At 37.8% G+C, this 576,716-nt stretch overlaps 1 protein-coding gene across 2 annotated transcripts; it reads left to right on the top strand.

Moving 5' to 3' along the window:
* The first annotated feature begins 177,782 nt into the window (after window positions 1-177,782).
* CDH8 (cadherin 8) lies at window positions 177,783-525,687 on the top strand. Of its 2 annotated transcripts, XM_047079228.1 has the most exons (12): window positions 177,783-178,031; window positions 278,338-278,632; window positions 322,665-322,784; window positions 356,304-356,471; window positions 360,732-360,919; window positions 364,095-364,348; window positions 385,964-386,100; window positions 458,360-458,481; window positions 461,948-462,202; window positions 472,276-472,393; window positions 523,537-523,788; window positions 525,194-525,687. In XM_047079228.1, exons 1-12 carry the CDS (start codon window positions 177,783-177,785, stop codon window positions 525,685-525,687), a joined length of 2,652 nt encoding a protein of 883 aa, XP_046935184.1. The 2 variants fall into 2 exon arrangements, with proteins under 2 accessions (XP_046935184.1, XP_046935185.1); XM_047079229.1 differs by lacking the exon at window positions 461,948-462,202.
* The last annotated feature ends 51,029 nt before the right edge of the window (window positions 525,688-576,716 follow it).

Raw genomic sequence — 576,716 nt, 5'->3', positions numbered from 1 at the left:
GGCATCCAGGTAAAAGCATTGTAGAGTAAAATTTAAACCTGTGAATTGCAAATATACAGGAAATTTTACCTTGCGTTCCTTCTCATTCTCGTGTCCTTCTACTCATATGCTAAGAATTAAAAGCATATATCATTATGTAGCTATAGCAATTATAATTTAAATAATCTTTAAATTGACTTGAAGCTATACTTTTTCTAGATAAAATTACTTACTCAATTACATATGTTTTTGAAGAAGATGGAGATTAATGAAAACTGTGCCCTCATATAACTTCTAGCTCTAGTAGATCAAAATTCTAGTGTCTATGTAAAATGACTGTTTGAATTAAAGATGGGTTGTCAATAGATGTTATAAGGTAAAATAGTGTGGTGTGAGTAGGACACTCTTTCCATATGATTTCTATAACCCTTTATATGAAACCCTTTATATGAAACAATACATGTTGTCATTTAATTCAAGAGATAATATATGCATACCTTGTGTATTGATGTCAACTGTTGGGGCTGTAAATTCAATTCCTTTAATTGTTTAGCCTCTCTACTCTCAGCTTCCATAATTGTTCTTAAGTATTAAGTGAGATAATGCAGGTGAGCACTTTGGCATAGAGCCTTGCATGTAATACTACTTCAACTATTAGTGACAACAGCAGCAGAGATAATAACTATCCAAATATAGTGGGAGCCTTTTTTTAAAAGGCTTAACCTGTACTTAGCATGGAGTAAGTGCTATATAAGAGTATGACATTTGTTTCTAGTATTGTTTTGATGTTGTGTTGTCATTATCATTTCTGTTATAATTTTTGAAGCACAATAACTATAGCCATACGAAGAGACCCTTGGGCTAAGGAGACTGTCTTCCCTCCACAGGAGTGAGCCAGGGAAATCCCATTCATAGCCTGAATTTTATACCATTCCTTCCTTCCATACCAAGGTTTCTGGCCATCACACTGCTAGGATGACTTTGATTGGAGTTGTATTCCTTTTTGTTCACCACTATTGTCTATTCCTCTCAATCAAATCACCTCCCAGATAAATTATAACACCAGTGCAAAAAAATGTTTTGAGCAACTGCCATGAGCTGAATATAATACAAGGTGCTTCACATTATATATTCCATCTCTCCACATAAACTTGCAATATTGGCATTACCTTCATATCTAGATAAGAAGTCTGAGGATCACAAAGATTAAGAACTTGCCAAAGTATATGAGATGAATTCACATTGTTAACTGAGTATTTTTCCATTAGGTATACTAGAGTTAGCTTACCTGTCCACCAGTTGACATTTAACTTGTTCCCAGTTTTTTTAGCAATTATGAATGACATGGCTACAAACATTCAAACACAGGTGTTTGTGTGAACATGAGTTTTCATTTTTTTCTTGGGTATGCCCTTTAATATGTGAAAGAAGCCAAACTCAAAAGGCAATGTACGATTTAATTTAAATGACATTTTGGAAAAAGAAAAACTACAGAGATGAATGAAAAACAGATCATTGGTGGCCAGGGCATGAGAGAGACATTGACTACAAAGATGGCAGGATAGTATTTTGGGTGATGGAACTTTGATACAACTTATTTGGATTGTGGTGGTGGTTCAGCCACACTAGGCATTTGTCAAAACTCACTCACAGATCTGAACACAAAGAGGGTGAATTTTACGGCATATAAATTTACAGATCAATGAAGAAATAAAAAGCCAGCCAAAAGACACAGCACGTGGAAATGGCAGAACCAGCAAGTAAACTCAGGAAGATTGTTCTCCATAACCCGTGCACATTCTTGTTTTTTAAATTTTTTTAAGTGTCTTATTATTATTTTTGACAGAGACAGAGCATGACCAGGGGAGGGGCAGAGAGAGAGGGAGACACAGAATCTGAAGCAGGCTCTGGGCTCCCAGCTGTCAGCACAGAGCCCAACGTGGGGCATGGACCCACAAACCGTGAGATCATGACCTGAGCCGAAGTCAGATGCTTAACCGACTGAGCCACCCAGGTGCCCCAACCCTTGTGTATTCTGCTACACAAACAGTCTTTTGGTCACATTCTCATTGCCTTATCAAGGATTATTACCAAATGAGTTATTAGAAGGTCCCTTGTCTGTATTATAACTTCCAAAAGGGAATATTTTATATATCATCAGATAGAATATGTCTTAATAAAAACACTGTATCCACTGGGCACCTGGGTGGCTCAGTCGGTTAAACACAGGGCTCATGGATTCCACTCAGATCATGATCTCACAGTTGGTGAGTTTGAGTCCCGTGTCAGGCTCTGCACTGACCTCGTGGAGCCTGCTTTGGATTCTCTGTCTCCCTCTCTCTCTCTGCCCCTCCCCTACTTGCTCTCTCTCAAAAATGAATAAATGTTAAAAAAAAAAACCCATATCCTATCCGTATTCCCTTGCATAAATCTACTTTCAGGAGCATCTGGAGTACTACTTGTTTTCAACAGGGAATTGAATAAATTAATGCCTTGGATTTGTTATTTTTTTTTAGAATCAGAACTTTTTTAACATTTAAAAATATTAATCAAATCTATTCCAGTATTCCCATCTGTTCCCCAAATCAGACTCTCTTTAAGATGGCAATTATGACTTTAACTCTATAAAGCTTTTCTCTCCAAGAATACAGGTTGATGTATGCACCATGACTTCTTCTAGTCCATTAATCAATAAGCATGCACAGGCACTTGAAGTAATAGTGATGGGGAGTCCTGTTAATACGAAAAAAGTTAATGGTCCTTTTCATCAAGTGCAGGCTAATCAGGAAATTTTGTCTCCTCTCATAATTGATAACTCTTATAATTCTCTAGAGATTTACTGTCATCAACAGGTTGAAATACCCCTATTATATTGAACAGCAATTTAGAAATCTAAATAGTAGGAAAAAACAAGGGATTGGAATGTAGCAGTGTTTTCTATCATAAATTGTTTAGTAAATGAACATGCAGATTATTCCAGGCTCACATTGAAACCACTTAGAAATTCAGTACTTAAAATTTATCTATAAATACATTAAACTCTCAAAGAACCTGCAGTATTAATTGTTGACTGGGGATTTCATCAAGCAAACAAATTATTCAGACAGAATAATGTGTGTCCTTGTTTGCTGGATTTCCCCAGGAGGTAAAACAATAAATCTCAAACCTTAAAGCCACCAAATTTATTTATCTTCTGGAATAAGTACTTTTTCCCCCTTCTGCAATGAACCCTGCAAAAAATAAAATGCCTTCAAATTTATTGTTTTAAAAAGAGAAAATCCTTTCCTAACTAGAATTTGAGTACTATATTTCAAAGATTATTGAAAGGGTCTTTTTATCAATGACATATTCTATATGCCAAAATATTTGAGCATGAACACACTGGAATCGGGGGGGGGGGGAGTATTGTCATCTTTTGAAGATCTTCTGTGGAAAATACCATGAGTTTGTAATCAAGTCACTTATTTATTCTTTCAAATGCTCTGTATTGAGCACACAGTATTTGAAGAGTCTAGAGTCACCAAGACAGTATAGGATAGAACATGCCAAAAGAGACCGAGAATTTCAACAATATGTCTCCAAATATTTGGGGCTCAAAAGTGGTTAATATCCAAGCCAAGCCTGGAACCCATTTTTCTAGCACTTTTCCAGAAATTTCCCATAGTACCTTGATGCCACAAAAGGATCAATTTATTTCATTAAGCAAATGGCAGTTTCCACTAGAATTTAATGTCTTTACTGGTTAATTTGTTAAGTACTGTATGTCTGAGTTGTTTTAAATATCCAAGCCAGCAACATCAGTCTTGACCAGACTAGAGAGCCATTATTAACAAGGGTAAGGGATTGAAGATTTGCAAGGAATACAATTTACAAAGGATCTTGTGAAGGACACTGTCATGCTGTCTAGCAATTTAGGCAGTGTTGTGTTGGGAAAAGTGATAAGGCACTTGAATTAGACAATTCTTAATTTGAATCAAAGCTGTGATATTTTGTACAGCTGTGACTTCAAGCAAATTACTCCATGCATATGTTCCCGTTTCTTTTTCTGTAAAGTGGGATTAATATAAGAGGAAGAGTTCAATAAATAGCTCTTTGTATTAGCCACAAGTAGAAACAACTTCTATGCAATTTACACATCTATCTTTAAGGTAGATATTATTACCTTTTTACCTTTTTGTTACTTTTTTTCCTTTATTATCTTTTCACCTCATTACCTTTTTGTTGTCCTTATTGTTGTTCAAACTGAGGCTTAGTGAAGTTCTCAAGATTATGTCTTTGTAAAGTGATAGGGACAGGATTGGAAGCTAAGCAGTCTGGGGCACCAGCCTGCACTGCTAACATTGCACTACACTGCAGAACAGAGAGAATAAAATGACATAATTCACATGACAACCTAGCAACCCTGCTGACATATGGCAGACATGCCATCCGTTGTCTAGTACAATTAATGAAGGGAGTAATCTGTAGGTGAGATGAATAAGAGACTGAAAAATTGGTTTGGGGAAGAACCATTATGATACAAAACTGGTCTGAACATTTAGGAGCACCGTAGATCCCACTTTTTATTTATGCCATTGGCTCTGAATGGGGAACAATTCTGCCTTCCCCTCCGGGGGGATGTCCAGAGATGTTTTTGATTGTCATGATTAGAGAGAGGCTGTTAAATCTCTAATGGGCAGAAGCCAGTGACACCACAAATCGTCCTACAGTGCACACACAGTAGCCATTAACCCTCATGGCAAAAGATTGTCCAGTCCAAAAATAGCATTGTATCACTGTTGAGAAACTCTGATGTATGTCGTCTGACAATTTTAATTTATCATGCTAGGTTAGATGCAGGCCCTGTGTAAAGAAAAGTGTATCAACTTTTTATATTTGCCAGAACTCTCTCAAAATTGGATTCACACAGGATTCCATCAGGGATTCTGATTTTAAAGACTTGAGCTCATTCTAGAAATTTACACTTTCAACACTTCACACCTTCAGGTAATTCTGATGTAGGTGGCTTAATTGGCCCTGTTTTAAAGAGAAGAGCCTCCAGTTGTAACTCTGCTCTACCTGATACTATGGGCTGGGAAGTGTAGAGGTGCCAGAAGCAGTCAGCTTAATAATAGCTGTCGTCATAAACCCCATGCTGATGTTCTGCCACTCCTCTGGTTCTTCCCAGCCAGCTTCCGTATCAGGCTAGCGCCCTGTAGTTGAGGAGCAAAAGACATATTACAGGCAAGGAAGTGTGAGTTATAGTCTGACAAGGAGGTGCTAATAACTCCACTGAAACTTAGAAATATTCCTTTCTCTCTGTGCCAAATGGGTAGGGGAGAGAGTGGAAACAGGTGTTAAAAGAATTCAGCGTGAAGCCAAAGTCTATAGTAAAGCCAAGACAATATGTGCTGGAGAAAGAAGGGACAGCAGCTGGTGCAGTGAAGAGAAGAAGGGGTTAGAATCACAGAGAGTTGAAGAGTTTATAAGTGGTAAGTATGGAGGATTCCAGTTCAAAATGCATTTGAAAAAATTTCAACAGGTTGCTTAAACTCTCTGAGGCAGTAGTTTTCTATGCCGGATGTAAGTTGGAATCACCTGGGGGGCTCTAAAATAAATACCAATATCTGGGCCCCACTGTAGACCAATTAGATCATGATCTCTGGAGATGGGCACAGAGTATCAATATTCTTTTACTGTTCCCATAGTAATTCTAATATGCAAGCCAGAGTTGAAAACCACTGCTCTAAACATTATCTTTCTCTTGTCAGGAAACAACTACACAATCAGACCATGAACATAAAGATTTCAGCAAGAGATCTGGGGCTAAGCACACCAAATGTTCGTTGTTGTTGCTGTTTTTATGATTGCTATTGTTGCTGCTGATGCTATTGTTATCCTAGTTATATTTCTCATTTTATGATGTTGAGTACCTTATTCATGTCTATATCCTCATCTGGAAGAGGGAAATAAGTAAGATTTATAACCCAACATTGCTATAAAAATAATAAGTTGATATACATTTTTTGATATATAATTTTCATAAATATTAGTTTTTTTCCTTAGAAACTACTGCATTAACTTGCATTAAGAGGGAATTTGAAAATCTCCCTGATAAAGATGATATTCTTAAGGGTCAAATGTACAATAACACCCTATGAGAAAGAAATATTTCATAAAATAAACTATTACTGCTATTATTACCTGTATGAGGAACTGTGTATGTTTGTTTTTAACTTATTAAATTTCCAAGCGCTCTTAGGAGGTATTATGTTTCCATTTAACAGATGAAGAGGAGTGTACACACAGTGATAGGATAAGAATTTGAACATAGGACTTTCATGCTGAATTATTTCCTGTCACCAATATTCTTAGTACTCAGGAGAATAATGGCCCATAAGTGGGATGGGCCACTAAATTCATTGTCATCATTTTTAAATGATTTGGCTTGGGCCCCAGCAATCCCACCCTGCTGGGTGGAGTTCTGGGATTTTATGCACACAGCTATCAGAAAATGGCTGCGAACAATGCACTGAAGTATCAGAGAACATAGGGTCGGAAATTGGAAAGCAAATCACCTGGAGAAATTCCCAAGGCCATGTGCAGGCACACTTGGCAATCTTCTGCTGCTGACAGGGCTGCATATGCCAAATTGAGTTAATGGAACAGAAAAGAACAGGTGATAGAATTTAGCTAGCTTTATTTTTCTCAAACATGACATCTCTGCTTTTTATATGTCATGGTCACTGGCATGGCCCTTGGTTAATGGATTATATCAGGAACTTCTGGTTCAGAGAAACTCTGAGTCTTATCTAAGATCTTTCAGTCAGCTGGCATTCAAGAAACCTAGTATGACCTTCTTTTCACTCTGACATGGAAAGTCCCAGGCTCTTGCTTACTGAACCCTTGCATTAACTTTGAAATGTTATTTATGACAGCTAGGCAATGTGCTATGTATTATAACTATCATGAATATTAATTTTAACTTGATTGAAATGGCAGGAGGTAGCCCTGCAGCTTTTTTTGTTTGTTTGTTTAAACAAAAATCATAGTATTGGTGTCAAATATTCAGAATATCGTCACCCAGATGCATCAAAATTTAAGAAAATTTGAGAAGAGACTCTACTTCTGCACAGTAATGTTTCTGAGGTCTAGAATAGTACTCATATATGTAATATTAAAAGTGCTTTGATCCTTGAAATCACTGTTAGAGAAGGACAAAATCCCAATCCCCATTTTGCAGATGAAGGAAATTGAGGCTTCAAGAAGCTAAGTGACTTGTTTGAGGTTACTGAGCTCAATTAGACGGAAGATACGATGAAAACAATAGCGTTTACTCCATGTCTGGAAGGCTTGTCTTAGAAGCATACCTGGAAGTGATATAGCAATGTCTTCTTAGTCATATAATAAGGTTTTGTGTGATATCTGATCAAATACTAAGTACTGGCAACCAGGGTGTGTGTGTGTGTGTGTGTGTGTGTGTGTGTGTGTGTGTGTGTTTCTATTTAGCAGGAAGGCTAGGGAGGTTACCCGGTTACATGTATACCAATTATTCATCTATTCTTGCTTTCAAAAAATAGGATGGCACCTTAGCCAAACTAAACAATAGTATGGTCCCCAGACATGAGGAAGAGATAGTAAGATATGGTACTGCTATTTTGCAGTTTTTCTCTTTCCATGTTTTACCTGCCCTTCATTGGTATACAGATGCTGGCATCTCTCTTTTTGATTACCACAATAAGTTAATTAACATTCCCTTCACCACATGCTTACAAACTTTTTTTTCCTTGTGATGAGAACTTTTTTTAAGTTCACTTATTAATTTTGAGAAAGAGAGCACAAGCAGAGGAGAGGCAGAGAGAAGAAGAGACAGAATCCGAGCAGGCTCTATGTGTTCAGCCTAGAGCCCAATGTAGGGCTCGAACTCATGACTGTGAGATCATGAACGCTTCACTGACTGGGCCACCCAGGCGCCCCATAAGGAGAACTTTTAAAATCTCTTGGCAACTTTCATATACAATGTAGTATTGTTAATTATAGTCACCATGCTGTACATTATATTCCCAGAATTTAACTTTTTTTTTGTAATTGAAGTATAGTTGACATACAATAGTATATGTTTCAGGTATATGGCAGTGATTTGACAATTATATACATTATGAAATACGCAGCATGATAAGCGTAGTCACCATCTGTCATCACACACTGTTATTACAGTATTATTGACTATATTCCCTGATGCTGTGCTTTTCATCTTTGTGACTTTTTTTTTTTTATTTTATGACTGGCAGTTTGTACCTCTTAATCTCCTTCACCTATTTCACCCATCCCCTCCACCTACCTCCCCTTTGGCAATTACCAGTTTGTCCTCTGTATTTATGAATCTGGTTTTGTTTTGTGATTGTTTCTTCATTTGGGTTTTTTTTTTAATTTGTTTTGTTTTTGTTTTAGATACCACATTTAGGTGAAATCATATAGTATTTGTCTTTCTATTTCTGACTGACTTAGCTTAATGCCCTCTGAGTTCATCCATGGTGGTGCAAAAGGTAAATTTCATTCTTTTTTATGGCTAAGTAATCACTGTGTATATATGCCAGATCTTTTTTATCCATTCATCTATCAATGGCCATTTAGATCTTGACAATTGTCAGTAATACTGTGATGCACATAGAGATGCAAATGTCTTTTCAAATTAGTGTTTTAGTTTTTTTACGTGCATACCTGTAAGTAGAATTACTGGATTGCATGGTATGTCTATTTTTTAATTTATTGAGGAACTTCCACACTGTTTTTTCCATAGTGGCTTCACCAGTTTACATTCCCACCAATAGTGCATGAGGTTTCCCTTTTCTCCACATCCTCAGATGCTTGCATTTTTAATCTTTTATGTTTTGGAAATGTTAGAACATAATAGCGATTTTAAACTGCCATAAGCAGTCTTTTAAAAATATATATCAAACCCAATTCTCTCATCTCTCACGCTAGACCCAAGAAACACTTACACGCTTAATGGTGTCGATTTGCAAGGATGATAAATGGGCCCATCTGTCCACACCAACTGGTTCACAAAATTAAAGTGGGGAGTAAGAAAAATATAAAAGGAACACAGAAGGCAATTGTTTCTACTTTTTGAGCTTGGCAGACATTTTCAAGAGGGAGTCCCATATTACAAAATCTGACCCCTATTAAGTATAATATAAATGCTATATCCTTTATGTGAGTCTTACCGCCCCATCTCCCAGATCTCAGAGAGTTCTCTTAGTACTTTGGATAAGTTATCTCTCTTAACCTCTACAACAAACCTCCAAAGCTGTTGTTATCATCCATAATTTACAGAGGTTTTCATAGTAGAATTCCAGAGTAGTAAGCAGACTCTGAAATCTAATATAAATGGACTTTGACCCTTAAGAGAGCAACAGCTAACACACTTCATGTTGGTATTTTCATATGAAAATACCACATGGTATTTTACTTTATTTTACTTTTTAAGCTGGTTTATAATTTTTATTTCTCTCACAAAGCTTTCTGAGGATATGTGTCTGAAGCATGTGTGTAGGAGGGGGGATCACACCCTACTTCAAAGAACTTTTGAAAGGACAGAAAGTATTTGAAGATGAGTCTTTATGGTCCTTCATTTGTCTATCCACCATAAAATATTCCCTGAATGATCTTTACATTCCAATCAATATGCTGAGTCATAATAAAAACTCACCAGGTACAGTTTTTAATGTGCCTATTATAGTATAAAAAATGATAATTCAAGGAAGTCATTTATTTAACCCACAAACATTGAGTGAATGCTTCATAGGTGAGTTCTAGGACGATACAGGATTATATTGGTTACACAGGGTAATCAGGTATGTTTGCTTCCCCTGAGGAGCTAGAGATATATTTTGTAGTGTGTGTGTGTGTGTGTGTGTGTGTGTGTGTGTGTGTGTGTGTGTGTTGGGAAAAGGGATTGAGTTGTTCATAGCTAAAACATTATATTGTACTATTATTTTTGGGTTCCTGGACCTAATTCCAGCATGGGTTGGGGGGGGGGAGCTTCCCCACATACCACCAAGCAGTTCTCAGACTCCAGCAGTGTGTCTGGAGACAGTATCAGATCCCACAGGTTAAAGCTTAGTCCCACAAGGATGCCCTCCACCCTACTCCAGATGCCATCTGCAAGCCCAGAGTGTCACCTACATTTCTGACCTCCTGGCTACAAATTGGCGGTTTCAATAACCCTCTCTGACTCAGGATGCCAATTGAAAGTTCAAGTTGGTACCTGTACTTCCCACCAACTGGCTATCAGAGATTCCCATGACCCCCTTCTTGTTGGTTTAATTTGCTAGAGCAGCTCACAGAACTCAGAGAAACATTTTATTGACTACTGGTTTATTATAAGAAGATACAACTCAGCAACAGCCAGATGGAAGAGTCATATAGAGCAAGATATGAAGGACCACAGAGGTTCCATGTCTTCTCTAGGTACCATTCTCTCCAAATCATGTGTTCACCAACCTGGAAGCTCCCCAAACACAGTCCTTTTGAGTCTTTATGGAGGCTTCATTACAAAGGCATGGTTGATTAAGTAATTGTCCCTTAGTTGAATTCAGTGTTTAACCCCCCTCTCCTCCCAGAAGATTGAGGGTGGGGCTGAAATTTCCAATCTTCTAATCACAGTGTAGATTCCACTGGTGACCAGCCCCCATCCTTAGGTTCTTTTCAAAAGCACTGAATTAACATAATAAAAGGCACCTTTTTCATGCTCTTCACCTAGGAAGTTCCAAGGGTTTTTTTAGAAGCTCTGTGCTAGAAATGAGGGCAAAGACCAAATATATTTTTCTTGTTATAAATCACAATATTACTATTGTAATTATCTCTTTCTTAAAAGATGATATGGAAATGTGGAAAGGGCATTTCAAGCAAATCAAACAGTGAGGAAAAATAGAGGTACAGATATATTGAGGAGCACAGAAGACCTTGGGGGAGAAAATGACTCTGAGCTGAGTCTTGGAATTCAAATGATATGAATCTCACAGGGTGGCCAAGCAGCAGCGCTGACTTCAACTGGGAACTCACTAGAAAGGTGAAGTCTTGGGTTCTACCCTAGACCTGTTGATTCAGAGAATTCTGGGACTGGGTACCAGCATTCTGTGCATTGACATATTCTCCTGGTGATGCTAAAACAGGATAACATTTGAGAGTTGGTGCATGTTAAAGAGGCATGGAATATATGACTACACATTGGGTGTCCCCTCAGGTTCCCCATCTGCAAAATAATACCACCTTATTTGGCATTTTGTCAGAGTGGGAGCAGATATTGTAAACAGAAGTCCTTAATTCAGGCCTCTCTAAATGATACTTCCATAAATACTGTGTTGAGAAATTATTCCAGATATATATGTATATATATCATGTTTTATTATGTAAAGAAATACCCAAGAAAGTATAGCTATAGATAAATGAGCTGATATGTGTGAAAATAGATATATTTGTATGTATACATATCTATTATAGATTACAAAGCAATCACTCAAATGAATATTACCTCCTTCAAAGAGTAAACACTTATAAGGCTGCACATTTCCCTACTATAATTCTATTGTCTAAAAGCCTAGATACGTACATAGCTATTTATGTAGGTAGGGAGGGAAGCAATAGGTACATAGGTAGATAAATAGGTAGGTAGGTTGGTAGGTAGATAGGTAGGTAGATAAGAGAAGCACATAAAATATTACAACTTTTGCATTTTGTTGGTGGGTTGTGGGTATTTTCTCACTATTCTTTCTTTATTCCTGTATGTGTGATGATTTTCATAATAAAGTTTTAGAGAGAAAAAAAGCCTGTTGGCTTCATCTTTGGAAGCTATCCCGAGAGCATTTTTGTATGATACAGAAATCAAATTCATTACCTCACTTTTTTTTTTTTTACTTCTTCATCACTACTGACTCTGAAATGCTTTTAGGTGTTGTCTAGTAGCAAAATATCCACACAAGTTAAACATCCCAACTACTTGGCATTTGCAGAGGATACATCATGAATTACTTATAAAACAGTGATTCTCAAAGTTGACTTCACATTAAACCACCAACACTAAAAGTTACCAATGCTCAAATCCCACCCATAGAGATTGTAACGTACTCAGTTCAATGTGAAACTCAAGCATTCCTCCTTTTAACTTCCTCAAGTTATTCCAAAGTGTACTCACAGGGGTTGAAACTCCAGGTCAGAATGTGAGGTCTCAGTCTGTGATTTAAGGTGTTGTATGTGGAATCTTGAACTTACAGTTTCTAGTGAAAGAACCAATGCTCTGATTATGCTATTTTTAGTATGACAATGTGATTTCTGTTTGTAACTCATCATAGAAACATTGTGGTGGGAGGAGAGAGGATAGCCTGACTGCTAATAAGGGAAATACTAAAGATCTACGTCATAAAAATGATGACATGGCCCTCAAAAAACAAAATTGTTCTTAATACCCTTCAGAGGCTATTAAAGCATTTAAAAATGGAATAATTTGATGAAACACTAGCTTCTAGAGATAAAGACTTTGGGGCAGCTCAGTGTCCCAGTCATTTAAGGATCTGATTCAAGGCCTGGCACAGGGCTTGATCTCATGAACCATGAGATCATGACCTGAGCCAAAATAAAGTGTCAGACCCTTAACCAACTGAGACACCTCAGTGTCCCTAAACACCATGATTTTGTAACTATTCCCTAACGTAGCTCAAAGACCAAAGAAAAACTGCACACAGTCAATCTCAAGGTCCCCTTCTTTATCCCTTTCTTCTGTCTTTCACACAAGCACATTCATACAGGCGCATATACATTTTCTCTCTGTTTCTGTCTTTCATATGCATACATACACACAAACACACTTGTCTACACCCCATCCCACTGCCACAAGCACACACACACACAAACTTCCATACATGTATAGAATAATAAATATTTCCTCTTATTCTTTCATATACTACTTGTGGTTCATTCTTGGCTCCCATATGCATTTTTATCATGAAAACATTATTTTTTAATTGTTTAAACATTTTATTTATTTTTGCGGGGCAGAGACAGAGTGTGAGCAGAGAGGGACAGAGAGAGAAGGAGTCACAGAATCCGAAGCAGGCTCTAGGCTCTGAGCTGTCAGCACAGAGCCTGATGTGGGGCTTGAACCCATGAACCATGAGATCATGACCTGAACTGAAGTTGGATGCTTAATCAACTGAGCCACTTAGGGGCCCCAACATGAAAATGGTGTTTATTTATATAGTTTTGATTCAAGATTCTTTGAAGCAAGACCTTATTTGTTAGTTCTTCTGGTTCAAAAATATTAACAGCATGCTAAAAGGACACACATCTGATTTTAATTCACTATTCAGCATATAATTTGACATCGGTTGTACATATGCATTCTTTGTTCTTTCTCCTTATGTTTTTTTGTTAAATCATTTCCCCTGAATCTGAAGATTCTGCACAATATTCAGCTGAAGCAGACTTTAGGACTTGTAGCAACATATTTTACCAAAATTATTAATATTTCATCAGAAATTAGCAAAAAGGTACAGCTTTGGGTCATTTTATACCAGCCATTCACATCTTCTCTTGAAGTATAACACTCCTGTAAGTTTTGTTGATATTTAAGATGCCCAATTATGTTAAAAACTACTTCCTGTCATGCAGAATGATGAAAGAAAGTATTAAAGAGAACAGAGAGATCAATTCCAAAATATGAGCCTAGGGAGCCATTCTCAACAATGCTTTCAGCTATTTTAGAAGAGAGAGAGTTTGGGAAACTAAGAGGGAAGGAGAGAGGATAATGTGGTATAGACAAAGCAGGGGAGAACGTCATAGTTTTAAAAAGCAACAAAAAATTTCATCTACTTATTCATAAATTCATTCAAGATTATTGAGGACAGGGGCACCTGGCTGGCTCAGTCGGTTAAGCGTCCGACTTCAGCACAGGTCATGATCTCGTGGTTCACAAGTTCGAGCCCCACTTTGGGGTCTGTGCTGACAGCTCAGAGCCTGGAGCCTGCTTCAGATTCTGTGTCTCCCTCTCTCTGCTCCTCCCCAAATCGTGCTCTGTCTCTTAAAAATAAATAAACAAAAAAAAAATTAAAAAAGATTATCGAGGACATTCTTTGTTAGACATTAAATTAGGTGGTCTTAAAATTGCCAAATTGTGTCTAATGTCAGCCACAGGTCACATTCTTTTCATAAATATTTACTGAGCACTGACTACATCTTAGGCCTAAGAAGGAAGGATATATTGAAACCATGCTTGATAACTTAGAATTTTTGCTTGGATTAGGTATGCTATGGATCACCCCCAATTTTAAAGGGCATGGATATTTTCGAAAGAGAAATGCAACATAAAATTCTGATATCACACATTCCCCCAATCAATTCAGGAAGGACTGGATACATGAAAAATGATTCCAGAAATGTATTGATGAGCTCCACCCCTAATCATCTTTAGGAGCAGGGTGTCTTGAGTGACTCACTTATCCTAGGGATAGTTTACTTCCCTTTTTTCATAATCCTTCCCACCTTCTTGATGTTCTTGCCACTGTAAAGTATCTATTTTTAATCTCCGCCTTCAGCAAGTGAAGAGGAAAAAAGAATATGAGACTATTTCAGGGTAATTTTGCCTGTTGGAAGAATTTTAGCACCAAACTTTCAATCTTGATTCACTGAACAAATATTTAATTATAATAATAGCTAACATTTAATATGTAGTTACTAAGTGTCACATAATTTACATGCTATATTAGTTTGCTATTGCAGTGTAAAAAATTACCATAAACTTAGTGGCTTAAAGGACACCCATATATCAGCTCAGTTCTGTAGGTCAGAAGTCTGGGCTGACTAGGCTCATCTCTCCATTCGGGATTCTCATGGGCTGATATCAAACCCTAGGGATGGATCTACTTCCAGTTTCTTTCAGGCTGTTGGCCGAGCCCGATTCTTTCCATGTGGCTATAGATTTGAGATCAGCATTTTTCTTACACTGGTTTAGGGCTGAAGGCTATTCACAGCTCCTAGAGGGCTCCTGAGTTCCTTCCGATGGGACCCTGTTCATCTTACTGTCTTCAAAACCTGCCGTAGGAGGGGCACCTGGGTGGCTCAGCCGGTTAAGCCTCTTGAGGCTCAGGTCATGATCTTGCGATTCTTGAGTCTGAGCCCCACATCAGGCTCTGTGCTGATGGCTCAGAGCCTGGAGCCTACTTCAGATTTTGCGTCTCCCTCTCTCTCTCTCTGCCCTTTGCCTGCTTGCACTCTGTCTCTCTGTCTCTCCAAAAATAAATGTTAAAAAAATAAATAAATAAATAAACCTGCAATAGGATGTCAAACTCCTCCCACGCCTCAATTTTGTCTGATTTCTCCTGCACCAGTAGGAGAAAACTCTGCTTTTTAAAGAGCTCATGTGAGTAGGTTAGACCCTCCTTCCCACTCGCCAATCATCTTCCTATTTTACGAACAACTCATTAGTAACCTTAATTACATCTGCTGAATCCTTTTGTCATGTAAGGTAACATAATCACAGGGATAACACCAGTGGGAAAAGCCATATAGATTACTGACTACCACAGTATTTTACCTTCAGTCTTTATCAGTACACCATTAAATTATCAGTATTCCCAATTTTCAGAAAGGTCCAAGGTCACACAATTATTAAGTACCATAGCAGTAGTTTGACCCCAGGTCTTTGCAATTCTACAGCTACTGCTTTTTTCACAATTGTACAAGCAACAAAACTTTTATGAACACCTATGCTGTACTATAGTGTAGAACTAAAGAAAGGAATAATGCTTTTTCTTGGCCTTCAGGAGCAAAAAATTAGCAGATTCCTCTTCACTGAATCAGTTAGTAATTAATCCCTAATACTTACCATGTGTTCTTTTAAGAGCTTTGTATATGTTAATTTATTTAATCCTAACAATAACTTTATGAAATAACTCTGTTAAAATCCCCAAGGTCAACCCACTTGTACCTGGAAAAGTTTAAATTCCATCATAGACACTTGGTCTCCAGAGTTCATGTTTTTAACTACAATATATATTGCCTTTGAAGGATCCATTTTTAAGTTCTATATTTAGATGCCAATCAGATAATGCAATGGAGGTTCTATATATACACCATGCTATATTTTGTTTGCATTGTAAAAATCCATTTTTATATTTCTTTCTAAAAAAATGTTTTAATGTTTTTATTTTTGAGAGAGACAGACAGACAGAGCAAGAGCTGGCGAGGGGCAGAGAGAGAGGAAGACACAGAATCCAAAGCAGGCTCCACGCTTTGAGCTGTCAGCACAGAGCCCAATGTGGGCCTCAAAGTCGTGAATCGTGAGATCATGACCTGAGCCGAAGTCAGACGCTCAACCGACTGAGCCACACGGGCACCCCTTTTTTATTTATATTGTATTTCACTGTAAAAGTTCCTTATTCTCAATGTGTACTTACACTTAAGATATATCAATATTTGACATAGCTGAAGCTTTAGCAACACTGTGCTCATATGCTTTCATAGCTACAATCCACTGGAGCTGAATAGTATTCTCCCTACCTATCCTGAGATAGAAATCCTACTTTGCCATACTCCTTGCCACTCTCTGTTTTCTCCCATAGATTAAAAGAGTTTATTACTATTACCATTATATCCCATCAATACTGTTGTGTTTTCTTATAGTAGAGATTTTTTTTTTCTGTACTTACAAGAAGTGGGGAATCAGAATGTAAACTGGAAATTGCCCACAACAAACACTAAGTTCTCCTTAGATTTTGTTAATTGTCTGATAGCCTTAGACATTTACTTTGGTTGGGGAGCTTTTGTTTTACCTAGAGACCATTCTTTAATTAGATTTAAGAACTTTGTACCTTCATCAAGTTAAAGAAAATATTGGAGTAAGCTGTGTAATTGTAGGGTGTGAGTGAGACAAAGGAGATATTTTAGTCTTCAGTTTAGCCACTAGGAGGAGGAAACATGCTTTCCAAATGTATTTATTTGTTACTCTAATTTTAAAGTTAACTTTATGTTTTAAATGTTCATTTTAAATTAATGGGTACTTACTTCACCGGAGTCTGCGGTGATGTTTAGCATTTGTCTCTGCAATGTGTTTTTGTGAATTAGTCAATTCCCTTATATATCTTCCTTTATTTCTAATACTTATGTTTAATAATCTTTGCATTGCTTTCTAGAAAGCATTTTGCCCATGAAATTTGAGCCACATTCAGGGAAAACAGAGGTAGTAACCCACTGGCAGAATCAGTAGGCTTTATGGCTGAGAAGCCCACGCGTTTGTGTTAGATAAATGTCTCCCTACCTGGTTTTTGTTCAGCCCGTCCACCGATATAAAACCTCACAGCAGCCATATCTGTATTCAGCCACAACTCTTTGTGAAAGGGACAGCTTGAGAACCTATTAAAAATACATTGTTACTATGAGTATTTTGTTCTTCTTTGCTATATAATAAGCTGAAAGCTACAGTAGGTGAGCGTTCTGTGGGGAAGACCGCTGTTCCTTTTATTGACTTTATAGCCACACAAACTAATAGAAAATGCATTTTATATCACACAGCTGAACTCAATCATGCTGAACTCAACAGGATGGGATATTTTCCCTACATTTAAGTTGTAAATGGCAGGCTGGTTTACAATAAATACCTGGGACAATAAAATGTCACTTCTTTATAGAGTTTTATTATTGAAAATACCTGTATTGCAAATAATATTTAGAATTTTTGACTGTGAAGCTAATGTTCATTAGAGAAAACTTGAAAATTCTTAGAAGTCATTACATACAAAATGTGAAATTATTTTTTATATTGACTTTGCAGGAGCAAAAATAGTTGTCATTACTATTTTTTCAGTAATTTTCACTATTCATAAATATAAGATTGAATGATTTACCAGCATAAATTTATTCAGTAATATTCCTCCTTGAGACATTTAAAGTTTCTTTTATTTAATATTATATTTTATTTAACCAATATATCCAAAGCATTCTGCCATGTAATAAATATAAAAGTATTAAGGATATGTTTACATCCTTTATTTTACTGAGTCTGCACAATTAAAGGGTCTTGAAAATTGCAAAAAGATCTGCTAAAACGTGGGAGATAGGATGTTAAGAAAAAAATACAGACACAGATATAAATGTAGACTATGAGTATAACTGTCAGTCTGTTTTTTTATACCTAGGATAAAGGACTAAAATAGAAAATGAGCACAAGAAGCAGTAATTTGTTGGGGTGCTAAGGTTGTAAGGAATTTAGTTTCCCCATTTATTAATGTGATAAAAAAAAACCCACATACCATAAATTTACTGCCTTAGCAGGCTCACTGTATCAACTATATGTACCTTGTTATGTAACAGATCTTCAGAACTTTTTTCATCTCGCAAAACTGAAACTCTCTACCCATTGAATAAAATCTGCCCATCCCCATCCCGAACTTGGTAACCACCGTTGTATTTTACGTCTCTGATTTTGCCTTACTCTAGGTACCTCATAGAAGCAGAATCATGCAGTATTGAGACACTTAAAGTTTTTATTAAGTATCCCAATACATTTACTTTTTTCTCTCCCTCTTCTTTCCTGTCATTTTCCAATCTTTTATTTTGTTCCTTTTAGAAAACATTCACTGCGATTCACAATTCCTCAGAAAATGCTCAGTGTGCTGCCTGCTTTGGTCCTTCGGTTGAAATTCTAGATACAGAACTATATGTCACAGCCTGTTATTGCTTATGTGGCTGTTGTTTTATTAGCAAGAGCAGTATTATGATTTGTAAATTGGTATTTATAATCCTTCCAAAGGAAATAGGATCATTCCAAAGATAAATGGTGAAAGTGGAAGGTGACTGTGACCTGAAAATTTCTTCTGAATTAGATCTCCAAATATGTCTTCATATAGTTCTTTCTCTTATTTGGAGGTTTCATATTTATCTAAATAAATACTCCTATATGCAGTTTTTTTACACCGTATTTTTAGAGTCTATATCAAAACACTCCTGAAAAATCATTAAGATAGTTTTGTTAGAGTGACTGTATAATTTATAGTCTAGATCTTCTAAGTGAAAGGAGACTCTGTCATTCACTACCCCAGGAAAATAGACATAAATCAGAACTATCCCAGGCAAACCATGAAAAATGATTTCCTCGACACTTGCCAACCCCCCCCCAAAAAAAAACAAAACAAAAACAAAAACAAAAGACACACCTATCAAGCTCTTTGCTTTCTGGTGTCACTATTTTTCAATGTAAGAAAGCAAATAACTAAAAAGTCATAAAGGGTAACTTTGGCTACCCTTTTGTTCATTTTGTTTCAAAAATACAGGCTTTTTTTTTTTCATTAAAAGGATGCCTTTTAAGAAGGGAGGATTTACAGAATTTTACATTCACCGCAGCAGCTGTTCTCAACTGCATTGCCATCAAATATGTCAAGATTAGCTGTGGGAAGGAAAAGGGGGGGAGTCACAGATAGTAGACACTGAAATGAGAATAACTGCATCTGTTATAATATTTATTTCATTGAAAAATCTATCATTATATGTTCATAGATGTGAATGAAACATTTGGACACTATACAGCGCATGTGTTGCCAGAGTGGAGGAGGGGAGTCTTGTTGGCGAACATTGACATAGGATTGATACAAATCCACATTCAGTACCTTTTACCTGAAGTCCTTAGAACTCCAGGGGTGCCCGGGGGGCTCTGTCAGATAAGCATCCAACTCTTGGTTTCAGCTCAGGTCACGATCGCATGATTACTGAGCTCGAGGCCCGTGTCGGGCTCTGCACTGCCAGTGTGGAGACTGTTTGAAATTCTCTCTCTCGCTCTCTCTCTGCTCTTCCTCTGCTCTCTGTCTCTCAAAATAAATAAACTTAAAAAAAAATTAAAGTCCTTTGAACTCCACCCCCATTTATGTTCCTCAATTTGTCTCTCATTTCTCCAAACATAAGCTCTAAAGTGTGTATACATTTCCCTGCTTCTCTCCTTTTTTAAATGTTTATGTTTGTATACATGCTTATTTTAATTTAAATACAACTTATGTAACAAAGTGTAATAACGATTTCAAGAATAAAATTTAGTGATTCATCACTTATATATGACACCCAGTGCTCATCCCAACAAGTGTCCTCCTTAATGCCCTTCACCCATTTAGCACATCCCCCCACCGACCTCCCCTCCAGCAACCCTCAGTTTGTTTTCTGTATTTAAGAGTCTCTTATGGTTTGCCTCCCTCCCTGTTTTTATCCTGTTTTTCCTTCACTTCCCCTATGTGCATCTGTTGTGTTTCTTAAATTCCACATATAAGTGAAATCATATGATATTTGTCTTTCTCTGACTGACTTATTTCACTTAGCATAATACATTCTAATTCCATCCAGGTTGTTGCAAATGGCAAGATTTCATTCTTTTTGATTGCCAAGTAATGTTCCATTGTTACTCACTGATCAAAAAGAATGGAATCTTGCCATTCCCTGCTTCTCTTTTTATCCCTACTTCCCTTTTTATTTTATTTTTGTATTTGGCAAATCTAAGTTTTGGAGGCAGTCACTTTCTCAGCAGAACTTTACCCAGCTTCTTCCATTTCTTTTTGCTGCACTCCCTGCCTCCCCACCTTGTCCCACCACACATACACTCTGATCATGTGAGAGGCCCAAGATACATTGTTTACATACTAATGCAACTTCCAGTAGAGATTAAGTATTGACATATGTATACAGAAAATTTCTATAATAATAATTATCCTACTTGGAATTTAGGCTACTTCCATTCCATCTCTGTTAGAAAATGTGGAGTGCCTGGGTGGCTCAGTTGGTTAAACATCCAGCTTCAGCTCAGGTCATGATCTCACAGTTCATGAGTTCAAGCCCCACATCAGACTCTTTGCTGACAGCTCAGAGTCTGGAGCCTGCTTCAGAATCTGTGTCTCCTTCTTCTCTCTCTGACCCTCCCCTGCTTGTACTCTGTGTCTCTCCCCACCCCACCCCCCCGCCTCAAAAATGAATAAAACATTAAAAAAGTATATGTTATTTTAGAAAATGTGTCTTAATGAAAAGAAGAATGGAGTTTCTTAGGCCACAACCGCAGAAGCTTTACAATTTCTCCCATCAAAAAACTGAGCTATGATCTATATTTTAGACAATTACTTAAAAGTTCTGGCTTTGGTTTAAGGTCACATCTTCCATTGACTTAAAGTAACTTTTTTTTTTTTAATTTTTTTTTTTCAACGTTTATTTATTTTTGGGACAGACAGAGACAGAGCATGAATGGGGGAGGGGCAGAGAGAGAGGGAGACACAGAACCGGAAACAGGCTCCAGGCTCTGAGCCATCAGCCCAGAGGCCGACGCGGGGCTCGAACTCACGGACCGCGAGATCGTGACCTGGCTGAAGTCGGACGCTTAACCGACTGCGCCACCCAGGCGCCCCTTAAAGTAACTTTTTTATGTCTTTGTTACTTTTAGCTGTAAATATTCTCTGATAGGGACCTAGAACAAGATACAAAAACCTTTAGAGCCAAGATTAGCATCTTGATTTCAAAGAGCATATGTTTCCTGAAATGGTGTTTAGAGGCTGGTGTTGCACATTGATGTAATTAAGATAGGGCCCCAGGAAAGATGAACTATAAAAGCATACTGCATACGATCTTCTCCCCATAGATTTGTTATAATTTTTATGATATGAAAGAAAAAAAGAAATGATTGCTATAATTATTATTATTATTCAAGAATAAATTATTCTTGAAATATAATACATAATATATTATTATTATGTAAAATCGTATTTTTCAAAGCATTATATCTGTATCCCTCCTTCAAATAATATTCAGTGATACAATTAAATAGTCATTATTACTCTTACCTTCATTCTGGATTGTCACTTTGTCATTCAGAAGTTCCCTCCCCTATTTTGGGAGTCTAGAATTTGACTCATTCATCATTTCACTGGATTAAATATTTCAACTATTTGTTGGTTTGTCAGTTTCTTCTTGTTTGTTTGTTTTCTGGAAAGTACATATTGATTAAGTCTTCTGAGTTACTGCAGGGCTTAGAAGTATCTTTGTACCACCACTGTATGTGAACTGGAAATTTAGCTATGACAAAATATGGGGTCCCTAACTTTTGCACCACAATAACCAAAAAAGTTATGCCACTATATTATGGCATGTTGTAGGGCAGATGAAAAATCTGAGGCAAGATTATTTTTTTTATTTTTACGTCTAATATTTTCTACATAGTTGACTTCAGATGATTTCTGCTACAAATTGGCAATTTTCCTTAAGAGATATACACTTCCCAGTAACGTTGTCCAATATCCCTTGGGATCTTTCAGTCTACCTTTTTAAGTGTGCGTTAACAAAGGACCAATATTCTGTAAATACCGACTGGCCACTAACTACCCTTCCCAACAGTGAGGTGTTTTTTTCTTTTTCCTTTTTTAAAAAATTGTTTTCATTTTTTTCAGTTTGAGTATAATTAATTTACAATGTTACATTCGTTTCAGGTGTACAACAGTGAGTCTACTTCTTTATACTTTAGGCTCACAGTTTAGCTACCATGTGTTCAACCAATGAGTTTTACTGAGTAAGTGAAATAAACTAATAACTGGTTTTTTTCTTTCCATTTCTGATTATTTTTACTCCGACATATTTTCTTGAACTTTTTCTTCCCAAATCAATTATGTACAGAATTTGTGCTACCTGTAAACAGGTTAATGTACAGTAGATATGTTAATTCCTTGATGTCTTTGTAATACTGTATACCTCTCATCCAGCACTTTTTATCTCTAAGCTGTTTCACTGTGTATTATCTTTTCATTCAGTGAAACCATGTTTTCTTTATATTTTATGGAGTAAACAAAACAGACGTGGCTGCAATACATTTCTATTCCCTGAAGTCTTTTTTTACGATTATATTTTTCTTTCACTTCTTGAACTTTGCACTCATTTTTATGTTAAACATTTCTTTTCCTTTTTTATGTGGAAGTAAATCTTAGATCTTAGTAATCTAGATCTGAGTGATATAGAATGGTTAAGAAATAGAGAAATCTGATCTATTTTTAAGTTTATTTTTTATTTTGAAATAGAGGGGCTGGGAGGCAAAAGCAAGAACAAGTAGGGGAGAGGCAAATGGAGAGAGAGAATCCCAAGCAGGCTCCAAGCTTAGTGCAAAGCCTGACACAGGGCTCAATTCCATCAACTGTGAGATCATGGCTGAACCTAAATCAGTAATCAGACACTTAACCACCTGAAGTACCCAGGCACCTCTTATCTGTTTTTTAATCATTTCATCTCAAGTGTATGCTGTTGGAACATGTTGAAGAATTCTCTTAGTTTTCAGAATAGAGATCTTATAGAATAAAGATGCCACAGATCTTGGAAAGCCACCACGGCTTGTTATTTCTTTGTGTGTGACCATTTTTTAATATGTCTGTTTATCATCATTATCATCATCATCATTTTCATATTATCTGTGCATAATTGAACAGCAACTGTTAACACCTATCTAGTTTGCATCCAAAATGAAATCGTATACTGATATCCTATCAAAGAAGAATCTCTCTCTCTCTCTCTCTCTCTCTCTCTCTCTCTCTCTCTCTCTCTCTTTTAATCTTTGCCAATGCTGTGATCAAGCATGATCTTTTGGGAACTCTGTGTCAATTGCCTACTAATGTGGCTTGTCTTCTTTCCTAGTATTAGGGTAAGACTGCTCTTACATTAAAATTTTAAAAATAGTTGCAGACTTTCCAAATTGTTTCTTCTAAAGCCAGTCACCATGGCCATCATTCTAGCCTTGGTGGCAACTATATCTCATTGAGAAACCACCTTTCAGGAGCTCTTGTCACCAAAGATGGCCTTCTTTTCTAAGTGGCACACAAATGTCAGCATTTTCTGGCTCAGCTCACTCAGGCACCACTGCTCAGGTAAATGACACACTCTCACAAGCCATTCGCGGAGGTAAGTACCATGATCTAGCTCACTGTGGTCAGCTCACAGATTCCAAAGAACCATAATGACCAAAGGAAATTCAACACACTTTAATTTGAAAACCTGCCCACACCAGTGGACGCCCTTATCCATGGCTGGGTGCTCACAGCTTTCAGAAATTCTTCCATTTATGTGTCAGCTGTCCAAGACTCTCTCCTCTCTCTCTCTCTCTTAATTGAAATCTATTTGACATATAACATTGTATAAGGTAAATAACATGTTGATTTAATATATTTATATGTTGCAGTATGATTGTCATGTTAGCTAGCATATCTATCAAATCACACAGTTGAGGGTAATTTCTGAGTTGGTCTTTAATGGATTGATTCAATCTGAATGAAGCTGAGTTGTATATAGGTAGGTGAGTAAACCACTTGAGTTAGAAGTGGTGACTGGAAAGGAGAGAAAATTAAACCATTAGTGATTTAGGGATTATTTTTTTTTAATCCACTAGTATATGTATGTGTATATCTGAGTATTTGTGCTTTCCTTCTGCTAGTTTGAAATTTCTCAAGCTATTATATTTTGTGGGGGGGGGGGGCGGGATGGGAGGCGGATATTCTATGCTGGTCATATTTTCTTTGTTGTTTAACTTCCAAGAAAATAAAAGCCAAATTTGTATCTTGGTATGATACACTCTGACATGCGTTTCTTCTGCCGTTTCTTAACTGAATTGTTTTTGGGTGTTGAGTTTGATAAGTTCCTTATAGATTTTGGATACTAACCCTTTATCTGATAGGTCATTTGGAAATATTTTCTCCCATCCCATCAGTTGCCTTTTAGTTTTGTTGATTGTTTTCTTTGCTGTGCAGAAGCTTTTTATCTCGATAAGGTCCCAGTAGTTCATTTTTGCTTTTGCTTCTCTTGCCTCTTGGAGACACGTCTAGTAAGAAGTTTCTGTGACCAAGTTCAAAGAGATTTCTGCTCATTTTCTCTTAAAGAATTTTGATGTTTTTATGTCCCACGTTTAGGTCTTTCATCCATCGTGAATTTATTTTTGTGTATGCTGTAAGACAGTGGAACAGTTTCATTCTTTTGCGTGTCGCTTCCAGTTTCCCCAGAAAAAGTTGCTAAAAAAAAACTATCTTTTCCCCATTGGTTATTCTTTCCTGCTTTGTCGAAGATTGTTATTGGCCATACACTTGTGGGTGAATTTCTGGGTTCTCTATTATATTCTATTGACCTATGTGTCTTTCTTTTGTGCCAGTACCATGCTGTCTTGATGATTATAGCTTTGTAATACAGCTTGAAGTCCAGAACCGCAATTCCTCCATTCTTGTTTTTCTTTTTCAGGATTACTTTGACTATTCAGGGTCTTTTCTGGTTCCACACAAATTTTAGAATTGTTTGTTCTAGTTCTTTGAAGAATGCTCTTGGTGTTATTTTGATAGAGATCGGATTGAATGTATAGATTGTTTTTGGTAGTATAGACATTTTAGCAAATTTGTTCTTCCAATCATGATCCTGGGATGTTTTTCCATTTCTTTGTGTCTTCTTCAATTTCTTTCCTAGAACTGATACATGCATGAATTTAGCAAAGATGTGGGATATAAAATCAGCATACAGAAATCAGTTGCCTTTCTATACACCAATAACAAAGCAGCAGAAAGAGAAATCAAGGAATTGATCCTATTTACAACTGCACCAAAACCCATGAGATACCTAGGAATAAACCTAACCAAAAAGGTAAAAGATCTGTATGCTGAAAACTATAGAAAGCTTATGAAAGAAATCTGGCATGCATTCTTGAAATCTGATATTCTGGGGTTTTACCATCCATCCTAATAATTTGTATTTCCTTTTCATGAATTTTAAATTTAGTAAATATAGATGTGGAATAGACTGTAACTATCCTTAGACATCTTCAAATAACTTATGTAAAAAAAGGATCACAATTAAACAAAAAGATTACAAATAAATTGAAATGTATTTTTATTAAAAGAATAATCTGTCCCTTAGATTCATAGATTGTTCCAACAAGAGGATGCTTAAGTCATTTCTTCCAATATCACCATAGATACCATTAAATAAATCAGAAACCTAAAGCCCAAAGAAGAGAAATACCTCCTGCATGTCTACCACCTTATAAATTGAAACACATTAATCTTCACTTCTGATTTATTATTCATTTTTATACCTGACATTAAAATGACTGTAGGAATTACAACAGCCAAATAAACTGCAGGGTATATTATTGAAATGTATGTGGTCATTAGTAGGGGACTCAATAAACTCTTGTACATAAATCCAAGGGAATGTTATGCAAATAAAAATAAATGCTATAACTAGTTACACCCTGATAATTTAAATTCAATCTATATTGCAGATTATACATATAAGGTATAAAATAGTACATTATTATAACCCCATTTATGAGAATCACATGTATTTTACACACACATACATAGACTTAAATTTTGACATTTTTATCATTAATGTTAGTAACTCTATAGCAGAATATAAAAGAGATAATAGTTTACTCTCTGCTTTATTACTTAATTATTTTTATGTTTTCCTTTCTTTTTAAAACACTTCTGGGATTGTCTTTCTTAGTTGTCCCTAAGTCACTACTGCTTGTGTATGGTATCATTTCATTTCTTTGTTGTTGCATTGACTATATGTAACAGTTGAAAATAAAGTGTATATTTGGGAATTCTATGTGCATATACACTCTATCATCCAATTTCCTGATTCCAGGTTAGAGTTTATAATGAACCTCATTTTGGAAGGGAACATTAGGTTTTGCATAAAAAAGTAATGTATAATGTTTGTAGGGAGAGATCATTTATAGGGGAAATATGCTTATCTCTATACTTCTGCAGTTTAAGAAAAACAAAAAAGAAGCAAGTGAGCTGAGTCATTTTAAGTTTTATGTCATAAGCCATGCATTGGATTTACCCTGGAAATTAGCACTTGCCACTAGCCATCAGTTTAACTTAATAAATCCGTAGAATTACTGGCTTGGTTTGTAGCAGGAGAAAACTCAATTTCCCCTCAATTGTGTCATCTTGTGCTGTAGTGAGTAATGCAAGAACCAACTAAGCACTACTGACAATAGAAAATCCTGGGAAGTACCAGCTCTACTTTCTGTGTGTGTGTGTGTGTGTGTGTGTGTGTGTGTGTGTGTGTGTGTGTTCATCTTATTCTTACATTTAATTCAATTTAAAGGGGTTGTAAAATACCTGTAATGAATTGCACTGTGTGGATATTCAACAGTAATCATTTTTGCTATTACATCGGCCTTTTTGGTAATTTCCATTGCTGTACATGTTTCTCTCATATTTTACGCCAGTTTTTAATCTGTTAGATATCACCGACCTTATCATCAGAAAACATTGACAGTTACACAGAACATTCACCCAAATATCAGCTCATGACATCATTTCTTCTTTTTTCTTAATTGTCTTCTATTTTCTATTGATCCTTGTACTAAAATATTATTTCCATATAATACTTTCCATTTTTATACAGCTTTACAGATTAGAAAGCATTTTCTTATATGGCATCATGTTTAATCCTCAGAAATTCTGTAAGCTTAATAAGTTAGTACTATTGTTGAATTAATGAGGTTATAAGAGCTCAGAGTATGACCCGATGAAAGTCATTCAACTTACACACTAGCAAAACTGAGACCACAGTCTGTGGTTTTCCATAATTAATAACCACCATTGCTTATGCAGTACTTAACAAAGTCCTTGGCAAAGATCATTTCATTTAGTTCAAAACTACTCTTTGAGGAAGGAATTATTAGTATTCCAATTTTACAGTAAATGAGGCCAGAGAAATTTGCCTGCCATCACCAATGTAATAGTTGAAGGAGCCAGTGCTCAATCCCAGGAAACCTGCTTTCGGGGCCCACTTGGCATTAACGGTAAACTATACCTTTAATTGGTGTACTTTTCAGTACTCATGATTGGTTAAAACAATAAATAAACCTGTGGTGGCACACTACTCTAATTATACTGTCACTTAAGAAATAAATCAGTTACTAAAGTGAAGTGTAAATTTACAGAAAAGTTCAAAAATCTTGTGTATACCTTGAGAAATTTTTGCAGAGGAGTAACACCTGCATAAATATCACCCTGAGCAAAATTTACAACATTACCATGCTCCACATCTCTCCTTCCCACCCATGGTCATCGCTACCTCTCTTACAGGGTGACTGGGTGGCTCACTAGGTTAAGTGTAGGACTCGGTTTTGGCTAAGGTCATGAGCTCGTGGTTGTGTAAGTTCAAGGCCAGCATCAGGCTCTGCACTGGTAGCACAGAGCCTGGTTAGGATTCTCTCCCTCCCTCTCTCTCTGCCATTCCCCCCACTCATGCCATTTCTGTCTCTTTCAAAATAAATAAATACACCTAAAATTTTTAACAATAATAATAATATAATAATAATAATAAAAGAATATCTTTCTGACTATGTAACTACTAACACCATAAATTATCTTGACTTGATATCCATGGGCTACTAGAGTATGTAATTTTTTTGGCTTTTGTTTCTTTTCAGTTTTTTTTTATCTGTGATTCATTTATATTATTACAGAAAGCCATACTTTGTTCATTATCCTTCTTCTATAGTGTACCAGCATGTGAATATTCCAGAATTTATATTTCTATTGCTGATGGGCATTTTAGTCACTTTTAGTTTAGGACTATTTATGAATGGTGTGCTATATAAGTTTTGTAATAATATTGTGGGTGCACATGTATACACATTTCTGTTAGTTATATTCCTGGGAATGGAACCACTGGGTTATAGTGGATGTCTGCATTCAACACCAATAAATATTATTGAAGGGTTTTCTAAAGAAGCTGTACCATTTTATGCTCCTACCCATATTGTATAATATGCTTTTTCACAGCATCACCAACCCTTGGTATCTTATGATTTTTATTGTTGTGGCCATTCTTGTTGACACATAGTGTTATATCATAGATGTTAATGTGCACTCCTTTTTCAAATATTTGTGGTTATTGGATATTATTTGGGGGAACTTGACTACTGAAGTCATTTGCTAATCTTTTTTTGGTTTTTGTTTTTTGTTTTTATTTTTGTTTTTTTTTTTTTTTACTGAATTATCTATTTTGTTTTATTGAAATGTGGTTCTTTAGTATTGATTTAAGAAGAATAAAAGTCCTATGTGTGTTCGTGTGTGTTGTGTGTTGTCTTACTCTTTGGGCTGTCTTCTTAGTCTCTTGGTAGTGTCTTTTGATAAGGTGGTGCTATTAATGTAAATTTTGTACAGTTTACCAATCTTTACATTTTAGTTCCTTCTTTTCGTGTTTTATTTAAGAAAATATATATACACAATGGAATACTATGTGGCAATGAGAAAAAATGAAATATGGCCTTTTGTAGCAATGTGGATGGAACTGGAGAGTGTGATGCTAAGTGAAATAAGCCATACAGAGAAAGACAGATACCATATGGTTTCACTCTTATGTGGATCCTGAGAAACTTAACAGAAACCCATGGGGGAGGGGAAGGAAAAAAAAAAAGAGGTTAGAGTGGAAGAGAGCCAAAGCATAAGAGACTCTTAAAAACTGAGAACAAACTGAGGGTTGATGGGGGGTGGGAGGGAGGGGAGGGTGGGTGATGGGTATTGAGGAGGGCACCTTTTGGGATGAGCACTGGGTGTTGTATGGAAACCAATTTGTCAATAAATTTCATATATATAAAAAAAAATAAATAAATAAAAAATAAATAAAAAAATAAAAAAATAAAAAAATAAAAACATATGTTACATCAGCAGAAATACAAAAAAAAAAAGAAAATATAAATCTTAGAATTGATATTATGCACATATAGAAACATATAGTGAAATCTAAAGTACTATTGACTATAATAGTAATAACTATATTATTATAATTATTTTTATAGATAAGTCATGTAGATTTCACTGTATACTTACTCTTTCTTTCTCCACTCTCCCTGCATTCACATGTGTCCCCATTTCTTTTTTTTAATATGAAATTTATTGTCAAATTGGTTTCTTTTTTTTAATGTTTTTCAATATATGAAATTTATTGTCAAATTGGTTTCCATACAACACCCAGTGCTCATCCCAAAAGGTGCCCTCCTCAATACCCATCACCCACCCTCCATTAACCCTCCCACCCCCCATTAACCCTCAGTTTGTTCTCAGTTTTTAAGAGTCTCTTAGGCTTTGACTCTCTCCCTCTCTAACCTCATTTTTTTCCCCTCCCCCATGGACTTCTGTTAAGTTTCTCAGGATCCACATAGGAGTGAAAACATATGGAATCTGTCCTTCTCTGTATAACTTATTTCACTTAGCATAACACTCTCCAGTTCCATTCATGTTGCTACAAAAGGCCATATTTCATTCTTTCTCATTGCCACATAGTACTCCATTGTGTGTATAAACCCCAATTTCTTTATCCATTCGTCAGTTGATGGACATTTAGGCTCTTTCCATAATTTGGCTATTGTTGAGGGTGCTGCTGTACACTTTGGGGTACAAGTGCCCCTATGCATCAGCACTCCTGTATCCCTTGGGTAAATTCCTAGCAGTGCTATTGCTGTGTGTCCCCATTTCTGACCAAAGAACATCTGTTGGCATGTCTTTCAATTCTCTGACAATAAAATAAATTCTTTGTTTTTATATGTTGAGGGTTTTTTTTTAATTTTTTCTTTTAATTTTTTCTTTTTGTTAAATTTTTTAATTTTAATGTTTTTCTTTAAGACATTTCCTCTCTGTATAAAATTGTAGTTTGCCAGTTCTTTTCCTTCAGCACCTAAAATATAGCATCTGATAGGGGCACCTGGGTGGCTCAGTCGGTTAAGCGTCCAACTTGGGCTCAGGTCATTATCTCACGTTTTGTGAGTTTGAGCCCCACGTCAGGCTCTGTGCTGACTGCTTGCTCAGAGCCTGGAGCCTTCTTCAGATACTGTGTCTCCCCCTCTCTCTGCCCCTCCCCTGCTCATGCTCTGTCTCCTCTGTCTCTCAAAAATAAATAAAGATTTTTAAAAAATTAAAAATATATATAGTATCTGATTAAATTGTAGTTCTCACTTTCCTATTTAGAAATCAAATGTCAATCTTTTTATTCCTCTATACATCTCTTTTCCCCCTTTTATACTTTTCAACGTTTATTTATTTTTGGGACAGAGAGAGACAGAGCATGAACGGGGGAGGGGCAGAGAGAGAGGCAGACACAGAATCGGAAACAGGCTCCAGGCTCTGAGCCATCAGCCCAGAGCCTGACGCGGGGCTCGAACTCACGGACCGTGAGATCGTGACCTGGCTGAAGTCGGACGCTTAACCGACTGCGCCACCCAGGCGCCCGCCCTTTTATACTTTTAAGATTTCCTCTTTTTCAGGGAGCCTAGGTGGCTGTCAGTTGAGTGTCCAACTCTTGACTTCAGCTCAGGTCTTGATACCATGGTTCTTAGGATAGAGCTCCACATCAGTGTGGAGCCTGCTTGAGATTCTCTCTCTCTCCCTTTCTCTGTCTCTGCCCTTCCCCTGCTCTTTCTCACTCACATGTACTCTGTCTCTAAAATAAACTTTAAAAAATACAAAAATAAAGTTAAAATTTAAAAACAAATAAAAGATTTCCTCTTTGTCTTCGGTGCTCAGCAGTAGGGCTGTGGTATGGTGATGGGGAATGTTTCTTTTCCTGTTTATTCTGCTTAGATTGTCTGAGTTTCTTGAACCTGCAAGGGGATGTCTTTAATCACTTTTAGAAAATATCATGACCTTTATTTCTTTGAAAAAAGCTTATGTTACATTTTTTTATACCCTAGATGTGCCTCCAGTGACACAACATATATTAAAAATTTTCACCATGTGTCAGGGCGTCTGGGTGACTCAGTCAGTTGAGCGTCAGATTTCTTCCACTCAGATCATGATGTCACAATTTATGAGTTCAAGCCCCATGTTGGGCTCTGCGCTGACAGCTCAGAGCCTGGAACCTACTTCTGATTCTGTGTCTCTCTCTCTCTCTGCCCCTCCCCACTAGTGCTCACTGTCTCTCTGTCTCTCTCTCTCTCTCAAAAGTCAATAAACATAGAAATTAAAAAAAAAATACTAAAAAAACTTTTCACCATGTGCCAATGCTATCTTACACATTTCTGGATATTTGTGTTTCCCCTTTTATTCTCCCTCTCTCTCTGTCTCTGTCTCTCTCTCTCTCTCTCTCTCTCTCTCTCTGAGCTTTAGTATGTTTTTATTCTACTAGTTTTCCTTGAGTCCACTCATCCACTCTTCACGTAGGTCCAATATGCTGTAACAGGTTTTGTTCAGGTGGTTCTTCTTCCCAGTAATTGTTTGTTTAGTTCTAGAAATTAAATTTGATTCTTTGTTTTTGTAGAGATTCCAGTATGTTGGCAAAATTCTCTATCTTAACTTTTCCTTATCTTTCATATATTAATGAATCTTTTTTAAAGTTCATGTGATCAATTCATTATCTGGACCACCTAGCCATCCATCTTTTGTAGTTGTTGTTGTTGTTGTTGTTGTTGTTGTTGTTGTTGTTGTTAAATTTTTATTGTATTTTCTTAAGCTGTGTTTTTTTTAACTTTTATTCATTTTTGAGAGACAGAGACAAAGCTCCAGCAGGGGAGGGGCAGAGAGAGGGAGATACAGAATCCAAAGCAGACTCCAGGCTCTGAGCTGTCAGCACACAGCCCAAAAAGGGGCTCAAACCCACGAACCGTGAGATCATGACCTGAGCCAAAGTCAGATGCTCAACCGACTGAGCCACCCAGGTGCCCCAAGCTTCATAAGTTTTGATTGAATGCCAGACATTATGTTTAAAATGTTGTACAGGGTTTGAATGTCGTCTTTCCACAGAGGATTTTATTATCCTTGACTATCCTCTGGCAAGTAGTAAAGGGGAAAATTCATATAATCTAATGAGGGACCTAGCAGTTGCAAGGCAGTAATTCAGACTTGTAAAGAAACCATGTCTGTCAACCATTGGTCTGCTCCCACTTGCAATACATTTCTCTGGATGCCCCTTCATTGGCAGGACTTACACTCCAGTGACTGTCACAGCACACTGAAACCACCAAAACCAACACGGCCTATTTCAGCTCTCCTTGGCTTGGTTTCCAATGCTACCGTTCAGTGCAGCTAAAGAATAAACAAACGTCTCCAGGTGGAATGTGAGACAGAATGAATGGCAGCAATGTATCTGTTCTCTCGGTGAGGCTTCCTTCTTTCTTAGATCTTCACCTTTCCGATTGTGGGTGTCCCCAGCCTTTTCAGTTTTCTTTAATCTGGTCTTTCAGATTTTCCCAGTAAAAGTGCTGATCTTACCAGGTATTTCAGAATAGACAAAGTCCATGGTAGAGCTTTTTCTCTTTTTTTACTGAAATATCACTGACGTAACATTAGGTTAGTTTCAAGTGTACAACGTATTGATTCAACACCTGTGTTTGTTCCAAAATGATCACAGTCAGTTTCGTTAATATTTGTCATATGGCATAGCTTTAATTGCAAATTTTGTACAATTCGTGTATTTGATTTCACATAACAAATTAGATATCTATTATATATACAAGGGACTGTCTTTACAGTTTGTATTTATATTATTTTCCATACAAAAGTAAATTTTGCACAAATGTGTTTTGCAATGTACAAGCCTATGATCTGTGAAATATTGCATGCAGACAAAAAAGGCCTATTAAGTTCTAAAGGAGGGCTGCATTGGGGATTTTTGAATGTAACTCCTACCTTTAGTTAAGCTCTAAGACACTGCCACTCTGTGGTAACTCTCAGACACAGCAGCATCCTCTGTATTTCTAGAGATGAGGATGCCCCAGCAACTTGATTGTAAATTCCCTTCCTTTGTTGTTCAGGAAAGTAAAATTCCCCCATTCAGTGAGCATTTCAGCTACTCTGTACTCCGTTCCCTCCCATTCCAGTTCTTCCAAGCCTGAAGTCTAGCCGTTGAGTCCTCTTCTAAGCAGGAACTGGAGCAGCAGCAGAATGTTAAGTTGCCTGAGTCACATGAGTCCACAATTTAGGCTTTGGCTCCTGTGAGTGGTATGGTCTTAGGCTCATTACTTACTTGCTCTTATCATCAGTGTTGTCATGTAAAAATAAGAATTTTAGCAGGCATATTCACTTTATGAGAATTCATTGAGCTGGGTACTTTTTGTGTGTGCTAGATTTTAGTGGAATTAATTTTTTTAAAGGTCAATAATACATATGTAAATACATCCTTTAAAGGATTGGTCTCTGTATTTAAATGTGTAATGTCACCTCGTCAATGGAATCTATACGGACTTTCCTTTTCAAAATTATCATTTTCCCTCCCTTCAGCTATCCACACATATCCACACATCCATCCATCTCCTTTACTCTGTTCTGATTTCTGTTATTTTTCTACAGCACTTAGCTTTGTCTGAAAAGTTTAATTGACATATTATGCATCTTCCCTCACCCCTTTGTGGACTTACAAAAACATGATTTCTTTTTGCTTCACTCACTGATTTAAAGCAAGTGCCTAAAACAGGGCCTTTCACATGGGCAGGTGCTCAAATGTATTTGTTTAATGCATGATGAGGAACTTAATATAGTTATTGGTACCTAATGATAGCTCATATTTAAATATGTTATTATGATCCAGGCTTCTGCTGGAGGCCATTGTTCTCAGATTATAAATATAGCTTGTGGGAGTGCCTGGGTAGCTCAGTCACTTAAGTGTCAGAGTCTTGATTTTTCACTCACATCATGATCTCATGGTTTGTGAGTTCAAGCCCTACATCGGGCTCTGTGCTGGCAGTGCAGAGCCTGCTTGGGATTCTCTGTTTCCCTCTCTCTCTCTCTCTCTCTCTGCCCTTCCCCCTGCTCAAACTTGCACATGCTTTCTCGCTCTCTCTCTCTCTCTCTCTGTCTCAAAATAAATAAATAAACTTAAGAAATTAAATATAGCTACTGGATAAGAAAGGTGCTGATAAGCAGGTGTCGCATATGACTAGAAGAGACACTTAAAACTAGTGAATTGCTTAAAGGGTAAATTTTATGGTTAGTAAATTATATCTTAATAAAGCTGTTATTTTTTTAAGTAGTAGTTCACTCTTCAAAGGGAGAAACATTAGCTCCTGGTTCTGAAACGAACTCCCTTTTTGACCTGATGTAGACCAGTTCGCTCCAGTTTTTCATCTTCTTTATACAAATTGAGTGTGTCCATGAGCTGAAATTCTGAAATCCCCTCCAACTCCAACATCTTGCCTTTTAAAACATGCAGACCTCTGCAGAGATGGAGAGAGAGGAAGGTGATCCTGTGCCACTATCACATTGCTTTGTAACCAGAAGCATACACGTTTTAGAAAGCATTGGCTTTATTTCTTTTTAATTTTTATTTAAATTTTAGTTACTTACAGTGCAAAATTTTTTATTATTTAAAAATTTTTAGTGTTTATTTATTTTTGAGAGAGAGACAGAACATAAGTGGGGGAGGGGCAGAGAGAGAGGAAGACACAGAATCTGAAGCAGGCTCCAGGCTCCGAGCTGTCAGCACAGAGCCCGATGTGGGGCTCGAACTCACAAGCTGTGAGATCATGACCTGAGCCAAAGTCAGAAGCTTAACCAACTCTGAGCCACCCAGGCACCCTGCACCTACAGTGTAATATTTGTTTCAGGAGTAGAATTCAGTGATTCATCCCTCACATACAATACCCAGTTACAAAGCATCGAGTTCAGAGACTGAGCTCATTTCAGCATTCCTTAAGTATCATACAGACATAGAAATATGTTTCCACATGTGCATGTAAATATCTTACTATCTAATTTTTGTGGGACAGAAAATAAGACAATGACTACCAGTTTCTTGGTTTCCAATAGGCTTCCCCAGAAGCTGTTTCCTAGCCCCGTGAAGTAGATCATGGATCACCAAGGCACAGATTCTTCTGTCTGCAAACCAGAGTGTACCTTGGGGGGCCATCTGCTATCTCCACACACCAAAATTAGCTTGGTTTAATTTGAGTGAGTTAGAAAACTCTGTTGTCACAATGAGAGAATGTTCCTATTACCTAATTAGCGGGGCTTATTAGGAGAGCGGTGACTACTGAAGTCCACTGAACACCCAGCCATATGGGCATATGAAGTGTGGATCAAACAGGTCTTTTTGTAATTACGTTAATAGTTACTCTTTTAGCTTTCTCTCATTTTCATCTAAGCCCGGTGCAAAGCACATTTCCTGGATTTTCAACAGAGTGTCAAATAATAGGCACTGTAAATGGATTTGAGTTATCAAGGCCACGATTTACTGGATACATGTCTGCTGCCCGGTGGCTAACCCCTTTTGCCACTTTCCAGAATGTCCTTCTCTGTGCCTTGTCTGAGACACCACAGGTCATCTGCTCTATTGCTGTGGCCTTTTCCCTGCCATATGGCTATGCTGCACCCAAACCTTCATGGTGATGTGCTCCTTTGATATACCTTCAGCACAAAAACCTTTGCTAAATAGGAAAGTACAGCATGTATAATTTCCTCATTAAATCAATAGACAAGGTCACTCTGTGTTAAATGGAAAAGGAGGCGCGTCCCCATGTGCTGCGTACTGGCAGGAAAATATGATGCGATGACCTTTCAAAATCATCCAAAAGTCACTTCTTTAGACATTTTGACCAAAATAATACATGGGTGAATTTTAAATTTTACCCTCACATATATTAAGGGACACTGTATTTATTCAGGTTCCCATGGTCTAAGGACAAAATGGTTTCAAAAGAGGCACAGACCCTTGATTTTGCACACGACGAGAGAATGCTTCCTGGATACCAAGTCCCACAACACCAATTGTCGATAAAAAGTGTTTAATAACACTATCACGTATTTGCCCCTTACTAGATCGTGTACAAAATGGTATGCATGCTCTCAACAACCTGGAAGTGCGTCCCGTCTTTGTTCCCAATCTTAAAAGTGAGAAAACTGAGTCTTCTAGAGAGCATGGAATTGATCTCAAGTCAGATGCACTTTGATGTCTTTTCAGGACTTTCAGCATCTCCCAATCTAATAGTCATCTCCGCTCCTGGAAAACAGTAGAGATTCAGTGAATCTGTTTTGTTTTGTTTTGCTTTTTCAACGAGTGTCTGTCCAACAGTTTCACGTAGGTTAATCATTTATTCAGTGGGTTGATTTAACAAATAAATGTCTGATGAAGTCAGAGGAAGGGAAATCCTAATAGCTGAAAAGAAGATGAACTTATAATATAGATTTGTAATTAGAAAACAGATCCTCCTGCCCAATGTGTACATGAATGAGCTGTCAGTAAACTGAAAGAAGCGAAGAAAACAAGTATTTACAGTCCCTCAGGGGCTATTGCTGTACACAAAAGAGACAAAGATTGACTGATGGATACTTATCTGTAAAGTTCAGATCCAAATATACTCTTTCCTGCAGTATCCAAAAATTAGGGAGATTGAGGAAAGAAGTTCTGATTTTACATGCAATATATAAAATACATTTGCACATCTTCAGAAAATTGGATCCAAGAAGAGGTTAAAAATAAAGTTCATATTTCCAATTTGAAAATCACTTTATTAAATGCCAAATTTAAATGTATGAGTGTATCTTGACCTGGGGAATCCTCTCTCACGTTTTCTCCATCCTGAGGCCCATTTGGAACCAATAAATCTCATGAATCTACCTTTATACTGAAGCTGCTTTAAGTTTGAGCAGTTGTAATGAGACTGTCTTTTACAGTTAATGCAGTATTGGCCATCAATCAGGTTCTGCCTTCAGTCAAGCAGTCTGTGTAACTAAAGTCTTCTTTCCAGTTTGTTGTTGGCACATATTCCAACTATGGGAGGCATTGAGTGTAAGAAAATATTTAGGACCACATTTACAATTTGGATCATTGAATATCATATTTGTAGAATTGCATCATTTAATGTTCCTCTTGAGAAGAGAAAATCTACTTCTTGAAAATGAAGTATCCTGACTTATCTATTAGTACTTTGGTCTTTAAAAAATGTTTTTAAAAGGACTGAGAATGAAAGACGAGAGGCTTTCTGGATGTCCAGATGGACCCTAACGGGCAAATAGTACTGCTTCTTATGATTGGGATCACCTTGTGTGATGTGTGTACTTCTCTAGTCTAGTGGTCCCTGTCTATAGAATTGTACATTTATTACAGCAGTTTTTTAACAGGTGATTGTATGAAAACTTGAGGAATAGTGTAAGTTTTTTTTTTTTATAAATTTCCATGAAGGGGATGGCTCAGTTACCACCAGAACTATTCTAAACAGTAATTTTCCTCCTAAGCTGGTATTTCTGGATTACTCTTCTGTTATCTCCTATCATTCCGCACATAGAATTTCTCACACTTTTCTGTAATTATTTGCTTAAGGATGTATCTCCTGGGGAGTTTGTTAACATCAAAGACTATGTCCGATGCATCTCTGTATCTTTAATTCCTACCACTGATGAACACGCCATGTTGAATGATTGGATAGGTTTTAATGTATTAACTCGCCTTGAAATTTACTTGAATAGAAAATCACCTGATGGTCACTTTATAAAAAGAAATGAGTCACAAGAAAATATAATTTAGATGAACAAAGTAAGCCTTCATTTGTTCATACCCATATCTCAGCAAAACTCCTATCCTCCAATCAGCCAATAATCAGGTATATCTCTCATCAAAATTCTAACTTATTTAAGAATGTGATGCCTCATTGCTCACCAGTTTCACATGGCCCGTACCCTTCAAAATACAGGAAGGAAGGGCAATGTTATTACATTTATTTTAAATTATGTATACTTATTTTGGGAATAGATAAATTTAGATGGTCCAGTATCTGAAATGTACAAGGAGATGTACTGTAAAAGTCACCCATCCACATCTGTCTCCTGCTACTCATTACTTGCTCCACAGAAAGCAGTGTTCCAAAATGTTTTGTATATTTATAGAGGTAGTCTGTGCAAATAAAGGCAAATATATACATGCATTTTTTATGCAGTTTATTCATTTTCTATCACTGCTGTAACAAATAACAACAAGGATAAAACAACATGTATTTATTATCATATATTTCCTTAGGTCTAAGTTTAACATGAGGCATACTGGGCTAAACAAAATAAAGGTATCTGTAGGGCTTTGTTCCTTTATTTAAAAAAAAAAAAAGTTTAGGGGCGCCTGGGTGGTGCAGTCGGTTAAGCGTCCGACTTCAGCCAGGTCACGATCTCGCGGTCCGTGAGTTTGAGCCCCGCGTCAGGCTCTGGGCTGATGGCTCGGAGCCTGGAGCCTGTTTCCGATTCTGTGTCTCCCTCTCTCTCTGCCCCTCCCCCGTTCATGCTCTGTCTCTCTCTGTCCCAAAAAAAAATGAAAACGTTGGAAAAAAAATTAAAAAAAAAATAAAATAAAATAAAAAGTTTATGCATTTTGAGAGGGGTGGGGAGAGGCAGAGAGAGAGAGAGAGAGAGAGAGAGAGAGAGAGAGAAAACGAGCAGGGAAGGGGCAGAGAGAGAGGAAGAGAGAGAATCCAAAGCAGGCTCTGTGCTGAGAGCAGGGATTGATCTCGCCAACCATGAATCATGATCTGAGCCAAAATTAAGAGTCCAACACTTAAAGTAGTGAGCCACCCAGACACCCCAGACTCTGTTCCATTCTAAAGTCTCTGGGAAGCAGCCATTTCATTGACTTCTCAAGCTATTAGAGTTCATCTGCATTCCTAGACTTGTGGTCTCATTTTCAAAGCCAGCAATGTTTGCTCAAGTCTTTCTCCTGCTGACACTTCTTTGGTTCTACAACCAAGGAAGTTCCTCCTTTTAAGAATTTCTGTAGTTTGATGTAGCACATCTGGATAATACAAAATAATCTCCCCATCTTAAGGCCCTGCATATTACTTATCTGAAAGTTTATTTTACCGTGTAAGGTAACATATGCACCAGTTACAAGAATGATTAGAACATGAATCACCTTGGGGACTATTATACCACTTATCGTGTGTTTCATGCACACACACAAGCATGCGCACAAACACACACACACTTTTACTTCTATAACGAAGCAGCACACTATAATGCAATTCTGTGCTTTGCCTTTTTATGCAGTATTGTATACTTTGGATATTTTTCCATACTTGTATACAAAAATTCTCATTCTTTTTCACAGCTGCATAGTTTTTTTTTCTTTTCTTTTTTTAAAATTTACATCCAAATTAGTTACCATATAGTGCAATAATGATTCCAGGAGTAGATTTCTTAGTGCCCCTTACCCATTTAGGCCACCCCCCCCTCCCACAACACGTCCAGTAAGTCTCAGTTTGTTCTGCATATTTATGAGTCTCTTATATATTGTCCCCCTCCCTGTTTTTATATTATTTTTGTTTCACTTCCCTTATGTTCATCTGTTTTGTCTCTTAAAGTCCTCATATGAGTGAAGTTCTATGATATTTGTCTTTCTCTAATTTCACTTAGCATAATATCTTTCAGTTCCATCCACGTAGTTGCAATTGGCAAGATTGCATTCTTTTTCATTGCCTAGTAATACTCCATTGTATATGTATACCACATCTTCTTTATCCATTCATCCATTGATGGAAATTTGGGCTTTTTCCATACTTTGGCTATTGTTGATAGTGCTGCTATAAACATGGGGGTGCATGTGCACCTTCAAAACAGCACACCCGTATCCCTTGGATAAATGCCTAGTAGTACAATTACTGGGTCGTAGGGTAGTTCTATTTTTAGTTTTCTGAGGAACCTCCATACTGTTTTCCAAAGTGGCTGCACCAGCTTGAATTCCCAGCAGCAATGCAAAAGAGATCCTCTTTCTCTGCATCCTTGCCAACATCTCTTGTTGCCTGAGTTGTTAACGTTAGCCATTCTTACATGTGTAAGGTGGTATCTCATTGTGCTTTTAATTTGTATTTCTCTGATGATGAGTGATGTTGAGCATATTTTCATATGTCAGTTGGCCATCTGGATGTCTGCTTTGGAGAAGTGTCTATTCATGTCTTTTGCCCATTTCTTCACTGGATTATTTGTTTTTTGGGTGTTGAGTTTGATAAGTTATAGATTTTGGATACTAACCCTCTATCTGAGGGTTTATGTCGTTTGCAAATATCTTCTCCCATTCTGTCAGTTACGTTTTAGTTTTGCTGATTCTTTGCTTCGCTGTGCAGAAGCTTTTTATTTTGGTGAGGTCCCAGTAGTTCATTTTTGCTTTTGTTTCCCTTGCCTCTGGAGATGTGCTGAGTAAGAAGTTGCTGTGGCCAAAATCAAAGAGGTTTTTTCCTGCTTTCTCCTCAAGGATCTTGATGGCTTCCTGTCTTACATTGAGGTCTTTCATCCATTTTGAGTTTATTTTTGTGCATCGTGTAAGAAAGTGGTCCAGGTTCATTCTTCTGCATGTTGCTGTCCAGTTTTCCCAGCACCACTTACTGAAGACACTGTCTTTATTCCATTGGATATTCTTTCCTGCTCTGTCAGAAATGAGTTGGCCATACATTTGTGGGTCCATTTCTGGGTTCTCTGTTCTGTTCCATTGATCTGAGTGTCTGCTTTTGTGCCAGTACCATAGTGTAGTGATGATTACAGCTTTGTAGTATAGCTTGAAGTCCAGGATTTTGACACCTCCTGCTTTGGTTTTCTTTTTTAAGATTGCTTTGGCCATTTGGGGTCTTTTCTGGTTCCATACAAATTTTAGGATTATTTGTTCTAGCTCTGTGAAGAATGCTGGTGTTATTTTGCTAGGGGTTGCATTTAGCATGTAGATCGTTTTGGATAGTAATGACATTTTAACAATATTTTTTCTTCCTATCCAGGATCATGGAATCTTTTTCCATTTTTTTTGTGTCTTCTTCAATTTCTTTCATAAGCTTTCTATAGTTTTCAGTGTATAGATTTTCCACCTCTTTCATTAGATTTATTCCTAGGTATTTTATGGTTTTTGGTGCAGTTGTAAATGGGATCAATTCCTTGATTTCTGTTTCTGTCGCTTCATTGTTGGTGTATAAGAATACAACCGATTTCTGGGCATTGATTTGATATCCTGCAACTTTGCTGAATTCATGAATCAATTCTAGCAGTTTTTTGGTGGAATCTTTTGGGTTTCCCATATAGACTATCATGTCATCTGCAAAGAGTGAAAATTTGACCTCCTCCTGGCTGATTTGGATGCTTTTTATTTCTTTGTGTGGTCTGATTGCAGAGGCTAAGACTTCCAATACTGTGTTGAATTACAGTGGTGAGAGTGGACATCCCTGTCTTGTTCCTGACCTTAGGGAGAAAGCTCTCAGTTTTCCCCATCGAGTATGATATTAGCGTTGGGTCGTTCATATATGGCTTTTATGATCTCGAGGATTGCTCCTTGTGTCCCTACTTTCTTGAAGGCTTTTATCAAGACAGGATGCTGTATTTTGTCAAATGCTTTCTCTGCACCAGTTGAGAGGATCATGTGGTTCTTGTCCTTTCTTTTATTGATGTGCTGAATCATGTTGATTGTTTTGTGGATATTGAACCAGCCCTGAATCCCAGGTATAAATCTCACTTGGTCATGGTGAATAATTTTTTTAATGTATTGTTGCGTCCAGTTGGCTAATATATCTTGTTGAGGATTTTTGCATCCATGTTCATCAGGAAAATTGGTCTATAGGTCTCCTTTTTAATGGGGTCTTTGGTTTTGGAATCAAGGTAATGCTGGCTTCATAGAAAGAGTTTGAAGTTTTCCTTACATTTCTACTTTTGGGAACAGCTTCAAGAGAATAGGGGTTAACTCTTCCTTAAATGTTTCATAGAATTCCCCTGGAAAGCCATCTGGCCCTGGACTCTTGCTTTTTGGGAGATTTTTGATTACTCATTCGATTTCCTTACTCGTTATGGATCTGTTCAAATTTTCTATTTCTTTCTGTTTCAGGTTTGGTAGTGTATATGTTTCTAGGGATTTGTCCATTTCTTCCAGATTGCTCATTTTATTGGCATATAATTGCCCATAATATTCTCTTATTATTGCTTTTATTTCTGCTGTGTTGGTTGTGATCTCTTCTCTTTTATTCTTGATTTTATTTATTTTGGTCCTTTCCTTTATCTTTTTGATCAAACTGGCTAGGGGTTTATCAATTTTGTTAATTCAAAGAACCAGCCTCTGGTTTCATTGATCTGTTCTCCTGTTTTTTGGGGTTTTTATAGCACTAACTTCTGCTCTAATCTTTATTATTTCCTGTCTTCTTCTGGTTTGGGTTTTTATTTGCTGTTCTTTTTCCAGCTCCTTACAGTGTAAGATTAGGTTGTATACTGAGATCTTTCTTCCTTCTTTAGGAAGGTCTGGATTGCTATATACTTTCCTCTTACGACTGCCTTTGCTGCATCCCAGAGGTTTTGGGTTGTTGTGTTATAATTTTCATTGGCTTCCATATACTTTTTAATTTCCTCTTTCACTTCTTGGTTAGCCCATTCATTCTTTAATAGGACGTTCTTCAGTCTCCAAGTGTTTGTTACCTTTCCAAATTTTTTTCTTGTGGTTGATTTCGAGTTTCATAGCATTGTGGTCTGAAAATATGCACCGTATGATCTCGATCTTTTTGTACTTAGGGATGAATTGTGTCGCAGTATATGGTCTATTCTTGAGAACTTTCCATGTGCACTGGAGAAGAATGTATATTCTGCTGCTTTAGGATAAAATGTTCTGAACATATCTGTTAAGTCCATCTGGTCCAGTGTATCATTCAAAGCCAGTGTTTCCTTGTTGATTTTTTGATTAGATGATCTGTCCATTGCTGTGAGTAGGGATTTGAAGTCTCCTTTTATGGTATTACTATTGATGAGTTTCTTTATGTTTGTGATGAATTGATTTATATATTTCAGTGCTTTCACATTTGGTGCACAAATGTTTACAACTGTCAGGTCTTCTTGGTGGATAGGCCCCTTGATTATGATATAATGCCATTCTGCATCTCTTGATACAGTCTTTATTTTAAAGTCTAGATTTTCTGATATAACTGTGACTACTCCAGCTCACTTCTGTTGACCATTAACATGATAGATGGTTCTCCTTCACCTTACGTTCAATCTGAAGGTGTCTTTAAAGTGTCTAAAGTGGGTCTCTTGTAAACAGCATATTGATGGATCTTGTTTTCTTATCCATTCTGTTACCCTGTGTCTTCTGATTGGAGCATTGAGTCCATTGACGTTTAGAGTGAGTACTGAAAGAAATGAGTTTATTGCCATTTTGATGCTTGTAGAGTTGGAGTTTCTGGTGGTATTCTCTGGTCCTTTCTAATCTTTGTTGCTTTCAGTATTTATTCCTTCCTTCCTTCCTTCCTTCCTTCCTTCCTTCCTTCCTTCCTTCCTTCATCTTTTTTCCCCCTCAGAGAGTCCCCCTTAAAATTTCTTGCAGGGCTGAAATTTAGTTTAGTGGTCACAAACTCCTTTAATTTTTGTTTGTTCGGGAAACTTTTTATCTCTCCTTCTATTTTGAATGACAGCCTTGCTGGATAAAGAGTTCTTGGCTGCATATTTTTCTGATTAAGCACATTGAATATATCCTGCCACTCCTTTCTAGCCTGCCAGGTTTCTGTGCATAGGTCTGCTGCAAACCTGATCTGTCTTCCCTTGTAGGTTAGGGACTTTTTTTCCCTTGCTGCTCTCATGATTCTCTCCTTGCCTGAGTATTTTGTGAATTTGACTACGATATGCCTTGTTGATGGTCGGTTTTTGTTGAATCTAATGGGGGTGCTCTGTGCTTCCTGGATTTTCATGTCTGTGTCTTTCCCCAGGTTAGGAAAATTTTCTGCTATGATTTGCTCACCTACCCCTTCTACCCCTATTTCTCTCTCTTCCTCTTTTGGGACCCCTATGATTCTGATGTTTGTTTTTAATGAGTCACTGATTTCTCTAATTCTTAAATCGTGCTCTTTTACCTTCATCTCCCTCTTTTTTTCTGCTTCATTTTCCATAAGTTTGTCCTCTGTATCACTGATACTCTGTTCTGCCTCATTCATTCTTGACGCTGTGGCATCCATCCATGATTGCAGCTCAGTTATAGTATTTTTTATTTCATCCTGACTACTTTTTACTTCTTTTATCTCTGCAGAAAGGGATTCTAGTCTATTTTCGACTCCAGCTAGTATTCTTATTATTGTGATTCTAAGTTCTGGTTCAGACATCTTGCTTGTATCTATGTTGGTTAAATCCCTGGCTGACGTTTCTTCATGCTCTTTCTTTTGGGGTGAATTCTTTTGTTTCATCATTTTGAAGAGAGAAAAGGAATTAATGAGGTGGGAATATTAAAATTAAAAAAATTAAAATTAAAAAAATTTTTAAAGTAAAAAATTTAAAAAACACGCACAAAATTGAATAAATGATGCTAGATCCTAGGTGTGTTTTGGTCTGGGTGTTTGTTGAAAGTGATTTGACAGATGAGAGAAAAAAGGGGGAAAAAAAGGAAATCGTTTGAGAATTTGAAAAAATGACTACACTGAAGTAGACTAAAATGAAATGATGGAAGTAAAATACAATTTGGAAAAAAATTACACAAAAATAAAGAATATAGGAGAAAAAAATTAAAGAAAAATATTTTTAATGAAAATTTAAAAAATGAATTTTTCTCCTCTGTATTCAAGAAAAAGAAAAGAAACAAAAACAGAAAAAAGAAAAAAAAGGAAATCATTTGAAAATTTGAAAAAGTGAATTCACTGTAGTAGACTAAAATAAAATGATGGAAGTAAAGTAGAATTTGAAAAAAAAATTATGTAAAATAACAAAAATAGTAAAACAAAGAAATATTTTTAATAAAAATTGAAAATGAAAATGATTTTTTCTCTTTCTGTATTCAAGAAAAAGAAAAGAAACCAAAAGGAGAAAAATGAAAAAAAAAAAAAGGAAATCATTTGAAAATTTGAAAATATGAGTACACTGAAGCAGACTAAAATAAAATGATGGAAGTAAAATAGAATTTGAAAAAATTTGTACAAAAGTAAAAAATATAGTAAAAAATTAAAGAAAAATATTTTTAATAAAAATTGAAAATAAAAATGAATTTTTTCTGTTTCTATATTCAAGAAAAAGAAAAGAAGTGAAAAAGAGAAAAAAAATGAATAGATGGACCTGCTAACAGATTGAAATATGACTGAAATTATTTTGTTTTCCCCTAGAAGTCAGGCTATAAAGCGCTTTATAGTCCATAAACTAAGCAGGCGGTGAGACTTGTGTTCTTGAAGAGTGAGGTTGGCCCAGTTGGGAGGGGCTCAGTGTAATGGCTCAATTCTCCACTAGATGGCGCTGCTAGCCTACTGAGGTGGATTGTCGTGGCGCTCATAGGTGTGTATGCGCATGCGCGGGAGCAGCGAAAATGGTGTCACGCAGCTACCGAGTCTCTAGTATTGGAACTCCGTTCTCTCTGATCAGCAATCGCGCACTTGTCCTCTGTCTTCAACTTTCGTCCACTCCCCACTTCCTCACTGTATGTGACCAAGCCCCAGGCAGTACCTCTCTCCTGAGTTTTGTCTCACATGAGGCTGTGTTCCCAGACCCTTACTTCGGAAGGACTTCAGCTTTGACCCATTCCGCCCCTCTCCAGGAAGGTTTCCCTGATCAATGGCCGAATGTTGACTGCAGCCAGGATCCTGGGTCCACTTGCTGGACCCTGTTGCTTCCGGTTTCCGAGACTGTGGCCAGGTTCCAGCCCACCCCCCAAAAAGATCGTGAGACAGTGTAGCATCAGTGTTTCAGGGATTATGGAAAATCACAACACGTATCTGGCACCTGGCTTCACCCTTAAAGACTTTCTTCCAGCACCAGCGAATGTGGTTGTTTTCTGGGACCTGCTGGGACCAGGTGGCCTCACAGTCTCTACCAAATATTCTTCGGGCAGTGGAACCACTTTTCCCCGTGTGGCCCAAGAACCTCCCAGACCCTGCTCTGCTCCTGGGATTTGCCCTTCTCACCACAGCACCTCCAGGTATCAAGCTGCAGAGTTTCAGATTTTGCACTCCCCCTGTTTACAGTCTTAATGGAATTTAAACCCTCTCTTTTCTCCTTTCTCCCTTTTTGGTTTAGTCCCTGCGCCGTTTCCAATTTTCCACTTTCTCTCCAGCTGCTTTTGGGGAGGGGTGCTTTTCCCATATTCTACCCCCCCCCCGTCCCTGTCCTTTCTCCTCATGCAAAAGCGGCTCCCTGTCCTCCGCAGCTTCACTCTCCCCAGGTTCACCTCTCCACGCCACATGCCTGCTGAATTCTGTAGTTCAGGTTGTGTAGATTGTTGTGTTAATCCTCTAATCAGTTTTCTAGGTGTGCAGGATGGTTTAGTGTTGGTCTGGCTGTATTTCATGGATGTGAGTTGCACAAAAACTTCCATGCTGCTCCACCATGTTGGCTCCCCCTCCCATAGTTTTTTTTTTTTTAATTAAATGAATATACCATAATTTATTCCATGAGTCACATATCAAATTTCTGTGTGTTTTAAAGTTCATGTTTCTTTAAATAGGCCTCCCTGGCTAGACATTCATATCTGTGCAATAATTATGGTGCTTACTACCATTTCACTTATTAGAAATATCACCCTGATAAATGCCTATGTGCTTTTATTAATTATCATTATTCTTTTCCTTTTTAAAAAATGTTCATTTCTAAGAGAGAAAGAGAGAATGTGCATGAGAGAGGGACAGAGAGAGAGGGGGAAACAGAGGATCTGAAGCAGACTGTGCTGACAGTGCAAAGCCTAATGGGGGGCTCCAACCCATGAATGTCAAGATCATGACTGGAGCTGAAGTCAGATGCCTTACTGACTGAGCCTCCCAGGCACCCCTCAATATTCTTTTCTTAAACGTATCATGCCCTGTGATTTAACTCCTTGAAAAGATACCACCTATCTTTTGCTGTTGCATTCAGACCTTCGTTTGTTTTCATTTTTTAGTTCTTTTTGCCCCAGAAACAATCTTAATGGTTTCGAGGAAGTATGCTTAGTATACAATCATATTCCTTTCTCCTTTCTCTTCTCATTTCTGGTTCCACGGGTCCCATCACACTCTTAAGATCATTTACTTTATCGTTTTCCTCTTACAGGCTGCTGTGGAAGCCTGAATTTATTTGACATTACTTCCTTCCTGAAGTAGTGGGCGTGGCCTAGCTACATAAATTTAACTCTGTCTAGTGTGTTGGGGTCAAGGCTGCTGATCACTACCCACAAATAATATGATTGATTTCCTGTCACTTACCTTGATGTAATTTTCCTTTTTTAAAATGTGAAACTATATAGGAGCACAAAAGAAATTCTTCCTGTCATTCTGTAAAAAAGCTTGGACTTTAGTCACCAGATTTAATTGCCTGATGAAATGTTATCATCTGGCATTCTTAGACATTTTCCAACATATTGTTTTTTCAAACCTTCTTGATCTTTGCTAGATTTGACTTTTGATTATTATTTATGAGAATTATATTTTCTGCTGCTGCTTTTTTTTCTTGTCATTTGTTCCATGCATGAGACTGTTAGAACGGTGCCTGGATGGCTCAGTCAGTAAAGTGTCTGACTATTTTTTTTCACATTATTTTTGAGAGACAGAACAGAGCATGAAGGGGGAAAGGGCAGAGAGAGAAAGAGACAGAATCCGAAGCAGGCTCCAGGCTGTGAGCTGTCAGCATAGAGCCTGACGCAGGGCTCGAACTCACCATGAGATCATGATCATGATCTGAGTCAAAGTTGGACACTCAACCAACTGAGCCACCCAGGCGCCCTTGCGTCTTTGACTCTTGATGTCAGCTCAGGTCTTCATCTCAGTTCTAAGTTCAAGCCCCATGTTGGGCTCCATGCTAGCCTACAAGTAAGTAAGTAAGTAAGTAAATAAGTAAATAAATAAATAGTTATAGGGCATGTGGGTTCTTTTTTAAGTAATTCAATAAAAATAACACCTTCTCTGTATACAAACTGTAACAAGAATAGAAGAGACAAATTTGAGGAGAAAAGAGGGTATTCAATTATTTCAAAAGCCCTTCTTAAACCACTTATTTGATATCAGTAAAGAGGTACCAAAAGAGTTAGACATTTTCATGCATGATTATATACCTAAGTCCAAATCATATCCAAAGTCTGTATTCTTTTATTTGAAATTTCATTTAAGAAATATTGTATCAAATTGAGTAAACACTATATATTGTATATTGAGTAAACTGTAAATGTTTCACTTAAGAAACACTGTCTACTGAGCAAATACTATAAATCGAAGAAGACAGACTCCCTCTCTGGAAAAGAAAAATGGAATCCAACTAGAACATTAGCTGCTCCATAGGACACTGAGGTAAAGCTGGAGTAAAGGAATTTGTTTAAAAGCCAACAACTAAACATATAGCTGCAGTATCTCTTTGCCATAGATACAGAGCTCATATTGTTTTCCTTTAACTGTGTTTGTTTTTAAACTGCGTGTAGTCTGAAAAGACCCAGTCTTCAAATCCAAAACACATATTTCTATAAATATTGCCTCAGGTCGATTGTATTTTGTTACCAGCAGGAAAAAAGCTTCCATTTCCATGTGCAGCAAAATTGTGCCACAGGGGTTGGCACGATACAATTAAGGAAGCTAATGTCAGTTGAAAACAAGAACTGAGGTGTCTCAACCACCAGATAGCTGGAAATGGATTTACATAATATGAAGGAAGTTGCAGGATCTCTGCTTCCATTATATTCCTGCTCACGGGTCTGCGTCTGTGTCACCTGGCACTTTCATGAATACACCATGCAGGGTATGCAAGAGGACGTTTTGGGATGAGATGACAGCTTTCTTTCTTTGAAACAACGAGCCCTGCTTGGAAATACCCATAGAGTTTGGTTCCATGAAGTATGAAACATCCCAAATGAGGGAGATTGTCTGTGAGTTGTGCACTTGCTGCCTTCAGCATCTGTAAGCCGTTTTCTACTAAAAGTCTGACTATTTAGAATTCAAGCCTTATGCAACTAAGAAACTCCAAAAGAGGTAATGAACCATAAATTATTGCCGTTAGATATTTAATACTCAATCAGTATGTGCTCTCTCAGGCATATCCCACCGGCATTGCATTCATTCTGACAGTGTGGTACTGGTTCAATTACTTTGCTCATTTACAATAAAAGATTAATAAAAAGAGGTATATTTTAGTTCACAGAGATTAATTGCATCCCATACTTTCCCTACACTAGAAATATTCAACCCATAATCCTGATAGCTTTTGCATCAACAAGTGCATGGAAAATTAATAGACTTTCTGCTGCTGGAAATCTCAGAGGGTTTTCAGATAGAAATTTCCAGGGAAAACAAGATTGAAAGTTGGCTTTGGGCTGCAAATGAATTAATTTACCTGCTTCTTTAAATTTACTTTTATGACATTTTGAATTAGCCAGCATAAAGATATGTGTACTGTAAGTATTTTATATCTGCACATTTTCTGTCAAGTATTTGCAAAGCACATTCCCCTTTGAGATCTAATTCTACCACATAGAGCCAGGTATGTATGCCCATGCTTGGTAGATGTTCCAACATTTGGGGAGATGTCTATTAACATTTGATAGTTGTTTTTTTTTCTTCAGAGAAAATAGATGCCGAGTATACTAGTGTATTTATTTTGAATATTTTTTAACATAAAGGTGTTTACCATGGGGAAATCTAGGTTTAAAATTTCAAAGTACGTCCCTGATAAAGAATTCTTAAGTTTTTATAAACTTTGTGAATGTGACACTCTATTTTCCCATGCCTTGAAGATAAACAAACATCTTTAGCTGGTGGATAGCTAGACTAGAAAAGAAATTTAAATTTACTGAGTCTTACCTACTTTAAAGTAGGGTTTTGTTTCCAGATTTTATTTTACTTGATCCTTACAACAATTTGGTTCTATTAATGTTTTCACTTCTCAGAGAATAAACTCAGGCTCAGAGAAGTAAAGTTACTCGCCTCTGGTCACACAGTGACCCAGTAGCTAAACCTGTTGTCAAGCCACTGTCTTTCTGTCTCCGAAGTCCATTATATGTTGTATAAATCAGATTAAAGGTAAGAAAGCTTCTGTGGCTGGGAGTCATCTCTTCTCTAGGCTTGCTTTTGTTTGTCAAATGGTGAACGTCACATTTGCTTGATACAAATATTCTGATGATGGAGTAAGACAACCATTGCACATGAGAACTAGGAAAGTAGCGGCAGTCTGTGTGCAGATGGAAATAAAATATAGACGGGTTGGGGTGCAACTGTACAAACCTGACCCTTCCATCCTGGGGAAATCACTGTCAAGGGCATTGACAGGACTGTGTCTCAGATGTTTGTCCCAGTCCAAATGGACGCTGGGAGGGCTCTTCTCCTCCTGTTTGCAATGCAGTGTTTTAATCTACTTCTCAGTCACGGTATTCCGGAAACTTTTAGCTGCAGAAGTATCTAACCTGTGTTCTCTGCACATTGTTATCTTGTTTTTTGACAAGAGAGATGTGTTCCCTTCCACATATCCTTAAATTTCTTTGTAGAGAGCAAAGGAGTCAGCCTAATTTCTGTTCCCATCTCTCTTGTACTTTCCAGGAGCTCCACCCCAGTGTTCGGTGATATCAGCCCCTGAAAACTAAACTATTCAGTGACCCTCCAATTTATTGAGTGGTCTGTAAGGAGGAAACACATGAATCAGAGATAAATCCACTACTTCTGAAAACATACATAGACATCATAAATATTAAAGATGAGCAAGGCCGAATTAAAGCAACAATACATCCTCTTTTTTTTATAAACAAAATATTGCTTTTGTAGGACAAACTAACCTATTTTTCTGATTTATTTCACTGAATTTATTTTATTCCACAGTAGTGGTTTTATTGTGTCAAAAGGAACACAGCTCATCCCTGTGTTTCCATAAAGTCGAATATTTTGTAGCACTTTTAAGCTGAATTTATTTTGTGATCTCCTAGTGAGCTCACTGGGAAAAATGCATTTCAATTTAAGAAGACAGTCTAGAAGCAGTGACCACAGAACAGGTGTTTTTATGTTTGTTTTCGTACTTATGGGAGTTTTGGATGAGAAAGAACTGGTTGCTTCCCAGTGATTTTGTTGCTTGCTTTACAAATGATGATAATGTTTCTATTCCACATAGAAGCCACTGCTATTTCAAATTCTTTACATGTCTTGCACCTGTACAAATAATTTATCTTAATACAGACCTTGTGTGTTGTCTTTTAGAACTTTCTGTTTAACAGCGATTAGGTATAATAACCCATCTGTGTAACCCTGGGCAAGTCTTTTCACCCTCTTAGGCCTTAATTTCTTCATTTGTGGAATAATGGAATTTGGACAGAGCATGAGCCAACAAACACTATACATCTATTAGGATGTGTTCCAAAGGGCCTAGAGCTTAATACTTCATAAAATACAGACTGTGCCTTCAATAACCTCACTGTGTAATGGGAAATGGAGTCAAGCAAAGAAGCAAGAACAAAATAATCATCATCAGCACACTAGAGAGACGCATAGTTCCCATTAGAATAGGAGGGACAATACTCAGGTGTGGGAGGTGCGAAAATCCCCAAAAAGTGTCACCAAAAAAGGTAACACTTGACCTGCATGTAGAAGAATGCCTTGTACTTTGTGGGTAGATATGAGGATATGGGTAGTCTAGAAAAGGAAAGAACAACAGTAAAGAAATGTATTTTTATTTTATTTAAAAAAAATGTTGATTTATTTATTTTTGAGAGAGAAAAAGAGAGAGACAGAGAGAGACAGAGAATCCCAAGCAGGCTCCACAGCATCAGCACAGAACCTGATGTGGGGCTTGAATTCATGAACCTCGAGATCATGACCTGAGCCTAAACCAAGAGTCCGTGCCTAACTGACTGAGCCATCCGGGTGCCCCAGGAATTCATTACTTTTAGAAAATTGTGAAGGACGGCACAAGGCTATTAAGGGGTGGCAATAGACAGTAATATGTGTAGGAGCAGTTAGAGAATCCAGAACAGGCCCTGTCCCATACGAGCCATAGGCCTCCTGAGGTTTATGTCAAAACTATAAAGAAATCATTGATGAATATTAAGCAGCATTAGGCAACATCACAATGTGGTTAACACAGGTTAAATCTCAAGATTTCTATGATATGTTTGTAAACTACTGGATAAAAGACAACCAGAAGCAGGACAGCTGTATAGTAAACATCCTTCAAAATGAGAGTCATACTCCAAATGTCTTGAATAGCATGTAGATGTATAGTGACTGCACATCTTTTCAAATCTGCATCAGGTAACTTTATGTCTGACTTACAACAAGTCCCTCGGTTGATGCTTGAAATGTTTAATGAAAACATTAAAAATTACTTGCATTGGCCTGAAATCTTCCAAATCTTTGTGACAGTATACAAAGAATATTTACATAAATTGCGCGTTATTTTTTTTTTCATTATCACCTCTAGCCCTTGAGAGACATAAATTCTAAATATAAATCCACTCAGTTTTGCCAGGTCATCTCTTTCCTGTGAATCCTGAGGGTGAATTATTTATTTCATCTTTTAAGGAAGACGACTTGCCTTCTTTCATTGTCTGAAGTTCAGTTGGCCTCAGGCTACAAAGCGCTCCTGTTCGGTCGAGAGAAGAAGGGTTTCCCAGCCACAGCATTGCAGGCAGTATGTGGCACTTGATGTCTCGAATTTGCCGTCATAATCTTTCTCTTGTCGTTTCAACTGCTTTTGTCTCCTGAAAATCTTCCCGTTCTGGTATTTAACATGTTTTCCCGTTGATATGCATCCTCGTCTTATGTCTCTGGTCTTCAGGAGCCTTGCCATGCTTTTTATTTCCCCAATCTGATACTTAATAGGGACCACTAAATGCGGGCTCATACATTGTAGACATATTCTTTTCCCTTTCATTTCCAATGAGTATTTGCTCTACAGTCTTCACTCAAGGGATTCATTGTGAATTATAGTTACTTTCATTTAAAAGGAAACACAATCCTCTCTTCTTGTTGGAAATACGTTGGGAAAATTGGTTTTTAAATATATACAAATTCCTATGGTAAACTGAACGGGGTACCACAAGACATGAGTGTTAAGTATGGACAGCAAGAAATGCCAATTTTCTTAGGGAAAGTTATAAAGTTATAAAGAGTGTGGGAGATCAACCCCAATTCTTTAATTTCTGATGACTGTATAACCTTGGAAAATCCAGATAATCTTTTAACATAAGTATCATTAAGTTCATTTGATAAACAGGTAAATAAAGATCTTTTTTGAAAGAATATGTTTAAAAGGCTGAAATAATATTTACAGGGCCTCTCGTGCCCTGTCCATGACACGTGTTAGGGGCTTGATAATTGGAAGTTATAATTAGTTATGTATTCTCTCATTAGTTAAGTATCAATGGACATCCTTAACTCTATGAAAGGAGCAAGGATATTTTTACGTGATCAGACCCTCAAACTGGAAAGTAAACACCAGGTAGAAGGTTAGGGTTAAAATCAGAGAAGTACTCTTTTAAAATTGTTAATGGTTCTCTGGTTCATAAAAGGAAAAGAACAGTTCACATAGACTTCAATTTGCTAAGCTCTTTAAGTTTATTTTGAGAGAGGGTGTGTGTGAGACAGAGCAGGGGAGGGGCAGAAGGAAAGTGGGGGAGAGGGGAGAGAGACAGAGAGAGAGAGAGAGAGAAAGAGAGAGAGAGAATGAGTCAATCCCTAGCAGGCTCCACCCTGTCAGTGCAGAGGCCCTATGTGGGGCTCCATATCACCAACCATGAGATCATGACCTGAGCCAAAATCAAGAGTCGAATGAATGCTTAACCAACTGGACCACCCAGGCACCCTGCTAAGCTCTTTTTAAAATTCTCCAGGATCTTTAGAGGCGCCTGGGTGGCTCAATCAGTTGAGCGTCCAACTTCGGCTGAGGTCATGATCTCACAGTTTGTGAGTTCGAGCCCTGTGTCGGGCTCTGTGCTGACAGCTCAGAGCCTGGAGTCTGCTCTGCTCTGTGTCTCCCTCCTCTCTGCTCCTCCCCTACTCATGCTCTCTCTCTCTCTCTCTCTCTGTCAAAAATAAAATAAAAACATTAAAAAAAATTTTAAAAACCTCCCCAGAATCTTGCTATAAATGAAGAAAAAAAAGAGAGAGAACTCAGAAGTTTGATAACTTGAAAAGATTAATGCCTGCCCACCCCGTGTGGTTCCTGTAGCAAGTTCAAATATACTATTCCATGTGCTCATTAAGCTCAGTGCCAACATTTGTCCTCCAATCCTCTTCTGATTGTTCATATATGATGTAATAGTGAATCCAAGTCTGAGTTGTAGTTAATAACAATATTTTAATGCCACCCAGCATTTTAGTATGCTATGGTCTCTAGAAGAAAATGAACCTTCATTATAATATAAATGTCTTTTATACACAGCCTCAACCAGATTCTTGACTACTATTTCAATACATTTATTTCAAGCATAATCAAATTCTAAGAAAATTGGTTGGTAGAGTGAGCAATGACTGAGTTATCCATCCTGTTGAATTTTAATTCATTGTCCTAAGTAAACCTGAAATTGGCGATATGATTTGAGTGCAAAGTCAACCACTGAAATGAACATGTATAATTTGGAATTATTTCTATCACAGTGTCTGCCCAAGAACATTTTGGACAAAGCAGTTCCCAAAGGATTCCACTTTTAGAAGCTTATGAGTGTTAAGAGGACTGTTGAATGCAGTTGATATATGTATATCCGTGTCAGGACATTGATCCAGTGTTTCATTTTTATCATATAGTGGGATACAAAAATTAAATAATTGTTATTTTGTTATTAGTATCTGTTTGACAGTAATTTCTTATCCTTAATTATTCACAATATGCTTGCAGATACATTATACCATTATAAAAATCCATGAGAAGAACAAATATGCTTGCCTATTCACAGATAAGGAAATAGATACAGAGTAGTGATGACTTATCTACCTTCTCAAAAGGGATTAGTAAACTGGGTAACGCACGCCCCAGAGGTGGGTAAATACAGTTTTCTTTTTCTTTACTTGATGTGTAGTTGACTCAGTGTAACAATAGTTTCAGGTAACACAGCGATCCAAGCCTATATGTTATGCTGTGCTCAGCCAAGTTTAGCTACCATCTGTCACCATACAATGAACACAACTACAATATCACTGACTGTATTCTCTATTCTGTACCTTTCATCCTGTGACTTACTCATTTTATAACTGGAAGACTGTATATCTCACTCCCCTTCACCCATTTTGCCCATCCTCTCCTTCCCTCTGACAACCCCCAAATTGTTCTCTGAAATACTAATGTTCTAGTAGGAAGCACTTGGATCAAATCACTCTTATTTGACCAAGACATTACTTGCAAATAATCATACTTGACTTGTCATTAGTACTATAAAGAAAATAAAGCAACATATCACTGAGAAATGACTTTAATTTAGATTGCATAGTACTCCATCTCCAGGAAATAAAAATCAGGGCAATAAAAGTGAAGTGGTAATGTTTCTGGAAAAAAAGGGAGAAGACGATACATAATAACAAATTGTTCCCACAACAGCCACAAGAATAATACGGATTAGAATACACAATGTGACCTGTTACACACCACAGAAGTCCCCCGTTATTGACTTAGGCATGCACTGTGTCTGCCAAAGAGGTGACATATTCATTGTTAGTGCATTCACCTTAACTCTTTGTAAGTGCATGGCTTGTGACAGTATAATTATCCATCTATCACTTTTGATGTTAGGTAGTTACGTTAAATGACTCAGTTCAGGACAATGAGAATCAGAGCTTTGTCACTTTCCACACTGGCCAGACAAGGGAAAAGGGAAAACCACCTTGTAAACTGCAGGGTCGTGGGGGGGAGGAGTGACGGTGTGAGGCAAGCCCAAGATTGAATCACATGATTCCAGAAATGTGAAGTCCTTTCTCCTGAGTCCTTTCACAAGAAATAAGAGATCTTAACAGGTTGTGTGTTCTCACAGACTCTATTGTTTCATTTATTTTAGAACAATAAAGAAATAAAAAACTTTGTGGAGAGTTCTCAAACTTGAGAACATTATGAAGAAGAAAAGAGCAGTCCCATGTTACTGCTATAGTGCACTAGCTCTAGGAGAGCCTGAAAGGCATAGATCCTAGAGTCAGGGTACCTAGGCTAGAGTCGATGCTCAGTCACTTACAAACTTATTAACCTTGGGAAACTTGACTAAACCTCACTGTGTCAGAATTTTCTTATCTGGAAACCACAGATAATTAACAGCACTCCCCTCATAAGGCTGTTAGGAAGGCTAAGTAAGCTAATATATTTGAAACTTAGAACAGTGACAAGCATATTGTAAGAACAATAAAAATGTTTGCTAAACGCAATTGAAAAATGAAAATAATGGTAAACATAGTAGATTACAGTATTGCTTCCACCTTTTCACTCCTGATTCTGATAAGAGCATTATTCATTCCCTCTTCCTGCAATGGCCTTTCATATCTCCTAATGGAAGGCACTGTGGCCCGACCCATCAGAACATGCTTTGGCCAATGAAATGTGAACAGGACCTTGAAAATCATTCTGTGTTTATTCCAATTCGTCCATACCTACTCTTTGCTTAGCCATACCTAAAACAGGGATGGCTTCTTTGGCCCAAGTCCATTTCAGACAAAAATTTAAAAAAAAAGTATGAAATAAATATCTATTGTTACACAATACGTAAGATTTTTTTAAAGACCTCCATTATTCCAGCAAAGTTGACTAATAGAACTAAACAAATAAATAAATGAATCAATAAATAACAAGCTCTATTAGCATTTAGGTAATGTTTTAAATTTTACCCTTGATTATTTACATATTCAACTTCTGTAATAATCTTTAATTACATATATGTATAATTTTTTAACTTGCTTTTTACTTAGCTTATAAGTGTACTTTGTATCTTTAAATACCGTTGCAAACCTTAGAACTGATAGATTAATTGAAATAGCCACCTATAAGTGAAAAAATGATAATAATTGTAGCAATAGATTATTCTCAAATAATGAAACTATAAAATATGCACGACATATTTAAACAAAGTCATATAAAGCTACATTGTGATATGCTATGAGGGAGTAGTGGCTCTCAGGCCAACATAATTTGATTATAATGAAATAAAATGTATCAACACATCTAAATAAACTAGGACAAGGAACGACACAGAGGCTGAAATAATCAGTGCCCAGCCAAGAAGTGCTCAAGGCTTATCCAGTAGATACGAGTATGACACTTTGTTTGGCATTTTATGCACAGGATGAACTGTGTGCATTCTAAGACTGGTTTACTTAACGTATAAAGTAGCCACGTATTTATGCTATCAGTTAACATGGGTATACAAAAAAATAACTTGATGATTTTACAAAGTTAATAATCCATCATGGCATATTCATAAATTCATTAGATGTTTTTATTATTTAACCTATGTTGAAGTGGAGCATATTACCATCATTCAATGTGTTCATCTCCTAAATATAATACTGACTGTAAGCAGGGCATTAAGTATACCTGTTGCTATTAAATCAATGTTTTTGAAGCATATTCCATGAAATACTTGTCTATAACTATGTATACATATAACTATATATTAAATTATATAGTCACATATAACTATATATAACTATGTATGTATATAACTATATTTATATATAAAGCTATGTATATAATCATATATAACACTATATATATGGGGGAAAGCAACAAAAACTGAAAGCACATAACAACTTATTGAGCTCCTACTGTACGACAGGCACTGGACGTAATTACTTCATCTTGTGCCACCATCTCTGGAGTCAGAATTATCTTCACTGGCAAATATATTAACTGAATCTCAGGCAGGTTAAACACCTTGACCAAAATGCATCAGATAACTGTGGTGCCATCAAGATTTGGACCTGTTGTTTCAAAATACCCATAGCTTTTCCACTACACCGATAAATGTGAGATTTATACGTAATGGCAATCTGAGAGGCATGTGTTTTCAGATCATCAGATCTGGTACAGTTAGTGTAGAACCACTTCCTAATAGGAAAGAGTGTGAGATGCTGTGATCAGAAAGTGTACACATCCATTACCATCTGACTGTCACCTGCTTCTCCTGGTAAAACCATTTTATTAAAGTGAGTCACAATTCTAAGCATGTGTATCCCCATCATTGAAGGTAGGCAAGGAAATACTGAGCTGATGACCCAGGAAAACATTAGACAAAAAGACAAAAAGAAGCCGATACCAAGATGGGGGACATGTATCCATTCTTCTATTTTTAATAGATCTAGCTTAAAAAAAATGTTCCAAGAAGTAATTGTCATGAAAAGACATGCTGAAAATGTGTTGGTGTAAATGTGTTTCATGCACAATACATTTTTATTTAGAGGAAGAATATTCCTGGCTTCTCTTCTGAAGTATAACATAAGTACCATGAAACTCATTTGTTAGGGGCGCCTGGCTGGCTCAGTCAGTTGAGTGTCTGACTTCAGCTCAGGCCATGATCTCGCGGTCTGTGAGTTCGAGCCCCACGTCAGGCTCTGTGCTGACGGCTCAGAGCCTCGAGCCTGCTTAGGATTCTGTTTCTCTCTCTCTCTGCCCCTCCCCGCTCATGCTCTGTCTGTCTGTCTGTCTGTCTCTCTCTCTCTCTCTCTGTCAAAAATAAATAAACATTAAAAAAATAAAAAAAAAAGAAATTCATTTGTTGGAAGTGTATTATTCATTGAAGTTTAAATATTTATATTATCCCACAAGTTTTCCATGCCTCTTTACAGTCTATATCCATTCATTTCTCCAAACTCAGCTGGCCCCTGATGTGCTCTCTGTATATTTATTTATAAACTAAATCATACAGTATATGTTCTTTTACTGTCTGGCTTTTTCACTTATCGTGTTCTTGAAGTTAATTCATTTGTAGAATGTATCAGCCATTTATTCATTTGTGCTGGCAAATAATCTTCTGTTGTATGAATATACCACACTTTGTCTATCTAGTCTCTAGTTCGTGGACATGTTTTGACTCTTACGAATGATGCTGCTATGAATACTTGCATACAAGTCTTTGTGTGGACTTGTGTTTTTATTTCTTTTGGTTACTTATTTGGTTATTTATTTCTTCATTTTGAAGAAAATGCCAAACTCTTCTTCCAAGGGTCTAAACCATTTTCCATTCTCAATAGCAATGTGTGAAGTTTCCCCTCTCTATGTCCTTACCAACATTTGTTATTATTTGTACATATGTATTAAAGATTTTTGCATCTGTGTCATTAGAAATATCAGTTTGCAGTTTAGTTGTGATGGCTTTGTCTGAATTTGCTATCAGGGTAATACTAGCTTCAGTGAGTGAGTAGAGAAATGTTATTAGCTAAAAGATTAAGTGAAAGGCTCTCATTGTTTATTTTTTAGATGTTTTTGGAAGACCCCACCGGTGAAGCCATCTGGCCTGCACTTTTCTCTGTAAGTAGATACTGAATTCCTAATTCAGTTTCTTTACTTGATGTAGGTCTATTCTGAAGTTGAAGTAGATGGAGGCATGAGAAGTTCAAGAAGGGCTTTCAAAATAGGGAGAAAAACATGCGCACATGTATACAGGAAAGCAAGCACCTGACCTGAATTTATTACTCCAAGTGGTTGGGTAGCCCATAAATGGGATGCCACAGTCAGAATAAAGTAAACTTGTCTTATCCATCACCTAAATTAAAGGCATTAACAAGATGTATCTAAGTATCTCCACTCAGTCAAATATGTCACTTAGTGATAAGAAATTTATAAGCAGACCGTGATATCTGAAAAATCCAAACAAGGAGTAAGATTATAAGTTAATGAGTAACCATGTTATTGATTATTTTTTGTGTAATCAGAATATTGAATGGTGAAAATATGAATGGTATCCCGAACATTGAGTCATATTTTATCAACTGTGGTAGGCAGAATAATGGCCCATAAAAGACACTTCTGACCTAATCTCTAGAACCTCTGACTATGCCATTTTATGTGGCATCAGGAATTTACAGATGTCACTAAAGTTAGAGAACATGAATTGGGAAGATTGCTATGGATTATCATAATAGATACGGTGTACTCACATGAATCCTTAAACCAGAAACTTGTCCCAGCTTTGGTCACAGAGTGATGTGACCACAGAAGAATAAGAAAGATGCATTTTTTCTGGCTTCCAACATGGAAGACAAGGGCAGGGGGCCAAGGAAGGTAGGAAGCCTCTAGAAGGTAATAAGCAGAGAAGCAGAGACTCTTCTAGAACCTCCAGAAAGGAATACAGCCCTGCAGACATCTTGAGTTTAGCCCACTGAGTCCCGTGTCACATTTCTGACCTTCCCAACTGTAAGATCATAAATTTGTGCTGTTTTAAGCCTCTGAGTTTCTAATAATTTGTTACATTGGCAATAGAAAACTAATGCAGTAGCTATTCTAAAGATTATAAAAATCCATCAAGATGCTTCCAGATTATTGCTGAGAGTAATATAAAATACATAGAAGGGTGCCTGGGTGGTTCAGCCACTTGAGCGTCCAACTCTTGTTTTCAGCTCAGGTCATGTTCCTGGGGTTGTGGGATTGAGTTCTCCTTTGGGCTCATGCTGAGTTTGGAGCATGCTTGAGATTCATTCATTCTGTCTGTCTGTCTCTCTCTCTCCCTCTCTCTCTCTCTCTCTCTCCCCCTCCCTCCCTTTCTCTCTCTCTTTCTCTCCCCCTCTTTCTGTGTTCCTCCCTTCCCTCCCTCCCTCCCTCTACCCCTCTCCCATTCACATGCTCTCTCTAAAATAAAATAATATGTATATATTTAAATGAATATATATACATGAATATATATATTCATGTATTCATACATATAAATGAATATATATATATATATATATATATATATATATATATTTATAACCTGTGGTTTTAGGCCACTCAAAATATCAGACACCATCAGTAGAATTTATATGATGCAGTTACAGACAGTGAAGTCTCTGCCGACCACTGCTAGGAACATCCAGCAACAAAACTATCAGTACACACATCTCTATGTTGGTCTTTTCTGCTTTCAGCAATATTTTTTTAAGTTTATTTATTTTGAGAGAGAGAGCAAGCACATGAGCGGAAGAGGGGCAGAGAGAGAGAGGAAGAAAGATTATCCCAAGCAGGCTCCGCAGTGTCAGCCCACAGCCCTCCTTGGGGCTCATGACCTGAGCTGAGATCAAGAGTTGGACGTTTAACCGACTGAGCCAGCCAGGCGCCCCATGCTTCAAGCAACATTTTAGGTCACTCGTTGCACAGACACTCCATGCCTCGTTTTTGAAAAAAAAGACCCATTTTTTTTTCTCTCTCTCTGTAGCTTGGGCTCCAGAGTGGATTTTGTATTTGTAACCTGACTCTAGAAATATATGTTAAGGTCAGTTATCAGGTGTACATCTCATTTAAGTGTTTCTTAGTGTCCATCCTAAGATAAAGCTTCTTTTGCCAAATCTGAGATACTGCCAAAACTTTCAATGATTCTCCTAACTCTCAATCCCTCTACTGTTTTCTCAGACCTCCCTCTAGTCTTCTTCTTTTTTTTAATGCAAAAATCTTCCTTGGGTATCTCTTTCTTATTTTTCTCTTGCTTCATCTTGACCCTACTACAGTCAACTTAGCCTTTAGTCATTTACCTCTGCATCGTGTCTAATGATATCACCCAAGATAACTTGTTTTAATTTTACAAAATCCTTACATTTTTGGATGAGAGATGGGACCTTCCATTCAAGCAGCACAACCAATTTGTTGCCTATAACTCGCATGTCGAATGAATTTCTCAAAACTGCCAAATCCTTTCTGAACTCCTGTCAAAAAATCCTTGGCATAGTTTTTGCCACCACTTTCCTACCTAGTATGCACATGTCTGATACTGTTATCAGATCAGTAATCTCTTGTGTTAGTTTCTTCAGGCTGTCCTACCAAATTGCCACAGATTTGGGCAGCTGAAAACAACAGAAATTCTGGAGGCTGGCAGTCTGAAATCAAGGTGTCACCAGGGCATACTTCCTCTGAAGGCTTTGGGCTTTAGCTTCTGCTTTTTGCCAACATTTCTTGGTATGCTGTGTTATGTAGTTGCAATGCTCCAGTCTCTGTGTCTGTCATCATATGACCTTCTTCCCGCTGTCTTTCCTGTGTCTGTAAGTCTCTTTTCTTACACGAAGACCAGTCATTGGATTTAGGGCCCACACTTGTCCAGTATGCCCTCATCTTGACACTGCAAAACTCTATTTCCAAATAAAATCACATACATAAATACCAGGGATTAGGGTTTTAATGTATCTTTTGGGGAGAAACAATTCAACCCAAAACATCCCTATGCGAGGGCTTTAGAATATTTAATAAACGATCCCAAACAACCACTTGCAACCAGTAAGCAATAGGATGTAGAATCAAGTGTGTTTGGGGAGGCAATCTTGAGGAGGGTTTAAAGCATGGATTCTGGAATGAGACTGCCTTGTTTGGAAGGCGGGTGGGACATAACAGGTGTCTGACTTTGTGAAAGTTGCTTAGCCTTTCAGCTTTTAGATGTTGAATGTGCAAAATGAGAATCGTTGTAAGACCTATCCCGTTATAAGACCTATCGTTAATTTATAAAAAATTAAAATTATTAATTTTACTGAAAATATTTTAATTTATTATTAGAAACACTATTTAAGCTGTTATATGTAATTAGCATTGTGAAAAATATCAGAGTAACAAAAACAGCTATGCCTTTATCTCCTAAAAATATATCTAGTCCATATTACATACAAATTTAAAATTTACAAAATTTGAATTGTAGTTGCTTTTATTATTAAAGTAATAATCAATCCTTGGGGCGCCTGGGTGGCTCAGTTGGTTAAGCTTCCGACTTCAGCTCAGATCATGATCTCAGTGTTCATGGGTTCGCAGCCAACATTGGGCTCTGTGCTGACAGCTCAGAGCCCAGAGTCTGCTTCAGATTCTGTGTCTCCCTCTCTCTCTGCCCAACCCCCACTCGTGCTCTCTCTCTCTCTCAAAAATAAGTAAACAGGGGCGCCTGGGTGGCTCAGTCAGTTAACCATCTGACTTCTGCTCAGGTCATGATCTCAGTGTTCATGGGTTCACAGCCTGCATTGGGCTCTGTGCTGACAGCTCAGAGCCTGGAGCCTGCTTCAGATTCTGTGTCTCTCTTTCCCTCTGCCCTTCCCGTGCTCATGCTCTGTCTCTTTCTGTTTCTCAATAATAATAAAAAAAAAATGTTAATTTTTTTAAAAGTAATAATTGCTCCAAAATGTCAAGCACGAAAATTTTTGGTGATTTCTTTTTATTTTATCTACAGTATTTTCTGTCTTTCTGTCACTGTCTCTCTCTCTGTTGGTCTCTCTTTCTTTCTCTCCCTCTCTTTGTCTCTTAATATAGAATTGTGTGTGTGTGTGTGTGTGTATATAATATATTTATATAATCATTATTTTATTATATTGAGATCTATAATATGCAGAGTATAATATATAAGCATTTTTTCAAGTCTTTACAAACCTATGGAAACATAATTGTTAGAATTGTGTAATATTCTACTCAGGGCACTTATTAAAATTCATTTAATTTTATAAGATATTTAGCATTGTGTTTGCTCCCATTTGAACACAGTTTTAACATTAAAATATCTAACACCTTAAGAGAAAGAAAACTGGTATGTTTTTAAGATTAAGTAAAAAATAGGGCATAAAACTGAGTGAATAGTTAAGGGGAAAAGTACTACTTAAGTACAATCGAAGGAACAGAAGTAATGACCGCTAATGCTAGGGGCTTTGCACAGCAGATAAAGATCACATTTCACATGTAATAAGCAGTTAGGCTAAAGTTAAGCTCGTACAAGAATTTCTTTATATAGGTTTTTAAATTTGTGAATCCATATTTTTTCTATTGGTGTTGGCTATGATATATTAAGTAAAAGAATAATGTTGATTTTATTTTTGCTGTTACATTAAATCAACTTGCATTTGTGCTTCCAGATTATTTTACTAAGTTGTGGTTTATGGAAGCATACTATTCCTTTGGGTAACAGTAGAATAGACAAGAGTTAGATCTGCAAATTATTAGGGTTTTTTTTCCAATTTTTAAGTTAGTTAAGCACTTTTATTCTAAAATGAGGGGAAATGGCACTGGTATTTACTTATTACCAAATTAAATGTGAGGGTGCACAAAAAGAACTTGAAGCAGAGAAGGATCCTTTGTCTTTTTTTTACTTTCTTGCTTTGGTTTGCATTTTCCCCCTATAACATGGAACCAGCTTTGGATATCAACATAAGGAAGGACTTGGACATAACGAGAGACATATTACATTTAGATGCAAATTATTAATCATGCAAGGGGAAAAAAAACCCTATTGTACTATGACAGACAGAATGAGTTTTACGACTAACTTGATAGTTTGCTCAGCTGTCAGTGCCATCGGGCATTAAAACTTTACACTGACATTAAAACTTTACATGAATTATTACTCAAGATTATTTTCCCAAGAAGAATGTTTTGTGAAGTCTTGTATGTGTTGTAAAATACCTCACATGTAATTTTTCGAAGCATCACGAGAATGAGTAAGGAGGAAATGCACCCATTTATTGACTTAAACTTTTCAGAGGAACCTGTGTTTTAAAGAGTCAAAGACACTTTTGTCCCTGGGTTGGGATTGGGGAGTTATTTTTATTTCTCCTTAACAGAAGCGTAGTGTCTGAAAGCAGCTGAGTATTTCTTGTCACCTGTTCCAGGTATTTAAATTTATGTTGCTCTTTTTTCCACATGCATAATATATATTTATCCACCCCAGGTGAAAACAACATCAGAAGAAGGGGGGGGGGGAACCACCAAACCAAATTAAACCAGCAGGATTAAGCCAAAATGTAGTTGCAGTCAGCTTGATCAGTGATGTTTTATTCATCAATCACCTGCACTCACCTCGAATTGTTTACGCACAGATTTCAAGCATAAATAGCAAATGCACCACTTCCTTTTACTTGTGTAATATCATGGATTAATGTGGTGCCCATTAGTCTCTTAGATCCCCCTTCAGTGTTCAGGTGCTGCATAAAATGACTTCCTATTAGTTGTATTAAACTTCCTTTTTTTTCACATGAAATGAAAAGAACTTTCAGGTGTTTCACATAATGAGGCAGATTATTTAAGCACTTAGGCTACTTTAGAAAAGCAAGTAGGCATGACTAGAAGCGGCATTAATGCCTTTATGTCACAGAAAAATTACTGATGCAGTTTATGCGTTTTTCCAAAGCTTACGCGTCTTGTAACCTAATATTTTCCAGTATGTGTCCAATTTTGTTATGGAGCGTGTCAGAATTTACAGGATAGACTGAAAGTATGTGAGCAGCCTCCTTTAAAGAGGCTGATCTGATAAGACCTCCATGAAGAAGGAATATTTAAGCAGAACATCTGCAAAAGAGTCAAGACTGCAAAAGTTGTAGGGAAGAACGTACCAAATATCAATTGAGCCATTGTCACCATTATCAAGTGCAAAGACTGTGAGTAGGGGACAAGTGTGGTGTGTTCGTGGAACAGGAAGAATACTGGAGTGTCATTTAACATACTCAGTCCTGCCACATTCCAAAACCGTGCTCTTTACACCAAGCTGCCTTGTGGGGGAAACAAAAATATGGACAAAGTGAGTGTGCTTCCTTTTCCTCAGCAATGGCTATATACGGTGTATAAATGTCTCTTTATACGCTGTCAAACTGTTTGATTGCTTATTTAAACAGAATTAAATAAAATCTCTTACATTGACATTAGAGTAGTTTCGCACTTTGAAATGATAATAATAAGACTGTAGGTAAATTCTAGCCCAGAAATAAACCACAAATGGGACAAACACTTTTATATTGAAAGTACTGAGAGGAAATGAACCTTGGATTAGAAGATCCATACATTATTCATGAATAAGTAGGATCCATTGTTGAAATCATGTAGATTTCATTTTTGCTCACTGTATATAATAATTTGATCCCCCCATAATTTAAAAGGCACGATACCATTCCAGTAATTTGAGATGGAAAAAGAACATCTTTGTGTTCTCTATACCAGACATAATCTTCTAATTAAGGAAATGAGTGTTGTAAATAGGAGATCTCTGAGAGCCTTCCAATTCTGACATCCTCAGATTCTGTACCAAGCTAGCCTCTCCAAGAAACTTTCCTAAGGAATGATTTCCTGGTTTTGCTTTGAGCTACTAATTGTTAATTATCCCTACCATATGATGTTTAAAATTGGGTTAGAGCAGGGGCTCCTGGGTGGCTCGGTAAGTTAAGCATCAGACCTCAGGTCAAGTCATGATCTCTCGGCTTGTGGGTTCAAGCCCTGCCTGGGGCTCTGTGCTGACAGCTCAGATCCTGGAGCCTGCTTCGAATTCTTTGTCTCCTCCTTTCTCTGTCCCTCCCCTATTCGTGTTCTCTCTCTTAAAAATAAATAAACATTTTAAAACATTAATAAAAAAAAAGGGGGGATAGAGTAAAATGGCTTGCAAAGGTGTTTACACTCTAGGGTCCTTCGCTCTGCCACCAACAAGCCTCCTTATGTTGAATATCTCGTGTAATTCCGCCAGTCATCATTGAAAAACTGAGATGACATCATACTGTCTTTCTCATAATAAATGATAAATTACAACGAGAGATAACTTGCTCTTAAAATGAATCTTTAACAATAATTATAGCCAACACAAAATGAAAACATTCTCAGCAAACAAAAGACTCTATAAAGTCTTCAAATCTTGATTTGTTTTTTTTCTTTTTGAAATGTGGAATGAGTTATGATGGCCATTTGGCATACTTCAAGTCCTTCAAATTGTCAATTCTTTGCTCTTTCTAAAGCTCTGGAGGTCTGTTTTCTCTGAAATGTTTGTTTCTCTCAATTTGTAGCTCTCTGTAGGGTCCCACACTCAGAGCATAAACTAAAAAAATACAAAGAAAAGTGAATAATCTTACCCTAAATTTATTACAAATAGCAATTTAGAAGACTCATTATCACAGTATGAAACATTAAAAAAAAGAAGAATCATAATCAAAGAATGTGAAAAAATGTAGAAAATGTGTGGGTACGTATCTATCTAGCTATCTCAACAACATCTGAATGCATGATGTTGTGCTGTTATGCGTGAATCAATAAATACATTTCTGTACTCATTTAACAGTGTGTTATTGAAATTAGACTATAGTTATAAATACTAATTAGAATTAAATCATTAGAAATGAAATGTGCCCAGCATCTCCTGACAGGCTGCTGTAAATGAAAACACTTAAACTTGTTGAAATTCATCAATTTTTGTTTCATACTTTTATCAGGGTTTTATAAGACAAAAGTTTGGGGCGGGGGAAGTCCCCAGGCTTCAAGAGACTATAAAATCTCATTGAAGTTAGTTTCCTGCAAGTCAAATAAAAAGGGAAAAAAGCCCCTTGGTACTCATCCACTGCTGAGTTGGTCGAATCGAGCCAATTCTAATTTTTCAGGGTTGTTGAACTCACCAGGGAGGACATGAGCCGACAGAAGAAGTAGACTGTACTCTATGCCCCAGCTTCAGCAACATCCAAGTGATTTCTCAGCCTATACTTTTGAACCCTCACATCATGGGTCTCAGTGTTCTCTAATGCTCTTCAGTGAGTACCTGGGGTGCCTCACTCAAGTAGCCCTGTTTCCTTGATAATGTAAGAGAGACATCAGCTCTCTCCAGGTCTGAGCTGTAAAATCTCAGGCCAGAGCAAGACTGACCTTGGCAGCTTCTTCAAGGAAGATAGGAAGCTTTGGAGTTCAGAAACTCCATGGAAGACTTCAGTGTGTTCCAGGATGGATGTAGCCACACAGGGAAACCAAAGAAGCAGGGAGTGCAGACCAAGAAGAGGTATCCATTGGAGACGGGGGGTGGTAGAATGTTGCTGAGAAACGTTCACCAGACTATGCCAGGGTTCCTCAGCCTCAGCACTATGGAAATTTGGGGGCAAGTAATTCTTTTCTGTCAGTATGTAGTGTTGTTGCGGGTGTGTGTTTATTATAGGATATTTAGGAGCATCCCTGGCCTCTACCCACTAGATGCCAGTAGCACTCCTCCGGAGTAGAACGCATCAAAAAATGTATCCAGACACAGCCAAACATTCCATGCTGGTGGGGTAGAGGGTGGTAGGGGGGTGGAGGGAGAGGTGGCAAACTCTCCCATGGTTTAGAAATCTCCTGTGGTACATTATCCACTCCTGTGGTTTGGATTAATGACTTTCTACTTTAACTTTTAATAATCATGCTTCTTCCCCCAGAAAGCTTTCCCTTCCTCTCTGTGAAATTTCAATGCTCACCCACATGCACTTTTAATACCCTATTCTTGGATCATTCAACAAAAATGCATTAGACACCTACTATGTACTGTGTATGTCCCAGAGATATGGTAGTCAATAAAATTGACACAGCTCCTATCTTTATAAACCTTGCATGTTTGAAGAGGAAGTAGGTCTTAAAATGCTTACCTACAAGTGAGTGAGATATTTGTGGTTGCTAGGAAGGATATTAAACAGTGTTGTGATGAGATTGCTACTTAGGAATTAAGGAAATAATTTAACTTGAGTGGTCATGAAAGCTGATAATTGAACAGACACATGTGTAAAGAAGGCATCCTAACAACCAGGCTGAGGAAGTACCAAGAGCAAGAGCCCTGACATGGGAGCAAGATGGATTTATTTGAGGAACTGTAAGAAGCCAATGGCTATAGTGTTGAGAGCAAGGGGAAAGGCAGACCTGAGGTGAGTGAAAAAAGGAAGGTCATGGCCAGGTGATACAGAGCCTAGTAAACTGTGGTGGAGTGTTAGGTTGTATATCAGTGGTCTATCATAGCTCTTAATACACTATCCCTACTTGTCGAGAGAGATTGGTCTCTCTCTCTTATTGTTCATGTGGCCTTAAACCATGCATTTTTTAAAGCTATAAAATGGATAACACTATATGCCTCAAGTAATGTTGTAGGATTAAATAAAATATTGTGAAACTAATGAGTGTTAGTGAAATTTTAGTCACAGCATTTACCTGCATTGCATCTCTTAACCCTCACAACAATATGCTTTATTCCTGTCGTAAGCAGGGAACAAAAACACTAGAATTCGACGTTGAAGGCAGGAAAGGAGTTTGGCAGGCAAAAAAAACGTGATGGAGAAAAGGCATTTCAGGGAAAATGGGAGCAACATATGTGCCAGGCACAGTTATTGAAACTCCTGAAGTGGAGAGTGACTGTGAGCAGTTAGATGTGGCTGGAGGGTCAGGAGCAAGGAACAGGAGGAGAAAAGCCTAAAGAAATACATTCTTAATATATTTAGGTTATGTGATCTTGCTGAAAGTAACTTTCTTCTTTAGTCCTCAATTTCCTTGCGCACAGAAAGGGGCAATGGTGTCTCTTTCATAGCATTGTTGTGAGGAAATATAATCTTTTATCAGAGACCAACATAAAGTTTTAAAAATGTTAGGTGTGTATCCAAACATCGAAGGGATGCTTATTAGTCCACCAGTGCCTTTGTTAGCTCATTTCCAGTGATAGACTAGGACTCTGTTCTCAGATCTTTCTCATTCTACATTTTGATGAAAGATTTGATTGCTAACACAGATCAGATTTTTTACATTATCAAAGTTGGAATGGATAGTTAATATACCAAGTGACAAAAATCATATCTTGACAGGCTGGAGTGATTAAATTTAACACAGATAAATGTATAGTCCTCAACTCACATTCAGGAAAAAAAAAAATGTATCTATTGAGATGAGACAGATGTGGGTGTACAGCCATTCATCTAAAATATCAAAGGGCATTTTTGGGTGAATGCACACTTATATGAGGTAAGAATGCGATATATTTGCCCAAAAAGGCAGATGCAATGGCATTTTAGTAGCATTCATAGAGGTAGGTGTCCATTATAAGGAAGTAATTATCTCACTTCACTAAAGCCAAAGAAACTTATGGTAATGACAGAACGTGGCTGGCACGTATTGATTGTTTGAATGATTGCGTCTTTGAAACTAATGAATGAAGTGGTTAGTATATTAATGCTATAAATCTATCTCTAGTTAGTGTCCATTTAGAATGGAAAGTATGAAAGATTCTCTGAAAGATGTGAAAAGCAGTGTCCTGAAAGGAAATGGAGCCCATGATATTGACCTTCATCCTCTCTTTTGATTCCTGTAATTCCACTGCTGTTAAGGAGGCCAGTAGACCAGTTGGCAGATCTTTTCAAGGAAACTGACCCTGAATAGCTCGCTTTTGACATATGGCCAATGGAAAGTCAGGCTGTAATTCATCTGGGGAGTCTGGTTGAAATGTGTAATGATGGGCATGACATGTACTCAGCAAGAGTGGCATGAACCATACAAGGGCACTGGAATGCTTGCAAAGAGGATGCTCCAAAAAGAGGGTGCAGAGAAAAGCACAGCCCTCATTTGAAATATACTCTTAGTGAATTTCAAGAGACTGGAACATGTTTTAAGGAAATCTGGGCTTGCTTTCAAAAACAGGATCCATTTATAGTCTGAGGGGAAAGCCACAGGAGGCTAAGGGATGCTGGCTGAGATTTACTTTGAATTCCTTGATTTTCCAAATCTGAAGCTCAAAGTCAAGTTCAGGCTCTGCCAACTACTTGAACCATGACAGGAGTTAAAAGGTTTTTATAAGTCCTTGAAAAATGTAGCTATAGCTTGATGACTTCAATTCTGCAACATCAATAATGGTAACCGGGTTGGGTAATCCTTGTGATACTACTCAGTTTCACTCCCTAGTACAAACTGCATTTATTTCTTGTTTTGGAAAGGTATTACTCATACGGGAATGACTGTGAAGTGATTTGTGTAAGACGATTCTCTTGAAGCCCTGACAGTCCTGACTTGCTTGTATTCTTGGGTTGGATTTTGCCTTCTGCAGCCATGAAATTTTGTAAGAGCACATTAAAACTCTTGTTAGAAGCAGCTGCAGAGAATTCTACAGGGAAATGGTGAGCACAGATTAGGCACAGGTGCACCATTGGCAGTATCATCTGGATTCAAGAGATGATAGATGACAGGTAGAGTAGATAGATACAGTTTTTAAACTGGATAATGATTTTAGTTACCAGCCCTTTTTTTCTGTAAAATTCCCTCTTACATCACTCATCACTCATTTTCAGCTAATTGGCACTTGCTCTCAATTTCAGAAAGACTGCTCCTAACTAAATTGGTCTTACCAAAATATTACTTTTCAATTATTTTCCACATGTGAAGTCTCCTTGTTCATGTTGACTCTTACCCTATTTATAAAACTCCCTGTAATAAACTATATGGTGTGGATTAAGGTCCTAACTCCAAATCTTGTTTGCACAACACTGTAAAATATATTTCAGAGATATACCATGTTATAGGCTCACCATCTGTGACACTAGTAATTGTGGCAGGGGAAGAGAAAGAACAGACACTTGTGCAAAGGTTGATTAAGACCTCCTTCTAGAAGTGTTATAAATCAGTTGTATTCATATCTCATGGCTTGGAACCCAGCCACCAGCCTGCTGTTGAGGAGTCATTGTTCAAACTTCACCTGTGATGAACTGAGATGTGATACCAGCAGGTGGGAGGCACTAACAAGAACAATTACCCAGACAGTTGGAGAAGTTGGAGTAAAGTAGTAAACATAAGGACTACAGGAATGAATGGCCATTTTTATAAAAAATGATACACTCTGGGGCCCCTGGGTGGCTCCGTTGGTTGAGTGTCCAACTTCAGCTCGGGTCATGATCTCACAGTCTGTGAGTTCGAGCCCCGCGTCAGGCTCTGTGCTGACAGCTCAGAACCTGGAGCCTGTTTCAGATTCTGTGTCTCCCTCTCTCTCTCTGACCCTCCCCCGTTCATGCTCTGTCTCTCTCTGTCTCAAAAATAAATAAACGTTAAAAAAAAAAATTAAAAAAAAAGTTTTTTTAAAAAAAAGGAAATAAATAAATAAATAAATAAACGTTAAAAAAATGATACACTGAATAAGGTAACAATAGGTTGAGGATGGGTAATCAACAATTAAAGGCTAAGTGTGAAAGCCAATGAATTGGTACAAACAAAACAAAACAAAAACAGCCTTCCTTACTGTGTTTCTCCTTTACTCTCCTGTTACTATCACACTTAGAACACTGATACCAGATGTGTGTTGTTGTAGGTCCCCCCCCCACAAACACACAACAATTCTCTGCAATACCAGTTGGGTATTCTACAATTTCACCCTGTTCTAATGCTATCTACCTGGAGATATCACCAGATACCATAGATTAAGGGCTCAGTCCCATAAGACTGTCCCCCATTTCAGATTCAGTAGCAAGTAGTGAGTCCCCAAGTTGCCCACAATTTCTGTCTGATTTGGCTATTAATAGGAGGTTCCCATGGCCTTCTACCCCTTAGATTCAATTATTTCCTAGAACAGGTCACAGAACTCAGGGAAACACTTATTTATATTTACTAGTTTATTATTAAAGGATATGACAAAGGATACTGAAGAACAGCTAAATGAAAAGATACATCAGGTGAGTTCTGGGAGGGACCTGCACACAGGAGCTTCTTTCTCTGTGGAGTTTGGATACGTCACTTGTTCATAGGTGGATAGATTCACTAACCTGGAAGCTCTCCAAATCTCAGACTACTGGGATTTTATAGAGGCTTCATCACCTAAATGTGATCACTTATTAACTCCATTTATAGCCCCTCTCCCTCTTCTAGAAAATGGCAGGTGAGACTGAAGATTCTAAACTTCTTTTTTCTTTCTTTCTTTCTTTCTTTCTTTCTTTCTTTCTTTCTTTCTTTCCTTCCTTCCTTCCTTCCTTCCTTCCTTCCTTCCTTCCTTCCTTCCTTCCTTCTGTTTGAAAGAAAAAGCACAATGGGGAGGCGGGGCAGGCAGAGAATATGGGAAGAGAGAGAATCCCAAGCAGGCTCTACACCATCAGTGGAGAGTCAGATGCAAGGCCTGAACTCACAAACTGTAAGATCATGATCTAAGCCAAAGTTGGATGCTTAACCTGAGCCATGAATGTGCCCCAAGATTCTAAGCTTCTAATCATAGTTTGATATTTTTGGAGACGAACCCCTATCCAGGAGTCATCCAGGAGCCCTCCAGAGTGACTTCATTAGAACAAAAGATGCTCCTAGTGCTCTTATCACATAAGAAGTTACAGTGGTTTTTAGGACCTCTGTGCCAGGAACTTGGGAGAAAGTCTACAGATATGTAGATATAGATACAGATTTTTTTTTTCTATTATCGCACAGTCAATGAACTTCCATGGCAGCATGTAAAGAGACTTTCAAGTCCTAAATTCTGCAGGCATAAAATTTCGAAGTTCAGGGCCAAATCTTATTTATAAGACTATCTCAATTCCATAGGAAGTTGAATTCTCCATTGCAGCTATACTAATGTCTGGCCCTAATTGAGAAGGAATAAAACCAAAAGATGACATGTAAACTTCTGAGTCATTCATATACAAATCTTGAATTCCAGATCCTTTTAGTATCCCTGGAACTAGAGAAGTGACCCACTTTTTGTTAAAGGCTGGTGCTTCTGGGGCACCTGGGTGGCTCAGTTGGTTAAGCATCTGACTTTGGCTCAGGTCATCATCTCATGATTCGTGGGTTCAAGCCCTCTGTACTGATAGCTTGGAGCCTGGAGCCTGCTTCAGATTCTGTGTCTCCCTCTCTCTCTCTGCCCCTCCCCTGCTCATATTCTGTCTTTCTCTCTCAGAAGTAACATAAACATTAAGAAATATATATTTAAAGGGTGCCTGAGTGGCTCATTCGGTTAAGCATCGAACTTCAGCTCAGGTCATGATCTCACAGTTTGTGAGTTCAAGCCCTGCATCCAGCTCTGTGCTGACAGCATGGAACCTGGATCCTGCTTCGGATTCTGTGTCTCCCTCTCTCTTTGCCCCACGCCCACTCCTGCTCGCTCACTCTTTATCTTGAAAATAAATAAACATTAAAACATTTTTTTAATTTAAAAAAGGCCAGTTTTTATTTCTCTTTACTTAAAGATGACTCAAAAGACTTGCCTCACAAGCAGAGGCATACCCTTTAGAACCCTCACCTACTTCCCACCTTTCACCATCCATTAATCAGGGCTGAGTCACAGATGACTTGGTTCAATGTATGTGTGTGTGGGGGGGGGGCACTAACTACCAATGGACATATGGAAAGAGCAGTCAAAATTTAGCAGGCCAATGGATTAATCTTCATATAGAGCAATATTTGGACAACAGAGAAAAAAATGATGGGAATATCAGAGAAATCCAAGATATATATATGTAGATGGATTTATGGAGAGCACAAATGAGAATATCTTTATATCATATGTTAGTGCCCAATAGAACACGTCCACTTTTGTGGTAGGCAGGATGTCTGCCTCCTAACCCCTAGAATGTGGGAATACATTATCTTGTATGTCAAGAGGGACTTTGCGCATGCCATTAAGTTAAGGATCTTGAGACGGGGAGATTATCTTTGTTTATCTCGGTTGACCCAGTGTAATCACAAGTCTCCTTACAATTGAAAGAGTAAGGCAGGAAAGTCACCATCAGAGGACCCGAATGAATGAAACAGAAATTGGGAGTAATATAGTTGGTGCCAGGTGATCTTGAGTCAAAAAATTCTGGTATCTTGTAGAAACTGAAAAAGGCTAAGAAGTAGATTCCTAAATCTTCCAAAGGAAACCTTGCTGACACCTTGATTTTAACCCCACAATACACATTTCAGACTTCTGACTTCTAAAACTATAATTTACTAAATTTGTATTATTTTAAGACATAAGTTTGTGGCAATTTGTTGTAGTAGCAGTAGGAAACTGATGCAACCAGGGAAGAGGGACTAAACAACAAAGTAGACAGCATTACTCACCTAGCTGAACTTGGCATGTTTCTATCAAAAGTACTAGAATAATGGTCTTATGAATTTAGACATATTGGCAGAGATAGAAGTAACACATGGGCTCATTGATGCCCACACACCAAAGCTAACCTAATTATCACCACCAAATATCTTTATTGCCATTAACTAAGACCAGTGCTAAGCCCTTTGTGTGGCATTCATCACTCAGAACACCAACCAGCCGCTTAGTCACAAGTGTTTATAACACAGAAGTGTTCCTAACACAGAAGAGGTTCATCTTTCCTGAAGTTGGCAAATACTCTTGGTATGGGTTTCCCTTTCATGCCTGCAGAGCCCCAACCAGCCCCATTGTCTAGAATTTACAGAGGATCTGAACCATTGACATGGAATTTGCATAACATTGCATCCCATCAAGGAACCCTTTTAAGAGCAAAAGTTATGGCAGAAGGCAAATACCTTGGAATCCACTGTTTATGTTACATATGCAGCATACAAACTGTCAGACTGACACAGCAATGAGAACAGTAATTGAAATACAGCTTGGAGATGATCCTGAGTATATAGGATAACATCCATCAGTATACCATATACACCCCAAATCAATGACCATTGTCTTTTCCACTGTACTTGGTACGTATAGTATGTGGGCTTGAGAAATATTGGTTGCAAGTAGGAGTGGCCACATGTATCACTCCCAGTGATCCCCTTGGGGAGTTTGTGCTTCCCATACCACATCTCTGGACTCGATAGGTCTGGAAGTCGTGATCTTTGCCAGAGAACACAGACATAATCTCATTAATTGTTTAGTTATAGCTGACATCTGGTTATTTCAGGATATATATGCCAATAAATGAATAATTACAGAAAGGAATTACCAACCTTGCTATGGTGATTGACTCTGATTATCAGGAGAAGACAGGGTACTTTCAGTCCACAAGGTAGCAGAGAATATATTTGGCATCCAAGAGATCCACGGCCACATCTCTCAGTATCCCCTGGGCCAAATTTAATAGGAAACTGACAAGCAAAGCACCTGTGGCCTGAGAAAGGCATGGTGACTACAGGGTAAGACTCCCTCAGAATAACAGTCTGGGTTACTTGACTAGGTAAACTACCTAAGACAAGCACAGATGCTAGCCACGGCTAAGCAGAATCTAAAATGGGTAGTAAAGGAAGAAGACGGTGAGCATCAGTTGCGGATTCAAGATCAGCCACGGTAGTGAGGCCAAAGTGCATCCACTACCCTTGTTCTTGTAAATTTCCCCGGGAAGATAGAGCAACCAGAATCCCGTGGGAGATGCTTCCAGAGCACATCATATGACAAAAGTAGATTTACTGGTGTAAGATGTGCCACTCGGGTGTGTCACCATCCCTCCAGTCTCTAATTCCCACTTTTCAGAGCTGAGTCATACATCCTTGAAGCTGCTGGAATTGTTGGTGTCTGAAGGTTCTCAGGTGAATCATTGTCCAGGAATTCCCTCAAAGGAAGAGAGCTGCATTACACAAACACATTACCTTTCCCTGGGATATGCCACATATAGTAGATGGTCAAGAAAGAGGTGTAAATGTCTCAAAATAGAACAGTTATAAAGACCTGTCCCATCTCCAGTGACACCCTTGGATTGTAGTGACTACACGCATAGGTCAACGTCTCTTGCTGTTCAGGCTTACTTTTTTCCCTCACCCATAGTTTTAATCTAAAGCATATTCCCCAGTAAATTTCTTACATGCAGATCTCCATCTCAGACTCTTTTTGGGTGAAAATATGACAATCTTTATTATAAGATCAAAGAGGCAACTATTGTTTTTTGTAATGCAGTTTTGTGAATCGGAAGCAAGAAGTGTGATATGATCAGATTCTCATTGTGAATGGACCTTTCTGCCTTTGGTATAGAAGCAAAAGGTGCATACAGAATATGGGAGGAATGGACACATAACTATGAGGGTATAGGTAGAAGTCAATGAGGACATGAGAAGGGACGTCTAAACCAAACCAAGATGGTCCTTAGCATCATGTAAGGCTTCTCAGTAGAAATCACAACTAAACAGAGTGGGAAAAGCTGTACAGGCAGAGAAGAGAAAAAAGGGTTTTTCTAACAGAAAATGTGTGAAAACCTCTGATCAGGAGAGGGAAGCCTATCACTAGCACTATAACTTGATAGTTATGTATCACTGAGAACAAAAACACATTAGCCTCAGAGCTAAGAGGCCATTTCCTAAATGAACTTCTAGGGCAGAGTTTAGACTTTACAGTAAAGGTCAAGTGGAACTATTGCACAAAATTAGCAGTAGAGGGGCCTGATCATGATTCCACTTTAGAAAGATCTCACTAAAAGCAACTTGGAGGACAAAGTGGAAGAACTGAAGAAACATAGCAAGATTCTTACATAGGTAGGGGCTGTCTGTCATCTGATTATAGTTTCACATCAGAAAGATTACGCTTTCAGCTGTATTTATAGTGGAATAGGACAAGGAGACTTACCATCAGAAGCAGATAAAAGATAACACAAAGATACTTTTATAGATTATCAAAAGATAAAGACTTCAACGCACATGGTTGTAGGATGTACATGAAATCCTTGCCTCATCTGTCCATGGAATTTCCAAAGACAATAACAAATGTATCATTAAGGTACAATGAGGTACAGAGGAGGCTTCAGCTGGTCCTAAAAAGAGCTCTAGAATTGGGCTGGCCCTTCAAAGTTGTTCCATATTGAGGCATGGTGGCTGGGTATCTATACTCCTACATAGATCACTCTTTGGATTTCAAGTTGTCCCCAGAGAGGGAGCATACACTTGGGGATGGTCATGGTTAATTTCTGGTAGGGACTCAGTCTTAAACCATCAGCAGTCTATCCTCAGATTCTCAGCAGCTGGAGAAATGAGTATCTTGGCCCTTAATGGTAGAAGTTAGTCATGCAATAGAGCATCCACTAGAGAAAGCAATTCCCGGGATAATCCCGGGGAAACTGCCTCCAGTTCTGCATAGGTTTCTGTTGCAACTTGCTCTCTGTGAGGGCTTACAAAGCTTTCAGTAAGTCAGCTTCCTTTCCTGTATTCTTTCGCAGTTTATTTTGGATCCTGTAAATCAGCTGCTTAGGCACACTATAGTAAACACTTTTCCAACTCCTAGGAAGAGTAGCCCATACTAGGTCTTGAATACATGTGCTGTTCACTTCTTAGCCCTGGAAACTGAAGCTACCCCTTTATTTACCTGTCTTTTTTCTTCTGGCTCTCCCACTAAGAGAGAAAGTTTTGCCAAAATCAAAGAGCAATCTAACTGTAGAGAGCTGACTTAGCCATCAAGATTTCTCATTGTGTGATACATGTGACCTTCTCTCTTTTGCTGTCACTGAATTCTACACCCCACACTTTTTTTCTAAGATGCAGAGAGAAAACCAACTCTCTCCACCTTGAGGAGAATGCCTTTCTCCTCAAATTATCACTTGAGGAGATAGAATGATCCCTCTCAGACTTCAAGTTACCCTATGGGCTTCCAAATATGAGAGAAGGCACAGAATATACCTTCCCAGGTTTTTGGTACCTATGTGCAAAAATGACTGGAAGAGAAATGTAAAAACTCATTTGAAATGTGTTGAGGCAAATGATCACTGATACTATTTTAAGTTCAAAAGATTTTATCTCTAAGACATTTTATTGAATATAGACTAAAAGCTTCAACTTTGGAGTCAGACAGTTGTGTCTCCAGTTGGACCTCCTTCATCCCCTACTTTTGTTATTTGAGCAGATTAGTCAAACACACTTAACCTCAAAGACATCACTTGTGCGAGGGGATTTATAACAGGTAGCATGTTGTTGGTGTCCTACTCCACTTCCTCTTCTCTGACAGTGGTCCCTCCCCCTGCTGCAGGTGTTGACTGCTCCCAATACACATCTCAACTTTTTTTGAGAGGATTCTCCCTGATTTATGAGGTCTACCAAAGTGCCTAGGAGGTTATCCACCCTCAAGTCAAGCCAGTAATTGATTATGAGGTGGGTCTACATCCCATTCTGACTAAACGATTATGAAAAATGTTCTACCCGGAAGATCTTCCTCATTAGGAAGATACAGTCTATTTTTTTTTAATTTTTTTTTCAATGTTTATTTATTTTTGGGACAGAGAGAGACAGAGCATGAATGGGGGAGGCGCAGAGAGAGAGGGAGACACAGAATCGGAAGCAGGCTCCAGGCTCTGAGCCATCAGCCCAGAGCCCGACGCGGGGCTCGAACTCACGGACCGCGAGATCGTGACCTGGCTGAAGTCGGACGCCTAACCGACTGCGCCACCCAGGCGCCCCAAGTCTATTTTTTTATCCTCTGTGTGTTGTTGTGCTTCCATGCACCTCACAAAACATCTGCAGTTACCAGCACACTATACTGAACATGAAACAAACATTGAAGTTGTCAGAGCAGACAGGTGAAAAAGCTCAAGTTCTTGGAAAGATTGGTGAGTATTCAAGCAAACATTCTGGAGACTTTTCTACCACTGGACTTCCTACTATGTTAGTCAATATATGTCATCACTATTTAGTGAGTTGTTGCAAGATTTATCTTACTTGAAATCAAAAGCAAGTTAACAGATAAACAGTGTAGAGGAGAGAGAGAGAGAGAGAGAGAGAGAGAGAGAGAGAGAAGAAAGAGGAAAGAAGAGAGAAGATGTGTGTCCTGGCATCCACATTGATTCCCTAGTCTTGGTCCTTGAAGAAGCCATACATTCTTCCCCTAAACCCTGCTCAGCTTTCTCTTTTACTTGGACTAGATTGAATTGAGTTTCATTAAAGGGGACCTGAAAGACTAATATTGATTAATTCATATTTCAAAGTGCTTTGAACAGTTACAGTACAATAAAGACTCAGTGACTACTAGCTATTTATAGCATCCTTAATTATCAAGATAATCATTATATTCTTTCATCTTATCACTCCTTGTGAAACCAAAGTAGTGATTCTTAAACCTGGTTTCACATCAGTATCACCGATAAGGCTTTTAAAACTTAACAACACTCAAATTTTCCACTTCTATAATAGAGTGGCTTATTCAGGTCTTCAATGTAAATAGGAAACTATACAAAATATGTAAAGCAACTTTTGTCAGTACAATAAGTGCATCTTTGGTCTTGCCCGTAGTTGCTGGCATGCAGCTCCCAGAACACTTGGAATCTCCAGAGTAATAGGAACATGTTTTGTTCTACTAAGACTGCTCTTGACAGGGTCCTAGATCACTTCAGCTTGGGGTCTGGTTGCCCAAAAGACCAAGGCATGATTAGAGAGTTGGAGCTTTCATCCCTATCCACTTACCTTTAAGGAGAGAAGAAGAACTAGATATTGAGCTAATCACCAATGGTTGTTGATTTAATCAGTCATACATACTTAACTAAACCTCCACAGAAACCCCTAAATGACAAGGTCCAGAGAGATTATGGTTTGCTGAATACATGGAAGTACAAGTGTCAGATGGGTGGTGTGCCCGCCAAGAGCATGGATGCTCGCGTGCCTCCCTCTATACCTTTCCCTATGCATCTTTCCTTCCCATTTGGCTATTCCTGAGTTGAATATTTTATAATAAACCCATAAGTAAGATGCTTTCTGAAGTTCTGTGAACCTTTTAAAATGATCAGACTTGAGGAGAGGATTGTGGCTAGCTGATCAGAAGTACGGTGACAACCTGGGACTTACAAATGATGTCTCAAGTTGTGTGGGGACTGTGATAACTCCAAGCTGTTAGTATCAGAATTGAACCGAATTATATGACATTCAGTTGGTATCCATAAAGTTGGAGAATTGGTTGGTGTGGAGAAAAAAAGCAGCCCACACATTTGGTGTCATAAATGCTGTGAGTAACAACAGTTCAGTTGACATTATACAGCAGGCAGCAAAGGCTAGCACCTGAGAGAAAAGAAATAAATGAGGTGAACCTTACAATTTCCCCAGCTATTGTCTGGAGGAACTTTCTAGACCTCATACAAGTAGAAGGAACCCTACAAATGCAAGGAGTATTTTTGAGATTAGGAAGCAGATATCAGAGTTAAGATAGTCTAAGGTAGCTGCAAAACTCAGAGTAGTGATGGGATGCAGCCATGCAGAAAAAGAGCTGCAGATATCTGCAAGAAGCCCTATGGGTCTGTTATTGAATACAAAATTGTGTATGTGTAGGGGACGATGTCATAAACCCAAAAGTACACTACCAGAAAAGCTATTAGCTAAATTATTATGAGAGGTCACCTAAGTCTGGCAATATATTTATTTCTGACCAGTTAGATTGAAGACTGTTCACTGAACACCCAGAATATCTGGTAGTAGTAGATAAGTCATGACTTAGTTGTAGAGCAAACCTACTTCTAGGATAAGAACTGCTATAGATCAACACTAGTAAAGTTTAAAAGGAAGCAAGCCTGGGAAGTCTCAAACTGGTCCACAGGTAACTTACCTGCCAAACAAGATAAAATTCAGCATTTGTGAAAGAAGGCAAGAGAATCCAGATACTAATGTGATATTAACAATGCTAATGCCCACTAAAAATTAGGCAGATAATTTTGGGTAGTCAAGACAATGTCAGCTATGTGAATTTGATTACCCCCCCCCATTTCTCCAACAAATAAACAATAAAGGACCAGAAAAAATACAATGACAAAAACTCAATCTGTCAGCATCACATGAAGATTGAGAACAACTAAAATTACATTGCCTGTAACTAGAAAAATAAACACCAAATTCTGGCCAGCTTTCTCTGTGCATCCTTGCACAAAAATTTGGAAATGCAAATAGAGTTTGGAGAATACTCTAGTGTAGAGAAATTAGAGGAGTTATGTCTGGGTCTTTTTATTTTTCTAAAACTACATCAGAAAGAGAAAGCCTACTTTCTGTTGAAAATGCTTAAAAAACATTCAGGTAGATCAAAGCAGGGAAAAGGCAAAAATCTTTGTGTGAAGGGTGGGAGAGAGCGAAAGGAAGAGACACTCTTTAAAAGGACATGGAAAAGGAAGAAAAAGCAAGAGGAGAGAATTCAGGATTCTGCAAGATAAAGTAAAAGATATCAAAGATCATGCAACCCTTCCTCTGCTTTCCAAAAATAAATAAATAAAAGGAAAGACATACACTTTTGTACTCTGACAGGAGAGGGCACTCTTGAACTACCAATCTTCTAGCCTTTACAAGCTGGCAGACTTGATCATCTGTGTGTGTGCATGTGTGTGTGTGTGTGTGTGTATCTCAAAAAACAAAAAAACCTATGTAGCACAATGTTCAAAATTGAATTAATTATACTCACACAGCATTTAGGGATATGAAAAACAATCTGAATCAGAAATTTTAAGAATGCAAATAGAAATAGATTAAAAAAATGAAAGAATGAAATGAAAACGAATGAATGATATTTGGAAAGAAATAGGAAAAAAAGACAAAGACATATTAGAAATTACAACTAAATTACAAAGCACTCAAAGAGGAAGCTATTTGAGTGAAAGCATTAAAAAAGGCAAAAATCAGTGTGCCTGTGTGGCTCATTCAGTTAAGCCTCTGACTCTTGATTTTGGCTCAGGTCATGATCTCAAGGTTCATGAGTTTGAGCCCTGTGTTGGGCTCCGCACTCACAGCATGGAGTCTACTTGGGATTCTGTAGAATAGATTCTGCCTCTATTTCTGCCCTTCCCCACCCCAAAATAAATAAATGAACTTTTACAAAAGGCAAAAATCAATGTCGTGAACAAGTTAAATAAGTAAAATTGTGTGGAAAAAAAATAAGTGTTTGAAATTGAATAAAATCAAAGAAAAAAATAACATCTGTATAATTGGAGTATCCAAGGAAGCTAAGATAATGCAACAAAATTCATCTGAAAACTGCAGTACAAAAATAATTCCAAAAACATAAATAAATAAAACCTGTATCAACATATGCAAAGGGCCCATTGCATACCTGGAAAAAATATCCTGTGATTATCAACTCTTTTATATATACTAGTAAAAGTTATAGTGTGTAAAATTTAAAAACAATCCTTAGGACTTCCAGCAAAAGGATACAGTATCTCACAAATGAAAAAGAATGAGGCTGACTTTAGACTTGTCCAAAATAACATACAAAAAAAAAAAAAGGGCAAAATGGAGAAGTATTTTCAATAAATTGAATGGTAAAAATCATGAAACACAATTTGCTCTGTATTCCTTTTTATTCCATTATTATCAACAAAGCTGTCTTTCAAATATCAAGGCTATTAAAAATAAGAGTTACAAGAATTCTAAAACTATGAGACTTTTTTCAGAAATCTGCTAGAACATGAACTTTTTCCAATGAAAATATGTCTAGGGAAATTAAAACAAAGGATTAATAATAAGCATTTAATGTATTAATATATTAATTAGAATTGTATTAGATATAATTAGTTAGATATTGTAAGACTAATGTCAGCTGAGGGTGGAAGAATAATATGCTATATGATATATAAATTATCTTGTGGGTTCTGACAAGTAGAAATAATGCCGCTTAAAACATGGAAAGAGAAGAAGAATAGAAAGTGAAATAAAGTGATTCTTTTATAAGAAATGAGTGTGGGGGCACCTAGGTGGCTCAGTCAGTTAAGCATCTAACTCTTGGTTTCTGCTCAGGTCATGATCTCATGGTTAATGGGATGGAGCCTCACTGAAGCCTGCTTGGGATTCTCTCTCTCCCTCTCTCTCCCTCTGGCTCTCTCTGCCCCTCTCCCACCCATGCCCATTCTCTCTCTCTCTCTCTCTCTCTCTCTCTCAAAATAAATAAACTTTAAAAAAAATGAGTGTGAATTAAAGGATATCATTAACAAATGAAAAACCAAATAAAAAATTACCTAAGTGTAAAAACTTGAGATAAAGGGCATTTTAAAAAGTATAAGTAAATAGGTATCCACTAAAACAAAACTATAAAGCTTCCTAAATATTGTAATAACTTAAAACATAAAGAGCCAAGAAAACTATCATGTAGAGAAAGAGATATAAGATATAGTACTAATTTTAAGATAAAATAATATGGCAGAGGTGAGACCAAACTATCAGTCTTATCAATAAATGTGAATGGGCTTAACTCACCTATTCAAAAACAAATCTCAATCAGACTCACAGAGACCCAAATATATGCTTTTTTACAAAAGGCATACTTAAAACAAACTGGATACTAGGATAGAAAAACCCTAAGAAGAAAGGATTAAGAAATATCAGGCAGAACAATCAAACAAAACAGCAAGACAGTAAGAATGCAGCTGCAGAAACACTGATACTAGTTAAGGAAGAATACAAACCTAAACATAATATACATGACAAAGAACATATTTTGATGCTAAATATCACAATTCACAATGATTAATTACAAATATGTATGTGTCTGTACCCCAATGATTATAGCATTACTATCAATAATAACCAAATTAATGAAAGAGCCCAAATGTCCATCAACTGATGAATGAATAAAGAAGATACGCTTTATATACACAATGGAATACTATTTGGCAATGAGAAAGAATAAAATCCTGCCATTTGCAACAACATGGAGGAACTGGAGGGTATTATTCTAGGTGAAATAAGTCAGTCAGAGAGAGACAGGTGTCATATGTTTTCACTTATATGTGGAATTTGAGAAACTTAACAGAAGACCATGGGGGAAGAGAAGTGGAAAAATTGTTTCAAACAGAGAGGGAGGCAAACCATAAGATACTCTTAAATACAGAGAACAAACTCATGGTTGATGGGGGAGGCGGGGGGAGGGGGAAATGGCGATGGGATTGAGGAGGGGATTTGTTGGGATGAGCACTGGGTATTGTATATAAGCGATGAATCACAGGAATCTACTCCCCGAGCCAAGAGCACACTGTATATAGACTATATGTTAGTTAACTTTGCAATAAATTATATTTAAAAAAATTTATATGTGCCACATAACAGAGAAACCACCTTTATATACCCCAAGTTATAAGTTATGTAAGGATTCATAGGTATAAAACACTAATAATGAGTCTTAAATAAGCTTTTCTCAGTAGAAGACCTATCAAACAAACCAAAAAAAATGAAGGAAAAACAGAGATGAACTGTATTAGCACAATCAGTATGGATATACGTCTTTATACCCTAACAATAAAGAATATGATTTCTCAAGCATACATGGGCCATTCATGAAAATTTAACATATTTTATAATACAAAGCAATCAATAATTCCATAAATATTACAAATATTACCATCTGATCATAATTTAGTAAAGACTAAAAATTATTGAAAAACAAAACCCTAGAAATCAATTAACTTTTTGGTTTTCCAAAAGACTCCTTCAACTATTTACAATCTCTGTTTTGTTTTTTTTTTTATTTTTTTTTCCAACGTTTATTTATTTTTAAGACAGAGAGAGACAGAGCATGAACGGGGGAGGGGCAGAGAGAGAGGGAGACACAGAATCGGAAACAGGCTCCAGGCTCTGAGCCATCAGCCCAGAGCCCGACGCGGGGCTCGAACTCACGGACAGCGAGATCGTGACCTGGCTGAAGAGGACGCTTAACCGACTGCGCCACCCAGGCGCCCCACAGTCTCTACTTTGAATCAGATGTGCCCTGGCTGAAATTCAGCCTGAAATTTTTGGTCAGATGCTGCATTCAGTGAAAGCCACAACTCTCCTAGTTTTCCTTTACAATGCTGTTAGTCAAAATTTAGATGATTCAACCTCTTTAATTGGTTTTGTTATACTGCTAGCATATACAGCACACAGCAGCACGGTCATCAGTTTTCCAACCCTACACTGAGATTCAAAATCATAATGTTACAAGTATTAAGTGCTTTCTCTGAATATGTACTTTTTGAAACACCAGTACATTGCAAGTCATTAAAAACGAATGCTTTTCAGTTCGCTTCATTGTGTTTGGGGGTGGGGGGAGGAGAAGAGATTTCTTCTGGAATTAACTAAGGGGATACTCTAAGTCACGCTTCCGTTGTTGATAAGACGCTGACATTACTACCTATTTTTGAGTAGGTTAGATGTTCTCACCTTCCTTCTAAGGAGGAATCTTGCCAGAGAAGCATATAGCACATTGAATACCCAGATGGAAAAATCATACCAAATGAACAGAAAATACATTCGTCTAGCAAGGCATTCCATCATTCAGAAAAGTGTGTTTAACACTAGCTACATGTGAGGCACTCTGACAGGTAGTGACCCCCAACTTTGTAAGATAAAATCCTTGCCTTTCAGTAACTTATCATCTGAGAGAAACAAATTCACAGAGAAGATATTTCACTAAAATGTAATGGATATTATAGTAGACATGACAAACTCAGAAAAATGATGCTTGACATGGAGAAGGAGTGCCTCCCAAAGCAGAGGAAATCAAGTGTGCACCTTTGCAAATTAAAAGATAATTTATTCAAGTATAAAAACGGGGTGGGTATCTGTTGGCTATTTCTGCAACACTGCTGCATAATATGGAACCACAAGGTCTAAGTGGCACACAACAAGCGTCTATTACTTCATGAGTACTTGGTTGGACTGGGTCAACTCTGATGATCTCAGCTGGATTCATCTATACCTCTTCAGGTTTGCTGTGGGTGCTCTAATCCTGACTGCTCCTGGATGGGTGGCTTGGCTTCAAGCTCTAGGGCTGGACCTTGTGTTTACACTTCACCCAGGTCCTCACCCTGGGACTCATGCTGAAGGACCCTTGAAGGGGAGCACTTCTCTTAACATGAACAAAAGGGTAAAAGACGGAGCAGCAGACACGGTACCTCATGGGCTGAAATGAGAGCCCAGAAATGGCAGAGTGTCACTTCCCCCTACATTCCACTATCCACAGTAAGTCATAGGGACAATCTACTCTCAATAGCATGGTAAAGTAAATTCATGCATCTCTGCTGGAAGTTTTTAAAAAGGGAACAGAGAAAATATATAAGTCTTATATAGGAAGGAAATGAATAATTGGGAATAAACGATTTAATCGATAAGCGTTATTCATAGCTGATATAATAGCCTGAGCCAGAATGATTTTTAAAAACATAGAATATATTAAAATGCATTAAATATACAAATTATAAAAATATATTGAAAAGGCCACCTATGCATATGTTATTTTAGGGAACTTTTAGTGGTTCCGTTAGGTTAAATGGCATGGCGGGGGGTGGGGGGGAGGCATTGGCAAATGGTAAAGAGGGAATCTGGGCTCTTTTAGCCTAAAACAAAGATTTAATTTCCCTTTGAATCAATGTTTGTTTACCTATCAAATATGTTTTCTTTTTTTTATTTATTATCTGTCATCTTTCACCCAAAATTACAAATAGGTCCTTTTGTCTTATTCATCAGTTTGACATGAAGGAAACACAGACTATATGGTATGTTTTCATCAGATGGTGAATCCTTGCTACATCCTAGTTAGCACTGAAATTATTATTAATAAAAAAGGCTGCATATCAATTGGTACCTTATGAGATGCCATGGGGAAGACACGAACATAAATTGGAAATGGAATGAAGCACAATATTTAGGATTTCTAGTATTGCAAACACGGCACAGTTTTTTGTGAAATGAAAAATTCTGACATCTATACCTTTCATCAGTTGGTTAAAAATGACATATGAGGAATGCTGAAATATTTAAAACCAGTATAAATATCCTTTTCATTCCATTTCCAATTTGCACCAATATCTCTCCCTCTGTATCTCTCAAAATGAAACTTCGTGTTTACCAACCTGTGGAGAAAAATTTTATTAACAGCACTGTTAACAGGAAGGAAAGGAAATATTAACTATTTGTATCTGTGGTTTAGGGAGCACATGTAACCCTGTAAAAGTTTCCTTTTTATTGTTTTTATGTCAAAATATTTTTGTGCAAATGGAATTCCTGTTCAAAATAGAATCTTACATTGCTATTGTTGCAAAGGCTCTTAATTTATAATAATCACTGAAAGCCTTCATATTTGGAAACCTTGCACTATGTTATATGTGGAAGCTGCTACCACATTTTTAATCATATGATTTATATCAGAAGTCTTCAAAAATTTAGCAAAGGGAGTTTCTGGCCTCCTTCATTTTCAAAGCTAGTGACAGGTGGTCAATCCTTTCTGATGCCTTGAATCTCTCTTATCTCCCCTTGGTCTCATCTTTTCTGCATTCCTCTTCTAGTTCTAAGGATTTATGTGATTACATTAGGCCCTCCCAGATAATCCAAGATAATCTCCCTTTCTTGAAGTCAACTGACTAGTGACCTTAATTTCATATGCAATTAGTAACTTTAATTCTATTTACAAAGCCCCTCCATGACAGTATCAAGATTAATGTCTAAGACTGTTTTTTAGAGTGAAGAAGAAAGTATCTTTAGATTCTGTCTACCATACTGCCTCACTGAGTTCCTCCAGGGATTAAATAAAGGAATATATATCCTATGTATAGTGGCTGACATAAGAAAATTTCTATGAATAATAGCTTTTACCATTGCTGATCAATCAATAGAAGTCTGACATTTGGGTGCATTTGACATCAGTCATCTTATAAAGGCTGGAAAAAGGAAGTTCAAATTTTGAGGGAATGTTATGTAGACTAAAATCATTAGGATGATCAGAGTTGTTAATTCACATCAAAAATTGGAGTCAAGTTCTTATTTTAGACTTTGAAGTTCAGATATGTCACTTAAACAAAGTGTTTCAATAAATAAAGAAGACTACCACTACCGATAGAGGCTATGCCATTCTATTACCATGTGACCCTGGGCTCTTTACCTTCCCATATCAGCACTCAGGGATTTCAGCTGTAAGATGGTGTGATAATACCTACCAACATTAAAAAAAAAAAAAAGATAAGAAAAGTGTGATGATACCTCCTAAGTAATAAGTGCTCAATAAATGTGAGTTTCCTGTAGTACCCTTATACCCATGTATTAGTTTTGGAGTTAAGACAAAGAAGTGTTATTTTTGGTTCAGTCATTTATGAGCTTTTATTTTCATAGTCTGTAAAAATGGACATAATTGTTCTTACCTGTAGGACATTGGTAAATAAAATTAGAAACCTCCATGATTCAGTGATTACTGAAGTTTCCCTTTTAAAAGATTGAAGAATTTTAGAGGTGCTCAGTGGTTCAGCTGGTTAAACATCGGATTTCAGCTCAGGTCATGATTTCATGGTTCGTGAGTTTGAGCCCACAGTTGGGCTCTAGGCTCTCAGGTCTCAGCACAGAGCCTGCTTCAGATCCTCTATCTCCCTCTCTCTGTCTCTGCCCCTCCCCTGTTCGTGCTCTCTCTCTGTCTCTTTCAAAAATAAACAGACAATTAAAAATACATAAAAATAAATAAATAAAAGACTGAAGAATTTTAAAGCATTTCAAAACCTTTGATTGGCACATGTCCACCTGTCAGGTCACCCCTTAAATAATATTAGTGTTCCAGTTACTATAAGACTGATTGTAAAACACAATGCTCTTTGGGAAATGTGCACTTGTTACCTCTGGGGATTCACCTCCTGTGCCTCTGCTAGAGCGCAGTCACCTGTAAGCCTTTAGTTGGACAATCTGAAAAGGCACTGGCTTGCTCCTACTATTTATTAATATGTGTTATCTATATTCTCAAAGGAATCTTCTATATCTGTGTACTTTGTGATCACTAACAATGTGGTAGGCAAGGTCATGGAAGATTAGCTAGGATTTAATGTAATTTGATGTTTGACAATGATAATGAAATGTGTACTGTATTGGAACTTTGCTTGTTAAACAGGGATAGTTTTTAATCTGAAAAGTTGCATTCAAAAAATAATTACAATGCCAGACCCTAAAACCAGAACACTGAAAGAGAAAAAACACCTGGTTACTTGATTTATTGAAACATTTTACAACTTTGGAGAATATATTTATTCTCTCAATGGACCCAACTACTAGTGTGTTTATGTGTGTGTATGCACATAATAATGCATATAAATTATATACCTATAAGTAGTACTATATATACATGTGTGCATATGATTATTAATGTTACATAAATTATATAGTATATATAAGAAAAGTAACATAAAACATAAATACATATAATTAGTTATATATACACATATATACACACACAACAAATATGTGTGTGCACACATAAATGGTTGCTATTACTATAACATAATGCCTTGTTAACATGCTATTTCTAAGGCTGAAAGTTCTTTGAAGGAGAGAACTATTGGAAAGCTATAGATATAACTGATCTGTTTGATTACACTAATAGTTTCCATACTAAACTTACTGGGTCAATGTATATGAACATTTCTTTGGTTCTTATGTGCAATAATTTAATTTTAGTAACTCCCATAAAGAAAAAAAAAACAAAGTAGTATATCTAATGTGAATTAGATTATCCAGTGCTCTTCATTTCAGTGTTGTTTCCTATAAAACCCTGTTGGGTAATATTGATTCACTTCTGGATAGCAAGGGGTCTTTTCCAAAGCATTTGATTAAAAAAAAAAAAAAGTTAGTTACTAGTCATTCTCCTTTTACTAGATTTTGTCAAGTTAATTGGGTTTTATTGTATTTGGAGACACCTGTGGGTAATGGTTAGGCTAGTATACCTTACACAGATCAGCAGGCAATAAACTGGCTTCTGCCTGGGCTTTCAATCCAAGGGCGTCCCCATTTAATCTAACAACCTGCTGTGTGGAAACTGTTTCCTGAGGTATTCTCACTTGTATGCAGCATCCAAGAAATGTCTTTTTGAAGTACAACACAGTTGTGTTTTCTTAAAATACTTCCCACAAGGGATGTGAATATCAATAAATGAGAATATCATAAGAAAAAGAAAAGGGGGTCTTATTTTAGAAAAAAAAAATCATGCACTCAAAAAGCATTGTATTCTCAACCACTGCTGAAACCAGGGGTACAGGAAAGAAGAAAATGTGGTTCCTTCCCTCAAGGAACTTGAAGTCTTATAAAAGAAATAGCATGTTAACAAGTCATTATCTTATGGTGCCCATCAGTATTTATCACAGTGATCTGTGTTGTTTGGTAGTCGTAAAAAAAAGAGCAGTCATTTACTAAGCACATCATGTTTGCCACACCTTGAATAAAATATTTACAAAACTTATGTCACTGGATGCTCACGACAGCATATGTGGTGGGCATACTTTGATCATTCTTGTTCTGAGGATGAACTGTGGTTGGAGAGATTGACTTGCCTACCTGAAGTAATATGGAGAGGACATCACTCAGTCAGGATGCATGCCTGTCTAACTAGCATCAGGGCATCTCATCACTATGCTGTGTGGCCTGAAGGAGGGTGGGATTGTCTCCTTATTTCGTGGGGTGGCAGGGGGTAGGGATGTGGGAGGTTATTAGTGGTGGTGGCAAGTGATGACGTTGAAGGATTCACAAAAGAGTAAGGTATCAAACATACACTAAAAAATGTATATGTTGGGACACCTGGCTGGCTTAGTCAGAAGAGCATGCAACTTTTGATCTTGGGGGTTTGAGCCCCACACTGGAGGTAGAGATTACTAAAAAAAATAATTAGCTTAAAAACAGATATGTTTTCTAAGCAGACTTACACATGGGGAATTCCAGGTGAAGGATACAGCATGGGCACAGATGGAGAATCCTGAGAAATCATGGCCAGAAAAAGACAGACAATTCTGCATGGCTGGGAACAGGCTGCAAAAGGAATAAGTGGCCCTTTAAGATTCTGGAAAGGCAGTCATGTGACATAGCTAAAGCTCTTACGTTATGAATTGTCATTCACTACCATAGAAAAGAATCAAACAAGAGTTCTGGGGTGATTAAGGTTTCAGAAAGATAGCTCTTCAGAGTGATAGAGGTATCAGTGGAACAGAACCTGAAAATGGCCATCCCAAGAAAAAGGCCATTGAAAACATCTAAGACAAAACTTACAAACTGAGGCAGTGGCAATGGGAGATCAGGTGAGATGAAGGAACGCCAGATTGGACGTGGGTCCATGAAGCGGAAGAAGGATTAGGAGTTTACATTTCTAACTCAGGTGTCTGGTTGAGAGAGAGGCCTGACTATTGGTGCAGGATGGTTGGAAGGAAGGAAGAAGAATAATGATGAGGGCATTTTGTTTATGTCTGACCTTAGTTATGGCAAATTATGGGGTTACTTCACCAGAATGAAAAATGAGAGCTATCAAGCCATTTTATTTCCAAATACACAGTAATAAATGCCACAGCATAGTAACTTAGCTTTCAAATTATTGAACTATAACTGATAAGGAACATTTTATCTAAGACCTCTCTCCCAATCAGTAGGTTGAAGAACTACACCTAAATGTATGTTTGTTCACCACATTAGATGCTCAGGAGAAACAACAAAACAAATATCAGCAACAAAAAATACTGCAGGAGCACATTTGTATCTTCACACCAAGATCTTATTGGTGAATGAAGTTCCTTTCTTAATATGACCTCCATTGTTGAGAAAGCTCCCCATCCACTCCTAGTATCCTCTGTTAGCTGCTTCTGTTCCTGGATCCCATTCATGTTAATTCTCTTGGTATTCTCACTGCCATCAAAAACTTCACATACAAAAATTTTCTCAAGTTTATTAGGCTTTAGTCAGCATATTGTCAGGCATTCTATTTACTGGCTGACACGTTAGCTATGTAAAATATATATTACTTTGTTTCCTCACTCAAAGACATTTTCTTAAGAAGTTTTGAGAGTAGAAACCACAAGCTTCATTAGGAATTAAAGATACAGATAAAGGAGAAGAGTTATTGAGAATCCACTCTGCCAGGTGCTGTGTTTCTGTGACCTTTTATTTTCCTAACTCACAGTACGAGATTAGTATTATTATCCACAGTTTTAAGAAGAAGGGTATAATGTTTAATGAGACTAAGTACCTGTTAAACATGCCACATCTTGCTGAGATTCAACTCAGTCTCTTTGAGGAGATAAAACACTGCTGTCTTCATTTGCTTCCCTCTGGAGAGATGCTTGGAAATTACTATGTTTCTTACCCGCTTCATTCAGCCCACAACTTCTTCTAGGGGTTAGAGATGAACAGAGTAGAGAACTGCCCAGGATGAAATAATGACTTTAGGACTAACAAATATTGTCACAAATTGTTTTACTAATATATGCCAAAGCCATCATTTCTCTTCCTGTGGAAAAATGAGGCAGGTATTCACGTTGTCCTTTTTCATGGGTCCTCAGTCAGAATGCAAATTTTTGTGGAAGAATTTTTAAGATAAGTTAAAAATTTCTGAAATACCTCCTCCCTCATGTCTAAAGAATTATCTTTTCATCATATATCACATATCAACTACCTTGATCTTTTTGATTGTATATAACTCAGATATTGATGCATGCATGGGGGCAGAAAGGTTGAAATACATATAGCAACTCAAGTAGTCTTCATAATAAAATGTTGAGTCAAAAGTGAAGGAAGAGACACAAGAACTCTGTGTGGTTTGGTTTAATGACATTTTAGATATTGGGGTTAAAGGAAGGGAAAGGTTTCAGTGTGAGGAAAATACTGTGGGGAAATGGGGAAAGCAAATTCTCCCTAAGTGTTGAGAATCAGAGATCACTGTAGATCATTTAATTGTCTCTTAGCTGTTTTTAATGCCAGATTAATATTTTTTGGTTAGCATCTTATGAAAAGGTGTTCATTTATTTAGTAGGTTTTATTAATCACATTCATACAAGATAGAATAAAGAAAAAAAGAAGGAAAAATGATAATGAAACCCTTAGATCCTAAATGTTCATTTATTTTTTTTTTGAGTTTTAATAGTCTTTATTATTTTTTTATGAAATCTATTGTCAAACTGGTTTCCATACAACACCCAGTGCTCATCCCAAAAAATGCCCTCTTCAATACCCATCACCCACCCTCCCCTCTCTCCCACCCCCCATCAACCCTCAGTTTGTTCTCAGTTTTTAAGAATTTCTTATGCTTTGGCTCTCTCCCACTCTAACCTCTTTTTTTTTTCCTTCCCCTCCCCCATGGGTTTCTGTTAGGTTTCTCAGGATCCACCTAAGAGTGAAACCATATGGTATCTGTCTTTCTCTGTATGGCTTATTTCACTTAGCATCACACTGTCCAGTCCCATCCACGTTGCTACAAAGGGCCATATTTCATTCTTTCTCATTGCCACGTAGTACTCCATTGTGTATATAAACCACAATTTCTTTATCCATTCATCAGTTGATGGACACCTAAATGTTAATTTAGATTCTACCATGTTTATTTCTGTGATAATAAAGAAGATACCTTATCCTCAGAGCTTTAATTTTCACCAAAAAAGTGAGAGATAGAGGGGAAGGAGAAGGAGAAGAAGAAGGAGAAGGAGAAGATGGAGGAGGAGGAGGAGAGGAAGGAGGGAAGGAAAGTGGGGGAGGAGAAGAAGGAGAAATCCTGGCAAGGAGAAGCTATCGTAATGTTCATCGACTCAACAAAGTCATATAATAAGTTGCCCACCTTGCAAATAATACTTTTATTAAAAGTTAACCAAAATTCAAAAATACAAATTATAAATATTAGAATTACAAATTATTGTGCCAATTCTATCTCCAAAGAAGTAAAACGTGGTATTATATCACTGATTTTACCTTTCATTTTAGATACAATTTTCAATAATGTAATACTAGCATTTCTTATAATTTCCTTAATTTTGTTTCTTTGTTTCAAAATCAAAGATTGATAAGTGGCTTAAGGTCACTGAGGGTCCAGCTAACTCTAGGCATGTATTGTTTTTGATAGGCATTTGAACATTTTCCATTTGTTTTTAATTTCGTCACACTTTTATGTTACTCCATGTATCAGTGCTACAGGCACTTTTTTCTGTTGTCCATTGTTTTCATATATCAGGCAGATTCAGTAATATTCAAGTAGTTTCACAAACTAGCATGCTACTGATAATGGACGATAACAGCAGGTAGAAACACTGTGTTGGAAAATGAAATGTAAGTTACTCACCTGATGAGCAACAGCCAAAATCTGACATAGGAGAGTTCAAAGTGCCCACATATAATATGCACATGGCAAGTGTTTTGGAAGTGAAATCTATAAAAATTAAAGATTAGTTGATACTTGTGTATGCAAAGAAAACAAAGATTAGAGCAAGAGGTGACAGCTCTTCATGACAAGCTTTCCAAAAGAAGCAGCAAGTACAGTCAGGAAAGCTTTCTAGGACAAAGAGAATATACAAAAGAATTTCAGAATTTTAGAATTTAAGAGCTGGAACAATTTCAACATGAAAGAAATGATCAATAAGGAGATGCAAGGGGAAAGTTCTGGAATACATTTCAAGAGAGTATCTGTCAGCATCTGGATAAAACATCATTTGAGAGAACTGAGGATATCTATAGAAATAGTAGAAACTGAGATGTGGTTTGTAGAATATTCAGATAGATAGTTTGGGGACAGAGAAGAAACATTTCTGTGTGTCTTAGGACAGTCTTCCTTTCCTTTTCATTTGAGTCTGTATGATCCATAAGTTTCTTATTAGTGGAAACTTTGAATTACTTTTCAATACATGAATATTCTAGTATCTCCTGGAATCAAAAAGCAATATGAAATGATTCTAAGATAAAACCAAAAAAAAAAAAAAGCACTCTTTATATAAGCCGACTTTGGATAGTATCCCTTACAATAACCATAAGCTCTTTCCTTCAAACTAAAGACTCTGTCTCTCCCCCCACTCTACCTGTCTATTGTGGCTAAAGTTTTGATGATTGGCTCAGCCATCGCGGGGTCTCATTTTCCTTTTTTCCTGAACTAGTAATGTGATAAATTTCAAGTCTCAAGTTGCCTGCAAAAAAAAAAAAATGATATAGCCCATTCCAAGTGTTTTTAAAAAATCATGAAAATATCGGTGTCTTACTGTTACAAAGGGAATTAAAAAAAAAAAAGAGGAACAAAAATGAGAATTCTTTTTTCTGTGTTCAATTTTGAGACAACCAAACATGGACACAATGGGAAATGCAATAAAAAATTACATAAACTGTTTTGAGTTTTGAAAGATTAAATTTTTCAATAAACCATCAATTGAACATGTTTAGATTATTGTCCCTGAACTCCCTATTGTATTTTTTTTCCAAACAGGAAATTTTTTGTTTCTTTGTTGGCATTTTGTTTTTAATTTTTAGATGATGTGCATAAAGGGAAAAGCGTTAGGAAGAAAATCTGCAAAACTCAGTCACAGTTTTGAACTATCTAAACTAATCTTGAAATTTTAAATAAGCCACCCAATTTGTTGATCAGTTTTATCATCTGTAATAAAAAAGAATTGACCGATATAGTTGTACATAATTTTAAGGTTGGCAGTAACCTTATCTACCTTTATTTAGTTAAATATTGAAGTAAAAAAGTATTTGTTTCTCGGCTAGCTACGTCCACAAGTGGTAAAACTCCCTCAAATATACCTCTCCAATATACTGAGGAATCTCAATTTTCCCAAACCAAATTCTTAGATTCTTCTCCACTGGCTATGGAGTTTTCCATATGAGCACACCAGCAGGTTGTATGTCCAAGCAAGCTATGTCCAAGAATCAGACACAGGGTGCTAATTAGGTATAGTGGGTCCAGTGTATCTTCACTTGACTTTCAGGAGGCTTCTGCCCTGGCCTTTCTCTCTGATGCACAGTAAATGTGTCCTTTTTTTTCCTCCTACCTCAACCTGGGAGCTTAAGGTCTCTGTTCAATTACCTTGAGTCAACAGTTCTGATATGCGTCTGTTAACTGTATTCATTCTATCATTGCTTTCCCTTGACTGTTTCCAACTCCCTCATCTCAAGAATGAGCCTCTTGAGCAGGCCCACACATCACCACCAACAGGAGAGTATTCAAAGTTGAATGAAACTTTACTTCCCAAGTAAACACTTGGTAGAAGAAATGGGCATTTATCAGAGATGGTTAGCAGTGGACACTGGAGAATGGAAGGGATTCTACTGTCTCCAGAAAGCCAGAGACTTTAGCACTTATTTTGTCTGTTTAACCAAGCATTACTGAGTAATACACAAAGAAGCAAATCATCTAGCTGTTTAAGGTCTAAAATAGTGTAGCACCAGCTACATTACCCATTGTTTATGCCTTGCTATAAACTTGCTTTCACTGATAAGCTGACTAATACTTGGTGTGAATAGTTCCATCTTTCTCCATCTTTAAGAATGGTTCTTAAAGCTATTTTTTGTAGAATATTTTGAAATGGCACAGTTGACTCAATGAGCACAAGTTCCTAGAAAATCTATGCAACTTCATGGCTCCCCCGAATTATTGTCATAGTCTGTGATCTTCAGAAGAGAAAACTAAGCTCTCCAAAACATACAAAGTGTCATCTGAGACAATGATCTCATTTGCTATTCTGGACAATTAATACATGTCTGAAATTCTGAGATCTAGCTCTTCTCCTCCTCCTGAATTTATTGGAATCTAATGAACTGAGACAGTTTGTAAACAATTTAGGGGGTGAGGTAGAGGGCTGACCCCACTCATTCTGCTTTGAACTGGTCAGCAACACAGAACACGTATGGTAGGTGTGATTCAAGGATAACCTAAATACCACCTGATCCTTTTATAACTCTATCCACCTTAATCATAGCTGATGGAACGAAAAGATTAATATATAGGCAAAGCTAAAGTAAAATATTTTTTAATTTTATGTATTTATTTTGAAAAAGAGAGAGAGAGAGCGAGCATCCAAGTTGGGGAGGGGCAGAGAGAAGAGAGAATCCCAAGCAGGCTCTACGCTGTCAGCACAGAGTCCCACGAGGGGCTTGATCTCGTGAACTGTGAGATCATGACCTGATCCAAAATCAAGAGTCAGACGTTTAACTGACTGAACCACCCAGGTGCCCCTAAAACATTTCTTTCATTATTTCTTTTCTGACAGAGTGAGGTTTGGTCCTTGGGAAACATGTTAATATATTAATATATTTCACCATGGTTTTTTCACTGAAAACTTCACAGTATTAATGAAAGAAATCAAAGAAGATATAAATAAGTGAAAGGACATGCTGTGCTCATCAGTTGAAAGACATACTTAGTAAAGATGTCAATTAAAACACAGGTTTAACACAGTACCTTTCAAAATTCCATCAATTTTTTGTGGACATACACAAGATTGTTCTAAAATTTATATATAAAGGCACAGGATCTACAATAGTGAATGCAGTTTTGAAAAGGAAGAATAAAAGACAAATCAGTCTGTTCAATTTCAAGGATTATTATATAGCTATATTAATCAAGACTATGGAAATGGTGGAGGGTTGAATACATAGGTCAATAGGTAGAGAATCCAGATATATATGTACATTCTCTTAATAATTTGAACTAAAAGAAAAATTTTCCTGAATCACTCTGTTGATGGTGGTCAGTTGAAGGAGGAAAATAAGGCGTGGGACAGCATTGGAAGCCAGGATTACAGAAAGTAAAAAGAAGCATAGATCAGAGATTTTGGGAGGTTAGGGGAGAGAAAGAGAGTAAGATTGATTTTTAGTTTCCAGAAATTCCACATGCTTCTAGAGACTCCTCATTCCTTCTGATTAATCGATTTTATCATCAAGGTACTTAGAAAGGTGTCTTACTGTTATTGCTGTTGTCCCAACATTGTCCCAAGCTACCAGCTTAGAAAGACAGATGTACAACTTGGAAACAGTTCAACAAACTAAAGAGTGAAGGCTGTAATATGAACAGAAGTTTGCTGAGTTCAGGTTTCCAGGACAGACCTTCGTGTTTCTGTGTAGAGAGTGACAGAACAGCAATCTCCTGGCCACTATCAGGAAGCAAAGACACACGACTTTCAGATTTAGGATGAGATTTAGAATTCTAAGACGGCATATATGAGGCAATAAAACCAGTGCTTTATGGACAGCAGCAGCAAGAGTGAGAGTTGTACTTTCATTAGAGTCTCCCTGACCAGGGCTGGACTAAATCACCCTGAGCAAGTTACTTAACCTCTCCAACCTTTAGTGAGTTCAATGGAGAAATGGAGATAATAACAATAGCTCTTCCACAGGATAGCTGTAACAATTAACATACAGCATAGCACTCTGCATGATGTACTGAATATTTAAAAGTGCTTTAGTGATATTAACATTGGTTGTGTCTTAATTTTGTTATCTGTCATTTGGACAGGTTTTAGAGAAAGTCTATAGATGGAGACATTAAAGTATCATTTGTTAAAATTTCACAAAGGTATGTCCACATGTACAAGATTTTCTTTGTTACTTGAGACACTTGACATCCCATGAACTAGGGGAACAAAGCCCAAGTTTAAAATATCTCATGTTCACATTTGAACAGTTTCAGCAATGTGCTCAGTGCCAACTTTTCTGAATATGCAGTTATTAATGTAGAAAAAGAAAGTAGTGATTTGGCCCTCAGAGATAGATCATTGGGATGAACAAATTAAATGTGTATTCACTGATTTACAAAGTTTTAAAATACTTTAAATAAGAAATGAGTTTGAAAGAAATTTTATTCTGGCAAACTGATACCTTTCTTCCACATTTGTTTGCAAAATAAGACTTCTCAGCGATCGTTTGGTTTATAACATATAATTTGCACTAGTAGAAGTAAGAACACAAATGATTTATATTTATTAAATAGCTGTTTGCTAACTGGCCTAAGGAAACCTGTGGAATATCAGAGTTTGAGGTAAGGAATCCAAATGCACTGGCTGTTTTTAAAGGATATAATTGTTTAAAATATATAACTATTGATAGATATTCTTTTAAGTGTTGTTAGACAATAAGATATATGCAACTGATTGTGAAATAGTTAATTAAATTAAGCATAGCCATTTAACTCACCTACCATGAGTCCCAAGAATGTGACGCAATTGAAATCAAGGTTTCCATTTGTCACAGTTCACTGCAATGAGCTTTCTTACAATCTCTGCCAAACAAAATGAAATGAATAGAGGTTACACATTCAAGGCCCCTATCTTTTATTCCTTAAAGCTCATCAATATGTAAACCCCTGGGGAGTTAGCTTTCTCAGTTTGTACACCAGGCCTTCACTCATGTGGGGATCACAGTTCAGTGAGTTATGTAAAAGATCCCTGCCATCACTCTTTATGTACTCTTCCCTCCAAAAAAGATAATCTGATAAAATGCTTAGGCTATAAACAGGGGAGGCAGTAAGGGCAAAAAGGGCAGAATGCTTAAGATGTGGGAGAAAGAGATGATAGATAAATGAGGGAGGGAGATAGATAGATAGATAGATAGATAGATAGATAGATAGGATATTGGAAATATTTTATTTTGGATACATAATTTTATACCTTGGAAAATAGATAACATTGCTGTGGACTAAAACTGCCTTGCGGGGAGAGAACTGCAGAAAGATTTTACATAAAATTCTAAATTGCAATAACTTTGTAGTCTCTTCTGACTGATTCAAGCTACCTCCCAACCACTTACATTCATCCAAGTCAACACCTCGGCTTGTGTGTCAGCTCCTTTTGTACCTTACATCTCATCCTAATGTTCTTCCCATCTGTAGCTATTGCTGGTCTCCTTTGCTCTTGCAGTGCGTTCAGCCTATAGAGATGGTAGCATTCTGAGATGTTAACTTATTCCATGTTAATATCCAGCATTTATTAAAGGGTTTAGGATTTTGTAGATACTCAATAAATGTTTTGAAATAAATGAATGATTGAATAAACAAATTAATGGATGAATGAATGGGTAGATAAATAGGACAAATGGATGGATGGATGAGTGGATGGATGGATGAGTGGATGGATGGATGAGTGGATGGATGGATGAGTGGATGGATGGATAAGTAGATGTTTGTCTGAGTTTGGGTCAAACAGAGCTATTTAATTGTCATAAAATCAAAACATAAATCATTAAAAATAAATAACCAGTACTCTAATTTTATTAAAGTCTTCTTCACCATCTACTTTGTTGTTCTTCACATTTGGGATCCTCAGTTAAAACTTCTTTCTCAAAATTATCAAACAAGGAATTTTGGGGAAAACACTTTTTTTAATTCAGGAAATATTGAACAACTTCCAAAACCCCTACACAAAGAAAAAAGAAATCAATTGATGTTATCATCAGTGCATTTAAACGTAGCTTCTAAAAATGAGACACTGATGAAAAGGAGTTTAAAAGCTGTTCCCTTTACACTATTCTAAAATAGTTGATGTTATTTCATTTTTTCTCCTCTGAGCTTTCAAAATACTCATGCTGAGATACTGAGATTGTATTCAGTTTCTGAAATTAGTGACATAAAGCTTCTCCAGCCACCCCTATTATCTAGCACAAGGATGCTAAAGCAGAATTGAAATCCTATTATATATATTGCATTAAATTGGTTCCCAGCGGGGCATCTTAATTAAGATGTGCTTATTACCTGGGTCCAGATTAAGTGGCATGGACTGTATCACAGTCTTTATAATCAGACAGAAAGCAGGGTTAGCCAGGCCCTGATTTGCTAATGAAGGCTAATGACCCGTCGCCTTCAATGGTACCATTGTGGTGGGGGCTTTTAATACCACACCAGACACTGTTTTAATTTAACGCTAAGAATGCACATAACCCTATTGCCCTTTCTTAAGTAAATACTCGTAGGTCTTTAAGCATTACTCTCTTAAAGAGAGATTTGCATCAGAACCTCACTTGATGCTTTAGGGCGATAATACAGTTCCTCTACAGAACCTGCAGAAAATGGAAACTCTTTCCTAGTTTGATTCCTCTTCTCTCATTTCTATTATACCCCCAACTCCAACACCCATGGCATCATACTCCTCCTCATCCCATGTATACACCCTTCTGACAAGTCTTCATCTTCCTTGTTAATCTATCCAGAATCCCCAGAGCATCAAATCTACGATAGATCAAGAAGCTCTTTATGATGTTATAGCACAAGTCAGGGTTCAGTTTCCAAGGTCCAAACTGGCTAAGAGATTGAGCTCCAAACTACTAAGTATATTTTTGTGAGTTCTTTGTGAAATCATAGATATATCTATCTGGACCATCCATACAAGTATGTATTTTCACATCTTTTTCCCTTTCATTGAATTAGAATATCCTATCTTTCTATTCTTATATGAATCTGGATGCGAATCAGGGGAGCAGCTATCCTACCTGATTATAGAAAGTAGGAAATGTAACTGATCAAAGTAGCAGGAAGTATTCTCATCCAGGTGAACACCCTCTGGTTCATCCCCATCAACCTGGGAGTAAAATCTTATTGAGTGCCCTAGGTTTCTTTACTCTTAAGTGCCTAGGAAACCCACATATGAATTAAATATTCAGCTGGGTAGCAAAGATCCTATGACACAGTCCACCAAACACCTTTAAAATCAGCATTGCTGAAGGAGCCAGCAAAGTTACATAAATATTTGATGAAGGGGACTTAGTTATTGGTGCTGCAATAATTATACAGATTGTAATGGTAATCCTCACTATCAATAATACCTTTGGAGGTAATGGCATTATATACTTCTCTCAGAGAGAATAATAACAATATTAACACCGTACTGACACTTGGCAAGCCAATATCTCCCAAGCTGGGCTCACTTGGCAATCAGGACAGCAAGGAACCTTAGCAAACACATATTTTTTTGGCTGTCGTTCAGTTACTGGAGTGTCAGAGAATATTTGGCATTTAATGCTATGCAAAGTGTTGTTCCCGTTTGATTGTTGTATACTATATAAGCCTTGGAGCATGACGTGAAGTAATTTAACAACTGGAAAAACAGACATTTGGGACAAAACTAATTTCATAGAAAGGCTGATCACAGACATTTAACTTGTTCATAAAAATGTTACCTTGTCATATAATACAGAGCTGAAGATCAAGCAATGGGGGCAAAAAAAGCCAGTTGTGGGAATGTGACGTGAAGTCTGTTTTTCACTATAATGTTATCTAAGCTCTAAGTACCAAGATGTGCCTTGGTCTTTCTTGCTGTGTCTCTCTTCGGTTTGCAACAAATGGGCAATTGAGTTAGTAGGTTTGTGTTTTAATGAGCTCTCCTACTCATATCAGCATATTGATATGCTCTCATATCAGCTGTTTACTTCACCTGGCTCCTGTAAAAGGTGCTGAAGCAGTCTCATCAGCGTATCAGAGAATGCACAAAGACCCAAGAGAAACATAAGGAAACAAGGCAGACTGTGAGCCACATCTGAGGACTGGAGCCTCCTTTCTTTTCCTGGATAATTTACACGGGTATAGTCTCAGGAGCCAATCTCCTTACATTTTCACATATCCAAAGTCACCTCACTTTAGTACCTGATGGGGAAGAGGAGGGTTCATCCTGTGACCTCCCAGATTCACCCACTCTGCAGCTGCTCTTCAGCATCATGCTGTCTCTCTGTCAACTGTGATGCTTGTCACTGCCAGGGACTTTTCAGCATTGATAGAACTGTGACATTGATAGAATCCTACATTTTCTGCCCAGAATGGGGCAGGGGATTGAGAGTAAGAAAAAGCAACACTTCCTTTTACTGCCCATCTTTCTTTTTTCTTCAAAGACCTGCCTACTGTTTTAGAATTTACTGAATCCTTACAGTATAAAATCTGCAAGTTCCAACATCCAAAAATATTCTCTATATACCCACTGATTACCACACCCACTCACAACAACCCAATTCATACCACTATCATCTTTTACCTGGATTATTGTGATAGAGCTTCTCTTGGTGTTCTGTTTCTTCTGTTGCATCGCTACTGTCATTGGTCCATCCAACAGCCAACATGTTCTATAAAAAAATAATGAAATACATTCAAAACATTAACACATGTAGAATAAATGCACATTTAAAATAAAACAGACCAACGATACATAATGTATAGATAGGTACAGAACATCTCTCTCTCTCTCCTAGTACAACATACACATGGACAGACAGAGACCAGGGTGTCTTTGTGTAGCTTATTCATTTTAATAATCCCTAGTAACTGGATCAGCTCCTAGAATATTGTAAAACTGAATATAAACTTGTTGAATTAATTAATTATGAAGTATTCAACATCCCTGGGTCCTCTGACTTCATAGAAAGTTCTACATATAATCCTCTGTATTTGGTCTTGCCACATGTCTTTCCTCCTACTAATGCTTCTCCCCAATGTGAATCTGTCCTCAGGACAATTCATTCTCAGTTTTAGTAACACATGCTCCTTAGAAAACTGGGTGTGAGTGTTGTAGGTCTCCCACTTCCCAGTGAGTAGTTGAATCACACGCAGACACACTTGTGTGTACATAACCACATTATGCTTACTTTGGGTCTGCAGAGAATCAGAAACACCTATAGAACTGAAACATTCAGCACCCTTTCCTTGTTTTATTCATAGATGGAAGAAGGCCCACTGAAGCTCTGAAACCATGGATTGGAAGAACCTTCTATTTTTGTTTTAATTTTTTAATGTTTATTTATTTTTTAGAAACAGAAACAGAGCATGAGCCAGGGAGGGGCAGAGAGAGAGACACAGACATAATCCGAAGCAGGCTCCAGGCTCCGACCTATCACCACAGAGCCCATTGCAGGGCTCGAACGGACGAACCATGAGATCGTGACCTGAGCCAAAGTTGGATGCTTAACCAACTGAGCAACCCAGGTGCCCCAAGAACCTTCTATTTTTTTTTTAATTTTTTTTTCAACGTTTATTTATTTTTGGGACAGAGAGAGACAGAGCATGAACGGGGGAGGGGCAGAGAGAGAGGGAGACACAGAATCGGAAACAGGCTCCAGGCTCTGAGCCATCAGCCCAGAGCCCGACGCGGGGCTGGAACTCACGGACCGCGAGATCGTGACCTGGCTGAAGTCGGACGCTTAACCAACTGCGCCACCCAGGCGCCCCAAGAACCTTCTATTTTTGACCAGGGGCCATCTTCCTTCCCAAATTCAGTGAGGGAAAGAGGATGTTTCTTTCAGTACCAAGTAGAATGTCAGCATTATATTGTCCATTGTTACCATGTTTTAAGAGATGTGCTGTGCTTAAATCATTGGAAAGAAATGGTTCTTTGGGGGTTATTTTGTTCAATTTTCTATGTGTCTTATGATGTTTTGACATCTCTCCTTGGGCCATACAGACTTGGGGAGAGACCACCCATCCCAGGGCTAGCTAATTGCTGGGAGAGGTGGACAGCTTGCCTGGGACATGCCCTTCCTGTACACATTGGGCATACCAAGCCAATATTTCCCCTGCCCTAACTCACACCATGGCCAGGTACCAGACTACTAGGCACTGTCTCTATACCCTAAAGCCCACCAGAATAATTCAAACTAGCCAATCCTAAACTCTTAACCTTGCCATGCCCTGCCTTGCCTTTCCTACAGAAACCTCAGAAAAGCCCCTGGCCTTGCCTTCCCCTTGCCCCTACTACTGCTTGGCCAAAATGGTCAGTAATACTTTTTTCTTCCCCTTTCCATGACACTTACCTCTCTGTATTGGCACTCAGTCATCTCCATAAAAATGAGTCACCTCCATTAAAATCCCATTGGTATAATTTTTCCCAATGGTAAAATCCCATTGGTCAATCTGGACAATAGTACCCCATTCAGAACACATTTGAAGGAGTTCTTTAATGAATTAGGCCATATACATACAAGACTCGTCCATGAGTGGACCAGGAATTGAAAACAGACTTGGCTCTGTTTGAATTGGGATATTCAGTCCTTCTGTTGTGACCATTAGGAAAACCACCTTTCAAGAGAGGAAACAGGCATGTAATATTCATGCGTAATTCATAACACTGGTTTTCAGGTCTCTTTTTCCAGTACACCTTTACCAGGTACATTGAGAGTAAATTCCTCGTCTCTGGATCATGCACTTCATTTACTAGATCTACTATTTTCTTTTAATAGCACCTTTCCTTGGCCCATTAATTCCACTTTTGACACCTTAAAATAAGATAAGAAAAAAAGCAAGAACTTAGTTCTCCTGCCTAGTCATTGAGTGTTTCAAATGATTGATGGAAGGGCAGAACTATTCTTATGTGCCTGGCAGGAATCAGGTTTGTGCTCCAAGAATCAGAAGATTGAAAGGCAGGAAGGGCCTTATGATTCATGACAGAGGGTGGTAGGTGTTTGGATGAGTGGTTTAAAAAGTGGGGAAACATGGAGGCAGGGGATGGGGGGACTGGCGCTGTAATGACGTTAAGGATTCACCACTTACAAGAATATTAAATGCATTTGTTTAAAGTCATTGTAAATAAAACACATTGCTAATATTGTAGAACTTCTGTCAACCAGAATATTATTCATTTTTCATTTGTAAAAGAAATGGAATTTAATTATACAAAGGGAGCCACGTCTGGATAGCACTAAGCATTTTCTTGTATTGCTGATGCTTCCTCCTAGCTTTAAAAAAACTGCGTGGCAATTTAGCTTGACAGATGTGCTAACAGAGATGGATGTGACATTACATTCTGGGTTTTGTTGGAGTTGCTGTTTTGGATGAATACAAACGCAGTTCTATGTGACTGATATCCTAAACTTTTGGTGTTTAGTGATTTCATAGATTTCATAGTAAGAAAGACCCCAATTTTATTTAACACTTTCAAGCAGTTTGTCTTACTCTTTTCACCATGAATACAGACTGCAGAGATGCAAGTTGGAACATGGTCTTGTTGATAATGGGGCAAGAATAGCAAAGTTAGAATTCGGCCACTAGGCCTGAAAACAAGTGGAACCTGGGGCCAGACCCTCAGGCAACTTAGAATCAATTCTCCAGAGTGAGACTGTGATGGAGAATTGCAGGCCAAAGGTTTATTGGGGATTATTCTCAGGCGAGAACACCTATAGGAAAGCGATTGAAGCAGAATTGAGCAGGGAGAGAAGCTGACTGATAACTAAGTTGCAGTGGAAGCCTCAGAAGACCCTATGAGGAGCTCTGAAGTTGGACTGACCCTTTAGAACCGTCCCACATTGATTCAAGGTGTCTGGACCTTTGCACCTCTGAGTCAGCCGAGCATCACCTGTGGCTGAGACAATGCCCAGTGAGAAACAGCTGTGAGCTGCTGGCAGCAATACTGAGGAGATGAGGAGGAGATAGGGAATGGCCGCTTCTACCCTGAAGAAGGATCTGGGCAGAACACCATAGTATCTATAACACTCGGCCTGGAAATCTAGAGCCATAGGAGTAAGTGAAATTAGAAACGCATGTAGAACAATTAATTTTTAAATGTAGGGTGTATAAACTGAATAAGTGAATAATGAATCCCAGATAGACCTCCAGAGGGGACAAGCCAAGGTTTGGGAATGAGGAAGATAGTACTAATGAAATCTTTACCAGGATGAAGGGAGGTGATTTACAAGGGGTGATAGCCTGACTGCAAGACTTTAAATTATCAATTTCCTAAAGGTATTTTACAGGGCAAATAGGGGATGCTGGTTTAATGGATCAAAGCTGGGGTAAAAAATAGATGTTTCACTCCTAAAACACCGAAGGCTGATTTCATTTGTGGTGATGCCAAAAAGCAAAAGATTTTTTTTTCCCTCACAAATAAGTATTCCCATGTTGAAACTGAAATGTTTAAAAGAGGGAAAAAAAATGAAAGGAGATAAACTTTGATCAAGGAAACACAAAACCTTCCAGAGCATCAAAGCAGCATTTTAAGGATTCACATCAAGGCTTCTCAAAAGTGGCACTGATTGGCATTTTGGACCAGACACTTCTTTCTTGTGAGGGCCTGTGCTGTGCGTTGTAGGATGTTCAGCAACATTTCTGGCCACTACCTCACAGATACCAATAGCAACCACCCCTCCCCAAAAGTTATGGCAACCAAAAATGTCTCCAGGAATTAACAAGAGTCCACTGGGTGTGAGGGGTGGGGAGAGGCAAAACCACCCCAGTCTAAATCCACTTAAATTCTTTTATTTTCATTAAGGGTTACCAACGGTCTGTTGGCCCAGAGCTGAGAGGTTTCTCCTGATGTGGGAATTTCAGTGCTACAACCAGGCAAGTCACAGGTAAACCATTCAAGTTGGTCACACTAATTGGGCTCTGTTTTGGAGAGCAGTGTGTTGGAAGAAATACATTGACATTGAAGAAATACATACCTGAAGAAATACATTGTAATACCAATTTTAATGAAAATAATAGGCAGCAGAATTGCCCAGCAAGAATTGTCTTTCGCACCTCAAAGAGCTTCTAATTTCTTCAGGACAGTATTGGGGTGACATACTGCAGTTAGCAAAGGTGACTTCAGTGTAATTTTACCTAATCAGATAGAAGCTATTTCACTCAAACTTGATCATATGTAAAAATGGATATATTTTTTTACTGACAAGGAAACAATGAAATCCATCTAAGTAAAAGGATATTTTGTTTATTTTTAAGTTTTTGAGTAGAGTTGGCACACGATGTTACATTAGTTTCAGGTGGACAACATAGTGATTCAACATCTCTATGTTTTGCTAGCTCAGAACAAGTGAAGCCACCACCTACGGCCATACAGTGCTATTCCAGCATCGCTGACTATATTCTCTATGCTGTACCTTTCCTCCTGTGACTTATTCATTCCATACCTGGAAGCTTGTATCTCTCACTCCCCTTTGCCCACCTTGCCCACTCCCTACCCCCTTCCCTCTGACAACCGTTTGTTCTCTGTATTTATCGGTCTGATTTTGCTTTCTGTTTGTTTCTTTATGTTTTATTTTTCTTAAGATTCCACATATGAGTCAGATCATATGGTATTTGACAATGACATTGTATTTACAAGTTCTTTTAAAAACAATTTTTTTAATGTTGATTTATTTTTGAGAGAGAGAGAGACAAAGAGTGAGTGGGGGAGGAGCAGAGAGAGAGGGAGACACAGAATCCAAAGCAGGCTCCAGGCTCTGAGCTGTCAGCACAGAGCCAGATGCAGGGCTCAAACCCAAGAACTGTGAGATTCTGACCTGAGCCGAAGTCGGACACTTACCTGACTGAGCCACCCAGGGGCCCCTGTATTTACAAGTTCTTAAGAAAGAATGGTTGTCCTAAATAGGTTTTATTGTTCAAAATTCAAACTTTTAGGGAAAGACAAAGACCAGTGATTTGTTTTTTCTTTTGTTTTGTTTAAAGTTTACTCATTTGCAGTCACATATATTGTTCTTTTCTAATAACATAAGATGTGGAGGGAAGAATTTGAGGATCATACAACTAGTTCTTTCTTTTTTTTTTTTTTTTTTAGATTTAATTTACAGTGAGGGAGAGCATGAGTGGGAGAGAGGAGCAGAGGGGGAGAGAGAGAGAGAGTGAGAGTGAGAGTGAGAGTCAGAGAGAGAGAGAGAGAGAGAGAGAGAATCTTAGGCAGGCTCCAAACTCAGCATAGAGGCTGACGTGGGGCTTGATCCCGTGACCCTGGGATCATGACCCGAGCTGAAATCAGGAGTGGTATGCCCAACTGATGAAGCCACCCAGGTGCCCCAAAGCCCAGTGATTTGTAATTGACTTTGCAGCAGAGATTTCTCCAATAAATCACATATTTATCCACTGCATCCATTTGTCTCAGTAAATTGAGGAAGTTGAAGAGAAAATGACTTACTCATAGGCACACAACTAGCATTGTTCTCTCAATATGTAAATGGAAACTAACTGGAAATTTACTAGTGAGAGTAAAACTAAGGTTAAATATTATTTCTGCTTTTGAAAATTCATTGTTTAATCATTAAACAAATATTGATTGAGATCCTATTATTTGCTAAGGACACTGTTAGATGTTGAGGTTGAATAACTCAATAATACCCCATAAGATAGCAAATTTGATGAACACCAATAAATCACTGATTGCTGTGCTTTTGCTTATGAGCAAAGATTATTAACAATAATAACTTTTATTGATCACTATATGTCAAGCATTGTGTTCAATACATTTGTTTTTTATTACTAATCAAGACAATCTTCTAAAGTAGGTATGAGCACTATTTGGATTTCAAATATTAAATGTGACATATATATGTATATATGTAACATTATTATTGGGCAACTAATCATGTTATATGTATATATACATATACATATATGCAGTATATGTACAGTATATATACAGTATATATACATATATACAGTATATATATATATATACTTACCTTAAGATTTGGCATGTAACAAGGTCACATGGTTTGCAAATGATGGGTCTAGACTCTCACTCTAGAAACTATGCTTTTAACTTCCACTCTGATTTTTGACAAAATATGTTACCTCTATGATTTTTAATTCTGTACTAATTATAATCTATTGATATTTAAATGGAAAACTATGTATTATTGCTTTCAGAAGTAATATAGCAGCGTGAGGTAGGTGTGCATTAACTTTGCTTAGATTTTCAAAATTAGCCTTGATTTCAAATATTTTGTAATGTTCTCAGGCCATATATCTTTATGATTCAAAAAATATATATGGGTACTCTCAGAAGCATCAGTATGATGATTTGTAAGCTAATGAAAGAAATACAGAGCACTTAGTTGCCCAAGGTCTCAGAGCTGGTAATTAGGAAGCATGGAATTGGAACCAGGACATCCGATTCCAATGTCCACTTAATCAAGTCCTCTGACTCATAAAAGTTGTGAGAGGGAAAAAGGAAAGATGGTTTAAAAAGAGAGCTCAAGCTCATGTTTGCCTAAGATTTTTCTTTTCTGGGTTTATTAAAGACTAATTGTCTTTTTTATGCTGTCAATGGGAATGGTGTTGGACAGCAAGCAAAACAAAACAAAACAAAACAAAACAAAACAAAAAAACTTCTTTGAGCACTAAAATCCCTCTAACCCTCTACCTTACTAATCAGAGAAAGACGTGTCCAGGGTGTGAAAGCCTGAAAGCCTTTCTAGGGTATCCCTTACTTCCCTGGACTCTCACTATTGAATATCTCACTACTGAGTGTAAGACCCTATATTTAGAAAACCCATTTCTTGCTTGGTCTTTTTCTATGTTCCACTACAGATACTCTCGTAAGTATCTTGTAAAGTGAGCTGGAATCTCTTTTGCTTCTTGTAGTTCCTCAGCCAGCCAAGTCGTCATAAGGAAGGGAGGAAAATAGATCCTCCTTCGTGTTTCATGAGTTCATGGTTCACAGAACATCTCTTCAGAATAGATTATTGGATGTAGAGGTGAATGAGATACTGTTTATCTTGTTTGACCACCCCTCGACCTGGCAACTCACTATTACATAGAAGAAATCCTAGTGTCAGACATCTTCTGTGTTTTTTTTTAATTTTATTTTTGTTATAGTACATTTTTAAAGCTAAATGAAGGTAACTATCAAGGTTCTAGAAAATGTAATTATAAGACAAGCACATGTATTGTTGAAAAAAGGCCCTCTGAAGAGGTCAGGAGTTTGACTTATTCTTTGTGCCCTGAGGTCCAGAGTAATTGCCACATGGTGAGTGCTCAAACTTCAGCCCTATTGGATTGAAATGGGTTTCATGTATCACACCAGAATCCCCTAAATTATATGCAGTAAGAACACTATTGTTATACATATTGTATAACTACTATAGTTATGGTACTTTAAGCTCTACGTAAGTATATATATTACTACATATCTACACATTACTATTATGTTACTATATATAGTGCTATCACTTAGCTCAGACAGTGATCAGAGGAACTTTGCATCTCAATCGGAAGCCATATTCCCTTTAAAGAGTGACAGTGATGTGAAGCAAAACAGACAGGGGCTTGAGGTTCAGTCCAAGTTCTGACATTTACTGGCTGAGTGAAGGTGGCAGATCTTTTTGCCCAACTGTGCTCCAGGTTTCATGCTTGTAAAATTTATCAGCAGAAGTTTCTTTCCAGATCTAAGGGCTCAATATTATCTGGTCACAAGCTAATCTATGCTCATTTAGTTTTATGATGAGAAACCAGTCCAAAACATTCTCACTTGAGAGCTTTCAAAAAAATACTCTAAGCTCTTTATTTTGAGCCTGTTGTAGATGCAAAAAATGTAGTCACCTCCATATTTCCCCAAATTCTCAGCACTATTCTGCAGATGGCACCGTATGTTCTTTTTTATAAACTCTGTTTTATTTAGTTAAGGTGTTTTTGTTTAAATGCAAAGTACTAATTGCTATCTGAGATCTTAAAAGATAAATACAAAGGAGAGGCTTTGTATTTTAAAAATTAGGAAAAGGCATATATTGACATGTATATCTAAAAATATAGGAAGAGAAAGAATGGGAAGAAAACAATCCCTCATTATGCATATCCACCACTGGATTTTTTTTCCTTCTTAAGGCATTCCAGTCCTTCTGTCAACCTCCGTTGAAGTGGCTGTCCCTGTCAATTGTCTGTCACTGCTTAATGTCATTCTTAAAAAGACTCGCAAACTTTATGAGTGACACTGTAACTTCAATCAATTTGCATTTCTGCCACGGTGGAAATTATTTTTGAAAACGTATGCATCCTCCCCAGGCTCTTTGAGGCCTTAATTGCCTAGAATGTCACTTGATCTATAAACTTTCTGCAAGAGGTTTGTCTGAAGGGAAGTCTGTATGAGCATGAGGAGTATCTTCTTTCATAGAACATTTTTAAACAAGTGCTAAAATCTTGCCTGGTATACACTGTTATGAGATCCTGAGGACGACCTCTTGCCACAATATGTTGAATTATTTTCTGATATTCCAGACTTGGCAGGTGCAGCACAGAACCCAATGGTAGTCAGTTACACAGACTTTAAAGCTAGACTGGTTCACAGTCATAGATTTCCTTTTTACCAATCTTGTGACCCCACATACCTCACATCAACTTGTTAACCTCGGGTTCCACTTTGCAAAATTGAAGATCGAAAGTGCCTAACTCATAAGGTTACTGTGTTAAGTGCAATTGTACTTTATACTTGGAACATCAGCACTCAGTCACTGGCTGCTTTCCTTCTTTTGATGCCTGTCTCTGGGAAAGCTTGAAGGGATACCTCCTAGGAAGCCCAAAACATGAAACTGTGAGAACAAGTCATAGGTGGAGTGATGAAAAAACTGTGGCTATTGCTACCAAGTCTTGAATTAAAAGATTCTGTTTTTTGTCTTTACGCAATATGCATCTTTGTCAGACTACAGAGGCTTCTTTGTCTGTCTGTCTTTCTGTTGCTCCCCACCCTCTTCCTTCTTTCCTTCCTGTCTTTCACGTGTGTGCTTCAGAAAATAGGTACAGGGAATTGATGTAAAGCAGTATATGGATTGGTATTTACATTTTGCAGATGAAAAAACTGAGAGAGAGGGTTAAGAACTTACCCAAGACCCTCAGCTAGAAGGTGTCAGATCTGGGCAGGCCGGTTCTGTCTGGTCTTTTGTCGTGCATGAGGCAGCTCTGTCATGGCATTTCAGAGCCATCCTATTAGTTTCTCTGATCGAATGACACTAAACCTGCACTTTTGTTTCCCTCTTAGGGAAGGGCTGATTCCAAGCCTAATAGCAGCTATTAACATCCTCATACAAGGTCCTTTTAAAATGTGGGAATAGCTTTGAGATTAATTTCTTTTAAAGCAAACTTGAACTAGCTTTTCTATTGATGCTATGAAGAGGAAAATAGTCTTGCCCAAGGTCGATAAAGAATTGAAAAGTGAGGTTAATAATAAAAGCAGAATTAGAAGCAGTTTCAGTGGTGATATGTCATGGGCAAGCCTATAAAATAAATAGCAATTATCACATTAGAAAAATGAGTCTCTTGGAATGGGAGCTGTTTCTGACAACTCTATCTATGTACCACTCTCCTCTGCCTTGCTCACTTTGTGACTCTTATTGACTAAATCAAAGCATGATACTGCCCACCCCTGTGCTTAAGATGAAAGCTATTTTCTTCCATAAAAACTCAATAACTAGAGACAAAACCATGCCATTCTGAAAGCAACCCCTTACGTATTAGCTTATTGTATTAACAAATACTGTCTGTATTATGCTTTATTTGTATATGAGAAAAGAGTGCTTGCTTATATATATCTATAACATATAACAATAAATTCTTACTAAATGGTAGCACATCTTGCCTACAAAATAATACATGTAAGTGCTTGTTTTATGTTACATCTCTGAATCCTTACAACATCCCAGTTATTAATTATCCTTATTGCATTTTACGGAGCAGAAATCAGAGTTTGGAGAGGTGTAATGACATGTTCAGTTTTATGGTGCTATAGAGTAGTGGAGATAGAATTTAAACTTAGTTGTGCAGGCATACCTGGACTTAATACTAAGTGTGGATCACCTCCCTAAATTTATCATGTAAAATGTCCATATATACGTTATATGTCATTCACTGCCAATAGCAGAAAGTCATGATTCGTTTTTCCAAAGCTTGGAGATAGCATCTCCTCATTTTTAACCAAGTAAGGTAAGTGTATATCTTAGTGTAACTCCACGATCTCCATTTCTAACTCATTCCCACCAAACACAAAAGTCCTGATTGCTTCTTGAGCCCTTCATGATGGAGCTGCTTATTTGTTTCAGAGATCACATGGCAGTGGTAAACTTCATATCTGTAGCAAAACTGTAGCCCCCTCTTGAAGGAAGTCCTCTACCCAAGTTCTTTTTCCACTGGATGTCCTGGTGTCTTAATGGGCACCACTAGACAGACCCCTGTGAGTCTGTCTTACAAATGTAAGCCTTCTTGTGAATAATATGACTCCAACAATGTCTCAAGGACAGAGAAAAGTTACCTCATCAGTAAAGACAAAATGTTTTCAATGCTCAGAGATAACTTTTCCCAAAACGTATTCGCTTAATTGAATACTTTCTACAGAGCAACAGGTTTAGCAGATGGTTAGTTGAGAACAGCGAAAGCAAAGTTTGGCAAAATTGCAATTGTCGTTATAGGTTTTATGTCCACCAGGCATGTCTCAAGACCATTTGAGCAGTCATACCTGGGACTTAGTTATATGGTGGGTCAAAAAGCATTTCTGGGAAAACTCATCCTAGTCGGAGCAGTAGAGTCTAGAGCAATGGTCTCAAAGTGCAGTTCCCAGATCAACCAGCATGCCCTATGTACTTGTTCATGCCAACTTCTCAGGCTCCAGTTAAAACCTACGGAGTCAGAAATCTGCGGAGATAGACCTGGAAATCTGTTATTTAATAAGATTTCCTAGTAATATTGCTAGGTGCTAATTTTTTTTTGACATTTTTAATTCATTTTTGAGAGACAGAGAGAGGTAGAGTGCGAGCAGGGGATGGACAGAGAGACAGGGAAACACAAAATTGGAAACAGGCTCCAGGCTCTGAGCTGTCATCCGAGAGCCCAACACGAGGCTGGAACCCACAAGCTGTGAGATAATGATCTGAGCCAAAATCAACAGTCGGATGCTTAACTGACTGTGCCACCCAGGCACCCCTCGGTGCTAAATTTTAAGTGCTAAGCTTAGTGCACTTCTTTTCAGATATAGCTGTATTCTTAAATCACGTGGGGAGGCTTGACAGTAATTACAATTAAGTGAAAATAGCTGGATATAGAGCGCAAGAACTTGTTTGGTTTTGTTTGTTTGTCTGAGACTTTAATTCTGAACTTCTCTCAGCCACTGTCTTCTTTGTAAAATACTTAATGTTTTCCAATACATGCTATGAGTCAGACATGGAATAATTGTTTTGCAAGCCTGTCTTGCCTTTATGACATAGATACTAACCCTATTTTGCAGATGAGGAAACTTAGGTGCAGACAAATTAAGCAGCTTTCTCATAATCACTATGTAAGTGGTAGAGCCAGTATTTGAACCTGCCTTCTCAAGCTCAGAGCCTGCACTCTGATCCACTCTTTGACGTCAGTCTAGACGAACAGCAGATAACCAACACATATTGGTTCTTTTCCTCCCTGCCAACACATCCAGGTACATTTCTCTTCCTACTTTCTTGTTCTTTAGTAGAAAAACATTAAGCTGATGGATTTCCTTTGTAACTCTGCTTTATAGGAACTAATCACTTCTCTTTCTTTTTTTATCCCCCCCCCCAAAAGTAAGAGATTCCTTTTAGAAAGAAAAGAGGGAGAAGAAGGGACCATGTGATTTCGTGCAAGACCTTAGGGTCTCTAGATCTCAAATGTGGATGTAATTTAAAAAAAAGAAACTTTGTTAGCATTCTGTTCACTATATACTCCCTGTAATCTATTCTAGGTTTTATCCCCCATCCTCACTAAACTTTAAAAAAATATATTATGGGTTATAACCATCATACTTTGCAACTGGGAAACAGCTTTAATGTGAGCAGGTAGATATTAGTCTATTTGAAAATACCTCTTTGGTAACATTTTTAGCTAAGTAATTGGCAGCAGTGATAGCACAAGGAACAGGGTGGTATTTCCATCCTTGTGCTGATGAAAACCTATTTTACCTGTAGCCTACAGATGACTTTTGGGACTCTGTCGCTGAAGGGATGGGACTGGGCTCAATAGATTAACCAATGAGGCTGATCTAAAAGAGCACTATAAGAAAGAGGCAGTCCTCTTTACGTGCATCCTAGCAAAACAAAATTTATTGAGTGTTTACAATGTGTCATATACTCTTCTCTGCCTCTGCCACATACCATCTAATTTGATCCCTCTGAAACACCATGAGGAATCGCTATTATACTCCCATTCTAAAGAAAGTTAAATAATTTCCCCAGGGTCACTCAGTAAGTGGCACCGGCAGATGCACTAAACACAAAGAGTTTGCCCTCAGAAACTGGGTTTGCATCTTCTGTATTGTTTCGGCTTCTTGACTATCGTTTTCTAGAAAACTCTATGTTACTTCTAATCTTTTCCTTCGTTTAATTAACAACAGTTTTTGAATGTGTATCTTGTGCTAGAGACTGTTGAAGACACTGGGGATTTAAGGGAAATTCACGGTTATACATATTTTGAAGGAATTCCTAGCATTTCATTTAACCTGCTGAAATTTGTCCATCTCTACCACAGTGCAAATGAATGGTAAGTTATAGTCAGTATTGATACACATTTTTTTCAATGAATAAATGTACAAATGAATACATGAATCCAACCTGGGAGCAATGGACTTATAAACATATGCTCCTAACACATATGCTAATGATTTTGGCACAGACTAATGGATTTGTTCCCCCAAATCCATTCCTCCTTTCTTCCTTAGTAAAGGAACCCCTGATATTTACCTAGACTAGTGGTAACCATGAATTCAACTACATTCCCTACTCATCTGTGTAGTAAGGTATAACCATGTAACTCCTTTCTCTTAAATTAATACTAAATGTAGCTGTATGTACAATTTCTAAGAGTTGTCCTTGTAGAGAGGTAGCCCGCTTTTCTTTATGTCTTCCTCCTTAATTCAGACATGATGGTTGGAGTTTGAGGGGCCATGTTGGACTGTGAGGTGACATATTAAAAATTGCAAAGCAGCAACTTATAAAAATACCGATGGTCACGAAACTCTCTAATCTCGTCTATGTAAGATTATGTGAGAGAAATAAATTTCCATCTTGTTCAAGCCGTGGTTATCTGTGTTTTCCTGTCATAAGCAGTTAATCTAACCTTGTTGATTCAGTGTTAAGATACAAATGTGCATAGTGTTGCAGGAAGACGGATCAGGGAGCATCTACCTTAAAAGATGGCTGAGAATTAGGAAAGATTCCCAAGAAACTTGAAGAATGAGTAGGACTTTACCAGCATCCAAGGTGAGGATATTCTTTCAGGAACCAAAAATCATATTTCTAGGATTCCGTGGTTCTGTCTTTCTCCAGGCTGTTTCCCAGTGGTGATTTTGAATGCGTAATATCCGTTAAAGATTCATTCATTAAATATTTACTGGGCATCCAATGAAGCAGACACAGACTCTGTGTTCAGCAGAAGCTCCCTGTTCTTCACACTCTGGGATCAGTCTACCTCTCTAGGCTTGCATCCTGCCACTGAGCTGGCTTGCATTTTATAAGTATTTAATGAATTAGGAGAATGTCTTTTAATACACCATGCTTGTTTTGCATCCATGCTGTGACAGTTATCCAGAATTCTTCTTTCCAGTCGCAAGGTCTGCCAAAACTCTTTGCACCCACCTTCTTTCCCTCTTATCCTTCCCTCCTCTTCTCTTGCCAGATAATTCAGGTGAGACTGAGGAAGGTAGGTATGCACGCCAGGTCCAAGAATGCTGTGTGGTCCAGAGCAGTTTGTTAGAATCCGGTCAGGTAGAGAATGGCATAAAACCGTGTCTGGAGCATCTTAAATCAGAAAGTAGAGATGTACTAATGGACGGTGGGGAATTTCAAAAGGAGACAGAAATCTCATTGAAGGGGCTCTGGTCAGTTTAGGGAAACTTGAGACTCAGAATAGGTAACAGGAGTAACAAATTGCAATGCATTGAATAAAATATTAAATCACTATTCTACACTCCTATATAATGAATGAATATATTGAAAGTTTTATCAGGATTGGATTATGTATATAGTTTCAAAGTAGCTCCCCATAAACTAGTTGTAAATTGTAAAGGAAAACTGGCTCATTTACAATGGAAAAGCCTGCTGGACACTATTTATACCAAGAGATCCAAGCGTGAACCTCAACCTACAATGGGAGAGAGAGAATCTGGGCATCGTGGGATGAGATGCAACGAGAACAACGCAGCACTGATTTTGCAGACTTCTCGCCACAGATACATAGCCTGAATCTGCTCATAAGAAATTTTCAGATAAGCTCTAATTGAGAAACATTCTCCAATGTAAGTGGCTTATAATCTTCAGAGGAATAAGGCCATCAGAGGGCGAGGAAATATAGAAGAATGCTCTCAGGTTAAAGGGAAATAAAGAGACACTAAATTCTAGACTGCTTCCCTTTGTTGTAAAAGGGCACCTTTTCATCTACTAGCAAAACTTGAAGGAAGTCTCAGAATTCAACGTTACTCATGTATTGGTGTTAAATTACTCACGGACAGGATTGCACTGTGGCCACGTAGAAGAATGTATTTATTGTAGGAAATGCACAGTAAGGTGGGCGAGGGTTTGTGGGCACCATCTCAGCAACTGATTCACACACAGTTTTAGGAAACAAAAAACAATCCACAAAGTATGCGTGCATTTTTTCCTTCAGGTTCAACAATTATTTTAAAATACACTAAATAAGTACACCAAAAAATTAAGTGGTTGCAGGTTTTCCTCTGATTCTTCTTCACGTACCCTGATGTTGAACACCCCTCCTGCCTCACTTTTCTGAACAAGAGAAGAGCACGAGATTTAAATTAAGGCCGATACGGGTTTTAATCTAAGATCCACTGTCTGTTTTATTTTCTATGTGACTCTTGGCAACTTATTTACTTTCTTATCCTCAGTAACCACCTCTGCAAAAGAGAAAACATAGTAGTGTTTGCATTTTAGGCTCATTCTGAGAATCAAATTAGCTAGACTATGACAAGAGAAACACAGTGTCTGGTGCAGAGCAAGCACTGAATATCTGTTAACCCCTTTAACTGACCTCTTCTGTCCTCACATGTACATCAGTAACTGCAGCTACCTCACTATTGTCTCACACCCCTAGGGGCCAGTAAGGCACTCCTCAGAAATGTGACATCACTCATCCTCTGATGTGACTCCTTTCATCTACCTCAAGCTTTGAAATTTCACAGTCTCTCGAAGAAGCATAGGCCAGTAGTCAGAGTGCCTTTTTTCATCCCTGAACTCATTTGATCCTTACAACCCCCACCCTGGGTTATACCACTGTGTCCATTTTACAGAAGAGAAAGCCTCAGGTTCTTCAAGATGTTACCTGTAGTTCTGACTGACTATAAACCCTCCCCCTGTCCGCTGCCACCCCCATCCATCCATTTTGCCCTGACCCTGCAGGAGTCAGAAAAGTAAATTAAGTAGGACAGGAGCAGAGAGGAGGGGAGAGACGATCAACCCCAGTTTCTGAAGGCAAATTCTGATCATCTCTGTTTCTACCTAAACAAAGATGGCCTAAATAATTATAGAGACTGAGCTGGGTAGAGGGAGCATTAATAGTTTCAGCCAGTGAAAGACTGAAGTTTTTATATTCTACTGAATTGCACATGTACGTATCTATGAATGAAGCTGTTTTCATACCGAAAAGTGAGAGGAAAAATAGTGGACTCTACTTGACTCAGTGTCCATGATTGAGTGAGGGGAATAGAAAAGCATACTGGAAGAACTATGGTAGGAAAGAATAAATGTGTTTCTTCCTTTATAACCATCCCCCATCGCTCGTTCCTTTCCTTTAGTTATTCTATGTATTAGTTTGCTGGGGCTGTCATAACAATATACCACAGACCGGTTGACCAAACAACACACATTGATTTGCCCACAGTTCTGGAGGCTCAAAGTTGAAGATCAAAGTGTCTGCAGGTTTGGTCTCTTCTAAGAATTAATTCAGTCCTCAGGTTGCAGGTGACTGCCTTCTCCCTATATCCTCATATGGTCTTTCCTCTGTCTTACACACATTCCTGGAATCTCTTTCTGTGTCTCAATTTCTTCTAACAATGACACCAGTCAGATTGGATTCAGATCCAGTTTAAGGGCCTCATTTTAAAAATGTAATCAGCTCTTTCAAGGGCATGCCTCCACATACAATCAGATTCTGGAGTACTGAAAGGTAAGACTTTAGTATATGAATTTTGTGGGGACACAGTATAGCCCATGACACATATTATTAAGCACTGCTTCTATACCAAGGAGTTGACACAGTGCTTTCCTAATAATAGCAGAGTGCCTGGCATATCTGATGTTTTCAGTGAAATTTAGGCAAGTACTTTACAGGCATTATATCATTTAGATCCCATACCATGTTTGGGTGTATCAATCATTACCCCATCTATAGAGTGGAAAACAGCTACAGAGATTTAGGTAAATTTCCCAAGGTCTCACAATTAAGAAGTAATTCAGCAGGAATTGTAGCACAGATATTTGTGTCTAAGCCAGCTTTCTATATTTATGATCTAATTCATCATTGCATATCTATAGAACTGCATGATTATCTATCTCAAAACCTGGGGTTTGCAAATATCTCATTGATGAGAGATTTCTAGTTAATGTCAAATGTTTGTAACTCTGCTCTTTTTATATTTGATAAAAAAATATGTGTAAAACTAATCAAGAATAAATTACATATGGTTGTGTGTATGTAAAGTTATGAATGCATATATCTTCAAACATATGGTGATATAATATGCATGTATTTATTCATAAGAATTAGCTGTTTGGTAACATGACCAAATCCTTTTCACAGTACAGTATTTGTTCTTTTGGTGAATCCTATTGTTGCTTTTTAGTTAAGGAATTAAAGAGCAATTGCATTTATTATAAAAGAAGCCTATTACTAACATTTATTGAGGGTTTTCTATGTGCCCAGGTCTTTGAACATTTATTTGGTTTCATCCTCCCTGAAAGCCTTAGAGGATTAACACCTAACAGAATATAGATGGGTCCCTGGAGAAATTAAGTCACGGTATCTGTATCAGAGAACTTGACTGATATTTGCAGAATACCCCACCAGATCCAGAGTAAGGAGATGCAGGAAGTTGGTCCCTGACAGAAGTGAACTGGCCACAGACTTCCAACACCCCTGAAAAACTAACTTCTGGCACCTTCCCTGAAGACAGCAGGACAGACTCCAGAATTACAAGGGAGCTCTACACCAAGTAAACAACCAGTCAGAGGTGTTAAGATGTCAGTAGTCACAGTAGAGGTTGCAATTTCAGAACCTTTAGATTGCTGACTACCAAGCTTCGTGGTCCATAGGCATCAACGAAGATGCTTATTAAAAAAATATTTGTCCCCTGAGTATCCACTCTCAGAAATTCTGTTGCATTCTGTTTTGCTAGTGCCCAGGAATTAATACACTTTATGAATTCCCCCAGGTAATTACTGGGGCAGTTAGCCCAATTCTATTTCATATTGCCAACATAGTACATTTTGAGAAACATATATTTATATTAGTGGTTCTTTAACCTGGCTTCCTATTAGAATCAACTAAGGAGTTTTGTGTTTTCTATTTTTAATTATTTATTTATTTTAACTATCATTGCTGTGGCCCATACTCCAATTCTCAGTTAATTGGTCGAGGATGAGGCTTAGGAATTAGGCCATTTTAAAGTTCCCAGAATGTTTCTAAAGGTTACCCAAGAAGCAGGGGCTGACAGTGGTTTCCCAGATACAATGTAATAGAGTCAGGAAGATCTCACAGACCAAACTGATTCTTGCAAAGAAGGCATTCCCATTAAAACACTGCCATTGAAAATTATTTTCTCCAGGTTAGGTGTTTTCTCCAACCTCCAAAATATGATAGTGTTATACTTAAAAATATCAATTTAAAATTATTATAATGCAAAAAGTTACAGAAATATAGACAGTTTTTTTCTTTTTTTAACTAAAAGGGAACTTGGTGAAAAGGGGCTTCAAAGAAATTGAAATTGTCCAGAGGATGGGGCGCCTGGATGGCGCAGTCGGTTAAGCGTCCGACTTCAGCCAGGTCACGATCTCGCGGTCCGTGAGTTCGAGCCCCGCGTCAGGCTCTGGGCTGATGGCTCAGAGCCTGGAGCCTGTTTCCGATTCTGTGTCTCCCTCTCTCTCTGACCCTCCCCCGTTCATGCTGTCTCTCTCTGTCCCAAAAATAAATAAACGTTGAAAAAAAAAATTAAAAAAAAAAAAAAGAAATTGTTCAGAGGAGATTATCACAGAAAATCACAGAACATGACAAGAATTTGTAACATTTGGAAAGTTCTTATGTTGTGCCCGGCTCTATGCTGAACAGTTAATGTACATAACATTATTTAATCTTTACAATAATACCAAGATATGTGCATCATTATTGAACACATTTTTATAGCTAAGAAAAAATGACAAAATTCACAGACAATATAAAATGACCAAATGGGACTAGACCTCAAGGTTCATGATATCGGATCAATGGTCTACTTATTGTAAGACACTATCACTGCACACTATTCCCAGATAAATGTGTAGAATTTTTCCCTGGGAAATAACAGTTGAGCTGTGAGATTCCAGGTGTGATGAAAAAAATTGATAGGAATCAAAGTGACAGAAAAGAAGTGATCATGGAGACGTGAATGCCATGAAACAAGACTCTTGTAGCCCAAATGAGAAACCCACATCCCTTACCATAAGCTCCTGGAGAGAACCCATCCCCTTGGAATCCAAATTCCTGCAGGGTATGTAAGAGACATACCGGTTTCCTGATTCTTGCTTTATTATTTTTTTTCTTCTACTACTTTATTTAAATTCAAGTTAGTTAACATATAGTGTAGTATTGGTTTCAGGAGTAGAATTTAGTGGTTCATAACTTACATATGATACCCAGTGCTTATCCCAACAGGTGCCTTTCTTTTTTTTTTTTTTTTTAATTTTTTTTCAACGTTTATTTATTTTTGGGACAGAGAGAGACAGAGCATGAATGGGGGAGGGGCAGAGAGAGAGGGAGACACAGAATCGGAAACAGGCTCCAGGCTCTGAGCCATCAGCCCAGAGCCTGACGCGGGGCTCGAACTCACGGACCGCGAGATCGTGACCTGGCTGAAGCCGGACGCTTAACCGACTGCGCCACCCAGGCGCCCCAACAGGTGCCTTTCTTAATGCCCATCACCCATTTAACTCATCCCCTCACCCACCCTCCCTCCATCAACCCTCAGTTCTCTATAGTTAAGAGTCTCTTATACTTTTCCCCCCTCTCTGTTTTTATCTTATTTTTCCTTCCATTTCCCTGTGTTTTGTTTCTTAAGTTTTGTTTGTTTTGTTTCTTAAATTCCATATTGACTGAAATCATATGGTATTTGTCTTTCTTCTGACTTATTTCACTTATAATAATGCACTCCAGGGGGCGCCTGGGTGGCGCAGTCGGTTAAACGTCCGACTTCAGCCAGGTCACGATCTCGCGGTCCGTGAGTTCGAGCCCCGCGTCGGGCTCTGGGCTGATGGCTCAGAGCCTGGAGCCTGTTTCCGATTCTGTGTCTCCCTCTCTCTCTGCCCCTCCCCCGTTCATGCTGTATCTCTCTCTGTCCCAAAAATAAATAAAAAACGTTGGAAAAAAAATTAAAAAAAAAAAATAATGCACTCCAGTTGCATCCAGGTCATTACAAATAGCAAGATTCCACTTTTTTTTTTTTTTTTTTTGGTGGCTGAGTAATATTCGATTGTATATACATACCACATCTTCTTTATCGATTATCAGTCAATGGACATTAGGACTCTTTCCATAATTTGGCTATTGTTGAGAATATTGCTGTAAACATTGGGGTACATGTGTCCCTTCAAATCAGTATTTTTTATCCTTTGTATAAATACCTAATAGTACAATTTCTGGGTCATAGGGTGGTTCTTTTTTTAACTTTTTGAGGAACCTCCATATTGTTTTCCAGAGTGGCTGCACCAGGTTGCATTCCCACCAAAAATGTAAGAGTGTTCCCCTTTCTCTGCATCCTCACTAACTTCTCTTGTTTCCTGAGTTCTTCAATTTAGCCATTCTGACAGGTATGAGGTACCTCATTGTGGTTTTGATTTGTGCTTTTCTGATGATGAGTGTTAAGCATATTTTATGTGTCTGTTAGCCATTGGTATGTATTCTTTGTAGAAATGTCTGTTCATGTCTTCTGCCCATTTCTTAACTGCATTATTTCTTTTTGTGGTGTTGACCTTGACAAGTTCTTTACAGATTTTGGATACTAGCCCTATATCCCATATGTCACTTACAAATACCTTTTCCCATTCTGTCGTTTGCCTTTTATTTTTGTTCATTGTTTTCTTCACTGTGCAGAAACTTGTTATCTTGATGAAGTCCCTGTACTTCATTTTTGCTTTTGTTTCCTTTGCCTCTGGAGACATGTCTACCAAGAAGGTGCTCTGGTTGAGGTCAAAGAGTTTGCTGCCTGTGTTCTCCTCTAGGATCTTGATGGTTTCCTGTCTCACATTTAGGTCTTTCATCCATTTCGAGTTTATTTTTGTGTTCAGTGTAAGTAAGTGGTCCAGGTTCATTCTTCTGCATGTCAACATCCAGTTTTCCAATCACCATCTGTTGAAGAGACTTTTTTTCATTGGATATTCTTCACCACTTTTTCAAAGATTAGACAACCGTATGGTTGTGGGTCTATTTCTGGGTTCTCTATTATGTTCCATTGATCTATGTGTCTGTTTTTGTGTCAGTACCCTACTGTCTTGATGATTACAGCTTTGTAATACAGCTTGAAGTCCGAATCTGTGATGCGTCCCACTTTGCTTTTCTTTTTCAACATTACTTTGGCGATTCAGGGTCTTTTCTGGTTCCATATATATATTTTTAATTTTTTTAATGTTTATTTATTTTTGTGTGAGAGAGAGACAGAACATGAGCAAGGGAGGAGCAGAGAGAGAGAATTCAAAGTAGGCTCCAGGCTCTGAGCTGTCAGCACAGAGCCCAATGCAGGGCTCTAACTCAGGAACTACGAGATCATGACCTGAGCCGAAACTGGACGCTTAAACAACTGAGCCACCCAGGTGCCCTGGGTTCCATACAAAATTTAACATTGTTTGTTCTATCTCTGTGAAGAATACCAGTGTTATTTTGATACAGATGACACTGAATGTGTAGATTGCTTTGGGTAGTATAGACATTTTAATAATACTTACTTCCAACCCATGAGCATGGAATGTTTTTCCATTTCTTTGTGTCTTCTTCAATTTCTTTCATAAGTATTCTATAGTTTTCAGAATACAGATCTTTTATATCTTTGGTTATATTTATTCCTATGTATCTTATGTTTTTTGGTGCAAATGTAATTGGGATTGATTCCTTCATTTCTTTTTCAGCTGCTTCATTATTGGTGTATAAAAATGCAACAGATTTCTGTATGTTGATTTTATATCCTGCAACATTGCTAAATTCATGTATCAGTTCCAGCGATTTTGGGGTGGAGTCTTTTGGTCATTCTACATAGGGTATCTTGTCTGCAAAGAGTGAAATTTTGACTTCTTCCTTCCTGATATGGTTGTCTTTTACTCTTTTTTGTTGTCTGATTGCTGGAAATCCAGCAATCCAGTGCAATGTTGAACGACAGTGGTGACAGTGGACATCTCTGTTGTGTTCCTGACCTTAGGGGGAAAGCTGTCAGTTTTTCCCCATTGAAGATGAAATTAGGTGTGGATTTTTTGTATATGGCCTTAATGATGTTGAGGTATCTTCCTTCTATCCCTACTTTGTTGAGGATTTTTATCAAGAAAGGATGCTGTATTTTGTCAAGTGCTTTTTCTGCATCTATTGAGAGGATCATATAGTTCTTATACTTTCTTTTATTAATGTGGTGTATCACATTGATTGATATGCAGATAGTGAACCAACCCTGTAGCCCAGGAATAAATCCCACTTGATCGTGGTGAATAGTTCTTTTTTTTTATTTTAATGTTTATTTATATTTGAGAGAGAAACAGAATGCAAGTAGGGGAAGGGTAGGGAGAGAGACACAGAACCCAAAGCAAGCTGCAGGCTCTGAGCTGTCAGCAGAGTCTGATACAGGGCTCAAATCCACTAACTGTGAGATCCTGACCTGAGGGGCAGTCAGCTGCTTAACCGACTGAGCCACCCAGGCGCCCCTGAATAATTCTTTTAACGTACCATTGGATTACATTTGCTTGTATCTTGTTGAGAATTTTTGCATCCATGTTCATCAGGATTATTGATCTGTAATTCTTTTTAGTGGGGTCTTTGTCTGGTTTTAGAATTAAGGTGATTCTGGCCTCATAGAATGAGTTTGGAAGTTTTTCTTCCATTTCTATTTTTCGGTACAGTTTTAGAATATGTATTAACTCTTCTTTAAATGTTTGCTAGAACTCCACTGGGAAGCCATCCTATCTTGGACTCCTGTTTGCTGGGAGATTTTTGATTACTGATTCAGTTTATTTGCTGGTTTGGGGTCTGTTCAAATTTTCTATTTCTTTCTGTTTCACTGTTGGTAGTTTATATATTTCTAGGAATTTATCCATTTATTCCAAATTGCCCAATTTGTTGGCATATAGTTGCTCATAAAATTCTTTTATAATTGTTAGTATTTCTGTGGTGTTGCTGTTGATGTCTCCTCTTTCATTCATGATTTTATTTGTTTGGGTCCTTTCTCTTTTCTTTTTGATAAGTCTGGCTAGGGGGTTATCTGTTTTGTTAATTTATTCAAAGAACCAGCCTCTAGTTTCATTGATCTATTGTACTGTTTTTTTTTTTTAATTTCTATGTTATTTATTTCTCTCTAATCTTTATTATTTCCCTTCTTCTGCTGGTTTTAGGCTTTATTTGCTGTTCTTTTTCCAGCTTCTGTAGGTGTAACATTAGGTTGTATATTTGAGACTTTTCCTGCTTCTTTAGGAAGGCCTGTATTACTACACACTTCCCTCTTATGACCGCTACATCCCAAGGGTTTTGAACTCCCATGTTTTCATTTCCACTTACTTCCATGTATTTTTTTTTATTTCATCATTAATTTTCTGGTTAATCATTAATTTTCTAGTAGGATGTTCTTTAACCTCCATATATTTGTGGCCTATCCTAATTTTTTCTTGTGGTTGACATCCAGTTTCATAGCATTGTGGTCTAAAAATATGATCTCAGTCTTTTTGTACTGGTTGAGGCCTGATTTGTGACACAGTATGTGATCTATTCTGGAGAATGTCCCATGTACACTCAAAAAGAATGTGTATCCTGATGCTTTAAGATGAAAGGCTCTGAAAATACATCTGTTAATTTCATCTGGTCCAGTGTGTCATTCAAAGCCATTGTTTCCTTGTTGATCTTCTGCTGAGATGATCTGTCCATTGCTTTAAGTGGGCTGTTAAAGTTCCCTACTCTTATTGTATTATTACCAATGAATTTCTTTAAGTTTGTTATTAACCTACTATATTTGGCTTCTTTCATGTTGGGGGCATTAATATTATGAATGTTAGATTTACTGTTGGATGATCCTTGCTTTATTTTTGTTCTAGATTCATCTTTTGCTTTGCCACAGTTTAGGTGTGCCAAACACTATAGCCAGTACTGAGAACATACATTGCAATTACTATCCATATAGTCACCTACATAACCAAGAGGAATTGACATATACATGAAAGCAATGGAGTGTTTATATTAAGTGCTATGAGCAAAGTAATTTTTGCTCAGGAGGGATGACAAAATTGGAGGGCTTAAGGGAAGAAGGTAGGAAAAAAATACATGAAGCAAAGAAAGAGAGAAAATTATTTCAGAAACATAAAAGAGCTATAGGGGAAAAACCTTGAGTACTGAAAACAGGTGCCTGAAATATACTTCCACAGAGAATCCACCCACCCCCTGCCATTTCCTCTTGACTCTTTGTCCTGAAAAGATAAAGAACCAATCACTTGTTAAGCCTTACTGATGACATATAGTGAACCTTCCCTTCCTCGTACATCCACTCAATCCTTCAGAAAATTCCCAATGGGCAAGGAGTGCTTTTTAAACCACCTATTTTCCTCTGAGTGCTATTATCATGGGCCAATTTCTTTGAAAGTGTTTCCGAAAAAACATTATCTACTAACTAATAGGGACCTGTTGGTGAGTAACAGAAGTCCTGTAGCAGCTGTTGACCAGTCCTGCAAGTACACAATGCATATGCATGTGTTTTTCTCTTTCAGTCTGAATGTTATTTTCTAGGGAAAAAATGTATTTATATAGACTTTTTTTTCTCCCCCAGATCAGTTGAGTAGCTCTCTTCTTCTATTCTAGGGAAACATTTCACTAGTTATTCCTGTTAGGTTGAGGTATTGGAAGAGATAGGAAAAGTAGAAATTCTATTCTCCTTTAATCCATCCCAAGACTTCTGCCATGAGGCACAAAGCCCCAAAGTGTTTGCTATTCAGCTGTGAATGGTTCAGTGAATCTACTCAGAAAACATACATCTCTTTATACATCTTCTATTTCACTATATTTTCATTTTGATTGATTTTTATATTTCTTTCTGAACTTTATAACTTGGAGATAAAACAAGCTTGGCACTGACCACTTGATATTAAGGAATGTACTGAACACTTGCTCTTAACAGAAAATTGGGTCCGTGATGTGACTATTTCTATTTAATGTCAGGTAGTCACAACTTGTTAAGACCTGCTTTTCTTAAAGCTCTGAAATTGCACTTATAATGAAAATTCATTTTCAATGTTTGGTGTATGCTTACAGCAGGACTTCATCTGTAAATTACCTGTAATTTTCTTTTACTAGACTGGTTTCTAATATGAAATACTGATACTTTAATATAGTTTGCTTGAATTTACATCGATATGAATTAATAAAAAATAACAGTAACTGAATGATGTCTGTAGTCTAGTCAACAGTATCATACCAATGTCACCCTCCTGGCTTTGATATTGATAAGTTACCTTAGATGTTACCATTGGGGAAGCTGAGGGAAGGGTACATGGGACTCTGTATTAGATGTAAAAATTTCTGTGAATCTATAATAATTTCAAATTCAAATTTAAAACAGCAGTAAAAGGAGGAAACAAAGAGTACTAAAGAGTATCAAATATGCTTAAAAAATTTGGGTTCCTGGCTCCACCACAAGAGCTGACTTTGGGATAATTATTTGATTACTCAAACCCTCATTTTATTCATCTTTAAAATGGTAGCAGTAGTCTCCAATGTACAATTAAATAAGAAAAATTCTCCAATGAACCTTTGCTTGAAGAAGCTACTAAAAGTGTGATAAGCTATTACTGATACAAGATAAAATCAACAATAATAACAAGAAAATCTGTGCTGAATTACTTGTGTTTAAGTGTTTATACTACACATCCTGGGTCTTAGGCAAAAACAAAACAAAACAAAACAAAACAAGTTTTAAGGTAACCTGACCCTTAGTCCCTCTACATCTCTGAAATCCCTCCCCATCTGTGTCCCTTTTCTATGGCTTCGGGGTGACTGGAGCATACACAACTTATGCCAGGAAAAGGGATTTAATTTTCCTTGGCTTTCTCTCCTCATCATAATACCTCCCTGTTAACCACAGGGTTAAGATCTGGACCTGTTGGCTAAAAAGATTACCACTCCAAGGCCCTTTGATATGGTACAGGATGATCTTTCAAATGCCCTCTTTTACAATTAAGGCAGATAACCCGTTGTAATTAAAGTAAACAATCTTCTGGATATCATCTTTTGCAATGAAAGCAAGCTTTCATAATCCTGAAGAGTTAGGAAGCCACAATTCTTTTTTCCTTGTAATGGTAGAATATTGCACTTTCAATCACCAGTTGGAGAAGGACACTGAAGTTTCCTGATTGTTTTTTTTTTTTAACTTGTTTCTTATCTGATATTGAGTATGCCAGTGCATTCCTAACGAGTATCATCATTATAGACAGATTTCTCTGAAAAGTACTTCTGAAGCTGTATTGCATGCTAACAAGGAACACCAGCCTCAATAAATGGTCTAACATCTATCCTATAAATGACATTTTTAAAAATTTTATGTGCTAATGCAAACATGTATAGCATCCTTAATTTCTGTTTTAAAGAAGTCATCCCTTACAGAAGAATGGATCCCTGCTCTTCATTGTCTCAGTGGAATTTTATGTCTCTGGGTAGAATTTCCATGTCATTGTTTTCATCTTATCAAATTCTCAGCAAAGTGTTCACAATCAGGTATGGGCCAGTGGTTGGAAGTTGAAATTGATGTGACTCCGAGATGCATATGTTCTTGTCAGTTATGTGCAGATCAATTCTAAATGCATATTTTGGGCCTTGATTTCTGTAAGTGTTCTACACACTTTGACAACTATCTCCCGAAGTTTTAACTGTGAGGAATGTTGATGAATAAAATGATAGCTCCCACATGAACAAAAGAATGCTGATGACATAATGTATGACCTGATGAACACTTATGATCTTCTCAGAGGCCTCGTAGAAAGGCTGAGGTTCCTGGAAAAAAAGACTTACCGGGTACAAGAGGCTGGTGCACAAGTCTTATACAGTGATAAGGGAAAATAAATCTTTTTTCTGGTAACTAACAACTTTAACAATATAACAGAATCACATTTTCAAGACTGTGCATAACTTTGATTGATTTTGAATGAAGCCAGCCAAGTCACTATGATGTAGAAATGTATGCAGAATCGAAACCTAGACATTCGTGCCTGTTTCCTGACTGGTCTCAAATAAGATATTTAGCGCCTAAGTCCACAATTCCACTGGTGAAATGAGGGAAATTAAAAAAAGCTGTGCCAGCTTTTGTGTGGATGAAAGGTTGCCAGGCTTCAAAACTGTTCCACATCACTTATGGTATGACTGAAGCTACACTACTTTTACCCAAAATTATATTGAATTGGCTACCTACCAAATTGATTAGACTGTAATTGTCAGTGTCTTTTTCCTTTACCATCCCTTCTTTGTCTTTAGAGCCAAAGGATCATATAAGAACTGGAAGGTCCTTAAAGGGTTCGAATATCAGGCAGGCTCCTCTTATGTGTCAACTTGGCTGGTCCACAGTGCCCAGATATTTGGTTGAACATTATTCTGGATGGTTCTGTGAGGTTTTTTGTTTTTGTTTGTGATGAGATTAACATTTAAATGAGTAGGCATTGAGTAAAGCAGATTGTCCTTAGAATGTGGATGAGCCTTATCCAATCAGTTGAAGGCCTTACTAGAACAAAGACTTACCTCCCCTGAACAAGAAGGAATTTTGCCAGAAGACTGCCTTTAGATGCAAACCACAACTCTTCCCTGAGTCTTGAGCCTGCAGATTTTAATTCACTAAGTCTTCAAAATTATGTGAACTAGCTCCTTAAAGTCAACCTCTCTCTTTCTCATTCTTTTCCCCCTCCTCTCAATAGATAGATAGATAGATCATATTAGTCTTGTTTCTTTGGAGAACCCACACTGATAGAGAATGCTTCAAAGCTCTGTATCCACTACAGCAGAAATTAAAGGAATTGTTTACCTGGCACACTGCTAAAGATGAGAATACATGTTATAACCCAAACACTTGGCCTAATATACATCTTAGTATTTCTCCTTTCAGAGCACAATTCAAACTCCTTAATAAATATATGGTCTCATTACATCCTAGTCTCACATTGTCTTTGCAAACTTATTTCCCAAGGACCTCCATATTGTAGAGGATGCTTCTGCCTGTCTTCTCAGCCCCAAATATTCTGCTAGGTGCCCTAGGTTTTATTTTCAAACTCTACAGGTGTGGGGACTAGGTGAAGGGGTGAAACTAACTTTAACTAGAGAAGGCCTATTTTCATATGCCTTGATTTTTTTTTTTTTTAATATGCCTGTCATTTGTGAAGAAAGATTCCTGCCATCTTTCATGTGGGTGCTGTGGAAAACCTATCTACACTGAACTGAAGTTCACAAAGTAAATCCAGCTTCATGACTTTCTTCATTTGTTTACAAATTCATTTTCTGTTATCTCCCAGTTTAACTCAATCTTTGCCTGCAAAGTATTTGTTGGGTAAATAATGTCTCACAGTCTCTCAGAATTGAAGTGGATTATAGCGCCTGACTGGCTCAGTCATTTGAGTGTCCCATTCTTGATTTCAGCTCAGGTCATGATCTCAGGGTCATGAGTTGGGGCCCCATGTTGGGGTCCTTGCTGAGCATGGGGCCTGCTTAGGATTCTCTCTCTCCCTGTCTCTGTGCCCCTTCCCTGCTCAGTCTCTCTTTCTCTCTCTCTCTTTAAATAAATAAGTGAACTTAAAACAAGAAAGTATTTGCTGACTTTTCATGAGGAAAATAAGTGCCTCACGAGGCCACTTAATAGGGCATTTTGTTCTAAACTAATTTTTGTGTGTTGTGCAAGCAACTAGATAGCGATGTTTTTCTGTGTAACAACATGTGTGCTCTTTTTCAAAGGAGGGCTGAAGATGAGAAGGGTGGTTTCTCAATTCCAAAATACATGAAAGTTCAGATTTTATATTTATTTTATTGAAAATGCAAGTGAACATTTGCATGTTTGCAATAAAAAAAAATGTCCGTGGGTTAAATTACAGCTGGCAATGTACAATTGAAGTAGATAATAACATTCTTTCTTGTAAACTGATATGATACATAGATTTGGGGATGAGCAAGGATGGCAACTTCTATGTAAGATCCCTGACATTAAGAAATATGAAGGGGGGCATTTTTTTTCAGGTTGTCAGTCCATGTAGACAAATCACCACACAAATTTATTTACTTTCTTTCTTTGGCCAAAAATAATAAACAGGAATATTGACCACTGTCTTCATCATTTAGCTAATGAAAAAAGTTAAGAACGCCAAATTTCATGAAAGATATGTAACATTGTACCGTTTTTGAGTACTAATTGTGTACACAGTGCTCTGTAGCGAGCTCTCTGTTGATATCTCTTTATAATTTATCTGCACAGTAGCTCTGCAAGAGACAAATATTCTTCAAAGAGACAACTGTCATAGAAGTATTATAATGGGACTTCATTGAGTAAGTGCCCCTTCCTTGAAAATGCTTGGCTTCATTTGATTCACTGAAAACCCTAGCAGGTATGTAGCAATATGCCATTTTACAAATCAATAAATCAAGGCTCAGAGAAGTTTAAAAGCATTGCTCATTCACAGCTTCATTTAAAAATAATATTTAGAAACTTTTTGTTTATTTATTTTCTTTTGCCTGGTAGTGTACCAAGCTTTGTCTTACAAAGAACAGAGAGTATGGAGAATCCATGACCTTTAGAATCAAGCAAGGGAGACAAGTGTTGATCAAGTATCCCTGTAACAAACGAAAATTGAAAAGTTGACAAATTTGCTATGAAGGAAAGGAACAGTACTGTATGAGAGCAGGTAAACGTGATCTTAATGAAACTTAACCAAACCCCCTGGGCCATGGGAAGGCTTTCCCCCACAATAGTGTCACTAAAATGAGGCATAAAAAATAAAAATCCAGGGGTGCCTGTCTGGTTCAGTCAGTTAAGCATCTGACGCTTGACTTTAGCTCAGGTCACGATCTCATGGCCTGTGAGTTCAAGCCCACTTGGGGCTCCATGCTCACAGTGTAGGATTCTTTTTCTCCTTTCTCTGCCTCTCTCCCTCTCTCGTTCAAAATAAATAAATAAACTTAAAAATAAATCCAAATGTTAGGATGGGGGCCAAGAAAATTTAGACAGGTTAGAGCCATGCCAAAAGTTTACTGTAAGTCATTAGAGATTTATTTTATGGTTTGGAAAATAAACAAAGTAAAGCAAGCAAACAAAAAACTTAGCAGACCTTAATGGTCCACTTCAGTGGACCTTTTTTTTTTTTTTTTTTTTTTTTTTTTTGAGAGAGAGAGAGCATAAGTGGGGGAGAGGCAGATTGAGGGAGACAGAGAATCTGAAGCAGCCTCTACACTGACAGCAGAGAGCCCAATGCAGGGCTTGAACTCATGAACTGTGAGACCATGACCTGAGCCAAAGTCGGACACTACACCGAGTCACCCAGGTGCCCCTCCACTTTAGTTCTAATAGAGATTATACATACTTTTAGATAGAGCAGCAAAAAGCGTAAAATATTTAAAGGTTGAAGGCCAGAATTCTTTTCTCATCACATGTGAGAACTCATGGGCTGCCCGCTCCACTCCCCATCAGTGAAGACCTCTGGGCAGTGACAAAGCTCACCAATTTCACCAATGCACATTTTTCATTTTCACTCATGCCTTTTTTTCCCCCTCTGCTGAGAATCTTATAGCTCATCTCAATCTTGGTAAGTAAATATCTGGCACTCCATCCCCAAGTCTAGAACAAAGGAGATGCATGTTGACATTTTGATGCTGGTCAATAGTTTCACAAAAAAATAGTCAAGATATCTCTTCAAAAAACCCTATGCCATAAACTTCCCTTAAATGAAAATGCCAGCTGAACTTGTTTCATTCTTTCTAAGCAAAGCTATTCAAAAGGTGCAGGGCATCAGAATGGACCACCTGGGCCGAGCTGTTAAAAAACAGCAGGAAATATAGGAGGTCAGAAAGAATAAAAGCAAGGTATTCACCATTGCCATAACCAGCAACATGCCCCCGTGGGTTAACCTTTCCCGAGGTTCTGACCCCACTCTGCCTGGAGAAGTTTCCCTTGCAAATGAAAGCTACCTCTGATCCTGGCTGTAGCAATAGAGATATATCTTTGGGTAAGATCCAGGAGGTAATGAAATAAGGAATCATAAATTCCATGGGTGCTTATGCCTGCTAACAGAGAAAAATACTGGAGCCTCTGAGTGTTGCAACTGTTTCCATCTGTTCTCTTTATGTGTAACTGATGTAAGAAATTAGTGATTGCCAGAAGTCACTTGGTTTGCAATTACAGTGTTTCATGATATTAGTATAAAGTAGGAAAATGAGATACTCTATTCTAGAATGGAAAGCACAAATGAAGGTGAAAGCTACTTTTGAGATCCTATATCACTTCTGGCATCCTTTGTCATTACCTAAAGAACAGGATGTTCTCACTTTACTTGCAGAGCATAGGGAAAATCCCAGAGAACCTGCTGATAAAATATGAAGGAAACTTACACAAAAACTCCTGAATTCTCACAATGGGTCATATGAGTGGCTTTATTTGTCTCCTATGGGTCAAGTGGTTAGGTGAAATAGAGCTTAAAAATTACAAAGCCAGTCCTGTTACAAATTAAATTTTGACCCCCTAGTGCTTGTTCTGTGTCAAAATGAGGCACTCGAATATTCATCCTTGTTTTTAGTCTGGCTCTGGTAGGTCACACATTCTGAAGTTCTGACTTTCATTAAGCCTCCCAGCCAGCAATATAACCTTCATGTTAATTCAGTGCAACCCTGGGTAAGGTGTTTCAGTAAAATGAGAGTCAGAAAAATGATCTGCAGAATGGGTTGATGAATCAGTGCCCTGGATAATGCACAAAAACAATGGTATGGTAAGAAGACACAGAAGCTGAGAATACTCTTGGTAAAACAAACACTTGCAAATATAACTAGTCAAAAAACAAATACTGTGTCTCTTAAAGCACAAGTGTAATACAGAGTTCTCTGTACAGAATATTCTTTAGTCAACAATGAAAGAAAAATAAAAATCCACAAGACAAGCAACCGTTTTAAATAAATATCTTATCTGTGGGTGGCAGTAGATTTTAGCAGAAAATGTATGCATCTTGGAGAAAGATGGATATGAGTTTGAATGCCCAATCTGTCACTTACTAGCTGGATGACTAAACAAATCCCCTAACTTCTCAAAGTCTAAAATTCCCAATTATAAACTAGAAGTCATTCCAACTATCTCATTATACCACAGTGAAAATTATATGAATTAATGAATGTAAAATGCTGGCATGCAATAGTTGATTAATAAATGCTAGTCCGTTCTTCAAACCATCCACACCTTATATTTTAGTAGGATTTATTGTTTGGAGGGTCACTGGAAATCTAACGAAAGCTATCTTATAAAAATTGTAGACACATACAACTTGCCTTACCTTTCTGAAGGTTTACAGATGACATCCATGAGTTTCCCATGAGCCCCTGGCATATACAGTTAAAAGACCCAAAGAAGGTTAAGGGAAGGATGCCCATTTAGGGTGTTCTAAAAATTCTTGAGACAAATTAAACAAAAACTAACAGAATGTATTCCATTAAAATACTCAGCAAAGAATATTTCTTGGGAGTCTAGTTGTATGGCAACTATCACTTCCTTTCTGAAATGAACTACTAGGAAGTAAGATTACAACAAAAGAAACCAGATGCATGTATTTGCAACAAAACATTTTGTTCTGCTGCACTTAGATTAGTGTTATCAAAGTTATGATTATTGGCTTGCGTTCTTGAATGTAGCACCCCCCTGCTTCTGAATGCACAGAGCATCTGGAAATGATAGAGAACTGTGGGACCATAAAATCAGACACTTGGGAAATTCGTACCCTTGAACTCCTACACCAATATATGGTCTTTTGTTAGTTTCTGAAGAAATATTCACCTCTGAGGCCTTTAGACATTAAAAAACATTTTGTTGCGTATGGTTCCTATCTAGGGCATCTAGTAATGTAAAAATCCCTTCAATCATTTTCTTTTGAGTTATTATGACAACAAGTATGGGAAAAAATAAGCCCATATTTATATACAACCTAGTTTCACATTTATTACAATGAGTAACTATATTGTTAATAGCTAGAATTACTGTAGTTTTGCAAAAGGTACTAACTTGAGACTTCATAGAGGATTATTTGTAACCATCCTTTTGAATCAAATGTTTCCTATTTATCTTAAAATATGAAAACGTTTTCTTTCAGAGTTCCTGTTTTTAACAAAGCTTTGATATTCCTTAAAATCTCATAAATTTAGTTGTGCGTTTTAACATATGGTGGAACTAAAACAACCATAAAGAAGTCTTCGGAAAAGAAAGACATGAATTCGCTTCATATTAGGTAAACTGGGGTCATGCATATCAAGTGTAGGGAAAATATGTAATGTAAATCAGTGACATAAAATAAAACACTTTGTCTTTACTCATAAGGAAAATATAAAAGTTGAAATAATTTCACTCTCAATTTTTTGGTCAGGTTGGTTATAGAAGATGAGATGTGGGGCACCTGCCTGCCTCAGTCAGTCAAGCATGCATCTCTTGATCTCAGGGATGTGAGTCTGAGCCCCACGTTGGGCATAGAGACTACTTAAAAAAAAAAAAAAAGGAAGCTAAGATGTTCATGATTCTATTGCATCTTTAAGAGTTGGTAGTAGGGGCACCTGGGTGGCTCAGTCGGTTAGGCAGCCAGCTTTGGCTCAGATCATGATCCCATGGTTTCTGGGCTCAAGCCCCACATCAGGCTCTGTGCTGACAGCTCAAGCCTGGAGCCTGCTTCGGAATCTGTGACTCCCCCTCTCTGTCCCCTTCCCAGCTCATGCTCTGTCTCTGTCTCTCAAAAAATAAATAAACATTAGAAAAATAAAAAAAAAAGAGTTGGTAGTAATGCTGTGTGGGGACAGACTATAACTACACCTATATGGTGAGCATTGTGTAATGCATAGAATTGTCTAATCACTACATTGTACACCTGAAACTAACAACATTTTATGTCAACTATACTTCCATAATAAAAATTGTTTAAAAAAGGAGTTGGTGTCGCATATAGAATGGCAGAAAGCATGACATTCGTAGTCCGTAGGTATTTTGACAAAGAAGTGTTTTGAACATAGTCATTTTTAATATGTGCTCCTCACAGTGATGACGGTATCGCGCTACAAAGGGTCACTGAATGGAAAAAGCCAATTCTTTTTTTTTTAATTTTTTTTTCAACGTTTATTTATTTTTGGGACAGAGAGAGACAGAGCATGAACGGGGGAGGGGCAGAGAGAGAGGGAGACACAGAATCGGAAACAGGCTCCAGGCTCTGAGCCATCAGCCCAGAGCCCGACGCGGGGCTCGAACTCACGAACCGCGAGATCGTGACCTGGCTGAAGTCGGACGCTTAACCGACTGCGCCACCCAGGCGCCCCGGAAAAAGCCAATTCTTACTGGAAAACCCAGTTTCCCATTGAGAAATGAAGCCCCTCACCACACCTTTTATCTCCCATGTTGTGGGTGGCAGATTTTGTTCTGCACTGATCTCTTAATTTGCAAATTAAATTTAAATGTGCATCTCTCTAAGGGTGCAGAAACATTTGTAGATAGGAGCTGAGTATTCCTTCTAAGGGCATGCATATGCTCTCCAACAGGTATGGTCACAGACAGCAGGTATTAAAAGCAATACAAAAATCCACCCACCTGTGCTCCCCTCCTGAAAAAGTTCTGAAGAATTTGAAGTCTCAGAATATTTCAGATGCGGGGGTTGGTGTGATGGAAGGTCTAAGCCCACTATCAACTATCTCTGCTTTTCCTTCAGCTTCAGCTGTATTCTTCATCTATTCGTATTGATTTCGGCACATAGCATATATATGGAACACTTATTATATGGTAGGGCCTTTGGTAAGAACCATGGACTCAAGGATGGATAAGAGATAACTTACATTCCCCATAGGAAGTTACAACTTTGTGTCAGAGGACTTACAGACAGATGTTCAGAGTCTGGGATGGTAACAGTTCTGATGGAGGTGGGCAAATTGCATTGTGAACTCAAGAAAGGGGCTAAATAACTCAGCTAGGGAAGGATTCGGGTTTTGGAAGACTTGCAGTGGAAGTGAAATAATTAAATGTCAGGACTTCTCTGGAGGTTCCCCTGGAAGACCCAGCTAACATTGTCTACTCTGGAGAAATTTATTATCTCCACTGCCACCCCACCATCAATCTATAGACAATGTTATCGCAGTTTTGCCAAGTTGATGGTAGCCTCTCTCATGACTAGCACACAGCGAATAATATGCACTCCCTTCTGGGGACGGGGGGGAGGGGGGTGGTGAGGGGGGTGGGAAGAGGGGAGGTTAGGGAGACCATCCTGTAATAGAATACATCTGAGTTAAATATTTAAGAATAGGAATTGGCCAGATAAGAAAACAAGGGAAGTGCATTTCAGAAAGAGGCTCTAGCGAACTGAGCATGTCCTGTCTTTTTGGCTCAAAAAATGTGGCTAAAGTCGTGTTTCTCTGTAGGGAAATGTTGATTCTCATTGAGCAGGATTTATTAAAGGTCAAGACTGGGAAATATCTCAAAGATAACAGCAACCTGTTTTGGAAAAATGAAGGGATGTAACAGGAAAAACCCAATGGGATGAGGATGATGTTTTCCTTTGGGAAAAGGGGAAATAATACATGATTTCCATCTCTGCTATAAGGGAAAGGTGAATCTTCTATAGCTCACAGTGTTGCACACAGTGTTTTCAGAAGATGTGAATTAGATAAACTGCTTATCCTCATGTCTAGGAACTTGTCAGCACTTGATAAAAATAGTTTCTCCTCTCCCTCACTCCTCTCCCACTCATTTTTTTCAGTGAATATGGTTTGAAGACCTCATTTATATGTCTATAAACATCCTGAAAAAAACATACACAAACTTTATCAGAAGAAAAATATCGAATAGACAAGTAGGATGTTGCTTGGTGTAATATATTAGTTTCATCACACCCATGGCCCTAAAAGCTGACTTATTACAGACAAGAAAAAAAAAGCCCATGAATTTCTTCACTCTTGCCTAACTTTCATACACATGAAACATAAATAATGTAAAAAGGTGACTTCTTTGCTGGCTTGTTTTCTCTTTCACTCGTTTCCTCATACCTTTTTAGAATTCTAAGAGTCTTGTCATTGTATTATGAAAAGAAACCCGTGTTAATTGTGTTTTCAAGGTAGGCAAAATCTTAACAGTAATGCTAGCTGGCACGCTCACTGTGTTTACCCTATCTGGGCACTATTACAATGTATTAATTTAATCTTCACTACAATGCTGTGAGTTAAGTTTTGTTATTGCCATTTTAAAGAGGAGTCACAACAAATGAGCAATATAAGGTTATGTTTCAAGGAGGGACTTGAACCCAGGCAGTCTGCACTTGAACCCAGGCAGTTATGCCAAAGTGTCTCTGTTTCTTTCAACTATTCTAAAGGAAGAAACACATGGTAGAAGAATCAACAGAATGAATTTTTCTAATGCCTCTCTTCTTCTCTTCAAACTCAGATGGTTGAGGTTGGGTTTGAAAAGAAGTTGTGCAACACTCCCTAGTCATATACTCTGGAAAAGTAAGAGACTAGGGTGTGTGTGTGTGTGTGTGTGTGTGTGTGTGTGTGTGTGTGTTGATGCTTGCCTGTGCATTGGAGATGCAAATTCGCTGAAGGTAGAAAAGCAAACACATGCTCAGCATTTTCTCCATTATCTCCTTTGATTCCCCACACACATCTGCAATGTAGATATCATCCTTCCCGCTTTAGGGAGACTTCTCCCATGTGACAGAGTTGCAAGTGGCGGAGCCAAGATTTCAGTGAAGGGTGCTTCCACAAAAGGTGAGACAGTATTATAAGAGCATTTAACAGAAATCATTACATTTGCTGGAAACAGGGTGAGATTCAGGAAAGGCTTTCTTGAAGAAAGAGTATGTGCACCGAGATCTGAAGAATGAATAAAATTAGAATGGAGGAGTAGTACTCCAGAGAGAAAGAGTACCCGCAAAGATAGCCTCGCTTGCATGAGGAACCGAGGAAAGTGCAGTATTCCTCAACACAGAGAAGAAGCAGGGCAGTGGTGTGGGACGAGGAAGATGTAGGTGGGAACCAGACATCTGCGATCTTGAAAACATGACCAGGATGGTCATCTGTATACTAAGAGCAAGGGGCAACCGCACACAGCTCTACAGTGTGTCATGAGCAGAGAGGGGAATGCTGAGATGAACAGCTGTGCAATTAACATGAGCATATTTGCATTTCTGAAGGTTGATTCAATAGGTAGAATATTGGGCACAGTGGAGTTACATAGAGCAGTTAGGGAGCTCTTGCAGTAATGTAGCCAAAAGATGGTATCATTAGCATAGAGCAATGGTGGGTGATACGGATGGATACATTTGAGAAATTATAAAAACTAGCTGAACTTACTGAAAGATGAGATGGCCGGTTAGAGTGATCAAGAGGTCCAGGCTTGACTTCTGGCTGGATGGACTGTAGCTGCACTCCCTAAAAAGCGAAGCATGGCTTAGAACCAGCCACAGAGCAGGAAATGTGGAAAGGAGGAATTCTAGAGTGTCTTGAGCAATATGTATTTAATCATAGTCACACATTTTGCCACACCCACCTATAGGCATTCAAGGAGAGAAAAAGCATCACAAAATAAGCACAGGAAAATCTGAGTAACCTATACCCTCTGTAGTCATACACTGGATGTAAAAGAAATATTCACGGATACTAGACTCTCAGCAGCTGATTCACTAACTACCCTAAAACTGAGGTTCAGGAAGCATGAGTTCTCAAATTCCTCTAAGAAGTCAGGGTTTTGTTTCTCCCTCTGTGACACTTTAAGTTTTGAGATGGAAGAACAGGTTAGAGATGCCAGCAATGACAGATGCCATTCAAAATTATTCCTTCATTTTACAACTGAGAAACAGTATACTCAAGCACTGACATCCACATGAGATATTTACATGAATGGTGTTTGGCTTCCTTATGGAGTATTTAATACATTCAGTAATGCCATGGATATGAGTCACTGCCAAGTCCAAAATCCCATAATTTAACTTGCTCAAATTCATTATATTCTGTTCTTTAAACTATTATTTTTTTAGACTTCCTCCTATTTTTTTTTCATTTTTATTACAAATAACAGCAATTGGATTGTGCTTAAGGTTAAGATTCATATCAAAAGGAAGATCCCTTTATTTATTCATCTGTGTGTGTGTATGTGTGTGTGTGTGTGTGTGTGTGTGTGTGTGTGTGTAAATTTCACTTTAGGAAATTTAAACACTTGCACATGATTAGGAGTAGCAACTAGCGTAGATCATAGATACTGGGTGATCTAGTAGTCAAGTGACAAACAGAACTTGATATGAGTTGTCTGCTTCATCACTCATTTTGGGGAGTCTACAAAATGGAAAACTAAAAAGTATGCAGCAACAAAATGGTATACTCTTACAACACATAACTTTAAGGTTTCTTTCAAATCGTTGAAGGAGAAAAACTAGATACACAGATAACAAAACCCATTCAACACATTGCCCAGAGAGTTTGGTATTGAGTGGGACCTTAGATTAGGTTTGGGATAGCTGCCAAACATCCTGCATTCCAATCCTCATTATTCATGCGGATGCTGTGTGACTTAGGGTAAAAAGCTTAAAGTCTCTGAACTTCAGTTTCATCTTCTGTAAAAGGGGAGTAATAGTTGTTCCTCCTTTGTGGTAGTCTTCCAAGGATTAAATGAACAAATGTAGTGAAGGATTCAGTGTGGTTCCTGGCATAAATGTTAGCTATGCTGAGCATGATGATGAATATATACAGTAAAAGTTGGGAAATACTGGAAGGCTTAGTTAATGCTCCACAGACAGAGATAATTTGTCATCATGCTATTGGAAAATAAAATTTCTTCATATGTCTGGGCCAAGGAAAACCGGATTTGTAATGGTATTCTGAATAATACCTAGTCTGTTTTCTCAAAGAATATACAATTTCTTTTTAGGCAGAGATTCTCTTCTGTATCTTTCTCTCTTTAGTTCTAGGTTCCTATTCAACTGATTAATCTCAGAAAAAAGTATATAATAAAATATGTTTAGTCATTCAAATAATTATATATATTTACATATGATGTATCATATGTATTTAAATTTTTTATTATCATCATGAACATTAGGTACTAGTCATTAATATTAGGTAAATTGGCATAAGATGACTAATTTTGTGTTGGGCATTATAATGACCCTGCTGTAAGATTTAGGTGGAAGAACAGGTTGGTGAAAATTATGTGGGTTGTCAACAAAAAACAGGACAACTCATATTCCAGGATGTGCTGTTTCCTTGGGGTGTTTATTTAACCTCTGTTACCCTCTGTTACCTTTTTGTAACAACTAGAGTCATACAATCTTACAGCTTTTGCAATGTATGATAAAATGCATAATATATATCAAGCACCAGGTATCCAGGAAGAGCTCAGTGTTGATATAGAACACATTGGAGTAAATACACAACATAAGTGATGCAAAAACACTTGTCTTTTCTTTTTAACTAAATAATTAAACGAACATTAAATGAACCATCTCTGAACTGGAAGTCAGGAGCCCTGGATTTTCATTTTGGCTCTGAGTTGTCATGGTTCCAAGCAGCCATCAACCTCATTGAGGAGAAAGCATATGACACAAAACTTTTGTGCCAAAGCCCATCTAGAACCAGTATTTCCAAATCCCTCATGTACTCCCGCAGATCTCAGCTTGCATATCTGTAAAACAAACCAGTGACCTAAATTATCTTTAAGTGCTCTTCTAGCTCTGAAATGGTATCATTACTAGAATCTCATGTTTAAAAGTATTTACAAATGGATCTCAATCTCACCTTGTTTTTTTCCTGAAAATTGATTTAAAACTGGTGCATAAAGTGGGTAGTTGGGAGAAACAAAGTATGAGGGAAGGCAGCTCCTTTAGTTTCAATCTGCCTAGTCAGAGACAGATTTTCTGTTAGAAAGAGTTAACTCACAAGAACCTGTGGTAGTTGTGCATCTTTTAAAAACAGATCTCTTTTTCTGTCCTCAATGAAAACAACTATATGTCCAGTCAATGGCTGTCAACTACTGTCAGGAGATTTGTTGATGGCTCACTGTCCCTTTTACATTCGCAGCATCATGCATTTTAATTAGAAGCCCATACAACTGGGTGCCCTCTCTACCTGCCACATATAAATGAATGCTAGCATGTTGCAGAGACAGTTGTCCCAGATGAAAAGAACCAAACAGGTCTCAGAAAAGACTGATATTCATAGAATGAGTTAAAAACCCAAGGGATGGGGGCGCCTGGGTGGCGCAGTCGGTTAAGCGTCCGACTTCAGCCAGGTCACGATCTCGCGGTCCGAGAGTTCGAGCCCCGCGTCGGGCTCTGGGCTGATGGCTCAGAGCCTGGAGCCTGTTTCCGATTCTGTGTCTCCCTCTCTCTCTGCCCCTCCCCCGTTCATGCTCTGTCTCTCTCTGTCCCAAAAATAAATAAACGTTGGAAAAAAAAAATTTAAAAACCCAAGGGATGATAAATGAAGGGTCCAATTTTCACTGAGCCAATATAGATGTCCCAAGGTCAGTGGCTCGGTTTCCATATGCAATATTGACCAAAGTGGTCATTGTTACCATTGAAGAGTGTTCCTATGTGCCAGTTACACAGTACACATGTTATGAGACAGATGTGGAAATTTAGGTTCAGAGAAGTAAAGACATTTTACCTAAAATAATGGGGACTAAAACCTAAGTCCCATTGTAACTTCACTTGGTGGGTTACCTCTTCATCACATTGTATAGTGCTTGTTGTTGGGCTGGCCACATCATCTGTTGGGGGAGGAAAATCTCTTTGAACACGAAGGAGAAAAGGAGTGAATTAAGGGAGAAAGGGAACACAAAAAGTATAGCAGAAAAAAAAAAAAAAGAAGTCAAAGAAAAAAAAGGTCTTGTCACAAAAGATGAAAAGGAAGACAGAAAGAAGGAAACAAAGACGATAGAACAAAAGGCAAAGAAAACGATTGCAGAAGAGCTATAAGCCAAAAGGAAAGGACCAGAGATGGGATTTTGTGTGACAATGCACAAGACGAACAACGGAGCAAGGGGATTTGTTAGGATGCATGTTAAAATCTAACTGTTTCCCTTCAGGAGTGTGTATTAGTGTCTCTTTTGATCAGTAAGTCAATGTTTCAACTATGTTATCACTGCCTTCCTTGTGGCTTTTAATCATCATTCTTGAAAAAGAAGTGTTTTTGCCGACATATTGGAAGATGCTCTTCTCACTTGACTGATTATTTAATCCACCCTGAAGCTGTCTGTCTGTCGGTAGGACAAGGTGTTCATCCAGGAAAGCTAAGAACGGCGCTGACGTCTTAGAGCAAATTAACTTCCATAATGGCCCTGTCAATCCACCCTCCCATCACATTCTATTTTGTTAGTTTATACTAAACTCAATCAGTCTCACACTCGGTTTGCTTTCTTTCCCATGCATCAGTTAGTTATCCCAGCTCCCTTGAAATGTACCAAGTGCTAGGCATAGATGAGTGGCCTAAGGAATATAAGGAACATTTCCACCCCTACCACAGGAAGTATCCAAGTGTTTTAGACTGAATGTTTCTGCCCTGCCCAAATCCATATGTTGAAGCTCAAACTCCCAGTGTGATGGTCTGTGGAGATGGGGGTCTTTGGGAGGCCATATATGAAGTCATGAGGGTGATGCCCTGATGGTAGGAGTACTGTCCTTACCCAAAGAGGTAGAGACCCGAGAGCGCTCACTTGCTCACACTGTCTCTCTTCAGCTTTCACGGGCCGACATCAGGAAGGGCCACGTGAACACGCAGAGGGATGGGAGCCACTTGCAAGCCAGGAAGAGAGCCCTCACCAAGGACTAAATCTGCCAGCACCTTGATCTTGGACTTGGATAAATGTCTTTTCTTTAAGCCACTCAGTCTAAGGTATTTTGTTATAGCAGACCTAGCTGACTAAGACGACACATAGTGTTAGACAAAAAGGTAGCTGTAACAGCCCGGGAGCTAGACAGCAAACAACAAGGTTTTTCTAAGTGCTGTAGGCCTGTGCCACGTTAGAGGGGAGGGGACTCTTCACCTTGATTTGAGGAAATCAAGGAAGCGTTGTCGAGGAAGTGAACTGGCCAGATTCCTGAAGATGAGCCTGATGAAGCAGGGCATTTCAAGCCGAAGGAAGCACGTAAGCCTATTTGGCAAAGGAACTTAATCTAATTGTCCAATTCTGAATGATTCTCAGTGACTGTCTTAAGTGCAACCCTGAAGATAAATCTTAGAAATGAGTCCGTGCTACGCTGTGATTAATTAGACATGTCTGCTATGGTTACAGGATTGAAGAGGTGCCTGTGTTAACTGCCATATTCAAAGAATTCAAAGAATCTAGGGAGCGCAAGCACTAAGTTTAGGGTGGGTGGAGGGGAAGGTTTATACAGCAGGTATAAGAGATTGGTTAGTAAAGGGAATTTGGGGAGGATATAAAAGGCTGTGGATGTCAGGCTGAGGAAATTATACACTGTGAGAAAAATTATACACTCATATATTTGGTACTCACTGTATTACGTATGAAAATCCAGTGGGACCAACTTCATTTGACTTAAGCCTCTATCTCTTCCATCCATCCAATTTAGACACTGTCAGTCATTTACCATTTCCCAAATGTTAACGGTCCTTTCGCACAATTTATTTTCCCTATTGCATATTGCCTTACGTGCAGTCCATATCGGTTACATAACATGTGCCCCGATTTCCCAGATCTTTAGTAGGTGTGACAGGACAGACGTCAGGAATCTGTACGACACTGCAGTGGGCTCCAAGTGCAGGAGTCGTGGTAGAGAGACTGTTGGGGGGCAGCATAGGGGCAGTGATAGCACAGGCTTCTTACCCTAGTTGGGTGTCATCTAGTTAGATCTTGGAGATCAGGCAAGATTTCCGTCTGTATAAACCGTAAGGGAAAGTGAAGAGGAAATTCTAGACTAAGGAAACAAGCAATGATTCAGAGAAAGGAAAGACAATGGTGGCTGCTGCTGCCTGCCTGACAATATATAGTCACATGTTACAGTAGAATTGGACCCTTAGAATTATATACAGAGCCTACAGCAGCCTCTGACCCCCAGGACCCCATCGTGGTGCGTTTGGTGACAGTTATGGGGACCTGGTACTTGCTGAGTACTAAAGTGGGCTGCGTTAAAACATAATAAAAAAAATAATAATGCATGGAATTTAGAGTGCTTGTCCTGGAGCCTATGGCTCTAAGAAAAAAAAAAAGAAAGAAATTACCAATTTAATAAGCAGAAGGAGAGCAAATCCAAAATGTGCAGTAGGGTCACTTGGGTAGCTCATTCGGTTTAATCTCCAACTCTTGATTTCGGCTGAGGTCATGTTCTTGCGGCTCATGAGTTCACCACCCCCACTGGGCTTCGCACTGATGGTGCTGAGCCTGCTTGGGATTCTGTCTCCCTTTCACTCTGCCCTCCCCTGCTTGCTCTCTCTCTCTCTCTCTCTCTCTCTCTCTCTCAAAATAAGTAAATAAGCATGAAAAAATGTACAGTGAAATAAAAGGAAAATTTTTACAGTGCTTTAGCTTGTTTCAATCCCTTCAATGTTCTTGCCTGGAGTACTGCAGTAGAATATAATGGTTAAGGGTAGGATTGCTGAAGGCACACTATCTGTGTGATCAGGCGCAATTACTTAATCTCTGTACCTCCCCCTTCTGTGAAATATGGATAATAAGATTACCTATATCATAGAGTTTTATGGGCAGTGAATGAGTTAAACACTCTTGGAACAATGCTATCTTCTATTTGCTATTGTTTTGTTAGTATTGTGGTTACTTTTTAACCAGTATTCCTGCTTCCCATTGCCCATAACCCAGTCTATACCCACTCAATTCCCAGGGCTATATTTTACATGGCTACCATAGAGGTGATATATCTATACCTGCTGGGTCTTTTTAAACATGAGAGAGGTTTGCTAGATTAATGCTCAGTTTCTCAGTCAAACTGAGATAAGGCCCTCTGAGCTGGTGAATTTAACTTTTGGAGCATGTGACCCTCTAACTCTCACCTTACGCTCCTCCATGTATCCTCCTCTCCAGTCACACCTGAATACTTATCAGAGGAGTTAAGTGGCTCCCAAGGTTAGAAGGTGACAAGGATCTTCAGAGAGGTTAAGTGACATTTCCAAGGATACGCTGATTCCTAAGCCTTTCACTGTTCTCATCAATCCATTGCGCTGTAGCTCTAGAGAGCTGTCGTTGTACCAAGATCATGTGTTGGTGTCATCTGTCTGTGCCACTTGGCTGAGCTTTTGAGGACATCTTGTCTCATTCACCTCTGAGTTATCTGCATCTGGTACTAAACAGGGTAACAACATGAGAATTAATGCATGTTGATGAAACCACATAGTCATGTAGACATTTTCATATGTGAACATATTTTTATCTTAAGACACTGACTGCTAGTGCGTTCATTAAACTAAATACTACTTCTGCTAAGCACTCATGTAATGCCTTACCATTAATGACCAGTGTTCATGGTGAAATTTTTAAAGGGAATGGCAGGACTCACAAGGGTGTCTGCTGATCAGGGAGATTTTGGCCCCACACATAACAGTGTGGACTCTGGCCTCTCTATTTGTCATTTTTGAAAAGCACAGATAACACGTCAGACTGAAAATTTCAGTAAAATGGGGATTTCTACAACTTCATTTCTTGCTTTTGATCTCACACATTAACATCAAAGATCATAACATGGTGTGTGTGTGTGTGTGTGTGTGTGTGTGTGTAATACCATTCTGTCAAAAACTTTCATATTACTATATTTTTACTACAACCCAATAAGAGGAAGCAAGAGTTATTTCTCTCACATTACCGATGAAGAGCCTGAGGTTCAGGGAGGTAAATGAGGGCTAGTGGAGGGTGACTGTGGAATAAAAAAAAGGAGAAAGTCTATATAGACGTCAAAGTGGCATTGATAAGACCACCATAATCAATTAGTAGTCTCGTCCTGCCTGACTTAATCAGCATGACCAAATTCACAGGGCACATAGAAAAGAGAACGGGGAGGATCTTCTTACAGTTTATCAAGTAATCATTACAAGAACATCATTTTAATGGTTTTATTATTATTGAGGTTTATTTATCTTTGAGAGACAGAGCATGGATGAAGGAGGGGCAGAGAGAGAGGGAGAGAAGAGCCTGACATGAGGCTCGAACTTAGGAAACGTGAGATCATGACCTGAGTTGAAGCAAGACACTTAACTGACTGAGCCACCTAGGTGCCCCTCAGAACATCATTTTTAAAAGACAAACATATGAAAAAAAAAGCAATAGCTGTTTTACTCTTTCAAGGTCCTATACCTAGTGAATGACAGAGCCCAGAATATGTCCCAGATTTTCTGACTCCATATTTGTGCATTCCCAGAATGCTTTCTAGATTTGTGTATTTTGCATCTGACCTTGAAAAGAGATGTGTGTGTGTGTGTGTGTGTGTGTGTGTGTGTGTGGTTTAAAATTGTGAATATCCTATAGGAGTACCCCAAACCCCAAGGATCTGGCTACACCAGGCAAACTCAAGGATCAAAGGGGAACCAGACAGTATTTACTATGTATTTCCTTTTCTATTTTTCTCAATTTCTGCTTTTTTGTCTTTTTTCTCTCCACTTTGCTTTGTCAAGTGTTTTATTTCTTTTTTCTTCCTCCTTCACACAGTAGAGTGCTAGTCAGTAATTCAAACAAAAGGAAAACATAAATGGTACTTCAGTATTAAGTCCTAGGGGACGTAAGTGATTTATATTCTCTTTCTTCAGCAATATTTGCTATAAAGCTATTGAAGGTGATATTTAGAGGAAGTGGATATTTTGCCACAATTTCACCTCTTAATCCTTAGAGCATTTCCTTGATATCCATCAGCAGTTCATAAAGACTTTAACACTTTATGAGCAATATGTTGACTTCCCTTTACAATGGCAAGGAAAAAAAAATAAAAATAAGCTCTCATTGAAGAAGACTACAATGTCTCCTCAAATGAAATTGGGTGATAAACCAAATAAAATAGGCACAAAAAATGGAAGTAAGTTTTCTCTTGTTTTCACACACTCTGCTCCAAATCTGCACACTGGGAAGATTTATTTGATTTATTTACTTCAGTCTTTGCTGAGAAAAGAAATTACAGGGGAATTTTTATCAACCTATGGCGAGGATGTTAACCGAAGATGATGATTATTGTTTCACAATATTAGTAGGGGGAGACAGAGAGAGATACAACAATACAAAATACTGTTTGTACCTAAAGACTAAAAGCATTTCTGCAGTGTCCATTGGAATAGGTTATACTGTTCCCATTCCTTATAACTCTCAGAACTGACATTTTTATTTTTAAGAGTCGATTTTATAGGAAATCAAAGTAGAGAAATATGGAACATTTGATATTGCATAAAAACTTTAAGCTCAGGAATAGTACTTTAAATGTGTATACTTCTAAGTTTAAGAGGACAATTTACTTGATAATAGTACTTTGAATGACTGCTGATTTAATACAGTTTTTTTTTTCTTCGTGCTTCAGTCATTTATGTAGTTCTGTGTCATTATTTTCTAATGTCTGTACACCATCTGTGTCATATAGTTTTTTAATCAACTCACTTCTTTAAGAATGTAAACATTGGGGCGCCTGGGTGGCGCAGTCGGTAAAAGCGTCCGACTTCAGCCAGGTCACGATCTCGCGGTCCGTGAGTTCGAGCCCTGCGTCGGGCTCTGGGCTGATGGCTCGGAGCCTGGAGCCTGTTTCCGATTCTGTGTCTCCCTCTCTCTCTGCCCCTCCCCCGTTCATGCTCTGTCTCTCTCTGTCCCAAAAATAAATAAAAAAAAAAACGTTGAAAAAAGAATGTAAACATTGGTTTTGAAAGGAAACTCTGTATCTACACTTAAGAATAAGAAAATTATTTTCACTTGCCATAAATACAAGGTAAACTTAGAAATAAAATAAATGAAGGCAAAACAAGGTTCTTACATTCTAACAAGGCACTCGGAGTCTGCTTAGGGCTCTGAGCCTCAGGCCAGCATTTTGCTTGTTAGAGGCCAGCAATGGCAGGGAACTGAAGTGTTCCCTCTGGACATAATGAGACAGTTGAAAGAGAAGTGGAAAGCAAGTAACTCTCCCACCATGTGATTCAGTGTTATTTATTTTCCACGTCTGTGTCCCATGAGAATCACCACGGGGGTGTACCACCTGCAGCATCGGAAATGCTGGGGTCTCCTAACAAGTCTGGGATGGACAGCCAGAGGTGCAAGTCGTTCTGGAGTCTCACATTTTGCAAATGAAAAATGGAGGTAACGTCTGCATTTCTGAACAGCAAGCACCAATATGGACTGATTGCTCAATTAATTCCATCAGCCCTCAATATATGCTATCTTTCCTTCTCTCCTACAAGCATGAAGACTCCATTTATTCCAAGTCCCTGTCTTCTCCCTTTACATATCCTTCCTTCATATGGAAATCCTAAACTTGTGTAATTCACCCCTTATTTTTTGCTAGAATAGTCTGAGGTGTTTGTAGTTCTGAGGAAATTGCATCCAATATTCAGACAGATTCCATAAGGTTATCTGCCTGTTCTAGTGAAAGCTACACCGCCAAAATAAATAGAGAAACGGGAAAAAAAATCCTAGTGATGTAATAAAATACAGGTTCACCACCTCTGTGTAGGGCAAAGTGGAAAGATTTTGAGAGCAAATGAGACTTTGAAATCACATCATTTGGGTGTAAGATCATGCGAAAAAAAAATAAGTTCCTCTTCTTAAGGCAAAAACAGCTTTAAAGTCCCATTAGGTCCTTTTAAAAAGGCTTCTTGAACATCAAATATCTTTTCCAAAACACTTCATTGATTTAAGTGTAAATTAATCAGTAATGCATGGTTTCCATTTCCCTCAGAATACACATGGATTTTTACATCAGATGCAAAGTATCTTTCCTGTTTTCCATCTCTTCAGAATTTGCAAGGGTGCTTCAGGTACTCCACACTGACTCAAAAGTGCAAAGCCTTGCCCTTGATTCTTGCAAAACCTAAGTGGTGATTTTGGCATGAGATTTGTTTGGTCCTTTATATGAATGCTAAGGGAACATGCTTTCTCAGAATTCCAAACAGAAAAGGAGTGATTAAGAAGCATTGTGACCTTGGAAATATTTCTAGACAATAGCAGGGCCTAATAAGAAAAGCCAATGTGTTTAAAGATCTCAGATTGGTTTCCCTGACTTCAACTCTGACTACATATTTCTGGTTTCCTCATCTGAAAAATGGGGATACTGGACAGTGTCTCTTTATCTTGCAGCTTGCTGGGGGAGAGATTTGAGATGATAAATCCACAAAAATTTATAGAGCATCTCTTCTGTGCTACTGGGGATTCAAAGATAAATGGACAAAATATTTTTCTGTGGTCTTCAAGGAAACTGCTAGCTCTGTAGGAAGAAAGCAGTCTGGGAATCTATTTTAGAGTGCTGTCTTTGGGATGGGATGAGATGTGTGTCCGGAAGCTACAGAGACAGTGCACCTGCCCAAGGCATCCCAAACTTCCTTAATGGAAACTTGTTTTGTAAACACCCAGGTACTAAATTATGAGGCACTAAGGAGCAGGTGGATTCTCAGGAATACTTGATGTCATTACAATCATTATTACTACTGGTATTACCACTACTATTATGCAAATCACCAGTAGGGATCTGAATTATTTCCTGATGTTCACTCTTAATTTTGTCAGTTGGAGGAATTAATTTTTCCCCCAGTTATTCAGCCTTAGTCTGCTATCTTCACTGTTCTATTTCTGCTCTAAAAGACTGAGTTTCCTGGTTTTGTTTCCTTTCACTTTGTTTTGCCATCCCTTTTTCTCCCTCTCTCTTTTCCAGTGAAATCTGTTATCCTTGTTGAGTCCCACACACCAATCTGCTGAGCCATCTGATTTTTCTAACTCCAAATCTGGGTCTATTTCTAGCTAACTGTTGACAATAATACCATAGTTATCTTTGCAGTCATATTCCTTTATTCGTTATCTCGAATAACACAGTACCTGAACACTGACTATGTGTCAGGCTTTGGGCTAGGTTTGGATACACGGATACGGATAGTGGAGTCTCTGCTTTGAAAGAGCTCAGAATTAATCTGGTGAGGGGGCCAGACAAATGAACATAAAATGATAGGAGAGTGTGGGCCAGGAAGAACAAAGGTATATAAACGGGCACATGAGTGAAGACTTAAGACTAGAATTCCTATCTGTGAGCCATCTAGAAAGAAAAGATGGCCAGTACTTATTGAAAAGTATCCTAAGAGAGGAAGAAAGCCATCTCTCTACGCTTAGGGTCTGTTCAACAGGCTGATCCCAACCGCATCCCCAGAGTATGGTGCCCAGCCTAGTGGCAAATCCAAGGAGTGTCTCTGGGGAGCTTGAACTCTTTCATAATTAGTGGCAGCACCACAAGAACGCATCTCCAAATAGATGTACAATGTATGTAGGAACAGTGTTCTCGCTATGCAAATTCAGGTTCTAGGCAAGTTCCCCAAGGAACTACACCGTCTTAGGCTGACCCAGACCTTTTTTAATCCAGATCTCTTCCCTGAGACCTTCCCATGTATCAGGATCTTCAGGCTCTAGTCTCTAAGGTACATGGCTTCCAGATAATTGAATTGAGGAAGAATCCCCAGCAGAGTTCAGCAATGAAGAAATGGGTATGGGCGTGGCCCACTGTTTGCAGGGTGCTTCTCCTCTGAAGTCCTCATGTGGCCAAGGACTCAATTACAAAATGTTCTGAACACTGGTATGAAGCCTAGTGGGCTGTCATTTTACCTGTCTGTAAATTTCAACACCCCCCTGATTAGAAACTGACCTTGTTTCACTAGAGATTTAGGAGAGCCCTCCTTGCATTACAACATGGGCCCTTTCTTGCCTCAAGATCCCATTATTTCTCCTTTAGGTCATCAAATGCAAAATATGCACCCATATTTCTTTACCAGATCATGAGATTGAAGTGAGCCTCTTTCAAACATCAGCAGCCTTTCAACTCTTCTTAACAAAAGTAGGAGGGGGTTTGGAAGGCCAAATGAAATAAAAGAAAAAACAACAAAAAAAAACCCCAAATTTTAATCTTCAAGAAGGAATGCAATTGCATGAACAAGGTATAAACTGTTTAAAAAATGATTTGAAGATGAAAGGCTGGCTTGTCTGGAGCTGAGAATGTGTTGGAGAACAGCGGATGGTACTAGTTAAAGGGCTGATTGAGGTCTGACTGAATGCCCTGTGTAGCCACAAGACAGAATTTTACAATGAAGAGGAGTAGCCTCACTGTAGGGATCTTGGAAGGATCTGTTTTCTGGCCATCTGATCTTTTTTAGATAGGTGTTGATAGGTTTGCTTGAGAGGAAACTAACATATATACTGAAAACTAGATACCTTTTTTTTTCTTTCAATGCATCCTTTAATGGAACAACGCTATGAGTTAAACATTTCATAAAGCATAAAAAGGCTTATGCACAGAGGCCCAAGAGCCTCAGAGTGGTTATCTAACTAGTTAGCCAGTTAGCTGGTCTAATTTACAGAACCAGTAGTGTGTTCAGCCAGCCTTTGAAACGAGATGTAGGACTCCAAATGTCTGGCTCTTTCTTGCAGGCCTCATGCCTCCGAACTCCAGAGTAAGGGAGTAAGCATTTTCAAAGGAAAAAGAATTAGTTTAGCTGGTGCATACAGGACAAATAGATTGTGCTATAAAAGGATAGTGGAAAGATGAACAGGGCCACTTGGGATTTAGAGAAGTAAAATACATTTCCCTTCACATTTTCATCATCTGAAAAACTAGGAGGTTATTGTAGAGAGTAAATGACACAACATATGTCCATCAATCCCTACAGTGCCCAGCAAGATTTTAAACACTCAATGTGAGAACACTTATCACAACTCCTAATACCATTTATTATTACTTTCTCTTCCAGAAAAGTGATTATATGCATTATGTAATTTTGGAGGAGAAAACAACCCAGTGAAAAATAAACGTGTTCTGTGCTCAGGCACAATGAGATAGTTTGGGGGAAGACAGAATACCATTATATTAAAAAAAAAAAAAAAAAAGAATGACTAAAATTTTAATAGGCTCCTTCATTTTGGCAAGTCATGTGCATTTGTTGTCTCTGCTTTTGGAGAATGCAACAGTCTTGTACACCTGCATTTGAAATGAGTTGTTACTTTGTGAGGATACATCAGAATGTATGAGAGCACATTTATGTATTTTTTTTCTTATGTTGATGTTTTTCTCTGATTCCCCAACAATCCTTACTCCAAAAATCTGCATCACACAAATTTTGCTTTGAAGGAGCCTCTGGGGCTGCATCAGTGAGCTTAACTCCAGGATACTAAAATAATTCAACCAAGACAAGACACATTATTAGACTGAGCAGATACTAGGTGAAGGGAGTAAATGTAATCTCACCAGAAAATGAAAATACTTTACTGGACTACATTAATTTAGATCTAAGTACCTGAACTATTTTTTTTCCCCAGTCTTCTAACTTCATATCTTGAAGATTATTGAGTGTCAGCTTAATGATTTTTGCTTGGGCCATATTTACAGAGATAAGTGACAAGCTGACATATGACCAAGGACTTATGACCTGATGACCAAGGACTTAGGATCTTGTGGGGTTCCCTCCCCCCAAGAACGAGTTATATAACCTTAGGCTCAGAAGTCAAAAGCCTTACCCCATTCTTTTCCTATAAAATGAATAACTTGAACTAGATAGTCTCTAAAGGGCCCTTTTGGTTCTGATAACATGTTAACTCTATAAAACTGAGGAAATAATATATCTTCTCTCCTCATAAGATTATTGTTGCAAGGATCAAATAAAAGAGCTGCTGTTTTTGGAAATATATGAAGGGCTATACAAATCTAAATAGTAATAGAAGAGTGCCTGAACCGTGGACTCCAGTACTGAGGAGTAAGCATCACCTTGGAGGCCATTTGGTTTCATTATTTTCCAAATGGTCTTCAGAATGGTGTTTGTTATGCTGAATCAGAATCGCCTTATTCACTTTCAAAAAATACACATTCTTGGCGCGCTGGGCTTGCCCAGATCGTGCAGCTCTCCATCTCAGGGTGGTAAGGTTGAGCCCTATGTTGAGCATAGAGATTACTTAAATGAATAAAACTTTAAAAACAATACACATTCTCCTTGGAAAGCCTGATTTAGTTGGTTAACCATGGAATCTGGGATCTATATTTACAAAACCACATGCAATTAAAGATTCTGATTTGGTTTGGGAACACATAATGTTTAGTTCATCTTGTATTGCAATGTGTGGGTCCCTGCCATAAAGAGGTGATACATTATTTAAAAGAAGGTGATGATAGTTACTTATTAGTATTTTAACGCTGAGAGGTAGTACTCAACTGTATTTAATGTTGAAAACCCTAGGTTGAAATTGTGCTCTTTAACTCATTAATTGTGTAACCTTAAGCAAATCATTTAACTTTCTGAGCCTCAGTTTCCCCATACTTTAAAGGATACCAACCATGCCCTTTCCATTCTTAGTGCCTTAATAATAAAACAGACATTGCCTGTAAAGAAATGAATGGGCATGTTATGATGTTATCTCGCCTCCCTCTTTAATTACTTTTTAAAGTATCATCGTTATAAGGGGAATGGTAAAACACAATGCTGCATAATAATATTATTAAAAAATGCATCTCTGAGTTACATAACAGGTGTTTAGATATTCTACCCTCTGAATGGATGCCAAAGGAGAAGTTTGTTTACAGGTATCTTCTTCTCTCTCAGAGACTGTTTAGTGGGTGGTGTTTGGGTGAGTAAAATTACCTTCTGTTCTTGTTAGCTTATTTTCAAATTTAGGGAGATACACCCAAATGTACGTCTTGAAGGAATTTTGCCTTACCAGTTAGCTGTATTTATTCACACGCAGGCATGTTTGCAAAAGCAAGTACATTTTTTCTTTCCCAGATATTCTTTCCCATTTCCTACCATTCCAAGTCTCTTGAGCAAATCCACTATTTACAATAGAGTTGTTTTAACGACATGTTTATGGAAATACAGATCCTGATCACAGTTTCCCTCGGGAGACCAAAGAGAATTTGAAACCCTGTTAGTAGATGGGAGATGAAAGGCGGGTTCAACTGTATATCAAATTGTATCTGAGGACCTGAAATTGTTTTATAAACCTCAGTTAGGCCTCATACCACCCCCCTGAGGCAAGAAAGAAGTATTATGCACTTTTATGGAGACACAAACCGAAAACCCACGGAGAGGTTAATCAATTTGCATCACATGTCTTATAGCTGGGCTGCAGTGAGTTAGGAACAAAACGGAATTTCTTCCTAGGGAGCAACTTACCTTCTTTTATTTGCCTGATTACTACAGTGTGTGAAACTTCTGGAAAATTATGATGAATGTTCAAAAGAGACCCCTGAGAAAGGATTAGCATTTGTTTCCCAGTTTAGTAAATGAGTGATTTGTTTTTCACGCAAAAGCAACAGCACCTTTTTTGTTTTGCCAAACACTTTGGTAGAAATGACCCCTTCGAGGAAGGAGAAAAGGGAAAGCAGGGCAATTCAGGAATTAGGGAAGCAATTGGTAGGATATTTCTTTTTCTTTTTTCTTTCCACCTCCTTCTACATAGCAACCTGCACAGATATCGCACGCTAGAGGGCACTTGAGGTAGAAGGAAAAAAGTCTTGACGTCTCTCCGACAGGACCAGTTGCCTTTGCAAACAGGAGCCGGCAACCTAAAAGCACTGCTTTCCGCCTTCTACATGGCAGTCGAGCTCTGATGAACGAACAGACAAACAAAAAAACCTTCGATAGCACTATGCAGCTTGGACTAATAAGGAAACTGCGTTCAGATTCTTGGAAACGCAATTTCCTTTCAACTTCTTGGAACCTTTGTCGAATGTAAATACAACATTCTTCCAATACCCAACTTGATAACAACTAATCAGAACTATAGGCTCCATTTTAGGCATAATAAGAGATGCTGATGTGCTGCCCCACCCCCTACTACTGAACCCCCCATACATGTGTAGTGATACGTTAGTGTTAGTGTGCACATTGCAGATGACAGTGATCTAAACCAGTCTTAAGACTATATTTAACTATTATATTTTAATACCAAATACAATCTGATATACCAAACTAATTTTACCTCATACGGTGTGTGTGTGTGGGGGGGTTCTTTTCCTTTTCTTTTCTTTCTTCTTCTTTTTTAAAAACACAATGTGGATTCACTGTCCCCCCCCCCCCCTTCGTGGCTTCCACGTTAACAAGAGGGGTCTGGCATCTTAATCTAGTGGCCGCTCTGTTCCAGAAAATAAAAATAAAAACACAACACAATCGAACCAAACCAAAAATGCTAAGTGTATCATCTACAAAATCCGGGCTGGCTTATTTGATAGCTTTGTACCAGTCCCCTTAAATCTATCTAACTGGCCCCTCACCCCCAGTTTCTGTGTAGAAGCTGAATTGGAGCTTATCTCTTTTCTAGCACCTGGGAAGATAGGAGATAATGCCATTTTGAAAACCTTCTCCAAAACGCTCTCAGCACAGATGTGGTTTTCAGAAAGTGTTTACACCTCCATTTACTGAAAATATAATGGCAAGCTCAAGATTAGTAATTACAGTCAATATTAAGAGATCCAGGCCTAATTTCAGGGACAGCTAAAACCAGCAGCCAAGAAACGTAACCATCACAAGTCTGAATAACAAGCTCAATGATGATTTTACGCCAAGAATCCATCACCACTTCTAAAGAAATCAGTCTAGTTTTTCAAAACCTGTAATAAACATTGGTGAAGTAATTCCATTATTTAGTGTGCATACACTTTTCTTTTTATTTTACCTTATTTGTTAAGATAATAGTCTGCCCTAGAACATCCCAGGACAAAAACAATAAGTATTCATACAATGCACTGCTTTATTTTTATTCTTCTCATCTTTATATATATCACCTGAGAAAAGAATAGCCTAAGGCAGTGGTTCTCAAAATATAGCAAGCAACACAGTCCCTTGGAGCATTTGCTAAAACCCAGGTTGCTAAGCCCCACCCAGATTCAAGGTCTGAGAATTTGCATTTCTAACAAGCCTCCTGGGATGGGGAGGCAGGATCTGGACCAGAGATCGGTGTGAGAACCACAGTAATTGCTCACATTCACTTCATTTGACTACCCATTACATCTTTTCATGACTGCAATAAAGAGGCTGATTTAAAACAAACTCTTAAAGAAATCTTTCCTAAATGTACCTAACATTTACAAACTTCTTAAAATGCCTTCCTAATTTTTTGCCTTCTCATGATATATGCTCCAATATTGGAAATTCAATCAAATTTCAAAGTCTCTTCTGCCTAATGCTACAGTTGTTATATATTACTTATTACAACCCCCACCCCCTCAAAAAAAAGGACATGGTGGTTTTGAGATTTCTGCATCACGATTTCATAACATGAAATCTGGGAAAAGTACTCTGCATTCCTGGAAAGTATTATATGTTAATTGGTATTACACTTACGTTTTGGCCTTCTTCATATTTCAGAGTCTTAAAGTTTTTACTTAAAATATTATGTTTAAAATATCCCAGGCAGGGGGCACCTGGCTGGCTCAGTCAGTGGAGTATGAGACTCTTGATCTTGGGGTTGTAAATTTGAGCCCCATGTTGGGTGTAGCGATTACTTAAAAATAAAATCTTAAAAAATTAATAAAAAATAAAATAAAATAAAATACCCTGGGCAGGAATTACATCGTGAAATATTTTCATTCACAGAATCCACACTTCTCAAGCCCTCCTTTAGGAGAAAGTCCACAAATTCATTAATTGATCTAAATTTAAAAGCAAGCCAAGAAACCTGAAAGTTCTCACCATTATACTGTGGTAAACACATGTTTTTTAATGTTTGCTTTTATATTATTTTAGTTTTTAATTGTGTACCGGAGAATGAGAAGAAGAAAAGTTTACATTTTGATGCAGCAAATAGTAGCTATGTTCCATTCTGCCATTTCCTGCTCCAGTGGGACAAAGTGGAGTGTCCCTATCTCTCCCACCTCCTGCCAGGGCTCTGCTTCCTATAAGCCAGGGGGTTCTTCACTATCCAACTAACCAGTCACTTGGTTTAGTGTCTCCTTTAGTCCAAATTACAGCACAAGATCTACCTGTAGTGAAAAAGAAACATAGAGTTTCTTTCCATGTCATTCAACTGCAGTAGAGTCCTCCTCTGCCTGTCACAGAAACCCAGGCTGGAGACACCCTGCCTCATCCCAGTCTGCAACTCAGTCAGCCAAGGTTATTTTGAAGGCATCTCCCCACCCCCCAGCTCTTCTCTGATTCTACTTCAGCCCTATCAGATAATCCCTCACCCTTCCTCCCCTGCAAGGCTCCACCGCACAGGCAATTTCAGTCGCCATTCTGAAAAGCCCATGTAGCACAGTCCTCTTCCTGTGGACTGGAAGCTGGAAGGCTGTAACCCTGGAGAGGATGTTGAAAAGAAAACACTTTCTTAAGGAGTTAGGCTCTCACCATTGTGACATTACACTGCATCCTATTAAGTGTGGGTGGAATTGTTAAAGAGGCAAATGCCTTGTCTTTCAGCAACTCTGATTATTTTAGAAATATCCTTATAGGGCTTTTTAACATTATCCTAATCCTCTTTCACACTGCTTAATCACCCAGACCTCTCCTAAGAATTAGGAGAAAATTAGTAGGAAATTCCTACTGCAGTGCTTTGAGCAGAGATTAGCACATGGAGAGAGGGCTACCTTGAATTCTAGTTGCCAAAATTCAATGAAGACAATGCATGTAACCGCTCTGAGAGTACATGTAGAGGTGAGTCAAAACAACGCATCCCTAACCATGGCATCCAAAGCCATTGGATCCTGACTCTCTTCCCTTTGTCAAAAGAGTTGCTGTTGTTGTTTCCCTTTAAGAAAATGAGATTTGGGGATGTTGTCTAATTCTACCATTCTGGCTTTCTTTCGAGATGAGTTTGTTACTTGTGACGATTCGCAGCCTTCAGTAACACAAAACTTTTTCTGTGGTTCTCATAGATTTAAGAAAAGTACCCCCAGGAAAGGAGCAGAGCATGTGTTCAAACTGAAAATGAATGTCTGAAAATTAAGCACAACCCAAATATCGTGTATTTCTTTGTCCACTTGGGACTTACTTCCTGGTCTAGCAGGAGTTATGATTTGATTGAGGTATGACTTGTTCCTTTTTCCTAGATAGAATTAGCGAACTCCTGAATACCCTGCAAGCTTACACAGTCTGAGAAAAGAAGAGCAGTTACTATGTACTGTCTTGTGTGTGTGTGTGTGTGTGTGTGTGTGTGTGTGTTTGGGGGTGGGTGGGGGCAGAGGGGAGATACCTCCTGGTTCTCCTCACCTCTCCCTGTCTGAAATAATTCACTAAGTTTTTTGCCCGTAAGAAGCTAGAATGTGAAACAGATATTAGACCTATAGGCTGTATTCTTTTAAACATTTCATAATGGGACACACACACACACACACAAATGTCAAATCTGCATAAAACATTACAAGCATATTGTGCCTATTTTCTCATTCTGCTCACTGTGTCTCATTAATTTGCGACAGTCAGTACAAGCTCTACAGACCTTGTGTCTGGTTGTCTGCGCCCTTTCCCCCTTCTGTTTCGGCTGTGACCCCCACATGGTAAAACCCTTCCTGAGAACTCCCCTCTGGTGCACAGGGCATGGACCAAATCAGGGTGGCCTGTGGAGGGAAGTTAATCAAAAAAGTAAGGATTAGTGCATCTTACGTTTCACTGATTGTACCAAAAGATGATCACAGTGGCTCAATATTTCTATGTGTTAGCCTTGGAAGTGAGAAGAAAACAAGCCTGGACCTCTTAATTTATCTGTACTGGCTCTACCCCAGGGCGGGGGGGGGGGGGGGGAGGACGTTTCTCAGGACCTGCACGGCGTCCATCAGAGCAGCTGAACGGGCCACAGACAGGGCATCTCTTGGCGGAGGTAAAGGAGCTGCAAAAATGGTGTCTGCGAGTAGATCTGGAGGCCAAGGGACACTGACAAGACAGGGCAATCTCCCCCGGGATTTCCCACGCAAGTTCTGCTGTTCTTTTCGTGCCTACTTACTGCGCGCCCCTGCCGGCTGCCCCGGTGCCCGCCCCGATCCCATCTCCCTGAAGGAGTAGAGGCAGGGGGGTGCTAGGAATGTGCTCCACCCACAAGACCGCGACACACCGCCTGCCTCCGAGCTGTAGCGTCTGAGTCGTAGGTAGCGGTCTGACAAGCACCCCACTCTGTCCGCAAGAGGCTCTCGGAATTGCGAGGTAAGCCGCCCACGCGCACCCCTCGGCCCTGCCGCGTCCTCTTCCGCCCACGGAGAACAGCTGTGGGTCGTTGAGACGCTTTTCAAGACCACGCTGGCCCCAGGGCGCAGGTGAGAGCCGACCGAGGAAGCTCGCGGGAACCGCCTCCGCCTGCCTTGATCCTCCGCCGGCCCCCTTCTCCGGAAGGCTGGCCTTCCGCGGGCTGCGCGCTCCGCACGGAAGGGCGCATCTTCAGCCGGGGCTCTGGCTGCGGAGACGCGCGGGGCGTGCTCGGGAGCCAGGAGCGAAAAGTTGGGCGCCCACTTGGAGCGGGGAAGAGCGAGCGAGCGCGCGACAGCCGAGGGGGAAGGCAGGGAGGGGGCGGGGAGGGGGACTGCTTACATGAATTTCCAAGTGGTAGACCTGCCTCTGCGCTCTGCCCAATGAGATCCGTCAGGGGAGGCACCCGGCTCACTTTTCCACATCACTTCACAGTTACATTTGGCAGGCAGGCGGGCTCGCACGCCGGAGCGCTCAGCCCGGAATTCGTGGATTTATTCGGAATCTCCTTGCTTCCCCGAGTCCCTTCCGCCGGCGCCGGTCTGGGCACGGACGGTCCCGCGCACCCGCCCGCTCGCTGCACTTTGGGCTGCGGACACCCGGACTCGGCGCGCCAGCCCCGCGTCTCCACGGCGAGCCCCGCAGCTCCGAGAGGCATGAACGGAATCCGGAGGCGCCTGCCCTGCGCGCGGGAACCTCTCGGTGCTCGCCGCCCTCGGGAGCCGACCCAGAGTCCCTGCAGCCGTGTGTGAACCAGGAAGCTTGAAATTCGCCAGCGCCGAGCTCGTCAAGAGTAAGTGCTCTCCCCCTGTCCTCTTTTCCCTCCAAGCCCCGAGGACCCCGAAAGGACCGTTTCCTTTAAGAATCCCTATCCCCCTTCGGACACCTTGCGCGTCTCCTCCCCCCCCCCCTCCCCCGCAGATGGTGGACGCGGGTTCCTAGCCCAGGCTTGGGGCTGAGCTGCGTCTTTCATGATGCGCACAGCCGACGGGGCCACCTCAGGGCTCTGACGATTTGGCAAACTGTTGTAACAGTAGGTCCTGGGGAGTAGCAAGCAGCCTGTGCCCCTTTAGTCTTCCTGCCAGTCTCCATCTCTGCGGTCGCCTGGCGATTTCGCCGCCTCGCCAGGCCGGCAGGCAGGCGACGCTGCAGCCGCGCGCCTTCACTGCGGGGTCCGTGCGGAGAATGGAATGGGCAACACCCGCGGCGGGGGTGAGGAGGGTGCGAGCCCGAGAGGAAAGAAGGCGCAGGGACCGGGGCTGCCCCTTTGCTGCCCCTTCCCCCCCCCCTCACCCCGGGGACAGGGAGGGAGACCCCTGCCTTGGGGCCGCGGGCCGCGACCCAGCAGCGGAGAGCCCCCCTCCCCGGCGCAGGGCTTTCCTACAAGTGGCTGCTCCAGCCTACGAGGCGTGGTGCCCGCTGCAAACTTGCTGGCTCTCGGGCCGCCCCGCGGCTCTGCAGCGGCCAAGCCCCTGTACCGAACCCCGGCAGGACGCCCAGAGGCACTGTCCTTGGCGAGCCCGCGCTCACAGAGGCCCCCCGAGCCGAAGACTCCGAACCCTCTCCCCATCGCCCGGCAGGGCAGGCGGCTGCGCTTTGTGCCTTCTCCCTGCTCCCTATCCGCCGACACTCGGGGGGCGGGCCGCCTTGCTCGCCGGCCTAGAGGGCTCTCGCCTGGCTTCTGCCAGCGCGTAACAGGTTCGTAAGGGACCTCCTCCCCTCCTACCGGGTTCCAGCCAGGGCTGGGGGACGCCGAACACCTGCTGATGCCAACAGGTATCCGCAGTTCTCTCCGCTTCCCTTCTCTCCCAGACCAAAGCTCTCCCCACACAATGTGGCAGGAACCTCAAAGTTTTGTTACCGTTGACCCTTCCCCGCAGGCACTGAGCCGGCCGCTCGTCAAGGGCCAGCCGTTGGCCTCCGCGAGCCGAGATGGCAGCTGTTTGCTTGGGTTGCTAAATCTTGGAAATCAAACAACATGAATTGTTTATTGTTGCGAACGCACAGCATCAGTCCGTCATGGCAAATCAGGCTGTCAGCTGCTCACTTCAGCTCCAGTTAGAGAACGGGGCTTGTAGCCGAGGCAGCGGGAGGCAGGAAAGGTCCTTGCAACTTTACCACCCTTTCCTGAAGATTCCACAAGAGTTTCCTCTTGAAGAGGCACGATCCGACAATCCCTTAGCGCGCCGGAGCTGCTAATCAGATCAGCCGGCTGCTGGGTTTCACCTGGCTTCACGCAGCTTGCGGGCTGACAATGGGAAGGAGGGGGCTTCGGAGAAGGTACGCCAGCACTGCCCTCTCGGGTCGGGTACCATTGCGGAGCGGGTAGGAGGGACCCGGGTGGGTTGGGGCGGTTGTGAAGCGCCTGTCCGCCCTACAGTTCTCCTGACAGCCGTCTCAATGGTTAACAACGCTCCCTGGGCTGTCACCTCTGCTTCATTATGGGAGCTTTTCAACTGGAAAACTATGTGGGAAAGAGATATTTATGTAAGATTCGAGAGTGGGATTTTCCATCCATTCAACCTCGCCGCTGTACTTGACTGCATGCAAAATGAGCCCCGTCTTTTAGGCTAAACACAACTGAAATTTCTGCCCGGCTGTTGCCTTTCATCAGCTGTGTCCAGTTTTGCAGGGATTTTATCTGTGTGTGTGTGTGTGTGTGTGTGTGTGTGTGTGTAACAAAGAGCGAGGGAGACAGAGATTCTTTTACAGACAGGCCTGATACCTTTGAAGGATGTTCTCTAAGGGCTGCATTTTTCTCCCCTCAAAGGGAGTTCTCCATAATCTTCCTGTCCAGACATGTTTTCCACTTCCCTGAGCTCTGTGGCTGAAAGAAATTCAAGGATTAACCCTCTTATTAAATAATAACACTAATAATATTCTATAATTCTTTAGCAGATTGGAAGCTCCCCATCACATACTCATTTCATGCTGGAGCAGTTGCAGCTTTTAAACCATCCCCTTTGATAGATTTTTTTTTTTTTCTGGACTCTAAAGAGGGCTTGGAGTTGAGAAAAATCTCTGAAAACAGAGAAGAGCTTTCCCAGCAACTCTGGGATTGCTTCATTCAGGGCTGTTGAGTGGCATTTCGTCTTCCTCATTGTTTGTTCCCCCTGCCACCCAAATGAGTGTCAAGGTATCCCATGTCCATCACGAATGGGCTATATATTTTAGAGATGCTGGCTAATGTTCTCCAAAATTTGTGGTGTAATGCTGTCACTTAAACTTTGAATCTTTCTCCCCTGCAACCTAGATCTTGTATTTCTAGTTATTATTACTGTTAAGAATCACTTCGGCTTTAAAATCCCCAGATTCCCAAAACTCTCGAGATTCTTGATAGGTAAATCTCTACATGCAAGACTCAACATTTTTTGGCTGCATTTTTGCTGCGCAGGATGCATTTTTGAGTTCTTGAAGGTGCTCTGAATTTCAGTGAAGAGCAATTTTATAGCAGCCTTCCCTAGAATAGCAGCAGCGTTTGCTGCTGTAAAGGATATTCTCTCTAAAGGATAGGAGGTCTTTAACCTGAAAATAACTTTATTTGGGTATTGTGTAGAACTCTGGTCCAGACCGAATTCATCTAAGGCAGCCCCTTAGTTTAGCACTGAACACACTTAAGTAGCCAATGGTGGTATGCTCAATGTAAAAACAAACAGCCCATAAAATATGCTCAGCAGGCTGGAATAGACCACGTGAGAAGGCATTTGTAAAGGCTGTTGTATGAGCATATTCGTGATACAACATTTCTGTGTACACTGTGCACAGATTTAAGGTCTTAGGATGCTGGTTAGCCGGGAGCATCGGATTTTGGAGCAAAGCATGGGAACTCCCAAGAATCAGGGTATAATGATTCTATTCAAGAAGTTGTACTTAAAGGTTTTGCTTTCCAGTATCCTTTCATTGTTCGTTAGTGAGGAGAAAGGAGCAATCATCCAGAAGTTAGAATCCCTACTTGGCAACTGTCCAGAAAACCATATTATAAGTAAATTAATGCTTTAAGAAAAAAAATCTTTATTTTTCTACTCAAGGTGGCACACCTCACAGCTCTATCAACATTCCAATCTGAGCAAAATTTCCATGCAAAGCCAGAAGCTTTTCAGGGGTAAAATGATATTCAATTTATATTTCCAACCACACTTTTCTGGTTTATCAGCCAAGTTTTGTGTTTGACAAATCAAGGAGCAAGCATGATCAGAGTAGCCTTTTAATTATAGATGGAGTCTAAAGTCTCAAGACTTTGTTTTGGAAGTAGCGTGCTCAGTGATGCTGTGGATAGTGGTATCAGTCATTTTATATTGCCTAAAAAGTTACTTGGAGAAGCAGGAAAAAGATGAAGTTTTCTTCCCCCGTTGTTTTCAGCATTGTTGCACTCACAGCTGAAATGATCATATTTTGCTTTTTAGTTTAGGAAAAGGCTCCTAACTTTGGTGTATTAAACACCACCTGCATGCAGAGTGTAAGAATTCAACCCTGGCCGGTCCTGGTTGCTCCGTATTAGGTGTGGTACACACATACACAAAATTTACTTGTAGAAAACTTCAAAATGTGCCCAGATAACTAACTTATGTATTGGTTCAAGTATGAGGATTTTTATCATGTTCCCTTTGCCATTTCATCTGCCTTGGATGGTTTGATTTGCACCCCACCACCCTGGCTTTCTGAATTTGTATATTGACCAGTCTTTTTTTTTTTTTTTTTTAATATCTTTTTGCAGTGCTGGAATTTTTTTTCTCCAGAATGCCACAGATGTGTATTTGTGAAATAAAATATTATTTTGATGGAATAAGGCTGTCATCTGAATTAGTGGGGCTTAATTAACCAAAGAGCGATTAGGCTTTTCTCATTTAATTCCCATAGAAAGTTGCGATGAGCAATCTATTTCTGCTGAACCGTTGGTTCTTGCCTCTGGAACCTGCTTCAGATATAACCATGAGGAGAAAATTAGTTGAACCTGGCAACTTCGAAAGGTCAGAAAGGAAATAAGTTCAAGGGATGCCATTCAGCTGCTGCTCCCATATGCTGCCTCTAGCTAAGTCTCCAGAGTTACTTCATGGCAAAGCACCAGGGCCAATACTGTTTCCTTTTTCTATCATGTCCCAAGCTTTTATTTCCCGAGTTTTAAATGTCATATGCTTTTCCTTATAATAAATATCATCTACCTTCTTGCCTTTAGAAGTCTTGTTTTTAAGTTTTATTAATAGTTGAAATAGATGTGGTTTTCTGTCTTTCTTTGGAAAACATCATAAAAGAATAACACTTGTACTTAAAACCTTCAAACTTTACTTTCCTATTCTCTCTGCCAAAGACAGTTGCAAATGTTGAAATGATGGTTAGTTGAGGGCAAGCACAGAGTTAGTGCTCTGCAAACATTTATTTAATGCATCAACAATGAACAAAGACTGCCCTCTCTTCCTTTACTAGGAGATTCTCAGTAAAGGATGGGGTGGGATATAATCCTACCCAAAATCCAGTATTATGATTATAAACCTCACTTGCAAAATCAAGACCAGACTTATACCAAGAATGCTGCTAACCTATATGGGATGCAAAGTAGTGTTTTATTGGGGAAAACACACTAAATTCTGAAGTGTTGCATGTGTAACTCAGTGTCCATACCTTTCCCTTAGTGGGGAAATGTATAAAATAATGAAGGGAAGAACTTTCCCTCTTTTGCTCCTTCCTTCCCCTCCCTCCTTTGCTTCTCTTTAGTATATTTTGTATTTGAATGGAACAGTTCATATTAACCTTATGTGAATTGCAAGTCAGAACATCTTAGAAGACCATTCTATACTCTTCTATATTGCGTTAATCAGCAGGATACCTGGCACTCACATGTACACAATGGAAAAAAAATACTGTGTTTGCCATGATAAGGTATTTCTGTGAATAGATTTATTTACATTTTAAGCATGTTGAATATACTGCAAAGGAATATTAAGTGGAATTGTATTCTATGTATGTCATTAAGTGAAAATTTTATAGTACCTTCATGTTCTATTACCGATAACATTTTCCATGCATTGTTTCTTTCTAGATAGATTAATGCATAAAATGTGACTATTTGATTTCTGATGTGACACAAATAACATGAAATAAGTAGGTGAGGGAGTGATATGAATATCATAAGGGAATACTTTTCTTATACATGCAACCTCATCTTCCGAACTTGTTATAAAAATTACAAGGACACATTCCATTCTTTATTTCTCTATTGCTGTTTCAGCTTGACAAACAGAATTTAATTTTGTGTGTTGAAGTATTTCCATCTTCCTACTGGGGGTGCTCAAAAATGAAAAACCATTAATTTATACTTATTTTTATTAAAGTGGTAGGGCATATTTGTGTTTGTCTGAGTTTGACTCAAATATAGTTGGTGAAGATTGTACTGATTTTAGAACTCATATAAATACGTTAATTGTCATGACCTATGTATTCTGTTGTATCTCAGTATTACTTTTGTCAAATGATTTCTTGTTATCTGTCTACCCATCTATCAACTGTGTTCGTAGTTCATGGTAACCGTGTCAGTGGGTGGTTTTTAAGCTATAAAGTCTTTGAAACATGAAAGAATGACAGTAAGGTGCACTTGTAAGGATGGTTACTACACAGTATAATCTAATTGGCAGAATCTTGACTTAATATGCTGGGATACTTGGCTGCATTTCAGTTTTAGTATTACAGACTCTGTAGCCTTGGTTATGTGATATAACTGATTTTAACCATTTCTGCATGACTTAAGCAAGAAGCGAGAGCTTGTGATTTTCAGCTATCACCAGTAGTGCTGAAGTGAATGGAAACCAGTTGTTGAATACTTTTGAAAGAAGATACAACCTGACAATCTCGTAGCATTATCTTCTCTCAGCAGCCTTCTGAGTAGTGTTGAGAGATCATTTTGGCCTCATTTCTGAGTTAGTGGGGACTCCTCACTTTGACCATTCTCATAGGAAGGTAGATGATGATGAAAAGCAACAGAATTTTTTTTTTTTTTTTTTTTTTTTTTTGGTAGCAGTACCCGGCCAATGAAACGTTTGTCATCGAGTGAAGTTTGGCTGTAGTGCAATTGTACAATAGGATGTAGCAGCCCATGTTTTTCTTTGAGTGGTTACAAAGGGAGGAATAGGTCCCATGTGGATGTTTAGTGCTTGTGTGTTGTCCTGTCTGCAGAAAATAGTGAAGGGACAATGCTATGTCTTCAATGGAAAGAGACATGGTTGGCTCTTGGGAGGGGACTAAAAATCCTGCCCTTTAGCAGCTTAATAAAACTATTTGAAGTCATTAGTTGTGTGTTAGCTGTGGGCAGGGAAAGCTATTTATAAAGTGCTATTTTATTCGTATCCAACATGGTTTCTGCCATTTAAAAAAAAACAAAACAACAAGAGTTGGGAAAGGTTATTTTATTACCTGTTCTAAATAGAACGCTGGGATAGTCCCCATTGAGGTACACAGCAAGAAATTGAAATAATTTTTTTAAATATCAATCAAAAGTCTTTGTTAAGTACATGGAATTTTCAGTAAATAGTAGCTATCATTGCTTTATTGATAGAGTTTTATGTACATTCACTTATTTTTTTTCCACTGTCCCTCAAGTTAGAGAGTATGAAACAGAGCATCAGTTCCCTTATTTGTCATAATTGAGATACATCTCCCCGTACCTTATGAGTGATAGAATAGTAATTCAAACTATTTCCAACTCCAAACTCGATGTTTCATCACCTGTGCCGTGGAGCTTTTCACAGCTCAGCTACACTACAATTGGGCAAGAGTAAAATTGATTTCTATTGGTTACTGTGATTTAAAGGGTCTTGGTTCACAACCTTGGGAGTTCCCAGAGTGAACTTTGAAATTGGCCTCCATATACAGAGGGCACGGAGTTGCCAAAGAAAGATGTGAGACACTCCTGACTGGTAGGTGGCAGTGTTAATAAACAAGGGAACTCAGATATGAGGCTTTCTCTCAGGTGGTCACACGATGAGATCTCCGCATCTGTGCACTAGAATCTTAAGGTGTTAAATAGAGGCCTCCATGGGGTTCAGTCACGTATTTAGTCCAGATGGACTCACCAACATCTTAATCCCTCAAAGCTGAGTCCTTGAAATGACTCGTAGTGAGAGAACAGTGGGTAGAATGTAGGTCCAGGAATAGGGATGGGATAAAAATTCCTGCGCCAGCTCTCTGATCCACTGGTGGTCACATCTTCACAATGACCTCCTCCAACAAAACGCGAACACATTGTTTTCACTCCTAGGTCTCTATTAAACTTTGAGCACGTTACTTAAAGACAGCAATAGATGGGGCTTTCAAATGGAGAAGGAGGTATTTAGAATAGCCCTGAGAAATCACTGCCTGACACTACTGTGTCTATAATTAGCAAGGGATACATGGAACTTGTGTTCATTTTTTTGAGATGATCTCAGTACACTTCTGTCTTAAGAGTCTGACAGAATAGATTCATCTTCAATATCTTAACCTTATGATTTCAAGAAAGTTTTCCTAAATGAAGGTCTGGGTCTATAACACTAGAAAGGGGCCTTATTTTGACCTTGTCTTTGTCACAGACCTAGTCACCCCATGCTGAAATTTCCCTAACAAATAGAAATGCTTCTGTGCTCTGTGTGTAGAACAAAGTTCTGACTCCTTGGGAAAGGAGAAGGCATTTATTTTTGCCAAGGTAACCAATAATGATTAAACTTCATGAAAACTAAAGAAAAAGAGTCACGTGCCAATGGCAGCAGAATGGATTTGGCAGGTGTTCTGGGTGGCAAAATAAGCAAAAGATACGTGCTTTTGAATAGAATAATAGCTGGATTAAGGATATGGTAGGAGACCAAGGAAAGATGATTAGAGGGTTGTGGCTGATGGGGAGATAAATAGGGTGTGTGTGTGTGTGTGTGTGTGTGTGTGTGTGTGTGTGTGTTTAAAACAAAAACAAAATTAGAATCCTGTTATGCGACGGGAATCTGGTCAGGGAATTCGGAAGGCTTTAGGAAAGATGACTCTCCTGAATTGTATTTGGATGCATGCAAGTACCATCCCTCTCTAAACCCCAAATATATCTGTGCCTGTTCCGTTCCAGTCATCCAGCGTTTGGCGTGAATTGCACTGGGCCACAAGCTGAATCTCATACCCCATCTGTGTTTCTGAAACACCACTTTGAATTCAATGTGCATTTACCTGTTTTGAAGCAGCCTGCTAATGGTTCTAAATTCAAGGTCAGAAACATTTTTAATAGAAACTCTCTGGTCTTATGTGTCATTTTTGCTTCTATGAAATATTGTGGCTACTGAGCCTGGTGGATAATAAAAGCATAATTTCCTGTCAACCACAATAATCTGCTGGATTGAATCCTAAAGTGTCTGTAAAAACCCATTTTTATTTTAGACTTCACCTATTGGTGTGCGGCTTATTGTTTAGAACTTTAGTCTACCTTGTTCACAAAATTGATGGTGGAGTATATTTTTGCATAATGACTTAACATACCTGAGAATTGACCACCTTAAATAAGTTCACCGTAAAAAAATGTTGGGGTCAGCAGAGTAACATCCAGGCTGTAATTAGAAAGGTGTCTAAAATATGTGTATGAATGAAAAGTCAGATTGTAAGTATGTTACCCAAGAGAAGATATTTTCTTATGGGGAAAATTCTAAAGACTTTCTTACTTGTAAGAATTCCAGAGAGACTGTAAAATCTCTTCATCTCACTCTCTGGGTGTAAATCAATGCAACAGCATTATAATAAAGTGGATTGCTTGGCCAGACATACGTACTGTGGTTGGAAAATCTAAAAATAAATTGATTTTTTACCCAAGCTTTACAACCTTGCTCAATTTCTTCTTCCTTGCATAGACTTAAGCAGTTTGTGTATGAGTTACTCTTCACGATGTTTATTAATTCTGATAACAGTGACATCACATTTGGTTGCATCTCAAGAATTCCTATAAAGCTATTTTCTAATCATCAAAGAGGACATTACCTCTGCTTGTGGCAGAGGTGAAAGCAATATAAATAGTATGGTTCTAATTGTCACAGTAGAAGCTCATTTGTCTCCAAGTGAAGACTCTCTAAGGCAGACTTCGCTGAATGGAAGGCCAAGTCTCACCACCCCCCTGATAGCACATTTGTGCCTGTGAATACTCCAGTTAGTGGCACAGTTTTACCAGAGCCTTGCATAAAGTAGTGTGTGTGTGTGTGTGTGTGTGTGTGTGTGTGTTGGGGGGGATGGTATTATGACATCATACAAATCTCATATATTCACACCAGTGCAGGGATTCCCAAAGTCTGATGTGTGTATGTACTCCTGTAGGCACAGTGAGGGTGAGCCCTGCGTGGGCCTGGGAGGAAAAACCTTCTCACCACGCTGCTAAATCCTTTGTTATTTTAAGGAGAAGGTCTGAGTTGGGAAGTGGTCTCATTTGCTCCAACCCCAGGCTTCTCAGACTCTGGTCCTCAAATCCATACGAAGTCCCAGGCCCCCACCCTCCATTTACTGGGTTATTATCTGCATTTTGGCCAGGTTTCCTGAGGATTTGTATGCATATGAAGGTTTGAGAAGCACCCCCAGGGGTGTTGTGGAGAGGACTTACTACATTTACCAGAGCCCATTGTTAAATTTTCAGGAAATGCCAGAACTTGTTAGTGGCCACAGCGAGAGCTTGAAATTGGTGGAAGTATTTACATTATGGAAATCATAAATCAAGGATTCTTTCTTTCGAGAGCCACTTAAATATTTAACAGCATATCCTTGCCTCTAACTGTTGATTTTCCTTTTTATCGGAGACAGATGACCTCAGGCTTTGCCAGTGTCTAGTTAAGAGAAAATAAAACATTACTTAAAATACCAGTCTCTCTGTGCTTCAGTTTGCTTATCCATAAAATGGGAATGATGATAATAAAGTGATAATACTTACATTAGAGTTATTTTGAAGAGTAGATGTAAATACATAGCTGTGTGTGTACATATAATATGTATATATGTGTGTAGTCTTGATTTACCATATACATACAAATATGTGTGTATGAGTTGATGATTTAATATTACCCAAACACTGTCTAAGTGTTTACTGTTAATCTCTTTGTAACAAATAACATTGGTTTGCCATTTTAAAATAGGTATTAGAAAAACTCACATTTTAAATTTAATAGTACAAGTAATTTAAGAATTTGGCTGTCTGAGGGAGGGGTATATGACTGTGCTAGAAATTCTGTGCGGGGGGGGGGGGGGGTAGTAGAAATGACCAATGTGGATGAAGGAGAGTTTCCCTTCATCCCAATAGAGTTAGGATAATTTCTCTCCAGAGCTCTGCCACCAGCTATTGGCCACCGACCAAATCATTCCTCCTTTCTGTGAAAAATGAGGAATCAGATTGGAATAGCACTCATATGTTTCCCATACCCTGTCTGTAGGATGGAAAATACTTCTATTCCTCAAAGCCTTGGAGAAATCCAACATGCTCTTTGCTTCACAGAGAACTGGCAGAGTAGAGGGTACCCTATTTGACAGGTACTCTGTGGAGACCATGTGTAGGATGAATTTGGTGGGTGGAGAGCAGATCATGGATTGAATGATCTGGTAAGTAATGATTTGCAGACTACCCAGGATGCTGGATTAATCGGTGGTCTAGTTCCTGTGCATTGCCTGACTTAAATGCCCTTTCACACCTAACTCCTCCTCAGTTGGGAAATTGCTTGCTTCTCAACGCTTAGATGTCACTTCCTCCAGGAAGCCTTTTTTTTTTTTTTTTTAATGCTGTGAAGATGAGTGGCATACCATCGCTCTGTATTTCTGTAACCCTTCTCAGCCTGCATTTCACTAAATATTGTAAGTATATCTTTGTTAGTCTGTACCCATTGGACTCTTTGCTTCCTGATGAGAAGAGCATTGACCTGATTGCCTGTTGACCGTCAGAATACACTCATCAGTGTTTATATAACGAGAGACATGGTAAAGAATGAGAATTTTGGAAGTAGATTACCTAGATTCAAATAATGATCTGCTCCTTACTGGAGGTATTTTTCGGGGCATGCTGTTTAACTTTTCTGTGCCTCAGTTTTGAATGAAACAGTGTGCAGTAAGATTTATCCAGCTCTAAGATACTGCGTTAATGGGTGGTATTTTGGGCTATGCATCTATTCCTTTATTAATGCATCCTTTCTAACTAACAAAGGTGTGCCATGGTGTACAATTACTTCAGGGTTTGTTATCACTTTTTACCCGATTTTGGTAAGTTTGGGTGCAGTACCTCTCATGTCACATTTCATCCTGGCTGCCAGTGGATGGCTTCCATGAAGGAAGTGTCTATTATGAGTATCGGATTAAGCTTTCTTATCCCAGAATCATCAACAACAGAACAGATGCCAGAATATACTTGCAGAGTTATTTGGCACAGTTTAAAAATAACTGTACGCTCTAGCCTTTTCTAATTGCTTTAACAAGACTACCTCTTCTAATCCTCAAAATAAACCATTTAGGTATTCTTATAATTGTTGTTATTGTTGGTAGTTGGCCCCCACTAGTAAATGCAGTTTTTTAAACTAGAATTCAATCCCCAGACAGGCTGATGCTGGAGGAAAATCACAACCCACTTAGCCTTCTTGTCTTTGTAGTTCTCTGGCCACGAGAAGGGCATGCATGGGTTTTGAGCATTCAGGGATGTTCTGTCTTATAGAAGGTGAATTTGGAGAGAATATACACTTTTTCCCGAGAAGAATTTAGAGTGAGGCTATGTGGACAGGATAGGTCTCAACTACTTTGTGATAAGGTCCAGCCTTTCCTCCCCGGCAACACCTTTGCCTTCTCCCATCCCACCTTCTGGAAGATTTTTGAGTGCTTTGTGTCCCTCTTGGACCTTACCTTCTCCTGCCATAGAGGTCATGTGGCTTAAGTCTCTGCTCTTTCATTTGACTTTTTAACCAAAGCCTCCCAAAGGGATGGACCGTGTCAACACCACCCTCACAGTCTGGTTTAAGAAAAACAGTTTAGTGAGTGCTTCACATGTTCCTGCTGCTTTATCAGAATCTTGATTCTGACTCCCCCTACTGACTGGAGGAAAGTGGGAATTATTTTTATTGCCATTTTGCAGAAGAGAAAACTGAAGCTCAGGAACTTACGTATCTGATGCATCATGAGAGAGACCTCAAGTGGTGTGAACTGGGATTCAAACCCAGGCTTATCTGCCTCCACGGTGAACCCTGTGGCACACTACTGTGCTCCTTTAGCACTGTTCAGGCCCCCTGTCTAGGAGAGGGCAGGGTGTGTGATGGTCATGCTGTGAATGCTGGTTAAATAGACCAGTGGATGGGCAATTTAGAAAGAGATTAATACTTGGGGATGTTTTTCTTGAGAACTTTTAAATTCCGTCTTGTTTTAAATTTGAAGCCTGCAAAGGTCTGCTTCTCACACTGGAATAAGAGAAGGTCATGATGGAAATGTGCTTTAAAGAAAGGCTTCTCTTCCTTTTGTGTGCTGCGGTTCCAGGGGAAGCAGAGGATATTGTTCTGGGCTCTGTTTTCTCTGAGCTGGTTTCCTATTGAAAGCTTTTCTTCCCTTCCATTTACAGACAACTGCCGTTTGCAGTGCTTTCCCTAGGCAGTCATGGGGCGGGGCCACCTGAGGTACCGTCCTAGTCCCGGAGATTGAGCTGAGCCTGGGCAAAAGGTGACAAGTGGGGTGATTCCACTGGCCATCTTGTTAGATCTGATACAGCCTGTATTTGCGGCAGAATCTGGGTCTGCCATTTCAGCTGGCATCACTAAGGCCACTCACTAGCCCAGCCAATGTTAATGACTTTCTTGCTTTCCCATTCTGAGCCAGAATGGGACCAAGGACCTAGAGGTGAAAGGTTCCCTACCCCATTATGAATTCCCTGAGCCAAACTGATCCCCATGGTGTCCTGAGGAATTATTTTCCCATTTAATCTAATTCAGCAAGGCTTCTCTCTGGGTTCTGCAGTGAACATTCTTTCTTTAAAAATAATTTTTTTGAGAGGGAAGAAACACATTTTTCCACACTGAAGGTAAGCAAAAAAATGTATTTGACACCTCAGGTAATGGGGGATTTTTTTTGCCCATCCCTTTCTGAATCTCCTCAATTGAAAATTGTATTTTTACCATATTTCATTCCCAAAGGAGCTTTTCATAATTTAAATCTCCTGTTCAACTGTACATTTAGAATGGGAGCTCTGACACCAGCCTGATTATAGCATACATGCTGGACATTACAGAATTTCTCTCTGGGAGACTTCTAATTTTATTCATTCATTATTAGCATCCTGGCAGAGAATAGCATTCTGCACCCTGAATTGGACCATCCCTTCTGATGCTTTGTGGCAGCTAAGACTGTAAAATGGGAAATTTCCTTTCCCAATCTCATGTGTAAATTAAAAAAAAAATACCTATTAAAGGCTATTTATACTGCTCAACATAGAGTGAACTAGAACCCATTTTTAAATCAGAAGAGAGGGAGGGAGGGAGGAAGGATGGGTGGAAGGAAGGAAGTAGGGGAAAGAACTTGTGTTACTTAAGCGGTTTGTGATAACTAACATAGGTACAAATAAAAAAATCTAAATAAAGCTTAACAAATAAAAGGACCCACTCATTCTAACTCCTAAGATCCACTTTTTTAACTCGAGAGTTGGGGAAATGCCTGCTGTTGTTCATTTAGGTGCTTCTAAAAGGCAGCAGTTTTGTTGGAAGACCTGGTGGAGTGAACCTTTACTCTTTCTCTCTCCTTGTGTTTGCAGGCGATTTCAGTGAGAAGGAATGCCAGTGGATCGTGGTCTCAGAAAAGCGGCTTAGATGATGTCTGTTTCCTGTGCTAGAAACACGTGGCAGAGCTGTAAGTAAACGCTCTACACTGCATGATGAATTGGATGGCTGCAGACCGGAGGCAAAAAAAATAATTGTCTCATTTTCGTGGTGATTTGCTTAACTGGTGGGACCATGCCAGAACGGCTAGCGGAAATGCTCTTGGATCTCTGGACTCCATTAATAATATTATGGATTACTCTTCCCCCTTGCATTTACACGGCTCCGATGAATCAGTCTCAAGTTGTAATGAGTGGATCCCCTTTGGAACTAAGTAGGCTGAGTGAACAGCGGATTTTGAACCGCTCCAAAAGAGGCTGGGTTTGGAATCAAATGTTTGTCCTGGAAGAGTTTTCTGGACCTGAACCGATTCTTGTTGGCCGGGTAAGCTACACTTTTAAGATCCCCATTTCGGGATCTGTTTCTCTTCTTTAGATCTTTAACATCCGACTTGTCAGAATTGTTGGCACACTTAGCTGTAGTACTTTAGGCCAGATGGTTAGTTTAGTTACCTATTGGTTTCTTTAGGAATATGACTAATCCCACTGTAACAGTCTTAAATGTAGACAGACTGCTCTTCTGGTGAAGGCTCGTCTCCCCCACCACTTGCCTCCCTTCAGATACAAAATACTTGTGTAATGTGTGTACCTACAGACTTTTCTTTCCCATTTTGTACAAGAAATCTGCTTGGCAAACTTTTTCTCTAGCTTAAGTATTTGGAAGAAGGATACATTTTTGTTCGGTTTGAATTTCCTACAACCTTGATTCCTAAGATGTTTAGTTGTTTCATTTTGTTTTGAGGTCATGTGTCTCCAGTTGCAGGTAGATTTCCCCCCCCCCCTTTTTTTTCTGTGGTTTGTTTGTGGTTTTAGTCATTAACCTGGGTTGGAGAAAAAGAAATTCTTGGAGTGGATGTTTAACAGTGCTTTGTACTGTAATTCAATAAAATTTGCGATAGGAAACTAGTTCATTCATTGTCAGATGGAATCAAATGTATACAATCAAAATTTCACCTAGTGGCGTGTGTGTGCATGTGTGTGTGGGTATTTACATTTGTTTTGTCGTTGACAAGTTAAACAAATGTTCTTTCTGTAGATAAGTTTTTTTTTTTTCCAAAATCATACCATGGGTACTGAAGACTGTATGCATTTATTCCTCAGAACTGTTCATAGGCTTCTATTAAATTTGATACATCATGGTAGAATTCTAATTATAAGCCTACCAATGGCTGATTTTCCTGATAAGGGAGATTAAGATGTGAGTCATGCCAATATTACTCATTTCCCAAAAGCAGTGATTTAGAAAAATAGGAGAATTAAATATTGATCTCTAAGACCTGAGTTAACTCTTTGTGTTTGACTAGGAACTTCTGAATACATTCCTGCTTCTACCTTATTGTCTTGCAAAGCAAATTGAGATTCTCCAAGGGTTATGTTTTCTCATTTTGTATAGTTAGTCTACTTGGACAAACGATATCTGGATGAGGAGATCTCATGAGTAAATCAAATAATACTTATTAAGCCCTTTCTATGTGTCTGTCACTGTTCTAGGGATACTGGAGCATATCCGTTTTCAAAACCATGATCTCTTTCTTGAAGAAGCTCATACTGTAGCCAGTATTGAGTGTTTATTATGTATTGACCACTCAAACAAAAGCACTTTGTGGGCACAATCCTGTTTGCGTCTAAAAATAGCTTTTCTCCTCTTTCTGTGTATATATGTGTATGTGTTTATGTGCGTATATATATGCATATAAAAAATATGCGTGCAAAACAGCTCTACACTACTTTTCTCAGATGTAAAAATGCAAAAATTTCTGAAAGATTTTTTTTGTATGTTTAATACAAACTCAGGTAGCAGAACTGACTTGAGGCTATTTACAGTCATAATGCATCCTATTACTGTGACTATTCATATAATTCCCAGCAGAAATGTTAATGTGCTTGAATACAGGGTACTGCCCCAGACCCTGCTAAGGGTGTTACTTACTATACAGTTTATGTACCTTAATATGTTTCCAAATGTGGAAATTCCTGAATTTTGAAACACATCTGGCCCAGTGGGGTTTGAATATGGGCTTCTTGACCAACATTATGTTTTTTGGTTTGTTTTTTAAGTACAGAAACTGAGACTTAGAAGGATTGGTAAAGCAAACCAAGATCATTGAGCTAGTAAAAGTTCTGAGTTTGAATCAAGTTGGGGATTCCCAAGGCCATAATTTTACCCACCATATCCTATTACATTTTAGTAACTAGTTGCCATGTGTTGAAACCATAATTTGCACTTAAATGTTGAATACAAGGGTGACTGGCTGGCTCAAGCGTGAGACCCTTGATGTCAAGGTTGTGAGTTTGAGCCCCATGATGGTTGTAGAGATTACTAAAAAATAAAATCTTTGGTATGCCTGGGTGGCTCAGTCAGTTAAAGCGTCCAGTTTCGGCTCAGGTCATGTTCTCATGGTTCGTGAGTTCGAGTTCCACGTTGGGCTCTGTGCTGACAGCTCAGAGCCTGGAGCCTGCTTCAGATTCTGTGTCCCCCGCTTCTCTCTGCTCCTCCCCCACTCGTGCTCTGTCTTTGTCTCAAAAATAAACAAACATTAAAAACATTAAAAATAAAATCTTTAAAGAATAAAAAAATTAAAAATCCTTGATCTTAATGAAAACTGAGTTAATGAATACAGAATGCAGAGCCTGTAAAGTCCAGAAAAGTGTTCTGGGTATTGAGAACTTACCCCAACCCTCAGGCAATTTGTTTTCCTACTATAGGAAATTCTGGATCTGCGTACACATGCATCCATGCATAATTGGTGAATTATGTGAATTCTGTTAACTTTTTATGGAGGCCTATCACTGTGATGGCATTTTGTATAATATAAATAACCAAACATGCTATACCCAGGATGTCTCATTTTTGTCTGCATAGAAAAAGTATTTAAATTGGGGTTTGCTTTGGATTCGTAAGAGTCTGATGACTAATTTTAACGCTGTTCCTTACATTAATAGAGATAGAAGCAAACACGCAGACTTCAGCATTGATTTGTGACTTAGTAATATTTGAGAAATTCATGCTTCTTTGAAGGACAGAAATCTTGTCAGAGAACCCTAAGATTTTCAAATGACCAAAATGCTCCCAAGTCTTTATGACCGTTTTAATGAATTAGCTCTTTGCTTTCCTGTCTACCCCAGCCAGTTCACAATTGTTAAATCAGAGTTAAACTTACTTTCTGAAGAAATTTCTACAAACAGTTCCAATCCTCCATATTTCCCCTTAAAGAAAATTGCTCCTGAATTATTGTAGCTTACCCATGGAGGACCTTGGGTTGTAGTGAAGCCAAAAATATCTTTCAGGTGACTGCTTCAAATTATAAGTCAGGCTGAGCGTGGGGATGATCCGTAGCAAGGTGCCCACCGGTGCTTTACGGTGTTCTATCTCTATGTACACTCTTCCATGTCGGACTCTAAACCACTTGTCACTGAGCTTCTCCCCAGGAAGGGCTGGGAGCGTTAGTCACTCAGGAGCATACCTCTCTTTAAAAGGCACTCCTGTTGGTGCACCTGGGTGGCTCAGGTGGTTGAGCGTCTGACTTTGGCTGACTTTGGCTTGGGTTATGATCTCACGGTTTGTGAGTCTGAGCCCTGCATTGGGCTCTCTGCTGCCTGCTTTGGATCTTCTGTCCCCCCTTCCTCTTTCTATCCCTACCCCTCTCTCACTCTCCATCTCTCAAAAGTAAATAAACATTAAAACAACAACAAAAAAAAGGCTTTCCTGTGAATCACCATGGTGGGGCCCTTGACACTGCAGGCTGAGTTCAAGCTCAAAGGCAGATTCAGTTTTTGAGTGACTGGCTTTTCAGAGCTTCACATATACCCCCCATCATCCATTGTGCTTTTACTGTATTTGTAGACAGTGGGGTGCAGAGAAGGAACAAGCCCGTGAGATGTACTTTCCAGAAGTTTGAACTTTGCCTTTGCTACCTTCTGAGTGTTAACCCTGGAGAAGTTACTAAAACTCTTTTAAAGTTATCCAAGTAAGAGCAGTAACACTGGCTGTTGTTCTATGTGAGTGATGAATCACTAAATTCTATTCCTGAAATCATTATTACATTATATCTTAACTCACTTGGATTTAAGTAAAATTAAATAATTTTAAATAAAGAAAAATAAGAGTATATAACAGCCAATAAAATAATATATGCATAGTGCCTGCATATAGTTATTGTAGTCATGATTGTATTCTTTAATTTTTTTTTAATGTTTATTTATTTTCGAGAGGCAGATGGAGCACGAGGGGTGTTCGGGCAGAAAGAGGGAGACACAGAATCTGAAGCAGGGTCTAGGCTCTGAGCTGTCAACACAGAGCCCTATGTGTGGCTCGAACTCACCAGCTATCATGACCCCAGATATCATGACCTGAGCCAAAGTTGGATGCTTAGCCGACTGAGCCACCCAGGCGCCCCTAGTCATGATTGTATTGTTAATTTTGTGTGTGTGTGTGTGTGTGTGTGTGTGTGTGTGTGTGTGTGTGTATGTGTGTGTGTGTAGTTGCAGTGGTGGCTAAACAGACAATTACATCACCAGGTGAGCACAAGACACCTGGAGCCTGAACAAGAGCCCTTGCCGTTAGTTATCCCAGGTTGCTTAAGGTGGAGGTGATACTTAGATGTGTTTTGAAGGACGACTTGTTGCCTAGACTGAGGTTGGGTGGAGTAGGAACTTAGGTATCCCAGCTGGACAGAGGGTTTACGCAATGTCAGTGGGATAGGGTAGGACTACTGAGGATCCCTTCTGTCAGAAGTAATGCTGCCTGTATATTTCTTGTTGAATTCGAATCAGGTTGAAAGTCATATTCACAAGAAGTCTTCCCTGTCCCATTCTGTCTAAAATATAACTGTCCTCTCTCTAATATTTCATATCCTTTGTGCTTTATGTTTTCTTGTTCCTGATGATCATTGTCTCAGCCATTCTCTATCTTATTTAGGATTTGTCTCCTACTACAATGCAAGTTCTACAAAAAAAAAGGATTTTTGTTTCCTTTGCTTTTTACTTTACATCCCTAAAACCTAGAACACTGCCTGCGTATAAGAAGTGCTCAGTAGGGGCGCCTGGGTGGCGCAGTCGGTTAAGCGTCCGACTTCAGCCAGGTCACGATCTCGCGGTCCGTGAGTTCGAGCCCCGCGTCAGGCTCTGGGCTGATGGCTCGGAGCCTGGAGCCTGTTTCTGATTCTGTGTCTCCCTCTCTCTCTGCCCCTCCCCCGTTCATGCTGTGTCTCTCTCTGTCCCAAAAATAAATAAACGTTGAAAAAAAAAATTTAAAAAAAAAAAAAAAAAAAGAAGTGCTCAGTAAATATTTTGCATAGATAAATGAATGAATAATTCACCTAAATAAGGGAAGAATTTATTAAAAAGTAATATAAATTCAATATGACTTAATACAAGTGGCATTTTTCAATAAAGAGGGCAATGCATTACTTTCATGTTCCATTTTCATATCGGTACCTTATAGACAGCTGGATAGTTTAAACATGGTCTCTATTTACTGATTTTATTTTTATTTTTGTAAATATTTATTTATTTTTGAGAGAGAGAGAGAGAGAGAGAGACAGTGCATGAGCAGGGGAGGAGCAGAGAGCGAGGAAGACACAGAATCGTTAAGCAGGCTCCAGGCTCTGAGATGTCCGCACAGAGCCCGACGTATGGCTTGAACCCACAAACCATGAGATCATGGCCTGAGCCGAAGTTGGAGGCTTAACCGACTCAGCCACCCAGGCGCCCCACTACTTTTTGATTTTAAAAGTCTTTCTTTGAGGTAGTCATAGTGTGCAAGTTAACTTGTTAAAACAACTCTTTTTTGAGGAGGCTGCATGATCCTCTCTAAGCCCCTTACCCGTGGTATGAATCACTACATAGAGATGATGATTTCATTGTCTCCAATCCATCTGCAAACTTGTGTTTGTGCTTATGGCACAAGGTACCTCAGAACTCTTCTTTCTGAATTTCTCAGAAACAGGTATCACCCAGAGACTCCAGTTCTTTGTGCAACAGGTGGTTCAGAGCCTGCTCTACATATAAGTACTTAGCATTCCACATACTTAGGAGCTCCAGGGGTGACTTACTCTGCCAATTCTGGAAGAGCATAAGGTGGTGCAAGGACTCTTCATCCTATATACTTATGTGTTCTTGTCTTAGAGAGAGAGAGAGAGGGAGAGGGAGAGAGAGAAACATGGTGGTTTTCATAAATCGTGCAACTAAGACAGGAAAAAAAAAAGTCATGTCCTTGTGATGAAATGGACATGACATGAACAGCTTGATAACATCATGGGAGCCCTTCCCTGTGAAACACAAGGATGATTGATCAAGTCATTCTGCAAATATGTATTGAGCACTTACTGTCTCCTAAGCATTGTGGCCAGTAGATTCTCCGCTCGGAACAAATACAAATGCAAACCCTCTGTCATGGAATTAATGGGCTACCATGGGGAGAGAGACATTAGGAAAATAGTCATGAGAACACATGTCACATTAAAATGGAGGTAAGTGCTACAGGATAAAGAGATAGAGTTCTATGGAAACACATACCCGGGAAGCTTGTCTTTTTGGTAGGATGTAGAACCTTCTTGAAAGAAATAGCCTGTGAGCTGAGACGCTATAGCCAGCGTCCTGGCTATAGAGTGGCATCCCAGAGTGCAGGGATGGAAAGGGAGAGCATTCCCAGCAGAGACGATCACAGATGCCAGACTGTTGAAAGAGCCGAGAGGGTCAAGGTGACTGAAAGAGAACTAAGGTTGGAATCTGAGAGTCACAGAGAAAGGATGGGAAGGCTCTCTTGGAGATCTGACTTCTTCCTTTTTCACTTCTGCTACAACGCAGCTGGAAGAGCAAGTCAGACAGCCTCTCTGGGGCAGTTTCCTCTCTTGTAGTGGTATCGTGGATTATGAAATTATATTTAACATACAAATCCCTATGGAACAGGAAAAGCAAGCAATATAAGAAAAAGGAGTGTAGCGTCTATTGATTTTCTGCCCAAGTTCTTTTGGCTCTTGTTCCCTGGTTCTGTGATCCTGGTTCCTCATATTGGTTTATTTTGGGAAAAACCGGTTTGCTCTCCAGGTGGTCAGAGATCTATCCTAAATCCTCTCTCTTACATAAACTCCTCTGCTCTCTTTCTTCCCTTTTCCCCTCCTACCTGGGCTTCTGAGCAGTTCCTTATTTGGATATAACTCCACTGCTGGTGATGCCACATCTATTTATAATTCTCTCCCTCCAAGGCACTGACTCATTTTCTCTCTTTAAATTTGACCTTCTAACCTTCCCTCTTCTCTGCAACTTGGAAATCGTTTGGGTGGTGCTTAGTATGAAGGACACGGGATGCCAAATAATTACACTATATTATAGTTTACGGTGTCAGCGGCTGGGGAGAAAATTGCACTTGACATGCCATTATTTTTGCTGGCCGTTTGCATGTAAAGAGCACTGGGCTACGCAGCCGCAGCCAAATTGTATCCTCGGCCTTGCGAGAACGATTCACTGTCAGTTCCGTGGAGCCTCTGCCTACTCAGACAAAGCCCGTGCACCAATAATTTGGCAGGAATGCAAGTCAGCATCGTGTGTCTCAATCTGGCAAAACGAGAGTTGTCGGCTTCTTGCCCCATGCCCCGACCTAGGAGTAACAGGCATCCCAGAGTTTTGGGAAATCTCTGATGCTGATATCAGTAAAGGAAATAATATTCGTCATGGAAATCAGCAGAAACCCTAAACACACACACACACAAACACACGCACAATGCACACGTATGAGCCATCTACTAGCTGAGTTTGTACATGAGTAAAATCCCAGATCATCTCCTACTCCTTTGTCTCTGGAGCCCCACCCCCCACCCTGTTTGCCTCATTCCTTCCCAAGGGACCAGGTGAGAGTATGGATAGTCTGTGCTCATCTTTGCAGATACCCTCAGTCACACTTCTTAAAAGTCTTTCATATGTTCTTAATCTGCTTAGGGTCATCTCATTAAGGCAGGTCTCGTTTTCCCACTTGAAGAAAATGATAGTGGTCATATGTTTGTGGGTGAAAAGCCTGATAACATAACCCTATTTTATAAATGACAACAAGGTAATCAGTATTAAAAAAAAACTTTCCTTGCAAATTCACATAGCAGAATAGCCTGAATCATTAAAACTTACTAAGATTTATAACATGGGGACATGATTTCAACTGAGGAAATACCAGAAACAAGATATGAGGTGTGGATAGACTATAATAAAAAAAAATGCATGTGTGAGATGAGCAGAGTATGTGGCACACATGTGTTAAGATATGCATGTGCACATGTGAAAATACATATATTTAATCATCTGCAAAATAATGAACCCCTGTGTACTCATCACCCTGATCCTCCATATTCAAAAATTTTCACCATTTTGCTGCTTTGTTTCCTTTAGTTACTTCCCCTTCACCCTTGATAGTGCCAATACTCTTTATTTTTCTTTATTTATTTTGAGATAGTGAGCAAGGGAGGGGAAGAGAGCGAGAAAGGGAGGGAGGAAGAGAGAGAAAGAGAGAGAGAGAAAATCCCAAGTAGGCTCCGCACTGTCAGCCCAGAGCCCAGGGTGGGGCTTGATCCCACAAACTGTGAGATCATGACCAGAGCCAAAACCAAGAGTCTGACGCTTAACCAACTGAGCCACCCCGGTGCCTGTAATACTCTTGACTTTAAATATTAATGTAGGAAGAATCCTAATCATATTTATAATAACAACCCATTGTTTCTGATAATAAAATTCCCTAATAGAAAAAATGAAACATAAGTTATCAAAATTCCCAAATATATTATTGTATCTAATGAATAAATGATAGGTATGTGACCCACATTAAAAACAAAATAAGGAGTTCATTCCTGATATTGACTCATATTAATAATTGTACCAGGTATCAATAAAGAGGAATCTTTAAGGAAATAGACCAATATATTCATTTCCCCAGTTCATGTGATTGGATTACCATTTTGTTTTCTTTATAATTTTTCCCCATTTTACTTTCTAGGATATGCTATTATTATATTATAAAACACTAAAAAATAAAATTAGAGAAAATTAAGTGACAATGTCCTATCATTTAATTTTCTTAAAACCAGTGCTACATATTTATAGCATATTCTTGGAGACCACTGTTTAGTTTGAATCTCATTTCGTAAATGTAATCTTATTTAAAAAAAAAAGTACATTTATGTTAAATTCTTGAAAGGATAATCTCAGTAAATTAAAAAGTTAGAAATATTTAGTCATTTTTACACAATGATGAGGAGATAAAGAACAGCCATAGCTCGGCTATACTGCTAAATATACTTGAATGACTTTTATTACCTTGGGATAGACCAAATACTAACCAGAAATAGTTTATATTTGGCTTTGAAATGGGAAACTATGTTTTTAATGTTTAAGTATTATAGTCAGCCTGCATGTTGCAAGTAACTTTTCAATCAATAAGAATAACCTAGAAAAGATATTTATGGAATCATGTTATTTAAGAAAGATAAAAGTGTTACCGCATTTATAGAGTTTCCTTTGGCCAGGCTATGCGTGTTTGCTAGACAGTAGTTTCTGTAATATTTTAGCATTTTCCTTCCGTGCATATCATTAACCTTAAAAATAAAACCACCAGTTCCATTACCAGCAAAAGGTGGGTTTATTCGGGAATGAAAGGGAATTGCAATCTGGGATAAGCAAGAGGTAAGTCCAGAGAACAGAGTAGAGATCGCCCTTTTACCAAGGGGAGAGGGGAGTTGGGAAGGCTGTTATAAACAGTCCACTGGAGTAAACTGGGAGTAAAAGTATGGTGGCTTCTCATTGACTTGTGACACACTTTAATTGGCTGGGCTGTTGCTGGGAGAGGAGGTAAGCTTTTCTTCCTTCTGCGGGGGTTGTGAAGTAGTGTCCATGTGCAAGGGGCATCTCTTTTATTTGGGTCTGCAACTGACCTTGAGTCTAAGGGCTCTCCCTGCCATCCCCTTGACTTCATTTTCGTGAGGTATCATTTCATTAATTTTCGCCGTATCATTTCCATTATAGCTAACTTAACCCCCCCCCCCCCCCCCCCCACGCACACACACTTTCCCCTTCCCCTTCCCTCCCTGGCATAATTTGGTCATGTACGTTCCTGTTCCTAACTAAGTCTTTGAATATTTTGAAATACAGTAAAGACAGCCTTGTCAGTATTCAAATATTGGAATGTTTTGTTATGATGTGGGTGTGCTTTCTCATTAGCTACGGCTACCTTACCTCACATTTTAATACATTTAGGAGTCCTTTTAGATGTTCTGTCTGTAAAGAGAAATATAATTCACTACATTCTTATTACTAAAAGTGAGGGTCTGCAGCACCAGTTTCTGGGAGCTAGTTAGAAATGTGGAATTTCATTCACTACCTGTATGCCTGACTTATGAATCAGAATCTTCATTGTAACAATTTCTCCAGGTAATTTGTGTGCACGTTAAAGTACACATACATAAATATAAGTATATGAATATAAATAAATACAAATCATCAGTCAATCCCAGGATAGCTTGAATCATGACTTTGGTGCTCTGTATCCAGCCTGAGTAAATTTGGAATACCACTTAATTAAAGAAACAGGTCATGGGGATTGATGTTTGGAAGAACTTTAGGCAAGATATTGGGTAGGAACCGCAGCTTATTTTATTCCAACCTATGTGATAGGTGCCGGACACTATAGGCTGTGACATCACTTTGCACACGGGACTCCTCTATACTGCAGGTGATGGCAGAGGCAACAGCCTGTGGACCCCCACAAGCTGGATTAGTTAACAGGAACCATCCCCTGCTCAGCTCCATGGAATCCTTTTTTTTTTTTCTTTTTTTTTCTGCATGTATTTACCACAACGTGGCAGATGTGCTCTGAAATCTGCAGAGTATCAAATGTCACTGGGCTTCCATGGGAGACAATAGCAGAATCCAAATGAGCCTGATCAGAAGGGCTGAGGGATATTGGGAAACAGCAGGGAATAAAACACTAGATGCATATTTCTATTTCTCTGTAATCCTAAAAAAGCCCAGCTGTGTTGCATAGATCTCTTTTTGTTGTGAATATATGTCAGAGACTATGAGATTGATGACGTGGTACAGGGACATTAAAGAAAAGAAGGATTTTAAGTCAGCAGAACAAACTGATCATGCGTATTGAGTGTTGACTGTATGGCAGACATCTTATAAAGTTTGCTGGTCCAGTCCTCACAGATAACCCTGATGAAGGCATCATTATCCCCATTGCCAGATTGAGAGAGCTCAAGGGAAGAGTTATTTCCATTAGTGGTTACAGGTTAGACAAACAGTGAGTGTGTGATGAAGCCAGGAATCAAGCCCTGGGCACAGGGACCCCAGAGCCTGTTCCTGTACCCATGGCCACACATTGTCTCTTTTGAACCCCATGTGGGAGGTGCTCAATGAGCTTAGCTGCCACCCCAATTTGGAGATGAGAAAAGTGAGTCTCGCTGAAGTTACTCAAGTTATGGTTTCATGACTAGAATGTAAAGAGTTAGTAAGATTTGAATATGCATTTAGAGATGTCTAGCTAATTGCAAAACCACTGTAACTATTTGCATGCTTCTCTTTGTGCTTTGCTGGTTGGAGAGCGGGGTGGATGTAAAGCCCTTGAGAGAAGAAAAATATCCTTGAGGCTTATGCGTATGGTAGCACTGTTTTATTTCCTTTATGGAGGCATGAAACTGCCACAGTGTGGGTCTGCGCAGGGCTGGTGCCACCTACAGTGTGACATGTGGGTTAGTCTCCAAATAGAGGGTAGAGAAATAACTGTCTTTTTTGCTTTCTCATTTTTAAATATGCATTTAAAATAATTATGATAAGGAAGCAAGAGAAGAACCATGTGGAAGGAGTAGCAGAAGAATATTTCTATTGAACAACTTCAGGCATCTTGCTCAGTGCTTTAGATACACTTACAGATGTCATTCTCTGCATTTTGCAGATGAGACCATTGAGGCCTTTGCATCGAATCAAACTTTCATTGGTTAGGTGACTACACTGCAATGATTCTAGCTTTTCTTCTGAGCTGGGCAGAATTCTGCGGACTCATGAGCTATAGCGTTACCTTGGAGTACTCACCGGGACCTTTGACCATGACTGGGCAATTTTGTAGGCTCCTCTTAAACCGAGAATCACCAGACAGCAGCAAGAAGAGTAGAATGGTTGAGTGGAATAAAAAATAAAATCCTGTACACGTAGGCAGGAACTAAAAGAAGACAAAAAGCTTGTACCCTCCAGCTGCTTGAACTAATTGTGTTAATGCTGAATAATTTATTAACAATTCCCTGTACACTTGGAAACTGAGCTGGACAGTATTACAGAGGCTCCAGAGGTGGGATCAATGATTTGCTTAGCTCCCCTCAGTGACTTCTCTGATTCCTCTTGCAACTCCAAGGGTCTTTTTCCAAAGGGATATGGGCTTCTCTGTTTCATCTCTTCCTTCCTGACTCTTACAATAGTGACCTTCCTCTGGCCAGCTCCAGTCATGTCCTTTGCTACTGGTGCACTTTGGCCTCTGAGAATAATTCCCTCGTGCCTTTAGCAGATTCTCTGAGGAGAAGTGATTTGGTGAGAAGACAAACATGGCTATGAAAAATGACCAAATCCTAGATCTCTTTGAAGTAAGTCAGACTCCCTAGCCACTCAAGGGCTTTATTTAGAATGTGGCAGGGTTATTTATAGTAGAGTTTTCTTTGCTTTTATTTTTTATGTGCTTCTGGGAATCTAAAAGTCTAAATGAATTTCTCATTGCAGTTTGTTTTTTGTCATACTCATGCGTGTGTGTGTTCACGTGTGTGTGTGTGCACGCATGCCTTAGGGCAGTGATGCTTTGGCAGAGCTCAGCTTCCGATTATGCCCCTGCCTGCCTTTGCAGGAACATTTACTATCAGCCTTGTGAGGTGTTTTCAGAAATCATTAGACATTTGCAGTGGCTTGTCCTATTGATCACAGCCACTATTTCTCTCCTCTTCTCTGCTTTGCCTGTCATTAAACTCATATGTAAAGTTCTTAGATTTTTAGAGCTGAAACCAAGTTCCACATCACAACTAAACTATGGGGAATGCATTTCAGTGCTTGTGGCTTTTTCTTCATCCAACAAGTTGGGTGAGAGATACAATTTGAAGCCAAAAGACCAGGCAGTAAACGTGGAGACCACCCCCCCCCCATCACTGCCCCTCAGAAACACACACAAACAGATAAGATGATCGGGTGGGGTCACAGAATACAAATGATCCAGCCAAGCAGAAAATGGAGTAGAAGACCAAAATTCTGAATTACAGAGAGAAAGTCACATTATAAATGTTACAACCTAAGAAAAGAGGGTAGACACAGAAAAAAACAACTGAGAGACTTTCACAGGAGCCAAACATTTGAAACTACACAGGATCAGGAAACAATGAGATAGAGGGAAGTGAAGAGTTAGAGAGCAAGAGAAGAAAGATAATGGAGAGGAAAAGAGAAGGAGAGAGAGAGAGAGGGAGGGAGGGAGAGAGAAAATGAGAGGGAGAGAGATGAAGAAAGAGAAAGAGAAAAGCCAGAGTGAGTTTTGAATCCACTCAGTGATTTTCACTAGGAAGAGTCTAATTTCTTTCAGCCTCTACACAGATGGGTTTATGCACACTTCTTTGGCACTTCTGATCACACACAGGTTTGCTTTTTTTTTTTTTTTTTTTTTGAACAAGGAGTGTGTTTTGTTTCTGACACATGGCATTCGCTGAGTAACCGTGGCTGGCAGGACCCGGCATGAAGGCAGAACAATTTGAGAGAACCAGCAAGCATGATGATCTTTCTCCTAAACTTTCCCAGAAACAGAATTTTGGCTTTTAAATTTAAATACTTTGTAGCAACTGGTGCTAGAAACTGAATGGTGGCCATTGTACCTCAAATGAGATATAATAAGTGAATAATGTCTTTAAATGAAATCATCACATAGTTCATTCTAAGGGTTCATTCTGATAGGCACTAGTTTACAAGAGAAGTAGAGAAGTTGGGGAGGATTATGGGTAAACCCTTGCACCATTTATATCTTCTAAAACTCTCTAAAATTATGGATTGGGCTTTTGAAACAGTGTAAGAGAAAAACACATTTTATTAGAATTTCTATTTCTAGTAGAGAAGCAATTTAACTTATGTATTTAATTTTAAATAATCCAAACTGTGCATAGAGGAGGCTAAGACTGTTTTCGGTGTCTGCTACTTGACAAAGACATTTCAATGAATATATTCTTTTGAAAATAATTTTTTAAATGTTTGTTTTTGAGAGAGGGAGAGGGAGGGAGGGGAGGGGAGAGAGAGGGAGGGGGAGAGAGAGAGATTGTGAGCAGGGGAGAGGCAGAGAGAGAGGGAGACACAGAATCTGAAACAGGATCCAGGCTCTGAGTTGTCAGCACAGAGCCTGATGCAGGACTCAAACTCAAGAACTGTGAGATCATGACCTGAGCTGAAGTCCAATGTTTAACCGACTGAGCCTCCCAGGTGCCCCTTCAATAAATGTATTCTTAATGGCTTAAGAAAAAGTAGACAAAGTGAAATTTGAAGAGTGTGTATAAGTAGGACAAAGGGAAATAACACTTGGCACATACCTCATGCCTTCTAGGATATACAAAATCTTATTTAGCATTCATTGAACCTTGTGAGAAAGAACTCTTGACACCGGTACCCCCCCCCCCCAACAACCCTTCACATGTAAAGAAACATAGGTTCTGAGAGATGTAGCCACTGTCCCAGAATGGCCAACAAAGTGTGGGAATGGGTACTGGAATGCAGAGCTAGCTGATTTCAAAACCCATGCTTCTTCCTGCCTACACTCCACCACCTCCACCCTCCCTTTATTTGGTTCTTCCTTATGTTTCTTTGCACATGGATATGCTCTTATGGAATATGGAAACGTTCTTATTTTTAAACAACACCATTTGCTCTTCCAAATATTTCTTTTGATCATTCCAACAACCCTGAGGCCCAAGTAGGATGACTGTGACAGCACAAGACCCACAGGAGCCACCAGGGCTTCTGAGTCTCTGCTCAGTGTTTAATGTCACACTGCTTGATCAGGGTCCTCTGTGAATTCCTCGGCATTGCAGAAGGTGGGCATGTTTCTGTGATCACTCTTCTCCACTGGGAAGTGTGTTGAGATTCCTACTACAATTCCAGGTTGCACTACAGAGCAGGCTTCTTCGGACATGGACCCCTTATTCTTGCAACATTTTGCTGCCTTGAAATGGGAGAAGTCTGGTTGAGGTTACTTGTTTTAAGTATACTAGCCAATCGTGTGTTTGATGTGGTCTCTGCCATCGAAGGACTACACTACTTCCCTTCTCACGCTGGCAAATGAAGAGTGAGAACTTGGATTAGTAATAGTCATCATCTCAGGAGTTGTTAAGGAAAGAGGCTCTCAAAAACCTTCACTGCCTCATAACCTCTTAGCTTCACATTGTTCAAGATTGTGTTCCTTAATGCAGCCTAGCACCCAACTTCTGGATGACATGTAGTCCAGGCCAGGAAACCGTATGTACAAAAATGTTGGATTCTTTTGTTAATGTTTGAGGAAGTCCCGGGCAGTTGAAGTTTCTGTAGGAATATTCACCAGGCTTGGATTTGGGTGGGAAAAGGTGGAGCATTTCTATGTCATTTGGCATCGTAAGCCCTGGGTACAGTTTGATCCTATGACCTGGCAAAAAAGCTTTGCTCTATTTACAAAGGAAATCAGCATGTCTGGGAACTGCTCACTGAGATGTAATATGGAAGGAACGGTCTGAAGGCTCTGCTCTCCTGAGAGAAATTTTGAGGTAGCTGAAGAAAGCCTGCCTCATTGGAATTGGAGACATCGAACAATTCTTGCAAATGCAAAGTTCTTGCGTCTGTTCCTCTGAAAGCTCCACAAGGTTCTGGCCTTTTCTTTTAGATTTCATAAACGTGTCGGCTCGAGCAACACTTGTCTGTGTCATCAAATAAGAAGCTAAGTGTTGGCTCTTCCTCCCTAAAACTGAGCATTAATGCACCACGTGCAGATTTTCAATTTGAACCTCATTCATCTTAAAGCACTAGTATTTTCTAGTTTACTTTTTAAGGTACATTGTTTTACCTAAGGCATCCTGTTTATGGAGTTATAGGCTTGGGTTTGTAGCTCCAAGAGGAATAAACACTCACTCGAACACAGAAACACAGTTAGCACAAAGTTAGGAAACAGTGTTGAGCACCAATTTCTGAAACCTTTAGCAGATGTTCAACACAACTTTTTTGTTATAGCCACAGTGGCTAGTCTGTTTTCCTCCCATATTTATTCCTGAGGCAATGAGCTTATATGGACCACCACACCCTGTAGTACCTGTATTGATCTCTGCTGGTCAAAAGTTTAGGCTTTTTTTTTTTTTTCTAAATGAGAAATATGCTAGCCCAGAGTATTGTGGTAAGGAACTCCTGTGCTGAAGTTAGACAAACTTGAGTTTCAAATTCTGTCATAACTGACATACTCTGTGGCTTGTAACCTCTTTTAATTTTGTTAAGCCTCAGGTTCCTCATCTAGAAAATTAGCTTGTAGGATTTTTTTTTTCTCTAGGGATTCCTTAAGCTATGGATGTGATATCTTAGTATCTACTAAGTATAATAGTGTATCTGCTAAAGATAATAGTAGTTGTTAACCTAACCATTTCACACCTTGGAATTTTTTGTCATTAAAGCTCTAATTGCCATTACCTTGAATTTTTTTTAAGTCCTGCCATTTTGTGCCCGTATGCTACTTATCTGTAAAATTACATGGATGAGTGCAATCTTCTCTAGGGCCCTCAGAAATGCAACTTGTCATTTCTCTAGAATTCTGTTACCTATACTGGTAAAACACTGAGCTTGAGGAAGGAATGAATCTCACATAGTAGAAGGAATAGTGGTTCTTTAATTTGAGTGTTTTGTATTCTAAAGTCATAGGTGAAAGTATGTGCCTAACTGTTACTTGCTATTCAATACTTAACAAGAAGAACATTCAGAATGACATAATGGATACGCACATTCCATAGTCATAGGCAATCAAGTGCAGTGCTTCAAAATGTCACAGTACCAACAAGATAATTACTCTGAAGATCAAGTGAAGGGACAGGTTGAAGATGTTCTCCAACTTTCGACACTCAGGAGCCCATGTAATTGGAGAGCGATGTGGGTGCGACACAATGATGTTGAGTTCTGCCGTGCTGTGGACTGCTGTGCGATAAGCATGGGTAGGAAGGACTATTTTCCTCTGAGCTATGTAGGCGTAAAAATGATCCTATGAGAAAAAATATAGTCAGCCCTTACAAAGTGTTCCTGACTTATAAACATAGAATCATCACCATCATAATAATATGAATGGCAATGAAATACTCGATCTGTAACACCTGGAAAGCAGGTTGCATGAAAAGAACATTATTAAACATATGTAATAAAAGCTGTTATGTTGAAATAACTTAGTGTTATTCCATGGCTATATTATTTCATGCAAAATTTCAAAAAGAAAATCTTAAAACTCCTGAACAGGTAAAAAAAAAATCTGTATTAATAATACTATCTGGAATTTATTGAAATAGAAGGTAACCTTCAATGGCACATTTTATATATATTAAAAGGAAGGAACCTTTAGATTCATAAATAAGTATTATGTATCCTTCCATACATACATACCACCAAACCCCATACCTATTCAAATTATTAACTTTCTTACTAATGGATAATTATCGTGCTGAATATGTCCAATAAATAGGTTTTTAGACAAGTGATGGGTACATCTATTATCTAAGTTGTATTATCTTATAAATTCACCTAAGATTTGTACCAAGTGTCATTTTTAGGAAAATGAGGTGTTTTATAAGAAGAATGTCATTTTTAGGGTAACACTGTATCACATGTATTGCGATTTCCATTCTGTATTTCTCTCTTAAGGAAAATAGATCTGACTGCTGTTAATAACACTAATAGCTACCATTTTGAACACTTTCATGCTAGCAGTAGAATGAACACTCTTCAGTGCTCACAAAATCTGTATAAGGTGCACACTGCAATATATTTCAATTTGTAGGCATACACAGACTTAATGAACTTGTATAATTTGCCTACAGCCAGCCAGCTGAAAGTCGCTGAATCAGATTTCAAACATAAATATATTTGCCATCAAATTTTGCTCCTAAACATTTCTGATATATAATGTCTTAAAAAACGTTGAGGTTCTTAGATAAAGTACACACATTATGTCATGTCATCACACACACACACACACACACACACACACACACACACACACGGAAGCTAGAAACTAATAGGACATTCCACAGATTTATTTACGTGTTATTTTCAAAATCAATACACTTGATTAATGTGTTATTCTGAAGTGCTAACACATTATTGGGTCAAAGTAGATTAAAATATTTATTCTGCAGTATTTATTGGGGACATACTATGTGCTAGGGCCTTTGCTGAAATGATTAAGACAAAAGCCAAGACTCTGGATGAGTTAAGCATTCACTTTGAAGAAATGAGGTAGAGATATTGTAAATAAATTTAGAAGAAATGAGGGCTATTCACTCTTTAAAACAACTTTCTGTTTTACCTTTAATATCCATACATTTTCTTCGCAATACTGCTACCAGTTCACCTAAATTATCTGGATTTCACATCACCTCTGGAAAAGAATTAGCAATCAAACCAGCTTGAAATAGGAAGGATTTCTCTCTTCCTCTTAACAGAGCACATAGCTTGAAGCTAGTGCAACTTTCTAGTCAGTGAGAGAGAGGATCACTATGTAAATCATTATCACTGACAAGTTAAGCCTCCAGTCAAAAGCAGAATGTATAGTTTGTGTATTCACCTCAGGCTATTTGTCTCCACAGGGTAACTTTTTGAAAAGAAATACTTAGAGCAGGTTGATATCCACACATATCCCCACAAACATACACACATACGGTATTACTCTCATGTCGTCTTGGGTTAACTGAATTCCAAGATTTAAATTACTCTCAGGACTCTTTGATATTCACCTCTCCATCCTAACCCAGAAATTCCAAACCAACAAGATGAATTGAAACTTCCATTCAGAATGAATTGGAATTTATCTGACTCAGTCTGCATGTAGGTGGTCAAATATGCTGTCCCAGCCTCATCTTCTCTGTTTCATTCGACTTGATTTTCTAAATTTCAAAACCAGATCTGTTATTATCCTGCCTGTAAAATTTCTGCTTCTCTGTTACCTATGTGGATGACTATAGAATCCTTCCCTACCTCAGTGAATAGCAGTTACTATTATGTGATCTTAGGGGAATCATTTAACCTTCTAGAGTTATTGAAAACATTAAATGAGTTGATAGGAAATTGATAACACTTAGAATAGTGCCTAGAGGTACTATGTAATGGTTAAGCATACTAATGATAATAAAACTAATTATAATTGTTCACCAACAAATAACTGTTACTGCAGCTACTACTAGAATTACTACTTCTGCTACTAAAAATACTTCAGAATTTGTATCTACAGGTATTACATGAGAAAAAAATATATTAACTTTGCTCAGCAACCATGTGTGCATCTGAGCTCAGAGAAACATTGTAGCCAACTAATTCAAGTAGGATTTTGCTTTTTAAAACTCTTTTTTATTTGCTTTTATTTTTTTATCTCTTTTCTTTACCATGATATCTGTAGCAACCTACATCTGTTCTGTTGTTGGCACATTGAGAGTACACAGTAAAAGTTTATTAATAGAGCTATCTGTGGATCATTTTTGTTAGACCATAAAAAAATACCTAACACTAGTAAATGCTAAATAAATGTGTGTTCTCTTTTCTTCTAGCACTTTCCTACAACAGTTTGAAAATCAGTCTACTCTAAAAAGGTGAAACATGAACTGTCTTAAGCCGTGTGTTTTCAAGATAAGAAGGGGATTCATTATGACTTTATTTTTTGGAAAACATATTAAACTCCTGTCCTTAAAGTATGCTAATGATCCCAATATGGACATCAGAAACACATGCAGAGCTAAGTATATGTACCTTAGCTTTTTCCAGGGTCCTGTGATAAAACAAAATTCAGCTGAGTACATTTTAAAGATGTTATTGGTTTCATGAATGGGTCAGCATCCCATTTAGCAGATAGAAAGTAGCTCCAAGGAACCATACAGAATGGGCAGGAGGGAGTGGGACAAGGAAGTCATATCAGTAAAAAGTAGATTGGTCATGGCAAGGCCAGCTTCCTTTAGGGGATGGCAGGGGACCTAGAGGGCAAATTACCTCACTAGTGCTGACCAGGGGATTCCTGATTGACTGGTTTAAGATTCCATTTTTTGGAGAAGCTAAAACTGTAAGTCTCTTGTTTGGTGACATGAGGCTTAGCCTAAGTGACTCCATTTCGAATCTGTTATTATTTTAATATATTCTCAATGATGAGAAACCCATATACCCCCAGAGGTTAGGTAAATCCTCCATTGAAGTGATGATAGATCTGGATTTGCTGATATCTGATAGGCATGTAGCTAGCTGTAGAGCTTTGGTTCAATCATCATGCTGTTTATGCAAGAAATAGCCAATAGCTTCCATGATTTTCATGATCCTCTTACTCTGAGAGTTTTTACTTCCAGATTTCAACCCTCCAGTCTTTTATACTTTTTTTTAAATTTTTTTAATCTTTATTTTTGAGAGAGAGAGCAAGCGAGCAAATGGGGGGAGGGGGTGAGAGAGAGAGAGAGGGAGGGAGACACAGAATCCAAAGCAGGCTCCAGGTTCTGAGCTATCAGCACAGAGCCTGACACAGGGCTCGAAATCATAAACCACGAGTTCATGACCTGAGCTGAAGTCAGACACTTAACTGACTAAGTCACCCAGGTGCCCCTCAATCCTCCATTCTAATAATTCCCCGTTATTAGATGCAATAACCTAGCAAGACTATGGTGGAGTTGTGTCAAACACCCGGATGCACGTGACTGGGAAAAAGCTTGTCCAACTTTTCTGAGCTCATTTGGGTTTTGTTTGTTTCTCTGTTTTTTTCCATCTATAAAATATTTGCTCAACTTACATTTTGGATTAAATGAAAGTGCATATGAGAAATACTGGTCCCACACTTTTTATACAGTAGGAACTCAGTAAATGGTAGCTATGCCTTTTATTTTTCTTACTATTCTTCTTATTAATAATCAGGTCATGTAGAGGCATCACTAATCATTATGAGTTTCATCCTTCTAAGGCTGTGTATTGGTTCTGTTTGCTAATGAGACTCTCAGACTTAACTGAAGTTATCTGCTTTGTCATGCCCCAGTGTCTTAGTTTTACCTTTCATGTAATATCCTACTGATTTCTTAGAACTGAATCTTTGTACCCCCATTGTATTGATTTCATTAAGTCTTTCAGCACAATGAGTCATTAGTTTGAAAGATGTGGTCTTAGAGAAAAGTCTTTGGAACCAGGAACTGAAAGTTTCAGTCCTCAGACAAGTAGGTGACTACAGAAAGCAGAGACTTGAATTTCTTTTCCAGATGACAGGTAGCTTCTTTGTGGGTATCAGTGCTGCTCTCCATCCCACATGTCCTTTGATTCATGAACTAAGGTTGAGTAACTCAGTCTCCTCAGTAATGCTGAATAGATGATGGGCTTGATTCATTTATTTACAAGATGAGAACTTAGGCATGGCTCAGAGGAAGCAAGAAAGGGCAACACTGAAGTTTGTATCAACTTCCTGTGTTTAGGAATAAGACGGGCTGGTTGAAGACAGCATGATAGACTGGGATGTTTTAGATTTAGACAGTTATGGGTTAAAATTTTGATTCTGCCACTCTATTACTCAGGGATTTCCAGAGAAACAGAACCAATAGGTTACATAGACATAGAAAGGGATTTACTCTAAGGTGTTGGCTAATGTGATTATAGAAGCTGAGAAGTCCCACCATCTGCTGTCTCCAAATTGGATGCAGGGGAGCCACTGGTGCATTTCTATTCCAAGCCCGAAAGCCTGAGAACCAGGAGAGTCAGTCACGTAAATTCGAGTTCAAGTCTGAAGGCCAGGAATGCTGATATCTAAGGGCAGGAGGAGATGAGCGCCCCAACTCAAGCACAGAACAAATCTGCCTCTTGTCTACCTTGTTCTCTTCCAGACTTCATTGGATTGGGTGGTACCCGGCTATTTCTTTACTCAGTCTCTCCCGGAAACATCCTCACAGACACACCCAGAAATAACATGGTTTTTTTTTTTGTTTTTTTCTTTAAGTAAGCTGTATACGCCCAATGTGGGGCTTGAACTCAAGATCCCAAGATCAGGAGTCATAGGTTCTACTGACTGCGCTAGCCATACACCACCAGAAATAACGTTTTATTGGGTCTCCGGGCATCCCTTAGCCCAGTCAAGTTCTCAAATAAAATTAACCATCACAGCCCCTGAGTAGTCCTACATTCTTAGGCAAATCATCTGGTCTCCTTAAGCTTCAATGTAATTACCTGTAAAATGAGAAAAATTACACCTTGTAGAAATTTGATGAACAACTGTGGTTATTATTTGCCTTAGAGGGCCACATTGTGATAGAATTTCAACTTTTAGGAAAGTTGGAAGAATAATATGAAGATCTCCCCATATTTACCAGTTGTTTACATTTTGATCCATTTGTTTTATCATTTGCTATCTATCTACCTGTGAATATTATATTTTTCTTCAAAGTCATTTGGGAACAAATTAGGGACATTTTAGGGATATTTTCTAATCACAAGGTAATTATCATTATCAGGAAATGTAACATTGGTACACTACTATTATCCTATCCATAACTGTCTAAAATTCTGTCAGTTGTCCCAAAAGTGTTCTTTATACATATTATATTTCTTGGTCCGGGTCAAGATGACAGACTGCTGGTAGTTGTAATGTCTTTTTTGTTTATCTTTAAATTTATATTGTTGAAGAATTATAGGCCATGTATTTTGTACAATTTTTTTTTTTAATTTTTGAATCTGATATCCCCTTGTGAATACATACATGTTATGTTTTTTGGATGAAAAACCGGAAGAAGTGATGATGTATTCTTAATATCACACATGTTGTCCCAATGTTGATGATGCCACTTTGATCATCTGGTGGTCTTTGAAGTCTCTCTACTAGAAAGCTGCTGTTTTCCTCTTAGTAAATAGTAATTGGTGTAGAGCTACTGCATGAATATTTTGTTTCTCATCAGACTTTTGTCTAATAGTTTTAGCATCATTGGTAATTTTGTATCTCCATTATTATATCCATGTTTGTTAATCGACATTCTACTCTAAAGAAGTCTATGAGCATTCAACCACTGTTCTCTATTAGAAGAAAAGCACAGTAGGAACATGAGACAGTCTAGGGGTATAATAGTGCAAAGACCTTAAGTGCCTATATAAATAACTGGTATATGCCTTCCTGACCAGTTATTTTGGTGCCATGTGCAACATAATACAGATAGGGCCTTAAAGAAATATGCATTATATTCTCATTCCAATAGAATGTCTTAATTTTACTTCATATAGCATACTATAAGGCGGGATGGTGGAATAATGGGGGAATCCTTGGTAATCTGCACCCTAAACTCGAGGAGACTCTAGATTGGAGAGGGTTGGATGTTACGTTAGAATTATGAATGTTTTGGAAAATCTAGACCTTGAGAACAAAGAGACTAGAATATTAGAGAAAGATTACTCTTAAAAATATAAAACACCTCTACTTATGAAATGCTTGTTTGAAGACTATTAACTTCACATATGAAAGAAAGCAAAGTGGAGATTAAACTACCTAACGTTTCAGGGTTGTTTAAATTGTAGAACCCATCAGGGATCTAATAAACTGCCTTCATTGCCATTATATAAATCAATTTGTCTTTTGAAAATTACTTCATAAATCACTACCATATTATGGGTTTAGGTGAAATTGTTCTGTACATTTTGGAAAAGATCTTATCTGGGTCTGTGTTTGTGGGAAACTTTCAGATTTTAGAATGAAAACTGTTACAGCTTTGGGAAATGTTATTATATGACTTCATACCTTCCCAATGAAAAAATATTAAAGATGAGCATCCTTAAATGTTCTGTGTTATGTCTCCTAGGAATGTACTAATGCTCTCTTAAGAAGGGAGATGTGAGAGCACACCTTCCCTTCATCTGGGTACAGGTTGGCATGAATCTTTAAGTGTGGTCATTCTGGAAGAAAGCAAAATTTTCCTCCCTACCCCTGATCCCAGGCAGTGTTTCCCTGTGGTGTGAATGAAAGAAGTGTGTTGTTCAATTAGAAAGCCTGATTCTTCCATTCTGGGTTCAACCTCAACCCTGATGCTGTTATTTTTAACCCTGCTTCTGGGGATTGGGCTTGGATGATCTGTCAGCTCCCTTCTAGCTCAGATATCCCAAACTGAGAAATAGAGAACACACTAGTAAACATTTCCACAGGCCTTGAGTTTTGATGAATTTATCTGCAAGGATGGATTAGGTTTATTTTTCTTTGTCTTGAGGCAAAGGAGACATATGTCTTTAAAGCTGCTTGGCTGGACTGTCTTTTCAGCATGATTTAAGAACACAGGAAACTTTCACATAGGATTAGGATCAGTATGAGCCATTGGAAGAGTTCATAAATTCTTTTTGGAGGGTGAGTAGCTAAGAAGACCAAGGGCGGATGGATTATGTCTGCTGAATTGGGCAGGTAGGATGAGAGCTTGTGAGATTGAAAGCATGTTTTCTTCTACCTTTCTAATATATCTGTTAATTTTGATTGCATAATAATGAGAAAACATATTATTAAATGTAATTGTACGCACTCAGTCTGCACCGGAACAGCTGTTCTGTTCCAATTTATCCAAATGAAGAATGAGACCTGTAAAAAAGTAAAAGAGAATTCCAACATGCCTGCCCCCAGCACAAGCCCATCTTTGTCCTTAGAATCTGAGAATTAGATGATCTTTTGTGGGAAAACAAGAATTACTTTCAGTAACCTCTAAACAATTGGTTTTAGTTTTCCTCTTAATTTTTTTTCCTTTTTTCTTTACTGTAGCTTTAGGTAAGTTCAAACCTGAAACATTATCTCATTCATAATCATCTATCACAAGAAGTGTTTTCTCTATCTTACACAGCAGAATGTTTCCTTTGTATGTATACTAGACCTATTCCCTCTTTAATAAAACTTTACCTTGTAAGTGTCTTCTCTGGGAACAAGAGAGTTATCATGATTTCACATAGTAATCACTTTTATTTGAAACTTGGTTCATTTTTCTTAATCTCCTTGGGGCTTAGGGTTTACCTTCAGACAGCTCTGTTTGGTGGAAGTAGGTATTGTGGGACACAATTAGGACTTCAGTGAGATTACCAAAGGAAACAGAAAGGGCAGAGGTGAGGGGTGCCTGGGTGGCTCAGTCAGTTAAGCATCCAACTTTGATTTTAGCTCAGGTCATGATATCATGGTTTGGGTTCATGAGTTCGAGCCCTGCATCAAGCTCTGCACCATCAGTTCAGGATTCATATTCATTCATTCATTCTCTCTCTCTCTCTCTCTCTCTCTCTCTCTCTCTCTCTCTCTCCCCCCCTCCCTCCCTCCCCCCCCTCTTAAAATAAACTTTAAAAAGTGTGAGAGGTGATATTTTGCTAATTTTCTAATGGGTGGTTCCAATGTGAGGAACAAAATGGTTGTAGGAGGGTAGATGATGTGAAAAAATTGAGACCTGAGGAAAATACTCTAACATAGTGTGGTTCTGAAAGTAGAGTGATCATCAGAATCACATAGAGGGCTTGCTAAAGCTGGATGGTAGGTCCCACCTTCAGAGCATCTAAAGGGGGGCATGAGAAACTGCATTTTGCACAAGTTCCTGCATGATCCTGATGGTGCTAGTCTGGGGACCACACTTTCAGGATTGGGGCTCTAATACATCTGTAAAATACGGTCATTTCAGTAGCTTTTGTCTGTAATAGAGCAATAGATTGGTGTCAAAGCTTTGTGCATTTTATTGGTTATTCGACAGATTTCCCTTGTCCCATAATAGGTAGATTGTGGGTTATGCCCTGTTGACACAGAGGTTACTAAAGCACAATCTTTGTATTCTGGAAATTGATAGTCAACTGGGGGAGGCAGTGAAGGAAATCCACAATCTCAATACGGCGTAATAAACAGTCTAATGGAAGTTAGTACTGGTTGATATGGAAACATAGGTGTGCCTGAATCACTTTGCACCCAGGGCCTGCAGTCAGTGTAAGATCTTTGGGGGCAGACATCTACAATGAGTTTTGAACACCATATAGGATCTGTTAGACTGAGGGACAATATTACATGCATAACGAAAAGGGTTAAAGGCACAAATGAGTGAAATGGTAATGCAATTTAAAAATAGTAACAGTTGGGTAAAAGTAGAACATGCAACAATGAGGTACTTTTTTCCTCCTTGGCCTATTATTAGTAGTATTCACTTCCCAGGCATGAGTTTTGCCTGCTATTATTAGGGCTTTGCACTTTATTATGTATGTGATGGGCTTGGAGAGTGAACTCTGTCATTGATGATATTAAGCAAAGAGGTAATAAGATTTAATTTCTATCACGAATGCCTGAATAAATTGTGATAATCTCCCCTTTGGAATATGATGCAACTGTGCAAAAGGGGGTGGCAGTACTCTTATATGTTAAGGACTAGTCTCTGAAACAGGGTACAGGATAATGTTCATAAAAAGCTTTTATTCATGTACAAAGTAGATGGAGGAGAGTGGCTGCACTCACATATTCTTGTGTGTGCTTTGAATATTTCCTTGTGTATGGACACATGTATATGCACAAATGTGCAAAGTATAACTTGATAGCCGTGGTTGCCTCTGGAGGGAGAAACCGGAGGACAGCGATCTGCATTGGGAAGGAGAGTTGATGCTCCGCGTGCTATTCTGTGCTACTTACGTGACGTAATTTTAACATGCACATTTTGTTTTTGATATTATCACATATATTTACTACTACAACTACTAACAAATAATTTTAGAGTAAAAAGGTTGCTCTTATAAATGTTTTTATAAAGGAGGCCAGAAGGAAAGGCTGAAGAAGGAGGAACAGTTACCTTCTCTTTCAGTTCATGCCTTGAGTGTATTTAAAGTTAGAAATATGGTGCTGGGGCGCTTGGGTGGCTCATTCCTTTGAGCTCCTTGATTTTGGCTCAGGTCATGATCCCAGGGTCGTGGGATCGAGCTCTGTGTCGGGCTCCTCACTGAGCACGGAGTCTGATTGTGATTCTGTCTCTCTCCCTCCCTCCCTCTCTCCCTCCCCCCTCTACCCAACCCCCCACCTCTCTCTGTTTGTCTCTCCCTCCCCCCCTTCCTCCCTCTCCCTTTCCCACTCCCTCACTTGTACTTTCTTTCACAAAATAAATAAACATAAAAAAAAAAGAAATTCATGACAGGGTGTATTGAAAGGAAGAAATTGATTGATCTGAGAGAGTTATAAAACCCAGGTGTTTTCTGGAGTCACTGTATACACATAAAAGTTTGTTTTTGAACCATGTGTATGCACATTAAAAATATCAGTTTTCCCCATCAGAAGGTATGCAAACTGAAGGCAAGGGATTTATTTTTCTTGTTTACTGTTGTATCCCCAGTACCTCCTGGGTAGGTGCTCAGTAAATATTGTTAGATGAATGAATCCCAGAGCTTTAATTCCTTGCCTCTGTTGAATTTTTATTCTCTCAGCCACATATTAAATATATCCCCCCACTTTGGTGTAGAATCCAAAACTTAATATATTTCTTTTTATTGCAGAACTCTAAATAGGGTATATTGCCTTATATAGTAGTCTCCCCTTATCCGTGGGGAATATGTTCCCAGGCTCCCAGCCAATGCCTGGTACTGCAGATAGTACTAAACCCTATATAAATTATGTTTCTCTTATATATGTGTTCCAATTATAAAGTTAATGTATAAATCAGGTACAGTAAGAGATCAACAACCATAACTAATAATAAAATAGAGCAATTATAACGGTTTACTGTAATAAAAGTTTTGTGAATGTGGGCTTTCTCTCTGTTATACCATATGCACCCTTCTTCTTGTGATGATGTAAGATGATGTAAGATACTTGATGAGATCAAGTTTGGTGAATGACGTAGGCGCTGTGACACAGCATTAGATTACTACTGACCTGACGATACATATTGTCAAGAAGGAGGATTATATTTGGTTGGACCTTGGTTGACTCTGGCTAACTGAAACCATGGACAAGGGGGGGGGGACTACTGTATTTTGTTTCCTATAAAGATGACCCCCTACAGAAAAAGGCTTTACATGTATTTTGCTGGAAGCAGGGTGTTGCAGACATGCATTCAATATATTGACTGGCCGAAAAGTTAGAAAAGCAAAGCATCAGGCAGTCCATTGTTTCTTAAGGGAGGCTTGTGTCTCCAAAGTAGTGAATAAATTTTGTGTTTGCTAGTTTTAGGAATCAGATTACAGGAGAGAGACAGGGAGAGGGAGAGGGATGGAGGGAAGGAGGGGGATGGATTCTTGGACAACTCCGAATTTTCTGATTTAGCTAAAATGATTGAAAGGCTTGAGCAGCACCTTTGTCCCTTACTTGTGTTGATTTGGGCAAAACTCTCATTCTCTTGGAAACTCTCTTGTCCTTCCCTGTAAAATATCCTTCATCTGGCTCCAAACGTGGTTTTAAGTACCCAGCAACGTGAAGAATGTGAAAACATTTGGTACACTTCCCCAGTGCTGCAGTAATTTAAGTCATGTCATTGTCTGCCTAAATGGAGTCTTTACACATTTGCATTAGGTGTTAAGAGCAGCTAAAGGTTATGATCACTTACACTCCTGCTACATTGGGTTTCTGCGGGGAAATGAGAGCAGGAGTTTACAAAAAGGAATATCTGTAGTACAGACGGAGCGCACAAAAGTGCCTTACACTCCGCCTGGCAGATGGTAGTGTCTTAATAGATGTGTTTCCTTCCCTTCCGCCCCTGCTTACCTAAAATGTCTTAGAGATGCTAACTCTGGCAGTTTGTAGAAAATTGGATTCCTGAACTTGCCAAGTTGGTTTAGGGTATGAATCTATGATTTTTTATCTGAGTATTGTTAGTGAAGACATATTGCTAGTGAAGTCACAGAGGCAAGGAGTCAAGTCCTGACTCTTTTTAAGATTATTTGGCTAGGGGCGCCCGGGTGGCTCTGCCAGTTAAGTCTCCGACTTCATCTCAGGGCATGATCTCACGGTCCGTGAGTTCGAGCCCCGCATCTGGCTCTGTGTTGACAGCTCAGAGCCTTGAGCCTGCTTCAAATTCTGTGTCTCCCTCTCTCTCTGCTCCTCCACCACTCACACTCTGTCTCTCAAAAGTAAATAAAGATTTTAAAAAAATCTTTAAAAAAGATTATTTGGCTAATGTGCACCTTTATACTCGACTCTCAGCTTTTCCTTTCTGTAAAATGAGTGTACCTTCCACTTTATCGGCGTGTTAAGATTTTAGCTAAGATATGCAAATTACTTGTTAAAGGATGTAGCAAATAATGGCAAACAATGCATGGAATTAACTAATATAACCTGGTTTAGAGGACCCTTCTCTGATCTGTTATAATATCAGCTAATGATAACACCCATGTAGTAAGAACTTAATGATTACTGTTTCATCATGCCAACCATTAAATTTTTGTTCCTGTATCTTAGGGTGGAAAAAATAATAGTACCTGTCAGTTAATGTTGCAATTTAAAGAGATTATATATACTTCTCATAGTAGAAAATCCAGTAATTTGAAGTATAGCAATTGGACCTATTCTTGTCCATCTCTAGAGTCTTAGCTGGCTTCTAACTAGCATGTGATATTTACTTTTCTAAGAGCATTAGAAGAACAAAGAAGGCTCATCCTGGGGTTTTCTCAAAGACAAAATTCATTGCCTTGGACAAATCATATATTATCATAAGATGCTAAGTTTGACACAGACAGCAAAAAAAGCGTATCCTTAGCACAATCTCAACAGATTATGGGAAGGACTTAATTAATGTTTTTAGAGTGTGTCCTTGTTTGAACAGGAATACAAAAGAAGGAATAGAAACAAGCATATGCTTTTCATTCCCTGAGCTCTAATGCAATTCAGTACAATTAATTTATTTCACCATCTCCCTGATCAATCATAGGAGCTAAGGATGGCAGTCTGAGCACACTCCTGATTTGTAGCTGCAGGGAGTGGGGCTTTTGGCTGCACGAGCAAATCGCTGAGAAAGATTTTCCTGGAGATTTGAGAGGGGACCCTTGGCACTGGTTTTATCTCGGCATGTGTGTATTGTTCTCCCAGGACGTAGACGCTCTGCCTGCTTTAGGACATGGAGTTGAAGTTGCTGTGAATCTCAGTATTTCCCCACATCTTAGGAGTTCACCATTCCATCAAAGCTGGACATCAACACGTTGACAAACTCTAACATCAGCACGTTGCCACTCACCAACCTCCCTGTGTGAGGAAACTCATTTCGGTCAATCATGGTACTGATTTATCTGCAATATTTTGAATCACTCTCTTTGTCTAAAAATAACAATGCATCAACTGCATGGGGCCTCCCTTGCCAGAAGTGTATGGATGTGTGAAATTATAATTTTGGCCTCCCTTTTCTTTTTCTTCTATTTCATCTCTCTCTGTCTGACTTTAGGTGTTAGAACTAGTCCCTAAGCCAATTCACTTCCGAGGGTTTGCAGAAATCTCCGGTTACTTTTGGATCTCACATAATTGAAGGACCTTTCCCTGTCTGTGAGCTGAAATACAGACCAAAGGAAAAAATGCTAGAGTGTTTTTAGAAAATCTATTCAAGTCTTATCTGTACCCTGACCCTTTTATTCTTTTTTCTTACCAAAAAAGCCAATTCTTTTTGGAATGAAATTATATTGATGCCATGATCTCATGTGTGAATATTTCTGGTCTCAGCAGCTTTCTTTACGTCTCCTCAGCCTAACGTTGGGATTTCCTGGGTCACATTTCACATATTTGAAGAGATTTGAAATTGCGGAGTTAAAAATGGCTGACAAATGATCAGCTGCCAGCCTTTATTATTTAAGTTAATAACAAAACATCACTTAAAAGCTTCTCATTCAAACTAAAAACTTCCCATCAAATTGTGTTATAACAAACTCTAAATTTTTTAAAGATTGTTTTAATTATTTGACAGCATGAGAGAGTGAGCAGGGAAGGGGCAGAGAGGGAGGGAAGGAGAAAGAATCCCAAGCAGACTCTGCACTGTTAGTGCAGAGGCCGATGTGGGGCTCGAACTCATGAACCATGAGATCATGACCTGAGCTGAAGTCAGACACTTGACTGACTGAGCCACCCAGGTGCCCCCACAAACTCTGTAATTTTTTTTTCCATATGTAGTTCATTATATTTTGTGTTTAACAGAAGAATCCTCCATCATCTGAAGATGATGGGTTTTTCTTTTTATTTTCTTCCATTATCATCATCATCATCATCCTTTGGGTATTTGTAGTTCATGAAGATGGGCCAGGGGTGGATGCTGGATTGTTACTGCTACATGCTTTTAGGATGGTTTTATACAGCTATTTCAAAAATATTTACAGCTAAAATGTAGAACTTGGTTTAAAGAGCACCTGTGTAATCAAGGATAGAAAGTCATCTTTTGTATGTGCCACTAGGTGAATAGCTGCCTTGCATGCCACTTCTGTCCCTGACGATGGCTCTGTTCTTGTGGAGTTTTCTCTCATTAGAAGGTAATTCTTTTTAGAACCAGTGATTAAAATTTTAGGACAGATATTTCTGTACTGAGCACTGCTTGGGCACCAAGTTAGCTATTTGTTTGTTTTAGTATAACCTTTTATGTTTAAGTTCCTTTCTGCCTTTAGAAGTAATTCCTATAGGAAGTTTGGTGTAGATCTTACCCAGAGGAGGAAGAAGCAGATACCAGCAGTGTCCTGAGTCTTCTGAGCATTGTGATGATGGAATATTTTTGTTAATTGAGCAGTATTATTTTCTAAGAATAAATACAGGGTAAATTGATCACAGCTTGGGTCCTTAATGTTATGAAGTTAGAGAGACTTGGGCCATTTAGTAGCAATGTAAACTTAGGAAATTTACTAACTTAGATTTTCCGTATTTGGAAAGTTATGAAAATTATATTACATACCTCATAGTGTTATTGAGAAAATTAAATGAGGCAATTCATACAAAGTGCCTGAAATGAAGTTAACACTTAGTAAATGCTAACTATTAGTGCTATGATTAATACCCAAACAAAAACTAAAAAAGGGGAACGATTTTTAGAGACTGAGTATTTTTGCCAGTCTAAAACACCAGACTGATTAGAATGTGAGTAATGGGGAGATTCATGTTTTTGACATCATATTGTAATGAGAAACAGAAAACTGTAAAATCAGCCAGATATATGAGTCTGAACTCTACTTCTTACTAGCTAAGCTTTAAGTTTTCTACCCTGCCCAATGGATATAATAATCCTGTCTCTAAGGGTTATCATAAGGCATAAGTGACATGATGTCTCCAAATTGTATGACCCATAGTGAAAACCCAGTGTATTTTCAACCCCGTATGCATTCTCCTTTGAACTCTTCATTATTAGTTAGCACCACAGAATAGATTAATACAGGGGAAACACAGTTTTTAAACCCCCCTCTCTTATGTAACATGGCTTTCATTCCCTGAGAGTTGGGAACAGGTTGTATTTGTTTAGAAGCCCAATCTTAGGTCATAATTTCTCAGTACTTTTCCATTGTTGTGAATGATGTGCAGTCCAGCCTGCCTGAGATTTGTATCTGAATGAAGAGTCTGTCACAAAATAGAAATTAGAAAAACTACATTAAAGTGCTTAGACAAATTCCATATCCTGATGTCTCTTTTTCATCCTTTGAATTGTAAATGGCTTTTCCAGACAAAAATCATTCAAGGTGTGCATGAAACTTCTCTTTCAGCCACTACCCCATAGAATCCATGGCTGGGTTAGAGCACCTCCTCCATTACCTATCTCATTTTCTAATCTGTCTTCACATAGTCCTGGACTCCCTGCCTCCAGCATACATAGAAACTTTACCCCTCCTTTACATAATCACCTCAAAGCCCATTACTATGGTGACTCAGTTTGGACACATTTCCAGTTTTTAGTGATTCAGTTCTCATAATTTCAGCGTTGGGTCATACAACATTTTGAATTAAGCCTCTGTTAAAGAACACAATTCAACTGAGTAAGTTGTTATGACCTTATGGGCTTTGTTCAGCGATTTATGAATCAAGCAGCATCCAATCTAGCAGACAGAAAGGAGTTCAAAGGACTTGTATGGTTCAATGTTTTAAAGCCCAAAGTGAGCTGAAATAAGACAGTTATACTGAGCCTTTGTTGATGGGTTAGAACTGAATTACTTAACTTATATGGAAAGGGAAGGGGAAGTCTTAGAGCCAGGTTAGGTAGTTTGTGATAAGCAGGCAAGTGCTCATTGGTTGACCTAGATTTCCTTTTCTGGGAGAGCAGAACATTAAAACATAGTAAAGCTTTTGCCTGGTGAAGTGGGACTTAGCATGGGGGACTCCATCTTGGGCCCAACCTGATTATTTTAACACCTGAAATAGCACATGTTCTTTCTTTTGTTTTCTACTCTATGCATGTAATAGCCCTTCTTGCCTTTCATAGCGATTGCAAGGTGAATAGAGAACCCAGGAAGATAATGAGTTTCTTATCACTAGGCATGTACAAGCAGAGATCACTTATCCTGCAAGTTGCCCAGGGATTTGAATATCAAAAGGTTTGTAAAAAAGGGTTGAGAAAGTTGCTTACAGAATCTTTGAGGTGCGACTTACCCTTGAGGCTACTATGATTTTTCCAACTCAGTACACCTTAATTTTTCAACTGTTCATCTTTTGGAATGAGGATACCCATATTTAGCAACAAAGACTTTACATGTAGAGATTTTAAAGAAATCCAAATGTAGAGAATAAGAAAAAAGAATGAATCAGAAGACTTTATTAGTTTGTTGTTGCAATGTTTTGTTCAAAAGTCAATAAATCAGCTGTCTTTTACCATTCCATCGTAAGGGTCTGAAACAACATTATCTGATAAAGTTTTCTGTGATGACAGGAAAGTACTATATCTCTGTTTTCCGAGATGATGGCATTAGCCACTAAATGTAGGTAGAATAACTGAGTAACTGAATATTTGTATTTAATTTTAATTAACATAAAATTGTGCACATGTATCTTGTGGCTACAGTGTGGGTTGATTGCAGGTACAGAATGTAAAATGGCTTTCTTGGAAGCTTGCCATTTACAGGGGATAGAGCAGAGATCATTACAACTTTCCACATTCACAAAATAATTCTTCTTGGAGAAGAAAACAAGGTATGGGTGGTTACACTAATATAGACAAAGACTCAGTATAAAAGAAATATAAATTGTGGCTTTGGCTCCGTGATAGCCAAGTAGATAGTAGGACTGAATTAAAGGGGCCAGAAGGAGACTGTGCATACACCAAAACTTGCTGCAAAACAGAAATGGCATTATAAGTCAGTGATCAAAGACTGGTCCATAGTTGGTAAACAGCTCAGAGACAATTCATTGTCCATATGGAAAAAAAAATGGTTTTCTATTTTAAACCATCCTCCCCAAATTAATTCCAGTTGGATAAAGTCCTTAAGGATGAAAGGTATAAGTTTTGGAAGGCATATGAGAAAATTACTTTATGTCCTTTTGATAGGGAAGAATTTATAAAGCAACAAACAAATAATGCAGACATTGAAGGGAAAAATGAAAAGGTTTCACTGCATCAAAATTAAGAACTTTGGCTTAGGCGTCAGATTAGAAAAAAAGTGAAAAGGGAAGAGAAAAGCCGTCTGTTACATGTAACTGACAAGGATTTTCATCAGAATATGTGACAAGTAAGATTAATAAATAAGAGACAAATAAAAATGAGAAAAAGATGCAGAAAAAGATACAAGTTACCCTTAAGCATCTTAAAAAGTGTTCAGCCTACTAATAATCATGCTAATTAAAAATTATAGTTAAGTAGCATCATGTACCCAACAAATTGCAGAAATGAGAAGTTCAACAATATCAGATGATGGAGATGTAGAGCAGAATGAGTTCTTATAACTGGTAGGTAGTGTGTGAGCTCATAAAATTGTTACATACAACAATGTGGTATTATCTTATATATATTTTAAAGTAGGAAAATTGAAGCTATGGATGTATTGTATTACCTAGCAATTCTCTGGGTAAATGCCCTAGAAACCTTCTTTTAGGCATACACACTAGAGTCCAAGGAAAAACTATAAATCAGCAATGTTTATAATGCTAAAAAATATGGGAATAACTTACATTTTCATCTATTGTAGAATAGCTAGATGTTTATTGTCTTTCCATAATTTGCTGAAAATGAACTACAAGTGAAAGCATCAGCATGAGTCAATTTCAAAAACAGGTGAATGAAAAGCAAGTCACAGAAGCATTTATTTATGAGGTTGAACTTAAAAGAAAGGCATGTTAAATACAGCGTTCAGGGTATTGACGGCCTTTATTGATGAGAGAAGGGGATGCTGTATTATAGGGTCATATTTAAGGTCAAATATATTAGGATTGTTCTATTTTTTTGTTAGATTTATTGATAAGTGTTCCTTTTAGTAGTATTCTTCAACCTGATTTTTATAGGATATATATAAAATATATACATATATAAATTTATATTTATTATACTTACTTAAATATATTATATTTATATTAATATATTAAATAATATATTATGTTATTTAATATATTAATATTACATTTTATTAATATATCAATATAAATATATATGAACTAATATATAAATTAATATATTAAATAATATATAAATTAATATATTATAATATATTAAATATGTTTATATTTATATTTATAAAATATATAAATATAAAAAATATATATACATTTATGTGATATATATATAATTTGCATGTAGAGAATGTATTTCATAATAAAAGTATTTAAAAAACCAGGAAATACTTTTATGACAGCATACAAATTGTTTCATACACATGTACTTTACCAGCTACAGAAGAGTTCAGGGCTCACTCATAAGCTAAGAGTGTTTGATGGTTTCATTTTTATGTTTTGTTTTTATTTTTGTTTTTTTCCAGGCTCAGACTCAGAGTTCCTGGCACTCACATGTCTGTCTTAGTAAATTCATTAATTCTTATATGTTATAAAACTTCAGGATCACTTATGGTTAACTAAAATTACTAGTATTATATCTAGAAATAAGAATGGCATGTGTTTATTGACTACTATGGATGTGGCACTTTTTTCAACGTTTATTTATTTTTGGGACAGAGAGAGACAGAGCATGAACGGGGGAGGGGCAGGGAGAGAGGGAGACACAGAATCGGAAACAGGCTCCAGGCTCTGAGCCATCAGCCCAGAGCCCGACGCGGGGCTCGAACTCACGGACCGCGAGATCGTGACCTGGCTGAAGTCGGACGCTTAACCGACTGCGCCACCCAGGCGCCCCGGATGTGGCACTTTTTAAAGAGCTTAGTACACATTAACTTACTGAGTTTTTACAACAACTGAAAAGAGAGAACATTATTATTATCCCAACTCCTTTCTACTGGTTAGGGAGCTAAAACTCAGAATTTATTTTTTTAGTGTTTATTTATTTTGAGAGAGAGAGGGAGAGAGGGAGGGAGGGAGAGAGAGAGAAAGAATCCGAAGCAGGCTCCACACTGTCAGTGGAGAGCCCGATGCGAGGCTTGATCCCAGAAACAGTGAGATCATGAGGTGAAATCAAAAGTCAGACACTTAACTGACTGAGCCACCCAGGTGCCCCTAAAACTCAGAGTTTAAGAAGCTTGTTCAACTTTCCAGAACTGGTGAGAGAAAAGACTGTTTCTTATGCAGGTAGTAGGACTTCAGAGGAAAGGCTTCTGCCATTTACATTGTAAGGACTTACTATACATACACCTTGTGATTTTTTTTTTTTTTTGTATAAGGAATGCATTTGGGAATTTATTCAATAAATATTATTGAGCATTTTCCATGTACCAGAAATGATTCTAGGATATGAGGATACAGTGATAAGAAAATTAAAAATAAGATAATGCCTTTCTTTCCAGAAAGCCAGCAGTAAACTCACACAAAAGTAAGGGGCAAGAGAGGGGGCGATGGAGTGAGGGAGGGGAGGAGGAAGAGGAGAAAGAAAGAAAGCAAAACAAAGGATCAGGAAGCAATTTTACATTCTTGTCACCAGTCCAGGGTAATTAAACAACCTTAATAGGACAAACAAGGCCTTTTATTTTCTGCTTCCTAATTACTCTATAACCTGAGAGTCTTAATTTATTACATTACTTTTCAATTCCTGACTCAGACATTCTTTCTGCTGTCACTTCTGCCCAGAATACCTTTTTTATTTACCTTTCTGTGCCCAGTGCGCGCACACACCCACCCACACACGCATGCACACACCCTTCTACCACCACCCCCACCATACCACACATCCTTTTAAATTTTTAGCTCAAAATTTATGCTTTTTTTAAAAGACTTTCTGGGCTCCCCTTAATGTCTGAGGTGAGTGGATGATTTACTCTGTGTTTATTACATTTAGAGTTAGAGAGACCTACTGGTTCCCTGTATTATTCTAGAGGCTCTTTCTTGTATGCCCTAATTGATGCCTTAGAAAAACCCCATGTTCAACTTTAGATTCCTGCAGACCACCAGATGGAAGCCCATGGAACTAAGAAATTTAAGCCTTATTGAGAAGTATGGGGAGGAAAGCAATATTGAATACATTTGTTACAGTTCTAGGAACATGATGAGGCAGCCAGTCGACTCACCATTATCTCATGTTGAGGTGATGGCACTGGCCATGCTACTATTGGTTACTGCTCATTCCTCACTAGGAAGTTTTCCAAATTTGCTTCTTTCACTGTTGAAATGATTATAGGTCTGTTGTCAAGATATATAAATCATAACAACTACAGATAATGCTTCTTTAGTACTTCCCATGTGCTAGGCACTCTGCTAAGTGTTTTTGAGATACGCTCTCATTTAATCTTTGGCACAGGTACTGTTGTTATCCCTACTTACCGTATAGATGAGGAGCTGAGCCACAGACAGATGCGGAAGATTGTTCAAGGTCACCCAGCTGTGAAATGGCAGTGCTGGGGTTCAAACCCGATCTTGTAAAGTCTAGCTTAGTTTTGTTCTTTCAGCCTTTTTACATCTGCGTGGAGAGTACATTTGCCCTGTATAATTTTCTGGTCTGATGTTTTAATAAAAATATAAGTTAGGTAGTGTTCTAAGGCAGGACTTCAGGAATTGGCAAACGTTTCTAGAAAGGGTTAAATAGTGAATCTCATAGGTTCTGTGGGCCATGCGGGCTCTGTTGCAACTATTCAACTGTGTCATTGTAGAGTGAAAGCAACCATAGACCTAATGCAAGGGAATGCATGTGTCTGAGTTCCAACAAATCTTTCTTAACAATAGGATTGACCATAATTGGCCTGAGACTAATAGAATGTGGACCTTGGTTTTAAGGGCTTTGTAAATACTCCCATAGTCCTTAAAAACAAAACAAAACAAAACAAAACAAAACAAAACATAGAAAACGTGAAAGTACCATGACTCTTGGATAACATGGGTTTGATTTGTGCAGGGCCACTTAGTTACATTTTTTCCCCCCACTAAATATAGTACAGTACTGAAAATGGGTTTTCTCTTTCTTGTGGCTTTCTAAATAACATTTTTTTCTCTAGATTCCTTTATTTTAAGAATGCAGTATTTTATACATCTAATGTACACAATATGTTTATTGATTATTTGTGTTAATGGTAAGGTTTCCTATCAACAGTAGGCTATTAGTAGTTAAGTTTTTGGGGAGTCAGAAGTTATGGGTGCGTTTTTTAGTGCATAGGGGGGTGGTTGGTGCCTCAGTCTCCAGTTGTTTGGAGTCAGCTGTGTTACTATTAGGATGGCAACAGTTTAACATAAGAGGAATCTGAGGTAAATGGAGTGCTAGTGACTTTCACCCAAAGTAACAGTTTGGTAAACAATAGAAGGGTGTGATGTCAGTAGGACTGTGTTCTTTGACATTTACATGATGTTATCTGCATTCTGACCCAGAGATTCCCTGAATGTGAGAGACGGTAAGAGCAACTCACTGCCTCTCCAGTCCCAGATACTTGCTTGGTTAGCTGTATGAAATCCCCATGCTGTGAGCCCCTTTAACATGTATCCTTGTCCCCGTTCCTGCCCTTCTCTCTTCCCTGGAGACCCATGCACTCTCCCTCTAGTTTCTACAAGACTGCAGTGCCTCATTATGCAAACTTGAATGCCTTCTGCCACCTTTTTAGGCTCCTCTTTCTCCTTCTACTCTCTAGTTCCTATTTTTGGGTTGTCTCTGGGTGGAGTGGATCAAATGTTGCACATCCTCTAAGTTAAATCTTTATAGGGCTTGAAAGGAGAAGAAAGGCACATGTCTGTGCTAGGCTTTTAAAAGAGGGAAGTATAAATGGATAAATTATTCTGTCTTGAGGGTGGAGTTCAACAAGATGCATCTTGATTTCTCCAGCAGGTATCACAGGACCTGACATAAAATAGATGCTTAATAAGTGTTTGTGGAATAACCTAATGGCTGAATGGCATCTATTATTTGATAGTCTTAAAGCATTTCTAAAACCGTGGGAGTAGTCACTGATTAGAACAGTGGCTGGCTCTGTGAGTACCTGTAATTAAATATTGGGGACCCTTGAGAAAGTCCCTTTTGTTTCCTCTATATAGCAGATGACTTCATGTGTCTCTCTTTGGCTTTCATTTTTAACAAATCTATTGAGGTATAATTAATATTTAAAAACTACATATTTGGTGTATACAGTTTAATGAGTTTGGACATATGGACATATGTATACACTTGTGAAACCATTACCATAATCATGACAATAAAAATAACAATCCACTCCCAAAACAAAACAAAACAGAAACAAACACAAAACAGAAACAAAAACCAGTGACTAATGTTATAGAAAAACCTGAGGGTAAATAAAACAAGCAAACAAAAATATTACAGAGTCATCCATATTCCCTGTCTTCTGTGTTTGGGTTGGCCCAATTTTTTTTTTTCTTTTTTGCCTGTTCCAGTTTATTGATAGAAGCTGCTTGGAATGTGATGTTTAGAAGGACGTTTAGGCTAATTCTGGCCCCATGAACACAAGTGCCTTCATCAGTTAGTGATGTCTGCCCTGTGTGCATGATCACAGAGTTGAGGCACCCTTCCAAAGTATCTGTTGATCTTTACCTAAGATTTATGTTGCTCTCTAAATAAAGGATTTTATTTTACTCATCAATGAGAAACCTTTAATTTAATGATATACTCTATCTGGAACTGGGCCTTACTAGTGTTTGTCAACTTCTTTCTTCACTCTGCTTATGTCCCTTGATCTCCAGGTGATGAAGGAAGCCTTTTACCGTCATTCCAGAAGTCCTGTATGATGTCCCGTCTTGAATATCTCAAATGTGTATTGTTGATAGCCAAGATTTATTGCAGTGCCTACCTTAGGCAAGACACATTTACTCTGGGCCCATTGTTCCTGGCTCTGACTTTGGGCTGGATTCTTTATTTCTCTTGGCTTTTTTTTCAGTCGAGGTACAAATTGCTTTTCAAAAGTTTGAGTAGAAACTAGAGCAGTTTTGGATGGGTTAGAAATGGGGAAAATGGCTCATTTCATGAATAAATATTTGCCTGCGGTTCTCCACTTTGCAGACTCAAACAGGGATTAAAAGGTAAAGATTGGCAGGAGGGAGGTGAGGAGGCTTTTAGGCAAAAACCAGCATGTGTGCTACAGCTCCACACACAGAGAATGCAATTTTCCCTTTGTTATAAGTAAAATCAGCTATAAGTAACCCTTTGTAGCTGCCACTACAAAGGGTCAGTCTCGTGGAAAAAGCACAGGCTTTGAGCCAAAAATAGCTGAATTGGGATCATTTACAAGAGGTGTGAGCTTGTGCAGGTGGCTAACTGTCTCAGAGCGTCAGTTTCCTCATCTGTAAAATGGGAACCAATACAGGCAAAGTGCCATGTCCAGAGCCTGATAGGCAGTAGATAATGAGCAGTAAAGCTTGGTTTTCTTATTTTTGCCATAAAGAAAAGATTATAAGCCAATCAGAATTACCCGATTTCAGAAGACTATTGAAGCAAACCTCTTCAAGCATTTTATTTGGATAGTCTGTTCGCCATACAAAAACCCTACCATCACCATCACCACCACAACAAAGCAGCAGCAGCAACAGAACAGTGAGTGGGTAACTTCCTGAGCAGGTATAATCAGGGAGATGGGTCATAGCCTTTTTGTTAAATTGGTCAAGGAACATATGATTTGTGCAGAGAGAAATTTATGCACACGTGCGTGCACACACACACACTCATGCACACAAGACTAATGAGAATATTGTGTTTCAGAACTGCTAGGCTGGTATGCTCCCTAAAGTCCTGGCATAGCTTTTGAAGTTGCATAAAGATTTCAATAGAAGAGCAGAAGAAAATTTTTGCAGTGGGCAAAGATAGTATGGCTTCCTTGCCAAAAGAGAAAGAGATTATAAATCAATAGATTCCGGACTTAAACTGAGCATAGATGTAGGTGGAAAAGCTGTTTAATGTATTGGCACATTTTACATGATTCTGTGCCACAGTAACAAAGCAACAACAAAGATAGCAATAATAAAAATAACAATCACTAAAGCTAAAGCCAGTATGTCCCGAATGCTTACTAAGGCCAGGCATGTGCCAAGCCCTCTAATAAACCTGTCAGAACCTATGTGTTGTTGTTATGCAGGAAAAAAATGAGTTAAGTTAATAAATATAGTTTGTTCGTGGACACATAGTTCAGACATGGCAGATCCGGTATTGGAAATGAAGCGTTCAGATGTCACGTGACAGTGGAAAGGGCAGGCGTAATCATAAACGTTCTTCTCCACTTCTGTACCTTTAACCTTAGATATGATGAAAATTACCTTGATCCATTCACTTTACCTCCCCAAATTTCCTATGGAGATTCTAGGGTATTTTTCTTCCAACCTATAAATGGGTATCACATTTGAACTGATTTCAGTTATTCTTTATCTCAGACTCCCCTTTCTCAGGTAAAATTTTATCATAGTGACAATTTAGCCATCATGTTTTTTGGGAGACAAGGCTAGGGTCAGAGGCACTTTTCTTTGAAGTTGTTGGGAAGAAGTCTTTGAGCTAAATGTCTTGGAGAAATGTAGAATAATACCTCTTTATTATGGTATTTTTTTTCCCCAGTGTTTTTCAAGGTTTGGCCTCCCTGACTTCCTGCCTCTTGCTTTCTTTTGTGACTTAGACATTATTGAGCATTTATTATGCTCTAGACTGCTTGGGGCTGGAGACTCAAAAACAAATAAAGTGTTCTTTATGCCCTGAAGGAGCTGCCATTCTAGCATTTCTCAGAAGGTTAACTGTTGCATGAGTGGGAGAAGATAGTAGAACCCTTGAGAAGAATTTAAGTGACTTTATCTTAACCCCTCAGCAGTGAGAGATCACCTTTATTTTAAAGATACATGTTGCCTGAATCCCATGGCTGTGTGCTTTTTGTTAAAATTCTGGCTTCTTATATTATGCAATTCAAGGGTCCATTGATTGCATGTGCTGGTAGGTATTTTGGAAACCGATATTGATACTGGATGTCTGTATTCCAGACTTTTCCCATATAAATTAGTGTGCGTTTTTTGTGTGTTTTTTTTTTGTTTGTTTTTTTTATATGTATTTGAATTGTTTGCTGAGTGAAACCCCCAGTGAAAAAGTTCCCACTGGCTTGGAAAATAAGGAATTATGCTTATGCGCCATTTCAGCTGCTTATACTCGTCTAACTTTGATTTGCAATTAAAGTCTCCATCAATGTCCATTATGCGGTAGTTACACGCTATTGTGTTCTTAGTGTAACTATCACCAAATTATAAAGCTCTCATTCTCAACATTGTTTCTATCCTAGAATTTTGATTGATAACAAAGTAAAACACTTTCCATCGGCTTAAGCAGAAATAATAGCAGAATATCAGGAAATTCACAGAATCCAGAAGAAATCCATTGAATCTGTCTCAGAGAACATATTTGGATTCTGCAATGGTAGGCTTTATGAGAGCCCTGCTGCTGCCCCCTCCAACACTAATTCCTGGAAGTCTGCAATTCCTACTTAAATTCACGAGTGGTGGTGGATTTCCAAGATATTGGGAGAAGGCTCAGAAACCGTGCAGCCTGAGAGAGAGAGAAAGAGAGAGAGACAGACACAGAAGGACAGAGAAGAGTGGTTCCTCCACAAAAGCAATCTGGCCTGTTCAACTATATACTACTGAAATAGAGCTATGAAGCACAGAGGGTCTGCTGCATATATATTGCTGCAGTAATATTTGCAGAATGATTTTTATCCCTGTTTTGCAAACTAAGAAGCAGAGAATTTAAGCAATTTCCCCAAGTTTGCACAGTTAATAAAAGGCTGAACTAGGTTTTAAATGTAGTACGTTTTAGGGGCACCTGGATGGCTTAGTAGGTTAAGTGCCTGACTCTTAATATCCTCTCAGGTCGTGATCTGGTTCTGAAGCTCTAGTTCTGCATCAGGCTCTGTGCTGAGAGGGCAGGGCTTGCTTGGGATTCTCTCTCATCCTCTTGCTCTGTGCCTCCCCTGCTCACACGTGTTTGCCCTCTCTCAAAAAGAAATAAACAACAACAATAACAACAAAGTAAGTGTGGTATGTTTTTGTATGACATTCTCCCTGATGAACTTTCAGTCATGTTTTAAGGGATTGAGGGTGCAGCCTTAGGAGGCTAGATATTAGGTGGAGCTAGAATTTAAGCCCATCTTCTACATTCATGGCCACTTTTATTTTTTCCTGTTCCAGCATTCCATATTTGACAGTAAATGCCATAGCAGTATGGATTTTCTACTTTGGGTTTCCAGTGTCAAAATGCTGAGCAGCCTTTTTCTTGGCAGGAGGATGATCACATTTGTTTCTTCTTCTTCTTCTTCTTTTCTTTAATGTCAGTGACACTTTCTCCCCAACCACGTAGACCATCACAGAACCTTTATGATCTAAAGGAAGACAAAGAGATTTATGGCTTCTTGAGATTGTCTCCTGCTTCCCTGAGAATAAAATGAAATTCTTTGTACCACACTTCAATATACTTGACATCTTTTATTATTTTCAGGTCATACACATCTTTCTTCCTATAAAGAGAGTCATCCTACAAGCATTCATTCATTACTCTTAAGGTCATGTCACAAAGAATCATAGACTTATTGTCAACACACTCAGTGTAGAAATACAAAACCTTTTTCCCCCCAAATCTTCTGTATGTTCTTATCAGGAAATCAATGTGCTGATGGGGCACTGAGGAGTGGGAGAGTTGGAGAAATTCAGTGCACTTTGCCATCTGCCCAAGCAGATGGAATTGGGATTGAATGCTCTCACTCCGATCTCGGATCTGTTGGGTATTAGCATCTGGAATGTCATAACTACTAGAATTACTGCCCACAAAAAGGTACCAGTTAAGATGCTGAAAAAGATGTGCAGAGCATACTTTGCTGTGATATGGTTTCTGTGTTTTTATGCTATTTAATTCATTGTGTGCTTTGGAAGGTTTTTAAAAAACTGGGAATATCTACAGTTTCTTTCTTTTGAGTCTGCTTTTAGACTTCCCCAAAGCTGTGATAACCAACAGTAATAGTGTCACATATGGGTCTGAATGGTTCAAAACTTTTAGAACTGGGCATCTTTGATTTCACAGTACTTATTACATCTTTTATTAGTTCTTGAGTTTGTGAGTCAACTGTACTCTGCATTGTCTAGGCACAACAGAATGAAGCACATGCTGTTACATATCCAGACCCTCATCCCTGACACAGGTTGGTACCTACCCCTATTCTCATGGTAACACCAGCCTGGTTCAGAGAGGGATGTCTGTGCACTTAATACAAAATTCCACTGTCTCATGGGTGGCTGTTGTAAATCCAGTAGATGCCTCATCCTTTTCCAAGACTCTGCTTTATTGAAAGCCAACTATATTTTCTCATTTCATGAATGCATTTCTTTGTATAGTTCTGCTGTTCCTAGCCTTTTGAATTATTATGTAGAAGTGTCAGCTAGGCCCATTACTAGCTGCATTAGTCAAATTATTTACCCTCTCTAAACCTCAGATTGTTTAATTCAAAACAGGACTAATTATACCTACACCATAAAACTCTTATGATGGTTAATACATGCAAATTGTTTATTGTATTTTAGGCACTGGGTTGGTGACTCACTGATGATGAGTCTGAGGATTAGGCAAACCTGATAGATGAGACTAAGGAGAAATGTGGCAACTATGTCCATTTCAAATATTTGTGACAGGGGCATTAGGATATATGGGCTTCTTAGTACAAACATCTCGGAGAAGTGTTAGGTATGCGTAGAATGTATGGGTATCAATTTCCAAATTGTAAATCTGAGGGGTAAGACATTCTGCACCTTGAGACTGAGAAGCTGTGGATATTTTCTCTAGCTCATCATTCAGGAAATTATATCTCTGGATTTATTTAGTTTCATGACATCATTTTCATGGACTACACTCCAGGTTTCTTAGCAACCTGGATGCCTCTGTATTTGTGTGCATTTTGCTGTGTGGCACCATGGGCTCTGTGGTGTGAAGGAGAGGTGGGTCGGTCTCTAGGGAATCGTATGACTATACATTATTCGGGACTCTGAAGGGTTGTATGCTTATTTCAGCCTCAGAGTCACCTTTTTGGTGTAAACTAGTGTGAGCAACTTCTGAATTTCGATCCACCTCCTTGCCAAATTTCATAGAATCTTGACTGAGTGTATCTCTTCTCCGTGTCTCCCCTTCTGCTTTCCTCTCTCAGTGGAAATCATCATGTAGACCTCTTCTGCCAGGTGCCTGGGTGAGACAGTTGCTGACACCTACAGGCTTAACAGTTCCTTCAACCTCAAAAGCCACTAGGTAAAGTGAGGTCCATTATCACCTAGCACTCATGTCATTCCACGGAAGGATTTGGGTCAGCCTTGATGGGGTGATATTTCTGCTCTCAGTTAAATCTCATTGTCATAGGAAAGGATATTCTGAACATTCTAGGAACTAAACCCAATTAAAAAAACATAAAACATAGAATAAAACACTCAAGCACACACACACACACAAATATGCAAAATATGTTCTCAGAAAAAGTACAATTTTTCTTGCTAAGAGAGTGGGGTAGGCACATAACTATAGATGCAGAGCTGACCTTGGTATCACTCTCTACCTCTTCACCAACCCTTGCTTTGTCTGCAGGAATCGTACATGATGCTTATACTGTCCCACCTCAAACCAAATTGCTACAAAAATAGACTCTTTTTTTAGACGCCCTGCTCCTCAGGGAGGTGAACAAGTTGTCTTTATTCTCTTCTTATGTTGATCCACTCCATTCCTCATTTCTTTCTTGATTTTGGAATGTCTGCATTTTTCCAGTTGTTGCTGCTTTGTTCTTCATTTTTCTGTGACTTTGGCAATCTTTTTTCAACTTCCTTCAACTTCCATTTATGAAAAGAGACATTCTCCAATATTTCCTGCTTGACTTTATTTTCTCATCCTTCTCTTGAGTTTGGATTTCACTTAGATCATACACATCATCTAAGTGATACACATACTCTCTTTTAGAGATCATACACATCTCTAAACCATGTCTCACTTTTTTTTTTTTTTTTTTTTTTTTTTTTAATTTTTTTTTTTCAACGTTTATTTATTTTTGGGACAGAGAGAGACAGAGCATGAACAGGGGAGGGGCAGAGAGAGAGGGAGACACAGAAGCGGAAACAGGCTCCAGGCTCTGAGCCATCAGCCCAGAGCCCGACGCGGGGCTCAAACTCACGGACCGCGAGATCGTGACCTGGCTGAAGTCGGACGCTTAACCGACTGCGCCACCCAGGCGCCCCTCACTTTTAAGTTTCTAAACTGCATGGCTAATGGCTTCACCTAAACTTCCACGTTAGCACATTAAACTCAAATTATCTTGATGTAGTTAAAAGTACAGGGATTATGATGATTTATGGACTTGCGTAAAAAGTCCAGCATCCTAAATTTAGTAATGGGGTGACCTCGTAGAAAATACTATGTATCGTGTAGCATGCATAATATGGTGATGATAATACATGCCTTTAAGAAACGCTTTGAAGATCAGAGATATTAGATGTAAAATATTAAGCAGATGACTTGGCATATAATATTAAAGGAGGTCACCATTCTAAGAAAGAATGCCTTTCTTACCCTTTCAGTACTCATGGATCAGTCCTAGGGAAGCACCTTAATTTGAAGACTTTGAATCACATAGCTCTATCTCTGGGTCAAAACACTGTTGTCTAGAAGGCAGGCCCAAACCTGATTTATATTCTCATATCAGAGACCAGCAAGGTACTTCTATACACTAGATTCATACTCATGCCGTCCCACTTAAAGAGAATGCAATATATAGTAATGGCATCAGGAGCAATACTATACATATTTTACCCCACTAGTGTCCTGGTACACATTATATGTTCAGTCAATCTTTGTTCATAAATGCATTAGAAAATATATGTATCTGGGGGCACCTGGGTGGCTCAGTCAGTTGAACATCTGACTTTTTTAAAAATCAATTTTTAATGTTTATTTATTTTTGAGAGAGAGAGAGAATGCATGAGTGAAGGAGAGGCTGAGAGAGAGGGAGACACAGAATCTGAAACAGGCTCCAGGCTCTGAGCTGTCAGCACAGATGCAGGGCTCAAACTCACAAGCCATGAGATCATGACCTGAACCAAAGTCCAACACTTGACTGACTGAGCCACCTAGGCTCCCCTGAACATCTGACTCTTGATTTCAGATCAGTCCGTGATCCCAGAGTTGTGGGATCGAGCCCCACATCAGGCTCTGTCCTGGGCATGGAGGCTGCTTAACATTCTCTCTCTCTCCTTCTTTTTCTGCACCCGCCCGCCCCACACTCTCAACCTCTTAAATAAAGAATAAAAAATATGTCTTTGGATCACTGTATAACTGACAGAATTTTGGTCCTATTAGAGCTAGGAGAGAAATCAGAGGTTGTTCAGTACATTCTGCAGATAAACCCACGTAGGTCCTCTCTGCGCTCTGGGTATTCTTTGATGGATTTCAAAATAAAATGCACACAATATTTAAGGGACGTGCTACACGCCAAGACAATATCTCCATTACCCCAAACAGTATATGATGACATGTCTCATTTAGCAGTGACTCAGAGTAGTAGTTACAGCAAGCAAAAGCATGCAGCCAGCAAGTGTCAGACTTAGGATTCAACCTGTGCCTCTGTGATTTTAATAGAGGAACACCCTGTCCTATGAAATCTCTCCAGATTCACAGTTTGTGTTTTAGCCTACCACCTCACACACGTGGAAATCCATTTTAACATTTCAAGGTTTCAAGGGAGGATACAGTCTACCCAGAAATCCATTCAATGATGGTGCTGCCCTGGGAGCTCCCTTTTTGTAGTGATTTTCCGTGTTTGTGTCTGGGTCGTGTTCCATGGGTTCCGAGAACTTTCATGTCACATGCCAATCCTCACTTCGTACCATTCACTCTGCCAATGGGAAGTCTATTTATTGTGAGTCATTTGTATCGTTACTGCACACTTGAGGGCAAGGGAAATGAGGCCCTTAACACCGAGGAACACAATCGCCTTCATTTTTCTTTCTCCTTAAATATTTAACCCTGCGTGAGAAGGTTAGTTCAGCTCCTTTTTGTGTAAATCCAAAGCCGAGCTCAGTGTTTCTCAACAGTCTTGGACTGTTAGCATTCTGTGGTCTTCTGCCAGGAAAAATAGTCAATTTGTGGTGTGGGGATACAGGGAGACGTCCCTCACGGTTTCTGGGAGCAGAGCTTGTTTTCCATGAGCAGCCTGCCCCCTGTCAGGCTCCATGCCGCTTTCTCAAGCAGCACTAAAGGAAATGAACTAATGATAGCTGATGCTTGGGATGGGCAAACTCCCTCCTGCTGCTCAGAATGGGAATGCGAGGGAAAGCTGTGGGGGCCCGGGCCAACCCCGGCAGAAACAGGTTTTTAACAGCATGAATTTATGAATCCAGTCAATGCAAATGAGAGTTTATTATGCTTGGAGTCTAAAAAACGATGCCTCATTTATTAAATTAAGCTGCAGAAATTCTGTTCGGATAACGTTAAATGATAGTTTTTACTCTCAAAGCTAGGCTTTTCTTTGAGTGCTTCTGCTTTTCATAGTATTATTTTAATGCTGTGCTTGAGACGGAAGGGAGAGGAAAGATAAGGGGATGGAGGGCATTATGATGATGGCCAGATAAGACTGCATCTGAATCACGGTTCTGCTCTTCCCTGTTCTGGGTCCCACAGATTTGGAGGTAACCTTTGTCATCTTTTAAATGGGCACAGTTACCTAAACCGTAAAGTGTGGCGAATGAGACAATGAAGGGAGATCATGACATTTAACTAATAACTCAGTGCAAACTAGAGGAGGAGAGAAAACAACTTTCAGATACATATATAATCTAGATAAGTGTTTTTCACTGAGAGGCTGTGGACCATGTGTAAGAATTCCTAGTCATTCATTCATTCATTCATTCATTCATTCACATATTTATTTACCTGTTGAGGAGCTATTAGAGGACTCTGCATCAAACTAACCCTTATTCTAGTTAAAGAACCACTGACCTTAAAGTCACGGTCTCTGTTTAAATCCAGCTGTGATGTAAGTAATATGAGTATTTTAACCCCAGTGTGAGAGTGCTCACTAGGTTACTAATGATCAGTATCAACATGTTAGGAGTAAATGTGATGATGTTGGAAACAGAAAACTAGCCTGTACACGCTCTTTGGGATCTTTTGGTGTGTTTATTTTTCACTGACTACATGACTCGGGCTAGTATTTAATTTCCTGTGAGACTAGTTTCTACCTCTCCAACTTGAAAAAGTCTTGATGTATTTGCATGATTGCTTTGATTAGTAAATGAGATAATGCATGTAAAGGTTTTAGCGAAAAGCTTTGTATGTTGTGGTTGCTTTACAATGCTAGTGTTTTTCTCTACCTACATCCTAAAAATAAGTAATTGCTCATTGTTGATATCTATAGTTCGGAACATAATTGATTTGATTGATTTAATTTTAATGGTTTGACTCAGTGTCTTTTTAGTGTTCTTGCTTGTACATGGATTTTATGATGATAAGTTAATTATATAGTTGAGTATTTAGGTACTCTGTGTGTGTGTGTGTGTGTGTGTGTGTGTTTGAATAATCACACTGTTCTTTTTTTTCTTTTCTCTTTGCTAAATTATGTCAGTATACAAGTTGGTTTGCTCTCAAGTTATTACCACGCCAACTTTCTGTAAAATAATCACAAGACATATGTGGACTAGGGCACTGTTTTATACTCTTCTTTTCAAAACAGTATTTTCAACAAAGAGGTTCAGCCCAATAAAGCCCTTTGTGATAAAGCCAGTGAACATGCGTTTTAATTGATAATTCTTCCTGAATCTTGCAAACATGATTTTTCATCCTAGGAAGCCAATTTTGCTAACCTTTTAATAGTGTCACATATGTGATCAAGGCATAAGGTGTTCCAAGAACAATTAGCTGTTAGGATTCAGGTGTAAACAGAAGGATAATTCACAAATGCATTCTCCATGCATGTTATGCTAAAGAGCCACTGCAAATGAAAAGAATTAACATACGTTATGGCCCATTTTCATGAAAGTGCCCGCTTGCAAATTAGTGTACCTAGTTGGAAATGTACAGTCACAGTGCTCCCCAAAGTGCAGTAATACTCCCTCTTCTCCTTGTCAGCATGTTTTATCAGGAAATCAAATGGCTGTAAGGTCATCTTGTGTATATATTTGTTTTATTCTTAGTTTTGTTCTTTTGATTTTCTTTTACTTGAAATTAAGTATGTTTGTTAGCAGGGACGAATTCCTTTGTGAGGCTTTCACCTTATGTGAGCTCATTTTAGAATTTCACTTTTGGGTTTCTGAGAGCCATGACTTAGAGAAAATTGGGTAGCCAAATACCCAGTTTAGGTTACTTTGCTGTTATAAACCTTGAGAGCTATGAATGGGTCTTTCGTTGGAGACATTTAACAAATATGGAGGGAAAAATGAGACATTCAGGTCTTGTGCTGCCTCTGGGGTTTCAACAGTTACCATATTGAAGTGATTCTAGCCTTTACAGAAAGGTAACTTGTTTTTGCTTCTACTCCCCCACGAGAATGTAAGCACGTTAATAAATTAAGCACCAGGATGGGAAGTCAGCTTAGAAGAAAAGAAACTGGGTGCTGATCAAAAATAGCACATGGGTACGGAAAGTCTATTTGAGGTGAGTTGGTCATAAATTGACCACTTTCGACATTTAATTAAACAGTGATTCCCACTTGAGGGAATTTGCACATGTTGTTTCTTGTATTTTGAACACTCTTGTCCCCAACCTCAACTCTAAAAGCCAGGGAAAGAGTAGCAGATGAGGGGAATGGAAGTCGTTTCATACACAGGGAACAACATGCATCAAAGGCCTTGAGGAGGATAGAGGTGGGAAAGAACCAGGTATATATGAGGTCCTAAGTAGAAGACTACTGTAGTAGAGGTCAGGTTTACATAGACCAGCTATACCCCTATAAGGAGTTTGCATTTTATACTTCGTACCCAGGAAAGCCCTTAAAGCATTTTAAGCCAAAAGGGATGCAGACTAACTTACAATAAAGAAAATCCATCTTTTACAGAGCATCAACATAGTATGAGAAAAGTGTAGCCAGTAGACCATCTAGAAGGTCAATATTCAATGCAGGAGAGAGCAGTGGTGGTATTTTATAAAGAGGGTAAGGGGCAGACAGGGGGTTCACTATTTTGGGGAAGACTGAAGCCCTTAGAGGCAGTGATTTACCCAAGGCCGCAGACCTAGTCAAAAGTTGATTTAGGATTGCAGCCAACTATCTCCCCTGTGCTCATTGTAAATAGGTGAGGTTTGAAGAACTTTTTAGAGAGAAATGCCCAAGCGTTTTATTTTATTGCCGTTGCCTACCTCTTGTTTGCTAGAGATAAGCAAGACCGAAAGGCAAGCTTAAAAGTGGGTTTCTGAGTATTTGCTTACATATGGTTTGTTACAAGATTCTCAATTAAAGAAAACAACAAAAAGTCAATGAACATGACTGGTGTATTTGGTTCCTTGAATTTCAGAAACCGTAGGAGCTTGGAAAATACTTAAGACATTGGGCAGTCTGTTATTTCCCAAGGCATTCCCAGTTAGTTTTTGTTTGTTTGTTTGTATTTGTTTTTATTTTTTCCCCCAATCCTTATCACAATGGAGAAGAAAGTCTCAGTTTATTAGTCTTCAGTGAGTGTTAAAAAGAGAGGTTAACACTTCCCTGGGCCTGAGGCCCCTTCTCTCTTACTTAGTGCCTTTGGCAGGCAACAGCATTTAGACAGAATTTAATAACGTTGCTTTGTTTTCATTGAATTTATTTTTATGATTACATTTATTTATGGCCTGTGATAAAGGTTTTGTGTTAGAGTTGTGATGTAGAGTTTTCTTTTGAAATATATTTGAGTAAAAGGTCAATTTAAAGGCAAAAGTGAAAAACGTTAATAGATGGTATGTTACAATGAAACATTTTACATCCCTCCTGTCAGTTACCTCACTGATGGTTATGGTGAGGTAGTGGGGGCCGTGGAGAGGGGTGCACTGGGGGCCAGCTTCCTTTGTCTTATGCCTTTCCCTTGTCCCATTCCTTTCCTGCTCCCTACTTTGCTTTTAACTCTGGGGAAAGAATCAGTAAGGTAGTGAGTGCAAGATACAACACCCCTAACCTTCAGAAGCCTATCTCATTAAGGGAGCGGGGATGGGGAGAGAAGAAGAGGCTTAGTTTTGATTTTACACAATTCTCTACCAGTGTACCACTTTGCTGTGTTAGCCCATACTTTTTCTCATACACACACAGGTGACAACCACGCATTCAGTTTTGGAAGGAAAGGAGAAGGTACCAATTTTAAGTCAAAGCCTTTGAGTCCAGCAGTTTTGGAAGCAATGCTTTAGTCCACCAGCCCCAGACTAACCAGGCTTGTGGCACATGCGCTCAGCACTGTCCTGGAACAACAGATTCCTGTGGATCGTGTGATGGTAATGGGAAATGCTTGTGTGGCACGGTCTTGGGACATCGTCAAGTTTGTTCTGCTCCCACCTCCACTGAGGATTCAAGGCTAAGCCACTCTTAGGGAGACCTGCTGACTTAGTATTTGTATTTTTCCCACTTTTAACAGTTACGTCGAGATGCTGCTCTTTGCTAGGCACTGTTCCAGGTATAGGGATTCAGAAGAGGAGAAGGTTGTCTTACCTAACTTGATTTTGGTGTGAAAAAAAAAAAAACATTCAAATGGAAGGGAACCATATTTATTTACATAAGTGTTATGTATCAGGCAGCATCGAGAGACAAAGAGGAATACATTTGGGGGATCCTCTGTGAAGCAGTAACATCAGCACAGGGACTGGAATGAGAGAGCTGTGAAAATTCTTTACCTGAGGTGGGAGGAGCTGGCAGACTTAAGGAGAAGGAAGAGTTGGGATCTTTGTGATGGAGACCAAGAAGGGCGGGGGGTGGGGGGGTGGGGGGGTGGGCAATGAAAACCTCAGGGGCAGAACCTCACACTCCCTGGAAAGAGACTGAACTTGGAAATGCATGATAGGGATTTGCTGCCAGATTTGGACATTTTGAATGGGAGAGTAACATGATCCAATTCATGTTTTTTAAAGAGGTTATTATGTTTTCTTTGAGGGGGATAGACTGTGGGGAGACAGCGGTAGAAGCAGAGAGCCGATGTAGGACCGTACTCTAACCTTTGAATTTTCATGTTAGAACTTTTTGGAATGCAAGTCCTCAGAGAATGTGGGTAAGGAAAAGAGAGCAAAGTGAAGTGAATGCTGTTAAACCTAGCACAGAGAGCTCTGGCAATATATATATATATATATATATATATATATATATATATATATATGTGTGTGTGTATGTGTATGTATATGTGTATGTGTATGTATATGTGTATGTGTGTGTGTATATATATATATATATATATATATATATATATATTTATTTAATGGGAAGTGTTTTTGCTCAGCTCGACTATAAGGATTCAGTCAACCAAGGCTAGGATGGATGATGGATAGTAAAGAAAGGACAGAAAAAGGAGGGAGGGACAAAGGGAAACAGGCAAGCAGACTGGATAAAACAAAAGGGGCACCAGTCTGAAGTAGCACTTACCCATTTCTTCAGTTATTTGTGTTGTGTTTCTTTCAACATTAGTGTAGTTTTGAGCCCTAGGTTGTGGATTCAGTGTGCCATGCTGCACTATACAGAAAAATCTTCATGACACATTTTTTTAAAGAATTTTTTTGTTTATTTTTGACAGAGAAAGAGTGCGAGTCGGGGAGGGGCAGAGAGAGGGAGACACAGAATCCCAAGCAGGCTCCACGTTGTCAGCACAGAGCCAGATGCAGGGCCCGAACCCACGAACCGTGACATCATGACCCGAGCTGAAGTTGGATGCTTAATCCAGTGAGCCACCCAGGCACCCCTTCACTGAACATTTACTCTGTACTGCAGTGTGGTAGAGTCTGTGGTGAAGACAGAAAATAAAGTGAAGGGCACCCGGGTGGCTCATTCACTTTAGCATCCCGCTCTTGATTTCAGCTCAGGTCATGATCTCTTGGTTCCAGGCTGCATTGGGTGCTGCACTCATGGTGTGTAACCTACTTGGGATCCTTTCTCTCCCTCTCTCCCTGCCCCTCCCCTGGGCATGCTCTCCCTCCCCCTATCTCTCTGTTAAAAAAAATAAAGTAAACTTTAAGGAAGAAAAAAGTGATAAGGCCATGATGCCCTAGGAATTCATATTCTAAAGACACCAGCCTGGCTCCTTATGCATGCAGCTTAGGGAATTGCATGGGTCTCTGTGGCTCAGAAGAGCCCATGGCTGGATTCTTGCTCTGCTGTTGCTGTCTTGAAATTCTCAATTTTTGGACATGAAATCCAATGAGACAAAAGAGCATGCGCATAAGTGGGAGAGTTACATGGAAGAGAGGAAAATACTTTATACTTTAATACCTAAATGATGCTTTATTCTTGTCCCTTTGTCTACATTTTCATTTCGCACTGGGAGCCACAAATTAAATTAGCTGGTTTTGCAGCCAGGCACGTGGACATATAAACCAGTAGTTCTAGTAGACCACGACTTTTCTTGTGTGAGAGATGCTTGTGTCCAGCCACAGAGTAGAGGCACTCAAGTCAGACGTAGGTGGGAGGTGCCAGTGGTAAAAGAAGAATATCAAGAACAAGTGAGAAGGTAATTGATTTTTAAAGGAAAATCAGGCCAGTGAGAGAAAGGACTTCAGACAGAGCAAACAATATGTGTGAATGCTGAGAGTTGTGAAGAGGTTGTGCCTGGGGATTTACAGTTGTCATTCAGGCTGTAGTCCAGGGAATGGTCTGGGGGTTATATCCACTGGGGATGTAGCTGGACAGACATGGTCAGACTCAGGTCAGGGAGGGCCTTCTGTGTCACACTGTTGAGCAGGGAAGCAAATTGTTGATGAAATACTGGTCTTAGTAAATAATCTCACATGTCCACGGAGTACTGAAGGTTTTAGGAGAGTCATGATGAAGTATTATACGGCACTCCTTGTGCAAATCTTTCCGTGTGCGTTACTTTCCTTCACAAGATTATTTGGAAGGTTCCTATTAATTGCTATCCTGGCTGCAGGAACTGAAGTTGAGTCTGAGTTACTCTTCAGACATGTGATCTTAGAAAGATTAAGTGAGAAACAGATTCATCTAAAGTATTTTGACTTCAGAGTCCATGCTTTTAACCTTTTTTTTTGTTTTTTTTTTTTTTGTTTTTTTTTTTTGTGGCATCCCTATGGAATGGTAGGTAAACAGCAGTGGTGGGAAAAGGCTTTGACAGATGGACAAAGCTTGACCTAAATTGTAAGGATCTTAGAATATTATTATGTCACTGTTAGGGATGAATGTGACAGTATTGCTTTCTTATATTGATATAGCTCTGCTTTGTTCAGCTTCTTTCCCACATATCACCACACTCATACACGGAAATTCAACTTTCAGATAGATCAAGAATTCTCATAACTTCAGACCTACGTACCCGCTTTTCTTTTGACTGGAGAGCAGTTTCAAGCACGCTTTTCCTTAACTCAGTGTCGGGGGGCCCACCTGAGCTGTCTCCAGCCTTTGGAATCTTCCCTGCCTCATGCAGACAGGTTTGGCCTCCCTTTTCTGAATTCCTGAATCTTCCATCTTTTTCTGTCTCTTACCATCCACACATTTTGCTTAGTTTTCTTATTCTGTCCCACTACACAGGAGGTTCTTGAGGACCGAATCTGTTTTCTTTCTGTATACTACACCCATTGCCTAGAGCAAACTGTAATGCAGTCAGTGCATAATTTCATTCTGGCCTGAGTTACCACCACTTACCCCAGCAGAGTTCTTCATCGAGTAGAACACCTGATATTAACAGGATATTGTATTGCCTACTGTAAATAAGGCAGACACTGTGCTAGGTTCTGAAACTAGAAAGGTAGAGTAAAAGGCATGATAAAATTAGGGGGAAAAGAAATAAGAAATGATTTTAAATATGGTGGTGAGCAGAAGTGGGCTGATGGTTAAACTGTAGCTTGAATGGCAAGAAACCACCCATGTAAAGTTTCGCATAGAAAGTGTTTCATGCGCCGAGAAAAGTCCAAAGGATCTGAGTAAAAAGAAAACTTGCTGTGCTCAGAAAGCCTCTGTGGCTAGAACAGAGCATATGAATGTGTGTGCCTGTGTGAATGTATGTGTGTTTGTGTTCAGATACCTACATACTGTCCTTCACATGTATTTAAGTAGCTCTGTTCATTTCCATCCTGAAATCCTATGCTCTCCTCTTTAGTACCAGAGCTGAATGGCTACTTAAATAGTTTGGAGTCTCTTGAAGTCACATTAACTGGTGTTCTTTTTCACAGAAATGGTGAACCTGACAGATAGGGAGGGTTTCCAATGTGTTCCTTTTAAACTACACTTAGCTGCTGCTAGTGGCTCTTAAATCGACATTCTTTCTGGCTTCCTTGAAGGGAACAATCAGATAGTCTGTAGGTGGTCTTGCTTAGACATTTGAAGCTTTATTCTTAGACAAATTCTGCCAGGATATGCTTTGATTCCTGAGAACAGCTAGAACCTATCAAGGTGTGTGTGTGTGTGTGTGTGTGTGTGTGTGTGTGTGTGTGTGTGTCTAAGGGGAGGAGACTTAGACTTGGATCTCTGGAGTCTCTGATTGTGTAATTAAGAATCAATTGGCCAAAACCTAATTTTGAATATTTAACTACTGCCACTGACTTGCTTCTGCTGAAATGATTTGCCAGGCAATATTACATTAACACCTAATCTACTCTGAAAGACGGTTAGAAATACTAAATTACCCAGATACACCTAATGTTTTCCGTGGAATGTCCATGTTGTATTAAACGCATGCATTGACTACTTCACACTTACTAGCATGAGGAATGATGTCGGAACATGGACTCTTTTGACCGCAGGTAGAATGAAAGTGGATTGGAGAGAAATGCAGGCAATCCTGTAACATGCAGCTTTAAGGGCCCTCCAACCCACTTGCAGGCTGGACCCCCTGCCTCGAGTACTGAAGTCCATTCCTATGGGGCAGGTGAGAAAAATCAGTCCGAGTAAAAACACTGTTGAAATCAGAATGAGTTGTACAGAACCGAGCATTTCGCTTAGCTTTTTATTCTTTTTTTTTCTTCTTCTGTTTTTTACTTGAGAAGTAAAATAACTTCTTCTTGCCGAAGAAGTACAAACTTGTTAAGCGGCATCATAAAAATGCTGTTCAGGAACTTGGTACTTTTACTGTAAAAATAGATACTGCTTTGTGCTTATGCAAACTAGGCTTAATTTGCCCTCATGAAATAGAATTGCATTACCTTGGGTCTGCTGTTTGGAAATTAGATAACATTAAAGGCTATAACAAAACACAATGTAAATTTACCTCCTCTCCTTCCTTTATACAAGATGAATTTTATTGGAGTCTAGTGATTATTTGAGTCAGTTCCAGGCATCTTCTCTAAGTTTACCTTAAGATTTTACTGTGTGTGGCTTCTGCGTTTTCAAAGACTGTCTTGCCTGCTTTAGAACAAAATAAACAAACACTTCTGTTGTGCAAGGCAGACTTTCAAGGAATAGGATCAAATTAGATGTACTGTTTTTAACTTTCAGAGTGTAGATATTTATAGTTAAAGGGCATGTGCATGTGTGTGAGTGTGTGTTTGCATGTATGTATGTTCATGTATACATACTTTTTTGGGCAATTAATTTACCGGATTGAAACATAGTCTAATTATTAAAATACACATTTGGACATTTATATTAGAGAAAGTTAAACACATTTCATTTATTTAAAATGTGTTAGTGTTTACATATTTACGTGAGCACTACTAAATTAAAAAAAACAGTTTAAAATTTTTATTTATTTTTGAGAGAGAGACAGAGCACAAGCTGGAGAGGGGCAGAGAGAGAGGGAGACACAGAATCTGAAGCAGGCTCTAAATTCTGAGCTGTCAGCACAGAGCCTGACGTGGGGCTCGAACTCAAGAACCGTGAGTTCGTGACCTGATCCAAAGTCCCACACTTAACCAGCTGAGCCACCCAGGCACCCCTGAACACTACTAAATTTAACTTAAGTGATCAGGTATGATTATACTTAAGCTTCATGGTGTCAATGTAAAGAAAGGGGTTTACATTCTCAATATAGGGCTCATTTCTACTTGTTGGTTTAAATGTGGGAGAACTTTTGGTCTGTCTCACATGGCAACGCTGTTAACAGCATTATGTATATTGGGGCATTTATAGGTCAAATGCTACTTCTGGTATTTGAGCATTTGCTAGGGAGTCAAATAGTTTTGAATTTTTCAGGAGCCCTGTGAGACACATCATTACAAGATGTTAGGCATTGTAATGGAGATGGTGTTATTTCCTACAGAATATCAAGAAACCCTTCCTTTTTTTTAATTGTAATTTTTATTTATTTTTTATATGAAATTTATTGTCAAATTGGTTTCCATACAACACTCAGTGCTCATCCCAACAGGTGCCTTCCTCAATGCCCATCACCCACTCCCCCCTCGTACCCCCATCATCTTCCTGCAAGGAATTTCCTTTGTACAAAGTTATACCCAGGTCTTTGCAGTCATTTTCCAATCACCTTATAGTTAAATCTTTCTCCCAAGTTGTCAGTCAAAAAACAGAGAAAAAAACACAAAACCTAGAGTAACAGCAAAATAAAACAAGACAAAATGAGAAAGTAGATGAAAGCTCTATTTATGAAATATTTGAACATCTGAATGAAAATCAAGAAACCACTTGGTTCTCTGAATGTTCACATTCTTCAGTGGAGAGTGGCATGATCTTTATTAGGAGGAAAGCCGTTTCTTCTTCACTCACTGTATCTATAGGCTCGGGTAAGTAATTTCCCTAATTCTCTTTCACTTCCTCATCCATGAAAGGGAGCCAAAAACTAGTTGAGAAAGTTGCTGTTGAAATACAGTGATAGTGCTAGTTCCTGATGTGTTAGCTCTTAATACTGTTACCGCCAAGCAGAGTTCATATTTATAAATGTGTGCATTTTTGTTTAGATGTCTCATTTCCCACATAGTTAAAGATTGGGACTCAGTTAATTATGGGAGTTGAAACTCATTCTCAAAAGTATTTTTGTTCTGCAAGTTTGGTTAGAGTATTATGACACAAATTTAGTCTTGAGGACTAGGGATATAAAGGTGTTTAAAGCCTTCCTTTAGTCTTTGTAGGAAGCACAGTATTAAAATCAAAGTTGGCACTGGAACTGGTGGAACTGTGTTGACGTGAACTCCTTAGTAGAGAAGAGGATGTGTAACCAAGAAGGACAAACACCGTATCTTTTTTTTAAATTTTCTTTTAATTTTAATCCCAGTATAGTTAACATACAGCATTATATTAGTTTCAGGTATGCAAAGTGTTTCAACACATCCATACATCAGCGGGTTCTCATCATGACAAGTGCACTCCCTAATTCCCATCACTTGTTTCACCCCCCAACTCACTCCACTCTGGAAACCAGCAGTTTGTTCTGTAGAGTTAAGAGTCTGTTTCTTGCTTTGTCTCTCTCTGTCTCTCTTTTTTTCCTTTGCTTGTTTTGTTTCTTAAATTCCATATATGAGTGAAATCATATGATATTTATCTTTCTCTGAGTGACTTATTTTGCTTAACATTATACTCTTTAGTTGCATTAATGTCATGGCAAATGGTAAGACTTCATTCATTTTGATAGCTGAATAATACTATATTAGGTCTATATCTATATCACATCTTCTTCATCCATTTGTCTATTAATGGACACTTCGGACTGCTTCCATAATTTGTCTATTGTAGGTAATGCTGCTAGAAACATACAGGTGCATGTATCCCTTCAAATTAGTGTTTTTGTACTTTTGGATAAATATCCACTAGTGTGATTATAGGGTCATATAATAATTGTATTTTTAACCTTTTGAGAAGCCTCCATATTGTTTTCCAGAGTGGCTGCGCCAGTTTGCATTCCCACCAACCATGCAAGAGGGTTCCTGTTTCTCTACATCTTTGCCAACGCTTGTAGTTCCTTGATAAACATCATATCTTGTTTTTTATACCCCTTTTCTCCATAGTGGATAGATGAGAGGTGGACAACCAACTTAAAAACGTGCTCCCCTGAGTTACGGGAAACTCTGCAATGAAAAGATGTCACCTTAGTGGAGTCGTTGAAAATTCCAGATTACTTCCTTGCATCCGTTTGTCCCAACTCCAATCTGTACGTTATGCTTAATCATAGAGTTGATAAGATTTGATTTGCATTTTGGGAAGACCACACAGGACACTACACATCATTTATTTTTCAGTGCTTATAGAAGATTAAATCCTGAGGATCCAGTAGACATTGCGTATGTTGCCCATGCCTAATTCCATGATCAACCTTCTGTAGACTGCGCACTCTCCAAATTGGTATCTGTGTCCCCCTACTCTGGCCTCCTTTCATTTCTTAATGTGTGCGTGGGTTGTTTCCTCTGGGTTTTTACATAGGCTATTTCTTCTATCTGGAGTTCACCTCCTGTGTCATCCCAACTCCAGATTTTTAACCCCTAGTTTTTTTTTTTTTTTTGAAAATCTCAATTCAATATTTATTTCACTTGAGAAGCCTTTCCTAACACCCCTCCATAAAGCCAACTGTCTTTATTCATTTTCACATGATATCCCAGGTAACAACACAAATATCAAAAATAAACACAAAGCATATGTAAAACCATAAGTCTGTCCCCCAAGTCAAGCTGTGCATTATTATTTTCTTGGTGTTCACCATTAAATCCTCAGTACATAACACTGTGAGGGAGCTCAAAATATATTTATTTTTGAATTAATTATTGAATGGAATTCCCCTGTGGTATTCTTCAGCTGTTGTAGTGGTATTTTATTTCTGTGTAATAAACTCATACAAGAAATTATAGTTTATTGGCTTCTTCTCATATTAATGAGAATAATTTTCACAAATTTCAAAAAAGGCATTTTATTTTACCAGACACGTATTGAACATCAGCTCTAAAGAACTCTGCTTTGGAAGCCACACAGATGAACAAGACATGGTCACTGCCTTCAGGGTGTCTAATAATATTCAGTAACTGATTTGGGGTTTATTCAGTTTCTCTCTACATCAAAGGTTTCTACTAGGTTATGCAATGAATGAATTCCAGCAAAGTTGGCAAATTCCTGTGAAGCAAATCCCATTTCCCATCGACTTCCATTATTAAATTGAAAATGCATTTCCTCTTGTGAGGGACCCGCAGTATTCTATTGCTTAGCACAGTGGCTCATTGGGAAATCATATCCCTTCAAAGGAGTAAAGAGAAAAGGAGGAGTGACAGGCATGGTAGGAATTGTTAATATCCTATAAAGGTGCTGCAGTTAAAGGATAATGGTGGTGTAGAAGCTCGCTCTGGCTTTTAGCTTCACTATAGTAAAATGTGAGGCTCAGTGGAGAGTATGAGCAGGATCTTTTGATTTTGAATCCCCGTTCTCCCACACTAGTTGAATGATCTAAGGCGGTTTACTTCTTTGAGTTCCGTATTCCTCAAATATGAAAAGAAGATAATATGGGGTCTCTCATAGGTGTATTGAGAGGATTATAAGTGCTAAGAATATGTGTATTGCTTAGCATAGTGCCTGGTACAAAGGAAGCACTCATTCAAGTGTATCTTCTGTTTATGATGATGATGATAATAATTAGCCAAAGACCGGAGTGTGGAGTGTTAGCAGCATAAAGATTGAAAGAACAAAAAAATTATAGTTGAACTGGTGTTGGGGAAGAAAATAAGAAAAAAAAATACTGTTACCTCTTGATGCTCTATTTCTTTATATTGTCATTGTTGCCACTGAGCCACTTGAATCAAAAGCAGTAGGAGGGAATAGACACCCAGTCACGTGGTACTCTGCACTCGTGTCATTTAATCTTTTCAACATCAGTTCACTCAACAAACAAGTATTGAACTGCAATGCACATTTGCTAAATAGAGTAAATCTAGCTCCTGCCTGCAATATTTCCCTAAAGGTGTCTTTCTTATGAAGAGCTGCTTCTCAGCTAAAAATATCCTATACCCTGTCTTACCTCTACCACCTTCTCTCAACACAGAAGTCAAAGAAGAAAAAAAAAATCCATTTGGGATCAAAAGGTCTTGCCTTCTGTATTACAACCTGTATCACTTACCAGGAAGTATGCTGGGCTCGTCCTGTATAGACAGAAAGTGCTTTATCAATAATTTTGCTGTACAACCTCATTTACAGGTCCCTGGCTGTCTTGATTTCAGGATTATTCAGCCTGTACATGCTGTACAAAACCAGGGAGCAGGAAGCACCAGTGTGATGTTTTGGTTCACAGAGCTTAAGATGCCTTAACTCTAACATGTACCCGAGTGCATCCTGTGAGGTATTAGTAGGTGTCACGTGAAATAGTCCCAATGTTAACCACAAAATCTATGAGTTAATTAGATCCTAACATGTGTCTCTGCTGAGGGAGTAATCAGAACTTTTAACACGCTGACTTGGGTATCTGCAAATTAGGAATATAGTGTGTAAGTTCAAAATATCAGGTATTATTTTTCCAAAATTTATTGGATTACTTTTTATATATAAGATTACTTTAAAAAATATCTGCTGTCTCCATGGAAGGAGAATACTTTCTTGCTTTCCCCATTTTTTGTCAAAATATTAAGAAGGGCTGTATGCCTGTGTGGCTCAGTCAATTAAGCATCTGACTCTTGATTTTGGCTCAGGTCATGATCTCAAGGTTTGTGAGATTGAGCCCCGCATTGGGCTCTGTGCTGACAGTGTGGAGCCTGTCTGGGATTCTCTCTCTCTCTCTCTCTCTCTCTCTCTCTCTCTCTCCTCTCTCTCTGCCCCTCCCCTGCCTGCTTGTGCACATGTACACGCTATCAAAATAATAAACTTAAAAAAATTTTTAAAAATATATTAAGAAGGGAAAGTGAAGTTTTTATAAAAAGATACTATATTGAACAATTAGAACATACTCTCATCTGTAGCATATTCTTTAGAGGGATGAAAAGCATACATTTAGAGGCACCTGGGTGGCTCAGTTGGTTAAGAGTCCAACTTTTGATTTTGTCTCAGGTCATGGTCTCATGGTCCTGAGATCAAGCCCCACGCCAAACTCTATGCTGACAGTGCAGAGCCTGCTTGGGATTCTGTCTCCCTCTCTCTGGCCATCCCTTACACACACACACTCTCTCTCTCTCTCTCTCTCTCTCTCTCTCTCAAATAAACATTTAAACAAAATAAATAAAAGTATGTATTTAATATGTGTTGTTGGATGGCACATTGTTTCAGCACTAGACAAGTTCTCTACCACTTGGAACCTTGGTTGTGATCTGGTTACATATTGGTAATATTTGTTGACTAAAGAATGAATAGCATGTCCACTATTACAGAGGCACTCTGCTAGATGTTAAGTCCTGACTGTGTTCTAAACCCCTTTTGGATGTTTCTTCCAATGTAGTGAATTTTCTAAACCTAAAATGATTTCATCAAAATAATCAGAAAACTAAGAGATCAGAAATTTTGGGGAGCTAATTCTTATAGGAAGACGTAATTCTTTTGTACATATCTTAATGTCTCCCTGTTTTATTATGTTCTTTACAATGTCAGCTCTACCCAAATGTCTTTGCCAATCTCTCCCCAATGTAGTGTCATGAAGTCTTATAGCTCAGTTGGTAATTACTGATTTCCAGTAATTATCATGTGGATTTCTCATGATGTTGCTGCTATCAAAGTGGGGTTCTTAATGACTTCATAACCAGGGCGAAAGTAGGGACAGGGAAGACCTAATGGGGACTGTTAACTTCCTGTGATCAGGAGCCTCTGTGTTTTCAACCATGTGGTCCTCCTGGGTGCCTCACTGTAATACAGATTCCATCAAATGAACATGTCCTTGGATTATTTTCATTTCCTTGTGGCATCTATTATTTGAGAACAGAAGCACAACAGCCTTGTAAGTTGACCAATAGCAATACCACACTGAAATTTAAATGCGTTTTAACCCCATTTGACATTTATTTTCATCATAGACATAACTTGCAAGACCCCAGAGTAATGAGTAAAGCTTTTTAAAGAATGAACTGAAATAAATACGTAGAATGAGGGAAAAAAAAGCATATCCATATCTTAAGTCTGAAAAGGAGTATGTTACTTCATTTAGAGGAAAAATGTGCTATATTTTCTTTCCGATTTATAATACCTGAAACTCAAATTCTATTCCATTTTTATTTTCTACTTACTCATACATTCCGGGGGGAGAAAACTCAACCCAGAATGAGAACTCCTTGAAGGCAGGGGCCTTGTTTTATTCATCATCCCTGTATGTAACTCCTCTGGAAAATAATAGGGGCTCTGTTTGTTGAATCTGTATGACTGAAAAGCAGCTGAATCTATCCCTGAATGGTACAGTTAGAAAATATGTGCTTGGGGAATGATCAGCATTTTCTGTGACACATTCAATACACTTTTTAATTCATACTGTTTAAATTAAAAAAAAAAAAGCCCTCAGTGTCTTATAGAAACGTCATATTTACCGGTTTCCTCATAATCATTGTAATAATAATCATACTCTACTCAAGCCTAAAGTCACATATACTTCAATTTAAAAATAATGTCTACAATACTATTCCTGCATTGGAAATAAATAACAGTTTAGAGTTGTTTTGATACTGTTTGTGATACTGTTTTTGAGCAGTCTTGAAATTTATGGCTTTAAGAAACAGAGCTATTTTAACCTCCTGCCCCCACCCCTGCCAGCAAGAGAATACTCTGGCAAGCTATTGGAAAGACTCTGCTTTGATCACTATGAAATATTTCACCCACTAAATATAGTCAAGCACTTATCTTGGAAATAGATGACTGGATTTGGTCAATCTTACCCTACTGTCCGATTCCAGATTTCACCAGTTGTCTTCTCTCTGAATTCTGCACATAAGATTGTTGTGCACCATCCAAGAGAAGAAGAGAAGTTTTGCCATTCAGTGCAGCTCATGTATATTAAGAGACCAAATTGTCAAGATCTAGAGTCTGCAGATAGCTTTACAGGCTGTGCCTCCTTGGGCAAGTTACTTAGTGGCATTGAACTTCGGAATCAATCCTTGTTCTCCCTACATGATATCTTGTCTTCAGCACAAACAGGGCTAATGTGTGAGTGGTAATGGTGGAAGAAAACTAGTAAGCTGTACACGCTTACTGTGTACTGGAGAGTGTCCCTTTCCAAGCTCAGCTTCCTAACCCATTAAGTAAGTATACTGGTACCTACCTACTTCAGAGGAGAAAATAGACCCTTGAACGGGCACCAGCTGCTGTAGCTCCTGTAATCTTATCCACAATGGTCGGGCAGCCTTTGTGCTGAAGGATGTTTCAGCTTTCCTGTGTGTATGTGCACACGCTCCAGCACACACAGACCTGGGTATTAGGGGTGCAGCTTAGGTGGTAGGAGCTTCAGAGTAATTAAATGGACTCAAGTTTTTGAGAATCACAGGCAGTGATTTTGAAGATGCTGAAATCCATTCTGCCTGTGACTTATTAAAATGAGGGAAAATCACAAAGCATCCTTTGGTCAGTCACTTGTCTTTTCACATTTTACAGCATTCATTCTACAGGCTTTTAAATCCAAATGATTTAAAAGAAAAATAGGAGGGAATAATAAAACAAAACAAAACATCACCATGCCTGAGAAAGCTATTAAAAGAAAAAAAAAAGCCTAGTTCTCTGTAAACAGGTAGCTCCATCACCTTTTAGCAAGAGTCTTCTTAATTCACACCAGCTGGTCATTTCTGGTTTCCCCTTACTTTCTTGGAATAGCTACTTTTCTTTGTAGCAAATTGCTCAGCTTCTGCAGCTGACTCCCCGAGTTTGGAATTCGTGAAGAAGGTAGCAGACCTCCTCCACCGTCTGCTCTTCTCTGTTCTTCCTCCTCAATTTCTTAACCCTTGAACAAATTTAGCTTTCCTGGGTAACCTTTGAGGAGGGGCGCTCCCCGAGATGGACGCCGCCTGTGAGTTTGGGTGACCTTTGCAAGTAAGTGCGATGGTGTAAGGGGGCAGATAAACTAGAATCCCTGACTTTTACCTTGCACCTAAGCACACAGTGAAATTGACTTTTCAGCAGGACTGGTGGAGGCTGGACTACCATGCCCCCCATCACCTTTCTCTGAGCATGGATAGCAGTTTTAGTGGAGAAACTGACTTTGTGACTGTTGAGATGCAAATTCTGTTGACAAAGTAGAGCACATTTCTCCTGTACTGTTTCATTTAATCTCTGCAAGGATCCTGTCAGGTGGGCATTTTCATGTCTTCTTTAAAAATAATTTGGAAAATGCTGAGAAAGCTTAAGAAGCTGCTAATATCGCCTAGTTCATAGGAATAAAACCTTATTCAAACCCAGACTGTTAGACTCAAAAGCCAGATATTCTCCCTAGTGAACAATAGTGTCCCATCCTCTGCTGTAATAAATCTGATGAACTTGATGTTTTTTGAACCTATTTTTGTTTTGGAACTTTTGTCTTCCTTTACCATTGGTAAAACTGTAGTTTTATATGTATGTGTAATTATAGTTATATGTATGTATAATTCCATATATATATGGAATTAAATAAAAAATACAAATACATAATGAATATATAAATATATAACTCCATGTTTTATACATATAAAATATGTGTGTATATATGTATATACAGGCTATTTAAGTTTTGTTTTTGTATTATTGAAAGGCTTCTGGATTTTGAGAAGCCTTCTTTAGGAAATGAGGCAGTAAGAAACAGGCCTGGCATATTTCTCGTATTGTGTATTTAGAGAGAGCATTAACTTTTAAAATGTAAATGCCTGATGTATACTACTTAATATAATTAATGTGTTTAATATATTTAATCCTCACAACCTAATAAATTAGCCACCCACATCATTTTTGTTTTTAAAACAAAAAGAGAGAAAACTTAAATAGGGTGACACAACTAACAAGGTAATAGTCAAACCAGCTTACTATGTACCAAATGGACTGTGGCCCCTCCTCCAGCAGTGTTTAGGAAGGAAAAACTGAGAACCCGTAGAATACAGGTTTATTTTTGTTGTTGTTGTTAACAATTTCTTCATCCCAAATCAGCAAGAACTACAGATTCTATGCTAATCAACATTCAACCTCTATAGCTCATTTCCTGTCACTCTGTGCATTCCATTTGACTGTTGAAACTATTTACTGGTCACTCTTAATGCTTGGAAATGTGACATGACATGCTTTGCACCTGTTATTGTCACAGTGGTCTTCTGAGGTAATGAGAAGTGTTCTCAAAGCCTGCCTTGTTCCTTGTAAAAGGAGATACTAAGTAACTTTAAAGACATGGGACTCATATGCAGTCATGTTGGAATAGGAACCTTGTCCTGAACCTTGTTCCGCCTGATCTTAGAGCACCTGCTCTTCCCCTTACACTGTGCTGCTTATGCTCTGTCTACTACTTTAGAGGGTTCCTTCACAGGATTTGGTAACTTAACTCTCTCCTTTGGTTGACACTATCCCTGATGTAATTTATCTGGCTTCTCACCTAACTTTTACGTTGCTCTGAGAATTAGATCAGGCATTCACTTTTTCAAAAGAGACCTTCTGTGATGGTTGACCTGTGGGCTCCATAACATTTCCCATAGTATAATATCACTTACTGTGCTGTAATATTAATATTCTGTTTTTATTCTGCCACTCCCATTGGACTATGAGATCTGAGAAAGGGGGCTATGTTTTAATCATATTTCAGTTTTCCCAACTCAACACAGTACATGGAAGATAGAATAGACTGTCATTCAATAAACAACTATAGAGTGCCTTGTATGTCCAAGTAAATCTACTTCTGACCCAGATAATGTGTGGAAGTACTTGGAAATCATGTGAGCAACTAGGTTTTGACTCAGAGTAGAATGACCACTCTGTAAAAAGTTCTGTACTATTTTGACATGAAATTGATCTGCAAACACTCACCTTGAACCCTAAAGTAATCGAAAGGACAGAATATATCCTCTGGACTTTATTTTTCTGAAGTATCTGGAATCTAGAAGATGGAAATCCATTGTACTACCACCATGTTTGTTTCCAATCACCTGTTCTCTCATTCATCAGTCTATTACATGGCACCTAATGTTGGTAAGACATTCTTAGATATGCTGAAATACAGACTGATAAAGACAGATAAGTCTTCTCATGAAGCTCTTACTGTAGTATTTGAGTCTATGGAGCAAGAAAATAAGATAAAACAGTGATGTAGTATGGAGTGACTGGATGATTATATTTGTTTGGATTTTCTGGAAAATAATTTCTGATTGGTGATTTAAAAAATATTGAAATACAGTCGATAGGCAGTGTTATATTCGTTTCAAGTGCACAACATACTCAGCAATTGTATATGTATTCGTGTTCGCAGTGGTAAATACAGTTACCTCTGTCACTGAATTGGTGATTTCGTGTTCACCATGCTAAATAGAGTTACCTCTGGCATTGAGTTGGTGATTTATTTTCAAGCTATGAATGACAAGAAGAGACCAGCCTTGGAAAGATAAGAGGAATTAATGCAAATACCTTAGCAGAGAATAAGGCGAATTTGCTAGAGGAACAGAAAGGAATGTAGAGTGGCTACAGAGTGGTGAACTAGGAGTACAGTGGTATGAGATGAAGTTGGAATGTAAGACCAAGGTTAGGTAACAGGTTTTTATGGACTGAGATGAGGAACTTAGCTTATGTTCTAAATGTGACAGGTGGGGATTGAAGAGTTTTTGTTGTTGTTTTGGGGGTATTGAAGACTTTTAAGTGAGGGGCAACAACGTGTGTGTGTGTGTGTATTGCGCAGTTTACAATATGCCGAATGGACATTAAGGAGGGAAGAGTAGAAGAGTGGAGACCATCTGGGTGACTCTTATGTCGTCCAATCAAGGGGTAGTATTTCATTGGTCTGAGGATGTGAGTCACAATGGAGATGACAAAACAGGATAGTTTAGGGATATTGTTGAGAGAATGAGCCAGTGCTACTTTCTATTTGGACATAGAACTTATGAGAAAAGGGGTCAAGGAAGTCTTGTAGATTTTTGCTTTGAAAAATGGGTAGATGCTATTACCATTTACCAAAATGAGGATCAGGTTATGGGCAGAGGAGAGGTCAAGGTATTCAGAATTCTGCTTAGCTCATGTTAACATTGAGGTTCTTTGAAATATTCATGCGGGAATGTCACACACAATGTTGGATATTTGAGTTTGAGAACCTCAAGATCATTCATTAAACATGGGCATTATTGTGTCACTGACATTGACGTTAGGATGAGATTGCCTAAGGAAAGTGTGTAAATAGAAATCAAGGAGACGACTGTGGGAACTTCAGCCTTTTGAGTTCTGGAAAAGGAGGGCACATCAGCAGAGGAGAGGAAGAGGGTGCACCTGGAAAGTGAAATGCTTTGGACACCAAGAAAAACAAAGTGTTTCAAGGAGAATATGACTCTTTGTTTTACTTGCTGTTATCATTATTTTAATTAAAATCATTTTGAGTCAAAGACAGAGCTATTTGAAAACACTCTTTAAAGAAATATTAACTTTCCAGAAAAGGGAAAAAAAATGGCATTAGTCACATTTATAGGCCACCTCTGGAAATTTCACCATACAACCCAAACTGTCTTTTCAATCTGTACATGAATAAAATGAGAACCAAAGATGAATGTGGTCTGCCTCAGGTGCTTCTTTTTCTTGTGGATTAGGGCATAATTATTTGAAAACAGTGTTGTAGTACTGTCAAATTATTGTGTCTTTTTCTCTGTTTCAAGTTCACCTTGAGTGAATTTCGTATGCCTTTAAAATGATACAAGAGTAACATGCTCACTTAAGAGTCCCGTATCTTCCAACATTTTATCCTTATTAGCATTATTGTTACCTTTATGGTAATTGTTATGCATGTGTTTTGCTTGTCTTCAAGATCTGGGACTCCCCAAAACTTGAATTTGTAATTCTTGAGAGATCGACAAAGACAGGGAAGAAAGCATCTTTTGGGGTGTTACATATGGCCTCTTCCTGCCAGGAAGTTGTTGTTGAATCAGCCATGGTTACATCAGACCCCGGGAGACTTAAGGGATTCCAGCAGCCTGTGTTCTGGGCCTTTTTTAAGATAAAAGAACCCATTAGCACGGTTTTCCCCTGCAAGGCTGTAAACTCTGGTCCTGGTGAGGAGCACACATATTCAGAAGCCAATTCGGGCCAGTAATGAGATCTTTAATGTGCAAATAAATATTAGATAGGGCAAAGAGCACACTATGATTAGATGCTGTGGTGACTCATTTACGTTGATGTGCAATGTTTGATGTAACAAAGATGTAAAAGGAGATAAGATGGGCATGTATTATTTTTAATACATTCTTCATTTATGTAAAAAAAAATCCGTGAACTATCCAAGAAATACAACTGAAAGACTAATTTGTTTTCTCCTTGGTGTTTATTATTTTGGATGTGGAAAAACTGGTAAAGAAGGAGCTAGGCTGAGTAAGGGAATGCACCTTTGTTTATGTGATGTTGGAAGGGAAGTGTCGGGAGGAGGGTGATGGTTTGTGAGCCAGACATTTCTGGCTTGACTCCTGGCCCCATCACTTAAAGTCTGTGTGCTCTTCCATAAGTTTCTTAATCTCTCTGGGTCTCAGCTTCTTATTGATGCAGTGTGACAAATAATGTTTATGTCCCTGGACATGGCAGATATTTAGTTAGTGATAGCTATTTACAATATTGTTTTATATCTTTCTCCAAATTACGAGCCTGTTAGTCTTTTCCTCTAACTTTATGTGTAGCTGGAGAGGCAGATCTATTTGCATAGCCCATCATTTTCAGATTATAGTAGGGCTTGGTATTTAGCTTTTTGGTATTAAAGTCAATTACAATTGATTTATTAGCTACTAGGAAGGTGCGATATAAATAATAAACTTGAAGGTTATAGATAAATTATGTTTTTAATTGGCATGCTAATAAATTATAATGTCATGGTATGAAGTAAGTAGCTGAATTCTTCAAACATCAGAGAAGTCACCTGATGAAAATGTTTAATAAAATTAAACTTAGCTGTCAGAATAAAATATGCCAAGGAAGAAAAATAATCCCCCCATCTCTCTAGTTAATTTGAATTTAGAATTATGTCTACAGATCTATACTTTAATAAATCTGGAAGATCCAGAAATCATTTTTTTTCCTGATTATGTAACAATAAACTTTTCCCAAAAACTTTTTTCTCCTTGAGATAGGTAAGCCATATTTTGTTTGCAGATATCCCTTGAAATTGGAATGTGCGGCTTAACTCTTAGTAGAAACAACTTGAATTGTTATGATAAATGGAAGCATTTTTTTCATACCTCTTCATCTTTCTGGATTCAATACCGATATCCATATTTGAAGCAAGTTCTAAAAAGTATTTGGTGTTTGATAAATAGCATCACCTCTGGGAACTGAGAAACTCAGAAGAATAGATGAGGCCCTCATCCTAGATGAGACATTGGCTTCTTGCTTAGTTTTCCTTGGCTTCCTTTTTTTGTTTGTTTGTTTTTCTGAGTGACAGAAGGAAATGTTTATATCTACAGCTACTTATAATAGTATAATGACTAACATTTATTAGATGCTTACTAAATAGCTTGTACAAATGCTAAACATTTTACATATATTATCTCATTCAGTTTTAACAAACAACCCCAGGAGATCTAAACTAGCATCATCCCATTTTTGGATGAGCAAATTGCTCACGGTCATGTGGTATATAGATAACAGAGCCAAGGACGCAGGCAGTCTATTGCATGCTTAACCTCAATTCAGAACTTCCACTTTTGATGAAAACCCCTTGGAGATAATGATCTTTGGACATTTGAGTGATTTTGCTCACCTGTGATTGTTAAAAAGGGGTTACCAGATAGATGCCCTTGATGTTTTCATTGTCAATTTAACTATTTGCTATTACCTTACATTTAAATATTACTCTTCAGCTGTTTTATTTACTGATAGCAACCTTTAGGAATTTTATTTACAATTCTCAGAGATGTGGCCAAAGCACAGAGCCTTCAGTTCTGTTTCATGCAGAGCAAAACAGAAAACAGGGATATATATCTTCTGCAGTCAGAGAGAGATGCCAACAGGGGTGGTAGGGAGGGGAAAGGGGGCTCCTCATTAATATCTAACTGCAAGGAGTGAATACTTCGAATTTTATGTATTCTTCTCCCTGAATGAGCTACCGCAATTCTGAGATGACTGGTAAGAACATGGAAATCATGTATATTGTAAAATAAGTGTCATTTGGGATAACGGGGTAATTAATTCATTCCTCATCAGCTTGTCTGTAGCTACTGATGTATTACATAGATCTGTGCTTTAGTAGGAATTGGTGAGATATACACTCAGTGAAATCATTTTATATATCATTGGGGATTTTTTTTTTTTTCGGAATGACTTTATCTTGATGATGCAGTGTGAGGTGTTGTACTTTTCCAGGGCATCAATGAAATACGGAATTGTACCATTTGTCTCTTTTAAACCAATTTAATTCCATTACATTTAATAATATTTAGTACTTATGGAGCATCATCTCCTTTCAAATGGAAACATTAACTGTTGTAATTAATTCTCTGAGCACTTCTCCAGGCTTAAAATATAAATAGACATAAAGGAAGCAATTAGAAACAGGTGTGCCCTTGATAAAGGAAGGGAACACAATCAGATGTTCAGCCTCTGACTCAGGACTCCTGGGTTCAGTTAGTGCATGTAGAAGGTTTTTTCTTCAGGGAGGCAAGCAGTTCACTAAATAGAAATTGCAGCATATATCTGAAGCTGGACTCATTGGAAGATTTCTGGGTCCCTTTATAGATGTTGTGAATAAAGTTCTATCATTAGTAAAGGTTTGAAAATAGATAACATTATGGGCGCCTCTCCATGCTGAAGTGCTAGGATTGTTTTTTGTTTTGTTTTGTTTTGTTTTAATTCTATGAGAAAATTGGATTACTGGGTCTCTGCTGTTCACTGTCTCTGGCTTATGCCAATTTGTCAAGGTCTTAAGAAAAGGTGTGTGTAGGGGGGGATGGGTGGTGGGTAGAGGATAATGGAAGCCACAGATGGTTAAAAAAAAAAAAAGTTGTTACTTTGGTCACTTGATAGCCCACTTGGAGAATCATCATCTCCCTGTTGAACGATAACTCAATAGGTCAGTTTGATTCCTTCTAAAACATGGACCTTAGCATTCCCCATTGTCCTTTCACTAAAGGACAATTTCCTTCCGTCCTCAGGAGAAAACATCCAGGCTCCCACTCATGGCACAAGACATGCTGTGATAAACAGCTCCTTGTTCTTCATTGCCACGTCTTTGAGAACCATAAGACCAGAACCATGGTTTAAAGTCTCACACATATAGTAGTTACAAATTCACATTTCATGAAGACCACCCACTAACACTTGGACAAGCAGTGCTCCACCCAAAAGCAGGGTCACATGGTTTACAACCCTGAGTAAACATCAAAATTACCTTGGAGGCTTAAAAATATCATTTTTTGCGTCCCACCACAATCTACTAATTCAGAGTATACAGAAAGGGGAGGCGCCTCGGCGTTGGGTATTTTACAGATCCCGTAGAGACAAGTGACTTCAGTTTGCCTCCAAATTTTAAAACCACTTCAGTATAACAAAAAGTAGTATTACTTAGAAGTTAAGAATAAGGGCTAGAGAATTAGACAACTCTGGGGTTCTTTATGTGTTCCTAAATGAATTTTTAATTCAGTATTTATATAGAGACAGAGCAGGACATTGAAAATGATCAGAAAAGTAGGACCCCTGGTGGCAGACCTTAGGTTTGTCTCTTGTGCAGAGCAGTCAAGCTAGTAACCTCCACTCTAGGGTATCCCACTCCACAAGACAGAAGCCTTCTGATTAACTGGATCTATTGTCCTTAGATACTAGTAGGGAGATAATTCATCAATACTTGAACATTCCTCTTCGGGAAGCGGGTCTCGTGTGACTTCTCACGTTACTCTTGCCAGCCACATGCATCCTCTTCCTGATGGAATTGTGATAAATCTGGTGTTTTTAATCTTTTTAGAAAGCTGTTGATATCTTGTCAGTCCTTATCTACTAGCCTTAGTTGTGCGGATTAAATGAAGCAACAGTAATAAAGCACCGTGTCTGACATTGTTAAATGTTAAATACATGTGGGCTGTTGTTATTATTTTTATTTTCAGCACTACGTATCTAATTACCTTAGTGCCTCAAAACTGTGATGCTCTCATTACTCATTATTTCTGAAATGCCTTGTTCTTCTCTTACCAGGAAATTTACAGTTAGAGCTAACACAGTGTAAGTATTTATAATGTAATGGGCACTGCCTTAAGTCCTTTATATATATTTAGCTTATTTAATATTTATACCTATGAGGTAAGTCTTGCTATTGCCCCCATTTTGGAGAGAAAGACACTGAGTCACTAAGAGGATATGTACCTTTTTTAGGATACAGCTAATCTGTGGTGGGTTTAGGATTTGAACTCAGGAGCTTTGTTTCCAGAGTTTGTGCTGTGAATCTTTACAAAACTGTTTCTCTCATGCTCCTAAGATTTAGCTCCCAAGTATTATGACCATGTGAATCCATCATAGACATCTTCCTGCCTAAGAAAAATGACCTATTTTCTCCATTGTTTCCTATACAGATGAAAACTGTATATATAATACTATACTGTGTGCATTCCTTTTTCAAGGAACACATAGTCCAGTGCAAGAGCGCACATGTGTCTAATTGAGTTGAGTGTCTTTAGTCCATGGTAGAGTTTTGGGCATATACTGGAAGCTCAGCAAGTGTTAACAATAGAACCAAAGAAGAGAGTGAAATAGTGAACTCACAGGAAATAGAAAATTATATCAGTGTCCAAGAAATAAGAGATTTCTTCCTTCCTCTCTAATCAAGGGTATGTAAGTATGAGTTGCCAGCCATGGTGGCAATGGCGGTGAGGACATTTAATTGTATATTTTCATTTTTTTGAAGTTAAAGAAAAGAACAGTTAATACACAATGTTACATATGTTTCAGGTGTATAATAGCATAGCGATTGGACACCTCTGTATTTTACGCTGTGCTCTCCACAAGTGTAGCTACCATCTGTCACCATACTATATTTTCATTCTTGATGATGTATTATTGAAGTCCAGAAACAGTTGTAGTTATGTATTTTCAATGATATGCCACTGTCATTCATCACTTCTAAATCCCCCAGAATTCATCTACATAAAGTTGTTTTTGCGCCTAATGGAAATTTAATGAAAATGAATAGGTTACTTCATTTCATCAAAAGTAATATGATGACTGTATTTTTCTGGTTATGCATCATACATGCACATCTCCAAGTTTACTGATGTGTTCCAAATAGAACAATTATATCCTACTTTTACATTTATCATGCTAGCTTAAAGCATATAGACTGTAACTGTCTTACTTTTGGCTCTTCTGAAGTTAGCCTGCAGGATTTTGGTACACTCTCATCGACAACATCATCTAATGGGAAATCCATAGGTAATTCATCTCCGCTCTGATGTAAAGATAGCATTCCCTGTGGCCGTGGGATTTAATGCAAAAGATGATAGTTAACATTAGTGTTAACAAATTCAGCTTGTTCCCAGTAGTCAATCCTCTCGGCGGTTTCCTATCTGGATGGCATACTATGGACGTGGTGTGGGACCTAACGCCGGAATCACATCCTGTAGTTGCTGAAGCTTGCATTTTTATTCCTGAAAAGCTTCAGGTGACAATCAGACTTAAATTCTCTGAGGATTTTAGTGCTGGTGATCATCTGATAATTCTACACGCATGTCTTGAATACCAACAATACGTGAAGTCTTGTATTCAGTGCCAGGTATACAAAGATGAGTGGGATGTGGATAGGAGTTCAAATCCATTTTGAGGGAGGAAGACAGTCGCGGTACTCATAATCAAGTAATAACAACCGCAGCTTCCGCTGAGTAATGTAAGGCGATGTGCTGGACATGTACCTCTCAAGAGGGTTTTCTTTTTTTTAATTGACTTTATATTTTCCTGTCTGAAAAATTGTGATAGAAGTAAATTCTTTAAAGTGAAACAAATACCATATGTACTGGATCACACACGGATTGTCCACAAGTCATATTCTTCTTTAACTCTATTTTTTTTTTAATGTTTATCTATTTATTTTTGAGAGAGAGAGAGAGACAGCACAGAGAGGGAGTGGCAGAGAGAGAGGGAGACAGAGAATCCAAAGCAGGCTCTAGGCTCTGAGTTGTCAGTGCAGAGTCTGACGTGGGGCTTAACTCAAGAACTGTGAGATCATGACTTGAACTGAAGTTGGACGCTTAACCAACTGAGCCACTCAGGTCCCCGTATAAGTCATATTCTTAAGTGCTAGGATACAAAAAAGTAAAGTGTCCTTACTGAATCCTGACTTTAAGCTTCCTCTTATTTTTATCCTTCAGTTTATACTAACTAGTGTAGAGTCACCACTTACTCAAGGGGTCAGGGAGACCCTTTATTGAGCCAGGACTTGAAGGATATCTGGTAGTTCGTTTAGATTCCCAGATACATCCTATGTACCCGCACTAAACCTACCTTCTGACATATGTTGCCCCGATGTCCACTGGGCAGGCTGGCATGCCTCGGGTATTTCGCAGGCAGCGCTTTAGTGTTCTGGAATTTAGATAGGCTGTTTGTCTCTGGCTCACTCTGGGCACCACTCAGTACTTCTGGGCCATATGGGCTGAGGCAACTTCATTCATTCAGGTACTGTCTCCTTACTTTGTGGCATATGCCAGCACCATCCAGAAACACCTCTGTCACTGATCCAATCTGAGCACTGTAGATGATTTCTGCCCTCACTCAAGCAATGTTATCTCTACAATCACAGGTTTTGATGTGTTCATTGCCCTTTCCATTCAGAGAAAAAACAATCCATACATTTAAAATTGTTCTGTCTGTACCACTTAAAATTAATTAGGGTATCTCTCTTCAGGAAACACAGATGTAATCCAAAATAGACTAGACCATATAAAATCTTAAAGTAGGAGAAAAAAATTCCTAGAACTCTGTTCCTTTTGCTACATGTGAAAGTTGAAAAAAATAAAGAGAAAGCAAAAACCCAGGCTTGTAGAGTTAATTAATATCCCCAATATTTATCCCAATGAATATTTCTCAAATTTTACCATGCCTTTCCATTTTTGCTGAAACCACCTTAAGCTATATTTCCACATTTCCTTGCCTGATTTATTTCACCATGTATTTTTTAAATTTTTTTTAATGTTTATTTATTTTTGATAGACAGAGCATGAGTGGGGGAGGGGCAGAAAGAGACGGAGTCAACAGAATTCAAAGCAGGCTCTAGGCTCCGAGCTGTCAGCACAGAGCCTGACCCGGGGCTCGAACTCACAGACTGCGAGATCATGACCTGAGTCGAAGTTGGACGCTCAACCGACTGAGCCACCCAGGCACCCCTTCACCATGTATTTTTTTTTTTACAGTTTTTTTTTGATGTTTATTTTTAAGAGACAGAGTGCAAGCGGGGGAGGGGCAGGGAGACAGGGAGACACAGAATCCGCATCAGGCTCCGGGCTCTGAGCTGTCAGCACCGAGCTGTCAGCATAGAGCCCGATGTGAGGCCCGAACTCACAAACCCCAAGATCATGACCTTAGCCAAAGTCGGAAGCTTAACAGACTGAGCCACACAGGAGCCCCATCACCATGTATTTTTTTTAAATTTAATTTCTAAAAATTTCTTTCCTGATTTCAAGATTATACTCTTTCAGTCAGTTTTCCACAGTGCAGTCTGAGTGATATTTTTAAAACACGTATCTGGACATGTATTCCCCTGCTCTAAATCCCTCATTAACTTCTCCAAACACCTTTGGGTAAAAGTCTAGTATACTTAATATGTCTATAGGATGCCCACAAACATACCACTACCTAAAAAATCAGCCTCTCCTCTTTACACACTGCTCAATATCCTCTGCTCCCCAACCATACTGGACCTATTGTGGTTTCTTGAAACTGTTCAATTGATGCTGATCCTCTCAGTTTGGTACACAGTGGGGTTGATTGTAAAGGAAAAGGGCTTTAGACCTATATTTAAACTTGGCTGTCCGTTTTCCCTTTGTCTGTATTGGTGTATATTTCAAATGAAGAGGGTCTTACTCTCAGGTCATTATGAATAAGAAAGAGGACAACTTCTTCAGTAGATGGAACTTCTTTTTTTTTTGTAAGTTTATTTTTATTGATTTTGCTAGAGACCTAGTAAGTGGGGAGGGGCAGAGAGAGAGGGAGACAGAATTGCAAGAGCCCGATGCGGGGCTCAAACTCAGGAACCCTGAGATCATGACTTGAGCCCAAATCAAGAGTCAAATTCTTAACCAACTGAGCCACCCAGGCGCCCCTGGAACTTCCTTTTTCGCATGGTGGTTCCATCTCATCTTCACCTTCCAAAGAATGGATTCCTGTCTTGTTCTGAGTGGGTCTTATGGGGTTCCTAGGTCACACCAGTGTCACCTGGGAGCTTTTTAGAAATGCAGATGCTCAGGCTCCATCACAGACCTGCTGAATCAAAATTTGCATTTTAACAAGGTTCCCTAGATAGTATGGGTACACATTGGAATCTTAGTTCCCTGCTGGGGATTGTATTTCTTAACTACTGTGTTTTCTTTTGTAAAATTCAAATCCAGCCATCATGTCAAATAAAATATATGTCACTGAGGGCAGGAGATATCTCTGATTTATTATTACATCCCCAGGGTTTGGAATGGTACAATCAATGACAGTTAAAAAAAAAAAAAGCGGGGTCCCAGAAATTAGGACTCAGTTTTCACCACTCTGAACCTACTGTTATATCTTAATCCTGATAGCACTTAGTTATTACCTGACAGTGGCATAATAATCAAGGACACTGTATATAGCAAAACTCGTGTAATTCCAGATTAATTTTCCCCAGGCCACAGATATATTCCTGTATGGAGAATGTTTTCAGAAGTACATATGTATACTGCAAAATGTATTTTTGGAGCACAAAAGTCCAAAACCCTTGAACTGGGTTTTTTGACTTCATAATGCTATTTTTTTGTTTGTTTGTTTCTGGTATTATCTCTCATAGGTGTCCAGTGTTCTCTTCACAGTTAATAACACAGTATGTCATGGAGATGATTTGTAATTTTTCATTACATTTTAGAACATCTCACTTCTAGTCCAGTTATTCATTAGATGTGTACGTGTTAATCCAGTTATCGATTACTAGGCCTGTATATGTGTGTGTGTATGTTTAGCTCAAATCCCAGAACCGCACATTTAATACCACTGATTTTTTTTAAAGTAGATTTTATCATTGCAAGTTTCATTTATGTGCTATTTTTGTTTGTTTGTTTAACATTTACTTATTATAGTTAGTAAAACCCCTCGTGGACTTTCTGTTGGACCCACATGACATCGTGGTTCACAATTGCTGACAGTGGAACGTAAGTGTTCCTAGTAACCAGAAAAAGTGTCACAGTGGTGTGATGAGAGTCTAATACAGTTTATATTTGCCTCCACCACCACACCCGCAAAACGAGGGATTCTTAATGAACGTCAGACGTACTCATTATTTCAACTTTTATATTCATTTTAAGTGAGACTATATGTGTGTGTATACACACACACACACACACACACACACACACATATATATAGTTCAATGCAGAGAAAATGCTGCAGTAAGTACTATCTTTGATGTGAGTCCTAGCAACTTTTAAATTCAAGGGTGTGGTTAGATGTGCGTTTATTAGCTAGTCAGACCCAGCAGGTAGCAAGTCAGGCTCTTTTGAAAGCTGCATTTTTGTCTCTTGGACTCTTCAAGTCAAGTAATGGAGAATAACATCAGGAATTTCATTGAGGGTGACATTTAAGGCCCTTTGTTTTGTTTTGTTGCAGTCAAATACCCAGAGACCACTTTTCTTAACTAGACAAAATTGTAGCTAGAAAATCCTTAATGGTCCACGGAGAAAGGAATGATACAGTACAAACTCTTGCTTCAGTTGTTATTTTAAATATGGACATTATTTTTACCAGTACTGAGAAAGAGTTTATGGTTTATTTTTATGGAATAAAAAGGTCCACACAGTTCTAAGCCCAAAGCAAGTGTCTCCTAAGGTTTGTGAGTGATGAATCCAGAACTCCAAAGGTCAATGCAGGATTGTAAACTTACATTCCTTTTGGCATTAAAGAAATAAGCTAGTTTTAAACATTTTTCAAAAGTGCATTGAGGAATAGGCAATCTAATTGTAGTATAAGCAAAGGTCAGCGACCTGTGCTAATTACAAAGCATTTTAACCCTATTCTCAAGTTGGAATGTGTCCTCACAGTAGTTGGTTAACCTGCTTCTAAAGGTTATATGCATTTGTGTGCAAGAAAATGGAATTTCTCATTAAAAAAGAATATAGATACATGTGTGTGTGTCTTCTCTCATTTTAGCTACTTAATCCACATCACTGATGTTTAGTTTTACTGTTCACATTTTTTTGTTGTTGTTACTGTAAACATTTCTCTTTCTTCTTGGTTCAGCATAATGCAGATTTCAGTAAGCACTTGTTTTTAAGCACTTATTTCTAATCACCACTGTGATATAAAATGATTCATGACTGCACTTCTGTTTAAAAACTGTCCCCATAGTATATAGGGCTATAGTGATAGGCATGTATTTGTTATACAACAGAGTCATTGAGCAAAAGGCTCTACAGATATTAAGCTGACCTATAATTATATTTGATTGCATTTTAGTTTTTCTCTGAGGCATGTAATTGACATAAGTTTTGTATGTATTAATCTATTGATTAATTAATTGATTTCCTTCTTATTAAATAAGGCATGCTTTTGTTTACATCTTTACAGTGGTGCACTTATTAGAGATCTTTCCTGGCAAGTGCAATATAATAGTTTTCTTCCCAAGAATCTTCAATCTGTATGGGGAACAACCAGCTGGTGAGATAGCTGGGAATGAAAATACCTAGCTCAGGAAGTTTTTGTTGTAGTCACTTGGTTAAGAGCAGGAGTTCTGGAGTCAGGGTGGCCCGCTTGATATCAAGTCAGCCAGATATGTAACCTTAGCCCCACTATACCCATTTGGAAACTAAGGCTCAAGATGCTTGTATGGTTTATACATGGTACATGGTACACAGTACAGTAAATCAGAACAGGTAAAAATCTAAAGACAAATAGGCAAAGCAAATTGAAAAAGCCAAACTGTAAGCTCTATTAAAGAAATAGCTAATGTATATAGCTCCAGACACTGTTCTGCTTCTTCACAGTTGTCCCTTTCCTAAAACACAAGTTCCTGTCTAAGCCCCAGATGTGTCTGCCTCTTATAATATAGACAAAGAAAAGCTATTTTAATGAAGTGGCTTCTACAACAGCACCTGTACCTTGAACATCTTTGGAAAAGTTCTCAGATCACTGACTTTCATAGAGTTTTTAAAATATAATGTTATTTTCATTTGCTCATTTGATAGGATGATAAACATTTCCTATGAACTGTTATTAGGTTCATTAATATTGGTTTTTATTGGTCTTAAAGTTGGTCTTAAAGTTGGTCTTTATTAGAAGTGGACAAGAGATAACAGGAAGGAATGGAGGAGGAGAGCTGTGTGGGCACACAACAGATGCAGTTACCCGGGGCAGTCAAGAGTCACAGTAAGAACAAGCTTTCAAAAGTTCAAGTTTTTGAACTGATGAGGTTCCTTGATGAAAGAGAGAGAATTATAAATAGAACATTTCTACTCTGCAATAGCCTGTGCACAGGGTAGGTAGGCATTTGGATATCTCAAAAGCAAGTTTACTGTATTCACCTAAAGCATATCAAAGCTTACCATAGATGAAAATACAAATCTAAAGAAATAAAACCAAAAAATAACATAAAAGCAAGGACAGGCCTTCAAAACCTAGTGATAATTGAGATCCAAGTTACAAAAACGGAAAACAAATGGGAGCGAAATAGTTTAGCTAATCCACAAAATTGCACAATAGAATTCCTATGTATTTGTTAGTGGTGGGGCCAACAGGTTGACTCTCAGCTTGCTAGTATCCATTGTGAAGTATAAAAGTTGATTACCAGTACAAATTAGAGTATCCATAATATAAACCAATTCACCTCAAGAAATTTGGTCACTGGCTTGGTGTTGGGAATACTTATTTATCCTTCACCATTTTCCCCCGAAGGACACTAGGCAATGGAATGAGCAAAATCCCCAATGTGAGCTGTGTAATATCACAGTGAGGTATTTCATAAGGCTTTTAATTTCTAACATTCCTTAATGTAGGTCACAGAAGTGCAACTATTGCATGTAAAGTACAATTCATTGGAACTAACTTTACTAACCTACTGAAGGGAAGGACTGGTCATTATGATGATATGGCCCTTGGAACTCTCAGGTGTTCCTATATAGTTGAATCATACGATTAGAGTATTCAGAGCAATGGTTTCAAATATAGTAAAATCTTGGTTTGCAAGCATAATTCATTCTGGAAACATGCTTGTAAATCAAAGCACTTGTGTATCAAAATGAACTTCCCTGACTTAGTTGGGATCATGTGACATTTGGCATCATGTACTGCTTGTATCACAACACATCGCTCGTTTATCAAGTTAAAATTTATTAGAAATGTTTGCTTGTCTTGTGGAACACACACAGAACAAGTTACTCTCAATCCAAGGTTTTACTAGGTATTTTTTTTAAATTGCCTCACCTTCTTGTCAACCAATGTCTTATATAAAGGCAACAAAAGCAAACAAACAAACAAAAAAAAAACCCAAACATTTAAAGTTGATTAAATATAAGGCTTCATCATTATGCTTCGGGCCAGGTAGGTCCACACGGCTCCTCATGCTCCATTTTCTGAAGCATCTCCTGAGGTATCACCATAGACCCTGCCCTGGGCACAGAGTTGTGTCATGTATTTACTTGTATATAATGTCTATGATTTAGCATTGCTGTGTGTGTGTGTGTGTGTGTGTGTGTGTGTACGCACATGTGTGTGTGTGTGTGTGTGTGTGTGTGTCTAATGAAAGATATGTACAAGTAGAAATAAAAGAATGTTTGGTGAATCCAGACCCCCACCTGTTCTGTACCTTACACACATAATATTGTCAGTTAACAGATATACTTCATTTTAATATAAATGTCACATTGACTCTGTAAGACGTTCTTGTTCGTACTGTGATGTAGAAATTGAAGATAAGTAAAACGATTTGTTGAAAGTCACGTGATGTTTGAATCACAAAGCCACTGTTGGGATTCAGGACTGAGTGACTCCAAAATCCATCTTCTTTCTGCTATACCAGGTTGTTGAATTACATGGCAAGGCTAAATGGTGAGGCACTCAGACCACAGGTGATATAGCTCATGTAATGCCTTCTAATGCATCTCTTGGTTTTTTTTTTTTTTTGCTCTTTATCCTTGAAATTGTCATAAAAGGTATTAATGGCAGAGTTCAATGGCAGTGATTAGCCACTTGAAATAAAAAGTGTGTAACAAATGAGACCTTGTGTAGCCATTTTCCTCTCCAGTCTCACCATTAACTCAACACAGCCTGGATGCCAATTTTCAGTATGTGTCTATGTATAGTTGCTATTACTATTAATGAGACTTATGTGAGCTCACAAAAGAAATAGTGGAATCTATTAAATCAAAATTATGACTCCTTTACCAGTTCTTCGTTGTGAGTGAGTACACCACATCCTGATGACTCCTATTGCTTAGCCAACAATTGTTTAAATGCTGGGTCATTTGTGGGCATATGCTCCATCTGTCAGGTGTCACAGAAACCTAAGGACATAAAAAGTCCTTCTACCACCTAATGGTTTTCATCTGTTTGGTGAATTCAAGAGTTGACCCTTTAGAAGAAATAGCTAACAAGGACACAGATCAGGGTGTTAATTTGGAAGGTGTTACAGAGACAGGAAGCAACACTGTCTATAAATAAGTATGAAGACTTTGGAAAGTGATGTGAAGCACTGAAAATTAATGGGCTGCTGTCAGGCATACTTGGGTTCAAATAGCTGTTTTCCTGTTTGTTGTCTTCTGACTTAAGTAATCTACTAAATGATCAATTTTCAATAAGTGTTCAACCTATTCCCTTCTCATATTTAGGGAATAGATTATTTTTCTATTTCCAAAGAAGTATCAACAGAATCCTGGAGAAAACAAATAGAATATTTATTTCAAATGGAGAAAAAAAAATGGTTGTAAAGACGTGTACACACACACACAAGCACATGTAGCTTTGTAATTTGAGAACAAAACTCCATGATTCTTCTTTATTAACTTTGTCTTGGAGTCAGTGATTTAACTACTCTGTGTTTCAGATTTCTCATCTATAAAATGTAAATAATAAAAACTACCATGGAGAGTAAGGCTGAAACACACACACATTAATCAATTAGAATGGTACATGGTAGGTTCTATGTACTCAACTTATCCTGTCATGACCTGACCTGATCTTGATAACAGTTATCTTTGAAATAATAATGGTAGAGAGTTTGTGTTGCTTTGCGACAGCACACATCCCCCTACCCCATTAAGAATTAACTTCAGAAACCAAGTCGTTTAGCGGGTAAACAGTTATTTACTGCGAGTCTTAATTTTCATTTCATGACATACATTTACACTAAGGAACTGTATATTGTACTTTTGTAGAAGAAAACCCTTTTAAAATTTATGTTTCTTGATGCTTTGAAATATATGTGGGATAATTCCTCTATAATTAGGCAAGATGCATTAATTATTTCCTAATGAGGCCAAATGGAAAAATAAAATAAAAATGAAACAAAGGTAATGTACTATCACTGTTTTATTTCTCTAAAATCATCAAAAGCCTATGTCTGACAAGTAGAAATAATTATTCATTCTCCAGATGGTGGCTTGGATTGGTGAAAGGGGAGCCTTTTGATTTGGGGATATTCAGTATTATCTCTACTAATCAATTTTTCCATTGAGATTTAGTTTTTACTGGGATAAGAAAAAACTGTGAGTCTCCCGACTTTGGTTAGCTTCCTGAGGTTCTATTAAAACAACAAGAACAACAAAAACTTCTTTGCTTTTTTTATTGTGTTTTGTCTTGTTATTTAATCAGGCTGGCCATGTCTGATAGGCATTTGCACTGTTGCTACCCCATGGTCTCACCTGCGTTAATTGGACAGTGGCAGTTTTCAATTAGTGTAAGCTCAGCTTCTTGGACTGCCTTTGCGATTTCTCTCACACATACATTGTAATTATGTGTGTACCTCAATGTGTGAGACTATAAACATATGCTATATATTTGAATAAGAGTGCTGTCAACACTTTATTTTCAAAGTATATTAATTATGACTGAATAATAATGTGGATGCTAATGCAGTGAGAGAAGTATCCTGTGCCTGGTTGATATTTACATTACCAAATGCATCTCATTCTCAGAAGAGTGAATTTTAAAGTAAGGAACAATTAGCAACTCTATGGAAATTGTATATTAAGGGTGTCTTACAAACAGTCCTCCTCAAGACAGCTAACCGCTCTTTATTGTAAATTGTTTCTTTGCCACAACAGACAGAGATGTTAAAAATAGAAGGGTTGATTTGTATTTAGAGTTGCAACAACTAAAGAAGACTGCATGGCTAGATAAGATTTTTAAGTGTTTATGGCTTCTTTTTTTTTAATAGAAACTAATATCCATTTATCTTGATTATATCGCTCTATCAATCACCAAGATCCTGTATATTTATGAGTGCAATTTTTGAGTATGATGCTCTTTGACCTTCACATGAGTACACACTGATGATGCCTGGGAAGGTGAATATTTTCAGCAACTTTCAGTAGTTAGGGTAGACGTTAGGAGTGTGAAAAGGATTCTACTATTAAACATCCAAGGTACTTGTGGATTTGGTTAAGCAGGTAAATTTGACCTGATACTTAACTGTTATAGAACAGTATGAATCTGCTATGTGCCATAGCAAGAGGATGGGGTGAGAATCTGTTTTCTGGGCACATAGTAGAAACAGTATTAATATTTGTTGACTATATTTTACAGTAGACTACAGGGACAGATATGAATCTCTATTACTATATAAATTGAGAGTTTTAGTATTCAGGACATGAATGTCAGAATCTTTGTAAAAAATGTTTTGGAACATAACATTGACTATTTCTGGCAGAAACAACTGGAACCATTTATTAAAATTAGCATTTGTTACCAGATAAAATAATTTCACTTACAATTTTTCAAGATTAAAAAAAAAAATCACAGAAGTAAATTCCTTTTTGATTTCTTAGCCAGTGGTTTTCAAAGGTTTCCTGGACCAATAATATTAGTATCACTTAGAAGCTTTTTAGAAATGCAGTTGTTTGGGTGCCCAACCCCAAATTTCTACATAGGGTCCAGAAGTCTGTGTTTTTATTTAGGATTCTGATACTTACTAATGTTTACACTGCTCCAGTATATAGATGAAAATGTGTTTGTACTTTTTCCTTCGAGCCATCTAGATGGTTTACCAGGGCTTTGGAATAACCTGAGATAATATTCACCTGAGATTCCAGATGAGTGGCCAGTGTCTAAGAAGAATTGCTTTAATGTGCAAATTAGTGTTAAGTTAGCTTCAAAGAAGGAGGGAACTTGGGCGGGAACTTGATTTCTAGTATGTCATTTAACATTTAACATTAACAAAGTTTCAAAGTGCTAATTTTCCCATTTGTAAAACTTGCCTCAGATTGAAACAAGATAAGTTCAACTTTCTTGTGGTCATACATTGAAACTTCCAAGCCTAGGTTTGGAATAACCCTACAATTTTTCTTTTTTTTTTTTTTTTTAATTTCAGCAACCTTTGTTTACATTACATTTAGCCTATGTTTAATGAAAATTTAAATTATATTAGTTTTTTTAAAAATAAACTTTATTAAGGTATAATTGTTATAAATTTAAATAAGTGGTTCTCAAATTTCTTTTGGTCACAGGACATCTTTATAACTTAAAAAAACTTATTAAGGACTCCATAAAGCCTTGATTTATGTGAACTGTATTATACTTAAATGTTTTCCATTTTAGAAATTCACACTGAGAAGGTTTAAAGATTTAAGTCATTTAAAGTTAAAAATGATAAACTTATGACATAAATCATTTATAAATGATAAACTCATAAAAGTTGAATGAAAACTACTTTCCAAAGCAAAAAATGAGAAGAATGTTACTGTTTTACATTTAAAAAAAAAAACTCTTTAATTTCTGAGTTAATAGAAGATGGCTGGATTCTTCTATCTACTTCTGCATCCAGTCTGTCATAGTATGTTGTTTTCATTAAAATATAAGAAGAAAATCCAGCCTCAAATCTGTAGTTGGGAAGGCATGGATATTTTTATAATCTTTCCAGATAATTGTGGATATTTTTCTTTGGTATGACACCCAAATCTCCACAAGTGGAAGTGCCTGAAAAGCTAGTTTCAATGTGAATCGGAAACCATGTCAATAAGTTTTGGTATTCTTCTACATTAAGTCTGTTGGTTTCCCTTTTGTTTGGAATAGATCTTTGCCATTTTATAGTTTTTTTAGCATCACTCATTTGGAAAACACTGTTTCACTGAGTTATATAGATCTTTAAAATTTTATTATAATAAAAATTCATGTTTAGTAGTGTCATCAGATTAATCTCACACAAAAAAATTAAGTATTTTGAAGTTCAATCTCACATAGGTGGATGCATGTTTTCTTAAATTTTAAGATTTGCTTTGAAGCTCAAATTCTTTCATGGGCAACAAATACTGTTATCTTTGAAGCAAGAAGCTAATTTTATTTGCAAATTAAAAAAAATATATTTTACAAATTGTAAGTTTTTGATAAAATATATGGTAAATACTCAAGTCAGAATAGTTTGTCTATCATTTGTTCACATAAAAATTGTAGCTTGTTCAGCTTGCAGCTGAAACAATGATATGTGACATTCCTTGAGTCAATAATCATACCTCACTTTGGAGCAAAGATACCTTATGGGCATTGTCCATTCCATTATACAGAATGCTAAAAATGTGTACTCAGAGCTGAGATTGAATAAAATTAATATTTTGTATTGTCTCATAAAAGACATTCTTGTTTTAAGTTTATTTATTTTGAGGTGGGTGGGGGTGGGGGGTGGCGGAGACAATGGAAGAGAGAGAATCCCAAGCGGGCCCCATGCTATCAGCCCAGAGCGTGATGCAGGACCTGATCCCACTAACTGGGAGATCATGACCTGAGCTGAAATCAAGAGTCTGTTGCTCACCCGATTGAGCCACCCAGATGCCCCTCATCAAAAATATTCTCAAGTGAAACCGACTTTTTAAAAATTATTTATTTATTTACTTATTTACTTACTTACTTACTGAAAGTATGTGGTAGTGAAGAGTTACCCTGATTCTTAGTATAGTTTGGTGCCACTGCCTTGATTGGTGCTAACATGGCAGCAGTTTTGTCTTATACTCACACTGTAAATACAAATGTCAATATGGTGAAAAAAGAAAATAACTTTGACCACCTGGAAGGTGCTCAGAAATCCCCAGAGATCTGTGGACCCATACTTTGGGGACTTCTGATGTAGCCCTTCCTGTTTTTTCCAGTGCTCAGGTAAGAAGTCCTGACAGAAGTGTTTCCTATAGAGATAGGAGAGATCTCCTTACCAACCTTACAGGTTTACTTCTTCCCAGAATATGTCTGGTACCCTGATGACAAAGACTTGTAAATGTAACTATAGATAAGTAAGCATACCCACTAGGACTACACCATTCAATCCAATCTACCCAGTCCTCCATTGCTGCTTCTGAATTGCCAAGTTGTAAACATACACACACATATGTAAAATTTGTGCAGTGCTGACCTATATTAAGCCTTTATCTCAGTACATAGTCACTTTCAAAGAACCCTCAGTCTTATATCCAAAGGTAGTTGAAAAACAACGTACTTCTTTATTTTTTTTAATTTTTTTAATGTTTATTTTTGAGATAGAGACACAGACTGTGAGCGGGAGAGGGTTAGCGGGAGAGGGAGACAGAGAGTCCAAAGCGGGCTCCAGGGTCTGAGCTGTCAGCACAGAGGCTGATGCAGGGCCTGAGTTCACAAACTGCGAGATCTTGACCTGAGCCAAAGTCAGCTGTCTAACCAACTGAGCTACCCAGGTGCCCCAGCAATCTACTTCTTTAATAGAATCCCTCCATAATATGCCAGTGTGAAACCTACATTTTATTGTTAAATGAAACATCTTAGAAATTTGGTTCCCTTCTTGCATCTCTGAAAATCTTTCACACAAATCTCTTCTCTCTGCTCAAATACACCAAAATTAAAAGTAAATATATAATACACAAAAGAGCTTATCTTCTCTTCTAACCACCACCCCATGCAAACTCTTTGTCAGTCTTCTTTCCTCTCCTGTCCACATATATTACATCTGTATTAGTAGCTTTTGAACTTGTCATTGCAAATAAACTAGTACACCTGATTAATAGGAAGAAGGTGAAGGGGACCGTTTGATCAATTTTGAATGGCCTAAGAGTCCACTAAGGCAGACTCACCTTTTCTCATGATCAAAGGGGGTGAAGAAGTTATGAATGCATATACCCGGTATAGTTTCTTGTAAATATATAGAAATACTAGCAAGAAGAAATTAAGTAGATTAGAGCTTTTTCCTATATTCAAAATTCCATATTGAGCATCCATATGCACCTAATGATTGCTGTCATGCTATTAGGGTTGTTGAGTGTTACAAAGGAAAGTTCTTTTAGTTTATTTTTTTAGGGCAAGTGGGAATACATGGTCATTTGAGTAGTTTTTCCCTATTAGTAGATTCAAATTTGAAAAGTGTATCTAATAATTCTCTAGCTTGGTATTGTTTTCTGCAAATCCCACATCTCACCTCCCTACTTCTACCTCCTAAGCTTGCTAGATCTCCCAAGAGCTAGGATAAGTTCTCTCCTTTACTCCACCTGGGAAGGTTTCTAACATTAGTCTCCTCCCCAGAGGCAAGTTTGGGGACCTAGGGCTCTGAGGTGTTAATTAGGTGTCACAGGTTTCCAGAGGTCATTTGAACGTTTATTTATTTTTGGGACAGAGAGAGACAGAGCATGAACGGGGGAGGGGCAGAGAGAGAGGGAGACACAGAATCGGAAACAGGCTCCAGGCTCTGAGCCATCAGCCCAGAGCCCGACGCGGGGCTCGAACTCACGGACCGCGAGATCGTGACCTGGCTGAAGTCGGACGCTTAACCGACTGCGCCACCCAGGCGCCCCCCAGAGGTCATTTGATCTAGGATTCTGTTTCCTGCTCTGTGCCTCAGAACCGATTACCCCTACCCTACCTTGGCTGTAATTCTTACAAGACTCTTATTAAGCAAACAGGCAGTATGTGAAATGCATGTTTTAAAATAATCACTAAACAGGTTTTTATTTTGTGAAGTCTTTGGTTTCAGGTACTTTTATTTTTCTTCCTCCATGTTTGGTTCTGGCACACAACTGTAAAACAATAAAATGAACATGAGCTTCAGAAGCAGATGAACTTGGATTCGAACCCTTTCGAGATAAGGGAAGGGGAAATTTTCTACCAAATAAGTATACAATGTGGTAATATACGATACAAGCAAGGTGAATAAGACTAAAAAGCAAATGCACAAACAAAAACAGGATCATTGGCCATACACAAAAGAAGTGGGTTTTAAACAGATGTTTAAAACATCCAGGATGTTTTCAAAAGGTCAATTTACACTGGAACATTCAGTCGAACTGTGGAAAAAGGAAAAATTTTAAGAGAATGTTTTGTCAATGTTCTTTATGTTTCAAAAGAATTTGATTAACCAGAGAACTAAGAGGAGTTGAAAATAGGAGTTAGATTTCTGATGTGCTAATCACAATTACTTGCTAAACAGGATGTATCTTGTTATCCAAATAACTGACAAGAGCACAGTGGGAAAGAACACAGTGGATAACCAAATGACAGTCATCTCCTCTCTGAAATTCTGTATTTAAAAAGAGACTGGGGTAATCAAAATGCCGTGACCTTGAAAGAACATTGCAACTGAAGTTTAAAAAGAGCTACATAAACCTAGATTGTAGTCTGGGTCATCAAATGGGGTGTGATATTGGTAAATCATTTTTTTTTCTGTGATCAAGATGCCTAATAATAACTTAGCTGTGTTACCTCATACTCCCCCTTGGGCTCTGCAAACCATCTCATTCAAAGTCTTGTAAAAAGCAGACGGTCACAGCCAAAGCTCAGATTTAACAGAAGAAATCACAATTTCAAGTTTCATCCACCACTATTCAATGGGTGGATGGATGGGTTGATGGGTGGATGAGTGAATGGACAAATGTGTGGATAAGAGAATTAAGGGGAGAAAGGTAGGTAGATAAATGGTTTTATTCAACAGCATATGGGTGCATGAAAGAGTGGGTGAGAAGAGTGGTGACTGAATAGATTCACAAATATCCTTCCTTTTAGACAGATGAGAATCAAAAACCCTAGTTTGGAGTACAAATACAGTAATTTCCCATTATCCCAGTTGCCCTTTCCATGGTTTGTTACCCTTAGTCAACTGCAATCCTGAAGCAGAAGATCCTCGTTCTAATCTATTATCCGTCAATAGTAGCTTAACACATGACGTCACAGTGCCTACACATCATTCATTTCACTTCATGTAGGCATTTTATCATTGTGCATCATCACAAGAAAAAGGATGAGCACAATACAAGAAGATATTTTAAGACAGACAACATTCACAGAACTTGTATTATGGTATATTGTTATAATTGCTCCATTTTATTATTAGTTACTATTGTTAATAGGGTGCCTAATTTATTTATTTTTATTTTCACTTTTTTTATTTGAGATAGCACGCACACAAGCAGGGGATGGGCAGAGAGGAGAGACAGAATCCCAAGCAGACTCTGCACCGTTAGCACAAAAGTCCAGGGAGGGGCTCAGACTCATGGGTCTGACACATCATGTTTCCAAATCTGTAAAGCCACAGTCCAGACTGAAGGTGATAAATTGGCCCAGGTCATGAATGTTGGCTTGGGTAGTCTCTTGGCAAACAGTATGCTGGCCTCCTGTTAATATTTTCCTTTCGCATTCCTATTAGTTGAGCATTCTTCCTATGTCTGTGTCTATTCCATTTCAAACTTTTATAGGATAAATTAGTTCACAAAATACGCCTGTTCTCTATGGTTTTATACTCATGGCTTGTAAATGTGTCTATTAAATATTGTCATTCAGGAACAAACTGGAGAAGCTTTTATATCCTGTCTCCTCATCTAGGGAAATGAGAGATCCCTAGACTAACTACTTAGGTACTCCTGAGGGTCTGTCTAGAATTATGCTAAAATGTATATGCTCTGGAATCCAATTTACTAGGTTTATATCTGGTTCTGTCATTGTTAATTGTATGTGTCAAAAAGTCATTATATTTGCTGAACCTGAGTCCTTCATCCATGTAAAATCATTGACAAGGTACGGGACATTAAAATAGGTCCTGTGCAGATGAAAAAATAAATAGACTTTAATGAGTGTTGACTATATGCCAAGTATGATGTTTGTTGCTGGGTATAATGGTTAATATTGTACATAGAGGTCCTTCCCTTGTGGAACTTTCCTTCCTTCCTTCCTTCCCTCCTTCCTTCCTTCCCTCCCTCCCTCCCTCCCTCCCTCCTTCCTTCCTTCCTTCCTTCCTTCCTTCCTTCCTTCCTTCCTTCCTTCCTATCTTTATATCTATCATCTATCTATCCATCCACCATCCATCCCTCTATCTTTAAAAGAGTAGTGAAGACAATGTATTTTTTTTTTCTGACTATATTTTCAGGTCCCTGCAGCCAAAACCAGCAGTTCACTTGGGCTTGTTTCTAACTTTTATTTCTCTGGACACCAGTTCCCATGGTCAGGTCAAGCTGTTCAATGCTCACACCAGTGATTGACAGAGAATGCAAAGAACAGGTCTGAGATATCAAGATGCTGTCCCTTTGCCAGTGGTGATGCTTTAGGAAAACTATATTTTTGTGAAGCAGGAATCATTTTCAGTATGGGATGCTGTGTTCTGTCATTTTAACCAGGGAGTGTTTCTTCTTTAGCCTTTTTACCTATTAAGACAAACTGAAGGGTAACTCGGTTTATAGGAGAGTTAATTTGAGAACTGTTGTTTCACTGAATTATTTTTTTCCTTAGAGTGTGTGATCACAAGAGTAATTGCATATTCCAAGCTTTGTCTTACAAAATGTTGGGGTGATGCTATGCCTATTACATGGCTTTAATCCCCGCTCCTTACTGGTAGAGAGCAGTTTAGAAACATGAAAAGAATCTTTATGCCCTTGTGCTCTTTTTCTTCACCTGCCCTTTCAATCTCCTAGCAGCCTATAATTTTTTTTTAATGTTTATTTATTTTTGAGAGAGAGAGAGAGAGAGAGAGAGCGAGAGCGCATGAGTGGGAGAGGGACAGAGAGAAAGGGAGACACAGAATCCGAAGCAGGCTCCAGGCTTTGAGCTGTCAGCTCAGAGCCTGACATGGGGCTCGAACTCATGGACCGCGAGATCATGACCTGAGTCAAAGTCAGACGCTCAACCACCTGAGCCACCTAGGTGCCCCAATATGTTTTTGATTTAGATTGAAGTGCCGCATTCTTGAGATTTAGACCAAAATTGTACATTGTGTCAAAGTCCCTAGTGCCATCTTTGGTAGTAAATGGTTGTAAGGATGAGATTATCAGTCTACTCACTGATAGTTTCACAGACCATGGTATTGTTTCTCCCTGACAGGCACAGTACTAGATACTGAGAATAAGGTGCTAGGATACAATTTGATTCAAGAGTGCTAAGCTTGCTGTCTTCTCCAAAGGGGAGCAGATTCTTGAAAAACGGATCAATAAGTGACAGTTTTATGCCACAATGATCTCTGTTAATTTCTCTGGGTCCCAAAAGATGATTCTTTCCTAGCAACTTGGATACTTTTCTAGAACAGGATAGGGAATGAGACATTCTTTGGTGATGTCTTTGCAGATAGAGTGGAACTTCCAAATAAGTTCTGATGCCAGAGCTATCCAGTTGTCAGTTGATAAGGAAGTAATGAGGAAGTAATTTCCCCTGTGGGTCACTGGATGTCATCCCTCAAAAGTCACTCTAGAGGGAAAGGTGGCAGAGTGGTAATTAAATCATTCTTTGGCGTTAAAATAGCCATTAAGGGAGGAATTCGTCCTCTCAGACTCTGTTGTCCTAGGAGTACTTTAGTGTCCTCAGAGATCCTGTGTGAGAAGGTTGAAAAGCAGTCTGAACTTGTTTTGGACATTCACAAAGAGATGTGGGTGACATTGGAGACCGGGGTGGGGTGGGGGCTCTTGTTCTGAGAGCAGTGATTTCTCATTATCACATAATTGTTATTTTCCGTCTATTACCCTTCCACTAGCCATCCATTTATCCATCCATCTACTCATCCTTCCATCAACATTCCCATGTCTCCCATGTCTCCATTCTTACATTGGGTGTTAAAGTTGAATACACAGTTGGGGGACTTCCAGGGCTTTGGATTTACAGTCGATTAGACTTTAGATCACTGTGCCTAATTATTCTAAATTCCTTTCTCTCCTCTTTAAATCATTGTTTTGAAAATGGAATGGGAAGATCTTCTCTCCTTTCCTTCACATTCACTTTATTCCATGAAAACATTTAGAGCTTCCAACACCGTGACAGACACCTTACTAGGCAGTGGGAATACAAGGGGAAATGTAAATGCAGATCCTTCTTCCCATGACTTTTGTAGTCTAAACTCATTTTAATTGGGGGGTATTATGCAAATAGATGGAAGTTGGCGAGGGTGCATTTGTACTGATACTGACATTTCAGCTCAGATATGTAGCAGTCCTGTTAGGATCCCTGAAATTGAAGACTTCATCTAAGAAACTGGGTTCACCCTTTGCACACCTGACACTCTGCTTCTCCAGCCAGGCTGCACTGAGTGACCAGAGGGACTGAAGATTCGTCTGGTGGTAGATGTGACAGATCATGGGTGTCAAGCTGAACTTGAGCACCAAAATTGAGGCAGCTTTGCGAATTGGTGTCTGTTTTCTCTCTGACCTCCTCTCCCTCTTCTGCCCACAAGACCTTTCTTGTAGGCACACACCAACCTCTGTGATGTTATGAAAACAAAATTATGATAATGTCAGGCTCCTTACTGAAACCTTGTGTATATGGACTCTTGTTACTTTTATAGTCAAATCTAAATTCCACTTCTTGTTTTCCAAACTCTTCATAATCTGACCCCTGGCTGGCTTTCTTTCTTTCTTTCTTTCTTTCTTTCTTTCTTTCTTTCTGCTACGTTTTCTCTCCTTGACTCAGTGCTCTAGCCATATTAAATCATCTTTGCTTCCTCTAACACAGCATGCTCTGTTTTTTTCTCTGGATCATTATCCGTACTATTACCTATGGCTGGCATGTGCTTCCTCCTTTCTTTGAGATCTGAGGTTTTAATCATCGCTTCTTTGGAGAGGCCATTTCTGTCCCTCCACACTTTACGTTCTGACTTAAGTAAAATTTCTGTATGCTCCCGTACCCCTCCATATCATAGCCTGTAGAGCATGCATTTGAATCCAGCAAATTGACTCTAAAGCTTACACTCTGAAGATTGCCACTTGCTGATAGTGCATTCTGTGGAAGAGTTCCCGAAAACTCTCTGAATTGCATTAGTTGCATTGGTGAAGTGGAGAAATATTATCTAGTTTGCTTTGGGAATAACATTGCATTTATACATGTAAAAATGTGTACCAGATGATAAGTAGCCAACACATGTAATAATAATTAATAATAATAATAATAATAATAATAACAGGTCTACTTACCCTGAGTTTTCTGTGTATTTACCTCTCACTAGCCTTTGGGTCTTGGAGAGCAGCAACCATGTGTATGTTGTTTGTAAACATTCTCTGTTCATATTTAATAAATGAATGGGTGTACTGTACTTTACTGTAGCCAGGCCTTGAGAGTTGTACCTCTCAAGGAGAATTTGCAGGTGTCCCTTACCCAGCCTGCTTCGTGTCACAGAAGCAGCCCTCGGGAGAGGTGGTCCTCACCCTTGCATGTGATGCATGTTGTGTGAAAATTCAGTGTCTTGGGGACATCTTTTGCACCATAATCTCACAGAGAGGGTCTTGGTGACAGGATCAGTGAAGTTGTATTGAAGTGAGCAGGTGCTGGCTGACTTGTGTGATGCACAACAAAGAGAACAGCTTGTCTTTCTGCACCCCACGTCCTTTTGAAGTCCACACTTGGAGTCTTACAGCGTTTGTTGCCTGTAAATTGCTATTCTTACATATCCACAGATCTTTTGTTTGTAATGCCAAGTGGGTTACTTGAATAACCATGTGAGTGTGTGTTTGTATGTGTGACACAGACAGTAGGATGAGCCAAATATATATAGAAACACAATTCTCTGTGTTTCAAGAGTACCATTAGCCAGGTGATCTGGATTTTACTGAGATTCGCTAAAAATAAATTTCTGAAAGAAAGACGGAGCATACAATGTTTACTTAGGTTTTTTGTTTGGTGTTTTGTTTTGTTGTGTTTTTTTTTTTTTTTCCATTTTTTCCAGGATCTAGTTTTGGGAAGTTGCTTTCACTTATGTTGCATTGTTTCAGATAGTTGCAAATGGTTGAGTATGATACTGATATAAAAACAGTTTTAGTTACTGTATCCTTACTATGTCCACTCCCCTTTTCCTCTATTTCTCAGATGATCTCAGATTCCAAAATCACATCTGCAGAGTAGATGGTTTATCCCTGTGTTCTAGGCAAGGTATCTGAAGCTCAAATAAATGCGTTCACCTCTCCAGTTCATATGGTTAGAGACCTAAATATTAGCTTTGTGTTTTATGACTTCAAAAACCTATGCTATCCCCTTCTGCTTCCGTTATTTTTAACAGAAGGGGCCATCAAAACCCAAGTTAGGATTATAATGCAATTTACTTATCAGAGGCTATGGGTAAATGTAAAGAAAAGTATGGCAGAAATAATTTCCAGCATAAATGAGGGATAACACCATTTGGATGGCTTGAGTTTTTTTAGCAAAAATGCTGTGTCCAAGAGTGATGCATACCAATACCTCTGTCTCAGGAATGCCTTGTATGTGGATGGAAACCTCCAAGAAGGATATATTATTCAAATTTTCTTTTTTTAATAAAAATGCTAATGAAAATGTTAAAATGCACATAAATTAAAATGATCATAAATTAGGATTAATATCACATTAATGAATTATAATCCCATACTCATTAAGATAAAGTGGCATTTCAATATTTGCTCTTGTTAATAAATTTAATACAATAAATGAAAGGGATACATTTTGAGATTCAATAAATATTTGATGTAATCTTATGCTTTAACTTTTTAAAATATGCAAAAGTAAAGTAGGAGATCTAGATGCATTTGGATTCTTTGTTGCTATTTTATGTCTTTTTTTTATATTCTTTTCTTTTCATTTATTGAAGTGCTAAATACAATTTAAATTGGCAAAGAAAGCGATAGAGCCTGTTCTGAATAAAAGTGATCCCAAGAGAACACAGTATCTTTGAGTCTAGGAGTTTCTTTCCATGCAGCAGCAATTTTTTTTTAAGGAACAAGTATTTGAAATTTGAAATCTTACAGTGAAATACCTGGAAGATAGATAGATAGATACACGCACAGACACACACACATACATACATACATACATACATACATACTGAAGATATGTACATTTAAGCACTATTTTCAGCCATAATTCAGTGAATTTTCCTTTAAAAATGCAAACTAGGGCGCCTGGGTGACGCAGTCGGTTAAGCGTCCGACTTCAGCCAGGTCACGATCTCGCGGTCCGTGAGTTCGAGCCCCGCGTCAGGCTCTGGGCTGATGGCTCAGAGCCCGGAGCCTGTTTCCGATTCTGTGTCTCCCTCTCTCTCTGCCCCTCCCCCGTTCATGCTCTGTCTCTCTCTGTCCCAAAAATAAATAAACGTTGAAAAAAAAAATTTAATAAAAAAAAAAATGCAAACTAAAATATATACAGTTTTGTTTTTAGTTTTTTAACAGGACTCAATGTAGTATGAAGAAGATGTACCATGTGTCAGAACACTCCTGTCTCACTCTTGAGAGTAAGCTGACAATTTTAAAAGAGGGGTTCTGTTTTCCCTAGTACTTACCAGAATGCTTCAGGTAGGGTAGGTATTCAGTAAATTTTTGCCCTTGTAACCAAACTAACATAAGTTCAGCCCTTGGTGAGACACAGAAACTATACCAGGTGGTGTTGTCACACAAAGTAAACTTTTTTGCGACAAATAAGGAGACCATGGGGAGTAATTTCAAAAGCTGTGACTTTTGAGCAAGGGTAACTTTGTTTTCTTTTCTTTTCTTTTTAGGATTAGGATGAATATTTAGAAAGGGGAGCCTTGTCATTGGATGTAGAGGTGGGCATTAAGGTCCCACATGTACCTTAAGGAAACATGCATATTCATATTATATTTGTATGTTATGTAAATGAGGCTTGTGCTCTTCCCAGGGTGGAGATTTTAGTATTGTAATAAGGTAAAGGTAACTGGCAGTCACTCTGTGGTCCATCTGCACAGGTGTGAGTCAGAAGTTTAGTTCAAACTGGTCTGAGTGGTCTGGGTCCATGGAACTCTTCCTCTAAGCAGTTCGTTATTGCTTGAAGGATAATTTTGGTTTCCGTCATGGGATATTGTACCTATAGGGTCTTTTGCTTGAATAAAGAGATAAGCTGGAAAGAAGAGCTTACAGAAAGGTGTGGAACAAAGGTCAGTGGGTACAAGCAGGTAAAAGTAGTAAAGGTTAGGCCTTGGGGGTCTAGCTAGTGATGACACCCTGACCTGAGATGAATTTGTATTTCTCCTGCAAAGTTCTGATTTTGCAAAGGGGACCCTTTTCTGGCCCCGCTGTTCTTTATAAAATGGGAATAATTTTCCAGGACCAGAAAAATTGTACAAATCAAAGAAGAGAAGGTCATAGAAAATATAAGATCTTGCTATACTTCAGGTTGGATTGTTTTTGTTTTTCTAACAGGTAGACCTGAGTTGAATTATGGGTCTACTGCACTTGATCCCATCAAATAGAAACATTGGAGAGGTTATGATGGGCCTTGTCACACCTCACTTTTCTCATGTTTCGTGTGAAATAGTCTAACTTATCGACTTCTGGAAAAGTTAAGAGAATTATCATATAAGCAAATCCCATAGTTGTTGACACTATGATCCATTAAATGATCCATTAAAGGTAGCTAAGAACAACTTTAAATAAATGTATTAATAAATGGAAAAGAATACATGATTTTTGTGTTTTCCTCTTGATATTTTTATCATTCTAAATGTATGGTTGAGTGTCTGACTTTGGCTAAGGTCATGATCTCGCCATTACTGAGTTCTGGCCCCACGTGGGGCTCTGTGCTGACAGCTCAGAGCCTGGAGTCTATTTCAGGTTCTGTGTCTTCCTCTCTCTGTACCTTATCCACTCATGCTCTGCCTCTCTTTCTCTCAAAAATAAATAACCATTAAAAAAAAAAACTGTTCGAACTAATTTGTATACATTTTATTGTATTTCATTTTGTTTTATAATATTTTTTTAATTTTGTGTTTAATGTTTTATTTATTTTTGAGAGAGAGAGATAGAACACAAGTGGGGAAAGGGCAGAGAGAGGGGACACAAAATCTGAAATAGTCTCCAGGGTCCAAGCTGTCAGCACAGAGCCCGATGTGCGGCTCAAACTCACAAGCTGTGAGATCATGTCCTGGGCCGAAGTCAGACGCTTAACCGACGGAGCCACCCAGGTGCCCCTATGTTTCATTTTGATTGATATGCATACAGTGCCTAAACTCTTTGTACAACTACCGTTAGAATAAATTGATGATGTTAGAATGAATGTAGAAAGAACCAACTTGATACTCAAACAGAAGGTGGTTAAAAAATAACTTTGCAAATTGCCTCATTGCTAACCGATGTCACTTTGCATTTTAGCTACACACAGACCTGGATCCTGGAAGCAAAAAAATCAAGTATATCCTGTCAGGTGATGGAGCTGGGACAATATTTCAAATAAATGATATAACAGGAGATATCCATGCTATAAAAAGACTTGACCGTGAGGAAAAGGCTGAATATACTCTAACAGCTCAGGCAGTGGACTGGGAGACAAACAAGCCTCTGGAACCTCCTTCTGAATTTATTATTAAAGTTCAAGACATCAACGACAATGCGCCAGAGTTTCTTAATGGACCCTATCATGCTACAGTGCCAGAGATGTCCATTTTGGGTAAGTATGCTTCCAATTTCACAGAAATATTAAGAGTCCTCTTTAAAATAGCTCCTGGCATCTGGGCTGGTGTGTTGCTGAATGAAAGACATTTATTACCGTCTTATCTCTGATTTGCATTTCCAAATCCCCTTTTTTGGCCTAAGTTCCACAGCTCAATAGCTTTAGTCCCTTAGTAATAGGAACTGACGAAGCAGTTTTATTAAAATATCTCTCCTTACAACGATAGTACTTCAATAGGCTGAATTTGTATTCCTCTCACAAACTTGTAGTTTGAGTATTGTTACTGAGATGGATTTATCAAGATTTGTTCCAACATGCCAGACTAATCCTATTGATATTTGCTTGATGTTTAATTATTTGTTTGTGTATATTCACATGCAGATGCCACACATAGAGAAAGAGAAAACGGTCTAAATCTGTAGTCAGCCAGATATTGGATTGAGCTGGTGGGTCAAGTCAAGAGTGAATTAGGAAATCACAGTTGCCAGAGACTTCTTTGTAACTGAGCTTTCTGTAGGAGCACTGCATTCACCAGTGTCCTGCTCATACTTGTTTGCAGGCATTCAAGTATCCGTTATATTTTATTGAGCAGTATATATTTCAAAACATGATTTTCTCCCTTTTCTTTTACTGTTTTTGGATATCCTTATCTATCTTCCACCCCTGGCCTTGGTCTAGGAAACACCTTTTTCTAGACTTTATACTATTAGAGGAAAGGTGTTAGACCTCTTCCGTACCTGACAAGATAAGGCGGGATCCAAAATTCAGAGTCTGAGATTACAAAAGTCATTCTTATGTATGTAATAAGTACCCCAGCTTATTTCAAATTGCATTTAAGACAACCTACAAGGATATGTGCAGTGCAGCAAAGTCACGTAAATTAAAGCAGGTGAAATGATGAGACAACTAGAAGACACAAGTAAACATATAAATTGAAGGCCACAATTAGGTAAATAGCTTGGCTTCATTTGATTTCTTTGCTCTTAACCTACATTATAACTTTGGTAAATAGACCCACTGCAACAGTGTATGAGCATTTTAGGTCTTCCTATCTTACCCATGTTATCTCTTGCCAGGACTCCACTTTACCCATCTCTTGTGCAAGGAATTCTACTTTCTTCTTGTTCTTGTTCTTGTTCTTGTTCTTGTTCTTGTTCTTGTTCTTGTTCTTGTTCTTCTCCTTCTCCTTCTCCTCCTTCTCCTCCTTCTCCTTCTTCTCCTTCTCCTCCTCCTTCATCATCGTCGTCGTCGTCATCATCATCATCATCATCATCATCAAAATCCAGTTGCTCTTCTACACCTGGTTGAAATGACCTGTTTTCTAGGGAAACTTCTATGGCTTTCTAGCAAGCAATTAGCTTTCTACCATCACCACAAGAAAACACCCACAAATGAGCAAAAGCATCTCCACGTTTATACTTCTTTAAGAATCTGACATGCAGGGGCAGCTGGGTGGCTCAGTTGGTTAAGCTTCTGACTTTGGCTCAGGTCATGATCTCACACTTCTTGAGTTTGAGCCCCCCATTGGGCTCTGTGCTGACAGTTCAAACTCTGAAGCCTACTTCAGATTCTGTGTCTTCCTCTCTCTGCCTCTCCCCTGTTTGCGCTCGCTCGCTCTCTCTCTCTCTCTCTCTCTCTCTCAAAAATAAACATTAAAAGAATTAAAAATCTGACATGCAAACAGGAACTCAGAAACTATTTTTTTCTTTTTTTGCCCTCCTCTTTTTCTTTGATCAACTCATTTAGAGCAAAGAATTTCTCTAATTTGTCTTTTTATTTTTTATCTAAATTATAGTAAGATGGTTTTAAAGGACTCCTGATACCTACAATACATACAGAACACTTTGTCTTAATTGCTAATAAGTGATGAACTGTTGATTGCAATTCATGATTATGATTCCTGCATCATAATGACCAAATCTATATCTATTTATTGTAAATATGTCAGAGGCTTCCTTTACTGTGTATATGAGTCATGTACTTGATAAATACATTGGGAAAGAAAACCCCCAAAACTTCTGAAGACTTCAAGATCATTCAGCTAAGAAAAGCATGTTAAACATAATATTAGCTACATAATACAGTGTATAAATGTATACTTATGTATGCATTTTTTCCTCTGTTTAAAAGATTTTTCTTGATAAGTAAGTAGAGACTAAAGGAAATAACATAATATTAGCTACATAATAGTGTATAAATATACACCTATGTATTCATTTTCTCAATAATTAAGTAGAGACTAAAGGAAATCATCTATAGTAACATATATACAGTTATTTTTTAAAAGATGTATAGCCTTTGACATCTCTTCCAAAAACCTGTGGTTTTTGCTGAGATTGAAAGTGTGGTTTTTGAAGTTAGATGGAGTTTTGAATCCTAGTTCCATCCCTTATTATCTGGTTGACTTTGAAGTTCAGGGAGGTTAAATTATTGCTTATTTTCCCAAGCTATAATGCAAAGATAATAATTTCCATCTTGCTTTCATTGTGTGAGAATCGCATGAGAAAACACAAGGTAAACGTATGCTGTAAAGTAAGTAATTGTGCAGAATTGGCTGTTGCAATTTTTAAAATCATTTTTATTAATCTGTTTCCCACGTTACCTTTGGACCTTTGCTCAAGTATTGATTTTACACATTGGGTGTCTGGTTTCTGTTTGACTCCAGCCTCTCTGGTTAAAGGAAGCAGAGGCAGCTGCACTATTTTATTGTCAACTGTGAATTATTCCCTTCATTTCTCATGAAGGTGAATATCAGGATGAAGGTCAGCTACTATCTCCTTTCTCTCCCCATTACCACTGTTCTCTCTCAGCCTGGCTCTTCCCTCCCCTCCTTAGTTCTTTCATTTTTCTTCCTTTGCTACTGCAGAAATGCCAGCACTTGCACCTGCACACCCTGAGGAATGCCAGCAAGGACTGGGGGTTTCATTGTGCAGAAAGTGAAAAATAAAATTCTAATTGAGAAATTTACCAATATTAAATTGAAATGAATGTGATGTTCAAGAACTGTCTGCCAGCTGACAGGCTGTCAAGACAAAACACACATATATATTTGCCCAAATGGCAGCCAAATTATTTTAGAAATATCTTACTTGGAAGCTAGAGACACAGCTCTTTTATATTCTGTGAATTTCAGAACTTGATGAGAATTCTCTTTTATAGCAATACCACATAAAGAGTGGCATGTGAGCTTGTCTGATTTTAACTGTGAATCCCAAACTAGCATTGTTGAGGTGGGTTTTTCAATGCAGATTTGCCTATACCTATTGAGTTTCAGACAACATAGATATTTTGAATGCTGTGGTACATTGGGGTGAAGGGTGTTTAACCCTGACCATATGCCTAAACCTGTGTTCAGATAAAATAAACTTTTTATTTGAGTTGAAAATAGAATCTCAGATTAGTGGCCTGCAAATCTGCCTTCTATTTGTGTGACAAAATCTGTAGAAGCCTTACTTTATAGTGTGCACAGTGATCTCTACCTAAATAAATATGTTGGGAAGAATTTAGTGATTATATGTAAAGTACTTGGCAGAGCAAAGAGTTAGTGGCCAGGGTGTATGAGTTTCTTTACAGCCATCCATTCGTGAGTTACTTCTACTAGTAAGATTCAGTAACCTATATGAATGCCTTGGTCAATGAAAAACTTCTCAGCAAGCCTTACCTTTTTATTTCAAAAAAATACATATGTTGGAATGAACCCTGTTTCATTCAAAAGGCCATATTAGTGAAAGTAGTGGTGAAGGAATGAGAAGTCAAATAGTACTTAAGCTGCTGGATGTTACTGCATTGTAGAGTACACAATTATATGATATATAACACTAGAGGTTTTCTTAGTTTTCTTTGTGATTCCGGGCTTCTCTAAGGATGATCAACGTGTATTGAAAAGTTGCTATATGCCAGAAGCTGTGTTAAATGCTTTTAATATCTGCGACAGCCCTCCACCACCAGTACTGATATTAACTTCCTTATTTCTCATATTTTTAATCAGAAAAACGGGGAAAATAATAGCTAATCCAAATCCAGATATTAAGTGAAGGAGCTGGGATTTAAATCCAGACATCTGGCTCTAGCTCTCATGGGTTTAACCAGTATGCTGTACTCATCTTTGATAATATCTCTAGAGAATTTTGTTTATATGAGCACTATGTTTCTGCTACATATATATAATAGTTAATGTTTTTCCAAGGTAGATGATCCCTTGAGGTCAATATACTTTGCAAATTATATAAAAAACGAAGACAGGATTTGGAAAGGAAAAGTTTGCGTAGAGAGTTGCACAATTTTCAACCTAGGCACAGAAGCACTTTACAAATTTAAGAACAATGCATCACATACATATTCAGATAACAATAAAATTAATTTGGAGCCATGTGGTGAAGACTGACCCTGAAGTGCTGCTAATATAATAAAGATTAAAGGGAGTAACTGAGATTGACTCTGAATTTCCTGGTTGTGAATGCAAAAGGAGAATGTACTATCCACCAAAAATATCCACCAAAATATCAGGAGAAAGTTAAGAGATGACTTAGTATGATATATTTTATTTTGTTTTATTTTTTTTTTAAATTTTTTTAACTGTGAACTTTTTTTTTTTTTTTTCAACGTTTATTTATTTTTGGGACAGAGAGAGACAGAGCATGAACGGGGGAGGGGCAGAGAGAGAGGCAGACACAGAATCGGAAACAGGCTCCAGGCTCTGAGCCATCAGCCCAGAGCCCGACGCGGGGCTCGAACTCACGAACCGCGAGATCGTGACCTGGCTGAAGTCGGACGCTTAACCGACTGCGCCACCCAGGCGCCCCAATTTTGTTTTATTTTTTAATGTTTCTGTTTTGAGAGAAAGAAAGAGTGTGGGTTGGGAAGGGGGAGAGAGGGGGCAGAGGATCCAAAGCAGGCTCTATGCTGACAAGCAGTGAGCCCGATGAGAGGCTTGAACTCGTGAACTGAACTGTGATCATGATCTGAAGTCAGACGCTCAACTGGCTGAGCCATCCAGATGCCCCAGTAAGATCTATTTTAAAAAGGCAATTCTTACTGCTTTCCAAAGACTCACAACTGAAGCGGTTATGGAAGTCAATACACAATACACACATAAACTCATTCTCCGTGAACACGAACTCACACAAAGGAAAATGTTAAAATTTGAAAATAATTTCCGTCATTTTCTATCTTCTCTTGCCATTAATATTAAGCCTTTTCGTTATAAATATGTCCTTTTATGATAAACATCCTCAAATCTTCTCATGAGGAAGGCCCACATAAAATACTTATTATTTATTTGGTGTTTTTTATCATCTTTGATTTGGAATATATTTAATCTTAGAGAAAAGGAGTAAATGTAGTCCAAGTGTATTTTCCTTGAACCATTTGAGAGTGAGTTGCTGACTTGATGCCCCATCACCATGGAAAACCTCAGTAAGTCCTTCCCACAATGCACAATGCAGCCATCACCATCAGGAAATTTATATTGATGTACCATTGCTATTGAAAGCACAGAACTCAGTCACATGTCTCCAATCATGGCAGTAATGTTCTTTTGTATTAAAAGTATCAAATCCAAGACTGTAGGTACATTACCAGTATGTGTCCTTAGAGTGCTTCAATCTGGAATGGTTCTTAAGTCTTTCCTTTGCTTTTATGACCCTTCTACTTGGACATTATAGAAGAGTTAATCTATAGAATTCCTTAGTTAGGGTTTGTCTGAGGTTTCCTTGAGATTAGATCCAGAATATGCATCTTGGAAAGTGATATCACAAATGATATCTTATTGATTTGTATCACGTGGTACAAGATTTTGACATTATTGGTGGTAATAACTTTTGATGACTTCATTAAGGCAGTGTCCACCATGTGTCTCCATTGTAAAGTTATTTTATTTTTACTCTTTGTACTTAATAACAACTTTGTGGGCAGATGCTTTGAGCCTAAGTAAATATCTTATTCTTCATCAAATTACTACACCCCCAGTTTTAGCATTCATTGAAGTTTCTTGGCTGAATTATTACCATGACAGCTGCCAAATGGTGGTTGTACTAATTCCCTCATTCCGTCTGCATTGATTACTTGATATTCTTCTTTAAGGAAAAACATTCTTTTCTTCCCATTTATTTGCTTGTGTATTTATGTTAATTTGGACTTCTAGATTTCTGTTTTATTTAGTGAGCTATATACTGTTATTATCATTATTTATTTTAATGCCATGATAATAGTTATGAATCATATTTGTATCAGACTTGGTCATGACATGCTCTTGAAACTTGTTCTGTGTCCTATTGACATGCCTCATCATTCTTTGGGTACAGTCTTATCTCTGGCGAGAGTGTTCTAGGTTTTTTTGTATTTTCCCTACCCTGGCCCTGGAATTTGCCATTTATACAAAAACACTTGGTTCCATTTAAAACAGACTTGTATTTGGCGCCAAATTCAGGGTATTGGTTGTATGCATTGCTACCAGGGTGTTGCTCCTCCCATATCTTCTCAGTGGACAGGGCAGAACGAAGTAACATATGAGAGCATGTGTATACACACACACACACACACACACACACACTTATCTGTATTGAGTTGAACAGTGTTCCCCTCAAGTTTTGTCTGCCAGGACTTTAGATTTTACCTTTATTTGGAAATAGAGTCTTTACAGATGTAAGTAGTTAAGTCCAGGCCATGAGTTAGATAGAGGCAGAGATTAGAATGCTGCCCTAAGAAATGTCAAGAGCTACTAGTAGCTGGAAGGGGCAAGGGAACATCCTTCAGAAGAAATGTGGGCCAGTCAACACTGATTTTGGACTCCACCACTGTGAGACAATAAATTCCTACTGTTCTCAGCAATCCAATTTGTGATCATTTGTTATGGTAGCCTTCAGAAACTAATGCACAATCGATCTATTGAAAACCATAAGTTTGTCTCTAAACCTCCAGTTCTAATGCAACAACAGAGAGTTCATTATATATTTTTTTCCCTTCTCCAGCTGTAAGAAACTGGAGTTTCCTTATCCTCAATGTATTTATTATTTGGATCACCCTTCACATCCTGTAATAAGGGATTTCCATTTGCTCCTTCTGCCCAACCCCAGATCTCTCACATAAATGTTTGTCTGCTGTCATACTCTCCCTTCATCTTTCTATTCTTACACAGATTAGTATCTTGCCCAGTCACACTTACTGGCTTTTGCACGAAATTGTTCAGATGGCAGGAAAACAGGAATGGAGGCAGAAAACTTATACTACTCTCTACTTTTGTTCTCCTCTATTCCTCAGTTGTTTCTTGTTGTATACTGGACCTATAGCAACATTTTCCAATCTGTATTCAAAATAGGTTTACTAAAAAAATCAAATTCAATTGATAAACACTGAATTTTGGAAAATGCAATGTTTTTTGTACTTCTGAGTCTTTATTATTATGTCATAATTTGATAAATTTGTATTACATGCTCTTTCAGAGATTGAGACATTTATATGATCCCAGAAGCTATTTTTTAAATAAATATTTTGCAGCACTGCATAATTTTATACTATACAAGCTTTACAAACACATGTCCAAAGAGAAGAGATTTTTGATTCTATGCAAGGCCACATATTAGTTTAGCATGTAGCTAAATAGTAAAATTTGCAGTTTCTAAAGAGTGAATTAAAAATTATGACAACTGTAGCTTACATGGATTAACTTGTCATTCTTGTCACTTCCTGGTACTTATTTCAGTCATATGAACAAGATTCCCAAAGTAATAAAGAGTTCATTCCCGTATTCTTTTTTTATTATTATTAAAGAAACCTTTTTTGTCACATAAGCTTAAAAGATCAAAGAATGTTCATACTAACAAACAGTCTTAAGCTTCACATTCTCCTTTCTTACAATGTAGAGGTTGTAGATTTCTTGTCTGGATTTAAAAAAAAATGGTACTTTTCTCTATTTTAATGGAAAGATGCAAAATGAAGAAAGGGAAATACATATCTTGATGGATTTGATTATATTTTTTTGTCTTGTTTGATTCAGAGTGATGAGCAAAACTGCAATTCTTTAGGAAAACATGGGTAGGAAATCATGGGGATTGAAATAAATACTCTCAAAAGAAATCCAGCTGCTCTACCTGATATGAATGCCTATAACAGCTGTGGTTCCAAAACTCAAAGATGACGTGAGGATTGTGTAGTTTCTATTTTGCATAAGGAAGCTAACCTTCATTAGGGATACATATTTGAAATACTGAAAGTATTCTCCTATCAGCAAATCTGTACTTATCATAAGGAAAATTAAAATACCTCCAGAAAAACTTTGTATTATAGGTTGAGGTTTGAGAAACCAAGGTAGTATTCTACCTAGACAATCCAATGATCTGCTGTCTTCCTTGTCTTTTTGCCCTCATATGAGAATTAATATTTTAGGACTCACCATATTTATTGATTCCAGAAGCAAAAGGGCAAGTCCTCTGTAAGTTATTCAAGCCGTGCTTGTGTCCAGAGCTCTGTGAATTAGCATCAACACCCACAGTGTTAGGAGTTTTTCTGTTATGTTGTCATTCCAGGAAATCATGAATTAAAAGGAACCAAAGAGTAAAAGCTTATAGAGTTCAATCTTTGCCCACATTCGCCTGCTAGAGACATGAATCAACTGCATGTCAGGGCAGCTCCAAAACATGCATTTGTGAAATTCTGAAGTCTTGGCTGAAAATGAATGTAGGACACCTTTGTCAATATATTTTTGGTATCAGCATGCTCTTCTCAGAACCTTGCCTCTTGGAGCTGGTGGGAATTCCTTAGAATGTCTATGCATTTATTAATATTATTTCTTTAACTTTGATATTTGTGCATGATGGGCTTAATAATAGTACTTCCTGGATTCACTGGACTTTAAAAATTACCGTTTGATTTTTTTAGAACCAAACGCTTTATTCCTTGGTTGTTTTATGAGGTATGTGTTGTTGTTATTTCCTATTCTGCTTACCAATAACTTCACATAGAGAAAAACAATGAGATTTATATGGCGAGATTCCTATATGTGTAGATAAGCACATAAATTAATAGATAAAAAGTGATAGAGCTGTTAAAAGGGAAAAATAAAGATACACAGATATGTAAAATGTAGACCTATGGATAAAAGAGCTGTGTGTGTGTGTGTGTGTGTGTGTGTATGCGCGCGCGCGTGCGTACGTACTTGATATACAATTCGATATCCTAAAAAAAGACAAAAAATAGTTATATAGGAGGCTGTAAATGAGAATACATGGATTGGTTCAAATACATCTCCCATTGTAAGGGAACAGGTTTTTATCCCTTGTGCCTGCATTTGAAGAGTTTAAAGTCAGTATAACCATATTTGTTGCCAAGAAGATTTTATTCATTTTCTTTTTGTCAGTGAGCATGACACCAAAGAGTCTTCCCTATATAACCCTGTCACAGTTTTCAGATCTCATCATTATCGAACAATTATGAATCTTTGCAAGCCACAGGAGCCATCTGAGTTCAAGAAATATATTCAATGTGGGAGAAGGGGAGAAGGTGTCTGGGGAGGAAGACCACAGAAGTAAAAGTGACATTTTCATCACATTATATCAAGGGTACCTACTATCAGTAGGATTTATTCTTGTTGATGTTAATCTTGATCACTTGGCTGAGGTATTATTTTATTAGATTCCTCTACCATAAAGTTACTCTCTCCCTCCTTTTCCATACTGTACCCTTTGGAAGGAAGTGTCAGTGTGCAGTATATATTTAAAGAGTGGAAGGTTATGCTTTCCTCCCACACCACATAATAGCATTGCTCATGTGATTTCTCATACATATGAGAGTTTTCTCTTCTGTATTTTTCCTTTCTTTCTTTCTTTTTCTTTTTTCTCTCCTCTCCTCTCCTCTCCTCTCCTCTCCTCTCCTCTCCTTTCCTTTAACCAATATGTGTACTCAAGTGTTATTTATTTTGTACCTTGGCTTATAATCCAATACAACTTTATTTTCTTGCTCAATTTCTTTGTCAGCTTTGGCCACTGGAAGCCATTTTAGTTGTTTCCTGTGTCCTTTTAACATCCATCCATCCATCATTATCATCATCATCATCATCAGTACTTTGGTTTAGATTTTAGCACTTATTTACTTTCTTACTTTCTTGCACTACATGATGCTCCAGGCTCATCTTGTATAATTATTACTCCAATTCTAGAATAAACTATTTTTCCAAGGAGCCCCAGTTCCTTTTATTGGAGTGTTACAAACCAAGATGAGTATTGGGTGTATTTGTTCCTACTGAGTTGCCTTTGCTTCTAGGCCCTCTCAGCTGATACAGGGAGGACAAATATATGTGGATATCCTAAATTATACACACACACACACACATATATATTGTACAAATATATATGGATAGTAGTATATGTACTAATCTACTAATCCATGTATTAGTATATACGTTAGTATGTTAGTGTATTAGTATGTTAATGTGTATATATACACACACAGTATACTTATATACACACATATACAAACATATACAAACACTCACACACTTAGGTCCCCCCTTTTCCCCCATCGCCCTCAGTAAATTCTAAAATACATATGTAATATAGTGGCATTATTTTCTCACAGGTTATATTTTATTTTATCCTGGGAAACTCTATTATCCATTTTTTTAATTTGCATATATTAAGATTTACTCATTGTGCTATAAAGTTTAATAGTTTTGATAAGTATGTTGTGCCATGATTCCATCATTACAGTATCATACAGAATATTTTACTGCTTTAAAAATATCCCTTGAGCTTTACCTATTAAACTTTCTCATATCCTTAACTCCCAGTAAGCACTGATCTGTTTATTGATTCTTTCCTAGAATGTCCTACAAAGAAATAATATAGTATGTAGACCTTTCACTTAGTAGTATGCACTTAAGATTCATTCATCCATGTTTTTGCATGGCTTAATAGTTCATTCCTTTTAACCAATAAGTAGTATTGAGTCATATGGATTACCATAGTTTGTTTATCCATTCACCTATTGAAGGATATTTTTATTGCTTCCAGTATTGTGTGATGATAAATAAAGCTGCTCTAAACATTCATGTATAAGTTTTTGTTTAGAAATTAGTTTTTTTATGTTTATTATTATTTTTCTTATTTTTGAGAGAGAGAGAGTGAGCGAGCATGAGCAAGGGAGGGGCAGAGAGAGAGGGAGACACAGAATCTGAAGCAGGCTCCAGGCTCCAGGCTGTCAGCACAGAGCCTGATGCAGGGTTCAAATCCATTAACTGTGAGATCATGGCCTGAGCTGAAGTAGGACCCTTAACTGACTGAGCCACCCAGGTGCCCCTAGAAGTTAGTTTTAAATTTAGTTGGATAAATATCTAGGGGTATGACTGCTTATATTTAATTTTATAAGAAATTTTAATTGGTTCAATGGAAGTACTAACCACAAAGCCCTATCTATAATCTACAAAACACTATAAAGATATCCCTCTTTGATCATCAGGTCATCAAAAACCTAGAATAGAAAGCAATCAGTTAATATAGAGATGGACGTAAGTACTTGAATGAGTTCCAGTCATCACATTACAAACAGGAACTATCTTTAAATACTGTCAGACCTTTGGAAATGCAACCCAAGAGGATTTTTTTTAATTTTTTTAAATGTTTTTTTTTTTTTTTTGAGAGAGAGAGAGAGAGAGAAAGCATGAGCAGGAGAGGGGCAGAGAGAGAGAGAGAGAGAGAGAGAGAGAGAAAGCATGAGCAGGAGAGGGGCAGAGAGAGAGAGAGAGAGAGAGAGAGAGAGAGAGAGAGAAAGCATGAGCAGGAGAGGGGCAGAGAGAGAGAGGGAGACAGAGAATCCGAAGCAGGCTCCGGGCTGTCAGCACAGAGCCTGACGCGGGGCTTGAACTCACAAACTGTGAGATCATGACCTGAGCCGAAGTCGGATGCTCAACTCACTGAGCCACCCAGGCGCCCCCATTTTTTTTAATCTTTCCTTTATTCTGGTCAAAATGAGTCCTCTTTATTCTATTCTTTGTGTGTTGTTCATAGGCACTGTTCACCAGCTTGCCACTAACAACATTACTCTGCCCATTCCTGCTTTTTGAAAGTTTGTGTGAAAAGGAATGAGTGAAAAAATGAGTGTCTTCTAGTCCATAACCACCTATGGAGAACCTACCTCTTTCAGGCTGTAGTGAACATCCATTGAGTGTCTGCCTAACTCATGCTGTGTTTAATCTCTGCTAACTGTCCATCTCCCTGTTGACAGTATGGATAATTAACAGTCGGTTTATATAAGGTTGCTTCTGTTCTGGAACACAGGTAGACGTTTGATCACATCGAATTTACTTAGTCTCAACCCCAGGAATTTGCCATGAAGACTCAGAAGATTTTGAAATAGTATCTTTCTAAGCAGCTCAACATGTAAATATGTGAACATGTAAATCACTATATAGACATCATCTTTTCACGGTGTCTATTAGAGAAATCAAAACGGTACACTTGACCGAGAGAGGTAGGGAGATGAACTAAGTAACAAAGAAAAGAAAATGATGAATAAGTAACAAAGAAAAGACTCTGCAAGTTCTTACTGGATTTTTTAGTCTCTGGTTTTCTAGAAACATACTGAGTCTTAGGTAATTCCCATCACTGGCTTCCCGTGATACTCCATCCATACATGACAACTCCACAAGGGGAGGGACATATTATGTTTCTTAAAAACAAATTTCATAAGAAATATATAATTGTCTTTTGTGTGTTGTCGGTGCCAGTGGAAAGAAATTATTCAGAGGAAGTTTGGTCTATTAGAGAAGGGATATAGAAGCATTTTTCTTCTTGGATATGTTAACTCTGTATAAAGATAATCAATATTTATGCACATTGAAATTATATGAAGTTCTTTTTTCATTATATAAACCTAGAGAATAGACTATCACTCTTGTGTCTTCCTTCTGAAACATCTTGGCTCTTCAGGGCAGGGTGTGGCATTAGGAATATGTCGTGCTTATCTTCATAATATAATATGAGTAAAAGAGGAAGTTTTGTCTTCATCTGCCATCAACTGCTGCTCATTTAAACACAATGAACTGAAATATTACATTCTTGGGAATGTTTAAACTGGAATTGGGGATGGGATATCCCTTCTCCCAGGCTTTTGAAAAGGTCGTGTATCTCCTTGACCTGGGAAAGAAAGAGAAAATGAGTGAAGGAATATTCTCTGTTCAGTATGAAAAAAGACCCTTCATGCCAAATGCAATGTCACTCTTCCACCCATTTATATTCATAGATGCTTTTAATGGATGTCAGATAACATGCCATCTTCTGTGCTTTGTTCTTTTAAAAATCACTATTAAAGAAAAGCTGGATGATCAAGACTGAAAACAAAGGACAAAATTCATTCCTGAGTATGTCTTTAGTGTCCTTTTTCTCACCTTGACAAAACCATCTGAATAATGATAATCACCCCAGGATCCTTTTTTTTTTTTTTTGGTATTGTTATTCCTTTGTAATTTTTAGGGCTGCTGATACCATTAGGTAACAATGAAATAACATTAAACCGTCCCCACACATTTATGTATATGTAACAAGTTACAATGTCAAAATTAAACGAAAGGAGAAGTGCCAGGATCTGCCTTAAGAGTGGCTCTCGCAGTGTCTTGCAGCTCCAGGAAATGCTGTGTATGTGCACTCTGAGCACGCTTTTTTAAAAAAAATAATTTATTGTCAAATCAGCTTCCATACAACGCCCAGTGCTCATCCCAACAAGTGCCCTCCTCCATGCCCATCACCCGATTTCCCCTCTCCCCAACCTTCATCAACCATCAGTTTGTTCTCTGTATTTAAGAGTCCCTTGTGGTTTGCCTGCCTCCCTCGCTGTAACTTCCCCCCCCCCATGGTCTTCTGTTAAATTTCTCAAGATTCACATGTGAGTGAAAACATATGGTATCTGTCTTTCTCTGACTGATTCCACTCAGTATAATACCCTCTGGTTCCATCCATGTTGCTACAAATGGCCAGATTTCATTCTTTCTCATTGCTGAGTAGTATTCCATTGTATATATAAACAGCATCTTCTTTATCCATTCATCAGTTGGTACACATTTAGGCTCTTTCCATAATTTGGCTATTGTTGAAAGTGCTGCTATAAACATTGGGATCCCAGTGCCCCTATGCATCAGCACTCCTGTATCCCTTGGGTAAATTCCTAGCAGTGCTATTGCTGGGTCATAGGGTAGGTCTATTTTTAAGGTCTTGAGGAACCTCTGCACTGTTTTCCAGAGCAGCTGCACGAGTTTGCATTCCCACCAACGGTGCAAGAGCGAGTGCAACAGTGCAAGTCCCTCTGAGCACCTGTTAGGGGGACCCAACAGCAAGGAAAGTAAGACCATGTGTTGTGAAGCCAGCATTGTCTCCCTGCTTCATGTAGCACTAAGGGCATTGGTGACTTAGAATTTTCATAAGCACAGAAGGCAATTCTTGTTCTCATTCAGGCTTTTCTGCATGTTTGCCTTCTCTTGTCCCTGGTACATATTTTTGAATTCTGCATTAAAGTATAATATCCACACAGTAAGTGCATATGTCATAAGAGCACATGCTCACAAACTGAACAGTTTCATGTAATTAGCACCCAAATAGAAAAAAATCAGAATAGTATTTGCCTTGCAAAATTCATTCTTGGGCTTCTTCCTGACACTATTTCCACAAGAGTAACCTGTATCCTCACTTCTAAAAGTATAATGTTTTGCCTGCTTTGTGCTTGACACAATTGGACTCATACACTCCTTTTGGCTTTTGTGTCTCATTTCTTTCTCTCAATGCTCCAGACAAGCTTGAAACCAGTTCAACCAAATTTACAAGACACGTGAACGAATCAGTGAATACGGTGCTTTTTATATTCCTTTATCCTGTTGATTCCTCCCACACTTCTCCTCTTTTCTTTTTGGTTTTGGTGTTAGAAGGTGACTTTACCATTAGATATGTTATTTCAGATGTCCTTTCACCACGTACCCAGCTCAAGGCAGACAGTGGGAACTCCCACATCAAGGCCAGGATTGGTTTGGTAAGTCTGCATCCATGGGACACAGAAGTGGTTTCTAATCTGCCTGAAACAGATTGATTGATTGATTGATTGATTGTTTGACAGAGAGAGAGAGTGAGCGAGGATGAGCCTGGGAGAGGGGCAGAAGGAGACAGGAGAGAGAATCTCTAGCAGGCTCTATCCTCTGCTCTGCATGGATCCTATCATGGAGCTCCATCCCATGACCTTGGGATCATGACCTGAACCCAAATCAAGAGTAGGATGCTTGTCTCAGCCACTCGGGTGCTCCAAATCTCACTTTTTTGTAAAAGAAACTTACATATTAGAATTACTTTTACCCCAAAGGGGAAAAACACCCAAACTGCAGTTCTGCCTTTTATTTTTGTTTTTGTGAGAGGGAGGGAGGGAGGGAGAGAGAGAGCGAGCGAGCAAGCGAGCAAGTGCATGTGAGCATGAGCAGGGGAGGGGCAGAGAAAGAGGAGAGAGTCCGAAGCAGTCTCCACGCCCAGCACAGGGCTTGATCTCACAAACCGTGAGATCATGATTTGAGCCAAAATCAAGAGTCAGACACTTAACCATATGAGCCACTGAGGAGCCTTCTACCTTTTATTTTTTTTTTTTTTAATTTCACTCCCTGTTTCTCCATTGTCTCTAATGTTATCATCAAACCACCTACATTTTTGGACAGTAAAGTCACAGAGATGAAAACTCAACTCTGTGTGCAGAAAGAAGGACCTAGTGGTTAAGAATTCTTTCTCTAGAGTCTGTAGGCCATGTTGCAAACCCCTAGTAGTTTCCTTAGAGCCCCAAACTGACCTTTAGTCCTTTGAGATTTGCCGCTGGGATTTTTGTCCTATATCAAGTATGACATTAATTACATGGAACATGTCATGTTAGAGAAAACTATTATAATTTTGTTTACTGATATAAATTATCATTTAAAATAGGGGGTACCTGTGTGGCTCAGTCGGTGAAGTGTCCGACTTCAGCTCAGGTCATGATCTCACAGCTCATGAGTTCGAGCCCCATGTCGGCTCTGTGCTGACAGCCCAGAGCCTGGAGCCTGCTTCAGATTCTGTGTCTCCCTCTCTCTCTGCTCCTCTCCTGCCCATACTCTTGTTTTTCTCTCTCTAAAAATAAATACAAATAAAAAGGACACTTTATTTCATCACTAGTATCATTTGCCTTAAATAGATAAATGTCAAATGTAACATTAGATATAATGAAACATATATATAACATTAGGTAGCATCATGTGAGATATATGTAAATATGTAAAAGTTACTGACTTTTGTATAGACACTGTTGCCTGGTGAAAGCTTTTATTTGTAGGCCTTCATGTTCCTTGGTGTATGAAAGCATACTGGCAAATATCAGCTGTTAAACTCATACAGGCATAAAATTGAGATTATGCCTTTAGTATAAAAGGAGAATGGAATGGGTATATGTCTGTCACTGTGGATTTGAAACTAATTAATGCTGATTCCTTGCATACCTAGAGTACCCTGCTGGAATGCTGCTCCTATTTTGGAGCAACGTGTTATGCAAAGTGCATGTTTACATTTTGGTATATGCCATGCAAGGACACACACAGCCGATGTTCACTCTTAGCCATACCTACCGCCAAGGGGCACAGAGTTTGGCAGGGAGGGTCACCTGCTACTTACATCTTGCCAAAGATGTGGAAGGACCATCACAGCAGAAACCAAGACTGCCTGGAGGACCCAGAGATGCCTGGAGATATCCCTGGGAATTTTGCTCACCCAAGATTTGCATGGCAGGGGATCCATTAAAATTTCATGTTTCCTGTGACTAGAGGAGCTGTGGCCATTTCTTAAGATCTTTGGAACAGATGAGGAATAGGCACACACTATCGTCTGCTCAGAAGTCAAGTCCTGTGCATTGGTCAGAGGCTCTGCTAGTAGGATTGTGTGGGCTCTGCTAAACGATCCATTTCTGCAAAATGGAAAACATTTCAGCATCATCTTTCCATCCCTAGGCCTTAGCCATCCAGAGCGTACGAACAATTAACATTGTATTCAGTGAGCAAGCAGGTGGATGAAAAGAAAAGTGTGTGATTGTTTCAAATATTTGGTGGGAGCCTTTACCTCATATCCATCAAGTGAAACACATCTGATCAGAAGATATTTCAAGATGTCATGATAAAAGTGAGTTATTGCTGTGCTATCATCCTCGGTGAAAAAGGCAGTTTTGAAGCTTCCTTATCCCCACGCCTCAGACACAAGAGCCATGTTGGGTTTTGAAGGGACATTCGAACACATTAGACTTGGCATTTGCTTTGAACAGAAAAGACATTCCTGATTAATTTTAAGATTTGCCTGACTCGTTAGATATATCTGTAGCTCTTTAACTTCTTTAGAGCTTCCGATACTATAGAAACCAATTTGAGCAAGGTGGGGAATGCTTAGATATGTAAGATCCAAGGTTAGGCATAGGACTGCGTGGAGAATATAAAAATTTGCTTCCCTGTGTCTGATGTAATGCTTCCTTGAAATATTCAAAGGTAAATGCTTAGGCTTTGAAGCCAGACTGTGTTTGAATTGTGATCTCTTCCTAACTACTGGGTGACCCTAGGAAGGGAATTTACCTCTCTGAATCTGAGATTCTTTGTCTTTAAAATGGGGCTTAAAAAGGAAAATTATGTGAAAGGATAAAATACTCTGGTATGTAACATTCCAAACAATGTCATTTGGCCCAGGCTCTGAGGCATAACTACCTGTTCCAAAGGTCTGCCTCATTGGCTTTCTTTGCATGCTCCTTCTGAATTCTCTGAGCATCAGTGTATATAAATTTGAGTCTTTCTGCATGGTGGTTTTTGTTTAGGATACATTTTCAGAATTAAGCTAGTTAGTTTGTTCAAATAATCAATTATTTTATTACCTTTACTTAAGACTATACCTTTACTCTTTGTTTCTGTGATCCTACCTACTCTATGAAAGAATTTTTTTTTAATTTTTAATTTCTATTTATTTTTGAGAAAGAGAGAGACAAAGCCTGAGTAGGAGAGAGGCAGAGAGAGAAGGAGACACAGAATCTGAAGCAGGCTCCAGGCTCTAAGCTGTCAGCACAGAGCCTGACACAGGACTTGAACTCACGAGCCTTCAAGTCATGAGATCATGACCTGAGCTGAAGTTGGCCGCTCGACCAACTGAGCCACCCAGGCACCCCAATGAAAGAATTTTTAACATCTCATTTCTTTACTTTGTGCGGAGTTCCTGGCCTATAACTCCCAACTGCCCGCATGACATGTATATGTGAGATTGAGAAGCGTTTTTAACAACTAGCACATCCAAAACTGAATCTCATAGAACCTGTGGGACAGGATCCAAGCAAGGAGAGCCATGGGTCTTCTGCACTTAAGCATCTTGCAAAGCTGCAGTCAACGTGTCAGCCAGGACTGAGATCTCATCTGAGGCTCTACTGGGCAAGAATCCTAATTCCAAAGTCTCATGGTTATTGACAGTGTTCAGATTCTTGAGGGCCTTCAATTCTTTTTCGTATTTTTTTTTATTTTTTAATGTTTATTTTTGAGAGAGAGAGGGAGAGAGGAGAGAGAAAAAGCAGGGGAGGGGCAGAGAGAGAGGGAGACACAGAATTTGAAGCAGGCCCCGGGCTCTGAGCTGTCAGCACAAGAGCCCGATGTGGGGCTTGAACTCATGAGATCATGACCTGAGCTTAAGTCCGATGCTTAATCGACCAAGCCACCCAGGCGCCCCAGAGGACGTCTGTTTCTTTCCTGTGTGGTGACCATCTTCCCTTCCTTGCTGCATGGCCTTTCCCTGTGACAGCTCAGAACATGGCAACCTCCTCCTTCATAGTCACCAAGAGAGAGTCTCTGGCATAACAGTCATAACAGTCTCGTGTGACATAATCCCTTCGCCCCATCACCTTGGTCGTATTGTATTGCTCAGAAGCAAGTCACAGGTCATAGTTATCATTGATCCCCTCCTCTGTGGTTTTATAATAGCAAGAGTGATTATTTCTAAAACAGGGTTTTGAGCATGGCATTCCCTTGCCAAACACCCTTGTGTGTCTTCCCTTTGCTCTTAGAAATAAATGTAGTCAGATTTGAACCATTTTACAGTAGAGAAGGGTCACCTTCTCCTTTTCAACTGCTGTGTCTTCCCTCCCCATCCTAGTCCAAGAAACCATTATATTTCACTCAGACTTCTGGCTGGCCTCCATGCTGGCTGTCTGGATTCTCTATTCTGTGAATTCTAGTGCATTCTCTGATTATGGCATGTTCTTGCTTACCGAGCGTCAGTGTTTCTCCATTGCATTGTAGAGATCGTTCAAAATTTATAACATGGCTGCTAATGCTCCGCTCAATTTGTGCCAACATCCCTGTGTTTTCAAGCTGTTTACTGTCCCTCACAGGCCTACTTCTTGTCCCTCGTGTGTGATGGCCTCTGAGACTCCACATGTACCATTGATTTTGCCTAGGAGAGTCTAATTCCTCGTCATCCTTCTAGTTTGGATTTTTATCATTTCTTCTGAGTGTGTTCAAGCCTTCCTATCATTCTGTCTTTTCCTTCAAATTATAATTAATTAGTTACTTGTGTAGTTATCTGTGCTTATCACTCCTGAAGATGGAGCCTCTGCTTACATTGTTCCCCGTTGTCTTCTGTACCTCGCAAGAGGCGAACACAGGTATATCTCAGAAAACAAACAGACACACAACAAACAGAAAAGGAAGATAGGACTAAAATAACGAACGATGTTCTCTTTACATATTTCAGTTGCAGTTAGGGAAACAGACAAAAGATCTTTCTGCCTTGAGGCCAGGTGTGAAGGACATCTGCGTTCTCATGATCTGTGCTCCTGAGAGGTCAGGAGAGGAGCCCAGGAGAGGTTCGGTCATGGCCAGACACAGAACAGTTCGTGAGGTGGTAAGTATCAGGTACAACTGACAGCACTCCAGGAATCCCATGGTGAAGCAAACTTCAGTGTCTTGGGGAAACATGAGGCGTTTTGGTGCTGGAACGTTATCAAGATCTGTGCTGCCTCGCAGAGTGACAAGGCAGCTGATCTTGAAACGTGACAAACGGTAAATTCCTTTTACGTGATGCTGTGTCTTCAGTCTTCCTGTACACACCAGACTGATAGGGAAATGAGGAAAGTGCTCTCTGTTTAAGAGAGAAGATGCTCGGGCCTTCTTCACTTGTTTTTCTTTTGATATTCACGTTTCTCCCTCCTGTTTAAGAGAAATCAGTCTTAATAACATTCTTCCCCTTTATGATTCAATATAAAGTTGACTTACATATTACTTCCTTTTAATTTTTGGTTGTCCTAGGTAAGAGCATCATGGAAAGCTGGGGAATAACAATGTATCAGTCTACCTTCGAGGAAACTCATTTGTGTAGGATTTAGACAATGAAATATAAGATTCACTGTATCATCTTTTATTTTTCAGTGGCTTTAGAAACTTAGGCAGGACATGGAGGTGAATACATTAATTTTATTCAGATACAGGGGATCAAAATATTCAGGTGGCAACTTAGATAACCTTTTATAGAATAGGATTTAATGTACAACATGAGACGCTAGAGTCTCAAATGAGCAGCAGAGAACAGGTAGACTCTGGAGAGGAAGCTGTGGATCTGGGAGGCCGCTCGTTAAACATACAAATTTGGATGTATTGTTTCTCTTCTCTGCACATCCAGTTTGTAATTTTTATTTTTATTTTATTGTATTTCAATTTTTGAGAGAAAGAGAGAGAACATGCATGTACAAGGGAAGGGGCAGGGAGAGAGGGAGAGAATCTTAAACAGGCTCCATGCTCAGTGCATAGTTCGGCACTGTGCTCTATCTTAAAGCCATGAGCTCGTGTCCTGATCCAAAGTCAGGACTCAGATACTTAACCGACTGAGCTGCCCAGGTGCCCTAGTTTGTAATTTTTAAAACAATTTTCTTTTACTATTATTTAGGGAACTAATTTACATTCAGTGCCATTTAGTAGGGCTTCAATACCTGTTAATTAAGAAATAAAAATAACATCACCTACAAAATTCCTGGGCTAGTGTCTTACACACAGTAGGTGCTCACTAAATCTACACCGTTGTTATCTCATTATCAGCATCATTATCATTACTACTGTAGACCAACAGTACACTGAGCAATTTCACCTGATTGGATGGGCACATATATATATATGAGGCCTTTTGTTCCTTTGTTTGGATTAAGAAAAGCCAACAGTTGTCTAAGAGTCTTACAGCAAATATGCAGTGAATCCGGGGTTTTATTCTTTCCAGTCTTACCACAAACGCTTTAACTAAATCATGATTCTGTACATCCCAGTGGAACACATCATTGTATGTTAAATACCTGTATATGGTTATGAAAATCACAGCTGCTTTCAAGGTACTTAGGGTTCACTCACTTTCCATTGTCCCCAGACTAAAACCTGGGCAATTATGTTGAAATACTTAAAAGCAGGTGAGGAAGTATAAAGTATTTCTGCCATTTGGGCATTGTGTATTCAGGGTTGCTCCTTGAGCAGCTTTTAAAGGATACTCTTTCTAGGAATAGAAAAAGAAACTCATTACTTGGTTTTCCATCCTTCTTTAATAAACATAGAAAAGTATTCAAAGAAAGATTAAAATTCTTGTAATATCTGACTCGATGATCAGCTCCGTGAAGGCAAGACCATTGCTCACACACTTTGGCATGGTGTTTGCAAGTATTTTTTTTTTCTTAACTGTGACAAAAACTTCATTCTAAATCCCCCTTCTTGGTTTTTAACTTACTGTTTATGAATTGCAGGTTAATGCGGTTTCTAAAAAAATTCTCTTAAGTGTTGCAGGAACCAAAATTTTCTAATATTTTGTCTTTTTTGCACCTATTCTCTCCTTCTCTCTGTCTATCACACACACACACACACACACACACACACACACACACACACACTCACTCCTTTGCCTTCCACTCTCTCTATATGTTGCAGTGTGTGTGTTTGTGTGTGGATTTGTGTGATACATACTGAGTTGGAGGGAAAATGCTGCTTTCTTTCCAAATCAAAGAGAAAAATGCGTCGAGTCTGGAATGGCAACAAAAATAGCTGGCTTGACTCACAGTCTCTCTACTCTGAAATATAAATTCTATCCTGAAGGGAATTCTCTTTTCTGTCTCGTTCAGTCTACTCTTCATACATACACACATAGTGAAATATGCACAGATTCTAAAGTCTTCATAGGAACATGAGAGATCATTAATTTTGTCCTATCTTGGCAAAAATGGGGGGTGAGAAATTACTTATATTGTGGGCTGTAATTCAAGGCAGTTCAAGTTCCAAAGAATTGAGTTTCAGCAAATGCCTAGGAAGCCTCTTGTTTGAAGAATTCCACATTACCCCCATTTACTTGTTTATGAGCTTGCCAGTTCCAACTGCAATATACAGCGTTAGGTAGTCTTGTTCTGAGAAGATGATGAAATTATTTCTTTCTAGTGGTGCGTAAAGTAATTGTGTTTGATTTCATGGGTTTTATAAATGGAGTAAAGAAGGTATCTGAAATGGCACATCATGCTGGTGACAGAGGAGATAGAGGGTTAGATGTAAGGAACTGACATCGAAAATGTAAATAGGTATTATAGTTATCTCTGTGGATTCTTTATTGTTTGTATGAGGTTTTTGTATATTGTGCAATAGTGTTGTATATCTTTGTGATCCCTTTGGTTGTCCATGATAGTACGGTCATGTGAGTAAAGCAGAAAAGTATATTGGACTCAGAGATTTATGATTTGCTTTAAGTCTGTCTGTTCCAGCTCTTATTATTTATAAGCCCCACCGAGACAGATCCCCTGTGCCAAATGAGCTTTCCGTAGACTTTCTACCAAATCTAGGATAATGCTTGGATCAGAAATAAGGAAGAAGGGGCCAGACACAAATGGAAAGTTGAGGCTGTTCTCGGTGGTTGATCACCTTCATTCATTTAATCAAGAGAGAGAGAACATCTTTTCTATAAGGATATATGCGCAAGAGGATTCTTTTTTATTATCAACAGTTCGTAGTCTTTGCTTCTGCTTTTGTTGCCTGAACAAGCATGTGCAGAATCAACAACAGAAGTGGTCTAAGCTCAGGCAAGCAGAGGTCATTTCCCTGACAATGGATTAAAACAATGCTTAGACCTAGTTTTGAAGGTTTTTTGAAAACTGCTCATGTAAACACAATGTCCAGGATTCTCTTTTTTTTTATAATAATTTTTTTTTAAATTTTTATTTAGCGGGGAGAGAGCAAGCAGGAGAGAGAGAGAGGGAGACAAACTCCCAAGTAGGCTCTGCACCATAAGTGCAGAGCCTGATGCAGGGCTTAAACTCAGGAATGTGTGATCATGACCTGAGCAGAAATCAAGAGTCAGATGCTTAACCAACTAAGCCACCCAGGCACCCCAATGTCCAGGATTCTTAATCATTCTAGAGCTGTAAAGTATCTCGGTGCCTTGTATAATAAATGAGGACCAGGAAGGTGTCATCACAACCCTGATGTCCTTTAATGTAATGTGGGAGGTAGGAGAGCAGCATTTTCATTTCTTAGGGGATTTGTGAAATTATGCGCCTGGAAATTTATGTTATTTAATTCTTATTCAAATTTTCACAAAGTATATAATTTTAATGGCTGTGGTTATCTCTGTTATATTAATGTGGTAGAAAAAAATTATAATTAACATGAAAAGTATACTGCATTCCATATTTCTTAATTTATTATCCTAAAAAAATGTAGCTATTCTGATGATCAGGACACCATACCATTTGGTGGAAAGATATTTAATTACTGGAAAGCATTGCATGAAAACAGGGAGATTTATGAATTATATCCTTACTGACACTAAACCCAAAACATATCACATATTGAAAGACTGAAAAGCATACTTAGCTGTGTTCCTAAGTCCCCAGTATTGGTACTTTCCGGACAACCTTTGAATACAAGGAGGCTAGGGGGATTTTTGAGTCTACTCTTCTATACAATTAGAAACTTGATAGTTTTCTTATCTTAGAAGATTGTAAAATTATACACATAAGCTAAAGCACTGTGTAACACAAGTTATTAGTGGCTTATTTCTTAGATCGTAGATACCTATGTTGATCTGGTGTAAATAGTACTGCAATTGGTCAGGTGATACTTGGGCTCCTTAATCTGAGTGTGCATGGGAAGATCTCGGGAACTGGTTAAAACAGTTTCACACCTTCACCCTCACAATCTGTGACTCAATAGGTTGGGAGTGAAGCTGAAAATTTACATGTCTAACAAGTTCTAGAGGAAGCTAATGCTGCTGGTCTAGAGACCAGGCTTTGAATCCATTTGCTCAGTGGGTGATTAATGCCATATTTCTTTACTTGGAGTCCAAGGCAGTGTGCCAGGAGATTCTGAAAACAAAATAAGAGAGGTGTGACACATCTTTTTGAGGTGTTACCAGAATATGGGCAAAGCTATTTCATTTTTTTTAAAGAAATAATGTTGATATATTAAGGAATGAAATGCAGAAACAGCATGACATATCCTGAGAAAAACACAAGACCTCAGAGTTGTGCCAAGTTTATAATTGTCTGCTTCTACCTGTGAAAGCTATCACCTAATATGACTGCCTGCCTAACTTGCTAGAGCTTTTCAAACATGTCCACCCAAAAGTTGTAAAATTAGGGGTTCCACAGGGCAAGTGCTGTTATGCCTGTATAGCTAATCTTGAATCCCCAGGTTTTAGCTTCAGGTCTGGCAAAAATAGAGGCTCAATAATCTGTGTGGTGTTAGGCAAGATTTCTTTTATTGTAACCTCTCTTGTGTCTAGTTGCCCCCAAAGGAAAATAAGAACAATGATAGAACCACTTCATTGGGAAGATAATGTTTTAGGTTGGGCCTGTCATATTGATTGAAGGCAATATTTGATACTATTTATCAAATATAGTAAATGTACTGAGAGCTTACTGCGTGCCACACCACTGTTTAATAATAGTGAATAGACAAGGCAATATATACCATTCCATATGAAATTCTTTGTTGGGAGTGGGTGGGCTGAAAATTTCAGGTAAACCAGTTCATGGTGCACTTCTTAATTAACTGCATGGCTCACAGTTCAGAAAACACTACAGAGGTTTTTATTCCTTTCAGAGACAATGCCTGCCTGGAGGATATGGCAGCAAACAAAGATAGGGGGAAGAATTGAGCCTCCTTCAGGCTTATTTGTGTAAATTAGGAGTCTGGTGTATGCCTATGATTGTCTAAATAACTCTTTATTATTTATATATCAGCAACTGTATTCATCATTGATTTCCGTTAACAAAAACACACATCCATACAAGCTATGCTCTAATTAGAGAGCGAATTAGAAGTGTCTAGTGCCTTAGTACTATAGAAAAATGACAATACATAGGTTTATGTATTTACAAAAGTAAAGTTTAAGCTCTTATCTTTTGCAATTCTTCAGGCTCTCATGGATGCTCTCCACAGGGTTTGACCCCCTTATCTGTCCTACATTATACTTGCTGCTTGTTAGAATGCAGGTGCTAATTAACTAGTTAACACCTTTTATACAGTACTAAAAGCCCCACCTTCTGTGCCTTGTAAGGTGTCTCTTTGAGTTACCCACTAAAAAGAGATGTGCTTCCCACGGCAAGTATGTATTACTTTTGTAATTAAAAACTCAAAATAACATATAACTTTTCAAAGGGCATGAAGCACCCTTTCTTCTTCCTAGCTCACAAATAGCATTTTTCCACGTGGCCAGTTTGTGGTGACTTGGATTCTTTGCTCCCTCCTCTGATTTTGAATTGATTTTCCAAGGGGTAGCACCCAGGGATCTCTCTGCATTTTAAATACCACTTATCTGGAGATTGTGGTCTTGGTGAAGCAATCATTCACCCAGAGCGGAGTTCTTTTCAAACTGGACACACTGCTCTGTTTTCTGACATATCATGCTTTGTTTGATAGTTTCAAAATAGGTCCATTAAGTGTCTCCACATTCTGATTCTCAAGTAGCTGCTAAATTCTTTTTTGTTTCATCATACGGGAATAATATAGTATAGTACATATTACACAGTACATAGGGCATAGCGTAGTACGACATAGTGAGACACAGAATAGTGCATGCCATTTGCTCCTAATCAGAGTCAGCCTCTGTATATGGGTCCCACATCCGTCGGTTATGGCAACCCATGATAGTGTCCTAAACATTTTAGTTTTTTCTTTTCTTTTCTTTTCTTTTTTCTTTTCTTTTCTTTTCTTTTTTCTTTTCTTTTCTTTTCTTTTCTTTTCTTTTCTTTTCTTTTCTTTTCTTTTCTTTTCTTTTCTTTTCTTTTCTTTTCTCTTTTCCCTTTCCTTTCCTTTCCTTTCCTTTCCTTTCCTTTCCTTTCCTTTCCTTTCTCCTTCCATTCTCTTCTCTTCTCTTCTCTTCTCTTCTCTTCTCTTCTCTTCTCTTCTCCCTTTCTTTTCTTATCTTCCCTTCCCCTCCCTTCTTTCTTTTTATAAACAGTCATTGTTTTCCTTTGACTGTTTACATTTTGTATACATTATTTTGTCTTCAGGTTTTTTTTTTTTTTTTACTATTTTAATGTTTGCTATTATTGTAACCTATTACCAATAATATTCTACATTTTTTTAGGTTTACTTATTTATTTTGAGAGAGTGAGAAAGAGGGAGGGGCAGAGAGAGGAGGAGAGAGAAAATCCCAAGCAGGCTCTATGTTGTCAGCACAGAGCCCAGCCTGGGACTCCATCTCATGATCCATGACATCATGACCTGAGCTGAAATCAAGAGTTGGATGCTTAACTGACAGAGCCACCCAGATGCTCCTAAATGTTTTTAAATAGGTATTCATTTGTTCTGCCATCGTGTAAGGAAAAAAAAAAAAAGCTTGCTCATATTTTGTATTCTTTAGGATAACTTGAAAGTGATAGAATTACTAAGTCAAATGTTTTGACTCTATCTATATATCTACATGTACATATCTATGTATCCATCATACCTATGTATGTAGGTATGTATGTATGTATGTATCCTTTGTTTTGTATCCCTGACTGTACTAACTACTTGGGTACTTGCTATTATTATTATGCTACAAATACCCAAATGGAAAACATCTGTAATTGAGCACATGGATGAATTGAAAATATGCATTTCTTGGGTATCTATTTCTTCCTTTTTTTTTTCAGGAAGCTAAAAGTGACTAAGTTTTAGGGTTTATGTGAAGTCTAAATGAGGTAATCCCTTAAGTAAATACTTGGGCCGTGTGTGTGTGTGTGTGTGTGTGTGTGTGTGTGTGTGTGTATAGTGTTTCCTCTTTTTTTGTTGGTAATGATCAGTATCTAATTAAAACAAAAGACTGATATTTGAAAGTAAGAAAATGCAATTGACAATGAGTTGGAAATATAGCAGGTAAAATGATATGGGATTCTCTAGGAATTTGTGGATTTTCCCTTCATGCTTTTCCTTTGAAAGAATGTCATGAGTGAAGTTTGTATTTAATGACCATCCCGATTCCTAATTATTTTCCTGGGGAATCGGGAGAGCTGCTAAGGTAGCTACATATCCTGTATGAAATACTGTTTTGAAAATATTTCTCTGGAGAATTTAAAAACAAGAAGAGCTCAGATTCCACCGTTTTTAGACATATCCCGGTGCTCCTCATTTCACACATTTATACTCAAACATGTACAAAATCCTTGCTGCCACATTTTTCTTTCTGCCTGGAGAACAGCTGTAAAGATATTAATTGTGCTTCAGTTATAAATGGATTGCCAAAAGGGACAGAACGGGTTGTGTATCTCATCAGCACGCCCTGTCTGGTATAAATAATGAGACAGGAACTTGGTAAATTGGAAATTTGTGATAAAAATGAGATGTGATATTATAAAGTCCCATCAGTTCCTTCTTTGAACGCATTGATTTTTAAGGCATTCTGCAGGACTGCTAAATCAATGATTGTCTGTCACAAAATGTTGGTTAAAAGGGTTCTATTACTGGGGTCAACTACAAATTAGCCCAAAGGGTAAACACAAAGGTAGTATAAATGTTAAAAGGAAAAAAAAAAGTCACAGATGTTGTGAAATAGAGTTGGAAAGGCACAATTGTAAGAAAATGTATACACTCACTGTCCCTCCTACGGTTCTTAACTGGGGTAACTAGGAAGACTTGAAGAGTGGAAGTACAACTTAATTGAACAAGGTACTTGATCATTTCACTTATTTTTAAAGCAAAGTTGGGCTTTTCTTTGATGTTTCTCCAAATTCTCTTTGTGTCTTTCAAATCTGCTGATGTTCACATGTACCTTTTGTGAGCACCTAGCAAAGCTCTTTCCCAGCACATCATGCTTAAATTTTAAACAAACCTAAGAAAATATTGATAGTTCCAAATGTTTCATACAAATAAATTGGTACATTTTGACTTGTTTCTTAAACCCAATTTTGGAAGAAGTTTTACCTTAATGTGATAAACATTGGTGGATGGAATTAAAAAAAAATCACATAACTATACAGAGACATGAATACTTTCATTTCTTATGACCAAGTCAGTATTCTGAAATCACAGAATACCCTTGAAGTTGAGCTACCTGTCATTTCACGTCATCAGGAGAGGTTGCATTTCCGTACCTCCAGTCTGCCTTCCACTTTTCCCTAGGCACCAGTCTCCTCTGCACACATACACAACTCCTTGAACTAAACTAAGTTATAGACTGTGTGGTGATGTTTCTTTCCATAACTCTCCCCGTGTTCGTCTGTGAGCCCTCCTCTCAGGCCATGAAGGACCTATATTCATTTTTAAAACCCCAGGGCCAAGCACGGTTTGATGGTGTCCAACAATCGATAAATGTCTGTAGGATGAGAGGAAGGAACTAAGGAAAGGAGAATAAAGAGAGAAAAGGATACACACAAACAGGTACAGAAGAATAAGAGGAAGAGATGAAAAATTAATTCAACTTCCTCCTGCTGTTTTGTTGAACTCTTTAAAGGTATGGTCCCTTCAGATTCAGCTTTATGTCTTCAGGACTAGAAACATCATCGTTCTGTTTCTCTCTGTCTCACCCTCTCTCCCTCTTTGTTCCCCTTTCCATCCTCTCCATTTGAAAACCACTCAAGATGTTGGCAGATCCTTAGTCACTTTTTGTAAACTCATTGCCTCCCTAGCCTTTCACATATTCTTTTGTTTTTGTCAAGATTTGAAGTAAGGCAGAGTTTTCAATACATTTCTCCCAAACTCTGTACAGGTATACAGGTATCAAGAGGTATCAAGGTCTCGCTTCATTCTTCTAGTAATTTTGTTTCCATGCTACAGTCTGCTTATTTAATGTGACTGCATAAAACTTCTCAAGTATAATTGTAGAAGACATTTTTTTCTCACATATATGTTAATATGAACTGGGGGAAAGAAAAGAGGCTGTTAACTGCAGTCCCAGAATTCCTACATGTAGGAATGAGAGGTTAGCACCAGAGTTACCAAGGATGGGGTTAGGAATTGACCTCAGTAGACTTGATTTCAAATCCTTTGAATAACTTTCTTTAAGGTGAAGTTTTCTTGCCAAGGCTGGTTATTTGTAAGGATTATATATGTGTGGATTTCTGAGTTGTATGGTCAGGTTTTAGACATGCATCTAAACTTGACTGTTTATGGTAAGGTGCTGGAACTTTAGAGTTGAATTATCTGGGTTTGAGGAAAGAAGAAAAGTGAGTTAGAATAGCATTTCTTCACTTACTATATGCCTCAATACATGTATTTAGCTTCGTTGCACATGGTTTTCCATACTTTTGAGTGTGTTGGGAGACAACAGTATCAGGTTAATAGGTATATTTAGTATAAAAATGAGTAAGGGAAGGTAAAGGATACTGCATAGTGAGTATGTAGCACATAGTTGGAGATAAGTGTTCCAACTAGAATTTGAAATTAGGATAGGTGGTATATCTGTAACTCTTTTCAGATTGAAAGTCAATGTGTTTATCAGAAGTAAAATTTGATATAAAATATACTAATACCAGAATACAGATACTGTATATCTCTGTGTTTTTTTTGTTTGTTTGTTTAATACAATAGAAGTGTTGATTTTGGGTCAGGTGGAACTAGAATTGAATGGCAGCTTCTTTTTTTTAAAAAAATTTTTTTAATGTTTTTTATTTATTTTTGGGACAGAGAGAGACAGAGCATGAACGGGGGAGGGGCAGAGAGAGAGGGAGACACAGAATCGGAAACAGGCTCCAGGCTCTGAGCCATCAGCCCAGAGCCTGACGCGGGGCTCGAACTCACGGACCGCGAGATCGTGACCTGGCTGAAGTCGGACGCTTAACCGACTGCGCCACCCAGGCGCCCCAATGGCAGCTTCTTAAATTATAACCTAGACCCTGGTAATAAGAGATGGTGATATACTGTGTCTTACTGAGTCAGGACTGTGATCAAAAACTACCACAGCCTGGGTGACTTAAACAACAAGCATTTATTTCTCACAGTTCTGGAAGCTGGGAAGTCCAAGATCAGAAGATCCAGTATCTGATAGAACCTACTTCCTACTTTGCAGGTGGCTGTCTTCTTGCCATGTCTTCACATGATAGAGAGCAGGGGGAGGGAGAGAGAGGCACATTCTTTTGCCTCGTCTTATAAGGGCACTAATCCCACTACCCAAAGCAATCTACACATTCAGTGCAATACCTATAAAAAAAAAACACGAGCATTTTTCACAGAGCTATAACAAACAATTCTAAAATTTTCATGGAGCCAGAAAAGACTCCAAATAGCCAGGGTAATGTTGAAAAAGAAAACTAAAGCTGGAGGCATCACACTTCTGGACTTCAAGCTGTATTACAAAGCTGTAATCATTAAGACAGTATGGTACTGGCACAAAGAGAGACACAGATCAGTAGAACAGAATAAAGAACCAAGAAATGGACCCAAAAATGTATGGCCAACTAATCTTTGACAAGGCAGGAAAGAATATCCACTGGAAAAAAAGACAGTCTCTTTAGCAACTGGTGTTGGGAAAACTGGACCATTTTCTTAACAATACACAAAACCAAAATGGAGGAAATACCTAAATGTAAGACAGGAAACCTTCAAAATCCTAGAGGGTAAAAGAGGCAAAAACCTCTTTGACGTCAGCTGCAGTAATTTCTTACTAGGCATGTTGATTGAAGCAAAGGAAACAAAAGCAAAAATGAACTATTAGAGCTTCACCAAGGTGAAAAGCTTCTACATAGGGAAGGAAACAATCAACAAAATTAAAAGGCAAAGGGAGAAGATATTTGCAAATGACATATCAGATAAAGGGTTAGTATCCAAAATCTCTAAAGAACTTACCAAACTCAACACCCAAAAAAACAAATACTCCAGTGATGAAATGGGCAAAAGACATGAACAGACACTTTTCCAAAGAAGACATCCAGATGGCTAACAGACACATGAAAAGTTGCTCAACATCACTCATTATCAGGGAAATACAAGTCAAAACCACACTGAGAGATACCACCTCACGCCAGTCAGAATGGCTCACATTAACAACTCAGGCAACAACAGATGTTGGTGAGGATGCTGAGAAGGAAGAACTCTTTTACACTGCTGGTAGGAATACAAACTGGTGCAGCCACTCTGGAGAACAGTATGGAGATTCCTCAAAAAATTAAAAATAGAGGTACCCTATGACCTAGCATTTGCACTACTAGGTATTTATACAAGGATACAAAAATGCTGATTTGAAGGGGCATATGCACCCCAGTGTTTATAACAGCACTACTAATAGTAGCCAAAAGATAGGGACATCCCAAATGTCCAGCAACTGATGAATGGATAAAGAAGATCTACCTACCTATCTATCTATCTATCTACTATCTATCTATCTATCTATCTATCTATCTATCTATATATATCTATATCTATATCTATATAGATACACACACACACACACACACACACACTAGAATATTACATGACAATCAGAAAGAATGAAATCTTGCCATTTGCAACAACGTGGGTGGAACTAGAATTTATTATGCTATGTGAAGTAAGTCATTCATAGAAAGACAAATATCATATGACTTAACTCATGTGGAATTTAAGAGACAAAACAGATGAACATAAGGGAAAGGAAGGAAAACTAAGATAAACACAGGCAAAATGTAAGAGATGCTTAAATATGGAGAACAAACTGAGTGTTGCTGGAGGGGTTTTGAATACAGGGTTGGGCTAAATGGGTAATGGGCATTAAGGAGGGCCCTTGTGGGATGAGCACTGAGTGTTATATGTAAGTGATGAATCACTAAATTCTATTCCTGAAAACATTATTATACCATATGTTAGCTAACTTGGATTTAAAAAAAGAAATAGTCAGTAATCCCATTATAAAGACCTTACCCTCATGACCTAGTTATTTCCCCCACAGTCCCATCTCCTAAAATTATCCCATTGGGGGTAAATATTTCAACATATAAATTTGGGGGGAACACAAAATGCAGTCCATAGTATCCTGTTAGTGATTTTTTTTTAATAATAAGGATTAAAGGACTTCCCTATATAATAATAGTGGAACATCTAGCAGGGAGTGACTCATGTTCAAGAAATGCGGTCTTTATTTTCTCCAGTTTAAGTAGAATTTCCTTAAGCACATTCTAGCAAGATAGGCAGAAGGTCCTTGTTTTTTCATCAAACATAGGAAAATACCAAAAGATTTATTCATGCAGGAAAGGGCCTACCACATTTCCAGCCCCCTCAGTAGGGAAGGAGAGATTAACCTTCCTCCACTCTCCTCCATCCTGTCCCCTCTCCTAGGACTCCATCCCTGACCATTGCTACTGCTCTTCAGTATCAGATGATTTTGTTGATTCACACTTGGATAGAATCTCCTAGTCCAGTTCTTTGCCAGAACCATGCTTGCCTTGCCTGGAAGGAAGCTTTGGGGCTGTTCTTTCACACAATGATAAGGTAACCTGTGATGCCCAATTTTCAGACATGGGCTCTTACAGATTCACCTTCACAGATGTGGCTGCAGCCTTCCTAGATGCAGGATTGTAAAACTTAGAGAGGCTTCACTTTGTCACCCATGGAACTTAACATCGTTGCCCTTCTTCCCAGTTTCTGGTAAAGACACTTTACCCCGTAAAGACACTTTCTACCTTCTCAGACCCCAAATAAAATCTTCAGGCTGTCAATTCTTCTACAGAAAGTTTTCATGAGCTCATATAAGGAACTGGTATTATACTAGGTTTTATTTATAGCCACAAGAGTGGGCCCATCTTTAGGAAGTCAAGACTCCCCTCTTAAGAGGAGGAAAAATTCCTATTGTTTATTTTCTAATGAATTTATAAAATATGAAAATAAGACAAAACAGTAGAAACAAATAATTCAAAAGATCAATGGACCAGACTCCTCTTAATCATTGAATGTGTCTTCCTAAAGAAAAGAACCATTCATTCATTCATTCATTCACTCATCTATTTAACAAATATTTATTTTGCTTTCTCAGTTGCTGGAGAGAAAAATAAAAATATTAGGCCAAGTTCTCTGTAGTTGAAGATAGAAAATTCAGAACCAGTATCATAGTTATAAAGGCTGGGAACCTCTGTAACTGGTTTTGAATATAGGTTTTACCCCTTTCTGTTTGAATGGAGATCATCTTAACAGATGTTCCAAGGCTTGTTGCAAAGATTAAAAGAATAAATATTTTATAACAGGCATTGTTCTTAGTGCTTGTACCCCTAGAATGATGTAGAGCTGTACCTCTTATATAAATAAAGGATGAGGCCACCTTGTAGAGGAATGGGCTAATTCTGCAGAGGAGGGTCAGATGGGAAAGTTTGAGAGAATAAGAAAGAATATTGTTTTCAAGAAGCTTTCAGGGGCACCTAGGAGGCTCAGTCGGTTAAGCGTCCGACTTCGGCTCAGGTCGTGATCTGAGAGTTCATGAGTTCGAGGCCCACATCCAACTCTGTGCTGATAGTTCAGAGCCTGGAGCCCACTTCAGATTCTGCGTCTCCCTTTCTCTGCCCCTACCCTGCTTGCTCGCTCTCACTTGCTCTCTCTCTCAAAAATAAATATTTAAAAAAAAAAAAACAACTTTCAGTCTGGAAGGAAAAAATCTGTGCACGCTGCAATGTAAATATAAAAGGAAAAGATGTTCCCAGGGACAGTCAAATGAAGTATTTTTAGAGTTCAGAAGAGGGGACAGTTCAGCTTGGGGACAACTAAATCTTGAATCTGGGTCTCCATGAGTTTGGCAGATGTGTTGGGCAATCATAGGAATGTACTTGAGCAAGTTTGCGGGTTAAAAAAAATAATTGGGAAGATTAGAAACCTCTGGTGTAAAAGAATGTTGAAAACCCTTTTCTGACATTCTGTTTTCCTGAGATAAGTTCCAAACTTATCAACCTCCTTCATGGGGATTCTTCCTGATTTGCAACCCCACCTCTGAACTTTGACTCAAGAGCATCCTTGTTCTTAAATGTAACCTCAGTATCATTGCTCCCTCCTCCTGGAAACCTTGCCTTTGCTGTTTAGCTGCCCCTCCAGTGTGACTCACACTGTCTTTGTCTCCCCTACAGCACTTTGTCACATCACTGGTTAGTCCTGTTATTTTCTGGTCACCCCCTGGTGTGCCCTTCAAGACAGCAAAACTCTTCTAACTATAAAGCCTCTTAGGTGCCTAAAATAAGGCTCAGCACATAGTAGGAGCTCACTGAAAATATAGCGTGATAGCGAAGGGCCCAAGTAAGCCCAACTCCCCTCCTTTTCCGCTACGGGCATCATGGATGGCAGCACGTATAGGATGGCATATTCGGGGTGAGTTAAAGAAAAGTCCCTGAAGCCATTTCTCTAGAATGATATTTCACTTAAGCCTGTTTTTGTCTAAGACTTTGCCTTCTCAGTAGCTCAGTGGTTCAGTGGTTTTTCACTTGGGCGCGTATGAAATTTGATAGGAGAGTTCCTCATTTTGTCTTTGAGTTGAGGGGGTGGGGGTGGGGGGTAGAAAGTAACCATGTGAGGTGGTTGGTGGATGTGTTCATTAATTTGATTGTGGTAATCATTTCACAGTGTCTACATATATGAAACCATCACATTGTAGACTGCTTTAAATATATTACAGTTTCTTTTTGTCAGTTATATGTCAGCAAAGGTGGAGGGGGGAGATGTAAAGGAAGAGATTATAGTCACAACTACACTGTCAGTTTTAAAACTCCTAGCTTTTAACTAGAGAATTAAGCTCATTCTAAAAAGAATAAAAAAAGAACAGCCACTTGAGTGGTTATAATTTTGTTCTCATGCCTCCTAAGCTCAAATTCATCCTTCACCAAATGTGCACATGTCCAGGTAGCATGCCACAGAGAGCCATGGGTCAGTTGAGCTGAGGGGTCAGTTGAGCCATGGGTCAGTTGAGGGGATAGTGTCCCCTCATCCAGGGAATCCTGATTGTTTATCCATATGGAGCAGAATAAGACTATGAAGTAGTCATATCATAAAAATGATATTCCCATTTTTAAATTAGGAATCTGAGTCTCCTAGATGTAAAAGAACAATCCGGGCTGCAGGAGAGTGACAAGTCATTGATAGAGAATGTGACCTCAGTCCAATAATAAGAGGACGTGAGCAAAACTTCTGACACTATAATTGTAGCATATGCCTGTGTTCCACGACATCGTGCTGATGCCTTCTAGAAATAAATTTTACAAAGATTTGCAGTTTCCTGTTACGGTGAAACCCTGTGAAAACATTGCTAAAATAATCGTCAAACCCTCTCGGGACAGAAATTCTGACTGCTGCACATTCTTTTGCCCTCCACGTCTAACTCAGAGCTCAGCATACAGCACCCACCATGCAAATAGCCTTTGTGTGAGGGAATGAATGAGTTCATATACTAAAATATAATGAAGGAAGCTTCCACCGACTGCAACCCTGACACATTGTAGAAGGTACCCACAGAGCCCCTGGTAGCATAATTTTGCAAGGTCAGGATGGAAGTAGCTGCCAGTCTAAAGCATAAATGATGCTAGTTTACTTCTTAGGTATTTATAGGATTTCATTCCATAGGTAACACATTAGCGAAGGCTTGATAGCTGGGAATAGGCAGCCTAAGAAAAGAAAGCATACTTTTTTTTGTCCCATTGTACTATAAGAGTCATTCTGATTCTGAAAGAGTTTATTTATGCACACGGAACCGTAAAACAGACAGCTTATTAGTTTTCACAACCAGGCTTCCAATCGTCCTCATTATCTGTTTGCAAAAGCAGTGGGTAGGTCACCGTTCTGGCGCTGTTTGTGAGAAACACGGAAGGTACTTTTCTCCTGTGCATAGTAAACATGGCTGAGATTTTACAGTTACACATTTTCGTCCAATATTTTTCACTTCTCTCACCCAATGCACATTACAGATGTTCGCGGGAATGATGCATGGGTGGATAGAAGACATCTGTGTGCTTGAATGCGTTTTCTGAAGTGTTTAATTGTTCCAGAAAGTTTCGAGCTCATTTTATAAACACAATGTTAAGTGTGTATGGATGTTGCATTAAGTTACAAAACTGTTTATACCTCTAAATGCTCCAGAATAAAATATGGAAATGGAATTTTATTTCCCCAGTTTATGTCCCAAATCATAGAGCCAGAGAAATGACAGGATGCATTTCGGTGCTGTCCATCCGCCTGACTGCAGTTAAGAATCTGTCCCTGTTCCCATAATAAAATCAATTTGGAGCATATAGTATCTGGCGGCAACATTTTACTACAGGCTGAGAATTGGCACGTGAGAAGAACACCCAGTGAGCAATGGTTAGACCTTTGCAAAAGATGATAGAGGAGGAAGTGACTGTTCAGGATTTCATTGTGTGGTATATGTCTTAAAGACCGTTTTCTGAAATGAAATGGCAAACCCGTGCTGCCCTTGCCTCCTGTTTAATTGGCTCTTATAAATTGCAAGATGGATCGCCAAAAAAGAAGAAAAGGGTTTGATCTTCTCTTCTCACCCTGACTGTAACTTCCCTAGTTTAACCAGTGATTGTTCAGAGCAGAACTTCCTAGAAGGAAGTAAAATCCTGTCTTCTTGCTTCCAGGTGGCACATCTCACTATTTATTTCCCTCAGAGCTTGGTTGAGAAAGAATTTTCCATGTCTAGGGTTAAAAAAAACAAGCCATAAATTTTACTGATCCACGTTAATCCTCCTCATCCTCCAAAGATCCCCTAAGGCGGCCCTTGGAGGTTTGGATATTTGGCATATGTCTTCTATAATTAAATAGCAAAACTGGGGGGGGGGGGAAGCTCCTGGTAGGATTTAGGCCATCTTCGCACTGGGAGGATTTGCTTGAGGCCCTTGAGGAGAAAGTAATGTTGAAGACTATGGTGTCAGTTGGAGGGACGTGAAGAAAACTGCATTGGCTGCCTGCATTTACTCTCAGCTTTTCTGTAAGCATATTAGGTCTGTGTTCTCATGTAACTTGGGGGGTGGGAGGAACAAAATAAACAATGAAAAACCCTCTAGAATTACACAGCCATCATGCACAGAGGTATCCCAGAGCACATTTCCATAAAAGTGAAAAAATAATGGATTTGGCATCACACGTTTAAAACATCCAGGGCCGATGCTTCAGCTTCTAGTAAGGGATAATTTAAACGTCAACAAGTTACACAGGCCTTAAGAAATTATTGCTCTGCTATTCAACAACAACCAAAAAACGTTGCCATGGCAACACCTGTGCCTCACTACCTCTTGTATTGCCTAGTACTTGGGAGAATTAACAAGGAGGATGAGGGAAGATGGGCTGAGGGTTTCATTTTATTAAAATAACCAATGCCTGCTGCATCATTGCTGTGACCCGTTAGGCCTCTGATCTTCGGAATGTGTGAATGTTTAAGGAAGACGTTTTCAGATGATAACGCGGGGCCCTCTATCCTTGGACCGTACGTACTGAGCTTGCATCTGGGTAGCCAGAAGGTCAAAGCAAAAGTTTGAAGATGGTAGCAGGAAGGCCAGGAACATACACCTTTCTGAATTTCAGTAATTGCAAGGGTTCTGCTGCTTTATTTTCCCACCTACTATCAGAACGCTTATTCTCTGAAAATGGATTGCAAATGACTCTTTGCAAATGGGGTTTATGTTCTTCTCATCATAAGAGTTTTCGCTTTTCCAGTGTGCGCATTTTCACGCTGCACCAAACCTTTGTTTTCCTGCTCAGGGTGTCAGCACCAGCATTTTTCTTTCTGAATAATGTGCAGAATTGGTGTGCTGACTTGCTCATAAAAAAGTATAGTCTAGCTAACAGAGCTGCACTACCCAAACCCAACATCTTATTTTCCCGAAGGCCTTTCATCTTAGTTTGTCAGCAAACTGGAACCTCTAACCTGACAGTGTAAAATTTTTGATGGTTAATTTTGCTTGTAGTGTTTGCTGTCATTATAGGGGGAAGACTTGTGGGCCCTGCTGCTAACGGGAGGGAACTTTCAGGTGTGGCAGGAGGCAAATGATACCGTGAGCCTTCTGTTAATTAAAATCCAAGTGCATGTTGGCAAATATCACTTATACAAGAAACTAAATGCAGAAAAATGGGCTTATTAAAAGCAGAATGCACCTTGGAATTGACGTATTCATACTTGAATTGATACAGCAGGATGCATTGTGGTGACAGGGATCATTTTTGTTGACAACAGCTGGAAATACAACGGCTATATTATTATAATTAGGATCGGCATCAAGTTGGATTATAATAGGGGCTTTCTTGGAGAAATGGCACAGTGTCAAATTTATAGTCACCAGCTAAATGAGTCTCTTGTATCCTCGACAAAGGGACAGAAACAGTTCCAAATGAAAACACAAACAGAGAATCCTGTTGTTATATTTCCTGGGTATTACGCAGGGTCCTATTTATCACACACCAACACTTGCCGCTTTGAAGAAACATTATCCTGCAAGGTTTACACTTTTCAATTTGCCTCTGTGGTCTGCATTCTGCATGCATTTCCATGGAGAAGCCGACACCACAGCTTGACTAGAAATCTTTTCTGCTGCAAGATTAACCTCAAAGCATCCATTTTCCCCCCTCTGGGTAATCACTTGACAAATGCATCCACAAAACCTCTACACACATCTATTCCAGTGTACAGGTGCATCAACAGTCTTGAATCACTATTAGGAGAAATATTATCCTTGACGGGAAGTAGAGCTGCCTTTTCATTTCCAGATGTCTAAAGTTGAAGGATGTGGATTTCCCGGGAAGCCAGACATCAGGCAGAAATATCATGGATGAGGATGTGGGTAAAATCTTGCCTTAGCTATGTCGCATTGCTCGGGACAGTAGTTCATCTTCAAAAGAGTATGGGATTTGCATGGGCTGAGAGATAGGGCATTGATTTGAATGCCACCCATTCACATAACAGTGAGAAACTTGTGCTGATGATGTGCCCACTGCCTGGCCCTTGTGCTTGCTACATCCAAACACAGTTTATTTTTGAGTCCACAGCAGTTTTATACCACAGAGGAAACTGACGTGAGATAAACTAGATGGGAGCAAGTGAGATGGAGTGAGTGTGTATGTGTATTTTCTAAGTTAGTTTCTTATTAAGGACATGAACATATTGTTACATTTGGGAAAGTCTTTCTGTGTTTTCCCCTCAAATTTAAGGAAATATAGTACTATTAATTAGGCACAACACTTAGAAATGACAGCACCCACCTCCACTTAAAATGATAAAAGATGAGTTTGTTTTTCAGTCTCTCATGCACATACACATAATGTACATATAATAACAGTGACAGCAAGGTCTCAGAAATATAAAATGTCAATGACTCTTCATTACTGTTTGCATAACTTATTACATTTAATTATCTTAACAAGCCTAGGTGGTAGCAGTTATTTTACCTTCCTTTTTGCAGATTAAGAAATCAAAGCTTAGAAAAGTTTTGTTTCTTTGGCCAAGGACACAGGACTCCTAGAAGTTGAACATGGGTATAAAACAAGTGTTGTGGTTCAACACAGTATGACTCCAAATTGATCTTCTTAGTCTCTTTTCTCTACTTAATATCATCCCATTTGATTCTCTCACAGAACTTTAAGGTGTGCAGAATGAAAAATGATTGTCTTCAGATATGCAAAAAACTAAATCACAGAACATGGAAATTATTGAAATCTGGCCCCTTCCTCCTGCCTCAGTGTTTGGTAATGTGATGGGACAATAAAAGAACATCAGGTTACAGTAATCAATGAAAACAAATAGAATCATCATCAGTCTGGCATTAGTGAAGTTCCCAGGAAAGATCCCTAAATTCCATTTAAGGAAAAATCATCTCCGTGGGCCTTTATGCACTATGAATGGATTAAAAAAACCTTCAGTATATAAACAAATCTGAGTGAGAATTCTTCAGAATAATCATGATAGAAATTAATGTTTCTTTGTAGGGGAGTGAAGTCAAATTATAAAAAAGTCCGGGACCCACTACAGTCATTCTGAACAATGACTTTACTTAAGAGTTGCCTGAGAAGACTTTTAAAAATACTCCACCACCATCCCCATATTGCCATGCCATAGATCTGAAAGGTACCCCAAAGATCTAAATGTTTTTCAACCCAGATTCTAAAATGTAGGCAGAGTTGGTGCTCATAGGCTTAGCATGTGGTCATTTCTGTGCTCAGCGTCTATATAGATTATTTAGTGTGACTCTCACAATAATTCTGATGTGTATTGTAGATTTGAAATTGGTGGGTGAGGCAGGTTAAATGATTTGCCCAAAGAGACGAGTAATTGTTTCAGCGTAGATTGGAAATATCCCATCTGCAAAACCGTGACCCACGTACTTCTCCACCCAAACACACCCACTGCACACATATATGCAGTGATTCTGTCATTGTTCACAAATTTGTTTGATTGATTTATTTTTCTGCATGAAGGTGTTTCTCAATTTAAGTCACCTACTAGCAGGTAATTTTAGTGATGATAGGAATTTTTGACTATTTGTTCACTTCTTTGTTTCCTGTGCCTAGGCAGCGGTTAGAACAGAATTAGCTTAACGTCATATTTGAGTTCATTTTTCTCAAACAATGATAATGTGTTACTTCATAATGGTGGGGGGGAGCATTTCTCCTAAAAAAAAAAATAAGACAACTCAACAAAGCAAAACAATTATTTCACGGACTTCTGCTTGGAAGAGTTCACCCTTTCTTATGAATCTCTGGACTATTAGCTCTCAGTAACTCCTGAGTCTTTTTCTTGGTATTCGTTCTTTTTTTTTTCTTTAACTTTTTCCGAACTATTCTTAGACTTAGAGAAAAGGGACAGAAAGAGTTCTGCATACCCCTCACTTAGTTTACCCTCATTTGAACATCTTACGGAAACTTAGTACAAGGGCGAAATCAAGAAAATGAGCATCAAGATCCATATTTATTGTTAATGTTTTATCACCCCCCTAACTGGACTACTGCTGTAACCGCATATCTAGTCTGATCTCCTAATCTTGTATATCGCTTGCTCCAGTTAAATCTGGGGGCACTAATCGAGGAGAAGAGCATAGGACTGGTCTCTCACTGAAATACCTTCTCTGTTTCCTACAGGAAGAGCCAATACTCCCCATCTGGGCATTCAAATGACCTCTGCATTTTGCACTCCAGCTTGCCTCTCCAAAGTTAGCTTGATGACTGATTTTTCCAATCAGATCTCCTCCTAAAATGTATTTATTTCACTTTCTTCCTCTTACCTGGAAGGTTTTTCCTCCATTTCTTTTCCATCCCACACAATATTCAAATAACTACAAATATTGTACTTTCACGTGCTCATCTTTACCAGCTAGTTGATGAGTTATTTTCGAAAGTGAGTCTTATTTTTTTCTTTGATATTGTTCCCAGTGTCTGAGGGAATGTATTACAAAACCAACATGAGGTGTTTTTTTTTATCACTGTAGATTTTGTAGCACCTCTGAATCATAATGCTGAGTAGAAATTCCAATTTTACAGGACTATCAACCACTCAATGAATAGTATTACTACATTTTCATGTATAGTGACCGTAATTCAAAACCCTTAATAACATTTTGATTGGCAAGATCTTGCAAAAGCTCTATCTTATTTCAGTAAACACGGAGGTATGCTGCTCAGATCCGCCCTTCAAATTGAAACACTCTTCCCCCATGCTGCTTGAGAGTGTTGATTATTGGCATCTCAGGGCTGAAGGTCATCCAGCTGAAGAGAGCTGCATGGCCCAAGACCAAGCCTCCATTCTCAGAGGGGTTCCCACATCCAATAACTGGACAGTGCTGGAGTCTAAAGGTCTGGCCCCATTTCCTCAATGACCATGTCAGGTATAGAGAGGCCGTTGGAGTCTGTGAGTGCATCACAGACCAAGGGCTGGTTCCACCCAATATTGTCCTGTTCATTTCCCCACAGGTATCAGTTGAAGAGAACTCCCTGGTAAAAATTCTGCAATTAGGGGCATCTGGGTGGCTCAGTCAGTTGAGCAGCCAACTTCAGCTTGGGCTGTGATCTCACAGCTTGTGAGTTTGAGCCCCGCATCGGGCTCTATGCTGACAGCTCAGAGGCTGGAGCCTGCCTCGGATTCTGTGTCTCCCTCTCTCTCTGCTCCTAACCCACTCGCATTCTGTCTCCATCTCTCTCAAAAGTAAATAAACATTAAAAAAAAATTCTGCCATTAATCTGAGAGTCTACTTTCTAGGGAGCTTCTCTGTGACACTTAGATATCATTTGTCGTTAAATCATCAGATGATTTATTCATTTGCCCATTCATTCAATTACCAGTGTTTGATAATTACAGTAAAACCTTGGTTGGCAAGCATAATTCCCTTCCAGAACCATTCTTGTAATCCAAAGCACTTGTATATCAAAGCAAATTTCAAGAACCATTGGTTCAGTTGTGATCATGTGAAATTCAGCATCACACACTACTTGTATTGCAAGACATTGCTCGTTAATCGAGTTAAAATTTATTAGAAATGTTTGTCTTGTGCAACACTCACAGAACAAGTTACTTACCATCCAAGGTTTTACTGTATTATGTGTCCAACCCTTACTGGATTAAGGACATTGACCCTGTCCTCACAGAACTTGAAGCCTGTCACCACACCAGACATCTCCAATTGCTCCCAGTTTTAGCAGTTCCCAGAATTTCACACAGTCTTTCAGACTACTTTGCCTTTACTTATGCTTGACTTACTGCTTGGAATTCCTTCCCTGCCATTCTCATGATTAAACTCTACCTGTCTTTAATAATGTAAGTCAAATGCAACGTCTCGCAGAAAGCTGTCCTGTCCCTGCCCGCCCTCTCTGTGGAGTGAGAGTTCCAGACATGGTGCTGTTGCATTCAGCTGAATTTCTATGTGTGTGTGCACCAGTCCCCTCCTCTTCCCTTCCACCACCAAACTGTATACTCCTTCAGTGTATACCTTATCTTAGTATCTTTACTTCATATGAGGCAAGCTGTATGTGCTCAGTTGCTGAATGAATGAGTGAATAACACAAAGAAAATGAATCCGAAAAAAAAAGTTTTGATTCTATTATCCATAAGGCGTAATTACCTAAACATGCTGATTAATTGGTGGTTCCAATCTAATTTTATATTCTGAAGAATTAGATAAAATGAATGAAATATCCCTCTGATATTTCTGTGCAGTTTTTCTAGCAGCCATTTTATTCAGGTGTCTTCAGTTTTAGTTTTGCAAAACTTAAATGCTACGTGTGATATGATTAATTTTGTGTTTCATGTTTCTTTGATATTTTTCCTTTCCATATCCTCCAAGCCCACATGAATCTGATAGGTGTCTTTAAAATGAAAACAAAAAAGGAATCTTAAATAATATTGATTCTAAAAGGGTTATCTTTATATAGTGTTCCAGCCTAGCAGTACTCGTTCTTTTAAAAGACTTGGATAGTTTTGAAGTTATGACAGAGTAGTTTATCTCCATATTTTTGAAGAGATTTCTTATTTTCCTTATTCCCACACATGGATTTCTGTATGATATGCTTGGCAAAATTTAGCTCTTGGCAAAGGATAATGTGTTAATTATTATCTTTTCTCTCCCTCTTTTTCTTCTTTTTTTCCTCTTTCTTTCATTCTTCCTTCCTTTCTTCTTTCTTTCTTTTTTTTAGGTACGTCTGTCACTAATGTAACAGCTACTGATGCTGATGACCCAGTTTATGGAAACAGTGCAAAGTTGGTTTATAGTATCTTGGAAGGGCAGCCTTATTTTTCCATTGAGCCTGAGACAGGTTTGTGGCCTAAATTTTGAATTCTATTTACCATGTTATTGCTTCAGGGAAACACTTTTCTTGGGATTTGGATTATGAAATGTCATGGTTAAGTACTTCACTGCCTGTATCAATAATATTTGAATGTGTTATTCCTGTGCAATGTGTGCTACATGGCAAGCCCAACAATCATTTTGATACAGATTAAAACAAATTGCAGACCCATTATAGAATATCACCTATTTAACAGATGGCCTGGCACCATTTTTCATCCTGGGGGGAAAATGTGTTTATACATCAGGCACACTTAAATATCAGATTTAAGAATAAAGCCAGTTGCTTATTGGCTCTGTGATTCTTTGCGAGTAATACTTACAAATCTTTTTTAAGTTTCAATTCCCCTATCTATAAATTGGGTATGGAATCTATTTAATAGTGTTATAATGAACATCAAATCAGGTAATAAATATCGACCATATAGTGCATGACATGTGGTAATCATCCAATGGGTGGGTATTATTATGTTTGCTATTAGGTTGCTTATTTATAAATCAGGATGCTGATATCTACCCGTTAGAGATCTTTATGACCTAGTGGTGGTGGTAGTAATAAAAGTATTGCCAGTATTCGACCCAACCAGTATCCTGAATCTGGTGGTACAGATTTTAGAAATCGTTAAGTTAGTTTCAACAACAAAACAAAACTTTTATAACACACTTAAAAATTATTAATAACAGTGTCTTTTGCATGAATTTTTATTCTGTATCTTGTGGTTCGGTCTGCAAATTTTCCAAATTGACAAATTCAATACATAGCTACGTATAGTATAGGTATAATATATTTTCTCTGATTCGTGAGTTTTCAGTATTATTGAGATAAATTTCCATGTCTTACCAGTAAGTCAATTATTAATAAATTAAAAATTTAAAGCCTCTCTTTGCTTTTTTTTTTAAACTCAAAGAGTAAAATCCTCATGCATTTAAAAGTGAGAAAAAGTACAATTTATATATAAATAGGTCATGTCTTAAAATTGAATTTAGATTTAGGAACAGGAAGGAACTCTTGTAAAAGACATTAATTAGGGGCATAATTACATACTCTTCCTCAGAGAAGAGAGAAGTCTGTTATAAACTTCATCTCATTTGGGCTCCTTGATGACCCTAGGGGAAGTGTCAGAGAAGGCAGTCAGCTGAAAGAGAGAGAAAAAAAGAGGGAGAGAGGGAGGGAGGGAGAGAGGGAGAGAGAGAGAAGTCTGGAGATGTCCTGTTGGCCAAAGTCACAGTGACAGAGTTGGGAGTAAAACTGGGACTCATCGCCAGGTCCTTAATTTCAAAACCATCTTTGAACTTTACTTTCCTAGGGAATAATTATGGAACAGAGGCTTCTGTAAAACAAAACTGTGTTGATGGCTTAAGTGGAGTTGAATCGCCTTTTCCTTTGCTCCTTGACTATTTGTCCACTTGGATCGTTTTGTTCACCAGGCCCAGCATAATCCAGCAAAAATGTATTCAGCATTCACTGTGTGCCAGACATTGAATTAAATGTAAGGAGAAAAATTCACAAAGGCTAATGTCAGCCTTTGAGTATCACACAATCCATTTTGGAAGACAGATTTTTGCTTTCAACATAAATACAAGGGAGTATGGTGATAACATTTAAATAATTCATATATCAAGAATAAATTACTATGAGGTATAGATGATAAAAGTCCCCTAGTAAGTCAGAGGATTTGGGTACTTTTAAGTCTCATTGACATCTATTGCCATTTGCTTAATCAAATGTCAGCAACATTTAATATTTACATTTTTACCCAGCATAATGAGTGTCTTTCTCAACATAGATTTATTTTAGCTTTATCGTTTCTAATTTGAAAGATACAAAATTATCTGGTTTTATATTTTAGAAAGTTTATTCAGAACCCATTGTGGGAAATAAAATGGAGAGAAGAGATACTTTGAGAATGTATATAGAAATTGCTTAATCGATATTGGTTGAATGAAGTTGAGATTTTAAACTAAAACAGACACAATGCAGAAGGAAATAGAGGCTAAATTCAGTAATCAGTAGTCAGCCTAAGTTCTTTTGCTACAACACAAATATGTACAAGTGAAATATAAACACTTGTGTGAATGCCTGCATAATTACACTTAGGTGTGTTCAAATGAAAGCAGAGTGTAAGTTGTTCCCATACAAGCTAAAGTTGCTTTGTGAGTCCCTTCCTCTGTGTTTTTAAAAATATTTTTGAAACTGGTATGAATTTTTTTGAGTGTTTGTGGCAGAAAAGGGCATGTTATGCATAAATTGATTAAGAAGACTTTTTAGAACTTTTATGTCAGAAAAATATAGAAAAAAAGGGAAAAGACCATTGAGCATTTGGGCTTTTTATTTTGTAAGCAAATGGAAAGTAAATACACTTTCTGGCAACCAAAATACGTGTACCAGTTATGTCCTCTGGAAAAGACATTGAGACAGAATGAGGAGAAGAAGTGGCTTAGTGGGGAAGGGCTATAAAAGATCAAAAAAGCACTGTCTTAGTTCTGGCTGCTCTAACAAAATACCTTAAACTAGGTGGCTTATAAGAAACAGAAATTTATTTCTCACAGTTCTTGAGGCTGGAAGTCTCAGATCAGGATGCCTGCATGGTAGCATTCCAGTGAGGGCCCACTTCCAGGTTGCAGGTGGCAGACTTCTTGTATTCTTGCAAAAACAGAGCGAGCTAGCTCCCTCGTCTCTTTGTATATGAGCATTAATACAGTGATCACATTGCCTCTTTTTCTTTCTTTCTTTTTGTTTTTTAAATGTTTATTTAGTTTTGAAAGAGGCAGAGGCAGCATGAGCTGGGGAGGGGCAGAGAGAGAGGGAGACACAGAATCCGAAGAAGGCTCCAGGCTCTGAGCTGTCAGCACAGGGCCTGACGTGGCACTTGAACTCACGAACTGTGGGATCATGACCTGACCCTCCATGGGGGTCCCTGGAGCAAAAATGGCTCTTAAAAGAAACCCATAATTTACAAACATGGGTAGGCTTTAATACAGTCTGGCCATGCTCAGTCTTTGATTCTGATGTGTCTGGGAAGAAGAGTCCTCAACTTGCAAACTAAAACTCACCCTAAAGGTGCTTCAGCTGGAAGATGTCAGCTAAGTATACTCTTAGGCAAATTTTTTGTTGAAGAGAAATCCAAGCAGTGGTTCTCTGTGGCTGTCACAACATGTTGCAAACACAAAAGAGTAAATAAATTTGCCCTATCAAGTCAGCAAATGTGATGTTTAAAACAGTAATGTGCAGGATTAATATGTGCTTGGTAAATTACTTAGTCAAAACCTAATAGTAAAAGTATTAATAATTACATTTATTGAAAAAAATTGAAGGCCATGTATCAAAACAATTAAGAATGTCCACTAATTTTAGGGGCGCCATAGTGACTTAGCCAGTTAACCGTCTGATTTCGACTGAGGTCATCTCACAGCTCGTGAGTTTGGGCCCTGCATCGGGCTCTGTGCTGACAGCTCAGAGCCTGGAGCCTGCTTCGGATTCTGTGTCTCCCTCTATCTCTGCCCCACCCCTACTTTGTGCTCGTGTGCTCTCTCTCTCTCTCTCTATCTCTCTCTCTCAAAATTAAATAAACAAAAAAAAAAAAAAAAAGAAAAGAAAAAAAGAAAAAAAAAGGAATGTTCACTAATTTTGACCTAGGGATCTAAATTCTAGAAAAATAAAGAAATATTCAGGGATGAGCCCAAATTCATTACAAAAGACCTATATACCCCTACAACTCTCATAGGTGCCAACCCTGTACATAGTTAGTTGGTCTGTCCATGACTTCAGGAAGAGATGCAAAATAACTGAGACAGAATATGTTGGTTTAAATACCAATACACATTTCTACTGTGGAATTGTTCAGTTCCTTTTTTTTTTTAAATGTTTCTGTATTTTTGAGAGAGAGAGTGTGTGTATGTTGGGGGTGGGTGGGTGGGTGGGTGAGTATGAGCAGGGTGAGCAGGGAAGGGGCAGAGAGACAGGGAGACACAGAATCCAAATCAGGCTCCAGGCTCTGAACTGTCAGCACAGAGCCCTACATGGGGTTTGAACCCATGAACAGTGAGATCGTGACTTTAGCCAAAGTCCAATGCTCATCCAACTGAGCCACCTGGGTGTCCCCTTCAGTTCCTTTTTTATTGTTGTTAAAGAACCAGGATAGTGAAATTTGTATTTTGGTAATAATTTTGAAACAATTGTTTCTCCTTAATTTAAAAAGAAATTTAAAGACTTAAAATGTTTACAGCAGTATTTGGTTTAGAATATAATTGAGAGAGAGGGACAGAGATATCTCATATATCCTTTGCCCCACAAATGCATAGTCTTGCCCATTACCAGTATCTTTGACCAGCACAGTACACTTTTACCAAGGATAAACCTACATTGACACATAATAATCACTCAAATCCATAGTTTGCCTTCGAGTTTATTTTTGGTATTGTACATTATATAGGTCTAGACAAATATATAAGGATATATATCATTGTAAGGATATATATCAGTATAAGGATATATATTACTGTAATACCATACATATTTTCACTGCCCTAAAAATCCTCTGAGCTCTTTCTGTTCATCCCTCCCCTAATAACCCTTGGCAACTACTCATCTTTTTATTGTGTCCATAGTTTTGCTTCAGAATGTCATATAGAGTATGTAGTTTTCTTCGATTGCCTTCTTTCACTTAGTATATGCATTTGAGTTTCCACCATGTCTTTTCATGACTTGATCACTCATTTTTAAAATTTTATTATTTTTATTTTTTACCATTTAATTTTTTTTTTTTCATTTACATCCAAGTTAGTTAGCATATAGTGCAACAATGATTTCAGGAGTAGATTCCTTAATGCCCCTTACCCATTTAGCTCATCCCCCCCTCCTACAACCCCTCCAGGAACACTCTGCTTTTCACCATATTTGAGAGCCTGTTATATTTTGTCCCTCTCCCTGTTTTTATTTTATTTTTGCTTTCCTTCCCTTATGTTCATCTGCTTTGTATCTTAAAGGCCTCAGATGAGTGAAGTTATATGATATTTGTCTTTCTCTGACTAATTTTGCTTAGCATAATACCCTCCAGTTCCATCTACTGTTGGATTGGTAAGTTGCAAAAGGCAAGATTTCATTCTTTTTGATTGCCATCGATCACTCATTTTTTTTAAGAGTTAAATAATATTCCTTCTCTGGGTAGATCACAGTGTATTTATCCATTCATTGGCTCTCAGACTTCTTAGTCCTTCCATGTTTTGCAAATTATGAATTAGGCTGCTATAAACATCGATGTGCAGGTTTTCATGATGATATAAGCTTTCAACTCCTTGGAGTAAATACCACAGAGTGCAATTGCAGAATTGTATGGTGAGAGTATATTTAATTTTGTAAGAAACCTCCACATTGTCTCCTAAAGTATCTGTACCATTTTGCATTCCAGCCAGTATGAGTGCAAGTTCCTGTTGCTGCCATTTCCTCACCTAAATTTGATATTGCCAGTGTTCCAGATTTGGGCCATTATAATAGATGTGTAGTGGTATTTCATTACTTTAATTTACATTTCCCTGAAGACATGTGATGTAGTGAATCTTGTTGTAAGTGTATTTGGCACCTCTATGTGTTCTTTTGGTGTCTGTTAAGGTCTTTGACATATATTTTGAAATTTTTAAATTAAAAAAAATTTTAACGTTTATTTATTTTTGAGACAGAGAGAGAGAGAGCATGAACGGGGGAGGGTCACAGAGAGAGACACACACAGAATCTGAAACAGGCTCCAGGCTCTGAGCTGTCAGCACAGAGCCCGATGCGGAGCTCGAACTCACAGACCTGAGATCATGACCGGAGCGGAAGTCAGACGCCCAGCCGACTGAGCCACCCAGGCACCCCCGTCTTTGACATATATTTTTAAAAACTAGGCCCTTTGTTTTCTTATTGTTTAGTTTTAAGAGTTCTTTGTGTATTTTAGATAGCAGTCCTTTGTCAGATATGTTTTTTGCAAACATCTTCTCCAAATTTGTGACTTGCCTTTTCATTCAGTGAAATACAGTACCTTTTACAGACCAGGGATTTTAAGTTTTAATCAAATCTAGCTTACCACTTCTTTCTTGGTTTGTGCCTCTGGTATTATATCTAAAAAGTCATGGTCGGGGCGCCTGGGTGGCTCAGTCGGTTAAGCGTCCGACTTCGGCTCAGGTCATGATCTCGCGATTCGTGAGTTCAAGCCCCGCGTCAGGCTCTGTGCTGACAGCTCAGAGCCTGGAGCCTGTTTCAGATTCTCTGTCTCCCTCTCTCTGTGACCCTCCCGCATTCATGCTCTGTCTCTCTCTGTCTCAAAATTAATAAACGTTAAAAAAAAAAAAAAGTCATGGTCATATGCAAGGTCATCTAGATTTTCTCCTATTGTCTGGGAGTTTTATAGTTTTGTGTTTTACATTTAGGACTGTGATCCATTTTGAGTTAATATTTGTGAAGGGTGTAAGGTCTGTATCTGGATTCTGTTTTGTTTTTGCATGTGGCTATCCAGCATCATTTGTTGAAGAGATTATCTCTACTCCACTGCATTGCCTTTGCTCCTTTGTCGAAGTTCAGTTGATGTTATTTATGTAATCCCATTATGGGCTTTCTATTCTATTCCGTTGACCTATTTGTCCTGTCACCTATACCACACTGTCTTGATTATGGCAGCTCTGTGGTAAGTCTTGAAGTCAGGAAGCATCAGTCTTTCTAATTTGTTCTCCCTTAGTATTTTGTTGGCTGTTCTGGGTCTTTTACCTCTCTATATAAACTTCAGAATCAGTTTGTTGATATCCATAAAATAATTTGCTGATATTTTGATTAGTATTGCATTGAATCTCTACATCAAGCTGGGAAGAACTGACATCCAGATGTTTCTGAGTCTTTCTGTTGATGAACATGGAATATCTTTCCATGTTTTAGTTATTCTTTTATTTCATTCATTGGAAGTTTGCTGTTTTTCCTTATATAGATCTTGTACATATTTGTTGGGTTTATATTTAAGTACTTTAGTTTTGGGGGTGCTAACATAAAACGTATGGTGCTTTTAATTTCAAATTTATCATTTTTATATAAGAAAACATTGGCTTTGTATCCTGCAGCCTTGCTCTAGTTTATTATGAGTTCCCGAAGGTTTTGTTGTTTTTATTTCTGTCGATTCTTTTGGACTTTCTGCATAGATGATCGTGCCATATGTGAACAATGAACATTTTATGACTTCTTTCCCAATCTGTGTACCTTTTATTCCTTTCCTTGTCTTATTGTATTAGTAAGGACTTACCAGCATGATGTTGAAAAGAAGTGGTGAGAAGGAACATCCTTGTCTTGGACCTGATTTTAGTAGGAAATCTTCAAGGTTTTCACCTTTATGTATGCTATTAGTTGTAGGGTTTTTGCAGATAGTCTTAACTGAGTTGAAAAGTTCCCTTATGTTCCTATTTTACTAAGAGTTTTAAATCATGAATGAGAGTTAGATTTTGTCAAATACTGTTTCTTCACCTACTGATATGATCATCTGATTGTTCTTTTTTTAATCTGTTGATGTGATAGATTTTATTGATTTTTGAGTATTGACTCAGTTTGGCATATCTTGGATAAATCTCATTTGGCCATGACATATAACTCATACTATTTTTGGATTCAATTTATTAATATTTTGCTGAAGATTTCATATCTATGTTTTTTATAGATATTTGTTTATAGTTATCGTTTCTTAGAATGTCATATGATTTTGGTATTAGGGTAGTGGTGGCCTCATAGAATGAATTAAGAAGTATTTCCTCTGCTTCTGTCCTCTAGAAGAGATTGTGGAGAATACTATAATTTCGTTATTAAGTGTTTAGTAGAATTAGAATAACCCACAAACGCATCTGGTCCTGTCCTCAGTTCATTTTTTATCAGGATTCTGGCCTTACCAGCAAGAGCCAGACTTGTAGCTATAATCAGTATTGTGACAGTGAGCATCCTTTGAGCAGGCTATGGGACTTGAACATATTTATGAAATTTATAAAGAAGATTGCCCAATGGCAACTGTCATCAAGTTATTGATACTAGAGTATTTTTAATAATAATAATAATAATAATAATAATAATAATAATAAACAGAGCACAAGAGACAAAAAATCCCCTATGTGTCTTATTTTATCTTCACAAGAATGTTAAGAACAGAACTCTGGACTTTGGAAAAGAGAAGTTCTGCTATCCCCTTACTTGTTACATACAACTTAATGGAATTATTTTCTGTTGCCATAACACCTCAATCTCTCTACCTCAGGGAGCACTCCTTCTCTTGTTTCAGGAATAAATTTGAGATTACAGAAAGATTTGCCATTTGTTTTGCTTTTTATATTATTTCAGCTTATCATAATCAGTAATTATCTTACATATTGATTTTTTTTTTTATATTTTGAAGTTAGTTCTAATGCTAGAATGTATAATCCGTGAAGGAATGGAGCTTGCCAGATTTGTTCCTTATACGTCCCTATGCCCAGCAGAATGTATGGCACCTAGAAGTCCTTCAGTAAGGATTTTAAATAGGAAGACAAGGAAAAGAAAAGCAAAGGATGGATGGAATGGGGTAGAAGGCAGGAATGGATTAATAGAAAGAGAAAAGCTTGCTATAACTCATAGAGAAGATGTGTGATAAACCAGGTAGGGAATATAGCTTGGTTTTTAGTCTATATTCCTTCTATTTGTTCCTATGGTGGGAGTAGCCCTACTGTAACCCCAGATGTAGTTTTGTTGTGGTTGTTGTTGAGATTCACTTAGAGCTAAAATTCATGCCATTTCCAAGTCTCATACTATGTCCTAAGTGTCTAGCCAACACAGTGCTATTCTTGTACTTGCAAAAATGAGCCTTGAGACTGTGATAAACTCTTGCTCAGATTTAATTCAAGATCACATGTTGAGATAGAAAAGGGCCATCACACAAGGAAGGAATGGTTATTAATATATCCTCTTATTCGAGAGGTCACTGTGATAATAATGATAACAACAACAACAAAAACATGCAAAGGAAAGTATTGGTGTGTTTCCACAGTTTTCTAGGTGGACAGAGCAATAAGCCAGACTGTAGAGGGAAGAATTTCTGTCTCCATGCTACAAATGACAGAATTATATTTCAGAGAGAAAGGTAAAATGCTTTCCACATCTATCAATAAAATTCCCTGTCAAATTATGACAAAAACAGGAAGAATGACAAGAATATAAACCTAAAGTCTTCATTTATTGAACACCTATTATGTTCTTGGCATTGTGCTAAATGGGTTTGCATGCATTATCAAATTTATTTTAATTTATTGCACACAGTATTTTGAGATAGTTTCTCATGTCATCTCAGTTTTACTTATGAGAGAATGGAAGGAGGGTTAAAATTGATATTTTTTTACACAAGGGGCTTGAAGAAAGATTCTAAGTCAGTCTGTCTGATATCAGTCTCCCGTTTTTCAACAGTCTCCTATATTCCCATCTGACTTCCAAGCAGTGTAGCTGAGCCCTAGGGCTATCATTGGTGTAGAAGAAAGGGACCTATAGATCTTGCAAAGTCCAGATATACTTCATACCTAGACATAGGAGGCAGTTCAGTGTCAAAGAAGATGTAAGCAGTAGTAATTGTAAAATGAATTATCGTTTTTTATGAATAGTTTCAAAAGGCTGAAAATAGCTTATTTGTATTCTATAAGTACCTTCTTTTTTTGTTTTCCCCTTCATGCTACCCTCAATACCATATGTTTGCTTACAACATTGTGAGCAAAGACAGGGAGAAATGTGGCATCTATTTAAAAAGCACCAGTTTAAGGACAGCAGTGAGAAAACAGTTGCAGTCTATCCTAAGTGATTGAAGATGGAAAGTCTAAATGAAATGCAAGGCAAGTGAATGATAAATGCTTAATTATCCACAGAAACCAAGGTAAAGTTGCAGGACAGTTTAAATGTTGCTCTAGGCAAGAAAGAGTGTGAAAAATGACCTGCTTAAAAATAAGCTAACTTAAATCATTGACCTTTTTTTTTGAAACTCAGAACATCGTTCTTCGTTGGATACAAATAACATTTGTCTCAGTAGAACCTGTAAAAAATGCGCTAAGGAAAAAAATACTCTTTGGGAAAAAAAATCCATATAATGAATGGTTCTCTTTTAGAAAAATCAAGATAACACATGGAGTCTTTATGAAATGCCTTCATGGAATTGAGTCATTTTTATGCATTCTGAGTCAAAGTGATAAATTGCAAACACACGGGGTCTCTTTTTAAAACATCAGGATTGGGTGGATTATCATTTTCATTGCCAAAGGGACCAGCCAAAGAATGTTCTTAGTGCAGATCTTTGAGAAGAAATATTCAGATAAATTCAGGCAGACCAGCAATGCTAAGATACGAGTTAAGTGAGAATGTCTTTGTAATGCACATCAATCAATATTTACTGTCAACACTCTGATAGGTCATGTTCTGGGCATCAAGGGCGCAATGTTGTGTATGGTAAATCCTAAAAAGAGATGTATATCGACAACTTCAACGGTGTGATAACATAGAACACGTGCCAGAATTCATGATACAGGGATGGAGCAAATTGCCACCTAAGCAAACGGTAGAAAGAGAAGAACAAGGGAACCTTTTAAAAGGCTGTGTTCTGAGAAAATGGTGGCACTTTAACCAGTGATTAATAGGGTAAACTGTTAAATAAAGCCTTACAGCAAGAGGAAATCAAAGGTATATGTGGTCACGTGAAAAAAAAATTGGATATTGCGGTGATACTGAGAAATTAAATAGTTTTCACTTAGAGGTATCAGAAGTTTTTTTTTTTGTTTTTGTTTTGTTTTTCCCTTAAGAGATTGTTCTGTATGAAATAAATTTATACCAGAATTTAAAAATCCAAGCTCCCACTAATTTTCTGCATGATTTTGCACAAGTACCATCACCTCTTGGGACTAAATATCCAATATTAAAAAACACCGATATCATTGCCATTTCCAGCATCCATAATATTGGGGTTAAGGAAGCACATATTCCATACTTTGCTTTTGATCTCTGCAAACTGAGAGTTCCTTTAATATTATTAATTTTTATTTTTATTGAATCAAGAAAAATGATTTTGGGTAGGATATTTCCACTTAGAGCAACCCAAAGATTTTGTTTGCATTAATGGTAGATAGAAAAGTATTTCTGCAATGTTAAATACAAGACACCCATTTCTATTGAAACTACTGGATTTGGAGTGGAAAGTTTGACTGAAAGGTAAGAATGCCATGGAAATGAGGAAGGTGGCATTTCCAATTGCCTAAGGAAGTTACATCATAGGGGATAAAAACCCTTTCCTACATGCTGGCCAAAAGCTGAGGCATCTCCACCTATCACACAGCTGACTCGCTTTTAAAAATTACAGACTCCTCTACATCGGGTCTTCCTATGAAGTGGGTGGCTAGTAATGGGGAAGGGACGGGGATGGCTTCTTATATTACATGTGGAGTCTCTTTTAAGTCTCCTGGAAGGAAGGACAGGGACTCTCCATGAAGAAGTCAGGCTTGAAGTCAATAGACAGGAGGATATGGAAAGGAGCCAAAGAGTAATTTTCTCACCTGTGAGGATATCCTCCTGTTGCACTCTTCATCCTATTTGTGTTTCCTTAATAGTGAAGTTCATCCATTTCTATAATTTTACAGGAAAGAATACAAGCAGAGAGACATACTTTTCAAACATAATGGCGCACGCATATGTGTGCGTGCGCGCACACACACACACACACAGGCACACATATGTTCAGAGCAACTAAAGAGGGGAGGAAAGTATCAGTGTGTGAGTTTGCTTGTTTTAGGCCAAATGGGAAGAAAGAGAAAAACAGTTGCCTTTTTTATGTTGCTTATATTTCAGGTAGAAGAGCCAGCAGTGGATATTGAGTAAAAATCATAGGCGTTCACAAACTATGTGCCAGTGTCTTTATTTCTTATTTAATTCATATATCATATAAAGTAGCTATTTTAAGATAAATTCTTAGAAGATGAGGATTATGAGGATCTTTGAGGTTTAATGATACACTAAGTCAAACAGGTAACAAGTGTTTGGTACATATAGATCACAATAAATATTTGTGGAACTAATGAATGAATGAATAATTTAATGAATGAGTAATGAGAATCTAAAGCATGTAATTCTACCTGTACCTAAGTCTAAACTCCACTGTGTTGATGATAATGATGACAAAATTTAATTTTAAATATCTAATAGATCATTATCCTAATCTACTCAACGTTTATAGATAGTATTCCCAACAAATTCTACCCCTCCCCAGTTTTGCTGATGATTAAATCCTCATATCCCCAATGAGCATGACAGCTGTCTGCATGCACACACTAACTTAACAATCATTTATTTTCTTGCTTGGAATCTCCTATGGGAGGTGAAATAGGTTGAGTAAGTTTTGTGGTCAGATTAATTGCTTTATGATTACTAAAAACAATGTCTCTACCCCAAGAACATAGAATAATTAAATATATTTGGGTAAATAAAAGTAGTGTCATGTCATGTCACTTACACCTTTGGACAAACACTTTTTAAGTCCAGAGGGAGCTGTCCAGTGCTGACTGTAACTGAGTTTGAAAAGATGCATTTTTAGAGAAACCAAGGTCTTTAGATGTGCACAGTGAACAGAAAGACTATGAACCACCCAGACTCCTCAACATGTAACACATGCTGTCACACTGGGGTGCTTTGGGATGGATTTAAGTGGAAGCAAAAGCAAATACTTATTCGCAATGACATCCATTCAACCTGAGCAGACCAGCTAGGATCAAGGATTTTTCCAGCTTACTATGTATCATGTCCCTGCAGAATTAAACTGTAATTTCTATCTCTATGGTGATATTCTTTCTCTCCTTTGAAATATAGCTTTGAGTTTTATTTGGACTAGTTCAAAATGACTTCGTGAAGAAGGACAAAACTGTATTTGCATTGATTTTGTAGGAAAACATGGTTTATCTAAGAATGTCAAAGATTAATCAGTATCCAAGATAACGTACATTTTGACAACTCTTACATCAAAAATGCATATGTATAATATCTGGTGTTTTTTGTGTTAGTATAGCAGGTTTTATACAGTTGGAGGATATAATTCTATCCTCCATCCTTTAGGTCTAACTCCATAACCCAACATTTAAGATTACCTAAGATTATACTAAACATATCATGGAAATTCAATAATTGTTTTTAAATATTGTGGTAAGTCTGACTTTAGATATACCTCCCCCAAAAAGAATTATCTAATGTTCAAATTTCCTTGTCTGGAAAACAGAGTTAAACATCATAAAATTTGTCTATGACTGTATATGTAAGTATTGGAAGTTCAGCGAGGGGATTAGTTAATATTGGACACCCCTCTAACTTAAGGTAAAAGTAGTCTCTGTGATAGGTTCTGATGCGTGAATAGGAATTCACTAAGTGGCTGTAGGAGGAGAAAAGTACAAATACTTCATCTGTTTCCTTGTAAGTCATATTCCAGAAACATCTCTGTGAAATTATTTCCTCTGGGCTAAAACATGAGATATCATAATTTTTTTTTGAGAAAGAGAGTTAAAAAAGGAAGAATTTCTTTTTTTTCCCACTATATGAAGTTTATTGTCAAATTGGTTTCCATACAACACCCAGTGCTCATCCCAAAAGGTGCCCTCCTCAATACCCATCACCCACCCTCCCCTCCCTCCCACCCCCCATCAACCCTCAGTCTGTTCTCAGTTTTTAAGAGTCTCCTATGCTTTGGCTCTCTTCCACTCTAACCTCTTTTTTTTTCCTTCCCCCCCCCCCATGGGTCTCTGTTAAGTTTCTCAGGATCCACCTAAGAGTGAAACCATATGGTATCTGTCTTTCTCTGTATGGCTTATTTCACTTAGCATAACACTCTCCAGTTCCGTCCATGTTGCTACAAAGGGCCATATTTCATTCTTTCTCATTGCCATGTAGTACTCCATTGTGTATAAAACCACAATTTTTTTATCCAATCATCAGTTGATGGACATCTAGGCTCCTTCCATAATTTGGCTATTGTTGAGAGTGCTGCTATAAACATTGGGGTACAAGTGCCCCTATGCATCAGTACTCCTGTATCCCTTGGGTAAATTCCTAGCAGTGCTTTTGCTGGGTCATAGGGTAGGTCTATTTTTAATTTTTTGAGGAACCTCCACACTGTTTTCCAGAGTGGCTTTACCAATTTGCATTCCCACCAACAGTGCAAGAGGGTTCCCGTTTCTCCGCATCCTCTCCAGCATCTATAGTCTCCTGATTTGTTCATTTTGGCCACTCTGACTGGTGTGAGGTGATATCTGAGTGTGGTTTTGATTTGTATTTCCCTGATGAGGAACGATGTTGAGCATCTTTTCATGTGCCTGTTGGCCATCCGGATGTCTTTAGAGAAGTGTCTATTCATGTTTTCTGCCCATTTCTTCACTGGGTTATTTATTTTTTGGGTGTGGAGTTTGGTGAGCTCTTTATAGATTTTGGATACTAGCCCAAAAAAGGAAGAATTTCAACCATAAGTGTGGGGATCCTGTCTAATACTCACCATACACCCTAGTGCCTGGCACTTTTCCTGTCTCATGAGAGTTGTTCAAGAACATACGATAAATCAACCAGTAAACATAGACAACAAAGTCAAGGATGAGTGTGCCTAGAAAATGGTCATCTTCAGAAGGATTTGGGTATGGTCAATTTTAGATCACTGGATATTGGGGGTTTGAAAAATGGAAACTTTTAAGAAGCTTATATCTTTGTGCTCTTCTCATATTTAACATATATCAGCATCTAATCATCTGATTATTTAAGAACAGGAGGTATGACATTGCTGATAACAGACTAGAGACACAAGGATGTGCCCACATTTCAGGTCATTTGAACTTTTCTTCTTCCAGAAGCAGGGTCCTTTAACTCATTACAGTAGCATATAACTCTGGACATTATAGTCTGTTCAGAAAATCAAAAGAAGGTACCAGTTATTGATTATCTAGTATATGCCATTTGTCATTGTTGTCTTAGTAACCATGTGCAGTGGGTGCTATGATCCTCACTTTACATAAAGAAAATAAAAGCTCTGGGCAAATTGATTTCTGGAAGATACCCAGGTAGTAAAAGAGCTGATTTCCCTACCTCATCTGTCTGATTTCAAGCTCTGCTACATTAGGCTTTCTGTCTCTTAACAGAGAGGATTAAAGTTGTGGGGTGGGGTGAGGAATGGTAAAAAGCAAATGTGATCAGGAAAAAAAAAAAGGAAAAGAAGAAAGAGACTGTAAACTATTTAATGCCCTCTGTTAGATTAACATTTATTTTAAATTCAGTAAATAAATATTTATTGATTACCTCCACTTTCAGGGACAAAATGATGGATGAGGTAGACATGGCCCTGACTTCATGGAGCTTATGGAACAACTAGAGAGATGTCAACATAAATAATTACATTATAAATACATCAATTGGATATTTCTTATTTATTGTCCGAAATGTCATGAAAAAAAAACTTGTAAGGGAATGCGATAATTGATTTATTGTTGTTGTTGTTGTTGTAGTAATTTGAAAGATTGGGCTGAATTTCATGAAAGGAAAGTGGAAAAAACATTTTGGATAGTGAGAATAATTGGTTTAGATGAATATGAATATGGATGGTACTAGAATATTGGATAAGGAAGTCTAAAATAGAGATACTTGCAAAAATTAATTAGTCTCAAGAGAATGTCTTTCTTTAAAAAAAAATACCAGGAGGACTTTCTACTTGGGGTGAAACCCTGATTCAGAAGGAATTTTGAGTATCAGGACTGGTCTTTGTCCCCTTCTAGTTAGAACATTTTGTGGTTATAATTTGGAAATAAATGGATATTTCTACTAGGTTTAATCAACATTTATAGAATAAACAGATTTTTCAAATTTGTATGTGCCTGATACTGTGCTTAGATCAAGTGAAAGAGACAATAGTTTTGACTTCCCATAGGCAGGGACTAAGGAACATGTGGCTATAAAAATAAAGCAAACATAATTTTTTTAATGGTTTAAGAGTTAGACTAGAGTCACTTCACAATTTGTGATTATGTATAATTTTCCATTCAAAATCTTATATGTGATTGTTTTATTACAAGGTAGGATGTTATATATGACCACAAGGAGCAGAAATATGGAATTCAGTAAATTAGTAATCTTAGTGTTCATAAGGTTAACAGGGTTGAACTGGTTGGTAAATGTAAACATAGCCATAATTAGATAGATCTATCTATCTATCTATCTATCTATCTATATATCTGGAGAGTTTCTTTAAAAGTAGTTTCCATGAGCGGTAAAATTTTATTGTGTGTGACAGAGTACTATTAGAACTTTCTTTTCCGTCCCATTAACTTTAATAATGTTGCTGTGGTATTATCTATCTTAACAGCTACCTTTGCACTCTGACACCTGTGGATCTCTTAAAGACAGGAATTGAGATTGCCTAATTTTCTATTTAATAACAAATCCATTCATGGACTATAAATGGAACTGATAATAATGACTGTATTTACGTGATGAAACAAAATGCAAATTGGGTTCCCTTGCTCTTATTCTCAGCAGTGTATAGATTAGCAATCCCATACACAAATAGTAATAACAGAAAAAACTTAGTATGTAGCAGACCTTGGATAGTAAGTGCTAGAACATTAAGCAGTTGAAGGAGTTGGGGTCACTCACTGGTCCTCAGTTCCTTTTTTTTTTTTTTTTTTTTTTTGCAAAAATGAGGTCAAGGAAAGAAGTAGTCCCATAAATTTCTCATAAGAACTTATCAGAACTTAAGGAACTTCTACGTTTTTACAGGAACGCTCTATAAGTTCAGTCAAGTCATTTATGTTTAGATGACTCCACATCAAAGTAGCAATCTTAGAAGAATGACCTTGTAATAACTTCAGAAAGTCATATTTTAAAAAATCTTTTTTTCCTTTTGAGGAAACGGTCTGAACAGGATTTGTTAATAATTGAGTAACAAGAAAATGTTTAGAAATGTAGTACTGGTTGTGTGCTTTTTCTCACTATGTGTATACATATCTGTAGTTACTCTATGATAATCAGAAGGAAGCAGCCTCACCACCATGTTCCATTTTCTTTCCGTCAGGTATATCACATTGCAGCAATAAAATATTAGAATTGTCACAATGGAATCTATTCTGAGATGACATCATTTTATATTTAAAAATAGATACAGGGGAAAACACATTTGAAAACAGCATTTGTCTTATTTACATTTCATATGAACTCTAAAGTAATGTGCCTCCTACACTCTGGAAAATAGTTATTGAAGGCTGTCATCTAAAGTAACTGAAAAATATGCTGAAAGGAAGCCAAAAGACAAACAAGAGCTCTGTGTTACATATAAACATTTATTTATAACAGAGATAAATCTCTGAATGGTCACTGTGTTTAAGATTCGAGATGGTGACGATCTAGGTTAGAATTTCAAGGGAGACAATATGGTGCATGAAGTTCTGAATGTGGACTTTGGAGTCAGAGTTAGATTCAACTTCTGTCTCCCACATTTACTACTTTACGACCATCACTAAGATATTTCACAACCTCAAGATCCAATTCTTTATGTCTTAAGGGTGGATGATCAAAGCTACATTTAGAGCTCTTAAAAGATTCTGACTGAGATAATATTTTTCGTGTGCACAGCAAATAATATCCGTTGAGCTCTTCAAGTTCCCTGACTTGATGTATTTAGAATTTTCAGACATGCGTTAACCCAAATACTCCCCCCTTGAATCTTGCATTTATCAATATTGGGTCACACCAAGTAAAAATTTTTGGTAACATAGGCCATTGAGTTGAGAATGAATTTGGGTGGAAACGTGAGGTTTGTTCATATTTAACAGACACATACAAAACCGTCCCTTATTATCTTGGTGGGACGGCCCTAGAGTGTAGGACCAGAAGGCCCAGATGGATGTTCAAATCCCTGAGCAACTGACTAGGAAATGGCATCTTCAGAAGCAGCTTCCATTCCACCCACACGAAATTTTGGCTTGTGCATTTTTTTCTACCACTTTTGGTTGTCACATTTACCAAGGACTGTCTTCCTCTGTGCTGACTACCAACATCTGTCTCTGAGTCAACTTGTCTCATTCTTCCATGCAACCATTTCAATAAATGTCAGGGTGCTGAATTTTTTCCTTTGCAAATATTTATGTATGAGTGAGAATAAGCACAACAGTAATTTGATCCTAAGGTATTCAGAATGTTTCACAGATGTAAATTAATTATACCATGCATCTCCCTGTTAAGTAGAACAGTACTTCTCTGGCTCTTGAGCTTTCTGTGGCCAGAATTTTCCACTATAGAAGGGGAGAAGTGGAGAAAATCAGCTCTCACTAGGCCTCCACACATCTTCAAAAGAGCCCTTTAGATAGTCACGTACTTGCATGTATTTACTTTTATATGGGATCCCTCACAAGTTTGCATGGGGAAAGATCATTCATGCCTCGACTCGTTGAAAAATATTAAAATATATTGAGAGACTGCTACCTGTCAGATGCTGGGTAAACATGAATAAACAAGAAAAGTCCATTTTTTTATTGTCTGCTCCTGCTGGCATCCATATGGGCAGAGACTTTGATGGCTCGGTAACAGAGAAGGGGAGTGTGGACAGGGAATCCTCACTGATAATTTGACGTTTGAGTGGAGATATCACAATAATGTTCTTACTAACAAAGAGAGGGTCAAAGAGATAAAGTAACTCACCCATGGTCATGCTATCTATGGCAAGCACCTGGAACATAATAGGTGTGATGGAAATGGCTTCTATCTGGTCTTAGGGTATTTATCAAAGTGTTTAGGGAACTAAACAAGGGGCTAGTCGTATATATTTTGGAGTGAATAAGGATAAGAATACTTTTGAAGAATAGAGGATGCTTAAAGCCTCAAGTAAATTTTGACACAGGAGCTGAACAGTTAGATGCTAAAATAACAAAAACACATTGAAAACAAAATGGTGCAGTAAATGTTACAATAGAGGGATGCATAAAATTATAGCAACATTAAAATAGGAAAGGATGAAGTTGAATTTTATAGGCAGTTGCTCACACCTGCCTCATCTTTTGACTTGTGAACCATTCCAGTCCAGAGAACTGTACCTCCTTTATCTTTCTATCTCCAAACCTTAGGACAGTGCCTCTTTCCTCCGAGATGCTCTCTCAGTGGTCATTGATTTAAATGATACTATCCAAGATTTTGCAAAGATGAGGAATTAAAGGGGGTGAAAGTTTGGTAGCGTGGCTTCTTTACTCTTAACTTGCTATGGGTGTAGTAAGAAGTTAGAGTTAAATTTGGAGTATTTGGCAAGATTTAGCCTAAGTATGGAAGACTAGTCAGGAAGAAAGAAAGGTTGGTTTTGTTTATCATCTTCCTGATTCCTTCACCTGAGACTTCTTTGGCTATTAATTTCACTCACACCAGAAATGGACCCCTGTAATGTCTTCCTAATAACAGATTATTTGCATGTATGAAGCTAGTAAGGTTAGTGAAATTTTATTTGCCTTTAAATATAGAAAATATTTGGGAACTTTCGAACATGAAATGATTAGGCAAGTAGCTATTGAAAGAATGCTGAGTTGAGAAAGAATCAACAGCATCCTCTTATCTTTGGACCCCTTTGGGGCGATCACTTGGCAACAATTTCTAGAAAAAGAGAAGGAAGAATAATTAAAGATCTTGGGAATGATCATTACAATATGCCTCTAACTATAATGCAGTATGTTTGGATGTTTTCTATAGGTTTTCAGGAAATACATGTTTTTAACAAGGATGGATGAAAGAACACACTATTGCTTAGATACATTCATGCTTGTGAAGAGAAATATTGGAACTGGAGGTAAAAAATTCTGGATTCTAACATCATTTCCTGGTAGTGTGACCTTAAGTAAATCACTGATCATGCTGTACATACTTTTAAAGAGTAGGAAAAACATGTCTTTTAGGCAACCTCACACATGTTCCCCTGATTCAATCCTTTGACCTTGTTAGAAACAAAGAGTTAGTGGTCTTCATTTAATACAGGATATTCGTGATGAGAAAAGGGTAGGTGACTTACTTGAAGTCACCGAAAACACAAATGTGAGATTTGAAGACAAATTTATTCTTTTGTCCTAGTCCAAAAAGGTTTTCTGTATCACATGATTTCTTTTAACTGTGCTGCATTCATGTACACCCAGAGGTTACTTCTAGAGATGGTTTGATTCATCATCACACTGCATAAAGTGATACTATGCAAGTAGTGGTGGCAAATTTCTCAGAATCAGTGGCTTGAATTCTTTGCATTTTTGGAAGGTCAAAAACAGATAAATATATAAAGCCCAGTTTCTATAATTACCACAATCAACTGGTTGAGAGTTTGAAGGAAGCAGTCTTTCACCTACTGTGGGTACGTCTTCTACAGAGAATCTCAGTGCAGACCCCTCGACCTAGCTTAATGCATAGCGAGTAGGAGGTAGTCAGTGAGAATCTACTGAATTGATTTGTGGGAAGCGGCCATATAGAGAAGGTAGAATTTCAGTATTCATTCATTCATGCATTCACACAAAGTATGTATTCCCATAATATGTGTCTTCATTTAGATTTTTTGGAGCAAAACCATTAAAAAGAATATATATTGCCACAAAAGAGGAAAAAATGGAAAACAAGTAGTGATTGATAGGAACCAGGAAGAGGAAGAAAAAAGGACTGTTATGTAATTATTAAAAATCCAGAGCAGGAAAAAGAAGATGTACTTATTTCTTGCAGTTTTTTATTTTAATATAGAGAATAAAAATCATGAGCCACTTAATGTATTTGAAGAAACAGCTCTGATGTATTGTGACAACTGTCTTGAAGGGAACAATAGAGCCATAAAAATCTGCTCTTACTAACCCTCTGTATGGTAACTCCTTTAACTAGAACATCTACCTCACTTTTACATTCTGGCTGGTTTTGCCTCTGGCTTGTCTTCTAGGGAAGTGAGATGGCCTCCTGTTAACATAAGTCTAATTATCTCTGTCCTGGAGGGACATAGAGATCCATTTCCCTATGCTTGCTGCTCTATGATGGGGCATAATCATACCTGGATTTCAATATTCAGAAATGTCCTGGGCTAATCATAGTTAAATGTGGCCTATGTATATGAGAACCACTGGTAATGAATAGCTCCTGCAGGTGACTTGTGTCTGTCTCATTTGTTTTTTTTTTTTTTTTTTTTTTTCTGCAAAGTAAGTTTCACTGTCCCAGCATTACAAATTAAAAGACTGGGACCCGGAAAGCCAATGAGTTGTGAGCCTGGTTGCCCTGTGTAATGTAGCTCTGCACATTACAATACATTCCCCAGCTTTTATACTTAGAATGCAAGAATTGTGAAGTTAGCCTCCTTATCTGTCTTCTCCACTGTATCTATAGTACCTGAAACAGTGTGTGATATATAGTAGTCCTCCACAAACATTTGTGTAATGACAGATTTATTACTTGTCTGTTATTTTGCTATGCTACTACTTCTCCTTATCCAGTGCAAAATAGAGCATAGGGCATTTTTGTGCCACCTGCCTTCTTAGGTCCATGAATGGGAGCTGAAAGGCATTAGCTGCCTGAGTACAAATAATTTTGAGTGGGGAAAAGTTTTTTTGAATGAAAATAATAAAATAGATAATGATAATAGATCACGATAATAAGAGTGGAAAGGAGGGGTGAGTATTGTGCCAAAGGAAGGGAGCTGATGGTGCTTCTTGCACAGACACTGACCTGATTAAGTGGGAATCACGTAGCAATATTGTTTGAGAAGACACATGAGGGGTGGAGGAGGAGAAGAATTCTATTTTGAGAGAGAATGTGATGGCAAAGAGAGAAGTCACTCTGCTGGGAAGAAAGAGCCTGCATCCCCAAAGAAGAATGTAGGAGGATTTCAAAAGCAGAACTTGCAGAATGCAACAAAGCGGTCAAGGAGAGTATTGGATTAAAAGGTACAAAAGGTATCGTGGGAAGATTATCCAGGGATAGTAGTGAGATCTGTGCCCCTCAGATGATTTTAAACAAATCAAGTTGTCAGAATTTTCAGTGATTCTAATATGTAACCCCTCTAGGTACTTCAACACTTTTCACATTTGTACATCTCTATGTTTTATGAGTCTTTGGCTGACAAGGAAAATGTAGCAGAAACATGCCAATGGTAGGAAATTCTAGAATATTTCTTTTGAGCCCAATCTTGTTTCTGATTCTTATTTTGAAGGGAATTGAGGCAAGTTCTCGGCATGATGATGTCTGATGTCCATTGTGGCACATTTCATTGAAGCTGCTGTGCCCCTCTGCCCTGGGCTAAAGCAATGGAAGAAAATTGTTGCCCCACATTTATGAAGTCCTGGGTTCTGATTATATGAGTAGGAAACTTAGTCACACCTAGAAATCACACAGTGATCATTTGATGCTGAACATGCAGTGACCTCATGGGGCAAAGACATGGTTGATTATTAGTGAGAAACTTCTCTAGAAATTTGAGGTTGAGTATTTAGCTAATTGGGACATTTTATTAGCAAAGGCCGGTGTCTTACTCTCTATATTGCATAGATCCTTCAAATCAGGGTTAATGGGTCACTGGAAATTCCCTGAGGGAGGTCACTGAGTTGATTTAGCATCTCTGAGTTAGAGATTACTAAAGGAGAAACAGCACTGACTGCCATTTGAAGCTAACAGGCAGACTTACCAAGCCGATTACTCTCAACTTTGCAATTAGTGATCGTCTAAAGCCTCCAGAGTATAGGAGAGACACGTTGATATAATGGGAAGTGCTGAGAGACGCATTAGATCTATTACTGTCTCAGCCATGTTGAAACTCACAGAATACAAATAATTTAACCAAGACCACAAAAGTTCACGTTTCTTCATGTTTTCATGGGAACTGTAATAGTTATGGTCATGAAATGTAGAGATGAGGTGATGATGAAAATTATTATAAGAGCTATGTGGGTGACTACTCTTTGTCAGCCACTGCATTAAACACCTTACCTGCGCATGGACTGTGTACCTGTGTAGGACCTTGAACAAAGAAGGCTCAGTAGGATATGAAGTATTGCTATTTTATTGTGAGTGATCTTCACAGTCATCCAGCAACAATGTAGTATTACTGGGAGTTAGAGTAGGAGTAGTATTAGTGATCAGCAAATTTTGATTTTGTTATTGCCTAAATATGTTACATGCCCTGTCTTCTTTAATAATATCGTGCGGAAATGAAACAACAACAAAAAAACTATGGGGTAAATACTATCTCTGTGTAACAAAAGAGGAAACAGGAGCTCAAAGATGTTGAGAAATTGCTCAGGTTACTTACAACAGTTGGAAGCGAAGGAGTCAGAAATCTCATTGTCCGATATCAAATCCAGAGCTCTTAAAATGGCACATTCTGCTTGTCTGTGTTGCCAAGTCTTGATCCATATGACATGCTGTGTCTGACTGATATCTGGGGCCAGAAAGTTTCAATGGTGCATGAGAGGAATCAGGCCCATTTAAGGATCATATCGATTCAATTAAAATTTGAGTGTCTTTTATGCTCTGTGAACAATGTTAGATGCTACTTCATATAATGTCTGGTAGGTGATACCATCTCCACTTTCTAGATGAGGAGACTGAGGTTCTGGGTTGAAAAGAGTGGCTTCAGTCTATTTAGATGCAGGTCTCAATCCTGGCTCCATTTCGTAGTAGGCAACTGTAAAGCCTGTGCTTTATCCGCTCTACAACCCTGTTATTCTCATCTGCTTAAGTTCTCAATTGCTAGGAGAAAGCATCCAATTTTTTAGCGACTTTCACGTTGCTTTTTTAAACCACCCATACTTTTTATACATATAATTAGTTATTGGAATTATGGCTTAAGGAAAGAATAGTGCCATCATGCTCTTCGCAGAAATAATTCCACTTGATTGAGGAGTCCCTGGAAGTGTTTTCATTTAGGGGAAAAGAAATTTCACCTTAATGCTGAATAGGAATAATTGCAAGTATTGCAGTGTAACAGAATTGGCAATTTGAGCAGCATCATTTATTGGCTAGCCATGTGTTGATGCTGCAAATGGTGGCCTGTGCAGAATTATTTAATAGAAGAGCTACAGAACAAACAGTCCATGCACTGAAGTCACCATGCACAGGGTGTGTAAAAATATTGAGACAGGGTATCATTGTTAATTCGCTTACAATCTATGATATATGTTCTCCCATAAGGAAATGGGTGTAGACATGTCTGTGATCCACAGAGTGGGATAGTTAAGAAGTTATAATTATTTAGTCAAAGAATACACTGCTTTACAAGACAGGAAATTCACATATAAGGAAGCAATTTGTACATATTGAGATACTTGAATGATTCTCAGTGTTCTGATTTAAAGCTCTCAAGTTTGCTGTTCTCTAGTAAGAGCTTTCAAACACAAATGTGAAAGGTCAGGTAGAGGTTAATATATAAAATCTATGTGAAGAAGTCACGTCTGTCAAACAGATTCACGTTAAGATGCTGTAATAGCATCGGAGATGATTGTTAGACAAATGTCTCACTAAGCACTACATAGACATTTTTTTTAGCAAAAAAGAGTACGTTATTTTATTAACACATCATAACTAAGATTCTAGAGACCCAGGTTTGAGCCTTTGTTCTGCCACAGTCTGTTATGAACTGGCCTAAAACATTTTCCATTGCTGAGCCACATTCAAAATCCATAATATTCATGTGACAATAGATTTCCAACTGTTTTCCTATGAATTATTTTAGGAAAAATCAGATGTCATCTATATATGAATATACATATATATGTATATACATATACAAACACACAAATGTATATGAAATGTTACAGGATGCAGAACTCATCAGCATCACCCCTTTTTCTGAGTAATCCTGAGGCTATCTGAAATAGTAGAAAACTATACCACAAGTTTATACTGAGGCATTTAATAAATACAAGTGTCAATTACGAAACAGGTAAAATACCTAGAGGAGCAGTGAGAACACTTAGGTTCTTTAATATGAAAAACACACTCTCCTCACCAGCATTCACTGAAGTGTTAGGTCCTTTCTCTTGGCAAACTGATCATGACCCTTGGGATGGAATGGAGTCCTTGAGCCTCCCTTGAGCCTTGGAGGTGGCAAGACTTAAAAAAATGCATCTGGTCCCTGAGACATGACAAGTATTAATATTGCATGCTTCCATAGTCTAGCTCTGAGCTCCCAGAGCAACTGGAAAAGCCCCCAATTAACGTTTTATTTTGTTTGTCTTTTTTCCTCCCTCTTCACTTTCTTCTACCTTCTCTTCTTCTCCCTTGTATTGTCTTTTTCTCTCCTATAATTGTCCATACTTATGTGCAGGAATTGTGTTTGGTTCTGGGCATGGGAATGAATGAGGCATGCTTTCTGTCTACAGTGATTTACTATCAGCACAGGTTGAAATCCTAGGGGAAGTGATGAAGAGGAGAAGAGACTTGAAAGTTAATGCTATGAGAAAGTGGCTAGCAAAGGTGCAGAAGATCGAAAGGAAGAGAGTAATTAGCACTACCTGGGAAGCCTTCTTAGCCTCTGAAACACCAGAGCTGGGCCTGAATGGATGGATGGAATTTTAAGAGGCCTAGTAAAGGGCAAGGGTGGTCTAGACTGCATTATCCACACAGAATAGTGAAGGTGCTAAAGTCTGTTGGAAAAATCTGAAGAAAGGTAAGTATCTGGGGAATCAAGGGCATATGCTGTGTAGAATGTTATAGTAAAAGTTGAGTTTGGGTACAAATCATGCAGTAGAGATTTGAATGCAAAAAAAAAAAGTTTTGTCTGTCACCTGGAAAGCACTGTGGGGACATTACTATTTTGAAGTTGATAAGAGATGTTCATACATTGTAGCATCACTGAATATAGTCTTTGTTTCTAATTTTTTAAGTTAAGGTAAGTTTAATTATTATCACTAAACTGATACCTAATTTTTATTTACATATATATATACGTATATGTATATATTTATAAAATGTATATACAAAATGATGTATATCTAACTTTGAGTATACTTATGTGTGTATATATACATATATATATATACATTAGATATGTGTATGTAAAAATAAATATAAAAACGTACATTTACATATATCTTTGTGAGGATGTCATATATCTCTGTATGTATAAAGGAAGACATTGGCTTTTTATTTTTCATGTAATAATATCAAATTTAAATTCTTATATAACAGTTAATAACCTTTTACATATAATATTGGTAAGTCTCAGGGAGTTTTGGTGATTTACCCAAGATCACTACATTACATTGTTGGTAATCTCATATCAAAATAAATTCTCATCTGTATAACCCCAGAACTCATTTTCTAATACCTATAGTCCTGTGCTTTCCATTACAAAGAACTGGGAGATTTGGGGGAGGGGACAAGCTTCAATTTCTTCATAAAAACATGTCACATTATCTTTGTTTGTATTTTTTGCCAAATTTTATAAGCACATTATAATATAGAATAATCATTTCATATATTATTTTTAAAATTTGAGAATTGTTATAAATGTTTTATGTTGCTATGGAATTATAGAACATAATTTTAAAACATCCACTTTGTATATGTTTGATTTCTATAACCTTCACCACTAATTTAATATTTCCCTACTGTTGCATATTTAAATTGCTTGACAGTTTTCAAAATATCATGTAAAAAAGTGAACATCTTACTCTAAACATTTGAGATATCTGGAGAAAGGAAAATTTATAATTTCCTTGAAATAAATTCTTAGTTTTAAAAATACCAGATGAAAGTATATAAATAAGCTTTTGATTCCTGATACATTTAACTCATTAGCTTCACAATTATGTTGTGATATTTTACAAAAGCACCAGAAATATATGAGAAATATAGTTTCTCTAAATCCAGACCGTTGTATCTATCTGCCTATCCATCTATTTTCTATTATCTATCTGTCTTTACATCTACCTATCTATCATCCATCTATCTAACATTACCTTTCTAGCTAATTCATAAGTTGTAGTCACAAGGGAAAATGAACCCTATCGAGTTCATTTAAAATTTTTTTTTATGTTTATTATTGAGAGAGAGACAGCATGAGTGGGGCAGGGACAGAGAGAGAGGGAGACACAAAATCTGAAGCAGTCTCCAGGCTCTGAACTGTCAGCACAGAGCCCAACATGGGACTCAAACTCACAAACAGCGAGATCATGACCTGAGCTGAAGTTGGACACTTAACCAACTGAGCTACCCAGGTGCCCCCTTATAGAGTTCATTTTTGAACACTATGGAAGCTAAAGAGTTTTCTAATGATTTGTTTTCTCCTTTGTGGTATATCTGTGCAAGTTTGACATTATTGCACTTATTATATTGTAGCTATAATTCAGTGATAAGGTGGGTATATATCTGGTTGTATATCCTGTACCCCTCATACATGGCAGCATAGAGTACAAATCACATGGCAGAGCAGAGAGTTGTGGGTACAATATATGGTCCCCAAAAGGAACTTTTCCCTGGTAGATTTGTACCACTTAATCTCATAAATGAGAGATTTTTTGTTCCACAGATAGTAAAATGATAATTGCACATTGAATTGGCAAGAGTTTTGGGAATAACAAAGCTAGTGGTTTCATAACCAGGATAATGTGTTCAACAAGTCTTATTCAAAAGAGGAGTCTAGCACAGCATTTTGTATCAACTGCAATCTTTGTACAGCACAATCTGGGAAACCCGCAAAGAGTGAATTACAGTAATCAGGCTTCAGAATGACAAAGGAGTTAATCAGCATCTCCTTGCCTTTCTCGTGAAGCCTCTCAATCTGGTGATATCACAGAAATTATAAAAAGAAGTCTTCGTGACGGATACAAAATGCTTCTCAAATGATAACATTAAAGACAATGGGAAACACACACACACACACACAGACACACACACACGTTTTAAATTTTTGAGATGACTGACACTAGATTCTAATCAGAAATACTCCCTGGATAATGAGACAGAAGGAACAGCTGTTTAGCACTTAGGAAGAACTTAAGGCCAACCTAGGACTTAAATTTTTAAACTACTGCAACAGGGAAATCTCCATATGATTGAATAAGGTTAAGGTAAAAATATTGTCTTTTAAATATAGGAAAATCTATTCACAGTAGGGTAATATGTACCAGCTGCAGGGCAAGGTGATTCCCCCTCTCCCTTCTTAATTCTGTTACCAGGGTTCACCTCCCATCCCAAACCTTCCCACCCAGCTCTCCAGTGTCAGATTCAAAACCTCCAATGAATTAAATTCATGGAGAATAGATTATTCTCATTAATTCTCATGAATTTTCTGATTAGATTAGATTTTCAAAATGAAGTTTGAGGGAAATTCTTCTAAAATGTGATGATTTATGTTCCTTTTTCTGAATTTATTTTATAGTTAATGCTATTGAGACTCCAGCAGGACAGGCTCATTCTCCTTAACACCAATTTGTGTATGTGTGTTTTTTCTTCTCGAAATCTTAGAGCTTCTTATTTTCAAGAAAAAGAAAAGGTTTCTCCCAAGGATGTTCCATGATTTATCCTAGAGTAACTAGGTAAAGGGTTTAAGTATAAATACTAGAACCGTTACTGAGTTGGAAATTTACAAAAGTCAAAGAAAGAAGATTTTTTTTTTTTAGTTTTATTTATTTTCAGAGGGAGACAGCACAAGCAAGGGAGAGGAGCAGAAGGAGAGAGAGAGAAAATCCCAAGCAGGCTCCACAGTCAGCATGGAGCCTGACATGGGGCTCGATCCTATGACCCTGGGATCATGACCTGAGTTGAATCAAGAGCCAGACACTGAGCCACCCAAGCACCCCAAAAGATGTAATGTTTTTAATTGTATCAACTGCAAGTCAATCCTGGTATTACCATATTTAATTAAGTTGATTTTCTTTTTCTTTGTGAGACTATTTATCAAATGCCAACGTCAATGAGTTTCACTACCCCAGAAGAAAGCATTTTGTGATACTGCTTGCCATAAAATTGAAAACTCTGATTTGTTGTCAGACTGATATTATGGAAGTTTAAGTATAATATTTAATCTTCTGAACACTGCTGGACATCAAAAATGTGTGACTATGAACATGTAGAAAGACACGAGCACTAATTTTGCTTGACTACTTTGGTGAAAAAGGAGGGACACAATTCTTGTCTTTGGGAATGGGAAGTTATTTGAAATTAACACCATCAAAAGTGTTTTAAATTGGTTTATTTCAGCAGAAAGGATGTAGGGATCTCCTGTATGCTGTTTGAAAATCAAAGTTGAAACTGGATAAAAATGCCATTTAACTGAGGCTTTCGGTAACTTTTTAGTATCATAGGTCAAAATTTTTGACTTCTCAAATCTGAGAGGAAAAAGAACTTACTATATTTTCTGCTCTTTGCAAGGTGGTATTTGATACCAAACAATACTTTTTAAAATAAAGAAGTTACCTCTTTGTCGATAAAAGAAAAAGCCTGAAGTGTGGGAGAACATGTGAACCAAAGGATATAATTTAGGAGAGAAATAGAGGGAACTTTTAAGGCAACTTTAAGCTTGTATTTTAGGAGTTTATCAATATCTTACAACATCTACGTAGGTGACATGATCTCCCTTTTGAATAAAATTTTAAAAAAGGTTCAGTGACAAGTGTAGAGATGCCCCAACTCAAGGAGAAAAATGGGAGGGTTGAGGTCACTTGGGGTTTTTCCTAGCCTGCCTTTTTGGCCACCAGGTAGCAGGAAAAAATGCTCCAGAAATTCTTTCTTGAATTTTCTAATGAGTCATTGTTAATTATGAGATTGAGCCTAGCGGCAGCTCAGAAAACAAGAGCTGTTCATTATGCAGTTTTGCACTGAAGTCCATGAAGTGTGCTGCATGCCCTAAAGAAAACTTGTGGAGACTCCTTGCTTGTCTTAGAAATTAGAAAACCCACTCCAAGTATTGTCTAAGAAAAGAGAAAGTGTGAAGACGTCCAGGTACAGCTTTCTGGCTGGGTCATCTTGAGCAACTCACTTAACTGAATAGCTCTTACTCGCTTTTTACTGACGGGGAAGCAAAGAGCCTGCCCTGCCGTCTCAAAGAATAGCCCTTTGGACAGCAATGTGTACTTATATTGAAGTACTCTTTGAACTGTAGATGTGTGTTTAACAATGATGTGCTGGAAACATCTTTGACACCTGGGTAATGAACCAGTATGCTGACCATATTTTATAGGGTCTTGGAAGGAATGGGGTAATTGAGGAGAGTTTAATAAGTAACTGTTGACAAAACCTTGGCCAGGTTAAGAGAGACCATCACAGGATAACAAAGCACCTCAAGCCTAGCAGCAGAAGAGCGATCATTACCCCTAGACCCAAGAGAACAAGGGAATGGGGCATCTATTGGATACTAGAGTTTTGTTCTAGTAATACCTGAAAAGACTAACCATAGAGTGAGCCAAACATGTGACTGGGATATTTGGGGAATCTGGAACTTCGCCCTGCTACATCCTCGCAATCTCCTTGGGTAATGTGTGTTGGTTGAATCTAATGCAGAGTCAGAAAGTAAGGAAGTTCGTTGAAGCAATCCATAAAGGTCACGGTCCCATGCCAAGAATAGGTAGGAAATGCTGGAAAGTGGATCTGGAGGGGCAATTGGAGAATGTTCAGCACTTCTAACCACCATCCAAAGAGACATTTAAATAAATTTTGGTTGGGAAGGAAAACAGGGAAAGGGAGTAGCATAGTTGGATAACTAGTGTGTGTGAAGAACTTTACATGAATTATCTCACATAATCTTAGTATAACCGCAATGGAAGGCTGATTTATTATCACCATTTGACAGGGCAAGATACTGAATCCTGATGAGTTTAATAATTTGTTCATGGTAATAAAAGTAGTTAAGTGTGAGAATAACATAAGAAACCAAACTTGCTTGACTTCAATATGAAGGAGCATCTGTAAAGGGACTCCAGCTTCTCAGTAGATATGCCTATAAGGTAGTGTGAGGCTGCTTGCTTTTATAGAGGAAGGCGTAAACATAGGTGGAGACCCATGGAGCTCTTTTTGTCCCATTTAAGCAAGGCTCTCATCATGATGCTTCACATATATTTTGATATAACTCATACACATTAGCCCGGGTATGCTATTTTTAACTGAGCCTCAATATTATTTTAATTTCGAATGTCTGAGAGATATCACAGTCTTTTTTTTTTTTGATTTACACTCTCATGATGTATTTTAAAAAATGATGAGAATAATACATACCACACTTCTCTGACTCTGAGGAAATTATCAAAATTATTCCACTGAAGTAACCTGAAAGGACTCTTGCATAGACTTCAACCTATCCACTTCTTTGGGGGAAAAAAATGATTCCTTCCTTGGGTAATTATATCAGTTACCTCTGATTATTAGATGTTATATAGTCCAAAGTCCAAAGGATGGCTTTAATTTATGATGAACTTAGAATGTGATGGTACCTAAACTTGACACACACTTGTGTAAATATCATGGGAGTAAAACAATTTTCTAATGCTTCCTACTGGAATTGGGCCCATAATGAAGGTATTCTGAGTTATGAAATATATATCCATAGCAGAATAGCCATATTGGCATCCCATCATGCTAATGATGAGGCTTTATTTGTTGTTGTTGTCTTAGCTCACGAGTTATATTTTGATATGATCAAATCCTGAAATAAGCCATTATATTGAAAAATATTATGTTACTATCAATATTTCCAAATAAGCACGGTTAACCAATTAGTGCTCCCTGAATGGGAGTCTTGAATATAAAAGTGGTTTCAAGGTGTAATAAAGTACATCAGAACTCACAGCTGTTCTTAGAGCCTGCACACTGTCTGGGTGGGATAGATTTCCCTGGGTACTCTTGTGCCTCGCCTGCTATTCGAATAATTCAGGGACTTGAACTCTTTGTAAATCTTTTACAGACAGATGATTTAATTAGATCCTAAGAGTTAAAACAACCAAACCAAAAAAAAAAAAAATCCAAAAAAACAAAAACAAAACAAAACAAAACAAAAAAACCACAGGATTACAACTTTGGAAATGGCCAGATAGTGGCCCATCTTCCATTTGAACCAAACATGTAGGATATCCCTGGAGTTAGAAATGCAGGGGAAATTCTCTTTAATCCAGAACGTTTTATATTACTTGGGCCAGAGACATAACTCACACTTATTCAACAAGAATGTTTTGGGCTAGTCACAATAATTTTTATTATGAGCTTTTACCAATATGGTGTGTGGGGGTGTATTTTTTGACACAGAATTAAATAAAACTGCAGAACACAGAAAAAATATAGTGTCACCACTGTAAGGGATCTCATTGTTCTTTGAAATGGGAAAAACTGGAAATAACTGGAATATCCACGAATAGTATGTTCATAAATGAACAATCATGCAGTTAAAAGAAGTAATGAGTTGGACCTCTAGATGCTAGTGAGCAAACAAAAGAGATCTCAAAGATATCTATTCTGTGATAAAAGAAAGTCCCAAAACAGTGCCTGTATCATGACCACATTTGTGGTTAAATGTTTATATGCATATACACATTTGTATGAATATACATATAATGGCTTTGAAATTATACACATCAAAATGTTAGCAATATTTATCTATAAAAAGAGGTATGAGAGTAAGGAGAGGGCTAAATAAAGATTTTCAAAATAACTTCAGAAGCATCTACCCAAATTTTGTATCTTTAACAAGAATATTAAATTACTGGTGAAACACATAAAGAAGCAGATGGATGAAACCCTGAAAATATATCAGAAAGGAAAAAGCTAACATTTTAGCACTGACGATGTTCTCTTATTTTGTATGATCTTATGTTTTACCTCCTTTCTCTTCTCTGTTTTTAATTTTTTTCTAAATTTTGTATTACTTTTACAATGGAGAAAATGTAGCTAACTAATTAAAATATAAATGTTGAATAGTACCTTTGGATTTAGACACTCGCCTACATTAATTCTGATTGGTGTTTTATTCATCTGAGTTGATTCTAATAATGCATTTATTTCTTTCATCTCTCTGCTGTATTTGTGAGCCTCAGAATAATTTATCTTTGACCTCAGAGCCTTCAAGCTATTTATGTATTTACTCCTCTTGTAGGGGAACTGGAGTCTGTGATAAATTGTAAGATTCTTTCACTTCCAGGGTTTTCCTGGGTAGATGAGGCCATGTTTTGATTTATACTTTAATTTGGTAGGCAACAGTATGCCATTCAGTTTACTTTCTAATGTATATTTTTGCAAGTTCTCTTTTTTATACACTATAAAATGTATTTTTGCAAGTTAGCCACTAATGTCTGTGACTGAAATCTTTCAGTGTTGGCATCACTGATGCACACCAGTTAAAAGGCAAAAGAAAACAGAAGACTATCTGAGTGGGGACTTGATGTAGGCGTGTGTGTGTGTGTGTGTGTGTGTGAGAGAGAGAGAGAGAGAGAGAGAGAGAGATGCACACATTCATTTTGAATGAGCTGTCTTCCTGAAAGTCATTCTCCCATTTTTCCCCCTCAGCAATTATAAAAACTGCCCTTCCCAACATGGACAGAGAAGCCAAGGAGGAATACCTGGTTGTTATTCAAGCCAAAGATATGGGTGGACACTCTGGTGGCCTGTCTGGGACCACAACACTTACAGTGACCCTTACCGACGTAAATGACAATCCTCCGAAATTTGCCCAAAGTAAGTTTGTTCCCTACACTGGGTGAATATCTAATTACAATGTTTTCGTATTAATTTATTTTCTAATTTTTAGCAATATCCAAAAACCTGACAGCAATCATTGAATGTTTATTATATGCAAGGTATGCCAATGTGTGTGTGTCTGTGTGTATACACACACATATACACATACACACACACATAGATATGAAACCACCAACTCTCCTGTCATTTTGGTAATAAATATATTCTCATTTTACAGATTTTAAAGAAGCTGAGAAAATTTCCAAATATTTAGGGTATAGTAAATAGTGTAGCTAAGAGTTAGAACCAGTCAGTTACAGAACATCTGACTGCAAGACGTGTGCTTAGTTCTCCATTCCCTGGTACCTCCCCTTGTGAACTTGAGAGAGTAATTACAATGCACCTCAGATAGTGCTCTATCAATAGTCCCACTTTGTTTATAAGAGGAACCACATCTGTAGTGCCTTAGGAGGGGAAAGCAGATAGGCCGTGTACGGGATACTGGCCGCAAAAATAAACACTCTTTCCTGTGACTTCCTGTGGCTCCTTCAGCCATCAGTGATCACTGATCCTACTCATCCTTACTAAAGCCAGGCTCTGCCTCAGAAGCATCTCAACAAAATTCGAGGCAGCCACCATCCATGAATCAGGGAGACAATCATTGTTTTCCAATTTTATGTACGCTCACAGAACCGTTTCTTTTTTTTTCTTTTGTTTTTAAATTTTTAATTTATTTTGAGAGAGAGAGATTGAGCATGAGCAGGGGAAGGGCAGAGAGAGGGGAAGAGAGGGAATCCCAAGCAGGCTCCATGCTTCCCGATGCAATGTGGGGCTGGGTGTCATGAAGCCGTGAGATCATGACCTGAGCCAAAATCAAGAGTCGGATGCTTTAGCAACTGAATCACCCAGGTGCTCCACAGAACCATTTTCTTGTGAGCACTTATCCAAATACTCTGACAAACTGCATTGTGAAGACCTTTTGATGTGGAGACTCTTGAGTTGAGACATGAGTGATGACTAGGAATTAGCTGGAACAAGATGAAACTAGGGAAGTGGGGTGTGGTCATGGCAATGGGAGGAAGAGGATATCCCAAAGTCCTGTGAAAGAAGGGTATATGGCCCTAGGTGATAATTAAAAGAATCTTATAATAGGGGCCCCACGATAGCTCAGTCGGTTGAGCATCTGACTCTTGATTTTTGTTCAAGTCATTATCTCATGGTTCATGAGATTGAGCTCTGTGAAGGGGTCTCTACTAATAGTGAAGAGCCTGCTTGGGATTCTCTCTCTCCCTCTCTCTCTGCCCCTCCCCACTGTCTTTCACAGTAAATAAATAACCTTACAAAAATCCTACTACAGTTGGAACACAGAGTCTAAAGAGTTAGGTTAGGCAAGAGTTAGCTATACTTGGATTTGGAGGCCATTCTGAGTATCATGATCTTTATTCTAAGATCGCTGGGAAGCCATTAAAAGGTTTTACATTATAGGTAAAGTAATAGAATTGGAATCCAGGGAAATAAGAGAAAATGAAATCTGGCCTCCTTCCAATGTGTTCTCCACACTGCAGCCACTTGAAGGGTGTGCATAAGCATTCATGTAAAAAGTGATGGCAGAGCTAGCACGCCAGGGTGGTCTCTGTGGAACTGGAGAAAGGTATATAGGTGTGACAGATACTTAAGAGGTAATGATAACAAAACTTTAAGGATATGTTGTATTCTCAGTTGAAGAAGTGAGTTTTCACATTTTTGCAATGAGGGATTACATGCATGCTGGTGCCATTTGCTACGGTAGGGAATACCATAGGAGAACCTGTTGTGGTTTTTTTTAGGAGAATTTTTTAAAGTTTATTTATTTTTTAAAAGAGAGAGAGAGAGAGAACGTGAGCAAGCATGAGCAGGGGAGGGGCAGAGACAGAAGGAGAGAGAGAGAGAATCCCAAGCAGGCTCCGCACTGTCAGCCTCTAGAGCCTGATGTGGAGGTCAATCTCACAAACTGTGAGATCATGACCTGAACCACAACCAGGAGTTGGATGCTCAATCAGCTGAGCCAACCAGGTGCCACTGAACGGAGAGAAGAGCAGGGAGAGGGATGAAGAGGGAGGTAGGGGGAGAGGGAGAGAGACAGATGGGGGGGGTGTTGAAAATGATACATTTAAGGTATTTTTGAGAATTTACCTGCAGAAAAAAATCAAAGGTAAAAAGAACAGAAAGGATGAATTTTCATTAGGAATTTCAGCATTTTCACTTCTGGCTATGCATAAATCTGATAACAATGCAACCCTTTTAAACCAAATTATTGAAATGGAGAATACCATCCCTCCTATCCTTTCCCCAGCTCTCTTCTTTCCTTTTCAGTTGCCATTATAGTTAAGGATCTAATATGCAACTCTTCTTTCTCAGAAAATGATTGTTTCAATTCAGCAGTGGCAGGTGAGTTTCAAAAGTGTTCCCTTTCTTAGGAGTAATAACTGTTAACTATGATCACACTAATAGAGATGAGTGAGCAGAATAGGAATGGATAAATGTTCCATTTGCTTGGCTTCCCAAAGCTCCCTGATGTAGGACTAGCAGCAAGGTGAAACCCCTTGCTGGCTTATTGCCTTAACAAGCATACCGAGAGGGATCATCTCAAACCTTAACTGGAATATGAAGTTTGAAGGAAATGGAATCATTACACTAATTATGAGAGAATTGGGAGGCTTGTATTGGACGTGTGGATTTTCAGTGCCTACCTTATGGCAAAACTATTTGGAAAACATTTTTGTTCCCCAGTCCCATAATTTCATGATTCGAGGAGACATTTTTATTTCATCATTAAATAAAAGTGTGCTAGTGCTAGAAGAAAACCTTACCCATCATAGGAAATAATCTTGTTAGATTGGGTAGAATGAGCCTAGTTTATCCAAGGGACTCAGTGATTGAGTTCCAACTAGAATTGGGTAATGTTCTCTAGATTTAATTTTTCCTTTTGTTTTATAGCTCATCAAATATTTATTTATTCCCTTGTTTTGGTTCCAGTGGGACTAAAACTTCCTGATTGCCTTGACTTTGGGTTCCCCACAAACAGGCATTGAGACAGGAATTTGATTAGAAGTAGTTTATCTTGGAGATGATCCCAAGAAACGCCAGTGGGGAAGTGAGGATGTGTGCGAGAGAAGGATGGAGAGCCAATAATGTGCATTATCAAGCCGGCTACAACTGTGGAGGAACTGGAGCTTTATCCCATCGGGGAAACTCTGCAACACTGTAAATAGACAAAAGAAAAGAAATAGTTCAAGGTTACCCTACCAGAAAGGGGAGGAGCCTGGGATTCTATATCCTAAGTTGTGTGAGTCTTTGAGGGCTGCTTCTGAGAGGGCATTAATTTTCTGGTAGTTAAGGCCTGACAGGCAGTGGGCAAAATGGGTTCTGAAGGCCAGAAAAAAAGCCTCAGGCAAGAAATGCGGGAGTTGGCAGTTAGATGTGGGGCCGGTGTGTACTGAAGTGGTAATGGCCAGGGGTTATGGTCTCTTCCCTCTACCAATGAAATGAGTGACACCAATACAACAACTAAAGTGATTTGAGTAAAAATGGGACGGATACCACTAATCAGACACGTTTTACTGGCCCCACAGGAGAATGAACATACACTATGATTGCATTTTGCCTAGAGAGTCTTGGAAGTAGGATTTCTGGTCTTCAGAGCAATGAGGACTTTAGTAACAGGAGGACTGTTTCATGTGTCTGAACAGCTTGCTGCAGGGCACAGCAGAAGTTTAGTAATTGGATGTTATCAAAAATGGTCTACAGGTCTGTAAATATAAAGGTAACTTCAAAAGTGACTTTCAGTGTGTTACACATTACATCTTTCTGTGCTGAAATTAGCGTAATATTTTATGTTGGGCAACAATGAATATCCCCATGGGCAGCCGGTGTGATTATACAGCAAATTGGAAAGAACATTCACATAGACTCCCTCATATCCCGATGTAAATTTGCTCCAAATATATGCTTGGTAAACATACAGTTGAATAAGTTTTATATCTCAGAAGAGTCTCGAAGAGGGATCACTTCTTCTTCTGGGAACTCTTTGACTCATTTAAAAGATTGTACATTTCGCAGCAAAATGGATATTTTTCTCTTTTCCATCACTGTCCTGTTAATATCTGTAGGTGTGCTCAGAACAAAGAAAGTACCCAATAAATATTTGCTGAATAGGTCAGTAAATGAATGGAAGTTGTGCAGTGCTCAGTGTCTTGTTTTGTTTTGTTTTTTCCTAAGGTCTGTATCACTTCTCAGTACCAGAAGATGTGGTTCTTGGCACTGCGATAGGAAGGGTAAAGGCCAACGATCAAGATATTGGTGAAAATGCACAGTCATCCTACGACATCATTGATGGAGATGGAACAGCGCTCTTTGAAATCACTTCTGATGCCCAGGCCCAGGATGGTATTATAAGGCTAAGAAAGGTAAGCTAAGGAAGATTTTGTTCGTCTTCCAAAGACGTCTTTGAAACTTGAGTTTTGAAGTTGACAGGGGTTGAGCGGACTTCCTGACATAATCTTAGGATTGGTAAAGGTTTAGCTTCTTCAGCTGTGAAAAAGCAGAGTCCTTTTTGCACCTCATAACCTTGGCCCCGGTTTCCCTTTCAGCTAACTGGGGGGCAACCAGTTACCATGGTGGTGTTGGTAGCATCCCATCTCACCCATTATTTCCCCTCATCTATGTCTCAGTGTTCTTCCCTAAGCCAAAGGAATTGGCTTACTTCCTTTGCAGAGCACCCTCGTCACAAAGGGAAGTCAACACTCAAAAGGTCACCCTCAAGCAATGAAGGACATAGATTGGTAGACAGTTCTTATTCATTGAAGAGATTATTCTGAGGCATATTGTCTATGGTTCTTAAGAGGATTCCCAGTAGGAAAAAGATTCAGATGCCCAGAGAGGTGGCAAGTTCAGTGGCCTTTAATCCTTCCCTATAGAACTCTCCCCATTTCCACACTCCTGCTTCCTGGAATATCTGCACAAAATATATTGAAGATTCCCAAGTTTTTATTGCAGGCTCTACTTTCAGAGAAACTCAAGGACAGACAAAACAGTCAGCCTGAGTTGTTCTGGTCAGCTCTAGCACTAGAAGGGCAGGGCCAACCCTCCTACCATTGGTTACTCCAAACCATGCATCAAAGGTCCAAGCATTATGGTAAATGAAGCTCCTCTTGGCCTTGCTTCTGGGTGTGGGGCTACCATGAGAGAAAGAAACATCAAGATGAGTAGTACCGATAATGTATGGCTATTGTATCTGCATTTGCCAGCAGCCATTTCTTTTGTGATAGATGTGAAAAATTCTGTACAGTAGCTTCTGAATTTATTTATCATCATGACACCTACATTCATAAAAAAATATGTAGAATGCATTTCATTATCTTATGGGCATGGACCTTTGCAAGGGAAAATATCCTTTTATCCTCATCATGAGTATTTTTTTCAATACTGTTTTTCGAATCTTTTTCACAAAACAGTACAAATTAATTTTAATTAGATGTGTGTGTTCATGAATAAGAATATAAATGGCAGAGCACACTGTTGGGAGCCTGTCTTGATCAGCATTATATTCATGTGACTCCAAGCTTACTATCTAATTCTCTCCATCATGTTACACAGGAACGTGATTCCAACGGCCATGCTCTAAAAATCCCCCCTTGGAGACATAGTAAGATTATGAACCTGGAGTTTCCTGGACATACTTTTTATACAAAATCAATGAATTTTTTTAAATTAATTTCAAGCGGAAAAAAAAAAAAGGCTGCATTTATTTTAACTCTGTTCGGAACAACACTAGCTTTCTACCTGGCTTGAGTTTAGGTTAAGAGTTGGAAAGTATTTAAAAACTCATGTTTAAAATAGAATACAGTATAATTATGCTTGAGTCAATTATTGAATAACCCAGAGCCACATTTTCTTTAGCTAATGATTCCTAATGTCATTTTTATTGTTATTATTAACTGCCATCCTTTGCTACCATAAGGTGCTTTTATAAACTGAAGCAGTTAGCCGTGTGTTATAGTTTTATTCACTGTTATTCATAAATGTGTGACTATATACTACATGTTTTGACACTGAGAAACCCATGTATTTTCATGTAGAGAGCAATATGTAGGGAGTCATATGTCTACAATTCGTGGGTCTCCCGTTTGATAAGATCCCAAGGACACTAGGGATGTGTTTGGATACATTGTCATTATGTTGAACTAAGAAATAAACAGAACATAATCTGCTACACTTAACAGTGTTTGTGAGGAATTTGAAATTGCAAAATAATTACAGTAGGGGTGATTGGCAAATTTTTGCAAATGCTGATGTTGAATCGTCTATTCGTGGCTACGTGTGCCTAGGAATTTCAGAATAGACAGGGAAGTGACTATATGCCTTGTTTACTAGAAAATATTTCCCCCAAAAGCCGAGTCCCATTAGAACTGAATTCAAGTAGAAAGATCGACCCCAATTTTGAAATAAAGATACATCTTTAAGCTTATACAGGAGTTCTGAAAGAGTTCCCTAATGCCAGCTTGTCTTCTGATTTATTTTTTTAAAAATCTGCATTGCAGATTGTGAAGAATTGCACCTCACACCTAAATTGTCTCTCTGAACTTTGACAGACGTTTATTCATGAAATCTGAAATATTACGAGTTGACAAGAATTGCAATGTAAGGAATCTGACACAGATTGGCTTCTGAGTATTTAGGGGGACTAAATATTTTACCTAACTCTCTTCACCTAGGTCATTAGCTGAAGTCGTAGGGGCTTTTAAGGAATGAGATATTAATATGTCAGAAGTATTGTCAGTAATGGAGCAGTGAGGTAATTTCAAATTGCTTTTAAGTGGTTGGTGGAGGCACAGCCAGACCTAGTTATCTATATATATACTGCTCTCGCCCTTCCTTCTTCTAAATATAAACCCTGATAAATATGTATCTGCATACATATTTCTTTATATGCCCACCTGCTTCAGAGCCCAGAACTTATAATAGAGACCTTCTAAGAATACCCTAAAAAATAATAAACCTCATTTTAGCCACATGATCAGTAGAGCAGCGGTGATTTTAGAAGCGAAATCAGAAAACACTCTTTGTTGGGATTAGTGCTAAATTATGCTTTATAATGTCTCCTTGGACTAAACAATGATTATTTCTAGTTCTTTACATTTCACACACTGTTGCAGAAATGATAAAATATTCTTCCCAGATAGAGATTGTGTTCGATGCTGCCTTATCTCCTACCAGCAGAGGCCCGATTAACTGGCTGATTGGTATTCAGGTCGTGCCACCACTAGTAAAATTTTATTATGACTCTGAAGTGAAATTTTGATGGCACAATTCATGACTGTGAATATTTTGTGAATTCCAAGTGAAATGAGCAAAACAAAACAAAACAATAGGAGATTAGATTCACTGAGCTTGTATAATAAACAGATATCAATAAATGCCTGTAAAATTTACAGGTTGAATCTGAGGGAATGGAGAGTGATCCCATTAAGGCTCGCAAATGGGCTTAAATGCACATAACTATCATCCATCAGCATTATACTCATTTGTTCTTGCTGCTGTGGTCATTAGCAGGAAACATTCATCTTTGTCATTTCTTAACAGCCTCTGGACTTTGAGACCAAAAAATCCTATACGCTGAAGGTAGAGGCAGCCAATGTCCATATTGACCCACGTTTCAGCGGCAGGGGGCCCTTTAAAGACACGGCGACAGTCAAAATTGTTGTTGAGGATGCTGACGAGCCTCCTGTCTTCTCTTCACCTACTTACCTCCTAGAAGTTCATGAAAATGCTGCTCTAAACTCCGTGATTGGGCAAGTGACTGCTCGTGACCCTGATATCACCTCTAGTCCTATAAGGTATTCCTTTTATAATTTTTTTTAATGTTTATTTTTGAGACAAAGAGAGAAAGGGTGTGAGCTGGGGAGGGACAGAGAGAGAGAGAGGGAGACACAGAATCCGAAGCAGGATCCAGCATCTGAGCTGTCAGCACAGAGCCCGATGCAGGGCTCGGACTCACAAGGGGTGAGATCATGACCTGAGTGGAAGTCGGATGCTTAACCGACTGAGCCACCCAGGCGCCCCAGGTATTTCCTTTTTAAAAGGCATAGGGGCTACATCAAAGGACAAGCACATCAGTACAGAATGCAATTATGTGTACATTCTTTGTGGCTGCCTTTGGTAATTAGCTCACGTGGCTGAGGGATTTTGGTCAGCACAATGTCTGCACGTGTGTATGCACGTACGTGCCCAGGCACACATGTTCACACACACCTACTAAGAGCTACATGCAATACCCAGAGCCAGGAATATCAAGATGAATGAAGCCATTGCAGCTTTCAGAGAACTCAGTGAAAATACAAAATTGCATTTTTTTTTTCTAGTATTGAGCAAGTATTGCTGGTTTGTCTTCTTTCTCTTCTGACAGTTACAGTGAACTATATATATAAGAACTTGAGAGACATGAGACCCCACTGCCTCATTCAGTTCATTAAGAGGCCCTTATCTTATTTGTGTCATTAGTGTTTGGCTTTGAAATTATCTTCTTATCACTTCATGGGCATTTCTGATAGGTCAGCATATCTGGATTGGCCCCTTTTAGACAAAATCTTTCTTTGCCATTAAACAAAAAAAATCTTTTGTTTATATTTTCCCTGCTCAGAATTTTTTCCCAAGATGAAACAATTCGATTGTTTTTTAATGTTTATTTATTTTTGGAAGAGAGAGCGAGAGCGAGAGGGAGAGAGAGAGATAGAGACAGAGAGACCATGAGTGAGGGAGGAGCAGAGAGAAAGGGAGACACAGAATTGGAAGCAGGCTCCAGGCTCTATGCTGTCAGCACAGAGCCCGACGTGGGGCTCGAACCTACAAACCATGAGATCATGACCTGAGCTGAAGTCGGATGTTTAACCAACTGAGCCACCCAGGTGCCCCAAGATGAAACAATTCTTTATTAACGTTTTTCTGCTTTTTTTAGAAATGAGGCTCAATTCCATTTTTTTTGTTATTGTTGTTGAACTGTGTACATCTTTTCTCTTTTGCCATTCATCTACATGACACTACAGGTGCTGAAGCTACATAACATGAACACTGAAAATCTATAACATGTAAACTGGCTAATGATGTGCTTGAGTATAGATTTCAAATATTGACTTAGAAATGCTTGTTGGAAGGGAGAGAGAGAAAGAGAGGGGGAGGGAGAGACAAGCAGGGAGAGAGGGAGAGGTGGGGAGAGGGAGGAATACAGTCTTAAAGAATTGTCCTTTTAATCTGGGAGTTAGATGTCAGTTCATCCCATCTCATTGAATGGATATATTTTCAACTAGTTTAATCACAGAAACTCTGGATAAGTGAGCTTTCTGCAAGTTTTATCTATTCACTTTTTTTTTTTTATGTATTAAATTTCCATTACTCACAAGGGCACTGAAACTGTGAGGCTGCAAGTGAAACTCACAGAATAGTCGGCGCCCCAAATAGTTTGGGCAAAAAATAATTCTTTTCAGATCCAGAAAAGCTGGTTTTAATACAAGCCACTTCAAAACTCAGGATAATGAAGAGGGTTTCCCAAAAGGATACAAAAAAAAGAAAATTCCCTCAAAAGAGCCCAATCTCTGAGAAGATAAAATCCCACCTGGGGATTTGAAAAATGGTCAGGTGTCCATTCTCAGTTCTGAAGAAGTTCAACAAGCTATAGCCATACGGGATGTCCATAGTTGCCTAAGAGAATTGTATCTCTCAAAGGGCCAAGTGTTGAAAACAAGGGAAAAATGTATCCCGAGAAATAAATGTGCATGGCCATTCATTTTCTGACTACATATTGAAGTTATGAAATGGCTCTGTATTGCGATGCCAATATATAAATACAGGCCATATTTGTTAAATATTCTGTCCTGTTTCATGTTTTTACTACTTTTCCTCGGAAAGAACACAGAAAGGAGCAGTTTCCTCTTGCCTCACATCTCCAAGCATGACACAGAATGAAGGGAGAACTGAATGATGGGGCCAGTTTTAACCCTTGATTTTACACGATTTCTAAGCTTTTTAGCAAGGAACATACAAGGGCTCAGGAGTATGCCAAGTCAGGGGCCCTTACAGACAAGGGGGTTTCAGATATTGGGGCAATCACATATAAACCCCAAACATGGAATCCATAGTGGCAGTGGGAACACACTTCCAATGCAGAGATATGCTCTTAATCGGCTAGGAGAAGGTCTGAAGAACTGTTCATGCCACAGTGACAGGAACCTCAAATTGGCAGAACCGATTAAAAATCCATGTTTATGGTTGCCCACATATTTTTGCACATTCTGTTATCTATCCATATACTGATGCAAACGTGGAGATTTACTGATACCAACTCCTGGTTCCCAGGGAATCAAATGATGATTATCACTGTAGTTAACTGTTACTGTTATTGCTGTTGTTATTTTTATTATTACCACTGCTTTGAAAGGCAGGTGTAGAGGAAGCTTGAAGCTGGTTAGCAACAACTGTCTGGTTTAGAAGTGTTTTGTTTTCAGGCAAGCTAAAGGGGATTAGAGGCCATGTTACCTGGAGAGATGGACAGATAAGATACCACCTGATGACACTGACATCTGTGCCTCTGATAGATTTCAGGCAAGCGCTTATTCCTTGGCATCTATGGTCCCACCCAAAGAAGGGGAGAATACTGTTTCAAAGCATTTTACAACAGGGCTTTGATGAGTGATTCAGAAGGCAAGCCCCCCTCAGTGTGCATGGAGGTGGACTGGATGCATGGGATGGGAACGTAAGAATCATCAACTGCATTTTTCAGCCCTTCTTCTGCTTTTCTGTACTTGTTCCCCTCCCCCCCCCCGCCCATTTCATTGCGTTATGGAGAGCAGCTCTCCTCTCTCTTTGCACAATTGGTTAATTTGAGTAGAAAATTAAATTTTCTGACTAGCCAGAGCAATGCATGGTTCCTTCTGAGTCTAGCAGACAGATTTAGACCCATTTAACCTTTTTAAACAGAACTAGAGGACATGGATATTCAGGGAATTACTGAGTGACAAATAGCTATGCATTATTGTCTCTTTAGAACTGTTGTATTTTATATGCTGACAAGAAGGTACCCATCTTTTAGAGGAATGTTTACTTTGACATGCAGTAAGAAAGAGGCCTTTTTATGGCATTTGCTGTGTTTAAAAACTCAGTTCTTTATTGGTTGGTCAACTTCCCCTAAGACTCAACTTCTTTCTAGAGCACATCATCAAGTTGGAAATATCATGTATTTTAAAATTCTTATACCTAAACCTGTACTTTTTTTAACTTATTTTTTTAATTTAAATCCAAATTAGTTAACATATAGTTTAATAATGATTTCAGGAATAGAATTTAGTGTTTCATCGCTTACATATAACACCCAGTGCTCATCCCAGGAAGTGCCCTCCTTAATGCCCATTGCCCATTTAGCCCATCCCCTGACCCAACACCCTACCAACAACCCTCAAGTTCTCTGTATTTAAGAGTCTCTGTGGTTTGTCTCCCTCTATATTTTTATCTTATTTTTGTTTCCCTTCGTCTATCTTCATCTGTTGTGTTTTTTAACTTCCACATATGAATGCAATCATGATATTTGTGTTTCTCTCACTGACTTATTTTTCTTAGCATAATATACTCTAGTTCCATCCACATTGTTGCAAATGGCAATATTTTTGATCTTTGATCTTTGAGTACAATTCCATTGAATGTGTATACCACATCTTCTTTATCCATTAATCAGTCTATTTGGGCTCTTTCCATACTTTGGCTATTGTCAACAGTGCTGCTATAAACATTGGGGTGCATGTGCCCCTTCAAATCAGCATTTTTTTAATTCTTTGGATAAATACCTAGTAGTGCAGTTGCTGGGTCATAGAGTAGTTCTAGTTTTAATTTTTTTTAGAGTTTATTTTTAAGAGAGACAGAACATGAGCAGAGGAGGGGCAGAGGGAGAGAAGGAGACACAGAATCTGAAGCAGGCTCCAGGCTCTGAGCTGTCAGCACAGAGCCTGACATGGGGCTCGAACTCGGGAACGGCCAGATCATGGCCAAGGCCAAAGTCAGATGCTTAACCAACTGAGCCACATAGGTGCCCCACTAGTTTTAATTTTTTGAGGAACATCCATGCTGTTTTCCAGAGTGGCTGCACCAGTACCTAAACCTGTGTCTGTAACTACATTCGTATCTGTATCTTTGTCTATGCCCTTTCAGGGGAAAGTAGACAGTGGCATGGAGGGTCTTACCTTGTCCCTGCCAGGAACATTAATTAAATACTTGCTACTCTTTTCAATACTAAATGTCTCTGAGTAATATTGAATGAAGTCGGGTAAATTATTTATATTTAAAAAGGTGATACATTTTGAGCTTACATTTTGAGCAATCCTATCATTGCTACTTCCTCCAGCAGCTGGTCTCTGGAATTCTCTTAGACTCAGTTTCCTCATATGTATTTTGGGTTAATATCATGTCCCTCACAGGGTAACTGAAATAATTAAGTTATTAAATTTAAAAAATATAGTAGCTACTAGCATTGCCAGTTAATAAAGCCACCATCAATTTCATGTCCTAAACACAAATTAAAAATCCAGTATTTGCGCTCTTGGGTGGCTCAGTCGGTTAAGCGTCTGACTTCAGCTCATGTCATGGTCTCATGGTTAGTGAGTTGGAGACCCTCACTGGGGTCTGCACTAACACACAGAGCTTGCTTCAGATCCTCTGTCTCCCTTTCTGTCTTCCCCTGTCCCCCATGTGTGCCTGCTCTCTCTCTCTCTCTCAAGAATAAACATTTTTTTTTTTAAACTCTGGTACTTACATAAGCAGAGTTTCCTCTACAAATGGTTGCTTCTCTGTGCAGAATTACCTGTTTTTCCTTTAATAGTTAGCTGCTAAATAGTCTAACCTCAGTTAGTGTAAAACGCCCCTGCTACTGCAGTGAGTATTGTTACTGGTGAGTGCTTAATATGTGACAAGGATGTGCTAAGTATATTCATTTCATTCCCTAACACCTCTGTGATAGAACATATATTCTCATTATTGCAAACTGATGAGGAAACTGCAGATAAAAAGCCTCAGTTGCTGAGTATCACACAAATACTGTAGTGGAACCATGAAGCATACCTGGGTTTTCCTGACAACGCAGTGCCTATCCTCTGTCCCTCTGCCTCACTCTATCCCTGAGATCTCTGTGACTTCACCCATGTCTCTGCCTGCTGGAACAGCCGAGCAGGACCAATTTTAATTGAAATAATAAACTGTGCATTCTCTAAATGGCCTCATTCCATTCAGGATGCATACCAACAAGGAAGGAAGATAGACCAGGTCTGTGGCATTAATCAGAGCATGGGTGGAATGCTCTTTGCTCCTCAGCCCTACCCCTTTGTATGAGTTTTGTTACTGTTGGCTGTAAACACAATCGTGATGATGGAGGTAAAAGAAGAAATGATGTTCTAACAATAACATAAATGAAACATGGTGTAAGTTACTATTATGTACCAATTCACTTTAATTCTCACAAAAGTTGCTGTAAAGTCATCAGTGTGATTCTAGTTTTATGGAGAAGGAAGCTGAGTCTCTGAAAAAGTTCCCTGTGTGTGTGTTAGGGATTGCAGGGCCAGGATCTAAACCTAAATTTATTCTTGCCATTGACTACTATGTCTGTGCATGCTTCTGGCATCTTTCATGAGGAGTAGGCTGATGACATCTCATATTTACTGAGTCCATACTTAGTGACAGACACTCTGAAATGCTGTTATGTGCAGTAAACTGTTTATGTAAGGTAAAAATTCTTAGCACCCGGTAGGTGTGAAATTCTAAGTCAGTGCCTTCATGTAAACCCTCTGTGGTTCGTTTTTCCCTTTAAATAAATTTATGAGAAGTGTGTATTTGATGTTACCACTGTGTTGAGATGACATGTGTCTGGGGTTGTTAGTAGTTGCTTCCTGTTTCTTTCAGAGCCTTCACCTTGGGTAAGACTACATGAACTGCTTAAATTAGAAGTAGGGATAATGGCCATTCAGCAGGCAGAGTAGACGGACACCTGATCATGGTAGGCACAGTGCTCTGTTGTCACGAGTCCTCTCCTGAAAGTAAGTGCCCACTCAACACAAGAGATTACATTTTTAGTTCCTACTTGTACTTGGGCATTTTTATAATTCACTGTCGTTATCCAGCTTGCTGTTAATGAGCTCTTTTCCTGAAAACACTCCTTACAATCCTGATGCCCAGTGATGCAAAAGTGGAAATATTTCATTCAGTAGAGAACCTGGCATTAATTTGGAGAGTAGACTGTGTATTGATTGACTCCTCAGTCTTGCAATAACTTCCATTTTAGGGAAGGACCTATTTTTTGTTTGTTTGTTTTTATTTATTATTTATTACTATTATTTTTTTGGTGGTAAGAACACTTTACATGATTTCTGTCTTTTAATAGATTTTTAAGTGCACAATACAGTATTGTTAACTGTAAGTACAGTATTGTAGAGCTTATCTCCAGAATTTATTCATCCTGTGTAACTGAAAGTTTATATCCATTAATTAGAGGCTCCCCATTTCCCCCTTCCGCCAGCCCCTGGCAACCACCATTTGGCGCTTCTATGAATTTGACTATTTCGGATTGTCTCCCATAAGTGGAATCATGCGGTACTTAATGTTTCTGTCATTAGCTTATTTCACTTAGCATAATGGCCTCCATGTTCACCTATGACATGGCATATTACACAATTTCCTTTCTTGTTTTCAATGTTTATTTATTCTTGAGAGAGACAGAGAGAGGGAGTGAGAGAGTGCTCGAGGGAGGAGGGGCAGAGACAGAGAGGGAGACACAGAATCCGAAGCAGGCTCCAGGCTCTGAGCGGTCAGCACAGAGCCCGATGTGGGGCTTGAACCCACGAATGGTGAGATGATGACCCGAGCCAAAGTCGGATGCCCAACCGACTGAGCCACCCAGGCACCCCCACACAATTTCCTTTTTTAAGGCTGAATATTACTCCGTTCTATCAACATACCATGTTTTCTTTATTCATTCATCTGTTGATGGTCATTTAGGTTGTTTCTATATCTTGGTTATTATAAAGAGTGCTACAGTGAACATAGGATACTAATATCTTTTAAGATCCTGGTTTCAATTGTTTTGGACAAATGCCCAGAAGTGAGATTGCTGGATCATATGGTAATTCTATTTAAGTTATTTTTTTAAAACTCCCATACTGTTTTCCATAGAGGCTGCACTTCTTTGCATTCTAACCACCTGTGTGCAAGGATCTAGTGCAAGGACCGAGTTTTCTTAAAATAATTAAAATTTGGCCATTTCATTCCTGCACACTCTTAGCCAGATAAAAGCTTGATTGTGTCCCAAATCAAAAATACCAACCCTTCCAAATCATTGTTCCAAAACAAATCTCACTATACTTGCTAATTCAACTAATACTACTTAATTCATCTATTAAGTCATATTTTCATTTAGTCAGTTAGTCATTTATCCATTCAGTCACACACAGACTATATATACATTTTCATACACATATACGTATGTGTATATATATGTGTCATATATAGAATTTATTTATTTTACTAGGGGATTTCTGTAAAGACAGAGTCCCTGCCCCATGGACCTTATTCTGTAGTAGGGAGGCTGGCTAAATAGCCATGAAAAACCCAACTTTCACATTTATCTAATTAGATACATGTTTTCTAAAAATGATGAATAAGGATGGATTCTGGAATGTTAGGGTCACATGAAGGAAGAAGTGTCCTCATTTCATAATGGATTTGAATAGAAACAGCCATATACATCCAATGATGCTAAAGTGGAAATATCTCACACTGTAGAAAACCCTATATTAATTTGAATGTTTTTTTTTTTCTTTTATCCTCTCTCTCTCTCTCTCTAAAGAAATGCTTTGGGTAAAAAAGGAATCCTTTTTTCTCCTTAGAGGAGTAATAAATAATATGTGATGCAGAGACCTTAGAATCCTGGGACCAGCAGCACCAGATAATATTATTTATTAAAGCAGTTAGAGCAACCAGTGGAGCAATTAGAGGCAAAAAGCTGAAAACTTGTAGATGGAATTTTTGATACTCAAAATGCATGCAAGAAAATGTTAAAATGGTTTCTTTAGGCATAATAACAAAAGCTAGAATGAAATTAAGCAGTGAGAAAGAAACAGTTGGAGTTCACCGAAATATAATAACTGATTCATAACTAAGGGGTTTATTTCATTATAAGTGGCTCTAAATAGCATCTTCACTTGCAGTTGGCTCAAAATTGCATCTTCCTATAAATTTTCCATATAGAGGCTGCAAACCAGTGTTTAGCAAAACATGTTTTATAATAGAAAAGTACCTGTATGCCTGTTAAACTTGAAAAATAGACATACACTGCCTTTCTCTGACAACAGCATCTCCCTAACTGTGCCCTAAGGGACACTATCGGGATCAAAGACATTGTGGCCACATTGATTTGAACTCAAGTTCCTTTGCACTAGGATTCCACAGGTATGTTAATTAGCCAAAGCGCATTGCACTTTTTAAGAAGGAGAAAATGTAAGCAGCACACATTCAGTCTTTGAACTTTGTGTAGTTTTGCAGAGTATCCGGAGCATATGACGGAAGACAGGACCCTGAAGCTCCTGTACTGGTCTGTGCTCTAGATTCTAATGCACTGAGCATTGCGAGTTTCACGATACTTATCCTTCTGGGTGTAACAGGCGGTTTTTCTTCTTATGACTGTATGAGTCTCCCTCCTCCCAACAGCTGCCTTTTTTTTTTTTTTTCTTTAGGACCTACTTAAAGGAGGACTCATGACTTTTAGCGAATACTTTTACTCTATTACCGTAGGCCTGCAGTCAATAAACTATAACCTGTGTGCTAAATCTGGTCTACCACCTTTTTTTGAAGTTTTATTAGAACACAACCACCCTTATTCTTTTATGCCCTATGACTGCAGAGTTGCGTAGCAGTGACAGAGATAGTATGGCCAGCAGAGCCTAAAATACTTACTTTACAGAAATTTTTTTTTTTTTTTTTTTTTTTTTTGCCAAACCCTACCCTGTACTGATAGCAGTTTGGATTTTCATCAGTAATTTGAACAGTTGGCTCCTGTATAATTCTGGGATATTACTCTGTCTCAGAAAGTCCCTAAAGATAAAGTGTGTGTGTGTGTGTGTGTGTGTGTGTGTGTGTGTGTGTGTGTATATACACACACATACATGTATATATATACATGTAAAAAAATTATATATATACATACATATATATATATACATATACACACATATATACATGTATATGTATATGTAAAAATCATGTATATATATGTATGTATGTATATATATAATTTCTTTAAACCTGTAGTAGCCAAAGAAATTCTTTATGTTAGACTATGTGATAGGAGTTGACTTTGTCCATTTTTGTCTGAGAGCCCTCGGGACATTGGTTCTCATGGGATCCATGGCAGTGTATTCTCATGTTGACTCTGCCAGAAATGACTAGTTTTGTTTAGTGTAGCTTTGGAGCCGATCCCCATAACTACCATACAAGCTGTGAAAGGGCATCCTGAGAAATGGTGTGATGCTTACCTGCTTGGAGCAGGGAATTTACTTGTTTTTTGCATGAGTTTATTAAAAAAATAGATTTTTTTCCTCCATTCTCCAGACCTCAGTGATAAGTATCATATAGGGTTTTTAGAAGTGTGACTAGTGACTGCCTTAGCCAAACACTGGTCTCTTCATTTCAGTGTCTTGGTAAATTCTCTGATTTCAGCAGTATTTTTCTGTCTAAAAGCATGAGATCCCCTAAAAAGAGAAATTAACTTGTAATAGACTTGCTACTGTAGTGTGCTAACAGACTCTAACATGTATTCTCCAATATGAGACTAGATAGTCACCAAGTGATACTGGAAATAATCTGTGGATCTTTATTCGTGACTATTTAGCATATTAGTATAGTGCCCTTCACATGTATCTCATTCACACTTCATTACGTTAACTCTATGAGGGACATGTATCCTATTTCCATTAAACAACTTGTTGCAGGTTGTTTTCCCTGGGAGTAGATGCATTGGAAGTACAAGATGTTTATTAGGGATCAGCACCTGTGAATGGAAGGAGACAAAAGCAGGATAAGCAGGGGAGAAATCGAATGGCATTGCAGTCCTGGCAAAAGACCCAATCCAGTGGGTCTTTCTGGGATGAGTGTTAACCATCAGAGAAATGCATCATCCCTCTGCTTGTGTCATCTCCAGATGAACTCTGGAGTGTAGGTTCTCTGCAAAGGATCCAGATTCTAAGGAGTGGATAGCTGAAGGGTGTCTACTGACCCCTCCCCACACAGCCCAGGCTTCCTTCCTCGAAGGGATATCTGCACAACATATCTTCATGTCACCCGTGGATAAGAGCACTAAACATCTTTATTCGTGAAGTAATTTGACTAAATTCATACTGCTAGCCATGTAGCTCCCAAATCCATGTTGCCACCACACTACAGTGTCTTCCTTTAGGCAAATGTGTATTTGTTCTGCATTTTGAGATGCAAACACCAAAGTGGCAGATTGGTTAGCTGAAATGTTATCGGTGTAGTATGGCAATAGTTATCCAAAACTATGAAGCTGCATGTATTTATAAAATATTTTATAAAATATGAGTGATCTAAGTGGTAAAAATAGCTTAAGAATCTAGAGACAGGAAAAAAAATTGGAAAATGCTGATCTTGGGTTTAAAAAGTTTGTGTTTTTTTGTTTTTATTTTTGTTTTCTGATGGGTGAAGTCTTTGTCTTCTCTAGGGAACAAATTTGATAATAATGTTTATATTCTGAGAGAAACAAAGATGCCTGTGTAGGCTGAGCAATGTTATCTAATATTGTTACTCTCATAAAGCAAAATAAATCCTCTATTTTGCATCCCAACAAAGGGAGATTGACATGCTTATCTGATGTTCAAATATTTATGGGAGTCATTTCAACCAAGCCTTTAGTTTTCCTTATATTTCTACATTCTGATTTGACACAAGGTATTATACAACCTTGCTTTTGATAAAGGACAATCAGATTTGACTTAGTGTTGCAGAGGGAAACATAATATTGCATATTTTAGAAGAGAACACGTTAAAAATGGAGAAATGTCATCTCCATCCATCTATCAAAAGTTTATTGGTTCTATTCTATGTGTCTGGAGCCAGCTTGCTGGGGAGCAGAGTGGTTCAAGTTGAAGTGCCTTCCAAATGGGCTTCTAGATTCAAATCAAGTTTTGGGATAGTCTGCTGAGAGGTGTAGCTTCACAGTAAATAAGATTTAGGAAAGTCCTTAAGAAGGATCCGAGTTAGGGAAAATATATTTAATGGTGCAAAAGACAGCAATAGATCTAAATGTCCCTGTGAAGACAATTGGACAGAGCAGGTATGGAAAGGGAGCAGGCCCCAAAGTATGGTGAAGTGTGGGAGATATGCTCACTGGAAAAAGAAGCCTGTCTAGATCACCTGTATTAAATATCACGTGCATGATATTGGGCTTTGTACTTGCTTAAATGTACAAGATTAAGTTAGACAATGCGGGCAGGCATTGTGCTTAAAGATGGGTATTTTTAGTGGAAAATATTTTTCCCCCTAGACAAATTACATCTGCCTGACACTGGAATAGTGTGCTTATATTAGTACTATTGTATATCACATCGGTAAACAGGCTATTTCAATGTAAATTCATTTCCAGCCCTTAAGATTTAACAGGCCACATCTTGTCCACCTATTAATACCTATCATTTAGCATAAATCCTTAGCATTTATTAAATGATCCAGAATTTACTGTCTAATTAAAATTCCATTATATATACAATTTTATGCATTAAAAACACCTGCTTTAATATAGTTAATATTTAAAATATATTTGTATTATTTCTTGGGTGTGCATGTTTTTAATAAATACTTTTTTCTTTTGTACAGTAAGTGATTTTGACCAAAATTGGACAGATATATAATCATCCTTATAGCTTTCCGACATTTAGTGTCAGATACTATGGTCAGGATTTTATACTTACTATCTCAGTAACTTTATGACCGAGGAAGAATGTGTATTATCTTAATTTTACAACCATAGACATTGAGAGTCAGGACAATTTATATGGGCTACTCCAGTCATTTATATAGAGGATTAAGTAAGAATTTAATACGCGGGGTTACCAGAGAAGCTGAAAATTAGGAAGACCACCATAAATACATTAAATATATTACTCAATCTTAATTCTGGGTATGGTCCTATGGTCCAGACTGATACATAATGAGTACTTTTTTTTTTTTTTAAATTTCATGCCATCTCTGTTTTATTGTTAATGTAGCCTCATTAACTTTCAGTATCCTTTCATATAAAGAAAAGTCATTATTGGCATGATTGGAAGCCCCCAGAAGACATTTAACAGAGTTAAAGAATGTTCTCCACTTTTAGATTTCCCCTGAGAAGAAGAAAAGGCTGTGAGCCTTTCATAAGGGTATTTCTTCAATATTCTTCCACCTCCTTTAGTTCCCACATCCAAACAATTACCATGTTGTTTATTTTACTTTCTAAGCTCAAGCACCATCATCTCTAATGTGAGTAGTTGCAAAAGTCCCATTTGCCAGTCTCTTATGCCTTGATATTCACACAGCTGCCAAAATGATCATTAACTCAGTTTAGAGCTGTGTGTTGACCAATAGGTTAGCCACTGGTCACATGTGGATCTTTGAATTGGAATAGAATTACTTTAAACTTCATAAAATACACATTTCTATTCCTCAGTTATACTTGCAGGATTTCACGGGCTAAACAGCCACATGTAGCTAGGGGTCACCATATTGGATGGCTCAGAGCATATTTCTACATCACAAAAAGATCTACGAAATTCAGCTGTGTTTTAGATCATATCACTCTCCTTCTATATTTTTTCAAGTGGCTTCCCATTTCCTACAGGTGAAAAAAAAATCCTTCATACAGTTTCCAAGGTCTTTCATGATGTATTCCCTGAGGCCCTTCCCCTGTTGAGTCTTGAACTTCAACCACACCATCCTCTGTTAAGGTCTTCAAGCACACTATTCCTAACTCAGACTTTTCGTATTTGCTTCTTCTTTTGATGTGAAGATTTTTGTAATATTTTATGTATCTCAGCCCTTTTCTTTTTTTCTTCATGAATCTATGACTGTAAGCTTTGAAAAAACTTATTTACTTTCATTGTCTTTCTTTACCTATAGACTCAGTGACATGAGAATGAGGCCATGTAAGGGCCAAGATGGAAGAAAGGATGGGAAAGAAAAGACAGAATTCTCATCTGTCAGACCTGAGCTCTCCCCACACTAATCTAGTCCTTTAATTTTATAGTTTCCTAAACAAATCCAAACTCTCAAGATTTTCTGTGTGCATTTTTTTTATGCTGAGGATGCTGTCCTTACATATTTCACCTGGAAAAATCCTGCTCATTCTTCCTGTCCTTAAAGAGATACTATATCCTCTTAGTGTCATCTCTGGCCACCCCTCCCCCTTTCCCAAGCACATTTGGACTTACTGCGATGTGACTTCATTATGGAGCTTGCTACTTTTCCTTGTAAACAATGCAAAGGTCACACCAGTACATCTAAGAGGAGAGTCTCTATTCAAACATTTAGCTTCTTCCCTAAAAGAAGTAGCCACTAAAACTTTACTGAAATTAAAAAAAACTTAAAAATAAAAACTTATATTTAATATCTTCATATTGTGTAAAAACGTATTCTACTTTTTTCATATATTTGCTATAATATCATATTTAGAATTTTCAGTTATGAATGATTATTTTGATGACTCAGGGATAAAATTAGAATTTCTCCAAAGACATTATGTAAATATGGAAGAATTAACCATGAATCAAATTTACCTGAGATTTACTCTAAGTAATTCTCTTTTTTGTTGTTGTTTGTGTTTTGGTTCTGCAGCTACAGAAAGTTACACATGAGACTATGGCTTTAGGCTGCTATTTTCCCAAGGTATAAATGGGATAAACTATAAAACAAAACGCATGCTCAAAAAATGGAACCTCATATGAAATGACAGAATTGAAATCTGAGATTTCTATACTTGACCCTAAATAAAGTAAAAGATACCTGAGATTGATTGGGTTGGGTGGATCTGCTTCACTCTTTAGGTGAAAACAGTAAGTCGAAATACTACAACATTATGTCTGTCTCCATATGGGCACCAAAAAACCAGAATCTTTCAAATATTCTGTTGTTGTTACTTAAAAATACCTAGATATTTGGCAGAGTGTATTCTAGAAATAATGATACTCAGTGTAAAACCATTTTTAAAAAGTGTGAGGAAATTTAAAATTTTTATGTTTTTATATATTTTTGAGAGAGAGAGAGAGAGAGAGAATTAGTAGGGGAAGGGGAGAGAGGGAGGGAGGGAGGGGAACATACAGAATCTGAAGCAGGCTCCAGGCTTTGAGCTGTCAGAACAGAGCCCGTGCGGGGCTGGAACTCACAAGCCGTGAGATCATGACCTGAGCCAAAGTCATATGCTTAACCAACTGAGCCACCCAGGGGCCCCAAAAAGTGTGAGGAAATTTAGAATGTGTTACCTAATTTCAGATTCACCTAATCTTTAATAGAAGGCAATCATATTGTTCTCATTTTTAGATGAAGAAAGTGAGTATTGGTTATATAAATTGGCTTAGCAGAGAAGTTAAGAATGGGAGGGCCATTCCCTGGAAAAATCATCACGTGTTTCACAAATATTATAGTGGCAGGTCGCCTGGGTAGCTCAGTGGGTTGAGTGTCCGACTTTGGCTCAGGTCATGATCTCGCAGTACGCGAGTTCGAGCCCTGCGTCAGGCTCTGTGCTGACAGCTCAGAGCCTGGAGCCTGCTTCGGATTCTCTGTCTTCCTCTCTCTGCCCCTCACCTGCTCACACTCTTTCTCTCTCTCTCTCTCAAAAATAAACAAACATTTAAAAAATAATAAAAAAAACCTAAATATTATAGTGAAAGAATATAGTCCAGAATCACTTTTTTAAGAAACTTCTTATCAGTTTATCTGATTGGTAATATAATCAGTGTAGCTGGTTTTTCACACTGCACAATTAAACTTGCACATTTGGCTCATGTTGCACTGAAGTCATTGTGAATGAAAAGAAAAGTCTCCTTGACTTTACGAACTTAGTTCTAAAAGTCCTGAAAGTGTTCTTAACATTGTTATAGACCAAGAAGCGGTAAACTGAATAGGGGATAGAGGTTCACTGTACATAGTGTTAGGGGTGGGATGGGGAAGAGGAGGTGGGAGATGCTTTAAATGGATATGCACCTATAATACTTGCATATTGAAAACAAAATACACATACACATGTGGAATTTTGCGCCACAAACTGGTATGAAATATAAATAGTTGAGCTGTGTTAATTGAGGAAACATATTACATGTTTCAGGTAAACATTGTTATTTAATATCAGTGGTGGCAGCAATGCAGAGTAGGGTGCCTTTTCCCAGCACAGTGATATCCAGTGGTCTCTCTCGATCTACTCTCAGCCGCTGCACCAATGGTATCTTCTTATATTTACTTCTCTCTGTAAGCTACTCTTAATTGGGTAAACTGGTGACATCAATTTGTGTTCATGGTCAGAATGATGTATGTTAAAGTAGAGTCTCCAAACAAGGTGCTATGCATCTAGGTAGGAATTTTCTTGCCTCTATAGCTTTAATTTCACAAAGTAAGATGATGAAGCTTTCACCATTTACTTCTAAGACATACTACTATAGGTTACAGAAACAGTAGTATTGAAGCAAACCAGGAAATTTGTTAGAATAAAATGAGAGAGTTTAAACAGGGCTTCTAAGACATATTCATTGTACTCGATGGAGAATGTGTATTTCCAAAAGTTCCGTCATTAGAATTGATGTTAACATGACCCAAGGAGCCCATTTTGTCACATGCCACTTCCCACTGTGTTAATAAGAATTCTTTTCCTTCTTACTGTGGCAGGAAGATGGCTCTCCAAAGTATATTCTGTTCTTCTCAGAACGAGATCTTTTCTCTACACATTTTAAGTAATTCTGCATAGGAACAGCAAATCCAATACACGCAAACTTTTAAGAAATTAGAGTGGAGACTTGAATACTGGAGATACAGATCCTATGACTTTTAAGATACAAATTAGAAGGCATTGAACTTTTCGGTAGATTTAGGAACCAAAATAATTCTTTCTTATTTTTTATTTCTTTCCTGTCCCATTTGTTGCTTTCCCTTGTATTTATTTCTTTAGCACCCTATTTCACATATAATCATAACCTATGCTTGATACATGTTTGTGCATCTTGCCTACAACCAGTCATTGAGTAACTACAGTGCAAAATCTAACCAATGTGATATTGTAATATATGAATCAAAAATGTCCCCTTGTCCTAAAAAAGTGAAAGTCTGGCAAATGTTTAGCTGCAGAAAATGGAACATCCATAAGGAAAAGAATGACTCAGAAGCCTTGAAGAGGGATCTGTATGGATGAGGTGTGTGCTGAGAAACCCAGTATAGCCTTTCATATCATCACTCAGAGTCTGTGCTCCATGGAGGTACTCAGACTAGCAGGTAGTTTGAAAGAGGTGAAGATGGGAATAGACAAATATTACCAAGGGTTTTGCAATATCTTTCTAGTGTCATTTGTGAAGTTCTGTCATTCCTAAGACTACTAAAAGATGTGAATGATAGCCCTTATTTATATATTTCCATTTCTAGAAATTTATGTCCACAGTTACTCTAGGCTTGAAGGCATCTCTTACAGATTGAAAAACTGGCTCATCATTTATTTTATTACTCATTTATTTATTTGCCTAATGTGAGTCATGTATCAACTCATTTACTGCAAAGCACCACTCTGTGAAGAAGATATTCTCTCCTATTTATAGACAAGACTGTGAGATTATGAATAGTACATGATTTCAGGGAGATTCCACTGAAGGTTCTCTGGTTTCTCTGATTATACTTCTCTGTGCTGCTATTCAGAAAGACACTGGGAATCCCAGAAGACAGAGTGGCTTATGGATCTACTTCCCAGGTATCTAGCCCCAATCATGACATTCTGAGAATTTACACAGTACACTGGATCCTAATATTTCAGTCGTTCCTCCAGGTTTGTTTTCTTAACCCATTCTGTTTTTCTTTGAAATGATTTTCTGTTAACTGACTTAAAGAAAGAGCCTATAGTAGAGTTTCGTGTTTAAGTATTGCCCTTTATTGCTGCTGTTGTAGCTGTATGACAGAGTGGCATGAGAGGGAGGGGAGGGGAGGATGCGAGGCAATGCAGTGGATGGTGGCAGCTTAGAGGACTGGAGGAAAGCAAGGTGAGCCTTTGCAGCTAGAGATGCAGTGCTGTGGCTCTCATGTGTGTGCTTGGGTGGGGGTGGGTGGTGGCCTGAGTGTCTTCTGAGAACATTCCTAAATATGGCATGCTTTCAGTTTTTAAATGTAATCTTTAGTTGTGGAATAAGTTTTAAAAATATGTTAAAATGCAATCAGTTTTAACTATGGTTAAGAAAGATCATGTTACTCAACAGTAATACAAAGTTGAATGTGTCCACTAAATCTGTGGACCCGCAGTGGTGACTTCACGAGACAGAGATTTTGGTCAGAAAAGTTGGTGGAAAAATAAACATCTGAAATGGTGCCAGACATGCTGGTTTCATTCCCCATTCCCCCACACTTGCTTTTCCTTCTCAGCTTTATTTTTAATCACTTAAACTGGCATCCTCTATGTTTCCTTCTACGGATAGGAAAATCCAGATGAACTTGTTGAGGGACAGAGAACCAAGGAGTGAAATGGATGCTACCTTGGGCCTGAGAAGGGACTAGGGAATCATCAGGAGAAACTTATTATCATGTCCAGATAAGTAATGATAAGATTACAGATTTTTAAATAATAGATTTACTGAGCAATTATTATGTGTCAGGCACGGTAGTAAGTGCTTTATATGCAGTACCTCATTTAAAACTCACAAAACCCATTATAATTCCCAATTTACAGATTAAGTAACAAAGACCCAGATAGACTAATAGCATGAGTAAATCACATCTATGTAAATGGTGAAATTAAGCCATGAACTGAGCCAGTCAGACTGGGACCCATGTTCTTTATGATGAGATTATTATTTTTTTAAGTTTTTTCATTTATTTTGAGACAGCATGAGCAGGGAAGGGGCAGAGAGAGAGGGAGAGAGAGAATCCCAGGCAGGCTCTGTGCCATCAGCAGGTAGAGCCTGATGTGGGGCTTGATCTCAAGAACAGCAAGATTATGACCTGAGCCGAGATCAAGAGTCAGATGCTTAACCGACTGAACCACCCAGGTGCCCCATGATGAGATTATTAATGCATATGGAGCCTATGGTCTGGGACTCTCCTGGTAGTCTTAATGTAAACAACCAGAAACTCAGGCCATGCCCTTAAACAACAGAGCAGAAAAAAGTTTGCTAGAAAATAAAAATGGATTAAAAACCTATCAGGAGGTCTATAAAGAAGACGGGAGATGGAGAATTCTTATTCCCTGGCTTTCCAGCGAGGTCTAACCCCTTGTCATCTGATTTAATAAATCATATTTCTTTAGATATATTTCAATATATGGAATTACATATATATTATAATACTATATATACTATAAAATACTATATGTCATATAATATATAATAGTATATATTATATTAGGATGTATATATACACACATATATATGTATATATATGTATATATATATACACACATACACACACACGTATATATAGGCATTTGTAAGATGTTAAATCAGTGTGTTCTAAAATAAGAAAAGTAATCACAATTTTGGGTTCAGAAAATTGAGTGCAAAGGTGTCATTCAATGATGTCACTATCATACAAATGATAGTAGAGTCTTGATCCCTGATACTTAGTGGGCAGCACACACGTATTGACAAAGTATGCCACACTTATCATCTCCTCTAGTCCTCGCAAGAATCCTACTATCCAGTATTAATATCACCCCTACTTTATATATGAATAAGGTAAGCCCTTCCTGTAGCTGGTGCTCACATAGACTTCAGAGTGAATCAAACATGAATATTCATTCTGGTTCTGCTGTTCACTAGTTATGTTGCTTAAAATGTCCTCTAAGGGTTTCATTTTTCCCTTCTTCATTCTATAAGAAACCAAAGAGAAGGGACACCTGAGTGGCTCCATAGGTTAAGCATCCAACTCTTGATTTCAGCTCAGGTCATGATCTCATGGTTCGTGAGTTTGAGTCCCATGTTGGTCTCTGTGCTGACCATATGCAACATGCTGGGACTCTCTCTCTCTCTTCTCTCTTTGCTCCTCCCCTGCACTCGCTGGCTGTGCTCTCTCTGTCTCTCTCAAACAAACAAACAAACAAACAAACAAACAAACAAACAAAAAGAAACTGAAGATTAGAGGACAGAAGAAGGAAGGAGCATCTAGCACTGTGCTTGGTCCACATTTGGTGTTTAATGCATGCTTGTTGACTATGTTGAATCAGGACTTCTAGGATGTTTAGCAGTTCTTGGGAGCCTTTATCATAAAGTCAACCAGGCAGATGTGTGAAATATCTACATAGGCAGCAAGGGGCATCTTTAAATAGTTGAGGTAGACTTTAAACTGAATTTAAACAAAGTCATTTTTCCCCCATCAAGTTCCTCCCATTGTGTAATCTTGTAATATTATGACATTCTCACCTGTGATCGTACTAAAGGGCTGTATTTATAGCCTATTTTATAAATTCTTATGACTCACCCCATAAAGTCTGTCATGAACTGGAACTTTAAAAAATGAGAAAAATATCTCTGCCTCTGTTAGAGTTAAGAAACTTAAATGACACCCAAAAGTTTTTCCAGTTTTATGCTATTTATAAACTGCTAAGAAAGGGGCGTTCTCTACCACCTTCTAAGTAGGAAAGTTTATTAAATTTTTATGCAATCAGACATGGTGATTACGGTGAGGAGGATGATGATAATGATAAACATATCTCTAGCACTTTTAGAACATATCTTTAGAGACTGATTGATGCTTTATTTTTAGTCTGCAACCATATTTGACCAGTGAAAAAATCAAGGCTCAGTGAAGATGAATTATCCCAGAAACAGCAATACATAAATAATAGAGACAGAATAGCCATCTTCTCATTGCACCCTCATTGGTGGAGAACAGAGAGAGATCCTGTGTCTACTCCATTTTGTATAAAGCCATTAATCCTATCAGACCTAATCTAACCCTATTTACCCCTCAATGTCCTCATTTCCAAATGCTATCATATTGGGAGTTAGGATGTTAACTTCTGAATTTGGGGGCAGCACAAACATTCAGTCTACAACACCCTCTTTTCAGTCTCCATTCCATCCTGTTTTAGTTTATTTCACTCTTTATTTATGGGTTAATTTTTCTAACTATGTCTTATGTTCCTTAAGACTTTCATCTTATTGAATTCAACATTCTATAACCAAAACACAGATCTTGGTGTATAAAGAGGATAGCAATAAATGTTGTAAAAATCATAATTACTATATTATCTTGATGCCTAGTATCCCTTAGAAGCAGTTGGTTCTAGATACAAAATACCTTAGCGGCACCTGCATGGTTGAGTCGGTTAAGCTAACAGCTCTTGGTCTTGGCTCAGGTCATGATCTCACAGTTCATGGGTTCAAGCCTCACACCGGGATCTGCACTGAGAGCACGGGGCCTGCTTGGGATTCTGTCTCTTCCTCTCTCTATCCCTCCCCCACTCATTCTCTTTCTCTCTCTCAAAATAAATAAAATTTAAACATAATACCTTAATAATGTCTTCTCTGAAGGAGTTTTCTCAAAAGAGGAGCTACTAACCTGTGCATTTAAAATTGTGAATTTTGGAGACTCGAGTGTTATAAAGCTGCTGAAATATCTTTTCTGACTCAAAAATGATTACTAGATAATCAGCCACCATCTTATTTCTATGGAAAGAAACTAACAGGAATCCTAAATATACACTTTACTTGTCAAGAAAACAAAACAACCCAACAGCAGCAATAATAATAACACATACATGTTGTCTAGTGAAATATGGGTTTAACATAAATACACATTTCCTTTGAACTGCTGTAAATGACATGCTGCCTAGCACCATCCTGATTTGGGCTTGAGTTTATTGTTTTATGTGATATTTTGTGGCAACTGCTAATTATCATAAGCTGTCCAATAAATGTGATGGATTGTGCAATTAACTCTTCATCAGCATCCGTTTTTGAAGATGCTACCTATTGAAACTGATGGCAGTTTATGACCTCCATGTTGCATAGGTAGCTAATTACTCCTTGGACAATAATTATTAAGTTTCTTGTGCCTCATTCAGTCATTTTATTTTACAAATTATGATGCCACCGAGTTTCCCAATCCATTTGACTTCACAACTATGACTCTCACAGGATTACTAAAGGTCTGCTGTGGAATATATGGATCATATAAACATTGAAGTGATTACAGATGTATCTCTTTTGTAGGTTTTCCATCGACCGGCACACTGACCTGGAGAGACAATTCAACATTAATGCGGATGATGGAAAAATAACGCTGGCAACACCACTTGACAGAGAATTAAGTGTATGGCACAACATAACAATCATTGCTACCGAAATTAGTAAGTGCCTGGGTTTAATTTCTTCCTTGTGTGACTGGGTTCAATTTATGCCTAGTGATCACATGACAAATGGTCCCTGTTTGCATCAGATATTTTGGCATTGGAACTTATATTATTGCTCCCTAGGAGCCTTTGAATGAATTGTCTCAACAAGAAATAACTTGCCCAGTGGTAAATTACCAAAGGTTGCAATATATATGGGAAGGAAATATTCTCATATCCAAATATTCTTATATATCTATTATTCAGCCACTAAATAATGATTTGCATATTAAAATATGGAGAAAGAGTTAGTGTGAAAGGGTAGGTAAAAAATAGAACTCAAGTATTGCACACTAGAATTTAAATGCACCGAACATATATACTATTATTCACATATTTAAACCACACACATACATATTCACATATGCAGACAAAATATAGACGGAAACTTCATACTGTCAATGCATATTATTTTGGAGTGATAAAATTATAGATGATATTTGTTTTTTTTAAGAGTTTAATGTATCTTACATGGTACCATAGATTATTTAAAACTGTAACTTCAGTATCATTGTTTTCATAAATTACATGTGAAAATGTAAGCTTTTTTTTTTTTTTAGAGGATGTTCCAGGGTTGTTAAAATAACATGTTAGTCTTTCAGTCAGTTTTTAGTGAGCACAGCTTCTTTGATTGTACATACTGCCGCTATTACTGGGTCTCTAAGCAGTAGCTCTCTGGTGGAATTTTGTGCTACACTGTCTCAGAGAATTTGCACTCTGCCTCACCAATTTTTATTACACAAAAATATGCAAAAGAACATAATATTCACCTTATTTCCAAACAAAATACATTTTGCATATTATCTGATGTCCTTCTTTCGATCAAGGACCTGATAAGGCCTTTACAGTTCACACAGATTCAAGGGAGACAAATTCTTGAATGAGTTGGGAATCTGGGTAAGGAAATAAAAATCAACATTAAGAAAAATTCCTGGGCGTACATACAATATAGAGTTTATAGATGACAGTTAATGGATGTGGGACCTAAAATCTTCTCTGTACTCTCTCTAAAATTTCCTCTATGGTTTCTTGTGAAGACAGGGCAAACATCTCTGAGACACACGATTAATTTGTTTGTGCAAATGAGCCATCCATGACATCAGGATGGCACCACTTTTCCTTGTTCTGGGATATGGGGGAAATGTTCCCCATGGAACTTTGTTAAAAAAGAAACAGAACAAAAGTAAACCAACAATAACACTGTGTGGAAAAAGTGAAGATGTAAGAGTGCAGCGTATCTGTTTTTTTTATAGCCTCCTTGAATGCAAGCAGAGGACATGCAGTCAGGTTGATACGTAACTTCAGCCCTACCAAATGGAGGGTTCTGGAGAGAGCATAAACTCTGGAAACTCTGGTGTTTTACTGGCTAAGGAGTAGTATTCTCTTCCTCAGTGTGTTATTGTGGTAGCAGTTACCCTTCACTAACATTTAAGGGATAAAGCAAACCAACGATACTACTTGGTAACTGGTTCATCAGAAATGTTAACCCCATCTACCGCCTGGGTGGCCCAGTTGGTTAAGCCTCTGACTTCAGCTCAGGTCATGATCTCATGGTTCATGGGTCCGAGCCCCACCTCGGGCTTTGTGCTGACAGCTCGGAGCCTGGAGCCTGCTTCAGATTCTTTCTCCCTCTCTGCCCCTACCTGGCTGTCTCTCTCTCTCTCTCTCTCTCTCTCTCTTAAAAGTAAATAAACATTAAAAAAGAAAGAAAGAAAGAAATGTTAACCCCATCTAGAGAAAGAAGTACAAACATGAAATTTTCATAATTTACAATGTTGAAGCCACATTATTACCTTAAGCCTCAGAGAAAAACTGTATACAATTTATATTGCTTTAGAGCTTTATAAAAATTCTCTAAAGGATCACAGTTTTCTTTATGCAGGCAGTAATTACTTTTTAAAGAACCTTCTCATATTGAATACAACCAAGTTGAGTTAGCCTTAATTCGTGACACTTTTTTTTTTTATGAGATGGATTCCTTTACTTAATATTCATCAAGGAGGTCCTAATTATAAGGATCTATGTTACTCATTCTAAGGAGTAAAAATAAATGAATATACAGAGCAGGTGGTTAAGAAACATTTCAGGGACAATCACGAAACGAAAGACTTGTTTGCAAGGAATTACAGACAAGTAAGAAGACAGACACAAAAGCAGTTGCTGCAAGGAAATAAGCTGTTAACTCTAGGGTGACCAAGTCTGAGATGACATTAATTTGTTCATTTACTCAATAACTATTTATTGAGTCTATACTACTTGCCAACCGCTCTACTGGTGGCTGGGGATACAGCAGTCAGCAAAAGAGACAAAATCCCTAGTGATCTTGGGGTTTTCCTTCTCATGGCTCCTCGAAGCACCTGGATATGAAAGGGTAAATTGAAATCTGCTGAGATATCCATACAGAAAGACTGAGGGGTAAGGAAGAAGACGGTGAGTGTTGGGAATTACAAGCAGTTCCCTGTTGATGGTGTGGAAAAGTGCAATGATGGAACTCCTTTAATGAACATATGATTATATTAAAAAAGAGATCATGATAAATATGAAAAAGAATAAGTTGTTATGTGTACCAGTAAGATAATTAGTTAAGATCATTTTTAAAGCAATATAGTTTATTTTTTAATAAATACAGTATACTCTAATTACAAGAGTATATCAAAGTTTAGACCAGATAAAACTTTCTTCATGGCTTGAGATAAACCACTCAAACATGTCCCAGATTCAGGTTTACAGTTGGTTCCATGTAGGGAACAAATACAGAATGGCTGTGCCCGTATAAAGACCATTGCCTTGTCTGTGAACATTATACAATTTAAAATATATAACCCCAACTTTCATTACTCTATTGAAATAATGAGAGTTATCACTCTCTTTTACTTAATTAAATCTTACCTGGAGATTGAAAACTAAACAAACTACTTAGGCATATTTTGACCTATAAGGAAGTTTAATTCAGGAGGTCAAACATCTCAAGAAATGTGGAACTGTTAACTTAAATATCAGTCTGCTTTTCTTGGAATGTTTGCCTGTAACCTTCTTAGCACCAGCAAGAAAGTACAAAGAGAACTTTAATTTTTGGCTGAAAGATAAAAGCTGAGATGGGCATAAATTTAGGAACTTTAAAGTACAATTAAGCCTTTTATTTCCTAAAACATAAAAAGAAGTATAAATAATAAGATCACATAAGGCTTCAGAAAAATTAGAATTACATGAAAATGGCTTAAAAACTTGTTTGACTTGGTTTTATTACTTAGCCCATCATGTAATGTTTATCTTCCGAAGCCACAGACCATGTCTTGGGGAAAAAAAAGAAAATTAGAGATTTATTGTATTTGGATGAGTTGAAGATTTAAAACCACCCAGAAAAACAGAACCTTAAAAGTTGAGGTGTTAATAAAGATAAAGAAATACTCTTTCCAGGGAGAACAATTTAAAATTATTCTCAGAATGCCATCTCATCAAAGATTTAAACAAATGAAATTAAGCTAAAAAAAAAAAAAACAATGGATCTTAGGGAAGTCCTTCTCTTATCTCTTAATGAGAATGGAGATGTTGTCCTTTATCCTCTGTCAGATTCACTTAACCAAGGCTGAGATGCTTCATTGTGTATAGTACACAAGTATTTCTGTGGTGATAGATCTAGCTTGCCATCACAATCGACAGGCACCTCTCATTACACGTGCTGGCAGCTAGATGCCCATGTGCTAACAAGAGATTAGACCGGTAGAGCGTGTTTCTGCTACCAGCAATGCCATCGTCTGCAACTAGAGCGCATGGCTGCTATTTACCACAGTGGTGAAGGTTTAAGGTAAATTTAGCTGACTAATTAAACACTGAAAAAGTATTAGGTAAGCCCTATCATGCATTAAATTCTCACAGCACTCTGAGAAAGTAGGTACTGTTAATATAATTGAGCCTTGAACCACACAGCTTTGTACTGCACAGGTCCACTTAGATGCAGATTTTTTTCCAGTAAATACACTTACAGTACTGTAAATGTATTTTGTCTTCCTTATTTTCTTAATAACATTTTCTTTTCTCTAGCTTACTTTAACGTAAGACTATGGTATATAATACATATAACATAGTAACTACATGTTAATAAACTGTTTATGTTATCAGTAAGACCTCTGGTCAATAGTAGGCTAAATTAATATAGCCTATAGTATATAAATATAATTAAGTTTTTGGAGAGTCAAAAGTTGTACACGGAGTTTCAACTGTGCAGATTTGGAGGATTGTTGGCACCCCAAACCCCAGAATTGTTTAAGGGTCATCTGTATGCATTTTTCAGACAAGGAAACTCAACACAGTTAAGTAACTTACCCAAAATTTCATAGAGGTCAAGGGTTGGGGTAAGAAGGCAAGAATGGTACCCATGCCATTCAACTGCAGATGGTATGTTCTTAGGTGCCTTCCACGGAAGAAACGTCTGTTAAGTCTTCTTTCATCGTCCGGCTTAAGTTGAGCTTCTGACATTGCCTAGCATTTGCCAAAGCAAGTGAGTGAAGTATTTCCTCTATGCCAAGCAGAAGGGTGCCCAGACAGGGGTTCAGTGGAGGAAAGAACAAGATCAGGTCCTGCTCTTGTAGTGCGTCTAAGCGAAGGTAGGAGTATTGTCTAACGCACAAAGCAGAGCCCTGAGACTGTTCAGACTGCACGTGTATAACCATTTTACAGATGAGGAAACTGAGGAAGGCACAAAATAATACATTTTAGGGGACAGTGTTTTTCAATGAAGACCACATGGTATTCGGCTGACCCGAATCACCTACATGAAAGAGCCCTGGTGTCCGGCCTGGACGTGCTGTGTCACAATTTCCAGGCAGTTCAGGAACCCCCGTCCTGTCTACCCCCCAGTCAGAGGTGCCTTAGGCTCTAAAAATGCCTTGAATGAAGGCACAGAAAGCTGAGGCGTTCCCTTGTTTGTTTCTGTCTTTGTTTGTTGTCATTCATCTGGTGACTAGGTGATACTTCCCTGAGCTGTGATTTGGCCTAAGGCCCATCAGACGACACACGGGGTTCCTCTGGGTTGGACAGAATGCTAAGACCTGCCTACGAGGACAGTGTGATTAACAACACAGCTGTAGGAGACATAAAGGACATTGGGGGCAGGGGGGAATCCACTTGCTTAGAATAGTCTCTGCAGAGGCATTTCAGAGGCACTGAATGACAGTTTTAGAGCAGAGAAACTGGTAGTGTGAGGTGGTTAAGTAGGGAAACCCTCTGACCCTGGGTGCCTGGGTTCTGGCAGTTGGCATTTACAGAAGCACACTACTATTGGTTACCTGAAAGTATTTTAAAGCAGGAAGCATATAATTGCCCATTAAATTAATCTCTTTGAGTTAGTGATAATGCATTGCTCTGTCCCACTACCGTGGGCTGCACACAATATTGCAAATGAAGCTTTTCACTAATGACGGCTAAATCTCCCAGGGAAAACACTAGTTTGATAGCACTTAAGAAATGTTTCTTCCTGGCATAGGGCCCAGTTGCCAGAATAATTGCTTTGTCCAACCCAGGATACTTAGGAAAAATATATCTTTGTAGCTCATGGTGCAGAGAAATCTTGAGTCCTGGTGCTGGGCGTGTCTTGGCCATATAACCGTGGGCAAACTCTTTCTCCTCGTCCATTCTCAGTGTTTTCATCTGTGGAATGGGAATCATAATTGTCTCTTGCAATCTTGGGTGTAGTGAGAATTGAATTAAAAGTGATAGTACTGTACCTCTTAGCTCAAAATCCATCTACAGCCTCTAGAAATTAATAAATTATGTACATTATTGCTAATATAGTTGTAATCCTGGGCTTTGAATCACAGCTTAATTTAAAACTATGTATTAGGTTTATATTGTATGTTACTCTATCTCCTCCCCGCAGCAACAGAATTGGTAGTCATGGTCTGCGTATTACTGCTAGGTGTGGTTATGTTTCTTCATTGCACAACTGATAGGGTAAGTTTGTTCACTGACCTTCATCTTGTCCTTGGTTCAGGCACGGTAGACTGGCCAGTGGCTAAGGGAAGGTGCTCACAAGAAAGCAGGCACATTTTTGCAGAGCCTGCTTGAACTAAAGACTTCAAATTTTACATCAAGGTCCTGTTCAATATATATCATCTGTTTCTTTTTTCCCTGTGGCATAATAGAAACTAGAGTTTCATTGAGATCAATGCCATTCCCTAGTGTAGGATTAGATGGAAGCAGATCAAGGGATGCCATATTTTTCAGTTAGATAACGCTCACAGAAGGGAAAGGGTGCTGGAACCTGAGGTGGACAGTGAAATTCACGTGCACGGGTGGTTAAAGGGCTCCCAAATATCAGGGAGGCCATAACAATATGACCATCTGAGAATATAGTCCTCTGACCTCAGACAAGCATACAGGTGCTGTAAGGTGAAGATCAGCATTATTGTTAACAACGAGATTGATAATGAAGGGATTTGAGAAATAACATATTTGAAAGTCATGGGGAAACTACAGGTTCCTGGGAAAGGGGTCATTCTCCAGTCAATCATTATCCAGAGGGATGGACTGGAGTCAGCATCATTCTGCATCCAAGGAGATGCTGATTCAGGCCCAAATGAGTATCATTCGGTGGGTAGCCCGCACCAGCTTTCTTTCAACTGCTATAGCGCCCATGTTCTATATAGCTACTCTGGTTCTTTGCAGATTGACCTGGCAATTTCTCCCTCTATCCTCTGTGTTCTGCATCCATTCTGCCAACATCTTGCCACAACATCTCCATCTTTTTCATCTCTGCCCTCCTTTTGCTTTCATCTACTTAGAAAAGCATGCAGATTGAGACTAGAGATACGGGTTTTAACCAGGAGCTTCTTTAGGATGTCACTATGACTAACAACCCCTTAGTCCTAACTTAGACAAAAACTGAGGGGTTTCCATCCCTGTCTTGTCCTGGTTTCTCTTTATAAACCACCTACCCAAGCCTCAGCAATAACTCTTCCTATAGACAAAGGGTAGAAAGAAGGTAAGCAGCGAGCAGCAATTCAAGCTTTTTAGGTGCACGTGACAAAAAAATTAGCCACTTCGGGCAAATAAAGGTCATTTGCAGCTTTGAGGATAGCAGAGTGGTGTGAGATGGAGAAGACCTTAGATATAAATATATGAACAAATTATAAAGATAAGATAGTATTAGATTGATTTCTCTTCAGGCTTTGGTTTCTCTGGGACAGAGACGTTGTAAGGACTTGGGGAGGAAGTGCAGTTATCGGTCTGGAAATCAAAGAGAGAAAGGGGGAAGTTAAGTGATTGGTTTTCTAAGTCCTGCTGCTTGGATTACTTTTTCACTTAGCCACACTCACTCTGTTGGCAAGGTACTTCTCTCTGTGGCTCACTGTCCCTACATATAAAATGGAGACTGCATTAGTGCACCTTTAGAGATATATGATGAGGAGTAAACATATTTAAGTGCTAACATTCTGCCCAACATAGTGTAAAATTGTTGAGGACCGGTTCTGAACCCAGGTTCAGCTGCTTGCTGCCTTAAAGGCAAATTCGAAAGACAGGTGATGGTGGGAAAGGCAAGGTGGGAGGCCAGCAACTGGGGAGGATGGCGGACTAAAGTCCCAAAGACCATCCTCCCAGTCCAGGCCAAGCATGGGGTTTTCAACAGGGAAGATGTGGAAAATGGTGAGGATGGCTACGTGCAGGAGAAGCTAGGGCAGCAGTTAATCATTTGTCCTTGCAAGTCTTCCAGATTCCCTACTCTGCTGGTAATCAAGGCTCGCAGGTGTCTCGCAGTAAAGGATGCCCCAGGAGTGCAACAGGTGCCTCCTGATAAGGCAGTTCAGACTCCTCCCCTGTACCAGTAATTAAAACTACAAGTTGTCTCCTGAGGAGACTGGTCCGTGGTTGCTGTCTTTGAATGCAGTCAGGCCTTATCTTCTGGAAAGTCTGGTCCTTTGTCCCTCACAGCCAGAGGACTGCGGGATCTCCTGGGAAGCAGGTTAGTTCTCCTGCAAACCATGAAGTTAAGGTCAGCAAGCAAGGAGTGAATAAGCTTGAAGCAAGGGAACCTTTAAGGACTGGTTGGAGGGCTGTTGTCAAGTGTTGATAATTATGACAATGCAGTATTGATTATTATAGCAATAATTATAAAGCAAACTTACTTTTATCATTATTATACAAGTAAAGAGGATATGCCCAAGACGGGTCTTCTTGTCATGAGCAGAACCACCTAGGTTCATTCTGAGGATCTACTGAATTGTGAGTTTTTTCCAGAAGTGTCATCTTGGGATTATTTGGGGAATATAATTTTTCACAATGATGTATACCTAGTAGAAGTGTTGCCTTTTCTCTCTCAGCTCAAAGTGTCCTGGCCAGGTTCCCAACTTGAAAAGCTCCCTAGTTCTAACTCCAGACTGAGGTCAAGGGTATTGCTCTCACCCTTTCACAGCAGGTGGTAGTGGTTATTAGTTAAAAACGTGAACTTTGAGTCAAATCGTCCTGGCCAAAATATTGGGGCATTGTATGCTTTATGTGTGACTTGACTAAGTTATATAATCTCTTTAAGCTTCAGGTGCTATATTTTAAGTTTGTTATGAGAGTTAAATGAGATAATACAGAAAAAGGACGTCAGAAACCAGTGTATAGTAAGTCCTCAATAGTGTTGTCTTCCCTCCCTCAGGCTTTCCCCTTCCTTCTCCCTGCTCTTCTTTCACCTCCTCCCCACTAAACGTGGTGCTTACCCCTCTCACATCCCCTGGCATCTCCTTTGTCCTGTAGCTAAACATTCTGTTGGTCACTCATCTTCCCCCACTTTGTTCCCCAGCCACTTGGGCTTAGGGGGAAAGGGTTGATCAAAGTGGTTATATGAACCCTCTGATTTGTATCCACTCACCTCTGTGGAATAAGCCGTGCCTAAACTCTGCAGCTTAAAATAATAAACATGTATTTCTCCTGGTTTGATGGGGCCAGATGGGTAGTTCTTTGGGTTTGAACTGACTTTGCTAGTCTTTCTGGTCAGCTGCTGGCTTGTCTGGGGGTAGATGGTCTGTGTGGATCTCACCTGTCTATATAGAAGGTTGGTTAGACCAGGTGCCATAGAGGGCACCGCTGTACCATGCTACGCATATGTCTGATCCTCTGATAGGCTAGCTCAGCATCTCCAGTGCTGCTCTCAGGGCTCCAAGGAGCAGCAGCAGATTGGTGAAGACACACTTTTCAAGTTTCTGTATCCAGTTTGCTATTACCACACTGGCCAGAACAGGTCACATACCAAGAGCAGGTTCAAGGAGCAGGTTCAAAAGTTTCAAGGTTCAAGAGGTTCAAGAATGTCACCTCTTAATGGGAGGAGTTGGAAATATTATGGCCATTTGTTTTTTATTCTTTTTAAAATGTATTTCATGCTTGGATGCCGAATCTCAATAGGTGTGACCAGGAAGCAATAATGATCTGCAGCCTAGGCATAGGTACTTACCTGCCTTTCTTCCAGAATCCTCACTATACTACATGTGAGTCAGAATTTTTTGCTCCCACACCTTTCTTATTTGGGAGAAACAATAAGACAATATTTCTGACAGCCATCAACTGGTTAACTGCAGGGTCTTTAGAATTTCAACTTAAATAGCAATTTGTATTACGCATACTAAATCTATTAGTGCATTTATAATGCTACAAGAACTTCTATGTGAGTGTTCATGCAAGCATTAACTATTATTATTACTATTTCCTGATACTCAAACTGGGTCAGGTTTCTTTGTTCTAAGTTCTCACAGATCCATTCTCTTTTACTTCAAATGACAGGTTAAGGATTATAAATAACCACCGATTTGCTTATGGCTTTGAGAATACATCTCGAAAGGAAGAAATGGGTGAAGCCCTTGCTCTTGTGAAACATGTTATTATTGTTTTATTATTGATCACTGTTTTGTCCTGGGATCCTACCAGAATGCTTGGTGCTTCCAATAAATATTTGCTAAATTAATGAATGATTGAAGGAAACAATGTGTTAATACTACTGGAGAGTACCCTGATGAGTTCTGACTCCAAACAGCCACTATTAATGGATTGGTGAAAAGGATCTTTGCTTTAATATACCCCACTGGGCTCCTGGTTACAGGTCTCAGACAGGCCTATGGCTTTCTGGATTTTCTAAAGTCATGCTTTCCTCAGTGACTGAAGCTAAGACACAGAGGGCAAGAAGAACTGTGCTCCCCTTATATGAAAATTGTGAGCCATTGACTGTGCTCACAGAGAGGGATTCTCGTAGAATATTAATCAATCTCAGGAGTCAGAAACCATGAGAAAGGTGCTGGCAGAGAGGAGCGTCGGATCCCCTCTCCTTCCCCAAGGAGCCAGGCTTCTGATCTAAGAAACTTTATTTCTCTTCCCTTCTGAGAGCCTTGAGGCAAGCCCTGAATAATGCCAGCCCACACTTCATTACCCAACAAGCCCGTTTATCATTTAATCTGATCTGTATTGAACAACTGGAAGCAGGTTACAAAGCAGTAAAGCCAAGAATGAAAATGCAGCGCTTTTTCTGATTACAGGAATCCCTAATCCAAAGCTTAGAAACTGGGGCTAAAAATAGGCACCGATTCCATCTCTATCCACCCCCACCCACCTAGCATTTCAGTTAGGTTCAGGTGACCCTTCAGCCAAACAGTAGACATTTAAATTCTGATAGCTTGCTTACATATCATTTGGGGTGGCAAGGCATTAATCACGCTGTACCCTTATGCTAGTGATGATTTCTGGTTCCTGGAGTCTCTAGTACAAGGATCCACCACATGTGATGGCCAAGGTCAGAGGTTATGCCGTTCGTAACAAGGATGTGTTATGCTTGCTCCTTTTATGACTCTCCGTTCTATGTACCCACAAACTCAAATCAACTAAAAGCAAAGAAACTAACATCATTTTAGCACCAAAGTTGGGGCCAGGTATTGTGTTGAATGTTTCACAAGAGTTGTTTTGTTTGAGCCCTACAGAACCCCATTAAAGAATGGAGAGGAGGTGGTGCCTGGGTGGCTCAGTCAGTTAAGTGTCTGACTCTTGATTTCAGCTTAGGTCACGCATGATCTCAACGGTTTGTGGGATCGAGCCCTGTGTCGGGCTCTGTGTTGAGCCCTGTGTCGAGCACTGACAGCAGAGAACCTGCTTGGGACTCTCTCTCTCCTGTCTCTCTCTGCCCCTCCCCAGCTTGCACAATCCATCTCAAAATTAAAAAAATAAACTTAAAAAGAAAGAGTGGAGAGGATATCCTCTGAGATGTGAAATGACCACTCCAGGACTACATAGCCAGAATTCACAAAGTCATGCCAAAACATAATGCTTTCATATCCTCAAGACAATTGGTAGTATTTTTATAATGTTTCAAAAGTAAACAAATACCTAGAGCAGATAGGGCTCAGCTCATTTCAGCAAGGATTCCATGGGCACCTACTGTGTTAAGAATTGGGCACTTGGAACGCAGTAAGACGTAACTCATTTCTCTTTGAGCCTTAATAGTGCATCTAAAGCAAAGAACTTTTCCCTCAGGCATGCATTTGAAACTCTAACATATCATTTACTAAAAAGCTTGTAATTGGGAGCAGGGTGAGATTTCTCCATTGGACAGGAAAGACCATGTTCTCTGGGAGGATTCCTTGGAGGAGGTATATTTTCATCAGGCTTTTTGTGAGAGATTTCACAATTAACAAACATCTTGATCAAGCGGAGAAGAGCTTACAATATCTTCTGGTGATGAGGGAAATCAAGAGAGAAAAGAAGATATGGTTGGAAAATTAAATGAATCAAATTTTGGTTGCCTTTTGATGACAGAGCAAGGAAATTACCTTATTCTGTGTCAGAGAGCCCATCATATACATTAAAATATTGAAATAAGAGATAGGGTGCAGAATATTAGGATTCAGGTTTAGGAGGTTAGGCGATTGGAATGGAGAGCCTGAGATGGAGAGAATGAAGGGGGAAGAATAGGGCTATGATCGAGTTTTTGTTTTTAATACCAGTATAGTTAACATACAGTGTTATATTAGTTTCAGGTATATAATATAAAGATTCAACAATTATATACATAGTGCTTATCGAGATATGTGGACTCTTTAATCCCATTCATCTATTTCACCCATCCTCCCACACACCTCCCCTCTGGTAGCCATGTTTGTCCTTTATAATTAAGAGTCTGGTTTTTTTTGGATTGTGCATGTGTGTTTTTTTCCCTTTGTTCATTTGTTTGGTTTCTTCAATTACACATATGGGTGAAATCATCTAGTATTCGTCTTTCTCTGACCTATTTCACTTAGCATTATACTCTCTAGATCCATGCATGTTGTTGCAAGTGGCAACATTGCAACATATAAAAAATCTTTTTTATAACAGATTATAGATATAAATTACTAATATTCCATTGCACATATTTACCCCATCTTCTTTATCCATCCATCTATCAGTGGACATTTGTGCTGCTTCCATAATTTGGCAATCATAAATAATACTGCTATAAACATAGGGTTGCATGTATCTTTTTGAATTAATGTTTTTGTATTCCTTGGCTAAATAGCAAGCAGTGGAATTAATGGATCATATTGTAGTTCTATTTGCAGTTTTTTGAGGAACTTCCGTACTCTTTTCTACAGTGGCCGAACCAGCTTACATTCCCACCAGCAATACACGGGGATTACTTTTCTCCATGGCCTTGCTAATGCTTGTTGTTTCTTGTGTTTTTGATTTTAGTCATTCTGGCAGGTGTGAGGGGAGACTGGTTTTGATTTGCATCTTTCTGATGATGAGTGATGCTGAGCATCTTTTCATGAGTCTGTAAAGCATCTGTATGTCTTCTTTGGAGAAATGTCTGTGGCTGTTTTCTTCCCATTTTTTAATCGGATTGTTTGGGGTTTTTTGTGTGTTGATCTGTATCCGTTCTTTGTATATTTTGGATGCTTACGTTTACAGGATATGTCCTTTGCAAATATATTCTTCCATACACTAGGTTGCCTTTTAGTAGTCTTGGTTATTTCCTCTGCTGTACAGAAGCTTTTTATTTTGATGGAGTCCCAGTAGTTTATTTTTCCTATTGTGTCCCTTACTTTGGGTGACATCTCCAAAAAGGTTATTACAGCTCATGTCAGAGCAATTACTGCCTCTGCTCTTTTCATTGTTTCAGGTCTCACATTAGGGCCTTAATCCATTTTGAGCTAATTTTTGTGTATGGTGTAAAAAGTGGTCGGGTTTCATTCTTTTGTATGTGGCTGTCCAGTTTTTTTTTGTTGTTGTTTTTTTTTAACATCATTTGTTGAAGAGATTGTCATTTTCCCATTGCATATTCTTGCTCCTTTATTGAAGATTAATTGGCAATATAATGAGGAGTTTATTTCTGGGTTTTCTCTTGTGTTCTATTGATCCATGTGTCTATTTTTGTACCAGTACCATAGTGTTTTGATTACTACATCTTTGTAGTATATCTTGAAATCTGGGATTGTGATACTTCGTGTTTTGTTCTTTTTCAAGACTGCTTTGGCTATTTGGTGTCTTGTGTGGTTCCATACAAGCTTAAGGATTATTTGTCCTAGTTCTATGAAAAATGTTGTTGGTATCTTGATAGGAAATGCATTAAATCTGTAGACTGCTTTGTGCAGTATGGACATTGTAACATATTTGTTGTTCCTGTCCATGAGCATGGATATCTTCCTAATTTCTTATGTGTTGTTTTCAATGTCTTCCTTCAATGTTTTCTAGTTTTAAGGGCACAGATCTTCCAACTCCTTGGTTAACTTAATTCCTAAGTATTTTATTTTCTTTAAATGGGATTTTTCTCTTAATTTCTATTTTTTCTCCTTCATTATTAGAGTATAAAAATGCAGAAGCCCTTCTGTATATTGATTTTTGTATCCTGCAACCTTAGTGAGTTAATCAGTTCTAGTGGTTTTTGATGTAGTCTTTAAGAATTTTCTATATCTAGTATCATGTCTGCTGCAAAGAGTGGAAGTTTTGCTTCTTCCTTACCAATTCAGATGCCTTTTCTTTCTTGGTTGCCGTAAGTAGGACTTCCAGTAAATGTGGTGAGAGTGAACATTCTTCTCTTGTTCCTAATCATAGGGGCAAATCTGTTTTTTACCATTGAGTATGATATTGGCTGTGGGTTTTTCATAATGTTAAGATAGGTTCCCTCTAACCCCACTATATGTTGATGGTTTCCATCATGAATGGATGTACTTGGTCAAGTTCTTTTTCTGCATCTATTGAAATGATCGTATGGTTTTACTTTTTCACTTGCTGATGTGATATTCCATGTTGACTGACCTGCAAATACTGATCCACCCTTGCATCCCAGGTATAAATCCCACTTGATGGTGGTGAATGAGTTTTTTATGCATTATTGGATATAGTTGGCTAATATTTTGTTGAGGGATTTTGCATCTATGTTCATCAGAGATACTGTCCTGTAGTTATCTTTTTTTAGTATTGTCTCTCTCTGGTTTTGGTATCAGGGTAATTCTGGCCTCATAGAATGAACTTAGAAACTTTTATGTTTTTTCAGAATAGTTTGAGAAAAATAGGTAGTAACTCTTCTTCAGATGTTTGGTAGCTTTTACCTGTGAGGTCATCTGGTCCTGGACTTCTGTTTATTGGGAGTTGTTTTGATTACTGATTAAATTTCATTGCTGCTAATCAGCCAGCTCATATTTACTATTTCTTCCTGATTGATTTTTGGGAGGTGATAGGTATTGATCATTTATTCTCTTTCATTTCAGATTTTTTAATTTGGGTCTCCTCTCCCCCTTGTTTTTATGAGTGTAACTAAATATTTATCAATTTTGTTGTTTTCAAAGAACCAGTTGATGAATTCACTGATGCTGTTTTTTTTGTTTTGTTTTGTTTTTTAGTTTCTATTTGGTTATTTCTGCTCTAATTTCATTATTCCCTTCCTTCTACTAGTCTTCAGTTTTCTTTTTCTAGCTCCTTCAGGTGTAAGGTTAGGTTGTTTGAAATTTTTCTTGCTTCTTGAGGTAGGCCTGTATTGCTATAAACTTCCTTCTTAAAATAGGTTTCCTTCATCCCAAAGATTTGGACCATTATGTTCTCATTTTCATTTGTCTCTATGTATTTTTTTATTTCCTCTATGATTCCTTGGTTGGCCCATCCACTGTTTAGTAGCATGTTATTTAACTTCCATAAATTTGTGTTCTCTCTAGATTTTTTTCTTGCGGTTCATTTCTAGTTTCTTATCATTGTGGTCAGAAAAGATGCATGGTATGACTTCAGTCTTTTTGAATTGTTGAAACTGTTTGGTGGCCTAATAGGTGATCTATTCTGGAGAAAATTCCATGTGCATCTGAAATAAATATGTATTAAGGGCGCCCGGTTGTCTCAGTCGGTTGAAATAAATATGTATTCTGCTATTTGATGATAGAAGGTTCGGAATATATCTGTTTAATCATCTGCTCCAATATGTCATTCAAAGACACTGTTTTCCTGTTGATTTTCTGCTTGGATGATCTATCCATTGATGTAAGTGTGGCATTAAAGTTCTCTACTATTATTGTATTACTAATGATTACTTCCTTTATGTTTGTTACTACCTGCCTTATGTATTTGGTGCTCTCATGTTGGGTGCATAAATATTTACAAGAGTTATATCTTCTTACTGGATTGTTCCCTTTATGATTATATAGCATGTTGTAAAGTCTGTTTTGTCTAATACAAGCATTGCTAAATGCAGATTTCCCTTTACTTTCCTTTGGAAAATAAATGTTTTCCATCCCTTCACTTTCAATATGCATGTGTCTTTATGTTTGAAATGAGTCTCTTGTAGGCAACATATAGATGAGTTTGCTTTTTTTTTTTTAATCCATTCTGTTACCATATTCCTGTTGGAACATTTAATCCATTTACATTAAAACTAATAATTGATAGGTATATACTTATTGCCGCCTTGTTACTTGTTTTATGGTTGTTTTTGTAGTTTGAACCCATTCTTTACCCCTCTTCCACTCCGCATGTTTTAGGTATATATGGAAGCATACATTATTCCCTTTTATTTTGTCATTCTCTTGAGTGATTTTTATAGATACACTTAAACTTTTTTTGTGTTCCTACACTTCTTACTCCTGCTTATGGTTTTTCCTTTCCACTCAATATATCCACTGTAACATTTCATGTAGGGCTAGGTTAGTGGTCATAAATTTTTTTAATTCCTTTAACTTGTGTTTGGGAAACTCTTTATCTTTCCTTCTGATCTGCAAGATAGATAGTATTCTTGGCTGCAGTTGTTTGTTTGTTTGTTTGTTTTGTTTCAGTACTTTGAATATATCATGCCACCCCTTCTGGCCTGAAGAGTTTTGCTGAAAAATCAGCTGTTAGCCTTATGGGATTTCCTTTGTGTGTAACTGTTTTCTTTTCTCTTGGTGCTACTTTATCACTACTTTTTGTCATTTTAATTACCGTGTGTCTTGGTGTATACCTCCTTGGGTTGATTTTTTTTGGGACTCTCTGTGACTACTGCATCTGGATTTCTGTTTGCTTCCCAAATTAGGAAAGTTTTCAACTACTTTTTTTTCCAGTAAGTTTGCTGTACCCTTTTCCCTGTCTATAATGTGAATGCTATTATGCTTCATGGTGTTGCTGAATTCCCTAAATCTATTTTCATTTTTATTAATTTTTTTCTTCTTTCCTGTTCAGCTTGATTGCTTTCCATTAGTCTGTCTTCAAGGTTGTTGACCTCTTCTGCTGCTTCCTCTAGTCTTTTTTTTTTTTATTTTAGCTTGTATATTTTTATGAACCCTTCTTAAGTTTATTTATGTATTTTTAGAGAAAGAGTTAGTGTGGGGGAAGGGCAGAGAGAGAGAATATGCCAAGCAGGCTCCATGTTGTCAGCACAGGGCCCAGTGCAGGGCTTGAATTCACAAATTGTGAGATCATGACCTGAGCCAAGATCCGGAATCAGATACTTAACCGACTGAGCCACCCAGGCACCCCTATTTTAGCTTGCATATTTTTAATATCAGTTACAGAGTTCTTCATCTCTGATTGGTTGTTTTCTATGTTTTATAGCTCTTTGTTAAAGGTCTCAGTAATGTGTCCTCCATTCTTGTCTCAACCTTTATGACCATTAACTTAAACTCTCTATGAGTGATATTACTTACCTCTATTTCATTTAACTCCCTTGCTATGATTTTGTGCTGCTCTTTCATTTGGAATATATCCCTGCTGTGCTCATTTTTTTTTTTTCTAATTCTCTGTGTTTGTAGGTGATAGGGAAGTCCCCTATGTCTCCTGGTCTTCAAACTAATGGCTTTATGAAGAAGGTGTTCCTGTTGTGCAATGTCCCCTGTTCACCAGAACCTAGCACTTTAGGGGTGTTTCCTATGTGTGTTTTGTGCACCGTATTGTGGTGGCTGAGCTGATTTTCCCTTCTGTCTGGTCATCTGCAATGGTTCTTTTTGCCTTTTGTGGGCAGGGTTTTGTCTCTGTGGTGTTAGTGGTCCATTCTGAGCTGCCTTTGTCTTGAGTCAGACCAGGTGCATGCCAGAGATGTAGTAGCACCAGACTGCAGAGCACTTTCCCTGTGTTATCGCCTGTAAAGCTTTGGTTGGTGGTTGGGGTCTGTAGTCAGACCCAGTGCCTTCCTCCAGCCCACTGCTAGTTTTGAAGCCAGAATGCTATGTCTAGTTACCTTCCCTTATCCTTAGGGCAAGAGTCACCTGGGAGTAGTGCTGGCACCGGTCAGTGCTTCTTGAACACTGCCAGGCTTGTGGCTTGTGGCACTGCTTTGAATAACCTCAGGCCAAGGGAGTATTGCAGGAGTCAGGTCTGCATGAGAACAAGACAGCCGGGGCAGGCTGTCAGCAAGTTAGGTAGTGGGTGTTGGTGTTGTCTAGTTCTCGCAGGAGTTCCTGTATCTAGGCTAGGGGTGAGAGAGGAAAACGGTGCCTGCCAGCTCCTTGTTCCTGGAGAAGTCTCCCAAAGATCCCTTCCCCTCCAGCATTTTCTGAGATGAGTAAACGAATCTCCTTTCCATGTACCTCACGTGTTTTTCAAACTGCTGCTTCTCTGCTGTGTCCCTATGGGGCTCCTTGTTGTGGTATCCCTTTAAGCATGTGTACTTAGTTTCCTGTGGCCCTCAGGTTCTTCCAGAGCCATGCACACTGATTTTTCACATTCCAGGTGTTAAGCCCCATTGACTGTAAGAACTCTAAAAATTTGGCCCTTTGGTTTTCAAAGCCAAATGTTAAGGGGATTCGTCTTCCCCATGCAGGTTCCCTGTGCCTGATGACCTGGTGTGAGTGTCTGTGTTTTTGCTCTCTCTGTGCCAGTGGTATCTCTCCTTGCTGTGGACAGTCCCTTCGTCTACCTCCTGACTATGCTCTGCCCTCCCTACCCTCTTTCATAGGGTCTCTTCTTCACATTTAGCTGTGGAGAGTCTGTTCTGCCAGTCTGGTTCATTTTCTAGGTTATTTAAACGTATGGGAGTGTTACCTAGTTTTATCTGTGGGACGAGGTGAGTTTAGGATCCTCCTACCATCCCATCTGCCTTGGGAGTTTACAATAATGGGTGTTCCTGAAACTTTATGGTGGATCAGAATCACCTGGAGGTTTGTGAAAACAGATTTCTTGGACAAGAATTTGTATTTCTAACAAGTTCCCATGTGAGGAATCCTGCTGGGCCAGGTACCACTTTGACAACCATTGCTATAATCCCTGCAGTCCTAATTCAGAATATAACTAAAGCTGTATTAGATATGGGGTTTGAAAGAACAGAATTTGGCATCTGATGAAAACTAATGAGCAGAGAGGAGAAGCAAATACTCTTGGTGGTTGCAAGCCTTGATGATGAGTATGAAACTAAGGATATAATTAAGTATTGTGCTTACTGTATTCTAGGCAGTATTCTAGCTCTTTGTATGCCCTTTATCACATTTAATTTGCACAAAAACTCCTTAAGTGGGTATCATCAATTCCTTCCTCTAATAAAGAAGAGATTCAAAATTCAAGCTCACTAGATTTAGGTGGCTGACTTTGGATTTGATCCTAGGTTTGTCTGTCTCTTTACCCCCAATCTCTGAACATAGAACCACTTTCTTCTTTTGATAACCTAAATGCTATTAAGATCTACCATGATTCCCATGAACAAGCCAAGAAAAAGAGAAGATGGTCCATCCCTTCCAAAGTTGAAGCATCCACAGTTAAAGTCTTCCTTTAACCAGATTTTCGTAAAAGAGGTTCCAACACAATAGGATATCATTGGTAGACTTTCACCCCCACTAAAATAACTAAATGGGGTGCATGTGAGGAGGTCCAGATGGGGGCAATTAATTTAAAATTTACATCTGTGAACTATCTGTTCTAAAGGAATTTATATTTTTAGGAACCTCCAGTTCCTAACTTTAGAAGAAATTAAAGTCTAAATGAGGGGCTAATATTAAAATCTGAATGCTCTGCAAACCCACAGAGGTAAGCTTGGAATGATGCTGAAGTCTGTTCCACATACCTGCTGTTGCAATTTGATAATTAATGCTTAATAATAGGCTGACGAAGGGGGATGTGGAATAAAACCAGGGATGACAAGCAAGGAATGTAAAGGCTTTTTTTTTTTTTTAATTTTTTTTTTCAACGTTTATTTATTTTTTTTGGGACAGAGAGAGACAGAGCATGAACGGGGGAGGGGCAGAGAGAGAGGGAGACACAGAATCGGAAACAGGCTCCAGGCTCTGAGCCATCAGCCCAGAGCCCGACGCGGGGCTCGAACTCACGGACCGCGAGATCGTGACCTGGCTGAAGTCGGACGCTTAACCGACTGCGCCACCCAGGCGCCCCGGAATGTAAAGGCTTTGACTCTGCATTCAAACCAATAGGATTCCAAAGTAGTTTCCAATAACAACAGTGTACTTGAACATAATTTCCTTGACCAATCTAATGTATTTGCTTATTGATTAAAAGGAAACTATAATATTCAGAGAGCTAAAACTTATTTGGCTGGCATAGAAAATAGATACATCTATATCACATTATTATATTTTTATATTTACTACAATAGATTATATTAACATAAAATTATTACTTTTTATTATATGTAATTCTATTATAATGCAGTATGATACATAGTTATACAGTGTAAATATATTCTCTGTATCTGTATTTAACAATGGTGATAGTGATAGTTTTACCACTTTTTCTTTCCAGTGGACTGCTGTGAGTGTGATGTTTAAGAGCCACTGATTTTTTTTTTTTTTTTAAGAACCTTTTCTCTCAGCCTTATTTACTTGTTTAGCAAACACAAAGGAACAACTCTAATGCACTGTAAAGAAACAATCTGTGTTTGGAAAAAAAAAATGTTCTATTTGAGCTTTTTTTTTTTTTTTTTTTTTTTTTGCTGGCTTTTAAATAAGGCCTGTCATTAGATTGCATGTTAGGCACAGTATCCAAATTTCTTTGCCGGTTCATATTTGAGTATCTTTGGATATAAAAATACCCATACTGAGCCAGCATTTGATTTCCTGCTGAACTGTTTTTCACATTTCCAATATAATTATGTAGCAGTTACAAAGAAACAAAAACTGAACTCCAAAGAATACCATAGAAACCCACACTTGTTTATTTAAGAAAAGATATAAAAAGCATCTAAGACAGAAACTGATGTGTCAGATGACATGTCAGGGAAACTGATACCTAAAAATAAGTCTGAACGTATCTGGACATTTATCAGAAGTGGTTGGTTAGACGTGGTTTAAAAAGGCAGTTAGTCTATAGATGACTTCTGGTGTGTAAATAGGAGATCTTAGTGAAACTGGGAAGTGCTGAATTTCTTTTGTCTTTTTTCTCTGATTGATTTTTGATCCATATAGTATCCTTCTTTAGAGGTTTAAAATATAATAAAATAATCACTGAGTATCCCAAATAGTTGTGGATTGAACACACAAAACATTAATGAGTCAAATATATTTCTGCACAACACTGCTAGGCACTGTGGTCCCAGGTTGTTGAAGCTGTAGTCCCCAGCCTGGAGGTGGGGCTTCTCTAGTTGGGAGACTACTCCTGGATCACAGTCAAGTTGTCTATGGAAGGAGACAGAAAGCATCCAAACAACACCTAGAGGAAGAGATGAGTTCTATATGATACCTTCCTCAGTGTGCTTCCAGTCAAGCTCAATGCCACTTTAGGACAAGAGAAGAAGGAAAGCAAGGATGTTACAGGCAGAGGAATTGGCATGAATCCACCCAGGATGCTTTGGGAATTTGGAGATACAAAGCAGGGATTGTTAATATTGGCCTATTTCAGTCTTGGTTATGGTGGCTTCCATAGTATGTGCATCTTCCACCTGATCTTTCTGTTGTGCTTTAGGATTGCATAATAGGCCAATAGGAAAATATGAATTAATGCCCAAGGTTTATTTTCTGGCTGCAGAAATGCTAGAGATGCTCACTTGGTTTTGGACATCAGAAGAATTAGGATTTAGGAAAGTTGCATGGATGCAAAGAAAGCAGTGGTACTGTGAGAACTCTCCTATGATCTCTGTTGACTCCATATTTAGATCCACAAGATTGAATGATACCTGAATGTGACAAGGGGATAGACTGGAATTTGGGATGCTATAGAACGCCAAGCAGAATGCTACTCACTGTATGCAAATGCCTCTTTCATTAACTCCTCATAAAAAAAACAAAAACAAAAACATTGAGATGGATGTATTCTGAGGATTGTTTCAGAAATGGAGAAAGAAGATCTAGGGAAGTCAAGGAAGGTGTATATAGGGTCATGTACCAGGTTTGATACCAAAGCCTGGATTCTTCATGCTACTAAGGAAGTGTGGTCTTTGGGCAAACATCCTTTGAAAAATATTAATATTTGCACAATTTTTCAAATATCTCAATAATGACAGGTGTAGTGTACTAGATATTATACATAGAGGAACAGAAAAATTAGGGAATTGCTTACAGTCTATGTGGGATTAAGAATCCTAAAAATAAGTCAGAGGGTAGTATGCTTATTTTATTCAGTGTAGTTTTAGCTTGGAATTTGGCTCATCATTATTTTCACATGGTCCATTTTTTTTATATACACATAGAAAATTACTTTATCTGCAAAAGGAACATCTGCTTTTAAGAGGCCTGTTAAAACCATATGGGGAATATATTCAATTATTGGGCCCTTTGTAATTTTAAAACTGGACTTCAGAGTTCTCTGTAGTATCTGAGTGAAATGAGAGCTCTAATTCATCTCTGGTTGATGTATCTTGGGTGGGTGCAGCATAGCATAATGAAGAGTACATATGTGGAGACAGAAAGAGAAGATGTAAACTGATGACAGAACTTCTAAGTCATGTGATGTTGAGCAAAGTACCAATCCTTTCTATGACTTAGTTTAATGATTTGTAAGGTGTGGATAATAACACCTTATCTTTCTAGATAATCTTTCTATATGGTTGGACAATATACCTAGCATCGTGTGTAGTCTTAAAAATACTACAATGGTTGAATATATGGAGGAAGGTTAGGGCAGGAAAATTTTATTATTTAAGACAGCATAGTCAAAGTGTAGTCCAGTGACACTGAAAGTCTTTGAAACATTTTTAAGACATCTGCAAGGTCAAAGTGTGTTTATAATACTAAGACACTATTTGGCTGAGTGGGGAGTGGAGTTGTCTAGCAGCTGCCTAACATGATATGTTGATATTGCTCAATGGCCAATGAAATGTGTGCTTGTGTGTCACTGTGTTTTCAAGAAAAAATTAGTTGTAACTTCTAATTGATAAATATTGAGAGATAGCCCAGTAACATACATCTTTAAATGTAAAAGTTTTTTTTTTTTATTTCTTCAATAATTTTTAAGTATACAACGAGGACTTGAGACCAAATTGCTTGAGAACTGTCACCTTAGAAAGGCATTCATTTTTGCAATTGGTGTGAGATATAGTAACAACAAAAATTGTTATTACGTATCGGATATCATGTTGGTAAAGTAATTTATCACTATAAAATTGAGGTTGGCTATTGAAAGCAGCAATGCATTCAGGAGAATTCTTGGTATAGAGTATACAGTAAGAACTCCATAAATGCTAGTCCCTGTTAAGAGCAGAATGAAAATCAAGGTTGCCCTGATGGAAATAGGTTAGCATTATAATTTACATTTCTAGGTTCTCATCAAATAAGGTTGCCTTCTGAAGAGGCAAAATTGTTTCAGGCCAGATCAAAACTTGACTGCTGCTAAATCCCTGGTCTTACTATTGCAAAGAGATATGTGAGCCAGGGGAAGGAATTAAGAGAGTCATAGAAATAGAGCCTGTGGGTACTCATCCTGGTTCTGCCAGAAAGAGATGCCCTGGTCTAAGGATCAAGACTGAAGTGATCTTCCCGGGACCAGCCCTGTCTCTGGAAACAGACGCATTGTCAGAGCTTTTGGCCACCAAGATTTAAATTATACATCTTCCCCAGTGCTCTCACTCTGTGTTTTCAAGCCACCTTTTTTTTTGTGATTATTTTGTTCAATTTTGGAAATAGCTGCAATAAAATACACTGACCCAGATAATCTTTATCATAACTACTATCCCATCATTTCATGAGATTTCCTTAGTGCTTGACTCCAGCATTTGGACGAGATTGCCCATGTACTTTATAAAACTTCCCTATGTGGTTATGAATCATACGATTAACACTGTAAATAAAAAAATCAGACAGGTGTTGTATGTCTCTAAGCTTCAAAGAGGACTTCACAAGTAGTGTTTGGTAGAGCCAGACTTTGATCCTGCATTTTGCCTGACTACCTAACATCTACCTTAACCAGTAGACTACACTGGAAGACCTTGGACAGACCTTCTATTTTTCATTGTAAACTAACATAATCATTGTCTTGTTAGGCAGGTGTCTTCTAAGAGTTTGGGTAATGCATGTCTGTGCTGAAGCAACATTCACTTCAAGGATGCGCAGATAGACTAAAGTTTCTGTTTCTGCGAAGTTGAGGATAAAACCCTAAATCTCCGTGAACCTAGAAAGGTGAATGGTATTTTAAAAACTATAGTCAAAAATTGAAGCCCTTGCCAGGTAAAGATAACTTTGGCCTCCAGACTTCATTTATGCTAGTAATGGGAGTTCCTTACATTACTCTTATGATATTATATATTTCATAAATGGATACTTTATTCTTTACTACACTGAAAACTTAAATATATGAAAATAGGCCAGGGCTGATAATATTATCCTGCATTTTAGGTGATGTTCCCAAAGGTCAGAAAGCTTAGGTTGTTTTGTCAAGATCATTCAGCTAGACAGTGCAAAGTCATTGTGCAACCCTAAGACTTTTCATGAATTCATAATTAGAGTGTGTGCCACTCATAATCATTTTATGAGAACAGATACTAACCAGATCGATTCTAGGAATACAGACTGTAACAGTGGTAACAGTAGTGGCATCTGTGACCACAGTGGTCCATAAAATTGTGTGGTAGTTGTACCTAGGAACTGTAGGAAGAGTGGCAGAGACACTTAACAAATCATGCAGAATACCTTGAAGGGTGTCATCATTTCAGAAGAGATATAATTGAGAATATGCAGGTCTCAGTTCTCTTCAGTGAAAGCAGATGCCTGCTGGCTTGCTCCTTCCAGAGTGTCCATCCTCTCATCTTCCTGCTGATTGTCTTCTCCAAAGTACACAAGTGCATCTCTGGAGTTGTATATGCTTTGCAGCTCAAAGGGATGGTCCTGTTCTTAAAAGGGCCATTATAAGCTTGGCCTGAGGTTCTTCTTCATAAGTAATTTTCACAAATGACTACTTAACTTGTTTAGCAGCATTTCTGTACATACAATATTGAGATAAGAGACCGTGAAGTAAATAGGTTACATTATCCTCAATTTATAAAGCTAAGCTCTAGAGAGGTTAAGTGATTTCTTTAAGATCACAGACTTGGCAACTAGGTACATCAAATGTCCACCAAGTCTGTCTTTCTACATCAGTAGACTATTTCTGAGTCAGTATCACATGGACTTCTTGCAGATTTGAAGATTTATTCTATGCTCTGTCTCTCTCTGTCCCAAAAATAAATAAAAAACGTTGAAAAAAAATTTAAAAAAAAAAAAAAAAAAAAGGGGCGCCTGGGTGGCGCAGTCGGTTAAGCGTCCGACTTCAGCCAGGTCACGATCTCGCGGTCCGTGAGTTCGAGCCCCGCGTCAGGCTCTGGGCTGATGGCTCGGAGCCTGGAGCCTGTCTCTGATTCTGTGTCTCCCTCTCTCTCTGCCCCTCCCCTGTTCATGCTCTGTCTCTCTCTGTCCCAAAAATAAATAAAAAACGTTGAAAAAAAATTAAAAAAAAAAAAAAGATTTATTCTGGATGTCTTCTGGAAATGGAGTCTCTCATTTCTCTCTGACGCCTTTCTGTCATTCCATGGGATCAGCCTGGAGTTTCTCAGGGAAATAAAATGTATGCAGGCCCATTGTTGAAATGGTGGGTCAAGATAGATATGAATTTCAGATCCAAGTTTATATTTTAAAACAATAAAATTACTTCTTTTATTATTTTGATTAAAGCCTAGAAGGCAGGGAACAGAAGTCTCTTGAATTAATCTTGCATTTTGAAGCAATTATATGCCTATAAACTATGTGATGCCAAAACATCTGGAAGGAAAAATGAAAAATTAAATCAACTGGCGTTTACCCATACACAACCAAGCAACTGATGTGGGGAAAGGCTGCATGAGTACCTCAACTAATTTTGATGAATTGCCGGAGAAATAAACCCTAATTGTCCATTTAGTAAGTGGCTGGGATTGTGGATCTAATGACAATAATCTTAACACTGAAGTGTCAGCCTGCAACATTGGAAGATCATACCTTTCTTGGTTTCTCAATTCTCAGATGCGTTTTTTTTTTTTTTTTTGAGAAATCTCAGATCTTGATATTTAGACATTTAATTGAAGCCCTTCTGTTAAAGAACAAAGATTTCTTTAAAAATTACATTATTGCTGCATTGTTTTTTTTTTTAATTTTTTTTAACGTTTATTTATTTTTGAGACAGAGAGAGACAGAGCATGAATGGGGGAGGGGCAGAGAGAGAGGGAGACACAGAATCGGAAGCAGGCTCCAGGCTCTGAGCCATCAGCCCAGAGCCCGACGCGGGGCTCGAACTCACGGACCGCGAGATCGTGACCTGAGCCGAAGTCGGACGCTTAACCGACTGAGCCACCCAGGTGCCCCGTTAATGCTACATTCTTATGTCTGCCTTATTTGCAAAGGTTGAGGGTTATGGTTCTGCAAATTCTATTGGAAGAATATAATAGAATCACGATGATCTCTGAATTTATCCAGCTTACAAGTCTTAACAAATATTTCATTAATCTTTGCAGCTTTTTCTCTGAGGTATGTAAAGGGCAAGTATTATTATACCCATTTTTCAAGTGTAGAAAACAAGGTGAAATGACAGAAAATAATTTTCCCATGACAGCAGCAAGAGTCTTGCCCATACTACTCCATGTTTGTCATTGCTATGTTGTTTTAAAAACATTATACATGTTAGCTAATTAGTTCACATGTAAATTATTTTTTGAACTTTTATCATGTTGAATATTTGTGTATATATACATCTTTAAATCTGTATCTATATTTATACACCAAGTGAAAGAGGGAAGAAAATTGTTTCTACACATTAAGAGGAGCATTAGAGAACTGAGGACTAGTCAATGTCTGTCTATATCATGCCATCTGTTACATTCACCCTAAATGTGTCCGTTTCCTCTATTTCCCCCCTAATAGCTCATGAAACCAGAGACTATGAGGACAGAGGATCTCTGGTTTACTTCAGTGTTGAGACAAAAAGAAACATACAGCAACATTAATCTGACATGTTTACGGACATGTATAGTGGCACTTAGGCTGTGTCAGTAATTGGATGTGAATGGTTAGCGATTCATGTAGATGGTAGTAATTAGTCTTAAGTTTTCCAAAGATAAGCACATTTGGAGCCATCTGTGAAGGAAAGAGAAGTACTGAAGTTGGGTAGCCCTCTTTGATCTGAGTCTAAGCCCCTTCCTATGTCAAAGGATTCTATCTCCTTTCGATGCCTTTTCTGACTTCTCATCAAAGAAAGGAGTTTCAAGGGGATAGGCTTTTGTTTGAATTCTACCAGCCACCTACTTGCTGTGTGACTCTGGAAAAGTCACCTCATGTTCCTGAACTTCAGTTTCTTTGTGAAATATGAACGTTAATATGATAGGCACGCTGTGTGATCTGCAGTAGAAAAGCCACCTGACTAGCACCCAGCCCCAAGCTTGGCACATTGAAACTGACAGTTAAATTAGATATATTAAATTCATTTGATTATTATGTTTTCACCTTTGAATCTCCAGAGGCAATCAGGCATTAGAACAGGATAGTCAATAATAGTTGTTATTATTAGCTATTAATGAAGGTCTCCCTTGTTCCATTAGCTGTTTGTTTTGCTGTTAGACATGTAAACTTATTTCATTTCTCAGGATTCTTCAAAATACACAGAATCTTAATCTATTCTCTAACAGCTTTGAAGCATTTTCCATCCATGCCTCCCTGCTTATTCGGCAAAAGGATTAAGAGCAACTACCCCTCCCCCTGAAATCCCAAACCATTTACTCCATGTGAATTTTGCTATTTTCTTGAAGTTAAACCCTAGACATAAAAATGGTAAATGATTTTTTTTACGCTGTCAGTTGTGCATTCAGATAACACTTGGTTCTGCCCGCACTCTTCCACAGAATTGAAGTGTGGAAGATAAATATGCAGGAAATCCAGTCAGAGACAATCAGAGACTTCCATTTCAACTCCAGCTCCCAACAGTATTATTTTACAGCTAATGTGCACTCTGTCGACTTGGAGTCTGTGCCCTGTGATACGCGTGGAAAGATCGATGGAGGGCCTTAGGGAGGAGGAGGAGGATGTGCAGATGCTCTGCAGTCCTGAAGCTGGAGCATTCTGGGTGGTGTATCTGAGGTTCCTGTGGTGAGCTTAGTGTTCAGATGGTAACATAGTCAGAGCTGCCTGAGTGAATAATGATATCTCTTCTGACCCTGGCTTGTACCTATGCAGTTCAGGACATTCCCTGTTGTAACAGGTTGGAAATCAGAACTGGCCCACAAGGGCTGGCCCAACACATGAAAAAGACTGGACACTTTAGCATATTGCTTACGAACATAGGCTGTGGAGGGATCCAGCCCAGAAGGCTGTTTCCTGTTCTTTTTTGTATTGTGCAAGCCCGGATCCTTGGTTACTTCTGAGATGTGCGATTTAGGGCAACTCGTTTAACATCTCTGCCCCAGCAGGAACATGGTGCCCAAATGTTCTCACTTTCATTGGAAAGAGAGCTGCATTTTGATGGAAAACACATGCCAGTTGTTCAGAAAATACTCTAATGTACTGCTTCTGAAGCTCTATTTTTTTAAACATTTTTTAGAAGTTTTATTTATTTTGAGAGAAAGCACAAGTGGGCAAGGGGCAGAGAGAGAGAGACAGAGAAAACCAAACGGGCTCTGCACCCGTCAGCCCAGAGCCCAATGCGGGGCTCGAACCCATGAACCTTGAGACCACAACCTGAGCCGAAATCGGATGCCTGACTGAGCCATCTGGGCATTCCATGGAGCTTTAATGTATCTTTGAATTACCTGGAGATCTTTTAAAAATGGAGGTTTGGATTATCTAAGTCTGTAGTACAGATTCTCCATTTCTTCTAAGCTTCCATGTGATACTGATGTTGGTCAGTGAACTCACCTTGAGTACTAAGGATGTATTCACCATATTTTTAACAATTATCACAAGACCCTAGGTTGGGTGTTTCTCAAAGTTCAGCTTGCATTATCCTCACCTTGAAAGCTTGTGGAAGCCCAGATTGCTAAGCCCCACACTCAGAGTCTCTGATTTGTTGGGTCTGGACTGGAGCCTGACTTAGAATGTGCATTTTTAGCAAGTCACCAAGTGATATTCAAACTCTGCTATAGATCATAAACTGAAAAAAAGACTGATCTAGATCAGCTCCTCCTCTATCTGAAAACTTTGGTTAATACTTCTGAAGATCATATGTGTGTTTTTCAATCTTAGATGACAATCATCAGGAAGTTGATGTACTTAAATTGTTATTTTTATATAATTATATACTTGCATGCAATTTTAAGAAAAAATACAAAGAATTCCTCTGTACTCTTTATACAGTTTCTGATAGTGGTAACATCTTACAGAACTGTAGTATGATACCACAACCAGGATATTCACTCTGATATAATCTACCCGAGGTCCTGAGATATCCCCAGGTTTATTGAGTAAAACTATACTCATGGTGTTTGTGTGTGTGTCTATAATTAGTTCTGTTCAGTTTTAACATGTGTCAATTCATGTATACACCACCACAGTCAAGATCTAGGGCAGTTTCATCACACCCTGAAAGGATTTATCTTAATACACTTTTATAACCAACCACTTCCTTCCCAAGCCACATTTTCCCATCCCTCATTTATGGCAATCAGGAATCTCCTCTCCAGGTTTATTGTTTTGTCATTTCAACAATGCCGAATAAATTGAATCATACAGTATGTAAGCAACAGGAAGTGTTTAAAGCTTACAGGTGCCTGGGTCTTACCATTATATTTATTATTTTAGTATGAGACCCAATATCTGTATTTTCTGAAGCATCACAAGTAAGCCTAATATTCACAGAATTAATAATATCTCACTCCCAATAAAGGAGGTCTTTAATTTCAGGGGTTGCTTTACAACTGACTCATACAGATCTAATCTCCTTTTCAGTGGCCAAAAACATACACATGACAGATTTAATATTGAAGCCTTTTAAAATCAGAAATCTTCTTGGAAGTGCATTTTTAACATTCCTTAAATTTTTAATTTGTTGTAACTAAAGACTCTGTGGGCACTTTGGCTGCTTCCATAACTTGACTATTGTAAATTATGTTGCCATAATCATTGGGGTGCATGTATCCCCTTGAATTAGTGTTTTTGTGGGTTTTTTGGACAAATCTCCAGTAGTATAGTCACTGGATTGTAGGGTAGTTCTATTTTTTAATTATTTTGAGGAACCTCCATACTCTTTTCCACAGTGGCTGCATCAGTTTGCATTCTCACTAACAGTGCAAGGGTTTCCTTTTTTTCCATATTGTTTATATTTTTGATTTTAGCCATTATGATAGGTATGAGGTGGTATCTCATTGTGGTTTTGATTTGCATTTCCTTGATGAGTGATGTAGAGCATCTATTCATGTGTCCTTCGGCCATGTGTATGTCTCCTCTGGAGAAATGTCTGCTCTTACCTTCTGCCAATTTTTAATTGGATCAGTTGTGGGTTTTTTTGTGTTGAGTTGTGTAAGTTCATTATGTATTTTTAATATATTTATATATTTTATTGGATATGTCATTTGCAAGTATCTTCTCCCATTCAGTAGGTTGCCTTTTAGTTTTTAATAATTAAAAAAAAATTTTTTTTTGAGAGAGAGCCAGTGCATGAGCAAGGGAGGGGCAGAGAGGGAGAGAGAATCCCCAACAAGCTCCTTACTGTCAGCACAGAGCCCCATGCAGGGCTCCATCCCACAAACCTGTGAGATCATGACCTGATCTGAAATCAAGAGTTTGAGGCCCAATCGACTGAGCCACCCAGGCACCCCAGTTACCTTTTAGTTTTGTTGGTTGTTTACTCTGCTGTGCAGAAGCTTTTCATTTTGATTGAATCCCAATAGTTTATTTTTGCCTTTGTTTCCCTTACTTTGGGTGACATATACAGAAAAATGTTGCTATAGCTGATGTCAGAGCAATTATTGCCTGGGCTCTCTTCCAGGATTTTTATGGTTTCAGGTCTCAAATTTAGGTTCTTAATCCATTTTTGAGTTAATTTTTGTGGATGGTGTAACATTCTTTTGCATGTAGCTGTCCGGTTGAAGATACTGTCATTTGGCCATTGCATATTCTTACCTCCTTTGTTGAAGGTCAGTTGACCATATAATCATGGGTTTATTCCTGGGCTCACTAGTGTTGTCCATTGATCTATGTATTTTTTTTTTTTTTAACCAGTACTATGTTTGTGTTATCTTCAATTTCTTCAATGTTGTCTAGTTTTCAGAATTTGGGAGTTTAACGTCCTTGGTTTATTCCTAGGTATTCTTTTTGGTGCAATTGTAAATGAGATTTTCTTAAAGTCTCTTTCTGCTCCTTCATGGTAAGTGTGTAGAGATTCCATGGGTTTCTGTGCATAGATTTTGCATCCTGCAACCTTACTAAATCCATTTATTCAAGTAGCTTTTCAGTGGAGTCTTTAGGGTTTCCTATATATAGTATTATGTCATCTGCAAATAGTGAGTTTTATTTCTTCCTACTGATTTGGATGTCTTTTATTTCTTTTTGTTGTGTGCTGTGGCTAGGACTTCTAGTATTGTGTTACATAATCGTGGTGAGAGTGGACATCCTTGTCATGTTCCTGACCTCAGGGGAAAAGGTCTCAGCTTTTTGCCAATTTTTCATATATGGCTTTTATTATGTTGAGGTCGGTTTCCTCTAAACCTACTTTGCTAAGGGTTTTTATCAGCAATGGATATTTACTTTATCAACTGCTTTTTTTTTTGCATCAATGGAAATAACCATATGGTTTGTATCCTTTCTCTTATTGGTGTGATATATCCCATTGATTGATTTGTGAATATTGAGCCACTCTTGCACCCTGCAATAAATCCCACCTGACCCTGGTGAATGATTTTTTTTTTTTTAACGTATTGCTGGGCTCACTTTGACACTATTTTGTTGAGGATTTTTTTGTATCCATGTTCATCAGAGATATTGGCCTGTAGTTCTCTTTTCTAGTACTGTCTTTCTCTGGTTTATCAGAGTAATGCTGGCCTCATAGAATGAATTTGGAAATGTTCCTCCTATTTTTTTTTGGAATAATTTGAGAAGAAATTTTGAGCAGAATTAGCCTGTGAAGCCATCTAGTCCTGGACATTTGAGTTTTTAATTGATTCAATTTTGTTGCTAACCTTTGTTCAAATTTCCTGTTACCTACCAAAACTAAAGCAGGAAGTAATAGGTTTCTAGAAATGTGTCCATTTGTTTTCATAATATTCTTATAATCCTTTGTATTTCTGTGGTGGCAGTAGTTAACTTGTTTCAATTTTTATTTTGTTAGAGTCCTTTATGTCTTTGTAATGAGTTTATCCATTTTACTGATACTTTCAAAGATTCAGCTCTTGGTTTCATAGATATGTTGTAATTTTTGGATTCTATTATTTCCTTCTTTCTGGTTTGTGTGTGTGTGTGTTCCTCTAGCTCCTTTAGGTGTAAGGTTAGGTGGGGTTTGGGATTTTTCCTGTTTCTCGATTTGCCCTGTGTTGCTGTAAAGTTCCTTCTTAAAACAGATTTTGCTACATGGCAAAGGTTTTGGACCAAAGGTTTTGTGTTTTCATTTGTCTCCATTTAATTGTTTATTTCCTATTTGATTTCTTGGTTGACCCATTCATTGTTTAGCAGCACGTTAATTAACTTACATGTATTTGTGTTCTTTCCAGATTTTTGTCTTGTGGTTACTTGCTAGTTATTTGCCAATTTCATAGTGTTGTGATATGAAAAGATACATGGTATGGCTTGGAGGCTTATTTTGTGGCTTAATATGTGATCTATTCTGGAGAACGTTGCAAGTGCACTAGGGAAGGATGTATTTTGTTGTGAGGATGAAATATTCTGAATATATATGTTAGATCCATCTGGTCCAATGTGTCATTCCAAGTGACTCTTTTCTTGATTTTCTGTTGGGATGATCTGCCCATTAATATAAGGGAGGCGTTAAAGTCCCCTACTGTTATTGCATTACTAGTGATTATGTTTGTGATTAGCTGCTTTATGTATTTGGGTTGGCCCATGTTGGGTACATAAATATTTACAATTGTCGTATAACATTGATTTTATTTAGGAAAAGCAGCATGGGTAAATTATAAATTTGCAATATGAGACTTTTTCTACAAAGGGCTATAACCTCATGTTTTTCCCCACTCCTTTCTCTTTTTAAACCTTATTAATGAAATGTGAGTTCTATCTTTTCCATATTTAATACTAACACACATTTACTATTAAATATGTAGAATGCTTTAACAGGTATTTCTGATGTTCCCTTAGGTAATTATGTTTACATTAATGGTGAATAACATGGCAAATACTCAATGTTACTACTAACACTAAAATAGACATCTTTAATATTTTCACAAGTTTTAAATTCAGAAGGCAGTATCTAGGAGTGGTGGATCAACTGGGGCTGGAAGATCCACATCACTTCTCTAAATGGCTGGGAAACTGATGTTGATCTCAATATGGGTTTTTTCAGAGAGTGGTTTCATGCCTAGCGTCCATGGTGTCTGGATTCCAAGAGCAACCATCCCTAGAGTGTTGGAGAGTGAAGTCTAGAAGTTGTTATATTTTTTTTTTCCTTTTTTAATGCCTATGGAACTGTACTACTGGCTAAGCTTTACTTCTGTCGTTTTCTATTGCTTAAGCATAAACAAAGACCAGATTTACAGGCAGACAGAGAAGAATGCTACATAATTTCTGATCAAAGGTGGTTTGTGGTAGTTTTAAAACGTGGCATACAATTACTTAACTCCTGTTTTTAAAAGTTCCAGTATCAGCCTCAGGCTTCAAGTCCAGGAGCTCATCATGGATGTTAGAAAGAGGTGTGCTTCTGTGAGTCAAATTTCTAGAGCGCGGTTCTTCTGTATTGGAAGACCTAGAGACAAAGAATAGAAAATTTGCACATATTTACAATATAATGGTGGAAGGTGATAAGGATAATTTCTACAGACTATTTTTCTATAGACAACTATTGAAAAGGAAAGAAGATGAATTCAAGTGAACATCTAACACAGGTTCATGTATACAGTACTTCTCTGAAGGGCTGATTCTTCTAGATTCTAGTCTCTACCCTACAGCTCTTGGTTGTGCTCTAGGAATCATTCTTTTTTTTTTCATAAACTATTTGTGTTTGTAGCTGAGATTTCTTCTCATCTCCTTCCTGTCTAGAAAGGTTTGAGACTCCACTAGCCTCTTTTCATCATTTACTGTGTTTTAGTCAAAGCCAGTACATTTCCTTTAAAGACTTTCTAAATTTCAAAGAAGTTTATAAATCGATTTCATTAAGACAGTGGTATCTCTTCATTATGAGCCCTTACTGACCTTGGAAGCCTAGGTAGACTGCTATAGTCGATGCCCTTAATCGCCTTAACAGAGCCAGTCTGTGAAATGAGCTCTGTTTTTAAATTGTCAAAGGGACTTGTAGCTCTCTGGAAATTCCCATGAGGAACCTCATACTTCTGACATATTAACAACAAAGGATCATATTGTCCCATTCTGTATTTGACCTGTGGGCTGAGATATTTCTTAACTTTTTTCTCTGGAGAAGACAGAAATGAAAAGTAGTTTTGTTTTCACACCCAACCAACTTGGTGGAAAAGTTCCTTCTTTAGCTAATTTTTCTCCATTCCTATTTATTTAGGCATTGAAAAGCCATGTGGCCGTAAAAAAAAAAACAGTATGCCTCTACCTAGCATCTCTTAATTAGATCATCAAATGCATTAAGTACCTTTCCTTTTTTCATATCAAGCCACTACATACCTGAGTTCCTTTCCTCCAACTTCCAATAATGCATGCCTTATTTTTATGACTAGAAGATCTCGTTGCCAGTGCTCCCCCCGCCCCATTCTTTAGTCTTTGAACACTCTCTCTGGGGCCCTTTAGGCTTTCACTAACAGTCATCTAAAATCCCCTACCTCTTGTTTTCCACTTGGTCCCAGGCCCAACGCCACCTATTTTAAATTTTCTTTACAAATCTATCCAGATTATATGTTCTTACATTAAAAAACTACTCCTGCAACACTTAATGACCTAAAAACAACAATTAGCATTTATTTTACTCACAAATCTGAAATTCAGCAAGGTTGGTCACACTCAGCTGGTCTCTGCAAAAATGTAGTGCTAGCTGGGATAGCTTGAAGGTAGCTGTCCATCCGGTTCCAAAATGGCTCCCTTACCTGACTGGCAAATCTTTCCAAAAGGCAATTTGGGTTTCTTCATTGTCTGGAGTCTATATTCATATCTCCCTTGGGATACTAGCTGATGGGAGTGGAAACTGCTAGGTTTTTCAGACTTGAGTCTAGAAAGTGCCACAGTGTCACTTGTTTCATATACTATTGATTAGTAATGGATTATACCTTCAAGAGAAGGGAACGTAAACCCCACTTCACTATGGGAGGCATGTCAAAGCATTTTGGGGCCATGTTTAAAAATCACATTGAGTTGGATCACACAGAGCATATTACAAAAGACAGTTAAAATAGTCTCAAATTACGTTTGTAAAATATGAAACGAGACATACTTCACACTCTTAGATTACTAAAATTTTAAGCATTGATGTAGATGGCATGTTCTTCACAGACCCCTTAGATACATTGTTTTTGTTTTATCTTTGGCAAAAACGAGTCATTTTTTTAAGGCTCACCTTTGCAATCTGAGCAGCTATGTAACCTGAGATTGTTTCTTATATCCACTGAACCTTTCTTTATTTTTTTATAAATGAAGAATAACATTTGTCCTACTTAAACCAGTGGCAGTAGAGACCATCTATTGGGACACTAATGCAAGGCCTGTATTTTCATATAGTAATGGCATTTTAATTTAGACATCTGAATAATAAGGGGTCTGCAGAGGACTGATAATTGCAAATACTGATAACTCAAGATTCGTCAAGGTGAGATGAATTTGTGCAGATGATAAGCTCGAGATAGGTTTGTCAAAATTTCAAGAAACTGAGAGTCCTGAGCCCATAGATTTTCTTACTCACTAGGACATTTTTGCATTCAATTTTGTAAGCTTTTTACAGACACCTCAAATAATGTCAATAAGAATGATTTGTGGAGCAAACTGTGGCAAACATGTAGAGGGGGGAAAGGGGAAGAGAAACTAGAGATTCAGGAAAAATACGTTTTCCCTTCAGCTGAGAATACAGTACATTATGTTAAATATGACACTACCATATAATTGCTATCTTTAGATAAGAATTTTGATCTTGATATTACATATGTAATGCACAATTGCAATAATTTGGTATTGGGTAATTATACATTAGGAGGCAACAGCTACACAGACACTGTAAAGCCTAGCAAAGAAATTATCCTCTTACAGTGATAGTTTTCTAATGATTTTCTATGTAATGGTTTAATACTGGTGATTTCTTGAAAAGGTTTTCAGTGGTTATGGAAAGTAAGTTTGCAAGGAGAGGGGATGACAGATGAGCTCATATTTACCTTAGATATTTGGCAATAGAAATCTTTCTGGTTGTAGGAAAATGGAGGAGAGGCACAATAAGGATTCAAATGTACAAAACATCATGGTTTTCAGGGTGGAAATAACTTAAAAAACTTAATATGCGTGGATAACACAGACAATATGAAAGAAAGAAAAATCATTAAACTCCAGACGATTTTGTTCACAACCTGGAGACAACCACTATTAACATTCCATATATTTCTATTTGGTGTTTTTACTGTAATTTTAACCCCGCTTATATGCTGTCTCTATTGCCATAGTCGCCACACTATGCCATAAAAAATCTTTACATACACCTTATTAATTACTACATACTACTTTGTATGACTAGATTATAAGTAAATTTCTTCAATATGAAAATTCAAATTGTTTAGGTCATTATCTGTGAATGTGAAATCTTTAGAAAAAAATAGCATAAAATATGCCACTACTATGAATACACACAGAAATAAATACTAAGAATCACAGGGAACAGTCACCTAATTGTTGTTAATTGTTCTGGATTATTTTAATTGTGACTCTTCATGATAATTTTAAGTTTGAAGCCAATATGCACCCACTGACCAATAGTAGGTTCTCTACCTGTAAGTTGCACTCTTCGTTGGGCTTGAGTTTATTTGGAGACCATATCCTTACTCTTATGAAATGAGACCTCAAGGAAACTTTACTTGTGAGGACAATTTTTGTTTGCTTGGATCTCTCACCTTTACTTGAGCTTCTGCATTACTTTACTTTTCTTAAGGAAATATTCTACTGATAATACTTGTCCTTTGACTCATCTTTTTATCCATGTAACTATTCATTCCTATGTTAATTACATTTTTATTCATTATTGATTTTATAGACATTCACTGACTAACGGTTATGTACAAAACAGGGTCATGTTTTCTGGGAGGTATGAAAGCAGTAAAACAATTTCATCTTTAAGAAACCTGATACTTTTCAAGGAGGAGGAAGGGTTTTATATTTGGAGAGAACTAAGTTTGAGAACATACAATTGGGAGACCAGCCTTTATTTTGTATAAGTTCTATTTATAGTTTCTACATCATAAATACAGTTACACTAATTTATAATAATATCCAATAGGATACCTGATAGGTTCAGACATGAAAGTTGTTTTTGTTGTTTTCCGTATCATTATTACACTTTCTATCACTACGCATGTAAGTAAGTGCCTTACAAACTCTGACATTTACATCCTATTGCTGTTTTTTGGTTCTACTAGCTGAGTTGGAACCTGTAAGTGTAGTGTTTATTTACTGATCATAATTTGAAGATCAAAAATAGACTTGTTATAAAATCCAAACTTGAAATTTCTTATCATTTTGTATATGAACATATCCTCCAAAAGCTTCTTTATGAATAAAGTAGTTTAAATTTTTTTTCATGTTTATTTTTGAGAGAGAGAGAGAGGGGCAGACACTGCAATCAGAGCAGGCTCCAGGCTCTGAGCTGTCAGCACAGTGCCTGACACAGGGCTTGAACCCATGAACTGTGAGATGATGACCTGGTGCTGAAGTCAGATGCTTAACCAACTGAGCTACCCAGGTACCCTGAAAAAATAGTTTAAATGAGGAATTATTCCTTTCGCAATACCATTAAGAATATGTGGCTATGACTTGAAAACTAAGGAAATACTTTGATAGTAAAGAGTAAAATTTTTCCTCCACCCCAAAGCTGCATAGATGCCTTGTACCTATAATTTTTCATGTAACACCTTGTTTCTTACTACATGTCCATCAGACACAGTGGGCACTGCCCTAACTCTGGTTCTTTAGTCATAACGTTATTACTATTATTGTCTCAAAAGTAATTTGCCTTCAAAATTCAGATCAAATATTACCTCCTTTTGGAAGCTATAGATGTTGCTCCATCTACATGGGAGTTCAGAGAAGACAGCATGATATCCTTTATAAATATACTTATTTGTGTATATGTCTACCATTTGTAATCCTTGTAGCATACAAGATATCACATTATAAATGACTGGCAACTATCTGGATGCAACAACAAGGTGTTTAACCACATGCTTATAAGATGCTAAATACTATTCAGATAGAGAAAATACATCAGCCTATCGAGATAGGGGGAAGGAAAGGTGGCATAGGATTCTTAAAAATATTCTGAGGTGGTGGGGATAGATCAGAAGAGAGGTTTCCTAAGGAAATGAAATACCCTCCACAAACACAGCAGTTGGTTGTATACTTTAAAGTTAATAACCCAAGCCTAATTCTTTGTTAAAACCTAGAGTAGTTGTGCCTTGCTTTATCTCAATTCAGTAATCAAGAAAAGGATGTTGTTTAATTTTCTTTGCAGTCTGTCACTGTTATGTGCAATTCTATTACTACCCCTAAGAAAATAATTTTGTGGCTAACCATCCAGAAATCTGTGATTGAATACTTCCAGACGTTAGCTATGCTCTCCCTTAAGAATCTTTGCAGTAACTGTTTCCTCTGCCTGATCTATGCATCCTCTTGATATTGTCAGGACTGACTTCATCTTTAAGTCTTTGCTCTAATAAATCCTACCCTCAACCAGTACGAAATCTTGCTTACCCTACTTGATTTGTTTTGATCAGCATTTTATCCTATTGTTCACAAATTCTTTCCCAGGAGTAGAACTTATGCTGTAAATTGTTACCTCCCCAAAAGCAAAGAAGTATCTGATAATACTAAGCCTTTAGTAAATAGTTATTGAATAAAGGAATAGTTGACTGAATAAATGAAAACACATAAACCAGGACTAGACTATTAACATTTATCACTTGGCTTAAAGAGGACTGTCTAATACCTAACTCCATTAGATAATTAATTGCTGGTATAGTAACATGATAGTTTTCATGGGCATCTACCAATATTTAGAGTGGAAAGTTTACCACAACTTAGTGTAATTTTATAAAGTGTGGTATGAATCAAGCACAGAAAGATGTTTCCTGCTACAAACAACAAAACGTATTAACGGAGGCTGAAACTGCATTCTTGTCCAGATTTATTGTCACCACACTCCTTTTATGCAGCTACCCTATAAACCTACATTTTATTCTTATTCACTGTGTTAATGCACTATGCCAATTTGGACCTTTTTAGGCCATCATAATGGCTCAAAATATGATTGGATAATCCTTTATCTTACAAATAGTAGTATCACATTTCCTTTAAGCCAATGGTTTTACTTCTCAGACTTCTCTCTTTTTTAATGGAAAGAATGTAGAATGGTATATGTGGCAAATTATTTTGCCCCAGGTAATAAAGGAAAATGCTCTCTGCTAGTGTATGGCTTTCTAACTTCTCTTCTAATGGGGTCTCTATCAAGCTGACATTTAAGGCAGATATTGTATAACTTCATGAGATAGGTACTTTGGAGTGAGGCAAACATGAATTTTAAACCCTGTATTGTATCAGCATTTAATTGTTTGACTTCAGAAAAGTGAGATAGTTTCTCTAAACCTTTGTGTTGCCATCTGTACAATGGATACTGACACCCACTGAACATTAATCATTAGCTTCCTTTTTTTCCTTCCCTTTCTTAGCCTTCATTTTCCATGTTACGTCGGAACTATACTCATTGTTATTCATAGGATGAAATGATTTGTTTAACTGCCTTAATACATTAGGCAATTAATTCTTTTTAGTGTTGAGCAAATTCCAACAATTTCCTGAGAAGAAATTATAATGAAGGTTTATGTGCAAGAAATGAAAAGTTATAGAATCTTTTTTATTCTCATAGTTATAAAAAATCACCTGGATAGGCATTATTTCAAATTACAAAATTCTGAATTGCTCTTATGCACTTAATTAGAAATAAATATGGATGTTGGGATGAGAAACCACATTGTGGAACACATTAGTATAGATTTTTTTTCCAGTATGGAATTATGGGAGCAACATCATCACCACTCTAAGAATTTAGTTGGGGGAAAGTGCTGAAAGGATGTATAATAAACCAGAGTGAATGTGCTTACCGGCAAAACAGTAATTTGTAATGGTGTGAATGAATGACCTGTAAGAGCAAGATAAGGTCAAAAATTAACAGTTCCTAATTTAGTTCACTGAGTCAAGTTTTCTATGGAAAACTATGAGTCAGAATACACAGAAATATTTTGATAATCAGAGCAGATATTAAATCCTACCCCCATATAGATCATCGAGTACTCCATTTGTCTCTACCACAGTCCTATACTGTTATTCCATGCTTGAAGTGGTCAGAAATACACCGCTTTGGGAGATTTTTTTTTTTCTTGAGTAACTGTTAGAAATAGCATTTTCCTAAAGTGAGTCAAAATGTGCCTCAAGGTATGAACAAGTCTTATTTGCTCCTCTTTGGCATAGTAAAATACAAAGTTTCTTCAAAAAGTTCATGGGACCTCGTTTCAGTCCCCTGGAATAATGGATATAAAAACTGTGTGTGGATTTAGGTCCTAATATGCCTGGACCTCAGAGGAAATTGAGTCAGTAAGGAGGTACCTTTTGAGTTTCGAGCAAAATACAACACAGGACAAAAATGAGACTTAATTCTTTTAAAATCCTGCAATTTGCTCTGTGTTTTCATGTATGATTTCATCCAATCCTCTCAAACTCCTCAGATAAGATACTATCTATGTATCAGGTACTATTCTCTATGCTAAATATAACAGTGAATAAAAAAGACCTAAAATTCCTACCCAGATGGAATTTACACTCTTTTATCAGCAGTAACGAGGGTTTGCCAAACCATAATACCTGCTTCCTGGTTGGTGTAAAGTCTAAATTACTAACAACAGAGGGGAGAGAAGGACAGAGTCTTTTTTCCTAGAAGCAGAGCTTTGCAGAGAATGTAAAAATAGGGCAAGCATGAATATGGTCTTCCAAATCCTCACAAGATTTATGGTATATACAGAGGGAGATTCTTAGTGAAGGGATTCTTTTTTCCACTATGGTTCTTAATGTATTAGTCTGCTCAAAACTCTGGAGTCCTCTTTTTTTTCTTTCCAGTAAAAGCTTCTGGGATCCAAACCTAAGTCAGATTTTACCAAATTTTTGATCATCACAAGATTTCAAGAAAAACGTCCTAAGTTTTTATTGTAGATGTTTCAAATGAAGTGAATACACGATTTACCCTATCTCAGGGTTGTAGATTCCAGCTTGCATAGCCAGAATTCAATAAAATTATTTGTTCTTTTCAAAAAAATGGAAAGAGAAAGACAATGACATGTTTCTCTGTAATAGACTATGCCTTGGTCATAGCATCAGTTGGCAGAAGTACCTAAAGACCTCTCGGACCTCTGGAAGCCATTACTTTGATGTTCACTGGTTGCCAACAGACCTCTGCTGAGAGTAGATACAGTTTTCCAACAGTCATGAAGAAAAAGGAGCCAATGTCATTTCATTTCCATACTTGGGATGAATGCTTGGGTTCAAATTGTTAACTTCTTTAGATGGAGAAAGGAGAGAATTGATTAAGAAAATAGACAAAGAAGGTCAACGTACCTATAACTTGATACTACAATCAGCTATAGGTGGTTTGTAAGCATTATTTTCTATTTGGTATCTCCAGTGCCTAGAAGAATACCTGGCATCCAGTAGGTACATACTTAAGGTTTCTTGAATGAATACAAGTTGGGAGAGTTACTTTTTAAATTACAATGATCATGTTAAATATTTGAGAATAATTATGTTACTTTCTTAAGACTGCATAAGAATAAAACCATGATACCTGAGAATAAGTATGCACTAAACATCACATCATTTAAGATGATGATGATGATGGTGTGGTGGTGATGACATTCTAATGTGACAGGGATTATCACTGGAGTAGGGATTGGGTTTACAAATAAGATTTCACTATCAGATGGTACGAGGTAAGCCTTATGTAAGGAATACTCAGAGCTTACACTTCAAGTGTACAATTTTTTCTAACATAATGGAGTTCAGAAGAGGAAGTAAAGTTGTTCTTCTCTACTGATTGATTCAAGTACTTTGATGGAGAAAATCTACATCCAACTAATTTATGCTCTAAGAGGGTATGTATTATCAATATATAGTGATACATTGGCCACTTTTTACCCACCTAATTTTGCTCAAAGGCCTGCCCCAGTCATGCCAGGCCATACCTGGAAGGAAACCACCACAAGCAAGTGGATTATCTGCAATAGCAAAAATGTAGATGTCAACAGTACAATTTAGCATTTTGCTTGCAGTGCATTTCTCTTGCCTCTTTGTTTCTTTTGCTGGTGTGTTAAAGAAAAAAAAACACTTTTCATTTTTGTCTTTGACCTAATTTGTAAAAAATTGAGGCATTTCTGTAGTATCCAAGGCTTTTTGCCATTCTTCATAAATTGAGAAAAAAATATAGTACCTCTGGCAGGTTTTCTTTTGCACTGTTATTGGTTATTATTTTGCCAACAACCTGGAAGACTCCAATACTGGCCTGTGTGCTCTCACTTTGTCCTAATGTTTTGAATTAAGCTTGACATTTTGTGTCCCTGTCAGCATCTCTGTTCTATAGGTTGCAAATTTGCATGATAGATTTACTGAGCCCACAAAACATTTATTAATCTTTGTTTAATATGGTAGGCATTTTAAAAGTGAGTTTTGTGCAACTGACATCTAAATTTTGCTGATAACCTCTCCCTCCAAAAAAACCCCCAAATTTACAGATATCCTGTGCTGTATAATGCCATTATGTACAGGTGCTTCACCTTACCTCTGCAAACCCAATTATAAAACACAATGCGTATTACTTACAGGATTTCATATTTCACCCAAGGTATGTTTTTTTTATTAGAAGAAAAGATAGCACTTTTGTGTCTAGTTACCTTTCTGATATACCTTGATAGACAGATGGTTTTGCATCTGTAAACACAGTTGGGCGAAGTAGTGATGTATAGATCTATGTATATCTACATTTATGTTTACATATATTCACACTACTCAGTGTTAACATCTGGGAATAAGTCAGCATCATCCATTTGATTATCATTTACATGACACTGGTGATAAGTTGTATTGCAATCATTTAAGCCACCTTTGCTAATCATTTGTTATTTTTTTTTTTTTTGAACTCAGTATGGCGTACATTATATCTTGGTCCACTGTTAGAATATATGCAGAATTTACTGTGGCCAAAGCAGAGACTCAAGATCAGTTTGGCTTTCTAGTCAGAGGATTCATTAAAGATAACACAATCTTAATTACACTCTATGAACTCTACTGGGAACCAACTCACAGAGGATTAGGGTCTTCTTACAGTAATATTTTGTCCATTGTTCAACAAGTACAGAGTGACTTACAGTTAAATTTGTAGGGGGAGGGGAAGATAATAGACATAGTATACCACTATGTGATGGGGGGAAATACCTCTTTTTCTTAGGTTTATGATAATGGCTTAGGTATGACTAACTCTCCCACTGAGAAGAACTATAAAGTTAGGGGGAATACTATTTGAAGACAGCCCGTACTTAAGAAGCCAAGATACCAGAGAAAAAGCAAACAGACTGAAATGACTCCTAAATTTATCTCTACTTATTTCCTTAGGGGCTTTAACTTATTCAACTCACAAGGCATAGAAACCAAGCAGGAGTCAGTGACCTGGAGTTTCTGATGATTTCTTAGGATTGTGGAGATAAAAGTTGAAATTCAGGGTTAGCAAGGTGTCTGGAAAGTGAAAGGCCAACTGTATGGTGAGAAGGTACTTGAAAAGAGAGCATTATGGGTGACTTTTTACCACAATGCATTTATCAAATCTTAAAATGTACAGGAATAAGATGATTGCAACCTATCAGAAGGCATGTACTAAGAGGTAAAACCTAAATAAATATTTTAAACAAGTAGAAAGGATGGGTTCTAGAAGAGAACAGCAGAAATAAATTATCCCCCACAAATTCTGAAATCTAATCTTGATAAGTTTCAAGATCTATAGGTCTCCTCCTATGAGGAAAAAATAAAACCCTGTCTATATGAACATCTTTTCGTGTCTTCATATTTTCAGTTTTCAAAATGCAATGTTCATTTTCAGTCCACATTATAAAATTCAATTAAATCAGCAGGCATGCCATAAAAGAAAATCAAACCACCAAAACTCCAGAGACAGATATAATTCTAATACCGCTTTAGTATTTTTCTATAAGTACCCAACAATAAACACAGCTAATACATTAAAAACTACAACAAAGGGTGCCTGGGTGGCTTAGTCAGTTAAGCATCTGACTCTGTATTTCAGCTCAGGTCATGATCTCCTGGTCATGAGACTGAGCCTTACATCAGGGGTGGGGGAGGATTCTTTCTCTCTCTCTCTCTCTCTCCCTAGGATCCTCCCTTCTGGGGATTCTCTTCTCTTCTCCTCACCTCAAAATAAACTTTAAAAAACAACACAGGAGATGGATACTTTGACCAATGAGCTGGAATCTAAAAATAATCAGTAAATTTTTTTAGTTTTATACTTTAACAGTATAATCTGAATTTAAACAGAGCATGAGACCAACAGCAATATTTAGAATGGTAAAACAATGATAATATTCAGGAAAAATCACAGAAAATATGAATAAAAATAGAGAGGGGCCTGCTAAGATACAAGTAATAGAAGTCTAACATAATGTTCTAGAAAGAGAGGAGGAAGACTAGGGAAGACGTAATGTTTAAAGAGGTAATAGTCCCATAGCTTTTAATTGGGTAGAAGACCTCAAGCCATGGATTCAAGAAGTTAACCAAACTCCAGGCGCCTGGGTGGCATGGTCGGTTAAGCATCTGACGTCGGCTCAGGTCATGATCTCACGGTCCGTGAGTTCGGGCCCTGCGTCGGGCTCTGTGCTGACAGCTCAGAGCCTGGAGCCTGTTTCAGATTCTGTGTCTCCCTCTCTGTCTGCCCCTTCCCTGTTCATGCTCTGTCTCTGTCTCAAAAATAAATAAACGTTAAAAAAAAAGTTAATCAAACTCTATCAACTAGATACCTAATACTAATAGTAACATGGCTGAAAAACAGACCATGAGAATCTGAAAATCAGCATTATATTTAGAATTATACCCCATTATATTTAGAATTCGACAATTGACAGCTGATTTTATAGCAGAAATTATGAAAGTCAGAGGGGGAAAAAATAAGCAGAATAAATATCAAACCAAAATTTTATATCAAGAAAAAACTTCACATAAAAATGTTTTGTTTTGTTTTTTTTGTAAAGTACTTGGTGTAATTTATCCTCACTAGTTCATTACTAACAGGAATAAACAAACACCAAAAATGGTCATGAGATGAAAAGAAAAACAACCTAACTGGCAATATGGTAATGTTGAAATGTGGGGAGAGAAGAAGGAATATTTACTATTAGAATGTTTCACATGTATAAATTACATGGGTATTTAAAATATATAACAAAAATGATCCAGAAAGAAGAAAGCTAAGAAATGAATTGGTATAAAAAAATTAATGCATTGCAAATGTCTTCACATTCTACATAAAATTTGTAATAGATTACCATAGACTCTGTTAGGTTAAGGACACATACATACATATATTACCTGACTTCCTGGGCAGATGAGAGAGTAGGAGCACCCCAAGCTCATCTTGTCCCATGGGTACAAAAAGGAACCCTCACATCAATGTATGTAAAAAAGAAAATGACCCAAAGACTGACAGGATGAACTCCACAACTAACTGTAGAAAAGAGACTACATTTTGAAGAAAGTAGGAAGGTCACAGACATGGTAGGGAGTGACCTGCAAGACAGTATACATGAAGGGAAGGAGCCACAGGTACAGAGATGGGAGAGAAAGACCCTCATGCCAGGGAGCCCAGATAAGGAAGAAAAATGCCTGTAACATTTGGATTTTGAGTAACTCAAAAAAATTGGTCCCTTTGGTTTTCCACAAGTGGGACTTAAAACCTAGAATTTTAAAAATCAGTGGGATCATGGACATGCTGCTTCATTCAGTCTTGGTGTGGCAAGGCCCCTCCAGTGACATGAAAAGCTTGCTAGTACTACCATCCTTTGCTTTGGGGAATCTACCTTCTCTAGTATGCTGTTGGCCAGAGCCCATACGGGGCAAGGCTGCAGGCCTGACCGTGTCCAAGGAGCCCCATACTGGTCAGCACCACTCCAAAGTGACACATGCCTCACAGAGAGGGAAAGATAACCACATACACCAGTCAGAGGCTATAGTAGTAGGCTAGAGAGAGACAGCTGTCTGACTGCATGCCATGTCCACTAACAAAAGCTTCTCAGGAGACAACACAGGAAAAGCACCATGCGGTAGATAGCTACTATATCTCAGGCAACTATCTGGTATGACTGAACTGAAGTGCAAGACATCCCCAGACAGGCATATTAACACCACAAGAACCAAACACTGCCCATACCAGGTGAAGAGAGCCATTGGAGACAACTAGATTGAAGGAACAAGTGGCTCATCCAAAATAGCAGGGCACATGCACCACATCTAGGAGATATCCCTGAAACACTGGGTTCTGATAAAGGGCACTACATGGTCTCTTCTTCGTAAGGCCACTACTTGCCAGTGTGGGAGATGTAGCTGTCTCTCCTAACACAAAGAAACAGACACAGAGTTAGGCAAAATGGAGAAACAGAGAATATGTCCCAAATAAAAGAACTGGACAAAACCACAAGAGACATAAATGAAGTAGATACAAGTGATGGAGAAGTTAAAGTAATGATCATAAAGATACAGGACCTAAGGAAAGAGTGGAGGGTATCAGTGAGACAACTAACAAAGAGATGGAAAACATAAAAGAACCAATCAGAGATGAAGAACAAGATAAATGAAATTAAAAATACATTTGATGGGCGGCACCTGGGTGGTTCAGTCACTTAGTTGTCCAACTTTTGATTTCAGCTCAGATCATGATCTCATGGGCCATGAGATCGAGCCCCATGTCAGGCTCTGTGCTGAGGGCATGGAACCTGCTTGGGATTCTCTCTCCCTTTGCCCCTACCCCACTCACTTGCACCTTCTCTCTTACTCCAAATAAATAAACTTTTAAAAATACAGGTGGCTGAATACATACCAGACTAAAGGAAGCAGAGGGATCAATTAGACAAGTGGAAATTAACCTGAACATATGAGAGAAGAAAGAATTAGTCAAAATGAGATTAGACTTAGTAAACTCAGTAACTCCATCAAGCATAATTCCATTTGCATTATAGGGAATCTGAGAAAGAGAGAAAAGGGGGCAGAAAATTTATTTTAAGAAATAATAGCTGAAAACTTCCCTAATGTGGAGAAGGTAACAAATATCCAGATCCAGGAGGAAGAGCACCTTCAACAAATTCATCCCAATGAGGTCTATACCAAGACATGTAATCATTTAAGTGGCAAAAATTAGTGATAAAGAGCTAATTTTATAAACAAGAAAAAAACAATTACCTACCAGGGAAACCCCCTAACACTATCAGATGCTTTTTCAGAAAGAACTGTGCAGTCCAGAAGGGAGTGACATGACATACTCAAAGGGCTAAAAGGGAAAAATCTGCAGCCAAGAATATTCTATCCATCAAGGTTATCATTCAAAATAGAAGGAGAGATAAAGACTTTCCTACACAAACCTGAAGAAGTTCGTGACCACTAAAGCAGCACTACAAGTAATATTGAAGGGGGCTTCAAGAGGACTTTGAGAGGAAAGGAAAGACCATAAGTGAGAGTATGAAAAGTAAGTGTATCTATAAAAATCACTCAAAGGATTGACAAAGAATGTAAAATATGAGAACATATAGATAAAATGTGGTAGAGAGGAAAGAATGGGCTAAAACTTAAGTGACCATAAACTTATAGAATGCTTTATGCAGAAGAGGATATATACAAATATGATGGTAATCACAGATCAAAACCACTAAAAGGTGTGTAAAAACTGAACAGAAGGAATCCAAGTAGATCACTGAAAAAAGCCAACTAATTGTGAGAGAAGACAGAAACAGAAGAACATATCAGAAAAACTATAGAAACAACCATAAAACAAGTAACAAAGTGGCAGTAAATACATATCTTTCAATTATAACTTTGAAAATGGACTAAACACCACAGTCAAAATATATAGGGTGACAGAGTGGATGTAACACACACACACACACACACACACACACACACACACACACACACACGTGCTGCATAGAAAAGACTCATTTTAGACCTAAATCCACCTGCAGATGGAAAGTGAGGGGATGGGAAAACATTTATGATTCAAGTGGACATCAAAAGAAAGGGTAGAAATACTTACATCACTAAAAATAGAATTTAAAACATAGAGACAAAGAACATTATATAATAAAATACAACCTAACAAGAACATATAACAATAGTATATATTTATGCACCTAACATGGAAGCACCCAAATATATTTAAAAGTTAATAACAAACATAAAGGAACTAATTGATAGTAATAGGGGACTTTAAAAGCAATGTGCCATCAATAGATCATCCCCAAAACAAAAAATCAACAAACAGTGCCTTTGAATGACAAACTGGACCAGATGGATCTAACAGATATATTCAGAACATTCCAAACCAAGAAAGTTGAATACACATTCTTTTCAATTACATATGCAACATTCTCTAAAAATAGATCACATGTTAGGACACAAAACCAGTGAAAACAAATTCAAAAAGATCCAAGTCATTTCATGCATATTTTCTATCCACAAAGCTATGAAACTAGAACTCAACCACAAGAAAATATCTGGAAAAAGCACAAATATGTGGAGGTTAAATACATGGTACAAAACAATGAATGGGTCAACATAGAAATCAATAATTACATGAGAACCAATGAAAATAAAAACAGCCCCAAGTCTTTGGGGTACAACAAAAATAGTTCTCAGGGAAGTTTATAGCAATACAGGCCTACCTCAAAAAGAAAAATCTCAAACAACTTAATCCTACACCTAAAGGAGATCAGGAAAAAAAAAAAGATCAAAACCCCAAACCAGCAGAAGGCAGGCCACAATAAAGGTTAAAGCAGAAATAATTGAAATAAAACCTTAAAAAAAAACCACAATAGATCAATGAAACCAGGTGCTGGTTTTCTGTGGAAAAGAAATAATAAACCTAGGCAGACTCAAAAAATATTTCTCAAATAAATTAAAAATAAAAGGAGACATAACACCACAGAAACACAAAGGATTATAAAATATTATGAAAAATTATATCAACAAATTGGACAACCTAGAAGAAATAGATGCATTCCTATAAACATATCATCTACCAAAACTGAAGCAGGAAGAAATAGAAAATTTGAACAGACTAGTTATTAGTAAAGAAATTGAATCTGTAATCAGTAAACTCTCAACAAACCAAAGTTCAGGACCAGACTGCTTCACAGGTAACTTCTACCAAACATTTAAAGAATAGAAATAGGAAAGGAAGTAAAACTTCTAAAATCATTCTATTATGCCACAATTACCCTGACACCAAAACCAGACAAAGACACCACAAAAAGAGAATTACAGGCCAGTATCTCTGATGAATATAGATGTAAAAATCCTCAACAAAATACATCAAAGCGACCCCAGCAATACATTAAAAATAATCATTCACCATGATCATGTGGATTTATTCCCCGGATGCAAGGATGATGGCTCAATATTTGTAAATCAATCAATGTGATACATCACATCATTAAGAGAAAGAATAAAACCCATATGATTATTTCAGTAGATTCAGAAAAAGCAGTTGAGGAAGTACCACATCCATTCATGATAAAAATATATATATCAACAAAGCAGGTTTAGAGGGAATAGATCTCAACATATTAAAGACCATATATGGAAAAACCCACAACCAACATATACTTAATCTGGAAAAATTGAGAGCTTTTTCCCTGAGATCAGGATAAAGACAAGGGTGTCCATTCTCACCATTTATATTCAACAAAGTACTGGAAGTCTTAGCCACAGGAATCAGACAACAAAAAGAAAAGGCATCCAAATCAGTAGGAGGGAAAAACTTTCACTATTTGCAGATGACATTATATAGAGAAAACCCCAAAACTCCATCAAAAAACTATAACTGATAAATGAATTCAGTAAATTTTCAAGATACAAAATCAACACAAAAGAAATGTGTTGCATGTCTATGTACAAATAATGAAGCAGAAGAAAAAAAAATTAAGACAACAATCCCATTTACAATTGTACTGAAAATAAAAAAATACGTAGGTATAAACTTAACCAATGAGGTAAAAGACCTGTAATCTGAAAACCACAAAACACCGATGAAAGAAATTGAAGGAGACAAATGGAAATACAGTCCATTCTCATGGATTAGAAGAACAAATATTGTTAAAATGCCCATACAACCCAAAGCAGTCTGCAGAGTTAATGCATCCCTATCAAAACACCACAAGTATTTTTCATAGAATTGGAACAAATGACTCTAAGTTTTTATGGAACCACAAAAGATCCTAAATAGCCAAAGCAATCTGGGGAAAAAAAAAAAAAAGCAAAACTGGAGGGATCCCAATTCTGGACTTCAAGTTACACTACAGACCTGTAGTAATCAAAAGAGTATCGTACTGGCAATAAATAGACACAGAGACCAATGGAACAGAATAGAAAATCCAGAAATAAACCCACAATTATATGGCCGATTAATCTTTGACTAATGAGGCAAGAATACGCAATGAGAAAAGGACATTCTTCTTTAACAAAGGTGTTGAAAAAACTGGACAGCTACATGCAAAAGAATGAAACTGGACCACTTTCTTACATAACACATAAAAATAATTTCTAACTTATGATCTAAAAGCATTAAAATCCTAGAAGAGAGAGTAAGCAATAATTTCTCTGACACTGGCCATAGCAACATTTTGCTAGATAGGTCTCCTAAGAAAAGAGAAAGAAAAGCAAAGGTAAACTATATGGACTACATAAAAAGCTTCTGCACAGCCAAGGAAACAATCAACAAAACTAAAAGGCAACCTATGAAATAGGAGAAGACATTTTCAGATGACATATCTGATAGAGGGTTAGATATACAACACTCAAAAAACAAATAATTAAAAATAAGCACATGAATACATCTTTCTCCAAAGACAACATACAAATGGCTAATTAACACATGAAAAGATGCTCAACATCACTCATAATCAGGGAAATACAGATCAAAACCACAATGAGATACCACCTGACACATGTCAGAATAGCAAAAATCAAAAGCAGGAAGCAAGAAGTTTTGGCAAGGATGTGCAACAAAAGGAACCCTTGTATATATTCTGTTGGGAATGCAAACTGGTGCAGTCACTATGGAAAACAGTATAGGAGTTCCTCAAAAAGTTAAAAATAGAACTACCCTGTGATCCAGTAATCACACTACTGGGTATTTACTTTAAAAATACAAAATCACTAATTCAGAGGGATACAAGCACCCCCATTTTTATGGCAGCATTATTTGTAATAGCTAAATTATGGAAGCAGCTCAAGTGTCCATCAATTGATGAGTGGATAAGGAAGAACTGACATATATATGCAAAGCAATATTATTCAGCCATAAAGAATGAAATCTTGCCATTTGCAATGATATGGACGAAACTAGAATGCTAAGTTAAATCTGTCAGAGAAAGACAAATACTGTATGACTTCACTCATACATGGAATTTAAGCATCAAAACAATGAGCAAAAAAAAAAAAAAAAAAAGACACAAACCAAGAAACATTCAACTATAGAGAATAAACTGATCATTACCAGAGGAGGGGTGGGTGGGCAAAAGGGTGAAATAAATGATGAGCACCGGGTGATGTGTGGAATTGTCAAATAACTGTATTGTACACCTGGAACTAATATGCCACCATATGTTAACTTTACTGAAATTAAAATAGTAACTTAATTTTAAAAATCAGCAGGCTCAGCTCTGGGAGAGCCAGGCTGGCTTGAAGAGGCTGAATCCCTGTCCATAAGGAGACAGCACAGAAAGAGAAGTTTCTTGGGCATAGGGATCTGAGAGTTATTTACTAATCTTGGAGCATATCCTGGTGGGGCAGAGATCCTTCTAAGACTTCTCCAAGAACAAAGACTTGCCCAGGCATCATTTCCTTCCCCCACCCCTGAGCATTAACACAGGATCACCTGGGATAACCAGCACAGAGCAGATACTTGCTAATATTGTGCCTCCACTGTCCCCACTACTATGGACATACCCCCTTCAGCCAGGCCTACCTTGGTCCCCAGGCTGCAGGCCCCTTCTGCAGAGGACCAGCACAAACCTGGCTAACATTGTGCTCCCTACCTGCTCCTCCCTGCCCACTTTGTGGATCTATACCCACCATCATGTCTGGCCTAGATCAGGGTGGCAGCAGGTCCCCTTTTGCAGAGGACCGGTATGCTAACAATGCTACAACTGTGTGCCCCATCCACATGCACCTGGTGGATTCACAACTTCCACCACCAATATGCTTGTGGCCAGAACCTACACAATGTGGTGCCACAAGACTGGCAATTTGCAAACTGCCCCAAGAGGGGCTGGTACCAACCTAGAGTGACACCTGCCCTGGGGAAAGGGGAAGATAACACCAGATCAAACTGTAACCCCAGCATTGGGCTGGGGTCAGACAGTATGTCTAACTGCAGCCCCTGTCAACCAATGAACACTTCTCAGGACAACACAGGAAAAGCACTCTGCATTATTGTGCTACTTAATCTCTGGCCAATACCTGGTGTCACTCACCAAAGCCCAAGGCATCCTCAGAGTAGCCCACTACCATCATAGGGAAAAATCCTGTCCACAATGGACAAAAATCCAATTTGGACACCTGTCTGAAGGAAAGGCACCTTGTCCACAATACAAGGGCACACAAAACACACATGGGAGATACCACTGAACTGTCAGATCCTCTTAAATGCAGAACACTGTGTTACAAGGCAGTACAGGATCTGTTCCTCAGAAGGTCACTACTTTCAAGAGCACAAGATATAGCTGACTTTGCTGACACACAGAAACAGACCCAGTGAGTTAGATAAGATGAGGAGAATAAGGACCATGTCCTAAATGAAAGAACAGGACAAAATCACAGCAGGAGATCTAAGCATATAGTGATAAGTAATATACCTGATAGAGAATGTAAAGTAACAGTGATACAGGTACTCAGTGGATTTGAGAAAAGACTAAAGGACATCAGGGACGTCATTAACAAAGATTAAAAACAGGACAAATCAGAGATGAAGAACACAATAAATGAAATTTAAAATACGCTTGGTGGAATAAATGGCAAGGTAGAAGAAGCAGAGAACAGATTAGTGCCCTGGAGGACAGAATAACGGAAAATAATTGAGCAGAGCAGGTGAGAGAACAAAATCATGCAAAATGACAATAGACATAGGGAACTCAGTGACTCCAACAAGCCTAAGAACACTCACATTATAGGGATCTCAGAAGAAAGAGAAAATGAGAAAAATTCTTTTGAAGAAATAGAAAACTTCCCCAATCTGTGGAAGCAAACAGATACCCAGATCCAGTAGGCACAGAGAACCACCACCAAATTCAACCCAACAAAGTCCACACCAAGACATGTAGTAAATAAAATAGCCAAAAATAGTGATAAAGAGAAAATTTAAAACCAGTAAGAGGAAACACTTACCAGGGAAATCCCATAAGGCTATCAAGCTGCTTTTTCAGCAGCAACTTTGCAGGCCAGAAGGGAGTGGCATGATATATTCAAAGTACTGAAAAGTAAAAATCTGCAGCCAAGAATTCTCTATCCAGTAAGGCTATGATTGAGAACAGGAGAGAGAGAAATTCTCGATAAAAAAAGCTAAGGGAGTTCAGGACCATTACACCAGCCCTATATGAAATGTCGAAGGGGACTCTGAATGGAAAGGAAAGACCATGAGTAAGAAAAGTAGGAAACAAAAAAGCAGTAAAAAAATTTTTATCTAGAAAATCAGTCAAAGGGCTCACAAAGTAAAAGGGTATAAAGTATGATACATTCACCTAAAACGTGTGTCAGGAGGAGATGAGTGAAGTATGGTTCAGTATGCATACAAGGTTACATGTAATCCTACGGGTAATAAAAATTCAAGAGCAAGGAATAGATAATAAGAAATGAAGAGAAAGGAATGCAACTATATCACTAAAGAAAATCAACTAATTGTGAGAGAAGACAGCAAGAGAAAAACTACAAAAACAAGCTTAAAACAAGTAACAAAATGGCAATAAATACCTTTCAACAATTTCTTTGAATGCAAATCGACTAAATGCTCCAGTCAAAGTGCACTGGTGGCAGAATAGATTAAGAGAAACAAGACCCATCTATATGCTGCCTACATGAGACTCGCTTCAGACCTAAAGACACATGCAGATTGAAAGTGAAGGAAGAAAATCATTTATCATGCACATAGATGTGAAACGAAAACCTGGATTGCAATCCTAATATCAGACCAAGCAGATATTAAACAAAGACTGTAGCAGAGATTTAAAAAAAAGGGCACTATATTATCATAAAGGAACAATCCAACAAGTTAGCATAGCAATTGTAAACATTTATGAACCTAACATGAAAGCACTCAAATACATAAAGGAGTTAATAACAAACATAAAATAAGTGATTGAGAGCAATACAAATAATAGTAAGGTACTTTAACACCCCACATTCATCAATGGATGCATCATCCAAGCAGAAAATTAACAAGGAAACAGTGACTTTGGGTGACACATTGGACCAGATGGATCTAATATATATATATTGAGAACATTCCACTGGAAAACAGAATACACATTCTTTTCAAGTACACATGGAATATTCTCCAGAATAGATCACCTATTAGGCCAAAAACAAGTCAACACAAGGTCAAAAATATCCAAATCATACTGTGCATCTTTCCTGACCACAATGGTATGAAGCTAGAAATCAACCACAAGAAATAATTTGGAAAAAGCACAAGTATGTGGCGGTTAAATAAGATACTACTAAAAAATGAATGTGCCAACATAGAAATCAAAAAAGAAATCACAAATTACATGACAACAAATGAAAATAAAAACACATCAGGGGCGCCTAGGTGGCTCAGTTGGTTGAGCGTCCAACTTTGGCTCAGGTCATAATGTCACAGTTTGTGGGTTCGAGCCCTGCATTGGCTCTGTGCTGACAGCTCAGAGCCTGGAGCCTGCTTTGGATTCTGTGTCTCCCTCTCTCTCTGCCCCTCCCCCACTTGTGCGTTCTCTCTCTCTCTTTGAAAAATAAATAAAATCTAAAAAAACCAAAAAAAAAAAAAAACCACATTGGTCCAAAATCTTTGGGATGCATCAAAAATTGTTCTGAGAAGGAAGTGTATAACAATACAAGCCTACCTCAAGAAGTCAGAAAAATCTCAAACAACCTAACCTTACACCTAAAGGAGCCTGAAAAAGAAGAACAAAAACTCAAACCAGCAGGAGGAAGGAAATAATAATGATTAGAGCAGAAACAGATAGAAACTAAAAGGATAATATATCAATGACTCTAGGAGCTGGTTCTTTGAAAAGATCAACAGATTCATGAACTTTTACCCAGACTCATTAGAGAGAGAGAGAGGGAGAGGGAGAGGGAGAGAAAGAGAGAGGAAGAGAGGGAGGGAGGGGACTCAAATTCAATAGCAAAGAGGAGACATACCAATCAACACCAAAAAAATACAAAGATTTTACAGAATATTATGAAAAATTATATGCCAACAAATTGGACAACCAAGAAGAAATAAATTGCAAGAAACATATTACCTACCAAAACTTAAGTAGGAACAGAAAATTTGAACAGACCAGTTGCCAGAAATGAAATTGAATCAGTAATCAAAAAATTCCCAATAAACCAAAGTCCAGGAGCAGATGACTTCACAGGTAATTTCTAACATATTTAAAGGAGAGTGGATACCTTCTCAAACTATTCCAAAAAAAATAGAAAAGGAAGGAAAACTTACAAATTCATCCTATGAGGCCAGCGTCACCCAGATACCAAAACCAGATAATGACTCTACTAAAAAAGAGAACTTTATCTCTAATGAACACAAATGCAAATACCTTATTAAAAACACTATCAATGTGAACACAGCAATACATTAAAAAAATCATTCACCATGATCAATTGGGATGTATTCAATATTTATCAATATTTACACATTTATCAATGTGATACACATTAATAAAAGAAAGTATAAGAACCATATGGTCATTTCCAAAGATGCAGAAAAAGCATTTGACAAAGTCCAACATCCATTCATGATAAAAACATTCAGCAAAGTACAAAGTAGGATTAGAGAGAAGAGACCTCAACATAAAAAAGGCCATATATGGGGGCGCCTGGGGGGCTCAGTCGGTTAAGCGTCCGACTTCGGCTCAGGTCACAATCTCACTGTCCATGGGTTCGAGCCCCGCGTTGGGCTCTGTGCTGACTGCTCAGGGCCTGGAGCCTGTTTCAGATTCTGTGTCTCCCTCTCTCTCTGACCCTCCCCCGTTCATGCTCTCTCTGTCTCAAAAATAAATAAATGTTAAAAAAAAAATTTAAAAAAAGGCCACATATGAAAAACCTACAGAAACATGGTACTCAACGGGGGAAACTGAGAGCTTTTTCTCTTATGTGAGGAGCAAGAGAAGGATGTCTACTCTCACCACTTTTATTCAATATAGTATTGGAAGTCCTAGCCACCTCAATCAGATAACAAAAATAAAAGCATCTAAACTGGTAAGGAAGAAGTAAAATGTTCACTATTTGCAGTTGATATGATACTGTATTGAGAAAACCCTAAAGACTCCACCAAAAAATAGAACTGATAAATGAATTCAGTAAGGTCACAGGATACCAAATGAATGTATGCAAATCAATTGCATTTCTATAAACTAATAATGAAGCAGTAGAAAGAGAAATGAAGAAAACAGTCCCATTTACAATTGCACCAAAAATAATAAAATACCTAGGAATAAACTTAACCCAAGATGTGAGAGACCTATACTCTGAAAACTATAAAACACTGATGAAAGAATATGAAGAAGACACAAATATAGAAAGACATTCCTTGCTTAGGGATTGTAACAACAAATATTGTTAAGATGTCCACAGTACCCAAAGCAATCTACAGATTTAATGAAATCCCTATAAAAATACCATCAGCATTTTTCAGAGAACTGTAACAAACAATCCTAAAGTTTATATGGAACCTTAAAAGACCCCTAATAGCCAAAGCAATCTTGAAAAATAATAAAACTGTACGTTATCACAATTCCAGATTTCAAGTTATACCATAAAGCTGTAATCATAAAAACAGTGTGCTATTGGCAAACATGCACAAAAATTCCTACATGGGAAGACCAATGGAACAGAATAGGAAACCCAGAAATAAACCCACTATTATATGGTCTGTTAATCTTTAACAAACAAGGCAAGAATATGCAATGGGAAAAAGACAGTTTCTTTCACAAATGGTTCTGAGAAAACTGGACAGCTACATGCATAGAATGAAACTGGACCACTTTCTTACAGTGTATACCAACAAACAAATAAACAAAAAACACCTCAAGATGGATTAAGGATCTATATGTGATACCTGAAACTATGAAAATCCTGCAAGAGAACACAGACAATAATTTCTCTGAATTTGGTCATAGCAACATTTTCCTAGCTAGGTCTCCTACAGCAAGGAAAATAAAAAGCAAAATTAAGCTGTTAGGACTATATATAAATAATGAGATTCTGCATAGCAAAAGACACTACCAACAAAACTAAAAGATAACCCATTGAGGGGTGCCTGGGTGGCCCAGTTAGTTGAGCATCAGACTTCAGCTCAGGTTGTGATCTCACAGTTCCTGGGCTCAAGCTCCACATCAGGCTCTGTGCTGACAGGTTACTCAGAGCCTTGAGCCTGCTTTGGATTCTGTGTCTCATTCTCTCTCTGCCCCTTCCCTGTTTGCACTCTGTCTTCCTCAAAAATAAATAAATGTAAAAAAAAAAAATTAAAAAGATATGTGCAAAAAAAATGCACTGAATGGGAGAAGATATTTTCAAATGACATAGCCAATGTAGGGTTAGAATCCAAAATATATAAATAATTTATACAAATGAACATCCAAAAACAAATAATCCAATGAAAAATGGGCAGAAGACATAAAGAGCTATTTCTCCAAAGAAGAAGTAAAGATGGCCAACAGACACATGAAAAGATGCTCAACATCATTCATCATCGGGGAAATGCAAATCAAACTACTATGAGATATCACTTCACACCTGTCAAAATGGCTAAAATGAAAAGAAACAAGATTTGTTGAGAATGTGGAGAAAAACGAACCCTGGTGCACTGTGGTTGGGAGTGCAAACTGGTGCAGCCACTGTGGAAAAAGAATATGGAGGCTCCTCAAAAAGTTAAAAATAGACCTGCCCTATGATGCATTAATCACAATCTTGGGTATTAAGTAAAGAATACAAAAACACTAATTTGAAAAGATATATGCACTCCTATGTTTATTGAAGCATTATTTACAATAGCCAAATATGGAAGCAACCCAAGTGTCCACTGATAGATGAATAAAGAAGTGGTGTGTGTGTGGTTGTGTGTGTGTGTGTTTACAATGGAATGCTATTGAGCCATAATAAAGAATGAAATCTTGCCATTTGCAACAACATAGATGGATCTAGTGAATTAAATCAGAGAAAGACAATTACCATATGATTTCACTCATACGTGGGATTTAAGAAACAAATTATTAAAGGAAAGAAAAAAAAAGACAACCAAAACCAAGACTCTTAACTATACAGAACAAACTTATGGTTATCAAAAGCAAGATGGGTGAGGGGATGGGTGAATTAGGTGAAGGGGATTAAGAGTACGCTTATCATGATGAGCACTGAGTAATATATAAAATTGTTGAGTTATTATATTGTAAAACTGAAACTAATACAACACTGTGTTAACTATACCGGCATCAAAATTAAAAAACAAACAATAAGTAAATATGATATTTAAGGTTCCAGCTAAGATAATATGAATAAAAGTCTATGTAACTAATTAGTTAATGGGGAAATGGATGAACTGAAATTTATCAGTACAAAAGAATATAAATAGGAAAAATAGTAAAGAATTGATGAAGAAAAAGTACAGTAAGAAATTAACACCCAAATATATAACCAATCACACTGAATGTAAGTAAACTACATACTTCAATTAATATTTATCAATTTGCAAACCAAAATAAAAAGGAATAATTTTTGAATCATGTTTCTATTCAGAGTAAACCTAAAATTAAGGACACATAAGGACTCTAAGGATTAAAGAAGATCCATCATGCAAATTCAAAGCAAAGTAATACAGAATAAGGAGAAAGAAATATTACAAAAAATAAAGAGAAAATTTTCAGGATAAATGATTAAATTCAGCAGGAAAATATAAAAATCTTATATGTTGCCAATAATATATTTGCCAACTACGTAAGGTAAAAAAAATGACAGGAACAGGGAAAATAAATCAACAGCTACAAATAAAAATTTTAACCCCCAACTCTCTACTAATCAAACAAGTAAACAAAAACAAAACAACAACAAAAACACCTATCTGTCCTTACAAGGATAGATAGTATTTGAATATTGTGATTTGTAATCTTTTCTAATTGAATGTCTAAAGTACTGCACTCAAAATTACAGAAATCGTTCATATCAAATGGACTTGAAATATTTACCCAGGGTGGCTCAGTCCCTTAAGCGTCTAACTTAGGCTCAGGTCATGATCTCATGGTTTGTGGGTTTGAGCCCCGTGTCAGGCTCTGTGGTTACAGCTAAGAGCCTGGAGCCTGCTTCAGACTCTGTGTCTCCCTCTCTCACTGACCCTCCCTGCTCATTCATTCATTCATATTCTCTTTCTCTCTCTCTCCTTCTCTCTCAAAAATAAATAAATAAATATTTAAAAAAATTACCCAAAATGTCCAAAGGCTGGGCCATAAAGCAAATCTCAACACATGCAGAGTATGATTTCCTAACACAATGGAATTCAGCCATGGGGGGGAAAAACACTCAACTAAAATCATCCCTACGTATTGGAAATGAAGCCATACATTTCTAATTAGTCCATGGGAAAAAGAATAAAATCACAAAGGCAATTAGCACATTTTTAAAATGGATGATACTAAAATCCTGACATGGCAAACCTTGTGCTAACACAGTGTCCACAGGAAAAAGAACCTTAAACGTCTGTATTGAAAAAACACAAATGCTAAAAATCAGTCATCTAAGCACCCACTTCAAAGAAGCTACAAGCGAATAGAAATCTAAAAACTAGCAGAAAGGTCAAAATATAGTATAGAATATAATACAGTTGAAAACAGGTACAATAGTGAAATTCAACTAAACAAAAGCTGTTTGTAAAGATGAATCAAGTTTCTTTGTAAAGATGAAATGGTGCAAGGAGGTACAAGTTACCAATATCAGAAATGAGGAATGGGACATTATTACAGACTCTATAGATGTTAAAAACATAATAATTGCACATTATGAATGTATTTATGCCCATACAGTTTAAGCTACCTATGAAATAAGCTAGTAAGTTAAAAATGTAGTCTTTACAAACTGGCATAATTATGTCTATCACTTTCTCTACTGAATAAATTGAATCCGTAGTTACTAACTTCTAACACATAAACCGTCATGCCCAAATGAACCAGACACAAACTTTATCAGAGAGGAGTAAAAAAGGGAGCATTTTCTACTTCATGTCACAAAGGCAGCCTAATCTGAATGCTAAAAGCTGATGAGCATATTACAAGATAGGAGATTTAACAATCTGCTTCTTATAAACAAAATCCTAGGCAATATACTAGCAAATCAATACCACTAACGTAAAAATATAATACTCCAGGGAATACAAGGACAGGTTATAACTTTCAAAAAATCTATTAATGTGAATTAAAATATTGAGAGAAAAAAAACCTAAAAAACTATCATCAATCTCAGTAGATGCAGAAAAGTGTATACATCCATCTCTTGATCATGAGATAAAGCCCTTCGTGCACTAGAAATAGCAGGGAATTTAACCTGATCAAGGATAGCCACACAAACTCCCCCCCCAAAAAAAACAAATATGAGACTTAATGGTATAAAAGAATGAATGCTTTCTCCCTGAAATTGGAAATGAGATAAGTGTGTCTACTGTTGCTACTTTATTCAATTATACTGAAGGTTTTAGCCAGTACAGTAAGATACAAGTAAGAAACAAAAGTGAAAATATTGGAAACACAGAAATAAAGTTGTTACTCTTCATAGACATCATGATTGAGTGCGTAAAAATGAAAAAAAAATAACTTTACATCATCAATAGTTATAATCAGATTTTTTAGTAATAGAATAAAGATACTACTTATACTAGTAAGACTTCAACTAAATAGTAACAGGATATAAAGAATGATGTGTCAGACCTCTAAACAGAAAACTACAAAATTTTAGTGAGAGAAAGTAAAGAATTTGTGTCTACCAAAAAAGTGAAAAATCAAGCCACACAGTGTGAGAAGGTATTGTGATACACTGTCTAGCAAAGGACTCATAGTCATAACATATAATGTGCCTATTAATCAGGAAACCTAAATAACCCATTACAAAATCTTCATAAAAGAAGATATCCGGGTAGTCGGGTTAGATGATAGATTCTTAGCATCAAATCATCAGGATATTGCAAATTAAGATCTAACTGAAATAAAATTACACACCTCTACATTGGCTAAAATTAAAAATTAGTAATGAATTGCTGACTTTGCCAAGTATCTTTCAACATTTGAAGAAGCCTGAACTTTTTACTCATTGCTGGTCAAAGGATAAAGTGGTACATCTCATTAGAAAAATATTTGAACGCACACTCGTACTGAAAGGATGCGTGTCCTATCACCTTTCACTCCATTCCTAAGTATGCTGTGAATTCATGTATTTGTGCACCAAAAGATATACAGAAATGATTTATAGTAGTACTTTCAAATAGCCTGAAACTGAAATATCCCACGTTTTTACCAGAAAGAGAATAAATAAAATTGTGGTATATTTATACAATGAAATCATTTTCCATGTAATAGGAAAAATAAACTACAGCTACATGCAACTACGGAAGCTAAAGAAGCCTATTATACAATACATTAATTTAATTTTTATAAAGTTGTGAAGAAGGCAAACTAATGTAGTATTAAGTTACAGAAGAGGTTACCCAAGGATCATAATGACTGACATGGGGCACCTGAGAGGCTTTGGGGGAGCTGGTTATACTGGATGTCTTGGTCTGGATGGTGGTTATATGGGTTTGTTAATTTTATAAAATTCTACTGGAATAAAACCTTAAGAGTTATATGCTTTATTGTTTGCATAGCTGACTTACAACTACCAAAGTTTGTCCCTACACAAAAAATTTAATGGAGCCATCCCAAGAACTTTGAAAAAAAATACATGACTATTAGGTTTCTATATATAAATTCACTAACAAAATTTCATGATAATGGAAACGTCAAACCTTTTTTTTTTAATATATTGTTGATTGGCTTATTATGGTCTTGTATTCTGTGGGGAGTGATTCATACTGAAATTGATATGATGTTTTAAGATTATGTTTTATAAGTACTATATTTTAAAAAGCCTGTGGGGAATAATTAGTTTTGTTCCTATTTGTTTCTTTACTTGTTGGTCAGACTGCCCTGCATTCACATTTTAGCTTTACCACTTCCTGGCTTTGAGTAAATATGAACGAGATGACTGAAGTCCATATAATATACCCTTTTTTAAGACTCCTTGGATGTTCAAGAATTGATACTTCTTTACTACATACTATATTTCACTCATATAGGTGGATTTCAGACCTTACATACCCAGAGACTAGATTCATATTTGAGACATAATATTCTTCACAGTAACCCAACAAACACCAAATATATGGTATATACCAGATCATGCAATAAATGCTGGGCAGTTTACAGTATTAGTTTTCTTCTCTAATAAAGTGTGTTGTTTTGTGTGCATGCATGTATGAACGCATGTCTATGTATTAAGGCATAACTGTTATTGGAAGCTGGTACTGAATGTTCATTTAAACTGAATATTGGATACATCTATGTATCAGTCCCTCTGAAAGTGTGTCTCCTTAATTAAGATTTGAATATATAAGGGATTTAAACTCAACTGCATTGTAAAAGTAACTTCAAGAAATTCAGTTCCAATAATCTTGAATCAATCCTATTTGAAATAATTAGAAGGAAAAGAAAAACCACTGAGGATTTGGTAATAGAGGCATAATGCAATTTTGTTGGCAAAGTAAAATGAGAGATTTTTGCAAAGACTTACTTAGATTATCAAAGAGGACATGGGAGTTATAAACTCAACACAAAATTTTATTTCCTTATCTGTTACAGTTGGTAGAAAGAGGAGATGGGTTGAGAAGGCTAGAAAGATGTATTTAGGACCGTACAAAGAGAAAGTCATTACTTGAGTCATAAATTGAGCAAAAGCGATACACAAATCTAAAACAAAACAGAAAACCACATATGCATGTACACATGTGTACAACAACAAAACGAAAAGAATGTAGACAACAGAAGAAAACAAATTTGTAAGCCTGCACAATTAAAAGTAGGTAATAGTTACAATCAGATACCACCTCACACTGGTTAGAGTAGCTAAAATAACCAGCTCAGGAAACAACAGATGCTGGCGAGGATATGGAGAAATGGGAACCCTCTTACACTGTTGGTGGGAATGCAAACTGGTGCAGCTGCTCTGGAAAACAGTGCGGAGATTCCTCAAAAAACTAAAGATAGAACCACCCTACAACCCAGCGATAGCACTACTAGGAATTTATCCAAAGGTTACAGGAGGGCTGATGCATAGGGACACATAGACCCCAATGTTTATAGCAGCACTTCCAACAATAGCCAAATTATGGAAAGAGCCTAAATGCCCATCAACTGATGAATGGATAAAGAAGATGTGATTTATATATACAATGGATTACTACTTGGCAATGAGAAGGAATGAAATCATGCTATTTGCAGCAACGTGGATGGAACTGCAAGTTATTATGCCTTGTGATATCAATCAGTCAGAGAAGGACAGATATATGTTGTCACTCATGTGGATTTGAGAAACTTAACAGAAGACCATGGGGGAAGGGAAGGGAGAAAAATAGTTACAAACGGAGAGGGAGGGAGGCAAACCATGAGACTCTTAAACACAGAGAACAATCTGAGGGTTGAAGTTGGGTGTGGGGATGGGGAGAGGGGAAAATGGGTGATGGGCATTGAGGAGGGCACTTGGGATGAGCCCTGGGTGTTGTATGTAAGCAATGAACCACAGGAATCTACCCCCAAAAACCAAAAGCACACTTTACACACTGTGTGTTAGCCAATTTGACAATAAATTATATTAAAAAATAAATTAAAAAAAAGTAGGTAATGATTTATAGCAGATATTGAGAAAAACGGACAATAGCTCATTCTCATTAGTATTTACTTTTCATTTATAAATGGACATAGATGTCTTCACTTAGAATGTGACTATCAAAGTTTTACACTTAATAAAAATATAGAATGCAAGAGCTTCAAAAGTTAGTTCTCACCTCAACGGTTTGAAAACTATTTCCTAGGAGATAATTTTACAAGCATAAATTGCTTAGTTTTAAGGACCTCAACCCTTGATCGGAGTAAACAGATAATGAAGGTTAATGCAGATAGACAGGAAAAGGGTGGAGTGGAGGACCTGCCACGTGTTTAGGCAGGACTCTGTAATTTCTAGGTTCACGTAAGATGCATCTAATAAATAAGAGGGCTACACATTTTCTGCCCCTTTGGAGAGTGTCTGAAAATGGTGTAGCCAGGTACCCTGCTTTCTAGCAGGTGGAAAAACAGACAGGGTCAGTGATGACTTGAGCCAAAGTCACCCTTTGGAGTTATTTTCTCCAGAGAGTTTAAGCCATTTCAAAATGTCTAAGTCCACAACTCCCTCAGCAGAGAGCATTTCTCTCCCTTTACCATGAGTGCTCCTATTTAGGTAATAGAAAAGTAGAACTTACAAACTTTGTTTATTTGATACTAAAGCCTCCATCTGATTTAAGTTCTAATTGAATTCTAAACTATTCTGTAAATATGCCAGATTTTTAAGGAGTAAAACAGAGTGTCTCCTCTTTATAGTCTGCCTTGCTGAAATTTTCACAATCATACAATAAAAAATTATGAAAGTTCTGGTGGTCAACTCCTCCCTCGATACATTCTAGAAGGCAGAAATTTCTTGGTGTGTATTGGAGGGGGTCAAAAGACTGAACCAACAATCAGTGCTGTTGCCCTGATAGTGAAAGGGTAACACATAAAAATGATATCGTCAAGAGAATCACCTAACAAAAATATCCTCAGTAGCATTTCTCCCATGCTGGTATCCACTGGTTTATTATATCCTAAGTTGCTCCTATTTAATAACCTATTGATTGGTAGACCATCCACTAGCAATTTAGAAATTATGTCATCAATGGGCATAATAGACCTCAAAAAGTTTTATATTTAGTCACTAAGCAGCCTAAGTCTGCTCCTGAAATTATTTACCAAGACTTCCTTAAACCTTCTTATCAGTTTTGTTTTACATTTCCCAACTTGCTATATTTTTCTATCACATATTCAGTTCACATCTTCCTATTTTATAAACTTCCACTGTTCCTCTCATCCCTATTCAATTATAAATTCTCTTACTTTGCATTCCCCTGTTGACTGTAATTTACTGCTCATGGCTTCCACCCTTCTACTTGTAGAAGGCTCAAGAATTATTTATTGAGACCCACCAGTATATCTAAATTTGTCAAATCATTTTTTTTTTCTCTCTTATAGTCTGAAAAGGAGAGGCTGTTTATTTCAATCGATGTCTGCAAAAACAGCTCATGGAAACTAGTTAGAAGCAAATTCCCAAGTAACTTAGACTTGGCAGGATTCCATTACCTTTGATTATAAAAGGGCAAAATTAATGGGCAATTCATGAGGCTCTGTGACAGAGAGGTGACAGGAAGTCACTACGATTCAAATGGTAGAAGTCAAAGAGTTGTTTACACTAGGTGCCATTTCACTTTTTTCTTCCATGGTACGTGAAAACAGTCTGACTTTTGTGGCCAATTCAAACAGGCTTTTCCTTCCAGACCACTTTGTCACATCTCTTGTGTTTAGAAAATTAATCTTTAATGAATGCTAATCAAGTTTCTAATTATAATATCTTTATATTTAATGTTTGTGTATCAGATGAAAGGCAAACATTTTGGGGCCAGTCACAAAGGACATGAATTATTTCCTCAGAAGCTTATCTAATTAATTTTATTGCTCTATAGTATCTTTAAAATTTGAATTGCCATCATTTCATTAATTTAGATAAAAGTGAATCTTCAGCATTTAAATATGACACTTGCAATAATTTCAATCATGCATGTTCATCTAATGTAGATAGTGGTAACACATTTTGGGAATATTTTGGGGGCATGAGGCACTAGTTTTCTTATTTTATTGTGTTTCTTCCTATTTTAACAGTTTCAAGAAATAATCAGTAAATTTCTGGGACAGCCATATACTTAGAAAAACAAAATAAACCAATGGTAACTTTGCTTGCCTCTCTGCTTTATGGTAACATTTTAAAATTGTAAATTTCATCAAGATATAGTTCAACGGCTTCACACTAATCACATGATACAGCTCATACTCATCAACATATACCAGAAGACTTCCTGATATGGCCTGAATATTGTGTCCTGGCATCACCACCAGCTACTTCTCTGGAAGCACTCAAAATTTGGGCTACTGATGTACTGGTGATGGCATGGTCTCTAGGCTTCTGGGCCTTTTCAAATGTGGCTGATTCTATCTAAAATATCTGTACATCTTTGTTTACCTAGGGTACATCTACTCATTTAAAGCTAATTCAAAGTTTATTTCCTTGTTTAAATCGTTCCTATGACTATAGCACAAGGTCTCTGCCTCCTGTGTTCTTCTGCAACATTTTGCAAAGGAATATTTTGTAGAATAGATGAAGGTGTAAAACCATTATAATGCATCTCCTAGATTACTGTGGTCTCCTTGATTGTAAGAGCTTTGTCTTAGTAACTGGCAAAAGAGAGAACACTATTTCTTGGATAGCTAAAGAGAAGAAAATGAAAGAATAAATGAATGACTGACAAAAGGGTGTTATCGAAAATCTCAGGAGGGAGTTATGAGCTTTTTAAGCCTCCTCAAACTTCTATGTTATGTTGAAGAATGAATTCAAAAAGCAGCTAAAAAAAAACTGAATTATTTTCATTTATGTTTGCTTTCTAGGACAGGAGCAGGTTTGTGATAGTATCATCCTATTTAGTCACAAATATCCTAGCTTTTGAGAAAATGGAATATAGGGGCTTATATGGTGGTCCACAAAAAGATATATCTAGGTCCTAACCCCAGGAACCTATGAATGTGCTATTTGGAAAAAGGGGATTTGGAGATGTGATGAAGTTATAGATTTTAAGATGAGATCATCCTTAATTAGCTGGGTGGGCCCTAAATATAGTAATAAGTGTTCTTATTAGACAGAAAAGTAGAAAACATGGCATGATAAAAAATAGCCCTGTGAACATCGAGGCAGACATTGGAGTTCAACTATAGCCGAAGAATGCCATGGCTGATCTGTCTCCAGCAAGTAGCAACAACTTCCAGTATCTTGAGATAATCATTGGGCTTGATCTTTTCCACATTCCTTTACAAATGACATCCATTCTTTCTAAAAGATTCAGAGCCCTCTGCTTTATGTTTCATCTTCCTGCCCATCCCAAACAAAATGATTCAGCCATGGCTTTCCAAGTGACACTCTGCTTTAGGAGTGGAGTACCCTGTGTGGGTGGAGTATGGTAGAGAAGAGTAATAGCCGTCAGTCTTCTTGGTTCATTTCTCTCAGCATGAAATTTCCCCTCATGAGACTTGGCAAGGAAGATCAGGGCCCACGATTCTCAGTGACATTGTTTCAAATGTGTAAGTGGTCCCATGAGTAGGGACTTGGTGGAAAAAGGCAGCCCCCAACCAGCAACTGCCCGAAACTTAGTGTAAGCAACAGGTATGTGAATAGGATAAGAAACGCTCATGTCCTGGGAATATATCCCTTGACTAGTAGCTTGGGGGAGAAGGACCCCTGTGTTCTTGTTTGTGTTTGTCCAGAGTAGATTTTTCATCTTCCTGAGCTACAAGGGTAAGAGGAGTAAGCAGGTATTGGTTCAAATGCCACAGGATTCTCTTACCAACATTTTGGTTTTCTTGAGTAAGTATTTTTACTTGTTGTATGCACTTAGGATGGTTAAGCATCCAACTTGATTTCAGGTCAGGACATGATCCCAGGATCATGGGATCAAGCCAAACATTGGGCTCTGCACCGAGCCTGCAGCTTGGCTAAGATTCTCTCTTTAAATAAAAAAAAAATAAATATATGGGGGCACCCGGGTGGGTACCATTCATGGGTTCAAGCTTTGAGTCAGTCTCTGTGGTGAAAACTCAGAGCCTGGAGCCTACTTCAGATCCTGTGTCTCCCTCTCTTTCTGCCCCTCCCCCACTCATACTCTCTCTCTCTCTCAAAAATAAAGAAAAAATTTTAAATTAAATGTATGTTTTTTTTTTTATCAGTTTTTATGGGAAATGGGATAGTGGTATTCCTCATGTTGGCATGCCACAAGTAAAACAGTAAAAAACAAAAAACAAACAGAAACAACCTGAATTGTGTGTTTAAAAGACTTTTGGGAAGAGATGTAGTTTGGTGTGAATCTTAAAGGATAACAAGGAATTCCACAGTTATAAAGAGAAGAAATTACATTATCTTGTTAGTGCTTACATAATATATAATGGACAGTTAACCCTAAGTCTACAGAAATTCTAACCATCCAGTAGCATATCATTTTTCAGTGCCAGGGGGTACAGTTTAGATTTTCTTTTTTTTTTTTAATTTTTTTTAACATTTATTTATTTTTGAGACAGAGAGAAACAGAGCATGAACAGGGGAGGGGCAGAGAGAGAGGGAGACACAGAATCGGAAACAGGCTCCAGGCTCTGAGCTGTCAGCACAGAGCCCGACGCGGGGCTCGAACTCACGGACCGTGAGATCATGACCTTGAGCCGAAGTCGGACCCTCAACCGACTGAGCCACCCAGGCGCCCCTAGATTTTATTTCTTTTAATAAGGTGTACTATAAACTACAAAGTCAAAAGCAAACACCTAAAAATATATTGAATTCAACTATATAATAAAACGTGAATTTAGTGAATTTGGGAGAAGAGAACATCGGCTTTAGCATAATTATCCTTTGCCAAAATTCTGAAAGGAAAAAATCTGTGTATGCATGTTTGCCTGTTAGGTGTGTGTGTGCAGTCTAAGAGAAAAAACAGAGTATCGGTTGGTAGACTTGACCAATCAGCCATTGCCCATGAACTTGACTCAAGGTTAGCATTTCCTCACTTTCCAAGAAGCAAAATCATACTAAAAGGAATCAGATAGTTTTTCCTTATACTTAAGTTTCCAAAGACTGTGCACTTGTATTTCACAGTCTATTCTGCATGTGCTATTTATTAAACATATTTTGATCACTCGTTGTTAGGTCAAGAGAGGTAGATGACAAAAATGTAATAGAAGTCTCTTGTCATCATTTATATACACAAGAGTTGGTCTCTGATGGGGAACAGAGAAAATGAATGTTATATAAGTAAGTAACTGATCAACAGTTCATAAAGTTGGGATCCAGAGAATTACGAGATAAAATTAATCAGTTTAAGGGGTTCAACTTGGGTGCAATAGTACCTTGAACAAAAATACGGAATTTAAACTGTTCCGACTCTCAGGGAGGTTTGAAAATTATTATACAATTCTGAGAATGTTCAGGATAGATCCCTTTTGGTATGTGATATTTGTACTCAAACTTCAAATAGTGGTCACTCATGAGATAAAGATTTACAATAAGCCTGTAAGTATTCTTGAAGAAGTGGCAGTGATTAGTTACCTTAATATACTTTGTTTTTGAAGTTCATCAGTACTATACTATGCAAAGGTTTCATGTTTGGGAGACCGCAACTACATCTTCGAGTTAAGTTTTAACTGAATAATCTTGGTAAAAGCTTATTATCCTTTGAAGGGCAGTCTCCCATCAAAATATGGGAATATCACTGAATTTAATTTAACTCCTACTTAGATTTGATACAGTTATAATTTACTTAGGACTGAAGAGATCTAATTATGTGAAATATCTCTTATTGCATATACTAAACAGTATGCATGGTACTGATCGTGCTGACAATTACAAAGGGCAAAGGCTAAAATGCCCTTGACTACGTGCCTAATAGTATCTGAGCACTTCCTGTTTTCTCTTATTTGTAACAATTCTGAAAATAAAGTGTTCAGTTTTTCAGTTTCGATTTTCTCAGGAGTAAAAGAAAGTTAAGTAATTTTTTCAGGATCACCTAGGTGGTACAGGGCAAAGCTGGGGCCCCACATATTGCTGTGTAGTACAAACACTATATGCCCTTTTCTCTCTAGCAGCTGCTATCCAGCTCACGGTCCAGGTAGAAGAGAGGTGGTGTGTTTCAAATACCTTACACCTTACTTATTCACCTTACATAAGTAGACAAAACATAAAATATAAGTTCCTTGCCTTAGGGTCATGTAATGTTTTTAAAAAAACTTCTCTTTCCATTGAAACTAGAGAGATCCACAGTTCCTCTCTCAATGAACCAATTCATTCATTAGACCTAAAATAGGAAAAGAAAAGGGATTCATCAGGTGAGACATTTAAGGCCATTGGCTTGATTTTGGGGAATGAGGTTATGTTCCATGACTGAGGCGGTGGGAATTCCACAGGATAATATTCATCCATCCAGAGTTAATCAAATTAGAATATTGGAGAGTAGCCATCCTAGTTAACTAAATTCAAATCTTGTAACACTGCCAGTGGGTTTAACCAACTATAAATTTGTAACATGGCTATGATTATTGGTTGTGTGCTTTACAGGTGTTTTCATAATAAAAGTATTTTTGTATTTCACACACAAAAAAGAGTGAAGGTTTTAGAGATCTGAATTTAATCAATTATCACCAAGAAGACTTTGAAGTATCAAATCCAAGTCTGTTTCTTCATATTCAAAAGCCTTCCATGTCCCCCCTCTTGCCTTACATATAAATAGTGCCATAGAAACACAAATAATTGGCCATCACCAATGCATTCTGTATAATTTACAAGAGATCAAAATATTATTACATGGTACAAACTGTATAGCATTTATTACAAGTGAAAAATCATCACATGGCCGAAGTCAGCAATATATTAGTAGACCAGATTTCTGTGCATATGTGTGTGCGTATGTAACTTTTTAAATTTAAGGACTGGGGATTAAGGATTATGTATTAAATTCTCTGCTGTTGGAATTGACCTGAAAAGATTACAAGATTATTATCTGTTTACACTGATGAAAATCTTTATGAAAATGACAATATTAAAATGACTTAGCCTTAGCTTATCCAAAAAGATCCCAAGGTCAGTTTTTAATAAAAAAAAAATTCATAAAATGTAGTCTTCCCCATCTTTAACGTTCTCTTAACAATTGACTTGGTTCTGGCCTTTTCCTGGGTTTTTGATGTTCACCGTTAGTATATAGCCAGTCAAATATGGTAATAGCACAAAAATGGCTTGTGTTCTACCCAGCAGAAACAAAGAGATAAATCTTTGTTCCACACAGCACTTTTTTCTTTTGTATAATGGATTTTATCATTAACATAAAGCTTTCTTCATCAAGGAAACCTCTTTTAAGTTTTTCAGACACGGTCATTGTAAAGCGAAGCTCCAGCAAATGGTGTTTGAAATAATAATTTCTCCTTTTTTTAAGCAGTCAAGCACGTGCTATTTTTCCTTACTGAATGGTCAGATTCCATAATCACTATGTTGAAAACACCCTAATTAAGGGAAGTAGAAACAGACACACATGCTTTCAAGAAGAAAGTTGAGTTGCACGGTAAAAATGAAATACCCTCAATGCTGATGTTATTTTTTCCTTCCCATAGGGAACCACAGTCAGATATCACGAGTGCCTGTTGCTATTAAAGTGCTGGATGTCAATGACAACGCCCCTGAATTCGCATCCGAATATGAGGCATTTTTATGTGAAAATGGAAAACCCGGCCAAGTAAATATCTCCATGTTGTTAATGCTGAATATGTTTGTATACAACTGTCTCATATTTAATTAACCTGCATTATAGTGAGCATCTCATCATTTATGGTTTGCAAAGTCACAGGCAGGAAACACCCAAATGGGAACAGAAAAGGAGCATTTTTCTTTCTCAGATGTTTCTTAAATCTCCCTACTTATGACCACATTGGCTCCTGAAGTCGAACAACCTACTGGGCCATGAACCCAGAGCCAAACAACCATCTTAAAATATCTCAGGCTAAGATCTTAGAGAGGTGGGGACAGAATTTTAACCTTCCAATGACAGGAAGCAGGAGAAAAAGTTCATGGGGAGGGCCTTTCAGTTTCATATCAATCATAGGAATACCACTTAAGGGTGAAACCCAGCAAGACCAGTTGTAGAAAGCTAATTTTGAAATCTATAAATAGTGTAGATTTATTTAGATCAACATAGGATGAACAATATGTTTTAGACATGCAAGGAAAGCAACTGAATATTTTGTGTATTAATCAAAACTTTTTTTTTAAACCTGTCTTCTGTAGCAGAGATAGGGACAATGGAGACAGACAACAACACAGAGAGGAAGGAAAAAAAAAGGGAAGGAGGGAGGGAGGGAGGGAGGGAAGGAGGGAGGAAGAGCGAACAACACAAAGAGAAACAAAACCTGCTCTGCTCTGAATGTCAAAATGGAAATAGTCTATGTAAAGTTCTAAAAAACACAAATGTAATAGATTTATTTTAACAAGGTGCCAAAGTACTGTATGTTTAAGAAATTTATCGTTTTTCAACTTCCTAATTTATTTCTGGATGGTGACATTTTAATTTAAATAAACAGCAGCTGACAGCATGACACTGGAGTTGTTAATCCAACTATTCTTGTGCCTCATGTGGGTGTTAGGAATTAAACTTACTATTTGCCGAGTAGCTTACCTGACAAGAGTTAGATATTTTTTTTTCCACCTAAAGAAAGGACTAACACTGTAGCCCTATACTTTTATTTCATTATTTCACAATGCTCCTGTACAACAGGGGACATTTCCCCCTTGACTACTCTCATGTATCTGAAGGATTAGCCTCATTTCCATCTCCCAAAAAGAGACACAAATACATGCGTGCACACACACACCAACTACAGCTAAAATTCTAGCAATAAAACTGATTAATTTCAAACACCTACGTGTCATAAATATGGTTATCAAAATATTCATTTTTAACAGCAATACACTTTTTAAAAAATATTCTAACATTAACTTAAATGTTTCCTAATTTCATCATGTGGAATTGCCCTTTAGCCTATCTTTTGAACATTTTCATCTGTTATCATTTGAGGGTGGAATGTGTGTGTGTGTGTGTGTGTGTGTGTGTGTGTGTGTCTGTGTATACACAGACACACACACACACATATATACACACATATATAGTAGTAAATATCATTTAGCTAAGTTAGGATTGAGTTGGCAAAGAAAGTTTGATCAAAATTTATGCAGGTTAGTTTCAAGGATAGGGTTGTGTGGGCCAGATCCTTGCTGGGGTAATATAGCCAATTACAGACTTCTACACCAGACATTGTTGATCACACAGAATGTATCTAATGCTTTAGAATTTAAATAAAACCCCATTTTCATGCAAAACTCACCACACAAGTTCAGAGAGTCAATGGCATTGAGATTTCAAAAATTCCACATTGGCTTCACTTGTGATACTGACCTTTGGACCTCTAGGAATCTGGAGATTTATCCTATGGATTTTGACTATTTCTAAGGTTTTAATGATTCCTCAGTAGTTTTTATCCTCAGGAAAAACAAATGCATTGTTTCATCATCTTTCCTATGCATGATCAAAATAAAAAAAAGTTGATTCTTTGTTTTATGATTTTTGCCTATCAAAATGAATGACTCATTCTGTGAAGAAATGCTTATGTTGTGTATCTGTCCACTGCCACTAAATTATCCTCAAGTGAATGTGTTTAGGTACGTTTATTAGAGTTCATATTAACATGAAGAAATCAGATTTTTGACTGTTCACCTACGTTTTGGACATAGGACTGGTTGATACACATGAAGTTGTTCAAACAACTCCTGAATTCCTTGAATCCTCTGTGCTAGTCACAACTCATGTAATTCATTATATCATTAGTAGGCCACTTTTAATGGCTCAAGTATATTATTTTTATACTTAACATTTTCCAAAATTAATTGTTATCAACATAAATTTGTTATCAACATAAACACTAGTGTGTTTATGTAACTTCAACATACACATTTTCAGTCATTTCTCATAATGCCACACAACCTCTGACTTTGAAATCAGAATATTCCTTATGAGGTGATAACACACTCATGAAAAACAAATGCCAATAGCTGAATGAGCACTAAATTCATAGTTCTATCAATATTTTCAACCATTAATGTCTGCTTTACAACAGCCTCAGAAAAAGGAATGTGGAGGACTCTGAAATGTCTGGTTTGTCCGGAAGGTATGGACTTAAGGCTAAAATCAAAGAGTATCTACTTCCTGGGAAATGAGGCAGCTGGGGATCATTGGGAATAATTAAGGGCAAGCCACTGCAACACTCAGTCTGTAAAAACCTCCTGGACTGAGAGAGCCTCTACAAAGAGGTTTTTAAAACATCTCACAAAATGAGAACCAGTATCAACAAAACACAGACAACTCTACTGTGCTTGACCACTCTTTTCCACTAATTGGACTCATTAAACAAAGAATAAAAAAAAAAAAAAAGACTAAATAAAAACTTTCACCAAGGAAGGAGGGACAACACTTTCCTCCTCTCTGGAAGTACATCTCCAATACGTGATCCATCTATGCTGAAACTGTTATAGGTTCTTTGAAAGTAGAATTGGAAATCATGTCTGCTTCTAGCACCTTTTCATTATTATGAAGTGAAAGATGACATTTTCTTCAATTTATTTCCTAAAGAGAGGAACCACCACCCATAACAGAAAAAGTCCATAGTCCATATTATACAACATCATTGTGCATCCCTTTTCACTAGAATCATCTGAAATAATTGCTCCATTAGATAATTAATATAGTATTTTCTGTTGCTAATTACTTCTCTTTTAGAAAAATTTCCCCAATAGTTCTAGGAAATTTATCTCAAGTCACAAGTTTTAAGATGACAAATATAGATCTTTAGTCTCCAACTCAACCATATCACAATACAATCATTTACAAATTACTTGGCTCTCAGTTTAACAGTAAGAATAAAAAAGATTCCTTCCACTGACTCCTCTCCAATGGCCAAAACAGAAATGATGGTATGGTTTAAAGATTTCAAAATTAGAAAATATATAACTGATAGTTCATGTGTATAATAGGATGGTAGGTTTGGGTCAGTCAGTAAGTACTTACTAAACAGAAACTATGTACCAGGACTTGGTGAGGTACTGGGGATTTAGTGGCAAACAATGCCCTAAACAACAGTCTTTTTCCCTTCTAGAGTTTTCTCTCTGGCAAACATGTAATAAAATTAGAAATGATAGAATTGCAAGAACATACCTCAAATCCTCTGGGCAGAAAGGAGGCTGAAGAGCTGAAGGGAAATGAAGCTATCTTACTGAAAAGACCTCTTAATATAGGACCTGTTCCACCAGAGACAGGAAACATCTATCAAGAGCTGAAAAGGAGTCAGCTGGGGATAAACCAGGTTCTCTCTGAAGAGAATGGTAATCTGGCTGGACGGGTGGAGGAACAGGTAACAGCTGTGGAGAAACCAGTATCTTCCTTCATTATGCTTGACAACAGCACACTCAGAACCAAACATGAAAAGAGAAATAGAGAGCTTTAGTGACCAGTGTTGGCTAGAGGGCCTTCCATAACTCTGTTCTACATCCTATCCCCTTGATAGGGTCTTTCTAGGATTTTATTTCAGATGCTAACCTCTTGCTTATCATACATACATAATTAGGATAATTTGCTCCAGATGGTTCATTGATGCAAGGACTACATTGAAAATGTTGTATTTCCAGGTATGAGTCAAGGTCTCTTATTTAGTCCCAGAGAATATTTTACTGTTTGAGGACTAGATGACAGACTGCTTCAGTTCTTTTTTCCTTCAGGGAGGAGCTTCCCTTTTTACTGTAAATACATCTACTGGCATATAATTACAGCTTCATCACCCTCTATAGAAGCTGAGGCAAGCTATTTGGCATCAATTATGTCTGGGATGAAAAAAAAAATGCTTTGGTTTACTTCTTCTAATCCCCTTTGTCTCTGACCAATACTGTAGCAATATGAAGTTGGCTTATCCTAGGAATGTCATAGGTCAAAAAATAAATAAATAAAAACCACAAAGAAAGGAAGAAAATAATATCCTATATTTCTAGATATGTATCTAGCTAATGCTTTGCATGTAATGAATATTCACGAAATTTTAGAATCATAGTTCTAATTCATTTCATTCAGCAGTGACAAATATTTCAATAACTAGCTTCTCAGATATTACCATGGAAACACTTGTTTTACTCACAGACACAGTGCACAAACTAACCTCTTCAAATGAAAAATCACTTATTTATTTATTTACTGAACAACATTTTGTATTGCATCTACAAGATACTAACTATTGTAACATGACCCAGGGAAACAATGTAAAAAGGGCAAAAAAAGAATGTCCTGTCTAATGGAACTTAATGAGGAAGAGGACTTATTAAAAAAAAGTGGAATGAATACATAATATAATTTCAATTTTGAAAACTGGATTGAAGGAAACATTGGCACAACTAGGCAGAGGGGAAAAAAGAAAAAGCAGACCCTACTTTATACGGTGTTGTCAGAGAAAGTTACTTTTTAAGTGAGTATCCTTTAAGCTGAATCTGAAAAAAAAATTAGAAAGGGCTAGACATTCGAGCAGTGGAAGCAAGAGACTTCTAGCCAGCACGATAAGCTTGGGCAAAGACCCTCAAGGGAGAAAGACCTTGGTTTGTTTGAAGAATTGAAGACCTCTGTGGCTAAGTGTAAGAATAAGAAGAATGTAATAAGCAACACTGAAACTGGACAAAACGCATTTTGAATAAAATGTACACACACATGCACAACACACACACATGCATACATGCAATTAAGCAGGAAGAACATTTAATAGGCTGTAATTGCAAAAGATGTTGGTAAGAGATATTTATTAAACATAAACTATGTACCAGGACTTGGTGAGGTACTTGGTGATCTAAGGTGGTAGCAGTAGAGATGCGGACAAGGAATTGTGAAAGCCGCATGCTTTCATGAATACCGTAATATAGACAGACATCCAGCATACGATCAACATCACTACTTCGGAGATTGGTGTTGGCAGCCACATTTTACTGATAAGGAGGCTGAGGCTGAAAAAGGGTGAGGGGCTTCCCCAAGGCCATGAAAAGTGGCATACATGGGTTTCAAGGTCTGTTCTTGAAGCGTCCAAAGTCCTTGCACTTTCTATGATCTTGCAGTGCTTCCCAAGGAAGCGGACTTTGAGATTCCATTGCCTGTGCAACAAACTTCTTAGAAATAAGATTGTGATCAAGAGTGAGCATTTTTCAAAAGCGAAGAATGTCAACTCCTGTGACCCATAAGATACATTATCCAAAAAGCATTCCACAAAATCTTAAGTGAAAAGAAAGAAAGCTTAGGGAGAAAAGTAAAAATAATTATCTGTTGATAAACACCAGCACCAGGGTTTGCTACTTTATTTCTTTTAAAAATTTCTGTTGGCTTTTTTGTAATAAATATAAAACAGTGAGTCAAAAATATGGCATTTTATAACACTCATGAAACAATAAATTTAGGAGATTTAATTTTAACTTCCCTGCCAGCAAGCATTTTTCAGGATCTATCTGCATGCACAAGAGGGAGACAGGATTGATCTTAAAACAGATGAAATTGATAGCCTCAACAAAATGCATACAGTACTATTCTCATTTTGGGGGGTGTAGCTAGGAGATGGTAAATTAATAGAATCCGTAAAACAATATTTGAAGAAATCATACTTAACAAAATATATTTCAAGACCATCATTAACAGAAGTATGACTTTTAGAGCTCACTTTTGACAGAGGGGAGCACATAAGTAAAAAATACAGTGGAAGGATTTGAAACCAGAATAATCTTAGTGTGAATCACAGCTCTGCCATTTACTAATTTTGTGACCTTCAGTCTTAACCTCTACTAAACTCCGATATTTCAGAAATATCTAGTGCACTATCAAGTGCTTAATAAATAATTATAATTATTATTAGTGTATATTTTAACTAATGTCATAGTCTAAAAAGCAAAATATAGGATTACATCATTAGGATTGCTTTATTTTGTTATAGCTACATGACTTTGATTTGGAGCAAAACATTATAAATAGTCCCTTAATGGGTCCCTATAACAGAAGACAATCTAGTTCCCTGTATTGGAATAACTCCTCCTCTGGTAATTTCCAAGTATTTTATTTATTCAGGGTAAAGGAAAGGCTTGTACTTTATTCCTCCTCATTTAAATGTGTGGGCCAATATCATTATTTTTCAAATATACTGGGATCAACCTGCAGGACACATACAATCTCCATCTTTTTTGGAGTCATGTTTTCAGCCAGCATACACATTGGCTGAACCTCTTGTGCGATCCCCAATTCCATATTCTAGCACCTCACCTAAATGAGATTGATGATCCACAGAGAACATGCTGTCAGGGATTGTTTGAGAATCTTGGCCTACTTCATACAAATATATTTTCTTTGTTTTGTTTTCACCCTATAAGTTACTGAGTAAGAATTTAGGACTGAAGCAAGGTGGGCACATGTGTATGCTTCTTTCCGTTTGTTCTTAGAAGCCAAGTTGATACCCTTTTGAAGAAAGTAAAGTTGACACTGCATAGTAAAAGGCCTTAGGCCTAGGCTTTGTGCTAGTGGGTAATATGTGGTACCACGAGGAGCTGACATTTTGTTGGAAGGGCAGAGACATGGTAACCACCAAGCTAGATAGACACAATGCCTCCACACAGAGGTGGAAGTCTCCCAGGCCTTTAAGATTCAGTAGGAATTTTGGAGGACAGCATTTCTCAAAGAGTGCCTGAGAAAAACTTGTAGGGCATAGCACATCAATATATGGTGTGGCGTTTGTGGTGTGTGTGTGTGTGTGTGTGTGTGTGTGCGTGTGTGTGTGGTTTACTTAATAAGGTCGTGGAGCACTGACACTGAATTAAACCAAGTTCAACAACATTCCTTTCTTCTTTTGTTTAACTCTAAGATTCCCTTCATTTATAAATACATATGAATCATGAGAAGGCTATATGGTCTTTGCCATTTAGCAAACATAGCTGATTATAAAATCTTTCAAATTTCCTTCAGAGAAAACTATACAACTAGTGGTAAAGGGAACCCAGTCAGGAAACAAACCTGCTCCAGGAGGATAAATAATGCCACACAGGTTCAGCCTAGGAAGTGATGCTTGCAATGTCAAGCAGGCGTCAGGAAGTATTCCTGTGGAGTAGTATCATGGAAGATGGAGAGAAGAGATTGAAAAGGGACCTGAGACTTCTCAGCTATGTTAGAAACTTTGCGGTTTACCCTGCTAATGAGGTTTTCAAAGCAGAGCAAGTGATGGAATATTTTGTTAGTATTAATTCAGAGGTGCACAAAATACACATGAAATATGCAGAGTCTAGGAAAAAAGGTATGAGACACTGGAAACTCCAAACTTTGTATAAACATACTATTCAGAAGTCCTTGCTTTGTATCATTTTATCTCAACTTGGCTTCAGGAAGGGAAAGGGAGTGAAGGAAACAGAAATGGAGGAAAATATCGAAAGTTTCACAAATGGGTTTATAAAGGTACAGTCCCCAAATGTTGACCCAGAGGACTGATGACTTCACTTAGTGTTTAAAAGAAACATAGAAAATCAAATCTCTATCCTCCTGTTGTATTTTCCATAGGTCAGACTTCCAAGGTATATGTTCTGAACAGTAACCTAATGGTTTTTAAAGACAAAGATACACACACACACACACACACACACACACACACACACACACACTGGCATGGCAAAACACTCTAGATAGGAGAAGTCTTGGTAGAGATTGGATTACCATGCAAATTATAAAACAAATATCCAGTAACTATCCATTAAATATCTATGAACAGTGCTTATATTTGAACCTTATTATATACAGTTTTGAAATTATGGAGGATAATTGGGTCATTGTGCGGATTTCAATATAATTTCCCAAATTCCAATATTTCCTCTTTTTTCAATTTATCATCATTGTTATAACTTGATTTCTCTTGTGTGCATAATTTTTATTTCCAAGGACCCGTCTTTTAGGGGCTGGTTTTTAAGCTATTTTGTTTTCCTTCAGTTATAAAAAACATCGATACTCTGATAAAAGCTATGGACTTTCCCCTCCTTTATGTGCATATATAAGTAATTTCATTCAACTTTACTTTCAACTTGAGATGATTGAAGCATGTGATGCTTATTCATGGTTCATCCTTTCCTTTCCCAAGTTTAAAACTCATGCTCTAATAAACAGAAGTTAGTATTTCAGGAAAGCTAATAGGCAGAGGAATGAATAGAAAACCAAAAATGATGCTGTGCTTTCCGCAGCACCTTTGATTTCGTCCCATTCAACTCACTTTCCATCACCTTCCAATTCACACCACCACAGAAAGACTTGCCAAGAAAAAAGAAAATTAAGTTTTGCCTGACAAAGTGACAGTGTTCTGTGATGGTAGATAGTATCTTGGCTATCAATGTTGAGTGTTCCTGGAACATAGATGTATATTCCAGAAGCTTTTGAAAGCATTCCAAAAGATGCAAGAGAATGCAATCCTCTCTCACCTTGTCCACACTTACAAGGAACTATGATTTCTAAGTCTTCATTTTGTTGTGTGATGTGTCAGAATAAAAGGGGACCTTTATCTCAGTAAAGCAAAGCACCTGAGCAATGAGAACAAGAATGGATGAGTGCATCCTATGCACTCTCCAAAATAATGAAGGTGTAAGCCCCAACTTAACTGAAATACATGTGCAGAATGTATGAATGTCAACAAGATTTTGAGGCAGCCTGATGTATTGGGGCAGGAAGACACAAGTGGTTTGTTATCAGATATATCTGGGATCAAATATTATATATCACATCTTTGATGTACTAGGGTTCCAATACATTTCTTCATACATACTTCTCAAGGTTATGTGAGAATTAGTGATGAGGCCAAAATATGCTGACATCATCCGTTCATTCATTCATTTTTTCATTTAGGCAATATGTATTAAATAGTTATCATGTGGTGTTCTTACAACAGTGAAGGGGGTAAAAATCCAACTCATTGTATATAATCATGCTTGGTACCTAAGAACAAATCAATGAATAATATCTACAGAATCTTATATTGCATTTCTAATGGATCCCATGACACTTTTATGGTTGCAAACAGATCAGATCATCCAAAATGTATCTGTTGGATGCTTGCTTTTCAAAAATTAATAATGACAGTGATAGCTCAGTCATTAAATATTTTTGAAGTAAGGTAAAATAGTCTTACGTAAAGTTTAATCAACTCTGCTAATAAAAACAATATAAGTTGGGTTAAGTGTTGATAAACAACAAATTGTTTTTTAATAAAACAGAAATATGATATGGCCCCATAATTCTCAAAATTTTTCTTTTTTTAGTTTCATTTCTTAGAAAGGTCATTTCATTTCAAATTAGTAATCTCAAGAAATAGAACAAAGTCTGCTCCCATAGAATTCCAAGTATGGCCTTGAAATTCATCTCCTTATCCCAACATTCCAGATATACTTTGTTTTTCTAATAAATCTATTTATCTATCTATCCATCTCCTATATATAGATATTACCTATCTATATCTATATAGATATATAAAATTTCAGCTTCCTTTAAAATTAATCCACAATAAATCATCAGACATTAGGTTTTTTTCAATTGCATCTTAACTTTACTGGTAGAAAGGAAAAATATTTAAACCGAATGTTATATATATACTCCTAAAAATCTGTGACCTCTCCAGAAATTTTCAATTATCTAAAAGGTAATTGACGTTGTAGTAGCACACTGGGGGAACGTGTGTGGTTTTCATTTTCCAGCTAGTCAGTGTGCCTATAAAATCTGCTTATGTGGAGTTGCACTGCTTGAATAAATCTATTCTTTTCTTTCTATTGTTTAAAGCTGAGTGTAGGGGCGCCTGGGTGGCTCAGTCGGTTAAGCGTCCGACTTCAGCCAGGTCACGATCTCGCGGTCCGTGAGTTCGAGCCCCGCGTCGGGCTCTGGGCTGATGGCTCAGAGCCTGGAGCCTGTTTCCGATTCTGTGTCTCCCTCTCTCTCTGCCCCTCCCCCGTTCATGCTCTGTCCCTCTCTGTCCCAAAAATAAATAAACGTTGAAAAAAAAAATTAAAAAAAAAAATAAATAAATAAAGCTGAGTGTATTCAGATGTTATTACATCAGTGAAAATTTCAGCCTTTTAGATAGGGGTATCTTAACGCATTTAAATAGTATAAAGTCCTTCAAGTGATTTACCGGGTGTCTACTTTTAGAGAAAATGTCTAGACAGTAGCTATCTACATTAAGATAAAATGAAGTGTCAAAAATGGTTTAAACCAAATTCCTAAGTGTAGTCAGTTCATGGGATATTTGGAAGTTGATTTAAAGATTCACCACTTCTGGGGCAGCTGGGTGGCTCAGTCCATTGAGCATCTGACTTTTGGTTTCAGCTAAGGTCATGATTCCAGGTCATAGGATTGAGACCCTGTCTGGCTCTGCCTGAGCATGGGGCCTGCTTAAGATTCTCTCTCCCTCTCTCTCTCTCTCTCTCTCTGCCCCTCTCCCCTGCTTTGTGCTTTCTCTCTCACTCTCAAATGAAATTTAAAAATAAAAAATATAAAGATTCACCATTTCATCATTATTTCCCCAACATATCAAGCACTGAGCTTGATGTTAGCTTAATAATACAAACTCCCCTAGGGGCGCCTGGGTGGCTTGGTCGGTTAAGCATCCAACTTTGGCTCAGGTCATGACCTTATGATCTGTGAGTTCGAGCCCCGCGTCAGGCTCTGTGCTGACAGCTCAGAGCCTGGAGCCTGTTTCGGATTCTGTGTCTCCCTCTCTGTCTGCCCCTCCCCTGTTCATGCTCTGTCTCTGTCTCAAAAATAAATACACGTTAAAAAAAATTAAAAAAAAATAATACAAACTCCCCTAATGAGTAATAATAAGAGAATTGTAAACACCAATCTTCTCCCTTGGCTGAAAACAGTCCATCTCAGACTTAAGCATGCATCAGAATCACCTGGAAGACTGTTTAAAATGCCTCACCCCAAGCCTTTCTGGTTCAGTAGGCTCAAGAAATTGTATGTCTAGTTTCTGGCTTAAATACATCGTGGAAAAAAACATATTCATTGCAGGTATAATGTTTAGGCCAAACTTCTGAGATATGGCATGACAGGTAATTATATTCCTTTACTTCAGGTAAGCTAAATTATTGCATCTTTTATTTTGGTCGTGGTGGCTTAACTAATGAAATAACTCATGTAGATCTACTTGCCAGCATGTATGAGTCTTTTTCATGCAGATTACTTAGAAATATTAGGAAGGGTATTATTACAGGAGCTCTATCCACTAACTACACTACAGAATGCATTTAGTCGTGAATGATTTTCACCACAGGATATCAAAAAGTCTTTTCATTTGCTCTTCTTCACTTATGCTCACACACTTTAAAAGTTAGTTTTTCAACTGGTGCACCTGGACATAGGAATACTTTTGAAACAAAATTGGGTAAATGGAGAAGGGAATACTACCTATATTCACGGATAACTTTCCCCCTCACTGTTCTTTATAACTGCTTAGAAGAAGTTTCTTGTCAAATTCTTCCCTTACATATGTGTACATGTAGGCTAGTCATAAAAGACTTACTTGTGTTCCCCAGATTTTCTCCTTGGATTTCCATTCTTTGATTTTTTATAAAACTGGAGGCCCAGGGCATCTCTCTGCACTTAAATGTCAGGGAAAACATGCTAGGTGTTCAAATAGAGTGAATATAATTATATTCCCATCTAATCTGATAAGGTTAGGGAACTGTTGTGGTAACATCAAAGCCATTACATTTATCATGGGGCTATGTCATGAATAAATGGTACTGACCCTAATAAAAAAAATGATAAAAAAAAAAAAAGGATGATGACTGACATTCATTGAACATTTACTAGGAACCAGATACTATATTAAGAGATTCACATGAATTTATATCAATTGCCAAAACAGCCCTATGAGAAAGGCATTTTATTATTTGTCATTTTAGAATACATGGAAACTGAGTTTCAGAAAGACTAAAGTAACTCCCTCAGTGTCACAATGACGAGAAGGTAAAACTATGGCTTCTATCAAGGCTGCTCAATTTCAGAGTCCATCACTTTGATGACTACCTCACTGTCTTAATCCTGAGTTATATTTTGTGCTATTTTTTTGTTATCTTATTATTCAAACTAAGTACACTGATAAGACATTTTACAAGATCCTTAACAAAAGGAAAACCCCTACCAGGTAAGAATATGTCCCATTTTTAAAAGGGAGAAATGAAAGCTGAGAGGGGTTATTTCCTTTATGTCTTAACCTTAACGTACTGTTCATCATATAGTATGCACAAAAGTCATAGATGCTCACAGTTGTGGTTCTCACACTCATTTAGGCGATAAGTCACTAGGCAAGGATATCCTTTTCTCAGAAAGAAATGATCCATTTTTTCATCTATAAGTAAATTGGTAAAGTTGAATGGGACCTAAATTCAAACAGACCTAATATATTAGGCATCATCATTATATTCTCTAAATTTCACAAACCTTACAGCATTTCCCTGTTAATTCTTCTTATGGTAAATCTGATGTCGCCTTGACTGTCATGCTTTACAGGCATTTTTTTTTTTTTGTAGAAATTATGTCGTAGTTATTTACAATGGTAGTGTAAGCTATCATTTTTACTACATTAACTACTGCCCGGTGTTTCATATTGAAGTGATTAATATCACCGAATCATTAATATGAATTATTAAGCTGATTCTCTGACATCTTAAGAAACAACTTAGCACTAAGTTAATGCAGCTTTGCAAATGAAATAAGCACATTCAACCGGCACCAATTCCAAGTGTGTGTATCTATCCAAACAGCTCTGCACAGTGGTAATTCTCCTAATCCCTATAATTTATTCATCTCAGGATACACTCCAAAGCATTGTTTGCATGTGTTATCCACTAGCTTTAAAAACAGTATTCATTATTGGGAGGGAACAGATGCAACTCCTCAGAAAGGTTTGTTGCAGTGATGTTTGTGCCGAGGAACATTCTATTTGGCAAACATATGTAACCTGATAAGCAAAATAAAAGAGGAGTTTTGAGGATTCAAGATTTAAGTTCTTTACTTCCACGATCCTCCCAAGAGCCACACTACAATCACTGTAACAATTCCAAAACTCATTCTAGATGCCCGTGTATATTCAAATTGGAAAGAAACCTGTAATTACCCAGTGGAATTTTCAAATACCCTTAAATTTGCTACTTTGAGCCACAGACACCAAATGGACACAAATGAACATTAATGTTCATCAATTTATCAAAGCTGAGGTTTTAAAGTGATAAATGTTTCTCCTTGTTCTTGGCACAAACCATCCACAGCAACTCAGAAAAGTGAAAAAAAAATCGTTGGACCAAATATCAGTCAACTAAGAGATGTCACTCAGCTTTTAAAGGCAGTATAAGCCCTCTGATGTCATCAATGATGCTGACGTCGGGTTTTATGTTACAGGTCATTCAAACAGTGAGTGCCATGGACAAAGATGATCCCAAAAATGGACATTATTTCTTATACAGTCTTCTTCCAGAAATGGTCAACAATCCGAATTTTACCATCAAGAAAAATGAAGGTAAATCCATTAGCCTTATGAAACAGGGTGGAACATAAATTGGAAAACAGGATGTGATTTCATAATTTGACTGAAAATATCAATAAAATAATTTTTGCTCACCCATGAGCAATTGAAACTTAGCTTATCAGCCTAATGGCTTGGTAATTACATCACTTCTTCCTTCCAATATTGAAACAATAGATAAGAAAGCTGTTAATGTGAAAGTTAATTTTATCCCAGGGAATACCTCAATCACCTTACTTTCAAGAATGAACAGTAAGATTTAACCTCCGGGAAAGTTCCAGGAATTTGAGATACTGAGATATCTGTTAGAGAAGGAACTGGCTTATACTTCACAGTTGCTAAGTTTTATTTGAATGTTTACCAAGTCTTTAGGGAAAGCCTATCCTAATTTTGCCTGGTTTGTGGGTACACATTAGAGGTATTTGTTTAAGCCTGTACCAACTTTGATAATAGCATTTGGATCAGGAAATCCTTCTTGAAGGACACTCCTTATCAGTATTATTGTGGAGGTAATATAAACTGATTTTATTGTTAAGTCTTTCACTCATGGAGAACATTTAATCCACTTCATTATTTCTTGAGAACTAAGTTTGGATTACTGTTTTCCCTAACTATTATCTATTACATACGAAGGTTATAGATCTATTTTTTTAAGTCCATCTCATCTGTACATTTTTGTTTCCTAATCTGCTGTATATGTAACAAGCATTTTTTGCTGTTGATTTTGGCTCAGGTATATTTAAAACTTAGTTTTGGCTGTTTTGGAATGATTAGCAAAATAAATGTATTGTCTTGAGCTGTTTTCTGGCTTTACTGTAGGCATTTGTTTGGATTTCTGAATGGTCTCTATAAAAACTATACTCAGAAGAGTCAAATTTAGTTCATGACATTTGGGTAATTTGCTATGTTGTGTTTCAAGGAGGGAGTGAATTTTGACGACATTTCCTTCATGAAATAAAACATTTTATGGCTCTTGTTAAGTATATTATGGCCCCACCTTTTAACATGATGCTCCTTACTTAGTTCTTTGGGGATGCTTTGATAAATGTAAGTGCAACACCAAAAATGAAATGGAGAAGTCCTTATACAGATATTCCTCGTGTAGCTGGCCTTCACTATTATAAACACGAAGGAGACGAAATCCTGTTCTTTCTCCTTAGTAATGGAGTACTCCTGTGTTAACCTTCCCTAATTAGGAACTGTAATCCATGTACATTGTCTTTGTTTTTCAGTTATCAAGATTTCTTTTTTATGAAAGTCACATGAATGTGGCTAAGATGAAAGCCAAACAGAAATCCCAAGCTGAGCTAAACGTCTGTGTATACGTGTGGTCCATGCTCACTTTGATTGTGAGCTAATAGGTATCAGTCATTATTTTTGCATATGAAATGCCCTCCATTTAAAAATTCTCTGTGAAGAAATATTTTCCCTTCCCAAAGGTTTTGAGCTTTTTGGCATATTCTGGGCATGCAATTTCAAGATATGCCTGTCATATAAGTACAGCCCGTCAAAGGCACCACATAAACATATTGCAAAGGAATGAGAGGCTGTTTGGGGTGCCAAGGAAAGTGCAGTTTCGTACTGTATTTGTTTGTACCCTAAATCTTTTAAAGAGGGGATTTTGGTCTGACAGTGAATGAATTTCATGTGTTTTCTCTGAATTTTGGAAGCAGTAAGAAGTCAAATTTGCGCAATTAAGTAACCTCTTTCACCCTATCACACATTTCAATAAGCCCTTTAACAGAGTATTTTAAAAGCATGTATATTATATGTTTTACTTTGAAACTAGAACATGGAAGTTACACTTTTTATTTATGTCACAGAATTGTGTGTGTGTGAAATAACTGAAAAAAATTTTACAAAGATTCCAGGTGTTATGAATATTTTGTGCAAAGACCACTCTGTGCTACAATGGTTCCATTTAAATTGTGCGTTTATTTTGCCAAAAGTGACAATATAATTTATTTTTCCAATTGGGGCATTTTTTTAAAGTGAAAGGGGTTGCTATTTATATTTGTTCCTGAAAAAAAAAACAAAAAAAACAAACATAAACCAGGATTGTATTGTGGAAATCAGGATATATGTTCACTGTGATTTTGGATTTAGGATCCAAATATTCAACTTCTCCGTAGAGTAAATCATGAGCTCACTAGTTTTTCGAACAGATATGTATAATTTATACTCTATCTTCCTTTTCCTAGATCAGAAATTCACAAGTTTTGCTACATAGACCACTGCCTTATTGGCATCTGGATAGTTACTATAAAAATAGGGTTGGGGGAGATGGTCCCTTCTTCACATGTAGAAACAATCAAAGTAATGGAAAAAAAGTTGTCAGATTTAAAATTATAGGAATAAATAAGTAAATAGATAAATCAGTATTTTGTTAGCCTATTACCCATTCCCTGTTAATGATAAGACAATACAAGCACAATTGAAAAATCCAAATACTAGACATTATTTATTTTTAAACTATGGTATGTTTTATGTTTTAAGATGGAGAAAATCAAATGGTATAATCATATTTAGGATTTTTTTTTCTTCATAAAATGGACTTTAAAATGGTCATTAACTGATGTTTCTCCACTGATAGTGTCATGATTTATGAGTCCCAGCCCAACAGATGAAGGTTAATATTTTGAGAGATCTAGTATATCCAAATTTATAATTGATGGCCAGATGATTTCCTTATTTAATCAGATATTTATGGGTGATGGTTTTAGTATTTTGCATTTTCTAAGGAAATTGTAGCCACGTCTTTCAACTTGAAGTTAATGTGACCTTTCCCCTCCCTTGTATAGATTGGTCCTTCTGCAATTTTCAGCTGACTAATTCATAATCAAAGACAAAAAAAGATCAAAATTAGCTGTCTCCTATCTCCTACACAGTTGGGTGATTCCACAAATAATTCTCTTTCTGAATATATGAGATTCATATTTCATCCAGATTAGGAAAACAACTTTAAATACCCATAAAGGTGAAAGCAAACGTCAAAAATATGATGAGTCACGTCATATATGCATCACATATATACACCGATCATAGCACCTCACATTGTCTGAATAATATGGCCCAGACATTGGTTTCCCCATCTTCCAGTTGGGTGAATTTAGAAACAAATTGAGTTTTTTGCTGACACATTGCAGTATTGGCCTCCATTCTAACCATGAAAATGGAAGATACGCAACAATTCAATATAACAAGACATGGAAGATAAATGGACCCTTCACAGATACAGAAATATCTTGGTTGCAGAAAATTTCAGATCTGCCAGGATCATGGTCTTCTCCAGCCTGCACATTGTAGTTAAAAGATTTGATTGGAATTGCCAGAAAGCAGTCTGGAAAAATGGGAGTCTTCATGTTTTGTACTGAAATATTTGAATCATGTGTATACAGAAATGAGGAAAACCACAAACAGGACAGTATAAAAAGGAAAGAAGCAGACAATAAACTTGGCCTTGATTACACTTTGGTTAGGCTTCAGAAAAGGCAGCAGGGGAACCAGAGTACCTGATGATACTAACATTTGTTTCTCTTCTTGGTATTTCCTTTTGACCCAAATCCTACTGATAAGCACCTCACTCCCCAGGTATAATTGTGATAATTAATTTGGATAATGTTGATGCTGACTGGAGCTTTGGATAAATGCACCTGGTAATCTCAATGTCCAAAACATGGTTCCCTGTTTAGAATGCATTTCATGCTTTGTTTTGTGGGGTTTCCATCTCAATTGATTGACTGGTTTCAAGCAATATGTGTTTTATGTCTTTTTATCCTCTAGAAGCACCCCTTGTAAGAATACAGACTACAGGCTGATAATTTTAAGCCATACTTTCCTCATCTGTAATACCAGGATAACAATACCTATTCACCCCACAGGTGTGCTGTGGTAGATATGTGTAACCAAGGTCTTAGACAGCTCTTAGCACAATGTCTGGCGCATAAAACAAAAAAAAACAAAAACAAAAAAAAAAAACAAAAAAAAACCTTCATCAGTAAATGGGACAAGATCCTTATAAGATTAATCTATTAATTCTTAAATTCCTATGCTATGTCCCATCTCCTCTGGCTTATCATTCTCAACCAGCCCCTTGGCAGCTTTAACTCTGTTAATTTTCGAATATTGTACAGTAATTGTGAAAGTGGCCTCATTGGTAGTTGTGAAAACCTTCATCCTTACTAGAACACATTACGAGAAATCTGCTTAGTAATGTATTGCAATCTAAATGACATAATAGAAAGATAAAAGAAAAAAAAGGAGGAGGAGGAGGAGAAGGTAGGGAAATAATTAAAATATTTACCAGCCTTGGAAATAGCTGCAGGGTTGTTGGACCTGTTTTTGAATATAAAGGCTTTTCTTTCTTTCTCCTGTGCCAAAATGAAACTCAGCTTTCTCCACACAATAGCTGACCCCATCTTCCAACTTGATGGGATTACTTTTCATTTTAGCATATCAAGTTGTTTTAAAATTTTTTTTTCAACGTTTATTTATTTTTGGGACAGAGAGAGACAGAGCATGAACAGGGGAGGGGCAGACAGAGAGGGAGACACAGAATCGGAAACAGGCTCCAGGCTCTGAGCCATCAGCCCAGAGCCCGACGCGGAGCTCGATCTCACGGACCGCGGGACCGCGAGATCGTGACCTGGCTGAAGTCGGACGCTTAACCGACTGCGCCACCCAGACGCCCCTCAAGTTGTTTTAAATACCCACAACCTCCTAACACAAATACCCTGTGGAATCATTTTGCACAGGCTGGAAGATTAAAGGCAACATTCCTTTGCTTTTTTGAAGAATGTCAACTTATCTCACGTTCCTCTCACCGCAAAACTGAAATTTGCTGCCTAAAGGTGTAAGTGGATTTCCCTGATCCCAGGCCAGCCAGAGCTGGCCCTCTGTCCTCCATCTTTACTCAGGCTGAATCCTCACACATGTCTCTGCTGTATTCAGAACGGAGGCGTTGAGACAAACAGAGGCCCTCCTCTTTCTCCTCAAGCCACTTGTACCCCTATCCAGGCAGAACTGGACTTGAAAGGTCTTCCTGAAGATCCAGAGCAAAGAGGGCCCCTTTGTAATACAGGTGTCCTTTTCTGGCCACCTCAGGCCCTCATGGAATTCTTCCATTACCTCAGGCTGCTTTGAAGCTAAGATAGGACTTTCCAAAATAACATCTTTCCTCATGTGGCCTTTACAAAAGCCTCCGTCCCTCAGCCACTGCAGATCCATTCTTAACAGGTTTCCCAGGCAACCATACCTAAGCAACAAGTGAAAACCCTGTGCTTGTATGAGTGCGATAATGAATACCTATATATGCATGTTTGCAGTATGGGGACCCTGTCTATGCTGCTCACAGAGAGGAATTTTCCACAGCACTTACACAGCACCAAACATTGACAGAGGTCTTTTCCATATAAGGTATCGGTTCTGATCCACGTGAAGCACGGTACTTCTTGTCAATGTTGAATGGTAAAAGGTAGTACTCAATTTGCATGAAACAGGAGGCCCAACTGGGATCCCAAATATGCAGAACAGCATTATGCATACATGATCCAAAAGGCTTCTGCTTCAGTAATTCATAATTTATTGTTTATGCTTCTAGCAATGTTCCGTTGATAAAAAGCCATTTATGTTTCATTTTGTCGTCTAAACTGTAATTAAGGATGATGTGCAAGCTCAGAAAAATAGATAACAGATCTCTACTTCCACTTTCCAAGTTGCATATGATTGTAGAGTTGGGTTCAGAAAACTAGATTTTCTTTTCTTAAGTAGTTTTAATAAAATTCTTGTTATTTTGTATAGTCTCCATATCTTTTTGGTTTGTTTTTCTCTTTTAAATCATAATACAAGAGTGCTTTCAGAAGTTGAGAATTTCCTCTGCATATACTGAAAATCCTAAAAGTATTGCTCTACTCAGAGATAGCACTGCTCCGTATCTGTTCTTTAGTGTATATTGTGGGAGACAATTGAATTCTGAGATTACTGACTACCAGGAATATAATTTAGATACATGGCATAGACTCACAAGTGTGGTTGGCCACATGCTATTTCAAAGTTATAAACTGATTAAGAGTGTCATAGTTTGCTAAATCATATCTGATCTGGATAGAGCATTCTAATTCAGAAAAAATAATTTTAATGTTTATGTACTTTATTTATTTTGAGAGACAGCATAAGCTGGGGAGGGGCAGAGACAGGGGGGAGAGAGAGAGAATCCCAGGCTCGTACCCACAAACTGTGAGATCATGACCTGAGCCGAAATCAAGAGTCAGACATTTAACCTGCTAAACCACCCAGGCATCCCTCTAATTCTGAAAATTTTTGAAAGAGAGAAACCAAGAGATAAATTGTACATGCTTAGTTATCTTAAAGCTATTGTAGTTACCTCAAAGATCCCTTAGGACAAATAATCTTTTTATTGAGAATTTGCTTTCTGAAACTTTTACTTCAAAAGAAAAAATAGAAAATAAGGAAATCAATCGAACATCAAGAGGAGTAGAGAGAATTACTCAGAGAAATGTTTTTTATTTATCAAATCTTGTTTGGACCACTTTCTTGTTTGTGCCATTAAAAAATAATGCTATTTACTGATTTAGAATCTGTTTACAAGCATAAACATAGGTCTTGGGATTTCGTGGGTGCCAAATAAACATGACTGTCCTTTTGGTAAGCACAAGCAAATATTAAAATTGAATGTGGAAACAAAATGAGCTGTCAGTCGATGCAAATTCTCCTTTTCTAAAAAAGTATTAAATGTAGCTGACAATCATTTTATCTCCCTTCAGCATAGAAGTTTGAATTAATTTTGAGCACTTTATAGATACAACATTAGGTATACGTGACATTCTATCTAGGGATGTGACCTGAATAACACATATCATGTGCTTTGCATCCCTTGGTTTATTAAAGTGGATACAGAAAGCAGAGAAAAAAATTTGGAAACAGTAAAGGGGGCACTCATGTAAACATTTTTAAAGTTGACTTGGGGTGAAGTAGAATGAATAGTAAAAGAGAGACCCTGTGGAATATATAAAGCACGAGCTTCATAGTTAAGAGTATTTAGCTTTGAATCCTAGCTTTTTTGATTATGATCTGTGAGAACTTCCACAAATAGATGAATAATCTCGAACCTTTATCTATAAAATGGAAATAATTATTACTCATATGTTGTTTTGAATAAGAAAATATTGATTTAATTGTTAAAAATGTGCGAAGTTCAGTGTCTGATAAATTGAAGGTACTCACTCAATAAATATTAATTTCCTTTCCTTATTTCCCTTCTTTTTCTACAATTGTATGAGCCTCCTGAATCTCTCAGCCCACTGCAACAAACCCGCACCCACACCCAATGGAACAAACAAAAATATGAATAAGGAAACTAAAATAAGGCATTTGGATGGTAACTAATGATAAGCTATTTAACTGCCCCTTATTTGAGTGGCCAGTGATTGACCATGTCTGTAAACATCGGCCATAAGAAAAGCAAAGGGAGAGGAGAAATGGTAAAGACGAATTTTGGGGTAACTGAAATTTTTCTTTGAATACAATCCTCATTACCATAACATGATAGATAAAAAAAAAAAAAGAGTACTTACAAATTGTAGGTGTCCATAGAGCTGAGTTTTCTCTCTCTAGATCCAACTGCATACATCTCTGTATACTGGCAAATGGAACATTTGAGAGTTGATAGAATGATAGATTGTTTTATCTTGGAGCACCTTAGTAAAAAAGAAAAAGAAAAAGAAAAAAGAAAAGAAAATACAGATTAGGAAGATCTTAAATGTTCAATATGGAATGTCAAATATATTTTAAAAACTCAGTGATAGTGTACATTTAAAAAAGGCAATGATGAAGAATATCTCTCTCCCCAATTTTATTATCCACCACTCTCTCCCTTCTACCTTGTTCTTATCCTCTATATTCCTTATGCATCCTTGAACACGCAAAACCAATGATGCTTTTTAAATGCACTCTCCCTTCCCTTTATCTGGAATACACATCTACTGCTCCCTCCATTTTCTATCTAGCTAATTTCCAATCATTCATAAGAATTCAGGTTACCCCCATCTGTGAGCAGAACAAGGGAATGTTTAACAGTTGCTGTAAGTTTATTTTTTCCTTTGCTTTTCTCTGCAGGACAGTGTGGTAACTGCTAGGGCGGGCACATGAGTCAAAGAATGTCTCCCCCATTATCCTCTGAGGTTATTAATAAGAGAGTATATCTTTATTCACTCATTCATTCAATACCTATTTATTTAGTGTCTACCATGTGCTAGGCACTGCCTTGGAATTGAAAACAAACCAGGGAATTAAATAGGCATTGTTTTGGTCCTCCTGTACAGTGTATTTTTGTTCTTACAACTCAATCTTATACTAATTTGAATTCACAGAAAGGAAGGCTATAATCTAACATGGATTTTTGTCATATAGTGGAGAAATTCACAGGCTAGGCTGCAAAATACTATGATTTGGGAAGGAAAGATCACACATTCTAACTTCTAAACTGTCATAAACAAAGGTCCCTCTTAGACCTCACCCAACTTGTAAAACTGGCCCTACATAAAAAAGAGTTTTCATCTTTACAAAGCATTGTGATGATCAAGGTGGTGATATACATCCATAGTCATGGATAGTGAATTCTCCCTGTGAGTTTCAGATTTGTGCCCTCACTATGTCTGCACTCCGACAAGTTGAACCACATTACTCAATGTGCTTCTGACTACAGTCAGATCATGTTGGGGAGTTCTTTTCAAATTTAAGGTGATCCCTAGGCATCACTGTAATTTATGCGGCAGCACTGCCACTGAATGGGGGCTGATGATTCCATTTTTTCATGTTTATTAGAATCCATTATAGTTTTGATCCAAGCTTCATTAGATATAGTTTATGTCTTTTCCAGTTCCTATGCATTGTTGGTTCAAATACCTGTCAGTGACCAGGTTTTAGCTAAATTTCAGTGTTTAATGTTTACTGAGGTCTTCTGGCAACTACAGGATGGTATTGTGCTGATTTTTGGACATGGCATTGGGTTCATTTTTCTGTGTGTTCCCTAAAGAGCCACCAGAATGAATGTACTGATGCACTTCATAGAGAAATATAGTAATTGTTGTTCTTGGACCTTTATGGGTCACCCATTGCCTTTCCTTTCAGCCTAGTAGATAGCTTACTCGAATTTTCTCTGTCTATTGTTTGAGTAGATCATTCTCAGCCTTTTGATGGCTGTTTATCTTAGGGCAGTCTGAGAAAAAAGCGATATTGTCCCTGGTATGCTGAGCACAATCTTCTTTCTCTGAGTTTCATGCTTTCACTTGGCTAGACTGTCATTTCTCATTCCATCAAGGTCACACTGTGATGTACTTTTCCGGGGACTTCAGTTTCTTCTCCTACAAAATGAATGGGTTAGTGCTGAGGAGCTAAGAATTCACGTACCCTAATATACTGAGAGTGCAAACATGTGCTATTTGGAGAAATATCACAGACTTGGAAATCAGACAAATTCCGCATCCACCAATTAATGAAGATGTGACTTTGGATAGAGCTTTTAACTTTCTGTAACAGACTGTGTTTGATAATGTTAAAATAAAATTGCTGTGATGAACAAATGAAAGGATATATGATAAGTGCCAAGGGCAGTACCTAGAACTTATGTGATGTTCTGTGTACTTTGTCTTCTTCATTAACCTTCAAAAGAAATAATGCACATGCAAGTCATCTTTATACCAGAAATTATTATACCAAATCTCATTCATACTAAAATACTAGATAGTATTATTAAAAGATATGCCTCTGCAATATTACAGGTTCTCTTTCTCAGTATGTTAGGGCAGAATTCTGGACATATTAAAGAATTAAACCATTCCATATATCAAAAGAACTCAATAAACATATGACACATGGTTCTAATAGCTCAGAATTTGGTAGTCTTGCTTATCTTCAAGGGTGGAGAAAGAAAATATAAGAGTTCTATGAAGATATTTAATTACTGGATTGGTATTGATTTATCAGGAAGGTCTCTCAAAAAAGTAGAGCTTAAATAAAGTTTTGCAGAAATGAATATACTGTTATGTGCAGAGGGTGCTAATCACAGTTAAGGGAGAATGGTCAGATATACAAGGAATTTACTTTAAGGAACAAAAAGGAAAGGCCAAAAATGTGTTTAAAGATAGATGCAATGAAACATTTTGTGGAGATCCATGAACTCTATTCTCAGAAGACTTTGCATGGTTCACAAAAGGACATTAATGGTGTGGCTCTAAGTATTTTAGGTATTATGTCTGCATAGATTCTTGATGTTTTTCATAGAATAACAAATGTGTCCTACACATCTGGGAGGTTTTTAAGACAGACAGACACACACGCACATGCACACACACGCACACACACACACACACACGCACGTTTCTAGTGGGGCTGGGAAATGAATTGATATAAACACACACGATATATACCAGTAATATATATATGAAAAATGTCCCTCAGTGCATATTTTCGTATCTTAAAAATAGGAAAAATAATATCTTGGCTCATGTTCTGAAACATGAAGCTGACATCAGTTGATAAGAAACTTCCCTTTCTTCTAAATGTCATTGGTCAAATGTTCAACAAAGAAGGTTTTAGAGTGGTTAGGAGAAAATTATCTAAATTATTTTTTCCCAAAGTAAAATGGATAAAATGTATACAAGTTCACATTTTGATTGTGTAGGGAGAAACAAGAAGAAAATCTATGCCCCTATATTAATTCTGGTATAGCCTTTCTGTCTTTCTAAAATATGTATGTATTCCAAAGCTGATGCTTAATTTTACAAGAAGTTATTTTTGAGAAACAATCTAACATTGCCTAGAAATATGATTGCTTATAAAATATATTTAATTGGGAAACATAAAAAAGGATTATACACATTAGATTATAATTCTACACATTAGATGCTTACATCTCTGGTGAGAATTTTATTTAAAAGTCCTGCAGTTATTGTAAGATAAATCTGTACTCTATTACTCTGCATGGGTTACATATCAAATTGCAAGAAAAAAACAATGGTAAAGTTTTTTGAGTTGTTTCATATCATTTACACGATATATGTATCTATCCATCGATCTCTAAACATACATATTCAGGTTGAGCATTATCATTGCCATTTTACAGATGGGAAACTGAAGCTCAGCTATGTTAATTGAATAGGCACGGAATGAGGCTACCAAGCTGGGAAATCTGCAGTCTTACAAGGAGCACTTACTGCCTCTCAAAGCCTTGCACTTTTACTCCTAGAACATTTGCTCAGCAAAACTGCTGATATTTTATTTATAGTTTTCAAACACTTGTGATTCTTTTTCTCAAAATATAGAAGGCTAGAAACTATCAGCTAAGCCTTAGAGAAGACCATCACAGTATTAGTTGGGTAAAACTTGGCAACTCTAATCTGATGCCTTAAAAACTTTAATATCACCAAATATACAATATTGTTAAAGAGATACACCATTAATTTATGTCCAATTAAGAAAAATAGCATTCCATTAAAAAGCTGACAATACAACATGCCCTTAACTAAAAGACATATCCTTATTTCATAGGTATTAAAACATATATATGTATATATGTGTGTGTGTATATGTATATATATATATATATATATATATATGTATATGTATGTCATATACACACATATATGTTAGAATCAATAAAATACAGTATTTCAAATAACAAGTCTGAAGGAGAACTGGAGGGAAAAAAACCAAGAACTTAGGTATAAAAATAGTGCTGGGTGCAACGTTTAGGTAATCTAGATCAACATTCCACTGAAATTAGAGTATAGACAAACTGTGAGGGCCCTTTTAAAGAAGCACATTTGTAAAGGCAGTCTTTGTTTTTTATTATATCACTCACTTGCTTAATCCCTTCATAGAATGCCTCTCAAAATAAGCCAAGGGCCATTAAAGGAATTGCGTATTCATTTCTCTCAAAAGCACAATTTCCAAGGTTGGAATTGCAGTGTGAGAATTTAAAATCCAAGTCTTGGCTATGCAAGCTGTTCCTGGAAATGCATTATTGGGGTACGTGCTGGGTCTTGTTTATAAATATAGAACATGGAGCTTTTGCATCATAAATTTCTCTTATCAGGGCCCTTCCTCTTTAGAAAGGTGATGGTAACATAAAAGTGTCAGAGAACAGAAAAGTGGCAAGAGTTTTTATATCATAATTCAACGGGACCAAATAGCAAAATTGGTGGGACCTTAAAGAAAAAAGAAGGAAGCAGACATCAGGTGAGGATGGGCTTTAAGGGATTAAGCTAGCTATATAAAACCTACCCTGAAATGCATTCTAGACCTCAATATGCTAACTGCAAAGAGGAATAGGGATAGTGAAATTAGTAAGGCTGGTATAGCAGCAGGAATTTCAAAAAAAGTTAAAAGAAAAAAAAAGAAAAAAAATCTCACTGCTAGGGACAGAGATGTTCCTATCCAGGACTCTCCTTAAGAGTAGTAGCCAGGGAAGGTGCTTATTAGATGACCTACATATGGCTCTGTCAAAGGGTAACAATGACAACAAAGTAAGATTCAGGGAAGTTATCAGTATTTTTAGGAGATCTAGTGAAACAGGAAACCAAGGCCAAGAACAGATAAAGTTCATTATGTGCTAAGTAATCCCTGGATCCCTGCAAACTCCACTCTTTAAGGTCCATGAATTCTGGGCTCACAGAAGCCCATTCACATTGCAGGGGATCTGAGCCTCCTGTACAACATGCATCAGTTTGTTCTCCTAGAGGACAGAGAGGGGGAACAAAGTTACAATGTGAAGAAAATTATGGGGGAGGAGGAAGCATGGGCTCTCACAAATGTGATTCTGTTATGCTTGATCCCACACGATTCTTGTCCTCCTCCAGCTACTAAAATATAATATATATAAAACATAAAATATATAAAATACAAAATATTCTTAGAGGTAACAGTGATGAAAGTGAGCAATGACAAAGACAATCACACACAGTGGGAAGCCAACTCCCACAGGTTGAGTACAGACTAGGCTCCATCACTTGCGAGCTGATCTTTGATGAGCTATTGCATTTCTCAGCCTGAATCTTCTCTTAAAATGGATACATCCAGGCATTACTTACAGCATTGTGAGGAGCTTTTTTTTTTTTTAACGTTTATTTATTTTTGAGACAGAGAGAGACAGAGCATGAAGGGGGGAGGGGCAGAGAGAGAAGGAGACACAGAATCGGAAGCAGGCTCCAGGCTCCGAGCCATCAGCCCAGAGCCTGACGCGGGGCTCGAACTCACGGACCGCGAGATTGTGACCTGAGCTGAAGTCGGACGCTTAACCGACTGCACCACCCAGGCGCCCCATGAGGAGTTTTTAAAGATTATGCAAACTTAGAGTACAATACATGGGATCAAAGGGAGGATCAATAAATGGTGGCTGTGGTTAAAGAACATAAGAGGCTGGTGAATGAAAGTATTCATTTAAGGTACCTTCACACAAAAGAGTTCATGAAAAGCTTACCTGTCAAGTCTTAGACAGAAAAAACTAGGTGGAGAGAGTACATGTACTTATTAAGACTTATTTGCTTGCAGACAACCCCACTCAAACTACCCTCGCTATAAAGGTAAATTGGCCCAAATAACAGAAAGTCTAGAGTTTATATGACTTCTCTAATGATGAGACCCAGGTGTCCCAAAGCCTGTCTTTCCCTACAACTTCCTCTACTTTCTTTCTGTGTGTTATCTTGCCTTCCCTGCACGGTCTCTTTAAAGAGAAGGAAACAAAACTTGCTGAAGGATCAGGGCTATACATATCTCACAGCCTGGTATTTCTGGAGGAGAGATCCTCTTTTTCCTGGGTTCCCTATCTATCAACTCCTGGTTAAAACATCCGTGTATGGCCTAAGAGATGCTCATGTGACTGAACTGAGCCATTCTCTGTATTCATGGACATGAAATATCCTCAGGGCTGTTGTGAACAGTTTTGTGAGCTGTTCCCTGTCCAACGCCCTTGGCCCTGGGGTAAGCAGCAATTGAAAACCAGCCCATTTTCCCCCATGAGAAATTATGACCCCAGGGAGTCTTCTTTCTCTATTCTCAGAAAGGCCTGATTTCATTTCAAGCCCTTGAACCCTTTAAGGTTGTAGCTGCCCAAAGGTGAATCCATCCCTTAATTCACACAAATTCAACCTTACGCTGGCAGCAGCCTGAGATCTCTGATGGGTCAGCCTGGGTAAGTCCCCACTTTCATGGAGGCAAGCCACTTGATTGACAGCTTTGTCACACTCCAAAGAAATACTGGAAGGTCAGTTTTAAAAAAAGAGATAGGTTGGAAGAATAAAGAGTACAGATGGGATAAGAAGGTACAAGTCATAAATAGGCCAGTAGCATCAATGCTGTGAATGACCTCAGCAGAGGGATTCCTTCACTTCCCTTGGGAAGCTTCTTGGTAGAGCATGACTCTCCCTGTTCAGAAAGTTATGAATTGCAGCTGTCTCTTATGTGGCTTACATTGCATTACATTGCAATATGTCATTGTGAGATGTGACATAATATAATGTAAGTGACAGGCAGCTAAAATTTTACAGCAAGAAAACTTTTTTTTTATATCCAGGATCTGCTATCAAATTTGATAGCAGCTATCAATCCATTTTTTTTTCTGCAGATAGATCAAAAATTTGATGTTCATGAAAAGCAGGTCATTTTGAAACATCCACAAACACTTCAGTGCCTGCACAACTCAGTTACCATAAATCAGTTAAAAAAAAAATCCTAAAAGCTGCATTAGTCTTGACTCAAGTTCTGTTTTTGCCTTCCATGACTAGTGCAGATATTGTTTTAGATTTCTTTGGGATATCACTAAGAAGTTCAGTGAGTTTAGTTTTCTTTGGGATATCACTAAGAAGTGACGATCTAATAAATTATTTTAGTGCCCACATCAGACCACGTGTTTCACAACTGAGGGTGGCTTTGCAGTCCAGGAGACATTTGGCAGTGCCTGGAGCCGTCACAACTAGGGCAGTGGTGGGAGATTACTGGCATCTAGTGGGTAAAGGTCAGACATGCTGCTGAACATCCTAAGATACATAGGGCAGTTTCCATAAGATCATTCCGTCTAATGTTTGGCAATTCCTCTGATCCCAGAGGTCACTGTTTAAGAAAATTGGCCTAAATATGGTCATGACCTAGTCCAAAGATGGCCGAAGAGTAATTCTGATGACTCTAGAACTAGTTTTTTCCGATGGCCCCATCCTCAAGACAGGCCATGGTAATGCATTAATTAAATATTCAGCTAAACCTTTTGGGCCTAAGGGGCACTTAAGAGAACCTCCTTGCACATCAAAATTGACTGGAAACCTCATCTAGTAACAGCCTCACAGAAGGTTCTACAGGGAGAGGAAAGCCAGATTTTTGAGGTCTAATCCTACCTCTATCAGAAGTCTGTCTTTGGGGGTCTTTGTAAAATAGTTTCCACTTTGGGCCCCAGGGGTCTCCTCTACACTATGGACATTTGCATGAAACTGAAGTCCTTGACTTTGTTACTGTTGTTGTTTTAATGGAGGAATCCTTTTGTTAAGTTATATTTTTCAATATACCCTAATTATGTAGAACACACAGATATGAAGATTCTATGACTGAAACATAGGTGAGGGACAGGACCGGATAGCCTGTCCATTCCCTATTGCCCTCTCTTCTAATATGACAGAACCCAAGATACAATTTGAAAACCAATGATGCAAGGAGAGTCCTTCTAGGAGTAAATTCATTTGGTATTATGAGTCATGCCAGGAAAAGACCCTGGAGAGTCAATTGTGCCCATGTTAATACTCAACTATAGAGTGTGGATAGCTTCACCAACCTTCCCCTGTGCTTTCTTTCTGAGAACAAAGCAGACAATAATCCACTGCCAGTGTTTATGTGAACCTGACAAAGAACTCTCACTTTGTAGGATTTCTATCTGCCAAGATGCAGAATGACACCAGCAAAAAAAAACATAGGTTTTAGATTATGACAGCTCCAAATAGGAATCCCTGCTCTGCCATTCACTAACTCTGTGTGTTTGGGTCCTTTATTTAAGGTCTGTGCACTTCTGTTGCTTTATTTGTTAGGTTGGGTTAATAATGCCTATCATAGAAGTGATTTTAAGGATTAAATGTGATAATGATATAAAGCATTTACACAGAATGTGATGCATAATAATAGCTATCATTTATCGACTGCTTCGTAGTATAATTGTAAGAATTAGAGATAATGTGTGTAAAGTGCCTGACATGTAGAAGATGCCCCATATATAATAGCTACTGTTATTATTCAGCTCGAATGCACAACCAGGAAAGTCCCAGAAACATTTATAAAAGGGAGATGGTTTAATGTCACTTCCTTGAATCATACCTCATTTACCTTTTCCCCTTCTTTATGGCAGAGAATCTCTAGGCTGCCCCTGGGATTTCAGTGTTCAACTTTGACACTCAACAAAGTTAACTTACACATAACTCGCATCAACAACAATATATGAGTGTCTACCATTGCTTTTTGGAGTATATCTCCATTTTGCAGATGAAGAGGCAGAAACAGGGGGCTGTGAAGTGCCTTAGCCAAGGTCAATTAAACAGGTGAAAAGTAGTGAAACCAAGATTCAGGTGAAGGCAGTCTGCTCCAGAACTCTGTGTAAATCATATAGCTTAGTGTTGCCAAATCAAGTCTCTCTTAATAATGATACCCTGTGAGGCATAAAAACAATTGCCCTTTAATTTCATCCCAATTCTGTGAATCAGCAAATTTGCTGCTATGCTTGTCTTCCTGGTTCTTCTGGTCAGAGCTAGGCTGAGCTATTCTCTCACCTTGGTTCACACAGCTGCCTGAGGCTTTGTATCAGACAACTGGGAACCCATTCCACATGGTTTCTTCTCCTCTAGAAGGTTAATTTGGACTCTGGGGGTAGATAGTTTCCCAGACTGAGAACAGATTCTTCAGGATCTCTTAATCCCTAGGCTCAGAACTTGCACAATGTCACATTCACCAAATGCTTTTAGTCAAAGCAAATCACAAGGCAACCCACATTTGGGGCTGGGAAGAGAGACTCCACTCCATGAAAAAGAAATATATATTCTGTGGCCATTTTCTGTAGTCTACAATGTGTACCTTCTATCCATAAATCCTTCATATTCTTCTCACATTTGATACATGCTCACCCCTATCCCAGGATTCCCCAAAATCTCTTAACAATTTTAGAATCAGTTTGTCATGATCTGTAACAGATATGAGTGCAGATGACATTTTGAGTTTCAGCTTCTCTCAGTCAGGAGACTATGAATTGAAAAGGCACATTATCTGTAGCCCATATACCTAACGAATAGAGTTAAGCTCAAAATAATTGGACTAGAGATTGACATTTTAATAGAGGATGAATGTTAGATGTATAGAAGGCACTGGTCCATAGCTATTGTACAATCCACCTGGTGACTTGTTGCCATCCTCTTACTCTAACGGTAGGGAATAAGCCAGGTTCTGCTTCTGGGCATGGCTCCCAGTTCATTGTTTACTGCTCTTGCCTGTGCCCTCTAGATTCTTAGGTCATCCCTGAGAAGTATTTCATTTTCTACAAGAAACACTTCATGTTTTCAGCTGAAAGTCCTTCTCATCTGCTAGGTGTCTGAGGCTTCTTTTTGAATTACAACTGTTTTAGTTCATGCTGAAGATGATTTAAGTTGTAAAATTCTCTTCTAATACTTTATAGGTTTCCTATAAGTTTAATCAGTAGCCTCCACTAAGAAGATAATAGTATCCTTTCTGATTTTCTAGAATTTGCTAACTGTTTCCTGACCTCTTTCCACGCCTCTGCACCTACCTTGTCCCAAAGCTGTTGCTATATGTTTTATTTTTTTTTTTACAACAACCCCTTTATAAGGTACCTGTTTCTTTATCAGTTTGCTTTTCTCTGTAACAAACTAACTCAAAAATTAGCAGCTTAGGGGCACCTGGGTGGCTCAGTAGGTTGAGAGTCCAACTACTGATTTTGTCTCTGGTTATGATCTCTTGGTTCTTGAGATAGAGCCCCATGTCAGCACAGAGCCTGCTTGGGATTCTCTCTCCCTCTCTCTCCCTCTCTCTCTGATCCCCTCCTCTCTCTCTCTCAAAAGAAACAAACAAACATTAAAAAAAAACTTAGCTGCTTAAACAATAAACTTTTAAAGTTTCTTATGACTCCTTCTATCACCTGGATGATTCTTCTTACTTAAGCTAATTCAGCTGGGACTCAGTCTAACTTGGCTTCACAACATACTACATGATTGGCTTAATATTAGGCGGGCTAGGGATGATTTAACATTGTGTCTCGCATCATCCAGAAGGCCAGTCCACACTTGTTCACATGGTATTGGTTATAGGATACTAAAGCGTAGGAAAATATACCAAATACCAAATACTAAGCCGCATTTCCTGTTGCCCCTTGGCCAAAATAAGACACATGATTAATTCCAGAGTAAGTCTGGGAGGGGAATATCCAGAGGCATAATTATGGAAAGAAGACTTATTGCAGACATTTTTGCAAAATAAAAAAAAAAAATCTATAACCAACCTACTCATTATTCAGCACCCATTTCCTCCAGAGAGAAACAGATAAAATTATTCTATAGAGCAATACAAGTGCACCATTTATTCTATTTTCTGGGGGAAGGTGGAAGGGCTTCTAACAACTTTTTGTTATAATTGTTTACTCTGCGACTGTGGCCAAAATCTCAGGGAAGCAGGACCTATTCTCCTTCAGTCAACAAAGAACAGTTGTTCCTCTTCTTAGCAACATTAGGACACAACCCAACACATGTGTGCACATGCGTACACACACACACACACACACACACACAACCACCTGGGAGAATTCCAGCAGAGCCAACAAGGTATATGCATACTCTTCCCTTACTCTCTGAAAGGGGAACTGCAGAAGAGCAGTAAAACAGTATATATGTTTTTTATTCAGAGAGGTCTGGAGGAAGGAATCCATCAAACCTCACTAATAATGCATAGCAGGATTGAGTGACTAAGAAAAATATCTAATGGTTAGGTTTATAGGCAACTTCAGACACTTAGATAAAAATCTCTGATGGGGAGGCTTTTCATAGAGTTGGCTATCACATTTGCCTTTGGACACGGAAATTCAAATGAACAGACTGACATTCATAAAATCATTGCCTTTTCCCTCTAGATAGGGTAAACTTTCACCACTGTTTTCCTGGTTAATTCCAGGTTTAAGCCTGCTAGCATTTCTAGCTAAGCAGTTCTAGCATGCTAGCTGTTAATAATGGCCTCTTTTGTTTCCAAAGCATTTGGATGATAAATTATATGGCCACCTAACCTCTGAACTACATTTTTATCCCTATGACAAAAAAATCACTGATGTTACTACATATAATAATTTCCAAGTGGATAACAATGTACTTCCCCTGAACACCACTGAATCATCCGCTGCATAGCAAAAATATTCAGTGATTGTACTGTCTGGCAAGGTAGTCAAGAAGGTGGTCAAGGTGGTTAGAAGTGTTGATTGATGGTTAATTGGATATAAGCTGTGCATGTTTACTCTTATTCAGTATGTTTTCAAAGAGTGTTATGACCAAATACTACAGAAGCAATCTTTCATACATTTTCCTTTTATTCATCCATTCATGCACACTTAACAAATGTTGACTGAGTTCCTAAAACTTATCATGAACAGGTACTGTGACAAATATAGGAAATACAGAGATCAATGTCATGATCCATATCCTCAACAATGCTATTGGAGTTCTTACTCTGTCCTAGTCATTGGTTTGCTTGTCTTAAGTCTGGAGTTTTCAGAGGGCACAACAAGATTACAGATGAGGGGATCTAAATAGATGAGGTAAGAAAAGCAGGCAATATGGATTTCTAGAAGAAGAAGACACCTGAGCTAAGTCTTAGAAGAAGTACCAGATGGAGAAAATAAAGACTTGGTGGTGCTTCCATCCAAGGGAAGAAAACTGGGAAAGAAAAGATTACATAGAAGTATGTGCCAACCACAGTGCCTGTAATGTAAATAGATACGTTGCATTCAGCAATGGCCCAGGCATACCACAAATAAATGAGGGCTTTTGCCTTACTAAAGGTCTCAAGATTAGAAAACCAATGATCCAGGCAATGAGAGGAATAGGCACAGAGAACTTGAACACAGAAAAGAAGTCCTGATGCTCAATTCTGAAAGAGGTAAATCTGGGCTGATTCTTCAAGGAAAATGTACTTATCAAAGGTGTACGACTTACCAAGGTAAATGAAAGTGGGGGTCATCCAAGACAAAGGGAACAGCTTGGCTAGACAGGGGAGATTACAGGGGAACTATAATCTCACTGGCACTACTAGACTATATACTGAGGGGGCACGCAGGCATTAGTAACTAAAAATGAGGCTACAAGGAGACCAGAGATATTTTGAGGAATTACAAGGTGGAGGTGGTAAAATAAGAAAAAAATGGAGGCAATCCTTATAATGACTTTGTGTACTACAATGAGCCTTGAAGAAGGAGTCACTCACATATAATAAACCAGCCCTACTGAGGAAAGAAAATTCCAGAGGATCCAAATATGAATTATACTGATATATTCATTCTACTTCTTCATTTTCTTAGATTGAACAGTGTTCTTAGAATAAACATATGGTGCTGTTAATGGACATGTTACTTGGTACAGGAGAAAAATAAACCAAATAAAAAGACCAAAAGTTGAGAGATTTATTTCAAATGTTTAATCGATAGCAACTCGAAAGGTATGTGTGCTTATCGAAAGAGCATAAATATTTTACAATTCCCATTCCTGCAAACACTGATCAAACTCTGTAGATCATATCATGCATATTGATGAGAACTGTATTGTTCCAAACCTCATTTTGTTCACGTGAAATAGGAGAGCTTATATAGATGAGAAAGACCATTTTAGAATCATCTATGTGTGAGAAAACTCACTTAGCAAGGGGGTTTATAACTTGCCACCACTGTGCCAAACTGCTCCAAGGTTTCAGAAAGCCAATAATGGCAGAATTGCAACAAAGATCAATAAAGAATCCAACATTTTAGACAAGAGGGAGAAACGTGATTAACCTTCAGAATCTGTCTTTATACCTTCTCTCAACAATGCTCCCAAGAGTTAGATTGCTACTTCAGAGACCCTCTTGACCCAGGAAACTTGATCATCCTTAAAATATGGATACTGAGCTGCCAAAATGCCAGCGTAAATCCCCCATGGCCCATTATTCAGCATATGTCCAACATACTTCCTTGCTCCTATACATCCTGAAAAATGTCAGCTTTAGTGAAATGGTCCTGAGAATATAGTCCTAGTTTAAACACAGCTTAACATTGGATAACTAACAAAGTTAAAATTCCTAGACACTGATTCAGATGGCAGTCTATATTAGTGGTTTTTAGGGCATGGTTAGATTGTTGTATCTCAACTATAACATATATTAGTGGAGTGAGCTTGGGCAAATTAGTTAAACTCTCTTACAACCCCATCTTTATCCAAAAAATAAATAAATAAAAATAAAACACATTGGTAAAACTATCTTCATAGAATTTTGTCATTAATGTTTATAAAATTCTTCAGGGGCACCTTGGTGGCTCCGTCTGTTAAGCATCCGGCTTCAGCTTAGGTTGTGAACTCACAGTTCGTGGGTTCAGGCCCGTGTCAGGCTCTGTTCTGACAGCTCAGAGTCTGGAGCCTGCTTAGGATTCTGTATCTCCCTCTCTCTCTGCCCCTCTCCAGCTGGCACTCTGTCTCTGTCTCCCTCTCAAAAATAAACAAACATTTAAAAAAATAAAAATAAATGAATAAATAAATAAAAATCTTCAGAAGGACTCAATAAACATTTTTTCTGTCTCAAATTTCTGGCTATTACCATCATCATAGAAGCAAAAATAAAATCTGTAATCATAATAAACACTAGTAAGTATTGCTTCCTGTCTTACAAAGGAGTGGCTTGAGTTCCCTTACAAAGATCCTTGAGGAGATATTATTAACCTCATTTTAAAGCTGTAGAATCTAAGGCTCACTGAGGTTGAGATTAAGTGATTCCCTTAAGTCACAAAGCAAATAAGTGGTAATACCATGGAGAAAGTAGGATTCCATGTCAGTGTGCTGGGCATAGGGGGTATTTCCAGGGAGGAAGTGGGGCTTGACTAACATTAATGTGTACCTCTTACCAGCCAGGAACTTTATATATCTTATCTACTTTTAACTTTACAACCATCCTAAAAAGGAGTTGTTACTTGCTCTACCTTATATTTACAAAAACTTGAGTGGTAAAGAGACTTTTCCAAGATCACAGAAGACCTAACATTCAATCATCATTCACTTTGACTGTAAAGCCCTTAGCAGTTCATTGAGAAATGGTGTTTTGGTTAACAGCGACAATGCTAGTTTCTTAAACTGTCAAATGAAGAGGGGGACCATACCTTCGCATTTTGGAGCAATCTTCCAGCCCATGTGTCAACAAAGCTCCCTCTGCCCTATCCCCCTCTTATGTTTTTTGCCCCTGGGATGCTATACGTTAGACTGTTAGATACTGAAGACATCAAAGTGGGTGGCATGGGGGAGATGAGGTAGGCAATACTCGGACTTAAAAGTAACTTAAGATAACGGAAGGTAATGCTTCGATCCACTCAGACCCCACAAACCTACTGCAGGGGCTTTGATGGAAAAATTTTTTTCTTTTTCTTTTTTTTTTAATGTTTATTTATTTTTGAGAGACATTGATAGAGAACACAAGCCAGGTAGGGACAAAGAGAGGGAGACACAGAACTTGAAGCAGTCTCCAGGCTCTGTGAGCTGTCCGCACAGAGCTCGACGCAGGGCTTGAACTCACAAACTGCAAGAGCCAAAGTTGGACGTTTAACTGACTAAGCCACCCAGGCACCCCTGAAAAATTGATTCTAAGTACAGAATGGGTTTGGGACATCTTAGGCTTATGAAAATTTCACTTTCAAGATGATAAGAACCATTGGAAATGATGCTAAGGGTGGCCCATCCACTAAAGGCAAAAAGAAGTAAAATGCTCTCTTTAAATGGGTTTCATTTTCTCTGTCAATCACCTTGAGGTCCCTCAGTATGGAGTATTCCCTAGCTGGAGAGAGAGTAGAAGGGAATTCACGCTGTTCAAATCTCAATATCCCCACTGCCACCTCAATGGGATCATTCTGCAGAATCCCAAACCACAAGGGAATACTAACAGTTACTTTCAGACCTCAGGACTGCTGTGTTTGGGGTTATCCCAGACAGCTGAGTGCACTGCATTTCCTCCCACTGCTTGATGGCCCAACAACAACACGAAAAAAGAAGCACTCAAAAAAAGAGCAAAACTCTTCCTTTTTAAACTCCTTTGAAAACAAACTGCTTTGCAGGTAAGTTTGGGCCCTGCAGGAGGTTAGGGGCACAGAGAGAATTGCTACATGTCTTGAGTCCTTATAAAGCTGAGGTCGTTCAGTAGAGTTTCCAAGGGCACATATGCACTAATTACATGCTTGGCTTTCATCTGACCTGAACGAACGGGATGTAAATTAGTTGCTCTGGCAGAGAGGTTGGCATGATGGAGGTGATGCTGGCATGTGACACATGAAAGGAATAAGTAAACACAAGTAGGCAGGTCTCCTCCTTGCTTTTCCTTCCCTGTTCCAGCAGGTTAGAAGTTCCTTCTGCTAAGAGATTTCAAACTGTTTGGAACACCATTTTTGGGACAGAGAGACATGAATGTAATGCCCTCTGTACCCATTTAACAAGCTGTCAGTAGCCCCATTTGCCAAAAGGGACTGATGATTTTCCTCACTGTAACATATGGGAACGGCTTGCAATGTTGCATGATAAAAACAAATATGATATAGCCAAGTGAGATGAAGGTTAGAAAGAACCCACTAAAGTTCCTAGCTTATTGGTTATACACACTCAGTAAAAATCACTAGAATTCACTTATGCTAGGGCTGTTATTTCTCCGTTCAACAGATGAGAAAACTGACTCACGTAAAGGTTAAGCAACTTACCCGAAGCGCTTGGTTGATATATGCAAAGCCAGGGTCAAACCCAAATGGTCTGGCTCCAGAATACACAAGGAAACCATTCTGTTAATAAGTATTTTTTACACTGTAGAATTAGGATAACAACCCCTGGTGGGAAGGTCTGTGTGGGAACTAATGGGGTTGTAAGTATGAAATCATCTTGTAGGGAGTTTAAAGTGAGAGTCTTCTCTTCATGACAATCATCAAAGCCTTCATAATGTCCTCTAAATTCAGGAGAACCATGACAAAGCTAGGGGAATCCCAGCTGCTCAGTGCTACTGCCAAAGAACAGAAGAACTTTTAGGAAGTTATTTAGACTGTCTGAGCCTGAATCCTGATCTATAAAATGGGCATATGTGATGATCACAGCTTCATTTATAGTGAAGAAGGCTGGATACAATCTATATATGTACTGTGTGTATTAAATAAGGAAATGACCTTTATGAACGCTATGAAATTTGTGACTGACGTTTTTTGGCTTTAAAATGGGATGAGGACGGAGAATTGCCAAATTTCACTCGCAATCAGGCTTCATTGCTTTTTTGTTGTGGCATGAAAGGAAGAGGGAAAGTAAGCCAGACTAAAATGAGTCCATTATAAGCCAGGTATACTATTACATGGTTCATTTAAACTACCCCAATATTTAAGGAAAGTATCAATATCATTTTAATGTGTAAGGTACTGAGGGGGAAAAGATTGTCATTTGCATCCAACTATGTGGTTAGGAAGCTGAGGAGTTGCTCTGTAGGATCCTACCTAAACCGCCAGGTAACTGCCTTCTTCAAAACTGCCTTGTCACAAACATTTCATTCCCCCTTATTTCAAAAGCTATCTGGTTAGACATAGATTCCACTTTCAAACCTCAAAAGGACACATACACATATGTAGAAATGTCCTTGTAATTTCCGAGCACACTCTGCCTAACCTACAATGCATTAACGCTAGTAAATATAAAGAAACACAAAACCCCAGCCTTGTGGAGGTTTCCAGCTGCAAGACTTCCAATTAAAAATTTCTCCCTTTCTTTACTCACGTAACATTTCCAGCATAGATAACAATTTTACTGCAACATCTTTAATACCATTAATGATTTGATCTTTCTGCAAAGAGCTTAAAAGCCCATAGAAGACAGAGATAGACTCGAGGTAGGTAGGTGGAAGGTTACACAGCAGGAGTATCTAGTGATGTGAACATAATAAAGAGAGTGCCCCAGAATTAAAGGAACCAGATGAGGGGCATTTACAAAGTAACACTTGAACACAAACCAACTGCTGATTTTTTTTTTAAATAAGAACTTTGGAATGAGAAAGTAGATTTCCAGTATCTCTTTGGTTTTATTTTCACAGGCAAAATCAAATGGAGAGTTGAGGCAATCAGTACTGGGAACGGTGCCCCGTACAGAGTAGATGACTAATAAATTTGTCAAATGAGTGATTCGGGCAAACAAAAAATCCTGCTGTCCTAAGAATGGAGTGCAAAGAATGGATGCATTCCTGCATGAATAGCGATCATTATTTGAATAATTATCTAAACATTCAGATCATCCTGGTGTTGATAGATGTGCTTTACGTTGGCTTTGAGGAATCAGATTCACAGACACAGAAATATCCCAATGTGAATAAGACTTCTTTGCTTCAGTGATGCGTAAGCAAAGGCTGGCATCTTCATGTTCATTGCCCCAAGTTAGATAATCTGGGAGGATGAGAACATTCATCTTTCATTCCGCAAACATTAAAGCTTTACTACAGCCTCAGTGTTAGAATATTCAGATACGAAGTCATTTAAGACATAACCCCTTCCCTCAAAGGAATTTACCATTTGACTCCACTGAACACAGTAGAAATTAATGAAGCTAGCTTCTTTCTCAGGTGAGAGAGCAACTTCTGCTTTTGGTTTAGAGCAACTGATTCTAAAAGCCAAAAATCATCCTCTAAGGGAAATGTGTGCGGAGCAAGGGAGACAGACTCATCATCTCCGCCGAGGGAAGAGAAAACACAGGGAAGGTAAGTAATAGAAACAACACAGCAATAGTAATAATGATAGACCTCTTTATATGTGTCTCGTCCCTGGTAAGCACTTCGTACACCTTATGTAATGTCATCCTCACTATTAGAATGTAAAGTTAGTTATATTATTACCACATTATATATAAGGAAACAAATTTCAGGGTTGTAAAAATTCTGATAGAAACTATGTAAAAAATGTAAGTTCCCTTCTTTATCTCTTTGACTTGATCTTATACTCTGATTCACATCACTCCAGCGAACCCCCAGCCACAATGACATCCTTCCTTTTGAGCTCATTGAACTTATCACAGGCATGCCCGCCTGAGGGTCATTGAATTTACTATCCCCTCTCTGGACACATTGTCCTCTCCCCCCTCCTGACTCAGCTATCTAAGTGATTGACTCCCTCATCATCTGCCTCAACTCGCTCACATGTTGCCTTCACTGAGCATGCTCTTCTCTACTGAGCTCCTCAGTTCCCCAGACCTGCGTTGTTTTCTTCCATAGCATTTTTCACCTTCTGTAATACCTCACTGGCCAAGCCCTTGCACCCGGTTCTACTCTCCAAACTAAGCTGGATAAGGGTTGCCCTTGTTTTGTGTTTTTTTTTTCCCCCAGATAGACCCTTTTTAGACGCTAGACAAAACAAGTCCTTTGTTTTCAAGTTCTGTTTCCAATTCAAAACTGTGTATTGACCACGTATCACCAAAACAGAAGCCACTCTCAGTATTGAAAACAGGAAATTTAACACAAGGCAATGGTGACAGAGATGATGGGAGACAACTTAAATATTGGCAACAGGAGAAAGTTATTGCAACCAAGAAGCTGAGAGACAAAGGGAAGATGCAGAATTACTGGAACTCAGTGTCTAGTGTTTCCCAGAAAAGTTAGAAATGCAAAAGGAGCCATAGGAAGGGATGGAAGACTGAAGCCACTGAGGAGGTTCAGCTGTTGCTAGAAATGCCACCTTGAGCCAGCGAAGAGAGATAAATAACTTGGAGTTCTTTTCTCCAACCCTCCCGTTACCAGCTACTGACTCCCCATTAGCTGAACCCAGCCAAATTCTGGATGACACAGGATCTGTTAGGTCAGCACCTCCTGAGGCAAAGAGCAGAGCAATTGACTGTCAGGAAATCAATGTAAATGCAAGCAGTCAGATAACTGCCCCTGTCTGACTGATGCATTAGATTTCACATAGGTTTTAAGGCCTGTTGCTATAGCCCCTCAATGTAACCTGGCTCCCTTATTACCTAACACATGGAACAATTATAATTAAAGAAATACGTGTGATTTCTGCATTTGTCATTATGGTTGTTGTTTCACTGTGTCTGCCTCTAGATTAGAAGTTCCATGAAAGCATCTGAACCTTTTTATTGCTCTATCTATAATGCCTAGACCATGGAAACACTTTCAAAGAGTTCTTCACGATAAACACCTGGAAAATGGAGGAGAGTGAATCACCTGAGATTTAGCAACATCATGATTTACACACTTTATTATCACATTGCAATAATCTGTTACTGGTTTTAGTTCCATTTTAAACCTGAAAGGCAAGAATGTACAACTGATCTCAAGTTCTGAAGGTGTTATTGCTTAGTCTCCCAGCACTGTCATGTATTTGTGGGGAAGTAGGAGGAATGGACAACAGAAAAGATAACAATTCCATGATGACAGGCACTGTCTCTGCTGAACACCAATGGTGCGGTGGTGATCTAGTCCTGGAGGGAAGGTATCCTCAAAGATCACTTGACTCTGTGCTTTACTGGCTTTTCTAGAATTACCACTTGCAGGGTCTATCCTACCTCATGGTGGAGGAGGGTGACTGAAATAATGCCTTTTGCAGAGAAATTGCACCTATGCAGCAAGATCAAGTGGATTTCAAAACCTTTCTATCTCTAAGATCCTTAACGCGAGCACAGCCAGAAGTTTGGGACTGAACGCAACAAAGATATGAATGAATGCATGATGGAATGAATAATATCTAGAGCCAATACCTCTGAAAAAATAATGTGCCCAATGTCCATTAATACTTTTAAAGAACCCAACTAGTGAATCTTCTAAGGACCCATGTCTTTTAAAATGCTGCTCAGACAATGTTTGATTGTCTGGTTAGAGCATGCCAAAGAGAGATGGAAATCCAAATTATGTACATGTATATACATGAGGATATACAAACATTATATCATCTGATTCTCATTTAAAAGTATAAATGACTCCTTCCAAAGGTCCATGAATTAAATCATGGGTACCATTCACTGACTTTAGGTTTTGTCCTGTGCTCTATTTTTTACATCTATAGTATGATCTCTAATCTTTGTAATAGTCCAACAGGTTGTGTGTTATTATTCCATCATTCAATTAAGAGAACAAAGACTCAAGGTAGTAGAATATCTTGTCTAAGTCCACAGAGCTAATAAACAAAGATGTAATTAGAAAATAACTGCCTAGGTTATTTTTCAATGTTTCATTATGAAAATATTTAAATTTTATAAAATAAATCATCTTATTGCTCTCTGCATACCCATATCTTAAATTTCAATAATTGCCGCCTTATGCCCAAGCTTATTTCATTTATTTCCTTACCACCTTCCCCACTTCTATTTCTTTGAAGCAAGTCCCGTGTATGATAGCATTCGTCAATAATATATATATATTTTAAATGCTTATTTAATTTTGAGAGACAGCATGTGAGCAGGGAAGGTACAGAGAGGGAGGAGGACAGAGGATCCGAAGGGGGCTCTTTGCTGACAGCAGAGAGCCTGATACAGGGCTCGAACTCATGAACTGTGAGATTGTGACCTGAGCTAAAGTCAGACACTCAACTGAATGACCCACCCAAGAGCCCCCATAAATATTTTAGTATACGCTATATAGGCTGTTTTTTAATGTAACAGCTTTTTGTATACTGTATATAGATTGAATAGCTTAATATAGACTAGTTATTACTGGCAAATGTTAACTTACTTTCACTTTTAATTGTCACTGGGCAAAACTCCCATTTCAGCCTGTACAGGGATAGGCAATTATTGTTCCAAAAGTTAAGTAGGATAATTACAGATGTTCTATTGGCTTATTGGACAGGAATGAGAATTTACATTGAAAGAAATGTACATGAAAAACATATCTGTTGTATTTTTCTTTCAATGCTGTTGTCTTTAATATAAGCATTGCAGGAAAAGAGAAGAATAATCAAGGAAAAAAATACCACGATTGTGATGAACTGGAGGATTTAATTGGAGATACTGTAAGAGGAAATTTTTAAAATGTGAAAAATGTTCAAATGTAAAAACATGGTAACAAAAGCAACACAAGAATTTAAGTATCACTTCTACCTTTTATGGTGGGTATGGAGATCCTGGCAAATGCATGTTTAAAAGTAAGAATGCAGAGCAATTACCAGCAAATCCACATATGACATCTCTTGGGAGTCTTTTGGAACCAGTTTCACTTATCCTTAGGTTTTTAATATTTTCCATCTCAAATTAAAAAATAAAATTACTTTTTCCTAATAAATAAACTCTCATTGCTTCAGATCACTAAAAACTAATGAGCTGTTAAACGTCCACAGAAATTGTTTTTGGTCTTAAATGGCTTCTTGTAAAAGGAAAATGCTCGAACTCTTCAGAAGATTGGCTTAGATTTCACTTTTCACAAGCTTAAAAAAAAAAAAGACTGAATAAGCTCCTTTTTGTTATAGAAGGGCAAGTTAAACAGCAGAATCTACTTATTGAATTCTGTGAATATCAACTTTTTTTTAATATGGAATATTTTAGGAGCTTATCCTTTACTTGGAGAGATTATGTTCCCAGAGATTCAGCGGAGGTTTCTACAGTTTTTGCAAGACATGACGCATACTGGTAGATCATCCAGGTTACCACCTGGAATTTTCCTAATTTTAGGAGCCAAATATTGTCAGCTGTCAATCTATGCACAGTGTTACTCAAAGGAACGTTTTGTAGATAGGCATTAGGGTCACAAATGACTTTGCGACTATTCATCAGTCTTCAAAGAGATAGCACATGTGGCTCTCCTATGTGAATGCTAATACAAATGTGAGCATATTCTTTTTCTTTTTCACAATTTTAAATAGATTTTTGAAATACAACATACAATTCATATAACCCACCTATTTTATAGTACAATTCAATAATTTTTAGTAAATCTACAGAGGTACACAACAGTCACCCCCATCTAATTTTAAATCAGTTCTATCACCTCAAAGTAATAGACAGATGTAATGATATAGAGGCTTAAATGCCATCCGAAACTACATTTCGAAAACCAAAACCATTTTAATATTCCAGGATTGGGGGTGTTTTCAATTTATCCACTGATATCTGGTCCCATTTTCCAAATTGTATAAAGTGGCAGGTGAATGTGGGATCATCTTAAAAGAACTCCAAGTCCTGGGTGGACAGAAGGACCCAAACAGGGTAATTCTAAGAGTTCAGTCTGGGAACTTTAGAAGAAGGCACCATTTTCATCACATGAGTTCAAGTCAGAGGGGCTGCCAGTGCTAGAGTCTATGAGGAACACATGAAAAATCCCAATAAAAAAAGTACCAGCACTTTCTATCTCCCTGTCATAGGGCACCAGTAACAGATTACAGCTGTATCAGCCATGTGAAATTTTACCCTTTCCCTTGACCCATGTGTCCGTGGGCAGATCATGGAGCTGTCACAATCAGATACAGCAGATATGTGACTAGAAAAGGAATTAGAAGGACAGAGAGAGAAGAGAACTAAATACCCCACTTTGGGAAGGCTACCTTTCACTCCTGAAGCAAAACTAAGTGCAGGGGAGGCAGATGTAAATCAAATGAATTGGGAAATTCTTAAATCTTTCTTGAGATATAATTGACCTGCAACAAATACTCGTTTTAAGTGCACAGGTGAAAAGTTTCACAAACGCATGCACCTATATCACTATCACATTTCCATCACCCCACAAAGTCCCTTCATCTCTCTTTACAGTCAATCCCTTGCACACACATGCCACCAGACAATAAGGGCACTTTGTGGGGCTATGAAAATATTCTACATACCATAGAGTTTTTTGTGTTCAGTATTATGTTGTTAGTGAATAAAGCAGGTTTCTTCTTCTTTTACAATCTTTAATTTCTTTCTCATGCCTTATTTTTTTCTGTTTAGAGCCTGTAGCAGAATGTTGAAAACAAAAGAATACAACCTTGCTTGTTGCTGATGGTTGGGAAAAAGTATTCATATTTTTCAACATTATGTAAGGTGTTAATTCCAAGTTTTTATAAGATAGCCTTCATTAGGTTGAGGAGAATCTCCTACTCACTGTTAGCTGAGTTTTTTTTTATCATGAATGAATGTTGAATTTTATCAAATTCATCTACTGAAATGATCATGTGGTTTTTCCCCTTTATCCTATCAATCTGGCAACTGACTTTCAAAGTTAAGAGAAAAACAAAACCATATTCTTAGGAGAAATACCAGTAGGTAGTGTCAGAATCATTTTTTCGTATTGCTGTATTCAAATTGCTAAAATGTTCTTAAGAATTTTCCCCCGTAGGTTAATTAAAAGATATTTGGTGCTCTGCTGCTCCTCTTTGTAAGTAGTTCATGAGGCCTGATTTTTAAGATTTCAGGAATTTGGGGAGCTGGTTAATACTAGGTTGTTAGCTTGAAATCAACCATAGTTGAGGTATCGTATCTACAACACAAAAATTGGCAAATGCTGCCTATCAGTGTCTTTCTCCCTGTCTCAGAAGAGCTGGTTGTAAGACATTTAACTTCATAGCGCTGGGGACATTGATGTGTGAAGCGCCTGCATATGTTTGCAATAGTTTTTCCTGGTTTAAGTATCAGGATGATGCTAGTCTCATAAAATGAACTGGGAAATATTTCCTCCTTTTCTATTTTACGGAAGACTTGTGTAGAATTGGCATAAGATCTTCCTAAAGAGTATGGTAGAATTCACTAGTGAAGCCATCTGGGATTGTGGTTTTCTTTACAGTAAGCTTTTTAATTACTAGTATAGTTTCTTTAATTGATATAAGGCTATTCCAAATTTCTGTTCCTTCTTGAGGTGGTTTAGGCACTTTCGCATGTCAGGAAACTTGTACAATTCATCTCAGTTAAGGCAAGCATTGTTATTAAATTGTTCATATCACTGCCTCACTTCATACCTCTAATATGTAATTTGTGTTTTCTTTTACTTCCTAATTAGTCTAGTTAAAGTTTTAGAAGTTTCATTGATCTTTAGCAGTAAACAATATTTCATTTTATGAATGGCTTGTATATGTTTTAATTTACTCTTTCATTGATACTTACCTTTGTTAAACTCTTTCATTTATATATTTGGACTTAACTTGCTCTTTTTCAAGTTTCTTAAGGTGGAAGTTTAAGTCACTGATTTTAAGACTTTGTTTACGTCTAATACAAGTATTTAACATTTTATATTTCTCTTAAATAGCTCTTTAGCTCCATCCCACAAAATTTTAATGGGTTGTGTTTACATTCTCATTCAGTTCCAAATACAGTTTCTAATGACCCTTGTGATCTCTTCTTTGACTCATGGCATTATTTTCTTGTTAAGGTATTCTAATTTAATTATTTTGAATCAGGGAACATAACTTGTTTATTTCAACTCTTTTGCATTGGAACTTTTTATGGCCCAGAATGTAGTCTATCGTGGTGAACAGTCCCTGTACCTTAGAGGAAAACAAAAACAAAAACAAAAACAAAAAACCCATATATATATATATATATATATATATATATATATGGTTTTGTTTGTTTGTTTATATATATATGTATACACACACACACATATATATGGTTTTGTTTGTATATATATATACACACATACATATTTATATATGTATGTTTTCTCCTATTGTTGAGTGGAATTTTCTGACAAATAATTTAAATGACAAATAATTTACATCAGTTTATAGACTAAAACCATCAGGTTCAGCTATTCTGTCACCTTACTGTTTTCTTCCTATTTGTTGTATCGATTACTTGAGAAAGGAGTGTTGAAATTGCAAAATATTATGGAATTGTCTGTTGCTACTTTCAATTCCGTCACTTTTTGTCTTAGGTATTTTTTTTTCCCGATGGTACAAGTAGGAAAGTTTATTAAAGTGAAAGTACTCTCTGGGGATGTGAGAGCAGGGAAGCTCAACTGACAGCTGCCTACCTCAGGGGGTGGGTCTCTGTCTGTCTTATGTATTTTCGAAAGGTATATTTGATCATCACATATTAAACCTTCTTACTGAATTGACATATTCATTACTATGAAATAGCCCCCTTTATAACTGATAATTTTCATTGTTCTAAAATTTATTTTGATTGATACTAATATGCATTCCACTTTGCTTAGTATATTAATATAGCTAATATTATTACAGCTTTCTTAAATGAAAAGTTTTCATAATATTTTTTTTCCAAAATTTTCCCCTTTTTATCACTTTCCTTACCTCTCTCTTTGCATACATTCTTTTTCTCTGGTACTTACTCCTACAAATCCAAAACCCATCTTTGTGTCTTCCATTCAGTGAGACTATTAGTCTCTCCTTGGACTTTTCTCAAGTTGGGAGCTTTCAAATGACACTGAATAGTACTTTTTAAATATTAAAATGAGATGTCTCATCATTAAGACTCACCAATAATGTTGTAGAATGTGCACCAAATTTTTTCCAAGGACAATGATCCAGGTGAGTTAAATATTCCTAGGTAAGAAAGAGTAAAATTTTTATATAAATGAGTTATACTTGTCAAAGTTGTTCATTTGGTACAATAACAACAAGAATAGATAGCAATGCAAGGTGAGCACCATCAAAGAAATGTATAATAAAAATATTCCATTTGAAAGTAGGGGATATGTTGTGTATTCTTCTTAGAACAATCTTGATTCACAGTTGGAGAGAGAAAATTTGCATGAACCAGAGCATTTTAAAGAAAGAAGTGAGCTATTTACTGATGGATAAAATGCATCCTAAAATGACATGGACCAAGCTCCCTAGAGAACTCTCAAATTTTCCCCTTAATTGTTGAAATATTTGTGTTCCCAGTCAGTAGAAACACATACATGAGAAAATACTCTAAGGAAGGAAGAGGCCTCAAGACAAAAATAGAGATAGAAATCTTTCAAATGGTACCAATGATCTTGGGCTAAAAAAGTTAAAGATAAAATAGAAGAACTATGCAATTTAACATCACCTACTGTGTACACGATCTAATACTAGACATGGGCGATGTAAGATATAAACTTTCATTGGACAGTCTTCTCTTTAGGAATTGTCATCAATGGATTTTCTGAACCTAGCTCTGAACTGTAGCAATTTCCTAGTGGTCTTTGGCTTTTTTGGATTTTTCTGTGAGTTCACTGGGCTTCCTTTTGATTAAGATAAAGTTTTAAATCAAAATCTGGATTACTAAAACCGATGACTGATTTTTTATAGTAATTAAGTGGAAGTTTTCCTTAGAAATCACTTCATACTGCATCTGGATTCTATAAGAACCTCATCATATTCCATTCTGGAAACTCTTCCTCAATGTGCATCCTGAAGTCTTACTCCTTAACCTTTATTTTCTCAGTTCTTTACTTTATATTCCAACTTTGAGGTTTTCAAACAGAAATTCCTTATAAAGTATAAAACTATGAAATCCAAATATTCTTAAAAGATTACAGGTCTTCACTTAATTTCAAAGTTAAGGTAACTGATAGCTTTACATATATTAATGAAAACCACTGTTATTTTAAGTTTTATTATACACCTCAGGAAGAAAAACACATACACATTTGCTCCTCAAAGACCTTCTGACTCTTGGTTTTGTAATTAGTAATTTGGGTACAATAAAAGTATTTGCTCTGACCATGGGGAAATTATTTTAAAATGCAACCAGGTAAGTAATGAAATTGGGGTGCAAACACAATTAGGAATGATTCCAGAGCCTGAATATTATCTAATAAGATATTCAGAAAAATTCTGAAATACACACCCTAAAGGAATTATACCTTAAGATAAGCTATTCAGGATTTAGAATGTTGAAAATGGAAGAACTTCCCCTAAATTTTTATTTGTTAAGCACAGCTCTATGGTGCCAGAATGTGGAATATTTGATAGTAGGGATCTTTATATCACTGCCCAGTACCAGAAAATACTACGCATCCATTGTCAACGGGGGTTGGCAAGCCTGGAAAATCAAATAACATCTTGAGAATATTTTAAAAGACTCATCAAAAAAATCCCTTTTATTTTCAAAGAAAGTATTAAAATGAAATCATGCATGACTTCAAAATGTATTCAAATTTCTCTATAGTGTATAACAATAGGGAATTTTATCAGATTACATTTTCAATAAAAAGAGTTTGAATGAGTTTGATGTGATTTCTATTTCAGTCATAAGGGTGACCTACACAGGTATCTTCTTCTTCAATCATTTTATTTCTGCTCCTTCCATCTGTATTTTAACCTGTTAATATGTGGGTGAATTTGAGGAAAAGCAAATCAGTTTGACCTTTAATGTAAAGTCATTTTTGTATGATCAAAACAGTACTATTTCCAATACTATACAGGATGTGGATTTTAAGATTCAAAAGCACGTGCCATTCTCAGCAACCTGGGAGGAATGATAATGTGACCACTGCTTGAATGATAATTTTATCTACATAACTGCCTTCCGTACTCTTGCCTTCACTATATATTAAGACTTCTGCCCAAAGATATATGTTTAGCCAAGCTGTTTTAATATAACATATTAAACTTTAAAGTGATTCAAGGACAAACACTGGACTTCAGCTCGCTGTAGGATGCCACATTTTCTTGCATCTTTCCCTCCTTTTTTTAGCAGTTATTTTACCACTAAGCCAGAAAAGAAGGAATTATGCAGGAAAATTGCTATCAGCTGCTACCCCTGCTGGATTACAGAACCCAGAGCATAATAGCTTCCCCAGTGGAGCCTCTAAGGGTTTGGGCCAAGCCATTAACCACTGCAAACACCTAAGGGAAGAAATGGAATAGAGTAGAATGGCTCTCAGGCATCCCAGGAGATTTTTATGCAAACAAAATTTATTTGAAATGCAGATGTCCAGGGCCTATCCCCGGAAATTCTTATTCAGTTGATTTGGGGTAAAATCCAAGAATAGGCATTTTTAACACATGCAAATATTTATATCTGAATTACTGCCTGAATTTTAGAGTTGGCTTCTGTTTCTGTGAATATTTGCTCAGATTTAAGTTGATAATTAAATGGGCTTAAGATTGGAATGTCAAGATGGACCAGGTATATCAGACCCTAGGAGATAATGGACACTTTATTTTAATTAGTGTAATAATAAATATAAGATTGCTGACATATGTCTCTCTCCTTGCATTCTAGTTTTGTAGGGCTAGGAATATTTTGGACTTCTCAAGGTTCTGTTTTGTATTTTGAGACTCGTTACAAAGTGACTAACTCATATTCACTGTATTCACTATCATGTATTTAAGAGAACAATTAAAACCACTATATTTACTTTACATTTCTTTATAATCCAATCTCCATTTCATCTCTGAATTAGATACTCCCAAATCCCTAGGCTGTTCCTACAGCCTCCTTCATAAATGAAGTAATAAATTTTCAGCTAGTTACTGAAGGATGGACAGAACTTTCTTACATGAAAAGAAAGAAGTGAGGTTATTGGATGCAAGGGGAGAGACGTATAAAGTCATAAAGCCACACAGATGATGCAAGAAACGGAACCAAGAAAGGGATTTTTAAAAATGGGGAAGAATATGGATGAAATATTATTAGTTCCATTATTTGAAAGGTTGAATTTGTGCTACTGAACATTCAGGTACATATGGTCAGTAGGTAAGTAGAAGAGATGTAGGGTAACATTTTAGAAAGAAATATTGTCTGGTATTTGAAATCAAATAAGTGAACCACATTCAAATAGTTCATAAAGAGGTGGTAAAGAATGAAAATTCAACTAAGGATATTTGAAGCTCCAACTGACTTTATTCAAGAATAAATGAATCAGACAGCATCCCATGTAGCAAAGAGAAAGGAGCACCAATGACGTCCAGTATAGAAAGTTTTTTTAAAGTCAGAGAGGACCAGAAAAAAGGAAATTATTAGCAAAGAATGCACTGGTGGGCATTCTAAGGCAACATAAGGGTTCTTATTATGGACTGTGTCCTAGTGCTGACCACACAACTCCAGGTTGGTTGGTTGAAGGTCACATTCCTTGCAGGTGGTGGGGCAGGGGGGCAGCTGAAACTGCATTTAGCTTAGGTATCAAGTCTTGATTTGCTAATGTGGGCTTTAATATAGTGACTCCATTTTGAGCCCGTGGTTTTCTTGTTGTCAGAGGTTAGATGAAAACGCTGAGGGCAGAATGCTATTGAACAAAACAGGGAAGCAGAAAAGATGGAATGCCATTCTCTGTATTTCCCCATTTCACAACCAGCTGTTTTTAAAACCAGACCACAGGCCTCGCCTTCCTTAAGGCTTCTTTTCATCTGTATCTATGATGATGGAACTTTAAGTCAAGGTACATATGGCATAGTGGACCACAGGGTATGAGAGCTAAGGCAGGACAAAGGTCACAATTAGAGAATAGACCACCAACTCGCCTATGTTTTGGCTAGTTACATGCCATTTTTCTCTCCCCTTCTGTGTCAGAAGTTCTTTGAGATCAGTAATCACATCCTCACTTAACCTGGCCACCCATTTGCTCATTCAACAAGGATTAACATCTCGCCATGGAGACTTCTATATAGTGACACACATGACAAATGAAATGATGCATTTGCATTTACTAAAGAAGACGGTATCTCTGCATCCAAGGATCGTTCACTTTGCAAGACAGAAAAGCATCGTATCTGACCATATTGCAGCATGCTAGGGGAAAGTATGCAGAGGATCTTTCCTCTGACAGTGATGTCTTGTTGACAATAGGCACTGAATAACTGAGGGCAGAATGCAGTGAAGGTATCAGTGTAGATTTGAAAGAAGTTAAGATAGAGACGTGGGTGATAGCAAGGGAATGTGCATTTGTACCATTTTTGGTGGCTTTCACCTTATGTCTTATTTGTATATGTGCAAATTCAAAACATTCAAGGAGAGGATGGTATCTAACAAAATGATGATTTGCAGGGATACTTGACCTCCTTCAAATGGAAGCAGGTTAACTAGATAACAAACTACTTTTGGTAATTGCTTTCTTTCATATCCTCAGTTCTCCATTCACTATATTTAATGATTTCAGTAAGTTATATGCAATGTATACCTCACTTGAACTGCTGTTGTAAAACAGCCTTACTCTCTGGTCCAACTACCCTATACATCAAGTGTGTTAATAAGCACAAATTTATCATCTCCAGTGCAAAATGAATTAATCAGCTCCAGTGCAAAAAGAATTAATCTCTGATACCCAGTTTCTTAAATATTTAGAGAGGTCTACTCAATCAATAGCGATGTGGTGGAAAAGTCACTCTCTTGACAACACTAGCTTTCCAATGTCTTGATTTTTAATGACTATGAGGTTATTTTCTGGAATTTTCACAAGAAATTCCAATAAAAGCCTTAGTATTTTTTTTTGTTTGCTTTGGTTTGTATTTAAATAGCTTGCACACTCTAAAAAATGTTGTTTTTTTTTTTTTTACTTCTGCATAAATAGGTAAAAATACTCTTTCTCATACATGTTGATATTTATAAAAGGTTTAAAATTTCCATTCGAACAGAAACTGACTGTTGGTATAGTTTTCACTTTCTGGGGTTAGTTAATACAGGTATTCCTGAAATAAAATGAAGGTCATATTAGTCTTCATCCCTCATTCCCCAATGCCTGGAGTAAGATAAATCTTTTCATCTAAGCATTAAGTGATCTGCATAAGGTTCATGGAACATTTTGTGTAAGAGCAAGTATGCAAATTAAATACAGGGAAAAAATAATCAAACTCAGAAGACCTTGGGCAATATGATTGTATCTAGCATAGAATTTGTACCTGTAATACTTGTGTTTCTCTCTGGCACCAAAAATAATCACTTCTTGATAATTAATTCATGGTTATATTATGCTATGATATGTTGTGCTATATTAGGCAGACTCTCAGGATATGGGATTTAGATCTATGGAGTACTGTACTGAATACCTTTTGATCCTTCTAAAATACTGAATTATCATCTACAGTGGCAATGACCATTTAGTTTTTCCTTGTTCATGATAAAGGTGTCATAGAATGGAAAAACCTCCCTCCACACACTTTTCTGTTTTGTATCTTATCCTTAAGCTTTAATTTAACCTTCTTAGAGCTCATTTTCCCTTGTTTTCTGAGATGACTTTTGTTAAGATGACAGAAAGTATAGAAAATGCATTGGATTTAGTTGTAATTCTTAGCTACCAGCTGAGAAACCTTGAGCAAGTCACTGTCTGTCAAAAACTCCATTCCTCATATGTAAAATGGGAATAAGTATGCCCTTCCCTGACTCTGTAAATCACATTTTATCAGATTCACTGATTAACTTAGTTTATTAGGGATCCCAGAACAAATTACCACAAACTGAGGGGCTTAAAATAACCAGAGATATATTATCTCAGAGTTCTGGAGGCCAGAAATCCAAAATCAATTTGCTTATAGGGCCATACTCCTCTCCAGAGATTCTGGAGGAAAATTCATCCTTTTTGTCTTCCATCTTCTCTGTTGGCTGTAGACATTCCATGGCTTGATGGTTACATCATACCAATGTCTGCCTCTGTGGTCACATTACTTCTTCCTTTACCCTGTGTCCAATCTACCTCTGCCACACTCTCACAAGGATACATGTTTTGAATGTAGTACCCACCGGTTCAGCCCCAGATGAACTCATCTCCAAACACTTAATTTAATTACATATGCAAAGACTCTTTTCCAAGGAAGGTAACATTCACAGATTTCCAAAAAAAAGGACTTGGATATGTCTTTTTGGACATCACCATTCATAACACTATATTCTACACCAACTTCATATAATCTAACTTTTTGCTTTTATATTAACAATTTAAGAATAGTTTACGTAGCTTCTTATGGAATTTTAGAAGATGTTTAACTTTCACAGGCTACTTGCTGAGTCCTAAGCATAGCCGAGCTTCTGTATATTTCCTCCGCAAAATGAAAACAATGCAGATATTTATAGAACTGTAGTATTGCATGCTTATAGCAGAGTTTTTCTGTTAAAAAAGTGTTAATTCATTTAACGTGTACTTGCAAATTTTTGACTAAACATTATTTGGTGTTAGTCTAGGAACTTCCAAAAGAATTCACAATGATGTTTTTTTTTTTCTAAAGGCAGAATAAACACTGATCATTACTTTATGACTAGATATACTTTATTATTAAATATTTGGAAATTTGATAATGAGTTAATGCTTGACAAACATTGATATTATTGACATCAGGTGGTATTGTGGACAACCTAATGAGGAAAAAAAAAGGAAACAAGTAACAAATGATCTAATTAGGTAGCTCAGAATATCCAGTTGCTTGTTGCAGATTTAGTATGTTGGTACACTTTCAATGAATTATGTAGGAAGTTATAATGGTACTAGAGGAGATTGGCTTCACAGAGTCTTAGTTTTTATTAATTCATTACAGCCTGATTGTTTCCAACAAGACTTAGTGTTTAGAGTAAAAATGTATAAATGAAATATAAATGGTATGATCTTCACTCCATATTCCCAAATATTAGGTATTGTCTATACATATATTTATATCTAATTTGCTAAAAGCTAACAGATTTGGTATCTCTATTGCTTTGCCAGGCTCTTAGAAATAAACAGCAGACACAACACAATAAGGACTTAATTAAATCTCTTGTCCATACCTACTGAACAGAGTGCCATTTTCCCTTTGTTTTGACCTCCTTGCCATTTTTATTCCATTTTACTTGACCGAGAAAATGTGAAATAAATTTGCAAGTCAAATGCCAGGAGATATTTTTTCAAAAAGAGAGAATGCCAGTGATCTTCTCTTGATCTACTCCTTTTGTCATAAACATTTGTCTGGCAAGTGCCTTCATTAACTCTGGCTCCTTGTTGCTTTTGCTTGCATGTAAAACAATAAACAAAAGCCATAGCTCCATGATTTCAAATAAATGGGACTTGGGGAAAGTAAAATTTCTGCATCAGGGCAACAATAATAGATGAACGACAGTAAAACAATAGAGAATTTAATTTGCCTGCCTTATTTTATCTGGGGGAACAAACAAGGACAATGTGGAAAGAACATGGGATATTTAAATAATAACAAGAATAATGACCTTTCTTTTTCTATTAAAAATACATAGAAAATAAATGGAAGGAAGGAAATTAGTGAGGACTGTGGGAAAATTACACAAATAAAGTTAAAGAATTATCCGGGTAGACACAGTCTATCTCTTTAGATAGATTTGGATATTTCATGGAGTATGTATACAGAAATAATTAGTGCCTACAAGATTTTAGTTTGCTCAGGCTGCTATAACAAACACTGCAAACTGGTGGCTTAAACAACATTTGTTTCTCACAGTTTGGGAGGTTAGGAAGTCTAAGATCAAGGGGCAGGCAAGGTATGTTTCATTCTGAAGCCTCTTCTCCAAGCTGCTTGTAAGAGGCCACCATGTTTCTTTGTGTTCACATGACCTCTTCTTTGTGCACCCATGGGTAGAGAAAGAGAAGCATTCTTGTGTCTCTTCTTATAAGGGCACAAATTCTATAGGACCAGGACCCCACCTATGACCTCATTTACCCTTAATTAATTTCCTTAAAAGATCTATCTCCATAGACAGCCACACTGGGGGTTGGAGCTTAAAATGTCAACTGCAGGTGGGGGGAGAGGCACAAACATTTAGTCTATCACAAATGCTTACTGGCTTATTTATACAAAGAAACTTTTCTTCTAAGAGTACTAATGTTCTATGAAAGAAGGCCCTTGATTGCCAACTCTAAATGATATAAAGACTGAATATTAACAATCAAAGAAGACATTCCTCCTAAACCAGCTACAGGAGATTCTAATTCCGATTATGTGCCCCCCTCTGAATACAGGACTAAGTTATCGAATTTCAGCTCAGTAAAAGGGAATTCTGGTATGCACTCTTTAACATGATGATAGTTCACATATTTTAGATATCTGAGATGGTATTTCAAATATTCTTCTCCTCTCAGTCTTCCCTATTTGAATCTAAGCACCCTTAGTTTATTGTTCATGTTACATGGTATTAGTTATGCCCAGAGTAAGACTGACAAACCATGAATATTTCTCTTAAATTTCCATTTAGGACCTTGGGCTATATATCCTTCCCAATAGCCTAAATTGAACTTTCTCACTGACTTATTCTGAATCACATATAATTCCCTATGACAAAATAACATGAAGGGAAATAAATGTGAGACCCATAAAATGCAGCTAATGATTATTCATTCACTTAACAAATATTTGCTGAGTACTCATTATGCATTTTAAATTGGTTATTCATTACTTAAAAGTTTTTCAGTTTATTTTGGCATCCCCTGTATCGATCACATCCCTATTACTATATTATTTCTTTGTAATAAGTTCTTTGATAAAAATATAAAGATTATCTTATTAGATTGCATAAATACTCTGGGAAGGCTGGGGACGGTTAGTAAAGGAATTATCCCCCCAAAATTACATTTAAGTACAGACATAAAGAATGCATAAATGTTAATTCAAATGAGGGTTAAGGAAAGGTAGAGAGATTATGAGGTAGAAGAAAGAGCAATTATGAAAGCACGAAGGAAAGAAGATCCTTGACTCAGAAAAGGCCAGGATGGCTAGAACACAGAGGAGTGGTAGGACGGGAAGCTGGAGGATGAGACTGGGGCTCGACCATGTAAGTCACATAGGAAGAAAAACTCTCATATGCAGCAGAAATTTTAAACAGACTTAGCAAGCTTCTATCATATCAGTTAGTTGATCACTTCCTTAGAACTGAAACATTCCAAATAAAAGTGGATAAAACAACCCCACCAGTGTTGTTGTTTTTTATGAGGATTTTCACTCTGTGTCAAGTCCTGTGCTGAAGACTTGGAATAGAGCCATGACTAAGGCTAGACTCCCTCAAGGGGGTTAGACTTTACTGAGATAATACACACACTTTACTGAATATTATCTAGTTGTCTCCTCAGTGTTAAAACCATTGTATTAAAATTCTGAGACTTTAATTTTAAGATGGCTGTATTTGATACAACATCAAACAACCTCCAATAAAGAACTAATAGGTATATCTGGAGGAAAAAATGACAAACTAAGCATATAAGTAAATATTTTTATGTATAATGAATATGTTATCAGAATCTGAAAGGAATCTCATACATAATGGCATAATGTAATGTGCTGTCTGAAAAAAGCAAGCATATACCCCTACTGTTTATCTGTTCCCTACTTTACTATTTATTTGGTGTAGACCTTGTATTACTCAGCCAAGGAGTAAGAAACCCAACGGTTCCACTATTTTTGGAATATTGTCAATTTTGAGAACTATGTCTGGTGTTACTGGTCCACTTTAACTTTCCACCAAGATCTTTCTTTCACAAATCAGTCATAAGCAAAAACGAATGAGTTTAGAGTATGAAGCAAGATTCTGGAATGGAATCATTCATCCTCCTTGGTGTAATGCTCATAAGCAAAATATTCCAGGAAGATGAGAAAATAGGAGAAATCTTTAACTTATGGAAATAATAAGGAATACTGATATTTGACTATTTCACCTATTAAGAGTATCAGGCAACCAGGTGATAAGCTGAAGAGATATGTTTCTATCTCAGTGTAACACAAATGCATGAATTGGACAGCAAGTGGACATTGCTCTCCACCTGGATATTAGTCCTCCCTAGAGAATACCAAACTCTCTTGCTCCATCCTCTTCTTAAATAGATCTTGACAAAACACCCTTCTTCCCTTTCTCAAACTGTGTTATTTTATACTCAATTCCAAAAGATTTAAATTTAAAAATAAATCATGACATATATGTTGATGGGCTTTCAGTGACCACTCTTTTTTTCTCATAATTTTTTCAGTTTTAGAAAATGTATTTTCTCTAGTAAGTCACCAGGATATGTTCTTCTATTTGCTCCAAGGGGAAAAAAAAAGTAAATGCAATAAATACAAAACCCAGGAGCAGAAGCCATGAGGATGGAATAGATTATGATGCAAAGGCAACATGATATAAATTGGAAATGCATTAAAACAAAAAGGTATGAAAAAAAAGTTTTTAAATAATACAGTAACGCAATTGAATCCAACTTTAGAGGTATTGAACAGCTGTCTTTTATATGGCTGCCTTTTCCCTTTGCATCATTGCAAAGAGAACGAAAAAGAAAGAAAAATTAAGGAGGAAAAAAGAGTACAAGTAAACAAACTTGAACAAAAACTGCCTTCCAATAAAATCAGTCATCTTCATGTTGAAAGTCAAAACCTATTTTCTCTTTTTTAGTATCAAGAACAAGGTACAGGTATCCCCATAACTTCTTATGCTCAAAATTCTGTTAGAAGGTCTAGCTAGTATAGTACAATAAGAAAAAAACTAATAACGTAGGCATTTAAAACTATAACTTTCCCTGTAAACATTGCTTTAGCTGCATCCCTTACATTTTGATATGCTGTATTTTCATTTGCATTGTCTCACAATATTTTCCAATCTCCCTTTTGACCTTGCCTTTGACCCAATGATTATTGAATAATGCATTGTTTAATTTCCACAGATTTGTTAGTTTCCCAAATTTCTATTATTCATATGTTTCTTCATTCCATTATAGTCAGAAAACAAATTTTGCATTATTATCTTTTTAAATTTTACTCAAGTTTATTTTACACCCTCACATATTGTCTACACTGCAGAATGTTCAATGTGTACTTGAGAAGAGTATTTATTCTACTGTTGTTGAGTGGAGTGTTCTATAGATATCACTTAGATATCATTGATTTATACTGTTTTTCAAGTCTTCTATTTCCTTGTTTATTTCTGCCTAGTTGTTTTATCCATTATTAAAAGTGGGATACTGGAATATCCAACTATTACTTTTGAATTTCTAGATATTACATGCCAACAATATATTATGTACTTACTGTTTTATACAATTGCTTTATAAAACAGTGAAGAAAAAAGGAGAAAGTTGTGTATTCCATCTTTCATGATGACATAATTACTTTTCCTGGTCCTCTTTTTTTTTTTTTTAATGTGAATTTGAATTACCATCTGAGGTTATTAGCTTTCAGTCTGAAAGAGTTCCTTTGGTATTTCTTACAAGGCATGTCTGCTGCTGATGAATTTCCTCAGCTTGTTTACTTTCCAAGCTTCTATTTCATATTTTTTTTGTTTGTTTTAGAAAGAAGGCTTTTCTGAATATATGATCCTTGGTGGAAAGTGTTTGCTCTAAACACTTTGAAAATGCTATCTCATGTCCTTCTGGCCTCCATTATTTCTTTTCTTTTCTTTTTTTAAAAATTTTTTAACATTTATTTTTTTTAACGTTTATTTATTTTTAAAAAAAATTTTTTTTTCAACGTTTTTTATTTATTTTTGGGACAGAGAGAGACAGAGCATGAACGGGGGAGGGGCAGAGAGAGAGGGAGACACAGAATCGGAAACAGGCTCCAGGCTCTGAGCCATCAGCCCAGAGCCCGACGCGGGGCTCGAACTCACGGACCGCAAGATCGTGACCTGGCTGAAGTCGGACGTGTAACCGACTGCGCCACCCAGGCGCCCCAACGTTTATTTATTTTTGAGACAGAGAGAGACAGAGCATGAACGGGGGAGGGGCAGAGAGAGGGAGACACAGAATCCGAAACAGGCTCCAGGCTCTGAGCTGTCAGCACAGAGCCCGACGCGGGGCTCGAACTCACGCACCGCGAGATCACGACCTGAGCTGAAGTCGGACGCTTAACCGACTGAGCCACCCAGGCGCCTCAACATTTATTTATTTTTGAGAGAGAGAGAGAGAGAGAGAGCACAAGCAGGGGAGGAGCAGAAAGAGAGGGAGACACAGAATCCGAAGCAGGCTCCAGGCTCCGAGCTGCCAGCACAGAGCCCAATGTGGGGCTCAAACTCACGGACCGCGAGATCATGACCTGAGCTGAAGTCGACCACTCAGTCAACTAAGCCACCCAGGTGCCCCGTGGCCTCCATTATTTCTATAAAAATTCAGTTAATCTTATTGGAGTCCCTTGGAAGGGATGAGTCAATTTTGTCTTGCTTTCAAGTTGTTCTCCTTGTCTTTGGCTTTGAGTATTTTTACTAGGATACACTGTGAAACTCTTTGCATTTGTCTTCTTAGAGTTTGTTGAGGTTTCTGAATGTGTAGGTTAATGTCTTCAAAATTGTTTGAAGTTGTCAGCTTTATTATTTTTCTTCTTTTCTTCTTTTCTGGTATTTTTCATCCACATATTTTGGAGCCACATTTTTATGAGGCTCTGTTCATTATTCTTTATTCTCTTTTTTCCTCTCTATTCTTCAGCTTGCATATTTCCTATGCATCTATCTTCAACTACATGAACACTTTCTTTTGCCAATTCAAATCTACATTTTAGTCAGCCTAATTAGTATTTTATTTCAGTTATTGTGCTTCTTAACTCCAGAATTTCCATGTTCTTTTTTAAATGTTATTTTTAAAAATAATTTCTATTTATCTATTTATATTATTTGATGTGATATTATTATCAGACCTTTCTTTCTTTCTTTAATCATAGTTTAGTTTATTGAACACTTTTATAATGGCTTCTTAGAAGTCTGTTTAATCTGATATCTGGTTGCTTTCATGAATAGTTTCTTTTGCCTCCTTTTTTTCCCCCTTGCTATATGGGTTTCCTATTTCTTTGTATATCTTGTAATTTTTTGTTGGAAACTGGACGTTTTAGATATTATAGCAGTTTTGGATATTGACACCCCCTACACACACTGAGAGCTTAATATTGTTGTTTTTGCTTGTTTATTTGTTAAATGACTGGCTAGAATGTTTTCGTTAAGTCTATTTCCTATCTGCAATTTTAAACCACTGATATTTCACCTCAAAGGATCCCAGCCTTGGGTATGCCTACAGTCACCCTAGAATGACAGTGATTTGGGCAGGGTTCTCTGTATCTTTCCCTGACCATGTTCCAATTGTTAAACTCCACTAACTGCCAGTTGATTTCTGTATTGTTTTCAGATTGGGGGCAAGATTGCTCCACAGACTAAGCCAATCAAGTGTGGGCTCCTAGAATATTTCTCTAAGTCAGTGTTTCAGATGTGTTCTCCCCAGGCGTGTTGCTCCCCCAGTCTCTGTCTCAGGTTCTCTGCGTCTCCACTGAGGCCAAACTGTAAGCCACTCTCTCCAGAGTTGAGTTGGAAACTATGATGTGTTTCTCTGAATGAAGCCTCTGTTTTAGATGATGAGCACTTGGTGCTGGGTGGGGGTGGGGGGTGGATGTGGAGTAACCTCAAGTTTTTTGCCTTGTCCTTCCCAGTGTGTAACCAGTGCCTGATAGGCTAGGGCAAGGGTAACTGAGGCCCTATATCCCCAGGGGAACCCTTCCCAGGGAGAGTTTCTGTCTCACAAGCAAGGGCTGTGAGAAAGAAAGGAACCCTCTTTTGGCTGCACTCACTTGAAATTTAGTTTCAATAATATAGTAGGATGAGACTGCTCACGCCCTGTATCTCCTGCTAAGACAGTTCTTTAACTGTCTTAGCTGAGGGGACAGGGAGCCCTATGTTCTTGGCTGAACCAGTATAGAGTGGATTATCCATCTCACAGAGCTGGGAGAAAGTGGGTTCTACTTCACACATGAGTCTCATCATTCTTACCAACCTTTGGTAGATTGCCCTGGATAAATGTTTCTTCATTTGCTGCTTGCCTCCAGGACCATTTCCAGAGATGTTAAATGGTCTTCCTTTTATAATCACCATTTTCACTAGGGAACAGTTCTGTGGAGCTCCTCACATCATTGTCTTTCTGAAGTGGAACTCTGTGATGAGAATATTACTTTTATAAATAAAGAAAAGTTTACAAGATTGCTAGAATTAAAATCAATGCATAAAACAATTACACTTTACACACTAGCAACAATGATCAGAAAGTGCACTTTTAAAATATTAATATCACTTTGCAGTTTGATAATATTACCAAAGCAACAAAAGATATACAGTACCAATATTAAATCTAACAAAAGATGTGAAATTCTCTTGTAGCTAAAAGTTAAAAATTACATGTTTAGTGATATATATTAAAGAAAATAAGGAAACTATGGTCTTGAAATGGAAGACTAAAGACAGTAAAGGTGATGCCAATTCTCTCAAAGTTGATTTATATTTTAACATAATTTCTACTAAAGTTCTTATAGGGATTTTCATACAATTTGCTAATCTGATTCTATAATTGTCAGAGATTAGCAAATGAACAATAATAGCCATGATACTCGTAAAGAAGAACATGAAAGGGAAATTAATCTAATAAACATCAGGATTTATTATGAAGTTTGTATACATAAAAGTGTATTACTGATGCAGATTTATAAAAACAGAGCATTGGGAACATAATAGCTCCTAAAAGGGTGAGGGTGCACAAAAGTTTGATTTGTGAGAAACTGAGAGTTGAAGAGCAGTGAGTAAAGGATAAGTTACTCAATAATTAACCTTGGGGAAATCAATTACCAGTAAAGAAAGAAAGAAACACACACACACACACACACACACACACACACACACATACACACACACACACACACACAATTCCATACAATCACCTAAATGTGACAGATGGCATTATAAATATATTTCATGTAATTTACTTTTAAAAACTCAGTTTAGAAGCACAAACCTAAAAGAGATTGATAAAACTGACTATATTAAATTAAAACTTTCATGAAATTAAAAGGCACCATAAGTCTTAAAGAAACTAACCACAACTTCATAAAAGATATTTGCCACATGTAGATTTTTTTTAATGTATTTCAAATGCAGGAATTTGAACTGTGTGAAACTGCTGATACTTGTTTTTTTTTAAAGTGTACAATAATGACAATTTCATTTGGCATAATAAAATAAATCCATAATAAATATAAACACCAATCAGAAATAGTTGTTGTTGTTTTTTTTTTAAAGGAGAAAAATGAATAGACAAATAGGGAATTGACTTGCCTGGAGGTAGCAGGTAAAATTTGCCAAAAATGACTCATAGACTTCCTTTACTCAGATAATAATTTTCATTATCTAGGACGGGAATAACAAATGCAAATGCAAGGAATAGTAAACACTGTAAGTTTAGTGGTGGACTCACTAATGCTTTTATACGTATTAAAGAGCATAGTTTTTTTCGACACTGAGCAATATTCCTGCTGCAGTTTCTAAATTATCAGTATAGATTGTTTTAAAGAGAGAATATGCAAAAATAGTTTCCCATATAAATAATGTCAACCACAAAAAGGCAAAAGTCTCATTGTAATTTTATTAATTGCATCTTGAAGAACAATTCCCATCTTCTGTTTTGAACTATGGTATATGAAATCATCCACAAATGTTCCTTGCACTAATTAACTGTACTCCAACTTGTCACACATTTTCTGAAAATATAACATAACTATATATTCTGTATCTGTTTTGAGATAATGTTCTCCCATTTTTTAGCTTAGTGGTATTTCCCTCCATGTCTTGGAAATAAAGATAACTGGATCATTTGGTACACCACTACTTAACTCTATTAGAGAACTCTTTTCAGTCTTCAACTACTAATGAGGCACAACGAAAAGAAATTTACAAAAAATAATGTTACTCAATTTGAGTGTTTTCCTATTTGCTTACTAGCAAGGCATTAGAGATCCATTTATATCTTAAACAAAACAAAAATAAATATAATTTATACATCTATTTTGGGGAATGGCCATCTTTTTTTTTTTTTTTAATTCTGGAATAGCACTATATGGTACAGAAAATTTAACACATTCATTTAAAGTCATTTGAGTAGAATATGTGTTCATGTATTTGAGTGTTCTGGAAGCCAGAAGGACATTAATGACCAAGAATTGGACAACAATGGTTTGGAATCCCTGCTTATTATGCAACAATGAGGTAGCCAGGTATTCTAGGGTCTACAAACTTGCCAATATGTGAAAAAAATCTGAACTGAAATAATCCTTTTGCTCAAATAATATTATACACGTTATCTGAAATTGTTTATTTGCTTCCATGTAGAATATAAAAAGGAAAATATGTTCCCATTTTGAATAGATATATATCTTTCATTAATCAAAAGGAGAAAACAATAATTAATATATACAATATGACTATACTTTATGAGCTGGGCATGAATGACTACAAAGTTTTATTTTGAGGGGTGAAATTTTGAGAACCATAGGGCTAGCATGGGTTCAATTACTCTTCGCTGACAAGTTTTACCCTGAACTGAAATGAACCCTTCAGTACATCTTAATTGTCTTGAAATCTTGCTCTAGATAACAAATATATCTCTCCATATAATCGACTGATACATGTAAAATGGAGCATTTGCTCCAATGACTTTTCCATTTATTCTTTTTTGCGTAACCACTATAGGTCTTCTCTACAGAATTTTAATATATGTGGCATATCTCCTCCAATTGGCAGTAAATGGGACTTTTGTTAGTTTAAATGCTCAAGGGCGTGAATGACTCTTTTTAGATACCTGTGGGAGACAACAGAGTGCATTGTTTTATATGCCATATCGTCATATACTGTATCTTTCAAAGCAGAATTTCTCAAACATGCCTTTCAAATGTGGTCCAATTCTGTTCAGTCAATTTTGCATTATCAGGATAAATGAGGGAAAAAATAAACTTATTTATGGAAACATGGGTTAAATTGTGTCTTCTGAAAGGACACTTGAAGATTATTTTTATAAAAGAAATATTTTGCATTTACAAAGTGATGGTAAAATTTCATTAATTCATGGTGGGGGCCCATTTATTAAATTTGCAGGGCATGGATGTTTTGGTCCATGTCAATTGGGGAGGTGGGGAAGGGGGAGGGGGAAAGAATCTAGCTGGTCTAGTGCAGTTGGGATTGTCTTGAGTTTTCCAGAAGATTTATGAACTAGAAAAACAAGTGTTGTTTGGGCAGCCATTTGGAAATGATGCAAACTATTGTAATTTTCACTTTTTCCAGATAATTCCCTCAGCATTTTGGCAAAGCATAACGGATTCAACCGCCAGAAGCAAGAAGTCTATCTTTTACCAATCATAATCAGTGATAGTGGGAATCCTCCTCTGAGCAGCACCAGCACCCTGACCATCCGGGTCTGTGGCTGTAGCAGTGATGGTGTTGTCCAGTCTTGTAATGTTGAAGCTTATGTCCTTCCGATTGGACTCAGTATGGGCGCCTTAATTGCTATATTAGCATGCATCATTTTGCTGCTAGGTACGTATTTCCTTCACAGCTTAATGGTCACCATTTTTCTGGTTCATAAATAACTTAAATAAGGACAGCAAACCCGAACCCCAGTCAGGTATCAGCATTCTTCTGGGGAAAAGGAACTTTCTTGCACTTCTCCAAGCTTTGAAGTTACCAAGTAGGGGTGAAGGAAGAAAAGTGCCACGATAGCCAATGTCCAATTGGAGAGGACAATCCAGTGCCTTTTTCAATCCCATTACCAGTGAAAAGACAAACTACTTCTAATGGTGGTGGAAGTGGGGACAGACCTTTATGTGGTTACAACAGCATCTACCATATAAGAAGGCCTGCAGATCTGATGTACACCAGTTTACTGTAATGGGAGGCTCTCGTGTGTCCATAATACTCTTTTCTCTAAAGGATGTATACATTGCGTTGCTGAGTTCAGCCAAACACACAGTTTGGTCAGACTAAAAGATAACAAACAAGCAAACAACAAAATATTTTTCAAAATTACACCGTGTTCTTCAGCTATTTTTCTGGATATTAAAATCAACTTAAAATGAAGATTGAAAATGAAGGAAAGTTTTTTTTTTTGGTAACTTTTCCATTAAAAATTTCTAATTATAAAAACAACATTAGAGACTAGAAAGATATATAAGAAGAAAATTATGTCTTATCCTGTCCTTAAGTAAAGGATATGGCAGTTACTACCTTTCCAGTCACATCCGTTCTATTCACCCACTGCCTGGATTAACATTTCTAGACATATTTTACCCTGTGAACCCTAGTTTGGTTTGGCTGGCTTTGCCTGTTGGGTATGTATTCCTTTCCTTTTGCCTACCTTTAGGCGTATCTTCCCAGATGGAGAAGCCCCAGCTTCCTTATAAGGCAAGAAATTGCGTATGCCAATTTGACATTCATCTTGATATATCACTTCATCTGTGAGTGAACATTATTTGATTGGAGAGAGTCTTGAAGAGCTGATAAAACACAAGATATTCTAGATATGATTTACTCTGCTACTTTTTCTTTATCGAAGAAGGACATGGAATCAAAGGATATTAAATAACTTGCCCAAGAGCCACAGCAAGTTAATTATTTTTATCTTTGCTGTTTTCTATTGTGTGCCATTTATTCTAGAGCTCGTAACAGTCTTACATGCAGCTTTCACCATGGATAGATGCAAATTAATTCTTTTAACCCAACTTCATCACCACTTAATAAACAGAAGCAACCTGGAATAATACTCACTCAGAATTCAATAACCCATCTTTCAGAAAGGTGTTTAATTTAATTCCCAAGTGAATTGTATTAAGGCTATATGCTGGCAAGTTTCTACACAACGCCTCTCTCTCGTAACATACATGATATGTTGCTTGTGAAATTATTTGCAAATTGAGCTAACTGTTATTTCACATTTTTCCTACAGTAATTGTGGTGCTGTTTGTGACTCTGCGGCGACATAAAAACGAGCCATTAATTATTAAAGATGATGAAGACGTACGAGAAAACATCATTCGCTATGATGATGAGGGAGGAGGAGAGGAAGATACAGAGGCTTTTGATATTGCAACTTTACAAAACCCAGATGGAATTAATGGATTTTTACCTCGTAAGGATATTAAACCAGATTTGCAGTTCATGCCAAGGCAAGGGCTTGCTCCTGTTCCGAATGGTGTTGATGTTGATGAATTCATAAATGTGCGGCTACACGAGGCAGATAATGACCCAACTGCCCCGCCATATGACTCCATTCAGATTTATGGCTATGAAGGCCGAGGGTCTGTGGCTGGGTCCCTCAGCTCCCTGGAGTCCAGCACCTCAGACTCAGACCAGAATTTTGACTACCTCAGTGACTGGGGTCCCCGCTTTAAGAGACTGGGAGAACTCTACTCTGTTGGTGAAAGTGACAAAGAAACTTGACAGTGGATTATGAATTAATCAGTGGAACTGAGCATTCTGTAATATTCTAGGGTCACACCCCTTAGATACAACCAATGTGGCTATTTGTTTTAGAGGCAAGTTTAGCACCAATCATCTATAAACTCAACTACATTTCAATGTTGAACCAAAAATTAATAATAAAAAGCATATGTTAGGAGGTTATAAATCTTGTGGAGTGTGAATTAAAGTATGTGGAGTCTCTAGAAGTCTTTGGATATTTGATATTTACTTAGCCACCACAGACAAAGATTGGGATCCTGGCTAATCCTTAGAGAGATGGTTAAAAAGAGGAAAAAATCAAAATTAAAAGGTGCTTTCTTAGAAAAATGGACCTGCAAGAAATGTGCTGCTGATATGTGTCTTCTGCAAGGATTTTTATAAATGCAAATGGTTTTTTCCCCTTCACCAATAAGGATTCCGCCACAAACGATAAAGCAATACTTGGTCTGCTGTACGTTATGACTTTCTGGAGTTTTGGGAGGCCTCCTAGATTATACGGTACGGTGACCGCACATTGTACATAACTGTTGGCCCCACTCATCAGAGACTGAATAGCATCTTTAAATATTGTGTCGAGCCTTAAAATATTCACATGTTCGTAATCCATTCCCGGGTGGGGATTGCCAACTCAGTGGTGGGAGGAGAGAAATCCCATTCAAACAGGCTTGTTTTCTGGAAGCAGGATTACTCGTTCCCTCCACTTCATCTTCTTCCACAAGGACAGAAAGATAAACCGTATCACACAGCGGACTACATATGAGACAGATGGTTTTATTGCTAGCGCGTGAATTTATTTGTTTAATCCTCGAAATAAATATTTTATTGATGTCCATTAATGCTTTTATTTATTAAGGTTGGTAATCTATATAGATTAAGGGACTATATGGAAAAAAAAACTAAATTATATCCATTAATAATCCTTTAGATTGTTTTATATAAATATATATATATATACACACAATGAATGTTTAATACATGTACATTTTGATGCGATGAGTATGGCAGGCAATATTATCAAAAGGGGAGCTAAGAGTCTCTTTAGAGTAGAAAGCGTTATTGTGGCTGGTGATGGCAGGAGCAGCATTTTCCCAGAGAAACTTTTGGACTGTTTTCTATTTTGTTCATAATCCTAGTATTTGGTGTTTTTACTACAAGCACAAACATCTGAAAGCATATTGATTCATGTGACTATTTAAACTCTAGACTTTTAGATACCTACATAATTCCCTGCCCAGTAAACATGCTTCAAGTTGCCCCCACTGTTTTAAAGCAGGAAGTGGTTTGTACATAATTTTACTGCTTTTGTTTTTAGCACTTCTCTCCCTGATCTTCATGGTGATGCACAGAATGTCGTAGACTCCAAAAAAGGACAGCACTAGAAGATGTGAGCATATTCAATTTGTAACACAATCCTGCCATTTAGGAGTAGAAAATGTATGATAAAAATCAAGTACTACACGCAGATCATTTTAATTTTCTACTTTGCTTTAATGCAATATTGTTTATTTACTTCATGTATTGTATTCAGAGAAACTCCTGTATTGTTTCTTACTTTGTGAAATATATTTTTATAAATACCTTTGTTGTCATCACTTTTTTTCCCCTAATCAGATGAAGATCTGTTAACAGAGACATCAACTCTAATTAGAGTTCCACAATGTTCAACTAAATCATCCCGAGGATCACTTATATTTCTAAGAGTCATTATTATAAAGCAGAGGAAAGAAATAACCTGGCAATGAACACAAAGCAAAAGGGACATTAAAGGAACATGGTGTACAGAAAGTCTAGTCCAGCTGTGCTTGTTGGGTCCTCCTGGCAGCAGAAGCTGTAATAGAGTTAAGAGTAAAAAGAAAAGAAACAAGAATAAGGAGGGAAAGATTTCAGCTAGGAGTACAGGTCTAAAACCTTTAGAAGGAACGTGATCAGTATGCAGGATTTAGCAAAAAAGATCTAAACCGCAATACAGACCTGACCGACTTCTGCCAAATGGGTTCTGAGTGAAAGACTGCCTGATGAGGGGTCTGTCATTGGGGAAAAAGTAGTTGAGGTCTACTTCCCCTGCCATCTCAGTCCCTGGCGTGGGGTTGCCTGGGAAGAGCAGGACTTTGGCTAGAAAACTGAAGATATCAAATCCTGGAGACCGCCTCCACTGTGACAGACATAAAATGTTTGAATATTGGAATTTACAACTATCCAGGGACTTAGTTGACTCATTGAGTGTCTGTTGCCTGTGAATAGTTCATGTTTTATGCTCTGGCTACTGGACACTTTTTCTTGAGGTAAAAGTAATGGTCCAGAGTGACTTTATTTCACAGCTTGGCACAGTACCTAAGACAAGTACTTAGTGAATGTAGATTAGTAATAGTAGTTGCAAGAGTAACCAGTGGTAATATTCTGACTAAACCAAGGTGAAATCATTACCTTTTTACTTATTTCTTGCATATCAGATACATCTCTAATGTACTTCTCAGTGAAGCCCTTAGATTACTGACATACAAACATGTTTGACGGAAAAACTACACTTTTTCAGGAATATAAAATCTATATCCTCCAGTCTTGGTAATCCATAGGGTAATATTTATATGGTGGTTTGGGGGGGTAGGAGATGGTGTCTATCATACTAGTTCCCTAAATCTTACCTCAAAATTTATTTTGACCAGGAAGGGAGAATGAAAGTGTTTTAACCTCTTGGTGATTTACTTTGCCACCACCATACTAGCATTTTGTGCTTTCAAAGTCCATTTAAAGTTTTATAATATGGAATGAAGTAATTAACACCATATTCAATGGTACTTTTAGGGTACCTGAATCTACATAAAGATCCGAGAAACACCTGCCCCCCACTCAGCTTAAGTACTTTGTATTTTAGCAAGAGACTTGTTAGGACTTCCTCAACCAAGACAGGTTGATGGGGTTCCCAACCTTTTTCAGACTTTGAGTACTCCATGCTCAACTCTTTAAATAATACATTTTTTGAATTTTATCAGAATGAGTATTTTTACTTCAGCATTGTTTTCTGTTGCAGTAATACATATGTCTTACATATACATGTGTGGTTAGTTTTCAAATAAAATGCTGATTCAGTTCACAGGCATTTTAATGTGACTGTAGATTTTTATTGTGTCCTAAGCATTAGTCGTTTTCCATTCTTAAAACTCATTCCTGCATGAGGAATTTGCTGCCTAACAGCAAATGACTAATAAGTGGGAGTCAGGTGAGACAAAATTATTTCCCTCTGCCCACCTCACAATTCAAGTTCCTGTCTGGGAAAACTGATACATTCTTGGGTGACTGGACACCACCTGGAAACAGTTCAGCCCCAAACCTGTCTACTATTTCAGCAAATCATATTATAAAAATGTCTCTTAAACATCCATGCATGGTTACCACAGAGATTCAGAACACAACCTTCCAATAATATTTTATGATACAGTTATAAGATTAAGAATAGTTTATAATAGGATGATTAAAATATGCTAGAGATTATATGCAAGTATTAACATTGGTGCACAGAATTGTGATTTCTGAAATATAAACTTGACAGTGAAAATGCTTTGGGAAAATGTGCGGGTGTTTGTATGTATGGAAAATAAAACTTGGATCTAGGGGCATCACCAGTGAAAGCAGGATGCTTAAAAAGAGTCACATGTGTTTTGGGAGAGTTTCCTTAATCAGATGCTTAAAGTGAGACAAGTCTCTGCATGAGATGTGGAAACCACCTAGGAGCAGCCAAATTCCATACTGAGACTCTTCTGGGCTGTGCTGTATTTTGGAGAAGGAAAAGCGGGTGCTGGGAGCTAAGTAACCAATTACTCTTTATAGCCACATAAGGACCAGGGGCAAGTAGGCCCTTCCAACAAGTTATATTATGCGATCACTGGCTTTGCAGGGAATCTCACGAATATATAACATTCTGATTGCCTTTTTGATTGAAAGTTCCATCTGAGATCAGGACAGTGCAACCAGTAATAAGATTTCAAAAAATCCCATCACTGGCACTGTTGGAAAGGCTGAGCATGACTGAAATCACATCATTGTCAGTCAAAAAGATAAGGTAACAGTGGGCATCACTATAAAAGCTATATAAATGCACAATTTAAACATGAATATCAACATGGAAAAACTATATATATATATGTATATATATATATATATATACATACACACACATATATACACATATACATATATATACACACACATACATATATATATGCCCACATACATATATATACATATGCCAAATTAAGTTATTTGGGTTAATCTTATATTTATAATTTTCATCCCATAATCCTATGCTACTAAAACCCTGGAAGGGTAGCTCCTTGTTTTTCTGAAACTAACCTTGAATTGGAAAGAAATTGGATTGAAGATAAACAGTTTTAAATGCAGGTTTTTGTTTGAGAACAAAATAATGGTTCATAATACCTGGGATGAGAAGGAAATACATCACATTGTATTTGAGAGGTTTTTATTATTGTGTTTTTGTGGAGAAAATAATTGTGGAATGTATTCTGCAGGTAATAGTTTTCAATATATTTTTATTTTCCCCATTCCAGTACTATTTTATTTGCTATACAAAGTTTTTTTGCAGAGTAACTCAGTTGGCCAGTGTTAAACATATTGTTGCCACTGTGGTCATTGCCCTCTAGATGACTGTAGAAGACAGAAATGCTGTCACTAAAGTAGATGTTTATTTGTATTATTTTCTTCTTAGTCAACACACATTTATGTATTCCATGGTATATTATTTTGTTTTTTATTTACATGATACACTCTTTAGAGTAAAGATATTCTAGTCCTAGTATTTCTGACCCAATCCTAGTATTAATGGGTTCATGCAACTTAAAATCCCCCTGACTGGATGGACTATCTTCAAGGAAAGAATGTGTTTCCTACATGTATTGAGCATCAATCATCTCAGGAAATAGGCTATATATTTGATAAAGAAAGATTAAATGAGATGGCATCTCTAAACTAATTCCCTTATTTATAAAGTAGAACTAATTAATCGCATCTAACCTAATTGTTGAGACATTCTTTCTCTATCATCTTGAAATAGTACTTTGAGTCTAGGTTTAAACTTAGGTTGGTCTGACATTAAAGCCCATAGCTTTCAATTAAACAAAACTCTGTAATTATAATGGAAAGCTTGTAATGATAAGAAATAGAATCTAAGTTATGAACAGTGATATGGAAGAACTGAGGAAAAACTAAGTGACTCTAAGTGGGAACACTCAGGAAGTCTTCATGGAGAAGTTTTCAAAAAAGATGGGAATGAAAGAATTGGCAGAACAGAAATCACAGCTTTTCAAACACCCAAAACTAAGAGGGGGGACATTATAAAAAGATCACACTTACAGATTAATGACAACTTTTTGGACCTTCAGAAAGATCCAAAACATTGGTGCTCATAGGACACTTTAGGTTTGCCTAAATTGTAGCATGTTTGGTGGATGAGAAAAATGAGGTTCAGAGATGTCTTTGGGAATTTTTTGGAGTTACATTAATCATCTAAGAAGTAAGAGAGACCAGAATTGAACTGTGGTCTTCTAATTCATTACCAGGATTGTGAAGTTGTGTTTTTGTGTATATACATACCTCCCCCCGCCCCCCCCCCCCCCCACACACACTTTATGTCAGTTTCATCTCGATCACAAGGCTAATAGGCATTTGCTGGAAGAATCAATGTCTGGGGCATTCCTCTTCCAGCTTGAGTTACCTGTCATCATCTGACATACATCCTGAGTTTAAGCACCATCTCTTGCAGGTACCATTATTAATAGATAACAGCTATCTATTACTATGCACAAATGAGAGAAGGATAATTGTTAGAAGGAATAGCACAGGAAACTGTCTGAGAAGAAAATCTGTAGAAAACAAAGGCTTCAATTAACCTAGAGACCAAATAAAAGAAAATGAGAAATCACTGAAGGTAAATTTTAATTGCTTTGGATCCCCTCTGGATAGGCAAAGATATCCAGAGCCATCCTATGACTCTTCACAAATATGAACTAGATTCTAACAATTATGTTCCAAGTGAATACGAAAATTTAGGAGTCATTGGAATAATTCTCTTTTCCTAATATATGCATTCCTAACTACAACTTTACTTAATGTTTTTCTATTTTTCTCCTTTAATTCAACCTCTAAATTTTGAGAGCAATTCCGTATTTATGAAGTCTAATTTTTGCAAAAGTGAATGGATTATCTAGGCTCAAGGAGAGAGCTATAATCATACTGCAAATAAACTTTAAAAAAAAGATACCTTTCTAAATTTTTCTAAATTTATTTTCTACAAAATATGTGATAAGAAAACTCTTATCTTTCCAAGACATAGGGTCTAATTGGATAAATTATAGAAGCAAATAAGTGATAAAACATTAGATTTCACTCTGCTATGGAAAAGGGGAACAGATAGTTTTATGAAAAGACAGAAAATTAATAATCTAACCCTGCCAAGGCACAGTATTCTGCTAGAAACTGTGTTATAGTGAATCTTTGAGAGAGTGAGTATCAATAAGTAGTGTCTGCTGGGGCAGAATCTCTCTCAACGGACTTTACAGTTAGTGCTTTTTACCATATGAAATCTCCACGTGACAAAATTTCCAATACCCTTATTTATTTCATAAGTATTTGCTTAGGATTTCCCAGAAATCTGGGTGCTGGGAATATAGCACTCAACAGGACAGGGAGGTCTATTTCTTCACAGACTTGGTGGTATAAGAGAAATAGAAATAGAAATAAAAAAGACAGAGATGATGATGATATGAAAGAACATAACATGGACAGGAAATTAAATGTTTTACATGGAGTGGACAGGGTCATCTTTGAGTTGTCATGTGAAGTTGCCAGGATAAGAGCAAAGGAAAAGCTTATGTCCATCGTTGTGCTGTTCTAAACCATATACAAGAAATAACACGTACAAGAAATGAACATGAGGCATAGACCACAGTGGATCAGGGTGGAGGTGGCACAATGTGCTGTGGAAAAGTAGTCAGAGACCACGTTATACAAGTCCTTGTCAACCAGGGCAAGTAGCTCAGATTTACTTCATGTCTGCTGGAAGCGGAAGTGAGTGAAAGTGTCACTCACTTTCACAAGCAAAGGGATGACATATTCTGGTTTGTATATTTAAAAAGATCCCTCTGGTTCTCGAATGGAAAGGGATTTTAGGAGACAATGATGAAAGCAGGAAACCCAGAGAGGAGATTGCCACAGTAGTCCAAGCAAGAACTTATTTTGGTTTTGATTACTGAGGTGGTATTAGAAATGGAAGAAATACATAGTCCAGATATATTCTGGATATAAAACTGGCAGTATTGGCAACTTCATTGGATGTGTAAGATGAAGGAAAGATGGATTTAAGGGTGACCTCTAGAATTTCTGACTTGAATAACTATGTGATTAGTGGGGCCATTTTTAGGGATTGCGTTGACTGGAGAGGGTCTGGTTATCAAAAGCAGACATCCAGACTCCTCTAATGATCCACAATAGAAGGGATAACAGAAACTAGAGTCACTTAGAATTTCCTTGATGGTGTGTATAAATGACTTCTAGAAAATTTTATTGCATTTTGATTCTCCTGTATATGAATACCTGAATCAATAAAGGTCACAAGTGACATGATCAGCCTCGGGCAGAAAAAAATCCAGCCACACCGATTATATTTTTTTAATCTTTCTAGAAATAGGAAAAATAAACACTTGATATTAGTGAGTTTATTCTTGACTGGAGTAAGATGGATTCACCTACGTTTCTTTTCTTTTTTTAATGTTTTTTTTATTTTGAGAGAGAGAGCATGAGCAGGGGAGGAGCAGAGAGAGAGGAGGACAGAGGACCTGAAGCAGGCTCTGTGCTGACAGCAGTGAGACTGGTGAGGGGCTCAAACTCACGAAACATGAAATCATGAACCATGAGATCATGACCTGAGCTTCTGACACCCAATGGGCTGAGCCACCCAGAAGCCGCCAGATAGGTTTCTTAATGGAAGTGAGGAGGGACAGTTTGAAATATTTATCTATAATTATCTTAAAATGGGGGCAGTAGCATTTGTAACTTTATATATAAACATAGTATGTTATCCAGAAAGCATTCCTGAAGTATGTCCTTTCTCTTTGGACTGAAGGCTAATTCTCAAGGGAAGAAGCAGTTTGGTCTTTGTGGTTTAGTGATATATATATATATATATATATATATATATATATATATATATGGCAGGATATATCAGGATATATATCAGGAAAATAACACACTCAAGTCTTGTTTATTGCCATTTATTGATAAAGTTCATCTGGTTATCTGTAAGCTGAGGAGCTTGGCATTTAAGAAATGCTGGGTGCATGGAATTAAAGTGGGATCAGTCTGGAGGGAAACATCTTATACAAAATAAACATAAGAAATTCCTACACAAGAAAACAAATTTAAAAGGATGTTTCTTCCTTGTTATGCCCTTATTATGTTACAAGCCCTATACCAGATGTCATGGGAGTTGGTCAAAGGCGGTAAGATTTAGTCCCTCCTTGGGAATTTCTAGTCTTCTGTGTTAACATGACACATTAAAAAAAAATCATAGCATTGTGTTTTGACATATAGGTTTTTGCACTTTCAAACTGCTTAAGAATACGGAGTGAAAATAAATAATGCTTTGTGACTTTAGGAAAATAAAGGTACAAAAATATTTACTGAACTATGCCATACAGAAAAAGTTATTTGGGTTAGTGAATATGGTGAGAGATGGGACAAATAGGCACAGGTAATATCACAAGTCAAAAGCAAGAGCCTAGAGAAGATAGAGTGCATCTTTAAAGTTGGCAGAGATAAACCAAGAACTAAAAATTACAGAACTATTTATTTTCCCTATAGAAACATCAGTAGAATCTAATAGTATTAATAAGTAATGCCTCTTACTTTAATGTGGTGTATCCCAAGAACTTCCTCCCAGGAATGTAATTTAGTGTTATTTGGCTGTCAAAGACAGAAATATCACTTAAGATTTCAATAGATGAATAAAAAAAGTCTCAGAGTTCATGACCTGTTTAGTATTAAAAGAAAAAAAACAAAAAAAAAGAAACTAATAAGCACAGATTCTTATTAAGTTGACAAATGGTAATCTATCTAAATTCGTAGCAATTGAAATATTTAATAAAGAATTTAAAAGGTATATTCCCTTAATATGAAAATAAGAAAAGAATGGCTGTCCTCACTGCTATGATTCAATATCATATTGGAAGGGCTGGCTACCACCATTACACAAGGAAAAGCAAAAACAGATCCCAAGATTTAAGATTTATGGGGCAGGGACGCCTGGGTGGCTTAGGCAGCTGAGGATCTGACTCGATTTCAGCTCAGGACATCATCCCAGGATCATAGGATCAGGCTCCCCATCGGGCTCTGGGCTGAACAAGGAGCCTGCTTGAGATTCTCACTCTGTATGCCCCTTTGCATCTCTCCCACTTGGAGTCTCTCTCTCTCTCTCTCTCAGGTTAAAAAAAAATTTTAATTAGAAATTAAAAAAAAATTTTTACGTGGGGGGGGCGGGGGGCAGGGGCGGCACCTGGCTGGCTCAGTCAGAAGAGCAGGTGACTCTTGATCTCAGGGTTATAAATTCAAGCCTCATGTTTGGTATAGAGATTACTTAAAAAAAATTAAAATCTTGGGAAAAAAAAGGTTTTTGGGGAAAAGAAAAAAATGTCAATATTTGCAGATGGCATTGCCATAAACACAAAAATTTTAACAGAATAAGCAAACTGTTAATGCTAAGCAGAGATTTGGAGTGTCTCAGTCAGCTCAGCAGCCAGCTCTTGATTTCGGCTCAGGTCGTGACCTCCTGGTTCATGAGTTCTAGCCTCTCATGGGGCTCCATGCTGTCAGCATGGAGACTGCTTGGGATTCTCTCTATCCCTTTCTCTCTCTGCCTCTCCCTCTTGCATGAGCTTGTGTTCTCTCTCTCTCTCTCTCTCTCTCTCTCCCTCCCCCTCAAAATACACAAATAAACTTTAAAAAATACTAAGCAGAGAGTTTATCAGTATAACTAAATCTATGACAAAAACCTAAAATGTTAAAGATGCCAATTATTCTAAAAATCTATAATTTCTCTTCCATTGAGATCAAAATTAGAACAGAATTTTGATACCAATTCAACATCTTTTCTTTTTCAAATTTGATTTTAGTATTTACTGCGCTCCATTCTTTAATATAAAATAATTATAGTAACACTAGTGTATTCCTCACACTGCCAGATAAGGACTTGCTACGAAGCTGTAAAAATAAAAATGAAACAAGAAAACAATAAAAGCAAAAACGAACAAACAAAAAAACAAAAAACAATGGCATCCCTGCTTCAGGTGAATAAGCATATTCAAGTACACTAGCCAATAATCAAACGTAGTATGACAAAACATGCAAATACAGAAACAGTAAGCTATTATTATAAATAGTAAGCTATTAATGTAAACTCAGAAGGTCTAAAAAGGTAGATACAGCCAAATGTTGGTGAAAATATTAAAAGTGAGAAGATTCATAGACTGCATCTATCTTGTAATCCAGCGATGACATACGAAGATAAGTCAATATGCCTGATATTATTTATTATGTTTTTATGTTTTTCTAACTAAGATGCCAGAGACACTGTACTCATCGACAAAAGGAGAATGAATATTAATTATGACTACTTAATAAATTCTAAGGGCAACTATGGGGCATTTAGAAGTAATAAAATGAATGCACATGAGCCAACATACATCCACTCTGAAACAACGTCAAGGGTAAAAACAAAATATAAAATGAACTTTCTGGTAAAATAACATCTGTATTAACCGAAAATGCAGTCACACAAATATACGTTTTACAAAGGCTAGTTATTATCATTGCATTATGTGAGAAGACAGAATGGCCCAACAACTTTTACTTGAGGTTCATAGTAGTAAATGAATACATAAATAAAAATAAAAATTAAACAAATATAAACGTGTTTAAGGAAAATAATAAACAACCTATGTCTTGGATTTAGGGTCAGGTGGAGGAGAGGGAGCATTACAAAGAGGATAAGTTGTGGTCTGTTTATGGAAGTTCATACATGCTAAAGAGTCTAGACCAACAGGGAAGGTCCCATCTATGTAATTTGTTATACAGAACACAAGCCCATAGGATTTTAATAAATATTCTGACTAAAAGGCAGGTTTTCAAATATATTTCATATTTGGTGAAATGCCCAGACTACCTCATCCCCCCCTAAAAAGTCTCCATCCACATTTAATAAAGACCCTTGGAAATCCTACTGCAATGAAAACTTCTTAATTTGTTTACCTGAGGATTTCTCAAATGTAATTATATATATATATTTTTACTGAAACACCAACTTCATCTTTCCAGATATACGCATGTGGTATAACAGAAAATGAGCATTATTACTGAAATCAAAAGACAAACAGGATTTTTAAAAAGTGGAAGGATATGGTCAAATCTAATTTTAAAAATCAAACCATTTAAATTTTATTTGGTATATATTAGCCAATCAAGTTTCAAACTTAAATGTTTAGTAATTATTTTTATGTTCTCACTGAGATCATTATGAGATCATTATACAGTGATCTTTCTGTCTTCTGAGCTCCTCCTATTCTTCATTTTTTATACTAATTTTTATAAGTTTATTTTTAATTTACATCCAACTTAGCATGCAATGCAAAACATGACTTGAGCAATACAATCCAGTGATTAATCCCCTACATATAACACCCAATACTCATCCCGGCAAGTGTCTTCCTTAATGTCCCTTGTCCATTTAGCCCATAATCCCACCCATAAAACTTCCAGCAACCCTTATTTTGTTCTCCATATTTAAGAGTCTCTTATGTTTTGACCCCCTCCCTGTTTTTATATTATTTTCCTGCCCTTCCCTTATGTTCATCTGTTTTGTATCTTAAATTCCACATATAAGTGAAATCATATATTTGTATTTCTCTGACTGAGTTCGCTTACCATAATGCACTCTAGTTCCGTCCACATTGTTGCAAAAGACAAGTTTTCATTCTTTTTGACTGCTGAGTAATACTCCATTGTGTGTATGTGTGTGTGTGTGTGTGTGTGTGTGTGTGTGTGTGTGTGTATACCACATCTTCTTTATCCATTCATCTGTTGAAAGACATTTGGGATCTTTCCATACTTTGAATATTGTTAATAGTGCTACTGTAAACATTGGGATTCATGTGCCCCTTTGAAACAGCACACCTGTATCCTTTGGATAATGCTGAGTAATGCAATTCCTGGGTCATAGGGTAGTGGAATTTTTAATTTTTTGAGAAGCTTCCATACTGTTTTCCAGAGTGGCTGCGCCAGTTTGCTGTCCCACCAGCACTGCAAAAGGGTGCCTCTTTCTCTGCACCCTCACCAACATCTGTCGTTGCCTGTATTGTTAATTTTAGTCATTCTGACTGGTGTAAGACAGTATCTCACTGTGGTTTTGATTTGTATTTCCCTGATGATGAGTGATGTTGAGCATTTTTTCATGTGTCTGTTAGCCATCTGGGTGTCTTCTTTGAAAAAGTGTCTATTCCTGTCTTTTGCCCATTTCTTCACTGGATGATATGTTTTTTGTTGGGTGTTGAGTTCGTTAAGTTTTTTCTAGATTTTGGATTCTAATCCTTTATCTGATATGTCATTTGCAAATATCTTCTCCCATTCTGTTGGTTGCCTTTTAGTTTTGCTGATTGTTTCCTTCACCATGCAGAAGCATTTTATCTTCATGAAGTCCCAATAGTTCAGTTTTGCTTTTGTTTCCCTTGCCTCCAGGAACGTGTTGAGTAAGAAGTTGCTATAGTTGAGGCCAAACGGTTTTTGTCTGCTTTCCCTTCTAGGATTTTGATGGCTTCCTGTCTTACATTTCATTACGTTAGGTTTTTCATCCATTTTGAGTTTATTTTTGTATATGGTGTAAGAAAGTGGTTAGGTTCATTCTTCTGCATGTCACTGTCCAATTTTCCCAACACCATTTGCTGAAGAGACTGTCTTTATTCTTTTGGATATTCTTTCCTGCTCTGTCAAAGATTAGTTGGTCATACACTTGTGGGTCCATTTCAGGGTTCTCTATTCTGTTCCATTGATCTAAGTGTCTGTTTTTCTGCCAGTACCATACTGTCTTGATGATTACAGCTTTGTAATACAGCTTGAAGTCCAGAATTTTGATGCCTTTGCTTTGCTTTGGTTTTATTTTTCAGGATTGCTTTGGCTATTCAGGGTCTTTTCTGGTTCCATACAAATTTTAGGATTGTTTGTTCTAGTTCTGTGAAGAATGCTGATGTTATTTCTATAGAGAGTGCACTGATTATGTAGATAGCTTTGGGTAGTATCAACATTTTAACAATATTTCTTCTTCCAATACATGAGCATAGAATATTTTTCCTTTTATTTGTGTTTTCTTGAATTTCTTTCATAAGCTTTGTATAGTTTTCAGTGTATAGATTTTTCACCTCTTTGGTTAGGTTTATTCCTAGGTATTTTATGGTTTTTGGTACAATTGTAAATAGGATCAATTCCTTGATTTCTCTTTCAGCTGCTTCATTATTGGTAAATAGAAATGCAACTGCTTTCTGTGCATTGATTTTATATCCTGCAACTTTGCTGAATTCATGGATCAGTTCTAGCAGTTTTCTGGTGGAATCTATATGTGGGTTTCACATATAGAATATCATGTCATCTGTGGAGAGTGAAAATTTGACCTCCTCCTGGCTGATTTGGATGCCTTTTATTTGTGTTGTCTGATTGCTGAGGCTAGGACTTCAAATACTCTGTTGAATAACAGTGGTGAGAGTGGACATCCCTGTCATGTTCCTGAACTTAGGGGAAAAGCTCTCAGTTTTCCCCCATTCCTTTCATATATGGCTTTTATAATCTTGAGGTATAATCCTTCTATCCCTACTTTTTGAGGGTTTTTATCAAGAAAGATGCTGTATTTTGTCAAATGCTTTCTCTGAATCTATTGAGAGGATCATGTCATTCTTGCCCTCGCTTTTATTAATATGATGTATCAGATTGATTGCTTTGTGGATATTGAACCAGCCCTGCATCCAGGTATAAATACCACTTGATCGTGATGAATAATTTTTTTAATGTACTGTTGGATCCAGTTGGCTGGCATATTGTTGAGAATTTTTGCACCCATGTTCATCAGGGAAATTGGTCTATAGTTCTCCTTTTTTGTGGGGTCTTTGTCTAGTTTTGGAATGAAAATAATGTTGGCCTCATATAATGGGTTTGGATGTTTTCCTTCCAGTTGTATTTCTGGAACAGCTTCAAAGGAATAAATGTTAACTCTTCCTTAAATGTTTGGTAGAATTCCCCTGGAAAGCCATCTGGCCCTGGACTCTTGTATTTTGGGATATTTTTTTATTACTAATTCAATTTCTTTACCAGTGATGGGTCTGTTCAAATTTTCTATTTCTTCCTGTTTCAGTTTTGGTAGTTTATATGTTTCTAGGAATTTGTCCATTTCTTCCAGACTGCCGAATTGACAAATAATTGCCCATAATATTTTCTTATTATTGTAGTTTTGCAGTGTTGGTTGTGATCTTTAATCTTTGATTCTTTTACTTTTAATTTTTTAAATGTTTATTCATTTTAGAGAGACAGAACATGAGTGGGGGAGGAGCCGAGAGAGGGGGAGACAAAATTTGAAGCAGGCTCCAGGCTCTGAGATGTCAGCACAGAATCCAGTGTGGGGCTTGAACCCATGAACCACAAGATCATGACCTGAGATGAAGTCTAATGCTTAACTGACTGAACCAACCAGGCGCTTCTTTCATTCTTGATCTCATTTATTTGGGTCCTTTCCTTTTTCTTTTTGATCAAACTGGCTACAGGTTTATCAATTTTGTTAATTCTTTCAAAGAACCAGCTCCTGGTTTCACTCATTTGTTCTGATTTTTTTTTTCTGATAGTATTGATTTCTGCTCTAATATTTATTATTTCCCATCTTCTGCTGGTTTGGGGTTTAATTTGCTGTTTCGTTTGTTTTTTTTAGCTCTTTAAGCTATATCGTTAGGTTATATATCTGAGACCTTCCTTCTTTACGAAAGCCTGGATTGTTATATACTTCCCTCTCATGACCACCTTTGCTGCATCCCAGAGATTTGGGGCTGTGGTGTTATCATTTTCATTGGCTTCCATGTACTTCTTAATTTCCTTTCTAATATCTTGGTTAGCCCATTCTTTCATTAGTAGGATGCTTTTTAATCTCCAGGTATTCATTATCTTTCCAAATATTTTCTTCTGGTTTTCTTGTGGACTTCTATGATTCGGATATTATTCCTTTTTAGTGAGTGACTGAGTTATCTGATTCTTATATTGTGCACTTTTTTCCTTAGTTTTTCTCTTTTTTTCTGCTTTATTATTCTCCATAATTTTGTCTTCTATATTGCTGATTCACTGCTCTTCTTCATCCATCCTTGCTGCTGTGGCGTCCATTTGATATAGCATCTCAGTTATCATGTTTTTAATTTCATCCTGACTAGATTTTACTTCTTTTATCTCCACAGAAAGGGATTCTATGGTTTTTTCTACCCCAGCTAACATTGGTATTATCATGATTCTAATTTTTATTTCAGACATCTAGCTTATATCTGTGTTAAGTCTGTGGCTGTCATTTATTCCCATTCTTTCATTTGGGGTGAATTCCTTCATTTCATCATTTTGGAGGAAGAAACAAAATTCATAAAATAAAAATTAAAAAATTAAAAACAACACAAAAAAGCAAATAAATACATCAATATCCTAGGTATGTTTTGGTCTGGCTGTTGAAAGAAGCTTGATAGAATAGAGAAAAAAAGGGAAAGATAAGAAAATAAAAAAGTAAGAAAATATTTTAAAAATTTAAAATAAATGTATATAATAAAATAGAATGAAATTATATAAAGTAAAATAAAATAAAAAAGATTACCAAAATAAAAATATACTAATTTTTTTTAATTTATAAAAATGGAAAATAAAAATAATTTTTCTCTTTCTGTATCCAAGAATAAGAAGATAAAAGGAAAAAAAAAGAATAGCTGGACCAGAGAATAGAATGAAATCTGAGTGAAATTACATTCAGTTTCCCTAGAAGTCAAATTACAAAGCACTTTTTAGTCCGTACACTAAGCAGGTGGAGAGACTTGCAGTGTTCCTCTAGGGCTTGGTTGGAACATGTGGACAGCACTTGGTGTAAAACTCATTCTCCACTAGCTGTTGCTGCTTAGCTTACTGGGATGGAGCAGTTTGGCACATGTACATGTGTATGTGCATGTGTGGGAGGGGTGAAAATGGTGTCACCCAGCTTCCCAGTCTCTAGCACCAGAACTCTGTTCTCTCACCAACCGGCAATCAAGCACCCCTCCTTTGTCTCAGACTTCCATCCACTCCCCGCTTCTACATTGTTTGCATCCAAACCATCAGCCTTCTAGGTGATATCTCCCTCCTGAATTTTACTTCAGATGGGGCTGTGTTTCCAAACCCCTCACTTCTGAGCACCCTGCAGCTTGGACCCTCTTTGACCCTCTGGGCGAGGGTCTCCATGAGCAATGGCCTGGTGCTGGCTTACCCCTGGGAATGTTCCTGCAATTGCACTGCTGCAGAGGCTCAGAAATTGTGACCTAGTGCCAGCTTGCCTGAGATACAGTTTGTGCAATCGTGTGGCACCAGAGGTTCAGGGATTATGACAAATCACAACACAACTAGCACTAGGTTTCACTGCACCCTGGTGTCTTTGTTCCAATACCAGCAAACATGGCTGTTCTGTGGGGTTTGCTGGGACCTTTGCCTGTGGGGAAGCCATATGGCCACTACCAAATGCTCTCCTATCAGGGGAACCACTTCTCCCCATTTAGCCCACTGACCCCTGAAACCCCACGGTCTGCTCCTGGGGATTCACCCTTCCCACCAGGGCATTGCCAGGTATTGAGTTGGGCAATTCACAACTCTGTACTCTCCTGTTCATAGAATCCTAACGTTACTGAAACCCTCTCCTTTCTCCTTTCTCCCTTTCTTGTTCAGTCACTTGTGGGAAAGAGTGGGTTTCCACTCTTTCTCTTTCTCTCCAGCTACTTTTGGGGGGAGTGCTTTTCCTATACTCTTCCCTCTTTCTCTGTCCTCTCTCTGCAAAAACAGCTCCCTATCCTCCTCAACTTCTTTCTCCTCCAGTTCACCTCTTTGTGCCATGTACCTGCCGAATTCTGTTGCTCAAGTTATGCAGCTTGTTGTGTTAATCCTCAGATAAATTTTCTAGGTGTGCAAAATGGTTTGGTGCTGATCTAGCTGCATTTCAGGAATGAGAGAAGCAGAGGACTTCCATGCTGCTCCACCATCCCTGTCCCTCTTCCTGATAAAACCTAATTTAATCCATTTCCTCTTGATGGAAATGTATTAAAGTTACTATCTCCTATTTATTGAACATCTATACTGCACACAGCTCTGTGATGAGTGTCATCAGAAGTAAAACAATGGAATAAATTATAGACCTTATTCACACAGAGCTAAGTGAACAGATAAATTTACCACATGAAGATAATTAGGTGATGAAACCTACTGTATAGGATGGTATCTAAGGAAGTGATAAAATGTGGGGAAACTGTCAAGTAAATTGACATTCAGGAAAGGAAAAGCTCAAGGAAGGTCATAATGGCCAAAGAAAGCCATGTGCAAGAATTTAAACTTGTTTTAGGCTTCCTTCCCTATTTAGGAGAGAGGGATTATGAAGCAATTATCTTCCATATGGTTTATTGCAATATCCTACCAAATAGTTTCTTCATCTCTAACCTTATCCCTTTTCTTTCTTTTTTTTTGTTTATGTTTTTTTTTGTTTGTTTGTTTTTGAGAGAGTGTGAGTAGGGCAGGGGCAGACAGAGAGAGTGAAGGAGGGCAGAGGATATCAAGTGGGCTCTGTGCTGACAGCAGAGAGCCTGATGTGGGGCTTGAACCCATGAACCATGATATCATGACCTGAGCCAAAGTTGGACACTTAACCAAGTGAACTACCCAGGTGCCCAAACTTCTCCCTCTTCAATCTTTAAAAATTTCTATTATCAGGTGTCCATGTGGCTCAATTAGTTAAGTGTCCAACCCTTGATTTTGGCTTCAGTGCACAGACTGCTTGGAATTCTCTCTCTCCCTCTCTATGTCCCTCCCTAACTTGTGGTTTCTCTGGCTAATAAATAAATAAGTAAATAAGTAAGTAAATAAATAAATAAATAAACTTTAAAAAATTATATTATTGAATAAACTTCCTGAAACTTCATATTTACCCATTATTCTATCACTAACTTAAAATGGCTCTCTAATCATTCTTTAAAAAAAAAATTGGGGGCAGATTTCAACATACATTTGCACAGCTTATTATACATCATGTCCTGGTAGAACTGAGTTTCTGAATGAAAGAAACTTTAAGACTGGTGGAGAAGGCTATAGTGGAAAAAAAGAGGATTTATTATATTAAAAGATGACCTCCATACCCACAAAATCCACCCAAGTTACTCATTTAAAGTCTTCTCACTTTGCTTTGTCGGGATAGGATTTTCCCTCTTAATTGTTTTTGCTAAAATTATTCAGAAATGTTCTTCCCACTGACGCTCAACTATACATATTACATTTATCTTCCAGGCTCCACTTTTTTTTTTCATTTTTTTTTCAACATTTATTTATTTTTGGGACAGAGAGAGACAGAGCATGAACGGGGGAGGGGCAGAGAGAGAGGGAGACACAGAATCGGAAACAGCCTCCAGGCTCTGAGCCATCAGCCCAGAGCCTGACGCGGGGCTCGAACTCTCGGACCGCGAGATCGTGACCTGGCTGAAGTCGGACGCTTAACCGACTGCGCCACCCAGGCGCCCCCAGGCTCCACTTTCAGTAGTGGGTATGTCATCACAAGATCAGATATGAACAGCTAGGCAGAAGATTATAGCTAGGCAGAAGTTCTAGTAAAAATGAAAAGGATACAGAGTACATTATTTTGTTAGAGTGGAAGGAAGGAAGGAAGGAAGGAAGGAAGAAAGAAAGAAAGAAAGAAGTACTGAAGGCTCAAATGTTGGAAATGAAAAATATTTAAACCAGTTCAACATCTACATAGTTTTTGATGAAAATAGTTATTTAGGGGTGGGTGGTGGGTCTAATAGAGTAGTAACCAAACTGAAGGTAGGCACTCCTTCATATTAATTGAACATAGAAATGATTGAATACTTTGGGGTAGAAAAAAAAAGATTTATATGACACAGTTTTTAGATTGTATGCCCTTAAACATTCAATGGTCTCTCCTGAGTTCATTGTCATCCTCTAAAAAATGAAGGGAACTATAATACCTCAGTTGCTTTCAAACAGCACTCCACAGAACCTGGCCCAGTTGCTGCTAATGGAGGGGATGAAGAGAAATGTCTATGGGCAGGGTCATAGACCCTTCACCATCACTACAATCATCACTTGTTTTTAATCCTCTAAAAATTGTTTTCTGTGTTGTGGTTTCAAGTTAACTACACTTGAAGGAACCTTTTTTTTTTCTGTGTGTGCTAAAAAATCTTTCTGAACAATTTGCCCCACATTTTTCAAAATTTCCTTTCTGTATTTTATTAGCTTGTGTGTTTCATTTAAAAAGCTACACATTTATATATGGTCAATAGAACTCCATGACAAAAAAGAAAGGTAGAAAAATCGCTTTGAATTTTTCTAAATAGGGTAAAGATAATACCAGAATATTTACTTCCCAATAAAAGGAACAAAGAGTATTTGATCTATAGCATTTTGTTTACAACATCAGAGGGAACATTTATATACAGGAATGCAGTGATTGCTAAGTTGTCATGGCCACCCCAAGATTGACTTGAAAATCTGCAAGAAATAAAATTCAATCCTATCAACATTTGTAGTGGGAAGAGATGTTTCCATGTCACTATGCTTACTACTTTCTGGAATGTTCCTGAAAGGTCTGTGTTGAATGGAGGGAACAGCAGTCTTTTAAAGTCTGTCATTAATATGAGTTAGGCTCATATTATTTCCATATTTGTGCATGATATATTCTAGGATTGCAGAAGGTAGAAACTAATTTTGCCAGCTTTTTAATGCATGATAGTTTTATAATCACACTGCAGAATGAACACTCTCTTCTATGTTATCCAATGCTGAAAGTGTAGAAAAATGGCACACGCCCAGCTTTAAGATTCTCAATGAGGAACTATAAAGACTCTTACAAGGGCATTTATGGGACAGTGATGAAGATGTCTTCAAGACTGTTAAATGAGTTAAGTACTCCATATCTAGAGATGTAGAAACACAATCATTAAACCAATGTTCCTCACTGTGCCCACCTACTTATCACTATACTCAAAGCATGTAAAATCTTTCTCATCAATTAGGGAAGAATGTGGTAAGTGGTACAAAGTTAAAGAATTTGAAATTGTCTCTTCTAACCACTCAGGTAACTTGTAACCACAAATGTTCACTCCATGGACATCCTAAAAAATGGTGGGGCTTCTCCTGGTCCACACCTAAGAATCTAATAAAGAGCAATAGTGACTTTCTGTGATTCTACTCTAAAATGGCCACATCCCCACTTTTTCTTATTATTTCCTTGTGACCTAGTTTGTTGATTTAGTCATGACCAAACTTCTCTGATGTCATGCTTTAACCTTGCATTCTATTTATTCCTCTCCCTACTCTGAAATTGAGTAACCAACAAAGATGTGGAGAACCCCAAAGCTAACCACGGAAATAAACCCAGTAACATTCTTACTCCTGAGTGGATAATGAGAATAAAGTCAATGGAACTTAGAGAGGTAAAGTTTTGTCTGTAGGATAGGTGACAGGAGCTATGGCAAAGTAAAGTGTCTATTCCTACGTGCCTATCGAAAGATGAATGGATAAGTAAGATGTGCTAATGTACATAGATACAAAAGAATATTATGCAGCTGTACAAAAGGAAAAGCACTTGGCATTTATGACAACATGCATAGACCTCAAGTGTATGATGCTAAGTGAAATAAGTCAGACTGAGAAAGACAAATACCATATTACTCATAGATGGAATCTAAAATATAAAACAAATTAGTAAACAAACGAAAAAGTAGAATCAGACCTGTAAAGACAGGGAACAAATTGATGGTTGCCAGAGGGTAGTGGGATAGGGGCATTAACAAAAAGAGTGAAGGAGAGTGAGACATACAGGTTTCCAGTCATGGAATGAGCAAGTCATGGAAATAAATAGCACAGCATAGGGATTATAGTCAGTGATTTAGTAATAGTATTGCATGGTGACATATAGTAGCTACACTTGTGGTAAACATGGCATAATATGTAGAGAAGTTGAACTGTATGTTGTACACTTGAAACTAATGTAACATTGTACATCAACTACACTAAACAAATATTAAGAAGTGGGTGTTCTTTTTGATTTTGTGGAATTACATGACTTATCAAGGGATAGAATAAGGACACAGAGAAAAGTAACCAACAACAAAGAAAGCAGAAAACTGTTAAACTATTTATTGATTAGGCATTACGGGATATTGTTTTCACATGTTTGTAGGAGATGTCTATGAAATCAATGCTATTTTTAATTACCATTCTATAAATTAAGAAACTGAGACTCTTAAAGTAACTAGAGCAAAATTCTAATTTCACCTGATTACAAAGCCTGACATTCACAGCCTATGGATGGTTGTAAAAAAATTCTGGGAGGAACCCAGAAATATGATCACACATTTGCAGTGACAGGGTTTCTGCAAAACTCTTCAATCACATCCATTAATGCATTTTTGCAAAGTTCTACTTTCAAATACTATTGAAATACCCTAGATTTTCATGGAATCCTTAGCCTGCAATTTTGTGTCACCTCTAGCAAAATCATTACCTGTGAACAATTTGGAAAACTGTGCCACTTTTTACTGGGACTTTCATTACATCTACCAGACAGCTACATTTAGGAGTGTTTTCTGGCTTACCTTATTTCCTATGTATGCATTTGGAGAAATTCCTCTTTGTAACTACAAAAGTAAATCTGATTCAATCCAAATTCAATCAAATTCAACAATCAAGAATGTTTCAACATTTCTTACATTTATGATGTAGCTAGTTACTGTGACATCATGCTTTCCAGAAATTATGAAACCATACTACTGGGAGGAGATAATGTTTCCTGAACACACGTGGCAGGAAAAAAAGGCATACTCTTGGCCCAAGATAATAGGAGATACAGTATATTAAATCCTCATTCATGGAAGAGGATTTAGCAGATATATACATTAAATAATCATAACTACGTGGTACTGAAAACTTTTGCAGACCTGTCTGCCACGCAAAAAATGAAAAAAAAATACCTGTTACATATTTCAGCTGATGTTTATTGGATGCCTTCATTTGCTACAGGCTATACTAAGTTCTAAGTACATACCAGCTAATGACAATGATATGGTCCCTGTCTTCCTAGATCTAACAGAGTATGTTGGGTTGTGTACACATAAATACATATATACACACATAATACATATATATCTGGGTGTGTGTGTGTGTGTGTGTGTGTGTCTGCCCACACACACACACACAACATATATTTTGGAAAGTGTTTTCTAGTTGGCAGTGTAATGCTATACAGGTGCCCTGCACCAAGTGCCCAGGCAAAGGGCACAAATGGAGGCAGAAATCTAGCCTGACTTCATGGTTATGCTATTGTCATGATGTGGAGCTGTACCAGTTGGGAGAAAGGACTATTATTTGTTCACATAAAGAGGATGCCTTTGCAACCCATCTTCTGGAGTAGAAGTATTTTTCTAAATCTTTAGGAGACACTCTAAGAAATAGAGATACGTGAAAGTACTCCAAAGAAACATCTTAAGAATCTATGAAATAAAATAATAAGGGAGCCCAACTTCACTGGGTTATTAGGAAAGTCCTCAAGAAAAATGGCATTTCAGCTAACATTTAAAGGGCAAGAAAAAGTTAACCAGGTCAAGAGAGAAACAAAGAGGGGTAAGACAGAGTCACAGGTAGACAGCACCCGATTTCAAAGAGTCTGAATAATCTGAAGAAAGGGAAGAAGAGGGTAACTAGCACTTAGTGGGGACAAGGGGAATTTAACAAGAGGTGAAGATGGAGAGATTGCAGGTGGCAAATCTAATAGGATCTTACAGGACATTGTAGTGAATGTTTTTATTGTTGGTCCATTGAGAAGTTACATGTTAATGGTAGGATGAATGTAAGTGCTGATGTCGAGGAGGTGGACGGAAAGACAAGTTTGAAGCATAAAACAAAGTTTTCTCTTGGAGATGTAATTCTAAATATCATTAGCATATAAGTGCTACTTAGTAGTGAAATTGCATAGTGGTTAACAGTAGAAAAGAAGGCCCAGAACTGTACTAACAGAGTAGAAGAATTAAAAAAAAAAATGGGAGTAAATACAAAGCTATACAAGAACACCCAAGGGAAGGGGTTGTCCTGGAGGACAAGAGAAGTGAGGTTTCAAGAGTCATGTACTTGATTAAAAGAGCTGAGTGATCTAGCTGGATGCAGACTAAAAATATCCACTGAATTTCTCCTTGGTGGCTCTTGTAAGTGCACAGGCAATAGAGTGAACTGAGCTCAGTGGAATCAACCAAATGAAGTAGAAGAAAGAAACAATGCAGGTTTAGGAAATATAGACAGTGGATATAAAGGAAAAACTCTACTTATTGAATAGCTCTGGGCTCCAAATAGGTGGGTGATTCTCCACACTAAGAAACACTTCAAGTTTCAGGTGGACATGAACTAGGTGTCCTACAATCCAATTCAGTTCTGACACTATTCACCCAGAGAGAGCTTCAGACCCACAGAGTAAGTACTCAGTCCCACAGGACTGCCTGCACTTGAGATATTGTGCCTGCACAAGGAGACATGTCCACCTTGCTCCCTGTGCTTCTCACCAACCAGCCATAAGTCAGAAGTTCCTACAACCCCCTCCACCAGTTTGGTCACTGGCTAGAACAGCACACACAATTCAGTGAAACAGTTGACTTACTAATGCCAATTTATGGGAAATGATATTTCAAAGGACACAAATGAACGGGTAAGTAGAGGAGATGCACAGGGCAAGGTATGTGCGTGAGGGTGCAGAGATCCTGTGCCCTTCCAGGTGAACCACATTCCCAGAACATCCACAAGTTCAGCAACCTGAGATCACTCCAGGGATTTTTACAAAGGCTTCATTACTTAGACGGATTGGCTAAATTGTTGGCCATTGATGATAGGTTCAACTTCCAGCCTTTCCCCTCCCTCTAATCAAAGGATCAGTTCCCCTGGAAACCAGACTCCATCCTTAGGGCTTTCTAAAAACTACCTCATTAGTATAAACTCAGGTATAGCTGAAAAAGGCTTATGATAAACAATAAAAATCATGTTTACCATTTAGGAAATTACAAATGTTTTAGGAGCTGAGTATCAGGAACAAGGACATAGACCAAATATTTATTTCTTATAAATCACAATATTACAGTAGATTGCAACAAATTTTGGCTTACCTTTAGGGGTATCTTTCTTAATAGAACTGATTTTAGGAATATATAAAATCAGAAGAACATTTAAAATAAATAAATATATTATATATGTTTGTTTAAATATTGAACACACTGGATCCTATATTATGCTATTAGAGATAAGCTAGTTGAATAAAGAAAAGTTGAGGCTGTAATCCACAGAAGATGTAAATAATTGCTTTTTGATAGGAGTGGCCCATTTTCTCATTTGGTGTAAGACTGAACAACTAATGGCTTATGCATTTTATTCATTCAAAAAATAAAAATAAAATAATTTGTTAAAATCTTACTATGTTTATACCCCTGTGCTAGATCTGGACAGGTGCAGTTTAACAAGATCAGTATGGTCACTCCCTCATAGAGCTTTCATTCATTTGCAGGAGACAGATAAAGGAAAGCAAATTTGCCACCTCAAAACAGGCCTTGTTGGCCTAAGGATGATTTTACGTTGATTACTTTTAAAAACCAGTGGACACAGGGAAAGCTATTAAAACCCAGTAGAAGTTATGGGGCATCTGGGTGGTGTCTGACTCTTGGTTTCAGCTCAGGTCATGATCAGGTCAGGTCAAGATCTCATAGTTGCTTGAGCTTGAGCCCTGTACTGGGCTGGGGCTGGTGTGAGGCCTGCTAGGGTGCTTAGGATTCTCCTTCTCTCCTCTGCTCCCTCTATTACTCTCTTTCAAAGTAAATAAATAAACTTAAAAAAAAGAAAAACCAGCAGAAGTTATCCTTTTGTATGGAGCATTTACATTTATAAAGAAAATCTCCAACTGTAAGGGTATCTCCTTCTCCTTATCAGGAAGAGAAACTGACTAAATCTCCAGAAACTCTTATCAGTGCAGGACACAGGAATCTAAATTTGCATAACAACACTCATTTACTGTGCTTTTCCTTGTAACCTCCCTTGACTACACTTCCCTCCCCTCCAAAAAACCATCTTTTCTTTGGTCTTTAGCTAGAGATGGTATTTAAGGTGGGGACTTAGCCCATTTCAGGAAGTTACTCAGAGTTCCTGGGTCTCTTCCATGGATACAGGAGGTACACATGTTATTAAACTTTGGTGTGTTTTTCACCTCTTAACCTGTCCTTCTATTGTGAGGGTTGAGGGGACAGTGTCCAGGGGGTCTCAGCCAAGAAAATAGAACAGTATTTCCCCCCTTCCACAAAGACAAGAAAGAAACAAAAATAAATAAATGAGATGACTTAAAGGAAGAAATAAGGGCAGGATAAATGCAGTGAGAGGAATAAGAGAGGAGAGCTTAGAACTTGCATAGGCCTCTGGAGGAGGAAGGCCCAGGAATGCAAAAAAGGATCAGAGATGTTCCTGAACAGAAGCATTTTCGTACTCCAGCAAGAGACAGACTCTGTCGCAGCTACTTGTGGTTTAAAATCATTTAAAAAAAAAAATCACGTCAACTTATTTAAGGAAGAAATCCCCCCATATGCTCTTTTTTTCTTTTTTTTTTTCCCTGAGCATTTGGAGGTAATGCTCTGCCTGGTGTTTTCCCTTATGCCCCTATTCCAATGCTGTGTTTAATAATAATAATAATAATAATAATAATAATAAATAATAATAATAATAATATAATTATCTGGATATTGTACAAAATTTATTCACAAATATATTACAAATATCACTTCAGTCTCCAGTAACTGGTAAAATGCTGTACCCTGATGTTTTAGTTGCTACAAAGTTCCTAGGTTCCTTCAGGAATGTTTTACATTTCATTAGTATAATGATAGAGTTTATGATTATCTACAGTATGTAATTACATCCGTTAATAGTAACAGTGCATTTTTACATTAATTATAATGAGAATTAATGGGTGGTTATATGGGTTTTCAGCTACATGGAAAAGTTTTGCTACCAATTACTCTTGTATGGCTGAAGATGAATTTATGCACAAATTTATTTTGCTAATTATTTTTGGAAATTATGAGATTCCAAGTTCCAGTAACCATGAATTACAAAAATTAGGGAAAAAAATATTGGGTGGGAAATTAGTATTTGGAACTCTAAAAGAGAAGAAGTTTATTAGAGTTTGGCATGTAGGTCAGGAAGTGAAAACAGAGAGACCTGAATTACAATCCACTATTTGCCACTTCTTTTCAACTCTCCCACCCTTATTTTCTTCCTCATTTATAAGTTAGGGCTCATGATACTTACTGTTCTGAGCTATACCAATGTGAAGAGATAATTTTGTGAACTTTCAGCATGCTGCCTGGGACATCATAAATACTCAATAAATGCTAGTTACATATATGGAAAACAGGGAGGCAGGATTTATGCAATAAAAGCTTAGGAAATATATAGGTGGTTCCTTAAAGATAAAAGAGAAGCTGAACTCATGGCAAACAGAACTACACTTTTTGATATCTGCAAGAGAATAGGGACCAGGAGTCAAAGTGAGCCTGGGAAAAGCAGGAGGTGGCTGTGGAAATTATATTTCCACATATTCATGGCCCATAAAATCAGAAAGGCATCACAATCTTGAATGGAAGACCAACCAGGGTTAGGAAATAAATTCCCTCCAGGCATGCGTATTATCCATAATAAGGCAAAATGATTTCATAAGCAGCCCATTGAAACATAGAGGGGGGAAGATACTAAAATTCTTCTAGGTGCCCAGGACTGGTTAAAGAGAAATTAATGTGTAATAAGAAATTATTACTGGGGCGCCTGGGTGGCGCAGTCGGTTAAGCGTCCGACTTCAGCCAGGTCACGATCTCACGGTCCGTGAGTTCGAGCCCCGCGTCAGGCTCTGGGCTGATGGCTCGGAGCCTGGAGCCTGTTTCCGATTCTGTGTCTCCCTCTCTCTCTGCCCCTCCCCCGTTCATGCTCTGTCTCTCTCTGTCCCAAAAATAAATAAACGTTGAAAAAAAAAATTTAAAAAAAAAAAAATAAAAAAAAAAAAAGAAATTATTACTAATTTAGGACTTGCAAAATGCCTTCCTAGGTTTACATTAAATCTTACTACCTGATTATCTCTCAACCTCTGTCTCTCTCCCCCCATCTCCCTCTTTCTCTGTGTCCTCATCTATGTTCTTCAAAGTGATTACTTTTGCCCAAAGTTTTGCAGGATATGCCACCCCATGATAAGAAGATATGGGAGTTTTTTGTACATTTTAAAGTATTCAGAATCTTAATTGTCTCATTTTCATTTATTAAATCATCCAGTCATGATAACCACTGTGATAGCTACGGCAGGGGCTATTATTACCATGTTTGCGACTGGCAAATATTTGCCTTTGACTCTATTAAGCTACGTTCTCCTTTCCTCATCCAATTAGTCACAAAGGTATCTCCATTTTTTTCACACCATAATTGGAAGCAAACTACCTGAACAATCAGTGTGGTCAGTAACAATTCTCTGAGTTAATTTGTCTTTCTCGTATCCACTGCCTCAATTAAGAACACATCAGCATTATGAATAAAAGAAAATACGGTGACATTTCCCAAATCTTGACAAGGTATAGAACAGTCAATAACGAGATTTCCATTTCCTCCTATATTTCCTATAGCAGGGTCTATAAGTGTCCCATACAGATGGCTGTCAAGCAAGCCTGGGAACAATATTACAAACAAAACTGCCTGATGGAGCCAGAAAAGGAACCCTCTGTCCTCTGCCTGCAGATTTAAAAAGACCTCTGCTTGAAGCCTTTGTCTTCATTAGTGGAAAATTCTTCACTTCACATTTGGAGACATAGGCTCAAGGGATGCAAGCTAATGTTCTCCAAATTGGGTTTAAAATTAGACCTCAGGCTTAATATCCTGCCATATTGAGAGTCTTAAAGAACCCTAATTTCCTCTAAAGGAAGGCTAATTTGATCTCTCGTCTAGGTGGGCTCTTAGAAATGTGTGCCATAGCACAGAGTGAATATAGACCTCTTCTTCCACCTTTCATACCTTCAGTTAACAGATATCCAAACCAGCTTTCATCCCCACCCCATAAATCAGGAAGCAGTGAGAAGATTTTATTTGGGCCTCATATGGCACCATGTCTGTTAGATACATGACCCAATAAAAAATCTGGGCCCATTCCAGGGAGAACAATTTTGAATTCATTAGACAAGCTGCTGTCTTGCTGAATTTCCAGCTGCAGAGAAACAATACGCTATATCAATAACAAGAAAGGGTGACTAATCAGCTCTTAAATAGAGGAGGGGCCAATTCAAAGGTCAGTGGGCAGTAGAAAATTAAGATTCATATGGAATCTCAATCAAACAATCTCAAGGTGTAACTAGGGAATACTTTCCATGACTATGCCTCCTTCCCTTATTGTAGTAAAATACAAATTGTAGGCTTTATAATTACTGAAACAAAATAAACTGTGGTTGTAAACATAGTAACAGAACAAAAAGATTAAGTGATTTTGGGGCACCTGGTGGCTCAGTCATTGAGCATCTGACTTTGGCTCAGGTCATGATCTTGCAGTTTTTGAGTTCGAGCCCCATGATGGGCTTTGTGCTGATAGCTCAGAGCCTGGAGACTAGTTTGGGTTCTGTGTCTCCCTCTCTCTCTGCCCCATCCCTGCTTGTGCTGTCTGTCTCTCTCTCAAAATTAAATAAACATTAAAAAATAAAAATAAAAAAGATCACGTGATTTTAGTAGATGTTCCTTTTATCCATTCATTCAGTCGTATAACAAGTGTTTATTGTCCATTTACTGTGTGGTAGGCACTGTTCTAGACAGTTGGATAACATCACTAAAGAAAAGAGCCTTAACATCTGCTCTCCAAGTAATTATAGCAAAGGAGATAGACAATAAACAATAAATATAAAAAAATGTTCTGTTAGGGAGACGTGTATTCACTAAATGTTAATCTTATTTATGCTTATGTCATGTTTTTTCTAAACCTCTCAGTATCCATGAATCCACAAGATGCTACCTATTTATAGCATTTTTAAAGTCAAATGGCATGTGTGTGTGTGTGTGTCTGTGTGTGTAGAGGGGAAGGGATGATAAAAGTATAGCAATTTGCCAAATTCAGGTATTAACTAATGTATAAATGAGAAAACTGAGGGACAGAATTTCCAGCCAGTCTGTCTCAATCTAAAGTCATCTTGTTATCACTATGCTACATTATGTCTAAGAAATAATACTGCATAAATAAATGAATAAAGATGGGATTACTTTTTTTATTTAATTGTAATATATTTTTAATTTAATTTCAATTTTTTTCTTTCTGTGAATTCTGTATGATGTGAAAATGTCGGAGTTCAGGAACAAATGGTCAAAAAAGAACTCTTGAGGTGTCCTTTGTGTAAAAAGGGTGGTTTTATTAAAACACAGGGACAGGACCCATGGGCAGAAAGAGCTGCACTGGGATTTTGAGGAATGGCTGATTACATACTTTCAAGTTGAGAGGGGATTAGGGATAGCCTAAGTTTCTAAGGAATTGGGAAGCAAGATTTCTAGACATTGATAAGTTAGCTGTTGTTAGGAAAAGGTCATTTACTACAGTCTAGCAAAACCTTAGTCATGAGACCCATCAGATGTGTATCAGTTGGCCATATGCTTGGAAGATGATTGCTAACATATATCTTGGAGGGTAGAGATAATGGAAGTTTCGAAAGGAATTTTTATATGTTAATAGAGACTTATGGTGATCCTGGAGGTCAGTCTCTGTTAAGCTAAGATTGCCTTTTGCCTCTAGTCAAGTATTAACATAGAGGGAGTTGGGTTCCTAGAGGAAGGTCACTCTGCCTGTCTCAAGGACTTGTCAATGGGCTGTACGTTGTAAGAAAATTGCATTTTTCCTTTTACCTTTGTTTTCCACATCACTGTGTATCCTGATAGAATTCAATCACTGTTCCCACATTCCTCCTTTTCTTTTGTTTCCTCCTTCTTTTTCTTTCTTCCCTTTCTTAAATCTTCCTTCCCTTGAACACACTTTTCCTTCTCATTTTCTTCTTTAAAATATATATCTATTTTTATAGTAATTAAATATATTATATAAGCTTCAAGTCTCCTGAGGGTACTTAAGCTAAAAGATCAGATACAGATTTTTGTTTCAGGTTACTGTTTCTTTTTCTGATCTCTAACCCTTTTTCTTTTATAGGAAAAGAAGTTGAAGAACTTCCTTTTTTGTTGTTGTTGTTTTTTCCCTTTCTCCCATTATTATCCTTTCCCTCAAAAAAAAAAAAATCCTCAGGAGCTCCTTCTTCCTTCCAAAGTAAAATTCTTACCATTAATTCTTTGACTTTAGCATTGGACTCCAACTCATAGTTATTTTCACAACAAAAACAAACATTTTCTACTTTGCAAGGAAAACTGTAGGTCCATTGATCTTAGAGATCTAACATGATGTAAATATACATGTAAATGTCCCTTTCTCCACTTTACATAAATGAAATGGTGACCTTTCCTCATCATATCTTCAGGAGTCCACTCTAAACATCTCTTTCTTTATGTTGTCAGAGTGACTTCCTACCTACCCAAAGTCTGCAGCGAACTTAGAGTCTTCTGCAGTTGTCGGTATACCATTATGAGATAATAGAATCTAGTACTTAAGAGGTGGGAGAAACTTTTAGGAAAAAAACTATCTGTGAGAAAGGTAATCAACTCCTGAAATAACACACACACACACACACACACACACACACACACACACATTCTTCAGACCTGACACATTGTCTCTTTCCTGAACTTTGTGCACATGTAGGAGCTATGTATAATTTATGCTAAAAATAGATATAGATATAATATAGATAGATAGATATAGATATAGATATAGATATAGATATAGATATATATTTATTTTGGGCATGTTTAAGTTGTTTACTGAGTCCATTCATCTTCCTTTACTGGGAACCTATCTTGTAATAAATAATCTTTTCAACACAAAATAAGCCCATTATAAACAAAGTGGTTTTCATTTGCAATGTAACAGCCTTCAAAAACTTTTTTTTTAGGTTTTCAGCTGTTTCTGTTCTGTAGATATTTATTGAAATTATGTATACGGAAAGTAATAGTTTTAACATGCAATTTAGGGTCCAGAACCTCCCACTCAGTTCTCTAAAAATATCTCCATAATATCATTGCACTAACATTACTATACCCTGTGACTAGAAGTTTCCTATTTCCTCTCCCTCCTTCCTTTTTTTACTTATATGCTTATACTATCCAGGTACATTTTCAACTGCCATGTCACTATGCCAATTTTATTTCATATTATCTGTAGACAATAAAAAAAAGAACAGTGATCATCTGCAGAAGGTCAAGTGGCCTGCCATATTTTCCGATATATGTGGAAATAAATGATGTAGACCTGAAGTTTTCTCATTACACTTAATTTTCAAAAACTGTTTTCCATAAAGTAAATTAAGACATTGGTCATGGGGCGCCTGGGTGGCGCAGTCGGTTAAGCGTCCGACTTCAGCCAGGTCACGATCTCGCGGTCCGTGAGTTCGAGCCCCGCGTCGGGCTCTGGGCTGATGGCTCAGAGCCTGGAGCCTGTTTCCGATTCTGTGTCTCCCTCTCTCTCTGCCCCTCCCCCATTCATGCTCTGTCTCTCTCTGTCCCAAAAATAAATAAACGTTAAAAAAAAAAAAAAAAGACATTGGTCAAATTTATTACTTCAACTTTATCACTGTGAAATGCAAATCAGAATGACTATCAGATTTACATAATATACATCAAGTCAATGGTCCAAATTGCTTCTCCAAAGTCATCTCTTTACATCTGTCATGCCCACTCTATTTGTACTTCTGTGATCTGCATAAATGTTTTTCTTCCACTTTGAATGCCCCAATTACATGCTGTTCCATGTACATGTGGTAAATGGCAACTCTTCCTCAGAAAACAATGCTATCATGAGGGTATCTCTATGTCCCAGGACATTTACACCCAGAAGACAAAAGTACACATGGCTGCAATTGAAATACCATGAGGGTATATTGCAGAACAAGGTGATAAACACCATAACAAAATGAATACAATCAATTGTTTCTATGCCTGTACACTCATTAGGTCATTAAATTTTAAAGAAATTACTCACACTTATTTTTCTCATGACCTAGTTAAGAACCTCACAAATAGTGTACCAACAATAAATTTTGGCCTTGTATAACCAAAGTTGCCCTGCTTTTCCAATCTCAACACAGACTAGAATTTCATGAGCAACAATAATAAACTGGGAAGTGGGGTGAGGAATCTAATTTCCATACTTATGATATCATAGTATTTAAAAATGTCCAATTTTAAACAATAAAAATATGCGATGTAATAGTAAAGTATGGCCTTTATACAAGAAAAACACATCAGCCAATAAAAACTGTCCCTGAGGAAGACCAAATTGCACATAATAGACACAGACTTCAAAGAAGTTATTATAAATACATTAAAAAACAAACCAAGAAAAAAAAACCTAAATGAAATGACATCTAAGAATTAAAGGAAAGTACGACAATAATGTTTCACCAAATAGAGAATATCAACAGAAAGACAAATTATTAAAAAAAAAAAGTTGGAAAGTATAGTAACTGAAATAAAAATTTTACTAGAGTGACTCAACAGTAGATTTGAACTGGCAAAAGAAGAATGGTGTATTCAAAGATGCATCAGTGGAGATTAAGCAATATGAAAGATAGTAAAATACAGAAAAACTATGGGAACAATGGGAAATAAGCATATTAAAACACGGTCAACATCATATGTCACAAGGGAAATGGAAATTAAAACAATAATGAGATACCACACTACACTATCAGCATGACCCAAATCTGTAACATTGGCAACAAATCAGGCAGGGATGTGAAGCAGCAGGTGTTCTCGTACATCGTGATGGGACTGTAAAGAGGTGCAGTCCCTTCGGAAGATAGTTTGTTGGTTTCTTACGAAATTAAATATACTCTTACCATACAATCCAGCAATAAAGCTTCTTGGTATTTCACCCAAGGAAGCTGAAAACACATCCACACAAAAACCTGCATTTGGGTATTTATAGTAGATTTATTCATAATTTCCAAAATTGGAAGCAACCCAGATGCCCTTCAGTATGTGAATGAATGAATAAACTGTGAAGAGTCCAGACAATGGAATATTATTCATTCCTCAAATGAGTTATTAAGCCATGAAAAAACATGGAGAAACCTGAAATGCATATTACTATGTGAAAGTGATCAATCTGAAAAGCTTATACACTATATGAGTGCAACTATAGGACATTCTGAAAAACAAATCTATGGAGACAGTAAAAAGATAAGTGGTTGCCAGGATTGTGTGTTGGACAGTGAAAGATAAATACATAGAACACAGAGGATTTTTAGGGCAGTGAAAACACTTTGTGTTGCTATAATGATGAATACATGTCATTATACATTTGTTCATATTTATAAACTACAACACCAAGAGTGAACCATAATGTAAACTATGGACTTTGGGTAATTATGATTTTTGTCAATGTGGGTTCACCAATCGTAGCAAATATACCATTCTGGTGAGTAACACTGATGATTAAAGAGGACATGCATCTGTGGAGGCAAGGGGCATAAGGTAGGTCTCTGTATCTCCCTCTTAATTTTACTGGAAACGTACAGCTGCCCTAAAAAAATAAAGTTGTTTAAAAAATTAAGAGAGCTCCAAACCTTTGGAACAACATCAAATATGCCAACATATACATAATAGGAATCCCAGAAGGTGAGGAGAAAACAAAAAAGGATAGAAGAAATATTTGAAGAAATAATGCCTGAAAACTTCCTTGAATTAGATGAAAACCATCCATGAACTCTACGGGTCCAAGGAAGATAACTCAAAGAGATCCAAACAAAGATGTTTTCTTGTCAATCTGTCAAAAGCCAAAGAGAGAATTTTAAAAACAGAAAGGGAGAGAAGTGGATTCATTACATACAAAAGGGTCCAGGTAGATGATCCGTTAATTTCTCATCAGAATCCATGAAGGAGAGAATGCAGTGAGATGAACCATTCAACATACTCAAAGAAAAAGGCTAAATAAGAATTATCTATATGGTAAAACTGCCCTTCAAAAACAAGGAGGGAATTAAGACATTTTAGATATATAAAAACAGAGAATCGGGGCGCCTGGGTGGCGCAGTCGGTTAAGCGTCCGACTTCAGCCAGGTCACGATCTCGCAGTCCGTGAGTTCGAGCCCCGCGTCAGGCTCTGGGCTGATGGCTCGGAGCCTGGAGCCTGTTTCCGATTCTGTGTCTCCCTCTCTCTCTGCCCCTCCCCCGTTCATGCTCTGTCTCTCTCTGTCCCAAAAATAAATAAACGTTGAAAAAAAAAAAAATTAAAAAAAAAAAAACAGAGAATCTATCACCAGCAGACCTGCTCTATCAGAATTACTAAACAGAGTCCCTCAGGTCAAAAATGAAAAAAACACTAGGCTATAAAACAAATTCACAACTGAAAAACTAAGAGACATGCAAGGTAAATATGAAAGACAGTATAAATGTGTATTTGTTTATAAATTCTTTCTTATTACATATTATTGAAGACAGAACTACATAAAGAATAATTAGAATATTGTGTTAAAGTTAAATATTATATAAAAACTTAATTTGTCTGATAATAGGAAAAAGAAAGGGAAAGGCATAGAGTTATTTTGAAGAAATTATATATGTATATAATACACTACTGAAAATAGTTTGAAATTAATCCAAACTACACAGTGTTAAGATACAATTTTAATTCCCAGGTCAACTACTAAGAAATTTTTTTAAGTTCAAAAAATAATTGGGGTGCCTGGGTGGCTCAGTCAGTTAAGCATACAACTTTGGCTCAGGTCATGATCTCATGGCTCATGGGTTTGAGCCCTGTATTGGGCTCTGTGCTGACAGCTCAGAACCTGGAACCTGCTTCAGATTCTGTGTCTCGCTCTCTCTCTGCCCCTCCCATGCTCATACTCTGTTTCTCTCTCTCTCAAAAAATAAAATAACCATTAAAACAGATTTTAAGTTAAAAAATAGTCAATTAGGACTTAAAATTTATACTACAAAATATCTAATAAAAATAAAGGCAGTAATGTAGGAAAAGAGAAATATACAAATAAGACATAATCAATAGTGGAATGGCAGACATAAATGGCAATGATAAGTAATAACACTAAAAAATAAATAGACTACATGTTCCAAACAAAAGTAGAGAGAGTCATAACAGAGAAAGAAGTACATAATCCAACTATGCTGTCTATAGGAGACATATTTTAGATTCAAATACACAAATGGATTAGTAGTAACAGAATGGAAAAAAGATATACCATGCAAACAGAAATTTTAAATAAGGTGAGGAGTGCCTGGGTGGCTCAGTCAGTTAAGCATATGACTCTTGGTTTTTGGCTCAGGTCGTGATCTCATGGCCATAGGAACAAGCCCTGTGTGAAGTTCCGTGCTGAGCATGGAGCCTGTGTGTGATTCTCTCTCTCCCTCTCTGTCTACCCCTCCCCCACTCATGCTCTTTTTCTATCAAAATTAATATTTTCTTAAAAAGTTGAAATATAATCGATAGTCTAGAAGCAAATTCTATTATTTTTGGTTAACTGATTTTTAATAAGTATTCAAGAAAGTCAATGGGGTACAGGGGAAGATTTGTGTTTTCATCAGTTGGTGCCAGGACAAATGCATACCACATGGAAAAGAATGAAGTTGGACGCCTACCCAGAACAGTATATAAAAATTTACTCAAAATGAATAGCAGATTCAAATCTCAGAGCTAAAACTGTAAAATTCTTAAAAGAAAACATAATTATACATCTTTAAGTATTTGGATGAGGCAAGGTTTTCACATACAGGACATTAAAGCACAAAGACCAAAAGAGATTATGGATAAATTGGACTTCATCAAAATTAATTTTTTTCTATTTCAAAGGACACCATCAAGAAAGTGAGGAGGCAATCCACAGATGGGAGAAAACCTCTGCAAGTCATATGTCTGCTCAGGGACTTGTACCTGAGACAGTTAAAAAAAAAAAGAAAATCATGCCACTCAAGAGATACTAAGACATAAAATTAGATATATAATAAAGGGTGGCGAGGACATGGAGAAGTGGAACCCCCATAAAATCATAAGTGGATTTTATAATGATACATCCATTTTGGAAACCTATTTTTTTTAAAGGGTTATCATATAACTCAGCAATTCCACTCCTAGGTATATACCCAAGAGAATTTTAAGCATGTATCTACATACAAATTTGTACTCAAATGTTCACAGAAGCGTTGGTCATAATAACCAAAAAGCTGAAACAACTCAAATATTGACCAACTGATGAATGGATAAATAAATGTGGTAAATCCATATGACAGAATATTTTTCAGCCATAAAAAGAAATGATGTTCTGTTAACATGGTACACCATGGATGAACTTTAAGAACATTATGGTTAAGTGAAAGGAGGCAGACATATAAGACTGTATACTGTGCCATTTCATTCATATGAAATCCCGAGCAAAAGAAAATCTATAGAGACAGAAAAAAGATTAGTTTTGGCCAGGGGTTTGGGGAAGAGGGAAATGAATAATGACTGCTAATGTGTATGAGTTTTCTTCATGGAGTCACAAAAATACTCTAAACTCAGATTGTTCTTAGGTACAAATTTGTGAGTTTAATAAAAACCACTGAACTGCATACTTCAAAAGTATGAGTTTTATGGTATATGAATTAAATCTCCATAAATGCCATTTAAAAAATAACATAGCTTGAGTTTTACACTTATTTTTGTAATTATTTGATTGATCTCTCTTCTCCATTATACCAGATCTAAAAAGAGCAGGAATAGTATTTTTCCACCCATTCCACATCATTCATATTGTATTCACAGTATCTAATGTGATTTCTAGCAGTCAGTAGATATGGAAGAAATGCTAAAAATAGTGAAATTTTAAAATGTGTATTGAATGAATATAACCTATGGCAATACTAACATGTTCTAGACCAAGTGTATCTCTGCTAAGATGAATAGGCCACCTCCAGGGGATAAATGATAGCTGCTGAATATAATTTTTGAGTAAACTCAGTCTCATTTCCTGATACCTGAAATGAATAGAATTATCTTGATTAGCAGTCAGGGCCCCACATGATATGCATGGTCTAAGCTATTATTGCAAAATGATGAAATAGGTATATTTTTTAAGTACATTATTCCTCTATGGGTATACTCCAATTTGCGTGATCAGTTGCTTGTATTAACCCTTCCCTATGATTGTTCAGGTGACAAAAGTTAAGTCACAGTTATAGTCAGTAACCACTCAGCAAGGGAACTTGGGAAAATGAATGTTTCTGGTTTGCCCTTTAAGAGGTTTTACACTCCAACAGTGGCAATTATCTTTTGTACTGTTGTGATCTATATATTCTTTGACCAAGAAGTATAAAACCACTGGTTGGCACAGACTTACTTTGCTTTCACAACTTTCCTGGTAATTGATAATTGAAGCTGACCTGTGAATTGCTCTCCAGTGACAGTGATGTCTTAAGCTGGATATCCTTGCAATTGAGAGCAGGGTTTGACTGTAACTTCAGAGTGTCTCTATCTTAAAATTCTAGCCTATTTTTAGAAAAATTTTGTTTCCTTTTTTGCCAAGATTAAAAATGTATACGTTTCAAAATATCATGCAAGACTCAAAAAAATCAACAGAGTTTTTCCTTCATCACTAAAAATTTGAAACCAATATTTTAAGGTACTTACCACATATCAAGTACTTTACATACTTTAAAAGCTGTATTCCCAAAATATAGATGAACAGGTTAATACCTCAGATTCTTGAGATAATTTATCAGTGGAGGGGAGCTTAATCCTACAGTGGTCAAAACTGGATTTAATCATAGTTGAGTTTATTTATTTCCATTACACCACTGGTTCTCAGTTAGGGGTGATTTTACCCCCAGGAGACATTTGGAAAAGTCTAGAGACAATTTTGTTTCATAAGCACCACCAGCATTTAGTGGGAATGGATAGAACTTCAGCTAACCACCCACCAATGCATAGGACAACATCCCACCACAAATAGTTACCTGGCCCAAATATCAAGCTGAGAAAATCCACATTACACCAATAGTTCACAAATTTGAATTCATGTGAGAATCATCTAGGAATCTTAAAAAAACAATGACGTCCTTTCTGAGGAGATTTTGATTTAATTGCTCTGATATGCAATCATGATATTAGGATTTTTAAAAACACATCCCCTGGATTTCATGTGCAGTCAAATTTGAGAACTATGAGAATATACAGTGCTGTGCCTGCACACACTGAAGCTAATACACGATTTACGAAATGGAAAATTCTGTAAGGACTACCTTCAGCAGTTGCAAGAGAAGACAGAACAGGCTGAGAACCTCAGGTTGCTGCAGAACCAAGGCAGGATCTAAGTCCATCCAGAAGGCACTGAAAAGCTAGACCACAATGACTGGGAGACCTGCTTGAAGGTTATAGAGTATGCCTTCTACCTGGAGAAAAGCGTGAACCAGAGCTGGCTGCATGGGTATCAGCTGGCCAATGACAAAAGGATGCCCACCTGTGTAACTTCCTGTAGCATCGCTATTTGCACCAGCAGGTCAAAGTTTTCAAAGAGTTGCACAACATAGGAGCCATGGAAGGCAGTATAGCAGAGTATCTTTTCAATAAGCTCATCCTGAATGATGGCAGTAAGAAGTGAGCTTGGACTGCCTTGCTCATGGCCATGGAGTGAATTCCCCTTGTCACCAGGCAATGCATGCAGATGTAGGTCTAAATAGATCTAGATAGGGGTGCCTGGGTGTCTCAGTCGATTAAGCGTCCGATTTCAGCTCAGGTCACGATCTCACAGTCTGTAAGTTCAAGCCCCACGTCAGGCTCTGTGCTGACAGCTCAGAGCCTGGAGCCTGCTTCAGATTCTGTGTCTCCCTCTCTCTCTGCCCCTTCCCCACTCATGCTCTGTCTCTCTCTGTCTCAAAAATAAATAAAAACATTTAAAAAATTATTTAAATAGATCTAGATCTATCTATCTTTCTATTTATCTATTAATCATCTATCAGTGCATGCAGATTTAGAGCTAAATAGATCTAGATCTATCTATCTATCTATCCATATCTTCTTATATATATTTATATCTATGTCTATCGATTTAGAAAGGGATTTATTATAAAGACGTGGCTCACATGACTATGGATCCTGAGACCTCTGCAAGCTGGAGGCCCAAGGATGTGGTCATGTCTTTCAGTCCAAATCCAAAGACCTGAGAACCAAGTCAGTCCCAATCAAAGGGTAGGAAAAAAAACCAATCCCCAGCTCAAGCAGTCAAACAGCAAACACAGTCTGCTTTTTTGTTGCACTTAGGCGCTCAATGGGTTGGAATGGATCATATCTAGGCAGTGTGGGGAGAGCAATCTGTTTTTCTGAAGCTAATCTCCAGAAAAAAAAATTTCAAAGATACAGGTGGAAATAATTTTTACCCAGCTCTCTGGACATCCTTTGGACCAGTCAAGTTTACATAAAATTAACTATTATAGTTTCCAAAAGTAAAAAACAAAACAAAAGCAAAACAAAACAAAACAAACAAACAAAAACACAGATTGTATTTTAGTAATTCTTTGTGGACCCTCCAAATGTGTCCTCATTATTCTTCCTGCTGTGCCCTGGAGGAAGATCTTTGCAGACTGCACCAACCAGTTTCCCTCAACCTTTGTTTCTCTCCCTTGTTAGCTACAGTTTTGCAGTGGCTGCTTCCTAAGATGCATTACCATCTCCCTCTCGTAAACTGACCCTTCATTAAATTCTCTTTGGACACCCCTTTTGAATGGGCCACCTTTTCTTGCAGAATAGCTAACCACAGCAAGGTCTAATGAATACAGTCTTATTTGTTTGTATATTTGTTTTTTAAATCATGGATTGGCTTTTTAGAATTAAAAAAAAAAGGCAGTTTATCACTCAGGTTTCCAGGAAAAAGGTAATCTCAACATAGGGTATGTTTAAGAAAGATTATTTTCAAGGGATTATACAAAAATAAGCCAGAGATATGTGCATTCTGACCTTAATCAACTCCCTACTCTGTTCTCCTCTTGGGAGTTCCGTGGCTTAGTACAACTGAAAGCATAAGGTCAAGAAACTCATTGGCACACACACAGATGATTCTTCTGGCTTTAAGATAAATAGGAAGAAGGGCGGGAAGCAAATCTGGAAGGGAAAAGCAAAGCCGTTGACCACAGTGGTCATCTTGCTATTGGCTCCTTCTTCTTTTATGCATATTACTTAGCTTAAAAAAATGTTCACATGAAATATTTCATTAGTCCTTAAATCGTTAGATCTTAAATGTACCTTAAAGTATCTTTAGTATCCTAAATGTATCTTTAGTATACTAAATGTAGAACTTAGAAATCTTGTAGAAGATGCATAAACTCATAGTTTATGTTTTGAAGGGCAAACCTGTAAGATTACTGACCAATTACAATCTAATGAGTCTTCTAAAAACTTTAATGATATTTTTCTTTCTTCCTTTCTTCATTTATATATTCATTTATTTACTCCTACATTAATTTAACAAGAATCAAAAAGCATATTCACTGAGCAGCTACTATGTTAGAACTTGAGAATTCAGTAAAGACAGGGTCTCTGCCAGTTGCAATTTAATGGGAAACAATTAAATTTGAAAATAAATGAAGACAGTCTTATTTGAGATATTTTTTGAAATCTGTTAAATCAATAAGTTACCTTGTCAAACTCTAAACATCCTTGTGTTCAAATTTTTTTTTTATTTTACTGATTATGAAATGATTACATGGTGCATAGTTTATAAAGCAAAATGTAGAACTAAAAATCCCTGACACTGAGGCCAGTGTTTTTCCAAACTCAATTACTGACACTACAATGAATTTTACCAGTAAGAAATGGATCATCCTCACCTGTAAATGCTAATTGGTTTCTGCCCTTTTTCTTCCTTGTTTTAAAATGATATATTTATCAAGTATCTAAAATACTTGTTTCTCACAAGAACTGGAATTTTTATAAGAAAAATCATTTTTATAAGAAAAAATCATGTGTAGAAGGGATATCCTTTACTCTCTGACTACTCTCTGACCACAGAATGCTGATAATTCAATAGAAGTATCTTACATTAAATTTTTTTTAATGTTTATTTTTGAGAATGAGAGAGACAGAGTTTGAGAGGGGGAGGGGCAGAGAGAGAGGGAGACACAGAATCCGATCATGACCTGAGTTGAAGACGGACGACCAACCGACTGAGCCACCCAAGCGCCCCAACGTTTTAAATACTCATATAAATGAAACTGAAAATTATGAATCCGTTCAACTACTTGAGTTAATTCTTTAATAATTGTTCCGAGTTCTATATTTTTTCAGAACAATGTGATCTAATTTAAATAAATAGGAAGTACCCATAAACTGTGCAGAGAGAGATTTTTTTTGAAGAATAAAATCATTTAATGAACCTCCAAGAGTGGAAAACTCCATTATGCACTTTCTAAATAGGTAATTCTTCCATTATTGGTGCTGCCCTCATTTTAATTAATAATCTGAAGATAGGAACAGGGACTTAAGAGTCCATGTCTTGGTTTTGCATGTAGAAGTTGATTTGGGCATTGCCGTTTAAATGAAATATTGTTTTTCCACATAATATATCAGAATCTCAAATCAGACAATAGGTAAAGACAGCCAAGAAATAAATAACTAGATTAACGAACATTCCAAAAATATGAAAGCTCAATCACTGGAAAGAACCCACTAGGACCAAGAGTGAGCATTCATACAAAAGCTGAGGATGACAGAAGTTACATATGGTGTCTCCCCCACTGTGTTCATGAATAACTCTGTAATATGACCCATTACATCATGTATGAATTGTTCTCTGAACACCTTTTTTCACACTAATTCCTGTTACTTTTCACTTGCATTCTCCAGCCATACAGTCCTTCTCTTTGTTCCTGGAACAGGAAAAGCTTGTTCATGCCTAAAGTCCTTTGTATCTATTGCTCCCTCTGTCTGGAACGTTCTTCCTCACAAGGCTGGCAAGTCACCATTCAGTTCTCAATTCATGAACCATAACCTCAAAACTTTCCTAATTATTATCCCATTTTATTGTTTTTCTGCTGATTTTAACCACTACATTACCTTTAATTATTTCATGAATCAGTTCATTTATCTATTCTTGCCTCTGCCACTGGGATGTAAGCATCAGGAAAACTGAATTTTTATGTGGGCTATTATTTTTTTAACACTTATTCATTTCTGGAATGACAGAGAGAGACAGAGCATGAACAGGGGAGGGGCAGAGAGAGAGAGGGAGACACAGAAACCAAAGCAGCCTCCCAGCTCTGAGCTGTCAGCACAGAACCCAATGCGGGGCTCAAACTCAAGAACTGCAAGATTGCGACCTGAGCTGAAGTCAGGTGCCAAACCGACTGAACCACCCAGGCATCCCTTGAGTGGTTCATTATTATTGTTATGGTAGCAAGAGCCTGGCTCAATAAATATTTTATGCAATATTTTATAAAAAAGTGGATATTTATAAAAAAGTGGATACCATGAATAGCAGTCTAATACAGTGATCAACTTTGTAAGACCTGGAGCAAGAGTCCCTAAATTCAAAATCTAGTTCTGCTACTTTCTAACTACATAGCCTTGGATGCCTCGGTATCCTCATCTCTAAAATGGTAAAAATAGTATCTAAATTTTAAGTTTTTATGAGAATTAAACATGTTTATATTTATGAAGTGTTTAGGATGATGCCAGGCATAGAGCAAGCGTTAGGTGTTGTTAAATGCCAGTATGTATGATGTGCATGAGTGGGTGTGTATGTGTGTGTGACCCATAATTTCTGCAGTTAGTTTTAGAATCTTTCTCAGTGTAGCTGTGCAGGCTGCCAGTTAACTATTCAATGCCACCATCTACGGTGAAACCTCTTTGCTATCCCTGGTACATTCACTTACATGCATGTATATGTGTGTTTCATCAATTAAAACAAATAGTGCATTTGATTTCTTAAGTAGTAACTATGTAAGAAAGCTGTGAACACTTCAGAGGGGCCATTATCCAGAATCTAGTGCCTCAGGTAAGAACCTAAATACTTAAAAAAAATTAATTAATGTTTACTTATTTTTGAGAGACAGAGACGGAGCATGAGCAGGGGAGAGGGAGAGAGAGAAGGAGACACAGAATCTAGAGCAGGCACCAGTCTCCGAGTTGTCACCACAGAGCCCGATGGCAGGGCTGAACCCACGAACCAGGAGATCATGACCTGGCACCCAGGTATCCCAGAACCCAGATACTTTTAATGTTTATTTATTTTTTGAGACAGTGTGAGAGACTGAGCACGAGTGGGGGAGGGGCAGAGAGAGAGGGAGTCACAGAATCCAAAGCAGGCTCCAGGCTTTGAGCTGTCAGCACAGAACCCAACACAGGGCTCGAACTCACAAAGATCATGACCTGAGCCAAAGTCAGATGCTTAACTGCTGAGCCACCCAGGTACCCCCAGAACCTCGATACTCTTATAGCTTCAAATAAAGAAGTTGGGTCTCTAACACCTTTTATTTTATTTTTTTTTTTAATTTTAAAGTTTATTTATTTATATTGAGAGAGGTAGAGAGAGCATGAGCAGGGAAAGGGCAGAGAGAGAGAGGAGAGAGAGAGAATCCCGAGCAAGCTCGACACTGTCAGTGCAGAGCTGATGTGTGGCTTGAACTCATGAACCATGAGATCTTGACCTGAGCCCAAACCAAGAGTCAGACGCTTAACCAACTGAGCAACCCAGGCACCCCAGGGTCTAACACCTTTTATAAGGCCCAATTACCTATCCTCCCAATAACATTGCCTCTCTGGATTCAGGTATATCCTATTTAGATTTACCAGTGCTCTTGCCTTGACTTCCCACACCCATCACCTGGCCCTGTCTTATGGTAGTGAGGTCAGGTTTAGTTCCCTCTGCTCCACCTACCCATGTCTATCACCAGTTATATTAACAGCCTCTTCTTGCCCTCTTGCAATTAAAGGTCTTCCCTTCCAAGTTACCCAGGTCTTGCTCAACGGCATGCTTAGCTGTCACAGTATGTTAGTTTCCTGTAATTCCTTTGCTTGAACTCCCATCTGGGGGGTTTAGAAAAGTAGAAAATACAAAAGAACAATTTGTAAACACATGTTTCTAAAGCTCTGAACACAATGTGGAGGAACAAAAGGGAGTCAGAACTCCCTGATCTAATCTTTGGAATTGTAAAGAAGTCATGACTATTGTGACTTATTTAATTTTGTGGAAATAACATTTCAGCTTAAAGTGAATGAGGTTTTGGTTTCCACGTGTTAACTGTTTTAACATTTTCCTCATTTAATAATGAATAGAGTAAGTGATAGAAACAAAATGATTCCATGTTTGTTTTAGATATTTTCCTCAAACATGTGATGTGAAATCATTTAAGTTGTAGAAAGGGGCTCAAAAAACTAGTCAGTGAAAAAGTACAGTGAAAGAAGCCTTGAGTAATGACTGGGATATATGTTTTGTTGCATTTGATTATTCCCAAAAATGCTATGTGTCAAGCACCTTGTACTAAACAAGGTAGTGTTTTGTTTTTTTGTTTTTTGGGTTTTTTTTTTGCTCACTGTTGAGGAGACAGAGATTTTTAAAACATAATCACTGCTTAATAGGAGGTCAATCTCCTGGGGGAGCCCATACAAGAGATGTGAAATGAAAGATGACAGAGACACTTACAGAAAGAGACACTTATAATACTCTGAGACTGGAATAAACTGGTTTTAAATTTTCACATTCCCAGTGAGATAACTTGTCAAATTAAATCCCATCCCAGTATGTTAGTGTTCTGAGAGTAGGATCTGGACATAGAGGAACCCACCTAGAAAGGGGACACTTTGAAGTCCCAGAGAGGGAGTGAATTTTCTGAACCAGGTTCTGTGTTATCATAGCCAACGTGATTCTTCTTTGTGGGGCTCAGAAATTTCATTTAAACATAATGGATTTGGGAAAGATGTAGCTAAGATATTTTTAAGACCTGGTAGTCTATGTCTCATAAGAGCTATCTCCCAACTCATCCTAGTTTTTCAACATATTTATTAGATTTTTTAGCTTTCTACCTTATCTAAGGCATAAAAATAGCTTTGGATGCCTTAATGCTTAAAGAGATATGTATGTGAATAGACAAAGTGCTATTTCAAAGGGCAGAAAATCAAATAAATTGAGAGAAACAATACAAAAATACCTAATTCTCAGAGTTTTACCTGAGCTGTTTTCTTCTAGGAAAGCATTATAAATCAACCACATGGTGAGAGTATATAATTTACTTTTTGGAGCTATTTTGTGAGTATGATGAAATAAATTACCATAAGGTTGTAGGAGAGGAAAGAAAAAAAATGATGAACAATAAAAGATAGAGTGTTGTCTTGAGAACTAATTAACTTTTCTACCAAAAAGACCATACGGCTGAGGGCCTCAGCTATGGTGCTTCTTCCATCTGGGTAACTGGTTCAAATGCATAACATGCTGCTAGTAATCAAAACCAAATCTAGTAGGTTACTCTCTTAATGTTTGTAGACACTAAATTGATGGGCAAAGTTCAATCTCTTGAGCAAGTACCTGTCACCAACACATATTCTGATTTGCATTAAAAAAACAACAACAACAACAACAACAACAAGAGGGAATGTCCATTTAATCTTAATGTTGAACTTCTCTTCCTTCTAAATATTAGTAAGTTAATTAACATTGACTGTTTACACTATGTGGGTACTAATCACATGACAACTACAGCACATACAAAATGAGTATATTGTTACTTCTACAGAGTTTACATTGTAATAGGGAAGGTCAATGGTAAATGCATTTGGGGGGATTTTACTTGCTCATCATGATAGGAACTGGTACTTGGTCATAGTGGATTGACTATTCTACCACCCACATCCATTTTTCATCCTTTTCACCTTGCTGTAAACCCTGAGGGACTCAAAACGGTCAGACTGCATTATTCAGGTTCCTTTGAATACCAGTTGAAGTGGGCCAATGGGCAGAACCAAACAGAAACTGGAGCTCCAATGGAAAGAGAAGTCAGTATATTTCCTTCTCATCTGTTCACTTGCATGGCCATTGTTCTGGCAAGGGCTGAATTCCTCTACCTGTTACTACAACTTCTATTAATCAACATCTCTTTCAAGGTTCCAGTTCATACCTGGCTGTAGTAATACCATTTGATCCTTTGCCATTTTAGGTGTAGGGGTGGAAATGTCATCCAGTGGCCAGAAGTTAGATATTTCACTACCCAGTGTTCACTTCCTTAAATCTGCTCATACCTCTGCAAATGTCCTTTCACTAAATTCTCATGAATTAAACTGTATTACTATTCATTTGTTGAACCTTGATATGGTTAGCAAAACTAAAACCATGGTTAATTGGGAATCAAACTAAGTATTCAAACCTTAAACAAATTTTTAGTTTAAATATAACCATTTACACTCATCAGTCTTTGGATTTAAGGAAAATATATTTTGCGGAATATATGACTATTGATTAGAAATCAAACTTACTTTTTTTGCATGATTCTCCCTGTCCATTTTTTAAATTTCAATTCCATCAAAGAGAGATGAGAACTCACACTTGTAAAATAAGGACAGCATCAATTTGGAATTTCTTCCACTCTTTCATATTGCTTCTTGCTCACCTAATGTAGGAATGTCTCTTTTCAACATTCTTTATTGTGTCTTTATAAAATATTCTGTTTTGTTTTCATAAATGTAGCAATTCTTTCTTGCTGTACTCTAATTAAATATTGCTTAAACACAATGAAATACAATAAATAATTGCAATTAAAAGTGCAAATGGAATAAATAAGGTTGGAAACAAACACAACATATTTGAATAAACAATGCAAACAGCAGCAACAAAGTGTCAAAGCATCCTAAATGAGTCTATTTATTGGCTGTGTGTGTATGCTTTTACCCAGGAAACCGACACTGTTTATTAAACAAATATTTTGGTTAACTAGAAGAGGATAATAAGAGTTTCCCTGTTTAATATGAACATTTATAAATACAATTACTAAGAATATGAAAGCATGAAAACTGTGTACTGATAGCCTGGGAGAAGGGAAACTAAGGATTGTTCCCAAAAGAAGTAATGAAGGAGTTAATACCTGAAGGATGAGTAGGAGATATTAAGGCAAGGAGAGAAGATTATTCCCCTAAGAAGAAAAGCCTACGGAGGGCATTGATACTAAAAAGGAGCACCAAATTTAAAACAAGAGTAAATCCAATTGAGATGGTTGATATCATACAACTTGGCCAGTGTTTTCCCTCTACAATTACCTACTAAAATCCACCTTACGGGAATGAGTGTGGGTTAAGTGAGCTGCCACGTGTAAGAAGTCTTTAATAATGGTTGTTCTTAAAAAGTTAATCCACTCTTGCTTATATCAAGGAATATGAGTTTGTTTCTAATTGTTATTAAATTCTGGAAAAGACACACTGCTCATATTGCTATCCACATCAGTCTCCCCACAATTGGAGTAGAACTTGCAACATTGTAATGCTTTTCCTAGATATTCTTGTAGCCCCAGGGGAAACTCCTGTGGCCCTTTCCTTAATCAGTTTCACCTCACACCAAGTGAAGCATGCTATTCACTTAATCCCCTTTCTCACTGGCATAGTAATAACTGCAGGGATCTGCTGAGATGGGAGGTGTTATTGTTGGGAAAATGAATAAAGTTTTACACCATAAGATGGCCAATGGGACTAAAACAAGCTCTGGTCTCTAGTTTAGAGACCCCTCTTCTGGCTTCTTCTTGCTCTATTTGCCGCGCGCGCACGAAAACCCCCACAGATATGGAAGCTGACAACTATAAATTACCCTTCCCACTTGCATTCGGCACTAAGATATTTGGAAAAACAGTCTCCTCTGAGCCTGCTGGTGTTAAATAAATCTCTGATCCACCAAGATTTCTGAGTGCCGCTTGGTTTTTCTGCCAGCATTCCAGCCTGGTTCTGTTACATTATAACCTCATCCATGGTCTATCATAATTTATCTCTAGAGGTCACAAAAGGCCTAGAAACAATAGTTAAATCCTTCTTAACTGTTCAAACCAATTGGGGTCTTTAGCTGCAGTCATCTTGCAGAACTGACCCGGCTTGGAACTCGAGTTGCAGCCCAAAGGGGAATCTGTGCCATGCTAAAAGAAAACTGTTGCTTTTGGGTCAGTCAGGACATACACAAGAAAATGCCCATAAACTGATTAAACAGGCTATCTCCCTCCCAGACTGTGCAACGCAAGGATGGTTTTCCTGGAATGAAACCTGATCATAGCCACCCTGGCTTCCTCCCCTCTTAGGACACCTGGCCTCAATACTCCTACTTCTCATTATCGGTCGCCTCTTTTTAATCTCAATGTTAAATTAGTCTCTTCTAGAATCCAACAATTTCATCTACAAATGATGGTTCAATAAGGATTCCATCCCATACCATCACAGGATCCCTTCCCCCTATATCCCATGCACCTGGCCACCAAGGAGTTTTACTCAAATTGCCTATCGGCATGTTAGTATAATACATGCTCTGGTCTATAACTTGCAGACCATCCCTGATGGGCCAAAAACTTTAGAGAGGGACAGCACCCTCCCTCCACTCCCACCCCATCCAGCATGCAGCAGCTACTGAAGACGAGACCTCCAACCAAATACCAAAGATTTGTCATGGTCGATCTGCCAGGGGGGGATTTAGAGGCTGCTTTTAGGCAACAGGCTTGAGCAATGGAAACTTAAGCAAGACACAGGGCTCTCAGTGATCACTGAGCTGAATACACACAGGCTCATTAAGCAACCCACCTCAAAATGGCCTTAGGCCCTAAGTAACTAACCAACGGGCTATTTACAACCAGGCACAGCTCTAAGATTACCAAAAAAGGGAAAATCCCTTACATTTTCATACTTCCTCACTCTGCCCTCTAACTATAGCCCTTCACCACTCCCTTGTCTCTCCCAGTCTCTCCTTTGATCCCACCACTGCTCTTGGGCAGTTATTCAACCAACTACTGTCTTCTTTGTACTACCTTGGGTGAATTCTTTCACTGCCTGTGCCAATGGCTCCCACCCAGTCACAACAGACCACACATCTCACTTGGGTACAACCAGCCCCTATTTAAAATGTTGAAAATTGGGGCACCTGGGTGGCGCAGTCGGTTAAGCCTCCGACTTCAGCTCAGGTCACGATCTCGCGGTCCGGGAGTTCGAGCCCCGCGTCGGGCTCTGGGCTGATGGCTCAGAGCCTGGAGCCTGTTTCCGATTCTGTGTCTCCCTCTCTCTCTGCCCCTCCCCCGTTCATGCTCTGTCTCCCTCTGTCCCCAAAATAAATAAACGTTAAAAAAAATTAAAAAAATAAAATAAAATGTTGAAAATTCCATATTTTTAATAAGGCTGCAGCTATTCACCCGGTCCTTAGTCAATCTGTCATGAAGGAGTTACTTTAAAATATGTAAAAACACTATAATGTACTAAAATCTGTGAAAAATTTTAATAGTGTCCCTATGATAATGATTCTGATAATTGCCAACATGAGTTATTTCTCAGAACTAGGTAAGTTCTAGTCTAGGTCTAGTACTAGCTCTAGGTAAGTAGACCTAACAGAGGTGGGCATTGCATTGTTCAGTGTGAGTTGGGTTGCCCTCTATCTAAACCTACTCTGTTGTCAATAAAATCAGAGCTAGAAGTATGATATTCAACCACTCTGGATTTCACTTCTGCACCACCACTAGCCTCCTATCTCATCCACTTAAATTCTGAAGCTGCGAGAAAGGCAATATCTTGCCTGTGATATTGGACTGAAAGAAATCTAACAGGCTTGAGAACCGAAAATTTGTTTTGTTTTGCTTTGATTTTTAAGGCAATATACTGTGGTTAATGTTTCACTTCTGAAAAATATTGCTATGCAAATCCCTATAAATTATTCTCAACAAAATTTCCACATAAATTCCCGTGTTCCTTTCCTTTGCAGCATTATAGTTTGAATGTGAGACTTGGATACTGATTTAAAATTCTTTCAGATGAAGCTGAAACATCAAGTCCTATGTTTATAATGTGCTAGTGGAGGTCCTGTGCGTGTGTAGTTGAGAGAGTTATACCCACATCCCCCTTTGTCCAAAGAGAATGACCAGGCTAATATGTGTGAATAGGAACTCTAAGAGATTGAAATCTTACTAAGGTGGGGAATGTTATCACTCAGGTAAACATACTGAAGAGCTTACAGGTGAATAGATAAAATGTCCTAGTTCTTCTTTTAAAAAATTATTTATGGCTTGATGTATAGGTAAAACATTATTGGTTTTATTTTGGTATTTGAAGCTCCATGATAAATACACTAGAATTTATTATACTATTCTCTGCTTTATTTATGTTCACAATTTTCCATGATAAGTTTTTGTTGTTTTTGCTTGTTTTGCTTTTAAGTTTACCCAGTGTGGCTTTACCTGGGACTCTCTTGCACACTGTACTGTCTTAAGGTTAGACAGTTAGAGCCATCAAAACTCTAGTTCATTTCTTCTCCCTCCTGTCTTCCTTCAGCCTG

The sequence above is a fragment of the Lynx rufus genome, unplaced genomic scaffold (genome assembly GCF_022079265.1).
Source record: "Lynx rufus isolate CCGP_SWC_20201006 ecotype Redwood Valley unplaced genomic scaffold, mLynRuf1.p SCAF_16, whole genome shotgun sequence".
NCBI lineage: Eukaryota > Metazoa > Chordata > Mammalia > Carnivora > Felidae > Lynx > Lynx rufus.
This window is presented reverse-complemented; position numbering and strand designations above follow the sequence as displayed.

Bases quoted from the DNA above. Each gene is read 5' to 3' on its own strand.
- CDH8 (XM_047079228.1), top strand. From the start codon at position 177,783: ATGCCAGAACGGCTAGCGGAAATGCTCTTGGATCTCTGGACTCCATTA. The intron at 178,032-278,337 runs GTAAGCTACACT...TTTGCATTTTAG, and splicing joins AACCGATTCTTGTTGGCCGG to CTACACACAGACCTGGATCC. The intron at 458,482-461,947 runs GTAAATATCTCC...TTTCCCTTCTAG, and splicing joins AAAATGGAAAACCCGGCCAA to AGTTTTCTCTCTGGCAAACA.